Genomic DNA, 576,716 nt, shown 5'->3' with positions numbered 1-576,716 from the left:
TCCAGGCAAGTTTGCAGATCCCAATACATAATTTCCTCTGGGGTCAGTTGTTCAAATCTATACTACTTTCATAGACTATGTTTTACAGTATGTATAGAACATGTACTGTATATATGGAATGTTTTACAGTATATACAGAATATATAGTATATCTTCTGAAGAAGTTATACAGACATATCCTCAATTAAGTGGATGATTTCATATTTTTAAGACTGTCACCCAGTTACAATGGAGAAATTTTACAAAATCTAATCATAATACTCAGAAAATGCAGAATCGAACCAGCTTCATGCAGAATCTACATTTTCTTTTTCCATTTCCACCAGTTCCTCCTAACTCTCCTTCCTTTTATCCATGTGAATTTGGTGATGCTGTACACACATGATGAGAGAAGAAAGACTATTGTGATGTGGGTGTGAACTCTTACCTTAGGCAGGCAGGATACCTGCGGCTCTCATCCAGGGCTGTGATGTAGCTGGGGTTTAGACAATAGGGACTGAGTTTTAAAGGAGGAACTAGGCTAATCAAATATTTGGTGGTGGAAGGTAAAAGAAGAATCTAAAATTAGAGAGTCAAATCCAAAGAGAGAAAATCAGGCAACGTCTGGCCACAAAATAGAGCGGCTATCACAGAAGCTAGGCAAGATGGAGCAGTTTGTTTTAGAAAAGTGAATAAATGGCAGATTCTGGAGAAATTACCTAAGCCTTTTAACACAGAGAAGATAACAGGACATTTGTACTTGCATTTGGTAGAGGGAGGGTGCTGCTTAGAAAGAAAAGGCAATGCAGACATTGTGGGTATGAATTTGTACACATTCCAATTAAAACTGAACACTTCCAAGACGTATAAGTACTCGTATGAATGAGTAGCTAGCTTGTTGAATGAACACGTGGTGGGGAGGGGCAGTGGGAGGGTGGTGATAAGTGCAAAGTCTCAAAATGTATACAAAAGAAAGAAGAAAGGTAGGCAAGAAGGAAGGAAGAGAAGGAAGAAGGGAGGAAGAATCACGCATGTTCAAAAGGAAAATTAGGGGAAATAGCAGGAATACTGAGGGATTTGAATAATAAATAAGTTAAATTGTGAGATCGGGAAGTAAAGAAGATAAACTAAGTGGAAAATAATTTTAAGGCAGAGTAAGCTAGCAGAAAAGAGAGAAGAAGGTTAGTGTAGTCAAAGAAATCACTCACCTACACGTCACCCAAGGCAGAGAGTAGATAAGACCCAAGGAAAAGACACAGAAAAGGACATGGGATGAAGACTAGTTAGATGAGTCAAAATGCTCTAGACATACGGAAATCCAAATACTATTCCTACAACAGATTACAGTGAAATCTAGTTGAAGAGCAAAATTCAGTCACCTAGTCACTATTTATGGTGTGCTTCCTGTGCTTGGTGCCACCGATGCAGGGCTGAACAAAACAAACAGGAGCCCTGACCTCGTGACATTTACTGTCCATGGGAGCAACAGATGTGGAAATAAATTTCCACAGATTCATGAGTTAATACAGATTGAGATGCTGAATTGCCAAATATAAGCTGCCAGGTAATAAAGAAATATTTCAACATGTAAAGGTTTATGGAAGTCATCTCTAGAAATTAATGTTAATGTATTATCTGAACCTGAAGGGGGAATTAGCCAAGCAATGAGAGCTACTGGAGCAGGGTCAGTGGAGGGAAGAAACATGTAAAAGCCTTGAGATGAAGAGGGGCTTGATTTGCCTGGGGCGCTGAGGGGGGTCTGTTTAGGGAACGCCTTGTAAGCTAAGTGGACAGTGGTGTGAGAGGGCATTGTAGAGCTGGGTAAAGTCTACTGATTTACATTAAAAATTTGGGTTTTTCTTCTAAGGAATATTCATTTTCAATACCAAGTGAGACCATATCTATTTTTGTAGTACATGATAAGCCAGAGGGAGAAATCAAGAAGGAAATCAAGATGGGTTGGCATTAAAAAGGAGGGGGAGGGGGGAATGTGTTGAATTAAGTGATTTAGAGAAACGCACAGAGGTGATAAGACCCCAAGATATTCCTTCATCTGGAAGGAACATGAATCTTAAGGACACTGGGCTAGAAACAACAGAGGATATTAATAAGTAAGGAACATATGTACAACATTTAAACTCGAGCTATTCCATATTCATAATGAAGATAATGAACGATGGATCAACATGAGCCCTTACAGAAATGATTGTATTTTGCTTAAGGGGAGTACTAAAGAACGTAACAGACACAGGATCCCCACCCTATCTCCATCCCCATCTCTTTGGTCCCTGCTAGGAGTGGTAGCAACTTTGCTGCTGCTAGTTCAGCTTCCTGCCCTATTGTGGCTCTCTAATACCTGCCAACACCTCTCTCATGAGATCTACGATAAATAGCCTTCCTTGAATGACACCAATTACGTCTTTTACTGGTTGTACTTTAATGTAGGGGCCTTCAGGTTTACTCTTTAAGATCTTTCATTGCAGGCCCTATATAAATGATGACATCATACAAGCCAAGCATTCCTATTGTGACACAACTTTCAAAGACTCAGTGCCGGAGGTGTGAGGTGCTTGACCGTCCATTTCACAGGGCAGTGCTCCCCAGCAATCCTGAGTAGAACCTGCAAACACTTCTGAGCACAACACTATGTTCAGTTAGCTTGTAGCCCAGACAATTCTTGCGATTCTAGAAGGGGAGGGGGAGAAAAGTGAAGGTATCACTCTGCAAACATTTTTATCCAATAATTGATTCTACTGGGACCATTTTCTAACTTGATTTTTCTAAGTGCTTTTATTTATGATCTTTATTAATGATATTGTATTTTAACATCAATAATCATTGTGTTAGGAAAATGTGGATGTTTATGCAAAATGATTTTCAAAAAGTTTCAAATGTTTTGCCATTAAGGTCTAAGTCTTTGAATACTTAACACTGAATTATTTTAGGCTATACTGAGGAAAAGACTTCTAGGATATAAAAAAATTGCAAGAGAGACATAAATGGAAGCAATAAGCCTCATAAAAGGATTAACAAGAAATAGACTTACATTTATGAACAACAATAGTTGTGTTCTAATAAAATGATTCTGTAGTCCCAGGTCTAAAAAGACAAAACTCCCATTCAACAAATCATTACTTTGCAAGATGTTTAAAGCAAGGATATTACTATGGTCCACTATGAATAATAAGCTATAAAGTCAGGAATTAGTGTGTGGGTGTATTTTTGTCTGTTTTGTGTTATATTTTAGATAACAAAACAGAACTTTTAATAAATGAACTGTCAGCTCAGAACTCCTTACAGTTATTTGTTCTACAAGGTTTATTCTGCGATTGCCTTCTTGTAGGGACTGTTAGGTCAAGTGCCATTTAAAAAACACCTAGTTAAGACTGTGTGTCCTTCTAAACTGTTATTTCCATGCCAGTGCACTTGGTATTTTAAGGCTACTTTGAATTCTTTTACATTATAATTGTGTAATTTGCTAGGTCCTACTTTTATTTATTATTTTTAATTAAAATTACTGGGGTGACACTGGTTAATAAGACTACATGCTATACCACCTGCACGTTGCACTGGGAGCCCACCGCCCAAAGGTGAATAATCTTCCATCACCATGCATTTGACCCCCATTACCCTTTGCTACCTCCCTGCCCCTTGATGCGGACACCAGCCCGCAGTGCCTGAGGCGTTGTGGATGAGGCGAGACAAATTCACACGGACTACAGAGTCCTGTGGAGGAAAAGGGACGGCAAGAGAGGAGAGCACCCCAACCCTTGCCTTGACAGGCTTTTACTGGCTTTCAAATAGCATACATCAAAGAAGGTTTTCATTCATTATACTTAGGTTTGTTTTAGGTAATTACTTTTTACAGGTAGCAATGGAAAGGATGTTACTGATTACTACTTATAGATTAACAAGGCAAAAATGTTGAAAATCAAGGGAACAATAAGAGTAATTGGTCTGGTTACACCTCAATCCTTGGGAGAATTAGCATAGACTTCAGGAGATTACTTTAAAGATGCAGTAAGCATTTGCTGCCTTAACTCAGGATGAGGGGCTTTTAGCAAGAGCAAGTCACAAATCAGCCGAGGTATAATGCAGGCCTGGTTTCCCACGGGAGAACTGAGCTGTGGGTTTGGCATCCTGCATGCCACCACGCGCTTGTGGGCTTTCCCATAGGGCTGAGCTACAATTGCCATTGCCAGGCAGATCGGCTCCCTATACCCCTCCTCTTCCTGGTAACCACCACACTGTTGACTGGGGCTGTTAGTTTTTGTTTGTTTGCTTTTTGTTTGTTCTTTTGTTGCTTTCAGTTTTATATCCTACACATGAGTAAAATCAGGTGGTTCTTGATTTTTTTCTGACTTCGCTTAGTGCGATACTGTCTAGATCCATCCAGGTTGTCATAAATGGCAGTATTTCATCTTTTCCTGTGGCTGAGGAGTATTCCTTTGGGTGTATGTACCACATCTCCTTTGTCCAATCATCTACTGAAGGACATTCTGGTTCCTTCCATGTCTTGGCCACCACGAGCAAGGTTATACTTTCATAACGTGGGGCATATGCATTGGGACGCCTCAGGACGTTATGATGCTACCTAACGAGAGCTGAACACTTCTTTCTTTCTTCATTAAATCCCAAGAAAGTCCCATTTCATATGAACACTTTTAAATAGTAAACATTGCTCTAACGAGGTTTCTGTGCATTAAAGAGTTGATTTCAGTTCCACAAGTACTTTACTCACACTCAGGGGAGGTAGTGGTGCAAGAGTCTCTGACTCCCTCTTCATGGCGACACGACACCTCTTACAATGCTCAGAAACCTCCATTCCATGCCGTTTAATGATCTCTCTCTAGTATTCATTAGGGATCTTTCTGGAGTGCTCTCCCTTTACCTTCTGCCTTTGCATAATCCATTAATTTTTCTACTTTTGTTTTTGTATTCCTATTAGTTTTGAGATGTTTGCACTTTATTAGCTGCATTATATTCAACCCTTCATTGTTTATGGGACTCAATGTTAAATTATACTTTATTGGATGTTTATAACTGTTCAGTCGGGGGTCACTTTTATTTATGTATTTCAAACAATTCTCTACATTTGATGAATTGATTTTGTAGTAAGAGAAAATTTATTGCAAAGTACTGTATGAATATCCCATCCTGAAATCCCCGTTCCTAATGCATAAAGTGCACAGCTTGACATGACTTCTCTTAACAAATTTGAAAAATGAATCATGAACAATATTTCAGAAATAACATTGCCTGCAACTTCCAAATCTAAAGGCAAGAAACAAAGAATTCAAGAACAGCTGAAAACACAGAGGGCAAACAAACGCTGCACGTTCAAGGAGGTGTTGTGTTTGCCAGAGTGAGAAAACAACAGGCGAGAACAAAATTCTTGTTTTCTTATACCTGCTGGAAAAAAATGCACGAGCTGTTGACATTTGCAGTGGTGGGTAATTCCACATGCCATGAAGTCAAGGAAGTAAGCAATACAGAGCAACAATACAAAGCAGTGGTTAGAAAGCACACCTGGCCCAGTTCTCTGCCTTGGAAAGAACGAGAAAGATAATACAAGCAAAGGTTGCCCTTGTCCCTTTCCAGGAGTACTGTCGCTTTCCCATAGGGCGGAGTTTTGCAGGCACTAGGGACTACTAGGTTTTGTGCCTGGCATTGTCTGAGCAGGGTACTTACTCCAAAACCAGAGACCGTCCTGAGAGGTACAGACGGCTGAGTGAGGCTGCAGAGGAGACGGCCGCACTGAGCAGGAGAGAAATGCAGCACAGTTCCATCCGATGTGGACTCCCTGGGGACTATGCTAACGAGAAGATTGGTGTCAGAAAGCATTTATTCTCATAAAAGCTATTGTCAGGACAGCTGTTAGCAATGCTGATAAAATTAAGAGCTCTCCTCCCTATGTGTAAAAGCTGAAAAATCTGACTACCTGAGTTGGGCTCATAACTACAAAATAAATGCACTAAGCTACTCTTGTGCAATAAGCAAAAATGATACAATACAAATCATTTTCAGAGGCTTTACTGCTAAATACCTATTACAGCTAGACAGAGAGTATTAGGAAGCAATGGACTGTGTGGTACTGGCCCATTTATACTGTATACACACTGTAGAACCGTTTTGGTATCAGAGGTGATCCACCAGAAGGCACTAGCTACAATCGTGACTAAAGAAATGGGCTGTTCGAAGGGGTTACGGAACGTGAACGGAGCTAATCATGAGGGTCATAAATGCAGGCTTGAGACCAGAAATCAAAGTAAAACAAAATATTCTTCCCATCCTCCCCAAAAACCACCTCATGGGAGGCTTTTCCCAAAGCACGTTAATAGCTTCTCTAACTCTCAGGGAAACTGCTTTAGCAGACTCTGCCAGAGGCGGCCAGGAGCCAGGGAAGCCTGCATCATTCTGGCCAGTGCTTTCAGTGTTCTTTGCTACATGTTAATTTTCTTTACAGATTCACTGAGGTATAATCGATACACAATAAACTGTGCATATTCAGAGTGTACAGTGTTAAGAATTTGACATGCACATGTATGTGATGACAAATATACAATCACTCCAGTTTCTTGGGTGCACGTGTGATCCTTCCCTACACCCTCCCATCCCCCAGTCCCCACTGTCACCAGGCAAAGAGTGATTTGCTTTCTGTCACTATGGATTAATTTACCTTTTCTTAAACTGTGTGTAAATTTAATTTATATTAATTAAATCATGCAGTATCTTCACTTTGACTAGCTTTTTGTACTTGTCCCCATTATTTTGCATGTATCAATGGTTGTATGTGTATCAACAGTGTACTCAACATAATTTTTGCTACACATAATTATTTTGAGTATATCCAGAGTTTATCCCCATTTATTGCTAAATTGGAGCCTCAAAGCCTAAACAAGGCTGGTGTTCAATCAGAGGCTTTGACTTCAATTAAAGATGATTGGTGTAACAGTGTTTGCTGCTTCTTTACTTCCCTCATACGATGAGAGGAATTATCAATAAAATCATTCTTCTTGCTCCCTGCTAGATGTGGCATTCATTGCTGGCTTGGCTGCAGGTGTATGCTTCCCTGTTCTGAGAATGAACATCTCACAGCTGAGAACAATGATTACAAGACAGCGGTCTAGTCAATAGACTAAATGCAAAGGGAACTTACCCCGAGACAGTGTAACATATTGCTAAGCACACAGATCCTCCTTGTGCACTGCCCGTGTCCAAAACCCTCCTCTACCACTTCCTAGTTGTGCAAACACAGAAATACTCCCCATACTGTACCTCTGCTTCCTCTTCTTTAAAATAGGGCTGTGTCTAATTAACAAATTTGGGGAAGAATGAGTCAATATATGTAAAGGTAAATATATGCAATATATGTAAAGTTAAAACAGGGTCTGAGACAGTCAACACTATGCAAGTGTTAGCTACTGTCTGGGTTGTAATTATTCTGTCGATGGCATTTGTTACAGGTGACACTCACTCCTGATGCACAGAATATTGGTAAAGCAGACATGCTTTTTTCAGCTTTATTTGTGGTTGTGTGTTCCTATTTCAAGTAAGACCGAAGGTAATGAGATCACGGAAACGTACAACAGATGCCCCTTAGACAATGTATCAGTTCCCCTCCTCTGCTTCTCTATTTGAGAGCTGAATAGTGGCACCCAATGCGCCAGAGCATATCCTACGGTTGACCCACCTTCCCATCACAGTCTAGGATCAGGAATTCTAGTGTGGCCTCAAGGCACTCCCTTGCCCTTTGAAGGAGATGGCACCTGAGAAAGCCAGAAGGAGTCTTTTCTATGAGGTGTTTTGTGCTTCCAATTTCACATCATAGAGCTAAAACAAAAGGCCAAAATAAAAATCCATGTTATTAGCCACGTTCAGAAAGCCCTACCTTCACTTAGAATATAGCAGTGAAAATCTGTAAACCATCGTGGTGCTTAAAACATTATCAGGAAAGTGAGTTGCTAGATACCTGTGCAATTTACCAAGTTTGAAATGTCTGTGATGGGGTCAGCACGGGCATGCTGTGGGAACTGGAAGGAGCAAGATGAAGACAATCATCAAGGGCTCAGCCAAGTAGCAGCCAGTTCCATGGGACTAGAAACCCCCGAGAAACCATGCTGTAGTTCCTAACTGGGCAGCACTGGCGAGCACTTGGTCAAAACCAGAGAACACAGAGGGGCCCAGAGATTCGTGAATCACGTGTTCCTGCGGAAGCAAGGTTCATTTTCGGTCCACTGATCATGTGAGTGGGCACCTAAGCTTCTACTGGCAGGTCTGTTTCAGGCCAGCTCAGAAGCTCTTCCTCTATGAGGAAGGTTTATACCACCTGCTGTTGGGCGGGGCTGGGACAGGCAGGGAATGACAACACATGTCTTTAAATGAAATGACCACAATAACTGTAATAATGCAGCATTATTACCTAGTTTGGAGAGTTGAAAAAAAAAGTTGCCTTTAGGAATTTAGGAACAAATTCTTATTTCAATGAAAAATAAGAACTATTCTTCCAACTGTACCATGGTAAATACATTTTTATTCTTTGTCAAAAATATTTCTTTATATAAATGGACCTTTCTAAATGTGACCTAACTTCTCTTTATTGTGAAACATTCTTATAAGCAAAATCTCTCTCAATTCTTCTTGAAAGAAATGCTGTTTCTTCCTTTTGTAGTCATTTGAGCCCCAATTCACTTAAATGATGTATTATCTTAAATCTTAGACTCTTAGAGACGAAATAATTGTATTTATTTATTTATTTATTGTCATTTACTGTTGATGCTATTACAGATATCCCCCATCCTCCCCCTTGTCCCGAGGAGAAATCATGTTGAAGTCAAAGTACCAGCAAATTAAATCAAAGAGAATAAAAGAAAGGAAACAAAAAACAAACCCACATGGATTTTCAAACAAAAACAGGCATATTTTGTCCTGAAAATAATTCAAGAGTGGATATTCATTTTAATTTTTGTGTCCAAAGTCATAGAAGTATAAATGTATGACTCCTGCCAGAAATCCTTCTTAAGGAGCAGCAATACGAAAACACATAAATAGCTGTGTTTCTAAGGCGAACTCATACCTGCCCCTCAGCGCACACCGATCCAGCGCACGGATCAGATCGGCGCTGGCTTCCACCAGACTGTCTCCTCAATGAGCCCAAACGCAAAAGTGCAGGTCTGAGCTGCATCTGCATCAGAAACTTTCTAAAAGTTGTTGCCCTTAAAAGAGCCTTTCTGTTAATCTGCATATAAACTTAATAGATTTTAAATGTCTCATTAAAATAAAGGAATGTTTTATGAAAAGAAGCAATTCTATTTGTTTCACAGCAGTGATTTCATTTAAAAATATTTCAAGATAATTAGCAACATTGGCACTTATTTTGAAGTCAGTCAACTTCTGGTGTATTTAATTGGGGTGAAAGTTCCTTTATTAAGAAAATTTAATTCAAAAATAAATAAGGAGAGCTAACAAAATCTCTTTGGTTTAGTATAGAATGAAACTATTTTCTCAGCCACCTGGCCTTCTTTAAAGTTCATTACCATGCAATAGCTTAGTGTGGCTATATAAAAAATGTTTTTTAAAAAAGTACCTCCCTAAGATTCTATTTGTAACCCTTACAAATGGTTCAGGTATTGTCTCAGGCAGAACTTGTTTGTACCGCTTGAACGGTCATGTCACAGGCTGAAGACCAGTGTAGTCCAATGAGTAAAATTAAAAAGAAAATATGTTCAATGTAGCCAGTCTCCTAGAGCTAGCAATTGACAGTCAGATTATGTAAAGATACTTTGTCTATGCATCTTAAAGCCTTATACAATTCATGAGTATACTACTAAAAAGAATAGCACATTTCAGGAGATGGCACTTAATCATTTTCTTAGCCCGAAAAGCTTTAAGTACTCATTTGCACTCTGGGGTTGTTTCTGAATAATAAATATGTCAGCGTACATTTGTCAGATACATCCTATTGTAGATAGTAAAACATTTTGAAATGCAAGATAGTAAGTTTAAGAGTGGGGTGGGCCTCACTGAGACAAAATATAATGTAACACAGCACATTATATTTTTGATAAAGCTCTTTAAGAGTCTAGAATATGTTCTTAGTTCTTCATAGAATTAAAAATATAGCTTTACTCAGTAGGAAAAAACACTTAAAGTGCTACTTACGGAAATTTCACAGTGTGCTGTGCATTTATCTAGAATCAGTATGATTTTTCTTTCGTGCCTGCAACATTGGTCATTAATCTTTGCAGTTGGCCAAGTGGAAATGTAAGATGTCACCCATGCGTAGCACTATTTCATTGACAACTAGAAACACATTTTAAAGTTCAGCTTACTGAATCATTGAGCAACTTACTTTCTCTTTGATCCAAACCTGTCAAACTGGCAATGATCAGAGATCTTTACTGCATTCCTTATAGCTGCATCATCATTTTTCAAAGCAAGAAGGCATAAAACATATTTTGATAGCAGTTAAAAATAACTTTGAAGGTTATTAAATGTGCACAGTAATGCCATCCTAAGTGTAATCAGAATTTTAGTAAATTAAGATGAACCCTTTTCTTGTGTATCAATCACACTCCTTAATTTAGGTGTTCAGCTGGCACTTTCCAGTCACCAATATGAAGGGCCCCCAAATTACATCCATTTAATGATAACTGAAAAATGTCAGGCACATCCCACTTTGTTAAAGGCAAAGGTGATTGCAGAAGCATTATCTCAGGAACACATAGTTTATACATGTCTGAATTATTATGAAAAACAAAGCTGAAGATATTCAGAAGATCTAGGCATGAACCCAATTCTACCACTTCCTAATGGTGTGACCTTGGACTAGGAACATGCCTCACCCAACATAATGTTATTCATCTAGAAAATATAATAATAGTATGGCTGGCTCTACCTAACACACCAAATTCCTATGAAGTTTAAATGAAATTATGCATATGAATGTGACATTCCAATTTTAAATGCTATGCAAGAGAAAACTTGATTATCTACCGCTACAGCTTTGCCTCTTCACCTTTCCAGTGTCACCTTCCTTGAGCATTTCAGGATAAAGTAGTCCAATTTCACACTCATTTCTAAACTCCTAACTCACCAACTCCCAATCCTTAGTGTGGCTCTCTGTCCTCGGCTCCACTTGAAGCCTGGTCCTGCCCTGGAATTCTATAAGGTGATGCTCCCACCAAAGTGGGTCCAGTGGAGGAGGCAGCACATCTCTCCACTTCCCTGCCCTTAGTTCTTCATGTGAGTATCGCCAGGCTGTTGTGTCTGCAGATCAAGAGAAGTTAGGCATCGTGGAGCAGAGCACATACACCACGATGGAGGGGAATGAGAGGAATTTTACAACGGTACTAGGTATCTCTGCACTTAACAAGTTTATCACACAAACTCTGACTCAGAACTTGTCTTCAGGCTAGAAATTGACAGATTTGTTAGATAATGAACCTCTCTCCCTCTGTCTTGCCTTCCTCTCACCTACAGTCTTCAAATTCCTTGCCACCAAAGTAAGCTGTGAGCCTCTCTTTGCATAACCTATTCTGTGCCCTTACCAATAAATCAATGTTTTGAATTATTTTATAAAAAAGGCATGGGTGTCAATGTGTGTTTAGTTGTTGTAGAATTATTAAAGTTTGATGTTGCATTCTCACACACACACAAAATGACAAGCTAGTCAGTCATACTTACAAATATTTATGCAAAAACATTAAATAAAATCTTATAGAAAAATAATTTGCATGTTAAAAAAAATCATGAATATTCAGTACTTAATCCCAGATTGCAAGGATGAGTCAATATTAAGAAAGGTAAAGGTATTATTTTCTTTATTAATTAGATCTAACACAAAAATTGTATGATTATCCTCATACATGTTTAAAAGAAAATTGACAAAATTAAAAACCCATTCTACACAGAAATCATTCCATGATATAGGAAAAGCTGAGAACTTAAAAATTATTTTTATATTTACATGTAATTATATTCTTTTCAGATTTTTCATTTTTATTTTATTTATATCTTACAGATTTTCATTTCTAATAAGGTACATATCAATCTTTATATACCCACATTTAAAACAAGCTTTTGGGGAATCCTTTTACCATGTTTTTTCCACAGTAAAACTGTCATGAAACCAAAAAGTGAGGAAACCACTGTAGTTTACCACCAGTTGCGATATCATAAAGCACCACAGTGATGCAGCACAAGCCAAGCCTATATAAATAAGCTCCTGGCTGGGCTAAGGCTTTAGTCCGTTCTGTTCGGGAAGCCGAATTTGTGGTAACCCATTGGATCAGGACTATTTGTTTTGTCTCAAAATTTTGAGTTTAGTTTTTCATTAAAGCCACCATGTCTGAGGACTTTACATCCACCTCTGACAAGCAGTGCCATATCGGGGGCTATGTGCTACTCAGCACAATAGGCAAAGGGTCCTTTGCAAAAGTCATGCTGGCCCGGCATGTCGTAACAGGCACGGAGGTGGCCGTGAAAATCGTCAACAGGAGAGGCTCCTCCCTAGGGTTTCGAGAATTTCATTGCCTGAAAAGTTTACACCATCCAAACATTACCAAACTGTTTGAAGTCATTGCCACGGAAGATCATTACTTTTTGTTCATGGAACATATGAGCGGTGGCCAATTATTTGATTATCTCGAGAATGCTGGCGCCCGGACGGAAGAGGAGGCCCGGACCCTGTTCAGACAACTCCTGTCTGCATTACACTATTGTCATCAGAAAGGCTTTGTACACAGAGACCTTAAGCCGGAGAACATCCTCCTAGACGGTGACCAGAACATCAAATTAGCCGATTTCGGCTTTAGCAAAGAGTATTCTGACAAACTCAGTACGTTCTGCGGTACTGTAACGTACATGGCCCCGGAGATTCTGAGGAGCCAACCATATGATGGCCAGAAAGTCGACATCTGGAGCCTCGGTGTCATCCTTTACAAGATGGTGACGGGGACGCTCCCATTTGTGGGTCATAACTTTGGGGAAGTGAAGAGACAGGTACTGAGAGGGCACTTCCTCATACCATACTTTCTCTCTGAAGAATGCCAACATCTTCTAAAAAAAATGATCACCCTCGACCCCGCCCAGAGGCCAACTCTGGACGCCATAATAAAGGACCCCTGGGTCAACAGAGACGAAAAGGAGGAAGTTAAGCTGTACCGTGAGCCACCGTGGGGTGATATAGACCCTCAGGTCACCGAAAAAATGAAACATCTTGGATTCAAGCAGGAGGAAATCAGGGAATCAGTAGCCCAAAAAAAATACAATAACATCATGGGCACATACCTAATCCTTCACAGCAATACAATGAAGGTGAAAGGCCATACCGTCCGGGTGAGGCCATATTCCTTCCCCGACCATAGAAGACGCTTCTCCCCAACCCCAGAGCCATGGGCAGCTGGGGAGAAAACGAATAAGTCTACCAGTCCACCCACCAATGTGGCCGCCAGGGTGGCCGTCCACACCACCCCTGTGGACGTGAAGTTGACTGTACCATCTGTCAGCCCAGATGCAGAGGTGGACATGCCAAACAAAAATGCGACAATGAACTTGGCTATACGATCTGCCAGCCCAGAAGTGCAGTTGGCCGTCCCCGCCAACCCTGTGGAAGTGAAGTTGGCTGTACCATCTGCCAGCCCAGAAGTGGAGGTGGGAATCCCAAACAAAAACATGACAATGAACTTGGCTATACGATCTGCCAGCCCAGAAGTGCAGTTGGCCGTCCCCGCCACCCCTGTGGAAGTGAAGTTGGCTGTACTATCTGCCAGCCCAGAAGCAGAGGTGGCCATCTCAACCACCACCATGGCAATGTACTTGGCTGTACCATCTGCCAGCCCAGAAGCACAGTTAGCCGTCCCCGCCACCCCTATGGAAGTGAAGTTGGCTCTACCATCTGCCAGCCCAGAAGCAGAGGTGGCCATCCCAACCACCACCGTGGCAATGAACTTGGCTGTACCATCTGCCAGCCCAGAAGTGGAGGTGGCCATCCCAACCACCACTGTGGAAATGAACTTGGCTGTACCATCTGCCAGCCAAGAAGTAGAGGGGGCCATCACAACCACCACTGTGGAATCGAGGGTGCATGTCTCCACCACCAGTGGAGAATCAAAGGTTGGGATCCAACAGACTATCAAATCTGGACCACCTCTTCCCAGGACCACCTGTCCCCTGCCCTGCCCTGAGTCCAGGGCTGCCACCCCCAGCCCTGCACTCCAGCATGGTTCTTGGGGCTCTTTCACCACCCCAGGCAGCAGAAAGAACAGCACCAGGAGGACCGGAAGCACCAGGAGCACCAGCAGCAGCACACAAAGCTCTGCCTCCCACCACAGCAAGGGCCAGCAGCAGGGAACTGGAAGGGTACTGCAATTCTTCCTGAAAGTTTTCTGCTGTTGGCCATCCCCCTCTATTCATGAAGAACGTCACAAAAGGGCAAAAGTCCACCCAAGATTTTGCCTTCAATTCTGCCGGGTAAAGATAGGGCCACATTAAAAAACAAAAAAACAAACAAAATAAAACAGGGGGGATCATGCCAACTGCACTGGGCTGTCCAAATTGTCCAGAATGGATATTCAGGCTCCACCACCACCCACAGCTCCTGATGCCAGAATGGCTCTTCCGGTTCCCGCAGCAACACCAGCTAAGCCCTCCAGAATGGCTCCTCAGGCTTCTCCACCACCCACAGGGCCAGTACTCCAGAATGGCTCCAGAGGCTCCCTCACCAGCAGCAGCTCAGCCCTCCACAGTGGCTCTTCCAGCAACCCCAACACCACCAGCTCAGCACTAGAGAAGGGCTCTTCAGGCTCCTTCACCACCCCCAGGTAAGCACTCCAGAATGGCTCTTCAGGCTCCCCCACCACCCACAAATTAGGACACAAAAATGCCTCTTTGGGCTCCCCACCAGGCCCAGCTCAGCACTCCAGAATGACTATTCTAGCTCCCTCACCAACACCAGCTCAACCCTCCAAAATGGCTCTTTAGACCCCTCACAAACACCAGCTCCACCCTCCAGAATGGCTCTTTGGGCTCCTCCACAACACTGAGCACCTCACTGAAGAATGGCTCTTTGGATTCCCTCCCCAACACCAGGTCAGCCCTCCAGAATGGCTCCTCGGGCTCCCTCAACACCCGCAGCTCAGCACTCCAGAATAGCTCTTCCAGGATGGCCCCAGAGATTCTGAAGAGCCAACCATATGATGGCCAGAAGGTCGACATCTGGAGTCTCAGTGCCATCCTTTACAAGATGGTGATGGGGAGGCTCCCATTCTTGGGTCATAACTTGGGGGAAGTGAAGAGACGGTTACTGAGAGGGCACTTCCTCATACCATACTTTCTCTCTGAAGAATGCCAACATCTTCTAAAAAAAAAAAGATCACACTCGACCCCGCCCAGAGGCCAACTCTGGACGCCATAATAAAGGACTCCTGGGTCAACAGAGACCAAAAGGAGGAAGTGAAGTTGTACCATGAGTGCCCGTGGGGTGATACTGACTCCCAGGTCACTGAAAAAATAAAACATCTTGGATTCAAACAGGAGGAAATCAGGGAATTGGCAGCCCCCCAAAATACAATAACATCATGGGCACATACCTAATCCTCCACAGCACTACAATGAAGGTCAAAGGCCATACCGTACAGCACTACAATGAAGGTCAAAGGCCATACCGTACGGGTGAGGCCATATTCCTTCCCCGACCATAGAAGACGCCTCTCTCCAACCCCAGAGATGCCAGCAGCCAGGGAGAAAACGACTAAGTCTACCAGTCCACACACCAATGTGGCCACGAGGGTGGCTGTCCACAACACCCCTGTGGAACTGAAATTGGCTGTACCATCTGCCAGCCCAGAAGTGGAGGTGGCCATCCCAACCACCACTGTGGAAATGAACTTGGCTGTACCATCTGCCAGCCCAGAAGTGGAGGTGGCCATCACAACCACCACTGTGGAACTGAGGGTGGAACCGAGGGTGCATGTCTCCACCACCAGTGGAGAATCAAAGGTTGGGATCCAACAGACTATCAAATCTGGACCACCTCTTCCCAGGACCACCTGTCCCCTGCCCTGCCCTGAGTCCAGGGCTGCCACCCCCAGCCCTGCACTCCAGCATGGTTCTTGGGGCTCTTTCACCACCCCAGGCAGCAGAAAGAACAGCACCAGGAGGACCAGAAGCACCAGGAGCACCAGCAGCAGCACACAAAGCTCTGCCTCCCACCACAGCAAGGGCCAGCAGCAGGGAACTGGAAGGGTACTGCAATTCTTCCTGAAAGTTTTCTGCTGCTGGCCATCCCCCTCTATTCATGAAGAACGTCACAAAAGGGCAAAAGTCCACCCAAGATTTTGCCTTCAATTCTGCCGGGTAAAGATAGGGCCACATTTAAAAAAAAAAAAAAAAGGGGAGATCAAGCCAACTGCACTGGGCTGTCCAACCCGTCCAGAACGGATACTAAGGCTCCTCCACCACCCACAGTTCCTGACTCCAGAATGGTTCTTCAGGCACGCTCACGTGCACATGCTCAGCTCTCCAGAATGGCTCTTCAGGCTACCCCACCACCCCCACCTCCTAACTCCAAAACGGCTCTTTGGAATCCCCCACCAACACCACCTCAGCCCTCAGGCTGTTCAGGGTCCCTCTCCACCCACAGGACAGCCATCCACAATGACTCTTCAGGTTCCTCAGGAACACCAGCTCAGCACTCCAGAATGGCTCTGCCAGCATGGCCCCAGAGATTCTGAGGAGCCAACTATATGATGGCCAGAAGGTCAACATCTAGAGCCTCGGTGCCATCCTTTACAAGATGGTGATGGGGAGGCTCGCATTCTTGGGGGAAGTGAAGAGACGGGTACTGAGAGGGCACTTCCTCATACCATACTTTCTCTCTGAAGAATGCCAAAGTCTTCTAAAAAAAATGATCATCCTTGACCATTCCCAGAGGCCAACTCTGGACGCCATAATAAAGGACCCCTCAGTCAACAGAGACCAAAAGGAAGAAGTGAAGTTGTACCGTCAGCCACGGTGGGGTGATATCAACCCCCAAGTCACCGAAAAAATGAAATGTCTTGGATTCAACCAGGAGGAAATCAGGAAATCCGTAGCACCCCCAAAATACAATAACATCATGGGCACATACCTAATCCTCCACAGCACTACAATGAAGGTCAATGGTCATAAGGTACGGTTGAGGCCCTATTCCTTCCCCCACCACAGAAGACGCTCTCCCCAACCCCAGAGCTGCCAGGAGCCAGGGAGAAAACGAGAAGGTCTACCAGTCCACACACCAATGTGGCCGCGAGGGTGGCTGTCCACAACACCCCTGTGGAAGTGAACTTGGCTGTACCATCTGCCAGCCCAGAAGTGGAGGTGGCCATCCCAAACACCACTGTGGAAATGAACTTGGCTGTACCATCTGCCAGCCCAGAAGTGGAGGTGGCCATCACAACCACCACTGTGGAACTGAGGGTGGAACCGAGGGTGCATGTCTCCACCACCAGTGGAGAATCAAAGGTTGGGATCCAACAAGAGACTATCAAATCTGGACCACCTCTTCCCAGGACCACCTGTCCCCTGCCCTGCCCTGAGTCCAGGGCTGCCACCCCCAGCCCTGCACTCCAGCATGGTTCTTGGGGCTCTTTCACCACCCCAGGCAGCAGAAAGAACAGCACCAGTAGGACCAGAAGCACCAGGAGCACCAGCAGCAGCACACAAAGCTCTGCCTCCCACCACAGCAAGGGCCAGCAGCAGGGAACTGGAAGGGTACTGCCATCCCCCTCTATTCATGAAGAACGTCACAAAAGGGCAAAAGTCCACCCAAGATTTTGCCTTCAATTCTGCCAGGCAAAGATACGGCCACACTAAAAAGTAAATAAATAAAACAAAACTGGGGACATCAAGCCAAACTGCATTGGGCCGTCCAACCTGTCCAGAATGGCTATCCAGGCTCCACCACCACCCAGAGCACAGACCTCCAGAATGGACCTTCAGGCTCCTCCACCACCCACAGCTCCTGACTCCATAATGGCTCTTCAGGTTCCCTAACAAATACCAACTCAGCTCTCCAGAATGGCTCTTCAGGCTCCCCCACCATCCCCTGCTCTTAACTCCAAAATGGCTCTTCGGAATCCCTCAGCCATAACACATCAACTCTCAGGCTGTTCAGCCTCCCTCACCACCCACAGGGCAGCAATCCACAATGACTCTTCAGGTTCCTCACCAACACCGCTCAGAACTCCAGAATGGCTCCTCAGGCTCCCTCACCAGCACCAGCTCAGTCCTCCACCATGGCTCTTCCAGCAATCCCAACACCACCAGATTAGCACTCCAGAAGGGCTCTTCAGGCTCCTGCACCACCCCCAGGTAACCACTCCAGGATGGCTCTTTGGGTTCCCCTACCACCCCCACCTCTGCACTCCAGAATGGCTCTTCAGGCTCCCCCACCACCCACACATTAGGACACAAAAATGGCTCTTTGGGCTCTCCTACCAGGCCCAGCTCAGCACTCCAGAATGGCTGTTCAGGGTCCCCAACAACTCTCAGGTCAGTGCTCTGCCATGGCTTTTTAGACCCCTCATCAACACCAGCTCAACCCTCCAGTACAGCTCCTTGGGCTCCTTCACTACCAGCAGCTCAACCCTCCAGAATGGCTCTTCAGGCTCCCCCACCACCCCCAGGTCAGCACTCCAAAATGGCTCTTTGGTCTCCCCACTACCACTAGCTGACCACTCCACAATGGCTCTTCAGGCTCTCTCACCAACACCAGCTCAACAATCCAGAACGACTAGTCTAGCTCCCTCACCAACACCAGGTCAGCCCTCCGGAATTGCTCTGCAGACCCCTCACAAACACCAGCTCAACCCTCCAGAATGGCTCTTTGGGCTCCCTGCCATGGGGAGCTCAGCACTCCAGAATGGCTCTTTGGGCTCCCCCAATACCCCCAGCTCAACACTCCAGAATGACTCTTCAGGCTACTCCACCAGCCCTAGCACAGACTACAGAATGGCTCTACAGGCTCCCCCACCACCCACAGTTCCTGACTCCAGAATGGCTCTTCACGCTCTCTCCCCAGCACCAGCCCAGCCCTCACAAAAGGCTCTTCAGGTTCCCTCACCACACCAGCTCAGCACTCCAGAATGGCTCTTAGCAATCCCAGGTCCACCAGCTCGGCACTCCAGAAGGGCTCTTCAGGCTCCCGCACCTCCCCCAGGTCAGCACTCCAGAATGGGTCTTGGGGTTCCTCCAATACCACCAGCTCAGCACTCCACAATGCCTCTTATGGCTCCCCCACAAATCCCAGGTCAGCACTCCAGAATGGCTCTTTGGGATCCTCCACTAGCTCAGCACGCAGGAATGACACTTCAGGCTCCCCAATCACCCCCAGCTCAGGACACCAGAAGGCTCTGCAGGCTCCCCCACCAACCCCAGCTCAGCACTAGAAAATGGATCTTTGGGCTCCCCCACAACTCCCAGCACAGCGCTCCAGAATGGCTCTTTGGGCTCTCCCCACAACTCCACTAGCTTAGTACACCAGAATGGCTCTTTGGGCTCCTCCACCAACCCCAGCTCAACACTCCAGGATGGCTCTTTGGGCTCCCCCCACAACTCCCACCTCAGGCCTCCAAATGGCACTTGGGACACCCTCACCAACACCAGCTCAGGACTCCAGAAGGGCTCCTCAGGCTCTCCTACCACCCGCAGGTCAGCATTCCAAAGTCTCTTTCAGCTCCCACACCATCCCCAGCTAAGCACTCCGGAATAGCTCTTCAGGCCCCCTCACCAACACCACCTCAGCACTCTAGAATGACTCTTCCAGCATGGCCCAGGAGATTCTGAGGAGCCAACCATATGATGGCCAGAAGGTCGACATCTGGAGCCTCGGTGCCATCCTTTACAAGATGGTGATGGGGAGGCTCCCATTCTTGGGTCATAACTTGGGGGAAGTGAAGAGACAGGTACTGAGAGGGCACTTCCTCATACCATACTTTCTCTCTGAAGAATGCCAACATCTTCTAAAAAAAAATGATCACCCTCAACCCCGCCCAGAGGCCAACTCTGGACGCCATAATAAAGGACTCCTCGGTCAACAGAGACCGAAAGGAAGAAGTGAAGTTCTACTGTGAGCCACCGTGGGGTGATATAGACCCCCAGGTCACTGAAAAAATGAAATATCTCGGATTCAAACAGGAGGAAATCAGGGAATCGGTAGCCCCCAAAAATACAACATCATGGGCACATACCTAATCCTCCACAGCACTACAATGAAGGTCAAAGGCCATACCGTATGGGTGAGGCCATATTCCTTCCCCGACCATAGAAGATGCCTCTCCCCAACCCCAGAGATGCCAGCAGCCAGGGAGAAAACGAGAAGGTCTACCAGTCCACCCACCAATGTGGCCTCGAGGGTGGCTGTCCACACCACCCCTGTGGAACTGAACTTGGCTGTACCATCTGCAAGCCCAGAAGTGGAGGTGGCCATCCCAAACACCACTGTGGAAATGAACTTGGCTGTACCATCTGCCAGCCCAGAAGTGGAGGTGGCCATCACAACCACCACTGTGGAACTGAGGGTGGAACCGAGGGTGCATGTCTCCACCACCAGTGGAGAATCAAAGGTTGGGATCCAACAAGAGACTATCAAATCTGGACCACCTCTTCCCAGGACCACCTGTCCCCTGCCCTGCCCTGAGTCCAGGGCTGCCACCCCCAGCCCTGCACTCCAGCATGGTTCTTGGGGCTCTTCACCACCCCAGGCAGCAGAAAGAACAGCACCAGGAGGACCGGAAGCACCAGGAGCACCAGCAGCAGCACACAAAGCTCTGCCTCCCACCACAGCAAGGGCCAGCAGCAGGGAACTGGAAGGGTACTGCAATTCTTCCTGAAAGTTTTCTGCTGCTGGCCATCCCCCTCTATTCATGAAGAACATCACAAAAGGGCAAAAGTCCACCCAGATTTTGCCTTCAATTCTGCCGGGTAAAGATAGGGCCACATTAAAAAGTAAATAAATAAAACTCGGGACATCAAGCCAAACTGCATTGGGCTGTCCAACCCATCCAGAATGGCTATTCAGGCTCCACCACCACCCAGAGCACAGACCTCCAGAATGGATCTTCAGGCTCCTCCACCACCCACAGCTCCTGACTCCATAATGGCTCTTCAGGTTCCCTAACAAACACCAGCTCAGCCCTCCAGAATGGCTCTTCAGGCTCACCCACTATCCCCTGCTCCTAACTCCAAAATGGCTCTTCAGAATCCCTCAGCCACAACACCTCAGCCCTCAGGCTGTTGAGGCTCCCTCACCACCCACAGTGCCAGCACTCCAGAATGGCTCTTCAGGCTCCCCCACCACCACAGCTCCTGACTCCAGAGTAGCTCCACAGGCTCCATCACCAGGACCAGCTAAGCCCTCCACAATGGCTCTTCTGGCAACCCCAACACTACTGGCTCAGCACTACAGAAGGGCTCTTCAGGCTCCAGCACCACCCCCCAGGTAACCACTCCAGAATGGCTCTTTGGGCTCCCCCACCAACCACACATTAGGACACGAAAATTCCTCTTTGGGATCTCCCACCAGGCCCAGCTCAGCACTCCAGAATGGCTCTTCGGGCTCCCCACAACTCCCAGGTCAGTACTCCAGAATGGCTCTTCGGGCTCCCCACAACTCCCAGGTCAGCACTCCAGAATGGCTATTCGGGCTCCCCCACAACCACCAGGTCAGTGCTCCACAATGGCTCTTTAGACCCCTCATCAACACCAGCTCAGCGCTCCATAATAGCTCTGGGCTCCCTCACCACCAGCAGCTCAACCCTCCAGAACAGCTGTTCGGGTAACCACACCACCACCAGCTCACCACTCCAGAACACCTCTTCAGGCTTCCCCATCACCCTCAGGTCAGCACTCCAGAATGGCTCTTTGGGCTCCCCCACTACCACTAGCTCAGCACTCCACAATGGCTCTTCAGTCTCCCTCACCAATACCAGGTCAGCCCTCCAGAATGGCTCTTTAGACCCCTCACAAACACCTGCTCAACCCTCTAGTACAGCTCCTTGGGCTCCCTCCCTACCAGCAGCTCAACCCTCCAGAATGGTTCTTTGGGCTCCCCCACCATGTCCAGCTCAGCACTCCATAATGGCTCCTCAGGTTCCCCCAATACCCCCATCTCAGCACTCCATAATGGCTCTTTGGGCTCCCCCACTACCACTAGCTCAACACATCACAATAGCTCTTCTGGCTACCCCACCAACCCCAGGTCAGCACTCCAGAATGGCTCTTTGGGCTCACCCACTAGTTCAGGACTCCAGAATGACACTTCAGGTTCCCCAATCACCCCCAGCTCAGGACACCAGAATGGCTGTGCGGACTCCCCCACCACTCACAGATTAGCACACCCCAGTGGCTCTTTGGTCTCCCCCACCACCCCCAGCTCAGCACTCCAAAATGGCTCTTTGGGCTCCCCCACCACACCAAGCACCTCACTGCAGAATGGCTCTTTGGATTCCCTCACTACCCACAGCTCAGCACTCCAGAATGTCTCTTTGGACACACTCATCACCACCAGCTCAGCACTTCAAAATGGCTTTCTGGGTTCCCCCACCACCAGTCTCCCTCACCAACACCAGCTCAGCCCTCCAGAATGGCTCTTCAGGCTCCCTCACCAACACCAGCTCAGCACTCCAGAAGGGCTCTTCAGGCTCCCGCACCACCCCCAGGTCAGCACACCAGAATGGCTCTTTGGGCTCCTCCACCAACCCCACTACCCCCAGCTCAGCCCTCCAGAATGGCACTTTGGACACCCTCACCAACACCAGCTCAGCACTCCAGAAGGGTGGCTCAGGCTCCCCTACCATCCGCAGGTCAGCATTCCAGAGCCTCTTTCAGCTCCCACACCACGCCCAGCTAAGCACTCCAGAATGGCTCTTTGGGCACTCCCACCACCACCAGCTCAGCATTTCAAGATGTCTCTGGGTTCCCCCACCACCCCCAGCTCAGCACTCCAGAATAGCTCTTCGAGCTCCAACCAACACCAGCTCAGCCCTCCAGAATGTCTCTTGGCAATCCCAACTCCATCAGCTCAGCACTCCAGAAGGGCTCTTCAGGCTCCCACACCGTTCCCAGGTCAGCACTCCAGAAGGGCTCCTCAGGCTCCCCTATGACCCCCAGGTCAGCATTCCAGAATGCCTCTTTCGGCTCCCCCACCACCCCAAGCTAAGCACTCCAGAATGGCTCTTTGGGCACTCCCACCACCACCAGCTCAGCATTTCAAAATGTCTCTGGGTTCCCCCACCACTCCCATCTCAGCACTCCACAATGGCTCTTCCAGCTCCCTCACCAACACCAGGTCAGCCCTCCACAATGACTCTTAGGACTCCCCCACCACCCCCAGCTGAGCACTCCAGAATGGCTCTTTGTGCTCCCCCATCACCCCCAACTCAGCCCTCCAGAATGGCTGTTCAGGCTCCCTCATTAATACCACCTCAGCCCTCCACAACGCCTCTTAAGACTCCCTCACCAACACCAGCTCAGCCCTGCAGAATGGCTCTTTGGGCTCCCTCACCAACAGCATCCTAGACCTCCAGATTGGATCTTTGATTCCCCCACCATCCCAAGCTCAGAACTCCAGAATGGCTCTTTGGGCCCCCCACCATCCCCCTCAGTACTCCAGAATGGCTCCTTGGCCTCCCCAACCATCCCTAGCTCAGCCCTCCAGAATGGCTCTTCGGGCTCCTCACCAACACCAGCTCAGCCCTCCAGAATGTCTCTTGGCAGTCCCAACACCACCAGCTCAGCACTCCAGAAGGGCTCTTGGCAGTCCCAACACCACCAGCTCAGCACTCCAGAAGGGCTCTTCAGGCTCCTGCACCAACCCCAGGTCAGCATTCCAGATTGGCTCTTTGGGCTCCACCACCACCCCCAGCTAAGTACTCCAGAAAGGCTCTTTGGGCATTCCCACCACCACCAGTTCAGCACTTCAAAATCACTCTTTGGGTTCTCCCACCACCCCCAGCTCAGCAATCCAGAATGGCTCCTTGGGCTCCCACATCACCCCCAGCTCAGCCCTCCAGAATGGCTCTTCAGGCTCCCTCACCAACACCAGCTCAGCACTCCAGAATGGCTCTTTGGGCTCCCCCCACAACTCCCAGCTCCTCAGTCCAGAATGGCTCTTTGGATTACCTCACCAATACCAGGACAGCCCTCCAGAATGGCTCTTAGGGCTCCCTCACCACCCACAGCTCAGCTCTCCAGAATGGCTCTTTGGACTCCCTCACCAACACCAGCTCAGCACTCCAAAAGGGCTCCTTGGGCTCCCCCACCACCCGCAGGTCAGCACTCCAGAATGTCTCTTCTGGTTCCCTCACCAACACCAGCTCAGCACTCCAGAATGGCTCTTCAGGCTCCCTCACCAACATCAGCTTAGCACTACAGAATGGCTCTTCGGGCTCTCCCACCACCCCTAACTCAGGACTTGAGAACAGATCTTTGGGCTCTCCCATCACCCCCATGTCAGCACTCCTGAACATCCCTTTGGGCTCCCCCACCATCCCCAGCTCAGCCCTCCAGAATGGCTCTTCAATCTCCCTCACCAAGAGCAGCTCAGTCCTCTAGAATGGCTCTTTGGGCTCCCCCACCACCCCTAGCTCAGCACTCCTTATTGGCTCTTTGGACTCCCCACTACCTCCAGCTCAGCTCTCCAGAATGGCTCTTTGGGCTCCCTCACCAACACCAGCTCAGCACTCCAGAATGGCTCTTCAGGCTCCCTCACCAACATCAGCTCAGCACTACAGAATGGCTCTTCGGGCTCTCCCACCACCCCTAACTCAGGACTTGAGAACAGATCTTCGGGCTCTCCCACCACCCCCATGTCAGCACTCCAGAACATCCCTTCGGGCTCCCCTCCACCCCCAGCACAGCCCTCCAGAATGGCTCTTCAGGTTCCCTCAACACCCCCAGCTCAGCACTCAGAATGGCTCTCCAGGCTCTCTCACCACCCCCAGCTCAGCCCTCCAGAATGGCTCTTTGGGCTCCCCTGCCACCCCCAGCTCAGCACTCCAGGATGGCTCTTCAGGCTCCCTCACCACCCCCCATTCAGCACTCCAGAATGGCTCTTCGGGTTCCCTCACCACCCAGCAGCACCAGCAGCAGAGGCAGCAGCAGTAGCAGCAGCACCAGGAGCACCAGGAGCACCAGGAGCAGCAGCACCAGTAGCATCAGCAGCACCAAGAGGAGCAGCAGCAGCAGAACTAGCAGCACTATTTTGGAGTCCCATGAAACTTTTAGACGTCCCTGTCCCCTGAAGCTGAACCTGTGACAGGGATTCTCATTTCAGTGATTTACTCCATTTAATACCTTCAGGAGTAAAGTAGTAAAGTGGCAGGATAAGGTAGGGGAGGACATCCAGGACGAACGTTTTAATAATTCTGGGGTCTAGTCTGCTCCACCACAAAGCTCTGGATCATGTATTGCACCCACAAGGCTGGTCCTGCCTTGAGTCGAGGCAGTCCATATTTTTGTACCTCTGTGTCAATGCGTGGCCAGAGTCTGATGTGGAAGGGGCAGTCATACTCTACAAGAGGGTGCTCCTGGTCTTAGCAGCTAAGAGGCACAGAAGTCAGGGCTGGGTACAATACCACCAGTAAAGGGGATAGACACGGGGCACCATGAGAACATCCAATTTAACTTTTCTTATACAAGTGTTTATTCTTCATACTAAATTTTTTAAGTTTTCCCCACCCACTCTAGTGTCTAGATAGAAAACTTGATGTCAATTTCTCCCAACACCTCACTTTGTAACTCCACTGTCTGTACCTTCTCCAAAAGTTCTCAATGTATTTATTATTTATGTTTTCCACTTCCTATACCCATATAGAAAAACTTTCTAAAGATTTTTTTAACTTCTGCTTTCCATTTCATCACTTTCTCATCTTCAATCTCATCATTTCTCTTCACTTTTCTTTTAAATAGACTATTCCTAGAAACTGTGTGATCTTTGGCCCACCACTTTTTACTAACAATTTTTTTTGCTGTTATTTTATTTTTTATTTTTTTATTGTTGTTCAATTACAGTTGTCTGCAATTTCTCCCCACCCCTCTACCCCACCCCAACCAAACCCAACTCCCTCCCCCACCTCCACCCTCCACCTTAGTTTTGTCCATGTGTCCTTTATAGTAGTTCCTGAAAACCCCTCTCCCCACTATCCCCTCCCCACTCCCCTCTGGCTATTGTTAGATTGTTCTTAACTTCAATGTCTCTGGTTGTATTTTGTTTGTTTTCTTTTGTTGATTAGGTTCCAGTTCAAGGTGAGATCATATGGTATTTGTCCCTAACCGCCTGGCTTATTTCACTTAGCATAATGCTCTCCAGTTCCATCCTTGCTGTTGCAAAGAGTATAAGTTCCTTCTTTCTCTCTGCTGCGTAGAATTCCATTGTGTAAATGTACCATAGTTTTTTGATCCACTCACTTGCTGATGGGTACTTAGGTTGCTTCCAGTACTTGGCTATTGTAAATTGTGCTGCTATGAACATTGGGGTGCACAGGTTCTTTTGGGTGGGTGTTTTAGGGTTCTTAGGGTATAATCCCAGTAGTAGAATTTCTGGGTCAAAAGGCAGTTCCATTTTTAGTTTTCTGAGGAAATTCCATACTGTTTTCCACAGTGGCTTCACCAGTCTGCATTCCCACCAACAGTGTACTAGGGTTCCCTTTTCTCTGCATCCTCTCCAACATTTGTTTGTGGATTTGTTTATGTTGGGCACTCTGACCGGTTTGAGATGGTACCTCGCTGTGGTTTTAATTTGCATCTCTCTGATGGCTAGTGATGCTGAGCATCTTTTCATATGTCTCTGGGCCCTCTGTATGTCTTCCTTGGAGAAGTGTCTGTTCAAGTCCTTTGCCCATTTTTTAATTGGGTTGTCTTCCTGGAGTGGAGTCGTGTGAGTTCTTTATATATTTTGGAGATCAGACCCTTGTTTGAGGTATCATTGGCAAATATGTTTTCCCATATAGTTGGTCCTCTTTTCATTTTAATGCTGTTTTTTTTAGCCATGCAGAAGCTTTTTATTTTGATGAGGTCCCATTTGTTTATTCTTTCCTTTATGTCCCTTGCTTTAGGGGACATGTCTGTGAGGATGTTGCTGAGTGGAATGTCTGAGATTTTCCTGCCAATGTTTTGCTCTAGGACTTTTATGGTGTTACAACTTATATTTAAGTCTTTTATCCACCTTGAATTTATTTTTGTGTATGGTGTAAGTTGGTGATCGAGTTTCATTTTTTTGCACGTAGCTGTCCAGATCTCCCAACACCATTTGTTAAAGAGGCTATTTTTGCTCTATTTTATGCTCCTGCTTCCTTTGTCAAATATTAATTGACCGTAAAGACTTGGGTTTATTTCTGGGCTCTCTGTTCTGTTCCACTGGTCTATGTGCCTGTTTTTATACCAATACCAGGCCATTTTGATTACAGTGGCCTTGTAATACAGTTTGATATCAGGTATTGTGATCCCTCCTGCTTTCTTCTCAAAATTGCTGCAGCTATTCAGGGTCATTTATGGTTCCATATAAATTTCTGAAATGTTTGTTCTATATCTGTGAAGTATGTCATGGGTACTTTAATAGGGATTGCATTGAATCTATAAATCGCTTTGGGTAGTATGGCCATTTTGATGATGTTAATTCTCCCAATCCATGAGCATGGTACATGCTTCCATTTGTTTGTGTCTTCCTTAATTTCTTTCTTCAGTGTTGTGTAGTTTTCTGAGTACAGGTCTTTTACCTCCTTGGTTAGCTTTATTCCTAGGTACTTTATTTTTCTTGTTGCTATATCAAATGGGATTTTTTTCCTGATTTCTGTTTCTGCTGTTTCATTGTTGGTGTACAAGAATGCCTTTGATTTCTGAGTATTGACTTTGTATCCAGCTGTTTTGCTAAATTCATTGATTAGGTCGAGTAGTTTTTTGGTGCAGTCTACAGGATATTCCATGTACACTATCATGTCATCTGCAAACAATGACAGTTTTGTTTCCGTCTTTCCAATTTGGATGCCTTTTATTTCTTTTTCTTGTCTGATTGCTGTGGCTAGGACTTCCAATACTATGTTGAATAGGAGTGGTGAGAGAGGGCATCCTTATCTTGTTCCTGGACTTAGTGGGAAATGTCTAAGTTTTTGTCCATTGAGTATAATGTTGGCTGTAGGTGTCTCATATATGGCCTTTATATGTTGAGGAATGCTCCCTCTATTTCCACTTTTCTGAGTGTTTTGATCATAAATGGGTGCTGTACCTTATCAAACGCTTTTTCTGCATCTATTGATATGATCATGTGGTTTTTGTCTTTGCTTTTGTTTATGTCATGTATTATGTTTATTGATTTGCAAATATTATACCATCTTTGCATCCTTGGGATGAATCCCACTTGATCATGGTGTATGATCTTTTTAATGTATTGCTAGATGTGGTTTACCAATATTTTGTTGAGGATCTTAGCAACAATGTTCATCAATGATACTGGCCTGAAGTTTTCTTTCTCTGTTATGTCTTTATCTGCTTTGGGGATTAGGATGATGTTGGCTTCATAAAATGAGTTTAGCAGTCTTCCATCTTCTTGAATTTTTTCAAATAATCTGTGGAGGATGGGGGTTAGCTCTCCCTTAAATGCTCTGTAGAATTCTCCTGTGAAACCGTCTGATTCAGGGCTTTTGTGTGTCGGAAGCTTTTTTTAAAAAAAATATATTTATTGATTATGCTATTACAGTTGTCCCTTTTCTCCCCCTTCACTCCACTCTATCCTGCCCACCCCCTCCCTCCCACATTCCCCCCCTATAGTTCATGTCCATGGGTCATACTTATAAGTTCTTTGACTTCTACATTTCTTACACTATTCTTACTCTCCCCCTATTTTCTTACCTACTATTTCTACTTATTCTCTGTACCTTTCCCCCCTCTCTCCCCTTCCCACTCCCCTGTTGATAACCCTCCATGTGATCTTCATTTCTGTGGTTCTGTTCCTATTCTAGTTGTTTGCTTAGTTTGCTTTTGTTTTTGTTTTAGGCGTGGTTGTTAATAACTGTGAGTTTGTTGTCATTTCTACTGTTCATATTTTTTATCTTCTTTTTCTTAGATAAATCCCTTCAACATCTCATATAATAATGGCTTGGTGATGATGAACTTCTTTAACTTGACCTTATCTGAGAAGCACTTTATCTGCCCTTCCATTCTAAATGACAGCTTTGCTGGATAGAGTCATCTTGAATGTAGGTCCTTGCCTTTCATGACTTGGAATACTTCTTTTCAGCTCCTTCTTGCCTGCAAGGTTTCTTTTGAGAAATCAACTGATAGTCTTTTGGGAACTCCTTTGTAGGTAACTGTCTCCTTTTCTCTTGCTGTTTCTAAGATTCTGTCCTTCTGTTTAATCTTGGGTAATATAATTATGATGTGCCTTGGTGTGTTCCTCCTTGGGTCCAGCTTCTTTGGGACTCTCTGAGCTTCCTGGACTTCCTGGAAGTCTATTTCATTGCCAGATGAGGGAAGTTCTCCTTCATTATTTGTTCAAATAAGTTTTCAACTTTTTGTTCTTCCTCTTCTCCTTCTGGCACCTCTATAATTCGGATGTTGGAATGTTTAAAGATGTCCTGGAGGTTCCTAAGCCTCTTCTCATTTTTCCGAATTCTTGTTTCTTCATTCTTTTCTGGTTGGATGTTTCTTCCTTCTGGTCCACACCGTTGATTTGAATCCCAGTTTCCTTCACATCACTATTGGTTCCCTGTACATTTTCCTTTGTTCCTCTTAGAATAGCCTTCATTTTTTCATCTAATTTGTGACCAAATTCAACCAATTCTGTGAGTATCCTGATTTACCAGTGTTTTGAACTGTGCATCTGATAGATTGGCTATCTCTTCGTTGCTTAGTTGTATTTTTTCTGGTGCTTTGATCTATTCTTTCATTTGGGCTTTTTTTTGGTCTTGGCACACCTGTTATGTAAAGGGGCAGAGCCTTAGGTGTTCATGGGGTGGGGTAACGCTGGTCACTAAGCTGTGATGCTGTATGTGGGGGAGGGGCCAAGAGGGAGCAATGGTGCTTGCTCCACTCTCTGCCAGACTTCAGTCACTCCCTCCAATACCCACAATCAAACTGGACCCCTCTGGTGCTGATTCCTGAGTGGGTGGGCTTGTGCACACTCTAGGCTCCTGTGGGTCTCTCCAACGAACTCTCCTGTGAGGCTGGGAGTTTCTCCTGCTGCCACCTCAACCCCCACGGGTGTTTTCAATCAGAGGTTTGAGGCATTATTTCCCTGAGCTGGACCCCTGGGTTGTGCAGTCTGTGTCGGTCCCCCACCGTTCCTCCCGGTTTATCTATGTGTGAATGTGGGGCCGCAGGGCTGCTAGCTGCAGCCTGGCCTGCCCCATTGCACAATCCGGCACCTCGCTGGGTCCACCAGCCACTGCCTTGCTGTGAGTTCTCTCTACCCCAGCTGCCCGTCTCCGCCCCTCCTACCAGTCTGGATGAATATTTCTTCTGTATCTCCTTGGTTGTCAGACTTCCATACAGTTTGATTTTCTGTCAGTTCTGATTGTTTTTTAAGTTTGTTGTTATCCTTGTTTTAGTTGTATGAGGCGGCACAGGGTGTCTATCTATGCCTCCATCTTGGCCAGAAGTCTGTCAGAAGCTTTTTGATTACTGTTTCAATTTCATCAGGTGTTATTGGTCTGTTCAGGTTTTCTCCTTCTTCTTCTTCATTGAGTTTTGGAAGGTTATATTTTTCTAGAAATTTGTCCATTTTATCTAGGTTTTCACATTTCTTGGTATATAGTTCTTTAATTTTTTACAATCCTTTGTATTTTGGTGGTATCAGTTGTAGTCTCTCCTCTTTCATTTCTAATTGTGTTTATTTGGCTCCTCTTTTTTTCTTGATGAGCCTGCTTAAGGGCTTGTCAATTTTATCTTTTCAAAGAACCAGCTCTTGGATTCATTGATCCTTAAAATTGTGCTTTTAGTCTCTATGTCTCTTAATTCTCCTCTGATCTTGTTTATTTCCTTCCTTGTACTTGCTCTGGGTTGTCTTTGTTGTTGTTCCTTGAGTTCTTGTAGGTGTAGGGTTAGGTTGTTTATTTGAAATGTTTCCATTCTTTTTAGGTAGGCCTGTATCGCTATATGAACTTCCCTCTCAGGACTGCCTTTGCTGTGTCCCATAAGTTTTGGATTCTTGTGAGTTCATTTTCGTTTGTTTCCAGAAACTTTTTGATTTCTTCCCTAATCTCATTCTTCATGCATTCATTGTTTAATAGCCTGTTATTCAATCTCCGTGTTTTTGAGTGTTTTGGGATTTTTCCTTGAGATTTGTTTCTAGTTTCAGTCCCTTGTGGTCAGAGAAAACGCTTGATATGATTTCAATGTTCTTGAATTTGTTGAGGCCTGTTTTGTGTCCTATCATGTGGTCTATCTTTGAAAATGTTCCATGTGCATTTGAAACGAATGTGTATTTTGCTTCTTTGGGATGAAAGGCTCTATATATATCAGTTAAGTCCATTTCATCTACTGAATTGTTCAATGCCACAATATCTTTGTTGACATTTTGTTTGGAAGATCTGTCCATCTTTGACAGTGGGGTGTTAAAATCCCCTACTATAATTGTGTTGCTGTCAATATCTTTCTTGAAGTCCTCCAAGGTTTTCTTTATACTATTTGGGTGCTCCTATGTTGGGTGCATATATATTTACAGTGTTTATGACTTCTTGGTGGATTCTTCCTTTGAGTATTATGAAGTGATCTTCTGGGTCTCTCTTTATGGCCCTTTTTTTGAAGTCTGTTTTGTCTGACATGCGTATTGCTACCCCTGCTTTTTTTTTTTTCCTGTCCATTTGCTTGGAAAATTTATTTCCAGCCCTTCACTTTCCTTCTGTGTAGGTCTTCTGTCCTGAGGTGGGTCTCTTGTAGGCAGCGTATGTGTGGGTCATGTTTTCTTATCCATTCAGCTATTCTATGTCTTTTGATTGGAGTACTTAATCCATTTACATTTAAGGTTATTATTGATAGGTACTTATTCATTGCTGATTTTTTGTACCTGTGTTCCTTTCTCCCTCTCTCTCTCTCTCTCTCTCTCTCTCTCTCTCTCTTTCTTTTCCTTCCTTTCCTTAAAGTAGTCCCTTTTACATCTCTTGCAGAGCTGGTTTGGTGGAGGTATATTCTTTTAGACTTCTTTTGTCTGGGAAGGTCCTTATTTGGCCTTCTATCTTGATTTAGAGCCTTGCTGGGTGAAGTAGTCTTGGTTGCAGTCCTCTGGTTCTCATTACTTGGAATATTTTTTTGCCATTCTCTTTTGGCTTGGGGCATTTCCACTGAGAAGTCAGCTGCTAACCTTAACAGGACTCCCTTGTATGTTAATTCCTGTTTCTCCCTTGCTGCCTTTAAGATTTTTTCTTTGTCTTGGAATTTTGCCATTTTAATTATGATGTGTCTTGCAGTGGGCCTCTTTGGGTTCCTCTTGATTGGGGCTCTCTGTGATTCCTGGATTTGTGTCTTTTTCTGTCACCAAATTAGGAAAAATTTCTATGATTACTTTTTCAAACAGGTTTTCTATCCCTTGCTCTTCCTCTTCTCCTTCTGGTATCCCTATTATATGGATATTATTACATTTCATATTGTCCTACATTTCCCTTAACCCCTCTTCATTCTTTCTGACCATTTTTTCCTTTTCTTGCTCATTCTGGGTGTTCTATTCCCTACCTTGTCCTCCAGTTCGCTGATCCAATCCTCTGCTTCATCGAGCCTGCTTTTGATTCCTTCTGTTGTGTTCTTCAGTTCAGAAATTGTATTTTTCATTTCCTCTTGGCCCTTGTTGATAGTTTCTATTTCCTTTTTCATGTTGATATAGTTTGCAGTGAGTTCATTGTAGTTTCCTTGTAGTTTTTGGTAATTCTGTGTGAGCTCATTAAGCTTCCTTATAATTTTTTGAACTCAATATCTGATCATTGACTTGCCTCTTTTTCATTTAGCATTGTTTCTGAGACTTCCTCCTTTTCTTTCATTTGGGGATTCTTTGTCTTCCCATTGTTTGTGAGACTCTTTCCATTAGCCTCTGCCTCTTAAGTTGCTTTGTTCTGACCCCCTGGGTTTATGGTGTGAAGTTCTGTGGTGAAATACCTGTGAGATTCAGTGGTACAGTCTCCTTGATCTCCCGATCTTACTGATCATGGGCTGTGGTTTATGTTGTCTTTGTGTATGTGTTTGGTTTTTGGTTCTTGTTGGGTCTTTCTTTGGTGGGTCTTTCCCACCAGCTGGTTATCTGAGGGTCAGTCTGTCCCCCACCTCTTGTTTTCTGTTGTGCAGGTGTAGGCAGGTTGTGTTGGAGCTGGTTCTTCTGTGTGTACAAGGTTTTGAGGCTTTTCTCTTGTTCTTGTTCAGTTGTTTGTTCTTAGTAATTTCTTCACTATTTAGTTGTATTTCCAAATAGGTCCTGGGTTGAGTTAGTGTGACTTCCACTCCCTCCTTCACCTTCTTCTGTTCTTCTTCCTGGTGTTCACAGCTTCTACCTATTCTTTTTTTATGGTAGATTTTAAGGGGAAGGCGAAATGGTTTGAGAGAGCAGGACTGTATTATATGATATTTAAAGTACCAGACCTTAGAGAAGAAATAGGAGATCCTTTGGATATACATAGTGTTAACTATGATAATTCACCCACCTAGCCACTTTTCAGAAAGGGTAGAAAGAAGATAAGACTCTTGTTGTGGGGAGGAAGGATTGTGAGTTGGAGCTAGAAAGCTGTGAGCTTGTGGGAGGTCAGACTATGAGGTAAAGTGAGAGTAAAGGGAAGAAAATAGGTGTAGTGTGTGAGAGAATAGAGTTAACCCCACCAGTAATAAAGTTCAGGAAACAGTGAAGTGAGCTGAGATCTGGGAGGGGTTCTGTGTAGTATTTACAGATGTATGGTACAGCTATTATTTACAATAGTAGTGGAGCAACAATCATATGACAGAATCTATGTGATCTGGATAACTAGAATAGGGAGTATAGGTCCTAGAATAGTGCTAATGGAACACAAGTGAAGTGAAAGACAGATAATTAACAATACACTGAAAGAGAGAACAAGGGGAAACCAAACAATGCAAATTAACCAGTCAAGCGAAGAAGACTAAACAGAAAGAAGAGAGATACAAAAATACTAATAAAATGAATGATGTAAGGATAATGAAAAAAATACTAATACAAATATACTATATCTTGCAAGTTCTCTGGAGTAGCAAAGTGAAATTTGTTTCACTATCTCAGCTGTTGGGATGCCCCTTTTTGGGTCCAACTATGGCCTTTTCACAGTTCCAGGTTTTATTGTCTCGCTTGTGGGGATTAAAAAAAAAAAAAAGACTGAAGGAAGAAGAGATATAGAGAGAAAGAAGGAGTAGAACAAGAAAGAAGGAAAGAGAGGAAGAAGGTGTTAAAAGAAAAAAAATTTAAAAAATAATAATAAAGAATTACTTTAAAATAAAAAACAAAAAAACAAGTCTGCTGGCTTCAAACTGGCCAAGCCAGTTTTTTGTTTGTTTGTTTGTTTAGAAGAATGGTTATTTTATTTTTTTTATTTTTATTCAGTTACAATTGTCTGCATTTTCTTCCATCCCTCCACCCCACCCCAGCCAGTCCTACCTCCCTCCCCCATCTCTACCCTCCCCCTTGATTTTGTCCTTGTGTCCTTTATAGTAGCTCCTATAGACCCCTCTCTCCACTATCCCACCCCCTCCCCTCTGGCTATTGTTACATTGTTCTTAATTCCCGGGGTGTGCTCAGCTAGGGGGTCCCTCGCCAAGCCTGTTTTGCTGCTCTTTTTGTCTGCAGCCAACTCAGGCAGCCTAGCCCAGCTCTTCTCCGTCCTGACCAATACTCGGGCAGCCTCAGCCCAGCTCTCCAGTGGCCCAGGGACCCACAGGTTCAGGCACTCACCCTCCTCCAGGCTATGGGTGTGTGCAGGGCCTTACTTGATTCACATTCTCCCTCATGCCTGTGGTCTCAGGTCCCTCCGAGTTGCACTCTCCCCGGTGCTTAGGATTTGGGCTCAATACTCCCCACAGCCCCTCTGGAGCTATTGCTGCAGGGGAATTCCCCAAAGAGCCCGCGAGGGTCTTTTTCTTTTTGATAAAATCCTCTTGCTCAATCCTGCTGCTCCATAGAAGGAAGGGCCTGTCCTCTCACACAGCCCACCTCTCCAGCTAGCCCAGGAATATCCGAGTCAGGGCCCCACACAGACCAGCTCTCAACTCTCCCAGCTGGCACCCACAGTCTCCGTGAGTTTACCACTTCATCCTTATTCCCCTCCCTGCGACTTCAAGCAACCAGGTATCTCTCAGTGCTGCTCAAGCCTTGTTTTGGTAACAAATTTTTGAAAGGATACTTTTAGCTGCTGTCTCCATTGAATTATCATCTGTTCATTCCTTACCCATTTTCCTTTTTTGTCTCTAAAATTGCAATGTAATCACACAGATTTGGAAGCAATAAAGACATTTTTTATGATGATGTTTCAGCCTGATGAAGTTTTCCTGTTTGGTAAACTGATATAAAGACAATTGTATATTCTCTTGACTTAGAAATTATTATGGAGAAAATATTATCATATTTTTCAGACCATAAGATGCACCTAGGTTGTAGAGGAGGAAAATAGGAAAAAAAAATTTTGAAGCAAAAAATGTGGTAAAATATTTAACAACATAAGTAACCCCCTGCCCCACCCCAGCGAGCCAGGTAAGCTACATTCGGACTATAAGGTGCACCCCCATTTTCCTCCCATGGGGGAAATGTGTGTCTGATAGCCCGAAAAATATAGTATTTCCATTTGGATGTAATACTTTGATAAACCGCAATCAACAGCAATAAAACTTCCTTCTAAGATGAGGACTTTCTACTGATAGAAAAATTGCTTGTTAGGCAGAACATTTAAATGGCTGTGATATTCAAGTCTAGGTCCAGAGCAAGACTGTTATGCATAGGAATGGAGGGGGGAGGAAGGAAGGAAGGAAAGAAGAAAGGGAGAGAGGGAGGGAAAATTATGTCACAATTTAAAAATGTTTAGCTGATATGTGCACTTGCATATTGAAGTCCCAAATGAAGCAAAGGGAAAAGCTTTTTAAAATTTCCTTTTCAGGAGTTAAATGCTGCATATAGATGGTTTGCTATAGTTAAAATTCTTATCAAAAGTTATTTTTCTTATAAAGAGAACTCCATATCACCCACATCTTAGGATTTGGTGTGTGGATAAGGTTGTCCGCACTTTGGCTAAAAATGGTAAAATATGTTTGATCCCTAAAAATGATGCCTTAGGATCCAGGCTTAGAAAAATCAGCTTTGTTTTCTTCTAACATCCTCACATGTGCCTAATTATTTACTAATTTCATGTATCTGGTGGTGATTTTTAAGACAGACTTTAGCTTGCTAATACCAGTATACCTTTTGCCAACTCCTTGATAAGAAAACCACATGCTCTTGAGGCTTGAAAACTTCACAAATCCCCGACAGAAGTCCCTGTGAGGGTTAAGCGGACTCCCATATTACCATCCTTACCCGGTCACTTTTACAGGTATAACTGCATTTAACAGTCAACGTGGCACTGTCACAGATCCATCTTGGCATTCAGACTGACCCTCCATAGAGTCAATCTTGCTACTTTAAACCATCAGTATTTGTAGTGTTTGCGCATCAAGTGGCAGAAGGAGGGAGTTCAGTATTTCATTGGTTGTCTAGATCAATCATTTTTGAGCATGAATAAGTCGTGCTTACATGGATGTCTTTGGCCTACATTAGGAAACACTTGTGTAAGTAGAAAGTTGAAAAATAGTATAAATTCAGGTTTGGGGATGGCACATTACACTCTCCTTTAACAAGTCTCTCTTTTCCTTCTAACAAAGTGATACATATATAATCGTTTTAATACAAATGCAGCTTAAGTGTCCTGAAACTGATTTACTGGAATGACTCGTGATATTCTAGCAGAGACCTCATTAAAGAAATTCAAGATTCTGCAATCGGAGTAGCACCACTACGTCCCAGGACATAGGATGATCCATGGGGATGGCTTGCTGTGCGTGTTCTCTGGCCATTTCATTCCCTTGATCCCTTAAACAATAGTTGAAGGATTTTTTCAACATTAACTTCTCTCTTTTCAATTTCATCATCAATCTGTAATTCATTTCAGGAAGTGTTGTGCTGGGCATCTGTCTTGGTATGTCACTGGTTTCTTTTGAAGGTCATGCTATTATTTTTTTCTATGCCAGAGGTGAGATGTTTCCAAGAGCAACGTGTTGAGAGATCAACCTTTATTTCTTCAGTGCCACATTTGCTGAATCCTGTCACATTAGGCTGCAGATAAATGCAAGTAAATTTCATTTCCCCCACAGAGAATTTAGTAATCAGGGATGTAGATAGGCCATGGAAATGAAAAGAAATGCAGGACCTCTGTGCTGTAATACACATCCTCAACTAACACATGGAACGTTTAGGGAAAGTTCCAAACTTTTCATTCAATATTCTCCTACTTGTACTTTACACCTAAGGTTGACAAGCCTACCACATGATTTTCAAATGAGGGAATTGGTGAAAATTATTCCAGCATTAGTTCCCCCAACTGTATCTTAAATTCTATTATTGGGCAATAGATCAGTAAGCAGCTACTAATAAAGATAATACATGGGGAAGAAATTCTTTCTTCTGAACACACAATTTTAAGGATTGTTTCCTAAAGGCATAAAATATCTTTCCAGTCACTCAGAATAACAAACCTACAGAGGTTATATCCTTATAGGAAAATCATAAACCATTATTCATGTAAGAATATAATAACTATAGCCTTCAACATACAGACACTGTTTCAGTTCCTGAAAAGGCAATTGTGAATGCAGTCTGCTCTGTCAGCTGAGAGCACCTAGAAGCCACTACACCTTGGTAGCAGTGAGCACACCCAGCACTTAAATCTTCATTTCCAATACCATTTTGCGATAAAAGGAACCAAGATTCCACTTCTTAGAAAAATGTCTGATTCTAGAAAATATACAAGATGCTCCTGTAGCACCTTGTAGTGGCAGAAAAGAAATGCCCAAGGACATACACACACACACACACACACACACACACACACACAAGAAGTATCTCAAAGGGACATATAACCAGCTAAAAGAACTCCCAATGGCCAACACATTTTATATTTTGGATCATAACCAAAATATAAATATCAGGAGTCTGTACTGATATAAAAATAACTGAATAAATAAATGGGAAAGAAATGACAAATTTCTCATTCAGAAGAATTCCAAATAAATCATGTAGATACTTTACTGTGTCTCCCCACTCCTTCATTCTGTGCTACTCATAGTAACTTCCTTTGAAAAATAGCAGCATGAAGAAAGTGGGAAATAGAAACTTTACTCTGGAGAAAACTGTCACACACTCAGGTGATCAAGATTAAAAGCAGCAGTAATAAGTTGTTAGTCATATGTACCCTTGAAATGATGTGGTTAGAATGGCACTTCATTTCTGTGCTATTTCAATAACATAGGATCCCAATATAATCATGACAAAAATATTAGACAAATCTAAACTGAGTGACATTGTACAAAACACCTGACCATAACTCCTCAAAACAGTGAAGATCATCAAAAACACGGGAAATCCACCCTGGCCTGTGTGGCTCAGTGGATTGAGCACCGGCCTTCAAACCAAAGAGTCTCCAGTTCGATTCCCAGTCAGGGCATGTGCCTGGGTTGTGGGCCAGGTCCCTAGTAGGGGGTGCATGAGAGGCAACCACACACTGATGTTTCTCTCCCTCTCTTCCTCCCTCCCTTTCTCCTCTGTCTAAAAATAAATAAATAAAATCTTAAAAAAAAAAAAAACAAACATGGAAAACCCATGCTTGTTTAAGTGGCACATGTTCTGAAACTGGAATGACACCATGTAGATTAGCATGGCCCCTGTGCAAGGATGACACACAAGAAGTTTTTTTTAAACATGCAAATCTGAGAAACTGTCAGAGCAAAGAGAATCATAAGCAGACATGAACACTAAATGTAAAATGATATCTAGGATGAAATTCTAGAACAAATAAAGGACAAGAGGTGAAAACTAAGGAAGACTGAATAAAGTAAGGGCTTAGTCATTTATAAGCGATGGTTCCTTAACTGTCACACAAGTACCACACTATTGTAAGATGTTAACATAGGCAAAACTGCGTGGGGGATGTGTGGGAGCTCTGTGCTACCTGGACAATTTTTTCTGTAAATCTAAAACTATACTAAAGAAAAAAGTTCATTTTATTAAAAAGGCAATTGTGAAAACTGTATTTCCTTTGTTATTTAAATAGGATATATTTATTGGCTAAACATAATTTAATTGTGTTGAAGGAAATCTCCCTACTCCTCTTAAACTTCTATAGCATTTACCACAATCTGACATCACGTATGTTTATAACTTGAAAATGATTACCATGAAGGCATGCTCTATCACCACGATAAGTTACCGTGTTTTTCGGACCATAAGACTCACCTAGGTTTTAGAGGAGGAAAACAGGAAAAAAATCCCACTCCACCACCACCCCCCTCCCCCACTGAGCCAGGTAGGCTATATTCGGAGTATAAGACACACCTCTGTTTTCCTCCCAAATTAGGGGGGTATGTCTTATAGTCCCAAAAATATGGTAGTTATTGTTGGTTAACAAGTCACCCTAAAATTTAGTAGATTTAAACATGTTGCATATTACTTCGCACCTGTCTGTTGGTCTATGGGTTTGGCTGATCTATGCCAGGTGTCCTTGTGTCTTTGGCCAGCTGGCTGCTGGCACGAGGGCCGTCTGGGATGGCCTGAGCTGGAATGACCTGGCTTCCCTCTCCATGTCTGTCAAACCCCTACAGCAGGTTAGTGTGTGTGTGTTCTCATGGTAGTGACAGAGTGATGTAAAAAGGTCCTGAAATTTGCAAGCATTTTGGAAAGCCTCTGCTAACATTAACTTTGCAGGAGTTTGATTAGCCCAACCATTGACCCAGCTTAGACTCAGTGTGCCAGGGGACTGTCGAAGGCCATGGGTACAGAAGGTGTACACAAGAGAGGCTGCTGATCACATCAAGCTGTCACCATCAACCACAACAGTAACAACACTTGATAAGTATTTGTTGTATAATACAATGGAACAACTCTCTGTAACATAACATAAAATTTTTATTCATTATATACTATGTGTGTAACACATCAGTGTCAGGAGGTAGAGAAATTTTCTTTATAAATGTAGTCCTATAATACATAGGCAACTAGTATAAATCTAAACAAACACAGAAGCAACATGTCAAATCTAGCAAAAGCTGTCATTAGCGTGTGTGTAGTTTATGTTCTGACTTTCTATTTCATTCTACTGGTTAGTTTCATGTCAATACCCACACTATTTTCATTATGCTGTAGGTCTCTCTTGTTTCTTCTGGCTCCCTGCTTTTCCAGATGGCTTATCAAATCCCAGGCAGTGATTGTGATTGAGACTGTGTTAAGTCTAATATTTATTTTGGAGAGAATTGACCTTTTTACAATATAACAATCTACGACAGTAAAATATTACTTCATTTATTTAATTCTACTTTAGTAAGGTTTTGCAGCTTTCTGCGTCTAAATTTTGCACAGCTTTAATTCAACTTTCCCTAGGTGTTTGATGTTTATAGATGCTGTTGTTAATCTAATCTGTTTTCAATTTTAGTTTCTATTGCTGCTTGCTAGAATATATTTTTAAATATGTATTGGCTTCACCTCTAGTACACTTACTAAATTCACTCTTTAATTCTAGTTATGCATTTATAGATTTTAGATGTTTACGTACACACTGTATCATCTGTGAATAATGACACTCTTTTTTCAAAGCATGTGCATGCGTGTATGTGTGTTTTGACCCCTATTCAGTTTTGTCTCTTTTTTTCCAATGGCAACAATAGCTTCCAGTAATGTTTCACTCATTCTAGTCTTTATTCAATTCACAGCCAATCAATCCTTCTGTTACCCCTTGAAATGCTGTCTGCACACATTCCTCCCTTTCCCTTTCCATGGTCGCTGCCACTGTGTTTCTCATCCACTCCTGCATGGACAGTATAATAATGTCCTAGTCATTCCTCCTATATCATTTATTCCTTTCTCACTCATAACTGACCCCCTTCTTTAAATTATACTTTCTAAATATCATATCAACTGCTGCTTTTTTGCCCCAATATATCACTGATTCTTAGCTCACTTCATTAAAACTCCGAATTTCTCAACTTAGTATTTAAAGCTCTACAAAATACAACCTAATTTAACTTTGCTGCCCTTTCATCTCGAAATTATGCATCAGGACAAAGTGTTTACTAAATTCCTATTTTTATACCTTTACCTTTCCTTCCTATAAAACTTGGCTTTATTTCCCTCTGTATAATACCTATATTTATATTCCTCTTACAAATATTTTCTACCTCTTTTAATGTTTACAGAGCTTCTTACTATTTATCACGACGTTGGGAACCGCCCTGCCTGGTTTCGGGAGCTATAACTCCCCATGGCTAAGGCTGAGTAAAAGACCTTGGGACCATAAGCCACTAAGGAGACAAAGCCTATCTTCCCAGCTGGGGCGGCACCTCTTCCCCCTTTACTTTACCCTGCTTGGCCCTGGGCAGATGACTGGTTAGCCAATGATGGGAAAGATTCCTCAAGGGAGGGATGACCTAAGACAGGCATGGTCATGAAGAGGCCATCAGGGAAGGACTTGGGGGGGCTATAGAAAAAGGAGGTGATGGATCCTCAACCCTTGGCTTTGACATTACCTGAGTCCTCATTCTGTCTGTGAGAAGTCTCCTCTCCTAATCTCTTGGCTGCCCGCATCCTCCACCTGACTTAAGCCTGAAACAATGCCAGAGGTGGGTGCAGCCCTGTGCTGGAAAGGGTGGTTCCCCCGGGTGATTAGACCTAAGAAGGCCCTCAGTTTTCTGATAAGGGTCCAAGCATGAAATGAGTTTGTTTCCCAAAGTTTTATGGCCCTTTAGCTAACTGATGCAGACTCAGAATAAGCCCTCATAGTTTTTTGAATGTTATCTATTGTTTGATCATTACTGCCTGACAATGATTGATGAGCTTTATCTGTATTACTGTGCAAATTGAACCCAATAAAAGCCCATTAAGGAACAGGCTCAAGGCCCTTCTCCCTTTGAAAGATTGGCCACCTCTCCTCCCCAAGCAGATCATGTCTTGGTAGACTTATTATCATCTGCGGTGGACATCACATACAGAATTTAATTAGGTACTGCTTTGTTATATTACTCGATGTTTCTCTTGAGCTAACACTGCAGTTTTCATGTGTCTTGATTTCTGAAAATCAACTGTAAGTTCCTATGATTCCAGATTTAGCAAGTACTTAACTAAGGCCTAATATGCTTCAGGTATTATGGAGAAAAAGTATTTGCCTGCTTTGATGACAAATACTAACAGCAAGACAAACAATAATCAAATAAACATATATCTAAATAACACATTTTCAAATATGGATCAGGGCTGTAAGGAAATAAGATGTGGTAGAGTGTGGTGGGAGAGGCCAACTCTGTGTTCTTCCACAAAGGAACCTCTCAGGAGACATTCTTTGTGCCAAGAACAACATGATGAGCAAGAGTCAACCATGACCTTCAGTAAGAGAAGAGTACTCCACACAGAAGGGAAGCAAGTGCCAGGTCTCTGCGGAATGAAAGGGCTTTGTGTGCTGAAGGGTCAGAAAGGCTAACAGTGTCTAGAGATGGTTAGATAGTGATCTGAGATGAAACTGGAAAAGCATGAAGTCCATTTAAGTACTTAAAAGACATTAAAATTATTTAGATTCTTCCTGAGAGAAATGGAAAGCCACTGAACAGATATCCTGTGTAAAGAATGATTTGGAAAGAAGAAGAGAAGCAGGAAGACAAAATTTGAGGCTAATTTCAGTTTCTCAGTTGAGAGATGATGCTAGCTGAAATTAAGTGGAGGTAATTAACATGGAAACACGTAGATGGATTCAAGAATATTTTATAGGTATAAGGACTTGGACTTGCTGATGAGTTTCGTCTGGTATAGAAACAATCAATTTTTACTGAGATTACATGTGACTTACTTGGAAAGAGATAAGTTTGTGATGGGGGTGGTTCCATTTATTACAATTTAAGCCCAGAGGATCTATTAAAGCTGCATATTGGCAGATAAATATAAATGGGGAATGAATATATTTGAATTAGCAGCAATAGAAGGTATTTAAGACCCTGAGACAAGATATCAACTAATAGGCCAAGTAGTTAAAGAAGAAAAAGGGGACTAGAGGTAGCATCTGAAGAATCCCAAATTTAAAGTTCTGATAGAAGAGTCCTGAAGAAAAAAAAGACCAAGAAGGAACAGCCAATAAGGCACTAGGAACCAGAGTGTGGTATCACAAAAGCCAATGAGACTGCTTCAAGATAAAGGAAGGGTTGACTGGATTGAATATGACTGAGAAGTCAGATAAGAAGAAAACTTCCCATAGACTTAGGCAACATGAGAAATATGATGACACTTTTCAACAGAATTTGATTTCAGTAGTTAGGATGGAAGTCAAATTGGAATAGACTAAAGAGGAAAAGAGATGGAAGGAGTTGAAGGCAAGTAAGGATAGGTCACTTTAAGAGTTTTTTTTGCTATAAAAGAGGGAAGAAATATATGGTGTTAGCTGGAGGATGGTATGGAGTTGAAGGACACCTGAGGTCTAGTTTTGGTTTGGTTTATTTTATTCACTTCCAGAACACATGTGTACGCTAACGGAGATGAAATAATCGAGTGAGAAGGACGCATGATGTATGGGAGAGAATCCGTAAGTTGAAAAGTAATGTTTTAAAGAACTGATCTCACCCCAGCACTCTGGGCTCAGATGTAGAGAACCCTCCTTATTGTTTCTGTTAGAGGAGAGCTGGGTCAGCACAGGCAGGCAAAGCCTGACATAGACCCCATCACCATGCTGACCATGAATCTCAATCTCCACTCTTTTCCATCATCTATGAACTTCTTTTATATCCATAGTGGTTAACAAGTCATGAAATATATGTAATGTCATCCTTTCTACAGTTCCTTTACAAAATGAAACTCCTGTCTTGAAAAAGAAAATGCTCAATAAGCCTTCCCAGCACTGTGGGACCACATTATCCAACCAAAAGGTTGGTTATCAATGAATCCTTCCAAATTGATTTATGACCAAAAGGGGGATGTGTGTACAACAGAAGGGCCACATACTAAACCTGACAAGTTCAGGTGAGGCCTGTATGGTGGGCCCCACAAACTCAGAGACAGAAATTCACCACTTAGGATGGTCCAAAGTTAAAACCCTCTAACTAAGAGTGGTTCCTGGCAGGTAGTCATATCCTAGGGCAGTATTTTTTTCCTAGAAAAGGTCAGTCTTTACCTTACCTGATCCTGTCTGTAGTCTTTTTGCATCTAGGGTATTGCATTCAATACCTGATAACATGCCTCTGGAATAACAAAGTAATTTCCTTTTTCTTGGACCTCTCACTGGGGCAAAAGACCATAATCTCCTTATTGTTATTGTTATCCTGTTCATTGTTTTTTTTTTTTTTAATATTTTATTTATTTATTTTCAGTGAAAGGGGAAGTGAGGAAGAAAGAGAGGAAGAGAAACATCGATGTGTGGTTGCCTCTCATGTGCTCCCAAGTGGGGACCCAGCCTGCAACCGAGGCACATGCCCTGACTGGGAATCAAACCAGTGACCCTTTGGTTCCCAGGCCAGCACTGAATCCACTGAGCCACACCAGCCAGGGCGTTATCCTGTTCATTGTTGACTGTTAACTATCCTGTTACCCAACTGTGTAAAAGAAGTATGTGTCTATTTATTTTACTTTTCCTACAATCCCAGAGGTTTCCCCACTTTGTTTCCTCATGCTCCCTAACCTATCACCAATGAATTTCATGTAGTTCCTTTCACATCTTCCCCTCTGATTCTGTTGTATAAAATAAGTGGTAAAACTGCCATTTTCTAGAGCATTTTCTCAATCCATTGAGATTTTGCTTCCTGTAAATTGTCATCAGTTGGGCTCAAATAAACTCATAAAATACTTTTAAAAATTATGTAATGAAAAGAATGAAGAAACAGTAAATGTTGTCAATCCACAAATTTACAAGCCATTTAAAATTTTTTTTTCAAAAGTAGTAAGCCAGCCAACCTTACAACAGGTGATATACTAAGAGATTGGGGGAAGGAGGAAGCCCCAGCTAGAAAGGTAGGATCAAGCCAGCTGAAAAGGCAGCAAGAGAAACAATGGATAGAATGGAAGGGAGAGAACAGTGGTATAAAAAGAAAGTCCGCTGAATGTATCTGACTTAGTCTTGTCTCACTCATTGTGCATTCACACAGACACAGACATATTAATAAACTTGTATCAGTTTCCTGCCCACAGTCTTGTTGTACAGTTTGCAGAGAAGGGCTGGGCCAGCTGAGATTAAATGGCCGGAGAGAAGAGGAACAGCCTCCTCCTAAACAAGGTCAGCTGCTGCCTGGAAGCAGAAACCAAGTGCTTTCAGAAGATGAAGACCAGGCTGAAGTCCATGAGTCCACTTAGCTTCCCCAGAGGTGGCCGAGTTGAACCTGAGAGGCTGCGGAGTCTATCAAAATTGCATGCTGGCCTTGGCTGCGACACACAGCTCCTGGAGCCTGAGCATTGGCACATCACCTCTCTGGGACTCAGTAACGTAGTCTGAGTGAGGGTACAGACCTGTAAGGTTGTGAGTGCAGTGCCTGGCTCAAAAAAAAGTGATGTAACACTGGTTGTAAATCCTCTCCATTCATTCAGTCTTCCAATCAACAAATGTAATTATTTGAGTTACCTAGTTACTAACTTATCAAAACAATATCCTAAACAAACATTATGAACTGATGCTCATAAAACTAGGAGTTATTGAATAACCACATGTGCTGCAAAACAGATCCAGAATAGCCTTTCAGATGGCTTCTTCAAATAAAAGTTTGTTGCATAAAAACCATGTACATCAGTAGGACTGATTAAGAATTAAGTTTTGGTATTGGAGAAATGGGTAAATATCTTTTATTTGTTTCTATTACATAGATTTGCCAGTTAATACTAACAATTTAAAAATAGCCATGCATAATTAACTTTAAACCCCATTTTCATCTCAAATGAAGTGACAATGTACTGTATAGTTATTAGTGGTTAACAAAGCCTATTTTTCTGCAGTGTTTTTATTGAAGAATTAATTTGCAGCTCAGAAATTAATTACACGCATTATTGCTCTGTTTTACTTATTTTTAAAATTTTTGTAAGCCAATAGTATTCTTTGGTCATACACATATAACATGTCTGGTTATACATGTATTTTTATGCTTACCTTATATATATGTTCCAAGTAAACAGCTTTTATTCATGGAAACATAAACCCGATAATTAAACTAAACTGAAAAATAAAATTTTGAAAATAGTAATCATAGGATGAGTGTATGGCAAATATTGTCTCGGTATTAATTTAAAAATACCTGCCCTGGCTGGTGTGGCTCAGTGGATTGAGCGCCTGCCTGTGAACCAAAGGGTCACTGGTTCGATTCCCAATCAGGGCACATGCCTGGGTTGTGGGCTAGGTTCCCATGGTGGGTGTATGAGAGGCAACCACACATTGATGTTGCTCTCCCTTTCTTTCTCTCTCCCTCTCTCCCTCTCTAAAAATAATAAAATATTTAAAAAATAAAAATACTTAAGTTTGAGTAATGCTGCCTTAAATTAAAAACAAATTAAGCTGACCATCCTTTATCAATGACAGCGGTAATTAAAGGGAATCATTTTTATTGTCAAGAACATTCTATAGTTAGAGCCATCTTCTTAAACTTATACTACATTTCTTCAAATAGCATGAAAAACTATAAAAATACTTTAAGATACTGGCCTTTAATTATGATTCCCAGTGTATCAGGGTGAGTCAAAAAAATTATGTCGCCATTAACATTTGAGTAGGTATGTCTATACCTACATTAACAAACAATGATTTTAAAAACTGTATCATTGCTACTCAAATACTAAGATTTGGACAAAAATGCTCATAAAATCCTCCCCCAGAGAGACCGGCCACCCTATGGTCCTGGGCTGCAGGAACAGGCGTTGCAGCGCCAAGGGTGACTGCGCCCCTGGTTAGCCGGAAACACAGTGAAGACCAGGGAGCACTATTTGAAAACTTGCCTGTACTGTCTCAGAAAGGGAACTACTGCCTTTTCGCTAAAACTGGCTTATTTTACTCAGAAGCCTGAGGGCTTAAAGACTTGAAGTCTAAAAGTTAAAAACTCTCTGAATTGCTTTTACTCTTGACTCAGGTGACAAGGTCAAGGAAAGATGACTTTAACATCTACCTGAGAAAACAGTGTCAATAGTCTGGCCAAAATTATTTGTCTTCCTGTATCTACTCACTGTTCAACACAGGAGAAGCTAAGAGAAGAAGAAAGGGACCTGATACATATGATTTAGAATGTTCGAAATTCCAGGGCTGAAGGGGACCCACCTGAAAGGTTACCTAACAGAAAAACATTGTTTGTGAGCAGGAAGAAACTAAAGCACCAGGTCTAAGCAGCTTCCCCATTCCCATATATGCATGTGCACACACACACACACACACACACAAACTAATGATACAGAAAATTCTGCCTGTTCTTTGCGAGTAAAATCTTTTCCAAATGATGTGAGGGAGGATTTTCCACATCTATATGCATGTCGTTACTTTCAAACAAAAGCATCACAGTGCCATATGTTTTAGCTTATGATTCATCTGCATTTTCTGACCTAAAATGTATCTAAGAAATGCACTTTTCCTGAGAACTGCTTTGTGAGAGCAGCAGGAGAAACGCTGACTCCTCAGAACAGGTACTGGAGACCCTGAGACCCTCAGCTCAGTCCAGCGGCCCTCTGCTGGGTGCCATTGAGGGCGGCTGTTGTGGTCTCTATCACAGCTAAGAGAATAATTCTCCCCTTCCTGCAGAGGCGCTCCTCGCCAGTTCACGAGCAGGAGGACTTATTTCATTTCTTAAAAGCACTACGGACCCACAGAATTCTTTTTATAATCATAAAAGTAATAATTCATGGTTATTATAGAAAATCTGGTAACCTGGAAAAGAACAGGAAAGATAATAAAAATCAATCACCATCCCACTGTGGTGGGAAATTGATTTCTTTCTCAGAATTCATTCCTACTTCCTAAAGTCCTCTGGCTTTATTTTTGAATCCATGTACTTTTGGGAAAGCAGGTGACCCTTCCAGCCCCAAAGGGGTGCCCAACCAGTGGACAGGCCCGGTCCACAGCCACAGTGACACTTTCAGGAGTAAAACTGCATCTCCTAAGTCAAATGTACAAATGCTTTTTATTTTAAAGATACTATCTCATTATCATATGTATTGCTAATTTTCCCAATCTGTTTCTGTTTTCCTTAATTTGTTTAACATCTTTTAACATAAATAATTTTCAAAATTTTTCAGACACGCAAGTCTACTTTTTAGAGTTTTGTCATTGTTTTACTATTTACAAGTTCATTCCTGCTATAATCTGAAAGTCCCCCCCAAATTCACATGATGAAATACTAATCCCCAAAGATGATGGGCTTAGAGGTGGGGCCTCTGAGAAGTGATTATCTCCTGAGGGTGGAGCCCACATGAATGGTATCAGGGCCCTAAAAAGGATACCTCGCCATGCTCCCCAGCTCTCTCCGCCCAGTGGGGACACGCAAGAAGGAGGCACAGGCAACGAAATCGGAAGAAGGCCCTCCCCAGAATGCAGCCAGGCTGGCACCTCGATCTCAGGCTTTCAGCCCCTAAAACTGTGAAAAATCCATCTCCATTGTTCATACGCAGCCCAGCCCGTGGTACTTTGTTGTAACAGTCTGAACAGACTCCGCAACGGCCCTCCTCCACTCGTGTAGGTTGTACGGCGTCATGGTTTGCCTTGAGGAGGAATTTTAGTGCTAGTTTGAAAAGCAACAGAGAAACTGTAAGAGGTACTTTCTGCCTGTGTTAGTTTTGAGGTTATTCTTTTTTTCTGTATTATTCTGATGACCAATTTCTTAACATTCACTCAAAATAGATTCATTGAGTTCATGTTCTGTGTTACACAGGGCGGTAGACAGAAACACAGTTTCTGTTAGAAAGACATCAGGACGACCTTGTCACAGACACGTGCCTCAGAGAGCTATGGGAGATTCTGGGCCCCCCACCCCGTGCCTCCCACTGGAAAGTAGTAGACTGGACTCTGGGAAGGAGTTTGAGAAGAAGGGGAGACAGGAGTTTAAAGAAGGGTTCAAGCAGAAGCATAATGAGGGACAAGAGCAGGGCAATGATTCACCTCTGCTAGACCTTGGAACATGGCAGAACATAGTGAAAATAAGACTGGACTGACGGAAATAACAGAGCACAGAAGCCTTGAAAGTCAGATGCAAATGCACAGTATTTGTGGCAGAATGAGTTCCTTCAAAGGGTTTTTGCAGGAAATTTTAAAGGAGATATGTTTTAGGAACTATACTCTCAAATTATATTAGTTTTAAGAAAAGACTGAATGATTACATATTCCCAAACCTTAGAATAAAATAAAAAGGACATCTGGCAAGGTTTTGATATTGTCAAAGGAACTTCCCATGATGACATAAACTGAGCCACACCTACAGTTTCTTACCTCAACAATCACACATCTCCATCATCACTTCAGAAGAAAATGACTTCATTACCCATCCTTCCTAACCATGTATTAGGGTATAAAACAGCCAGAAATGCTATCCCGTAGGTCCCTCCCACCTACTATTAGGTCTCCAAGGCAGGAAAAAAGTCCAGTGAGAAATTTGTTAGATACAAGCAAGAAACCTGGATGTGAGAAGGTTTATTCCTCTATCTTGGTAAAGATTTCCAAAAATTATATTCAAATTTGGGAGTAAATACCATTCTTCTTTTACATTGTTTATTTCTTCTTGGATTGACAGTTGTCTCTGGGGAGACTGTTTTCAGTCATCATGGGTATTCAGTTTCCACTCATGCACTGTACTCTTTGCTACAGTGAAGCTAAATTTGCGCTTGAAGTAAAATTTCTTTTCTTGCTGTACGAATTCTACCACACACAGCATAGTTCAAATCATGTTGCTCTTTGTGGTTTCTCCTGGGGGCAGAGTAAACTTTATAGGTCCCAGTTACAGCCCCCTATAGCAATTTTATGAGCCTGAAAGTATAGAGACATCCCTATGTGATTTTCATGTACCTTGGAGAATCAGAGTCAGATGTAATAGAATTAATCTGTGTATAATACTCCATGAAATGCTGATATTTCTGCTGCCATGCTAGTGCAGGATGCTCTGAAAATAATTTACCTTAAAATATTAAGTATTGCAAATAAAACAGGTTTATATTAATGATGGTGGGTTTGAGGAGGATGCCTGGACAGAACCAGGACCTTTAGTTGAAATAAATCCTGGTCTAGAGTCCCATTGTGAATGTGACCCCTAGATTTTTATGGCCAGGCTATAGTTTGAGTGAAAAATTAGCTCATTTAAACAGTTTCAGGTAATGTTTTTCTTGACTTTTATGCAATGAAATGCTTTACTTGCAGATGCTGGTGGATAAGGTACAAATTTTCAAATCAATGGGCTCAGCACTTTTCAAGAAACTAGTTCACTTTTTTCATAGAACTAAAAATCATGTAAATTTATTCTTGAACATTAAATTCCTAAAAATTGTCTTTTCCATGGTACTTACCTAACAGCATCACATTGGTATTTTAGTTCTAATTCAATCATTTTAACATTCTGGTTATGCTCTTATAACAAAAACAAAGCTGTTCAAAGTGGTAACTTAATAGCAATAGGTCAAACTGAGTGTACCGAGAGATTAGAAAAAGTTTGTAGACAGTGTTTGATTAGGCCTTAGTTCATAATTAAACTTATGCAAAATGTGATAAAATTAGTCATATTATAAAGTTATAAGTTTAACCATGTAAAATTAACCATATTATAACTAAGAAAACATTTATGAAATATCTTATCAAAAAAGCAATTCTCGGGTAACCACCAAAGGAACGAAGTGCATAACTGAAACAAATACTTATGTAGCGAATACTCAAGAGGATGATGTAATTATCAGAGTGATGACTTAACATCAAAAAAATTGGATTAGAAACTAAAGATAAATTGGACAAAATTCAACAAGCATGACGATGAACTCCCAGCAAGCAAGGAACAGAAAGAACTTTCTCAAATTGAAAAAAGTGTCTACGGAAAGCCTACAGCCAACACCATGTGCCATAGGGAGAGACTGAATGCTTTCTGCACAGAAACGGGAGCAAAACAAGAGTGCCTATTCTCACCATTTCTATTCACCATGGGCCTGGTGCTACTAGTTACAGAGATGCGTAAAGACATGAACTGCGCAATATAAGTCTATGTATAAGTCCACCTGTGGAGCCTGATATCATTACATTGTATTGGGAGAATGGGAGGAACAGCCAAAATACTTACCTGACCCGTCTCCAGCCTGAATCTGACTAAAGCCCCTATGGTTTTTGTTTTCACTAACTTGTTTTGTTCATGGTACTGATCAATCGTGACTTCTGGTCAAAGCATAAGAAAGGCACTGTAATTGGAACATACCAATAGTAGCTGGACAGACAATACTAATCGAGCAATCAATCAACGACTATTCTGACTACGCTAATCAACTAATCAATCGACTAACGATGTGTAGTGAAGTTTCTCAATAATTTCTGGCTGTCCCTATCATAACCCTCTTAATTTGTCAAACTGTATTTTAATTTGATAAATAAAGACTAAAACTATTGTGGTAATCATTTCACAATATACATAAATCAAACCATCATGCTATATACCTTAAATGTATATAGTGATGTATGTCAATTTCTCAATTAAACTGTTACAATAACAGAAATACATTTAAAAATAAATTAAAAAAAGAAAGAGACCTATTAATCCTAAAGAGATCTTAAAAGAGGAAGATCTTCAGATAAAGGGGGCCGGTCACACCCCAGTGTCCCTGTCCACCCTGCCCTGACCCACATAACCCTGTGCACCTGCCATGTAGCAGAGGATATCCATGTAATGTTGCTGCTGCCCAAGACATGTCCCATGTGTAAGTTCTCTTAGTAAACTCTTGATGTAATACTAAAAAAACCCCAAAAACAAAAGATTTGCACTAATCTGGCAGATAGATTGGCTCTTGTGAACTGGTTCAAGTTTCTACTGAAGTGCATTTTAAATGCTTTTCTAAAAATAGATCTCTCCTATATGTTAAACCAGCGCACAAAAGTATATTGAATAACTACATACATCATAAAGCTACTCACCTCAACGAGCTGTAATATTGAATTTTCCATCCCGTTAATTTTTCACCTCTGGAGTAGGTCCTGCCTTGCTCTTCAGAAACCGAGTGTGGATGTATTCATCACGTGCCCTCTCGATGATGCACTCAGACATAACACCGAGAAGTTCCAACTTGGAAAACAACTCTGTAAACGTATGGAAGGGAAAGATAAGGGGGTATTCATTACATAAGCAAGTTCCCTCCCAATGCACACAAATATATGAACACGTATGCACATAAACATGCTATTTTGCTGAAAACCGCTCATTTTGCCAACTGGAAATACGTCATCCACTTCTATATTTCTAAAACTCTAGTTATTAAAGGTACATATTCTTATGTGATGACCTTCCACTTGGCTAGAAACCTCACTCCCACTATTTCTAAAATTATAGGTAGGAAGTACATTTCTGTCTTCATTATGCCCTTGTTTTGTTACTAGCATATATACACAGTGATGAATACCTGGAATGTGGGAATCAAAAATTTAACGAATACTCCAAGATTACCCAGAAATTGCTGCAGTCAGTACTGATGTGCCTTAATTTGTAGGCAGCATTAATTTTTGCTTCTCTGAGACAATAGTTTCATAAATGCTGAAATGATATATAAGCATGTTTGGACACCCTGATGATCTTTTAAAGGTAAGAGTATTGCTACTCACCATTTATCATTCTTAATAAAAGAAAGGAACCCTTAAAATTTAGAAATAAGGAAGGTGAATTAGTCCCAGCACCTGATTAGGGGATTGAGAAGGAGAAGTTTGGGGAAAGAGAGAGGAGATCACAACGGCTGCCTCCATTCCCAGACCTAGCTGAGGTGCCTGCACATCAGAGCTTCAGACTTTGGGTGGAAGAAGAGAGCCCAGGCAGAGGGGCTTTGGGAGCAGCTGGATGTGGCTGAGAGGACGGGGAGCAGGAGTGAAGCACAGCAAAGCACCTGGCGCGGGCCTCCCACCCTCCACTCCTTCCTGCGCTGCTGGCGCACGGATCTGACCTGTGTTCATTGCCGCCTTGTCTCTGAAGACCCCTCTCCTCATGGCAATGAAGAATTAAGCAGGATGTTAGGAGTGACTTTGCATGAATTGTCATGGAAGAACATAAAAGGGAAGAGAATTAGCTTAGCTAATAGATAGGGAAGTGTTTTGTTCTGCAGAGTGATGAGTGTAATTAACAGTAATGAAAAGAGGAAAACCAAATCAATGAGAGAACAGAGGATATGCCTGGGAGAGATGCATGTTTACACCTCTCCCAGGTCATTCTTCATGAATAGACACTAGAGCATTGTTCTTTGAAATCTTTGTTAGTATAAGAAACTATACTTATGTAAAATACACACAAATACATACATATACAAGGTCTGTCTGGAAAAAGCCCAGCCTCTGTTAATATAACAACAGTAGTTTGCGTGACATTGGTGCAACCTGGCAGCCCAGGAGGGTGGACTGGAATGTACACGTGTGAACAATGACAACTTCACTGTACTAGTCAGTGGGGGCGGTAGATGCCATTGACTGAGCATGGGTACTGCGTGGCCATCTCATTCAAATTGACAGGATGAGTAGAGCAACGAATCTGCATTGATTTTGCGTTAAGCTTGAACATTCCTCTGCAGAAACTATTCGGATGATTCAGAAGGCCACAGCTATGGTCAGCTGGTGATTGGCAGCTTTATCAGGACAATGTGCCCACTTGTGCATCACGTCTTGTGCAGAATTTTTTGGAGAAATATCAAATCACCCATGTGACTCAACCCCCTTGCAGCACAGATTTGGTGCCCTGCAACATCTGGCTTTTCCAAAAACTAAAATCACCTTTGAAAGGGAAGAGATTTCAGACCATCAGTGCAATTCAGGAAAATATGACGGGGCAGCTGACGGCTATTGGGAGAACTGTGTGAGGTCCCACAGTGCCTACTTTGAAGGGGACTGTGAGGCATCATTGTCCTAGTATAATGTTTCTTGTATGTTGTATCTTCTCAATAAATGTCTCTATTTTTCATATTACATGGCTGGGTACCTTCTGGACAGACCATACACACACACACACACACACACTATATATATATACACACACACACACACACTAATATCCATGAGCACTTAAAACATTTTTAATGTACTCATAAATATCAAGCACCACATAAAAGCAGTGAAGTGACATCTAAAAGACATTTCTAATTACATTTCTAAGGGATATAAATTATCAGAATGATATAAATAAAAAAACAAGAAAGGAACCATGTGAGTCTGAACGTTTCCATTCTCTGGCATTTATCTAGCATACACACCCAGGACTCTCACCGGGCGAGCTCCAGAAATCAATACTGCGAACGAAACAGCACTGGCGGCCTCTTCTCATTTCAGCGGTGGCGTGAGTGAGTGACAATGTCTCCATAAATAATGTTTAGCTTCAGTCTCTCTTACTCTCGTTCCAAACAGATGAGCAATTTCTGAACAGCAACGGCAGAAGATGCACTTTTACCTCTTCATCAAAAACATATAAAATTGAAATATATTGTGATATTTATTACCGTTCGGATTACAAACTACCATGGCAATCCAGTACAAATGGATTTTTTCCCTCTGTGGCGCCGACCTTCAAAAGTGATGATGCGACAAGCCCTCGACTTTATGACAGCTTAACTGGAAATACATTACAGCTGCTGTATTAATATGGAGTTGTGGCTTTGCTATAAAGTTTGAATTTGAAAAGAAACTCTAAACCCTGTGCTCTGCTCTACACATTAAATATGCAGAAAAATGTGTTCACGGAAGTAGCAGGAAGGGGCTGAGACAATGTTTATATGAAATGATGCTGCTGCTTCTTAGCCTCAGAACTTCACGGCAGTGTTTGCATTATATAAATTCGAGATTAGCAGTTGAATGACTGGCATCATCTCCAGCACAGCTACTCAGAAAAGCTTTCCGGAAGTGTGCACGTGTTCACAGTTACACCCTTAGGTCCCTGTGCATGGTGACAGGTGAATGTATAGGTATAAATAGATGTAAGCTCCATATTAAATCAGTGATTATATTTCAGTGATCAAATGCTGAGTAAAGAAAAACTGATGGGCATTGAAAAATCACTTTGAAAGTATCAAGTATATTTCCCCTCTGTACATTCAAAATATTTCATATGCATAAAGACTGTGATGCTACATTTTCAGTAGCTTACTTAACACCTATAATCAGTTTGGTTGATATTTTGCTTGTACGTGGACAAAATTTTCCTGACATACTAATGATGCCATGGTGCAAATCAAGATAATTTGTATAGGATTTTATGTTAATTTGCAAGCATCCTCAAACAGCAACATAAATTTATTTTTTCTGATGACAGTACAGGTGGCCATGTGATATGGCCCAATGCACACACTTCTGAACAGAGCCCAACAGTTGAGGACCTGTCTTAGCTGGGGTGACCCTGACAAATACCATAGGCTGGGTGGCTTAAACAACAGACATTTCTTTCTTAGTACTCTGGAGGCTGGGAAGTCCCAAATCAAGGTGGCAGCTGATTCTGTTCCTGGTGAAGGCCCTCCTTCTGGCTTGCCAATGGCTACATTCTCACTATGGACTCACACGGCAGAAAGATCTCCCTCTCCATGCCTTCCTCTTCTTATAAGGTCACTATTTCACTGTGGGGCCCCACCCCCATGACCTCATCTAAACCTAATTACCTTCCAATGGCCCCACCTCCAACTGCCATCACACTGGGGATTGTAACTTCAACATAGAATGAATTTGGGGGGGACAAAATTCATTCCAAAGTAGGACCTAATGTCTTTATCCATTTTAGAGTTGTCAAAAAAATTTTTTTCTATAAATCATTTAAACAACAGGAGGGAGAAATAAACCAGTTGATTTTTGTATTACTGCCCTAAATAAGGTTTTGTACATAGTATTTGGTGCAATGGAGTATCACAAATTAAAGGAAACAAGATAAATGTCAGTAACTTATCCATGAAAGAGGTATGGGCAACTGATAGGGTAAGTGGGATTCAGTGTGTGGATTTGGTCAGGCCAATCATTTACAATGGTATGAAACCAAACTGACATTTTAGGATGAATGAGGATGAAGCAAAAGTGCAAATGAACTAATACTTTCAAGTCACCTACCATGTACCAAATCCAAGTGTAGGATACCACTCTGCACATATTAGAATGGTTTAATACCTAAAACACTGACAACTCCAAACGCTGATGAAGACATGGAGCAAGTGTAAACATAAACATAAACAGTCTCAACAGTGAACCTTGTCATAAAATCAGTTTATAAAAATAATTACATGACTTGGTGCTTTTTATAAAGTCAACCTCTTTAAACAAACTCTCACATAGTGACTAGTAAGGTCAAACAACACACATTTTTCTAACAATAGATATTAGCTGTAAAATACATCTCTTCCTACTTTGTGAAGAAGCTTACAACTCATTATATGCAAATATCAACTCCAAAAACATTGGTCTTTAAACAAAAATCAAACAATGTGTTACGATTTTAGGACAAGGACCTAATGAAAGAACAGAAAGCTGTGGCTTCCACTTTGGAATACTGTGATAGAAAAGGCAGATATGAAGAAATGAAGCAGTCAGTTTATAATGCATTTCTGTGCAATTTAAATCAAGACCTAAAACTTACTCAAAAAATTATTTGGAGGATAATTTGCAGGAAGAATTTCGATGGAACTGTATAATAACTTTGACCTTTGAGTAACTTTATATCATTAACAACATCCTGGTAACAAACATAAATGAGACACCTATCATGTGCAAGCATTATGCTACACACAAGGATAAAAGGAGTTGTAAGAAACGTACCCTGTCCTTACTGAGCAATCAGGGTTAGGAGACCGGCTTTACCATGCGAACCACAATTAATTTATAGTGGCTTCCTAGAGTGCCATATAGTAAAGGGATCTGATATAATGTCGAAGCTTTACAAGGAAGAAAACCCTTTTCAGTTATTGAAGCTTACCACTGGCACAACAGAGAGTAGTGACATCATGTGAAGAAGCAGTGTGCATAATTAAGAAAAAAGTAAGTACTCTCCATAACACTATGGAATCTAATGAACAAAATGAACTAACAAGCAAAAACAGAGACAGACTCATAGATAGACAGCAGGCTGACAGCTGTTGGGGGCATTAGGGTGATGGGTGGGGGGTGGGTTGAAGGGATTGAGCCAAAAAGAAAAAAAAGAGAAAAATACTCATGGACATGAACAACAGTGTGGTGATTGCTAGGGGGCGGGGGTCGGGGGAGGTAGAGGAGGGTATAGGGGGATAAATGTGATGGATGGAGACTTGACTTGGGGTGATGTACAGACAAGAATATATTGCGGAATTGTGCATCCGAAACTTGTATAATTTTGTTAACTAGTGTCACCCCAATAAATTCAATAAAAAGGAAAAGACAAAATTAAGTACTAGTACATTCTAATAATCAGACATATTCACATTAATACACAGATCTATCTATCTATGTATCCATCCATCCATCCGTCCACCCAGAGAGGGAGAGTTAAAGAGAAACCTACAAAGGGGGCACTCGAAAAAAACAAAACAAAACTGGAATTACCTTCTGGAGGGCGGGCCCCTTGTAGCACAGGCTTCCCCTGCTAGGCGAGTGTTCTAGGAACCCATCTGTATCAGTGCACCAGCTGGCGTTCAGAGGCACATGCGGCTTCAGTGAATTTTGTTTGAAGATTCAATGTGTTTGCCCATCCCGCGATGGGTGACTTACAAGCACACCTGCCTACACCACAGTGAGTGTTCAGCAGTTTTTGACCAAAAACAGCTTGATCCCGATTCACAGGATCTCGCCCCGAGCGACTTTTTTTTGTTTCTCTGGTTGAAAAAAGTCCTCAAAAGGAGACATTTTGCCAATGTGCAAGAGGTGAAACAACAGCAGAAGCACTAAAAGGCATCAAAATGGACGAGTTGAAAAACTGTTTTGAGCAGTGGAAAAAAAGTCTTGATAGGTGTGTTGCATCAAATGGAGAGGACTTTGAAGACGACTGAAATTTAAACATGTAAGAATAAATACACAATTTGTTATAAATAAAGTCCTGTTTCGGGGGGTATCCTCTTATATTGTATTATGTGAGTATATAAATGGATGATATATAGATCACACAAATAAGTTAGGCTATTCTGTGCCAGATACTAAGGGGAAATTTTATAGAAAAAGTGGAAACAAAACTGGTCTGTAAGGAAAGGCTAGTAGTAACTAAATATGTAAAGTGGAACTTCACCACAAGACAGGCTATGTCACCAGGCTGTTCCAGAACAAAGCTGAAATATCCTTTTTTTCTGGTGGACCTCTTCAGATGAAGTAAAAGTTTCTCTAAAAAGCCACGGAGAACACGCTATGCCAAGACAATGACTATGCACGTCGTTTTATGCTTAGGGAATAACTGCCATTTTTTAAACAAGGAAGTGCTGTATTTTAAAGGTAGTAACCCTTAAAAGTAGGCATGAGAACTTCTAAAGCTCAAGGGAAATTGCAGCCACGAAACTCAGAATTCTGCACAAATCCTCCAAAAATCTAGAGAAATTAACAAGACAGTATGTTCTGACAATGTAGAAAGACTGTGTGTTAAAATGGCAGCAGGAAAGAGAGGAGCGGCCTGGACCTGGCAGCCCAGAGCTTTCGATTTCACCATACCTCGTTTGAAAACTGGGGACTTCGTCAGCCAGCACTGGTAAGTGGGTCACCACAGGACACCCGACAGTGGGGCACGCTGCCTCCATGAGGGGTCACTAACTGCTGGCTCTGAGCTGACACCTATCTCCAGGATCTCAAAATGCCTACATTGGTTCATCAGTCAGCGTAGGGAAGTGTGGAAATCGGAGCTATTTGGAGGCTTGTCAGCTGTCCATCTTACAATGAGTCCATTGCACCTGAGAGACCATCATGAGTTTGTTCCATTGGAAAGAGCATACTTTGTAGCTGTCAAAATCTCCAGAGTTGTGTGTGTGTGTGTAGGGGGCTATTATAGCAGAAAAGAGCAAGGACAACTGCTTCTCTCTGAAGAAATACAAGTAGTATGCATTTCTGGAGGAATACCCAAGGATTTATGCTGCAAGTAAAGACAGACTCGAACATGCAGGGGTGTGAGTTCTGTTGTGTCTCTGAAGAACTCAACTCAAATACAGGGGCTTAGTCGATCTTGGATGGTGGCAGTAGATTACCATAAAACTAATCAGAGTGATAACAATCACAGCTATCACTGCAAATACGGTATTTTTCTGGTGCAAATCACCGGGGCCACTTGCACCAGGTGTGCATGTAGGCACCTGTTGAGTGAGTCAGTATTTTTTCCTCAGCCTGAATTAATGAAGACAATGAGAGGGAGGTGGCTTGTTTCTGGCAGGTGCAGCAGAACACCCTCCCTGTCTTCCCTCAGGCTTGTTTATATTCTCCACCTCTGTGTCATCATCTACTCTACACAGACCTCTTTGTATCCCAGAGAACACCACGCTAGTACTTAACGTGATTGCATTATGCTAATTAGACCTGGTAAAGTTGTATTCCATCAGTAAAACTTAGAAAGACACATGCATGTTGGCAGGTGATGGACAACCCCATGAACAGTCAGGGCCTGGCTATTTCAATCAAATTGCCAGGGTTCTCAACCACATCAAAATACCCCCTATAAAGTGAGAGAAAAGTAGAGATAGCTTTTTTAGTGTGGCTAAGCAAGCTGCACATGAAAGATTCACTTCAAGTTTCCCATCCCACTAACCTTTTGAGTATCTTTCTTTACAGCAGAGGTCAGAAACTTTTTCTCCCAAAGTCCAGGTAGTAAATATTTTATATTTGTGCACCATATTCTCTCTTTTGCAACTATGGTACTCAGCTCTGCCATTGTAGCATAAAGCAGCCATAGGCAAGCAGCGAACAGGCATGGCTGTGTCCCGATAAAACTTTATTGATAGGTAGCATGCCTTATTTGGCTGGGGGGTGGGACATATTTTGGTGATCTCTGTTTTATGATATGCCAGGAAGTTCTGGCATGCCAAGCTTATTGACTGTAGAATTATAGTTTAAATTAGCCAGCCCCTCCCATCAGAAGACACTGAAGCCAGCTGAACAACAGGCTAGGTAATGTAGTTCTCAGACCTGCCTCCCTGGTATAAGCTAAATGTTTTACAAATGGGGCACACTATCAAACAATTTAGAGACCACGTTTTCGTAGTTGATATTCTATGAGTACGGAGTATTAAGCCTTACGATTTTCCACATACAATGTTCCTGTAGTGGGATAGCGTGTGTATGCACACATACTATTAAGCACTGGGGAATACCCACTTTTCAAGACATCTCAAAATTTCAATGCTTCCTGCTTTATGGCTAGGTGAAATATTTTAATGAACTGTGCTTTTGGGGGTGACATTGAAATTTGTTGGAAAAACAGTAATGATTCCCCTTCAGTTTCACATATCTCACCATGAAATTTCTATGATCCTTCTTGCACTGTTCTCCAAATCAAAGTTTCCTTCACTTGTAATGTTAATGATTAAATCATCACAGTTCAGTGTGTATTTAGCTGACTCTTTTCGTCATTATCGTGCATATCAGTATTGCACATCTCGAATTATCAGTGTATCACACCTGAAGCTCACATCTGTTTGTCTTGCACTGAATACAACCGATGCTTAGGATAATGCTCAGCAAGATTATCAGCACAGGTCTAGATGATTGTGATTTTCTGTGACAGGGACCTTTCAAAATGACAAAAGGGGAATACAAGGTCATCATTTTACCTCTAGACAGACCTTACAATACTACAATCACTCCCAGGCAGGTAACCAATTCCTTTCCCCATTTCTGCTGGGATGTCGTAAGTCTTATTACTTCTCTTTTATAGGCCATTGATTTTTCTTACGCATTCCATGTCATCATTACTGTCTGAGGAATGTGAATGTACCCTTGTTATCATAAACTATTTTATTTTTGCTTTAATGATTTTTCCCCAACAAATATTAAGAATCAGGAATCCTTAAACTTTTGGCCTGCTCTTCTATGTTCTGTTTATATGACTTTAGGCAAATCACTTCCCTTTCTGGGCATTAGCTTTTCACCTATAAAAGGAATACATTGTTATAAACATTCCATGACAACACTCTCTAAATTCATAAAACCCCTTCAGTGGTATCAAACCACTTGCTCCTTCCTGTAAAGTTTAGCATGTCCATCTAGAAAATGAGAAGTGTTTCAAGTTGTGATTAACTTGAAGTTAATCATTATCATATTTTTCTTACAATACTTGAAGACATTTCATGTAGACCTTGCATTGCATTCAGTGTTTTAAATAATACCAGGGTGTATGCGATAGCGTTGCCTGCTTCGTCCTTTTGCACGCCTTGGATTTCCACAATCATGCTACCTGTCTAACCACTCCTTTTTAGGCCTCTTTTTCTAGCTCCTCAACTAGCCTTCCCCTAAATTCCACAGGGCTCTGCCCTAGAACTTATTACTCTATATGATCCTCCAGGGCAGGCTTATCCACACACGTGGCTTCAGGTGCCAGCTATATGTTGATGACTGCTAGCCAACATGTCCAGCTCATATACCTCCCGATCTGTACCCTTCTGTGCAGCTGCCTATGTGATATCTCCAATCAGGTATAGGACAGGCACCTCAGAGGCTGCACATCTCATGCCAAACTCATTAAATCTCCCCAAGATTCTGCTTCTTCTCTTTGTTTCCCGTTCTCATTGAATGTTTCTGTCATTAACCCAATTGCTCAAGCTTCACACCTGGAAGTCATCTTTAAATCTCATTATCATGTCCTACATTCAATTGAAGTCTATAAAGAGTGTGACTGCAAGAAGTTAAAAGTTAAATAGCTTTGCTTTACATCACCCCAAATAAAACAGTAAGTTTGGTTCACGGGGAACACAAGCTTGTGAATTCCTCTTGTAAAGGAAGAGTTAACATTTAAACAGTACGTTCCTCTCCAAATTTGAAATCTACTTCCAGCCTACAATTAGTGAGATGACTTAAGTGAATTCTCCACCTTCTTGACTGCATTTTAAAAAATGTGGACACACTCCAATTCAACTAGAAATACTCTTTCACTTTTATTCAGGTTAAAACAATAAGCAGTATGTATTTTGATCTAATTCTAGTAGTTTGAAAGAAACAATCTAGAAAGAGGTCCTCTGAGATTTACCTTTCTGTCAAGAGGATTATGAAGCAATTCTACTGTGTTAGTTTATAATACTCAATTTCCTTCGTACATATAAGGTCAATGATTTGTTACCTATGTTGATCTATTTTATGCCAAATGACTGCAAAAATTCAAAAACACAAAAACAGCCTCCCTTTCCCTTGCATGAAGTTTTGATTTTCTTTTACTGTAAGTAAAGGCACCCCATCAAAAAAATATTTACATAGGAATATACATAAAAATCCTACAAATTCCAGCCACAATGAACAGAATTGTAAACTTTTCTTTAAATTGTTACATAGTGTTTACTACATGCTAGGCACTCTTCTAAGTATTTAATAAATATTAATGTATTTAATTCTCAAAATCAGCCTATAAATTGGATGTCTGTAAAAATCTATAAAATGGGACAGTGCCCATTTTAAGAGATTAAAAAACCTGATGCGCGGGGAGGTACATTGCCTGAGATCATGAAACCAACAAGTAGTCCATGTGGGATTCGAACCCAGGCTCTCTGGCTGTAGAGTGCGCGCGCTTAGTTACAATGCCACAGTCACATCTCTTAACCTGACTTTGATCAAACTTAAATACTCAAATGGCACATGCGGTACTTGTTCCGAATTTTTCAGGATAGTCGATTTATTTTATATGAATTTTCAGATGTATAGAGAATCACTACAAATATCTTCACAGCCCCTATGCAAATTCCTCCTGCATAGTCTCCTTTCTTCTATTAGGCAAAGGAGAAATGGTTTCCCTGCTATCCAACTATCTGTCAGAAATTAGTTCCTGCAAGATACACTTCTGTCTTAAATTTACCTCACACAAGATCAAGGTGATATTCAAAATGAGATTATTTAGAACTGGCTCAGGACAAAGCACTGGAAATGAAATGTAAGGTTCTGGAAAGACTCACAAAGAACAGAAATTTTGTCCTAAGAAAAGAAATGCTGGGAAATGCAGAACACAGGCATTAACAACTTCCAAAGAAATCTGCGGCACTACATAAAACGTTTGGAGCCAGAATCTGACCCTGTGGCTTTAAATGCGTTTGCAGTGTATTTTTATAAACATTAGGTGTGCTTGGTCTGTGAAAGGCAGCCGCCCAAGAGCATTTTATTTACACGAAGGCAATTATTCTAACATATGTTCTAAATGGTGACATACACACAAAACCAAATCAATCTTTGGGGACAATGTTTCAATTTTGGACCTTATTTCTGATTCTTAAACAATTATTTTTTATCTCCCTAGGCCACACTGTACAGGAGCTCATGCCATTTTGCAAAATTTAAGCGAGGCCATTTACATAATTTAATTCATAATAAGCAGGGGAAAGCAAATTGGTAGAATGTAACTTGACATATATATTTAAAACAGATAAAACAAATCCTAATATATTACCTTAAAACACTGTGATGTCACTACAATTTAGCCTATCAGGTTTACACAAACTAAAAAGGGAAAATAATGTGACTTTTATTTATATTCCTTGTAGCCAGCGTTTTGGCTAAACACTTTATATGTATCTCTTCTCTAGCAAACAGATTTTAAAGAGTCAAATTGAGCTCCTTCAGTTTCTTACCGAGTATGTCTTGCAAAGTGGCCTTGTGACGGAAGCATAGGCTGAACCTTCCTGCTATGCCTGCTGCCTGCCCAGAGAGGCCCATTAGCACCTCTTAAATGTCACTCCTGTAATTCCTGTAATTGCCAACACACGCTCGGTGGCTTCTTGGGTTACACCAAAAAGACTAGAGAATTTTTTTTCCTATGTATAAGGGCTTCAGAATAGTGAAACAAGCCCCCAATTGAGTCAGCGTTGTCTACTTTATAAAATATTACAATACAAAGTTAATAAATTCCATATGATCCAACGATACTCAGAACTGAATTTAACTCAAACACCTCTGTAGAGACCATTTTAGAGTAAATATTTAATTTTAATGCACTATTCTTGACCATCAAGAACTATTTAGATCATCATTAAACAAGCCTGCACTCGGTAACCTTGCTGGTTATTTATCCAAACTTTTACAGCTCCCGTCACTGAAAGCAAACTCGTCTATTCTCTAAACCACAATTCTCTTCCCGTCCCTGCCAGGCATGAAGGAGACGCCTAAAACAGATGTGCTTGGTCAACCCAGCGCTTGTTAATTGTGTGCTCCACACCTGACCTACTTTTACAACTAATGTTAAGACCACAAAATCGGCCCTGTCTTCAAAAAGCTTACAAGCAAACACTTTACAGCTTGTCTCCTGCATACGCGAGTGGTCAGCATCCCTGCCGTTGCACTCCGGGGCCACACGCACGGCGACGCCCAGACAGAGCGTCCGGCAACGGCCAGGGCCGAGCGACTAACGGCCGACAAACGGCCGGCACGGACCGGGGTTCCGGGGTGGGGCGGCAGCACTAGCGTGGAGGCGCAGCGTCGCGAGAGCGTGGAGGGGAGACGCAGCAGTCCTCGCGAGATTTCATCGGGACGCCGAGCCGCACGCCTTTTAAGGCCATCTCCAGGTGTTTCGGGGCTTTTTCCATTCAATTTTTGCAGACCACGCTGACCGAGGGTGGTTGAATTTGTGGTAAGTGGAATCAGAGATAAGGTGGGGGGTGGCGAGGGTTACTGTTCTAGATTTTTCTGCCGAGTCTGTGCAAAATCCTGGGAGGGCACAGACGAGGCACATCTACAGCAGGTGGAAAAAAAGGAGGCGCCTGAAAGTGCTTACACCCGACAGGCAGTGGGGTGAGGAAGCGAGTAGCAGGGACAAAATTACCAAGGCATGCAGGAGAAGGTTCAGGGTTTCAAGAAATTTTGTTTTGTTTTGGATTTTTTTAATAGTTCATTTATGTTGTATTTTTTTCATTACCATTTATCCCCCTATTCCACCTCCACCCCCCCCCTCTATGCAATCACCACGCTGTTGTTGGTTTCCTTGTGTTCTTTTCCTTTTTTTTTTGCTCAAGTAATTTAACAAGAGAGGATAGAGGGGCAGGGGTGGTAGGATAAGAGGAATGGGTAAAGGGCTGGAGTGGAGACCCAGGGAAATTTTGAGCAAAGTTGAAGTGTTTGGATTTTATCAGGAACGCTGTGAGAAGGGGCTGAAAGTTATTAAGGAGTGAAGGCCTCTTTGGGGCTTCAGGGATAACAAGAACATATAGATTGAAGGGAATTGAAAACTGCCACAGTGACTCAGGGCAGCAAAAAAGCAACAATGGCCTAGCGGTGGCGGTGAGAAGGGGGAAATAAATCATTGTGAGAGGGATTATGAAGATGGAATAAATCAGACATGAAACGGGTTGATCACTAAAGAATGAAGAGTCAGTTGTGTCGCCCAGGATTCTGATCCGCGCCACTGTGTGGACCCCGATGCCCTGCACCAGGAAGAAGGGTAGAAGGAGAGGGGGACATTTAATGGGTTATGAAAGAGGAAAAAGATTGGTGATATCTGAATGTGCTGTGTTTGGTTACGTATTTGGAAAGGAGGGACAGGACGGAGCAATGAAGAGTGCACGCTTTTCATCAAAGGGGGTGGTTATGAGTGTGTTTGTCCCATCGCATTATGCGAGTGGTAAATGAGTTAATACATGAATGTCCCTAAGATAAGGCCTGATAGGCAAATGCTGTTTAATAATATTATTTGTTGTTACCATTTTTATCCAACTGGAGGCACCCAAGTGGTTTGAAATGGGTGTCAAAGCACACTGGACAATGTTTCTCAACACTGGTTGTGATCAAAATCATCCAGGAGCCTGGATGTCCTTGCCAAGTCCTACCACTGGTGGTCCCCATGCACAGCTAACAGTGAGAGCACGGTAGGTAGAGGTAGTAGACGGATGTGCTGGATGAGGTCCCCCCGAACAACTGGACAGAATGGGAAGCGTTCTTAACACTCAAGGTCCCTGGACCAGATTCATCATCATTCTAACATGACCAGCTCTTTCTTCAGATTCTGTCATTTTACTTCTCATAATGGGACCATGGACAAATGTGAACCATGGTATCATGGAAAAATGTAAAGTTGCTGGAGTGTGTTGTTTTATATTATTTGTTATGTGTGAGTCATGGGAAATGTAGGCAGGCAGTAACTATCAATCATGCTGAGGCAGAATTCAAGCAAGCTTTGAGAATCCTGGAAACTGGAGAAGATTCAGGCTGTGATCCTTCTGTTGAGGGTGAGCCACCCCAGGACATGTGGCAGAGAGCTGAAAATTCTAGAAGCACCATCAAGTTTGTAACTGCAGTGGTGATAGAGCCTTCAGCCTCAAAATAGTGCATTTAATTCCTGGGCTCAGTGGCAAAAGGTAGAAGAAGGATGACTAGCTCTTCGGATGTGAGAATAACTAAGCATCCTCCTTACATTTGAAAAGTTTTTGGCTCCGAGTGAATGAGACAGCTATCCTTACAGTATTTTTTTTTTTGACCTGGCCCTTTAGATGGCCCACAGGGTATGACAGACCTGTTTTTCTTGAAGAACATTGCCATGAAGACCTACTATGAGAGGGACTCACCTGAGCTGAGAATAATAGCAGCAAAAGGGGACTTCCTTTTTATTTTTAACCTTCTTATATATGTACATGAGATTATAGGTTATGTGTGGGTGGCAGTACCTATTTTGGAGATCAGAGAGATCCCTATTAATGTCATAGGAAGTGCACCATACTCAGGCCCACATATTGTCAACTTAATGGAAAATCATTAACAAAGAACACTGTTCCTTAGGCAGCTCTATGTAACTATGCCTTGTTCTGTTATTAGGGAAAAAACACGGCTCAACTAGATAGAACTAGGTTAGAAATTCATCTAAATCTAAAACCAGTACTTTCCCCACTATGTTATAGTATACATTTGAAAACCACAATTACAGTAGTCCAGTTTGGCTAGTTATAGAGTAAATACAGGAAATAAACTAGAAAGAATGCTAGGGAAATGGTTTGGAAGACTACTCTTTATACCATGAGTCTCAAGGAAAAGAGTTAAAACTAAATTCAGTAAAGAGTAGAGAGATTGGTATTGCCCAGCATCAGTGATTTTTGGACACCTCATCTACTCCCTTCCACTAATATTTCATAAGCCATTACGATGTACCACACCCTGCTGTGGGCTCGAAGTATGTAAGAGTCAAGAAAAGTGATGAAGTACTTGACATGATGGAACTTAAACTCTGAAAGTAAACCACGTTAAATTCATGCATTCAGTGGTAGTAATTGCTATAAAGTAAGATAAAGAGGGAAGAAGATACGGTGAAGGAGGAGGTGTCCTGTTGAGTATGGTACTATTTTATATAGATGGCTTGTCTGGTAAGGGGACGTTGGAACCTGATGCCAAGTAAGGGAGTGAGCTATGGGGACTTGTCAGGAGAGAGCAGGAAGAGTGACAAGTGCAAAGTTCCCTGGAAGAGAAAGAAGGCATCCACTTATTTCCCTAATTTTGTGTTTCTGGCTGCCTACATAAGTATCTACATTATTGATACAGGATTGTGGGTGCATATGTGTGTTTTGTTTTGGATAGATACGATTTTTCACAACACAGATTCTTTTGCAAGAAGAAGGGAAAAATATAAAATACTCTCTACCCTCTTTGTCCTCTAGAAAGATTAGAGTCAAAATAACTGTTTAACAAATCTACTGCTACCATCGCTGTCTCCTAAGCCCTACTATTATTTTTCTGGTAGACCAATTTTCTCTTTTATTGTCTATTGACTGAAGATCTATGGGAGCAGCCCTTTATTGTTATAAGAAACAGTTGCTGCAATTTGGGAAGGCTGAGTTTTCTTTCTGCACACCTAATTATGAAATGGACCCTGGACGCAGAATGATCAAGGATACCAAACTGCTGTGACGAACACTTCTCTGATACGTTCAATTCATTAAAAAGCATAACTCACTCCTTTCTGAATAATAGCTCCTTAGAGTCTTTGTAAGACAATTATATTCTGCCAAGGTTGATAGTTTCATATGTGCACAACTTTATTTTTTCAGCATTGTGAATAAAAGCACAGAGTTACATGACTTTCTGGACATTTTAAAGGACACAAAATACCTCAAAGGAAATTGTATCTTGGTTATAACTTCTCTGAAGCTAGCAAGAGTTTCAGGTTTATTAGTGTCTCTTCAAATTTGGGATATTGTGAATTTGATTTTTTTTATTGTCATGTCATTGTAGGTCTTACTCTCTTTACTCTCTTGATACTTTCTCTATTGAATCTAAGTTCAGTCCAACAGCAACACTTCATAATTTACAACTCTCCTGGAAACAAAGGGCAAGGGAAATCTAGCAGCAAGTACCGAGGCACAGCATTCTTTCTTGCCTCTGATAAAGTAACTTTCTGAAGGATATAAAAATGAATCAAAGAGGCGAAATGTCTTAAATTCAACCTTGACCCAACTGTTGAACTTGAAACAGGGCCAGTTTTAAAACACGATAATGTGGGTAGGATAAGACAGTATTATATAACATTATCCACAAGGCATAGGGAACTTCCCTGCTTAAAATACTAACCTTTTCACAGATGCTTCATTAGTAACCCATGCCATTGGATTACTAAATGTCTTTTTATCCTTACAGTTTTCTTAAAGCACCATTATGGAAGGGTTCACATGTGAAACATGGGTTCCTTTGACTGAAGTTTATGTGGCACTTCTCTCTTGGGTGCTAGGGTTATGAGGACATGGGAATAGAAAGGAAATAGTAAGACGGGATAGTTAAAGGGCAGAAAATGATGACTAAACCACAGTGAATCCATTTCTATAAAGTTTGTCCTAGAGGCAGCCCTACATTTGACAGCAAATGGTTAAAATTCTTGCCATTCCACAATACAACCACCAAGGACAGGAGAAGGCAATCAGACATCCAGCAAACAGGCTCCTCCCCTTTAGAAATACTAACAGAACACCACCATTCCAGCCACTTTCATCAAATTAAATCTGAATGGAACAGACTGGATGGTTTCAGTCTGTAGTAATTTTAAGTGCATGTTTTACGTCTTCTCTGAGAGCACTGTAATAACAAGGTGACAATATGAATGCAAGTGAAAAGTAGAAAATTAGTCCAACCCAGAAGAATAGGTTTTTTGGAAAGAATGTTAGGATAGCTGCCTCAAAGGAGGCAACAATTTGAGGGTCTAAGTCCCAAAGAGTAAAAGATAGGCTATATAATGGAAAGGTGGTAAAATAATTGCACATTACCCCATAAGTCTCCATAGCATACAAAATTTGTTCTTTCACTTTCTCCCTTGCTCACACCATGTTTCAGTGAAAGATTATTGTCATTATTTCTGTAGCCTTGTTCATTATCCAAATGCTTTATAACATTGATTAGTTAACTGCATGATCCCTGCCAGAGAGGTCAGTATAATTAACCTCAAGGCAGAGCCAGAGTGCCCAAGGTTAAGTGATTTATCCTTTGCTCCAAGGAGATCAGTGGAGGACAAGATCTCAACTCTGGACTTCTTCTGTCTACAGCTGTTCCTCTTCTGGCTGACATATGTAACAATGAAAATGGTTTTTCTTCCCTAATATGAGGGATGTAAGAAAAAGCTGGAAATTATACATACTTATTGGTAAAAAATGAAATGTTTCCTTGGTGAGAGTCTCTTTTCATTTAGAATGAGTACACTTGGATAAACTTCCTAAACTGTGGCTAGTGGAGGAATTTCAGGTTAGAGTTCATATATCTTTCTACAACATTTTGTTCCTTCTCTCAGCATTTATTGAGATCCCATTCTGCCCCCAAAGGAATGTGCTAGGCTGCAGGGAGACTGACGTGAATTTGAGAGCCAAGGTCTGGTACTCATGAAGCTTCCTTTTTAGTTGGGTGACACTAGCAATAAAAGCATTAGAGAAACAAGAATAATGACAAATAGTGGTAAGAACCAGGAGAGAATTAACACACTTGTAACTGTGCCTGAGTGATTGTTAGATGGATCATTAGGGAAGGTGTTTCTGGGAAGGTGACATTGAGAATGAATGACAAGAAGGAGCTAGCTAGCCATGGGAAGAGAAAACCACAGGACATTCCAGAAAGAAAGAAAAGCTAAAGGAAAAGCCTCACAGTAGAAATGCACTAAGCATGACCAGGGACCTGAAGGTAATTCAGTGTGTCTGGAGTTTATTCTGGGTGCCTTGCACAACCACTGAAGAGTCTAAAGAGGTGATGTGACAAAATCCTGTTCCTATTTGCAAAACATTACTTTGGCTGTTGTTACTGGGGAAAGAGCAGAAGAAGGGAAGTCAGTTAGCAGGCTATTGCACTGGTTCAGATGCAAGTGACAGATGACAATGACCTGAACTAGGATGGTGGTAGTAGAGATGAAGATTTAATTGGATGGATTTATTTAGGTTTTCATGGTAATATTGACAAGATTTGCTAATAGATATGGAAAATATGGACAGTGTAGAATTAAAGACAACTGCTATATCTCAGTTTGAAAAATGGAAGGGAATTATTAGTAAGTTTAAAATCTAAGGCTTGTCACAATGCATTTTAACTTGGGAAATGTGTAGCACCAGAAAAATAAAATATTAGGAGCATCTAACATAGTTCAGGATGTAAGCAAAGGCTTCTTTAGGGAGGGACATGTAAACTAAGATATGAAGGGATTAGCTGGAAAGATGCTGTGTCCGTCACCAGGATATAAACCCATAGTTCATATAATCATTGCACCACAATTTACTGACTACAGCCATTATGTCTCCTTCTTCAGATTCTGGAAGGGAGCATCTTGATCAATTGATTGTCCTTTGGGCAGGTGTCCAGCTCTCATCCATTCACTTGTGGGCGGGGGAATGAGAGTGTCACGGAGCCTGTAGTTCCCTGGACTGAGAGATAGACTGTTATGCTAGAAGAGAAGTTGAGTATGACAGCAAATTGACTTATGTGTCTAATATAATCCTCCATTCACCTTTGCATTCCTAGATCTTAACAGACTACCAGGCATACAGGAAACTTTCAATGTCAAGTGATTAAATGAATAGAGGCAATTAAAGAGACTGGAGGCAATCTGGGGCTTCTTGTAAGTAGTAAGGAAATGTTTCCCAAAGCAATTACAACCATCTTCCAAATATTCTACTCCCCCTAACTCCATAATCTTTGGAACTGTGTCTCACTACCAGACAGGAACAATATTAGCTTTTAAATAATTTGGTTATTGTTGACACCAGAAATTGTTCACGTATGAACGAACCCAATGCTTCTGAAACTTTACAGAATCTAAGAATCACTTGGGCTGTATACAAGTATGTTAAGATATAGATTCCTAGATCTCACCCATGTCAATACAGCAAAGTAGAATCTAACAATATAAAATTTAATGTAATCCAGCAATTCCACTTTGGAGTATATATCCAAAATGGAAAGTGGAATCTTGAAAACTTATTTGTACATCTCTGTTCATAGCAGCATTGTTCACAAAAACCAAAAGGTGGAAGAAACACAAATGTCCATTAACAGATAAATGGATAAAACTAAATGTGATACATACTTACAACAGGATATTATTCAGCCTTAGGAAGGAAGAAAAATCTGACATAAATCACAACATGGATAAAGACCTTGAGGACATTATACTAATCAGCCAGTCACAAAATGACAAATAGTGTATGACTCAATGAACACTTATTTGAGGACTCTAGAGTAGTCAAATTCATAGACATGGAAAGTAGAGGTATTTCCAGACTTCTGGCCAAGATGGAGGCGTAGGTAGACACACTGTGCCTCCTTGCACAACTAAAACAAGGACAACAGCAAATTTAAAAGCAAAAAACAACCAGAACTGACAGGAAATCAAACTGTATGGAAGTTCGACAACCAAGGAGTTAAAGAAGAAACATTCATCCAGACCGGTAGGAGAGGCCGAGATGGGCAGCCATCAGACCCAGTGGTCCCACATTTGCCTGCAGATAAACCAGGAGGAACAACTGGGAACAGTTGTTCCCCAGACAGACCGTGCAACCCAGGGTTCCAACATGGGGAAATAAAGCTTCAAAGCCTCTGACTAAAAACACCAGTGGGGGTTGAGGTGGTGGCAGGAGAAACTCCCAGCCTCACAGGTGAGTTCGTTGGAGAGACCCACAGGGTCCTAGAACATACACAAACCTACCCACCTGGGAATCGGTACCAGAAGAGCCCAATTTGCTTGTGGAAAGCGGAGGAAGTGACTGAAAACCAGCAGAGAGCAGAGCAAGTGCCATTGTTACCTCTCGGACCCCTCCCCTACATACAATGTCACAACGCAATCACTCGGGTTGCCCCGCCCTAGTGAACACCTAAGGCTCCTCCCCTTACTATGTAACAGGTGCACTGAGACAAAAAAAATGGCCCAAATGAAAGAATAGTTCAAAGCTCCAGAAAAAAATACAACTAAGCAACAAAGAGATAGCCAACCTATCAGATGCACAGTTCAAAACACTGGTTATCAGGATGCTCCAGGAACTCACTGGGTACATCAACAGCATAAAAAAGACCCAGACAGCAATGAAGGTTGCATTATGTGAAATAAAGAAAAATCTACAGGGAACCAACAGTGACAGGAAGGAAACCGGGACTCAAATCAATGGTTTGGAGCAGAAGGAAGAAAGAAACATTCAACCAAAACAGAATGAAGAAACAAGAATTCAAAAAAGTGAGAGGCTTAGGAACCTCCAGGACATCTTTAAACGTTCCAACATCCGAATTATAGGGGTGCCAGAAGGAGAAGAGGAAGAACAAGAAATTGAAAATTTATTTGAACAAATAATGAAGGAGAACTTCCCCAATCTGGCAAAGAAAATAGACTTTCAGGAAGTCCAGGAAGCTCAGAGAGTCCCATAGAAGTTGGACTCGAGGAACACACCAAGGCACATCATAATTACATAACCCAAGATTAAAGACAGAGAGTCTGAAAAACAGGAAGAAGAAAGGAGATGGATACCTACAAAGGAGTTCCCATAAGACTGTCAGCTGATTTCTCAAAAGTAACCTTGCAGGCAAGAAGGGACTGGAAAGAAGTATTCAAAGTCATGAAAGGCAAGGACCTACATCCAACTACATCCAAGATTACTCTATCTTGCAAAGCTCTCATTTAGAATGGAAGGGCAGATAAAGTGCTTCCCAGATAAGGTCAAGTTAAAGGAGTTCATCATCTCCCAGCCCTTATTATATGAAATGTTAAAGGGACTTATCCAAGAAAAAGAAGATAAAAAATATGAACACTAAAATGACAACAAACTCACAGCTATTAACAACCCAACGTAAAAAAAAAAGACTAAGCAAACAAGTAGAACAGGAACAGAATCACAGAAATGGAGATCACGTGGATGGTTATCAGTGGGGGAGTGGGAGGGAGAGAGAGGGGGAAAAAGTACAGAGAATAAGTAGCATAAATGGTAGGTAGAATATAGACAGGGGAAGGTTAAGAATAGTATAGGAAATGCAGAAGCCAAAGAACTTACATGTATGACCCATGGACATGAACTAAATGGGGGAATGTGGGTGGGAGGGGGTGTACAGGGCAGAGGGGCATAAAGGGGGGAAAATGGGACAACTGTAATAGCATAATCAATAAAATACTTAAAAAAAATTTTTTTAAAGTAGAATGGTGATAGCCAGAAATGAGTGTTAGCAAGAAATTGAAAGTTGCTGTTCCTGGATATAGAGATTCAGTTTTAAAAATTGAAAAAGTTATGTACATTTGTTACACAACACAATATTTAACAGTACTGAACTGTACACTTAAAATGGTAACTATGGTAAATTTTATGTTATGTGTATTTTACCACAATTAAAAATAAAACAATATCCCAAGTGATTAAGACGCAAATGAGAGAATTTACTTTGAGAAACACCACGCTGTGGCCAGTCTCTTCCCCAGTCCAGTCTGCTGCATATCTAAACAGTCTCATGGACCATCATCACTAACTTCATTTGGACTTCGTCACCTATCTGTTGGATTCCAACAGCCACATACCTGGTTTTTGGCTCCAGTCCCATTCTTATCCTAATCTATAACTTTAAAATTATATTCCTAAAACAGTGATTTCTGTTTAATACAGATGGATTATTATTCTGATAGAAGAGCAGAATAGAATGAGTAAACAAAAAACAGTGCGGAAAATGATCAAATAACTACAAAAAGTAGCAGAATTTAGTATGCTTACAATGGAATAATAGATTTGAATTTTATCTTTTCTATATTTTAACCTCCTCAGACTTGAAGTCTGTTATTTAACATGACCTACAAAGTAATTCTATTTGTCTGCTTCACCTTCTCTACTGAAATGCAAACACTGCCACCCTCACAAACATGCTTCATGTCTTCCACTCCCCTAACTCACATTTTCCAGCACCTGTTTCATGTGACATGATATCCCCCCAAAGGAAATCAAGTATGGGAAGACTCTGAAGCCTGGTTTCAGTCCAGTCTTTCCCACAAACTAGCTATGTGAATATAAGCAATTTTCTTAATTTTTCTGGGATCCATGTTTTCCTTCTGTAAAGAAAGGGAACTGACTTACCCCAGTGGCTTTCAAACATGACTAGCACAATCAAAAAGATTTTGCAAGTTTCATAAAACTTCCATAAAACACCCTTACTGCATGCGATGGACTCTGATACTTTAATTTCCAATTTGTTCTATCCTATATTGTTTCTTAAAAAAAAAATCATCGGGGCCCTTGCTGGGTAGTTCAGTTGGTTAGTTTCATCCCAATACACCAAGACTATGGGTTCAGTCCCTGGTCAGGGCACATACCAGAATCAGCCGACGAACTGAATGCATAAGTAAGTAGAACAGCAAATCGACCTTTCTCTCTCTCTCCTCCCCTCTCCGTCTCCCCCTTTCCTCTCTTTCTAAAATCAATGAATAAAGTTTTTCTAAAATGCTGGTCACAACTTCCTAAGTTGATTTCACAATGCTCTACTAAGTTATAGCTGAATTTGGAAAACACTGACATAGGTGACCTTTCTGGTCTGCTCCAGCCCTAATGCTCTCTGGTAATGAATAAATATGGGATTTGTTTTGCATATTTGTGTTATCACTTTTACAGATAAATGCTTGGGGAGGAGATAGGTTTCCTAAAGTGCTCTAACAATTCTGATAAAGTAGCATAGATTCATATTAAAAATGAATATTAAAAATTCATTCATATTAAATAGGAATATTAAAAATTTATAAATTAATAATTCATACATTAAGAAGTGTATTTAATGACAATACAAGCCAATAGAAAAGAAATTGTATTCCTTTTCTCATTTTCCCACTGAGCTGAGAATGCACTACGTCTCAAATATTTTTCCCATGAAGAAGAAGAGAACCACGATGGAAGCAATGTCCCTTCCTATCTTGGTTAAATCACTGGTTCCCAAACCTGACTTGCCTTCAATATCACCTGAAGAAGTAAAACATGCCCCCATGCTAGAAGTAGTAATTCAGCATATGAAAGGGAAGAACTGAGTCATCGATAGTTTTAATCTCTCCAGCAGAGGACTGAGAACAAGTAGACTAGTTGCTGCAACATGAAAGTCACTGTCCTGTGAGTATCTGGTTTAATCAGTGACAGAAAATAACTAGGCCAGTGACAACCACTGTTGATTGGGCATTCTGCTTTAATTCCCTTGCCCCTGCCTTCTTTCCTGTTCTGGACTGAATGTTTGTATCTCCTCCAAAATTCATATGCCGATTCCCTAACCTCCAATGCGATAGTATATGGAGGTGGGGGCCTTTGGCCGGCACGTAGGCTTAGATAAGATTCTTGTGGTGGAGGCCCCATGATCAGGTCAGTGCCTTTTTAAGAAGAGCAAGAGACTGAAGCTTGAGTAGGTAAGTGGCCATCTGCAAGAAGAGACCTCTCCCCAGACCCCATTCTGTGGGCAGCCTGCTATCACACTTTCAGCCTCCAGAACCACGAGGATTGAATTTTGGTGGTTGAAGCCGTCGGTCTATGGGATTTTGTGATGGCAGACCAGGCTCAATAAGACTCCCCTGTGCGTCATGCTACTTAACCTTCTCCCTTATCACCTTCATTATCCATAGCTGAGAACTGTTATCCGATGAAGTTTCTGAGTACAAAGGCATATGAGCACGGTAACTCTCTATAAAGAGTTGATCCAGTTATGTCAACTCATTCAGTGGGGTAGAGTTGTGAATAGCTTGTAGGAGTGTCACTTTGAAGAACTGATAGCAGGAAGTGGGGGAGGAGGAGTAATAGTCATGTCTCATCACACAGGTAAGTGGTGTGCAAGGTAAACTAAAACTGGAGGGGCGTTGGCCTACAAACAAGCAGACAAAAATAGTGACAGGCTCAGAAACTAAAGGGGGTTAGAAGTTACGATTTGCCTTTAACATTAAAAAAGCCTAACTCTGGGGTGAATTAGACATTTAAAAAAAATCATTGGAGGGAGGCTATGGAGATGAGGGGAAAATATACCCAAAAATCTTTAACAAATGTTTTGAAGGGTTATGTTGTTGCTTTTTCCCCTTAGACTTGATTTTATTATGGTGCTTAATTTTTCTTAATAATCACATTAATTAAATTTTGAGATACAGGAGTGGTTTTTTTAATTCATGAATTCTCATTTCAGATGAAAGCTACTAGCTTTTATATGCTTCCTTACTGCCACCTGGTGCCTGTTAATATATTGTAAGTGGAAGGCAACAGGGTACAACTCACCAATGTAAGATCAAAGCTGGCAGCTAGCGAATCAGTTTATTAACAAATAACTTTGATGTAGCTCAGTGAGTTGCAAATAAAGTTGGGAGCATCTTCATCCACTAACATGGCTTTCTCTGGTTTTCAAAGACTGGTAAAAGGGTTTCCTTTTGTTTTAAGATTAATATTTTTATTATAATATTAAAACATGGTTATATTTCATTATATTTTAATTACCTTACTTGGCAAAAAGGAAGAATATGGGGTAAGTGATCAGCCTTTCTGGAGAAGGTGAAGTGAGCTGTTCAGAGACCCCCAGACACTCTCTTCCGTTCTTCCCTCCCCATCAACAGGAGGGGAGTGGGCTCATGCTGCCTTGGTTCAAGTCGTGGACAATCAGTACATTGGAAGTAAACACTCTTTAATGACAGTACTAGATAATTACAGTAGCTGCTCCTTGAGTAGTGGTGAAAATGCCATGAAAGGCTTATGGTAAAGCAAGAATTGGGCCTCACTCTCAATTGTGGCAGGTTCTGACCAGCCAGAAAGCCCATGCAGCAGTCCGTGTCCAGAGAGAGAGAGACAGATGCTTCCTGAGAACGAAGGGGCAGGGAAATGCCACCCTGAAACGTGCTGCGCCTGTTCCTGCCCCATGTAGTAGGTGCCTCATACCCATTAACTTGTGTACCACTGGACAAATGTATTGGGTTCTGTAGCATGTGTGTGTGTGTGCGTGTTAGCATGTGTGTCCTCATAGTCTCTTCCCATTCGTCCCAAAACGCCAGACTGATGGTTCTGTTTTACTACCCACACACATGCCCGTCTTTGTTGTTGCTGTTGAAATTTTACTGGACTATAAAGTCCACATGTCTGGGAACCACTGATAAAATGATGAAAATAGCAGGATATAAAAAGAATGAGCTGTGTTGGAGTCTTACTCCCCTTGGTCTCTTACCAATATGAGTGCAATCTGTTAATTATGAAATGCAGATGATAGGCCAGCAGATCCTGGTGAAAAGCCAGTTTGGGGCACAGCGTGGCTTGGTTCATGTGAAGACCGGGGAGGGAGCATTACTTGAATTTGGAAAGAGAGGCTGAAATGGGAAACCAAGGCAGAACCTGATTCACAGTTTTGCTTAGAAACAGGTCTGTACCTTGCCTTTTATTGTGCAATGATCTGTGAGAATGGGTCTGTGGACACACTTCTTCAGCAAGAGACAAATGCTGGAAAGGTAAACCTTAGCAGAGGCATACGTCACTGATGTGCCTCCCACTTTCCTTACCTCTTAGGTTTTATATAATTGTGGCATCAGTTGCTAGGTGTTTTTTCTTTTCTTCACACCTTTTTTTCCTTTATTTTTCTCTCCCCCCCACATGTTGAAGATTGATTGATTATAATGTTTTTTCATAATTGTTTTTTATATTTTTAAAATTGCAGTTGGCATACAATATTATATTAGTTTCAGGTGTTCACCCTAGTGATAAACATTCTATAATTAAGTTACCAACCCAATAAGTCTAGTACCCATCTGACACCACACATAGTTATTACAATATTATTGACTGTATTCCCTATGCTGTACTATATATCCCGTGACTATATTTTTTCAGTTACAGTTGACATTCAATATTATTTTGTCTTAGTTTCAGGTGTACAGCACAGTGGTTAGACAATCATATACTTACAAAGCTCACATCTCTTTTTAATCAAAATGATGATAAAGCCTTCAGAGAAAAAATAAGAAAAGCATTTTATCAAACTTTAAAAATTTGCCAAGCCATTAAAATAAATATGTATTGAAGTTCTTAGACGCTGAATAATTCTTAAAGCAGAACCTGATTATTCAAGAGATGCTTACTCTTCCCTCTTCAAATACTTCAATATCTATTGTTGGCAGAATTCTGACGGCCTCCAAAGCTTTAGCAAAGCTCACTAAATTGCTGTAATTGAGGAGAAGCCTCATTAACTTAACTAGATCAGAGAGAGTTTCTCTGCCAAAAAATTAACCTATGTAGCATGGAAATAGGTCCTCTACCTGTAGCTGTCATTTCTCCCGGATCACTGCGGTCAGAATGTCGCTTGCTTTTTTCTCCACCCACGAAGACTGAGACTCCTGAAGCTTATAGAATGATCTCGCATTTACAATATTTGGATAATTTTAATGCCCATGTACATATTTCCTCAATTATAATCTATGCTGTCCCAAATAGAGCTTTCGAGTGGTGGATTTTATAGAAGTTATCTGTCGTTAAAAATCTGACTTTTACCACTAATGCTAAAGTGAAATCAGTAATGTTTATTTTAGGTCTTTCCTTCAAAATGAGTAGTTATTGCTATTTGAATAAAACAGAGACAAGTTGCTAACTTACTCTTTCAAAGGGGACTTATTTTTTGTTCTACTGATTCATACAATGCTTGGAAAGAGAAATGTAGCATGCATGAAAAGCTGTAATTGTACTTTCTTATTCAGGAATCTTTGGAGAGTGGGGAATTGTACAATATTTGATTCTTTATTAATACTTATAAAGGCAATATGTCAAATTTGAATACTTTTATTCACTTTCATCAAATTGGGTTCTCATTGCTTTTTTTATTTTTTATTTTTTTACCAGCACTGGCTTTGAAAGTGTACATTATATTTATAAAATGAGCAGTTTAGTGTTTTACTGATGAGAAAATTTTAAGTTGAAATGAAGATATATTACTAGTAATTATAGAATGATTGCACTGGAAGGCAGTTTAGAGAAAATATAATCAAATGCTCATTCTGACTCCTCATTTTATTGTTTCACAGATGAGGAAACTGAGTCCCAATGAATTGTTTAATTCCACAGACCTGACCAGTAGGCACAAGAATTGACTTCTTTTTTAAAGAAGCCAGCAATGCACATTGCCTTAGATTGCTCGTATATGTTTTAGTGCTACAAAAGCATAATTTATTTTTAGCCTATCAAAAACGGAAATACTCAGCATATGTCTGGGGTTTAATAAATACTGTTTGCTAAGGTCTTATGATTATAACATTCATCATAGATAAAATGGATAATAAATGAAGTTATTTACAGTATTGAGTTCCTCATAGATACTAATAATAGAAATGAAACCAATATTTTAAAATTATTATTGTATTGATTTGATGTTGCTGAGTAGCTTTTTAATAAGTAATTGACACGAGATGGAATTATATTTTTATATAAACACGAATTATTGCAGAAATACACAGGAGCCTTTACAACCAAAGAGAAGAGCCGTCAGCCTTGAATCCCAGAGGCAAATCAAAGGCAGACCAAAGCACTTATGGTGACCTACCTCTTTTTGAGAAGAGAAATACCCTAACTCCTAGCTCACTCCTTGCAAGAGAAATATTGTATCTGTGTCATTCTTGAATGAACTGCTTCTTTCTGTAACTTCAGGATTTATTACCTCGGGAATGGCCCTTGAGAACTATCACAGCATTTATTATTTGGCCTTATTCCTAAAAGTTTCAGATCCCCTACATTTCATCACGTAGCATGATTTGGTGTGTGTTTTCCTATAGATAAAATAGACTTTACTAGCTTGTATTAATATAACAGGGTTGAGATGAATTCTGGCCTTTTGTTTTAGAAGTAAAATTTCCTTTTAGAGGACAGAGAAATAAATTCCAAGAAAAGTCATAGTACTGTTCAAAAGCACAATGTATAAACTGTAGAAATCTGTAGAACATGGTACTTACAGTTGACAGTAATATGCTGTACACTTAAATATTTCTTGAGAGTTGATCTCATGTTACATGTTCCTCCCACCATAAAATAAAATTCAAATAAAGGAAAAAGAAACATTCTTTAAAATTGCTCCAACAAGTTAACAGCATACACCAAATGAAAACCCCGTAGTATTTTCCCTTTCCTTCCTCTCTTCCTGGAGCTGTCTCTGGTGTATTGCAAATCGAGTTGCTTCCAAACATTCCCTCCAGCTTCTATGCTTAGAAAAATCTTTGTCTCAAGAGCAGGAAGAAGGTCCATGATGCCTTCCTACAAGCAACTGAGACTTTTTTTTTTCTCATGGAGTACTCATTAACACCTTGCTGTATTTAGATCTGCCAAGTCCAATTTCATCAAGTAAGGCCACAGACTCACCATTACCAACAGTGTTCCTTAAGAAAAAGTAGAGTGTACCCTTTTTCTAAAGATAGACACTTGCTGAAGTAATTGAACCCAAACCAGATAAGATGCATTTGGTTCACCTGGAATGAACTGAGTTTCCTCACCTGACATGGAACAACCAGGAGACTGAGTCACAGCCATTTGGTTGGTCAGTATCAGTCTGTATCTGAAGTTACGGTCACTTTCACTGAAAGATAAATCCCCAGGAAAATTCTTACATAAGAGGTTTTTTTTAATTTGTAAAATGTTTAATAGTATTGAGGATACCTTTGGGAGAGTATATTGCATAGGAATGACCGCAATGACTTCTTTTTTTCTAAAAAGCCTACTTTTCCTAAAAATTAGGTTAAAATTAATAAGATGTTAACATTTACTTTCATGGGTTTTGTGTTTTCAAGTCCTTGAGTTCTCCTGTCTGCCATTAAACTTTAGCTCACCATTGTATAGTGTTAAATACCAGTTCTAACGATTGGGTAAAAAAAGTGTACGAAAACGTAAATGCTGTATGATGAAACATTTTAGTTTAGCTTTTCTTAAAAACTCTCATATGTATTTGTGTGATTGATCAATTCAGGCTGTTCAGGTTCTACAAATGTTGTCTGAACGCTCATGCCTGGCGGTGCTCTAGGCTCTGGGACTGCAGCAGGGATCAAAGTGTACGGTGCTCTCTCCTTCATGCACTGCGCGCACCCTGGAACGGGAGTGCGCGTGTCAAGTTAATAGTAATCAGACAGCTAGGTGGTTAATGCTGTATAATTCAAAATACAGTTCTGACCGAGAGGCCCCTGGGCGGAAACAGGTATATTCAGAAACTGAAAGCACAGGTTTAACAGAATGGTGAAATTGAGGGAGAAAGATATAAAATGAAGTATAAAAGGCTTCCATTGCATGGAGGGATTTTGGTTTTTATCCTGAATGCAACAAGAAGTCATAAAAGAGATTTTACAGAGCAGAGAAACTCAGTGCTGTCTGTGTGTTTTAGAAAGTATGTTGGTTTATCCAGGTCCACGTCGCCTTCCAGGGGCTCTAGGCACCCATTTCCTTGTGGATCCCTTGCTCCATGTTACAGATATACTTTATTTCTTATAAATAAAATACATATATATTTACGTATTTATAGGCTTTATGTTGTCGCTGTTGGCATAAATATGAATATAATTTAGGATGGACTATATTTGTTTTTTCATTTTTTTGTAAAACACAGGATAGACTATATTTGTTTATTCATATTATAAATAAAATATCCCTGTGTTGGCATAGAGATGAATACAATCTCAGCTGCACTGTATTTGTTTTTTTCTCTCTGATATTAAAACATTTTCATGAGCCCCTAAAATTATCATGTCTTCTGGGCCCTGTGTCTGCCATACCCAATGCACAAGGCAGCCCTGGTCTTATCAGGAGAGAACAGAGTTTAGTCTCGGTGAAGTAGAAAGCTATCACATGATGAGTGGCAAGAGAAGGTGGTGGACACAGGCAAGAAAAATCAATAATACATTATTAATTTAGTGTTTAAGTAAAAAAAATATAACAACTCAAACACTTTAAAAATATATATCAAGAAACCTAAGCCAATATTTGCTTAAAAAGCAATAAAACAAAAAATCTCACTGTTGCATGTTTAAAAAGTAGCAGGAGGGAAAAGAAAGAGATGAGGTGCCTGGGGTGAAAAAAATGACAAGCTTATTCTTCAAAAAAAAGAGGTTCTCCAGCCACACCCTGCGCAGTTGGGAATTCACTTGCTCAGGGTATTGCCCAGAGGAGGGTAGAAGGCAGGACAGTGGAAGGAGAGGAGGGAGAAGCACACAGGGAAGCAACGGAACAGGATAGGATGAAGGATATTGAGTGGGAATGGGTGTGCAAGTCCTTTGAAAGGTAAGTGTGCTGGGCAAACCTAGGAAGTATAATAGGAACCCAGGAAAAAATTTCCTCAGGAGCCTGGAGCCAATGCATTAAAAATCTTCAAATGATCACCCATAGTCCTTCAGAAGAAACCAGCAGAATGTGGGCCATCATCGAGCTAGTTGTGTTAGTGTGGAGCTTTAAAAAGCAGCATGTGTAGGGTGGTAGACCCCAACTTTCTGCGGAAGGGTGGGTTAGCAGGAAGCTGGAAGGAGTTTTTAGCTGGAATCACATGTGTACTTACTGGAGAAACTACTCATGGTGGGGAGGGGTTTTTTTTCCTGTTTTTTCTATAACTCCTCTGCAATGTTATGTGAAAAACATTCCAAAGAATGCTTTATAACAAAAAAGTCAAAGTATTCTCACAGCCACTCTCTTCTTCCCTCTCAAGAGAGTTCGGTAACTGTCTTGCCTAAGACTTTCCAACCTGTTGGCCTGCCCCGCGATGTTCAAACTTGCCATTCCCTACAATTCTGCAAGCCAGTTCCTTGAAATAAATCTCTTCACATACATGTCCTACTGATTCTATTTTTCTGGAGAATCCTAGCTGATACAGATCTTGGTACTGGGAATGGTTTTAAAGGGACAGAATCTTAAGGATGGGTTTTCTGAGTTGGTTTTGGAGATTTTGGAATTCGTTCCCCAAGCTAGTTAGATTGAAAGGCACTAGAGTTAAGGAGGGTCTGCTAGCCCATGGAATGATATGTGCGTAATGGTGACACAAAACACCGCCACTGCATACCACTAATCAGGTACCTATAAAAGGTGAGGTTCTGGGGAACCATGTATTTGATACCTTAGCACATTTTTGTTAAACTAATTAATATGGTAATGAAAGTGACTCATTGCTCCCAACTGTAGTGGAGGAAGTGGAAAAGGAGAGGGATAAGTTCAGTGCTTCAAATTCCCAGCTCATTTGCAGCATAAATGACCTGAAAGGTTCAGTGTATGACCTGAAATGTTCAATGTGTGCCCTGAAAGGAATTCTTACCTCCTGTAGCTAAGCGGCTGAGATTTCTGAAAACCAAACCCAAAGACTCATCCTACAAGTGGCTAAATTACAACACAAATTGAACTCCCAATCTCACAGGGTGTAGCTGGAGAATCTTTTTTTTGGAAAGAATAAGCTTGTTATCAGTGAATTAAATTGATCATCTCAAAAAAAGCCAAGAATAAAAACAGGCTTATCTAGGAATGATTTATGGAAGGCTCTCATCTGATGGCTTCCACCCCATTCACTGCATAAAAAATGAACAAGGTTTTTGAGAATTTTATAGCAGAAAGGTCACTGCCAGCCTGGACTGAAAGGTACCCACACGCAGAAGGCACACAGGGAAGAGGGACATATGACAAGAGTCAGAGATCAGAGTGACGTGGTGACGAGCCAAGGAACACCAGGGATTGCTGATAGCCACCAGGGGCCAGGAAAAGGCAAGGAGAGATTCTTCCCTAGAGCCTTCAGAGGGAGCATGGCCCTGCAGACACCTAAATTTCAGACTTTCAGCCTCCAGAACTGTGATGGAATACATTTTTGTTGTTTTAATACAGTCTATGGTCTTTTGTTTGAGCCACCCAAGGAAACCGACTTAGCAACCATGGCTATCCAGTAACATGTTTGTATTCTTATGCCCGTTGTGGGGGAAAGTCAGAAACACATAGAACTTATTCCTTTTGGAGTGTTTTGAAATTCAGAGGGGATGTGGTTCAAAAAAAAAGGTTTAAACTTTACTCACATTTTGTCAAATTTGCCAAGACTCATAATGAAGGCTGGTATATCAAAAGATTCCTTTATGTAAAAATGGCTTAAAAAGAAAGATATCAGCTTTTCTTCTCTTCACCACAGTAATATTACTATTATTAATTATTGCCAAGAGAATAGAACACATAGAGAAAAGGTTTAGGAGGGGTTAGAAGGAAGGTGAGGAAGGAAGTTTTTTATAAATGACCTTGAAGTGGCCTTTAAGGTCCAGGAGCAGTCCCAAAGATCTAATGCAAGCTTCGAGTCTCTGACTCTGTAACACGAACTGAGTTGAAAGAGATCTGAGATATCATGCAGTCTAGAGACAGTATTTATCCAGATACACAATGTACAACACCATTTCATCATGCCCAGCATGTGAGCAAATGTAGATCAGTCCTCTGGAGAATAGAAACCACTGGGACAGCTGTGGAGCCCTGATGTCCACCCCCACCAAGCCTGAGGACAGCCTGGTGGAAGCAGCGGGGTTCTCAGTCAGTGGTGTGGCTCTCTTCAGCTTAGGCCACCACAGTTTTTGTCTTACTGGGTTGTGATCACACTGTTTCAGAGACATCTTTCGTATGGAAAGCTGAGCTGAGCGAGCCCTGTACCGCGAATTAGAGCTATCTAAAGCTACATGTTTCAAAGGCAGGGCTTGTTTTTACCATAATGTGATCAAGTATGAGTGAGCTTGGTAAAGGAAATGGACAGTTCCAAAGAAAACAGTACAGTGATGCTGTGTGTAAATGGGTCCAAGATAACAGAGAGATAATTGTTGGCATTTTGTAAGATGTCATAATGAATGAAGTACTATTTGTGTTGTAATTAAACCTAATCTTTCAAACTGTTTTGGGAGACTACTGATAAGTTAGCATATGCTGCTGAAAATTGTAAGATTTCAAAATTGTTGAGAACTACTTCAATAAGATCTTTGAACATACTTTTAGACTTCTGGTGTGAAGTACCACCAACCTGGGTTAGCTGTGCTGTCAAACTGTAGTTGATTGAGAACATGCAATTAGAGGGGGGAGGACTAAAAGGCACAGCCACACTTACCGTGACAGCCTGGCGATAGGGAAGTAGGCACCTAAACCACTATTTAGCTACCCAGTAAAGCTAATCCGTTGTAATAATAGCAACTCTGGTGTGTTTCTCTATCTAGTGCCTTGAGCCTAAATGGTGTTCCCACTGAGATTCAGCCACATGTGGGCATATCAGAGGGGCTAGGGAAGCACACATAGATGATCTATTTGAAAGAACAACCTTAAAACACCCTCGAGAAAAGATAATTTGGGGCACTCCATAGTGTCTGTTACTTGTATTATCCTTTAGCCAAGTCACCACTCGTCTGTTCCTAAGGAACAATAAGGCTGTACGTAAAAAGTGAGAGACCTGTTTCTGCATAAAATCTCCAAGTTCTTACAGTAAAATAACTCAAAAGTGTGGGCAATTATCTTCCTCACATCTAAAATGCAGCTTTGAAGATATGACCCTGCCCCAGAAGGGGCTTGCAGATACCACAGAGAGTGGTCCTAGAGTTAGGGTATCACCCAGAGGAACGGTGTGCTGGCCTTCACTTCTTCATTGGTGGCAGAAGCAGTGGCCAGTTATGAAGTATCAGTGGACACTGGTCATTTCAGTGACATGTTACCTCACTGCAACAGGACAGTATGAAAGTACAGCTGGCAATGCCCGGGGACAGACGGCAGGGCCAGCAGCAGCGGCTGAGTTGAGCAGCCTTCGAGTGTCCACATCACCTACAAGATCAGAAGCAGAAAAAGACACCACAGAGTATTTGAAAAGGATTATCCCTTCACTCTTAGAACATGGGTCATACCCTTGAGGTACTTTCAGAAATCATTGAGGAAGAAAAATCCTTCAATAACAAATGGGGATTGAAGGCAAAGTACAAGTATTTATTGCTGTTACTGTAACTGTTTTTCGTCCCTGTGCCAGTCCTGGTCCCATCTGGTAGTTCCAGGGAAATATTGACTGCATTAAGAAAAAGTGTTAATTATTTGACATATGCTATTTAAGACACCAGGTGTTACAGAATACATTTTACAAGTGTTTTAATCAAAATTGTTCAATACTATGCAGCCATAAAAAATAAGGAAATTTTATCTTTTGCAACAGCATGGGTGGGCTTGGAGATGATTATGCTAAGTGAAATAAGCCAGTCAGGGAAAGACAAAATATCATATGATCTCATTTATATGTAGAATCTAATGAACAAAATAAACTAACAAAATAGAAACGGAGGCGTGGATGCATGGAACAGACTGACAGCTGTCAGAGGGGAGGGGAGTGGGCGGACTAGAAGTTGAAGGGATCCGCCAAGGAACATGTATGTACAACCCATAGACAGACAAGAGTTTGGTGACGGCCAGAGGGAAGAGGGGGTAGCGGTCTGGTGGAGGTCGACAAAGAAGGGGATAATTGGGGACATCGGTAATAGTGTCAACAATAAAACTAAGCTTTTGCACTTGAGGTTGTAAGCTTGTTATTGTATACTTGATATAGGGGAATAAATGAATTTCCCTAACAGAGTCAGATAAATAAGGTATTGCATAATAATAGAACAAATTCAATTCAAGATGAATTTAAAAAAACTTGTACTAAGAAAGACTCTTGGTTTAATTAAGAGCAAAGGGACTTCTGTTGTCAATAATTATTTGTTAAGGTTGGACCAGATTTAATGAATGATACATTTTATTGCTCAGTGCCTTTTCAAAAGTATTCTTCTTTTCATCCCTGCTATAGACTAGATATTAAAAATGTATATTTCTGTACCTCAACATAAGAACGGCCATGTATGACAAACCAACAGCCAACATCATACTCAGTGAGCAAAAAGTGGAAGTTTCCCTTAAGATCAGGAACAAGACAGGGATGTCTGCTTTCACTACTCTTATTTAACACAGTACTGGCCACAGCAGTCAGACAAAAGAAGAAATAAAAGGCATGCGAATTGGAAAGGAAAAAGTAAAACTGCCATTATTTGCAGATGACATGATACTATATAGAGAGAACCGTAAAGATTCTACCAAAAAACTACGAAAACTGATAAATGAAATCAGGAAAGTAGCAGGATACAAAATAAATATCCAGAAATCAGTTGCATTTTATACATCAATAATGAACTATCAGAAAGGAAAACTAAAAAAAAAAAAATCCCATTTACAATTACATCAAAATAAATAAAATACCTAGGAATAAATTTAACCAAGGATGTAAAAGACTTGTACTTGGAAAATTACAAGACATTGAAGAGAGAAATTGAAGAAGATATGAATAAGTGGAAGCATATACCGTGTTCTTGTATAAAAAGCATCAACATCATTAAAATGTCCATACTACACAAAGCAATCTATAAATTCAATATGATTCCTACCAAGGAAGTATTTAACAAAACTAGAGTAAATATCCCCAAAATGTATATGGAACCACAAAAAAACCCCACAAAACACCACTAACAGTGACAGCATTCTTGAGAAAGAAGAACAAAATTGGAAAAATCACTATACCTGATATCAAACTATACTACAAGGCCATAGTAATCAAAGCACCTTGGTACTGGTATATAAAAAAAAACATAATAGAACAGAATAGAGAGCACAGAAATAAATGACACCTTTATGGTCAATTAATATCTGACAAAGGCAAAAACACAATGGAGTAAAGACAGTCTATTCAATAAATGGTGTGGAGAAAATAGGACAGATACATGCAAAAAAAAATGAAGCTAGACCACCTTTTTACACCACACACAGTAATACACTCAAAATGGACTAAAATATTAGACTCAAAACCATAAAAATCTTAGAAGAAAACATAGGGAAAATACTGGACATTTCTCTTAGCAATATTTTTTTTCTGATGTATCTCCTTGGGTAAGAGAAACAAAAGAAAAAAACAAATGGGACTACATCAAACTTAAAACCTTTTGCATAGCAAAGAAAACCATCAACAAAATAAAAAGACAACCCACTGAATGAGAGAACATATTTGCCAATGAAACATCTGATAAGGGGTTAACTTCCAACATGTATAAAAGACTTACACAACTAAACTCCATGAAGACAGACAATCCAATTAAAAAATGGATTAAGGGTCTGAATAGACACTTCTTTACAGAGGACATAGAGATCGCCAACAGACATATGAAAAGATGCTCAATATCACTAATCATCAGAGGAATGCAAATTAAAATCACAATGAGATATCACCTCACCCCTGTCAGAATCGCCATCATCTATAAATGAACAGTTAAGTGCTGGTGAGGGTGTGGAGGAGGAGCCCTAGAGGACTATTGGAGGGAATGCAGCTTGGTGCAGCCACTGTGGAAAGCCGTATGGAGATACCTCAAAAAATTAAAAGTGGACCTGCCTTATGACCCAGCAATACCACTCCTGGGAATATATCCTAAGAAACCCGTAACACTAATTTGAAAGAATATATGCACCTCTATGTTCATTGCAGCAATATTTGCAATAGCCAAGATTTGGAAGTACCCAAGTGCCCATCAGTAGATGAGTGGATAAAAAAGCTGTGGTACATTTACACAATGGAACACTACTCGGCTGTTAAAAAGAAAAAAAGGAAATCTTACCTTTTGCAACAACATGGAGCAAGCCAATCAGAGAAAGTCAAAACATGCTGTCACTCATATGTGGAATCTAATGAACAAAATAAACTAACAAAACAGAAACAGATTCATCAGATACAGAGAACAGACTGAGAGCTGTCAGAGGGGTGGGGGTTTGAGGAAGTAGGTGGAAAAAGTGAAGGGATTAAGCAAAAAAACAAAACAAAGCAAAACTCACAGATATCAGTATGGTGATTACCAGAGGAAAAAGGGGGTGGGGGAGGTGGAGGAGGGTGAAAGGGGGATAAATGGTGATGGACAGAAACTTGACTTGGGGTGGTGAACACACAACACAATATACAGATGATGTATTATAGAATTGTACCCTGAAACCTATGTAATTTATTAACCTATATCACCCCAATGAATTCAATATTCAATAAAAATTTTTTAAGAGAAAAAAAAAGTAACCTTATGGCTGATGGCCCCTATGACATAAATTTTCAAGTTCTGAAGTCGGTGTGGTTGCCTCAGAACGACTTCTGTTTCCTTTCACAGGGGAAGACAAACATTTAACGGCCTCACAGCTGGCGGTCGTCTGCCGTGGGCTGCCTTGCCAGACGTCGGTGCTACAGCGGATGGTAAAATTGACAACGGAGGGTTAGGGTACTCTGCAGAGCAGCATGCGTCTGGCCCGAGGAAGCATGTTGGAGAGCAGTGACATGGGTGAGTAACTACAGATCGTGATCGGATTCCCAGATTAGATTGACTTTGGTTTTTTTGCAACTGCAGCTCCCCTATCCAATTTGCATACTGTACATTATCGACCTAACTGCTAATAAAATGTGCCCTGAGCAAATGATTGCTTTGAATAGTCAAATGATGTCTGTGAAAAAAAAACAGAGAAAGTAGTAGTGGGGAGAGCTTATATGTACACTTATTGTGGAATAAATATGTTTGCATGTCTTCCCATGAAAATACTGGGTTTTCCTTGCTCAAGATTTTTTTTAATGACAAAGGGCTGTTTATATTTAGACTTCAGACTGGCTGTTTCTGAGGCCACAGCAGAAGGTAGAAGACATGCTGACCGTGAATCCCCCCACAGGGCTCAGCCTTGGGTAGGATCACTGATTAGTCTCTCCTGAAAAACTGCTTCATAAAGAAATACATCGTCCTAAATTAGACAGGCAGTGTATCACTTCCCAAAAATGACGTGGACACCTCAAGCCATGCCTGAGGAGAAAACTGCATGTAAACACACACACACACGTATTAGATACAAGTGCTTAGTACGGTACAGGCTCAGGGTGCGTATTTTGTTTGTTTTACAAGGAACAAAAATCAGCAGTAAATAGAAGTCCTGGTAAGTTTCCCTGTCTCAGGCAAGAGAGAGCAGGGTTCAAACACCATTTCTGTTCTCTGTTGGTCCATAAGAGGTGGACCAACCTCTGGCATCATCTACTTTCCCCTACAAAATAGATTGTAATCTTAATCCAAAAAGTATCTTAAAGTGAGTTAAAAATTCTGCATTTTTGCCTCAAGTCCAGATGTTTTGTGAAAAAATAGAGCTTAAGCAAAAATAATGTGTTTTTTAAATAGTTCTCCCTTCTGATGGCTAGAATTAACAAATGGGCCATGCTTTGTGAAGGAAAATTAGAAGTTCCAGAACATCCTCATTCCCCCTTTCACCTTCATCAGTGACTACGACGGTGCCCAAACATGCATCGCCTGTTTTTCTGGGACCCTTCGATAAGCAGAGGGGTCTTAGGAGTCCACAGAAGGGCTGATCATATTTCTCTGAGGCTTCTCCAGAGATCAAAAGAGTAGAGAAAATAAAGACAAGAAAATAATGAAAAGAAATACCAAGCTCCCTTCTGTCTGGTGGGGCGAGACCAACTTCTCCAAGCGATGGGTCATAATTTCAAAGTTACGAATGCCACTATATGCTCTATCAAACTGTAATTTTAATAATTTAAAAATATAACTATCTTTCAAATAAAGAATAAAAACATGTCAAGGATATATTTAACTCATCAATGAGAAAACCAGCAAGATGGTAAAGGTGGTTCAAAACAGAATTTAAAAGATTATGTGTATACAGGCTCCCCCAAAAAGTTGAAATAAATTTTCTAGGTTACATGAAAAATGATGTCATGTCCTGCCGGCCAACAAAGCTGTAAGTTCAGAGTCATCTTTCTATGGAATAGAAATCTTGTGCATCTTTACAGGATAAAATCTGAATGTTAACCACATGTAATTTCACACAGGCTTGTCCCTAATTTATAGTAAATCAAAACAAAAGTACATCTGCAAAAGAATTAGAGAAGAATTCAGACAATGTCCTGGTACAACACCGAGAATACAACCTGTTATTTTTTTGCCTATTTTCGGGATAATTTTAATAGCATCTAAGTTCTCTAGATGACTTGGATTTCCTCTCAAGAAATGTTCTTTTGCTCTCTTCAAAGATGATTTAAGAAAGAAGTAGTGATTTAAATCTCTTTCATATTCTGAGATTTGCCTTCCATCTTTGAAAACCCAGTTCAAGAATCGCAGGAACTCCTCACATTACAGTGAATTGCTACCCACGTTGTGCTCCCTGCACTTTTTGATTATAACAGCAGTGATCGTAACTCATTTCTGTGTCTGCTCCCTGCAAGATCTTGAGTTCTCTGATACAGAAATTACATCTTGACAATTTCAGCATCCCCAAAGCTCCTCTTATACACTATACTGAAGAATAAACTTCCTAAAATCATCAACATTGGTTGTAAACAAAGACCAGATTCCAATGATTTTATATGATAATTCTTTATTGTAGGCTACACTAACCTGCCCAAAAGATGATTAGTTAGTAGTAGATTATCCAGTGGACTGCAATAATTAGCAAAGAATTACCAAGAATTAACGCCACATAGTTCCTTCTAATACATATTAAAATGCACAGTCCATAGTCACCTCATTTCATTTACAATATTCATAATTACACATACATAATTGGTTTAGATTTATTATTCATTTTGCACAAAGGACTGTTGTCAGCCACGACTGGATGTGGCAAATAGGCACTCATCTAGGATTTACAAGGCACTCATGCCTTAATTAACAGGCCTTCTATCCAATGAGTAGTAAACTCATTTAAATTTCAATAAAATTAAATGTCCATGTTTATGCAGTCCTTTTTCTAAATGCTGCCATTTGAATAGCAACATCTATTTCATTTTTCCCTTGGTTTCCCTTGATTAATCTTGTAGTAGATTGCATTGAGGCTGAATTATCCAAAAAAGAGTTCTAATGTCAAGTTCTTGCATTTATTCAGTGTAGCAGTACGGAAATACTAAAGTTTTAGTGGTAATGACATCTTAGCTTCTGCAAGGCTGCAGATTTCCCCAGAAGATGGAAAACAGGATCAGTTAGACTGAGCTCTCCTTTACAAGCTCGCATCCAACCAAAACTGTATGTGATGTGTTCATCAAATTGCATGAACTTTTTAGGTTGTAGACACTGAATTTAAGCTATGCCCAGTCAGTCGAAGACTGGCTTTTAAGTGGAGCATTTAATCCATGTACATGGTTAATATGGATCATTGTAAACTAGAGGTCTAGTGGTCCAATATTTTTAGAAGAAACAAAGAAGAAAAAAGTGTTGAGGCTTTGTTGTTGAAAAATATCATGGTAGGTTTTTTGCATATGTGTGCTTAGAAAATTATTTAGCATCCAAATGTGAATATTAGTATGTAAGAAAGGGAAACCACTACACCATCAAGTCAAGGAAACGGAATGAGAAAAGCAGACGACTCTGACCTGAGTCCGAGTTCTGTCACTGACTCAGCGTTGGCAGTGGAGAGGGACAACACACTGTACTGCCCCGGGCTGTGTCAGCTTCGCTGTAACTACGGAGAAATTTGCACCAGTATTTCCTGATGTCTTTTTCAGGGTTAGTAATCAATCTCCATACAGGTAGGGCCACTTAAGTATAATTTGGGGGTATTCTTTTAAAAAAAAATGCTCTCTGACCCCCATCAAAGCACTAAACCCTGAGGATTTTTCTTTCTAGATATTTATCTCAAATCCTTCCACTTCTCTCCAACCTTTTGCCTCCTTATTGGTTGAGGGCATGATGGATTGCTGCCTTAATTTGAGAAATGACCCCTGCTCTGACTCATAAATCCGCTGTTTGCCTAGCTCCTACACGCACGCACATGCACACACAACTCTTTGCCCTGCCATAGCCAAATTATAATTTTAGTAAACAATAATTCTTTCTAATGTAAATTCTTTCAAATGTAGAAGGGCCCTCCTTTCCATTTCTCCTTGGATATGGCCCAAAACCCGCAACATGGCTTTCCAGCTGTGACGCACTGTCTCTCTCTTCCTACTCCAGAAACCTGTGACTTTTCTGAGACCCTCAGGATTGTCCGTAGTGTTCCCTATCTTCACCACACTGATTCCATAACCTCCCTTCCTCAGGAAAACTTCCCCTGATCTGCACACACTGCGTTAGATACACGGCAACCCGTACTCTTCTCCCTTACAATTTAGTACCATTACTATAATTAAATTCTGTAATATAACATCTCATATGTTTGTTCACTAGTGGATAATATGAGAGAATGAAAACAGGTCTCCAGTCAGTTCCCCTCCCCTGAACATTTGTTTGCTGGGAGGCATGAAGACTTGCTCACGGCCGTGCCTGTGAGTGAAGTCCCACTCACCACACCTGGACACTCGCACACGCATGGTGCTGGGCAGCTTCCCTCTGCTCACATAAAATACTTTCTCTGCATGCTCAGCCAGGCTTCTGGTCAGATCTGCTGGCCGCCTTTTGTTAACTGGCGCGAGCAGAACCAGAGTCTGAAGGCCTATGTGCTATACTGCCAAGCTGGCTGATATCATTATTCCTCATCTTTCCCAAGGTTACAGTACTTTCATTTAAATCCACCTCCTTTCCAAAGCCCTCCCTCCAGCCAGGAGGATGGTTGGAGGGGCTTCCGGCCCTCACGACAGGTGTTTCGATGATAGTGGCAAGACACCAGTGCAGAAGAGGCTCAGCTCTCAGAATGCGCCTTGGGCCCAGTCTTCTATTCATCAGTGGGAAATGCAGGGAGTGTCAGAAAAGGAAGACTGGAGGGCTCAATTCTCTTCCTTTTAAGCACAAATTGGCTTACTTCGTTTCAAAGGGGGAACTTTAAATACAATCATACGTCACTGGCAGGGATACATTCTGAGAAATGCATCCTTAAGCAATTTCCTTGTTGTGTGAACATCATAATATACACTTACACACACCTGATGGTCTCGCCCACTCCACACCTAGACTGTGTGGTCAGCCTGTTGCTCCTAGGCTATAAGCCTGTACAGCAGGTTACTGTACGGAGCGCTGCAGGCAGGTGAAACACACTCGGAAACATTCGTGCAGATAAACATAGCAAAGGTGCATTAAAATACAGTATAAAGTATGTGTGTGTGCACATCAGTCCATCACAGGGGCAGGGAGAAGGCGGGGGAGGGAGAGTGGTGGTCTGGAGGAGGGAGAGAGAAAGGGCGAGAGGAAAGGAAGGGAAGGGGAAAGCAAGGAAGAGCTGAGTTCAAAAGAGACCCAGAGAGATAATAAGTGGGGGAGAGAGGAAGGGGAGGAGAGAGAGAGAGAATGAGAACACAGGAATGAACTGGGAGGAAAGGAAGATAAGAGAAATTAAAGGAATGAGAAGTGTTTTGTGCACATGAGTGTGCATGTGTGCATGCAGGCCCGGGCCAGGTGGCAGGAGGCTCCCAGGCTGCCCTCCTCCCCAGCTCACTCCTCATGCCACCTGCCAACTCTGGGCCCAGCCTCCAGTGGGAGCCCTTGGCGAGCAGCATGCTGAGCCTCACAATCTATTTAAATCACCCTGAGCTGGCAGTAAATTAAACATCATCTTAGTCAGGTCCAGCCCTTTCTTTCAACATCACAAACAAACTTTTTGTTTATAATCCATTGCAATCTTATGGGACCGCCATCATATATGTGCTCTGTCGTTGACTGAGAAGTCTTTAATTTACTGTAGGTAAGGCTACTGGGAAGAGCAGTAAGTGTGTGAGTCGAGACAAAGAAGTAATACCACATCATTCATTTAAAGTGACCAGTGGTTCTTTCCTGACACCTGCATAACTACAATGAGCCATTCAAGGGACTCTGCCCAGAACAGAGGAATCGTGCTCCAAAATGACTTCTTCCTTCTAATAAAGAAACAACAGCAATAGTGATAGCAATGATGATAGTAGAAATGAATTTAAGATCTGTCCAACCCATGATGCAAGCCCAAATCCTTCCTAATAGTTTGTCTAGGGGTCACTGGTATTAAAGATAAGAGAGACGTCCTATGTATAAACAAGTAAATGGATACTTGTATAGGGGGAGCAGGGGGAGAAAGTACATGCATTATGTTAAGAACAAAAATGCCAAGAATGGTTCCAGATGATAAAATAGAAGATCCAGTGGAAGAGTTGCCCCTTTCCTCCCTTATAATTTATGTTTGAAGTTTATCTTTCAAAGCCTCTTATTTATTCATTTCTTCAACAAACAGTATTAAGTGCTTACTGTGTTGCAAGAACTGGACTAGATCCTGGTTCAAGGATGAAAAGTCATAGCACATGTGAAAGTGTTTTGTAAAGTATTATACAAACATAATATATTAGTTATTGGCACTCTGGTTAAAGAACAAGATTCAGTGGAGTAAATTTTAAAGATCACCTTGGTTTCATTCAGTGACTCATGAGTCAGGCAGCAGCCAACCTGGCAGATAGAAATGAGCTCCAAGAGCTATAGAAGTTGAGACTTTCACAGCCCAGAGTGAGCAGAAACAAGGAGGCCATACTGGGCATTTGCTGATTGGCTAGGTCAGGGTTATTTCCCCTATACGGACCAAAGGGAAGACTTGGAGCAGGTCAGGTAACTTGTGCCAAGCGGGCAAGCACGGACTGGTTGACAAACGCCTTCCTTTCCTGGGAGACTTACTTAAGTGTGGCCTTGCTGATGTGGGGCTTCGCGTGAATGACTCCAACTTGGGGCCTGATCTGGTGACATTAACACTCCAGCGATAACCATGAGTGTATGTTCTGTTGTTGTAACGGCTTTACGGCTAGGGAGAAAGAAGGGGAGGGACCATTTGTCCTATAATGGCACCACACAGACCTCAGTCTTTAGAGTGGAAAAGTTCACTGGAGCCTACCCTCTGTACCAGTCCCAGACTCAGGTCAGCTCCCCAGCACCGAAGGCTGACAGGTGCCCTGTGTGGAAGGGGCAGCTGTGTCTCAGCCGGAAGCAAAGCTGCTGCAGCGGGCCATGCCCCTCGCAGGGGGGGGGTGGCCAGCCTGCTTACAATGACTGCAGGCCGAGCCTCCCAATAAAGCCCTGTGCTGCCGTTTTGATGGAATTTCATACGTACTGTTTGAATTTCACCTACGTGTATAACACTGCAAGTGGGGGCTGGGGGTTGCTGCCAGAGATCATGTAATTTGGAGAATGAAATTTTCTTTGATGCTTACCTGTGGTTAGTGCACAAACGCAAGTTCCGTGGCCCATTATACACCATTCTGTCTATACCTTGATGACAGATTTTTTTTTTTATTTTTTGAAAGGAAGAGATGAAGAAAGCCAAAATTACCTGTGAATTCCCTCATCCCCCATGTTCATTGCAAATATTCTAATCACCTCCAAAAGACTCCACTTAATCAAATAACTACATGAAGTGAAACTACATGAGCAAGGAGGGAAAAAAGATACTTAGAGCTTGTTCAGAGCATGGATGAAAAATGCAAAACTCACATTTTTCTAGCTCATCCATTCATTCTACAAATACATACTGAGTGTCTGCTACTTGTGAGGCCTGGATCTGGCTGGCCCTCAGAATAAATCAGTGAATGAAAAATACACTCATACAAAAGGTACTTACGTACCAGCTGAGAAGGAAAGACAATAAAAAATAAACAATAAATATGTTACAGAATTGTATTAATAGGTATAATTAATACTAGCAGTTTCAAAATAAATACCTCACTATGTCAGTGGCTGAACCAGAAAAATTTTACTTTCCCGCTTGTCACAGTCTACTAGGTACTGGGTGGCCACCCAACTGGAACAGTGACATCTAAAGTCACTTGTGCCAAGACACCAAAGAAGAGAAAAAGAAAGGAGGTAAAGACTATGTTGACTAAGAAATGGCACCTGCTATTCTACTGATGTTTGGCCAAATTGGTGCTATGTCCTTACACTAACTAATTGCTTTGGAAGCTGAGAAATGTAGGTAGTACGGACCTATTTGATGAGCACTACAAGTATGTCTCTGCCAGAATATGGTAGAAGGTTAAAAAAATTCAATGGAAGAAAGAAGGAACAGTGAAAGGGGGCATTAGGGGTGTGAGAGCACTGAGTGGGGAGTGGGTTGCAATTTTAGGTGGGATGGTTGGGAAAGACTTCAGTCAGCAGGTGACTTAGGAAAAAAGATTTGTTAAGTTGGGGAATTATCCATGTAGCTTTTTGAGAGAAGAGATGTTTAGGCGGAGAAATAGCCAAAGCAACAGTCACAGAAAGAGTGAATTTGCTTGTTGAAGGAGCATCCAAGAGGTTACTGTGCTCAGAACAGACTGAGTGAGGGGATGGGAGGGGCAGGGGACCAGGTTCTAGAAGGGCTTGTAGTCCACTCTAGGAAATTTAGACTTTACTCCAAAATGGGGAGCTTTTGCAGGACACTAAACAAATGAGTAACATGATTTATATTTTAAATAATTGCCCTGGTGTGTTGAGAATAGGCTGTATTGTGTAAGCAGGGTTGGGAGTAGGGAGAGCACTGGGGAAATCGAAGATAAGATAATGATGTCTCCAACCAGGGTGGTAGCAATGAGAATTCTGCGTATATGTTGGAGATAAAGCAACAGGATTTCCTGGCAAATAGGATGCTGTGTGTAAGAGAGAGAGAAGAGTCATGGGCTGATGCCAAGATTTTCACTTGAGCAACTGGCAGGACAGAGTTGCTACGAAACAAGATAATGAACGGCAGTCTGGATTTCACCTAATGAAAACATGAAGCTCATATATTCAAGTTTGGATATATAAGGACGGAGTTAATTACAGAGATCTAGGTTTAAAATATAGCTTGGAGAATTAATGTCATACAGGTGGCATTTAAGCAATGAGATTGGATGACATTACCAGAGAGGTGAGCATAAAGATGAGAGATTGAGCCTGAGGCATTTCAGTATTAAGAGGTAAGGCAGAAATGAAAAGAAAAAAAAAAAAAAACAGAGAAGGGTCAATCAGTGATGTGGAAAAGAAACCAAGAGATTATGGTATTCTGGCATTCCAGAAAGCCAGTGAACAAAAAAATAAAACAAGCAGGAGGAGTAATTAACTGTGTCAAACGCTGTTGATATGTCAAATAAGGCAAGAACTAATTAGTGGCAATTGAATTTATCAATAAGGAAACAATCAGAGACCCTGGAAAGAGAATTTTCAGTGAAAAGAAAGAGAACTTTTCGTGAAGATGTGGGGCCAAGGGCTACTTGGAGTTAAGAGAGAACAGAGGAGGGAGGGAGGAATTGGGCAGAGACAGAATAAGAACTCTAAGGAGAATTTTTGTTGATGATAGCTGCACACAGAGGAATGGGGCATTTGCAAAGGGAAAAATGGGGCAAAGGGAAGGACTTTAAAGATAGGAAATCAGCCTCATCTTTATATGTTGAATTGAATGTTCCAATAAACAGAAAAATAATGTGAGAAAGACAGGTGAAAATAGAAAGTGTCCATGAGCAAGAAGAATTGGGTCCAGGGTAGAAGTTGAGAGACTGGCCTTAGAAAGGAACCCAGATTGGAGAAAGAAAATGTCTAAATGGCTCCGTAAGGCAGAATACTGAGAGAGGTTAAATTAGTTGTCTAGCGATGGACCCAGCCCCCTCCCATCGCGCATCTGGCAGCGTCCTAGTTACTCCTTCTCCCAAAGTTCTGGAAGATCTCAGAATGGACAACGCCACCGCCTCCCTTCAACTCTCCTTCCTGAGACCTTCACAGCTCCTACACTGTGCCGTTGGACGCTGCTCCACAGGCCCTGCTTCACACCACCACCCAGGCAGCATGGAAGCAGAAAGCTAAAGAACAACAACAACAAGAAAGCAAGCCACCTTGCGAAGATCGGGGCGGAGTGTCCTTGGTTCAGAAGACACCTGCAAAAGCTCAGAAGCCAAGGAGTATCTGACACCTTAGGAGACTGAATCACGCTGTGCTAAACCACAGCACGCATCTGAGGGTCACTGCCTTTCTTCATTGCCCATAAATCACTCTTTAGTAACTATTCCCTAAAGTTACTCAGAATCTATAATCTTACTCTTTTAGATTCCAGAATTCACCATCTAATGTTCTCCTCTTGGAAAATGTGGACATTTGCAGTATTGTGAGTTCCTAAGATAACCTCCACAGGACACAATTTTACTTACAAAATACTTATGATTTCTACAACACCATTGCTTCAGGTCCTGAATTCATTTAAAATGTTAAGAATCCTGTTAATATATATTTTTAATTATTAATAAACTTGTAACTCACAAAAATAAAGATGGACCCAATATTTAACCCAAGTCTATTCAATTTCAAAGTTTATGTTTTTCCCCACTAAAAAAACCATAGGTTCTCATTGAGCAATAGAAATGATTTAATTTTACCCAGACTTTGATACAATTCTCCCTGACACTGAATTCTTTAGTTCCCAAAACTTCATAAAAACTGCCAAACTATTCAGCCTCATCTACTGAAATACAGAGTGAATTTTTCCCTAAAATTATTCCCTAGAAAAGCAGTCACCTTATATTTGAGTTTAAACACAATCTATTAAATTGCAGAGTACACTGTCATTTACATTATTTCGAATAGTAAAAGTACTGCTTGGGGAAAGGACATCAGCCTGAAACAAGCTTTTAGTTTTGAGTGCTTATGGCCATCTGGTAGAGTCTGTGGTTTAAAAGGGGGGGGAGGGAAGCTAGCAAAGAAATATACTGCTCATTTAGAAATCATTTCTGTGTGGAGATCTCCATATCCTATTCTGGATTTTGCATTATTTAGGGCAATGCTAGATTCTGTATACTTCCCCAAACTCTCATTGTTTAACACAATGGAAGTTTAGTGTTAGATTAATAACAAACTGGAGTCTTTCTCAGATGACCAGAGACCTTCCCCCAGCAGTCATGCCGGTACCCATATTCCCCCTGTTTGATGCCTCCAGCAACCTCTGGGGCCGGGGCAACAGAGCCCAGCCCGTAGAACATGCCCATTGTGGGTGTGTTGTCTGTCTGCTTTCCTAACAACAGCAGCAGGATCGAGCACTTGCAACAGAGACCACAGAGCCAAAAACGCCCCAAATATTACCATCTGCCCTTTACACCAACAAGTCCACGCCCAGGGAGAGTGTGGTCCAGGCACTTCCCTTCCTGAGTCCCACCCAGGTGCGGGTGGCCCCTGCTGGCATTTGGCTGCCAACACCTAGTCGCAGGGCACTGACTGCCTCATTAGGAGGGGCTTGGGAAACGTGATTTTGGCTAGAAAGCTACTTTCTAGTGATCATTGTAAACAGTGCAAAGTAAAGCACAAATTTTGGGTGGCTACCTAGCTGTTTTTGCTGCAGTTGTCACCTTAAACAAGCCTTTTAAAGCTCTATTGAAAAAGCAATAGAAATCACATACATGCACCCTCAGGATGAATAAAAAACCAAATGTCCTAAAGCTGGGACTTGAGATAAAATTTCCAGTGACAGTACCATACCCAGATATAAAAATTGCAATATCACACTCCGGACAGCAAGATGAAGTGGTATGAAAAAAAATGGATTAGATGGTTCAGAATGGTCTAGGGCCAGTAAAGGCACTGACATAAAAGCACATGTGCAGAGTTTGATTAAAAATATTTTAGAGCTCTGGCTGGGAGGTTCAGTTGGTTGGAGTGTCGTTCCACACACCAAAAGTTTGAGGGTTTGATTCCCAGGCAGGGCGCGCACCCGGGTTGCGGGTTCAATCCCCGGTTGAGGCACTTACAGAGGCAACCGACAGATGTTTCGCTTTCACATCAGTGTATCTCTCTGTCTGTCTTTCTTCCCCTCTCTCTAAAAATATATCCCTGGGTGAGGATTGAAATAATATTTTATACACATAAGTATAAGAGTACACTTTCCTACCTCATGTACCTTAAATGTTCAATTAAATTTTAAAAAATGAAATACATATAGACATTTGACTATGCCATCCACACACCTAAAACGTCACAAACTATTTGTCATGCACGGTACATATTGACTGGCAGTACTAATGCCACGTGGTGCAGCAGCGAGATCCACTGATGGAACATGCAGGTGAAGGAACAGGAGGGAGGACAGGACCCCTAAACTCCCATTGTCGTGGGATTCTCCTGAACTCCCCATGCAGGATACATGCCTCCGTGCACAGAGCTGAGGGTCCATGAAAAGCTCTTCAAATACTGATTCCACAGAGCTTCAAATATTGCAGACCAACCAGAGAAGGGGACTACTGAGTCTTCTTTGAAACAACATAGTGAGGGGTCTCCAGGCCAGGAAATAGCCTCGGGTTGCCTCCTGAAAGCACCTAAAGAACAGGCGTGTAATTGGTGAAATAGCAGCTCTCGGCTTTGATGTCAGATTACAAAGGTGGTGACTGGGGAAACATCCCAGGGCCATATCTCAGAACCCAAAGTGGTGCCTCTCCTCAGTGTTCGCATTAACCAAAAGCTTTTGCTGGGTGATAATGTCATTGAGAAGATAGGAGGCTTACCGTATACTTGAGTTTGTATGGTCCGTATACAATGGAGGTTTTCTTACCAATGCAGGAATTCGAAAATTAAAAACTTTCTTATGAAAGTTGAGGTCAGAATTTTGGTGGAAAGGATTACAGTGCCTTATTATTCTAAAAGTTCTGACTGCTGTCTTTAATTTACGCTAACTTGCTTTCCCGTCATTTCAAGTGCAAGTTAGAATGGCAGCTAGTTTTTTCTTTTTTACCTTCTCTTTTAATACTTTTGCTCTAGTTCTGTGCCCACGTGACTTCTTTTCTTAGGTGATGGTGGTTCCACTTTGAGGAATTATGAGGAAAAGAAGCCAGAGCAGAGAGTTTATTAACGCAGGCATATGTTCTCCGGCCCGAAAATCTAGGGCATCATGCTCTGATTTTTATGTTCCAGTGAAATAAATTAAAGAAATGGTTGTTTCCCACCGGCTTCTAAGACTGATACAAAGGACTCCCTAGACCTCACTTGACCCCCTGGGTTCTCATGCCATCGCAAAGCACTTCACAAACAGAGGCCATAACATTTTCATCTTCCAGAGTGATGCTTTCTCCCTGCTGAGTCCCCTCTTCAGCTGCAAAACAAAGTTGGTGCAGCTGCTAAAACTCTTTGCAGTATCTTACTTTTTTTTTATCATACGAAAAGATTCTTGTTGGCTTTGTCTCTCATCACGATCTCAAATTCCAGAATGATTTCAGAAACTTCTGGAATTGCTGTTCTTATAATAAGAATGTAGAGTGAAAGAAAGCCAACTCTCACTGAGCACCTACCACTGTCATTTCTTCAGCTGAGCATTTGTATAGATTGGTGTTCCTTTCCTTATGACTCAATTATAAGGCTTATATTGTTATCGTCATTTACAAATAGGAAAGGTCAGACTCATACTGGTAACGTATATACCAGAGTTGGTATTTGAACCTAGGACAAGAGTACTTTTCAAAACATAGCCACAGTGTGAGTGATTTCCATCCTCATGCCACTCGGGTCCTACCTCAGACTCCCAGGAATGAAAATCTGGTTGACCTGCACAGTGAGCTGTGGTCAAGGGGACTAGTCGCATAGGACAGCCACAGATGCTGGGGCTGCCTCCTGGCTATCCGCAGCAGTCCAGAAGGATTGAGGGGCATGGCCCTCCAGGAAGTCGCCAGGAAGAGCCTGCTACACAGGCTTCAATGTGATCCCTTGGGCCTGATAAGAATAACCCGCAGTACTAATCAGCCTGGTCCAAATCTTCTCTCTTTTCTCTAGTGCTCAGTACATCACCTTTCACTTTCCAACTCCAACTGCTTCCCAACACAGATCGAGTCCTTTCTTCGCTCCTCTGTCCTTCCTGGATCCCACTGCTAAACTCAGTTACTGTCCTGGGACTAGCCAAGGGCATTTCCCCTAGCCTTGGCTATTAATGAATCTTTTAAAGGGCTCTACTCTTCCTTAACCTGGGGGCAGCCTTTTCATCAAGCCAAGTAGCATTTTCACCAGTGACCTCCTAAAACAAAAAGAAATTAGGCTCTTTATAAGAAGTCAGCAAGTTATACTTAGTTTACCCATTAAAAATTGCCTCTCCAGCGTGATTTATTGAGCAGTCGTGAAGGACCCATCCGCAGGAGTTCACGACACAAGCTTGCCACACAGGAGTCACAACTAGGAGCCTGCTCACCATGTATTTCCCAAATAGGAAGACCTCTCGCTCAGTGCCGACGGCCCCCGTTATTTCTCATTATATAAGGTGGTGTAAAGTGATCCAGCGCACAACACATAAAGCACTGACGAAATATTTGTAGATTTGATTTGAGCTCCTCTGGAGGAGATAATGTATTATTGAAAATAACAGCATAAAAATAACATTGCTTAAAAATTATATCACTTCTTTACAAAGTGTTTTTTATTTATGTATGTGTGTATACATATGCATATATACATATACAAAGCACATTCATATATATATGATGCTCCTCTGTGTTTACATATTTCATTTATATATACACACAAACATACACACCATTCCTTCTCTAGCCTTATATAAAACTAACCTCCATAATTTACCTTTAACAAATTTATTTTGTATTCATATCCATGTTATTTATTTTAATGCCTTGGAAGTCTTCTGAGATTTCAAGTAGTAATTCTGAAACAACCTTTACTTCAAAATAAAAAGCATATCTTTGGAGCTCAAATATCAAGAATACATTCATATGCAAATTTCAAGTTAGGAACAAGTTTAAATAAATCTTCCACCACATTTAGCCAGTTTATAGAATGATAAAAGCACTACCAGGGTGGGGGAAGGCCGGCATACAGGTAGAAGTCGCTCACAATCTTTGAAACACAGCTGCCTAAACAGGTTGCTCATTCACAGCCCCGGACGGACAGAAGGCTTGCACCTGTGGAAAGGAAATCCTTTGGATGGCACGAGGGAGACTAAGCCCACGCCACAGACCAAGTATTCTCCTATTCAAGGCTGTCTACCCCATCGAAGGCCCCAAACATACTGTAGCCTGAGTTAGGCCTTTGGGGAGAGTTTGACGTGCTTGTTAACAAATTAGGTAGCACAACTGAGCGGTGACTAATTATTTTCCCTTAATGATGAAGCATTTTCTCTTTGTACATTCATGCCCCTGGACCAAAAGGGTTTACAATAGCATTTATTGCCAACCCTTTTGAATTTGAATCCTCTTCAAGTTTGCTTTCTGGAACTTTTAGCTTTGTCTTGAAGGCCAGATAACACAAGGAACTGAGGAAAGCTGGCACAAGGCGAGGCAGTAGATTGCTTGGACACAGTGTGATGTGACACCAAAGTTCCGTCCAACATTTCTGGCTTTAATCACCCTCACAGCCTCCCCTCTGCACCCCCACACACGCCTCCTGTGTACTCAGTAGTCTGCAATTAAAGGGACCCAACTAATTTAAAAAATAACGTTAGAATTTGGAAGGTAATAAAAGCAAACCTAAACCTGTCCATTCCCTTTCAACGATGTTTCCTATGTTCTCCAGCCCCATTGCTAGAGAGCATCTTAGCTTGGCCTTTACCAATCCTATTCAGATTTATTGTAGCCGATTGCCAACTCTTCTCTCTTCTTCAAGTTTCTTTTGTCAGGATCTGTCATACTTCCAGCTGTTAGCTTCCCCAAGTCACTATGATTAGCCCATCACTGCCAGGACATGAACCAATTACTTAATACATAAACTCAAATTCCTTTTTTCCCGTGCAGTCTCTATTTTCATGAGCTTATGACATTTCTTTTCCACAGCAGAAATTCTCTTATCTAGTCCAGCAGGTCCTACTGTGTGTCACAATCAGTTTGCTCAGGTGTTTATGTTGTCACCTCTGCCCAGAACGTTCTTTTTCTCTTTACTTTTCCCATCTAAATCCTATATATTCTCCAAGGCTGGGTTCAGTTTTCATCCTCTCTATAATGTTCAATCCAAATTTAATTGGTAATTCAAGTTCCTAAATTGCTAACCTACCTAAGACACAGGGAAGAAGGTTTCCTGCCTAGGCCTTAAGCTCTAGATGCTCTGTGTATCACACACATGTTCACACATACATCAACACATACACAGACACACACTCCACCACTCAAGAACACATGAATACCTCTGTTCTCAGCATCCAGGCATCAGCACCAGCACACGCCAACCCATAACCTAAACATCTGCTTGCATAACTAACACTGTTCAGGCCCCAGAGACATTCTCCACCACTTTTTCTTTATAGTGCCCTTGACTTTTGATGAATATTTTAAATGATTCAAGTTTTGCTGCAGCCAATGTGTGATATGAACACTGCTGTAGCGCACAGGAGCAGGGTGTGCTCTGATAAAAGACAGGAGAAATGAACTTGTCAAACTCTTACTCTTGATTGCATGCTGTCAGTGAAGTCTCGCCTATCGAAAATCATTGCCCCGACTACCACGTGTCTGTTTTCTTGCTTTGGGTCTGAGCCAATGTGTAGCTGTGGAAGTATTTGTGATTTAGAGTGGCACTTGCTACAATCACCGAGAGTGACTAGAAACATTGTGCAATGTTAAAAGTTTATATTATTCTTAAATGTGTTTATTTTTGAAAATTATATTTTTAGAGAATGTATGAAATAAGAGACAAATTCTTTCCATGGACAACTAGGTGAACACTGTATACTATAATTAAAAGTATTCAATATATTTTTTAATTTTAATTTTTTATTGTTATTCAATTACAGTTGTGTGCCTTTTCTCCCCATCCCTCCACCCCACCCCAGCTGAATCCCCCTCCCTCCCCCACCTCCACCCTCCCCCTTGATTTTGTCCATGTGTCCTTTATAGTAGTTCCTGTAATCCCCTCTCCTCACTGTCCCCTCCCCACTCCCCCCTGACCATTGTTAGATTGTTCTTAACTTCAATGTCTCTGGTTATATTTTATTTCCTTTTTTCTTCTGTTGATTATGTTCCAGTTAAAGGTGAGATCATATGGTATTTGTCCCTCACTGTCTGTCTTATTTCACTTAACATAATACTCTCCAGTTCCATCCATGCTGTAGTCAGAGTGGCCAACATAAACAAATCAACAAGTAATTTGGCTAAAGAAAACAGTGCCAAATTACAAAGAGAACCAACAGTATGGGAAAACATATTTGCTAATGATACCTCAGATAAGGGCCTGATCTCCAAAATATATAAAGAACTCACATGACTCCACTCCAGGAAGACAAACAACCCAATTAAAAACTGGGCAAAGGACTTGAACAGACACTTCTCCAAGGAAGACATACAGAGGGCCCAGAGACATATGAAAAGATGCTCAGCATCACTAGCCATCAAAGACATGCAAATTAAAACCACAATGGGTTACCATCTCACACGGGTCAGAGTGGCCAACATAAACAAATCCACAAACAAATGTTGGCAAGGATGCGGAGAAAAGGGAACCCTAGTGCACTGTTGGTGGGAATGCAGACTGGTGAGGCCACTGTGGAAAACAGTATGGAATTTCCTCAGAAAACTAAAAATGGAACTGCCCTTTGACCCAGCAATTCCGCTGCTGGGATTATACCCTAAGAACCCTGAAACACCAATCCAAAAGAACCTGTGCACCCCAATGTTCATAGCAGCACAATTTACAATAGCCAAGTACTGGAAGCAACCTAAGTGCCCATCAGCAAATGAGTGGATCCAAGAACTATGGTATATTTACACAATGGAATTCTACGCAGCAGAGAGAAAGAAGGAGCTTATAGCCTTTGCAAAAGTATTCAATAAAATTTAATGTCTAAAATATATATTAAAATTTTAGCTTTACTTAAATGCTGATATTTTTGTATTTATTAATGATAATTTGTAAAATTTGTGTTATCCATCATTAAAATAGATAATTTTGAATGTGTTAGGATAAAATATCTCATTGAAAAAATTGACATATACCCTAATAAAAATACTTTCTAATTCATTACACTAATACAATTATATTTATTTGTTTTAAGTAATTATTTTAGAAAGAAAAAAATTATGTGAAAATATTAACTGTGAATTTTAGTAGTTTTTATTCATTTAGCTGAAATGAAGGAAATAAAGATAAATCTTATAAAATGAGTATATGATGGATTATAAATTATAGGTATATTTTTTACTACCCTGTAAATATTAACCAGACTATCCAAAGAACACTTAGCGACACTCAATAATAACTTAAATCAGTCATCATTGGTGTTTTGTCAACTTTCAATCATGTGAAAACCAAAAGCTTTACACAAATGCTCTTATTCCATCACTATAAAAAAACATTCTGCCAATGAAGGAGGAAAAATATATCCTATTAAATTGTTTGTTTGCTTTTTCTGTTACTTTAAAAAATTTAACCTATAAGTAGAACTTCATTCGTAATTCCTGCCTCAGAACTTAAAATTATTGATCTGGCCATAAAACCATGAACCTAAACTGAAATCTCATACTGTACTTTCTTCTTATCACTCCCCCTTGAGGCGTGTGTGCTGCTTTCTTTCCCACTGGATGGTCAGTTATAGGGAAGAGTCCATGCCTCTTTCCCTTCTCTGTCTCTCCTGGTACCCATCAGTATGGAGAGCAATAGGCTGACCCTTAAGTAGCTGCCAGTTGAGTAGAAAAAAAATGAGAGAAAAGAATTGCGAAATGACAAATAACCAGTGTTTCCAAGTTGAGTCGTGGGTGAAGTTTGGAGGAGATGCAAGGGAGGTTGTGTCCACCCAAGAAGACGACAGCATCCCATGGGGGCATAAAAACATCATGAGGAGCAACAGGAGGCTGCGTTAGTGAGGTTTTCTGTAGTTCCTGCCTGGCAGAAAGCTGCTGAGCGAGAGTCTTCCTGATGGACAAGCAGAGGTCTCCCAGCAACTCTCAGTGATGTTTAATTTGGAAATGAGGGGAATACAAAGTGAATTCTTAGGAAGCAAATTTGCAGTCTTTTTTGTTGCCTGACTTTGCAGCCATGTCAAAACCTTTCATTTCTAGACCTTCAGTGAGTTTGCTCAGAATCAATTTTTGTGAAAGCAAAATTAAAAAACTGCCCCCACCTACTTTCCCTGAAGAGAAAGGACATGATATTTAAAAGTAAACTGACATTTAATGAAAGCCAGTTTACTATTAACTAATAGCTTTATTTTTTTTTTAACATTAAGCAAATATGGAAATCATTATTTTACAAAGACATTTTGGTTTCGCTAGTTTGAAAATTATCATTGAACAGCTGCAAAATAGTTCAGCTAATGAGATTCCGTGTGTGTGGAGAGCCAACCACTGCAAAGTATGTATTGCAAAATTTGTGAATGAAAACTGGCTTATTGGTCTAGTTGGGCATTTTATTTTATTTATCCTCACCCAAGGACGTGCTTACTGACTTTTTAATAGTTCATTTTTATTGTATTTTTCCATTACCATTTATCCCCCTTATACTCTCTTCAACCATGCTTATTGATTTTAGAGAGAGGGGGAGAGAGGGGGAGAGAAACATCCATGTGAGAAGAAAACATTGATTGGTTGTGTCTCACTTGTGCCCTGACTAGGGGCCAAAACTACAACCTGGCCATGTGCCCTGACTGGGAATTGAACCCACAACCTTTCAGTTTATGGAATCATGCTCCAACCAACTGAGCCACACCAGTCAGGGCATCTCCTTGTGGTTTTGATTTGCATTTTCCTGTTGACTAATGATGTTGAGCATCTTTTCATGAGTCTATTGGCCATTTTGATGTCCTCTTTGGAGAAGTGTCTATTTAGTTCCCCTCTCTATTTTTAATCAATTTTTTTCTTTTCTGTTATTCAGTTGTTTGAGCTTTTTATATACTTTAGATAATTTTTGCAAACTAATACATAGTTTGCAAAAATCTTATCCCATTCTATAGGCCATCTTTTATTTGTTTCTTTGGCTGTGCAGAAGCTTTTGAGTTTGATGCAGCCCAATCTGTTGATATTTTCTTTTGTTGTTTGCTTTTAGCATCACACCCAAAAAGTTATTTCTAAAAGCATTTCAATGAGCTGCTTCGCTGTGTTTCTTCCTAAGAATTTTTTGATATCAAGTCTTATTTTTAAGTCTCTGATCCATTTCAAGTTAGTTTTTGTGAGTGGTGTGAGTTGGAGGCACAATTTCATTGTTCTGCAGGTATTTCTCCAGTCTTCTCCGCTGGTGGAAGCGACCGGCCCTTCCTCATTGGGTATTCTCAGCTCCCTTGTCAAATATTAGTTGACCATACGCTGGGGGTTACTCCTGACCTCTCTCTTCCCTTCCATTGGTCAGTGGTCTGTTACTGTGCCAGCACTATACTGTCCACATCACCATGACTGCAGTATAGTTTGCTCAAGATTGCTTTGACCATTTGAGGTCTTTCGTGGTTCTATACACATTTTAGGGTTATTTCTTCTATTTTTGTGGAGAATGCTTTTGGTATTCTGGTAGGGATTGTGTTGAATTTGTAGATGGCATTGGATAGTGTGGTCATTTTTACAGATTAGTTCTTATAATTCATTACTGTGGACTGTCTTTCCATTTCTTTGTGTCTTCTTCGATATTTTTACGGCAAAGTTTTGTGTTTTTTATTGTACAGATCTTTTGCTGCCTTGATTAAATTGATTTCTAAGGATTTTATTGTTTTTGATGCTATTATGAATAAAATAGTTTTCTTTATTTCTTTTTCAGATGTTTCGTTATTGGTGTAAAGGAATGTGGTAGATTTCTGTATGTTGGCTCTGTACCCTGCCACTTTACTGAAATCTTTGATTAATTCCAAAAGCAAGCTTTGGGGATTTTCCTTTAGGATCAAATCATCAACAAATAAAGACAATTTTATGTCTTCCTTTTCAGTTTAGATGCCTTGTATTTTTCTTTGTCTTGCCTAATTGCTTTAGCTAGGACTTTAGCACTAGTGCATGGAATAGTAGCGGTAGGAGGGTGCATCTTTGCCTTGTTCCCAATCCTGAGAAAACACGGTTGATTTGTTTTTTTATTGAGTAGAATGTTGTCATATAGACCCTTTGTTATGTTGTGGCATGTTCCTTCTATCCGCAATCTGTTAAGTGTTTTTATCATGAGAGGATGTATTTTGTCAAATGCTTTCTCTGTAACTACTGAGATGACGTTATTTTTATATTTCATTTTATTGGTGTGGTGTGGTACATTTATTGATATGTGTATATTGAACCATCTCTGCCTCCCAGGAATAAATCCCACTTGGTCATGGTATATAATCCTTTTAATGTGTTTTTATATTCAGATTGCTAATATTATGTTGAGAATTTTTGCATCTATATTCATTAGGGATCTTGGTCTGTAACTTTTATAGTTTCTGTAGTTTTCTTGTGGTATACTTATCTGACTTTAGTATCAAAATAATGCTGATCTCATAGAATAAGTTTGAAAGTGTTCCCTCCTCCTCAGTATTTTGTAAGAGTTTGAAGAGAGTTGCAACTAACTCTTTTTTAAATGTTTGGTAGAATTCCTCTGTGAAGCAGTCTGGTCCTGGAGTTTTCTGTGTTGGAAGTTTTTGATTACTGCTTCAATCTCTTTCCTCATTATTGATCTCTTCAAATTTTCTGTTTTTTTCCTGGCTCTGTCTTGGTGGGCTATATGTTTCTAAAAATGTATGTAATTCTTCTAGGTAATATTATCTGTTGTTATATAATTATTCATAGCAGTCTTATGATTCTTCATATTTCTGTAGTATCAACTATAATGTCTCCTCTCTCCTTTCTAATTTTATTTGAGTCTTTTCTCTTTTTATTAATTAATCTAGCTTAACTTTTTGTCAATTTTATTTATATTTCCGAAGAACCATCTCTAAATTTTGTTGATCCTTTTGTTTTCCTGGTCTGTATTACATATATTTCTGAGCTGATCCTTATTATTTTGTTCTGTTTGTTAACCTTGAGCATAATTTATTCTTTTTGTAGCTCCTTGAGGTATAAAGTTAAATTGTTTATTTGAGATCTAATTCCTTAATATATGTGTTCATCGTTATAGACTTTCCTCTCAGGAGAGCTTTTGCTGCATCCCATACTATTTTATATGATGTGTTTCCATGTTCATTTGAGATAATTTCTTATTATTTTTGTTTGATCCAATGATTGCTTAGAAATGTGTTGTTTTAGTTTCCAGATATTTGTAGAGCCTCTCACTTTCCTCTTGTTGTTGATTTGTAATTTCATAGCATTATGATCAGAGGATAGAGTTGATATGACTTCCGTCTTCCTAAATTTGCTACATTTTTTTATGGCCTAACATGTAATCTATCCTAGAAAAATTTCTCTGTGCACTTGAGAATAATGTACATTCTGCTGCTGATGGATGGGATGTTCTATTAAAAGCTTATTTAGATTTTAACATATGTATGATGCGTTCAAGTTAAATTACAGTGAGATTAAATTTATAAAAAATTAAGCTTAAGGCTTCAGATTGAATACCAATTACCAGAAACTGTATATTGCCGTAAAACAAGATTAAACATTGAGCTACTCCTATTCTTCCTCATTCTCTTTCCTTTCCTTCCTTTTTTTCCCCGATACAAAAGCTATTTGATGAGGCCAAATAGAGAGAGGGAATGGACAGGGAGTCGCCACAACGATAGGAGGGAATGTCAGAGGCCCACAGGGCTGAGGAGGGGCATTCTGGAGAGGTGTGTTCATGCTCAGTTAGGGTCAGAGAGGTCTACGCACAAAGACACACCAAGGCACATCGTAATTACATTACCCAAGATTAAACGCAAGGACCTACATCCAAGATTACTGTATCCAGCAAAGCTATCATTTAGAATGGAAGGGAAGATAAAGTGCTTCTCAGATAAGGTCAAGTTAAAGAAGTTCATCATCACCAAGCCCTTATTATATGAAATGTTAAATGGAGTTACCTAAGAAAAAGAAGATCAAAAATAGGAACAGTAAAAATGATAGCAAACTCACAGTGATTAACGACCACACCTAAAACAAAAACAAGAGCAAACTTGGCAAACAACTAGAATAGGAACAGAACCATAGAGATGGAGATCACATGGAGGGTTGTCAATAGGGGAGTGGGGGGCGGGGGAAGGTACAGAGAATAAGTAGCATAGATGATAGGTGGAAAATAGACAGGGGGAGGGTAAAAATAGTGTAGGAAATGTAGAAGCCAAAGAACTTATAAGTATGACCCATGGACATGAACTATAGGGGGGGATGTGGGAGGGAGGGGGGTGGGCAGGATGGAGTGGAGTGGGGGGGGAAATGGGACAACTGTAATAGCATAATCAATAAATATATTTTTTTTTAAAAAAAAGACAGGCCCGTGCAGGAAGTGAGAGCCCAAGCCAGAGAAAAGAGGTTCCCATAGTTGTGGGGTGACCTGAGTAAGGTGACAAGGCATGCGTGTAGGGTGAGTTCTGGTGCAGCAGTGGGTGTCTGAGCAGGGGCGGGTAGGGAGTGTGCTCGCCAGAGGGAACAGCAGGGAAAGCCTCGCCCAGGGTGTTAGAGTCCGAGTAAAGTGGTGAGGGCAATCACACCGGGGAGGAGGCAGCAGCAACGACAGAAGACTGGTTATGGGCAGGGGGGAGCAGTTCTGACCAAAAAAGGAAACATATTAAGTATAATGAGAGACAGTTTCTCACCATCAGAGTGGAATAAACATATGGCAAAAGGGAAAAAAGTCAAATAAACTCTGTGGCATTGGGTTAAAATTGAAGATATTTCTGTGAGTACATACTTTTCAATCTATAGGTGGAAACATACAGAAATGGACATAGATATAAATGTATCTGGGCGTGCATGCATGCATATTCATGAGCACATCCCTTAGCTCTGTCCAGCAACCTCCCAATTGCAGTGAGCATGCCCAGTGCCCAGATCTCAGTCTCGGAGTACCATTCTCCCACCGTCCACCAAGGCAACCATCTCTCTGTGCAGAAATGGGCAACTCCAGAGCTTGTGCAGGGAAAACGTAAGATCAGCCTTAAAATTCTTGCTGTGCAGGAGGTAAGGAACTGCTCAGAGAGAGATGGATACATATAAAAGGACACAGAAGGCTGCTTGAGGAGGCTATTAACAGACAATTCTGGGAATTTGAACATGAAAATAAATGATGATATTGAATTATAACCCATTTCCAAAATTGGAAACTATGAATTTATACTGATAGATATAAATAATGGAAAGTTTGGCAGGGCACAGGATATTTTTGGTTTCAAAGTAACTTCCCACAAAATACTTATTCATTACAAATGAAGGAGAGTATTTTTACAGAGAAGCTTGGCAGACACCACCTTAATCAAGTGATCCCATTTATGACTAGTAAAAAGACAAATGAGAATTGTGTGCTGTTTAATAGGAGAAGAACACAGTATCACCTCTGTGATTCATTGTCAAAGATACATAAACTAACCATAATCGTGCGAACCATCAGGTGAACCCAAATTAAAATAATTCTCCTGTAATATCCAAAGTGTCAGAATACAATATTGAGGAAAACTTTCAGCTTTAAGGAGAGTGAGGAAACGTAAAGCAGATCCTGGGATGCTGTTATGGAGGACACGGTTGGGACAGTTGGCAAAGGTTCCTGTGGTCCAGGAGGAGGTGGTCCTAGTGCATTCTTTGTAACTTCCCCCCAGAGGTGTTTATATTGCGCTTATGCGGGAGGATTTCCTGCTCTGTAGGAAAAATACTCTAAAATTTTTAGAAGTGATGGATCATCAATCCAATTTACTCTCAAATGATTTAAGAATTAAAATAAGCTTTCTTTGTAGTATCCCTGCCTCTTTTTCCTTAGCCTGGGGTTGTCCAAAAAATAAAATCTGAACCTGAGCATATAAAGTTCTCCTTAAGAGATAATACAAAATAATCTGAGAGAAGCCCTAGACTAATTTATCAGAATTTTATTCCCTCACCTGGTTTTTATTCCCATTTTTCATTTAGATAATGTGATCAGAGTCCACCATGTAAATTTATATAGTAAGTTATTACTAATACAATGTGGAAAAGTCAGGCAGACTCAGTGACAGCAACCTTCTGTAGTGTCTAAATTCCTCTAAGTGGAAAGTCTTTCCCACAGGCTAAGACAAGCTTTTAACAGGGCTGTTACAGAATATAATTTCCTGGATGCCACATGAAGAGTTACTGAGAGGAAAGCATACATAAAAGGCATATGGGCAAGATGGACTCATCTAATCTTTTTCTTTTTCCAAACTTATTTTGAGGATAGGAGGGACTGAAAGGAAATGTCACATCCCAGGAGACAAACTGAGCCATGGTGTGGCTCAGCCAACGTCTGGACAGAACAGAGCCATCAACACAGCCAGAAACCCACTAAATCAGCTTGGCCAGGAAGGTAGTTGGTCCAGGTGAATAACTGTTCTGGGACCAGGTGGGTCAGAATCAACCATGGCCCTCAATTGATTTTTGCCTAAGAAATAAAATAAACCATAAAATAGGTGATAAGCGTGAAGATCAGTTAGCCAAATGCACTTTGCAAGCCAGAGAACCAAAAGTAGAAAAATGGATTTCAAAAGCAAGTATACATAGATAAAGCCACTATGAAAAAATTTAAAATAGAACTATCATATGAGTCAGTAATTCCACTTCTGGTATTTATCCAAAAGAAATTAAGTCAGTACTGTATTTTTCAGACTGTAAGACACACTTTCCCCCCCCCCAAATTTGGGAGGAAAATGGGGGTGCATCTTATAGTCTGAATGTAGCTTACCTGGCTCACTGCAGCGGGGAGGAGGGCAGCAGTGGATCGGGGTTTTTTTTTCCTATTTTCCTCTTATAAAACCCAGGTACATCTTATGGTCTGGTGCATCTTATAGTGGGAAAAATACAGTGTATCAAAGAGAGATCTGCACTCCCATGTTCACTGCAACATTGTTCACAGTAGCCAGACACCAAAACACCCTAAATGCCTGTGGGTGAATGACTAGATACAGGGAATGTGTGCGCACACACACACAATGGAATATTATCGAGCCTTAAAAATGAAGTGAGTTCTGCCGATTGTAATAACATGGATAAACCTGGAGGACATTATGCTAAGTGAAATGAGCCAAACATAAACAAATATGGCATGATCTCACTTACATGTTTAATCAAAAATAATCAGTCTCGTAGAAGCAGAGAGCAGAATAGTGGTCATCAGGAGCTGGGGAGAGGAGGAAATGAGGAGATGTTGGTTAAAGTGTACAAAGTTTCAGTTATTAAATGAATATGTTTTGGAGATCTAATGTGCAACAATATGATTGCAGTTAACAATATGTTATAGCATACTTGAAATTTTCTAAGAGTGTAGATCTTTGTTGTCACTGGAAAGAAAGGAGGGAGGTAGGAAGGAAGGAGGGAAGGAAGAAAAGTAAGGGAGGAGGGGAAGGAAGGAAATGAAGGAAGGAAGGAAGGAAATATCAAGTTCTTAAATAAGTCTTTGGAGAAAACGATACAACTGAGTGAATCAAATATCATTCCGCATGAACCACACGCGAGTGTTCTTTGCATGGGTAACTGAGTGATGGGTGTACGCGGAAGTGAGTTCAGCTTTAAATTCATGACAGCATCTCTGTAGGGCAGGTCACCCTCTGATAATCACATGTAATTAGAGTTAGATTTTTCGACTGTTCTAAAGCAGCCTCTTCTGTTCCAAGTTACGTTTTTCTTTTACTAGTTCAGCCCTGGTTTGCTCCATCTGTCGGGTCACTCTCCCATGATATAAAGTATCTAAACTCCCAGATCCCTTCCAGACTTACCTTGAGTCTTGTTATAAACATCCACATTTTACCTACTCTAAACCCCAAAAGATTGGTGCTCATATTTCTCTTAATTATTTTCCCCTTTGAGCTGTGTATCTTTTCTCTTTGCATCAATGTCAAAATTCTTCTGTACGACACAGAGGAGGAGAATATTTCTTCTCTCTGAAGATGGGAAATGTCATGTATTTTGCGATTGTGGAAGTTGCAGTATCCCAATTTATCTTCCAGAAAACCCATACACACTTACCATGTATCTGAATAAAAGAAAACGGAGAATAACATTTGGTAAATGTGTTTCATATTATGATAAAGTCTGTTGGTTGAATTGCCTTTCTAATGCATTCCCTGAAGAAACTCAAATAGATCATATGAGGACATACTGACGGAATGATTTCATTGTCCTTTTCCAAACTTGCAACTGGAGACGAATGTACGGAGAAAGACACCAATGCTAACATGCACCACTCTGACGCGGTCATTACACCTGCAAAACAATTTTTCCTGGAAATGCCTGGGTGGGACTGAGTCACGTCGTCAGAATGGGCTTCACTGATGTGCTAGCAATAGATCTCTGACAGGATTTTTAAGCTCCACAAGCTGTCAGAGGAAAATCTTTTGGGTTATTAGCTGTTCATATTCTGACAGTAAAAAAATGTCCTCGTGAGACAGAGGCTACTCCCTTGTGAGCCTGACATCACAGTACTGGCTTTATCCCTTAACGGATGCTTTCTGTCCTCTGTGCGATGTCATTCTTAAGGTTCAGGAGGGGAGCGTGAAGAATTGTGATTCTATGTGCTCCTGTATTTTTCCCTGCAACAAGAGAACTCATTCTCCTCTTTTATTTTTATTGAATTTATTGGGATGACTGGTTAATAAAATGATACAGGTTTCCGGGGTACAGTTCCATAATCCATCATCTGTGCCCTGTATTATGTATTCACCACCCCAAGTCATGTCTCCTTCCTTCACCATTCATCCCTCATTTACCCTCTTCTCCCTCCCCCCACTCCCTTTCCCTCTGGTAATCACCACAGTTGTCTGTGTCTGTGAGGGTTTTTTGATTGTTCCTTTTGTTTGTTTGTTTGTTTTGCTTAGTCTCTTTCTTTGTAAAATTTATTTTTGGCACTTTTAGAATTTTATAAATGGTCAATCATGTAATTAATTGTAGCTCTATGATACTGATTTAGAAGAGTGCTGTGATTTATAATTTATCCCTTATACAAAGACGTTGTTTTAATGTTTTTCCTTAATTATAAAAATTTGGAATGCCATTTGAGTTTAAAACTAGGAGAAAAAGCCACCAATTAATTTTAGCTGATTCACAGCAGTATTACAAAAATAAATATTCTGTATGGCTTACTTTAGCTCCTCACCACCAACAACATTCAATGAAATATGGTCAATTTGCACATCTGTAAAGAAAATTTGTGTTGTGACAAAGCTCAGTCAGAAGGGACAGCTTGCCTCAGCATTGCATGGTGAGGTGACAGCTCTTAGAGAGGGAGGAGTCAGTGCCAGGGAGCCCAAGCCCGTAGGGTCCAGCCGCATGTAGAGGGAAAAAGAAGTAGGAATTCCAGGAATTCTAGGTTCCTAGGAAGGCAAAATTGACTCACTGAGTGGGGGAGGAGGAGTCAGCACCCTAAGGACCAATCTGCTTTCTAAGAATATCAGGATGCATGACCTGGGCAGCTGCACATGATGGTACCTGCAGGAAAGCTCCCTCCCAGCTGAAGGGGCAGGTGTGTATGTGTGTGTATGTGTATGTGTGTGCGTGCACAGGCAGTGTGGGCAAGTCTAGTCCAAGTTCCTCTCATGCGGCTGTGTGCCCAGCAATCTCTCCATCTGAAGGAGAGAATGGCTTCAAATGCAGGCGGAGCCACCCCAGGGAATCACAGAGGCCTGCCCTCTCCTCTCGTTATGCTCTGATCTCTTTCTCACCCTCCCTGCCCTTCCCCCACAACCCTTCCCTTTCTCAACCTCCTTACCTTCCCTATCCTCCCTCTGAATGCTGAAGTGACCATTAGTGTGGATGTGCCAACAAGATGCATTGACTTCATTAATGAATCAAAGAAAAGGAATCATGAGAAGAGGCCTGTGAGGAAGGGAGTGTGGAGAGTGGGACTGATAGAATGTGTTGAAATCCAGATCTGGAGATTATGGAGTTTCCCATAAATAAGTGAATTATAAGAAAATATTTGTGAGGGAGGGAAGAACAATTGGACTATCCTAGACCAAGTAGAAGCACCCAAGACTATATGCAGGAAAGTTAAGTGAGGGCCAAGGGGCATGCTTACAGCAACAAACAACCTAATAAGCGGAATTCCAGTAATAGAGCATGTTTTGTCAGGCCCTGTTATTGGAACTTAGTTATCTTAAAACAACTCGTCAAATGAGCAAGTTAAATAGGTATGAAACAATCAAAAAATGAAGAGCAGAATATTGCAGAATCCTGGATATATGCACTTCCGATGTGTGAGGATAGGAAACTCGTTATGTTTGTGTGGTCTGGAAGGAGTATTCATTCCTTCCTAACTGCAAACACTGCGAGCAAGTTTGACGGGTTAGTGAGGTAAAGTCGGTACCTCGACAGAGACAGCCCTCAATGTCTGATTTCTTCCTACTGAAATTCAAATTGTAAAAGCGAAGCAGAAATTTTAGGTCTTGTAAGTAGAGATCTAGCTTCATATAATTTAAAAATTACAATAAAATTCCAAGGCTCAATCTTAGCAACCTATTTCCAGCATTTTGTACATGTTCTTTAATTTTATTCCTTTCCCTCATAATTGAGCACACTGCTGAGTACTCAGCTGGAGCTAAAAATTCCCCATTTTTTACACAGCCAGTTATTTCACTCTTTGTCTTAGTTTTATGAAGTTCATGAGACCTAAGCTTATCATTTTTTTTCTATTTATCACTTCACTTTTTGGTAAATGAGTAATGTCAAATGCAATAAAATATTCAAATAATGGAGAAACACTACTGTGGAAACTGCCATCACTGACAAAATAGAATTGTTGGCTGTCAGGCGGTGCCAGTGTAGCTTAAAATTCTTGAGTTTCAGATAATGCGTAAATCTAAGTTCAGAGGTCTCCTGGAGGTGATTTATGGATATCAGTCCACAATGATGTAGAATAAGATAACTTTCACGAAAGATGGACATGTAAAACTCAAAATCCACCCGTAGTTTTAAACCCCCCCCTCCAAAGAAACACATATACTCACTCCACAAAAGGTGATGAAGTCAGTTTATAAGAACCTAGAATAGTAAAAAATTGGAAATATATTCTAAACATAGAAACTGGTTATTTTGACTTTCAGATGCTAAAAAAAAGCCCCAAAAAAACAAAAACAAAAACCTGCCAGGAGTAACAGCAGTAGTAGGGAAGATGCTCATCTGGAAGGAAGATGCCCAGTCTTGACCGTAAGCAAGATTGGCTCATGCTGTACGAGGATAGGACTGATGTGACATAATCACATTTATGTTTTTAAACAACTAATATGATGCAGTGGGCTGAAGGTGAGCACTACCGGAGCCTGGGAGACCAGCTGAGTTATGTTTGGGCTCACCCCCACAGGTTGCCCTTCACTGATAGATGAGGTGACAGTTTGGTTCGCAGGGATGAGTGGTAAAGGGGAAAGGTCAGCAGGTCCACCATCTGTTGAGTTCAGCAGAGTTGGTCCAGGGGATTACATTTCACCAGCCATTTTGTATGGCGTAGCTGCATGAATTAACTTCCCGTCCTGTTTTGCTGAACTGTCTTACTAATCACTGGTAAAACCAAGTTCTGAGTCTATGGCAGGTAAATCATGCAGGTATATGAATGCTATAGCAAAATGCCTGGCTCTCTTCCCTTAACATTTTCCTGGTTCCCCTAAACTGTGGAAGACCATTAAATTGCTTGAAACATTATGAAAGCAACTTCAGGGAAACTAGCTTAATTTTCTTAGATTCCCACTATACCCCTTTAACATAACGAGTTTCCTTTCCAATTTAACGCAAAGTCTGCAATAGTAATCCAAGAAGCTAGAGGCAAAGTGGGTAGAGAGAACTAGTGATAAAGTATTATCTAGAACAGGTAAAACAATTAGGTAATACATTGGATGATGGGACAAGGGTAAGTAGAGAGAACAGAATATAACCTAAAGGAATTGTTTAGGGGCTTAACAAATACTATTTGCTCATCTACAGTAGGTCATATGGAATCAGATGCCCTAGCACCCCTTTCATAGTCATTGCATGAGTTAGGGATTTCTCTTCCAGTCGTTGGTTCACACCTTCCCTCTCTTAAATAACCCACTTCTGTTCTGTCCGTGCTTCTTAAGAATCAAACAGTTCAGTGACGAGGCCCTCTCTGACCCTTATGTCTCCTTTTTTCTGTATGTTCATTTGTTCCCCAGCTCATTAACTCATACTTAGATAAATAGTACAGTTTTACATTTGGTCTTCCTGTTCCAGCTAAGCTGGAAAAATTACCTAAAAAATGATCCAATAAACACACTCCTACCTACTTTCATGTAGACCTCAGAGTTGATTCTGTTGAAGCCCAGAAAAGTTAAGTGAACTACCTAACATCACATAACTGTTAAGTTCTAAAATGAAGTTTATAGCCAAGGAAATCTCTCTGACAATACAATAACTTTCTGTCACTCCCGACCTACGTATTATCCTGCTTTCGGTTTTATCTCCTTCAAACACTAATTTCAACTTCTCAAAAACTGCATTGGCTCTCTTTTGTCTGCGAATACAGTTCAAATTCTCTCCCATTTGAGGCTGTCCATTACCTGGCCTCACCTTGCGTACTGTTATTCCTCGCCACATCTCAGCACAGGTCTCCACACCTCTTGCTCTGTCGTTGTCTGCACACACCAGCTCCTTCGGGGCTGTGAACAGTGGCTTACGGTGCTCTCCACCTTAAATTGCCATTTGTTATCCTTAGTCTCTTTCCATCCATTTTTTTCAAGTCAATTTAAGATCATTTTGCCCAAAACAACATTCTTTTCCTTTCCAAGCAATAATTAGTCTCTAATTGAATTCTTACTTATACCATACATTTGGACAAAGCAGTAGTGTACCTTGCCAAATAATTATTTGGAGTAAATAAGTTGTCTTCCAAGTTATTTTTAAAATGCTTGAGAAGGGTAGTTAACCACCCCTGGTGTTTCTTTAGTGTTTCCTTTAGGAAAAAAAACAGTACTATTCATATACTAATCATTCAGTGAATGCTTGTTAAATGAATAAAATCAATTTTCAATGATATTATTTGAGAAAAATGTATTTTCATAGCAATCTCAATGTCTTGGCTTTTCCTTGGGACATCAGCTCCCCTCTCCCACCACCTACAGGCAGTAAATTTGCATTGCAGGAGAGGGATTTTTTTTTTTTAAATCCCTGTGTCAACTAATATTCAGTACCATGGTGTTTACCATTCTGGAGCAAACTAGCCTCTCAAACAGTCTTGCCTACCCAGGAATCTTTGGCCCATCAAGAAGTTGTTTTCCAACATAGAGAAACATTTACAGAAAGCATTTACATATTTTAGATTAAATTTGAAGATTAATTATTACCTTTCCTTGTTTAACTGAATTTTAGAATTTATAATTATACATATTATATTATGTAATATGTAACATAAAATGTTCTGTGTATTTTATAAACAATAATTTTATAATTCATAAATTTATTTTATGAGTTATAAAATATAGGAATTATTTCGTATAATTTACATATAATTATATATATAATTAAATATACAATTATAAGTTATAATATACAAGTTTATAATTTGAGGTTTAACTAAATAAAATACTTGTAGTTATTTTTATTCAAGAATGAGTATCACGAGCTAATTTAACAATGCACCAAACTGTATTTTAATTTTGTAATTTAGTTTTTTAATTTTATTTAATTTACTTATTTTTAAAGAGAGGGAAAGAAACATTGATCAGTTTCCTCTAGTATGTGACCCGACCAGGGACTGAACCCACAACCCAGGCACGTGCCCTGACCGGAATGGAATTGAACTGGCAACCTTTCACTTTGTGAAATGATGCCCAGCTACCTGAGCCGCACTGATCAGGGACAACCTGTATTTCAATTTTTTTAATAATTTGAATATAAGTTTCACCTTGCTTGCCTTTTCTGCAAACATAATCCACCACAATTCTGAGAACAATGTTAGAGATTATCGTAGACCATCAGGTTTAGAAGGAATTATAAGTGATAGTATAACCCCAAATATGATTTTTCAGATGAAGTAATTCAATGTGAAACAATCCCCCAAATAACTTCACAGTTAGAGATGCAGGACACAGGGGAACATAACTCAAACACATAATCGTTACACATTTTCTCATTACTTTCTGATTGGCTAAATGAAGCTAAAGGTCTTACCTTGCTTGCGAGATACCTGTTACCTTTCTTACCACCTCCGGATCCTACCGCAGGCTGATAGTGCCACCTGAAATCTTGCAGTTCGTTTGAGATATAAGATCACACATGTCCACAGCAAGTACCTAAAAGAACACAGCTCAGAGGCATCAAAAAATCAATGAGCAGAAATTCCCTAGAAATTTGGATACCCCCACCCATATACCGAAAAAACTTACATGAAACATTCCTTTCTTTCATAATTTTTAATTTTTTTCCTTACACTTCTTATATCCTCGCCTTATCAAGTAGACATATTTACTATCAGCTGCGTTTTCACCTATCTCTGTTCCATTTTACTATAATTTTCAACATTTTAAATTTATCTAATAAAAACCCTAGTAATTGTCCAGCATAGCCTGTGGGTTGTTGTAGAATTTAAATGTGCTAACAATTAATAGATACAAGTGTTAGGAAAAGCTAAAAGCTCACTAGAGCTGTAAGATAATCATTATTATTACTCTTCCCTTAAATAGTAGTCACCTTGTAACCTAGAAAAAAATGCCATTGTATGAAACGAGATTATGGGAATGTAGACAATTATGGAAGAAGGCGGGCCAGATCTGCCTCAACTGAAGCGAATACGGCAGAAAGAGGAATTGAGGAGATACAGGTGAGAAAAATGTTAGTATTCACATCAGCAAGTTGCAGTGGCCCAGGTGGGTGTCTGGCTCGACAGCTGCCCTCAAAGGGCCAGCCTTGTTCTTGGTTTTTGTTTTGGGGTTTTGATTTTGTTTTTTGGTGTGTGGTTTTTTTGTTTTTTTTTTCATTCCCATCTGGACTGACGTACCTACCACCCCTGATTATCTCAGAAGCTTCCTCTTTTGGTCTGGAGTTTTTCAGAACCGAACACTTCTCTTCTAAAGGTGACCATCCTCCAACCTCCATTTCTGGGTTTCCCTTGGATGAATAGGGGGTGTGGTGGGGGGATTACATTTTTATTTCAGAAGCTTGGATAGCTTCAATATCCAGGTTGTGGCAAAATCAGGACACGTAAAATACCTTACACAACTTTTTAATTAAATTTTTGAGGTGACATTGGTTAATAAAATTACATAGATGTCAAATGTACAAGTCTATAATATGTCATCTGTATATTGCATTGTGCGTTTACCACCCAAAGTCAAATCTTCTTCTGTCACCATATACATGTATTAGACCCCCTTTACTTTTCACTATTCCCATCCCCCTTCCCTCCTGTAACCGCCACAATGTTGTCTGTGTCTGTGAGTTTCAGTTTTATATCCCACAGATGAGTGAAATCATACGGGTCTTCACTTTTTTGTCTTATTTCCCTTCGCATGATATTCTCAAGATGCATCTGTGTTGTCGCAAATGGCAGTATTTCATCTTTTCTTATGGCCGAGTGGTATTTGTAAACAACATTTCCCCCAGAATATCTCTGTGTTCACTAGATCCAGAAGGCGGGACACTTGAGAGTTACTGACTCTCTGTGATGGAGGAGGGACTGGTGTGAGGGGGGCTGTCCGGGAGAAACTCTGGGGCTTTTAGGACGTTGAATTCTCACAGAGAAGATGCAGTTTAAGGAAGCAGAAGATGAATGAATATAAAGCTTGCAAACTAAATCGCTGAAATAAAATTGTGTACTTAATTGATGCACTTTAGGTGTGAGGGAGGGACGGGAGAGGGCATTAGGAAATTTGCATCTGAGAAGATACTGTGTTCTAAGAATAGTTTGAAGATTTCTGTGGCTGACATCTTGAATGGTAAATGAGGAATCGCCACCACTTTGTCTTCAAGAATTTCGGCAACAGCATAGGCAGATCCCCTTGACATGGGCTGAGTCAGTCCACCTCCCACTGAACTCAGCCCGAGGTTATTAGCTAAATACCTTCAAGATCTGGTGTTTATGTCCTTTGAGAGGGAGGTAGACTGTCTCGTGTGAGAGGGAACTGCATGCCAGCTACGTATCTGAGATCAATCTTCTGTGCCTCTATGTCGCAAACCCCTAACAGTCTCCACTCCGCTGACTGTGTACGCTTTTAACCAGAATTACATTTGCACGTTAGTGCTGCAAGACAGTGCTGCGAGATGGTTGAAGTCCAGGCTTTGAAATCAGATACGCTGGCCCCAGCACTTAGGAGCCCCGGGACTCTGGATAAATTATGTAACCTCTCAGAGGGTGTGTCCCCACATTTGTAAAGCAGGCATTTGGTAATTAAATACTAATTGAGTACATTCTTTCTCAGACCATGGAGAAGGGACAGGCAACAACAGCAACAAAAATAAGCCTCCTACCCTTAGGACTGTATAATTTGGCCAATGATACCATCAGATTACATTTCTTCAAAAAGTGTTTATAACTCTTGAATGACACCACAGGCAGAAAACCCTTAGCAGAGTGCCTGCTACATAATAATTGCCAAAAAGCATGGTGTTTTCATGTTGTGTTTTGATGTGAGCATTCCTTCACACCACTATAAATCAGCTACTTGCGTAACGTGATTTGCAAAGTGCCAGGGAGGCCGGTGTGCAAGTGAAACACTCCCTCTTACCCACCTGATGGTTTCAGACTATAACAAAGTAATCAAATCCGAGGTTACATGTGGGTTGTGGGCAATAGCGTGTTCTGGGGGATAAGTGAGCAACATACATGAGGGAAGACGCGGCTAGCTTAGCTTTTGGAGGAAACCGAAATGTATACATTCTTACAAGGTGAAATACTATGGGAAGTTGGGGGTCTGTGTTAAAGTATGAATAAATTTGTATGTTATGATTTGCATTTGGAAGTGACAGAAGTATGTTAAGCTTATTTTAAACAGCTGCAGACAAGAGACAGGAAATCAGGCTGCTTCCAAACACTGGAAATGCTCCTAAGGTTTTCCTATGTATTCAAAATGGAGGACTTAGTTTTGAAGTGGAGTGATAATGGACAAAACACAATAACTTTATTTAAGTTGATTCTGCCTGCATTTTTAATCACGAAAAGTGTAAATTGTAAACTACCACAACTTCCTCCACTGTCACGTCCTAACACTTTCCTCAGTTAGCTGAAATGTTGTTCACAGACTTGCAACACAAACACCAAGGTCGACATTTAACATGTTGCATTCCGCTGAGGAAAGTATCCGCGGGTTTGTCCTTCCCTCTTCATGCTGCCTGGCAGGTAAACACAGGGCACGCCCTGCCATCCCAAAGGCCAAGCACAGTCGAGTTTATGTTTGTTTAAGGAACTCACTTGGAATGTGTTTATCCACCCCATGCTTTCTGGTCTGGGTTAGTAGGGAGAGATTGCAGTTTCCTGTAAGCGCCCAGAAGGGATGTGTAAGACGGAAACTGAATACACCAGAAGTTTCCCCAGGATAGTGCCTAGCTTCCTTTTAATTAAAGCTGATTCTTTTTTAAAGGAAGAATCATATTTCTGATTTTCTGTCTTTCTGTATCAAACAAGGGACTTACAATGCCTGGCTTCCACAGGGAGAGCTTTAGCAGAGAGGCAAAGCCAAGGAAGGTTATCCAGCCCAGCCCCGGGAGGACCTGAGCAGCAGCTGCGAATGAGGTGGCCAGTGGTTCAAAGGCTGAAGCTGTCTGGGAATTGCATACGTTACACGTAAGCAAGCTATCTGGCTATTGTTTGAGGAGGGGGGTGTGCCATTAGCTACAGATAGAGCTTCGGAATGCACCTGCATTAAGAATTTTTGTCCAGTATTCAAACATTTCCAGGTGAGACAAGTGGTTTTAACAGTTTTGTTCATTCAGCTCTAATATCCTGAGGGATGCACACATGAGGACCACTCCCCCCACCCCCCGACTTACAGGGTGAATTGCATCAGAAATTTAGCAGAGAGAAGATGCAGATAGAACTTTGAAAAGCACACAAAACCTTAAAAGCAGTGAAGTAGGGGTAGTAGGCCCCCCTTTGCCCATATTGCCATGGCATTTGCTCAGACACTTCCAGCAGATGTGAAGATGCTGGCCAAGGTGAGAGGTGCGGTGTCTCTGTCTTTCACACTGAGATAATCATTTACTCACAGCAGACTATGTTAGGGAGACAAGGAAAAGCCCTGAGGATGTAGATCCCCAGGAGTAGCAGGATGGGGAGGCTGTGCCTGCTTCCCACAGGGACTCGTCTGGACAGGTGGATCCAGAGAGAAATTGTGAAAGCCTTGTGGTTGAAGGCATGGGCTGTGGGGTCACACCTGCCACACCCTGTACTAACTCCATTGGTGACTTTTGGTAAATTGCCTAATTCCTGTGAACTGCATTTTCCTCATCTGTACCAGATGGACATTAAACCTACTTCACATAGGTGATGGAAGTGGTGCTTGTAAAGCAGTAAGTACAGAGATTGGTCCATAATTCCCCATTAGTTAATGTTAATGACCTTCATTGTTGGCAGGTACTGTGGTTCGGGGGAAAGGGAAGCACTCACTAGAGATTCAGGGTCCAACTCCAGCAAAAGGGAGCCTCCTTCCTCCTCTACATCCCTGAGGTCTCCCAGGGTCCCCTCCAGGGATGTCCCAGGACACCCAGCTTAAGCACGAAGTGCCTGTACAGTAGCTCTGAGCAAGAGGGGGGACCCTTCAATGCTCTGGTCCTCTTGTGTCCAGGTGAAAAACATGGCAGGATTTATCACCCAGAAAAAAAAGTCTTCTGGCTGTCATCCAGGCATACCAAGTTTCGAACTCTTTTTCAATTCATCAAATGTGTTTGATGCTTATTTAATGGTATAGCTGAAAGACACTTCAGATTGGCCCAGAAAATGAGAACGAGGAATGCAGCATGTAATTTTCTTACAGATGTAAATCTTTCTTTTATTTTCTCTTACTTGAAAAGAAAATGAATGCAAAAAAAAGAAAGAAAAAATTACTGAAATGAGCAAAACTTAAGCATCCAACGTTCAAAAACTTACAGTAATGGCGCAGTAATCTTACAATATATTATTGTCTAGTCATACTCGATGTGATTTCTAAAATGAAACTGATTTTGTATCAGTCTACAAGTGGAAATTTTGAATTTTTTGAGTGTCGTGTACTAAAAATGTTAGCTTTTAAGTTACATCTAAAACTATAGATTTACATGGTGTTTGACCTCATGCATCCAGAATGGAAGAGTCAAAGCAATTAATTAGAAGCAGTCGTTTGTTCTAACATTCTATTTTTTTTTCACAATTTCCACATCTACACGTTCAACATTATTTTTCCTCTTAGCCAATACAATTAACCTACAGAAACCATACTGAAAATGTATCAGAGAATTTCTCCAAAATACTATGTCATAAGGATCTCAGTTACTTTCAAACTCACAAGTCTATAGAGAAGTAAGAAATTAATTGTATGTGGAAAGGAAATCAAAAGAGACCAGAACAAAAATTAAAATCGTGGGAGAATGTCAGTTTATTCATGTATAAAGCCAACTAAGTCTGTGTATATTAAAACGCCAAAAATAAATAGGCTTTTCTCTCTGCAATTTCAAAGTTATCAATTGCCATCTGTTAAAATCAAAATTTAATATAGTACAAATAATGGAACTAATATTGAGTGTGCAGTGCTATGCTATGAATAGCAAATCATGATCAAGTTTCTAAGTGATTGACTTTTTCATAAAGTAAAAGGGAAATATTTCTTTAATTAAAATGGAGATCTGGCAAACACTTATGAGAATAAAATATCAAGCACCTTGAGTGGTGAGAAAATTGATACAATGAAATATTAAATAAAGAGGGTAGTTTCTTAATTACCCCGATGCAATGAAAATTCCAATGCAATTAGAAGATCACAATGAAAATTCCGCTCAGCTAGAGAAGTTCAATACACGATTTAGGGAATCTCTGCTCAGGGAGGAAAAGAGGTGGGGCTATAGGCAGCTCGACGATGAAGCCCTTGCGTCTGGTCTTCCTGTCGCCAGCACGTGGCTCGCTGGCACCGCAGTGGAGCTGCCTTAAGGATTTGTTGCAGCGAACCGAGTGTGCGATGACAGAAAGCAACAGCCGAGGTATCTGGGAGTTTCTTCAGGCCCGTTTCTGAGCCGTGGGGCAAATTCCATGTTGCAGGAGAAGGGAGGCAATTATACAGATAACCACAGGGATGTTATTCATTTAGCTATTCAGCCATTCGGAAAAGGGTATTTTCCAAGCTCATCCAGTGTTCCCAGAAAATATCCCCAGTTCCAGATATTTAACAGTGTTTCCCAGATTAGTCCTTGACCTCAAGGATTCCATGAAGTCAAAGCTTCACTTAAGCTCTGACCTAAACTGAGGGTTATCCTGAGAGAGCAGTAGAGTTGAAGTTTCTAACCCTAAATCTAATGCCACTCATTCACTTAAAATCCTTCAAGGTTCCCCCGCCCCCCTTTCTTTAGGATAAAGTTCAAACTTCTTGGCATTGCTCACAAAGCCCCCTTGACTCACCCTCTGCACACCCCTGGTCTCAGGTGCACCTCTGTCTTTCTGCACTCCGAGGGAGCTGCGCGACATGCTTAGCTGAGGAGCAGCTTTTGCCCAAGCAAACCGCTTTGCCCGGAATGCCTTTCCCTCTCCTACCCACCAGACCAAACTGAGTACGCCCAGCCAATATTGCAGTTCTTGGTCTCAGTGTCTCCTTGCTGTGAAGAGTGCACACGTGCGTGCACACACATGCACGGGCACGCACAGGCACACACCGTGCCCAGGCCTGAATCAGTTGCCTCCTTTTTAGTGCTTTTCCTCTGTGCGCTTATAATCCTTGAACTGTCTTCATAGTGCTTATCCCTTAGGTTTTTAGTCATTGACTGGTTTGCCTCAACCAAATTTCAAGAAGAAATCTATTTTATTGAATCTCCTACCAAGAGCACTTACTAGTTCATCTGGCCATTAATGGGTTCTCAGTAAAAGTCCTTACATTATAACAGATGCCAGAGTTCAAAGCAATCACTGGGAAAATGACATTTCAGAGCTTCACATAAGACCTTTATATTTTGGACCCTAAATATTCCAATTAGACCTTTCTCTATTTTCGTGCATTTTACACCTATCAGTTAAATATTTCCATAAACCATATTTTTTAAAGTAGCAACATAATTTCACTCAAATTCAGGAAGAGGTCAGATATTTGCACAAAAGTCAGAGAGTAATAAGTGGAGAGTTGAGGCTCAATTAATCTTAAATGAAATTCTCTTCTTTTTTCAGTGCTCAGGTTTTCTAAGTGAGGGTTCTGAGTAATCTGTCCAGTCTGTTGTTCACTCTGAAAAGCAAAGCACAAACATTTCCCACTAAGGTGATTAAATTCCCCCCTTGCGTAGGCCTGCATGAAAAATAATAAGTTCAAAAGCCTAGAGACATTGTGTGGGGAAAGAAAGGAGTCGTTAAACCATAGAGATTGATTTCCTTAAAGTGAACTATTCTTAATATTTTCTTTTTGTTGAATAAATTCACAAGAATGTTATTAATTGAACAGAGTTGATAGTTTCTGTAATTTTTTCCCGACAGTAATAAATGTGGCCCAGAGCTAAATTAAGACATCCTCTCACTACTTTGGGCATAGCATTTTTCCCCAAACAGCTGGTTTCTGTTAATAGGCACATCCTTCCTGCCAGAGCAAGCAAATTTGTAATCCCCAGCATGCTCGCTCTGCTACTGCCCCAGAGCACAGAATCGCACGGTCAAGGGTCTTTTTTCCTGTCGAAGTTGTGCTTTACGGAGACACACCGTTCATTTTGGCACTCCTACTTTAATTATAGTGTGGGCGGGAGAACCAGTAAAGCGGAAGGTGTGCAGTTGCCTACTTCAAATATTTAAGCTCGCAAATCCTCAACGTATGAAAAGTTCTCCAAATGCTATAAAAATACATTGCAAATTACAGAAGCATCTCCTATACATAATTAGAAAATATTTTTAAAAATAGACTATGGCTATAATGTACTCAGGATCTGGTTAGCTCTGGAATGCCTCGTTCCGGGTGAAATGACAGTCACGTTGTACTTTCACAGTTTCATGTTTGCCAGGAGTACTTGGTAATTTTATAGGGTTTGGGGTTATTTAGTTTTATTTGTAATTCAGTTGTGTGAAAGTAATAATTGGGCTTAATCCGTAACTCCCCAAGTAAACATGCTTTGTTGCAGCTTCAGATTGTGGGCTGGCCCATAGTTTCAGTTGCAGTTAATTCCTCTGGGAAAGCATATGCTTATTTGAAATACTGTCATTCAAAGCGTATGCTTATTTGGAAACAGAATAGGTAGAAGATTGCATTTTCCACTTGTAAAAAGTCATTTAAATATGATTCAAAGGAGAATGATCTATGAAGGGGCAAGTAAAAATGGTTTTGATCACAAAACAAAACAAAATACATAATGTGATTTTTGATGTAGGAAAGGGTCCTTTCAAAATAACTTCAGAAGCCAGAAAGAGAACTGAGAACAGTCTGAAAGCAGCAAGTGTAGGTAGGAATAAATGGGGGTCACATGCTCAGCAGTGAGACTGAGTCAGATGGGCGGACCTTGGGTTCCCTTGCGGCCCACTTTGGAGGAGCAGTCCCACAGGGAGGTTCTTCTGGAGGAGACGCAGAAGGCTTTCCTGGAGATAAAGTGGACGCATCCTAAAGGTAATGGTTTTCATGAACAGGAAGAGGAAATAGTCCCAAATTTGCATTACCTAGTAAGATTTGGACCATATAAGCAAAAAATTGACAGAAGTAAGAGGAAAATGATTAAACCAATAGTCATATTGGAAGACTTTTCAAAGAAACAAAATTTCAGTAAGGATATCAAAGATTTGAATGGCATGATTAACAAAATTCAAGGAAATTATATATAGCAATCTGTTTATAAGTTGCCAAAAACACATTCTTTTCAAATCATATGGAACATTAATCACAACACATTCTCGGATGTTAAACAAAGAATTTAAATTGCACAGTATTCTCTGATCGCAGAGAAATAGGTTAGAAATCAATAATACATAACTGCAGAATGTCGGGTATTTAGAAATTAACAAGCACATTTCTAAATAACTCATGAGTTATACCAGAAACCACAATGGAAATTAGAAAGTATTTTTAACTCATTGATTATGCAAGTGTATCAAACTCGAAGAATGCGGAAAAAGCTGTGCTCGTAAGAGAGCAAGTGGAAGCTGTAAGACTTCCCGTGACCCGAGCCCAGAATTCTGCAAATTCACTTCTTCAGCATTCCTCTCTTGAAACACTTGCAAAAGGGCCAGTCTAAATGGAAAGGAGGATCACACAGTTAAAATAAGCACTGTTTCTCCACACAGAAACCAAACTGGACCCATCCACCACAAAGCCTTCCAAAGGCAGCCTTCCTTGGTTCTGTGTTCTTGAAACTCTCACTGAGAGGGGGCAGGGAAAGGGTGACGTGGACCATGCCCTTTAGCCACCCCTGTGGCCTCCACGGAACCAAGACATGGAACATTCTAGCGATGTGTGCTGACCCTTTCAGTCAGAGGGGAATCAGACTGTCTCTGGCCCACTTGAATAAAGTTGTGTAATAAATAGTCTTTAAGTAAGGAGTGTGTGTTTAGGAATCACCTGTCAGAGTTTTCCAATTCTGATTTCATCAGGAGTCCATTCTTCTCTGCAGTAGGGCCTACCTTCTCTTCAAAGTAATGGATAGAAAACAAGGAATTCTCTTCTGGGTGGACTTTCCCCCCAAAGCCTGCTGTTTCTCAGGACATTGGAGGCATCCTAGTCTTTGCCGATGACTAACCACTGCCCCAAGTGGGCTTTTCATAGGCTCTCCCAGCAGGCCTTAGCTGGTCCAGGACTGCACCATTTCTGGAGCACCCGTCCAAGGCCTCGGGCACGGCACCTGTGGGCTGGGAGGGGGGGAGGTTGGCCCCCTGCTACACAGAGTCGCAGTAGGTGGTGGTAGGTCCTTTTCTTCAAAACCCAGTTCTCTGTACTGCTGACCATATTGTAGCCTTCCATAGTTTCTCCAGGGTTGACCTTCTCTTCTTTTGAAGTATCATAGGATTTCTTCAGCAATTTCTCTCACAATAGTTGGACCTCTTCCTGAATGTAATTATGGTTACAGCATAGTGTAACGTTGAAGGCAGAATGGGTGTACTTGTTATTTCCCCAACCTAGCACCATGTTCTCATGCAGTATGCCTTCAATATGTATTACACAAATTTATGGGTCAATGCTAATTTACCAATCTATTAGAAATTGTATCATTAAAAAGATAAGTATATGAGCTTGACATTATGTGTTCATTTTTTTAAATTTATACTCAAAGATATGTGTATTGCTTTTAGAGAGAGGAAGGGAGAGAGAGAGACATCAATTGTTTGCCTCCTGTACACATCCCAACCAGGGATCAGACCTGCAAAGTTTTGGTGCGTGGGACGACGTTCCAAACATCCAAGCCACCCAGCCAAGGCAACATGAACTTGTTAACACGTACTTGGTGGTTCCCGATCTTCACTCAGTTTCCCACCTGCTTTCACAGTATTTATGGAATAATCTGTCTGCAATTTTGGTGGATATTGATCATAAGGTTCCCTAATTTGCATTTTCCAAGTTGAGTCTCATGATTTTGATAGCATTTCCAATTTGAGTTGTTAATTTTACAAATTAGTGCATTTAATTATTTCTAGTATTAAAATAGTATTTCCATTTACTATACTCTCTCAGATTTCAAGAGTTTTTGAGAAAACATGATTAAAATCTTGGACTGCTCCTATATATATATATAATGAACCTAGGCTTAGAAAAAGAAATAATTAAAAGTAATTAAATATACTCAATATATTTTGTGTGGCCTTACTATTTGATTACTTTTCATTGATGTAGGATTTAAACTTTTCTGAAAATCACTCTCTTTGATGAAGAAAAGGGAAACAAGACCAGAATCAATTACTTTTCTATTCTCTTTGTCAATAGCTCTGAGCTTTTGTTAAGCACTATGTATACACTTGTGTTAAGTAAAATATATCTGTAAATGCAATGCTATCTACCCTTTCTTCTTCTTAATGCATTAATCACTAATGTGAAATTGCTTGACAGTGTCAAATAATTTGCTTTTTTAAAACTTTAGACACTATTTGTAGATATTTTTAATGCTTTCTATTCATTTTTGTTATGTACATAGCCTTGCATCCTGCACTTTAATTTTTTTTTACACCCAAGTTTGTCAAGAAATTCCCTGTGTAGCTCACCTCTCCACTTTTCATCTTCCTTGAACAGCACTTTTGGAGGAAAACCAGAACACTCCAATCCTAACCCATGAATAATTCACATTGTACAACTTCAACCCGACCTTCACTGGCTCTCAGTGATTCCTCTTCAACTTCTATTGATTCTGTGGAGAAAACTAAGGCCATATACACTCTCTTCATCTCCAAGAATCAATGCCCCTACATTTATACAACTTCCAGACTCAGAGAAGAAGAGAACCGTTATTATAATCACAGACTTATAGAAATAAAGGGAAGTTAGGAGGTCATTTAGTCTAAGTCTTTTCATTTTGCAGTTGACGTACCTGAAGCCAAGAAAGGTAAAGCCGAGAACCCCAAAGAGCCAAAGATGTCTATTTCATTATCCTTTTAATTCCTTCTTTTCTTAGAAATATTCCGTAGTTCTTTCCTGTCTTTACAAGATGATGCTTAATTTAAAAAAACCCTTCCCTTGTTAATATATTTTCAGTGTATTCCATTGAACTGGCAACTTGCGTTCATTCCACACGTCACTGTAGCAATCAGAAATGCAAACTTCACTCGGACATCTGCCACGTGTGTGTCCGTGGACAGAACTGTACCATATGGTGCTTCTGAATACAAGAAACCCTGCTGGAAACTGCAGAGGGTTTTGCTTTTTTCGAGGGTGGAGAGGGAGGCATTACACAATCTATGTGTTTTCACTTTTACATACTCATCACTGATGAAAACAAGTATTTTCTTATAAGAATATTTCTCATTCAACATTACAGTGAACATTATGTGTCGGGATGGCAAAAGAAATGCAGTTTTTCATCCCTTGGATCACTGCCAACATTGTCAGTGACAACGTGAACTGTCAATAAATGAAGAACAATGGTTTTATAGAATCAGGACTTTTAAAGTTATTCACATTCTTGGTCACAGAAAGTTTTGCTTGTGGGAGTTTGCTCTCTGCCATAGATGTGACCTTTTAGGAGATGTGCTAGTAGTGATAGAGAAAGTCTGTCCAATAGACAGTTTCAGAATGAGGAACTCAGGCAGACATGTCTCCACAAATCTTTTCCCTGTTTAAAAAAAAAAAAAGTTAGGGAGAAGAGGAAGTGGCTGTAATGGCCAGAAATAGCATGCCAACTCCAAAGAAACATTTACAATCTGCAGAAAATTATGATGATCATCAATTCTAAAATTTTTATCACTTATACTGAATTTTAAGTGGAAGTTAGATTCATTTTCTCTAGCACAAATGTATGAATGATAAGGTACTGCTCTTTGGGATAAAATATGTTTTATTCCTGAAAACATCTTCACATCTTTCACTCAGCTTAGAGATGGATGCGTACATCTGGGCCACTTCTCTTGTCATCAAGAGGAAGACAGAAAAAGCTGCATTTCTTCTGTCTTACCTTCCAAATATATGTAGATACTGATGTAGATATATAGACACAGGTATAATATGCATTTGTATATTTCAGTGAGTCCTCGTAGTTTTACTCTATACTTATTGTTTAATTCTGTGGGTACCGTAAATTTCCCTCCTCTAGGTCTCATGTATTTAATAAGTAACTCACTATGCCAACTGTGCATATGTTCGATGAGAGTCCCGGGTGCCAAGGCTAACCAGTTCGTCTAAGTCGGGCTGATGCTGGCGGGAGCCCAGGTGACTGAGGCTCAGCAGCTACATGAAGCAGATGAGGCTCTTCCCAGGGTACTATTGAGGATACTATTTCAAGCAGCTGGTAGAGAGTTTAGAAATTCTCTCCTCCCGGACATTTGGTGTTGCCTTGCTCTTGGAACAAAAGTTAAGCAGAGAAGTAGTGTCAAAGTAACATTTACTCTCTTCTAAATTCTGCCCCTCCACGGGTAGTTGAGGCTTCGTTGTGGTCTGCGGTATTCAGAACATCCCTCAGTATGAATAAGAAGGGCGTATTTTTCTCCATTACGCATTTTTTAGTAAAAATTGTCAAGGTGTACAACACGATGTTCTGATAGACACATACACAGTGAAGTGATTGCTGAGGTCGAGCTAGTTAACATGCTCCTGTCCTCATGTGGCTGTGTGAGTGTGGTGAGAGCACCTCAGCTCTGCTCTCTCAGCTACTTCCCATGCACAGCGCAGCCCCAGTTGTCCGCCCCCCCCCACCTCCTCACTGCGCTGGGCATTGACCCCCTGCAGCTCATTCATTCCCTGCGCATGCAGGTTTGTGCCCTGCCGTGAACTTTCCCTGCTTCCCCACCTCTCCGCCTGATAACTGTCTTTCTCCTCTCTGCTTCTATGAATCCAACTCTTGGAGACCCCACACATCAGTAAGCTCGTGCAGTAGTTTTCATTCTGTCATTTCCTTACCACAAAATGAGGGAGAAGAGGGAACACAAGGAAACTCCGGGAGACGCTGGATACGACTGTTACTTTGATTGTGGTGATAGTAACATCACAGGCATTTGCATTTGCCCAGACATACCAAATTGTACATATTAAATACTTTCAAGTCTCTGTCTGTCAATTATATCTCAATAAAACTTTACACAGAGAAATTTTGCTTTATATTTTTACATAAGCGTGGCTTAAAATTAATGAAACTCTCATTTTTTTTTAATTTGGGAAAAAAACAAAAAAATGGATAAAGGAAAATAATAAATATAAGGTCAGAAATTACAGAAATAGAAAACAAAGATTTAATTGAGAAATAAAGTAAACTTAGCTTTTTAAAACAATTGCTAAAATAGAACATACTTACAAGTTTAATTAAGAAAAAAGCATAACTATGTAAGAGCTCTAGTTAAAAGGGAGACAAAGCTACAGATACATCAGAGGTCAAGGAGGTAAGACATCGGAGTTCGTTTTTGCCCTATTGGTATAAACCTCCTATGGTCCGTTCCTCCTCGTGGTTTCACCTGTACATTCTGACAAAATTCCATATAAACTGCCTGAAGGCTCTGAAAAGAAGAGTAATAAGGTTGTTCCAAGGAGTCAAAAATTGGAGAAGCAGCTTGCATGGGGGTGAACTTTACATGACTTTTTCCCAAGGGCAGGTCACAGTTATGGAGAATGAAGCCCAGTTGGCTGACAGTCACCGTCATTGTTAGTGAAATCAGGGAAACCCTTGAGAGCAGGAGAGAGAGAAGGAAACATCCAAGACGATGGGCCAGAGGAAAACATCCCCCAATTTTATATGTAACTTGTACAAGTATTTGTCTAACTCTTGGCTGCAAATGCACGAGCCAGACACAAATCAGAAAAAAGCCTAACTGAGGTCTGAACACCACACGCAGAGTGAGAGAGATAACTCCCTCCACAAACCTGCCTGTGCTTGATTACCTGCCAAAACAAATATTTCAATAGTACCCAGAGGATTATAACTCAATCCAGAGTGTGTACAACAAAACATGAAAAATGTCCAGTATAGACTTCCAAATTACTCAACATGGAAATAACCAGGAAAATGTAGCCCATTCTCAACAAAAAAGACCATCTACAGATGTCAGTCTGTAGATTATTAAAGTATTAGAATTATGAAGAAAAATCTTTAAGCAGCTACCATAAATATGCACCATGAGTAAGTACATGGAAAAAAGTTGAAGTTAGAAGATAGAAAATACTGGTCAGAAGAATAGAAACTACCAAAAAGAACCAAATGGAAATTTTAGAGCATTAAAATAAAATCTGAAATTAAAAACTTGAAGGATGAATATGTCGGGAAAGAGAAGCAGTAAACTTGAAGATAAAACAAAACCAAAGTATTCCATGGGAAAGGGACAGAAAACATAATGAAATAAATTAAGTCTGAGGGACCTGTGGGACAGTGTTGATGATCTCACATACATGTAATTAAAGTCCCGGAGAAAGTGACTGGTACCCCACACGCTGAAAATGTGAAGAAATAATAGGTGGAGACTATACCATGCAAACTACGAGCATAACAAGACTAGAGCAGCCGTGTTGATATTGAATGAAATAGACTCTAGTACACAGGGTCATGCCAAATACAAAGAGCAGCATTTAATAATCGTAAAAGGGAAATTTATGAGGAAATCATAGAAATTATAAGTGTGTATATCTAATAAAAGAACCCCACATTAAAAAGGATAAAAATAAAACTCTAAAGAGAGAAATTGAAAATTCCATGACAATAACAAAAGGATATAACACCACTCTCTCAGCAAGTGAGAGAAATGCAGAATGTGCATTTATTTCAAACACATTAAACATTTGCTAAGGAAGACAAAAAGAGCCTTCCCAAAATTAGACTTCAGACCCAGATGAGTTTAGTGGCTAATTAGATCAATTATTTGAGGAAACATTTTACACAAACTTCTGCAGAAAATTTTTTAAAGAAAGAACATAAAATCAATACCAAAACCTGTCAGCAATAATGAAAATATTAAAATTTCCAAATATTATGTATGAGGCACATGGTGTAACATTCATTACATTGTATACTATATAAAACATGACTCATAATATATCTGAAAAACAGGCTAAAAGAGGGGAATATAGAATTCAAATTGTAGAAAATCAGAAAAGAGACTCCTGTATGAGACTGTTCCCAACATAAAAAGGGAGTTGAAAAAAAAGGATGGCAAAAAGCATGACAAATGTCCATTAAAATCATAAAGGTATTAGGTTTTTTCAGTCACTTGTAGTTCTATAAAATTTATTTCATATTTATGGTCATATTACTGCTAATGTGTAGCTTGGAATTAGTCTATCATTGAATATTATTTCAGTAAATATATGACTGTAAATATACATGTTTTCTTTATCTATGTCATTGATTCAGGCAGTCACAAGTATTTATTGAACACTTACTGCGTGCCAGGCGCTGTCTGAGGCATTGAGACACACAGGGAATAAGGTGACCCGGAGTCTCTGCCCTCCTGGAGCTTACGGTCCAATGAGAAGCCTGGCCTTTGGAATACAGTCTGTTACCCAGAAATCACTCTGAGTGTGAATAACAGTGCCAAACAGGGAATAAAAGTCAATGATAATCAAATTAAAACAGATGACATGTCAGGAATTGTCAACAGGGTGTTGAAAGAAACGTGGGCAACTATTAGAGTCCATCACCAAAGCATTTGGGCGGGCAGCATTCTGCTGGCAACATGTCCCTCGTTAAGAAAAAAACTAACCTCCCCAAGTCAGAATAGAGCCGTTAGATTTACCGAACTGCATCCTGAGTATGACACAGTTGCTTTAGGACAACGTCGCAGTGTGGGATTTGAAAGCAGTCCCTGAAGACGTCAGGTGGCAAAGTAAAATGGGTTTATTGCACCCCGGAAAATGCTTCATAATAAAAGCCGCCATTCAAATATAAGTCCTCTGCTGGGCTGGTAATTTATATTCATGAGGCGATGCATCCAGCAGTGATCATTTAATTAACAAATATAGGGTGTTCTAAAGAGAAATGGTCCTTCCCTTCTGCCAAATGTGTCACCCAACATCAGCATCACTGCTGAGGTGTCAGGAGTGTCAGATGAATCTTCAGACGCCTCATACGCTGTGCAGTGGAAGTAACTCCACGTGGAGATAAACTTGCACTTGGCTCAATTACCTTCATACACTCTAATTCTAGAAGGCAGGCGGGTTTCTTTCTGAACACTCTTCTAAGCTTCAAAGGGTTTCATCGCCAGAATGATTTCCCTAGACGTGGAATCTGTTTTACTTCAGCATTAAATACAGTTTAAAACCAAACAATCTTTGGGAAAGATCTTAGCAGGCAGTTTAGATGTCCCAGCCAGTGGGTTTTTGAAGCACGCATAGCAATGAGGAAATGGAGTCATAGCCCTCCCTGAATTACCGCGCAGGATTGAAACACAACCTGCAGAGCAGGACTAGTGTCTTATCCAAGGGAGATTTCTGCAAGGTCGACAAGGATTTATAGTGAGCAGAAGACAGATATTCAAAACCCTGCGGTGCTTTGGTGCTTACTGTTCATTCTCCATGGATTGTGGGTGCTCCTCGTAACTTTTACACATTAAGTTGCATTTATAATTTATAGAAAGCACATTGTAAGAAGAGGAATGTTTCTACGACACATTGCGGGGCAAAAGTAGGTTTATAGTTGTGAGTACATGAAATAGAGTTTCTTCTTGTATTTTTTATTATATTATTTTCCATATGGACAACTGTAAACCTACCTTTGCCCTACCCTGTATATGCACAAAACAGTGTAAATCCCACTTTTAAAGAATATTAAGTAATATTTTGGACAAAATAACATTTCTGTTTTTTTTTAAACAAGGCATTATTTACCTGTGAGCTGAAAAACCAAACTTGAATGTGAACTTAACTGTCCCTCTTATTACAAGGTGCTTTCTATCAATGCCACAAAATTGACGTTTTTAGAGGACAGTTCTTCAGTGTGAGTTTGCCTAGTGTTTCCTCGTGGTTAGGGTCAGGTCGTGCATTTGGCGCTAGAGTCCTGGACAACTGACATTGTCACCTAATCACATCACATCAAGATGTACATCACTAGGCTGAAGAAGAACCCAAGAGGTTTCTCTACCACGCTATTACCATCTCTCTTCTGTGTAAAGCAACATCTTGATTTTATGCAAAGATTCTGCTCCTCATCAAAATTCCACACACTGGTTTTAGCACGTGTTAAAAATTCTTGCCTGAATTATAACGGTGGTGATTACGAACCTGAAATTTTCCAACTTCTTCATTCAATATGTATTTGTTATTTGGCATTCGGCTAAAAAAAGGAGCTGTTCTTTTCCTTTATTTAGTTTCTTAGCTATATTTAGTTATAGTGAAAATCAAGAGATGCTTGTTTAAGCCTACTTAATTCTGTTCAGAGTATTGCTTTGCTGTTTCCTTCTGCTTTGTGGTTGGGTTCGGTGGGGGACGTTTTCTACAGCTGTAGCACTTTGGTTTTCATTTTCTTTTCTTCTTCCGGTAACTTCATGGATGTGATCTGCTTTTCCCTGCACCAGTTCATTTTCTGGACTTTCTTCCGAAGTGCCCTTTTCTGTTAGAGTGAACTGCAGTGTCTTCTTGGATGATCTGGTGTTGTGGTGGCAATAGACAAATACACACGGACTACCGAGTCCTGTGGAGGAAAAGGGACAGTGTGGCCACTCTCTCAAGGGGAGAGAGCCCCGATCCTTGCCTTGACAGGCTTTTATTGCTTTTCTGGGCACATTACATTGAGGATGATCCTCATTTACTATGCACAGGTTCCAGGCGGTTACAGAAAACAAAGGAGAGGGTGTTGCTAATGACATAAAAGAGGAAGGATATTTGCAAATGTAAAGGGGAAAGTAGTTAAGCTGGTTACACTGGTCCTTGGAAGGTTCAGCATAGATTTTAGGAAGTTACTTTAAAGATATGCAGTAAATGTTTGCTGCCTCAATTCAGGGTGAGGGAGTTTTAGCAAGAAGCAAGTCTTAAAGCTGCCTAGGTACAATGAGGGCCTGATTCTGCACGGAGAACCTATCCGTGGACATGGGTCCTGCCCACCAACCTCGCTCCCCACTGGCTTTTCCGAGTGGAGGCTGGGCCACATTTCCCACGCTTGGAACAGTTTCCCATACTTGGAAACACGGTTAGTGTGGGGACGAGTTCCTTCTCTATGGTTTCTGCAATAGCCTTCGTTTCCCCTTGAATTTCTCTTTTTCCTTCCACTACACACTTACAAAAGACACCAGCCCCTTTCTGTTCACCTTCTTCTACTACAGCTGTTCTTCTGAAGCAGCCGCTCAGGTCCTCACCCGATTTAAGACCCTTCTCCATAGCCGAGCTGTGCCTCATGTTTTAACACTGAGCGTTGGGCTTTTCCCGCAGGTGCTGTTGACTGTGCTCCTCTGTGTCCTCAGCCCCCCAGTCTTCTATTTGCATCATGATTCTGGCCCCCACCAGCCTGTTCCGATAGTCCTCTCGTTATTTACAGTGGCTTTTTGTGTGTGCTCCTTGTAAACTTGAAAAGATTTTAGGAACATTTACAAAGATATTTGGATATAGCCCTGGCCAGGTGCCTCAGTTGGTTGGAATATTGTCCTCTGCACCAAAAAGCGTGCAGGTTCAATGCATAGTCGGGGTGTGTACACGAGGCAACCAATCAATGTGTGTGTGTCTCTCTCTCCCTCTCCCCCCCCCCCTCCGCTCTCCCTGCCCATCTCTCCCTCCCCCCCAGTCCCTGACTTTCTCTCTAAAATCAATAAACATATCCTCTGGTGAGGATTGAAAAGAAAGAAAAGAAATTTGGATAGAGATGGCCATTTAACCTAGGAACAACCAGAAATTCACTTAAGGACTTGAAGCAGAGACTTGACATGACTTAATTTGCGTTTTGCGAAGATCTTACTTCTCTGAAGGGAATAGATTAAAAAGAGTCAAGAACGGAATCGGGAGATGATTTCAGAGTCTGGAGGCTACATACAAGACTGCTGTGTTCTCATCAAAGGTTTGGGCAGTGAGGATGGAGAGAAATATACATCATCAAGAAGTGTTCAGAAGTTTTAACTGAAAAGACTCAGCGACTGATAGAAGTTACCCCGGTTCCTAGTGTGAGCCCCAGCATGCTGTTACCCCAAAGCTTTGACGTGCATTCTCCCACTCCTTGGAGTGCCTATTACTGTGTGCAATAGACAAAATAGTCACCACCCCCCAAAAAGACATCCACATCCTAATCCCCCAAACCTGCGAGTACCTAACATGGCAAAGGGCATTTTGCAGATGTGATTAAGGTCAGGATCTTGAGATAAGAAGATTGGTGTGGATTATTTAAGTGGACCCAATAAAATAGCAAGAGTCCTCGTAAGAGAGAGGCAGGAATGTGATGCTGGAGGAAGGGAGGGAGAAGAACAAACAAGCCACAGAATGTGGCCTGTGTCTAAAAGGGAAAAGGCAAGGAACGGATTCTCCCTCAGCCACCAGAGGGAATACAGCTCTGTTTGCGCCTTGATGTCGGCCTGTAAGAGCCGTTTTGGACTTCGGACCTCCAGAACTGGGCGATAGCACGTTTCTGTTGTTCTAAGCCACGGAAGTTGTGGTAATATTTCCCAGGTGTCCCATAAGCCAACCCCTCCACTTTCTCGAGCTCCACTCAAATCTGACTTTATCAGAGACACCTTTCCTGACCATTTTGACTAAAATAATCCTCTAACTCTCTATCCCTCTCAGTTTGCTTTATTTTTCTTAACTGTTACTCTCATTTCTGAACCTATTATTCATTCGTTTTCTTGCTTTCTTTCTCTCTCTCTCTTTCTTTCTTTCTTTTTTTTTTTTTTTTTTTTTTTGCAAATGAGAGCCTGGCATAAGGTAGTAATATTTCTTGAATAAATTTATAAAATGAATGAAGTATTGAATGGTAGTGCTGTTTTCTAAGTAATTAACATTGGATGAGAAGATTCAGGGGAAAATAAGTTTGGCTTTGGATATGATGAGTCAGACACTTATGAGACACTGTTTTGAATGCAGTAGGGCAGTGTGTCCTAGCTATACAAATATGGCGGTCTTAATCATATAGTCAGTAACTGAATTCATGGAAGGAAATGAGCACTTCTAGAAAGAGACTACAGTCCCTTTTGGGGATCATCACAGAGGTTTGCCAAATGTTCTTTGACATTTCTCAAAACGACTCTTTTTTTTTTCTTCACCTTCAAATATAGATTAACCCTTCACTTGTTTGTCTTAGTTTATGGTACTACCTACCATTCATCAAAACAGAAACTTTGACTCTTCCTTAAATATCAAATTATTGAGATAGGTGCAAGATAAGGACATCCAGGAGAGTCAGAGTCAGTTAATTAAATCCTGTTGATTCTATTTCATGTGAACCTCAGAAACCCATCCATTATTCTCTGTCCCTGCTGCCCCTGCCACAGTTCATAGATCTTCTCTAACTTGACTTATTATGATCGCCTTCTAACCAATCTCCTAGCTCCAACCCTCTTTTCCAATTTATCTTGCTCTCTATCACAAAGCTAAAATTTAAATCTGTCATTTCCTGGCACCAAAAGGTCCCCTTGATATACTGTCTAAGATCTGTCACAATCAATTTGTAACCTGCCTTGCCATAGATATTTTCAGTCTCTTGTTCTACCCTCACCAGACACCACCCCTAAAATGCTGCTTCAGTCCCCCTTGATGAACATGGTACAGTGTTTTATGCTTCTCTGCTTTTGCAAATATCATCATCGCTTCTTCATGTACCTCATCCTTCAAAATCCACCTCAGAGTTTAACTCTGTCATACACCTTCCTTCTCTGCAAACATATCGGTGTCTCCTTCTTCTCAAATCCCACAGCTCTGTGCATTTTGTGTGACAGCTTCTCCAACTGTTCTGAAATAGTGTGTGTGCATGTTTGCATACTTTACTATTTTGTCAGCATTGAAAAAAATTTTTAATATTTTTCTTCATGCTTTCATGCGCCCGGCATAGTGCCTGGCTGACATTAGGTTCACAGTAAAAATGTGGTGAATGGATAAAGTCAAGCTCACTAAATTATAGCTTTGGAAATAATAGCATGAGGGAGCTCTAAAATATGATTCCAAAAAAGCTTCTAATGCCAGCTTGTATATGTCAATTTTTTATTACCTCTCATTTTATTATCAAGAGGCATTACACTCGGTGCAATATTGGCTAAAAATACTATGCAATAATCAGAGGGTAGGAAATGAAAGATAAATATTTCAGAGAATGGCAGTTACAGACGAAGGCAATGCCCAGTTTGTGGCCCCAGCTGCGGGAGATGGAAGTGGAGGAAACTAAAGACCAGGCAGGTCGCATTCATGCACGGACACTCGTTGGGCATCTGCTTATAGCCTCCCATCCCACTGTGTGCTCCAGCCAATAAGACCAGCACCGTTCTTGGGGTACGTGACTGGACAGCACCTTGGCTGAACTGCACTGCTCTCCCACTCTGTCCCAGAACTGGGACCCTGCAGCTTGGGGAGCCCGTGTGAATAGCACCAGGAGCTGGGCAAGTCCACATCGGTGGGACATGGCTTTGGATAACCGATCCTGGGTGCCGTTCCTAAAGGGAAAGTTCTCAAGACTCATTGTACACAGCTCCTTAGAAGATGCTGGGATGGTCCCAGCTCAGTTTACCCCAGAGGAAACACAGGCAAGCTATACCCTATAATGACTTTCCCTACTTCTCTATCTTATTCCTCCCAGTCTCCCACAGAAACCCCAACTGAGACAAATGGTATCTGAGTCAGTCCTAGGTAGCAGGCCCTCGAGAGGGCATTGTGGAGCTGGTCAGATGGTAGTAAGCTGTGTGGTGAGAGCCCCTGGCATGGAACAGCCAGTATTATGTACTGAGACTGTCACAGGTGGGAGCTAGGGGGAGGGAGATGTGGAAGGTGAATGCAGTAGCTGCATGGTGATGAATGGTATGGGGCAAAAGTAATTTTAAGCATTGTGGAGTTGGCTGCTTTTTGAACTACTTTAGAAGGCTTGAAAAAGGAGTTGATAAAGTCAAAGTTAGCCTAGTTACAACTCAAGGCATAACGTGAAAGTCAGAAAACTCCCATGGCAGTATGAAAGGAGACTTTTATCTGGTGAAGTCCTGAGTCAGACTGTGCCGAAAGTCATGCCTGGCACAGAATCATAAGGGTAGAGAACTACAAAGGAAGCTGCATTCATAAGCTCAACAGCGGATAGGAAAGGAGTTGGTCCCTCAGGTGAGTCTGAGATGTTGGAACAACTTGAGAATCTTGAACCCCTAAAATCCCCTGAACCCTTGAAGTCAGCAGAATCAACTCCCTCCCCATTGCTAGAAGAAGTGTCACCTTCTCTGGACACCCTAAAAATGCCTTCCCTGAGGAAGGTGTCTTGTCCTCTAGAGCTACCCATGTGGGACTCCATTGCCCCCAGACCAGTAATTGGGTGGGTCATAGCCCAGCCTACACAGGAAAATACAGTGCTTTCTCCACAAGGAAACAGCAGAGCTCCACCAAAATTAGAAGACGTGGCTGAATATGTGCTGACAGCAAATACAGGAACACAGGGTAGCTGTGTCTCTTGAGGGCATCAGACCAGGACGGAGTGAAATCTAGACAGGCAATATGTATTGACATGCAAATACTCCCCCATGATTCAGAGGTAGCCCCCTGAAGTTAGGACATAATAAGCCTGGCCGGCAGCAAATGCTGTAGAAGTGCTGGCACTGCTTCAGCAGTGTGCCTAGGAACACTCAGTGGTGAGAGAATGGATTGATGATAAAAGACTGGGAAAGCTGCCTTCTGAGCACCCCCAGGAGGGCCCAGAGAGTGAGCCTTCCACTAACACAGTGAAAAACGCACAGGTGCGAGTGGCTGGTTCACTCTAATGGTTTGCGGATGGCTGTCCTAGAACTAAGGGCTCTGGTGTCAGTGGGAGTTACAGGATTCTGGATGGCAGAGACTAGGTGGACCCTTTAACCCACTAAGGTAAGATGCATGTCCACACAGTAATGGGCAGCAAGGCTTACACGGCAGCTGGACTACCTTGACCCACCAAGGTCCATGACCAAGGATAAGAGACCATGGTTTTCCTGGGTATTAAAAAGTTGTGAAACCAATTATTTGTCTAATTTAAGAAAAAATTTCAAACTGTTTAACAGAATGTTAGTGTCCTCTACCACACTGGAAGCTTGTGATCTCTCATTCAGTTTCCAAATTCTAAGTAAGCTCACAGGCCCAGAGCCCATTCACTGATAAAGAGACAATGTTCCTTTAAGGAAAGAGCCTGTAACGTTACGACAAGTGTGTAAAGGGTGTAACATTGATGTTGCTCTAGTCCTTCCCCCAAGGGGGCCTGTAGCCATCTCCCAGAGTGACTGTAAACCTGGACAACGCGCGTGCCCAACCATACGGGTCATTGGGTACTAGGCCCAGTCTGACGGTAATACCTGGGAACCTCAAAGGCCAGCATGTTGACCGTTAGAATCATTTGTTATAGAGGCCAGAGGATAAGTGAAATCCTGGCTCAAGAAGGCCACACGGAGGGTCAGTGGGTCTGCAGACTTGTTCTGTGGTCTTTCCCCCAGCCCCACCCCGCAGGACTGGAATGGGTACGCATAGGGTCTGACCAAAGCCAGACCTGTACAGCGAGAGCCATAAGGGAGAAAGGACCACCTGGAAGTCCCTGACGCGTGCCGTATCTTCCTCTGTAGTAAATGGGTTGCAATGTGGTATTTCCGTTGAAGTGGAAAGAAAATCCTGCTTCACACGGATGTGTAATTTAAGAAGGCAGGAGGATTCTGTATACAGATGCGCAGATAATTGTGGTGGCTGTTCTTTGATACTGTACCACAACTCAAGAGCAGTGTAAATGTTGGGTACACTGTGGAACCTGCAACCATATCAGTGAACTTTTCCTACGTGCTTGCTTAAACATTTATCTGTCTGTCTGGCCCTGTGGATGTTTTTACTCACTCTGGATTTTATAACATCTTCCAAATGCTGTCACATTTCATTATACAGTATTAAAAAATTAGGCTCATTACTATCGCCGCCAACATCCTCAGAAATGTCCCTAGGTATTGAGGAGCCATCAAGGTCACAGTGCAGTTAAATGTGTCCCAGAATTCTAATTGCTGCCTAAAAGCCTGGATTTTGTCATTGACAACAAGTTCTGTCAGTTGCTTTCCTTAAAGTGACAAGGTCACTTCATTCATTTTCAAGAAAATATGTCTGCCAGGTACCCGGGTCCGAATTACCACAGCTCACCTATCAGTTGATCTGTCCAGGCGAAATGATATCCTTTGAAAAAGTGAGGGGGTAGCTCAGTCTCACAAGTACTTCCCCTGGGGAAGCTTCGCACTCCGGTGTGCAGAAGGAGTCCTTCCAGTGTGCTTCCATGGTCACACGGAATGTTGAAAATGTTCATTACACATGAAGGTAAATCACATCTTATGTAAAATAAATATATTTTCAAAAAACGTGCAAAGAGCGATACCACCCTACAGGATCAGAAGTGAGTTCTTTGGCCGTTTCGTCAGGCTGTCCTCAAGTCTCTAAGCTGTTGCATGAAGACCCTGCTAACTGATGTACTGCGTGTGCGTGGTGGGGAAGAACAGGAGGACGGCAAGTGCAGGCTGCTGCTGGGGCTTCGACTTGTGCTGAGGCACCAGCAGCACAGCCACCCACTGACTTTGCATCGCCGGCGCAACATCAATGGAGTGAAAAGGCAAATAACACCTCCCATTACTGTAAAGCTAGTTTGAAGATGGGGACCACCTGAAAGGGCCCCAGAGACTCCCAGGAATCCACCAACCATATGTTAGGAACTGCTGTCTTGCATAGGGAATAGAGTCAATAATAGTGTAATAACTGCGTATACCAGGGGGAACACTTTGCAAGGTATATAAATGTCTAACCACTATGCTGTGCACCCGAAACTAATACAAAGTAATATGGGATGTAAACTATAATTTAAAAATTAAATTTAGAAAAGAACTGCTGTCTTAAAACCAGTAAAGGCTGAGATACCAGAGAGAAATAGCCAAGATGTGGTCCTTTGAAGGCATCTCACAGAATAACGATCAGAAATCGCAGCACTTTTCAAGAATCCCAAGTGTGCAAGCAAAGGAGACTCAGTCCGCAGCCTTTCTTTTCACCTGATAGAAACCGCCCTGGGTCTCAGCAGCAAAGAAGGAAACGGTACCTTTGAGAGGAAGCTGCTCCCAGCTCTCCCTCCAGGTGACCATGAACTCCAGTAACAGAGGCCCTGGCAAATTCACAAATCCCTTCCCCAAACCTCGCCACCTGCCCTGGGCATGGAACGTTGTGTATATAGAGCAGTGGAAACGTCGCAAAGTTTCCGAAGGTGGATATGCAGAATAAGATCCAACCTGAGTGGGGTAGTGGCTCTTTCTCCCCCAGCAGACATTCGATTTCCTTGGAAATGCATCATTTGACTTTCTAAAATGTCCCCACAGTCTCGAGCACAGCCCTGGCCCTGGAATAAGCCTTAGAGAAATACCCGACTCACTGATTTACTGATATAATAAGGAACTGAGTTAATAATGCGTGCATGGGGTGATGGAGGAGAGCATAATTGAGCAAATATGCCCCAGGCAGAGATATTTCCCATGAAATCCCAGGTAACAAAGATATGTATTTATGATCTGTTTCCACAGTTTTTTTTTATTTGCAGTTGAATATTATTCTTTTTTGTACGTATCGTCACAATCATACTCCACACAATTTGCCCTGTTCTGTGAGCAGCGTGCTGGCTTCTCTTCTGTGCTCAGCCTGGAGGGCTCCGGTGACAAAACCGTCAAGAGGGTCTAGTGCTTTGCTGTCACAGAGCAAGGGCTTGAATCCTGTTTCCGAAGGTCAAGTGCTTCAGGAGTGTCTCCCTCAAAGTACCATTTGCTACTGTGACATTTAAGACACGTTTCAAACTTGAGAATCCATCTAGCAGTTCAGTTTAGAGGAGTATACACTGGCATTGAACGTACCAATCCAAATCTGGTGCCAAGTGAAAGTCAGACAGTTTTTCATCAAAGTCTCTTGCCTCCCCGCCACGATAGTTTCCTGTGACCCAAAGAACTAAAGAATTTACTAAATGGAAGTCTCTGTGCAAACCATCTGGAAGATCCACTGTTCAATGTATGTGTGGATGTATGTGCATGAGTGTATTGTATATCGTCTGATATTTTCTAGTTTTGTTTCTCGGAGAATAAACATCCCATTGCCAGCCTTCTTCATGAAAAACAAGCTCTCTTTGAAGTCTAGTTCTAGGTGCATGCAGGAGCCCTTCGTCTTGTCTTCTGAATTCCCTCTGCTCAACTCAGCTGCTCACTGGCGAGTGAAAGCTCTTTAACAGAAACACGTATTTTATTTACAAAAATAGATGTCATAAAATAGAGTTGAGGCAATGATTTTTAACTCCTTTATACAAAAGCGTAAAAGACTGCATACACGAATTCCCCATTTGGAGGGAGGGCAGAAGGGCAAAGGACTGAGGCCAGAGGGCACTAAGTGCCACACACCCGCGGTGTGGGGGGAGATGGACTGTCCCCAGGGGACAAAGGGACTTTGAAGAATAAAAGGCCAGAGCTGCTGAACACCCGCAGTGCGGATGCTCAGTCTGGGTCGGGCCAGTTCAGGAAGGGCGTGTTCTCTGAAACAGACAGTGCTGTGCGATACAGCCTTCTTTAAATGATGTCCTGCAGTGGCTGTGGCTTCCGCCAATTGTTTCTTACACAGAACTATCCTGATGCCATAGTTTTGTCATTTTTTCTGCCATCCACTGTTTTCAGGAAAAAAAAAACCCTCAGTTGTTGACACTTTTTATTTCCATAGATACGGTAAATAATTTGATTTTGGTTAGTTCTCTGCAACAAGCTCTGTAAATGAACTGAAGAATCCGCATTTCCTAGTAGTGCCACCAGGAAACCCAACCTTGTGTGTGTTTGTTTGCATTGAGAAGCCAGGTCTAACCTCCCTCCACAGGAAAACTCCGAGATTGCATCCGAGTGACTCGCTCTTCCTACAGGACACTAGGAATTCTATTCTGCGGAGGACAGGATTGCTGAAAGACAAGTTGAGAGTCAAATTATGTCTGATTTTCCTTGCTTTCTATCGTTCCTGTTGTGCCCTAGCATGGAGTTAGTGACCGGGCAGTTGATCTGAGTTTCCGCACCGACCACGGCGTTCGACATCTGATGTGCTTCGTAGCCACTTGTGGGTCCTCTTTGGTGGAGCATCTGTTCAAATGTTTTGCATGTTTTAAATTGTTTTTCTTCTGTCATCTTATTGAGTTACAAGAGTTTCAAATATATTCTTAACACAAATAATTTGTTAAGTGTATTTTTGAAAATACATTTTTCTATCTGTGACTTTTAACTTTCTTAAAAACCTAGCGAGGCGATACGTTGTGTCCAGAATCGCACAGCAAGCCGGATAGATTGATTGCAGTTTCACCATTTCCTCCAGTGTGCAGTACTCAGGGCAGGTCTCCTCCGCAGAAATTTCACCGAGTATTTAGGAAACGCCGTGGAGGCAGGGCAGGAACCTATACCCTCTGTGTCGCCTCCGAAGAAGAAAGCCTTGGCAATTCTCCACACAGAAAGACGGCCCAGGCTTTGCTTTATAAATATAATGTAATGCATAGATCTTACTTTCTCTTTTTTTTAAAAACGCCTCAATATGCTAAAATATTGACTCTATGTAAACAAATTTAAGCTTAATAGAATGCAAAAAGAAATAGCTTTGCAAAAATTTCAGTGGGCCGGTTCCTACAAAATGTAATTTATACAGAAGCCCAGAATTTTGCTGAATTGACAGAACCAGTCACTCAAGGTAGTAACAACGACCTCAGAGAGTTACTCTCATTTGCATAGGAACACACTTTCTAACAGAATACCCCAGATCCATAAAGAATATTGATATATTTGTGCTGATCCATTTATATTCTTCCACTTTTCCCCCCTGAAGTAACTGGCCGAGTGTGACATAGATGAAAAGTGACCTATCCATGGATTTGGTCACACCCTTTGCCTAATGCTTCCGACCAAGATACTGAATTTTCTCCCTTAAAAACAAAACTTACTAAATTGTTTCCTAATGATCTGAAAGAACTTCTACTTACATTCACAGCAGCTAATTCACAGTCACTAAAACTAAAGTTATTTATTTGAGATAATACCAAAATCACTGAGAAGATTCATAGTTACTAAATAATTAACCTTAAAGGATGTTGCAACTTATTAGTTACCAAGACTCTGTCACCTCACAAAGAGAGAAGATTTTATGAGGCATGCGTAGTTTCTCCTCGACAGACACAAATGCATATTCTTTCAATTTTATAGATGCAAGTTGCTTTCTGAGATTCTGCAGTGCGCTCTATTTTAGAAAATTTTATTTGAAATACTAAAATAAAAACCAACCAAACAAAAAACAACGCACTTGAAGAAGAGTCCCTTGACCAAGACCTGATCAGAGAGCTGTCTGAACTGCAGGCTTTGGTTACTGGTGGCTCATGTCCTTTCATCCGCACTGTTGGTATAGTTCCAGCTACCTAGATGCAAAGGGTAGTCCAGCCCAAGTTTTAAAAGGGCAGCTCATTACTTCCTTCCACCAGAACTGTGGACTCATTAATTTATTTCACATCTGTCTGAAATCCATGCCACTGTTCCCCTTGACAAATGGCACACGGGGCCTTTCCAGGCCTGCGGATCATTAGAACTACGCGCAGAGCTTGCACGTGGTCAGTCCTCAGATGACCCCCGTTCTCGTTTTTTTGTCTCAGTGTAAATTTTTATTTTTACCCAAATTATATATGCCTGTTTTTTTAAAGGTAATAAGCACTTCCATAATGTTGATATGCAAAATAGATATTTCCCTGACCAATTTCCCTTGGCCTTATTTTCTTCTCTCGATAGGCAACCAGATTCAATCCTTTCAAAGGTGACATTTAAAAAAATGCTTTGATATTATTTATAATATGGTTATGAATCTAGGTTATTAGTTTTAATTTTTTCAAAAGAATACCCATCATAGAAGATGGAGATAAAGCTTCATTTCCTTGTCTACCTCTCTATACTTGCCTCTTCCTCATCTCTCTCTGTAATAGTTACCATGTAAAATAGATCAATATTCAACATGTGCATTTATAGGACTATGTAAACACTGTTCTCAGCTGAGCTATGCAGTAAGCTATGACTACCTGAGTTCACTATACAACTCTTTGTATTTCCTGGACTTAATAATTGTACAGTTGTTTAATTTTATAGGTAATAACTACTAATCCACCCCTAAATTTTCTGCCAATCCTGTAACTCTCCTCAGCAAATAACAAATGAATAAGAATATTCTTAGAGAATATCTCCTAGGGTCATTTAAGGTGTTTCCTTATGGAATGGTTGCTTGCCAAGTCTTTGCCCCTCCTACAAATTCCCTTTTTCTCTCCTCTGTATTGTCTTTCCTAATTTTTTTCAATTCTATACCTTCCTTATTCTTAGATTACTTCCTTATTTTGATAGAAAATATTTTCTAGTATTTTCCAAGAGAGGATGCATTGGAATGAAATTTTGGAGAACTTACATATCTAAGAATATCTTTTCAAACTCAATTAATAATTTGCCTGAGTATAGAATTATAGGTTGGTTTTCCAATTATGGATTGGAAACCATTTCCCTTCACAATTTTGGTTTTTAGCTTCCTGTGTCATGGAGAACCCATCTGCTTCCTGATCCTTTGTTTGTGATTTTTATTTCTAATTTCTCCAGGACAGCACTTTCCAATAATAATTTAAAGTGACCCACAAATGGTAGCCACATACATAATTTTAAAATTTTTAGTAGCACTATTTAAAACATTAAAACAGGGGAAATTAATTTTAATATTTTATTTAATCTAATGCATCCAGAATATTACCACTTAACACGTAATCATATAAAACCTTTTAGTAATATATTTTGAAATCCTTTTTTTTTTTTCATCTACAACAAGGCTTCTAAATCTGTAAAATCCGCACTGACGGAATGTCTCGGTTTGGACTGGCTCCGAGTCAAGCCCTCAACTGCTGCAGGTGGGTGATGGCTACTTATTGGACAGTGAGATGCCAGCAGGATTTAGGAGCTTTCCTTTTTTTTGCTTCTGCTGTTCTGATACATCTTAATAATTTAACTTGTGAGAGTCAGATTCTTTCCATTTTTCAAGCACTCATTGGGCCTGACTCATTGGGCCTGACTCACTGGGCTTCATAACTCATGTGTATCAGTTCTAAGAAAATTCTCTCAATTACTGCCTTGATAATCCTTCTTTCTCTTCATTTGCTGGGTTGTCTATTTCTGAAACTTCTGTTACGCAGATAATGTGCCTGCTTGTTCTCTTAGGTATTTACGTATTTCTCCTGTTTTTCATTTATTTTTTTTAATTCTGCTTTCTGGGAAATTCAATTGAATTTTTCAGCACTTTCTATTGAGTTATTTTGTGATCTCATGTTTTTTAATTTTGAGAAGCTCTTTGTTTCCTGCATGACCATTTTCAACTGCGATTGTTCTTGCTCCATGGCTACCATGCCTTCTTTAGCTCTGTAAGGATACTCATGATGGCGTTTTTTCAAATCATCTTCCCTGTGTATAGTCTCTGTTCCCTCAGTTTTCTTTTTCCTCTTCTTAATTTGTTTCATCTATTTTTAATTTATTTTAAAAGCTTTATTCATTTATTTTATGGCGAGGGGAATGGAGGAGGAAAGAAGAGAAAAACATTGATGTGAGAGAGAAACACTGATCGGTTGCTTTCTGCACGACCCCAACCAGGGTCCTGGCTCCCAACCCAGGCATGTGCCCTGACCGAGAATCCACCCAGAGACTTTTTGGTTTGCAGGACAATGCCCAAGTCACTGAGCCACACTAGTCAGGGCAATTTTTTTTTTTTAAATGAAAGCTGCTGTCCTCAGTTATCTGCCAACTCTCTGAGTTGTCCGTTTAAGAATGAGAAATTGAGAGCTGACCCATTGAGTGTGTGGGTTAAGCCTGTCAAACACTAACTTCACTGATTGGCCAGTGTGTCCGGCAAGAACCCCCAGTCCTTGTGTTCTGAGGATAAAAGACTGGCTTTTGCATTCTAGGAGCAGAGTGAGAGAAGAGGACCGGGATTATCGTACACGCCTCTGTTCACATGATCAAACCGTCTCCAGTATAGCATCTCCACTTTCAGTTGTACCTGGTGTCCCCCATTTCAGAAACCCACCACTTTACCCACTGAAGAAAACCAATCTTTGATATTTTGCTGGGGTAGAAGAGTCTGTATTATTTTTGCACTCTTTAGAAGTTCCTTTACGGTGTTACATTTTGACATGGTGTCATAACTATGTGTTAAGAAATGCTATATAAAAAGAGCAGTGTTAGTTTTACTTTAACTAATTATCCCACTGTGTAAAAATTTGTAATTTGGAAAAACAATTATGGACCAGAACAGTTTTCAAAATTTTTTTCTTCCTGAAAGTACACTATGTCTCCAACACCTTTTGTCCAATCACAGATAGAAACAACCTGGCCAGCCACCACTGGCTAGTGTGGAGTCTGAACCTTCTCCAGACGTAAAGTGTAGCAGGTTTAGCTCTCACAGTGCCACCACTCTCAACACCCACCCACTGGAGTATGCAGTTAGGGTCTACTGCCCCCACGTGGTAGCTCTTGGTATCACTTCTGATGTCTCAACTATAAATTGGGTGTTTTGCAAGAGATTCAAGATTTATCCAATTATGTTTATATTCATATTACTTATGAATAGAAATACTTTATTAAAGAATATAAATATGAAGTCTGTCTAGAGAAAGTCCAGCCATTGTTAATATAACAAGAACAGTTTGTGCAACATCTGTGTAACCTGGCAGCCAAGGAGCATGGACTGGCACACACATGCATGAACAATGACAACTTCACTGTACTGGTCAGTGGGGGCGGTAGACGCTGTTGAGTGAGCATGTGTACTGTGTGGCCATTGCATTCAAAATGACTGAGCAACGAATCTGCATCAGATTTTGCATTAAGCTTGAACATTCCTCCCAGGAAACTATTCAGGTCATTCAGAAGGCTGCAGCTATGGGCAACTGGTGATTGGCGGCTTCATCACAACGTACCCGCTCATGCATCACGTCTCATGAAGAGTTTTTTGGTGAAATGTTAAAACACCCAGGTGACTCAGCCCCCCAAAAGCCCAGATTTGGTGCCCTGTGACTTCTGCTTTTTCGCAAAACTAAAATCGCCTTTGAAAGGAAACAGATTCCCAACCATCGATGAGATTCAGAAAAATATGACAGGACAGCTGATGGAGATCCCAATATACCTACTTTGAAGGGAACTGAGGCATTGTTGTCCTATGTACAATGTTTCTTGTATCTTGTATCTTCTTCAGTAAATGCTTCTATTTTTCATATTATATGATTACATGGCTGAGTACCTTCTGGACAGACCTCGTATTTACATGTCATAGCAAAGAACATGATTAACATTACTTGAGCATTTTTCTTTGAAAAGTAATTTCTAAAGGAAACATGACATCGTACTTACTAATCTTTGGTTGTTATTATTGTAAAAACAGCTTAATCTAATCCTGTTCTTGTACTTACATTATATAGAATAATTCTTCTAACACTTTCTGAATTCTAAGTATCAAGGCCTGATTTGTTTTAAATATTTACATGTGACTTTTTACCCTCCAAGTTCTTTGGCCTCACGAGCCTGAAAGATTTTGAAGCATGTCTCTACTTCCCCTAGTAGGTCAGTTCTGCTGGCTACTGTACTTCTCTGGGGAATTAGGGATCTCTAGAAAAATTTCCTTACACCTCATTAGGGCAAGGGATACCATGCCAGGAACCAAATTCTAGATTGGTCCAAAGCCAATGTGAGAAAAAAGTAAATCTCTACTCAGCAATAAAAATGAGGAAACCATTGAGCCACACAACTGATATGGATCTCAAAGGCATCATGCTCAACAAGAAAAGCCATTCCCAAAAGGTCATAGACTATATGATTCCATCTCTATAACATTCCCAAAATGACAGAATTATAGAGATGAAAAAAAATTTGTAACTGTCAGGGGTTAGGGAGGGTGGGCTGGGGGAGGTGGGGTGACTATAAAGATAGAGATCTTTGTGGTGATGAAATAGTTTCACATCTCGAGTGCAGCTGTGTTGTGCACATCTACACATGTGATGGAAATATATAAAACTGTACACTCAGTACACCAGTTTCAATTTCCTGTTTTGGTGTCGTATTGTAATTGTGTAAGATGGCATCATCGGGGGAAAGAGTGAAGGGTGCCCAGAACCACTCTGCAATATCCTTGTAACTTCCTGTGAATGTATAATAATTTCAAAATAAAGAATATTTTGAAAGAATAAAGAAATCAATTTTTTTGAGTAATCAAAACTTACATACCTGAAATTTAGACATTACAAATTTATTTGAAATATACCATTACTTGTGAGCAAATTGTGTTCTATTGTGTCTAGAAATGGAGAGAGGTAATAAAATTCCCAAGATTCCAGGTAGAAGCAAATAATTTTTACCTCACTACCTCATGTTCCTTGTTACCGTGGTAAAGTTCACTTACACAATTCGAAAATCTATGTACCCTAATCTTTATATTGAATTTGGAATTTACTTTGATGAGTCCTAGTTTCTAAATTTGTGCCTCTTTTTAGTTTCTTTACTTCCTCCTGGATGGTGGGTTCTTCTTTTTTAGAGAATGCTTTAAAGTTGAGTATCTGTACTCAATAATATGGCATCTTAGAATTTTGCGGTTTTTTCTTTATTACTTGTCATATAGTTTCATTACCTTATGGAAGATTGTTTTCTTCCTCTTACTGTTTTGAGCTAGAGACTGTTAAAATGGTGGCAGTAGCCATCAGAACAATACCAACACTTTATGGAGAAGTGCGAGACCTTTACCGCCTGAAGAAAAGTCATTCTGAAGTTTCAATGGTGCCCTGGTCAGTCGTCATAATTATGTTACTTTTTGAACCTGCACCTTTGGGAAACAATGCCTTATATTCCCTCAAATCAACTCTCAATAAATAACAACTTGATATTTGTTCCATTGTTATTATAACCTGGTAGTTTTGATTTAAACTTGAACTGTATCAACTGTATGTTTAATTGATAACTGAGGGTATCCTCTTGCCTAAAAACTGACTGTTCTGTTTATAAGTAGATGATTTTTAAGCATAAAACTTATTTTCTCATAGTAACACTGTTACTTATCGTTGAGTCACAGATTAATTCACAAAGTTGGATTTAAGCCTAGAGGTAGATGTATAACCACCAAGGCTATCATGGGCCCATCTGCTAGCATTAAGGCCTTTCTTCATTGATGCTCTTTCAAAAACAAAGGAATGCATGGATTTTCACCATGATGTATTCAAATAGCAAAATAAAGCGCCTCTTAGATTTTCTCCAAATATGTTCTCTGTCACATTTTTTCCATCTCGCTTGCCTGTGTCCAATACCAGCCTGGCCAGGCTCTCCTAACTACCGTGGGAGGCAAGGCTCCCAGCAGAAAGCCCCAGCTCTGTGCCAGGTCGCCCTACACAGGCAGAAGGGCCCTTGAATGTGCTCATGTCCCATCTTCCTCGCCAGTTATCATGTCATTGGCTCAGCTCCAGATGCACCCCTCCATATCTACCCTGTGACAGGTGATGGAGTACCTTCCCCATTTCTCCTTCAGGGTAACGCAAGCACAGTGTCCCAAGGTCACTGCAGGAGGGATTTTCCTGCTTTCTCCAGCCACAGCCTGGGGTCTATGATGCCACTGTGTGGAGCTGGGACAGAGACCCTGATCCAGAGCCCTGACTCCACCACCTTGCAGCCTGTGCCTGGCATGACCTTTATATGGAAACCTCACCCTTCAAAGGCACCAGTGCTGCAGAAGCCTCACACCTCAATTGCCTCTGCAGCCCCTAAACCCACTATGCCCCTCTTGTACCCAGAGGACTCCCACAGACTGTCTGGAAGCCCGCCTCTTGGCAGCCCGTGCCAATGCATACCGATCACCTGCTCCCTGCTTGCACTTCCTAGGTTGTCACCTGCCCGCCCAGCTCTTGTAGACCAGCTCCCGTGGGACCAAAGCTGTGAACTTCTCTGTTACCCCAGGAAGGACAAGGGGACTGTAAACCGGAAGAGGAGGATAATCCTAAAAGTATGATAAAGCTCAGGGTGTGTGAACATCCAGTATTCCATTTTTTCTGCTGAAGAAAGAAATTGTTCCACCTCAGACAAGAAAGACTGAAATTGGGAGATGGCGTGGGCTGAGACAGGAGAGCTCCACCGGGCTGCCTGGTGGACCTGCAAAGAGCTTGTCCAGCCCCTGGTGAGGAGGCAGGAAACGTGCTGTGTTTACAAGGAGAGAAAAAAAGATGTCCAGGAAACGTCAGCAGTGGCTCCCTGGTCATTTCCGGGCGCCCTTGAGTTGACTGGGACAGACATTCTTCTGTAAATTGGGTTCTACTTGTGTGTTGCATTTGGGGGGAAGGAAGCTGTGTTTGGGCTGACCCGTTAGCCTCACTTAGCAGTATTCCTACTGTATGATGTCCACTCTGCATCCCATCCTCAGGGACCGCCAAGATTTTCCCTTTGTTGTACCTCATTTCAGCCCCAGAGAAGACAGAGGACTCTGATGTGCCTCAGAGATTAAACAAAACCCCAGTGAGACAGCAGATTGGGCAATGATTTTTTTAAAAGATAAAAGCAGAAATTTCTAAAATGCAAATTGTCTGAAGAAGAAGAGCCTGCGTAAGGAATCCTTTGTTCCCCATCACGAAAGGTGTTCGAGCAGAAACTGGACAACTAACACCGAAAATCACGGACAGGATGCAAACCACAGAATTCTTGTCAGCCCATGTGTTCTATGCTTCTCCAAGTTGGGGGAATTTTCGCATTAACATAGTTAAAATAAACTTTGTCGAGCCCTGTTTTGGTCTATATTTCCAATTTACTGTTTGTGTAGCACATAACACTGGTTCATCCTTTTTCTAATAAGAGTCTGCCTGAGTCCTTCAAAGTATAATTCTTGTACACTGGAAAGACGGTCTGAAAATATTAGGTGATTTGAGATGGCAATGCAGCAAAACCTTTAAGCCATAAAGAAATAACTACTTCTAAACTTTGACATTGACCTCTGAGTATTACTCTCTTTCCTACCTAATGCAGTGAAAGTTGAGCATTGGATATGGAAGCATGAATAGAGTTCTTGCAAAAATACTACTGTTGTTTATAACCATACAAAGAATAAAAGGCAAGGTGGTTTTTTAGAGTTTTAAAATAACAGTCCATGTACAGAATAGACCGCAAAGGAAAATCAAACATTTCTAAGTTTAATACTTTTTTTAATAAAAATAATTGAAACATGCCCTTTTGAGATAAACTGAAAGGAGTTAAACCTTTTTTATACTAATTCAGAGAATTAGTCAGGGACTCGTCATAAATCATTTACATTTTGAATTTGTTGTGTATTTCGTCAACAGATTTTTCAGAGTTCACCGGTGACCCACCCTAGTGTTTACAAAGTCTGGCACCAACGTGTGTTTAGAACCTCAGGTTTGCTGTAAGAGAAGATGTGGTCACAGCTTCAGAAGTGAGTTTCTAATTTGCTTGCTTTTGTAACGCTTTCCCCTATATTGTTATGGGCCTCAAGCTTGCTGGTCTCTCAAATTCTTAGCCTGACGTTTTATCTCCTCACCTGTTCAAGTGTGGCAAGCTTGTGTCCAATTCTACACGAAATTTAAATGTGTCCCTTCCCGCCTACAGACGTCTTCCCTTGCTTGTATAGAGGGGTCCATCTTCTGCCATGAACGGGCAAGCACTAGTTCATCCCTGAGTAGATGGTATTGATTCAGTAAGCCCTAAAGACTTTTGACCTTTTTAAAAAGTGATTCCCAGTGCACAAGGTGTTTCACAAAGTGACAAGGGCTTCTGTTCATCCAGATGAAATCAGCACCGTTTAAATTGAGCATATTTCCTAGGGAGATTGTTGGCTACGTGGCATTCAAAAACTGTATTATGTTAAATAAGAGACACTTTGAGTAATTTCAATTGAGCTTTTTCTGAAAAGGGGAAGAGTGTAAAAAAGAAGACTCCATGTCATAAATTGAATCTAAAATCAGCAAAGGGATTAATAACTTAAGGTGATATTAATATGAAGTAGCTATGAAGCTGAATAATGATTTTGAGTTTGAAGGAAAGATTAAGCCAGACAGTAATTAGGCAATAAATGATCTAAATTGCTATATAGAATTAAGACTTAAAAGTACATGTGATTTAAAGTCAAAAGACCTGAGTTCCATGCTCACATCTGCCACTCGGTGACATTTACTTCCCCTACCGGGGGCAGTTTCTTCACAAATAAGAGGAGTGTGTTGAATTAGATGATCGCTAAGCTCTTCGCTAGATTTGACAATCTGTGATTAACCTGGGCCACATGGCGTTAAATAAAAACCTGTGGTACAGGCAGATTAATTTCAATAAGAGTTCTACATTCATTCATTTAAAAATATTTATTAAGCAAGTATTGTGTAAAAGAGTATTAAAATAGACATTTGAAATGCAACGTTTGTGGAAGGAAATGCGAGTTTGGCATACCTGTGCATCATCATCCCAGTAGAGGTACCCTGAAGACCCAGTGAAATGCAGGTACAGGGTTTAGGAGAAAGGTTGCAGCTGGAGCTGTGGGTGTGTGCTGCAAAAGGTGTGACTAACTAGCGTTGCGTACAGGCAAGTACCCAGGGTCACGTTTAGAGAACGCAGAGACCCCCAGGCTGCCGTTAGAGCTACCGAATCTGTTGGCATGCACTATTGCAATAGGTTCTTCGTTCTCATGTACAAATGGCCTTCCTTCTCTTTCCTGTATTGTCCGTAGCTATCATCCTTATGTCTCATTTAAAATGTCCTGCAGTTATTGAAATGATTTCTCAAGAGTAGATGCATTTTTAAAAAGAAACAATCATTTTAGAAACCTAAAGGGGTGAGCTGACAACAGGGATGACAGGTATCAGTGACAGGCTCCTGGAGGGATAGTTCTGTGAGGGAGGGATTAACGCAGCCTTAAAATTACATCACCCCGGAGAATGGCCAGAGCAGCCCTGAGAAAGAAGGAAACCAGGGCTTCACATTTCGTTTATTTAGTCAAATAAACCTCATGTCTCTCACATTTTGGGGTTTGAGGATTCTTCAAGCTACGTACATCAGGAATGTGGGCTTGCAGTTTTCGTGTAGTTTCCTTGTCTGGTTTTGGTACAAGGGCAACGTGGCTTCATAAAGTCAGTTTGGAAGTTTTCCTTCCCCTTCTATTTTTTGGAAGAGTTTGAAAAGGATTTGCTCTTTTGCTTGAACAGTTAGCCTTCACCGTCGAGATTTTTAAATGTTTTTGTATGTTCTCTTCCATACTTTCTTCACTGTGTTTAAGTTATTGCTATTCTACATTTCATTTTCTCCACAAGTGAAGTCGAAATCTATGCTTGTCTTCTTCCAAATGAATAGCCACTTCTGCCTACACCACTTATTAAATAAGTCACGCTCTTCAATAACGGAATTAAAATACCACGTTTGTCACATACTACATTTTTTATATGCTAGATACATTTCTGGGTAATGTTCTTTTCTGCTGATCTTTTTATTCCTTTGCTATTATACTGCTTCTTTATTATAGTGACTCTGAAGTCAGCCTTAATATCTGTTAGGCCAAAACTCTTTCACTATTTGATTGTTTCTTAATTTGAGGAGCTATTATCCAGTATTTATTAGTCCATTTACATTTTAGATTTAGTATCCTAGTTCCAAGAAAAACATGGGAAGTGGCACTTTGTTACATATACACATCTATTTAGAGATAGAAAATTAACTTTTCCTGCCCTGGAACAGGGCGTGGCTTGAACTGCATTCAGAGCTCTTCATAGCCCTTGGTACAATGCCCAGATTTCCGTGTGGAGATACCGAACAGTCTTTTTAAGTTTATTCCAGAGAATTTTATAGTTTTGTCACTGTTCCATTTTTTTTTTTTAATTTTCAATATACACTTGTGTAGATAAAACCTAATGAATTTTGTAAGGTTATTTGTTCCTCTGCTGGCTTACTAACTTCTCATATTAATCTTGGTAAATTTATACCAGAGCATATATCCATAAAAATCAAAAGAGTAAACAACCTAGGAGGAAAAATATGTGTAACAAAAATTATAGATAAAAACACATTTCTTAACAGATAAAAAACTCATACAAACCAATAAAGATTGCAATGGGAAGCCTTTTAAAGACTATGAAAAGGTAACTAAAAAGGACGAACACAGTGACAACCAGAAATGGCCTATAAACATGGAAAGATGTTAAAACTGTGACATTAAAGAACTGCAAGTTAAAATGAATTACTATCAGATTGGTAAACTATTTATAGTTTGCAGTTGCATACCTTTAAAATGGCAGTAAAACCAAGATACTCTTCGTGGGCGACTCTTAATGGTAAATTCGATTTAAATTAAACTTAACACCCATTGGAACTACCTACTGGTCGCCAGTCAGCTCGATCAGAGCGTGAACATCCCCGGCAGGCGGGGCTGAAACATGAGACTAGAGACATACCCAGGAATGAGTTTGTGTAACGGAGGAAGAGAGGTCTGTTCCCTTCTCAGACCCAAGTTTGTGCAAGGACCCTCCGAGAGTACGAGGTGGGAAGGACAAACACCTGGCTGTTTGGTCATGGAAACACGGAGAGGACTGGCAGTGCTCAGCTGTCTCCTGCAGTCCCTGCAAATGCACCTCTGACGCCTGAGTGGTAGCTGCTTCACTCCAGCCATTCTCCGTCTTCTCTGCCTCCTTCATGTTCCTTGAGTCTTTTTTACTGCACGCCCTTGACTGTAGAACTCCAGGTTCTATCTTGAAGGGGCTCTGCTGTTGGGTCCATTCAATAAATCACTGGATAGAATGAGTTATTCAGATGCTTAAGAGTAGAGCATCTGCATGACATAAAACCTTTACTGACTGCCTTTCAAACTATAGACTATGTTATCCTGCTGAAACACTGTGCCTATCTATTCCAAAGGTGTTCCTCACTTCAGGAATGAATATGAGGCAGGAAAGAAATGAAGTAAACCTTGTCTTGCCTCAGCATACTCTGAAATACAGTAAAATATGTTAGAGACCAAAATCTTACTGTCCTCCATAGTTCAGCTCTTGCTCTTTAAAAAAAAAAAATCACATTGACCCTTAAAAGCTCAGTCATATTTTTCCATTTAGTACCGAAGCCAGGCGTTGACCAAGGAAAACCTGGGACTGCGGGTGGTCCTGGAATGCCGTTGCCATCACCGGAAGGGCACTGGCTTGGGTGTTCTAGCAACCAGATCACTGCAGACTGTTGCAGTGTTACCAGAATTCCTCCTCATCTGGAGAAAAAACGGCTCAGCAGATACGAGACGGAAAGTTAGGCAGAGAGACAGCCGGGAACCCACTTTGCAAAGCCATAGTGCTTACTCTGTGAGGCAAATGCCCTGCACAGAGGAACCTCAGGCTCCAACAGCTGGGACAATAATGGGGCAAATTGAAAAGTTATTTCACTGTAAAGTGCTGTCTCGAATCTTGAGCCTTAGATCAGCAGAGGACATGAATGCAGCATGCCTCTGTGGGGTTATTTTCCCCACTCATGGAGATGTAAAACCCACTCAACTTGCCAGGTATTATGGTCATTTGATCTGTTTCCTGGATTTCGTGCCTCACATGAACCCATCGTTTTCGTTCAGGCCAGGACTTTCATGTAATGAATGACTGGACCTTTTTTTTTTTCTTTTAAACTATTTTTTCAGTGTCCTGTCTGCACACCCAGGAACATAATAATTCAGGTTAAGGGTATTAAGGATTTGCGGATAGAAGAATGCAGACTCACTAAATCACTACATGAAGCTCTGAGTCATTGTTTTTCCATCCAACTCTCTTTCAAATTCTCTTCCCAACTTCCCAGTCTGTCCAACTGATAAACACTACTCATCCTTCGAATCTCAGCTAAGGTGGATGAAGTCTTGCTTATCGCTCAGGCCTCACTCATGTGAAATCAATAAGAGTAGCCCTTTTGCTGTTTTCTGTGCCCAGGACAGGCCCTTCATCCTAGTTTCTATTATTTCAGACTTTTTGACTGTAGTGTGAGAAAACAGCTCCAGCAAATTTTAAAGGACAATGATAAAAGTAGAAAAAGCAGAAATGTAGCTCTCCTCAGGAATAGGACTTGAACTTGAAAAAAAATACTAAAGTATCTTTCTTATCTTGGCTTCTTTTTCATTCATTTAATTATTTTCCATCTCTTCAGGCCACTTGTACCTTTTCCTCTGTCCACACACTGGAGTGTGACTGCCACACAGTCCTAGTGGTAATTCTTACAGTCCCGTCGCAGGCAGAGATTCACATGCAGAGCGGTACTGAAGAATGATGGAACCAGCTACAATCAGGTGGACGCCAGGACCAACCAATATTAGCTAAAGTCACAGCCTCAGTGCCAGGGTTCAAACCCTGCAAATAAAGAAAATTTTTCAGAAAAAGTAGATAACATGTTAAGCAGGAAAGACACCCCCAATTTTTTTTCTATAATCTCTAATATCTTCTTGAACTCATTTACCTAACATAAATAGAATAGAAATTCTTTGAGGGCTGGTACCATATCTTATCACTCATTTTTCACAACATAAGGCCCAGTTTGAGCCACATAATAAGTGCATAGTGTTGTTTATCGAACAATTCCCTTTCTCCTGCACTGAATTCACTCTGCACTCTCGTTCAGTCATCCCTTCCCATGGTCACATGGGTGACCTTGCTGTCACTCAAAACTGCTCCGAAAGCTCTAGCCCTGTCCCCAGCCCCATGCTCACAGCTTCCAGTCCCTTACCGCCCCTTCCCCTGTTCTCAGGGAGACCAACGTCTCCAGGTCATTAATTCCTTCCCTTCCTTCCCCAGCTGCATCTTCCCAGTGTTTTCCATTCTTTCTCTTTTAGCCTGGTTTCCATAAAGCTCCATGGAATAATTATTTACTCATTATCTCAAACCTCTAAGTTCAAGTCCTCCCAAATACTATTATAAAAACCACAAACAACAAAAATAGTCAAAGAATCAACTCAGTAATAGTTCTTCTCTGCCCCTACTATGTGACTGCTGAACTTTGTTGGATAAAAATTCAAAACACTGGGCAAGTTAGTTCTGCTTTAAATGTATGGATTATAGCCTCAGTCAGCCTGTCCGAGTTTTTTTCACAATTATTTTAACTCTACTTTTTGCCTCCTCAGAGAAGCACCAAGCTCCCCTACCACAGAGAAACAGACCCCATCAGGCACAATCGCTTTAATTCCTACCCTTGTGTTTTCCTCCCACCCACTGCTCCTCCTCTCCCTCCCACAGGATGAGGTATTTCCCATCCATTTTTCCAGTTCCCCCAGCTGTGCTGTGTATCACGTCCTCCCGACTCGGAGAACCTCCGACCATCACTGTCCCTTCAACTCCAAGGAGAAATACAGGGTATAAGGACAGAGTCAACATTGCTCATCTTGGACCTGGGATTATAGCTCTTAAATCTTCCCTATCATACCTTGTTAATGTCATGTAATGACCTCTTCTTCAACCATAAGGGGAATGAGGTACTTATACATGCTACCACATGGATGAACCTTGAAAACATTCTGCTAAGTGCAAGCAACCAGACACAAAAGGCCACATAGTATATGATTCCATTTATGTGAAATTTCAAGAATAGGCAGATCCATAGAAGCAGAAGGTGGTTTCCAGAGAACAAAAGGAGGGACAAATGGGAAATGATCGCTAATAGCTGTGGGTTTTCTTTTGGGGGTGATAACCGTTTTCTAGAATTCACAATTTTGTGACTATACTAAAAACCACTTTAGAAGGATGATATTTATAGTATGTGAGTTATGTTTTCATAAAGCTGTTATTTAAAAAAAAGAATCAATGGAACTTCTAATACCAGTATCTTCAGGCCCGCTAGGTAAATGGAATGTCATTGTTTGCATCTGTAAGGGATAGAGCCTTGACCGATTACAGCTAACCTCCAGGGTCCACTCATTATGGTGACCTTTCCTAGGAAGCATCACTAGTACAGTGAGTCATTCACTAACTGCCTAATGAAAACTGAACCCAAGTCATAATAAATATTCAACAAACTAAATAAAAGCATTTCCTTTTACATATCAACATTAGTAGAAATTTATTTTACATATCAAAATTAAAATAGATACACCATATGCTAATTGAGACTTGGAGGAAAGATGATCATCTGTCATCTGCATGATTTTTCCTGGAAAATATTAAAACAGTTATTTTAAATGCAATATAACTTTAAATGATAGGATCTAAATAAGGGGAAATGCCTAATAAAGTCCCCAGGATATTACATTGGGCTTCATGTATTCCAACAATTTTTTTTATGAATCTAAATAAAAAGATAAAAGTTTCTGGATGATGAAAATGGTAATCAACTCAAAGAAATAAACGTGTGCTTTATTAGCATGCATTTGCATATTTATTCATTTGAGAAACCTTTGAATGTCACTATATACCAAGCACCATGCTGGATTATGTTAATTACTAATGATACCTCTGCAGTGAGTGCATCATTGCTTCCAGAAGAAAAAATAATGGGGAATTCAGTGGTGCCTCTTCCACAATGTAGAACCTCCTGACTAAAGGAGACAGATTGCTATCTGATCTTTTTAGCCTGGAAGCTGAGGACCACTTGCCTGGTAAAATGGGCATTAAAACTTTACAGAATAAGAGGCTGTGTTCAGGTGAATCGATCTGCCTACCTAACAGAGAACTGTGATAGGAGAACTCTTACATTTTCCTGAAGCCCAGATATCTTTAAATAAGATTTTTTTTCTGAATTGCAGTATTCTCAGTCCTACCAGTAGGTTGAAGTGAAGAGTTGCCTTTTTGATCAGTAAAACTTATAAAGTATTCATTCCCATAGCCTCCCCGTTCAGTACTCCTGCCTTTTCTACATCTGTTTCACTGTTCAGCATGGGATTTAAAATAGAATTATTTTTAGTTTACAAAATTTTTCCCTCCCTTAAGACTTTTTTCAACCTGTAACTCTCAGTTCTCTTTCTTGGCAAAAGGCTACGTCTTCTTTTTGTCTCGGTTATTGATGGAATGGCAGAGTCCTTTACCAAGCTGATCGAGTGTGCTGTTGTTCTGTGCCGCAGGCACGCTTTCCTTGGGGATTTCTGGAATCCTGCTAGAGTCTACAAAGGAAGTAATGAATATTCGGAAGTAGGAAAGAAACTTGTTTGGCCATCAAATGTTCAATCTGTACCCAAAATTCCACCTATAGTTTTGCCCATGTGGAAACTATATATTTTTTTCCTATCTAATTATTCTGTGTGAGTTTACCTTTTTTTTAATTTTAGAAAGCATTTTTTTTTATTTTCAATACGGACAATTAAAAAAAACAGTTAAGTTATATTGGCTTTTTCTAATTGTAAAAGAAACATTCTGAATAAAATATAGAATATATATGAGAAGTATACTACAAAATGGGAAAACACAGAAATACAAATATTTCTGTGGAAACTATATTTTAACCCACACACAAAAAAGTTGGACTTCATGGACTCATCGACTCAACAACAAAACCAAAAAACAAGTTATCTGTAAATTAGAATGTGAACACATTTATCTGTGATGAGAAAAGTTTCAGCCCCTCAATCTCTGCTCAGTCATCTACATTCAGTCCCATATCTCTGCGCAGAAGAGAAAGAAAATATGAAAAAAAAAAAAAAAGCTAGCGGGTAAATAAAACACAAGGAAAATAAAGGACGATTATTTTAATTCTGATCATAAAAGTGACCCTTGGCTTCTGGGGAAGATGGAGTATCAGGGATCAGATTTACCCTTTCTTTCTGCATAATTACTGCATATTCTTCAAAGCCTCATTGCATCCTTAGTCCATAGTCTTCTACCCATCCTCAAGTGTTTATTTTTATTTTTATCACATTGTAATTCTCCACTCACTTGCCTTTTCCTAAGGAGGATACCAGGTCTCTGAAGGTGAATACTCTATCATTTATGAACCTTCAAATACTGGCATGTAGTTGGCTCTCAATAAATATTAAATAAAGGAGGAGTAGAGAAAGAAAAAAAGAAGGAAGTGAAAGAAGGAAAGGAGGGAGGAAGGGAAAGAGGGAAGAAAGGAAGGAAGGAAACTATATACTGTACATTTGATAATGCTATAAAAAATTATGGTACTTTTTCTAGATTCAATCATAATTTTTTCTTTCTTCTTACCCTCATGTAGCTCTAAAAATTATTAACTTTTCTAACCATGACTTTAATTTGTGCTGACTAGGTCTTGCTGACACTTCAGGAAGCACATTAAATAAGCACATTAAATATGTCTTGTAATTTTAGAGTAGAATGAGTTGCTTCTAGAACAGTTCCCTGAGAACTGCCGGTATGAGTTTTACACATTGAATTTTTATAATCTGACTGCAAACAAAAATTTACCTTGGATTTTTTTGTTTTCACTCACCTCCTATTAATTAAATCTGCCAACATATACAGTAAATTGCCATTTCCAAATTACTGTTGCTCATTCAAATCGTACCTCCTAATGTCGAATAAACCTCTTCTTACTTTCAAAGTATTATTTTTCTAAACTCTACAGAAATATTTTTGAATTTTAAAAGTAGCATAAAGATAGTTTATAGTAAAATAAGTTTAAAAAATGAATGGTTAAAAATGAAAATTAAAATCCTAAATTTCTAGAAGATAAATTTAATATTTATCTAATATTTAAAAAATATGAAAGACAAATACCGTGTGATCTCATCTATATGTGGAATGTAATCAACAAAACAAACAAGCGAGGAAAACAGAACCAGAGACGTGGAAATAAAGAACAAACCGACAGTGACCAGAGGGGAGGGAGGAGCAGGATAACAGGGAAAGAAGGGAAGGGTCAAGTCAAGTAACGTGAATAAAGGACCCATTGACAAAGACAGCGGGGGAAGGGGGAGGATTGGATGTGGGAGGTGGGGGGTGGGTAGGGCAGGGGAGAATAATGGGGGAAAAATGGGGATAATTGTAATTGAACAATAAAAAATAATCAATGTATAGATAAAAATATTCTTAGCTTTGTATATTATATATTGTATATTTATTAGCTTTGAATATAAATTGTTGAGAAAACTAATATAAAATGTTTCACATTTAGAGAAAAAATGAAAATAAACTTATTGAGAAAATTTCTTTGTAATACATCCAACAGATATTTAATACATACTTAACATGTAAATAAAAGTATTAAAATCTAAAAGTTGATTTGATAAAAATGTTGAAACAAGAATTACCAAAAATACATAACATCAGTGAGTCTACACATAAACATATTATGAACCAATATGTATATGAACCAGAACTCATCTAATACAGGTAGAAGTGAAAATTAGTGTAACACTTTAGGAAGTAAAATAGAAAGACTTACTAAAATGGTTATAGCCCTCGGTCAAATAGTTACATTTCTTTATGTTTTAAATACATGTTCCTTCTTTCTCTCTGCTGCGTAGAATTCCATTGTGTAAATGTACCATATTGGAGGCAGGTGGGGTTGGCTGGGGTGGGGTGGAGGGATGGGGAGAAAATGCAGACAACTGTAATTGAATAACAATAAAAATTTTAAAAATAAATAAATAAAAAGAAAAAAGAAATAAATACATTTTCCAAAAGTAAGAAACAAATCACAAGAATAGAACAGGTAATAATAGTACAACAGTATGAAATATTATTATAAACTATTATTTGCAATAGTATATAATATAAATAGCCAGAATATGTAACAATAAACTTTCACTAATAATATGAATCATAAAACATAAATAGAGCTATTAAAGTTAAAAATATAAAAACTCTTTAATAAAGCAGAAAATGTTTATAATACAATGTTAATTGAGAAAGCAGGACATGACAAGTTTCTCAGTGTGATTATGTCTACATTAAAATTGTGTGTGACCGTGAATAATTCTAGAAGGGAATCTGAGGAATCTAAACATTTAATTTATTAGAATAGAATAATACTAAATTAATTTTATAAACTGACCCAGTCATTTATCTTGGCTCTACAATTTAACTTATGCAATAATTTTCAAGTAAAATAACAGAAAGCTAAATTTAAGGGATTCTTGCTTGGTAAGTTTTTCGAAGCCAAGGTAGACAGTATGTGTGATTGGAGTTGCCAAATTTCGTAAATAAAAATACAGGACCGTCAGTTAAAGTTGAGTTTCAGGCAAACAAGGAATGGGTTTTGTTTGTTTGTGGAAAATTTTTTGTTTCAGTTGATTTTTATAACTGTTCAGGAACATATTTCACCCCAAAGAAGATTACATTCTTCCTGTGCATTTTTACTGCAGGTATTTCCCTTTATGTATTTGAGACACGATCTTACTACAGAAGTATTTGTTCTGTGTCTGCGATTCATACTGAATGGACTGTTTGGAGTTCATCTGGCAGCCCAGCTTCGGCCACTTGGGGCCCCATATACCCACTCGTTCATAGTAGACAGTTATGCTCCAGTATGAGAATTGGGATGAGGGAGGGGGTGGATGAAACAATCATTGCAACCGTGGCTTTTAACAAACATGTTTAAACATGTTTAAACATTTTTTTAAAAAATGTTTAATTTTAGTGCCATTATACATCCTCTAGGAAATCCCAATTTTATCCATAAAGATCAGGAATAAGGAAAGATCCTGAAACAAAATAGAAATAAGAAAGGTGAATGAGATCAAAGTAGACAACAGGAACTATCATTTTTCCAATTTTTCAAGCCCAGATCAGCTGCCTGACACTAGTCTACAGAATACATTCTGATCAAACCCCAGTAATAGTCCCTCATCTTGTACACCTCATAATCTCAAAAAAAACAGCCAAATAAAGCAGTTGGAGAAGATCCTGAATGGTCCAGGAAGCTCTGGCTGAATCGCATCAATTCTTGCCAGATCGTTTACTTTCATTAAGAAAGGTTCATGGTCTCCTTGGTGTAGCCCAGTGGTTGGGCACTGTCCTGCAAAGCAAAAGGTCACCAGTTCAATTCCCGGTCAGGGCACATGCCTTTGTTGCCGGCTGGTCCCCAGTGGAGGTGTGTGCGAGAGGCAACTGATCTGTGCTTCTCTCACACGTGGGTGTTTCCCTCCCTCTTTCTCCCTTCCCTCCCCTCTCTCTGAAAAATAAATAAATAAAATCTTAAAACAAAAACGAGTATGTTCATGGTCATCCATGGCTGAGTAGGCAGTGTTGTATTGCCTAACGGGCATTGCTTAACTCCTTCCAATATGTATAGCTTTATTAGCCAATCAGAGATTTCACTGAAATGCTAAATCCATTTTCTTCCCAATAGACTATAAATCTCAGCATTATTAGTGAGACGTCTACATAGCCTGGGGACAAGGACGGGCTGCAACAATGACTCCAGAGCGGTGATCCGCTTGTGGTGCTGAAAGCCTGGAAAGAACGCTTGTGACTGGAGCTTCATGAGCAGGAGGAAGTGGCAGAAAACTAATGCAGAGACGAGACAGGGGCTGAGTCCTGGGCACAGAGGAGGGATGGATATAATCCCATTGGGGAGGGGACATGGCTTGATTTTCAGTCATTAGGAATGATATTATCAGACTCTTGTAATTATTGTTGTGGGTAAAGGCTACAGCTCAACTATTCTAAAAGTGGACTCATGGTGTTTTGGCCGACATCCCGCAACATTCAGCCGGCTTGTAGTTGGTAGTCCCGAGCAGTATTTCAACTCAATTTGATAAATAGGCGAACATTTTGCAAACAATATGTTGCTGGGCCCAAATGATGATCATTTGTCACCTTAACTACTGGAATAGTCTCTTCAATTAATTGGTGTTTCTATTTCCACTTTTGCCCTGCTCCAATCAATACAGGAGACAGTATAATGTTTGAAATATCAATCAATCAAATCACATAGTTTTCCTGCTTAAAACTTCCCCATATGAGGATTTCTGGGTTTCCTCTCCAGACATGACCTGGAAAAAAGCATCACTCTCATCCATATTTCACCCCAAAAAAGTAATCGAAAGTCATGTGCAGGGCTTTGCACACACCAGGTGTCCAAGAAAAGACACACTTATTACTAGGCATACAGCCCATTTGTCTCAATCTCTACTGTCCTACAAAAATATCCAGCTTTCAGTAAAGATTATGAGGCATATAAAATGGCAGCAAGGAACAGCATATTGCTAAAAATGAAAGTAATCAATACAGCCATACCCAGATCTGACACTGATGATGGAACGACCTAAAAGGGAATTTAAAATAACTATGATGGATACATTAATGGCTCCAAAACATACTTAATTAAATATCAGTAGGGAAATGTCACTAGAGAGTGGAAGGAGGAAAGAAAGGAAGGAAGGGAGGGAGGGAAGGGGGGAGGGAAGGAGGAAGGGTGGGTGGGCAGGCAAGCTCCATTTTACGGCATTCTGTAAAGAGGCAAAACTTTAGGGAGGGAAACAGATCCCTAGGTGGTGGTCAGAGGTTGAAATGGACAGCGTGAGGGACTTGGGAAATAAAGACGTGGGCTCTGTTTCGTGACTGTGGCGGCCAGTACACAACTTCGCATTTGCCCAAGTCCGTAGGACTGTGCAGCACAACCGTATATTTTACTGTATCTAATTTTTAAAAAACTTTCCAACAGCCACTACGACATTAAAATAAAATTCAAGTTCATTTCCATGTCCTATAAGACTTTGAATAATATTTTTCCTGCATCTGTCTCCAACTTCATCTCATTGCTCACTAAGCTAGACCCGCACAGTTCCTAGTAACTGATGTCCTAGCCCACCTCAGGCTATTGCGCTTTCCTTCACGTTCCTGGGACATCGTTTTCCGGGCTCTTTTGGTTGATTCCTTCTTCTCCTTCACTTCTGAACTTGATCCATTCTTAATATCCAATATAAGGCCAATTTCTCACTGATTTTTCCTTCTCTTGCCCGTGTTACCTTGTTTGGTTACTTCACTTAATTATCAGAATCTGAAATCATCTTGTGTGTTTACTAATTTATTTTTTCCTTGTTTGTGAACTACCCCTATCTCTAGAATACAAGCTCCATGGAGGCAGGGGTTACTTGTCTTCTTCACAAACAGAAAACCCCGTGGAATATAATAGGCATTTGGTAATTAGTTGTTAGAAGAATGACTGAACTCAAAAACCATTATATTAAACCTTCTGAGCCAGTCCCTCCACGTGTCTCCCAGGCAGCACTAGACTTTTACAAAAATGAAGAAAGAAAGTGGTTTGTATGTAACTACAGTATTTTTGAAATAAGATAAATTACTAACTAATTGGCCAAATAATTTTTAAAAGAGGCTATTGAGGGAGCTCAGAAAGCCCTGCAGTAGCTTCAAGGCACAGGGTTCTGTTATAATTTTGTTGGAACGTGGATTCGTTCATTGTTGGACTCTAGGTGTGATTGCTACAGAACAAATAAACTCAGAGACAGATTACTTTTTATCTGAAAGAAATGATACTATTAATCACATTGTGAAAAATGAGACAAAATCTGTTTTATTTTCCCCATTGTGGTATTTCAGATATTTAGCATGGAGTCATATGCATTGTGGTACCACAGTAACTTCGCTGTGTGCATTAACTAATTAGTTAACACAGTTCCTCTATAGACAGACCCGATGTACAAGTGCACAGCATTATATAAGGAAAGCGTGTTAGGAGAGATGGGTTCCACTGCCCGCTCTGCCGTTAATTAGTGAGATGACCTTAACCTTTCCGATCCTCAACCCCTGGAAAATGGAGGAGCTGCGCTAGATGTTTCCTCGTGCCCTTTCCTAACCTCTCAGACTTTGTTCCCTAGGTTGTGTTCAGAAATTCATTATAAGAGAGTTTTTAGAATTAGAAAAGTTCTCCTCAGCAGAATCATTGTTTTCAAATGAAGCAAAATCTCTCCACGAAAGTAAAAAGTATGAACCAAGAAAACCTGGTTTATCCTGAATTTAATGTATATAAACAAACCAAAATGTGTGTGTGTGTGTGAGAGGGAGAAATCAAACAATACAGTTCTGGAATTGAATAAAACTGGAAAATAATAGAACTGAACATAGCCTAAGCAACTGCACGTAGTTTATCGTCAAAGCAGCTCCATGACGCCAGGAATCTGTAACTAGCGGAGAATGAGCAGGTAGGTGGAAACTATCTCAGGAGTTCTGAAAATGTCCTGTGCGTTTTCAAGGCCTCTTATGGCCTGACAACACTCTTTTCCTTATTATTATTACTACATCTAATTTCAAAATGTGTGACTTCTCCTTTTCTTGTTATAACACACCTTTCTGTTGTAACTTCTAGGTTTAGCAACCGTGTTAAGCTGTTCTTTGGCATTCTCAACGGCAGAACAATGGAGGTGGTCTTAGACTATTCCCTGGGGTCGAGGGGTGAGGCTGGAGTGGGACGGAGCAAGGAAGAAGGGGTTATATTGCGACTAGATAACCTTAACAAAGGATATGGTGGTATGAGAAAGTAACTATTACACAAGGAATTAACTACGTTTTGACTGTAAAAGGAAAAGCAAAGGAACCGTGGGATTACTGAGGACCAGGAAAAGAGAAGGTGGGAAGGAGACCCTAAGTCAGGTCACTTGCCACCCCAGTCAGCATTAGCTCAGGGTGCAATGGGTGGTGTCTCGGAGAAGCAGAGGGAGAGGCTGAGTGGCTTCAGCACAGGTGATTGGCAGCAATTTTCCCTTGCTCAGTCTTTAAGCATTTCTGCTGCCTCCTTGCAGAACTGGGCTTCCTGTCTTCTGGTGCTGTTATTTTGGTCTGTGTATCACCTCACAGAATCATCATAGTGCTATCTACTATTTACTCTGATACTGTATATAGTCCAGTTCCAAAGTCATATAGCAAAAATTTTAAATTTTATTTATTTATTTATTTATTTTGAGAGAGGGGAGGGAGGGAGGAAGAGAGGGAGAGAAATATAGGTGTGTGGTTGCCTCTTGCATGCCCCCTACTGGGGACCTGGTCCATAACCAAGCATGTGCCCTGACTGGAATTGAACTTGCAACCTTTTGGTTCTCAGGCCAGCTTTCAATCCACTGAGCCACACCAGCCAGGGCTCTTACAGTATTTTTAACATATGAAAGCATTTAGTCTTGAGTTATCTGCCTGCACTGCATTATATATTATATACATTACATAGTTTTGAGTACACAGCTACAAGGCAACTGTAAATTCCAAAGGGGGATGTTTTTTTCCCCCTTTGTTCTGGTAAAAGCCACAAGAAATCTAACTTTTGCCAGCTTAACCCTTCATATTGAATGGGTCTAATGTGATATTCCTCAAAGTGTGGTCCACAGATCACCTGCCTGGGGGGTCACCTAGGCCCTCAGTCAGAATCTCCAGAGATGAGCCTGTTATTCTGAATGTCAGCAAGCTTTCGGTGTTACATTTATGTTCACTGAAATCACACCCTCCCTAGTTTAGTGCAGGATCCTGTTGTGTAGAGCAGGCACCATGCCAGCGCTTGGCAGGAAGGAGTTTACCAACCACAAAGCAAACTGCCCTTCCTCTCTCCCTTCAACCCTCTGCAGGGCTTCCAGGCCTTTCTTGCTGATGACATAGATTAGATGCTCCTAGGTACTCGAAAGCCCAAAGGTTAATGAGGCATCTCATTCATATTTCATGATTGCTGTTTGCCCTTCTCTGCCTTTGGGACACACAATGGAAAAGGTGAATCAATAGAAAAATACCAGAAGCACCAGACAATTAGAAGATACCAGAAATAATCCATAGACTCCTACTGTATTTAAAACGAATGGGCTGATTAATAAATTATCAACAGAGATCATTAATGCACCAGAATTTGTCAATGTGTAGGGGGGAAAAACACAAATATATCAAAACCTAGGAATAAATAGCACCTACCAATTTCTTTTTTCTGGATCTCATTCTAAACATGCATGTTCTCATAATGTCTGCCCTGTTCCTCGTCACTGAGGCCCTAGTGCTAAAATTTATCCTTTGTGCATAGCAGACCACTCAGAGCTCCTTAGTCTAAGGCTTATATGCTCTCCCTTGGGCCATGATGGAAAAGACAGGAGGAATTCAGTATGTCTGGGTGAAAACTAATACCTCTGACTTTCACTCTCTAAACTCTCTAAATCTTAGCTACATTTTAAAGTGCACTTATTGGGTTAGCTTCCTTCTGAAACCTTCTGGGAGGGGGTTCTTTATTAATTATTATTCTTTGCATCCCCTCTCCCCTGATGCACTTCAGGTCTTCTATATGGCCCTTTGTCTTATATATCTTAAATGTTGATTTTTAATACTAAGAAAAAGTTTTGTTTCATTTCCTGTTTTACATGCAAGTCTTTTAAAAAAAGATTTGGTGACTCATACTCTTAAATCTCTGTCTCCTCTGCCACGTTTACTTATCCCTACCTGGTAATATCTTTAAATATTTCAGATTAATAAATAAAGTAGAATTATGCAAACTTGAGAGCTGGAAAATATCTTAGAATTTACCTAGTCCAATTTCCAGCTTTATTATTAAGAGAAAAATTGCTTGTCATGTTAATGAGTTCGTTAAATTTATCAAATTCATAGGATGTATCCCAAGGTATTCTGCCTCACACACAGAGTACACAATTCTTTTGCATTGCTAATTGACATCTGTCCTCTTGGAAAATCTTCCCACTAAACTCAGGCCCTTGAGCCTCATTTCCCAGTCGGGATGAATATTTTAGAACCTGGAATATTGAAAGTGTACAAGTCTGAGCCCTCTCAGTACTTAAACTTTGAAAAGGCAGAGCTTGATAGAAGTGGAGGGGGAGAAAATAAGAATATTTGTTAACAGGAGAAACCTGGTTCTTCTTGCCAACACAGTAAAGAATTATAGATCAGCAACCTATTAGTGTGCAAGCAGGGTTTACTAGTGATACGGTCTCATGGAAAAGAACAGGCCTTGTCAAGGTGGGGTGAAAGGCAAGAGCCTGGGTGATAAAAGCAAGGGTGGCCCAGACGCCCCTGGTCCTTTGTCCTGAGGACCATATAGTTGGCGAGATGGGGGTGAAGAAGGTACATGTTGATTGACGGGTAAGATGGTGCCAGCTTTCCCAGTGCAATGTGACTACCCAAACTTTGGTATGTCGGGGGGAGGTCTGAGAGCCCAAATCCTTATCTTACTCCAGACCACATTTGTTCATCTTCTGATGGAAGGCAGTTAATTAAAGCTGGGGCAGTTACCCAAAGTTGTTTATGGGCTCTTTCCATAAGCATTAGGGACTTCCTCATAAAACAGATAGTGACCAGCAGTAGGCAATTAATTAACCAAAGTTGTTTTATGGGCTTCTTTTTGTTTTATGCACTGTGACCCCCTCTTCTCTTCCCCCTTCCAAGCCTTGGGGTGAATACACAGTTTCAAAGACTTTCTTTCCCAGATGGTGGAAATGATACACAGAATTTCAAGGGCTGCCCTCCTCCTGCGTTAGCATGGCGTCTCTTGTGATGTTGAAAACACCTGGCAATATTATCGAACCAGGCTCAGGACTGCTGAGTTAGTGGGTGAGACTTGCCTCCCTCCTGCTCCCTGCCTTGGTTTACTATCCATCCTACCTAAGTGCTAAAAGGCGTTCCCTGGCAACCCAGATGCTAGACGCTGGCCAGCAACAGCAGCGCAGTCCCAGAGTTCTTCCTGTGCTGTCTTCCTGCCTCATATTGACACAGAGACAAACTTCACTTATTTGGCTCTTCTCTAAATTCACTTGCATTGTCTCACTTAAAAATAATATATTGTGGCTGCTTTGGTACATATGTATATTAGACTCCTCTGCATCCCAAGCAATAAAAGTAGGGATTGGTAAAGTGATGAAAAGACCCTCTTTGCATTCCTAGGACCCAAATTGATGGAGGACCGTTGGGATACTATAAAATACTTTTCAGTAGTGGTATTTCAGAGTTACATTAGTATGTGTTTAAGTTTTGTGTATTTCACTGCAAATAAAAATGACAACTGAGATAAATATCCTAACAAAGTAGGTTTCTCATATTTAAGGGCTAGAGGATTAACTTCCTATGAAGCAAATAGTTTTGCTTTGAGTAACAAGTCCTATAGAAATAATAGCCTAAAATGTTTTTTTTTCAATTATAGAATATTTTCAGTTACACAAAATATGTAAAAAGAAGCATAATTTAAACTAGGTGTGCCCCAAAAATCAACAAGCAAAATATTACAGTATAAATGTTGCCCCTCTCTCCTTGCCAATTGTAATCTTTACCCTGAACTTGACATTATTCATCAATTTTGTGTTTTTATACTTTGACTCTAAAGTGTGTATCCTAAACTATAAAGTATCATTTGTAAGGATCCAAACTACATAGAAATTGTGTCACTCTTCATATAGCTTTATACAACTTGCTTTATTTGCTTAATTGTTACGATACACATAAGTGTTGGTGTATTCATTCTAATTGCCATTGCTATCATTCACTTATAAGGACCTATGACAATTTATCCAATCTCCTACTGATATGCATTTATGTTGTTTTCAGTTTAATTGCAAGTAACATAGTAATGAATATTCTTGTGTGTTTATATATCTCTTCGTGCCCATGGCCATGAATTATGTAACTGCCAGTCATTTGCAGTCTTGCTATTGATATAGATATCGACAAATTGTTTTCAAACTTTTTTTACCAATTCATGCTCCATAAGTGATTTCCTGATGTTCTGATATCCTCATCACGTTGTGGTAGGGTTCAACTTTATAATTCTGAAAAATCTGGTTTCCTCTTCTTTACGTATGTATTAAACTAATGAAACTTAGTTTATTTCTGGAAGTATATTTTGCAGGTAACACCAGGTAAAAAGTTATGGAAAAGGAAGTTGGACATAATTGGGATAGACTAAAAAATTATAATGACAAACCTTTGAAAGCCATCTAACTAAAAATATGAGGAAATAGTAAGCATCCAAATACGGACTTTGACATCAGTAGAATTGTAAGTTCCCTTTGCAAATCGAACACCTAAGTGACTCTCCAAGACAAAGTCCCTTAATGTGTGTGTGGGCTTTATGCATTGTGCACACTTCCATGACGATTACAAGCCTCTTTTAAGACATTATATGGTATGAACTGACCGGACGTGGTAACAGTAATTTATTCTTGTGCTTACTCTTTAGACAATATGTACTTGAAATTAGTATTTTGATATGTTTGGAGTTTTATTCTGAACATTTTTTTTGTCCACTACCTTTCAGTACCTTTCTAGGCAGTCCTTAAAGTTGTCACTTTGATCCTTCCTTTCTCGTTCACAGTTACAAACCCCTCTGCAGGCCTGTGATCTCGAGAAGGTCGGGAGTCAGGATGGCCGTTCGCTGGACAAGTAGAAGTCCGTAACTGTGAACTTTCTCCTGAACGCCAGACTTCATGCAAGATGGTTTCACTTGGGGTTTTCACAGACTCGTATTGATTTTATTCTCCAATGCTATCTTTTTTATGTATTAATGCCTTAGGCAGAGCAGAGATTCAGGAAGATTTTGCATTTTTATCTGTTGAATACTTATTTTCAAAACGTTTACAACATTATCCCTTCCCTTCATCAATTGAGCAGAGCTAAATCATTTTCCCTTGGAATTATATTTCATATTGTAGGTTTAGAATTTCAAGCAGGTAAGGACTGTGTCAACCATCACAATGAATTAGAAGGAGCAGAGTTGAATAAGCTAAGGAAAGCCCCTTTCCAGCTCCCAAGCTGTTGTACAAGGTGGCAAACCTTTACCAAGTTTCCCTAGTCCAAGGCCAGGCAGGTTGATGGTGTTAGGTTGTGAGCACAAAGATGGGGGCAGTCACATCAGCCAAACTCACAAAACCAACACATAAAACAAGAGTAGGAACTCATTGATGCAGAGAGAGAAGAATGGCTATGGTTGGGACAGATGACCCAAACCCTTCGGTCCCTGTGCTGTCGGGGCTGCTGGAGAGAGACTCACAGGTGCACCAGTGGACACGTACTGCAAGGACTTTCACAGAGCGTTGTCCCTGATTTCTTTAAATTGTAAAAACAAAACAATGCCCATCAACAGAGGGCTGGATAAACAACTTATGATACATTCATAAGCTAGAATCCTACCCAACAGTGAGAATTATTGGACTATAGTTCCACGCGTCAATATGAACGAATCTTTAAAATGTTGAGTGAAAGGGGCAAATTTTAAGTCACATATAATATGAAATGATTTCTAAAAGTTCAGGAACTGCAAAGCCAAATCATGCATTGCTTAGGGACACCTTGATATGAGGTAAAATTAGAAGGAGAAACAAGGAGAACAGTGATCACTACATTCAGTTCCGTTGTCTGGGACAGAGGACGATGAGACGTTTTGGTGGGGAGAAATAGTTGGAGTTTCAATGGCATTGGTAAAAGCCTTTTGCTGAGATTGAGTGGTGGTTTCAGATTTGTTTGTTATGTTATGATGTTTCACAATTGTTTTTTGTGTATTTTGAATAGACCGCCTGCCTGTCGAAGCTTTATCTGATTTCCCCTTCTGTTACATAGCTCCCAACGCTTTTCCGTATCACAGCTCTCTTGTTCCCATTGTCAGGAAGACCTCCACTGGCACAAGTGAAGTTAGAACTTTCTGGCTCTCGTAGGTTTTCCTACTTGTTTCCTGACCCTGGAAATGGTTTCTGTGCTTCCACATTTGCATTACCACATTTAGTCTGGATTGTAGCCCAATCGAGTACTCAGAACGCACAATGAATATCAGTTCAGGGGGTATTATCTTGTAGGTCAGGGAACATGGACAATCTAGACAGTCTATTGTTTAATCTGGTGTCGTTCAGATACTGACTGTCTTAATGGAGCATCATCTCCTAGAAGATCTAACAGGACTGACCATCCACAGGATGTCCCAGAGCTTACCTGGTAGACTGTACTAATATTATTCTACAAACGACTCCTGATGCTCTTCATTTACATTTCAAACTCATCTACTTGGTTTACTTAAATAAATCTCTAACCACTCTTTGCAATCATTTATTAAATACCAATTTCCTTTTATATCTAGCTAGGTTTTCAAAAATAGTAGTCAGGTGGGAAAGCCTATTAAGAATTATGTTTTCTGTTATTTCCCATGCTGGTTTTATGAATTACTGTATTTTCATATTCATATTTTCAAACAAATTGTGTATTTAACCACAACAGATGGATATTCTGGTTATTTTTAATAATACATAGATTTTTGAATTATTTACCCTATTTTACTTTTAATTATAATTTTTAAGTACTCTACTATTCAGAAATTAAATATAAAGAACACCAAATCAAGTTAATAGAAAAATAACCAGTCTTTCCTAGTTAGCTAAGCACTTCTCACAGATGTGATTAAAGGGACAACAAACTCCACAGTCCAAAGGTGTAACCAAAGCTTTCCACTGGGCTCATTGCTCCATTGTCATCTAATGTGTACACGGAGCATGTGCTGACTCTTTAGTAAAAATAGGAAATATCTATTTTTTTATCCTCACCCGAGGACATGCTTGTTGATTTTAAAGGGATTGGAAGGGAGGGGGAAAGGGAAGGAGAGAAACATGGAGGTGAGCGGGAAGCATCGAATGATCGCCTCTCCCATGCCCCGACTGGGACTGAACCCACAACCCAGGAATGTGCCCTCACCAGGAATCGAACCTGCAACCTTTCAATTTACAGGACAATGCTCCGACCAAGTGAACTATACCAGCCGGGGCAGTAAATATCTATTTTAAAATAAAATGTTTGGCCAATAAATTATAGTAATTGATATCCACTTTTAAATGGCTTACTGTTGGAGACCCCAACACCAGCCTCACTTCCAGTTTCACACTATTAAGAAAATAAAAAGGTGAAAACTCACAACATTGTACACGAGGAGTCAAACGAAGTTAACTAAACCTGTAATAAATCTCCATCCATCACAAGGCCAATAAAACTGGACAGAAGACGTGTGAGCCGCCTGAGCTGTGGTACCCGCGAGGAAATAAGTGTAAACGGTCTTCCTGTCATCCCCTTTGTCTATGCCTTGAAGCAAGCCCCAAATCACTCCGTGCCCTACAAAGACCAAAGGTAGATTAAGATACGCTTTTACCCAATAGCCCATTCCTTAAGCCAGTTAAAATCTCAAATTCCAATCAAAAGCTAAGCCAAAAGTGAGGCAACTATAAATAGTAGGATGAAAATTGAAAGCCATCATTGCTACAAGGTGGGGTTGAGGAGTGGGCAATGAGAAACAGCAAGAGCCTTACCAGCAGTGTTTGCTGGGGATGGAGGCTTCTATTTCCCGATTTGCTTCTATTTTGAGAGAGCCGGGTATTAAGGGTAGAAGCATCCATACTACGTGAAAGCGAACAGACATTCGATAGACAGACTGCCTACCCATCCATCTCCTCCCTCCCCCTCCCCCCTACACCACACAGCACACACTTCGCTGAGAGCCATTTTCCTCCCCTTGGGACATGGTAATAATGGCTTGGACACTATGTGACTCCAGTTCATGGGCCACATGGGTGAAAAATAGCTGGGACAATAAACCTCTTCCCAATGTAATTTAGACTATTACCTTACCACTTTTTTTCCACATTGATTGATCCAAACCATTTTCTGTCTTTCACTCTTTTTTTCTTCATATTTGGCCTTTCCCTGGTGAATTTCTTTTCATGTATCTTGATGAAGCCTCACTGTCAATTTCTGTCCTTTCTTTAACATCTTAGAAACCTGCTGTATATTAATTCTATTTCTATGGTATTAGCTATCCCTCCTGGCACTAGGTAACATTTAGGGAAGTTTTAAAATCCAACAACATTAAATAACCTCCCTTTAAACTTTGGATGCTATATTTAATTCTATTAGGATAAGAAAATATGGGCATGCATTTTTTCCTTACCTGAGGACACATTTACTGATGAGAAGGAGAGAGGGGGGGAGGGGGAGAGAGAAAGACAGAGAGAGAGAGACATCGATGTGAGAGAGAAACCTCAATTGATTGGTCACCTCCCATACCTGCCCCAACCCAGGACCGAACCTGCAACCTAGGCATGTGCCCTGAACCTGGAATCGAACCTGCAAACTTTTGGTGTATGGGATAGTGCTCTAACTAATTGAGCCACCCAGCCAGGGCAGGGCATGCATATTTTAACTTACGTGGAAAATTCTGTGTCCCAATAATTTACTCTTGCCTCACTGGAGAAAATTATAACATTTAGAAGTCATCTGCTAAAAAGCCAAATTTAATATATGACCTCCTTTGCAATGGGACAAAATGAAAAGTTTATATCCTAAAATCAAGGTATACTTACAATTTGAGAGTCATGATAATAAATAAGAGTAATATATAATTAGTTTTGATTTTTTCTCTGTATCAAATAATTATTCATTCATTCATTCATTCATTCATTCAATCTTATGAGTCCTAAGAATTAACACTTAAATATTTTTTTCAATGTAATACAGGGAATTAGGCTTTGAACCCAGGTATTCCTGATTCTTTCCCTACTGTTACAATATGTTCCGCTTTTAATTCATTCATTTCATTCAATAACTACTTTTTGAGAGTCTTCTATTTTCCAACCACACTGCTGGATGCTGGCGATCTAGTGATGATGTAGACTATTAGGCCCACCCTAAATATGCACTAACTTACATTTTGGGCTTCATCTCCCGACATTCTTTCCACGGTCCAGCCACATTGAATTAATTACACTTTCCCTAAACACCACCCTTGACTTTCAGAACGCTTGTGTTTGCACACAGTGCCTCTTCTTCATGGGGTGCCCTTCCCTCTTGCTATCCCTCCCATCCTCAGAAACTCTTATTTATCCTTTAAGACCCCATTCAGATGCATTGTCTCTAAAAAACATTCCTTAGTTTTCCCAACATGGCTATATGTCTTATGTGGCAATGTAAAATTCTGTTCAGATTTTTTTTTTATTGTATTTTTCCCATGACTATTTAGTCCCCTTATACTCCCTCCCTGCTCACCACAATCACCACACTGTTGTCCATGTCCATGAGTCCTTTGTCCTTCTTGCTTAATCCCTCCACCCTTTACCGCCCTTAGCTGTCAGCCTGCTCTCTATCTATGAGTCTGTCTCAATTTTCCTTGTTAGTTCAGTTTGTTCATTAGATTCCATATGTGAGTGAAATCATATGGTATTTGTCTTTCTCTGACTGGCTTATTTCACTCAGCATTATATTCTCCAGGTCCATTCATATTGTCGCAAAGGGTAAAATTTTCTTCTTTTTTATGGCCGAGTGGAATTCCATTGTGTAAATGTCCCACATTTGTTTTATCCACTCATCTACTGATGGACACTTGGGCTGCTTCCATATCTTGCTGGAGGACTTCCACTCTCTAAGGCTAACAGAAAGCTTGAAGCACAGGCAGATCTCTGGGAGCCCTGAGACGTTAGCTGACCTTCCCCCAGGCCCAGTGCTGGTGAAGGCTGCCTTGGTGGGCAGCCTGGTTCCTTCTGCACACAAACAGGCCCAGCAGAGGGGGCCAAAGCTGTGGATCACTGATAGTTCCAAACATGTCGCCCACGGCCAGTCACAGTGTCCTCTGTCCATGGTGTCCGACATAGGACTGCACCAGAGTCTTTGCAGAACTACCTAACACATAAAAATGAACACAAGAAGGCAGCCAAAATGGGGAGACAAAGAAGCAGACCCCAAATGAAAGAATAAGAGAACTCTCTGTTCAGATCTTTAGCTTATGTTTTTACTTATGTTTTACTGAAATTTGTGTTTATGTATCTGTCTCCTTCACTAGCCTGTGAGTTTTCCCAAGCCCATAGCTGACTGATCTTTTGGTTTGTAAATACTAGCAATTAGTATTTGGATAAGTGAATTAATGATTGGAATTACAATTCACTGACATAAAGGGAAGAAACAAGGTAATTCTAGGCTTTTACTATCTTTATCCCCTTTCCTCCATCCTCCTCCTCCTCCCCCTCCTCCACCACCGCATAAAAAGTAAAACTCCTGACATAGATTTCATCTGAAAGCCAGTCTCAGGTACAGTCTGATTTTTGAAGCAAGAAGGCTGCTCCAGCCCTAAGCATGTGCCTCAGACTGCCTTTCCTCTCCAGCTTGTGGTGGCCTTGTACTAGACCCAGACTTCTCACTTTAATGTTAGAGTTTAAACGTGCTAAAGTTCAAGTGACTTGGAAATTAGCCCATGTACGTGAGTTACTTTAATTACTAAAGTCAGTTGTGTCAAATTTCGATGTGAGGAGAGGATTAAAAATCAAGAAGACAATGTGTCCCAAAAGAAATGGGGTTTCTGGTCCCCTGATTCCATTACTTAGTACTGAGACAAATGAAATTTTGTACAAAAGAATTTTTATGTTATTTATTTCATGCATGTTCTACTAAGTTTCAAATTCCCACTTTTTCTCCTATGGAAATGTGTCTATTAATGTCTCATTCCCTGAGGACACTGCTTGGATAAACCTGAGTAATCAGGTCAGCTAAACCAGTAGACCTCAAACTTGTCCAGTCATCTGAGAAGTATGCTTTTCAACATTTCTCAATCCCTCCTCAAGCCTATTCAATTTAATGCTCCAGGTACGAGGTCTGGAAATCTGAATTTTTAAGAAGTTTCCCATGTGATTTTGATGCTCATTCAGGTTTGGAAATCTCTGGTAAATATATAGCATCTTTTATAGTATTTCATTTAAATAAATATTTGCTGAGTGTTGAACATATGCTTGGCATAGAGGGGTAGTATCTCTAACATCTCACAGTGTATAAAATACCCACCCCCACCAGAGTTTCCACAACCCTAACTGGGCACTCACTGCCTCTAGGGACAAAGGGGTCTCCACATAATATGAAAATTAATTGGAAAAAAATGTGTTAGTGAATAGCGATAATATTTTCCTTCCTTTTACCTTCACCCACCCTCCTTCCTCAGACTTTACAGTTTCCGTACTGAGGATGAGGAGGGAAAAGGAACAGGACACCCAGACCAAGTCTAAATATGCAAGAGAGGAGGGCTCAAAAAAGAGCGAGGTCTCCAGTCACTCCCCTGTTCTCAGAACCCCCATTCTGACAAATACATGCTCCCCTGAAGTGTTACATTGTTAGAGAAAAATGCCTCCAGCTTTCCCTTGCCCTAATATACAGAAAAGCAAGAGAGGATCAAGAAATTGTAGACATCGAGTCCCACCCAAGGATGTCCTGAGCCCTGGATGTCATAGCTACCCCCGATGCGGGGCCATGAGAGCAGACCAAAGCCAGCCAATCAGGTACGCCCCCGTCATCACACTCATCAACCTCCCAAGACGTACAGACTTCGTGAAGTAACTGACTGAGGTCAGATTTCTACCAACAGAAGAATGAGGGCAGAAATAGAACAACAGATTCACAAGACATGAATCGAAACTCAATGTGTGACCTAGTGTTTATGTCAGTGCCTAGCGATTAGCTACAGTTGCAGGTGACCTTCCAAACAGAGCAAGCGGCATGACCCTTGCTTTAAAGGGACTGTGGAAGGATGCAATAGAAGAAAGTTGGAGTTGAGAGTCAAACACACCCAAGGCGATCCCACGTGTCCCCGCAAGAGCTAGGTGTTTATACTCCCCAAGGGTCACGTTAGCCATCTATGAAGTGGAAATAGGGTTTTAGAATTAACAAAGGGTAGGAGTTAAATCCTTGATATATTTTCACTAATTCACTACATGTAAGTTACTTCTTTTATACAAAGAGTTTTATCTTAATTTGAAGGTGCTGTGTTTACACAATTGAAAGAATCATTGTGTCATGGCAAACGACTCAATCCTGTCTTGTATGTCATGACCTGACGGATTTCAGTCTCGATTTGAATCTGTGTGGAGATGACAACTCCTCCCCTCCCACCGAATATTCCAGTGAAGCAGCTGCTGATTTCCCTTGTCCCTCAATTGTTTAGAGGTTCGAAACAGAGTTTAACTTGAATCACTCTGGTTACAGTGGTTCCCTAGCGCTAATCTGTCAACAAAGCCTATTGTTCTGTTTGTAACAGCAAAGGAGACTTTTTATCTTTGCTTGGAGAGGTAAGATGTGGTGCAACTGAATCTGAATTGTGAAATCCATCCCAGGCACACCCTCTTCACACGTTGGTCTCTGCAGACAGAGGGAGCGAAGTGAGGTTTCTGATTTACAGTCAGTGTTACGATGATGCACCGGAGCCTCGCTCTTGGGCAGGGGAAGTGGGGACTTGGCCCAGCAATTCAGAGTGTTTATAGTTGCCATCATTTTCTCGTTAATGGGTCCATTGACAGTCATAACGGTGGGCTGTAAAAGTCGGTGTTAACTTTACTTTGCCATTCCTAAATTTTCGCCTGAATTTTTTTCTTATTCAAACAATTGTTAACAGTTATGGCTGCAGAGGGTTACAGAGATTGCGAAACCCAGAGTTCCGGGTGGCGGTCCCCAGGCAGAAGTCTGTGCACAGATGGCTTATTTTCTCCCAACAGCATTTTTCTCTCTCTTTTCTTTCTTTTCCTTTTAAAAGATTATTGCTCATTTCTACTCTTCTCTTACTTTAAAATCCAGCTATGACTGAAGATAAAGCGCCCCCATCCTAAGTGAATTTTGTATGTGATTATGCCTGTGTTCCAGTCGACTTACTGAGCATTTCCAGAGTTTTCTCCTAGCCCTCGTAAATAGCCCAAACAACCCCAAATAACCAGTATTTTCATATATGACCCCACAGATCAGTTCCACTTGCTTTTACCATATTTTTCAGACTATAAGATGCACCCCCCCAGTTTGGGAGGAAAGTGGGGGTGCATCTTATAGTCCAAATGTAACTTACCTCACTTGCTGTGGGGGGTGGCTGGTGGCAGTGGAGGGGGGGTCACAGGAGGCAGGAGCAGGACCACATTTTTTGCTTCAAAATTTTTTTTTCCTATTTTCCTCTTCTAAAAGCTAGGTGCGTCTTATGGTCCGGTGAGTCATATAGTCCGAAAAATACGGTAACTCTTGCATCAGTGGAAGCACTCAGTGTACTGTCCTTTCTGTGCGCGAGCACGGCTGCTGTTGGTAGTCTGTATGTGTCTTCGGATGGACATGCTCATTTCTCGGTGTGTTGACCAGGAATTAAGTTGCTAGGTCACAACTTACAAAGAGTTTGTAAATGTGCTTGCAGCTATAACTAGTGGCAAACCTAGAATTAGCTCTCAGGCTGGACTTCTAGGCAGGTGCCTTTCTACTACATAGCTCTACCCGCTGAACTCAGCCCTCATCTTAACTCATCTCCACGTGCTAAATCCCTCGTCAGGTAACTTCTTGAAAAGGCATGCGCCCTTCAGTGATGTGGGTGCCATATCGTCAGCCTATACGTCACAACACTTTCTGTTGCTTTTCTTGAACAATTAGTGGAACGGGTGAATTCAAATATGTGTCGCAAAGGAGATAACATGCAGTAATAAAAAAGAAAGACTGGAGTGGGAGTCAGCTGACCACCTGCTCGTTTTGATGATCTTATTCAAGGAGAGAGGACTCTAGTAATGGCGGGGTAGGTCGTTCTCATCCTGCCTCGAGGGCTGGATCACCAGGCTCACAAAATCTTCACGGGAAAAGAGTAGCGGTTTACTGGCAGCTGTTTTTTCCCTGGTCTCCCTCTTACTCACACAGGGAAAAGCATTCACAAATGCTGTCCTATAGCATTCGTATCATTTGAACTAGGCAAGAACTACTAACGAAGGTGACAGAGTAACAGAGGACACTAAGATGATGTCTGTTGTTTTCTTCAGTTTCCTCACTTATAAAATGAGAATTTAGCTGAATTATTTTTAAGATTGCCTCCAGCTTGGTAGTTCTATGAAAGATCAAGTATAAATATAATTAGAAGGAAAACAGAAAACAAATCCGGAGTTTGTTTATGAAAGTCTGGTTTGAGAAACAGACTTAGTTTTATAAAGTGGAAAGACCTGTCATCTGGTAAATGGCATTTCCATTCGTTGGTCATCGACATGAACTTGGTCTTATTATTAGTATTCCATAATCATCCTCCTTCCTCTCCTTCCAACTGAATTTGAATAAACAAATTTTCCTTTAGTATTTGACAAACAAATAGTTCCTTTTCCTGTAGAATTACACTGTATCAAAGTGATTTATTTTTTACTGGTTTATCTGAGAAATATGAAATCAATTATAATGGTATACAAGAGGAAAAAACTGAAGATAATAAATCTATCTCAAATGAATAATATAAAGTTGTATTTATAGAGTCTGAAATGAAATTAACATTAGTTATCTTTTCACCAAACGATCTGAAGCATATTTCTTTTCCCAAAATGAGCTGAAGCAACAGAATATAAACTCAGGAAGAACGTTCAGGATTTCTCATACCCAAAACAGAGTAATCCTGCAAAACAAATTGAGATTAAAATTGCCAGTGAGTGTTTTGATCTGCTTTGATGAATTGGGAACTCCAGAGATCAGACGTTCAGTACCCCACTTAGAAATCACCTTCTTCCCTTGTCATATGAGAATTCATGTGTTCTTTAATTAGAAATTGATCAGAAGCCTAATAAAGCTTGATGAGTGATAGCACTAAAAATCTCTGACTCGAAAGGCTCAGCTTGCCTTGAACGCACTCTGTGCCCCCAATCCATGTCTGAAGAGAGGATGGGGGAAAATTCAATTTATTTTTCTTTGAGCGGTTTTGCAATAAATTTTTAATTACTAGGAGCAGTTCTTATGAGTAGGTTAGACTTACTGAAAAACAGTAAATTATCTTTTATTTGTAGAGAGTGCGATGAATAAATATAAAGATTTACTTGAGGAAGTTTTTAGAAATTCATGGGGGAGACCTAGGCTTAGTGAAGAGAAATAATTTAGTTTTATGCCAGCAGGACTTGTGGTTTGTGATCCACTCGGACCGAGATCGTCAGCTTCCCCCTGCGCTACGTCACATCGTCTTTGTCGTCCAGCCCTGGACTTCAGTTATCACTTCTGTTCTGTAGTGATTATTAGTGTGAAGAAAGATTCTTTATGAATCAAATACAAGATTGACATTTAATACTTGACACAAAGACCAAAGAGAATTAGTAGGTCAACACTGTAGACATGAGGCACTGTGGGGACTAAATTTCGGAGTCAAAATGTTCTGCTGTGCATAAGACCTGACACGGTGAAACCACTAAAAGAGAACATGAGGGGGTAACGCCCTGACAGTGATCTTAGCAATGATTTTTTTTTTATTGATGTATACAAGTATGTCTGACCTGGAAGGAAAGTGGGCAGAGCACAGTTAAAGCATGAACGAGATAGAGAGAGATGCCCTGGCTAGAAGGTTCTGCTTGGGTTCAGAAGGTGGTAAGCTCAGCATCAGAGTCACTACCAGCTTTAGGACAGAGCTGTTACATGAGCAAGAGCAGGACAAAGAACAGACAGGGGCCAGTGGGGTCCCGACTAGATGTCAATCAAGTGAGAAGAGGCAACAGACTAGAGTGTGGTCGCAAATAGGTGTTGAGAACCTCAGAGGGCTGGATGTGCCCAGCTGGGATCAGTGAAATCACAGTCAAAGAAGCAAGAAAAGAAAAGAAAAATCTGAGACGACATCAGAATTCTGGCTTTCTAAGGATTCTTATTTTCCTGTAGTTCAGTGTGGTAGCTTTTCTGGGGCAATAACAATCATTCCCTTGGCAACTCTGCCTCAGGTCATTCTTTACTGAAAGGACCTCAGGCCCAGAGAAGTGACTTTATTCTCTTGGTTATAACCAACCAAACTTTCTATGCTGTTTACTAGTCATTGTTGCCAGCCCAGATCCATGTCCAAGAAGCCAGTGGAGGCAAAATCCTCTGAGTCTCCTAAAGCTTTCATTGTTAGCTTCTTCCCCAAGATAAGCGTCCCAATCCAACAGCTGAAGTTCACCTGAGGTTCTGACATGAACCAGAAAACCATTTCAAGAGTCGTGGAAGCTAGATGCAGCGAAACTTGTGGCTACAGAGCAAACAAAATAACCTGCTTCCTTAAGGGCCCAGTGGGGAAACTGGACCTGGACCCAGGGCTGACTCTCAGTGAAACTGCAAAGAACGAGAGGTTTCTTAGATGCCCGAGGAGAGAAAGTGCAGGCCATGAGGCCGGGCACAAGGAGACAGATCAGAGAAGCTGGCTATAAATTTTAGCGATTGCTCACCTAAAAGAGTGGATACTTTTAAAAATCCTCATGCTTATAGTGCTGCAGTTTTTGTTTCAAAATCCCCTTTCCAGGGTTACATGTGAGCAAATGAAAGCACAGACAGATTAGATGACTTGTCCAAGACCAAATAACTAATAAGCGATCAAGAAAATATTTAGAGGCCACCTACCTCTAAAAATCATATCCTTAACCCATAACATGGTATTGATATTCTCTGTCAATGAAAAACAGGAAGCAAATTTCAGCCAAATGCCTGATTGTCATTTAAAAGCACATACAACCCCAAATTAGAGTATGAGTGTTACAAAGATGCATGCATTTCCAAGAACATGTAACTTTTAAAAAACAGAATGAATATGCCTATTTGGGATAGAAAACTAGAGGGTGAGAGAGAAGAATAGGGTTGAAAGAGAAAACTAAGTGAAATAAAGTAAACAATATATAAGGAGCATTAGAACTGACAAGATAGGCAACAAAGTTTGAAGGAAAAACAAGGTGACCAAAGCTGGTGGTGTGGGCTCAGCAGGGGCCAGGCTGAGAAACAGGGAGAGCCTGAGACTAATGGTCTGCACCGGAACTCAATGCATCCCGTAACTGCAGGAAGCACTACTCCAGGACAGAGCATCTTTTCATTGGTTGGTAATTACTATACGATATTCATCTAATTACTTACTCATTTATTCACCAAACAGATTTTTTTTTTAAATTGAGACATAATTGACACCTGGCATTTAATTAGTTTTAGATATACAACATAATGATTTAAATTATGTATATATTAAGGAGTGATCACCACAATAAATTTAGTTAATACCCACCACCACACACACTTACAAATTTTTCTTCTTGTGATGAAAACTTTTACTGTCTATTCTCTTAGCAACTTGCAAATACATAACACTGTACTGTTAACTGCAGTCACCACGTTGTACATTATATCCCCAGGGTTTATTTCGCTTACAGCAGAAAGCCGGACCTTCCGCCCACCTTCCCCCATCTCCACACCCTCTCCCCATCTCTGGAAACAAGCAATCTGTTCTCTGTATCTGTGAGTCCATGGGGTTGTTTGGGGTTTATTTTTTGGATTTCACATTAGACTAAATCACACAGTATTTGTCTTCCTCTGTCCAATTTATTTCACTTAGTGAATTAATGCCCCCAAGGTCCCTCATGCTTTTGAAAATGACAGGGTTTCCTTTTTTTTCGTGTCTGGGTAATATGCCACTACGTAAGCATTTTCTTTTTTCATTCATCCGTTAATGGACATTCAGGTTGTTTTCATGGTTTTGCTTTTGTAAATAACACTGCAGTAAATATGGAGGTGCCCCTATCTTTTCAATTAGTGATATTGTTCCCTTCAGATAAATACCCAGAAGTGGAATTGCTGGATCATATGGTAGTTCTGTTTTTAACTTTCTGAAGGACATTTATACTATTTCCTCAGCGGCCGCCCCAGTTTACATGCACACCAACAGGGCACAAGGGCTCTTTTTCCTCCACATCCTCACCAGCACTTGTTGTCTCTCGTCTCTTTGATAATGATCATTCTAGCATGTGTGAGGCTGTGGCTCTGGTTCGCATCCCCTGATGGGTAGTGATGTTGAGCACCTTTTCAGGTACCTGTTGGCCCTTATGTGTGCTTGGGAAAATGTCTACTTATATACTCTGCATTTTTTACAATCAGATTGTTGGGGTTTTTTTTGAAGGGGTGGTATTATTGTTTGCTGTTGAGTTGTAAGAGCTTTTCAATGTATTTTGGAAATTACCTCCTTATCAGATACATGATTTGCAAGGATTTTCTCTCATTCTCTCATTGCCTTTTCATTTTGTTGATGGTTTCCCTTTGCTATACAAAAGCTTCTCAGTTTGATGTAGTCCCGCTGAAACTGGAAATGTTGGCATTCGTGCTGCCTGTCCCTACCAGAACCCACGAGCAGTGACAAGGATTGAATCTTCATGGTCACTTTATTCAGATGGCTGGTGATCTGAGAAGATGGCAGGTTGTTACCCTAAAGGACCATCTTGCATCTCATCTCACACCAACTCTTTTTATAAGGAGAAGAAACGTGTAGGTAAGGGACTTGGAATTCAGGGAAAAAGTAATCAGATAAAAGCTGCAGTCCAGCCATTTTCCTAGCATCCTTTCACCTGCTGATCAGTGATTCTTTATCTACATCCTGACAAGTGGCCGTCTCTCCCTGGAGCACAGCGGCCCAGGTACCATCTGAATCCCATGGGTCTCCTGAAGGCAGGGTGGGCCTGGTCATCCCAGCTAGAACAACAGCTTTCTGCATGCATTAATTTCTAAGCTTATTAACTATAACTTAAAACTAAAAATTTTCCAACTGTTGAGTTCCCCCATCACCACCTGTTTATTTTTACTTTTGTTGCATTTGCTTTTGGTGTCAAGTCCCCTAAAAAATTCTTTCTAAGATTAATGTCAGGGAGCTAACTCCTTATATTTTTCCCTAGGGGTTTTGCTGTTTCAGGTCTCATGCAAAGCAGAATAGTTTGACTCAGGAATTTAGTCCTCATAGTGCCTCATGTTCTATAACTTTGACCTACTAATTCTCTTTGTTCTTTGTATCAATCATTATATATGATCTTGTATCCAATTCCTAATGAATTGTTGCGCTAATAATCACTAAAAAAGCAATAAACTAAAGTTATGGATTTATTATTTACTAGTGACAACAAAATCTTGAAGTATCAAAAATTTGTTAAAACAATAGTTCTGCAAAGTTTGGCTCAAGAAAAGTGAATAGTTTTGGCACATGGGAAATAACAGACACAAAAGAAAACTAATAGAAGTGGCAATTTTAATCTCTACTGTTGGACTAATGGATGAATTTAATCTTTGTTGTAAAATTTATGCATAAAATTGTATTTAATTTAAATAGTTTCATTAAAATAAAAATAGAATAGGAATTTTTTTGAAATGGCTCACCCCTGCTATATGGAAAAGTGATTAAGTTATTTAATTATATTTAACTCCAGGAAAATCTTTCTCAAAGAAAATTCATCCACAATGGTGAAATACTGATTTAGCATATCTATAGTAACAGGAAATCACCATTCTTGGGACACAACCCGGAAGGACATCAGGTTCTCACGTGCTCTTTGCAAACATCAAGCCAACACCAGACAACAGCCATTTAGAGATACCCAGGGCAGGTAAGCCCATCCAAATATATGCAGAGGCCCTGGGATTTTCAATGAGAAGTTTGGATTTCACAGCAATCATTGCTGGCTAGGGAGAGTAGGGACTGGCATCTGGGTCTTAAAGGATAAATACAGTTTTAATGGATAGAGGCCATGGGTCTAGGGAGTGGGCATTTTAGCTACTGAGAACAGTCTGAGAAATTAATGGAATAGGGAAAATGTAGGGCACCAAAAAAATTGAAAGGTGACCTTGTTGGCTTAATGATAGGTTTTAGGTAGGAGGTACAGCTGGAAAGGCAGGCCTGAGCCAGACTTTGGGGGAACCTTAAAAGCCAGGCTGAAGGTTGTTAAGATGTAGTTAAGATGTTGTTAGAAAAATCACTGAGCTACCTGAGGTTTTTGTTTGCTCATTTGTTTAATCAAAAAATTGATAAAAAAAACAAAAGAAACCTTCAAACTCTAGAATATTTTAGAGAAAAGTATTCGAAATTTTTCATTAAAAGATGTAATTTTGCACTATTTTAAGTCCTTATAAAATAGTGCACTAGAAAGAAGACAGTCCTGGAAAGGCACTTGTTCAGAGAACTGTTATCTCTTCGAACAAGTAGAATGAGTTTATTTCAAATCCATCTGACATACTGACTGAGATCCAGCCCAGCAGCTCCTCTGCCTTCAGTGCACTTGTACGAGAACTTGGGACTTATGCTCCTGGCTGTCACATCAGGCTCAGGGTCCTTTCTCACTTGTGCTCAACCAAGACAGCTGCAGTCGTTGTGGAAAGAAGCCTGGACAGAGCTCGCCAGCTGGGCCACTTCAGACCTTTGTGACCTGGGCAACTGCCTTAACCTCACTGAGCTTCATTATCTTTCCCTGCCAGGTGAAGAATTGACCTGAGATGACCTCTAAGTTTCCTTCAAACTTGGACTTGTTATGTCTCTAAGACAGTAAGAAGCTACTCCAGCATTTTCGGAACTGTTTTCTACTGTGCAACACAGAAAGGGCTTGACGACAGATGATAAGGGGCCAGCGTACAGAACGAAAGTCATCAGTACACAAAGCAAAAGTAGCTCTCTCTATGGTCAGCTGAAAATGCAGACCTTACTAATTTGCCTTGTTTCCGTGTGCCTGCATGTATGTGCAGCTGAGCTACCCGAGCATAGCCTATGTTTGGTCCCACGTCACTCGGCCCCCTGTAGAGAGCCCTGTGTGAATTAGATTGGCATCACTCAGTACATGGCTAGCAATCAGCAGAAATCCTGATGCCGTGTCTTGGCAAATTTTTCTATAATAACTTGAAGGATAAAGCTGTTTGCATCATAAATAAATCTTTCACTCGAGTCATAGCAAATTTAACATCCTATAATTATTACAGTAGAAATTAATATGAAATACTGTCTTTAAAAATATGGAGTAGGAAAAAATAATGTAAGTTAAAATAATAAAAACAAAAACACAGGTAGGGAGTAGAAACGCCGTCCTCAGCGCTGGCCTCAGATCTTTGCCCAGTATCGTGACTCTGCAGAGGTTGCTCAAATTATCTGGGCCTCTACTTCCTCCCTGCATTTCTAAGATCTCAAGGTTCAATATATTTTCATTCTTTAATTCTGTGTGTTCTTACGTTTACAATCAAGAGAACGAAAAGCTCATTTCCATGATGTAAAAAGTGAGTTTCCCTTTGGTTGTATGGTGATATTTAACAAGAGAATTTTGGTCTGCTTGGCACTTCTGTTTCTCCATTGCCATGAATAAGCCTCCTTCTTGGCCTAAGTTTCTGGTCCGGGATTTGAGACAGCTGTGTTACTTAAGGAATGTTAAGTTCCTAATAAAAGGCCTCCCCATGCAGTGCCTAAGTACGATAGAAGTTTATTTCTCTCCATGCATCATTCCAGCAGCCTGGGCCGGGGCAGAGGTCAGCTCTTTCCATGAAGTCTTTCTGGCATCCAGTCTCTTTCCCTCTTATTGCTCCTCCATCCCTCTGAGTATTGTTCTGATCATAATTTGGGCGCTGAAAATTGCCTTAATAGAAACAGTCCTCGTTTCAAAACCTCAGTGCTTAGACAAAGGGAAAGTCACAGAGGGTAAGCGATTTGTCTGGTACAACACAAGCATTTACAGTTAGCGTTGACCCGGTGCTCTGTCTGCCTCAGCGTGAGTCTCGGAGAACTCGCTCCCTTATGACCTCTCCCTGCCACTTCTTCTTTCCAACGTCAGAGCAGAAAATAAGAAAGGATCGTGAGTTTATCCTTCTTCTCTGGACAGGGCCCGATGACACTCTCCTCCTAATCATCTAAAAATGTCTTGGTAGATAAATATGGAAAACATGTGAACACGCTTTGTACATACACACATGCAGTGTCTGCAGACGGTCTGGAAGGGTGTGTGCCGAACTCCTGACAGCCACAAACCGCGGGGAAAAGGATCAACGCCACTTATTTTGACTGTATTTTATTTATAACAAAACCCCCAAATCCTCGGAAACCAAGTTCTTGGTGTTGTGGTTGTCACCCATCTGCTTTATGAATGAATATTCTACCTCCACCAAAAAGATGTTTCTTCAGAGGAGCTCTACCTGTATGTTCAGCTTCTGTCAATGTGATTTTAATGAAATTGATTTGTTAAAGAATTCTTATCCGCTGTACCTTGGAAATTTAAAACCACAATTTAAATGGAACACATCAAACTTAATTATGCCATAAACTCATCACATTAATTTCTTCTCCCTGGAAATAACATGCAAAGCACTAAGGATGATTCCATGACATTTAGACAAACTAATAATATGACGTGCTGAAGTGCCACTGCTATAGGAATCTATGAATTACACCGAAATACTGGACGGCAGTTGGACTTATTGGTGGTAAAGAGATGTCATAATAAACCCAATGATGGAATGATGTTCTGTATGGGGTTATTAAAGAAGCAATCTCTAAAAGCCTATAAATAGAAAACTAAAAGTACAATTAGTTGCTGAAAAATAGTGAGTGCACCCAGTAGTTTTATAAACAAATGAGAAAATAAAAATACATCATTCTGTGATTAGCTATGAAAATATAATATAGGCAGATTTTTATGCTGACCTGACTTCATTCCTAAGAGAAGGTCAGCGATGGAAAGAATGTGTGCCTCATCACAACCTATCAATGGCACCAGACACTTCCAACCATGCAGCTGCTTCCCTGGGAAGAAAGAAAGACCCTCAATTTGTTAATTGTTTTTTAAATAAGAAGAAATACTCATGGAAAGTAATATACAAAAAGTTGGTCAACCTCAACAACAGTCAAGGAGCTGCTGACTGAAAACACGAGGTACCATGTTTCCTCCACCAGGTCAAACAGAAGTAAGTCGGACAGTGTACAACGCTGGAGAAGCTGCGGGAAGAGGACTTGCTGGGTGGGCAGGAAGGAGTGAGAGCAGAACAGCTGCTGCCAGGGTGGTCAGGGGGAGCCCAGTGACGTAGAAAATACTAGTTACCTGCAACGCCCGCTGTTCAATTCTGGATGCATAACTTCTCCCTCCAACTCCCCCTCCCCCCAAAAGCTTATATATGTGCTCAAGGGAACATTTGTCCTTGAACATATTCAAGGACATTTGTTGCAGCATATTTTTAGTCAAAAAAAAAAGAGGAAACTAATCTAATTGTACATAAACACAAGAATAAACCAAATGTAGTACTTTTATGATGAAATACATTGTAGCAATTCTTAAGAATGAACTAGATCTATATATATAAACGTGGTTTGGGCCTGAGATAGTGACAGATTATAAAATGCTGTGATATACATTATGTATAACACACACATATCATACAGACATATTCACAAATACAGAAAATGAAACATACAGTATTATCTGTGTGTGTGTTGTTTCTTTGTTTTTAAGGAATGGAATCATAGCATTCACTCCAAGGTCAAAATTGTGGGTGATTTTGCTAAATATATAATGTTTAAGAGGAAAAAAGTACTGAAAAAGATTGGTAATAAAATACTGACATCTGTCAACTCTAGATGGGAAAAGTAAATAATTGTACATTATTTTTATACTCTATGTCCTTTTAAAAGTCTTAAAACTTTAAAAACATCAGTGTTTGTGTAAGAGGTAACAAGTAACTGAGGAAACCTTGGGTCATTGCCAATACTATCAAAAGTCACAAGTCACTTGGGGGAACCTGGCTTTGCTTGTCACATCCAGCTTTGAGATACCTAAGTTTCCCTGTTTTATAGAAGAGGTAAGTTCAGATGGCTCGAGAGACTTTTTGTTGGTTTACCTGAAGTTACTCCCACCTGAAATATGTGTTGGTAACACATAAACTTGAAGGAATTCTTTTGTTCCCTATTATCAGGCAGTGAAGTTTTCCCCAAGAACATTTTGAAGCCAAAGCCACATACAAGGCCACGCTCTAACGGCCCCATTAAATTGTTCAGGGCCTGGGCCGGTACTCACAGTAATGCGCAAAGCCTTCCCCTAGGACCCATCAAAACAGAGCTCAGATATTATGTTCATTCAAACAAACGTCTTGCAATTTACACCTAATGAAATTTTCTCGAACATGTTTCCTTCTCTCCTCCCTCGTTAATCAATGAAGAGGGAGTAGCATTAAGACACCAAGAGTAGCATAATGTGAGAACATTTCCCAGCATTCCATAGCTGGGGAGTAAGCAAATAACACATGGCTTTTTAAAGCTGTGCAATATATCAGAACTGGAGAGAGGAAATTAATGTGAACTTGGGGAAAATAATATAGCTAATATTGTTCAGTAGCAGACCTTGGATATGTTTTTCTCTTTGATTTTGAAATTATTGGATATTTTTATGGACTTTGCCAGTAAAATAATTCCAGTTTTATTACTATCCATATCCTGTGGTTTTATTTCCTAATAAAAAGATGTATAGTGTTAGTGTTGTCCTGAAATGTAATTGATTTCTGAGAGGTATAATTTGCTACCTGGTAGATGGTCTTTTGAATTTCTGTAAAATAATTCATGGATGAATAAGATGCTGAGAAAGACTACAGTGTCAAAAATTAATAATGGAGATCATGATTTTTCATCATTTTAGTTTTCGGATAGTTTTGAATTTAATTTACTGAGCTTTTAAAAGTTTATCGAAATTGCATATTTCAATAGAAACCTTCAAAAATAGATTAAAAAATGGTTTTAACATGAGAAATATTTTCATCCCTCAAATCATTATGTTTTCAGTAATTTTAAATCAAACCCCCTCCCCCCACATCCACCCCCCCCCCACTAGAAATGCAGACAGATACACTTGGGATAAAATCAGAGATCACAGGAAATTTAAATGGGTGGTCCTTAAACATGAGAATTCCTGATCTGTTTAGGGGCTAGCCCCAGGAACCTGTGGGAACATCATAAAGAACGTAAAACCGGTACCCTGTACCGGGGACAAACGTGAAGGACACATCCTAAGCATTATGGGAAGCACTTGGAGTAACGAGCTCACTAGGGAGAAAAGATGTGATCAGCTCGAACTGCAGTCCTTCCCTCAGGCAGGTAGCGCCAGATGCTCCCAAGTACCACCCCTGTGCCTGCCCACAAACCCCAGCCCCAGCCGTCAGTCCTCATGTCACCCCCGCCAGGCCTCGGCTGTCTGGGCTCTGCTTCTCCTCGTAGCAGCTGGGAAAGTAGCCCCAGGAGGAAGCTCACTTTGTGTGCTCCCTTCCTCTCAAGCACCACACCCTGCACACCTGTGGTCAAATTCTTGAAAGCAGTCGCTTTGCATATGCTGTGCCAAGTTACAGTTGTTTACAGCAGTAGGGTAAATCTGATATTCATTACTACTTCAGGTCAGAACTGCAAGTCTGTTCTCTCTTAATATTCACTTGCCTCTCATTTCCCTTTCTTCACCTCCTCTCCTCCCACACCATGGCCCGAGTCACCTGGGGGCTGCAATCATATGCACATTTGCTTATGATATACTGAATGACGCTAAAGGGACCAAAAATTTGAATATAATTGACAACCAAAGGGTTTTCCCTATGTTTTCATTATTTCTTCTGGCAAGGATGGCTCAGTGGGTCACTTTTCAGAATAAGAATAAAAGTATCACTCTCCACCTACAGATACACCATCCCTTATCCACAATTCTGAAAACCACTAAAATCCAAAATGTTTTATAGATTTTATGCTAAAGCGCATTTGGCAGCAAACCAGACCCTGAGCTGGCATGAGTGGTCAGTTGGGTCTCAAGGCTTCTCCCAGCCACTTGCACCAGTACTGTTATTAGAAGATTTTTTTTTAGTCTACGAGCAACTCCCTCCCGCTTTCCTAGCCTTCTTATTGGGTCAGCCAACTTTGCAGTTGCCACAACTAGGGAAGCATGGCAGAGAGAAAAGAGAAAGGGAAGAGCTATAACTTCTGTGCTAATTAGTCCGTGATACTATGAGGCTAATTTGTAATGCTGTCATAACATTGTGGCTAATTTCTTTGAGAAAGAATGTAGAGAAGAATTGCAGAGTTTTTATTTATTCGCCCCCATGAAATTCGATTTCTTTCATTCCCTACCTTTGTATTTATACCATTAAGCATGTCTAATGTTATTGGAGGGAAATCACAGCAAGTAGAGCATTCTAGAACATTTTATTCGCTACATTACATTTTAAGAAAGATATCTTATTTTCACTTATTTTGGTATAATTTTGTTTGTATAGATGCAGCTGCAAAATGGATTTTTTTTTTTGCTTTCTTGAATGAAAAACCAATGTAATAAACCCTGTCTCAATCCAAATTGCCATTTGAAAACCTAGAAACTATTGATTTGTTTTTTTATTTCCATAGTACAAATACAACTGTGAAAAATGTGCCTACTTTCATGGATTATTTTTAAGTATATGAAATCTTTCCTGTTATACTTTATGATTTAATGAAAAATATATAAATCAATTTCCTCTTTCTCTAATGACTGTTAAAGAAGACATAAAAAGTATGTACTCAGACAAGATTTCTGTCAGTCATTTAGATACAATTACAAATGATAAAAAAAAAAAAACTTGAATGTCTTCTCTATTCACTGAAAAAGTATAGATTATAAAAACTTTAAAAATGAAATTATCACATCCTAAATAATAATAAGATATGCAGATCTCAGTAGCCTTGAGATACCACTTTATCTTGTTAAATTAGCAAAATAAATTCTAATTTTCTATTCCCCATCCCCAAGAAAATCTAATTTTAACTTTAACTTTGTTTAGGTGTGTAAAACAAATACATTTCTGTACTATTACAGATTTTCTTAGAAAGCAGCAGAACACCAGATCGCAACTTCTAGTAAAAGGACAAAACCTTGCTTTCACACATAAATTTGAGGGGGCAGAGCCTTGCCTATAGAGAACAATCAAAAGATTATGGTACCTGTGAATTTTCTCTGTACTTAAATATGTTTTTAAATTGCCAAAAGGACATTTATGCTCAGGGTTACAATATCCTGCACAGTAGCCACTAGCCACAGATAGCTCGTGAGCACGGGAGAAGTGGCCAGTTGTACATGAGATACATTGTAAATATAAAATATGCTCTGGATTTCAAAGACTTGGTATAAAAAAAAAAGAATGTAAAATATATCAGGAATAATGTTTATACTGATTACACAGTCAAATTATATTTGGCTACATTGGGTCAAATAAACTATATTATTCATTTAATTTTGCCTGCTTCTATTGTGCATTTTAAAATATGACTACCAGGTCACTGAGTCTGATCATGCAACCAAACAAAGTCCTTCTGTTCCCAAACAGCTCGGGGGTCCTGCTGCGTGCCGCCACCCTCTAGGCAAAGTTCCAGAGGCAAAAGGCTGGTGATAAAGGAAAGAGGTCTTTTTTCAAAAGTTACATGATTTTGGAGTAACAGCTTCCCACAGGGGTTACTCACTGAAGCCTGTCTTTGAAGGCTAACTCTTCAACTCTTCAGTTACAGTTTTAATCACTTAAACTTCTCAACTGAGGCTGAACTTTTTGACATCCGAGTTCTCCTATCATTCCCCCTGTTAGATTTTAATTATCTTATTTCTATAGGGTTAGTTTACAAACTAAAACAACAGAAGGTACAAAAGCTACACCATTTTGGAAGAATAGTGGGCTTCTGCCTCCCAGCTCCTGTCCTCTAGAACACTCAAAGAATAACCCTGCCACCCTCTGCCAGGCCAGCCCGATTCTGGGCTGTGCCCGGAGTTCCTGCCCATCCCAAATACCATCTGTTGGTAAATGTAGACAACTGCAAGATGATCATCTAGGCATCCCTGAGGAAGAGAGCCAGAGAGCCAGAGAGCCCTTCTTTTATTACAGATCTCCTTGCCCATATTTCCATGTGGTCTGGAGGCATTCAGCATCTCAGTCAGTCTGGTCCTAGGCTGTTCACCATTGCCTCCGGCAGCCTCCTCCCATGACCTCTTCCCAGTGACCTGATCAAGTCTCTCTGTATCACTTAGACATAGAATTGCAGATTCTTAAGACAAGAATCCACCAAAGCTGCTGGGGACCTACCAGGGAACCAAGAAGATATGGGCAGGGCACTGACACCTTCTACCGGGAGAATGTTCAATTGAATCCCCAATATTAGTCAGACTTTTTTCGATTGCAAGCAGCATGAAATTCAAGTCCAGGTATATTAAATAATAAACAATGTATTGATTTATGGCGCCAGAAAGTGCACAGATAGTTCAGGCACTCCTTGATACTGCGGATTAATGAAGCCACAAACACCCAGCTTCCTTCTGTGTACACTGCTGGCTTCCTCCTAACAAGAGACCCTTTGTGCTTCTCCCAATGGCAGCCTTCCAATGAGAGCTTTACGCTTTCTACTGTAAGACTAGCTGATGAAAGAGTAGTGTCTTTTTTTTTTTTTTTGGCTGCTTTTATGGAATGAAAAGGAAGTTTCTATGTCCAAAATATGTTAACAAATGCCTCATTGTATCTCATTAGCCTTAATTGTGTCCCAGTCCCACCTCCAAACTGATCACTGTTGCCAAACATTAAGATGAACTGATTGACTTAAGGCAGTCAGTGTTCACCATCTGTGTTTGGGAGCTTGAAGCTATGGGTCAGTGCTCCCACACTGCACAGCTGGGGAATTCAGGGTCATTAAGGGGGGGGGGGAAGAAAAATGTAGGCTAGGGAGGTACCCAACAAATATCCGCTCTACAACCTCAGGCATCGACACAGAGGCAAGAATTCTAATGGGGATTTTAATTAACATCTTAGCATGAGAAAAAAAAATACCCACAAGGGAAAATGAATATATAAACTCTGTGTGATATTTTTGAAACTTTGTACTATCCTAAAGTTCTCTTCTTACCATCTCTGTTTTATTTTTTTTTCCCCTCCTAGTCTTCACGGTATAACTTAAACTCAAGGGGCATTGGTATTTCTCTCAGTATCAAGGAACTAGGAAGGGGACATTGAGTTGAAGAACTGAGAGGGCACTGACAGAAACTAGCAAAGGTGAAGGGTTCGGCAGGACAAACGTCAATTCCTCTCTCCAGGCTTCTGCCAATCTGTCTCGTCTTAACTAGTCCTCTCCCAGGGAGGACGGATCAAAATTCCAACTTGTCAATGGCTGTAATATTGTCAGCACCACTGTTAACTGGTACATGTGATTCCTGTATATTAAATGCTGGCACTCCCTGAGAAGAGCTGCCAACATTCTTCCTTTATTCATATTAACGAGTAAGTTGGTAGGGTATTTCTATCCATAACTGTGCCTGTTGTTTACCTTATGAGCCATCAATGGGGTCAGCAATTGGAAGGCTGCCCCGCAGCTCCCGTTGTCTTAGACGGAGGTGGGCATGGAAAGCCTCGGTTACACTGTAGGCCTGTCGAGCTGTTCAACCCAACTGGTGCCATGACCGCAACATGAAGAGGCAGTGAACGTTTGTTCAGAAATTTGTAAAGGTATTTTTTTGTCTACTCCTCTGTAATTCTTTTTGGTCTATTCTGCTATAAGGTATTCTGGTCTTAAATCTGCTCACTTAAGAAATCCAAAAGGATTAAGAATGAATGGAAGAATTTCAATAACAATCCCCAAACAAAACAGAGGAGAAATAACTTGAATCTCAGAAAAAGGTGGGCAGAGAGAAATAGCCTGAATTGACTGGAATGGGCAGTGACAGATAAAGAAGAAAGCAAATGGATATAGAACCTTAGAAATGAAAGGGTTCAAGGATATTGGCAGAGACCGGAGGTGGTTTCTGGAAGGTCAACAGTAGAAAAGCACACAGAAAGAGAAGAAAATATGAGAAGGACTTTTATGTTAGCTTGGTAGTTTTCCTATGGTTGTATTAAACCCACTCATTGCTCATAAGCAACATAAAAAAGGACCTGACTTAGCTGAAGCCAAGTTTAAAAGGGGCAGCAGTCGAGTCCCACTCTAGGCTCTGGCAAACTAGCTCATTCCAGACCAGCCACCCCACTGAGAACAACCAAGTAACCTCTAAAGGATATTTAAAAAATCTGTTTGATTGCTTCAGAGAAGTAAACCTGTATTTGCCTTAACTTTCTCCCATGAGGGACTCGGTGTAAATCAGCAGTTGAGAGATTCAAAATAAAATTAAAGTAGAGGCTGAGAAACTCAAAGGCTGAGCAGAGCTTTCGGCAATAGTGTAACAGAGCCTGGGGCAGGGGGAGCCTTTACTTCAGGGCAGAGGACAGAGGACCTAGTAGGTACCCCCTGCTTTCGTTGGTCAGCACAGAGAATGACCAACGAAGTGACCCCTTAGGAATAGAGGTGGACTGGAAATAGTCCATCTTCGAGGACTGAAGGTCCACTTTGACTCAGGTCACTTTCTGATTAATGTGACCTGCCCTTGGCCCAACTGCATGCCACAAACCAAAGGAAGTCTTTAGTAAGGGAACATAAGGCCAACAGCCATAAATTATTCCCACAATTTTTAAAAGAAAGAGCACACTAAAAAAAAAAAGACATTTAAAAAAATTAAAACTATAATTAAGAAAACCAAGACAAAAATATATGAGGTATAGATATTGTCATTACCAGATAGAGATTTTTAAATGCTTATGATATGTGCAATATATTTAATAAGATACAAAACAACAATAAGGTATAGAAAAGTATAAAATAAAAATCACACTGAAATTCTAGAACTGAAAGAATCAATAAATGCTAATGGAAGTCAGTGGATGAATGATGTCACAAACGGAGTAGCAATAGCTGGAGATGTAGCAAACTAGACGATATGTAGGGAGAAAACACTCAGTGAAGTATAAAGAGGCAAAAAAAATTTTAATGCAGAAAATGGACATAAGATGCATAAAAGACATGCTGAAAAGTATAATAGGAGTTCCAGAAGTAGAGGAAAGGGAGAGAATAGAACAGAACAGTATTTGGGATATGAGTCTAGAAGTTTTTTTAAAATTTCCAAATGCAAAAATCAATCCACAGATTCAAAATGTATGATGTACCCCAAACAGAAATAACAACAGCAGCAAAAAGTAAATACAAATCAACTTAAGAGATAAGTTTTTTTATCCTTTTGCACAAGAGTAATTAATGCCTTTGTTAGAGAAACAACGGGCTACAAATCTAATCTTGACAGTATGTGAGTATGTTTCCAAGAGAAATGAAAGCAAACATCTCTAAATGAATAGCATAATTGTTTCCATGGCTTGGACTTTGTACATGACAATCCAGGAATGTTTCATTTCCCCACAATGACATGGCGAACAGAAATGTGTGCCTGATTCCAAAGACGTGTTCAACCATGTTCGTGGCAGCCTTATTCTTCCGAGCCACAAGCTGGAAAACACTGGAAAGTCTGTCGACAGTAGAAAAGATATCTGTTATATTCTGTTGATACACTAGAACTCAACGTGGCAATAAAACTGAGTGACCCCTCCCTACATGCAAAAACACAGAGCTTTAAGCAAAAGAAGCAAGGCATAAAAGAGTACATACTCTATGATTCCATGGAATTAAAACCACAAAATCGGCAAAACTAATCTACGATGTTACAAGTTGGCACATAGCCTTGGCAAGGGAAATGGGGACCAGGACTGGGAGGGAGCAAAAGAGGCTTTGTGTTGGTCTTTGTGTTGATATGGGTGATGGCTACATGGGTGTGTTTATTTTGTAAAAATCGATGAGCTGTTTGATTATGATTTCCTCACTTTTTTGTGTAATTTTAATTTTATTTTTAAAATTTACTTTTCAATTATAGTTGACCTACTTTCCTTATATATTTTATAGTCAAAAGATTTATTTTTTAAAAAAGGGGGAAATTTCCCACAAGGGCTCTGCCGTTCTTACAGAATTCAAGGGCAGGGACCATTCTGGCCTCCAGGAACATGAAAACAGAGACGAGACAGCAGCAGAACCTGCGTTCATCCATGTCTCTCCTCTGCGCTGCTCTCTCCTCTCAGCTCCTTCTTTCCCTCCTTCCAACTCTGCTTAGTGGAGTAACAGGTGCAGGAATGAAAGCATTTAGTACTGTGGCTGACATCATTTACTCCTGAAAGATTTTATTGATGGAAAATATATAGGATTTGAGGCTCTCTGTGTTACTCCCAACAGGAATTAGGAGCGAGCTGATATTTTTACTCTCTATGTGAAGGCAGGGTAGTCACTTTTTCTGATGGATGTGGCCCTTTCCACACCTCTTAATAAACAGTTTGAATTTCACAAATAAATAAAGGGAAAAACCTTTTATTTCCAAGCAAATAGACACTAATTATAAATTAAACGTTAAATTCCCTGTAATGAAAAAACAGTGACTACTGAAAGAATAAAATAAAGCAATCTGACAGTTTTTATGCCGAAGGGACTACAGATGAGAGCTGATAAATTGAGAGATATCGCCACTGTTCCAAAGCAATTTCCTAAAGCCAGAATTATTCCTTCACACACCTGCAAAAAATTCAGAAGCCTGTGGGAAAGTCAACATTTATTTCAAAAATAAACTTTCAAGTTTGGCACTGAAACAGACAGGCTGTTTTCATGTAGTATAAGAAAACCTGCTCTGCGGTACCCCAGGTCCTGTCGTTGGAATTTCAAAGGGCAGAGCTCACGTGCTAACTTATTCTGAGACTCTCGGACCAGGTGAACTGCTGAACAAGAGCCATTTACATCCATTGAACAGCAGAGAAGTAGAGAGGACTGGAGATGAATAGACAGGAATACGCACTCTTTTTTGCCGCTGACTGTAGGAATTTTCATCTCTGTAAAGTGGGAACACACACTCAGACTCTATCACGAGAAACAAAGGATCAAGGTGTTGATTCTTCCACACTTACAACTAATATTTATAATGATTATTAAAATCTTCTGAGGCCTCTTACCTTTTTTGTCTGTTTCTTCTTTCCCATATGTCTCCTCTTTGTCTCTCCCTTTACATTTTTCCTCCCTCCTTTTTTTCTCCTTATCTTTACCTTTGTTCTTTACTTTCTACCATATCGGTCATGTCTTTAACTGTCCAGAGATGACATTTTTAACTGACCGTATAGTATGTGTATGTGTGTGTATTTGTATTTCCCTCTTAAAAATCAATTACATTTACTTTTACTTGTTTGCAACCCCAAATTAATTTAGTTTCAGTGAGCCACTGGTTTAAAAGAGAAAAATCAAAAAGTTTCTTGGTCTAAAAGAGTCATCCTTGCATTTATGAAATAAAAAAAATTAGTCTGTCAGTGAACAATATTTCAGGGTCACAGGGAACCAGCCTACTAGTGATTTTCCTTTCAGGGACATTGAACCAAATGTTCCCTCATTTCTGTTGGCCGCCCTGTATCCTACCCTTGGGTGAGTATGTGTCTAGCCCGCCTCCCTGCTCTGCCCACTTTCTGCATGTTAAATGAGATCCTAGGGTCACTGGTCAATTTTCATCAATCAATGAGCACTTCCTTAGCATTCGTAGCATGCTTCACTTGAATTAGATTTTTTCAAAACTGGAGTTAAGAGAGATGAGAGTTTTGACTTCAGATATCTCGCTTTCCACATGTATACTAGGAAAGAGTGTGAATACAGTCTTATAAATAAGAATAGATGCATTTGGTTTTATTCGCTTGTTCCATAATCATGGAGAATGCTTTGGCGAGTAGTACTAGACTGGCGAGGATATCAAGAAAGGAGAGGATCGATCGTTATTTTTAAGGAATGTATCATCTAGAAGGGAAGACAACCAGGTCAACAAACGATTCTATTATAATGCAATGTAGTAAGTATCATAAAGGCAGATGAGGGGCAAACAGGACAAGGAAGAATTCACTCTTCCTGTGGGAGAGGAGGAAGTTCCCGCTGAGGCCAAGGAGGCTCACCAGGTGAAGGAAAGAGAAAACTGACAAATAAACAGCATAGTTTGGTCATTTGTTGGCTTTTCTTCCTCTGCCTACTTTTCAAATGCTGGCATTCTCCAGAATTCTCTGAGAGATCCTCTTCACTTCCTGTCATGCTCTTAGAGAGATTTCATCCACCTCCTGATTTCCACGGGAGGACGCTCAAACCTGTCATCAGCCTCAAAACTATAAATTCAACTACCTGGCGGTGCCCTACACCAAAGGGTCCAAAACCACTTTGTGCTCTTCCGGTCCAAGAGGAACGAACTGAACCTTTCTTGCTGTTTCTCACCTGTAGTGAGGGACATCTCCTTCGCTGGTCCACCCTGACCTACTTCCAGTACATAGGGCTGAGTTATATTTCTAAAATACACAATTAGCCTTGAACGTTTCCTACTTAAACTTTTCAGTTTTTCTGTTATTCTTAGGAAAAGTTCAACCTTTTTTTTTTTTACAAGATATGAGATTATCGGGTCATTGTTTAGCCCCCAGCCATTTTTCTTGCTCTCCTTTCCTCTCATTTTACATGCCAGCAAGACCGAGTTTCCTCAGATTTCTCAAATTTGCTACTCATGTGTTGTTTTGTCCTGAGCACACTCTCCTGCACTTTCTCCAGATCTCAGATAAAGGTTTCCGCCCCTGAAATGCCACTCCTGACTCCCCCACCCCCACCCCGATGCAGGCTAGATTCCCATCCTCAACAAGCACAAGAACTGATGTTGCCCGTTTACCCATTCGGTTAACACCTCTGGAACACAACGTCGGTGAGAGAGTGAATAGGCCTGTCTTGAATACCATTTTGTCCCTTGGAACAAAGGTTCTCAACATGTGAGAGAAAGGTAGATCAGAACTGATTAAATAATTAAAAATAAGAGACAGGAAAAAGAGTTTAGGTGCATGTCAATTAAGCTGGAGGAAAGCTCCCCTAGAGGAGGATGTGCAGCTAGGATTCCAAACAGACAAAAAGTCACGGTGTAGAAACTGGCCAGCTGACTTAGATGTAATGTTGAAAAGCTTCTGTCTAAGTTAGGGATGGACTTAAGGACCGCCACCTTCACCTTGAAATCTGATTCTCCCTTTTCATTCAGATACTTTCTTAAAGAGTAGGACTTCAGCCACTTAAGACACCACCTACCAGTTCTTGACTGTTTGCCTGCCTTGAGAACTGGATTCAATTCCTCCGCTTACACTTCAATCTTGGAGGGCTTGAACTACTGCCTGGTAGAAAACTGAAAGTAACACTATATTGAGATATCACACGCACACCCACACATACATACCCCATAATATATTATTATGGAATCTTAATACGTAACCAGTGAAGTGGTACGATAGTACAGGCTGGCACTGTATGCTTTCCAGCTTAGTTAAGACATTTGTTCAAATAAGTTAATTTTCTCATCTTGACAGATTAAAACAAATTTATCTACCACTGCAAGTGGAGTATAACAAAAGTAGGAGAATAAAAAGAACTTCATTATTTATTAAGGTATCGAGTAATTAGTTAAATAAGCACTTGATGTATCCTCATTGGATTTGTTCCTGTAACTCTTAGAAGTGATTTAATCTTTTATTGAGTGATGTCTTAAATTCCTTAAATTGTAGGTTACCATCAGCAAGAGGATATGCCTAATTCTACCTCATGCAGCGTGATATTGGGGTAGATGTACTGAATAAGTGCTTTTTTTATGAGAAATATATGTAAAATCATATCACAGACATTTCTTTGTGATGTCTTTTGGGGAGTTCTGCTCTTCACCTTCCTTTATAATTAAGCTGTTAAAATCTCTCTAAATAGCATCCTCAGTACAGAGGACTAGAAGCAACAGTCCTTAAAAACTGACAAAAAGAACAGGCAGGGTCCCCTCATCTCAGCGTGCGGCCCTGTCACAGAACTCTGGGTTTGTGTCCTCAGTGTGCAACGAACACGACGTTGTCTTTCCAGGACTCATGTTTCCTCTGAGATTAAAGATGGCAGCTTCTACTCAAGCCACTGACTTCCACCTTCCTGCATGTCAAAAACGCTTCTCTCTCTCTCTTTTTAATCTCTTCTTTTACAAACGAGGGAATTGAGATCCTTCGAGGGGAAATGGCTTGCTCATGGGGACACAGCTAATTAGCAGCCTTGCAGACATCATCCCTCAGCCTTAAAAATGTCCATTCAGTGTGTTGTCCAGTATAAACTATTACCCTTAAGGAAGCTCCCTCCCTAAGAGCTAGGAGTTTCGTCAATACTGTCCGACTAGCTTCCTTTATAATTAACTTTTGTTTTATCTATCTTAATAGAGTCCATAAAATAGGAGACAAACAGCAGTGGGTATTTTTAACCTATTCCAGTTTCTGTGTGCTATTAAACCAGCTGAAAACAATGTAAAATGTTTAAAATAAGAAGCAGCCATCTTCTCACCAACAGAATAAAACCACAACTATTTGATGTTATATTCCTCCCTGGACTTCTTTTTTAAAATCTATCATACACTTTTTAGAAGGCTGTAGTATAGTATTTGTTATGTGTATTTATATTTATTATTCTATTTTTCTCTTAAAAATCTCGCTCCCTTTTCTATCTTTCTACGAAATTCTACAGAAAGTTCTACAAAAGGAATGTGTAATCATGATTCAAGAGAATAATTAACTTAGCCTTTCCCCCACTTGGGGCGCTGAGGATATTTCCAATTTTTCACTACTATGAGCAATGCAGAAGAGAACGCCTTTGTGTGAATAGAAACAGCAGTCTTCACACAGGCAGCCACGCCTGTGGCAGGCGTCCTCACGCCCAGTGGCAGGTCTGGCCTGACTCGCATTCTGTGAAACAGACATGCAAACGTTGAGCATCATTTTGACGCAGCGTCCACTTGCTCTGCCGTGACAGGCCGATGATAGAATGAACTTCTCTGCGTATTTAAATGTGTTTCTTGCATAGGAGACATTTTTGTTGAACTGTAAACTCTGTATGGGCAAGTATTTCCTTTTCTTCAATTTAGAATGAGGTAGGCGGTTGTACGTGATACTATTGTACGCCTACTGTTGACCAAGTACTTAACATACATTATCCAGAACTTTCCCAGAAACTCTATGAGGGAGTTGCTATTACTCTATTTTATCATTTAGAAATGGAGTCAGACTCCAATTGATTCCAGTTGACTCCAGTTGGAGTCCACTTGGCTCCAGAGCCAATTGCCAGTTAATTGACCTCAAGCCCACGTTCTTGACATTGGACCATCTTACTGTATGTCACATCAAAACTGAGCGCCAGGGAGAGGACGCAAAACCCAGCTGTCTCATTTGAACAGATTTATTGACATATAATGCATATACTGTATAATTTCCTCATTTAAACTGTGCAATTCGGTGGTTTTTAGCATATTTATGGGTATGTGCAATCCTCATACAGTTTAACCACCTCAAAAAAACCCCATACGCTTTAGCTGTCACCCCTTCCAAGCCCCAAACCCTGAGCATTAATTAATCTGCTCTCCGTGTCTATCGATTTCCCGGTCTGGACTTTCAAATGAATGGGATCAGGGGACATGTGGACTTTTCTGTCTGCCTTCTTGCACTTACCATCATTTCTTTACAGTTCATCCAAATTATAGCAGGTGTCAGCACTTCCTTCTCTCCTCGTGGCTGAGTAGCATTTCATTGCATGCATATGCCACATTTTACTTACGCATTAATCCATTTGTGGACACTGGGGTTGTGCCAACCTTTTGGCTATTACGATAAAGCTGTGATTAACATTTATATACAGGTTTTGTGTGGATATATGCTGTTATTTCTCTTGGCTATATACCTAGGAGTGTTGCTGAGTCATATGATACATCTCTTTGATTGTATGAAGAACTTCCAGACTTTCCAAAGTGACTTTTCCATTCACATTTCTACCAGCAGAGTCTGAGGGTTTCAGTTTCTCCGCATCCCCATCAACACTGGTTATTATTGGATTTTTTTTGTTCTGACCATTGTAACGGCTGCTTGTAACTAGATCAGAAACCTGGTTTTTAACTTCATGTTCTACTTACTCAAAGTGCCAGGACTGTGGAAGGCGCAGGAACTCCAGTTGGGAACAAAACCAAGTAGAATCTTTGCCACTTTGGGACTTACCATATAGTGAGGAAGAAGTTATCAGTTAAACAGTTACACAAGTAAACATGAATCTACACCTGTGTTAAGTGCCACAAGGGGCAAGGGCTTAATTCAGTGACTTACAGAATCACCGGTGCAGAGGGAGTCAGGAAGGGGACTGGCAGAGACATCAAACTCTATTTCAGGAAAATTTGTGATGCTGCGGTGTTGAATGTATGGCAGTGTCTTAACAGTTCTTTCTTTTTCTTCTTTTAAATCCCCACCTGAGGGTATTTTTTCATTTCTTTTTGAGAGCAAGGAAGGCAGAGAGGGAGAGAGAAACATCGATTTGAGAGAAGAACACCTATTGGTTGTCTGTCGTAAGTGGCCAGACTGGGACTGAACCAGAATTCTAGGTATGTGCCCTGACTGGGAATTGAACCGCCACCTTTTGGGTTATGAGATGGTGCTCCAACCAACTGAGCCACCCTGGCCAGGGCAACTGTTTCATTCTACGACGATTTTTTGTCAGGTCACCCTAATAAATAGCTTCCAGGAAAAGCGTCTAGGTGCCTACCCCCCAAAAACCCAGAATGTCTTTTTTCCTTATGGGAAATAAAAGTAATTTTACTACAATTAAAGCTCATAGTTTGATTTTTTCATATATATATATTTATATATATATTAGACTCTCTACTAAGATATCTCAAACATTCAATTTTCATAGACCTGATTACATGAAATCTGTTTTCTTCATATTTTCCCCTTATTATTTTGCCTGTTTATTTCAAATTCTACTTATTTTTCTCAGGCACTTGTTATTGCACTATATATATTTTTTATTATTTGAGATGTTTATTTCACATAACCCATGACCCTTTTTTGAACATTTGGGTTTTTATCTGTTATTTTATCTTCAAATAGATTAAAGTTCATTTTTAAAACAGAACAGTTTCTAAAAGATGTATAAGAAGAAATGGCTTCGATGTTTCATAAGTTTCTAAGTTTATCTAGACCTCTAACTTACATGCCTGTGATTCCCGATTGTTTTAACGTTGTTCTTTAAAACACTAGGCTTGCAGATGCATGGAGTTTGCCTGGATTTCACCTGCCTAAGTACATCCTGGTGGGTGCTGTTGTACAGTCTGTAGTCTCTGAGGGCCGATCAGAGATGGAATCCAGACACTGTGATTTACTCTTGGTGTGATCAAGCTATTCAGCCTCTCTGACCTCAGTCTTTCACCAAGTAAATCAAATAAATAAATAAATGGAATACCATTGCAGGATTTTTAGCATTAAATAATAGAGCTTATATAAAATATTTTTTTCATTTAGCAAAAAAATATAGAAGGATACCCTATTAAATCATTATTTTGCTTTGTAATTAATTCCTCTGCTTTAGATTCACCTGGAGTAAGGAAAAGTTTGCTTCCTTACTCGGGAAGTTACGGAGTATTTCGTTCCTAAACATTAATCCCTCTTGACCAATGAGAAAAAGGGAAGGAGGCTCTCTTGTGTTTGCTAGGGTCTGAAACTCGGCTTCTTAAGAAATCAAGCACTCGCTGATTAGCCATTAAGTTCTATTGAGGGAGAAATGTCTACGAGGAAATGCTGGGTTTGGTTTTGTTTTACTGGAGGAAGGAAAAGTGAAAAGATAGAGGCAGTGGCCCTGGGGTGGGTCCTGTGGTGGGTCCCTGCAGTCTGAAGGAGGGTCACAGGAATTGAGGCTGAGCAACACTTCGGAGCTGGGAGGGGCTCCCAGCGGCAGTGAGGGCGCCAAATTCACTGCTACCCAAAGGTACATCAGCAAATGAATAGATAAACAAGATGTGACAGATACAGGTGACCCCTGAACCACACTGACTCCTGTGCATTCAGAAATGTACACATAAATTTTGACTCCCCCAGCCCTGGCTGGTGCTGGGAGCTACTCAGGGAGCCTTTGCAGGGCCATGGCCTGTGCTTAGTGAAGGAACCTGCGGGCTTGCTGGCGACAGAGCGGCAGTGGCCCCCAGCGGCAGTGACAGAGTGGTGGTCGGTGTCCCTCTCACGCTCACGTCCAGGTCACGGTGGGACTGAAAGCAATCTCAGCAGTGGTGACAGCCACCGAGCGCCTCCCGACTAGGGTGTTTGCAAAATGACCGCTTGTCAGTTACAGATCTGGGACTTCTTGAAAAATTCTAAGGATGAGAATAGATCACCGTAAAACAACTGATGTTGGACTTCTTGACAGTTTTTCTTCCCCCGCCCCCTGCCCTGTGGAAGACAGGAAGGGAGAGCTTTAAGCTTTTGTAATTAAAGTACAAAAGAAACGAAAATGCGACATTATTCAGGTTCTCAGTGATGGGAGGCAATTTGTAGCTGTGGCACAGATCAAAAACAAGGAGCGAGGGTTAACCCTTTGATGATGGGAAAAGCCTATAAATTATTTCAGCAGCAACACTGAAAGATTAAATGCCTGTGTGATATTGTTATCATTTCACCTTGGGATTCCTTTTTTCAAATAAACCCTGAGCTTTAGAAAACAGGACTAAATCGCAGGAAGCCCGACTCTACAGCACTTCCCCTCCCTTTTCCTTTATTTTTCTCCCCTCTGGTCTCTCCTTTGCCCTTTCCTTTCTCTTCCCTTCTCTTTTTCTCCACATTCTAGCTGTTTGTCAGTCTCTCCTTTCCCTTTGGTTTCTCGCTTTACCTTCTACAACTTCCCACCTCCCTTCCCCCTCTCCCCACGATTCTCCTTCTACTCACAGTGCTCCCTCCCTGCCTTCTCCTCGCCTGCTCCTGCTGCCCACCCCTCTGCTTCCCCACCTAGAACTGACTCTTTCAAAACAGAACTTTCTTCCCCTGGCGGGGTATCTCAATAGGTTGGAGTGTTGTCCTGTGCACCAAAAGTTTACTGGTTCGATGCCTAGTCCTGGCATGTGTGCAGGAGGCTTCTGATCTCTCTCTCTCTCTCTCTCTCTCTCTCCCCCTCTCTCCCCCCCTCTCAATAAATGTATCCTCAGGTGAGGATTTAAAAAAAAAAACACAACAGAATTTTCTGAAAATGGAATGGATAACCTAGATCTCTACCCCTCTGTTCGTCCACGAGGGCAACCCCAGCGCTCAGACCATGGTAAGTAGGAAATTGCAAATGTGAACACTTGAATGTCTTGCATGCTGGGCAACGATGCTGGAATCTGCATATGTCTGTGAAGAAAAGTTTGTATTTAAATGAAAAATGGCTAAAATATCTGTGAAACCTTTCTATCATAACTTATTTTTCAGGTAAAAACAAACAAACAAAAAAAACCAGACATGGTCACTGGTAACAGAAAGGGTTCTTTGGGTCCGAACTTAAGTAGCTGGAAAGATGAACATATTCAGATAAAGTGTCTGGTGAGGGGAAAACATAACACGTCGGAGCAATACGGTTCTGTACTGAAATAGCTGAAACAGAAAAAAGTATGTGACATGCTCTGTCTCCCTAAGTAATTATGCCTTATAATTTCTTTCACTGCTGTAGCTTCAGAGCCTGACCTTGTTTACCCTTGAAATCTGTTCTAGAGGCAGGAAGAGTGCCCTGTGGGCTGGGGAGAGACAGCGGGCTCCACGACTCTTACAACGGTGCGGATATGAATACGCAAAGTGCTTCCTTTTGCTCTTTTAAGGACCAGTATTATTTTTCTGAGAGGCCAATCAACCAAAACAGTAGAGGCAGCTAGTGGACATGCAGCATACTTTTTACCTTGAGACCTTGTAATCAAATCCCTAATAGGACCATAAGAAACATTTTCTAATAAAGAAAGTGAGCCCTGTGAACAGAAAGTTCCCATCAAAGAGGGAGAATGCAAGTAGAAGAGAGAAATAGGAGAGGGAGCAGTTCATGCATTTCTATTAATTACTGTTCATTTTTCACTTGAGGAATATTATCGTATGGCACCTGCATGACAAGGTAAGGGGATATAATCTCCTATAGTGTAAAACCTGGAGGGGGCTTTCTGACTTTCAGAATGTTGCCCACTCTTGCCTTGCCTGCTGCTTCCCAATCGGCGAGTAAATCCTTTGGGTGAGCCTCCTTGTCTCTTGTAAGCTGAAGGTGATACATTAGAATAGGTAAGTCAGTAAGGAACACCTGAGGACAGCTTTCCTAAGAACTGACTCCGTAGCAGTGCCGCCCAATAAAAACATGTGAGTCCTGCCTGTCTTTTTAACTTTTCTAGGAGCCACATTAAAAAAGCAGAAGGAAACAGAAACAGGTAGAATTAATTTCAATACATGTTATGTAACCCAACATAGCCAAAATATTATCATTTCAACATGCAATAAAATTACTAGTGAGCTAGCTTACATTCTTTTTATTCATACCCCGTCTTTGAAATCTGGTATGTGTTTTACCTTTACATCTCATTTCATTCCAGGTTAGCTGCATTTCAAGTGCCGAGTAGCCGTATGGGGCTGCTATACTGAGCAGTACAGCTAAACATTATGATTCATCCTTAATCCTTTACTTTTTTCTTCCCAAGCACAATATTTTCATGTATCGTTCCCATCCTCTCACAAAGAGTCATTCATGTAATTGGTGAAATGGTTCAAAATTCACTGCTACCCAAAGGTACATCAGCAAATGAATAGATAAACAAGATGTGACAGATACAGGTGACCCCTGAACCACACTGACTCCTGTGCATTCAGAAATGTACACATAAATTTTGATTCCCCCAGCCCTGGCTGGTGTGGCTCAGTGGATTGAGCAGTGGCCTGCAAACCAAACGGTCACGGGTTCGATTCCCGGTCAGGGCACATGTACGGGTTACAGGCCAGGCCCCCAGTAGGGGAGTGCTTGAGAGGCAACCACACATGGATGTTTCTCTCCTTGTCTTTCTCCCACCTTCCCCTATGTCTAAAAATAAATTAAAAATCTTTAACAAATATTTTGACTCCCCCAAAATTTAACTACTAATAATCTACCATTGACCAGAAGACTTCCCTATAACATAAACAGTTGATTAACACATTTTGTAAGGTATGTTTATTATATCTAATAACTGTATTCTTACAATAAAATGAGCTAGAGAAAATACAATTTATCAAGAAAAATTATAAGGAACAGAAAATACATTTACAGCATTTATTGAAAATTATCCACATATAAGTGGAGCCAAGCAGTTCAAACCAGTGTTCTTCAAGGGTCAGGGGAATACTGCTCAGCTTTATAAAGGAATTAAGTTCTGACATCTGCTACCACATGGGCAAGCCTCGAAGATGTTATGCTAAGTGAAATAAAGACGCAGGACAAATTTTGTGTGGCTCTATGTACATGAGGTGCCTACAGCACTGAAATTCAGGGACAGAAAATAGGACGGTGATCACCAGGGGCTTGTTTAGTAGAAGGGAACTGGAAGTTTTTGGATTTTTGAATAGCTACCGTTTCAGTTTGAGGTTATGAAAAAGTTACAGAAATGGATGGTGGTGGTGGCGATTGCGTAAGATTGTGAATTTCTTAGTGTCACTGACTATATATGCAAAGATGATTAAAATAGTAAATTTTACCTTATGCATATTTTCCCATAGTGAAAAAGGAAAGACAACTCACTGCTATAAACTCTGCGTCAATATGCAGACTGTTAGCTTTGAATTAATATCCTGCGCTTTGGAGAGAATAGCTCCTCCACGTTGCCTCACGATCGTGGTTTAGGAACTGCTATGACGTTATTAATCATAAGACACGCCTTATTCTGTATGTGATTGAGTACTAAGGCGTTTACGCCCCAACTGGAGGCTTTAACTTTTACTTGCAGTTAGAAATGCTGGGACCAACTGAGACTCGTGCAAAAGCAAAGGCTAGAAACCGGATTCCTGTCAGGGAGGTGGGTGGGCTCGAAAGGAGGAAAACAATGCAGTTCAGGGCAAGAACTGTTATTTTTAAAACATAATACATAAAGTTGTGGCTCTTAATGGGACATAAAAAATGCTTTCTTATTAGGAAATGAACTAAAGGAATTGTCTGTTGTCTTCCCAGTGACTCCCACAGAATTGTACTCAGCCTATCAAACTGTGTGGGCTTTAGAAGCGGAAAAAAGGGAGCATTTTTCTAACTTAAAAGTCAGTTAATTAACACCTATGTCTTGAGCTTTAGAATAACTTAATCTTGAAATTCAAAGCTAAAAGAAACCTTCTACTGAAGAGTGAGCGTTTCAGTTTTCCTATCCTTGCATGGGCCCTGCCCACAGAAGCAGGGTCGTCCTGGAAAGACCCACGTGCAGCTTTCAGAAGGACCTGTGTTCAAGTCCCAGCACTGGCATTAACAAGTTAGTTAGGCACTTTGAGCCTCTGCTTACTCACCTATGAGATGAGATATTTACTTTGCCCAAGCTGTGAGGATTCAAACTAATTTACATGAACGTCTGAACACTATCATTCCTCTCTTTTTGTTAGAGAGTTGGCTTTGGACTCACTCAACTTCCAGAACTAGTGTCACTTTGAGGACAGTAAAAGCTTGTTTCACCCTGAACCTACTAGAATATTTGCAGCAGTAATTAAATAATGGTTTATTTAATGACTTGTTCCCCTGCAACACTTCGTATAACTTCTTCCCTGCAGTCAGGGAGTTTATGTTTTCTTCCCCAATGTGTTCCCAGACCCCCGGCAAGTCGTGCAAATAGCTGAAGAGCCGTGGGGACCAGAGAGCCCTACGACAAGGATGGTAACCACAGTTTTAAGAGCGGGAGTTTCAGGCGTTACCAGAGTGAGCCAGGGAAGGTGCTGTGTATGGTCCGTCCAGCTCCGTGGTGGGGATGCATGATTAAACACAGGAATGGGCTCCGGTTCCACCTGAGACGCTACCTTGACCAGCCACCTCGTCACATGGTTCATACTCTATGAACATGACTTACCAAGGTGCCTGTGCACGCAGCCTATCACAGTACCCAGCATACAGTGGGTGTTCAACCGATATTTTGAACAAATCAATTAGAAATCCACCTCATCCATGTACCAGTGTGAATGGTGCCCCTGACCTTGTAAGATATAATGGTACTGCTCAGATAGTCTGTTACCTTTTTACCTGAGCAATCATAGACATAACCATAGGTTGCAACTATAGAAACAACACTGGATCTAGTTTTGGGAAATGCAACTTTTAAAGCACTTTGACTTAGGTTTCTCCATCTCTAAAATAAGGGAGTTCGAATGACTGGACTCTAGTCTCCTTCCAGATACGCGATTATTTGAGTTTTAGGTGCATACATCTGGACAAGGAGAAAATGGTAAAAGATGTAACTAAAACAGTGAGTCATTCTTCATGATTCAAAGCAATGCGGCAGCATCGGGTCAGGGCGGCCTATTTATATTCACCAAGTCTTCATTAACATACTGGTCCCAGTCGCTCTCTAATCAAGTGAGAATCCTGGGACAACTTCGTCATAATACTTCCCGTGGATGGAGGCTCCCGGGACCCGTGCAAGTATTCCCAGCTCCCCCTTATGTTGAGAATTTGGACACTGGAAATAAACCCTTGGGAAAGCGGAGCCATCATGCATTCACCTCACCGTTGAACTCATTGTTAACTCGTACGAGCAAACGCTGCGCACAGGACTTCTGTGTGTGTGTGTAAATATCTAGCCAGCATTACTTCATATAACCCAGGAGTTTACTTCTCTCCCCCCCGCCCCCATCTAAGGGGTAAGTGGAAAGGTATCTTTCTTGCATCTGTTCACTCTGGAGTGTTGTTTAGCTTCATAGGTCTTTCTTTCAGCACCTGCTTAAATAATAGAAATGACTGACCATCTGAAGTCCACGTAGCCATGACCTAACAGTAGCAGCCTGTTTGATAAGGTTGTCACCAGAAAGCTTTGAAAAGAGATGAGGGTAAAATGAGCTGTCTTTCCTTCTTGCCTTTTTGTTCCTTCACAATCCCCAAGATTAGTACTCTGGTGTGTGCAGACTCAAGACAGACTGATATTCAGAACATACGAGCACAGCAAAGGGCCCTGCGGGAACGTGTCCTGTAAGAGGGTAAAGGCCTTTACTGCTGAGTAGGGTCCTGGAGCTTCCTGATGTGGCAGCAGTCAGCCTTTCCTTGTTGGGGGGCCTGGGGGGCCGGCGATCCTAGGGAGAGGCTAGCATGACTGGGGTGGTAGGCAAAGGAACATTTAGGGAATCTCGGAGCAGCATAAGAAGGAAGAATTTAAATATTCTAACAATAAGTATGACCGTAATAACATTGTGTCCTGTTGGAATATCAGCCTCAAGATTATGTGAATTGTTCTACTAAAAACTAAACACAATTTTGAAAGATAATTACAATAGGAGGGAAAAGGTTAAAGTTCTAGCTAAATTGGACCTCCCCTTGCAGTTAACTCTAAGGTAAAGGAAGGTAAATGTAAATTCTTTTTTTTTTATTGTTTTATTACAGTTGTCCCATTTTTCCCCCATTGCTCTCCCCTGCCCTGCCCATCCCACTTCCCACAGTCAGTCCCCACCCTGTTGTCCTTGTCAGTGGGTCCTGTATACGTGTTCCTTGACTAGACCCTTCCCCTCTTATCCTCCCTTATATCCCTCCCCCCACCCCTCTCGTTACAGTTAATCTGTTCCTTGTTTCCACGCCTCTGGTTCTATTGTGCTCATTAGTTTGTTTTGTTCATTAGGTTCCTCTTATAGATGAGATCATATGGTATTTGTCTTTCGCTGCCTGGTTTATTTCACTTAGCATAATCCTCTCCAGTTCCATCCATGCCGTCATGAAAAGTAGGAGTTCCTTCTTTCTTTCTGCTCTATAGTGTTCCATTGTGTAAATGTACCACAGTTTTTTGATCCGCTCATTTACTGATGGGCACTTAGGCTGTTTCCAGCACTTGGCTAGTAAATAATCCTGCTATGAACATTGGGGGGCATAGATTCTTTTGAATTGGTGAGTCAGGATTCTTAGAGTATAATCCAAGCAATGGGATCACTTGATCAAAAGGCAGTTCCATTTTTAGTTTTCGGAGGAAACTCCATACTGCTCTCCACAGTGGCTGCACCAGTCTGCATTCCCACAGTGCACTAGGGTTCCCCTTTCTCCGCATCCTCGCCAGCAGTGTTGTTTGTTGATTTGTTAATCATGGCCATTCTGACCAAGGTAGATGTAAATTCTCATCCTCCATTCCAGGGTCTACTCCCTCCATCCTCAGGGTTGTATCGTATTTCCTAAGTAGCTCCTTAAATCTTTCTGTTTCAGTGCCCAGCCCTTTTCCCTTGGGAAAGACACTGCCTCTTCCTATGGAAAGAAATCTCTTCTTATGGATCGTTCTTCCCTTCGCCCAATACCACATCCAAGGGTGAATCAAGCAGGTCTGAGGGCTCCTGAGACGGCTGTCGCCTGATGGACAATGACATGCATTATATTTAAAGGCAGCTGGAGGGAGAGGAGCTCCGGTGCTATTGGAGAGCTGGATCGGGATCCTCCAGTCTGAGCTTCTTTTCAGTATTCACGCTGGTGTGACCTACACAACTCTCAGTTTTTAAACTTTTATCAAGTAGACCTTAAATAAGTACATCTACTTAAAACTCTCATTGACCATTTCCAGACTACCTAGTTGCTGTGGACTGAATCACGTCCTCCTGAAATTGATATTGAAGCTTAACTCCCAATGTGACTATATTCGGAATAAGGACATTATTAAGATTACACGAAGTCACAAAAGTGGCCCTGTACTCCGATAGGATTAGGAGCTCTTTCATTCTCTCTGCCATGTGAGAACACAGCCAGAAGGTGGCCTCCTGCAAGCCAGGAAGAGAGCTCTCATCAGAAACCAAATGAGCCTGCACCTTGATCTTGGCCTTCACAGTGTCCAGACCATGAGAAATTAAACTTCTCTTATTTAAGTCCCCTGGGCTATGGCATTTTGTGTGGCAGCTGAAGCAGACAAAGACTAATCCCACATTGAGAAATAAAATATTTTCTGAATTAGCCTGAGGCTTCCTTAAACTTAGAGTCAAAGTTTATTCCAGAAAAGCACTGTTTAGTTTTTTGTATGAGATTTGTTTTTAACTTCTCTGACTTAATAGCCTACTTGAATTATTAAAAAAGAACACAAACACTAGTTTTAATGGTGGTTTTCTAAGCTTTTGGAAGAGCTCTAAAAAGGAATCTTTTGATGAGAGGGATAAGTTGCTGCCCATTCCAAAAGCCACACTATCAGGAACTCTTACACGTCCGTATAGCCATTTCCTGCTCGCAAAGAGCTGCCCCTTAACTTTTCACAAACCCTGAGACAGACCTTTTTTTTCATTTCAAAAATGATAAAACTGAGGCTCAGAACAATTAAGAAATTTGCCAATGAACAACCAAATACAAACTTTGTGACACAAATACCAAACCAAATCCTCTATCCATGGGTCTAACACTTTTCCACTATTCTATTTTTTATCTCAACTTTATTCCCTTTTTGTATTAATCCTGTCCATTTGGAGGAAGAAGTTCAGAGTTCAGAATTGCACCTGTCTAATCACTTCACACGGAATCTTATGTGGATGGTGTTTCAATCGACTTAGGTCGAGATACTTACTGAGTGTCTGCTATGTACAAAGGACTGCATCAGCTAGTCTTTCCAGGCTTTCGGGAACTAAGTCACCATTTGACGACAGCCTTTAATAATGTTACATTGTTTTAAAAATATGTTTTTACAGACATGTCTTAATTGATTCTGAAATGAATAAGGTTCAGAGATCATAGTGCACCTCTAAGATACCGTCTTTCTGGCACACTACTCTGGTATCTGGTCTAGTCTGTTCGTTAACCCCACCCAACTATCTTGATAACAGAGAAACTGGCTTGTTCTTATCTTCTATGAAGTTGAGTCCTTCGGTTTTCTGATCCCTCTGTCAAATTCCTTCCTCACTTTGGTCTCCTTCCCATATTTTATCTGGCTAACTCTTCTTCATTTTTCGAGTCTTACATGAAAAACTCATTCCTTTAAAGAAGCCTATTCCAGAGCCCCAGAGTAGGTTTATGAGTTCCTGTAATAAACTTTCACTGCACTTCGAATTTCCACTTTTGTGGCATTACGATACTACTCATTACTTGTCAACATTTGCATTTCCTTTATGGTCCTTAAGGGACCACGTCTGTTTTCTGGTGTGTTTGTGATATTGACCAGTCCTTGGCACATAGAAAACATGTGATAAACATTGTATTTATTGACTGAATACATTGCCATAGAAACAAAAAAAAAGGAAAACATTTCAGAAAACAGGAAGTTCATTCATTAATATGTTTATTCACTATTTAGCCATACCCAGTCTTGTTCATAGCCTGTCTGTTATATCCCTGACACCAGGCTACCTGCAAATGGAAGAATAAAGCTACTGCCCCGGGGAATGACGCTTCTCTAGTGGGGGGAGAATCACGTCCACACATTCTTCTGAGCGAATGTGATCGTTTCCAGATAAACAGATACTCTGTGAAATAAGTAGTCAGTGTTACCAGGTGTTATGAAGAAATCAAACAGAATCGGGCATATGAGACAGAGTACAAATATGAACAGCATTGAATTTGTAAATTAAAGATTTATAATACCTTTTTATTCATTTGATATATTTAAGACTTGTCTTCTTTAGTAAAGTCTAAATTTAATTCTAGTGCTGTGATAGGTCATAGCCCCACGGATTTGTAAGTTTTGTAAACCAAAATACCATGTGTTATAGCCCAACATACCAAAATATATATTTTATTTAATTTATCCATTAATCCATTCAAAATATTTTCATTTTAATCCATCAACAAAACTCAGGATATCCTGTTTACTCAAGAATGTACTAAAATACTGAAAACAACTCTACTTTGGAGCTTAAAAAAACTAACTGTGCAAAAATATTCTACCACACAGAAGATAATAAATATTGTATTACTCTCTACTATTTATATGTGTATTCCACCCACTCTGGTGAATAATGAAGCGGCTGTTAGAAGTTCAGTAAAAGATAAAATACTAGTGATCCTGAATCCCAATTTAATTAGGCCTGGCCAGGATTTATTACGAGTGTAAGTTGAGAAGCTTAAAGAAGTGAAGCTCAGTAGAGATTATCTATGCAGTGTGCATATATATTTATAACTCCACCGGGCTCTTTTAACTCAACAAATAACCTTATTTTTCTGTTGCCCAAATAACTTTCTCTTTTTTAAAAAAATAAGTTTTCTTGAACAATAGGAACACATTTTGCTAAGGGTAGGAACTGGCTTTATTGTTGGTCAAGAAGAGGCTATGTATAAATCAGGTAGCTCTTACTGTATACGTGAAATCTCCGACTAGCAGTCTGGTGGATCGCCTGCCGAGAGGGTCGTGCTGCGGCTGCGCTTAGTCCCTGAAGGTGCATGTTCTGGGCTGTTGCGGCTCCTCTAACTTGTGCACTTGTGGTTATTCCTCTCAGGGACGATGCTGGTGCACCTTCTCTCATGGTAAAATAAAGGGATGGGATTATATTCTGAAAGTAGTGTCACTCACTCAGTGCCTGGGTGTGCACAGTCAGGTCCCTGATAGAGAAGCGTCACCTCTCGGTGGGATAACCTTTCCTACACTTTCAAACGGCCTCGCAAACAACAGAATGGTTTCCTAACGTTATGATATCGCTCATGCCACTGAGTGAGATTGTTGGACTTCAAATGCCATCTGTTTTGTTGGTACATATTCTACGCCCTTTCTCTGGAGAAAATGAATGTGATTCAATGTGCTATGTGAGTTTCCTATGAGCATGAGTGTTCCAGGAAGTTTAGACACAACTAATTAATTAAATAGGTACTCAGAGCTTTAAACTTGTAATAGAACCCATTGTCGTGTCAAAGGCGTCTTTCAGTATCACGTTGACAACTTGGAACATGACATCCTTGAGTGTTCCTTACCGTCACTAAGAAGAGCTAAGGGAATTCCTTTCCATTTTGTTTTTTCACTCTATGTTTGAACTTTTAACTAACCTCTTCTTTGCCACCTTACATTCTTGCCATCGCCAGGGTAGTGACTATTTATACAGCTCTTCTCACCCCTGAGCTGCTGAATAAGGGCCTGATGATTTCAAACAACTTTTGTAATTAGCTTTCAAGAAGCAAATTGCTATGTTAGGTACAGTATCTGTGATTACGATAAACTGTTCTTTTTTATAACATTTCAATGTGGGCTTTAATTGGCAAACCCCAGCAGCCTGGTGAGCATTCTGTGAACTCTTACAATATGTTGAAAAAGCAGAAGAATGTTTAACAATCAACAGAACAAGCATAGTACTTGTAGCTCAGTTTGGTTTTAAAAGGCTCTATTAAATCAAAACCCCCTAAAATGATGTGTCACAGTCCTCCATGGGAGTAGTTCGGCGGCTCAGAGGTGGTAGTGATAATTTAGCAAGCTTAGTAATTCAGCAGATAATTATCACAGGTCCTGCCACGCTTCGTTATTTGTTTTTAATTTAGGCACTCATTCAACAAATATTTACTCAGACACTAAGGATCCCTTAAAAATATTAGGTCCCCACAGGGAAACAGTCCCCACAGAAGACGATGCCATAATGGGGACAGTGACCGTGTATGTTGTTTTCCCTTATTTCCAAAAGGGAAATATTTTCCGCAGTCTGTTGGCCTTTATTGATTCTGCCCTCTTTTCTGGGTGTGTGAGGTTGCCCAAGTGTGTAATGTAGGCATAACTGGCTACATGATTAGGAAATATACCTGCACATAACCAGGAAGAATGTATCACCCAGAAATTCAGGTCCTGAATGGATGAGACTTTGGTGTTTGTCCCTCTTTGGAGACGGTAAGTGCATTTCTGAGTGTACGTGGGACAGTCCTTTATACTAATGGGACATGTTTGAAATTGTGAATGTAAGTGTATGCATTATGTATGTTGGGAATTAACGGGTTCTGCCCCCAGTTCTAGTCGTGGGGGAGGCAAGGGTTCCCACGCCACCAAGCAATTCTTGGACACCAGCTAAGTTTCCTACAGTTCCTCTCAGTTCTTACCCCATCTCCCCAGAGACAGCATCAGATTCCACAGGTTCAGGCACCAGTTCCACAAGACTGTCTCCTGCGCCCAAGTGCAGGCGCAGTCCCAAGTCCAGGTTATTACCTACGCTGCTGACTGCGTGGCTCCCATGGTCCCATTCTTGGGTTGGATTAGCTTCTTGGAGTGGCTCCCAGAACTCACAAAAACATTTTACTTACTCAATCACCGATTTATTCTAAGAGGATATAATTCAAGATCAGCCACACCGAAGAGATGCCTAGGGCAAGATACGGAGAAGGGGTGTGGAGCTTCCACCTCCTCCTGTGCTCGCCACTCTCCCTAAATCTCTGTGTGTTCACCAGCCTAGGAGCTGCCCGAACCTCCTCCTTTTTTAGGTCTTTATGGAGGCTGCATTGCAGAGGCCCAGTGGATTCAGTCATTGGCCATCGGTGCTTGATTCGACCTTCGGCCTCCACTCATCCTAGAGATTTTTATGACTCAGTATCTGGAGGTAGGAAACAATTCTGGGCTTTTTTTTTTTTAAAGGGTTATCAAATTCTGTTTTAAGAATAAACATTTTGAATAATTCTTAGATCAAATTATTCTCATGCATATGCATAATTTTAATTAAAAATCAGCATTAAAGCCTCTACTTGAAAACTACTCTGTTAGCAGTTAGTTGCCAGTGTACTGGAAACCATGTATTTGTTTAAAGGAATTTTCTCTAATGCAGCTTTTCCCTAATGCAACCTGGCTCTCTCACACTGCCCCTCCTACCCCTGTAATGTTCACTTAAGTAGGTCATATTTTACTGTTGTGGCATTCTCCACTTCCAATTAAGAATGATAGGAGGCAAATCAAATTAAAAATAAAGCAGAGGCTGCAAAACTAAGTTGAGATTATACAGGTTGCTGATAAGGTGCGAACACAAATAGATTGCCATGTGCTGATGTTTTTTGAAAGAACTCTCTTTAAATGATAGATCACTCATATTATGAGTATTTCAAAAGTAGACCGAAATCCACTAAAAGTCATTTTTATTTTTTAAAGTCGAAATATATTTAAGCTACTAACACAGAATGTAAAATAAATTAGAGCTAGACACTTTCAAATGAGGAACACAGAGATAAGGTATTACTAAATTATCAGTTCTGTCTACGTTATTTATGTTTATCTTGTTGCTTTTAAATTAATTATACTGAGCTAATGAAAATATGAAATTAGCATTATAAAAAGAACTTGGGATCTAGAGTGAGTAAGTATTTATTGAGTGCCTATCATTTAATAATACAGGACAAGGTACTGCAGAGGGGATTATCTTTCTAAGTGCATTCAAAATAATAATTTCAGATATTTCTTAAAAAGAAGCATTCTAGTTTATTCCATTGGAGGGCTAAATATCCCATCTCCTTCTAAGGGTTTAAAGTTACCAGTGTCTGAGGGTACTTTAAGGCATGTATGAAAATAACATAAATCAGCATATATCATATAAACATAAGCTTGCCACAAACAAAAACACTATTGGAGTCTGAAGGGAGCAGACTCTTTCTGTCTTTGGTGATCAGAGAAGTCTTTAAGGATTCAGTGCTATTTGAAACTAGCTTCAAAGGATAAATGGAATTTCAATAAAGGGAGTTGCAGGGACAGCATATTTCAGATTCCAGAAGCAGCTTACGTCAAGGAAACAAGGCAGCAATCGAAGATGAATGTAGACCGTGAAGGCACCTGCCTCTTGTTAATAATGCTTGATTAGTATGTTTGTTGGTTAAGACCGGGAGAAGAGATGCCCCATTCGTTCATTGTTTTTTTTCAAGCACTGTGTCCATTTAAGGGAAACGATGAGATTAGAAGGAGTAATATAGAGACGGTGAGCTTAAAAACCAGAGACCAAGAGTACAAAACAAGTCACATAACCTTTCAGAACCTCCATTTTTTCCTTACGAAAACGTGATTAACAATTGGTTACTACAAAACTTCAATAAGCCTGTATATGTAGGACATGTAGTCCTTAATTCTGTAATTTTTCCTACTGGAAAGAAACAGGGTAATGAAAGGCTTTGAATGTTAATAACAATAATACTTTCTAGAGTGCTTCTCATGGGTCAAGCTCTGTTTTAAGCATTTGACAAGTATTCATTTACCAGATATTGCAGGAGCAAATGTCCCCAGGTCCCAGAGCTGGAGCCAGGATTTGGACCCCGAAGCCAGCACAGCTGTGAATGCAAAGGCTCTGGGGTCAGGATGCCAGCGTTCAGTCCTCCTGCACTCACCACTCTCTGGCCATGGGGCATTGCCTAGTAATAGCCATTAATTTGCCTCAGTTTCTCCTTCCTGTGTGAAACAGAGTTAACCCCTCATAGGGGTGAGTCTACGTTACAGTAAGACTTTATTTATAAAGACAATCAGTGGACTGGAATCGCCTTTCTGGCCCCAGCCTCATGTCATCGTTTGCCAACTCCTGCTCCAGCCACCTGCCAGCTCAGTGACATTTAGAAAATCGAGTAACTAACTTTTCTAACCTCTCTTTCCCCTTCTGTCACATCAACACCAAAGCATTGTTGTGAGGGTAATATTAAGTGACTTGTGTAGAAATGCTTCATACAGTAAATTCATACTACTGAAGATTTTAGATTTTGCTGTATGAATCCTATAAGATACAAATTGCTCTAAAGGAAGATAACGTCCACTTCTAGGGAAGAGGCCAGTGTCCCAAAGTCTCAGCATCTCAGAATTCAGTGATGTTTGAAATGTTTTCTTTGTAAAATTTACAGCACTCATTGACTAGTCTCAAAAGCTTCCAATAGTTTCTGTTTATTTTTTTAATTTCTCATATTCACCCTGTTCTTTTTGCTTTGGTTCTTATGGGCATTATATTCTGGAACCAACAAGGTAAAGACAGTCCATTGACATGGAGTTAGTGATACGTGCCGAAGAGAAATCAATTACAGAAAGCATTTGCCCATTATTTTTATCCATATACTGATTTGGTTTATTCTTCCAACAAGTATTGATTGTGACTCCATTATAAGCCAAGCATTTTCATGTCCTCAAGATACGAAATGAATGAGATGCAGAATTTGGTCTGTGTAAGTGGACCGGTTACAATGAACTAACTGCACAGTTTCGGAAGATGAAACTCGTCTACTGTGAATGGGTTCGGTAGGCAAGCAGCCTCTGAACTGGACACACGGAGATTTTGCTGAGGGGCAGGAATGCGTGTGCCTAGACAGTAGGAAGCGCGAGTCACGGAGGGTCCTGTTTCACCAAAGGCACTCATTTGCACTCCATCTTCCTCACTTTTTATCAGATCCACACACTATGTGCCATTACACATTTCAGAGTTTTCTTTAATCAACCCATAATTGTAAGTTCAAGTAAATTTACTTACAGAGAAATACTCAGTTTTACTGTACTAGTTACAATTTTCTCTGATAGTAAATTAAAATAAATTCATAATTATGTGAACAAAAATAGTGGTAAATAAAAATGTTAATTCTTATAAAATTAAAAATCACTTCCTTGACCCCAGTGATACACATTTCATACTTTGGGTAACTCTATTTTCTATGGCCTTAAGTAAGGATTGAAAATTACCTAGTAGAATCACAGAATGTTTTGTCTGGAGGGAATCTTAGAAGTCATGCAATTTTGTTCCCAACATTTACTGAGGCCGAGGGAAAACGTATTTTGCCCAAGATGGCAAAGATATATCTCTAACTGAGAACTCACAACTTCTGATCTAATGTTCTTTCCAGGGCTACCTGACATTGGATTTAGCTTTCAATACTTAACGACTCTGATAAATAAATTTATAGATCTCCAATTTTAGCCTGAGCCATCTAGAAACTTGCTTGGATTCACTATACCCTGTTCTTTGATAATGGCATTAATAGCTTTAAAAATACTAATGAAATTTTGAATTTCACTTGATGTCACCATTACCCTATTGCCCAAAGATAAAAGAGTGAATAATGGCACTTCTAAATAAACAAGTCAGATATGAGATGTGTTTATCCCTTTCATGTCATAAAAACTCCACCAAAATAACAGCGCTACATTATCTTGTAAAATTAAAATGTATAACCCTCCCCTTCCCCCAAAAATAGTGAAAGGAGACAACAGTAGGTGGAAGGCAGCAATGAAATTTGGGGAAAGAGAAAATATGGAGATAAGCAGGTGCTGAACTCACAGAGTGCAGATAACTGACAAAATAGGGCCAACAAAGGACGTGGGGGAACCGAAAGCAAAGATAGAGGATCCCAACACAACAGAACTGAGGGGCAGGATTGGAAGTGGGGTGAACACAGGGCAGAGCCTGCATTAGAAGCAGATACGCCACCCCACCATCCGCTCCTCAGACTATGTAGCCAGTCAACTGGCCCCATGTGAATGGCTCAGTCAGCAAGTCCTGGGATTCAGGGTCCCAGGCAGAGATAAGAGCTGTGCTCATAATGTTCCCCATAAAATAAAATGGAACATTATGAGTGGGGCCCCCTCCCAATCCCACTCTACATCCAGGACCCCCCTACACGGGCAATAAGGGGATGTTTTTCTGATGAAAGTAACTGGGTCAAAAGAAAGGACCTACAAATGCTGCCACTTTGATGTCCCTTAACCAGTGAACAGTCTCTCCAATCAGGTGTCCTAGAGTGAAGCTGGCCAACCCTCGGGCCAAGTGTGCCCCTTGCCCCGGACTGGCTTTTTAATAACTACTTTAAATATGCATGGAAAACGGATCACTGGACATTTTAAGGACAGCTTTGGCATAAAGGACAGTGACAAAAATGGAAAAAAAATAATTGAAGTGTAGAGGAAAGGACACTAGAAAAACTTAAGTATAATTGTATTTAATATTTCTGAGAGAAGATAATTGCATTCATTAAAGAAGAACAAATTATTAGAAAAAATAAAGAATATTTAAAAATCAAGAAAAAGTTATTGGGAATTATAAATAAAATAGGGAAAACATTTTTTAAAGATCAGTGAAAAGTTAGGTGTTTCAAAGAAGACATAACCCCCCCACCAAAAAAAAAGTTGAGCAAAAGACAGATTAATAGGCAATGGGAATAGGAGAGAAAAGATTTAATTGAGAAGTAGATTTCCCTAGTGAGACTTGCGTAAAATTGATCTATTTTAATTATAACAGAAAAAGTTTCCCAAGTAGCTTCTTAGGTATTTTTACACTATATATATTTGCATTAGACTTGCTCCAAAATGGTTATCAAATAGTTTTATTGACAATACTTGAAATATTTAAAATCAGTAAAGTGGTAACTATTAAGAACATGATCATATTCCTATTTTATAAACTTCTGCCAATGTAGCTTTCATCACTTTAAAAAGCCTGCTACGCTTCCAATTTGGAATTCTCATTTCCAGATACCTGCCTCAGTGAGCTGGGGAGACGGGGGGGGGGGGGGGGGGGGGGGCGGTGGAGGGGAGGGGCAGAATGGGGTGGAGGACGGAGGGCTGTGGAAGGGGAGCCGGTGGGTAAGAGCTGTCTGATCAAAATGAGCAAAGCCCTCTGAAGTGATACCATGTGGTAGTTCAGCAACAATCTCCTAATAACATGGCCATCCACAGATGCCAAGGGATTGATCACTGTCAGAGAAAACCACAGCTGGCCAGTAGTTACGGCAGTAAAAATAGATTTCATTCAGAAACTATTGCAATGGGGGAAAAGAGACCTCAGTATGGTACCGGGCTTGATTCCAAATACAGCACGGACAGGTGAGGATTTATAGCCGAGAAGCAGATTGGGGATAGGGCTGTCAGTCAATGGAAAATTACTAAGGGGAAACACAGCAGAAGCTAAACCCACTCCACAGGTTCTTGCTGAAAGCAGCCCAGAATGATCACGCATTAACTGGAGGATTGTGGGAAATGAGGAAGCTTGGTCAGATATCCAGGGTGATCAGAAATTTGGGCGGGGGGGGTGGCAAGGATTCTGACAAAATAAACTTAGCAGGACTCTTGATAAAACTGGATTCTACAAGGACGTAGATGGAGGGAGCCCACGGTCAGGACTAGGCCAGCACAGGGGTCAGAGGAGCCGGACTGCAGTTAAGTCAAGGAGAGAATCTTTGTCATCGCTGTAGAACAAAATTAGTGTTCACACTTACTGAGGTTTTCCCTGATCTTTCCCCATATCCATTTGAACCCAGAAACTAGATGCATGAATGTCCTCAGAAGGTCTACACATCTAAGAGCTCAGACTGCAGGGGCCGGAGGCTGTGGCTTCAGATTTTGACTCTGTCACTTGCTAGCCATGTAATCTTGAAAAAACTGACTTCATGACCCTCTCAGTTTTGCCGCTTTTTAAATGGAGACAATTATTGTGCCTAATCTCATAGAGTTGTGGGGATTAAACTACTCTTTATATAAGAGCTTGGAACACTGCCTGGCACCTAGTAAAGGCTACATAATTATTAACCATTACTACTGCATTTCCTTCATGTTAATTACTCTTCCAGGGTTCATAGGGTTTGTCGATCCCCCTTCTCTCCTCCTGAGGTTTCCCACCCATCTCCTTTGGACCCGCACTATATGCCACTTACTCTTTCGCAACAATACAACTCTCTTCTATCCCTCTAGACTGCAGCAAGTCAGTGTGCTCAGTTACAAGTGAATATAATCGTAAAAAGAGGGGAAACACAACTGGCTCTTCCTGTCAGTTTGGAAGCAAGCCAGTTGGTATGGATCCTGCAAAAACCAGAAACTCTTATTTTTAATGGGTGTCGTATTTTAATTATTACTTTAAGAAAAGGGAGATTTAGAAAGCACACTACTCAGAAGTTTTTAATGAGAAGCAAATCCTCTCACTTCTTTCTTAAGAGGCAACCATTTTTAACCCTTTAATTTCTACCTTTCTGTAGTTATCTCCCTACTCTACATAATATGCTTATATAACCCTTATTTTTCCATTTTGTGCATTATCTATTGATTTTCTGCTATAATAGATGAGCATGGAATTCACGCACACTATTTCCATATCCGTCCTCCAATCCACCTAATATAGCAACATCACTCTTTAGGTTAAATCAATAAGCCATGGTTGCATTACTGTAAATGTGTGCTATTGTTTACCACAGAGCAAAGTAGTATATTGTGATTATTGTTTCCCTTTGTTGTATTATGATTTGTTTCCCTGGAATTTCAAATTGATTATTTTTTTCTTCCACTATTTGTCTTTCCTATACTTGAAAATTGTTTCAAGTTCTTGGTCACGGCATATGTTCTACCAAGAACCAGTTACTGTCTCGGTAGTTTCTATTTTAGTTCCAACATTCTCTCATGTTTTCCTCTCCTTCACCGTCTGCACGGCTCTGGACAGCAGAGGGAATTGCACTTATTTTTGTGATCCATCTTTTCACTTCTATCCAAGTGCTAACTTGTCTTCTGGGCACTCAGACCACCATGCCTTAACCCCCCAACTTGCGATCATTTATTTCCTGTGGTCAACGTTTGCTACTGAGCAGCAGAAAGATCTCAGGCTTAAAGTCAGTCCAACTCAGATTTAAAACCTAAAGCTGCCGCTTACCAAATATGCGATCTTCTGCCATGTAATCCATTCTGGTCCTTGAATTTTCCACTGTACGTTAAGGAACGTGTTAGAGAATTCTTCAAGAAACACGCATATCACACTGAGCCCATGACATGTCCCTGGGCGCTATCCTAAGCTCTTTCCCTCTTGACATGCATTTTCTCATTAGTATTACGACCCCCATTTTACATACGAGCAATCTGAGGCATGTGGAGGTTAAGGAGTGGGCCCAAGGTCACGCAGCAGCAAGCAGCGGAGCGAGGAATTACAAGCCTGACATCTAGCCCGGAGTCTCAGCTATGACAACATGCTCCCCCTGACTGTGGAAATGCATCTTGACAAACTGTTCGCCGTGATAATAAACCATGCGGCTTCTCATATGCACTCTCTGTCACAGGGTTTATCTGTGAAGCGTGATCAGTCTAATGGAACATTCTGTTTTTAAAAAGCTGATCAACTGAAACTGTTCTCAAGGCAGATCTTGAAGCCAGAGTCTCGAATAGAGTGACTGAGTGTGTCCGGCACGGCAGATGTGGCCCCCCAGGCTGAGCCCCAGCGAGCCTGCTTCTCTCTGTTATCTCATCCACCACCAGACCCGGTAAGCAGAAAGTTCTCTGTATGCCTCTGACCCCTGCCTTCTTACCCAAGCCCCTAGTTCATCATTGGGAGGAAGCCCGTCCTCCTCAACCTACCTCATTGGTTCATTGAGAAGACTGTATGAGAATTTGAGTCCCCAAATTACTGGTCATCTGAGTCACTTGAAAAGCATCTCACGTGATCAAGATGACAAACGATTTTATATACGCACACATACTTATTCCTGGGCCTCGCATCTAGAGATGCAGATTGAGTAAGTCCTTATCCAGTGAAGGGCCACATTCCCTATGTTCCTTAAATGCCTCAGAAGAGTCTGATGATCGGCAGGTTCAGGAATCACTGCTCGAAAAGCCTGGTCAGTTATGACCTGGGAAAACGGTCGCTCTGCTCTTCCTCTTCCCTCGCAGAACATGCAGTCGGCGCTGTGCTGCGACTTGTCTCTGCATCTTAAGGAGGTCCATCCAAATGCTAGCCTATATATTCTCCACTGAGGCTGTCACTGAAATAAAAGCAAATGTTTATTTCTTGGACTGTATTTCATTAACCTATCCATATAATACTATTTGCCTTTTCAGTTGATTTCTCAGTAGGTCTTTTTCCTTCTACTCATTTTTGGTACTAATGCCCATGGACAAATCCTGAATTCTCACTCCCCACTGCTGACTTCACCCAGACCATTGCCTGCCCACTCGGCTCCCCCCGCTTCCTCACTTGTCAACTTGCTCAAGCTGCCTTGCTCCGTGGCCCCTTGCACAGGGAGCTGGCCACAGACACGGGTTTATTTGGGAGATGGAGAGAGTGCAAGAAAAAGAGTTAAAAACTCGCCTCGTTGTGGAATTCTCTGTTGCATTCTTCCCTGCACCAGCTGTAGCTGCTTTGTTCGCAGGAAGCAGGCAAATGGAAGCTAATGATGGGAAGATTTTATGAGAACAGAAGTGGGGAACGGATGGGGCACAGGTAGGAAAGGAATCATTATCAAAAGATTGATGGTTTGTATTTCAAGACCAGAGGAAAGACTGAGGAAAACAGATGGAGGGAAAGACCTAGTAACCTGGGTTAAGAGTGGCCAAGGGGCACCATGGCCAGATGGCTCAGTTGGTTGTAGCGTTAGCCCGCATACCAAAGTGTTGCCAGTTCCATCCTCAGTTGGGAAGCATACGGCAGGCAATGGACCAATGTCTCTCTCTCACATCAATGTTTCTTTCTCCTTCTCTCTCTCTCTAAAATCAATAAACATGTCCTTGGGTGAGGATTTAAAAAATGAAAAGCAAAAAGAAGTGGCCGAGGGGCTTGTGCCAGACTGTCAGAAAGTATGAAATCTGTGGCCTACAAAATAGGATTCTTTGCTGCTAGAAGTGATGCAGGTATAGGTATTTGAAACAAACACCTTCCTTGTAAACTAAGCGGGGTGGTAATAAACCTCAAACTGATGGGATGGAAGTTTGAGAGGAGAAGAGTGAGTGAGTAAGAGAATAAACCAGAGAGGCCCCTCATGCTGGGTGGGGGAACATTTTATTCCCCCTCCAGAAGTGGCCACAGCAGGACACATTCTGATCTGACCTCCAATCACACTGTTGATTCAATGATACAATCACATGATATTTTATTGTCAGTTCATATAGTATATTTCAAGTAAAGTGAAAGTACCAGGTGGGTTGTTATCACTGTGCATCCAATTCCTATAATCCCAAGTTGGCCAGACTGTTTGCCTGTCCAGTTCCCGGTGCCTCTTGTCGCCCGGAGGACATACCCGCAGGACAGGGAGCATTGGTACTGGCCGGGGAGTGAGCAGGTGCAGGGATGGGGCCAAGGTACCTCATTTCTTTTTCTAAAGGTTACAGAACAAACCCACAGCTTAACACAAACGCCATGACACGAAACATGCCGTGCCGTGCCTGGCAAACCTCTATTTACCTTTCCTTCCTGCCGCAGAGCTGCTCCGCAGTAACCATTTCATGCGCCCTTCCGGGCATTTCTGTCTGGTTTTTCTATGTTACCACAACAGTTCGAACTGACGGTATGAAGTACCCTGTTCATCATGATGTATTGTATTTTTAAATATTTTTTTATTTTTCAATTACACTTATAACAATTTTATATTAGTTTCAGGTGTATAACCCAGTGATTGGATGTTATATAACTTAATCAGCAATCACCCCAGATAAAATTTAGTACCCACATAGTGATGGATTTTAAATGATTGGATGTATCTATCACCCAATTACATTTTTAGTTCCTCCCAGGAACAGTATTTTATTCATCTTCCTAGTTCTTCCAGGGCCATGCGGTGACAGGTAGGGAGGGAAAGCTTACGAGTAAGCAGTGTAAACATAATGGAAATAAGCAGCCTCCAATATTTTAATGATGTGTAGACAGGAGACCCTACCCAGTGCTCCGCCCACTCAGGGATAGACTGAAAATTACCTGGAAGATTGAAGAGGCTGCAAATCCGGTTGCGAGATAAAGATAGAGGGATTTGTCAGGGCTCTCAGAGGCTGTCACTGTGTTCAATTTCCACAGAGGTTAAGCACTCTGGCTTGGAGTCAGACAGCCCGGAATTTACTAGCTCTGAGGCCTCGGGCAAGTCACCACCTCTCAAAGCTTATCTCATCTGTAAGATGGGGAGGTTTAGAAAGCGAGGTAAGCACAGTCCTTGGTACTCAATAACTATTATTATTATTACTACTATCATCTAACTAGATTTGTACAATGAGGAAGAACATCGTCCTAAAAAAATAAATGATCAGTCACTAGCCATGCATTGTGAATGGCAGAAAACCTTGCATAAAATTCAGAAGTTAGAGACAAAGGAACAACGATGCCAAGGCTCTCTGCGTGCCTGTGAGTTGTGCAGAGGTGTCTGCGTGTCTGTGGTGTGTGTGGTGTGTGTGCCCGTGTGGTGGAGGCAGTGAGAGTGACCCTGGTGGGGAAAGGCTACAGATAAAGGTAGTTGCCAGGTTTCAGCTCATCGTGTATGTTACAGAATAGAATAGATGGCTTTCTTGCATTTTATAGAACTGAGCTGTGTCCCCATAAAATCCATATGTAGGAGCCCTAACACGCAAGGTGACGTATTTGGAGGTGGCATCTTTAAGGAGATAATTAAGGTTAAATGAGGTCATCAGGGGGAGGCTCTAATCCAATCAGACTGGTGTCGCTTCAAGAAGACAAAAAGACACCCACACACCCTGAAGAAAAGGCCGTGGGAGGTCACAGCCAGGAGACCCCGGTCTGCAAGCCAGGGAGAGAGGCTTCGCCCAGACACTGACCTGCTGGCACCAAGATCGTGGACGGCCAGCCCCCAGAACTGGGACAAAAAGAGCTCCTGCCATTTAAACTGCCCAATCTGTGGTATTTTCAGGGCAGACTTCATTAACAGATACCCTGAATAATAGCAGTCTCGTTTCTCGCAGGAGTCTGTCTCTGGAGTCAGGGATTTGGAGACCATATATATAGTCTGATCCTTCCTTCGCCACGGACTCCCCCACTTCCTGTGCACGTACCAGCTGTCCTCCTCCTCGCGCCAGGAGTAAGCCCTCAAGAAGGTTTTTCTCAGTGTTGTCTGGGGAGCAACTATTTATGGCAAAACTTCTCTCTAAGGACACAGGACAGTAATGGGAAGCCACGATTCCAGCCCAAAGGTGCTCAGCTCTGATGTGCTGCCTGCAGCTTTTCCATTAGCACAGCATCCTCCCAGCCGTTCCCCAGCCTGGCCCACAGCAGACGATCAGAAAGCTTGGCTGAATGCTTGACGTAAAATCGAACAATATGTCAATTTGTGCTATTCACGCTGGTTGATTTTATACATGGGTATCGATATAGATATACAGATATAGATGTATAATTAATATGTGTTCACTTCAGTTTAAGGTATTTGACTTTGGACAGGAGGAAAGATAAAGCCAAGAAGCAAGTAGAGCATACACTTGCGTAAAATAGCTGGAAAAAAAAATGATCAGGAGCCCGCACAGAAGTGTTTAAATTTGCTAATGAACACGTTGGCGTAACCTTTCTAATGCTGGGTCTAAATACACAGATGCAGTTTTCATGTTCATCTCTTTTTCAGCAAGATCAGTCTTTCCTTTCTCCCTTATCTTTAGAAAAAGCATCTGTTTGGGATTTCTCACATTCCCCTAGCTAGAGCATGGAATTAGCTGATGCCTGGAAGGGTTACCACATGCTTGCGCCTCCTGCCCCTACCCCCACGCTATTCAGGCTGCTGCAGACTGCGCTGACGATGCAGCCGGCGCAGCTGGGGAGGGCCACCCGGCTCTGATTCTGCTTCAGTTGAAGAACGGGGGAAAAAGAAAGAAAGAAAGGAATAGGATCTGACCCACCTGCCTATTTTCTCCGCTTAAAAACAAAGAAAACTCACTGTTTTCCAAAGCTCTGACCTGGAATACTGGGGGAATACAACTCACTAATGTCTTTATATTTTTATGACATGTTATGTTTCTAGAGTATCACATTGGTCAAAGAGTTGTTTTCCTTATCTGTTTACGTGCAACTAATTAAACATGAATAACATTTCACTCATTGCGTCGTCATAGGTCAGGTAGAACTTGAGATAGGCTTTTCTTTCATTTCCCAAAGTAGCCACCAGTGAAACAAACATCTCTATTGCAGGTGGAGTTCTATGAACACAACTAAATGATTAAAACCATTGAAACAAAAGGGCGTAAAGTGCAAAGTGTAAGTCTCCCTACTTCAGATTCCTTGTCTCCCTCCCTGGAGGCAGCCAGCTGCCAGCTTCTTGTGCGTCGTCCCAGAGATGTATGACGGCTGGCCCACGCCCAGCCTGTCCTGATCTCCCTGTGTCCTGTCCACAGCCCAGCACCTGCAATGGACTGCCTGTAAGGCTAATTATCAGTCCGTGTGCATAAAAATGATGTCTCCCACTGGAAGTACAACTGCACGCTGTACTATTTTTTAAATTTCACCTACAGCACAGAAACTCAGGACCTTTCCCATTGTAGATAGCCCAGGAAATATGTGTTGATTGACAAGTCGGCCAAAACTGCACAGAAAAGTCTCGGCTCTCTGCTGACAATAGAGAATAGTACTTTAAGAAGGAAAAAGAAGCAGACAGGAATAGGAGTATATGAAGGGAACATTTTCTTACATGTTTTCACAAATGCATGGGGGTAAATAAACACAGTATGTTAACTTCCATGGAGAATAGCCATACTTGCAATTGTTCTTCTGATAATTTTATGTATTGGCTGAGAGTAAACCATACTGCCCACCAGGAAATTCACAGCCAATTATGCTCATGAAATGTTACAATTATACTCCCTAAATCAATACTTTTTTGTCTTGAGGTCAATGGGATATTCCACTGGAATACAAATTCACTTCTGGCAACATAAAACACTAAAGGTCACAATGAAACAATTGCTCTCTCTGTATCTCTATAAGTATTTGATTCTTGGTATTAAGAAAATATTTCTCTTCCACTAATTTTTGTACCAGTTTCTCTCCTTTCACACATTTCCTAGATACATTCTTTCCTGAACCAGTCACCATTACCTTTGCTTCCTTTCTTCTTTCCACATTTCACAATATTGCATAACAATATTAGCTTTGTGTACTCTGTCTTTCCACTTTGTTTCACTAATAAGGAGCTGAGCAAGTACTCCCCTGAAGGACACAGATACAAAAGTGTGATGGATTCCCCTTGCATTATTAAGTGATATGTTTTGTGATTGAATCTCATTCTCCAAGATCCTCTAGCTCTCATTTTTCCAGAGAACTATAAATGACAGCATCATGCTATCTTGCCCGGACAAAGTGCTTGGAATGAAATAAATAACCCTCACTAATTAGTGAGCTGGGTGAGTGAACAGTCTGAATATATTATCATTTGAATTTTAAGATGCTAAAAACAAACAACCAGCCATTTTATAATAGAGAGAGTAACAATCAAAATACCCAAGTGAATTATTTAACTGTTTGCAATTGCAGAACTTGAACTTGGTCATGGACATGTTCATTTGTTCAGCTGTGCTGAAAAATATTAATATGATTAAATATTTTATTTCTTCTGTATGGCAGAGATTAATTCTATATTTCATTGCATTTCAAACGATTTATTTTTATCCATGGGCCTTGACTTGATTCAAACTGTTATTATGGCTAGTAGTCCAAATTAAAACTCGCAGGTCTATTTGTATTTCAAATGAAAGTAAACACCCCAAATTAATTCAAACATTGGGTATCCTTTTTAGACAAGCTCGGTGATCGACATCCGGGCTGATGTACAACTACAACAACCTCTTGCATTTATGTAGTATGTTTGATAAAACACACCTGGTGGTATGTTCACTGAAGAAGCCCTCAAAATGCTCACTAACAAACGACAGAGTGTATATTACATCTGAGTGCCTAGACATTTTCAAATCACGCTCGTTACTGACAGTGGAATAATCCATTGGTTTGGCTTCCACCACAGACCTTCAGATGACAAACTATTTGCTGAGTATCTCATTACCTTTTCTCCAGCCACAGACGTTGCAAGTTCATCCTATTAAATTTAATAAGGTTGCTTTGAAGCTCTTTACTTTCTAAGATTTAAATGGGGACTGTCATGTGTCAGCCTACAACTGAACCTATATAACCAGACCTATAAAGCAGGTGTAATGTGCTGAAGACCTCATTTGCTAAATATGAGTTAGGATGCTGTCTTTCTCTTACGTGAAGCTATTTATAGCCCACCGGAAAATGACAACTTAAGCAAAGATTATGTTTCTATATGCTATGAGCACTGATGAGATTCATCCTATTAGGTTGTGAAGCACATCTCTCTCTCTAAGGCTGACCTGTAGGATCCTCAGCCCAGGAAGTTCTGAACTGAATAATTTAAAAATCCATGACGTGTATACATTAAAATTTAAGTTACAGACAACTCTCGTGTTTCTAACTGAGCTGAGACAGTAGCAGATGAAACGTTTTATATAATCAACCCAATCAAAGATTCGGTCCTTTATACAGATGGAAAAATCTCGTTTTAAGTGCATTTTACTACTGAATGAAATGAAAGTGTTCAGATTTGTCATTTTCTGGTTTGTTTTATAAAATAATGGGGAAATATTGGAGTCTTAGATGGTAAACCGTTTTAGCATCTAACCCTTCTTTCCCACCTCTGACAACTAGCTGCTTGGGCTTGGCTGGAAAATGCTGAGCTACAGAAAACAGAACTCTGCATTTCTGGAGAGCCCAGATTTCTCATTTTTTCCCCTTATGTTTAATCAAAAACAGCTTTCTGTAACTTCTACTCATGCTACCTCAGGGAGAAACATAAATCAGTCTAAGTTCAAGGGATAAATAAAATTGTAGATGACAAAGAGTGCATCTCAAACTTAGTTTACTTGAATTCTTTAGTAAATAGCCCAATTTATATACAAGAACCTCCCCAGGCATATTTACTAGAATCTCGTTGAGCAAGGGAAGTGCTAATATCAAGAAAAAGATATTGTTGACATCTGAGAGGTGAAAACTATATTTGTGAACACTTTACTTTTCTCCCACTTTTATGGCTTTTCATCTTGTTTCTTCATTCTTCCCTTTAAACTAAAACTCCTTCCCACCGGGAATGATTCAGTCAAGTTCCTCTCTGGTTAAAGCAAATGACGTTGTTATTCCAAAGAGAGGTTCGAGAGGTTCGTTAGGCTGAGAGAATATCTAATTGGTGAAATGTAAACCAGGAATAGTTTGGTGTTGGGGTTTTTTGTTTGTTTATTTTTGTTTGTTTTTACAACTCCCAGAAACCAATCCTCTTTCCATTTATTTCAAGTAAGCCACCGGGGGTAATGCAGAGAGCTAGTCGCATTGCTTAGTAACACGTTATTTGCAAATAGTTCTGCACCTTGCAGGAAATAACGTCTGAACACCAGCACCAGACGTGAGGTAGGCTCTGCCTCTCTGACAGGAAATCACCCTCAAGGTCACACAGTAATACACCTTTCTCTTTCAAATGCCAGTACTGTATTCAAATGGAATTTCGTCTCTGTTTGCTCCGTGCAGAGTCAAACAAAACCCTCAGCTTACATGAGGGTGCAGGCCCTTAGCCCCTGAAAACTCCTCCTTCGTGGAGGGTGTGGTCAATGAGGTCCGCATGGGGAACTTGGTTGCCAAAGGTCAAGGCTAAATGTGAACTTGAACCAAATCCAAAGCCAGGTGCTTATTTGGACATTAAAACTGTCGGGTGATTTTATAAAACACACCTGGTACTTGTTTCACGGGCCAGTTGGCCATCTACGTATCTGCGTGTGTTGACTTGCCCGTTTCACCCCACACTTTGGGCTCACTTGGAGATCCCAGAGATAAGAAATTGTTGACACAAGAGGATGTGATGTTTGCAATAAAATATTCCATTTGTTTTTTATATCTAAGTATCTTTTTAAATTATAGGCACTTAAGGATGTTGTTCAGGCAGTCAAGTTTTGGACAGGCTTAACATTTAAATTTTGTATGGGTTTTAAGCAACTTCACTGTAGATTTATTTTAAATGTGTGCCCATTTAATGATTAAGTTAAACTTTTAGGTCATAGTTATTTTTAGAATTCATTTTCTGTGACATAACAATACCATAGTACCAACTGCTGCTTTTATTTTAAATAGGGGTTGTGGGCTTTTTAAAAATGTGTTTAGGAAGACGTAACTTTCTTTTTACACTAATAGGTGTAACCATGTAAACAGTCGTTACTGAAGTTTTCTTTGAGGAAGAAGGTAAGAATGAAGGAGTGAAGTAGTCATTTCAGTCTTTCTATTTCAGTATGTGGCAACTTGCGGTAGATGGGGAACTGTATTCTACTGTTTCCTTGGAAAGAAATTTTAGCCTTTCTTGCCCTGAGATTTCTCACTCATAAAATGGATATAAAAATACCATGTTTTATCAAATCTAAGACACCACTGAGTGTAACACACACCATTATTTCTATGTACCATTAAGGAAAACAAAATCCTGCTTAAACTAGGACATAATGCTTTATTATCCTAAGGATTGTTATGGTTGTAAAAGGTCTTTTTCGGCCTTTTTTTAGACATAGGTAATCATATGCCACACATTTGTTTCCATGATTGTCCGTGTGCACAGTAATTCTCAGTATAAAATAATTCCACAGTTAAAAACACAACCTACAACCAAGCAGTGAATTCATAAGCAATGAAACTGTGTCCTTCTGGCTGGCAGTGACTGTAACCTGCCATTAATTATAGCCCCTCCCATGCTCGGAGGTATCAATACATAAAGAAAAAAGCCTCTTGGACTCTATGAAGTATGGATTATACTATTATCAATACAGATAATTGGTGTTGTGATTGTTATTATGGTTGTTACTATTGTCAACATCACTTATACACCACAGATGAATGTGTTTTGAAGTTAACATCCCAAGAGGATCTGCTTCCGTACTACAGGACCTATTGTGTTAAAGTTCATTTGTGAGCATCATAGAGAAAATAGAGTCTCCTTTCTTCAGTATAAATTTTTGCAGAGGCTCCTCAGACGAAATATCATCAATAATTGGATATCCAATTATTCCATTGTTTGCCTTTGTAGCCAGAGCTACCAAAGACTTCAGGATGCTACGGGCAGCAGTACTCTTGAATAAAGTCGTTTCTTCTAATTAAGGAGGATGAGAAACTTTGAACGGTCACTCTCTGTGACCCTGACCCATGAGGACATCCAAGTGTAGAAGCCAGGCCATCCTACTTCCTTTCTTTGAACTTCAACCCCCTCCAGGGACAAGGAACCCTAAAAAAAAAAAAATGATAGCTCCATTCTGTCAAGCTCTACTGACCTTAGGGTTTTATATGCCTTTCACTGAACCTACATATTCTAGCTCGCTGGCCCTGTCCTAGCTGAACGCTGACTTGTTCTCCAGTCAGAAGTGTCTTCGAATCTTTTTGCATGCGCTTTCCCTCTGTGATGCTCTTTCCGTGGCTCACAATGCCAGGCACGCAGTACTGCGGAATTTACTTCTCTCAGTGCAGAAACCTTCCTAGTTCGCTCACCAGATAAGAAAAACATTACACTACATAATGTAAAATCAAATTCCCAGGCGTGATTTTGCAAGGATCGAAAATGTCTATCAGTCATACTTAAACTCCCTCTGTCTACATAACGCGCCAAGACCAATCTGTTAAAATTCCCCACTTTTGTGTTTTAATGAAAGTAAGGGTTAATCATTTTAAAAAAAAATAAAAAAGTCAGGGTCTGCTATTGTCAATAAAAAGAAGTGTGTTCGTATTCATGAGAATAAGATAAAAAAATTATCCTTTCAAAATCAACACGTTTAAAATTCTGTGGATCTTCTAAGGTTTGAGACATTTTCCGACTTTATAGTCACTGTATCTTCACAACTTATATCTTCTCGAATTGCTTAAATATTCCTTTAAATGACCTAGGCACACCTCATTCCAAGGGGAGTCCTGTCCAAGGAAGGGGCTTTGGCTGGGTCCAGTATGTTCACCCTGTGATGTGCTCCTCTACTGCCCTCTACTGTAAGAATCAGTAATTTCTACAATGCTGCCGGAAGGTACATCATGTTTTTCATTGAACAGCAGAATACCAAGTAAAAGTTTCCTTGTGTAAAGAAAAAAGGCACACAGGTAACCTAAAACCAGAGGCAGTAAATTTTCACTGTTGTAAATTAACCCCAAAAGATGCTACTTTCAGTCACCATTTTTCAAACAATGTTCCAAGAACGTGATAAATGCTGCTAAGCAGAGTAGGCTGTATTCGGAGTGGCAAAAGGAAATTTTCTTGGGATCTCGAGTTGGAACTTTTTGTGTTCATTTCATGATAAGCAAATGAGATAAAATAAGACGTTTGGTAAAGTCCCAACCGTTGGTGTCTGCTCCAGCTCCCCTTTCTAAATGTCTCCCTTCTACACTGAGAAAAAAGGTTAATTATTTCCCTCTTACCACAACTGGAATGGAACTGAGGGTCAGTTATTCGCCCTTGTTTATATTTGGGTCAATTTTGCTTTAACAAAAGGTCATTACAATTAAGGCTGTTAATATTTCATTTTCTTCTTTCTGTTCTTTTTCTCCTTTCTCCCTTCAATAAATACTTGTTGAGCCTGTCCTGTGTCCTGTGTACCTTGCTAAGAGCTAGAACGAAAGTGGAGCCTGTCCTCGTGGAACTTACAGTCTATGAGGAAGTACTGACATTTGACCAAAACATTCCCGGAATAAGTATTAATTAGAACTTTCCAGAACAACATGACAAGCAGAGCAAGTAGTATGTGTAGAGGACCCTCGTTGGAAGGAAACTGAGGCCCTCGAGGCACTGAAAGGCCAGTGTCCTGCAGAAATGATGCTGGAGAATGAAGCCAGAGCAGAACACTCCGGATCTTTCAGGACATGTTAAGTATTTTGGCCTTGATCCCAAGACTGTTTGGAAATCATTCAGTTACTGTAGACAGAGGAATGGCATGATCTGGCCTGGTTAGCAGAGATCACTGTGCCATCTGGGTAGGGCAGGTGGGGATAAGATGGAGTGCCCATTTTTTCAGGGGCGATTGCCTAAGTCCAGTGAAGTCGTGTGGAAGCCTGAAGTGAAGTGGAGGCGACGGACAACTCGGAGAATGTTGCAGAAGGTACGATGGAAAGACTTGGTGTGTAGTTGGCTGAGTTGGGGGCGGGTTGCAGGGGGGCGCTCTAAGGGAAGAGTAATGCTGAAGCAGAGGAGGCGTGCGAATTCATTATGAGGTGTGCTGTTTTCTCTGTAATTTAAAACAAAACTGCCCCTTCTTTGTTTCTCTCCCTGCTCACATGCACATATGTCCATGTAGAGACCCCAACATTCCCAAAGGCTTTTAGGGGTGTTCCAGCTGCATGCCACCTTAACTGATGCAGAGGACAAATCTTCCTCATGTAAATATATTGAAATGCTAACTATATTTAAGCACATAAGTGTGTGAAAATATGTCTTTATATGTGTGTATACATATATGTATTTGCTTTGTGCATGTATGTTTATATGTATATCGCAGGTTTGTGTGTCAATGTGTAGATATGTGTATGCAGATACACACACATGTGCATACTGATTCAGCTGTTTCTAATAGGGATTCGGAAAATATAAATAAAAGATCAGACAGATTTGAAAATGAGTGAAAAATACTAATTCTGAAAATATTTTTTAAATATCCTCAGAATATGATTAAATAGCAGAAAATAAAACTAAAGAGAGAATTGCTGAGTTTTCCTATGAGAAAATGAAAGGTTTATCTTCTGGAAACATTTAACCAAAAAGATTTGAACGCAGGAATGCCTGAATTTCAGAGTGAGATGCCCAAAAGAATGGTTCTATAGATAATGGCTTTTATGGAGGACGGTAATGAAATTAATCATCCGTTCTAGTACACGGTCCAACAGTCAAAAATCCTCATGAGTGCAGGACTTCCAAAGAACTTTTGGAGATTTAAGTTCTGATCTTAAACTTAATGAAAAGCCCTTTTCCATAAAGAGGATCTGGTACAGGATCTTCCTTTCTGCATAAACAACCAGAAACTACAGAAACTATACGAAATGGAGCAGAAGTGTGATGCCTTGAGGGCAGAGAAATAAACAAGATCAGCCTTACGATTGTCCCTGTTTTCTATTTGGAAGCAACTTCAAGAATATAGCATAGGTAAGGAAAAATCAAGTAAAGCCAACTATCTTACTCAAACAAAATGACAGGGATAAAAATTGGGGGAAGCCAAATTACCTGGAATTCGTAGGACAGATACATGGAGAGCTCCAGAAATCTGCATAGAGATCCCTTGAAGCCTGAATTCAATTCTGGTCCTGTGCTAAATAGAACTCCGCAAGACTAGCCAAATACGGTATCCAGAAAACTCTAAGCTGAACAATTCCCAGAGCCTACACAGGGCTGGGAGGTAGTGGAATTCCTATCGGCAAGAGAGGAGAGAACTTTTTAAATCCTCAGCAGATTCACTTGAGACCTCAGAAGAGTCCTGCGTTAGTACCAGTACTAAAGCCGTGTTAGAGTGGAAGCCACTGTAGATCCATCCTGACAAAGCCTGAAGACAAACCTCAGAACGACAAAGCAGATCCTCAAGTAACTTAACTGTCTACCAAGACAAACTTCAGGATCTTTAGAGGAAGAAAACAAAATGAAGATGCTCAACCACATAAAAATCATAATGTCCAGTATCCAACCAAAAATTGCTAGACATACAAACAGGCAGAAATTTCTTGACTCATAACAGAAAAAAAAAGGCAATAAATAAATTCTAAGATGATCAGGATGATGGAATTAGCAGATAGAGATCATAAATAGAATATAGACTATAGATTATAAGGACTATTAGAATTATACTCAAGTATTTAAGGAAACTGGAAAATATTTTAAAAATAATAAAATGGAACTTTTCGCATTGACAAATATAATACCTGAAGTGAAAAACTCATGGTGTTGTCAGCATCACAGTGGCATAAGATCTTCCTCATCTTTGTCTCCCTTCCCCAACAACAAAACTTTGGCATCTATCCACAGACAAAATTGCATTTGAGGGAGCGGTGGGATCCAGCACCATACACAAAAGGACCCAGGAGGAGTCTCACCCACCTGTGCACTGGGTAGTGGGCAGAGAGACCTCAGCCCCGCCTGCGGATCTGCGTGGCTCGTGAACCAGCTGCAGTCCCTCTTGGCTGTGAGCTGGGACTCCTGGAAAACTGTCTTAGACAATCACCCACAGATGAGAGAGCAGGAAATATAGGTTTCTGGAAAGAAGTTCCAGCACACCAAAAAAGAAAAAAAAAGTTTGGACACACTGGAGTGGATAATAGGAACAGCTTGACTTCACCCCCACCCCCAAAGCAGAACAGTGGAGGGCCCCCCTCAAAACCAAGGACATGCAAGAAAGGAACACCTTTAACTGGCACTGCTTTATGAACATGGATGCAAAATCTTTAACAAAGTATCAGCAGATCAAACTTAGTAATATATAAAAAAGATACGACATCATGACCTGATGATGTCTTATCCCAGGAGTTAAGATCATTTTAACATTTGAAAATCAATCAATGTGAGTATCGTATTAACAGATTTAAGTAGGAAAATTATATAATCTTAATAGGTAAAAAAAGACATTTCACAAAATTAGCAGCCATTTACAAAGAAAATTTCAGCAAACCAAAAAACAGGGGACTTTCATCAACCTGCTAACACATAAAACACCCACACCTAACCTCAAAATTAACGGTAAAATTAATAAACGCTCTATACCTACGATTTGGGACTAGGCCAGGATGTCTTTTCTCAGCGTTTTCTTTTAAAATTACACTGAAGGTCCTATCCTGTGCAAAAAATAAAAAATAAAAATAAAGAAATAAATGGCATTCGGGTTGGAAAGGAAGAAATAAAACTATTGCCAATGATATGATGAGTAGATTTGCAGAAATGTGATCTGTAGATTCTAATAAATCTACCAAAAATAGTTAAATGACCAATAAGTGAATTTAACAAAGTCACAGGATACAAACCCAATGTAAAACAATGTATCCTGTATACTAACAGGAAACAGCTGTGTAAATGATGTATAGATTAGATATCCGTTTGGTGGGATAGCCCTGAAGTGCGTGCCCCAGCCCTTCCCATGGGATTTAGCTGCAGTCTCTGATAGGCCAGGGGGACCTGGCCTCTGCACCCTTCCTTAGCTGCCTTCTCTGATCACTCCGCTCCCTACATGTGGGTCTGTACCTCCTAGTCAACCACTAACAATCCAATCCCTGTTGTAGGTTCTGTTTCTGAGGAACCCAAGCGAACAGAAACAGGTGGCGCTATGGCGTGACCTAGAGTTCAGGAGGTAATGATGAAATCGGGCTGCGGGCTCGCCCTGCAGTGAACGTGTGGTACCCAGCTATGCCTGTAGGAGTTATTTTGAATTGATCCCTTTATCGATGCATGATGCATTGTGACTGCTTCATCCGTGCAGTGTGATGATGTCACTTTTCAGTTCACACTGATGTCTGGGAGCATTGAAAAGGTTCACGACAACCAACCGAGAAGGGTGGGCAGTGTCATCTTGGCACCTGGTCCACCCTCTCCCTCGTCACACTCCAAAGCTGAGCACTAGTCCCGAGACTGGATCAAGGAGTGGGAAAGGGAAAACTCAGAATTGCTGGCCCGCAAGTCGAGTCTTGGGAGGTGAGAGAGGAGCAAAGTTTTGAATCAAATATGGGATCCAAGTTTTACAATGAATAGCCCTGAATATTAATGCCTGAGCCTATTTGAAATACTTGGTTTTTAACATAATATTGAATTTTGATATTAAAGTAAACATATTTTAATACTGAAAGTGACCAAAAAACGATGCATGAGAGTGATATCCAAAACGAGTCTGGTGTTCAGGGAGAGATGGATGGGGGAGAGGGAGGGCGGGTCAAGTGGTTTTAAATAGCGGGTCGGGTAGTAGTTACTGGACAATACAGTCGAGTACATAAAGTACATAACATGTATATAAATATGTACACATAAATACTGTTTAAGTGAGCTGTCTCCACTTCCTGGAGCATGCATGTATATTTAACTAGTGAAAAAAAAGGCGTTAATTTGGGGTGGTGTTTCTGAAGGATGGTTATACATACATTGACTAACCTGATTGCTCATTAAAATGCAGGCTACCAAGTCAAATCCCAGACCTAGTCAGTTGGGATTGCTGGGAGTGTGGCCTCAAAGCCTACATTTTAAAACAAGTTCCTCAGGTGAATCTTTTGGGTTTTTTAAAAAGTGTTATTCTTCAATGAGAGTTTACATTCCATATTACTTTTAATGAGTTTCAGGCGTGCCTCCTGGTGCTTGGACAGTCACACACACACTTCATGAGGGGCTCTGCCTATGTGCCCAGTCCCCACCTGGCCCGGTGCACAGTCGTTACAATGTTACCGGCTCTGTTCCCTGTGCTGCGCTGTGTATACCGTGACTATTTGCTAACTGCGGCAGGTGGCTCCTTTGAACGTTAGAGTTTACACTTATTTTTATATGTATTATCCTGCATGCTGCCTTTTTGGGAGATAGTTTCGTATAAGTATATAGAGATCTGTTTTATTCTATGTAGTACATCAGATCGTGTGGGGTTAATTTATTTAGTCATTCCTCTGTTTTGGACAATTTAAATTACTTACTATTGTATAGCAAGCAACAAGAATATCGGCATGCGTGCATTGAGAAGAAGTGTGCAGGTACTATTCCGAGAGAGATTCTTAGAAGTAGAGGAGGTGGATCACAGGGCGTGCGCCTTTTAAAAAATATAAATATTATCAAATTCGCCTGCCAGTAAAGAAAAAGGTTTGACTTTTATATTTAGCTTTTTAATGTATTAGAAATTTATCTTAAATGATGTGAAGTAGAAAGTGACTTTTATTTATTCCATATATTGATAATTGCATCAGAAATATTTATTAAATATACCAATATATTTTCCCTTTAATTAGTTACCTTTATCATGAACTAAACTCTTACATGTGAGTTTGTTTCTGAACTCTATATTTTTCTATGAAATTATCTGTTTCTATGTTAATGTTATTGTTTAAAAATTACTATGGTAATATTTATTTTTCTATACCTAGCAGGAAAAGTCTCTTACCTTCTTTTTTTTTAAGTTATTATTCTGATATACTTACATATGAGTTGGTAAAATTCCAATAAAAGAACCCTTGCTGGGATTTTGAAAAGCATTGCATCAAATCTATTAGATTTATTTGGGGAATTTTTTTTAGTGATAATGAGTCTTCTCGATTAAAAACATGTGTGTCTTTAATATTTATAAAAGTCTTATTTTTTAAAAAAGAACCAACTTTTAACATATTTTTGTAAGTCCCCAAACTTCTGTCAGCTATTTATAAAAAACACCCAATCATCAAGGCTACTGTATAAGGTCAGGCTTTTAACTACTGCAGAGAGGCAGAACATACCGCCCGAAATGGGCCACTTTGGCATAAAGAGTCTATGCATAATAGATATTTTTTAGTGATACATAGGTCTTTTGTGGTTATTAAATTCTTCACAGATACTTACATGTTATCTAATATACAAATTGTACATGTATAAATTACGTAAATTCTGTGCATTTCTGCTTGCTCTGTGCTGTGCACACCGTGTACTTTGTTTAGCACTGAGAGTATAGCAGTGAGCAGATCAGGCCACGCCCTTCGCCTCATCGTGGAAAATAAGGTCCGTAAGTAAATTAACAAGATATGTGTTCTAGAGAAGACAAATAGTGTGCTAAGATAGAGAATAATTAGGGGAAGCAATTGTACATAGGAAAACCAAGGAAGGCTTCCTTGAAGAAGTGACATTTGAACTTAGCATGGATTATACAAAGAACTTGGCTGGGATGGGGCACATTCTAGGAGAGGGAAAAAAGGGTAGAAAGGACTTGTTCTGTTTTGTTTTGTTTTTTAATGACAAAAGTAAGTTTGGCTGAAACTTCCCATGTATGAACAGTAATATAAAATGAAATTAGAGCTAGGCAAAGGCCAGATTCTTCAGGGCCTTTGCGTGTTTGATTTTATTCTGAAATCAGCTGATGGGTTTTAAGGGAGCAGGGACATAATCTGTTTTACAAGCTGTGGTGCCCTGGCCAGGTGGCACCGTTGGTTGGAGCGTCGTCCTATGCACTAAAAGATTGCGGGTTCAATTCTCAGTCAATTCCCTAGGTTGTGGGTTCTATCCCTGGTCGGGGTATGTACAGGAGGCAACTGACCGATGTTTCTCACATCGATGTTTCTCTCTCTCTTCCTTTCTTTCTAAAATCAATGGAAATATCCTCGGGTGAAAATTTTTAAAAAAAGAAAGAACGAAAGAAAGAAAAGAGCCCTGGATACTATGTGAGGACCAGATCAGAGAGGTAGAAGGGAGGACAAGGGCAAGAGTCAGCAGGCATTTCAAGTCTGGCCTGTTGGCTAGTTCCTGCTCAGCTGCCCATCTCCCTTTCCTATTTAGTAATAACACCCATTTTCCTGGTACTTTTATTTTATTTATTTTTAAAATCAAATTTATTGGGGTGACGTTAGTTAATAAGATGACATAGGTTTCAAGTGTACAGTTCTGTGACCCACTACCGGTATGTTGTGATGTGTGCCCACCACCCACTAACACCCATTTTTAGGTGGCCCTGTTGCATCTCATCTAAAAGTCTACATTCTCCAGCTTCATTAAACTAGACTGAGCTGTGTGGTCAAGTGCTGGACAGCTAGGTTTCAGCAAAAGTACTGTGTGAAACTTTCAGGAAACTTCTAATAACGCTGAACTGCCCCTGAGCCTGTGCTCCAGGAAGACAGTGATGGGTAAGAAATCCCCCCACCGTCCTGCTTTCTGAACCCCCCTCCCCTCTTTTTGTGTTCCAGGAGGAAGGTTGCTTCAAGGAACTGAACTTGGCCATCTGTCTTAGATAAGACTCTGTCCCTCCGTGTGTTCTCATGACCCCCCTAAGACTCAGGTGCCCCTTGTTTGTCCTTGAGCCTCTGAGGAGGTCAGACAGTCCCTCTCACGCCCCATTCTTTACTGAGACGTGACTGACATACAACATTACATAGTTTCATTTGCAGCCCACTCCCCATTCTTTGTCTCATGAATGACTGGCTGATATCAGAAATGTTCGTTTGCCTCCCCCAATAGTTAAACACAGAGATAAGCATTTCCTGCCCAGCTAAGCTGTTCCCTGATCATAGCTAGAAATCACCCACCTGGGACTCTTGCACGACTCCCTACCACCATGCAAAACCACACTGTGGGGGGCGTCAGATCTTAGGGTCTAGGATGTGCTCCGGGTTCTACAGCCTGAATAAAATGTCTCCTAGTGTTCAGGTCCTCAACCACACAACTTTTATTGCAGTGTGTGGTTATAACTGCTCTATTTTATTATTGGTTGTTGTTCATCTTGTACTGTACCTAATTTATAAATGAAACGTCATCACAGGCATGTATGTGTGTATACACGTATGTGTGTGGTGTGTATGTGTAGGGGTTGGTACTATTCTCGGTCTCTGGAGGCCTTGGAACATGTTCCGGCAGGAGAAGGGAGGACTTCTGTATGTCAGACTGTGGAAAGGGCTATTAAAGAATACGATGCGATCACAGAGCAAAAGGACATTAATTGTGAGGGGCTTCAGTGCATCTGAGGGAAGACTTTCCAGAGAAGATGGTACTTTAGAGAGGCTTTCAAATCAGGAGCGTTTTGATGGATGGATGAGAGGAAATGACAGGGTTGATAAAATCTTGATCCAGATTGACCTCAACAAGCTGGAGTAAGTGATCAATAGAATAAAAGCTGACAACTTGTTGAGTTTACAGAGTGAAAGAAAAAGCAAATTGAAGTTATTTATCAAGGAATGCAGAAGAGCGATGCCAAGGAGAGACATGGAGACTCTTGAGAAATAAATTAGCGATTTCAGTTTTAGCCACTTGAATCAGAGGGAGTGGTGAAACATTTAAGTGGAGAGATTCTAAAAGTGGCTAGAATTACTGCTTCCGCTGTTAAAGTGCGATCAGAGCCGATGCGCACTCGGAGGTGAGAGAAGGACGTGATCTTCTGGAAACAGTGCGCAGGGAGATGGGCTGAGGGCGGAGACTGCAGACCCCGGGAGGGCTTGGGGGCAGCGGTAGGGAGAACAGCTGTTGCGGCAAAAGGGGGTTGGCACCGGGGCTCGGAGTGTCCGAGCTTTTCCCCGACAGTTGTTTGGAGCAAGACTGTTGTGCAAAATTTTAAAAGATGTGTAATAGTGATTGAAAAATATAATATACTAATCGAGTAGTAATTATAGAATTGGTTGTACTCACAGGCTCAGAAAAACCATGTATTAAAATTACTTATGAGTAATTTGTAGACATCAGCATGTGTAGTTCCCGCTGGACCGAGGGACAACCCGGACCCCAAGACCTGGACAAGCATCAGCAACTCACGTCGGAACCAGCGGACTCTCTACCTGCACGTTCCGCTCCTGGCTCCTGAATGTGAGCAGTGAAGCTGGAGATGGAGCAATGGAACTACACGATGAGCCAGCCAGAGATAACAGTGAGACCGCCCGGGAGCAGATCTGAGAAACCATGTCGCCAGAAGTCCCTTAGCCCCCGTCTTGCCGCGGCTCCCCTGTATAACCTAGCCGGGACGCCTGAGATGCTGGGGTGGCTTTGGAGCTAGGAGCCTGCCATCTGCTCAGGCTGTCCACTCCTGAGTAAACCCCTTTCCTTTTCTTTTTTTAATATATATATATATATAAATTTTTATTGTTATTCAATTACAGTTGTATGCCTTTTCTCCCCATCCTTCCACCCCACCCCAGCCGAACCCTTCTCCCTCCTCCACCTCCTCCCTCCCCCTTGATTTTGTCCATGTGTCCTTTATAGTAGTTCCTGTAATCCCCTCTCCTCAGAGGGACAAATACCATATGATCTCACCTTTAACTGGAACATAATCAACCCCTTTCCTTTTCAACCAGAACCTGCCTCACGAGTTTGGCTTTCGTGGCAGCAGGCAGGTGGACTTGCAGGTCAGTTTCTCTGTTTCAGATGTGCCCCTCCCCCCAAAAAACAACCCAACACCACCGACAAAAAAATCCCCAGTGTTCCATGCTCCCGTGTCTTTGAGAAGTTCTGGGTTTGGAGAGACAGCTTCCTTTCTTCTGATCTTCAGGAGATGTTTAAAGACAGATAATGTGTTATAAATCTATAAGGGGGTAGATGACAGAGTGCAGAGTTTTGAAACTTATTTCACTGCAGAAAAACTTTACTATAGAATCTTTTGCAACAGTACGCCCTATATTTTGATCTCCACCAGTTCAAGGAAATGGGGCAGATGGAGGATAATTGGTGAAGGAGACGGGATAGCCACGTTTGTTTCCTGGAGGAAACCATGTCATCTACTAGCAGGGGTTCCTTCCTACCCTGTGGAGATTTGGGGGGTCACGACAGATTTGGTGGAAGCTGTGGACTCTCTCTTCCGGAAATCATACCACGTCTGTATGTGCATTGCCTTCTCCAGAAGCCCCCCACCCCACCCCAAATATGCCAAGGATTAACACTAAAGATTCGTGATGCTTGAACTTGCTTTTAATAGACATTTTTACAAGCAAATTTCTTTAATATGCTTATTGCAAAAATATTAAGGTAACAAATTACAAACACGTGTGCAATAAAAAGTAGTATTTCCCTTAGCCCACTGCCTCCTACATACTCCATCTCTTTTTCTTAGAGGTCAGTTTTAACAGTTCCCTTTAGAGATAACTAAACCTATTAAAATATATACAAGCAGAGTATTCTACCACTTGCATTTGTGAAGTTTACTACATCCTGGACATTTTTCTCACGAGTAGCTTAATCTTTTAAATACTTCCCGATGTGATCTGTAAATTGCCATTTTCCCCACCATTTATTAATCCACTTAAATATTTATTGAACCCCAGCCATGAGTGAGGTATCCTGTTTGGCCGGAGAAATGGCAATGAACAAAACAGGTGTGTTCCTGCCCTTCGGGAGCTCGGACTCCAGTATCGGATACAACTCAGAAAGAAGTAAACAACTAAGTTAATACTACAGCTTGGGAGCATTTCCATGCAGGAAAACAAACAATCCTAGGTGAGAAAGAGTAACCATAGGAGGGAAGTCAGTTTGTGCTGAGGTCTGTCAGAGGAGCCAGCTGTGAGAACTGGAGAAGTTAGCATTCCAGGCTCTTGCAATCAGTTTCATCATTAATGGTCAATAAGTACTCATCGGTCGCTTGCTCTTTGCCAGCACCTGTGCTAAAGAGTGAGGATCCAAAGGTAAACAATTAAAATTTGGTCTTTGTTCTCTTGGAACCTACATTTTAGGGTAATTAAACAAAACGTAAAAGACCTTAACACAGTGCCTGAAACATAATTATTGCTTAATACATTTAAGTTTGTATTATTCCTTAAAAATTGTTTGCAAGCTGGCAAGTAAATTGATCTCGTCATTCAAACCTGCTTCTCTGTGTGCTAGTGATGGTGTGTTTCTCACCTGTTTATTTGCCATTTGAGTTTGTGCTGTAATTTGATTTGCTTGTGTATATCACAGTCATCATTTTACTAGTTAGTTTGCCTTTTCGTGATGGGTGTGCGGTTCTTCACATGACATAAAGCTACAAACACTTGTCTGGTACATGTGCAAATATTCTCCCTCCATCTCCAGTTGGCTGCCTGTTAGTTTCACTAATAGCATTTTCAAACATGTGGACTCTTCTGAAATTTGTTGTAGGTAAAAATTTCAGTTTTCTTAGTGACTTTGGGAGAAACTTGATCTATGTACACATAAAGCACTCTGCAACAATGTGCGCTGCAGGTATAAATGGTAACGTCAGCAGGGGTTATCTGGGGTACCATAGCGATGGACAGGGGCATTTGTTGCACACCTGTATGTGGCAGGCTCCTGGCCAGGTTGATCCTAGCAGAGCCCTTCCAAAGCTGGCAACAGTATTCCCATTTTTTACCTGTGGATACTGAAGTCGCGTTCCAATGTCCCGCAAGTGGTCAGTGACACGGTTGAAATGGCCTGCTGTCCCTGTGAGTACAAACTCATACTATTTCACTTAGCAAATATAAATTTATAGTCCCCAGGATTTGGGTCTCAAGTTGAGTCTGAGATATGTACATACTTGACTTAGTGAAAAATGCTTGGAAGTTCTGTTTGATCTAACCACTAAAAAAGGTAATGAGCACTGGCGACGGTGTACTCTTTACGGTTGGGTCCCTCCCTGGATATTGTCACCAGTGGCAAAGCTAAACGCAGCCGGCTATTACAGCAGAGAAAAACAGTTTATTTAGTAACTGCTGACAGTAGAGGAAAGAGCTGAGCTCCATTTCCATTTGTGCAGATGTGATTTGGACATTTTAAAGGGAGAACAAGAGAGGGGTTAGATGGGCAGGATCCTAGTCAAGAGAAGTTAAAATTACAGTTGGTCAGTGCAAATGTGATGAGGCCAGCTCTTTGCCAGCTGGCACCTATGAAAGTAAGGATTCTATTCTCCCACATAGACTAGCAGACAGAAGCCCTATCCTTCCGCTTGGTCGTATTTCAAAGGAATGCACTCTGGTCCTTGAGACTTGTTCGAGATACATATTCACAATCTTGAACCATTTGGGAGGTCAGGGGCCTCCCAACAGGTGTTGACTAAAGAGTAATTTCTCCTGGCAGCCGGAAGTTTCTCAGCCAGGCATTTTAAGGGGCGTGCGCGTGTGTGTGGGAGGGGGGAGTCATTCTGGGGACACTTAATGCTCCTGGAAGCCACGCTCATCAGGTCCCTTAGTGTGGGGATTTGCGTGCGTCGTTAGGCGCTGAGAGCTGTGCAGGTCTGACCAGTTCTAGGGAAAAGGATTTGTAAGCAACATTACATGCTGAGGATGGGAATCACAGTACTAGAATCTGAACACTCTATCATATAAGAACCTTGTGTAAATAGTGTTGTGCCGAGAAGTTGAAGCCTAGGAGCATAATTGTGTTCAAATACATTTCAGATGATTCTGAGGACCAGGGAATTCCTCCAACAGGTGGGGGTCGCGTGGGTGGTGGTAGGGCGACAGCAAGTACAAGGAAGGGATTTTTGCTAATAGAGAACTTCCGTAAAGATTAGGATTGCTCAATTTGTTTTTTTTAAAAAGGTTGCCTGGCAACAGTATACTACACCTGGGCGGTGTTGGAGCGAGTGCAACTGCCAGTAGGCAGCTTGAAGTTTCTTCCAAATTAAAAAAAAAAAACACAACAAAACAAAAACTATGACGGACAGAGAGAGAGAGAGGAGCGCGCTAGAGAAAGTAGGCGACGGGCCTTGGGGGCGCTGACAGCGCCGGGCACGCGCGGGCCGCACCGGGGGCGCGCCCCCCTTCGCCACAGCTTCCGGGAAGGGCGGGGCCTCCTCGCTCTCCCCTACTTAAGCCCGCGAGCTCCGGCCGCGCGCCGCCCCAGGCGCCTCAGCCGATTGCCGAGCGGTCGTTGTCCTCGCTCCCGCTGCTCGCGCTCCGCCGCTGGCGGCTCCACCCGCCATTGTGTAAGTGCGCCGGCAGCTCTGCGCATCTCGCGTTCCCGACGCGCGGGCCCCGCCGTGGGGAGGGGGCGGGCGCCCCTCGCTCGTCTGGTTCCCGGATGGTGACGGAGGCGCTGGGAGGGGCTGGACGGGGCGACCGCGTGGAGGCGCCCGCCGCGCCCGCGAATTGTGCCCCAACCGCCCCGGAGCCCCGCGCGCAGCCGGCTGCCCCCGTCCCCGCGCGTCGTTCTCGCCGGTCCGCTCGCCACCTGGGGCGCGGGATTAAAGCGGCCAAACATTCTGACGATTTCGCTTACTGCTTAGCTAGGAATTCTAACGTGGCATTTCTATTTTTTTAATGCAGAGGCCAATAATCTCGATATGGAGCATGCCTTTACCCCGTTGGAACCCCTGCTTCCCACTGGTACTGTATGTTTTTCCACGTTTCCCAGTGTCATTGATGGGCTCTTGTCCAGAGTCCAGACGGGGTTAAAAAAAAAAACCGGACCCTAGCTAGACCCGGCACAGTTTCCAGTCTGCCTCTGATTTATCTCTGCACCCTTAGGCTTAATGTTTAACCTGTCGCGCCTCAGTTTCCTGGACTGGTCCTGCAGAGTCCTAGTGAGGGCTAAACGACTTGATACACGGTATGCATTCCACCTGGAGAAGAGTTAAGAGCTACTTGTAATGTTCGCTGTGAGGCCTCTTAACAACTGTGAACTAATCTCTAACACAGCAGAACTTTAGGCATCAAAGGTGTAAAGATCAGTCAATTACTGCCTGTCCATTCTGCGAAGTGCCTGAGATTGTCCAATAAAAGATTGCTAAGTGGCTATATAAAATGTCTAAAGATATAACGAGCACTTAAGGATTTTTGTTACTTTAAAATTTCAAATGATCGTAATTCACGTGGAAATAGGTGGAAGGAATGCGTTATGAGGCTAATTATCAGTAGCGTTTATTCTCAGTGTAGTAACTGACTTGTGTCATAATTTTGCAATATGAAATATATTTTTACCTACCAGTTACTTCTCTGTGTTGTACAGAACTTCTCTAATTTATCAGTTTCATAATTCAAATGGAGTGCATCATTTTGTAATATTTTAATTTGTTTCCTGTAACTTACATGGTCATGGTAACTTACATAACGCCCTTTTTTGTTACAAAATCATAAGCATGTAATTCTGTAACAACAATATCACACTCTAGCACGCCATATGACATTTCAGGTGAAATGTTCACATTAAAACTATAAGTTATTACACCCATATTATTACCCTACCAGCCGCACCCAAGCAGGTGTTACTTCTGCCGGATCCTGTACATAAATTCATGTTTGTTTCTTTTTTTAAGGCAGTGATTTTTAACCTTTTTCATCTCATGGTACACATAAACTAATTACTAAAATTCTGAGGCCCACCAGAAAATACGTTTTTTTGCTGATCTGACCAAAAAAAAAGGTATAATTGTGATTCATTCATGCCAGATGGCTATTGTTGTATTGGCTGTTGTCATTTTTTTATTTGACAGTCTGAGGGTAAAGAGGTCAGTGCCTGAGACTAGTCAGGTTTTGCAGGTTTTAAAAATTCTTGCAGCACACGGATTGAAAATCGCTGGTTTAAGGTATTGAAACTTGTCAGCTTTTCCACATCCTGGGAGAAGTGAGAGCAAAACACTCAAAGAATAAGGGAAACAACGGTAGGGGGACACCAACTCCTCACGCTCCAGGGACTCCCTGTGCTAAGTTGTCCACATATCCCTTCACATCTTATTTACAGGTGAGGGACACAGCAAACGAGAATCTGAACCTACACAGGTTTGATGTGGTGAAGAGGTTGAGTTTTTATACATTAAACCGCTTTTCAAAAGTTAAGCTTTGGCAAACATAACCATTTTGCAAATTAAATGTCTTAGTTCTCAGTTACCCGGCGTTGGCCTGGCCAACAGCATTTCCAAGAGTAAGCATTGGACCCAGGTGTGCTGGAGTCTCAGCTTTGTTACTCAAACCCAGGTGCTTTGCTGACCGAAGATTTCTGGTGTTTTCTAGGTCAAAAGAAGTGTACAGTAGAGACATGAGTGCTGCATAGTAAAGCTGGGATCTAGGAATGAGAACCTCTGGGTTTAAATCTTAGCTTTGCCACTTAATAGTTTTTGTACAGTTGTCCCTCCTATCCCAGAGAGATTGGCTCCAGAAACAGCCCTCCCCCACCCCGCCACCCCCAACCCTGTGGATACTAAAATCCAGTCCACCACATAAAATGGTGTAGTATTTGCATGTAACCTATGCACATCCTCCCCTGTACTTTAAATCAGCTCTAGATTACTTACACTACTTAATGCAGTATAAATAGTTATACTGTGTTTTCTAGGGAATAATGACAAGGAAAAAAAAGACTACACCGTCAATTCTGACACAACAATGTAACTTCCCCCCCCCCCCTAAATTCTGACCTGCAGTTGCTTGGACCCGTGGATATAGTTGATTCCTTTTTTACTGGCATCAACTATATTTCAGTTCCTCTCTCTGTAACACAGGAATGGTTGGCAGGGTTATTGTGAGTGCAGTATTGATGAGTTGTAATACAAGTAAATCAGCGCGGATAGTGATAAGCTGTGACGTTCAGTGGTGAGACTTCTGGGAAAACAGAAAGGCAGTTGGTCTGGGTCAGTGCTGAGGGTGGAGAAGGCTTGGAGCCGCAGCCTGCAGGGGAGACAGAGGCCGTTGTGCTCCTTCTGTTTTTCTCAAAGGCTTGCTGGAGGAAGCTCCTAACTGTGGTGGGGCCAGTAGGGACCTGTAGCAACAGTGTGTCCTGCAGGAAGCACAGATCCACCAGACACCAGCTCTCCCTGGGGGCAGGGGATGTCTTGTGTGACTTGGTGGTCGTCATCCTTCTTTTCTCTCCTTTCTGTGTGTGTGTGTGTGTGTATGTGTATATGTCTATATGTCTCATCTCAAGCCCTGGCCCTGAAGCAAGGGCCCCAGGAATTTTATGGTTGACTCCAGATACTGAAGAGAGAGTTAAAAACAGAGCAGTGTGTCATGAGGGGCCCGTGCAAGGGTTGGCCCTTTATATTGATAGTAATTCAGTAAATGTTTGAGGCTAACTTTACAGAGGAATTCCCTTCATTAAACAGACATTTAATACTTACCTAGCAGAGAAGGCGTTTTTCTGTTAATAACTCCCGTGAACTTCTTTTGTGGGTATGATTTACCTGTAATGTTCTCTCAGACTTAGTGTCCTGGGCAACCCAACAATTAAAATTAAGATTGTTCTCTTCAGATTAACAAATTGCTGGGGAGACCAAATGCTCTTTGGGATGATCAGTAGCTCAGAGAGAGAGATTAAAAAAAAATTAGTTTTGCTTTTATAAGTAAATGTTTATTTTTTTTAAAAAAACAACTAACCTAGAATGTAAAAGTTTCCTGTAATTCCTCTTGTAGAAATAACCATTATTAAAAATTGGCATATATTCCAAATATTTATTTTGATACATATACCCAGCATAGTATTACTCTTGTTTTAAACAAAATTGATTCATATTATGAACTGTTTTGTAAATGAACATTTTGGGGGGTGGTAAGTGAACATATATAAATATTTTTTCCTACCAACATTGTATGTGCTCTTTGTTAAATTTTTTTCTAACACAGTGGAAATGTCCCTGAACTGAAAAGTCTGTCCGAGTTACCAGAGATCATCACTCTAAACTCGGTGCTTGTCTGAGTTGTGTGTGTATATAAATAGGTCAGACAGGACCTGCTGTGCATCCTTTCCTGCAACTGCTTTCACTTCCTCCTTCGTCGTGGGCCGTGTGTGTAGTGTCCCCAGTTTTGTTTTGTTGTGTAGGCAGCATAGACCAGACCAACTAGTCTCTGTTAGCAGATAAGTAGGTTCTACTTAGTTGGAATTGTTATGATCAACAGTGCACACCTCTGATCATAATATTTCTGCATATTTCTGTGAGTGTATCAGGGTGGATGTCTAGAAAGGGAACTTGGACTAAAGGGTGTGTTTGCCTTTCTGTTATAGAGAGGAACTAACGACTAGTGTGGGCCCTTCAGTACCGGGGGCTGTGGGGTGTGCAAACGTGAAGGATGTGATCGCTTTTATCCATCTCATCCAGAACGTTCCAGTCTTGTCGGAGAGTCAAGAACAAAGAAAGCCAGATGGTTTGTAGTTAGATGTTGAGCTACGCATTATAGAACCCACACAGGAACCGCAGGGACGGGGGAGAGGAGCTGAGGACTGGCTGGAGTAGGCAAAGAAGTCATGGGACAGACAGACAGACCAGCTAGGCATCCAAAAAACCGCCCTGGATTTAATGGTGAGTGGCCTAGGGGAAGCGGAAGAGCATTGCAGGTAATGGGCTGTGCTTGAGTGGGAGCCCAGTGATGCATGTGACCTTGAAGGAGAACACCTGGTGGTGAGTGGAAGACTCACCTAACTAGGCTGGAAAGTGCAGCTGGAGATTTTGGAAGATGTGGTTGAGTGATGAAGGTAAAACAGATTGTGGAGAACACAAAGTTTTTGCGTTTCTTTGTTCAGTCCCCTTGGAACATTCACACAAAGCAGCCTTTGGTGTACCCTCAAACTCAATTAAATTGTGTGATCCATATTCTGGTTCTGCTTTGCTAGCCATACGTTATCGGTTAAAGTTCTTATTTTGGCCTGAAAAGTCCTCCAGATCTGACTCTAACTACTGTCCCAGAGTACTTTCATCACGCACCTCTCTGCCCAGCCAAACTGAGCTACCCACATTTGTTGGGGCTTCCACACTCTTGCCTCGGCTCATGCTAAGTTTATCACCTGGAACATTTTTTTTCCAGTCCTCAGAATTCTTACTCTTGAATTTCAGCCATTCTGGTGAGCGTATAGAGATACCTCTGTGATTTGGGCTTGCAGTTCCCTTAATGAGGGATGCTGATCTTGGCACATGTTTATTGGTGTTTCCAATATCTTTTGTGTATTGTCTATGCCTCCAGCCATTTTCCATTGGGTTGTTCCCCCCTCCTTTTTTAAAAAAAATCAATTTGTAGGAGTTTCTTTTTAAATTGAGATGTAATTGACATATATTGTATCAATTTGGGGTGTAGAACATTACAGTTTGATGTATATATATATATCTTAAAAGATGATTACCAAGTAAGAGTTTCTTTATTTCTTCTGGATATAGTTCTTCAAATCTTGATTTTTCTCATCAGTGAAATGGGGAGAACGACCTGTTCCTGGGAGATTGTTGTGAAGACTAACGACAGGGTAAAGCACTGAACACTGAAGCACAGTAAGATGCAGACGTTTTAGTTATTTTTTAGTCATTGCTTTTTTATTTATCTAAAGGCTTTTTTAATTAAGGAAGAAGAATATTTAACTGGTAAGAGAATGCTGTTGCTATTCTAAACTCTGTAAATATAGGTGCCTTTTCAAAATATTCTGATAAATCTGGGCTTTTTTTGCTTTGTTCTTCAGTGTATGATCATTTCAGTTTTTATCATAAAGCTTTATGTTCAGAGCTCCGTGGGTTCGAAAGTAAAGTTTATTTATTTTACACACTTTATGGCTAAAATAAAAGAGAAGAGGCATACCATCCTCAGAATTATTACTTCACAAACTTGAGACACAAAGCAAACAGTCATGAGGTTTTAATTTCTGGCTTAATAAAAATATGGATGTTAAATTTTTTTATAACATAGTACATGTGCAGGGTGAGGCAAAAGTAGGTTTCCAGTTGTTTGTATGGAAAATAATATATCTAATACCATCCATATTTAAACTTTTCCATTGCTTCAGAAGTAACTTTTGCAGTTGCTTGTTCCAAACCAGGACCGCCTCTGCAGTCCATTCACTCTTCTAAAATCTAGCACAGCTGCCCTCACATTTTAAATCCCCTTTATCACTGAATACTGACATTTTAAATAAAGGCTTTACATCACTCTTAAATGGATCTGATAGAATAAAAATACCGCAATTAGATACGAAGCATCATTCACTTTAAACATACATTAATATAAACTCTGAGTCAAAAGTTCCCTTTTCTTGTCCCCACATAACTTGGTCATTATAAATAAGTCTTATGCTAGAAGGCCTTTTATCTACCACTCTGTATTTCTTTGCAAAAAGATTATGTTTCAATTTTAAAAAGATTCCTGTGACCCTACTTCTCTTGGGAGTTATTTCTTCTGAACTGAATCACCATTGTTGAGGCTTACTGTAACTCTATTTGTTTTTTATTTTGTGTTTTAGATTTATTCTGAGTTATCATTTGAAGTATCACAGTTCAAGTCACAGTATCACAGATATTTATAGTGTCGGACTATTGCACGGCGCTGCGCTGGCCGCAGTTCCGGTGCTTGTCCGGGGTGACGCCCGTAGGAAAGCTTTGGAACTAGAGAACCCAGGTTTGCGTTTTAGCCTTTCTTTCATTAGTTACCGTGGCCTGGATATGTGCGTTTCTCAGTGCCTAAGTTTCTTTATGTAGAGTAATCCACCCAAACATGAAGTCCTTGGGCAAATATAAGACAGTGTAAAGAGCAAGTTTAAGTAGAGTCCCGTGCAAATGTATAATACTTTCCACTAGATGAACTTTATTATACTCAGTCTTAAGTTTTGAAATTCTTCCGTTCATTTTTCTGATTTGTAAGGTAGCTACTTACTTCAGTGAGTATGTTCAGTCCACTTAGGTGAAAGAGTGTTTAAACAAGTCTGGCAGAACTGTTCTCTTTATTTCCTGAATTCCATGTTTTTCTTCCATGCTTGTTGAACTTCTGATTTATAGATGCATGAAATTAGTAGTAGTGGACCCAGATTTTTGATGCCTCATGGTTGAATGGCCATGAATATGGGGAGTCCTGTTCAGTGGATATTCATGCCATCTCTCACACTTTGGGCATTTAATTTCCATTGAAAATGCCTGGTGACGTTCACCAAAGGCATGACAGAACCTGAACACAAGTGTTAGCGTCCCCAGTTTACCAGTGGGTGATCTGGGAATCCCTGGGTGATCTGTACCTAGAGTTCCGACTTCTCTTCCTGGTAATGTGTGCTGGCCACCTACGTAAGTACTCCTCTGTATTTTGCAGCCACAGACGGACCTCTCAAGAATCCTGGGTGATGTCATTCACATGTACCAAACTGAGCCCTAAACTATTAATTCCCTTCTTCAATCTTTACTCAGCAAATCATAGTAAGAATGACTTGGGGTAGATTTGAATCACTTGCATATTTTTTAAATTGAAGATTAAAACTGCTTCAATATATACCAGTAATTAGAGTGACATTTCTTGGTTATACATCCCCTGAACAAGTAAGTGTTTTTTGAAAGATCTTATTTAATTATCTTTAGAGAGTGGGAAGAGAGTGAGGAAGAGGGAGGGGGAGGTGAACACCAATTGGTTTCTTCTTGCAAGACCCCAACCAGGGACCTGGCCTGCAACCCAGGCAGTGCCCTGACCAGGAATCGAACTGGAGACCTTTCACTTTGTGGGATGACACCCAACCCACTGAGCCTTGCCTGTCGGGGCCAATTAGGCATTCTTATCAGAAACTTCTGGTTTGTTCTCTACTCTCGAGCTGCGCTGTCCAACACAGCAGCTACTAGCTACCTATGGCCATTGAGCACTTGAAATGTGGCTAGTGTGACCGAGGAAATGAATTTGTAATTTCAGTGTGAAAACCAACACTCCCCTCAGTTATGTGTTTGCAACAGTATATTAGTGTGCAAGGATTGCCATAACAAAGTACCTTAGATGGGGTGGTTTGAATCATAGACATTTATGTGCTCACAATTCTCAGGCCAGAAGTCCACGATCAAGGTGGTGGTGGGTTGGTTTCTGCTGAGGCCTCTCTGCTTGGCTTGCACATGGCTGCCTTCTTGTCAGGTCCATCTGTTGCCCCTTGGTCTGTGCGCCACCTGTCTTCTGACCTCCTGGTCTTACAAGGACACCAGTCATTGGATCAGGGCCATCCATGTGACTTCATGTCACCTAAATAACCCGTTAAAGGCTCTACCATTCACTACAGTCCACGGTCCGAGGTGAGGGTTAGGACTTCAACACAGGAGTTTGGGAGGACGTGCAGTTCAGCCCACAGCATATCCTGCATGTGCGTTTACATTTCAGCTGCACGTTCTTTACACTGACTTGATCCACGTTCTCGAATTCTCCTGATTACCAACCAAGGGAGATTTTAATGTCACTCCAATAGAGTAGAGCTGGTGTGTGAACCAAAAAGTCGATTTCAGTCCTACCTAGTTGCCGTTTTATACTTGCATACCAAATTCCCTCTGTTTATTTAACACTTCCTGAATATCCTCTGTTATGGACCCCACCCCAGGAGATGCTGTAGGAAAATAAAAAAGAATCAACAAATCTTACCACGGAAGAGGTCATTCTACAGCAGGCTACCCACTACCGTACAGTAGAAGGTGATTTCATAGTAATTTAAAGTTTTCCAGTAGCCTCATTAAAAAGGTCAAACAAGTGAACTTAATTTTAGTTATGTATTTTATTTAACATAATATCTAAAATAGTCTTTCAACGTGGAATCATAATAATTATTAATGCAATAGTTTACTTTTTTCTGGTATAAAATCTTCGAACACAAACATGTCGTTTACAACAGATTTCAGCGCATCTCAATTCAGATGCTAGATTTTCAGTAGAAATACTTGCTCTGTATTTAATGATAATTTGTGATGTATTTTGTGATAGTTTATTACAAATTTTGTTTTTAATCATGTCATCAGCTTTGGAGTGAAGTTCAGGCACAGGGCACGGCATGTTCCTTTTGTCAGGAGGAGCCTTGTGCCAGGCACTGGAGATGGACCCGGAGCTGAAACCTGGCTTTGCAGACCCTGGAGTTGTCCTAACATCAACGGGGCTTTCGGTGTTTGTTTTTTGTTACTTAAAGCACCGTGGCCACTTTGAGACGTGTACGACTAGCAATATTTTTAAGGAAACTTTCATCTCTGAATGGCAAAGAGGTTTGGGATATTTCTGTAACGTAGGGCCAGAAGAGACAAAATAGTGGATTTTTGAGTTTCAAGCTTTAATCCTCTGGCTTTACTCTCCTGCCATTTTCTGAATTAAGAAACCTACCCTACATGGTCCTCAAGGCTCTGGAGTGTTCATGCCGCCCTGGTGTACAGCTCCCAATTGTTGGAATCTTCCTTACCCCTTCCCATTGATTTCTCGCTCATTAAGACCTGCTGCCTTAACTGTGCTTTGTGCATTTGGTGTTGTTGAACTTCTCCGTGTATTTTACTTGATTTTCCTATTTGCCATAATTTTTGTTGCCCTTTTACTTAGTTTCCTCATATCTGGTGACAGAAATGTTTGCTTTATCCTCATTGTACATGGCCAAATGGTTTCTTTTGCCTTAGTAATTATCTCATTAACTTGGTCTCTGTAGTGTGCCCTGTCTTTCCATTTTACCATTTTCGTAGCTATGTGCTTGTAGAAACTAAACCTTCTAAATTTAGTTTAAAAATGATCTTAATTCCTTAAAAGAATTTTGTAAATTGATACTTTATAGTATTTTCAAAAATATTCCTTTAGATGAAAATATCAAGTGAAGCTATGGGGGCAGGTTTAATATTCACAGTGCTAAAATGTCACACTAAAAAAAATCTGTGGGTTTTCATACATTAATACCAGACAAAGGACACCAGTCATATTGGATCAGGGCCATCCATGTGACTTCATTTCACCTAAATAACCCGTTAAAGGCTTTTGAGGTTTTCCAAGAACATGAGGTGTGTTTGCATTAACTTCCCATCAGAGGAACTCCATTCTCTTTTTCTCGTGGTTAAGTGCATCAGAAAGAGTTATTCTTTGTAGGTGGCAAGCAGACGCTCAAACAAATGGATTTCATCCTCAGAGTAGTCCCGCATCTTTATCACACTGTTGTCTTTGAAGGTTTCCACATATCACAGTGGAACAGCTTCTTTTGTTTTTGTGACTTGCAGAGAATTTAAGCATCTGATTTACTCGTGGGTCATATGTAAGGTTGTGGCTTCTGGCCCGGTTGTTGCTGTTTATGTTGAGGCAGTTTTCTTTTTCTTTTTTATAGTGGGAAAACTGCTCTTGAACTGCTCTTGCAGCTCCTTCCTGTTCTGGGTAACATGGTGTCAGTCGTGCATCCTATGTGTGGGGAGGGGCCCTGAGACATCCCTCGAGTTCAGGGCAGGTATGTTTTTCAGTGACCCTCTGAGGTGGCTACTTGGCTTTTTTGCTTGAACATGTTCAGGTAGCTCTTCCCTTTTGAGGAAACATATACTGTTGTCGGACAACTGGTTGTTAGAAATGCGTATTTAAAATAAGCTGACATTGACCGTTAGTACCCTATTTTCCAACTGAAACAGTACAGGAGACTTTTACCTGCTTGCTACTGAATTGCCCTCACATATTGAAAAACCTAACCAGGTTTTTCTTTTCTTTTTTTTTTTTTTTTCAGGCTAACTATTGTAGTTACTTGTTCAGCAATTACTTGATTGCCTGCCGTGTATCAGGAACTGTTCTGGGCATCGCAAGACATACCATCAGTTTTCCTTACGTTTCCCACTTTGCAGATCCACCACCCCAGCACAGGCATCAGTAATTTACTTCTGAAAATCAGGTGTTCTCAAGAATGCTTAGTGGGAGCCTGTTTCCATTAAAAAAAAAACAACACAGCTGTTTATGTTAGAGCAGTTTTAGGTTTACAGAAAATTTAAGAGGAAGGTACATAGAATTCCTATAGTTCCCCAGCCCCACATTTGCTGGCCCCTCCCATTGTCAACATCCTGCTCCTTTGTTACAATCACTGACCCCACACTGACCCCCATCACCCCCCACAGCCCAGAGCTGACACTGGGGTTCACTCTTGGTGGTGCGCACTCTTTGGGTTTGGATACATGGGTACAGTAATGACTTGTCCATCACACAGTATCAGAGTGTTTGCGCTGCCCCAGACACCCTCTGTGCGCTGCCTCTTGGTCCACACGCCGCCCCCAATGACCGCTGCTGTTTTCATCTTCTCTGCGTAGTTTTGCCGTTTTCAGGTGTTGTGTAGTTGGAATCATACAGCATGTAGCTATTTAGAATGGCGTCTTTCACTTAGTAGTAGGCACTTAAGCTTTCTCTGTGTCTTCTCATAGCTTGATAGCTCATTTCTTTCTGGAGGTCCCACCGTTTATCCATTCACCCACAGGAGGACATTTCGGCTATTGCCAAAGTTTGACAATTCTGAACAAAGCTGCTGTAAAAAAATATCTCTGTGCAGGTTTTTGTGTGCTCATAAATTTTCAAATTTGGGTAAATACCAAGGAGCATGATTGCTGGATCTGCTAAGAATTTGTTTCGTTTTGTAAGACATCGCCACACTGTCTTACAGGGTGACTATACTGTTGCATTCTCACCGCCCATACGGAAGAGTTCCTGTTCTCCACGTCCTCACCAGCGTTAGATGGTGTCGGTGTTTCAGGTTTTGGGCATTCTAGGAGGCGTGCGGTAGTATCTGTGGTAGTGTTGCTTTAATTTGCATTTCCCTGGTGACGTATGATGTGGTAGAGCATCTTTTCACACACATGTGAGCTATCTGTCTGTCTTTGGTGAGGTGTTTGTTAAGGTCTTTGGCTCATTTTATAATTGGGTTGTTTATGTCTTGTTAAGTTTTGTTATTAGTATATTTGTAAACACAGTTCTTTATCAGACGTTTCTTTTGCAGATATTTACTCCTGGTCTGTATGGCTTGTCTTCTCAGTCTCTTGACATTGTCTTTTGCAGAGAAGTTTTAAATTTTAATGAAGACCAATTTATCAGTTATTTCCTAAATGGTTTGTGCCTTTGGTGTTGTATCTAACACCATACCAAGGTTATCTAGGTTCACCTATATGTTACCTTCTAGGAATTTTATAGTTTTCCACCTTACATTTGGGTCTGTGATTCATTTTGAGATCAGTTTTGTGAAAAGTGTAAGGTTTATATCTAAATTCACTTTTTGTGTGCATGAGGTCTGTCTGGAAGAAGTCCAGCCATTGTTAATATAATGAGAACAGTTTATGTGACATCTATGTAATCTGGCAGCCAAGGAGCACGGACTGGAATGCGCATGTGTGAACAATGATGACTTCACTGTACTAGTCAGTGGGGGTGGTAGATGCTGTTGAGTGAGCATGTGTACTGTGTGGCCATCGCATTGACTGAGCAAGTAGAGCAACAGATCTGCATCAAACTTTGCATTAAGCTTGAACTTTCCTGCACGGAAACGTTTTGGATGATTCAGAAGGCTGCAGCTGTGGGCAACTGGTGATTGGCGGCTTCATCACCACAACGTTCCCGCTCATACATCACGTCTTGTGCAGAGATTTTTGGCCAAACATCAAGTTACCCAGGTGCCTCAGCTCCCCTACAGTCCAGATTTGGTGCCCTGAGACTTACGGCTTTGCCGAAAACGTAAATCACCTTTGAAAGGGAAGAGATTTCAGACCATCGATGAGATTTAGGAAAATACAGTGGGGCAGCTGATGGCGATTGGAAGAATTGTGTGAGGTCCCAAGGTGTCTGTTTTGAAGGGGACTGAGGCATCATTGTCCTGTGTACAATGTTTCTTGTATCTTGTAGCTTCTTCAATAAATGCCTCTAATTGTCATAGTATGCGGCTGGATACTTTCTGGACAGACCCTCATACATGTCCGGTTGTCCCAGCATCATTTGTTGAAGAGATGATCTTCACCCCTTTGTGTTGCCTTTGCTCCTTGTCAAAGATATTTATGAAGGTCTATTTCTGGGCTCTCTTTTATTTTCCATTGGCATATTTGTCTAATATTTTGCCGATATCACACTGGGAAAGCTTTGAGTTTCTCACCATTAACTAAGATGTTTGTTGTAGCTATTTCATAGATAGTCTTCATGTAGTTGAGAAATTTCCCCCTGGATTCCTAGTTACTGAGACTTTTTATCATACATAGGTGTTGGATATTTTCCAAATGCTTTTCTGCATGTAGTCATATGTTACTTTTCTTTTTTAGTCTGTCGCTGTCATAGATTACATTAATTGACTTTTGATTGTTGGGTCAGCCTTGCTTGTATAACTAAACTAAATCTCACTCGATCATTGTTCATAATTTTTTATACTTCTTGAGATTTAGTTTGCTAATTTTTTTGAGGATTTTTACATCCGTGTTCATGAGACATACTGGCCTGCAGTTTTCTCGTAATGTCTGTGTTTGGTTTGGTTTTAGGGTAATGCCGGCCTCATCGAATGAATTGAAGGTATTCCCTCTGCTTCTCTCCTCTGAAAGAGACTGTGCAGAATTGGTGTCACTTCCTCCTTAGGTGTTTGGTGGAATTCACCAGTGAACCCAGCTGGGTCTCATGCTTTCTGTTTTGGAAGGTTATTAGTTACTGATTCAAATTCTTTAATAGATGCAGGTCTCTTTGGGTCATTTATTCTTGTGTGAGCTTTGGCAGCTTGTCTTTCTCTTTCAAGGGATTGGTCCATTTCACCTGGATTATTAAATTTGTGGTCGTAGAGTTGTTCATAGTATTCCTCTGACATCCTTTTAATTTCCACGGGGTCTGTACCGGTGACCTGTCTCCCATGTCTGTGTTTCCCATTACTTTAAATTGTAGCATCCGCAGCAGATTGAACGTCCGGATCAGGAGGGTGTGTGTACATCCTCAGAGGACCAGCAAGTGCTTCGAGATTCCTAAACAAATCAGGAAATGGAGCCTTCTGTACCCTCCTTTGCATTCATAGATTTCCCTGTATGATGCTTAAAGACCTTGCTCCTCAAACTGAAGTGCCCGGATCAGCAGCATTGGCATTACGGTAGGGGTGGGGTGCAGATTCTCAGGCCCCCACTTTAAACCGACTGACAGACGGAGAATCTGCATCTGAGTAAAACTTCCCTTCCGCTAGCCCCACAGGCGGTTTTCTCTTGAGCATTGTTGTCGTCTGTGGGAACACACAGTGTGGTGATGCAGTTAGGACACATGCCCAGTGAAGAACGGCTCACCTGAGCGTGGCGCGTTGGCACCTTCCCCTGCACCAGCAATTCCTCGCCGTGCACGTCCCCTCTGCTGTCAGTCTGCGTGCTTTTCAAAACCTCTGCGTGTGATTCTGATATTCTATCAGTATAGTTGGGAGGTGACGCGAGACTTCTCATACGTAATTTTGTTTTGATGTTGTTAATACTTGTAATTACTTTTTTATCTCTACAGAGGAAACAAACTCGTACATATTTTTTAGGCTGCATAATATTTTTATGCATTAAACCAGTATTTCAGTAATGCACGTGGCATGATGCTAAATCCGTGCAATTTAAGTACATGGTCCAAGCCCTCATGGAGGTCATAGACTAATAGGACGAATGGGTAAGTAAGTCAGAAATTAGAGTGCAGTGTGACAAGAGGTGACATAGAGTCCTGTGTTTAGTGGGTGACTTAGAAGGGCTTGGGGACTTAGTGAAGTCTCCTGGAAAGAATAGTTAAGCCAGGAAATCTACTGAAGTTGTTTCATAATTTTTTAATTTTGTAATTAACACTGAGATAGGTGTGTTTCTCAGTCCACATCTGATACTGTGTTGAGTGAAAATGCCTGGGAGCAGAATTACAGCAGCAGAGATCCAAGCCTCTATGACTTCTCGTACTTGCTCCTCCGTGGCTTTCCAGAAAGGTTGTGCGGAGTCACGCATCCCATTGCGGTGTTTCAGGTCCCTTGCGTTGTGCCCTTGCTGGCAAATCCTTTTTCTTTTTTTAAGATTTTGTTTAGTTTTTTAGAGGGGCAGGGAGGGAGAAAGAGGGAAAGAAACATCCACCTGCAAGAGAAACATCAATGTTTTCTCTCGCAGCCCAGGCATGTGCCCTGACCGGGAATGGACCCAGTGGCCTTTGGGTTTGCAGGCTGGTGCTCAACCCACTGAGCCACACCAGCCAGGGACACTCTGCAAATCTTTATAGAAATAGGTCTTTGGCAGCTCTGAGGGGTTTAGGGAGGGTTAGAAGTTGGCTGAGAGTCCTGAAAATGATTATTATCTATAATAACGCAAAAAATTTTGAGATACAATTGATTTCTACTCTGAAGAAGAGCTCTCCAGATATTTTATTGCCCTCTAGTGGAGATTTCTAAACTCTCCATTTATGGGACTCGGTGTTTCAGTGCTTTCCTCCTGGTGCCAGGAGGCCAAAAGAAATATCTCAAAGTTCCTTTTATTCCGTGGTCAGGCTCACACAACGTGGTGGTAGCCCCTAACTTACATCTATTAGCACATTCTTTTTAGTAACCCCGTTGGCCCAAATTCAGACTTGGGATGGTACCTCATTCACTGAGTTAAGTGCTGTCTTTGGCACTTTTTCATTTTATGTTTTCATGAAAGTCACGTTTTAACACTTTCTGAAAATTATGCTTTAGCGACAGTTTTATTCTTATTTTGTTGTTAATTTAAAAGGTAAGTAATTCTAGGTCTCTTTGAACTCAACTTCCTTATCTGGAAACCATCTGTCACAGGTTGTAAGAATTCAAAGTGAAAACACACCTGGAAAAACATAGCATAAAGCCTTACAGGAGGACACGCCAGGTGGGCAGGGACACACACGCAGCTCACACCACATGCTGCACGGTGCAGTTGTGAGATGGTGTTTGGTGGGGAGAAACGCAGGCAGAGAAGTAGCAGCGCCGTGTGGCGGCCCACCTGTCATCAGGCAGATGGTGTGTAGGCTGGCGCCGCGGACAGGGATGTGGTGGGCAACGGCTCCACCCCCTGGTGGTCCACACGTGTACTGGAACCTCTGGTGCCTCTGTCACACGGGGGTCTGGGCTGTTACAGGGGAGCCTCTGTTCCTGGGCAGCTCACTTCTGCCTGATGTTTCATTGTTGACTCCTGACCTACGGCGCCCCTTGGAAAGACCCAGAAATGGGGAAAAAGTGGGAAAGGATGAAACCTCCTCGGCCATCTGGATGTGTATGTCCTCACTCGTTTTCTAAAAAGGTGAACTGGACATGGTAGTCAGTAACTTTATGTGTAGGCGACAGTTATGTATTAGATGTACTTTAACTTCTATATGCTTGATCTCCATGTGCTAAGTATTACCTTTTAACTATAGGAATGACTTACCTTTTCCCCCTGAACCACAGTGTTACTGTCATTTCTGAAGATGTTTGCTCCCCCCAGTTGAAGAACGATAACTGAAAATGGGAAACAGGTTAGGAGGCATTGGGATTGACCCGATCTCACGATCGGGGAGCGCAAGCAGCTGACCGATCTGTGATGGAGCTGAAAGGCTGGGAGGACGCACGTAGAACACCCGGGCAGAGCCAGGCCTAGAAAGTGAGATGTAGTGGGCATTTACGGGGGCCTGGTGCCCGAGGCCCTTAAGTAATTTTCAAAACCAGGTTAGTTTGGGAGTAGAAGCCTGGTGGGGACTTTATACAGTTTTTGTTTAAAACTATAAAATAGCTTACCTCTTTGATTTCTGCTGCCTCTTTCTTGATCCAAATTACCATTATCACAGGAAAAATAATTGGTTTTGGAAAGTTCTCTATTGCCAGTGATCAATGCACCTGAATTACTGTTACCTGTTTCAGTGGGCGTGTTAGGATAGGGCTGCCACAGTTCCTGTTGGTCAAAAGGTCTCATGTGAAGGGAGCCACGTGCACGGCGCTCATACCATGCCATGCACAGAAACTGCTGGCTCCGCTGAGGTGCGCACTGGACTGTGGCGTTAACTAACTGAGAGGCGAACGCTGCTCTACTGCTGGTACTTGAAATTGATCGTAAACTCACCCTTTCTGTTACTGTTAGCAGATGAGTTACTGTTTCCACTTGCCAGGTAAGAACGATCCTTGAGATGAAATCTGACATTACACTTTTGTCCTTGAACTGTTTTTTGAAGTGTAAATGCTTATGTTTAGTCAGTTTTCTTGGCTTCGAAGAGCCAGAGCTGCTGATGCAGCTTTTAACGGACACGGAGGAAGTACTCAGTTGAGACAAGAACACTTTCAAGATGGTTGAACTCTATGAGGCATTTTCTGCTCACTTGTACTGCGCTATGAGCCATGAGTAAGCATAAACTATACTTACTCATTTTTATCTATTGTGTCTGCATAAGAGCTACTTGTGTTTGAATTTCAGCATAAATATGATGATTGTGGATGTTTGCAGGGAGCTTACTGTATGCAAGGAGCAATGTGCTCCTAGAGTTTTACATGTATTACCTCGTTTATCCTCATTAAGAGTAGTGTATTGTTACTCCCACTTTAGAGATGAGAATAATGAGGCACAGGGAGGTTGACCGCCTTGGCCAAGATCACATGTCTAGGCAATCTGGCTGCAGAGCCGGCACATAAGCACTATGCAGTTCTCATTTTATGTGCATCCTTGCTTTGCTGATGTAGCTTTATTCCTCCAGTGTGAAGGCCTTTCCAGCCTCTGAGTCTCTTCTCTTTGCAGCCACTTTAAACTTGGTCAGTGAGGGCACCGCTGTCCTTCATTGGGAAAGGGCATATCAGTTAGGAGTACATTCAGATAAAAGTGATTAAAAACTCATCTCACAGTAGGTCAAACAATCGGGAGTTTTTTCTTTTTTCCCCCCGTAAATGCTAAGAGTTCTGTAGGCAGGTAACTTCTGGTTGGTGCAGCTGCTGAATTCTGTTGACAGGGATGCAGGTCTGTTCTTTGCCCTCTTCCAGCCTTGCTGTGTTGGCCGCTGGCTGCTGCTTGTCTCACAGAAGCCAATGGTTATTGCAACTCTAGGCAGTGAAGTCAAGAATGCATTTCAAGATGAAAGAAGAGAAAAGGTTGCAGGCATTTTTTAAAAAGGCAGCTAGCCTGTTCATCTTTTATATCAGAAAAGCAAAAGCTTTCCACAAGATTCACATAATTGACTTTTTTAAATGCCATATTGGCCCAAACTAGGTCACACTAATGGCCGGCTGTTCTTAGAGTCCAAGCCCGTGGGATCCGGTTACCAGGACTGGTTTAGACCAGCCACAGGATGACTTCCAGGAACTCGGGACTTGGAGCTCAGGACTCAGAATCACTGTCATCTTGCTGTAGTCAGGTTCGGAGAGCTCTGTCCTGGTGAGAATTTGCAGGATACTTGTCATCTTCTATCTCAAACGAAGTGGCTCACTTCCTTGACAGCTCTTCCCTTAAAGGCCTTTGGACAACTCTCCAGGAGTCAAGTTTCTTTGGATCCAGGAATTTACCTTGCTCCTTGCTTTCTACCCATTCTAAAGCTGCTCAGACATGAGAGTCCTGAATTCCAGCCAAGTCATGAGGCCATGACTAGAGGCCAGGTTTCTCTGATGCTCCCTTTTGCCTCAAAGTATTGCCTACTTTAAGATTAAAAAAACCTCTCCTGCTCGAGCTGCCTGTCTCACCAGACTAACTTGGGTTAGTCTGTATGGAACCTTCCTAAAGCAATAGTTTCTTTCATTATGTCCCTAATCATTGGGATAATTAGGGGGTCTGACTATGTGCTAAAGCTTATAAAAATGACAGTAGCATGCCAACAGTGCTGTGCCGATCTCAGGGGCATAGATACTTGGTCAGCGAATACTCAAACCAAGAGCAACAGCACAGGGAAATCCTTGAGGTTCCCCTTCCCCACCCCAGGAATAGAGACCCTGTGTTATCAGTGATCACTCTTCCCAGATTTAGCAGCTATTTTATGGGACATAGTTTCACTCAAAATGATTTATTATCTGAAATGCCAATTTCCATTAAAAATTATTTGGCAACCCTATGTCGTGTTGACTCAACAAGTAAGTGATACATGACATTTAAATACCTAGAATGTTATTGTAGTGGGTTAGGACATAATTTTAGTTTTGATCTTTGCACTCAGTGTTTTTTAGTATTTCTGAGTTTGCTGTTTATGTCTAAGAGAAAGGATCATCTAGTTCCAAAGTTCCAGAGAGTTAAAGGGCGTCAAAGAAACAGGTCATGGGCCGCAAGGCAGTACCACTTCTTGATTGGTACTGTAAGTGCTCCGTGCGCTGGCCCGAGCTTGGGGGAGAGGCGATGACACGACTTCTTGTTCCTCGGGCATCTCCTGTGCTAAGCGCTCTGCTGCAAGTATTACACCTCCCCCATCTCTCCAGTCTTGGGTGGCGCGCGTGTCTGGAGAATGAATAGTGGGCAGCTGTTTCACAGAGTACGCCTCACTCGCGCTTGTCTGATGCTTTCCCCAGGGTGGGCTTGGGTGATGCATTTTCTGTCGGTTGTGCCCCAGGAGTGGTGTGCCCTTCTCGGTGCCTCGTCTCAGGCCCAGGAAGTCGGAAGTCGGGGTCCTGTTACTGGTGCTGGTAACCATCTTCCCGCCTGATCAAAGCAGGGAGCTCCTCGCAGGCTTCTCTGTTATAAAGTGAATATTTTTCCCTTTGCAGTTAATAAATATATTCAGGTAGTATTTTTAAATTATGCAGATACCCTGCTTCTCTTTAAACTTTGGCTGACTGTTTTTGTGTCCGCCAGTGAGTTTTGTTTGTCACAGTTACCACTCTGGTATTGCAACAGCGATCTTCTCTTTTCCTCGTCCCTTTGACATTTACTAAGTAGGATTCTTTTGTAAGGAAGAGCGGCCCCTTCTCCAGTTGTTTGTTTATCTCTATTAGCATGAACCCACAGATACTTCATTTTGCTGGGTTATAATTCAACACTATCATTTATTTTGTTGCCCAGATCGTTCTAGCTCTGACCATTGAGCGTTCAGATGGGTTCCCGGGCCCTTTTGCCATAGTTGCAGTTTCTGAGCATTCTCAACTTCTGGCTGAACTGCTCCAGGCTCACCTTGCATTTTCCTTGCCCCAGTCCTGGAGACACCACTGCGAGGAGCCTCGTCTCCTTTCACTGGAGAGTGGTGTCTAGAAGCCCAGGCCTCGGGGCTACCTGTGCGCCTTGCTGCTCTTCTGTGGGTCACTCTAAGGCCCCTCAGTGGACAGAGCTGGCGGGGTCTGTGTGCTGACTCCTGCAGACACTCCGAGCTGTCCTCTCATATTTCTGTACGTGAGGGTCATGTGTTTCTTCAAACGCCATGAGTTCATCCTGGCCTCCTCTCAGACTACAGCCCAGCATCACCGCACCCATGCTAGACTTCCTGCTTTCCGCATTTGTTCTCGGTGTCTGCGGATGTTTACTTACTGTTCAACACTAGTGTATGTGAAAGTGCTTTCAGAACGCCCTGTGAGAAGGCAATTGACCAACTAGACAATAGAATTTGTATGTGGTTTCTTTGTGTTGGGCTTACAGTATCCAGTCAAAATGCTGTTTTTTAAAGTTACTTTTAATGTGCTGTTATTTGACAAATCAAATAGCTGTTAGAATTGTGTCAAAAGGAGTAAATGAAAAAAATATAAGGAAAAGTATGTAGTAAATGAAGGAATTAGGGCTAATTTCTAGGAAGTTTTGTATGTGTTCAAGTGTATTTCTCTTAATTCCTAGACTTTCGGACTTTTGTGTTGGTTGCTCAGAGGTGTTTTAGGTAATTTTGACCCAATTATCAGTTTGCCAGAGGTGAATATATTAACACAGTCTTTAAACATTTTATTTGTATATTTAATTGATACATTATTAAAACTGTTAAATATGCAAGGCCAAGTTTTTTTCCTCTTGATATGCACGTAAAAAGTTAGGTAATAGTATATATGAGAATGGTGCATTATGCATTTTCAACCTCATCCTGTTTATCAATTATTTTTAAATAATTAGGTAGCATATTTCCTCTTACTTTAAAGATAGCTTTACTGATTTTGCTAGAATGTTCTAGTATTCTTGCAGGATATCAGTGCATAATGCATTAAATATCTCTTACAGTGGCCAAATTATTGTTCATGTTTCTAGAAGAGATTGGGTTGAGAAAGACTGGGGAAGGTTGTCTACTGTTGTATATGGATAGCCAAATTAAAAGAAGAAATGAAGGCTAGGAGAGAGAAAACAAAGTCCAAAAGATTTCTTATCTTTTGGATCATCTTATTTGAATAGTACATGGTAGTGGCTGAAATGCTTAATGAACTAAGGTTACAGTTGAATTAGGGGTAATTGGAAATGACTTAGGAAATATAAGACAGGGATAGGATTTTGGACTAAATGGAAATGTATTTGAACTGGAAAGCCATTGTAAGAAGAGAGAGATGGTGATTGCATATTTACAAGGGATTTTTCAAAGGGATTTTGAAACAATAGCAGTTGTGTTTGCTCTGACTGGCATGTTTCTCATGTGAGTCATCACTCATAGAAGAATGCCCGTATACACGGTATCAGTCTAGTCATCTAAAAAATAACGCCATTACATAGCATCCAGGTGAATGCCATATAAATAATGGCCAGCTCATTGAAAAAGTTAAGTGTATATTACAGTTTATAGTATGTTAAATAAATACCTTATTTCAGAAACTAATGCTGTCAAAGTATTATGAAAATGTGAATATATTCATCCCTAGTGTTAGTACAGTATCCACCAGAAATAGTCAGGCTTTAATGTCTGTCTTTGGAGGATTTGCCAGGAAACAAAATTCCCTAGGTCCTGTAAAGATTAATTGCTGGTTTACATTTATTAAAAGGCACATCATAATTACATACCCAAGATTAAAGATACGGAGAGAATCTTAAAAGCAGCAAGAGAAAAGGAGACCGTTACCTACAAAGATGCTCCCATAAGACTATCAGCTGATTTCTCAAAAGAATCCTTGCAGGCAAGAAGGGGCTAGAAAAAAGTATTCAAAATCATGAAAGGCAAGGATCTACATCTAAGATTACTCTAACCAGCAAAGCTATCATTTAGAATCGATGGGCAGATGAAGTGCTTCCCACATAAGGTCAAGTCAAAGGAGTTCATCATCACCAAGCCCTTATTATATGAAATGTTAAAGGAATTTCTCTAAGAAAAAGAAGATCAAAAAATATGAACAGTAAAATGACAACAAACTCACACCTATCAACAATTGTACCTAAAAGACACAAACTAAGCAAACAACTAGAATAGGAAGAGAAACACAGAAATGGAGATCACCAGGAGGGTTATCAGTGAGGAAGGGGCCAGGCAGTGGGGAGAAGGGGGGAAGAGGTACAGGGAATAAGAAGCATGATTGGTAGGCACAAAACAGGCAGGGGGAGGTTAAGAATAGTATAGGACATGGAGGAGCCGAAGAACTTACATGTACGACCCATGGACATGAAGTAAGGTGGGGGAATGCTGGAGTGCTGGGGGGTGCAGGGCAGAGGAGGGTAAAGGAGAGAAAAAATTGGGACAACTGTAATAGCATAATCAATAAAATATGGTAAATAGACATATATATAATTTGGACAATAAATTACATATCTCAAATATGCTGGTTTTGACGGAAATAAACAGTAGGACTTGGAAACATGGACTGCCCATGCAGAGAGTCACTGCGGCAGAGGACCAACCGCGTGGCGATGGCCTCCGTGCACTCCGAGGGCCAGGGCTGTGGGTCGTGAGCACTCCCCGAGCTATGCATCTCCTTACGGTGACTCTTAAGTCATTTTTAGCCTTTGTGCATACTGGAGGATAAGGTATTTGGTTTAGTTTAATTTAGGAAAAGTTAGTGGTTGATACTGGAGAGTATCATCCTTCCCTTAGTGAAAGAAATATAGTATTGTGCTGATCAGTTCTAATTAACAGTAACTTTAAATTTGTATGGGCAGCTGTACCCTACATGTATTTTTATTTTGTTAGTTTTAAACTCAATATATTTTCTCGTGGACATGAAGTTGTGATGTTGGTTACATCTCGGACTAGCCTGTAAAAGCCCGTTTAATGCACTGGGTGGCAGAATGCTGATACTTGCAGCCATCACGGGTTCCTCCTGGCTTCTGAGATTCTGGCAGGGACCCCAGCAGTGGCTGTGGGGGGAGCACCGCAGCTGCCATGTACCTGCAGCGCGGCTCTGATACACACGGGCCCCAAGTCCCAGGAGCAGACAGATACCACCTGTGCTGCCTATTCCAAGTCGCTTTTCTTCTGTGAGCTTCAGTTTTTGTATGAAAGCTGTACTTGCCCAATAGATCACATGCTGCATTATAATAACATTAAGATCCCCCTGCACATATTCATTGTGCGTGAGCAATTGTAACTTTCCACTGTGAAAGGTAATTATACCGTGAAACTGAAATCCGAGTGTTCCTGAAGAAGCTGGGAATATATTGACAGCTTTTCCTTTCAAAATTACTTTAATTTCTTTTATCTTTGTTCAGTATCTTAACTTAAGCTCTTAAAATAAGAACTCATTTTCAAAAGAGCTGTTCTTTTTCCCTACAATGTCAGAATCCCACCAAGTGAGAGTAGGCTGAATTCCCACCAAAGGTTGAAAAGTAATTCTTCTTTTTTAGTGGCATCACTGTCAAACCAGCGGGAGAACGATGCAAATAATTCTTGTGGGCTGTAACTGTTACTGTCTTACACATGTAGTTTCAGGCATCCTCAATCTTTATGCAAGCATGAAAGCCAGGCAGCTGATCTGAGAGTCTGCAGTGCCAAGGTTTAAAGTTTATTGTACTTTTATTGAAAGTTCCCATGTAAAGTTTCTAAGGGACGACAGAATAAGCTGAGTTACTCCAAAATTAAAGGTTTCATGGTTCTGCCTCTAGCAGCTTCCTGCTCTCCAAAAGGATGGTTGAGTAGACTTTCTTCCAAAGCTATAGTCTTCTAATTCCTTTTTCCTCCTTTCCCTAAACTTCTGTAGCTAAGGCTGTCTTGATAACACTGCAGTGGGCCCTGAGAGGACAAGGTCGCTGTGCTGCAGGGAAAAGTAACAGTGTTGGGGTGTGTGCTACAGAGGAAACCTGGGCTTCGTTTGACAGCGATCCGGCATCGGCAGTTCTGTTCTGGTGTGTTCTTTCTGTATTTCTTGGCGAGGCTGTGAATGTTATAACATTAGTTTAGATCGAAATAGTCATCTAAATTCAGATTTGGCATTTCTGTTCTCTAGATTTTTCTCTGCACATCTTTATCCTGGTAAGAGGGACACTTCCCTGTTCTTGTTCCCCCTTTCTTAGGATTCTCTTGACTGTTCTTGAGGTGTTCAAGCAGAGTCTCATGGCCTCTTCCTGGGAGAGCTGTGGGGCCCTATAGGATGGCCGGTGGGTTAGGGTGTGTTCACTTCTCCCCTGGAGTCTGTGGCCGTGGCCATGGCCTTGGCCTGCGCCTGCGCCTGCCCCTGCCTCTGTCCCTGCGGGGTGTGCTGCTCCATGAGGCACACAGCGTCTCCAGTCATGGGAAGCTCTCAGGGATGCTGGCGAGCTTGGCCGCAGTGATGGAGAAATCCAGACTGGTTCCTGTGAGAGAAGGGCTGGGAGGACAGGAGCGTATCAGGGAGAGGGTCTCTACCTTCTGAATCGCCCCCAGCTCACTCAAGGCGTCTGCTCTGACCAAATGGGAAGAAGTAGCTAACGCGCTGAAGAGAGTATTTTTAGTGGAAAAAGTGGTGGGTTTTTATTTAATATCATTACAGACATTGTAGATGATCCATCCTGGCCTTTATCCCCGAACTTTTGGATAAGCCTCCTGAAGAAGAGTAAGAGAATGTGCAAAGCGACGTCTTTTTGTAGTGCTGACACACGCTGCCCGTCTCCAAAACTGTCTGCAGAGAGGCACCATTGAAAGAAAAGACTTAACAGAAGTTGCACATGCGGCTGGAGTTTTCCAGTGACTTTAGGATTCAAAATAAAGGGTTTTTTTTTTTAATGATGTGAAACTTTATGATAATATGCAGACAAAAAAATTAAGTGTATTCTCATTGCCACTGCAGGGTGCATAGAGAAGAATGAGTGTAATCTGCTATGAAAATGTTTCTATTCGGACCTCCAGTGATGTTTATATACATTGTCAGGGTCCATATTACACGTAGTTACGCGCTTCGCTAAGGAACACAGAACTGAAACTTAGGTTGCGGCAGTGTAGATTGTTTCAATAGAGCATCACAACCGCAAGGGCGTAGGCGAGCTTACCATTTTTCTCTCATCGTCAGAATTTTCATTAAGATTTCACTTCAAAGAGAAATTTGCATACATTTAATTAGTTGTTTATTAACAAACTAATCCAGAAGCCGGAGCTTGCTCAACGTGTTAAGGGTATAGAATCTGTGTGGTTACCTTTTTCTTGAGTTTTATGATGTTAAATCGGGGTTACTGACATTTAGTGCATATGAACGTGTATGTTTTTGTAATTACTTTAGAAATATTTCCTTTATATTAAGTTAAAATTCTGCTTCTTGAAAATGAACGTTTGAAGATTTTTTCCTAAATTTTTATTAGAATTGAGGTTTCATGTTGTATTAAGTTATACTATAATTTGCATAATGCTGATTGGTAGAGATTGGAGGTATAAAATGTAAATAGGTTTTTGCAATCAGAAAGGCTGGTTACAACTAAGTGTCCCCCCCGCCTTTACTTAGAAACACATTATGACCTGAAAAATGTAAAAAATGAAGGTTAGATTAGTTTAAGAAAATTTGCAATGGAGGGAGACGAGCATTGTTCTAAAGCCCCACATTGTTTAGTAATTTTGTAATAAATGTTGTGAATTTAATACTCTAACCAGTAGTGTGTTGAAGAGGAAGGTATCTGTGGATATGTCCAAAGCTAACTAAACAAGTTAACTTTGACACCTTTTTCTGAAAGGTAAAAGAAAAGGTAATAGGATACAGATGTATAGTTCCAGGTAGTTTTACTGTTGGCAGCAGGAGATTAGCTGTTTGTGAAAACAGCTTGAGGTGTATTTCAGAGCAGCTGTCTAATTAATCAGCAAGAACAACCTGCTCATGTTTTAAGGTATATTTTTAACCAATATTCCCATTACTCACCTGCTCAACCTTCTCGTGTGCTCAGAACTAGAAGAAGTTTGCCAGTCCTTTAAAAATAAGTCGGTGGAGCCTGGCCGTCGGCGCGGGTAGCTGGAGCGTGATCTGGATGTGCCAGGGGTGCGGGTTTGGCCCCAGTCTGGGTGCCTGTGGGGGGCAGCCAGTGAGTGCAAGGGTGGGTGGAACAGCAAAGCCATGTTCCTCTCCTTTCTCTCCCTCTCTCTTCTCTCCGCTCCCCCTCCCTTTCTCTCTCTGTAAAGTCAATAAATAAAAAAAATACAGAAATAAGCCAACGAACCTCTTACAATTCATTTAAGTGTTCTTTAATTTTTAAATTTGTATTATCCACTCATTATTTTAAAAACACTCAAGGTCCAGCTGCGGCCGTGGCATCGCAGCTTTCCATGAAAAGTGGCTGCTGGCCCTCTGGGGAAAACTCTGTCCCCCACTCAGCAGAGCCACCCACTCACGCAGCTCTCGGCTAAGCCCAAACCTGAGGTCCACTGGGCGGCTGCAGCTGTTCCCTCTCCACGCCAACTATGCAGAAGTGAGCGCAGGCACGGTGTGCTCACTGACTCCTTTTAAACTACTTTTGCCAAAGTTTCACTGATGCATAATACCATAAATAGCCAGAAAAGTCTTTACCCTGATCAGTGCTCACATATATATTGATGCACCCATGAAGTCAGTCTCAAATCACCTTCCTGTTCAGCGAAGGTTAGATCCCTCAGTGACATTTTTTCCTAATCCTCATGCGAGAACATGTTTACTGATTTTAGAGAGAGAGAAAGGGACTGGGGCGGGGTGGGGAGCAAGAGAGAAGCACATCAACTTAAGAGGGAAACATCAGTTGCCTCCCGTACATGCCCCGACCAGGGACCGAACCTGAACCTAGGTATGTGCCCTGACCAGAACTGCATCCCCAATCTATTGGTGTACGGGGCGATGCTCTGACCAGCTGTGCCAGCTAGCCAGGGCCCCTCAGTCACTTGTTACTGTTTCTACCCTAGCTAATGCAGTTACCAAAATATTAAAAATTACTTAATTTTCCGAAACCCCTTGGTGAAAGTGTTCTCAGAGAATCTCAGGGTAGCCTTAAAATAAAACACTAATGACTTCTCTTCCAGTGATACTGCGGTGTTGATCCAGCTTCCCTGTGCTTGATTCTGCTTCTCCCTCATGCTCCACACACACAGGGTCCGGCAGAAGTAGGGCCTGCTTGAGTGTGGTTGGTAGGGTGATGACGTGGGTGTGATAATTTATAGTTTTAATTTGGACATTTCACCAAAAATGTCATGTGGTGTGCTTGAGTGTGACATTGTGATGTGACAGAATTACGTGCTTGTGATTTTGTGATAAAAGATTTTGTGATAAAAAGGGGCGTTATTTGTGCCAAACACTGTAGTATTCTGTTTGAGTAAGCACTTTTTTAAAACTCTTAATTTGTGCCAGGTACTGTGCTAATCTCAGGAGATGCAGTAATGAACATGCACTCGGCCTGTAACAGAGCCCTGAACTGGAGCATCTGGCGAAGGGCGGGAGGGAAGGGCCCTCCTCTGCCCCAAAGCAGATTTGGTGTCATGGGTAGATTTGAACTTCAGCAGCTGCTTTCGAACACAGACTATGGTCCAGGTACTGTGCCGTGTGCCGGGTGGTGTAGGTAAGACAGAGTCTGTGTCCTCTCAAGTGTGTGGTCAGATCGGGCAGCTGAAATAGAGTAATCACAGTGTGACCGTCACAGTGCGGTGCCCGTGCCCTAGTCCAGGTGTGTGTAGCAGAGGAATGAAAATGCATAAACTTTGATGCTCTTGTACAAGGCTCGGTCTTGGGCACAGTCACCATGAATACGCACTTGCATGTCGGGAGGACAGCTGCTGTATAACTTCACACCACAGCACAGCTGGGCTGAAGTAGCGGAGAGAGGGCGACTGAAGACGTCAGTAGGGTCAAGTTTACGTGAAAGGGAATGATCAGGTAGTTCCTGAGGAACTGGTGGTGGGAACGAGTCTGCCTATAATGAGAGTTTTCCTTTTTGGCCACAGTGGGTGTGTGTGTATGTGTTGCAGACTAATAAGCCACCCGTTTGTAAGCAGCGAGGCGCGGTTTGTTTGCTTGGCTTCAGTTTCAACAGATGCCTGAGCACAGCCGCTGCAGTTTCCTCAGCAGTTCGGTGCTGAGTGCCTGCTCCAGACCAGGCACGGGGTGTGTTGGCACTGGTGGGGAGTCTGTTCCGCTGGAGGGAAAGGAGCAATCACAAAGCATGTCATAGACACTGTGTTTCGAAGGTGGTGGATGTGGTGGGAAAAAGAGCTGGGTTAGAAGGACTGGAAGTGTGTGCAGCAGGAGGGTGTGAGTGGGGCGGGGTTAGGAGGGAGCCCCGCCCACAGACCGCCTTCAGTTCTTACAGTCCACGGGTCCACGAGACTGCCCATTGGTTCACTAATTTGCTAAAAGGGCAAATAGACCTCAAGAAAGCTACTATACTCACAGCTGTGGTTTATTACAGCTAAAGGTGCAGATTAAAAGCAGCCAAGGGAAGTAGCACATAATCGAGGGAAGCTCCAAAAGCAGTTTCCCATTGTCCTCTCCCTGTGAAGCTGTGGGTCGCATCCTTGGTGTGAGGTACAGTGTTCTTGGCATCAGGGCAGGACAGCAGGCACAGAGCGTTGCCATCCAGGGAAGCTCACCTCACCTGGGTGCCCAGAGATCTTACGGGGACTCCGTCACGTAGGCATGGTGATAGACCGTGTGGCTGATCACAGTCTCTCATTCCTTGAGAAATTGGGTGGGCCTTTCCCACCCTCAGGCACTGTGCTAGGCTATATTGCTTGACCCAAGGTCCCCAGGCACACGAAGACACTCTCACAGGCTTTACGAACCAAGGACTTTGAGATTACCTCCCAGAGGCTGAGCACAAAGGCCAGACCTCTCTTTGAGCAAGGTTCAGTTCCCTCCTCCACAGGTGGTATGGTTGGGGCTGGCCGCACCAGCCCCTGGAGCACGGTGAGGGAGTCAGCGGAGGAGAGGTGCTGGGAATATGACTGTGTGCAGAGAGCAGCCAGTGGGAATGCCTGTGGGGGGATGTGGGCCTGGGTGTGGAAGGCCAGCAGGGCAGGGGGCCTGGCGTGGCTGGAGCCGAGGGGAAGCCACTGGATGAGTGACGTGAGCGGGACCTGGGGCTAGGTTGTAGAAGGCCTTCCTGAATTTGGTGTTTCTCTGAGTGAAATGGGGGCATTGGAGGGATTTGAGCAGAGGATTGACATCTGATTTAATTGTGTACAAGGTGATAGCAAGGGAACAGGTACGGAGGAGGATTCTGCAGTTCTCCAGGTAAAGACTGTAGTGGCTTGATTGGGGTAGCAGCAGTGCGGGTGGGGAGAAGCGCTAAAATGCTGGGTGTTTAAAACAATTTTTTACTCATTGATTTTAGAGAGCAGGGGAGCAGAGAGAAAGAGAAACAGGTACTTGTTATTCTGCTTGTGTCCCCTGACAGGGCATCAGACTTGCGTCCTTGGTGCATCAGGACAACGCTGTAGTTTACTAGATGGCCAGTCTGTTGGCTGGGGATGGGGGAGAGAGCCGGGCTGAGCAGTTGGGAAGACAGAACCGCCAGGAACTGAGCTGGGAAGTACTGTAGGTGGAGGGGGCAGGTTTGGGGGGAAGTTCCGCACTGCCGTGTTGGACCTGTGGGATTGGAGACGCCTTTCATACACGAGTATCCATGTGGAGACATGTATGGTCGGATGGATGTACAGGGTGGGCAAAAATAGGCTTACATTTGTGAGTATGCAAAACACAGAGTTTATTCTTGAGTGGTTATTTATTAATCATTGCGTTATTTTCTGTATGAACAACTATGAGCCTACTTTTGCCCCACCCTGTCCAGTGCTGGGGTTCGGAAGAGCAGTTAGGGCTGCGGATAGATGCACAGCTGGGACCCAGCAGCACATGGATGGCAGATAAAGCGTGAGACTAGATGCCATCGCCAAAGGGGTGAAAGTCGAAGGGGTCGACCATGGTGAGCCAACACAGAGCCACCACCGACTGGGAGGGGGCGAATCATTGGGAGGGTTTCAAGAGAGTGGGATGTTAGGGGTGGAGGTAATCTTTAGAGTTCTCAAGATTTTTTTTTTTTTTGAGGCATTTTACTGTAATGTAGAGCAGAGAAATGGGGCAGTAGCTGGAGGGAGACGCGTGTGCACTAAAGCATGGAGAATCAACAGCGTTCTGTGGGCCTGGCCGCAGCCTGGCAGAAAGGGAAGGGGTGACTGAGGAGGAAAGAGGAAGGGACTACAGGCAGGAGGGGATCTGGTGATGAGACCCAGAGCGAGTGCGGGTGGGGTCCAGGGCGCAGAGGAGGGTGGGCCTCAGGTGTCCATCTAGGAAGGAGAGGCAGTGCATCTGCGTAGAGACAGTGTCAGGGGGTGGGTATGTTCATGTGAATCAGTGGAAGTTTTCCCACAGACTCTGTTTTATCCCTGAAGAAGGGTGTAGAGGTTAGAAGGTGAGAGACTGGGGGAGGAAGTGCGTGGGGAAAGCAGTGAAATTCGGGGTCTAGCAGAGAGTGGTACAGTGTAGACTTCGTGGGGCCCCGTGTCCCACTTAATTCAGATTTGCTATCTCTCTGTTCCCGAGAAGCATATCAGCTGCTTTTAATATTTTTTTATTTGGATTGAAGTTGCTTACTCGTATCAGTCTCCAAATAATTTAATCCCCATATATAATTCAAATGTGTTTAAAATACCCTTGAGCTCTGTAGCCTTGCTGTTGTAAAGATGGGAGAAAAAAAACTTTTATTCAGTATTCTTCCAAGGACGCAGTCCAAAAATGTACATAATTTAATGTAGTGTGGGGCTTACGAGTGGGAAATGTGGGCCAGACCCCTCACTGTTATGAAATTTTTTTTTTTTTGGCCAAATGAGCTCAGAGCAGTTACGCATGGCGTTGTCTTGTCGTCTGAGGATAAATTGAGAATAAGGTAAAACACTGAGAACAGTAGTGGTAGCCGTAAAGAGCTATCACACCCTTCTCCCTCCACCGTGAGCAGAGGGAGCTGGAGAAAACTTCCCAGAGGGAAGCAGGTAGCCTCTTTGATGTCCGATTTCTCCCTGTAGGTCCCTTCAGGTTATAGGCAAGGTATGAAAGTGCAGAACGCAGACACATGGAGAGTTTTAGCTCTCTTTCTGTTCAGTAAGGTAGGCCCAGAGCCCCCTGTGTGGCAGTCACTGGGACCTTTCTGTTGGGTTTGAGTCCACTGGTGGCCTTCAGCGAGGATGTCTTCCTTACCGGGCTAGCGGGAGCGGCTCCAGGAGCGCTGAGACCCTCGGAGGGCTCGTCACAGGCTTGCCGCCGTCAGAGGAGCCGAAGGCCAAGAACGGCCGAGCGCAGTGGACTGGAAGCGTGGATGTGGTTCTCTGTCATGATTAAAACGCCTCATTAAACATTTCTCCCTCTGAGATGCGGAAAAAAGATAATCTCTGTGTATTTACCTTAAACTAGAAACTTCTTCTAAGCAGGCGATTTTATTAGTTTTTTACAAACTCAACAAGTTTATACATACATTCTGAGGAAGCATGGCATTTTTGGGGGTGTTCATTTACTGGTATGCTAGCACCCTAAAAAAATTCAGAAGTGCCGGAGGAATAAAACTAGTATGTGCAGAGTGAATGCTCTGTTTTACTGAGAATAGGAGAGATCCACTTGTTAAAATGAGACATTTTTGTAAAACACTCCATTGTAATTGATTTTCAGTGAACCGTGGGCCCTGACTCGGGAGCTAATAGAATGAATCTTTTATGAAAGCAGAGGAGTCGTGGTTTATTGGGGCCAGTTCTTGGCTGTTTTAGTTAGAAAGCACTTATTGATCACGTCCTGAGTGCAGAGCCCTGTATAGGGTGCTATAGGGAAGGTAGAAAGGAAGTAAGAACCAGGTTTCTGCCCTTGAGGTGTGGGGTAGACGTGGTATAAAATTTTAGATTTACAAGAACCGCACTTAGTCTGTTCTCCCCGTTTTTTCATCCATGAAACCAGAGTAGTACAGTTCAGCTTCTTATCCAGCGGTGACCGTTCAGTGCTGCTACGACTTGTGGGTAGGCAGGTAGCACTGGGTGGCTGGGACAAAACACCACTGACCAGGTAGCTTAGAGAAACAGAAAGGTCTTTCTCACAGTTCTGCAAGCCCCCATCAGGGTGTCCTCATGGTCGCCCTCTGGTGAGGGGCCCCTCACTGTGGTCTCACCTGCTGGAAGGGCCGAGGGAGCTCCGTGGGATCTCCTAGTCTCATGCACCTTCGTGACCTAAGCGCCTCCCCAAGGCCCACCTGTTACCGCCATCACTTTCAGGAGAGGCCACCTAAAGGGAAGTGGCGCTGCTGGTGCTTTGCTAAGAACCCACCTGGGGCGGGGCGGGGTGGTGCTGGGGGAGGCGAGGTGCCCACTGCAGCCCTCATCTCTGAAGGAAATCAGAGGGCTGTGCCGATGGAAGCCGTCCTTGGGCAGGTCTTCTGGATGCTGGCCTTTCAGCAGGGCCCAAAGAACCTCATACGATTCCCTTCTTCAGTGTCTCTCCACGGACAAAGCCTCGAGTTTGGCCTGCCGGTGAGGGAGAAGTGAATAGCATGTTCAGCCCCACTGTTGCAGAGCAGGCGAGGGAGGGCAGATTCTGAGCCAGGAGGCAAAAATTGATAACTAACAGAAACAATCGGCTTACGTGAAATTTAGGAATATACCAAGTGATCGCATTAGATATAATCGGCAAAATTCACATTGTGGATAAACAACCTAATTCTTTCAACAAATAAATTGCAAGGAAAGCAATAAAAAGAAATGGAAGGGAAACCTGGATTATAAGAGACTTTTAACAGATGTGTGTGTGGACCTTGTTTGAATTCTCATGTAAATAAACCAAGTATAAAAAGGTTTTGACACACGAGAATATCTCATTGAATAATTGGGTTAAGCAATTGTTCATTTTTCCAGATGTGATGATATTGTGTCTTTTAAAAAAAGACACAGATGAGATGACATGTCTAGGGTTTTCTTTGGTAATGTTTTTGTTGCCTTCATATTGAGAAAACTCTCAAAGAATTTGAACATCGTTTTTCTGAGACTACAAAAATTATTGCAATGCAGTGGCCCCCTACCTCAGCTGTGTACCGAAGTTATCGTGAATGATCACCTGTCTTTAAAATAATCTAATTTTGAGTCCTGTTCCTGAGTTTTGTTTATAATGAGCTGTTAGAAATTTATGACGACAGTAACTGGCATTTACAGAGACATATTCCATGGCTCTCCTCATGGGCACGTACTTTGACGTGGTAGCTTATGATGTGAACCAAAGTGTCCTGTGCTTTATGGGACAGTTAATATTGTGTTATGGAAGAAAGAGAATCAGCTATCACTTTCAGCAGCCTTGTTGACACAGACATATGCCTGCTATCCGTAAGCCTGAATATGCGTTCTTCTGACATATTTACTGTTTCTATAAACCATGGCATTCTTGCCCACTTCAGAAATGTGACTTCTGTAATATTTATCCTCTGCTGATATATTATTTATAGCATGGAGCTGTAAATCCTGAGAAAAATTCATAACAAAACAACAATAACTTCCTAAGACCCAATATTTTAGATACCAATCAGTGTTTTTATTAATTCCTGGAAATTTTTGAGATAAAAGTCTTTTATAGTCAATTTTCTAGTGTGCTTCAGCCCTGTGACTTCAACTGTTATTAATTTCACAGCTGAAAGTATTGGGAATTTGTAAAGTTCAAATGGCATGATACAGGTAATCAAATTGAGCGCTCACAAATACGGATGACTCTTGTGGGTGGGGGAAGGCCGAGCAGAGGGTGATTTGGTGCATTTTCTGTTAAGTGTATTAACAGTTAAAAAAAACCTTTTTAGGGGTTTCATAACTGGTTGCAGGCAGCTCATTCTTGTCCTAAAACTGTGATGTGATGATTTGTTTTTGAGGCTATGAATGTCAAGAACTGCGAACTACCCCAGATTTTACCCCACTTGCGAGCGCATGAGCCCGCTGGCCACAGTGGCACAGAGACCGGGCAAGATGGGCAACTCCTAGGTCAGAGGTGAAGGGCGCTTCATTACTGGCAGGATAGCCAGAGGATTAGCATTTTTGTGCTCGTTTCCTGCACCTCGTTTCCCAAAGGATGGTGTGAGGAGGGGGTCAGATGGCACCTGCTTATGCCATGGGTGGCACTACAGAGAGAAACCCGGAGCTATGAATCGCCAATTTTTTGTTACATGCCCGGAAGTGAGTGCCCTGGTAGGAGATTAGATATTTCCCGTGGTGAAAAGGAAGCATGCCTGCACCTTCTCCAGAAGCAGCGCTGCCTTTGTCTTCCACACCGTCCCTGGAAGGCTAGTCTGGGAAACACAGCTGATACCGCACTTGCAGAAATATACCCCAGTGTTGCAGGCATTGCCCCGAGGGTCAGCAAAAAGGTAAGGCCCATCAAGGCCGTATTGGACAGAGCTACCGGAGTGGCCTTGTGTTTTCTCTGCTGAACAGTGACACCGTGCCTGAGCTCGCTTCTGCATAGTTGGCGTGGAGGGGGAACAGCTGCAGCCGCCCAGTGGACCTCAGGTTTGGGCTTAGCCAAGAGCTGCATCAGTGGGCGACTCTGCTGAGTGGGGGACAGAGTTTCCCCCAGAGGGCCAGCAGCCACTTTTCATGGAAAGCTGCGATGCCACGGCCGCCGCTGGGCCTTGAGTGTGTCATTCCTGTTTGTCAAGTGAGGCCTGTTGGGCCCTTCCCACCTGGATAGTCATTGGGTGGGACTTAAATCATCCCTCAGTGGGAATGTCAGGCCAGAGAGTCACCAGGTCTCCGGGGGGTCAGGCGGCCAGTTTCAACAAGAGCCCAGCAGCAAGCTCATAGTTGCTTTTTAAAGGGGAATACTCTGGTTTCTCTTCAGATTGTATACATCTTTCGCCTTTTACTAAAAGGGATGCCCCGCTAACCATGGCCCCGAGGCGGTGAGTCCAGAGCACCGGTGCAGAGCTCTGGTCGGAGGCGGCCCTCCTTTGCTCGAAGGAAAGCAGTGGGCGAAGTCCTCAGTCACAGAGGCCACTAGCTCAGAGGTCCCTGGGGCTGTGGAGCCCCCGAGGTGGAGAGCCTGCCGCCACTTGGTGGATGGTTGCCGACAGGGCTTCTTTGTTGGCCTGTGTCAGAGGATGCTGGTGTGTAGGTAGACTGGGCCAAAATAAAGTGCAAAGCAGGATGCTTGGGTGAGGGGCACACTGTTCCAGAACCCAGAGTCCAAGGACACGTGGCACCTCCTTGTGGTGGTGGCGGCTGATAAGACAGCAGCTTTCTTTGACTGCCAGGAGGGATCCAGCGTGGATCTGCCTACATTGTGCCAAGAAATTTAACTGGAGAAGGCTCTTGCACACGAAAGGTCTACCAGCCACCTTTGCTGGCAGAGGTGTGAGGTCAGGTATTCTCTAACTCCTTTGAATGTCTCTTATTGCAGGGTACTTATTCAGTAGAGGTTTATGTTGATATTTATTCATTTGTCAACCATGATCGAACACTTACCATATGACAGGCACCTTCTAGGGGCTGAGGCTTCAGCAATGAATGAACAGCGAAGACTTTCTTCCCCGCTGGATCTTCATGCTCATGCTCTGGACATGCGCTCAGCGTTGCGTATTCTTTACTGCTCACAGCAGCCTGCCGAGAGTGGCGTGGTCCCCCTCCTTCCCTGCGCTCTGGCCTCTCAGGGTGGGTCGCCCTGTTTGGCTCTGGCACGCATGTGCATAACTGCCTTACTTTGGCCCACCTGAATTGGAGAAAGGGGGCAATGAGTATGTATGTTTTAAAGAACAACTTACTTCACTTCCTAAATTTATAGGCATCTTTTATGTATATGAGCATCTTTTAAAGGGACATCATCCATAGTGTCTCTTAGAAGTCAGTGACTCAATGACCTTCTCTGGAAGACACAACCAAGTAGAAATTGTGAGAAGTTACAGCTAGGTAGTTTTTCTAGGTGCAGAAGATATTTCTTCCCCGCCACTAGTTAGAAAACTCACTCAGTCTTTATTCACATTTATTTAAGCCAAAGTGTGACCATCTTCTAGGAGTTGTACTGAAAGGAATTTTGCTCAGCGCTGGTGACCCTTGGCCACGCCAGAACTCTGGCCAGAGGTGGCAGACCCACTGGAACACAAAATACTGCCTGTGAACTGAGAGGCTGTACACACGTGCCCTGGACATAAAGGAGTATAAACCCATTTAAATGTTACTGGTGCATGGCGTCGTTTTGTTATATGCGTATTCTCAGTGATAGGATGCTGAAGATAAACATTTTTAATATTCAAAAAGGAGTTTGAAAAAATTAGTAAAATTGTGCGCCCCAGAGAAGGGAATTGGTGGTAGGGGGCCGGAAAGAAAGACGTATGTTTCACTCTATACACCATCATATCTTTTTACATTAACATTTACATGCCACGTGTATTACTTAATAAATAAAATTGGAAAATATCGGTATAATTTTGATCAACGGGAAACAATTCTAGGATAGTTCCAAGAGCCTTTGCACATCTGAAGATCTATTGTTGCTTACTCGTATCCAAAGGAAAGGAAAATACACTGTTATTATATGGAGTGAATCTGTCATAAAACTCAGTGTAAATGTGCTGAAAAATTGACTACATTCAAACCTTACATTGTTCATGGAAAATCTTCAGTATTCATATTTACAGAATGTGTTTAAATGTCATGCTTTTTAACATTTTTTCAGGTTTCTGCAAGTTTGGCCCCACAAAAAGCATAGCAAACAAAATATTTATTTAACAAACAAATGAAAATGATTTTTTTCACACCAGCCAGTGGAAGAAACTGACCCCAGTCCTTCTAGTTTACAGATATTTCATGGATGCACATTGTAAATCTGTCTTCAAAGAACAAAACTAAATCCTGTTGGGTTTAATATCTTTACCAGAAATATTATGAGCACTGTAGGTGTCCAATGTCAGTGCCAAGTGCTTAATGAATTTTGGATAAAGGGGCAAGTGGAGTATAAAAGCAAATCAAGAGTCTCACAGTTGGCTGACTTGAAACAAGTTCTGACATAATCACTTAGATAGAGTCCATGCTTGCTTTTAAAAAAGGAATTAAGTCCTAGTTGGTGTGGCTCAGTTGGTTGAACATTGATCTGCAAACCGAAAGGTAGTGGTTTCGACTCCTGGTCAGGGCACACGCCTGAGTTGAGGATTAGGTCTCTGGTTAGAGTGCATGCAGGAAGCAGCTGATCAGTGTTTTTCTCTCACATTAATATTTTTCTCCTTCTTTTTCTCTCTCTGGAATCAATAAAAGAAAAAAAAATTTAATATAAAAAGGTATTATAAACGTGTTACCAGGTTCTCAGAAACACAGCATCTTCATTTCTGCTTAAGGAGTTAAATTTTATTTTATTTTTTACAATATTTTCCCCAGGAGGAAAATACTTGAGTTGTATTTCCTCTTAATTTTACCTGTCCAGAAGTTATCCAGCTGTGTAATATAAAAAAATAGAGACATTCGTTGAAGAAGATACAAGATACAGGAAACATTGTACATAGGACAATGATGCCTCGGTCCCCTCAGTAGTAGGGACCTTGGGACCTCACACAGTTCTCCCAATCGCCATCAGCTGCCCCGTCGTGTTTCCCTGAATCACATGGATGGTCTGAAATCTCTTCCCTTTTCAAAGGTGATTTTTGTTTTGGGAAAAGCCAAAAGTCACAAGGCACTAAATCTGGGCTGTAGGGGGACTGAGTCATCTGAGTAACTTGCTGTTTTGCCAAAAAACTCCACATGAGATGTGATGTATGAGCGGGAATGTTGTGGTGATGAAGCTGCCAATCACCAGTTGCCCAGAGCTGTGGCCTTCTGTATCATCCGAGTAGTTTCTGCAGAAGAATGTTCAAGCTTAACGCAAAATTTGATGCAGGTTCATTGTTCTACTCACTCAGTCATTTTTAATGCATTGGCCACACAGTACACATGCTCACTCAACGTCATCTACCACCCCCCACTGACAAGTACAGTGAAGTTGTCATTGTTCACGCATGCACATTCCAGTCCACTCTCCTTGGCATCCAGGCTACATCAATGGCACACAACCATTCTCATTATATTAACAATGCTTGGACTTCTTCCAGACAGATCTCTGTATTTTCTTATATCTGTTCTCTCATACTTCTATTGTTATTTTGTGTTTTATTTTATGTCTATAATAAAGTTGTTTTCAGAAACTATTTTGTATATTGCTTGTATTGAATTAGTTTACTTTTAATTTGTCTCTCTATCCCTTCCTTTATTAATTTCCTTCCTTCCTTTGTTATTATAATATTCTCAAACCTCTGGATATTCATTAAAGAAAGTGTCCTTTCATCCTTATATATCATCTTGAGGTGGTTGTTCTATAATTCACTGTTCTTTTTCTTTAATGGTCCCACTTATCCTCAGGTGTCTTTGAACTCTGTTTTTTTTTAATATATTTAGCAGTGAAAAATGTCCTGGATTGGCTCACGCTGGTGTGGACTTCCTTTATGATTGTATGGGCTTATACGCATCCATACGGATTCTTCCCTGAAGGAAACCTTCTCTAAGCAGGCTTATGATTTGAAATTGGTACAGTTTTGGGGACCCATGAATTTCTGTTTTGCTACCAATGGAGTATCTGAGAAGGTCCCTATTCAATATGACCCGTGGATATGATTCAAGTACATGGAGTTTTCCGCTTTTCTCTAATCCTCTGAAATAACTTAGTTTTAAATTTGAATGAATCCATTTTATACTTGTTTTTATTCAAATGTAATTTTAAATTTATTACAAAACAATTGGTGGTAGTTATACTTTGAGAAATGGGTAGTGGTTATTAACTCTTTAGATTAATAATAATTTTGGCAAAAATTTTCAAGATACACTTAGCCCTGAGGCCACTCATTCCAATCATAGGTTTATTCTTATACTTTTATTTGATGTCTCTCATGCAACTTTATGTTAATCATCTGTCTCCTTCTTGACTTTGGGCTGTTTGAGGGCTGGTGTAATATTTCTGTCTCTGATGTCTTTCTGCCAAGATCATAAAAATGCTAAGCACAATAAAATGTGTTGAATAAACAGATGGATGAGAAAGTTGAGTCCCAGAAACTGACTTTTAAAGAGCTGCAAGTACATAGCGAGTGTATATTATTTGTTGGGTGATACAGATAGAGATGTCTTCCAGGCCTCTTGGAGCCTGGTTTCAGCTTATCGTGGCCCAGAGTCCCACTGTATGTCTGTGTCTGCTCTAGCTTGAGCTGCTGGGAATTAGTGAGGAAGCACAGGAGAGGTGCTGTAGGTGACTCCATTAGTTTGGACTCCGTTCATTGGTCCTTCTGAGAGTTTGCCATTTGGAAGTTAAGGCAAAGAATAGTTCTGTGATTTCTTTCATGTTGCTTCGTGGTTCCCAATGTGGATGCTTATCAGCTCCTGTTTCACCTTCTCTCCCTGATCTTCCCCACGGTACTAGAAAATAATATATTTCACCTGAGGATGAGCCCCCACACATAGTTCTTATTTCTGTTTCATAACTGATATGTTTGTTTGGACCAATCAAAACGGACATTTGCCAGTCAGCTCGTTACTGTGTGTCTTCACCCTCTCCCCCAGGTTTACTCAGCTCCTTTGAGCTCTGTTACATACAGTTTTATCAGACTCCTTTATAGGTGTTTCCCTCTTCTTCTTTTCTTTCTTTCTTTTTTTTTTTTTTTTTTTTGGTCCTAATGACCTTGCTGAAATGTGACCAAAAACTTTTGCCCACTACTTTTTGTTTCTTCCTTCAATAAAACTCTGTTCAGAAAAAGGAGGGCATCTGTGAATGAATAACCAGGCCACTATCTAGGATTTATTTCACTTTCTCTTAATAGGTGTTAAAGGAAAAGTACTCAAACTGTTAAAGAAAAAATTTTCACTGACACTTGTTAAAGGACAGGAAGGAAGACTTTATTTATTCTGGACGGGGCCTCAGCAGCAGGTGTAGGGACCCCTGCAGTGGGGTCCTGTATGGGGGGGGAGGGCTGGATTCCACTCGGAACACAGCACAGGCAGGTGGGAATTTATAGCCATGATTCAGGGCAGGGTCAGTGGGTGGACAATTACTATGGAAACATCTGTGGTAAGGGGGTCCTGGCAGATCCACGTAACAGGATTTTTACTGAAGGCAGGCCGGGGCCAGTGTTCTCAGACAGCTCCACCAGTGTGTGTGTGGGTGGGGGCGTTGCTGATGGAGGACGAGGAACCAGAGCACATACCGAGTGTGGCGGGGACCAGTGCAACTGACTGAGCAGGATTCACGTTAAAATTGGACAATGCAGAGATGATCGTGGAAGTCCAGAAGTCAGGCATAGTGGAAGAAGAAACTAGAATATGAAAATCCATAATAACCACAGTCATTACAGTTACCTAAAGTGGGTGCGTGATCAATTGCCTATACAAGAAAAATTATTTTTTTGTTTTCTTTGAAACCTTTCATCATTTGTAGGTGCCCCTTGTACTAAGTCATACATATGAGTGAGTAATCCTTATCTCCTATGCATTCTTTCCATTTTCTTTATTTTAAATTTATATATTCAGTCTCTCTTGAAATGTTAACATACCCAGGGGTTTTAAAATAATCCATTTTTCCAGTTGTCTTGCCCTTCATTTAAAAAAATAGATTTAATACACGTTTCTATTGAAAAACATACCTTATTATTTTAGATTACTTTTTTAAAAAAAGATATTCATTAACATGTACAGAATTCCAATGCAAATTGGTAATTGTTCTATGTCTTTTCAGTTGAACCTTAATTTTTTTTAATTATATTTATTGATTTTAGAGAGGGTGGGAGAGGGATGGAGGGAAGGAGAGAGACATGGGTTTGTTCTCCCACTTACGGATGCCTTCATTGGTTGCTCTTGTTTGTGCCCTGACCGGGGATCGAACCCACAATCTTGACATATAAGGACAACGCTCGAACCAGCTGTACTCCCCAGTTGTTACTTACTGAGCTGCTATTTGTGCTCCATGTAATGTGAGCCTCTTTGAAAAGAGCATCATATATGTCCATTCAGGAGGTTCTGGCTTTCTCCCTGCTTCCATGGATCCTTAGAGACATTTTTCTGTCACATTTTAACCTTCCTAAAATTGAGTCAGCCTCTTGCAGTCACTGCCAGTCAGGTGGCAGTGATGACCTAGTTGTATGAAAAACCATTCTTTGAACCTAAGGATTGGCTCAGATTTCATGAAACAAATACTACTTTAAAAGGTAAAATAATATATGTCCTTTGGGAAACAATTTTTAAAGGTTGAGAGAAGAAAAAATAATAGTACGAAAGGAAAACTTTATTTACATTAGTCATCAGGAAAATTGAAGACACTCAAACAGGACTTTTAAGTGCTGAAATCTCCACCAAACTTGCCTTTATCCTGAGGTTCCTTTAATCTTCCCATCTATTTGTTTCTTCCAAGGCTCATGGGCAGCCTGTTATTCTGCTGGAAACACAGTGGTCGTTGATGGATAAATGAGAATCTTTCAATTTGCTGAGTTTTTTCTAAAACTCAGGGCTCAGCCTGTGGGTTTGCATGAAGTGTGGTAATAAGTAGAAATCAACATTAGGTGTGGAGAGGGCCACCTAGAGGGGCCTTGGTATGGAAGTCTGGCTTTGTGCTGCCATTTGGTAAATTACTTTGCTTCTCAAGCTTTAATTTTTTCTTTGACGAAATGGAAAAAAGTAATAGGATCTTCCCATTATTTACAGGAATTACATGAAATAGTGCACATACAATACTTCAGTTTCTAACTGTACTTTTTTTTTATTCTTGTATTCAGTGCATACTCCCCGAGCGAGCCTCTCCTCTGTGCCAGGCACTGAGGATGCATCGGTGAACAAGAGGATGAAAATCCTGTCCTTTCTGAGCCCCTTTCCTAGAGGGGAAAATGTCAGTACTTGGTACATCGAGCATGCAGTAAACAGTACCTTGCTGTATAAGAAGTTATTGTATGACGCAGTTTCCGTAATGGTGTGGCTTGCTGTGTAATGAAATAATAGCATCTTACTATTCTTTTGGGGTTGACAGTGCCCAGGGAAATGAGAGCTCTAATGATCTCCTCAGGCATCCCTACCTTACAGCTCCTGCTTCCTCAGTGCTCAGAGGAGGGAACTGCTGAGAGTTTCAGATGACAGCTTGCTGGGTTGGCAGGCGCTTATTATTCAGCAGCTAATGGAATAAATTCTTTGACTTCTACATTCAGGTCCGAGTTAACCTGTTGTCTTTAGATTTCACTCATAGTCCTATTCAGAAGGTCTTTTTAGCTTGTTTGAGAAGTCTAATTTAGATGTCTTACCTGTTGAAGTCATCATGCTGAAGAGCATGAGTTAATTAACAAAAATAATGTTAAAAACGATTTCATTTTAATTTTAGTGTGTCAAGCCTAAAGAAGACATTCACAGCCTTACAGGCACCTGGAACACGTTGACATTGGTGTGAGCAGCAGGGCCAGTAATATCAGAATGGAGATTGAAAAATAAAATCAATTACTCAGTTCTTTAGAATCCCTGGCTGAAATTAGTGGGGGTTGGGATGGTAAGCTAGTGATTGCTACTTAAAATTGTCTAAACTATATTTACTGTCTGCCTCCTCTTTAGCGTTTTCTGCTACCATTACCTTTGTTAAAAAACAAACTGAGGCACATTAAAATTTTCAAGAGTTTATTTGAGCAAGCACCTATTTGAACCAGGCATTGCCACACTGACACTGGTTAGGGGTGTTCCTGGGGCCAGAGCTGGGGAGAGGCTCTTTAGGGCAGACTCAGAAGCCAAGTAAGGAAATTATTTGATTGGTTATGGCGTAAGTGGTTACCCTAGTTGGCCGGTTGTGATTGGTTCTTAAATTTCTTCTCAGAGGCCGGCATACCCTCAATTGCCTCTGGCTTAGGATTGGTTTGCTCACCTGGGTCACCCAGGTCACCAAGACATTACAGCTGTCACTGGTGGAAGTGGAGGAGAGGGCTCTTAGCAGGACAGAGAGGAAAGCATTTCACGACCCACGCATATGAGATTGTGGTGTGGCAAGATTTATTTGGGTGGAAGGCTGCCCCAGTGTTCCGTCTCTGTCCCGCCATGGAAGAAGTCCAAAACAAAGACCAGTGTCCAGAGTTTCTGTTTCGAATTAAAGCGGAGTCCCCTCCAGCCCTTCTCACCATCCGGCTAGCTTAGCTTGTGTTCTGGGCTGCATCCGTTGTGCCTCGGTACCCAGGCTGCTGCCTGCGCCCTGCGTTTGGAGTCCATGCAGCCGTGGCCCCGTGGCTGCTGAGGCCATGGTTATGGAGAGAGAACATGTAAGTGCACGGGGCAAGTGCAGGTCGGAGAGAGGGAGAGAGAACTTGCACGCGTGCAAGGCACGAGAGAGTTTCTTGTCCCCCTGGGATCATATCAGCTCAGGTTTGGGGCAGACCAGGAGTTTTTTCAAAATTACCAGTCAACTTCCCCAGCCTCCGTGGCCTTCTCATGGGTTCACTCCCTAGTTAGACTGACAGGCCCTCATGGCCAGGCACCTCCCTCTGCGCCATTTTGACTTCTATTGCTCACGTGCTTACCTCCCCCTGTGCCCCTCAACAATCCCCCTCAAAATTCTGGGGGAAGGAAGAGGTGTTAATCCTTGGCAGGGCAGTGTTGTGATCCCCTGGAGTGTACAAAGCTGTGGCTTCCTTGTTGATGATGCTCAACGATGTCTAATTTCCTTTGCTTCCTTCCATATTAATAATTACCTAAGTATCTGTAGTAACACAGTCACCCACATCTCATGGTCTCCTTGTTTAATTACTTTAACACCTCTTTTCCCCATTCACAATACTGGACACTCTTTTTAGTGTGTGTTTGACCCTTTTTTGCATTTTGGTGTTTTCTCTTGCTGGAATGCCCTACCTTTCCTACCTGGGGCACTCTTACTCACCCTTCACAGCTGCTAGAATGGGTCTTCTGTGGCATGTGCCACTGTTCACTTGGAATAATAACTTCTTTATTCTGTGAGCATTTTAAAGTTAAAATGATTATTAAGTTTTATTTATGTACAGTTAAGAACTCAAGAACTGTGTTTCCTCTTTTAAAGTTACCAGAAATATAGGGATCCAAAGCATTCTTATTCTTTTTCAAGAACAGTTGTTGCTAAAGAAATTCTCCAGCCAAATGCTAAATACTCAGGAAATTTGGGAGCCATTTGTTAGCTTGAAACTGGCCTTGGTGGGATATTGACAGCATGGAAATTGGCAAAGGCTAGAGATCAGGGCATCCCCCATACTTCAGCTCTTTGGGCCAGTGGTTCACAGTGCAAGGTTGCTAACATCACCTTATGATGTTATTGGTACTCCCTTGCTTTCTGATATGCTTCCTTTAAAGGTACAGAAAGAGGTAAAGTTATACTCAGATTCATGGACGTGTGCCCAGGATAGGAAAACCACTTGGTACACATTCTGATAGAGACAGGGGAGGAACCGAGCCACTGCGTTTGCTCCCTCCTTTCTGCCCGCATCATCTCCAGGTGCATAGTTCAGGTGGAAACCTTCCAGGCATTTGCAACACAATTATAAGCTTTATTGATTATCAACAGGCCTGAAGTCTTTGGAGAGTTTCTTTCCCTTCCCTGCCTTGATAATCAATGTCTGACTTTATAATGAAAGCCACAGAAATAGAATTCCATTTGTGGCTGATTTGGAAATGGGCCGTGTGCATTGAGTTAGGGGCAGTTCATTGAGCTTGTTGTGATGCAGGCTATCTGGGGGCCTGGGGACCCAAATGTCCGACCCACAGTGGGTTCTTGGCTTGCTCAGGAAAGAATTCAGATTCCAGCCAGCACAGTTTAATGTGGAAGGGAATGCATTAGTGAAGCACTGAGACAAAGAGGTGGGCTACTCTGCAGACAGAGCAGCCCTCCCTGGTGGGATTTACTCTTCTTATGGAGACTCATTTAATGGAGGGGTAGTCAGGACTTCCAGGGAAAAGGGTAAAGATGGGGAAAGGGGTGCAGATTTCTCCTAAGAGTTCTGTTGGCCATTCTGTGGGTTTTTTTTTTTTACTATCATTATTATTTTTTAAATTTTATTGTTGTTCAAGTACAGTTCTCTGCCCTTTCTCCTGACCCCAGCCCAACCCCCAACCCTCCCCACCTCCCTCTCATTTCCACCCCCACCCCATTATTGTCCATGTGTCCTTTATAATTGTTCCTACAAACCCTTCACCCTTTTCTCCTGAAATTCCTGTGTTCTTAATGGGCTTTCCATTTCCCTTTCCATCTGGAGTCACCGGTGGTGCGGCTTAGTACTCTAACGTATTACAATGAGCATCTAATGAGGCTAGGGGTCACCACAAGGTGAATGCCAGCTGGTCTTTTGCTGGTTCTAAGCCTTCAGTCCTTTGGGGGTCAGTCTTACTCTCTCCTTGACAGTCGCTGCAGCCCTTATCAGTGACAGCCCTTCCACCACACACCCTATCTCCGCTGTGGTTTGTTCTTTACAGAAAAAAGTGTTCAAAGGTTTTGTTTCTGTTCATACAAGGCATGATGACATTGGAAGCAACTCTGCAAGACACAGAACTTCTTGAAGGTTAATTGGGATGAAACTGAGCCATAATGATTTCGGGATGTTCTAAGTCGTTTCTGGGCCTGTGTGCATGTTTAGTTTTCTTTTTTTGGGTGGGGGGTGGTGGTGCTATAACTGGTTCAGTGAGGCAGGAACCACAGAGTGAATGTTTTCAAAGTTCAAGTTCAAGCTAGAAACAGTGATTTCACAATGCCCATGTGCCAGGGCCCAGACGAAATTTTGAAGATGAAAAGGATGAGCGACTTACTTTTTTCTACAGGTCTAAAATGCATAAACTGTTTTTAAATGAGAAGCATGTAACTATTATTAGCAGAAAGAGCTAAATACTGTGGCTTATAGGTAAAAATGATTAATGAGTTTCCTCACCAGTTCTAAGGGGGTAAGTGGTAATGGAAAACACACAATAATTTTTTTTTTTACAATTAAAATAAAAAAGCTTTTAAAAGTAGCATGATACAAAGGCAAATACAGAAAAAGTTAATGGTTTCCCTTTCTCATTCTCATTCTCTAAGGTAATTAGCTTTAATGTGTTCCATCTCTTTCTGTGTTCGTGTCTGGTAACTATTGATGAAGAGAAATGTTCCATGTGAGGAAAGTATGAAAATACTAATAGAATCAGGAATTGGGACATGGGTAAATCCTTGAGTGTAACACTGACTTGTACAAATATCACCCCATGCTTTGAAGAACAAATGTTTTCTGAGTTCTTTCCAATACATTTCAACAGAGGAAAAACCCTACATCTTGTTCCTTAAAGCAGAGTGAGTCGCAGCTCTCTTTGCTGCCCTGAGAATCCTGTTGTAAGTGCCTTTCCCTGGCTTCTTGAAAAAACAAAGCAAAGACAAACTTTGAAAAATCCACTCTAATTAGCATAGGCTGCTCAATGATTTTGGAAAGAATGCTAGATAGTGTTTCACAAATTATCTGCTTTTCATGTTTACTGTGAAACCGAAAGAACCTGTTAGCTGACTGAATCTTTGTTGTATTCCAGTGTGGTGTTTAAAGACGATTGGCCATCGTCGTCTTTGGTGCGGGACACATTACCCGGGAAGGTTATTTTCTTTTCATCAGTTAAGCTCTTTCATTTTACTTTCTTTTTTTTCTCTTTTGGATAACTACAGGGTACCACATTTATAAGATACAAAAGATTAACAGGTAAAAAGTAATGCTTCTTTATATTTTTGTGTTCCAGCAAAAAATTTTCCTCTTCGATAGATATTCTTGGTATTTGTAAAAATATATGTGTGTATTTTCTTTTTAAATTTGTATTCAGATGGCTTTGTGATATGTCTGCATTTGCGTTGTGATTTTTCCACTTATTTTTATCTTGAAGATGGGTCCATATTAGATCATATAGACCTGTTCTAATGTGTGGGACGTAGCATAATCCTATGCTATTGGGTTGGTTCCATTATTTTTCCCTTAAAAACAAAACCTGTGGATGTCTTTGCTTACAGAGTATTTTGCATACCTAATGATTCTGTGGAAAAGAACAGGAAGCAGTAGTTCTATTTACTTCACCTAGACGTGAGTCTCAGTAAGGGCCACTGAGGTGCTATGTGTCAGGGATGGTGAGCCTGGTGCCAGAGTTCTGCCTACGGGTGGCAGGAGTTCCCCTTGAATTCTCTAAAGCCCACAGTGTCCATAAGAAAAGAATGTTCACCTCCCCTGAGTTGAGTGAGATTTCCTAAAACTGACTCTTGATGTGATGGAATACGCAATTGTGTGTGCAATCAGAATTCACAGTACACAGTTATTTTGAATTTAAATCTATGTACTTTCTTCTTTTTAAAAAAAGTGAACAGAAAGACTTCGATTTTATTCAGAAGTCCTTGGATCGCATGGCAGGGCGCTACGTAATCAGTGTCATTTTAGGAAGGCTGTTGAACATGCTTAGTAAACTCTGAAAATCCAAGTAAATGCTACTTGTTGTCTTCTTACAAATTGTAGGTCTCAGAGAACATCAGTCTGTGCTTTGACTATGTCCCCGTTTAGCTCAATTTGGACATATTTTGATTATAAATACTGGTTTGACTCTTGAATCAAAATCCTGTTTAAGGAATATTAAAAAAGAAAAAAAGTTACCCATGTTGTCATTATTCAGTCACAGAGTAGTCATGTGTGAAGCCTCAAACCTTTGAAACCCACTCATCTCTAAAGCCTTTCTCCCGTACCCAGCCAAACCCCAGCAGGACGGCTACAGAAGGTATTAAAGAAGGGAGCCGGATGAACCGCTGGCCCTCCTTCTGTTCCTGGGCAGTGAAAGGGATGCTGTGCTTTTCCAGGAGGTCGGAAAGGAAGGCCTCTGGTTTGTTCTAGAAGCACTTGCCAAACCTTGATGCCTTCTGCCTTCGGAAAACATTTTCAACCCACTTTTCGAGTGTGAATATTATCATGGGCCTTAGCTGTCAACACGTCAAAACCGATGTGATGGACTATAATGTTTTAGTCCTTTATGATGAACCCTTAGGGTTGTGACATTACATCTGCAGTGTGCTAGGCAGGGATTGATTTTTCTTGACTGACAGGAAACACAGTTTATTGTGGCCCGGGTCACCCCTGACCGCAGACAGCCGCTTTGAACTCTGTCAGCAGCTTGCGCGGCGTCAGTGCGCCAAGATGAAGAGCTCGGCTTCCTTCATTTGGGTTTTAGTGAGAATGTGTTTATTGGGAGCAAGAATATGGCTAACCTTTGCGAGGGTAAAGAAAATATTTCTTGGTATAGTCTTCTCTTTTTATGTCAAGAAAGACTTGAAACTTTGTCAGACTTAACCTTCCCCCCATGCCCTTTGCTTCCTACACAATAGAAGCTTACTGGTTATAAAATACAAAATGTTCTCTTTTTTTGAACTAACATGCATTTCTAGCATATGTGGATGCCTGTGAGAATTTACTGGGGCATTTTGGTTTTAGAGACATAGTTTATATAATGTTAGAGCTACCAAACTTGGACAGACTCATTAACCATTGCATCATGGGAGGCAATGCTCGTAAATGGGAATTGACTTAACCTTTCAGAATCTCTTTACACTTTGCACCTGAACAGTTGAATGACCATAACTGGACCTGTTCCTGGGTTTCTGGGGCTCAATGTCATATTACTTGGATTTCTTTATTCTTAAATAGGTAGTTAGTGTAGACATCAATGTAGCTTGAAAAGGCTTAATCTTTTCTCAAGGAAAATATTTCTGAACTATTTATATAATTGGACTTCCGTGGACCATCTCCACTTTCTTTAGATTTTCCTTCAATAATAATGATCAAAACACCACTTACCTGTTTTAACACAAGATGGTTGATTTTTGTTGCTGTCTGTTCTAGCATCCTTCCTGGGACATTTTCTGTAATCTAGAAAAGGCCATTGTGTTTTCCTTCAGTGAGGAATTGCGTTGGGTATGGAACCATTTGTCCCCAGAAAAATTGGGGGAGTCACTTGATTACTAGAAGAGCTGGAATCAATTTATTGTGAAAGGACATAAAGTCAGACTTGGAAGAACTGCAAATACTATTGACTGCCTGCTGTGTATACGGCATTGCTGTAGGTACTTGACCCAGCAGCTTCTGTCTTCATGCAGAGAGACAGACGTTAGAAAAAAGGGTAAGTGACCAGACTGGTTATAAGGTCATTAGAAAAAGCAAATCAGGTTAAGAGTAAGCACTGGCATCGTGTGGAGGTGTTACTGTTCAAGGTCGCTTGGGCAAGGGAGCTCTGTGGGAACCACCATTTGAGCAGAGACGTGTGGGTTCAGACTGAGAGAGAAAGTGGGGCACTCACTGAGTACGTGGCTCTCTATAGTACAAACATGAATGGTGGAGTGGTTCTTGGTGTATTTGAACAATGAGGAAGCCAGTGTGCCTGTCACAGAGAGACGGTGGGGGGTGGGTACAATATACGGTGGTGGGGGAGAGGACAGTGGTATCACGTAGGACCTTGTAGGTGATTTGTTGGGAATTTTTGACTTTTACTGTGAAGGGAAGCCGGTGGGGGGTTTTGAACAGAGAAATACCTTGATCTGACTGTATTTTAACAAGATCCATTTGGCTTCTGAGTGGAGAGCAGAGTTTAGGGGAGGCAGATGTGGAAGCAAGGCCAATTAGAGGGCTGTATGGTAAAGTCTAGAGATGGAGAAGTTCACGTGGATAGGTTATCAGTGGTGGCATTGGCAGCAGATGGCCCTGGCTGGAAGGAGCAGGTTTGAATAGAGAAAGGATAGTCAGGTGTTTCGTTGTGGGCATGTTAAGTTTGAGATGCCTGTTCTGTATCCAAGTGGAGTTGTTGAATAAGCAATTAAACCTAGATAGTTCTGGAGTTTAGGACAAAAGCCTCAGGTTGGAGACATGAATATGGGTGTTATCATTATGGACGGCATTTGAGGCCATGAGTCTACAGAGCATTATTCGGAAGTCCATACAGGTCGATATAGAAAAGGCCCAAGAAAGGGACCTGGAGCACTCCTGGTATGGAGGCTGGGGATACTCAACCTTTATTCGACAACTGTGTATTGAGGGCTTTCTGCTCAGATGAGAGGAAAGTAGGAAAGGAGGCTGAGAAGGAGTGGCCAGTCAGATATGAGGAGCGGCAGCAGAGTGGGGTTTCCAAGAAGTCAAAGGAAGAACTGGATTCAAGAAGGAAGAGGTGACCTGCTCTGTTAGGCTACTGAGTTGTTTTGGTCAAGGTGTGAGCCGAGATAGAGCCATTGACTTCTAGAACAGAGGCTGTCAGTGACCTTGACCGTAGGTGTTTCCAGGAAGTGGGGGGTGGGGGGCTGAAAACTTCACTGAAGTGAGTTTTGCTGAGGGTTGAAACAGAGAAATGGGGTCTGAAAATGATGTAGGGCAGAGTGACCATCTAATTTGCCATCTAAACCCGGGGGTGTCACTGGGCTATTTCAAATCATGACTCTGGGTGCTGGGGATGAGGTGGGGGGCAAGAGAGATGTTGCAGAGAAATACCTGTCTGTGTCTGTGTTTACTTTCTCAGAAACAATTTCTTCTATGACTTACCAATTCTTAGTCTATTGGTGATTCGATTATTTTTAATAGACTTTGGTATGGGATATTTGTTCAGAGCTTTTTAATAGCTTTGCTTTGTCCATATGCAATTTATTTCATCAAAGGACAAATTGACTTGACAGTTTTGATTTCCCAGTGTACACTTAAAAAAATCCTCTTATATATAGAAGTTGTGCAATATGAAAATGAACCCCCATGCCCTGGAGTTTTCATTATTTAATTGAAATAGTTTCAGGGATGAGAGATTCATAATAATGGTTTTTGGTTCTCTAACAAAACAGGTATTTTATATATAATGACTGATATGTGTTTTGGCTAATATTGATTTTTTCTGAGTTCCACTATTTTTTTTAAACAGATCATAAACTCTTGATAACTTGCTAATGCCTTTCAGTAAATTTTTTTCTGTTTTAAATTGTGCTTCATTTAAATGTATTTTCACTTAGAGTACTGGTCTTTAATCCTTTTTTAAAAAAATTTATACCATATCAGTTAAAGAAGAAAGTAAACCATGTATGCTTATTTATAAAAAATTACAAATAATTTTTATGGTGTGCTACACATATTTTTTTCACAAAACAGTTATTTAAAAGGGCAAGATAAAGTTGAATAGTATTTTAAAATAATGCTATTTATGATAGCTTTGCACAATCATTAGTTAATCTTTTAAGGTACCCTACCATGTTCTCAACTTTGGTTCCCCATTAGTGCTCTTAGGATGCTTTTAAAAAATTATAATGCACAGGCTTAGTTCAGGAACATTGATCGGAGTCTCTAGGGAAGCAGATTTGTTTTGCGGTTGTCTTTTTTTTTTTTTTTTTTAAATCTGTGACTGATAGGCAGTGAGGTTGAGATCCACTACCCTGTATACTTAAGGGTAGATTTATCATTTGTGGTAATTGTTATAAATCCAAAGTTCACATCATTTTTATAACCAACCTACCATCCTTCTTTCCTTCATCTTTCCTTCCCCCCTTTCTTCCTCCCTCCCTCCCTCTCTCCCTCCACTAAATTCTTGTCAACACTGGCTGGATTGTATTTGAAGTTGTTAAGAGCCACCTAGAGGAGGTACAGATAATCAGTTCTGCCATTTTCTTGTATGATTATGCTTTGACAGAATTCGTAGTATCTTCAATATGTGTAGAAGAATATTTTAAAACCACCCAGCCATTTTGTGAAGATTTGTTTATGTAAAAATCTGCCATTTTACTTTTACTGGGCACCGTAAACGGCAAGAAACAAAACTTACCCAGTTGCTTTTATGATAAATTGTTTTTATAATAAAGTCCTTTTTTACAATAAACTTTCTAATAATAAATATAGTGATGTGATGGACATACTGACTAAAGTAGATACAGTTAATCTATGGTGTCTTTTAAAATTAAGTTATGAAGAAGAAAATAAGAGTGTGAGAGATGAACTGCGGTCGGAATTTAGCTCTGTGTAGATCGAAAATCTGGACGGATAGAGTACGATTCCAGACTCAAATGAGGGAAACCAAAACACTCAGCTTACTTTGTATTTTCCTTGCTTTTCTCCACAGGAAATTTGAAATTCTGCATTGTGATTCTGAATCAGCCTTTGGACAGAAGTTTTCGTCATCTTTGGAGCAAAGGTAATCTTCATTAGTGTGTATACTTCTTTCCTTTCTCATTCTACCTGGGATTGATTGACTCTTAAATATCCCGAAACCTAAATGTAATGGCAAACAGTGGATTTCATAATGAGGTAATTCAATTATTGAATTATCAGCAGAATTCATTATTGCTTCTCTGGTAACTTGTCTGTACATGTGGTTTCCTCAGCATGGGACCCTCAAGGGCAAAATCACAAAGCAGCATCACTAGGTGTATTTTAGAACTGCTGTGTGGCTGTTAATCCTGAGTTCTCAACAGCTGTTTGTTCAAGTGTAAATATTTTTGGCACAGTGACAGCAAAAAGCATCCGCAAATCTCACTGTTCTCAGCTTCCAGTACTAAGATACCTGCAGGGTGACCAGGTCTGCAAAATTAAAAAAGACATGTTACCAGTATATTAGAATCTCTAGGGATGCTGAAAAGTGTAGTTAAAAATGGAATAGTTTCAGATAGTAAGCAGTAAGGAGAAGAGAGGCCAGAAAAAAAAAATGGAATAGTTTCACAGAATTAATTCTTTTGTGAGGTTTGTGTAAGAAACTGGCTTTGTTAACTTTTTTTAATTCTTTGACTTTTATAGCATTAACTCCAGGCTTGAAAATAATAGTAAATATCATTTGTTGTTTTGAATCTCTGCTCTTGCACGAAATCTTGAGTACCACACCCCCCCTTCCTGCAAAAGGGATACTTCTGCTAAGTTATCAGTATGAGTTTTAGGCCAAATTATAGATAGGTAGAAGAACTTGATTCTCAATATATTGATGCATATTCTCGATCCTCTCTTATCATTGTGGACTTCTTAGTATTCTCAACATTAGGGTTACGTGTCCCGGAATGCAAACATACTGTTAATAAGCTTACTGTGGACACAAGGAATAGATCATTACAGATTTTTGTATAATGAATTTTTCACGTCCAATACAGTTGTGATGGAAACTCTTGGTATTCTAAATTTAGCCATCTTTAAGTTAGCCAACTTAAAATCTCACGTTGTATTTGTACTAGCATCGCCCTTGAAGTCGGAAATTTATTTAACCATTAACCTATCTGTCAGTGCACTTCCTGCTTGTTTACTTGTAACTAGGTGATTTGGGTGCTGTGAGGGTGTAAGGTCTTTTTTGTCGCATTATCTCTAGTGCCTAGTCTGTGACCAGTACATAATTGCTACTGATTACAATAAATGAAAGAGTGAATTTATTATGTTAATATTGCTAATAAATACCAAAGTACTATAGGTACATTCTTTTTATCTGAACTTATCATACTAGGTTTTATTAAATTTTTAGGAAAGTGTGTGAACAACTGTGTTTTATTTCAAACATTAGAAATAGACAAAATAATCATTGATAGGATCTGTTGGAAACCTTGGATAATAAAAAGTACATCTTAGGAGGTCTTGTATTTGGGGGAGGTGAGGGTTCCTATTTTGCACAAGGTGTGAAATGATGTACATTTTTGAGCTGATTGAAGTTCCTCATTTCCTAAGTTTTTCTGTAGAGAATTTGATTTGGAAAAGTCCCCATGCCTGACAGATACCACTAATCAATTACTTTGCATGCACACTGATCACGTGGTCAGTGTGTATACGTGGAGAGTAGGAAAGGTCTCTAAGGTGTCAAGTGTACCGAAATGGTTAGATAATTCTCATTTCCACAAGAACTTTTGTTTAGGTTATTGAAGTGTTCTTTCGTATACACCTCTAGGATAATTCTCGGCTTTTGGGATCTATGGATCATTATAAAAAGCAGATCTGTAAATAAATACTAAGGAAAGGGGGAATAGGATTTTTGCGATTCTCATAGCAGAAGCTGTGATTTTGTTTGTTTCTCTCTTCTTCCGAGAAAAGGCATTTAGACATTTTTCCATTTGTTCCAAGAGAGGCCTGGGAAAAAGTCCGGGGCAGCACTGTGGTTTGGGGTTTCAGCAGTGAGCAAAGGCTGCAGGCCACCAGGCCTGGGACTCATTAGCGCGTTTTTGTGACTTCTGTTCTGCGGGTGGTGACGACTGTGAAGAACAGAAATCAAAGGGTAAAAGCTGGCTGTTAAACCAAAACACAGAAAAATTTGAAGGCTTCTACATAGTGTAAGTCTCTCATATGACATTGACAATGTGACTTGGACCTATGCCAAGGACTTTGTTCAGTAGGTATTTCCTGGGATTTGTTTCAGGGAAAAGACTACTTGAAGATTTATTTTTTTGGTTTCTTCCTACGATGTTTAAATGACATGCCACAAAATTTGGTTCAAATGATGAAAAATAGGATTCAAGGGAGATTAAAAGTATAAAAGTTTTAAAATGTATTTTCTCCTTAAAAACCTCATGAAGTCTCAATGATATTCTTGGTCACAAGCCTTGGAATAGATCCCTACTAGTCCCAGAATTCTGTATACTTGACTTAATATGGACAAATAAAGTAAGTACTTGGTAGATAAAGACAGGCTGATAAAAAGACAGACAGGTAGAAAAGTAGTTAGTATGCAACTTTTCTATAACAGAGATCATTGGCATTTGTGAGTGGACATTGATTGCCCTTAGATTTCTTAACTTTTTTTTAACATCAGGCATTCCCTTCCAGTAAGTATATTTCTTACCCTGAAATGTGTGATGAGAAAAGAAATAGGGATGGTTATGTTTGAACAGTTCTGCTTATTTCTTGTGGTAGGTCAGGTGTTTTCAACTTGGGGTCCTCAGGCTTACCAGGGTCCTCAAAGATAGTAGGAGAGACCACCTAGCTACATAAAGTTGAAATACAAAAAAAAAATCATACTAATCCTAACAGTTATTCATTTCCCTGGGATAAGGTGACGTGGATTGACCATATACAGGTTTGGAGGAGCTGGACTTCTTAAAAGTGTATCCTCATTTTTAACTTGAATTCGCAGCCTTTCCATGTCTCCTCCATATGACCCACAGAATGTGGGGACCGTGTTCATTAGATTATGAATCTGTTGTCAGATTACGTTACTGTCACGTGTTTATCTTCAGTGTGATCCTTTTTTCCTCTGACAGAGAATTGCTTTTCCTTGCTTGATTTCTTTCTTTTTCAGTTCTCTGGTAACAAATCTTAAGATCACACCAGGGTATGGGCAACATATGTTTTTTTGGCGGGGGGGGGGGGGGAGGATGAGGCTCAAGTCAGAAAATATTTGACTGATCAGGCAGGTCTTATAAGTGAAAGGGAGACACATGTGGCAATTCAGGAATGGAAGTATTAGCAAGATCTCTGGTTTTATATCATTAGTCTTCCCTTCTGCTCTGTTCGTGATTGACCAATACCTGTCAATGCCCTTCTGTGGGAGGAGGCGGGCGACAAGCGGGGCAGGTACCTGTGGGCTCTCCGTTGTGGCCAGAATGGAGAGCAGGGTGTGCGGTGCCGCTGGTTTCCGATGAGTGCGCAAGAGGCTTTTCACACCCCAGGTCCCTGGAACCAACGTGCTCTATCCCTGCTTCCTAACAGCTAAATTTATCGTAATGTTTGATAAATTGAATTTACTTGGCTCATGTCTATATGTTTTTCTTTCTTTATTTTAAACAAAAACGCCTTACCCGAGTAAAGCACGTGTTAATAGAATTGGGACTGGCTCCGCTAATTACACTGACTCCTGCTACTGAGTAGTGTCGCCATCGGAGTTGAGGTCCACCACGCCTGCCGTGGGGCAGCTTCAGCGGTGGTTTGGCTGAACTGACCCTTTTCTTCGGCAATTAGACACGCAGGACCCTGTAAGCCTTTTCTTAAACTGACTTTTTGATGTTAAGCTCAATCAAAGTTAGCAACTTTATATTAAGGAAAGTTTTTTTTTTAATTTCCTTTTTTATTCCCATTTCTTAATTCCGTGGCCCTCTTTATCTCACTTTTGGCATCCAGGATGTTTCTTCACATTAAAATAAATCAGATACCTGTCATTTTTATGTGTGTGTGTACACATATATGTATCTATACATATTTATATATAATGTATATGTATAGCTATATACATATACATTACATATATTTATAATGTATAGGTATAGATACATCTATATCTATATACACATATGTATATATACACACAAACTTTAAACTGCTGGGTATCAATTGATATTTTAATCCTATTAAATCTATTTGTGTACATCATCCCCGTCAGAGGAATTCCAAGGGAAACATGTTTTGATAATACCTTATAATTTAGAAATCACCTCAGGGCTATTCCTAAAGCTGACTCTGGAAGGGCTGTGTGTGTGTGTATGTGTGTGTGTGTTTTAAGAGTGTGTTTCTAATGCAAAGGTTTCTTTGGCCTCATATCCCACTGCTGCCCCTTCCTATGTACTTAATGGCTGATACAGCACTGCCTTCTTATTTTTTTTTTTGCCAAAAAAAGATGTTTATTCATCTTGCAGACGTCCACTCCTCCTTTGACGTCCAGCTCAAATGCTGCCTCTTGTGAAGGCAGCTTCCTCGCCTTGCCCCGGTAGAGACAGTGTCTCCCTAGTGTTCCTGTTGCGCTCCTATTACCGATCCCGGTCACCCATGCCTCTTTGAGGATAAGCTTCCTGAGAATGGATACAAAAATGCTTAGGTGAAGGTGTTTTCCTTTTAGTTCCTAGGAGAATAGCCCGGGGGGTCGTTACTGTAGGTCATCTGGCAGTTGCTGAAGGTCAGTGTCTGTTGTTTGATGCTTTCTGGATCCTGGAAATCCTCTTGGCCTGATGTGAATCAGCAGGAAATTCTCATTAGTTCTCATTCTCTCTCTCTCTCTCTCTCATTCTTTCTCTCTCCCCTCTCACCTCTCCCCCTCTCTTCCTCCCCCCTCTCCCCCAGGTATGCCTCTGGTTCTCAGACCAGGTTGGGTTCCTTTCCCATTTCTGCTCACTTGAGCTCCATCATTCATTCTTTTCCCCTGCGCTCTATGACTCCCAGATGCTTATTTGGTATTTCCCGTTAGAGCCGATAAGAACAGATATTTTTATTAATGTAACCTTCTTTCCTCATAGCTCATGTGCAGGAATTTATTCTATTTTTGACTCTGTGGTTATGTGCCTTTGACAGTTGAAGTGCTAGCAGATGTGCCATTAAATATAACCCGTGTTTGTGAAGGTATCATGATAAGGTGCATCTTTTATTATATGAAGGATATAACATTATTCAGCTTAACCACATCCTTATCTTCTAACCCTAGTGTCTAAAGAGATTTATCACATTTTCATTGTAATCTTTGTAAAAACTCCTTTAAAATAATTCTTGTGAGAACTGGAGCTTAACCTTACTTTGGAGAATATAAAAATGCTTGGGGAATGCTTCAGTTTTTCCCTAGACTTCCATCTTTAATTACAGAAATGTGTGTGCATTGTAAACATTTAAAACATTACAGTTTACAATGAGAAAGTTTCAGTCCCCGTTAATGATATTCCCTTTATTGTTCACTTTATGCTGTATTTTTTCATTATTTCCCTTGAAATGACTTTGAACCATCAGTTATGGTAATGGAAGAAATGCTGCTACTAAATAGGAAGATGCCCTTAAAATGGTGATTGCTGGCCGCTGGGACCGCGCTTTATGGCACTCGGCACAGACATGCCAACTGACTGGCTTTATGCCATGGAGGTCTGTGTCCTAAGTGGTCTGTCCGCCTTTAATGTGACCAGAAGGGGCTTCCCAGCCAGTACGGCCTCATTCCCACACTGGCGTTCGCTCCGTGCTTAACTTACCCACACTTTTTGCCTAATGGTAAGCCTCAGTGAAGTGAGTCTGAGGGGTGGCTAAATAGCAGAGCAGGACTCACGTCACCAGCAGTCGACCTCGCTAAAGGGCTGGGCCTCGGTGGTGCGGTATCTGCAGGGGAAGAGCCTGAAGGTCCAGCGGCACAAAACAAAGGATGCCCTCTGTGCACTAACCAGCTGGCGACTACCACATAAACCTGGGACACAGAAGGAAAACATCACTGTCGGGTCAACCATGCTGAGGCAAAGTTAACACCCTGCATTTCTCTTCTTACGGCCGATGGCGTCTAGCTCTTGGAAGGAGCAGCATCATTGTCCGGGCAGAGTGCTTGGGGTGTGGATGGCCTTCCCTGAGACACGGGCCTAGTCGAGTGCAGCTGCTCTTCCCAGGTGCTCACCACGGAGAAGGAAAGTCCAACTGCTTTGTCTGCACTGCAGCACTCAGGTGCAGCTCACCCGTTGGTCTGGACTTCTGAAAGAGCAGGCTGTGGAGAGGCCGTCAGAGGGACGAGGCACCATTCCCCTTTGTTTTCCCCCACGGTGTGTAGTGAGTGTATCATTCTCTTAAGAGTCTGGAAACATGAGTTTTTACCTTGGTCCTGCTTTAAAGTTTCGGCTGCATATACTCTTAGGTGTTAGATAAGTATTTGTGTTCCTGTGTGTGTTAAATTTTTGTCCCACATTGCGTAGTGGCTTCTCCCTTGTAATACGTTGTTTCAAGGCTACGTCTGAATGTTTGCTTAGGAGGCTGTGCTAGCTGATGAATGCAGGTGAGTTAAAGATGATTCCCGCTGGTTACTGGTGGTGTACAGTAACAGATTTCATTTTCTGTGGTACTAGTCTTTGGAGGAGCTGAGCCTCTCTGAGCTTTTAGTTTTCTAGTTTGAGCTGAAAGATAGTGAGAGTGTGGACCGTCTGTACCACCTCACTGGGAGACAGACATTTGGCTGGGAGAAAATGTCTCCACATTCTTTCTATGTCTAGAGTTTCCTGGTGATGTTTGGAACAAACTGAATGGGGTAGTGTCGGGGAATCATAGGTAAAACAGTTGTTTAAGCTAGTAGGAGAGGAGCAGTAGGGGAAAGAAAGACCTATTTTTAAAGAACCATATTCAATAGGACACATTCAGTATGGTACCTCTAAGCGCAGCGTCTCCATGGAAGTGAAACAGTGAGACCTTCTAAAAAGGCCTCTGCCATCTAGGTACCATGAGTTTAGCTTTTAAAAATTTGCTGGTTATAATTACCTGGGTAGGTAGAATATCATGTACATTTTTGTCATTTAAATGCATCCCAGCAAAGACCCAACAGATACCTCCACTTGGAAAATTGTAGATTTTAGGGTATTAGTATTTTAGTTACGGTGATCTGGGACCTTGGAGGGATCTGTTCTAGTTGTGAGTAGCTTAGTCATTACACTTAAGAATCCTGTAATTGTTAGGCTTATCACAGTTTATTGAACTACGAAATCGATGCTACTCGGTCATTTCCTGTGCTTAGTGTTTCACAGAACTTACGCTGTGAGCAGATTTGAGTGAACATTGAGCCAAAGATCTGAGGAGCAATTTGCATGCTTGGTTCATGTCCATTAAGCAAAACCAGTTGCATAGAAGCCGTAGCCCCTGTAAATAAGGCTGGAAGATCTACTCCAGTCATACAGAAATATTTAGGGGCTATAAAAAGATTGTTTAAATAGTTAAGACATTTTAACATATTAGCAGCACAGAACAACATACATATTGTTTGATATGAGGCCAGAGACACTTGCTTCTCCCACCCCCAAGGTGTGGGTCCATTTCTGGTAAAGCGGACCTGGTGTCATTCTGGCCACTGCCATACAAATACTGCCCGAGAGCCTGGCCCTCTGTGTTACTCTTTCCCAGCATTCACTCCTCTGCTTTTGTGTTGTGTTGTGTTGTGTTTTAATAACCATGGGATCATAGAGCATTCGGGGACTTGCACCAACATTTCAAGTACTTTGGCTTTGGAGGGCTTTGTAAACCTTCCGCTGTGCTTCCTAACTCCGTGGCACTTTCTGCAAGCTGTTGCATGCTGTATTCTGTAAGAGAAAGGTCATTTTTCAGTACCGAGTTTCACAGCATTACCTGTCCTAGTGTGTTTACTGAGAGGCAAAAAAATGGCATTATTTTGTTGTTTGATCTACACTTTTTTAGCACTGCCTGTGTCAAGCAGCCATAAGGACTGGGATGCCCGTGAGAAAGACGCACGTCCTGGTTGGGAAGTGCCCGCGATCTGGTGTCCGATGCACACAGCCCCACGCACACATGCACCACGATCTTCCCTGCAGATGAAAGTCTGTCGTTACTGGGGACTGAATCGCTTTCACCCCAAATCACATGTTGAAGCCATAAGCCCCAAGTGACAGCATTGGGAGAGGGCACCTTTGGAGGGGTAATTTAGGTAAATGAGGTCATAGGGTGGGTCCCACCCTGTGATCCACTTACAAGAACAGACGCCAGGGCTGGCACTCCCTGAGGAAATGCCGCGCGAGGAAGCAGTGGGCAGGCAGCTGTCTGTAAGCCAACGGGAGAGGCCTTGGGAGAGACCAGCCCTGCTGACACCTTGATCTTCAACTTCTATGCTCTACAACTGTGAGAAAATGAAGTTCTGCTGTTTGTCACCCGGGTCCGTGGTATTTCGCGATGGACACCCTAGCAAACTAATACTGTTACAGATAAGCCTTCTTGGCAAGTTGAGAATTGTCCAGCTCTCTCTTCCCGGTAGAACAGCATTGCTCTCAAAGGCCCATTTGATTTGTGAGTGTGGTGCCAGGTATTATTATAGACGGTCCTGGTCTTCCCTTAATATGTTGTAGCTCCAATCAATTCCTGATACGCATTGAACTTCCCTTGGATTCAGTGCTGTAGCCTGAGACCGATATTGGTCCCCCTTTGCTTACAGAAGACATTTCACCAACTGCAGGAAATAATCCATATGTTAATATTTATTTGATGCATATAATCAGAGTTTGGGAAATCAATTTTGGGTACTTTAAACAGATACTGAAAAGAAGTATAGACCAACAGATTAAAGCCCAGATTTAGATAACTCAATTATCTGTGATTACTTTGGGCATTGATCTACTGCCCTTTATAAAGATGAGAAGAATTTGCTTTTCTCATGAAGCTCCAGTTAGGAAGATTCATCGAAGTGCTTTGTGACCGCTGTAAACTTCAGTCTGGGTCTTGTGTCGGTCGTTTGACATGAAGACCCCCCTTCGGTGGAATTCTTCCCTACTCCTGAGCAGGATGCGCCTGTTTGCAGTGCAGTGGCCGCGTGGGAGGACACAGCCCATGATTCTGGCCCCTCTCCTGGGCTGTCACTGGCAGTTCACCCTGATTCACAGCATCATGTGATCTTCGTGTTCACTAGCACATAGAACACGGCAGGTGCAACAAAGGGGCATCACCTTTGCACTGGCTGGTAGTGGGCGGGGCTTGTCATCTTGGAGGGAGGAAAAATGACAAATATAAACTGGCTTGTAGGAGAACGGGTATGAATGCACATAGAAAGCAAATTTAGGAAACTTGACAAATGTAAACATGCCAACTTAAACAACTGAGTATTTAACCCAGTAGATTGATTTAATTGCTCTCTCTTATCTGTATGGCTTATCCATGTCCGTATGCTTAAATTCACCAGATTCTCCTTTGCTTTAATTATGTAGACAGAACTATCAGTTTTATTTTCCTTGGTTTTAATTTCATGAATCTCAATTGTTTACTAAGCCAAAGATGTCCTTGAGAAAATGAGCTTGCAATCATAACATTCAGTGGGCCTCTGAGTACCATATTCCAAAATACCATCTCTTGTTGCTGGAAATGAGGGAGGAATAAAGGGCGGGCAAAAGTGGGTTTGCCGTTGTAGGTGGCCCCACCCAGCACAGTTATAATGTTTCCAATGGAACGCTGTTTGCAGTTTTTATGGGGCATTTTTAGCAGAGAACCCCAAAACAACTCTCACTCCATTTGTGCCTTTTTATATCTTGCCTTACATAACAACGCAAAACAAAAAACAAAAAACTAATGCTGTAAATTAGTCTAAAACTAGTATTTTTAGCATCTTTCCCCAACAATAACAGAATTGTGAGCATCCTTTAATAACTTCCTAATGTTTTCTTGGAGAGGTGACTTGTTTACCTTCTCAGAGTATAAAAACAAAAATCCTTCTGCTTTCTGGGCTTTGAAGAAGTAACACTTCTTTCCTCCAGAGGAGAAAAATAAATCAAAAGGAATTTGCAAGTTTTTGTTTTTTAAATAGTAATCTTTTCATACTTAACAGCATTAAAGGCTGTGTATGGATTCCTCTACACGTGTTGAGTTAAATATGGTGTAGAAATGACTGGGAGGGTCTACTTGTAGAAGAAGTTTTTATTTCATGTCTGCCTTGCAGGACACTGGGTCCACTGTCCATGGAGACACCTGGCCCACGCCAAAAAGGTCTTTGACATTTGGTCCTCGGTGTGTGCCATTATCGGCTAGGCTGCCGAGGGGAGCAGGGGTACGGTTGGCGATCACAGCCCTTACAGTGTTTGGGCCAGTAAAACATCGTAGTACTTTCGTGTACTAATCCCGTAAACCGAAAGTGTAGCTGAGAACGTTCAGCGATATAGGCTCAGTGAACCCAGGGATCTTTTCTAAGAGTGGACGTTTTCGAAAGGACCAATTGGTGTGGACCAAATACGCTCAGAGATGCTTTTGATTGGACCAGATTTTAAGGACCTTTCTGCATGGACCGAATGTGTCTGTGGACGTGTGGACAGGAGCAGTGTGTGCTGGTCCACATCTGGACACCTGTTACTGTTCTGTACTCATGCACCAGCGAACTCGCGTCGTTAACTGGAACCCTAAGGCCTCTCACAGTAACTGGAGGCTGTCTTTCTGTGTCGTTCATTCAGTTTTAAAAACTTTGAGGCTGTGGTGTGAATGTTTATATTTTTTCTTTATTAAGCAGAACTGGTACTTAAGTGTCTGGAAGGAAGATTGAGCTGTGGAATACCCGTATTCCTTACCAAAGAAATTTAGTCATTACGAGTTTTGATTACATGTATGTTTCGGCAAACTAGAATATTTCTCTGGTAACCTTACTTTAAAAGTTATAAATCATGATTTTCAAACTCTCAGTTAGTATGAAAATAACCTGGTGGCGATTTCATCCATTCTCTAGTATTTTGTTCCATCTCTGTACTAATGAAATGTCACATTTTGAGTAGTGACCTTAGTACTTGGAGACCTTTTGCCATTTAAGTGGGTTTCAGTTATGTATACCATATGATTCTTACTATGTCAGGAACGCTGACTAATTATTTTATATGAAGATTTTAATACTTGTTAAATATTGGTTGGGACGGACCGGAAACGCTCACCTGTTAATGAATAGTTCTACTTCAGTGTGGTATAGATAACAACTGTGTTAGCATTTCAGCTTCAGTATTAATGTAAAATTTACTTTTGTCTACTAATGAGTGTTTTGTTTTTCTTAGACAACTTCATATTATCATACCATTGTTGATGATATCTTTCTCTTCTATTTTTGAACGTTGACCTAATTTCACCTGCTTCATATTCAGTTTTGAATACAAATTAAAGGAAATTTATTCATGGTGTTACATGGATAGTATCACTTCAATAAATTTGAGTAGCGTTTCAAGTAAAAGTAAAAATTATTAATAGTTAATGGCAATCTGCTCTTCCAGTTTAATGAGCGCTACCAGCGCAGTTCTGGAACTCATTTTAAGAAAACCAGTAATAAATATGTCAGCAAAGTAAGTAAAGTTCCAAAGATAAACAGCAAGTCATTTCCAACTGTGGAATCAAAAATTGTAAAGTTGAATGAACTTACACGTGTGTAGGAGAACATTTATCGCTGACCTTTTCGGAATGGCAAGTACTCTGTTTCCCTCTCGAACATTTGCGACAGCCTTAGGGTGACATTGACTGATGTCTGGTTCATCAGTCCGGGAGACTGTTACCCTTGACTGACTAAGCGGATGCTCTCATTATCTTTATTTCACTTGACCTTGCCAGATAGCACATTTCCCACTTTGGTACCGTAAATAACAGTGAGAAGAAACATTCCTCCAAAGCAAGCTAATCCATGTTCACTACTTATTTTCATCTTCCTATAACGTTGGTAATCAGATGGACTTTTATTTTTTTATTAACTTATGAACTTTGTTTTTCTGATTAGTTTTATCAAATGTGCTTGATCCTTGCCCATTTTTATTTACTACCCTTGTTATTTGGCATGATTAAGATCCTGTTTTGGCATCTTAGATGATATAATAGATGAGAGGTACTTTTAATTTTTAAAGTAGCTATTGGAATTTTTTCTTAAATATACTAATAATTATGTTAATGCTACTTAAGGAAATAAAAGAATTGGAAAATGTATTTTTACGCATGAGTATCAGAAAATAAGCCTGTAGGTAACCAGCATTGTAAAGGGAAAATACAAATACAGTACTTTTCAACAAGCCGAAACAACAAAAACAAAATTTCCACATCTGGATGATTTAGAGAAGTTTTTCCAATTTCACAAATTATTTTATTTCTTACTTATTTTCTCAAGGAAATGGGATCTTTCCTGAATAGATTCGATAAGGATGAATGAACTAATTACTGTATTTTTTGGACTATAAGATGCACTGGACCATAAGACGCACCTAGGTTTTAGAGGAAAATAGGGAAAAAAAACCCCGTGAGCCAGGTAAGCTACATTCAGACTATAAGACGCACCCCTCTTTTCCTCCCAAATTTGGGGGGGTGTCTTATAGTCTAAAAATACAGTAATGTTCCTTTGAACTTTGCTGATAAGAATTATATGGTGTCAAATAAAGTGAGAGAACTTTTCATGAGAGTGATATTCATGAGCACTGGAAGGAGAAAAATCGCAAGAAAGAGTCAAGATTTTACATGGTCACGTTAATGTCAGAAATGGAGGCTGTACTTGGTACCATTCAGTTTTTATTCTGCTTTCAGCTTCTTTGCTACTATAGTCAATAAGTGTGTAAAGCAGTGCTTCTTAACTGGCTCTTTACCTCCCCTTCCACTTACTTCCCAGTTTTGTTTTACTGTGCTCAGAGAATGGCAACAGGTCATTTTAATGAAACAATGTGGAAGTTTTTCACAGAAGATTATATTTAATAGATCTTTGTTTTAGCTGTTAAGTTTCCCTGTTGGGTGGAGATTTGTTTCCAAATTGCTAAACTGATGCCAGCTCTATTATTCTTGGCCTGAAATATGTTCTCCCCTGGATTTTTCTATATATGTCTCCTACTCAGCAAATTTGAAACTAGCTCACCTTTCTCCTAAAAATAAAAATTTCTGTGGTCTTTATTGTTATTCACTGAGGCTTGTTCTTTGAAACCATCCTTAACCTGCCCCCACCCGTCCTCTTCTCCTTCTCCTCCTCCTTCTCCTCCTCCTTCTTCTCCTTCTCTTTCTCCTTCTCCTTCTCTTTCTCCTCCTCTCCCTCCCCCTCCCTGTTCTTCTTCTTCTTCTCAATCCTATAGATATTTGTCCCCTACTGTCAGTTTTTCTTTACTGATTCTCATCCATTCTTTTTTCCTACCCCAACTAATCTCTTCTGGGTACGATCCTGTCCTAGTCAGCTGTCGTTCCAAGGATAACCTGCCTACCTCTGGTGATTTTCTCTTTCTATCTCTCCTGTGTCCCACCTGTAGAGTCATCTATATAGTTCTTACTCCCCCTGTTCAGAAACCTGGAAGGTGTCACCGTCTCCTACAGGATCCAGTTCTGGTCCCTTAGGCTTTTAGATTCAGCATTTCTTTACCGTCCTTACTCTTAGGTGTATTGTCCTCACAAGGAGACTCTGATCTTATTGAGACCGAGGTCTTTGGCCTCTGTCTCTTCTGTCAGCATTTTGGATAGCGCCCTGCACCTGGTGGACCATGAGAGACTGTGTCGAAGAGAATCTGCTGCTTGTCCCTCTGTCTGTCTGCTTTTCTTCCTGACTGCCAGTGTACTTCTCCATCCATGCCAACTTGTTTACTGTCATTTCTTGTCCCACATTGCCCATTTGAGGAAAACTAGTCTAATGTCCGCTAGCTACTTCCCCTGACCCCCCCTTTTCTGTAGGCACATAAACCTACTAAGTTCCCACTCTTTTTCTAAACCTCTAAGACATTCAAAACCACTCCCTGCTCAAAACATCATTATGTTGCCTTTTTTGGTCCCTCATAACACGGGGCATCTGCCAAGAAAAATTACCCTTATAGAGTGTACACTATTTTAAAGAATTTAAAAGTAGAAGGCCATGACGTATGTATTCTGCATATGTCTGCGTTTGGATTACCTTTCATGCGGTGGAAGCGGTGAGTCAGCCTTCCGGGGGACAGCAGAGCTGCCACGTTGGACCCACTCGCTCCAAATGCCATTCCGACGGCTGAGACGTGTTGCTGGCAGGTGGCGGCAGTGTTGTGTGTCTACGGTTTGTGCCGTATCTTTCCTAACCTAGTAAAACTTCCACAGTGGAAGTCTTAAGTTTTTCATGTTAATGCCCAGTGTTTTCATTACACTTGGCATTGAACAGTGAATTCAGAGCTGATATTTTTTCAGGACATGTTTAACAAAAATCATCACCGTTTGCTTTAAAGAAGCCTACCAAGGAAGTGAAAAGACAACCCACAGGATGGGAGGAAATATTTGCCAATCGTATATCTGATAAGAGACTTGTGTATAGAGCTATAAAGAACTCTTAGAAATCAATAAGAAGATAAGTGACCCAATTAAAAGTGGTGCAAAGGATCTGAATAGACAATTTCCCGGGAAGATACACAAACAGCCCACATGCACACAAAAACACAGATGGCTCTGTATTAGTCACCAGGGAAGTTCAGATCAAAGCACAATGAGATTCCACTTCCATCCACCAAGGAGGCTGGTACACAGTCGGACCTGGTCGGTAAGGCCGTGGAGAGATCAGACCTCTCATACACTGCTGGTCGGAGTGTGAAATGGTGAAGTCACTTCAGAAGGGGCTCTGTCAGCTCATTAAATACCGAGTTGACACAACAGTTCTTCTCATAGGTGTATTCCCAAGAGAAAGAAAAACATGTCCACGCAAAACCTGTGAGCCTGTGTTCAGAGCACCATCATCTGGGGCAGCCCAAGGGTGGAAACAGCCCTAGTGGCCATAACAGTTGAGTGGATAAGCAAATGTGGTATGTCCACAAAAGGGAAAACCGCCTGGCCACAGCATACAGAAGGACCTGAACAACATCAAGCTACATGAAAGAACCCAGACGCAAAAACCCTGTATTATATGGTTTCATTCATACGCAAAGTCCATAACTGGTAGATGTCCGGAAACTGAAAAACGTATTCCTCGACGCTCAGGGCTGAGGAGTGGGTGGTTGTGGGAGAGCTGCAGAAAGGTATGGAGTTTCTTCTTCGAGCGATGAAAACGTTCTGAAGTTGACTGTGATGACGGCTGTACAACTCAGAAGTTTCTAAAACCATTGAGTTCTTTAAATGTGTTAGTTGTATGGTATGGGACTTACATCTCAGTAAGCTGTTAGAAAAAAATAATAGATGTTAGGGTATAATTTTGTATCTTCCAATCCTTATTATCCTAATAACTCTTCATATTTGCCTTGATTAGGACGTGCGCTCTTCTTAAGCTTTAATTTATACCAAGATTAGTCGGACACCTGGTCCTCGCTCCGGAGTGTACTCATGTTGTTTGGGCCCGTGGCTTTTCAACTTGAGCATCAACCAGAGCCGCGTGGAGGGCCCCACCCCAGCATTTTGGGTTCACTGGGTCTTCATTTTCGCCATACCGACTCCTCGCATGTATAGTGGGGTTTGTACCTCGGTATTTTGATTTCTTGGAGGTGATTGTAGTGACACTGTATTCTAAATTTTGGTTTTCACATGGTCATTGTCATTTTTCAGAAATATGATTGATTTTTGTGTGGGAAGAAGAGTTCCTAATTTGAAAAGTGACGCTGTTTGTTCCCATAGGAAATAATTCCCATAGGAAATAATAAATGAAAAGACTATTTTCTTATTTAGGCACAATCCTCCATTTTTTTCCCATAATTTTTGAGGTTTTGTATAATGTTCAGCCACATCATAAAATTCCTTTTAAATAGAACTCATTTTTGGGTAAAATGTTAGAAAGAAAATATTTGTTCAGAGAAAATGATTTTCTAAGGAAATGAGTGATCCATACGTGCTAGAAAATGATTTTGGAACATATTTATAGTATAACATATGCAGAAACAATCATTTAAGTTTAACTTTTCTGTGTGCTATTTTTTAGACTAAATTTGTTTTGATTTTGTGCTTAGTTTTAAAATCAGGGTGACCAGCCTTGCCTCTCTACTTACTGGTGTATGTTCTCCTAAATAGACAGTAACATTAAACACAGCGATTTGGACATCTGGTTAATGACACTTAAATGAATTTACACGTATTGACTCGCTCATTCAGTCATCTATTTAAAACTATACATTAGGTGTGTTCAGTAGTCAGCGCACACAGATTCATATCTGCAGCCTTGCGGTGGATTTATGTGTTATTTTCCCTGTAACCTAAGGCTTGCTGTGCTCCGATAAGACCTGCCTTTATTAGTTAAAGTTGACTTTGCTGCCTCTCCACAATATCACCACCACTCTTTATTGGTTGCAGAGTTACAACTCCCATAAATAAAGAAAACAAGGAGAGAAAGAAGAGGCAGAACAGACCATTTATTTTCATGGGTTTTAGTTGCCATTTAAATCACAATTGTCAGAGTAAAGTGGAGTTTAATGGTCATTCTTAACAAGTTCGGGGAAAAATGTGTGGTTCTCCCGTTTCCATGCTGCGTTTTACGGATATGGCACGTCTGGTTCAGAATAATGATGATTCAATAATGACGTTTTATTACTCAAGCTTGATGAATACAATGGGGAAGGGCTGTTTATTTTATCTTTCCATTTCCCTGTGACTAACAATTTGACAAGAGTTGAGAGACACTGACTGATGCTGCACACAGGCTGTGTTTAATGCTTTTTAATGAAGTGCTGGAGCCAAAGTAGAAATATCTCCAGTCTAATCCAGACCCTACTTTGTTTGTGGGTTGGAGCTCTGTCCAGCTTCTTTTCACCCATGTACTTTGCAGGTTAAAATGCAAATATATAGGATGATATTTGTGTGTACTCAATAACTTTTAACAGTGTTTTTCCTACAAAATCCTTTTACTGAAGTAAAATCATATATGAGAAATCTGGGGGTCCCCAGTACAGGAAGCAGATAGGGGTGGGCAGAGTTCCTTCGGTGGCACTTGTGTGGCTGCCGGGCCTCCCCGCTGCCACCTCCAGGCCCCTCCACGTGGTCACCATGGGTGTGATAGCGGGTTTGTGCTAATCCTTCCTTTGCTATTGCTGAGATCTGTTCCCTCTATTTACGGCAGGTGACTTGAGAACTCCCTTTTGATTGTAAAGGAATTTCAAAATGGTGGAATGATGTATTTTAACTAGTTTGAATGGAACAAATCCATAGTTGTTTCATTTTCTCTACTTCATGAACTAATACCACTGTAGGCAACGTGACTATTTAAGGAGGAGGGTCAGTTTTTAGAGAAGTGTGGAAGTTTTAATGTATATCCATGGGAAATGGAATTTGTCCAAAAGAATCCACAGAATTCCATTATGCTGACCATTTTCTATTTGTTAGCCATAACAAATGGAAAAGTTTCCTTATGTTGCCTGTGTGAGCAGATAGAATGAAAAGGAGAAAGGTAGATGCTCCAAATGACTTGTTCTGTAAACTTAATATAACTTATTTTGTATTTTCAATTATGTGAGGTTTGAACCAATATTTAGTCATCGTTGCCCTAATCAAAGTGGGATTTCTAGACACAATGTTGGTGGGTAGCTCGGTATAAATTTTTTTGTTTATGACTGCAAGAAATACAGACAGGCCCTATCTTAACAATGCTTACCACTTTGTGCCTTCAGAATGGTGCAGAAGTGATAGACATTTAGTATAAGCCGCACTTCAGATTTTGAAGTTTGATCTTTTCCTGGGCAGTGGCAGCGAGCCCAGCTCTGGGTCAGGCGCGACCTCGGGTGAACAACAGCTACCCTACGGTGCGCCGCGTTGCCGGATCTTTGGGGCATCGTGTGCTGAGCACGCTTAAGGTCGGCTAAGCCAACCTGTGATATTCAGTCGGTTAGGTATATTACATGCATTTTCGAGTTAGGATAGTTTAAATTTACAGTGGCTTTATCTAGATATAACTTCATCGTAAGGTGAGGAGCATCTTTATGTAATTATTTAAAAAGCCAACTGAAGTTCAAAAAGGAGTTAAGTGGCCATGAATTTTCATAACAAAACCTATCAGACCTTGAGGGAGCAGCATAACATCCCCACTGCAAATCTCAGGGGGTGAGGGTGTGCTTGTGTGCATGTGTGTGTGCATGTGTGCGTGCATGTGTGTGTACATGTGCGTGCAAGTGCATGCGTGTGCGAGTGCATGTGTGTGTGCCTCCCCATTGTCTGCGTGGGGAACCTGTGTTTTCTCATTGTATAAGTAGAGGCTGTACAAGCTACCTTGCTGGATTGTTGTGAAGATAAACTGAGATTATATCTAAACCTGAAAGGTTGTAACTACTTGATAAATGGCACTTATTAGAATTGTCGTTATTAAGAACAATGCATAGTTTCCACCTTTCCAGGGCCTTGGGAGTTCCATGCGTGCTCTGTATCTAGGCCCAGGAACCCCTTTTTCCCCGAGGCTTACCTCCTTGTTCTGTTTGAGGACTACAACTAGATTATTTCCTTAACTGCATTCAGTATTCCACTTGTTCTTTCTTAAGAATTAAAGCCAAAGAAAACCAATTAAAAACAAAAAGCGACACACCTTACCAAGTCCAATATTTTTTACCAAGATTGAAAATGCAATTTAAGTTTGTAGGCAAAGTAAAAAAAAAAGAAGAAGAAGAAAAGGAAGGACATCAGGCTTTTGTGTAATCGTTTTCCATTCTGAAACCGGACTGAATTTGTTATTGGTTGTAACAGTAGTGGACATCCTGGTCTTGTTGCTGATCTTAGAGGAAAAACTTTTTAGCTTTTTTATCATTGCTTATGATGTTGGCTCTGGGCTTGTCATATGTGGCCTTTATATTAAATTGAAGTATGTTCCAACTATACCCACTCTGTTGAGGGTTTTAAATATTGTCAAATGTTTCTCTGCATCTGTTGAGACGATCATCTGATTTTTATCCTTCGTTTTGTTAATGTGGTATAGCACATGTATCCCTGGAATAGCGTGACCCTTTTAATGTAGTGTTAAAATCAGTTTGCTGATATTCTGTTGAGGATTTTTGCATCTATGTTCATTTAGGGATATTGGCCTATACATTTCCTTTACTTCTAGTGTCTTCGTCTGGTTTTGGAATTAGGGTAATGCTGTCCTTATAAAAATAGCTTCAGTTTCTTTTGGGGATATGTGTGTGTGTGTGTGTGTGTGTGTGTGTGTGTAATGTTACTCAGCCATAAAAAAGAATGAAATCTTGCCATTTGTGACAGCATGGATGGACCTCAAGGGCATTTAGCTAAGTGAAGTAAGACAGGTAATGACAACTATGTATGATCTCACTCATATGTGGAATATATATATAAAAAAACTATAGATACAGAGAACAGATTGGGTGAGGGGTGGGCAAAATGAGTGAACTTTTTAAAAATTTTAATAAATTTTTAAAAAGAAAAAAGAAAAGAGCACTAAAGGAAAATGATAATATAGTGTCTGTAATGATACTGTCCCAAAATATCCCCCTTGAACACCCCAGAGTATTTTTTTCTAATTGTGTGTGTTATGCATGTGTGTGTGTGAGATTGTGTTTACTGAAATGGAACCTATTATTTGAGAATTAATTCTCTGCCTTATCGTAATCAGTTTGAGCCGTCTTCTGTAGTAGAGGAATGTGGGGAGTAGTATTTTGTGTGCGTGTCTAAAAGCACCCCTTCGGCAGAAGTGCTGCAGCTTGGTTTTTGTCTAGTACAAAACAGACAAACCTTAGGGAGTAGGTGCTCCTTCTTATTGTCCCCACTTAACAGCTGAGGGAATCGAGACAAAGAGATTCAGTGATTTGCTCGAGGTCACAGCAAATCACACTTGCTCAAGTTTACGTAACAAGCAGCCCAGCTGGGATTCAACTCTTAATTTTTATGTACCTATATATAATACAACAAAACTTTCTGTGATTTATTTCCTCTTACTATATGAAAAGTTCATGATTACAAGGTATAATAAAAACCTAGTGGTTTAAGTTTTTCTTTATAGAAAACATACTCCTTTAAACACTGTTGTGCATGTGTCACGAGCCGTTGAGTCGGCTCCGACTCCCGGAGACCCACGGATGGGCAACGTCCACAGTGTCCCGTCCTCCCCAGCCCCGCGCAGCCCTGCAGACTCTGACTGTGGCTTCTTTTCTGGAGTCAGTCCATCTCCTATCTGGTCTTCCCCTCTTCCTGCCGCCTTCTCTTCTTCCCAGCACCCTTGTCTTTTCCAAAGAACCTGCCTTCTCAAGGTGTGTCAGAAACAGGACAGCTTCAGCTTTGCCAGTTTGGCCTCCAGCGATGCTCTAGGATGCACTGGCCCGTCTCTGCGGGTGCAGGGGACCTGCAGAGCTCTCCTCCGACACCATGTTGTGAACAAATCAGTTTTTTTCTTATCATCCTTCTTCACTGTCCAACTCTTACCTCCGGCCCTCAAATGCTGTTAGCACATAAAGTCTGGTTTTGGCCCTGGCTGGTGTGGCTCAGTGGATTGAGCGTTGGCCTATGAACCAAAGGGTCGCCAGTTCTGTTCCCAATCAGGGCACATGCCTGGGTTGCAGGCCAGGTCCCCAGTAGGGGGTGTGGGAGAGGCAACCACACACTGATATTTTTCTCCCTCTCCATCTCCCTCCCTTTCTCTCTCTCTAAAAATAAATAAATAAAATCTTTTTTAAAAAAAAGGAATTTCTTACACGGTTTTTTAAAAATCTGGTTTTAGGTGTTTAACAAAGCTGACTAGAGAAAAAAGTGAGACTGTAAAGTATTTGTCTAGTTACATTGATCTTTTTTAAGGTGATACAACATTTTTCACGTTTAGCATCTTTGGATCCTGTCCTGTTTAAATTTTTTGATTTTTAGCAGGGGCTCACATTTGGGATCCCACGCATTCAGCATCACTGAGGGCTTAAATGTTCACGTCGTGCATCCTGAAGCCATTGGAAGGGAGCAGAAGCACGGGGAGCTGCTGCATTGTAGATGATCTCAGGGTCTTGGTTACCCTTACACTTGGTTAAGAACTCTTTGCTGAATCTTACAGCTTAAGATGAATAATTAATACTTGGTGTTCATGCCCTCCAGTTATGTCACACTGCTGTTAAGATGCAATGACAAAAGATAAAATATTCCTATCAGTTAAGATTTAGGCCCATAGTTACAGCTACCCGAGGTGTAAACTTTCCTAAATATGTTTGACCCAAAGTAACATATGATACATGTAGTGCTTGACTATATATATATATAAATATATATACACACACACACACCACCTGAGCTTGCTGTTCATGTCTTGTGATACTAAACCATAGGTGTTTTTTGAGGACCTAACATTTGAATAACCTTTTCTGTGTGCTCATTCATCTTGACCTCAGCTACAGCACAGAGGTATATGGAAGGGCAGTATAGGTAGGGTTTTTTAGATTTTTGTTTTAATCTTTTGCAGTTATGTTTAGTGATGGCTGCAATGTTAGACTTGTCTTTCAGTCACAGTTGTTTGCAAATGACATTCTCACATTTACAGTAATTTCCTTGAGAAGGGAGCTCTGCGTGGCTGCTTCCTGTGACGCGATAAACGCGGTGGGGAACCCTCTGTCCCTACGTACGTGGAGAGGACAGTTGCGCGTGCCCTGTGTACTCGTCACCATCCATGTGCAGCAGCTGCTGGCCAGTCCTGCCTCATGTATGCACTCCCCCACTGGACTATGGGACAGCAAATGCCAGGTATCATTCCGTTCCCGCCACAAATAAGGACGTTTTTAAAAGAGTTTGTTCTGGTCTTTGTCTTATGCAGTTTCACTTAATATTAGTGTAACATACTTAAGCTTCTCCTGCTGAAAAATGCCAGAGGGCCTCACTCGGCGTGCAGGAATTAACCAGATGCCCAGGGAAGATGCGAGACAGACGGAGTTTTTATGTCTCAGATGCTGTGGTCAAATGTGCTGCCAATCTTTCTTCTGCTTTCCTAGATAGAGAAACATCGCATCATCTTTGATGCTTCCCTTTTCTCCCTTCCCTACTTCCTGATACGTGCTCAATATCTGTTGATTCATTTTATGCTTTCAGTGGCTGTGTAACTGACTTTTAACTCTGTCCGCCCACTGCAGCCATCTCCCTCGACCGGGCCTTGCATGTCTCTCAAGCTGTTTTCTCGGATCCCATTTTCTCTTCTGCTGCCATTCCTCTCCTGGGCCGCCCCTCCTGCCTTTCACCCCATCTCTTTGCAGAAGCTGCAGGCTTTGCTCCACCCCATTCAGTTTCTCCCATAAGCTGAGCCTGTCCTCATCTCCTCTTGTTTCATTTACCAACATGAACCTTTGCAGCCGCTCCCAGAGCGCCCTTCCTGTGTGCTGGGCCAAGCTCGTTCTCGCCTCTCTGCTGGGATGTACGCCCTCTGCGCGGTCTGCAGATCTGCCCCCTCGCTCCTCTGACACCTGCTCCGCATTTCCGTCAGAGTCCAGCCCGTTTCCTTCTCTCCGGTCAAGGCCTGTACTGACGATTCTTTTCAGAATTTACGTAAGTGTAACTAGTTGATGGTAGGGAGTCTTTGGTTGTACTTTTTCTTGTATTTCAATTTTCCTAGGGATTTTTGTTTCTAAACTGGGAAGACTTTTTTTTTAAGTCAGGGGGTTTTCAGAGCTATTGGACACATAGTATGAATTTCACATATACCTGTTGATTAAAACTCTTAAATACCATGTATACACGGACTATTCTGGCTGACCATCTAGGGTTTTTGTTTTTTAATAATACACACTGCTTTGTCCTTTTTACAGACTGTTTCACTTACACTCACTCTGCGCCAAACCCCGTCTTGTTTGGATTTAATTGCTTTGATGAGCCCTGTGGGCTCATTATTCATCTTCCATGAGTTTGCCCTGTCTTTCGAGAGCCCTTGTATCCCTTTGGTGTTTTTCCTTTCTCATTAAGTTCTTTGGGTTGCAGTGGTATCTCTAGTCCTGGTTTTCATTTGCTTGATGGCAGCATTTTTCTGGTGACTTTTGTCATGTTTTTCTTTTTTCCTGTCGCTTTCTTCTTCCCTCCCTTGTCTGTCCTCCTTCTCTCTTTCCTTTAACTTCTTGGTTCATTCTAGAGCCTGTGCTCAATCCTTTTTATTGGCCTTTGAGTGACTAGAGTCCCCCTTGGACTCCTGAGTTGAAACTGGTGGGTGTGGGGCTGGGAGAGCAGAGGGAGCAGGGATTCTTCCCTGCCCACAGCCGCACTTTACAGCTCGGGGTTGTGTGTTGAGTGTGGAGCGCCTGCTCTCTGATGCCACCTCAGCAGGAGCCCGAGGCTGTCCACCGTTCAGTCCTGCCTACCTGGCCTCAGCTACAAGGGTTTTGTGTTTGAATCTTGAGCCAGAGGCCTCCTCTCAGCGTCTTCCTGGACCCCTGCTTGTGTTCCGCTGCCTGTGGCAGCTCTTTCACAGGTCATGTGATTGGGGGAGAGGTTTTGCCTAATTTTCCCTAAGATGGAATTCCCATTTCTGTTTCATTCTGTAGCTTTGGGAAGGAGAGAGGACAGAGCCTTCTCCACTCTGCTGTCTTTTTAAATTTTTTTTCTTTAAACTTTTCAGTAATTTATTCCAGCTAACAAAAGCCATTTGAAGAGTAATATTTAGAATTTGGCTTCTTGGCTCCTTCCATTGCTTGGTGACGTCCTCTGATGGTTAATTGCTGGACTCAAGGACTGAATTTCACGGTCTCTGGTTCCCAGTGGGTTGACTGGGGACAAGAGGGGGTGGGCAACAGCACACGGTGAGGATGTTTTGATTCAGGGCACACCATGGTAATGCACTTCTTAAAAACAGTGTAGAGATCAATAGTTCCAGCTCAGTTCATTCTCGGGGCTATCTTGTCCTTCTTTGTGCATTTATGAGGGTGCATATTTTATGAATTATTAAAACAAGCTTGAATACATCTTTTTAAAGAAAATAGAAGTATCTTTTATTTGCCTGCCTTTCTGTCCCGAGGCACTGGTTGCCTTTTATTATTGAATTCTACTTAGTATTGCTTTTTGAGTGCCAAGGATCAAAGCTGTAGGGAGAAAAAAGTTACGTACTTTGGTGGGAAAGGAGATGGTTATTTCAGTTTCTCTCATCAAATACCGAAAGTTACTTTCAAATGCACTGCAGCCAAAAAAGGGGGAAACAAAGCACAACACCCCACCACCTGCCAGTCACTGAAAGTGACTAACAGCATGTGTCTGCCATGCAGAGTTTTTCATTGTTTCAAATTTACATGCACAACAATGAAACACATTTTGCATAATGAAATATTTATTTTTAGCCATCATGCTTGCAAGCTGGGCTCCATTCATCATGTTTGCAAATAGCAGCGGCGGCCTCTCTGCAACCTGGGCCAAATGCAATTTCCAGCTGTTGGAATTAATTCTTTTTTAGGTCCTGTTAAAAAAAAAAACTATCATCTAACAACAAATATCACTATTTTTCTTTTTGCTCTTTTTACCTTCCATTGATTTTATTTTTCACCTGAATAAAAGTGTTTTTCAGGGATGCATGGCGTGTGAGAAAGGACCAGAACACATAAAAGGCATTCCTACTCTTATCTTTGTGCAACTTACTGTATCTCAGAGCTGGCTAACATTCTAATTTTGCATCAATTTTGTCTCAATTTTTTAAAAAGTTACCTATAGACTCTAGAGCAGAGATAAGCAAGCTATGATATTATGCATTTTTTAGAATTACTATAACATGAAAGTCCTAGTGTTCTCGTGTAGATTTGAGCCAAGACTTGTGCAAGAGCCCCGAGGTTATAAAATACTAGTGTCTTCTTCCTCTGGGACATAGCGGGTCCATATGCGTAATGGACCAGAGAGGCTTCGTTCTGGGCGCTGTGGTCCCTTACCATGGGTGTGACTGACGCGGCCCCCTGTTTTCAGATGTGGTGATGCCGAGAGTGTGGGAGTAGGCGGTAGGCACTATGAGGCAGACAGTGAGTCACATTTATTTTCTGTGTGCGCAGTGCTGTGTCTCAATTGTGTAAGGATGCACTCAAGAAAGAATAACATGAAAAGGTGATTACTGTCGTTACTCCAAATCAAAAGGCAGGTCGTGCCCAGGGTTGCCAGGGATAATGTGAGCGATCCAGCCCAGTCTCCGCGGACCAGCCCAGTCTCCTGGGTAGTTTGTGCTCTCGCCGCCTCTGGCCTTCTGTCCGGAATGATCCCATTCTCGGCCTCCCTTTCCACTCAGCAAGCTCATACTTTTAAAGTGATATGAAGACGTTATCTTTATTGTTCGTGGTCTCAGCTCCTGTGTTTTTCTGAGCTGACTCTGTCCTTTCTGCGTGCTCCCGTGAGCTTGCAATTAGCCCACTCGGGAATCATCTCACTGTGTTATTGTCCTGTCTCACACCTTCTTGACCAGCACTGGTTAAAGCAGATGCAATGTGAGCCACAGATACACGCTTAAATTTTCTTACAGCCACGTTAAAAGGTAAAGAGAGGAGAGAGTGAAATGCTGTCTTATTTAAGCTAGTATATTCAGAATATTATTGCTTTAACATATAACCAGTGTAAAAATTATTAATGATAAATTTTATATTCTTTTTGTACTAAGTCTAAAAACATGCAGTGTTTGTTTTATACTTACAGCACATCTCAGCTGCCCAGGGCCAGAGTGGCTAGAGGCTGCCACACTGCACGGTGTGCCCCACACTATATAGTGCCCCACACTGCACGGTGCCCCACACTATATAGTGCCCCCCACTGCATGGTGTGCCCCACACTATATAGTGCCCCCACTGCACAGTGTGCCCCACACTATATAGTGCCCCACACTGTATGGTGCCCCCCACTATATAGTGCCCCACACTGCACGGTGTGCCCCACACTATATAGTACCCCACACTGAACGGTGTGCCCCACACTATATAGTGTCCCCCACTACACAGTGCCCACACTATATAGTGCCCCCCACTACACAGTGCCCCACACTATATAGTGCCCCCCACTACACAGTGCCCCACACTATATAGTGCCCCACACTGCACGGTGTGCCCCACACTATATAGTGCCCCCCACTACACAGTGCCCCACACTATATAGTGCCCCACACTGCACGGTGTGCCCCACACTATATAGTGCCCCACACTGCACGGTGCCCCACACTATATAGTGCCCCCCACTGCATGGTGTGCCCCACACTATATAGTGCCCCCCACTGCACAGTGTGCCCCACACTATATAGTGCCCCACACTGTACGGTGCCCCCCACTATATAGTGCCCCACACTGCACGGTGTGCCCCACACTATATAGTGCCCCCCACTGCATGGTGTGCCCCACACTATATAGTACCCCACACTGAACGGTGTGCCCCACACTATATAGTGCCCCCCACTACACAATGCCCACACTATATAGTGCCCCCCACTACACAGTGCCCCACACTATATAGTGCCCCCCACTACACAGTGCCCCACACTATATAGTGCCCCCCACTGCACGGTGTGCCCCACACTATATAGTGCCCCACACTGAACGGTGTGCCCCACACTATATAGTACCCCACACTGAACGGTGTGCCCCACACTATATAGTGCCCCCCACTACACAATGCCCACACTATATAGTGCCCCCCACTGCACGGTGTGCCCCACACTATATAGTGCCCCCCACTGCACGGTGTGCCCCACACTATATAGTGCCCCCCACTGCACGGTGTGCCCCACACTATATAGTGCCCCCCACTGCACGGTGTGCCCCACACTATATAGTGCCCCCCACTGCACGGTGTGCCCCACACTATATAGTGCCCCCCACTACACAGTGCCCCACACTATATAGTGCCCCACACTGCACGGTGTGCGCCACACTATATAGTGCCCCCCACTACACAGTGCCCCACACTATATAGTGCCCCACACTGCACGGTGTGCCCCCCACTATATAGTGCCCCCCCACTACACAGCGCCCCACACTATATAGTGCCCCACACTGCACGGTGTGCCCCCCACTATATAGTGCCCCACACTGCACAGTGTGCCCCACACTATATAGTGCCCCACACTGGACGGTGTGCCCCACACTATATAGTGCCCTACACTGCACGACATCCCACACTGCACAGTGTGCCCCCCACTGCATGACACCCCACACTGCACAGTATGCTCCACACTGCACAACACCCCACACTGCACGGTGTGCCCCACACTGTGTAATACACCACACTGCTCGGCTCTAGACTGCAGCCCCCTTGAGAGCGGGAGCGTGCCTGGGTGTTGCTGTGTTTCTGGCTGCAGTTGGTGCCCCTTCAGTTGGGGCACTATACAAACGAGCAAATGAGTGGACAGAATCCAGTGGGGAGATTATACAGAGGTTGGTGCTGATCACTAATGACATCAGCGCCTCCTGTGAAAAGAACTAAGGCACACTGACTAATGTAGAGGGCAGTGGGGGCATGCTTGGAAGAGATAAGTTGCCAAGGGTTTATTGCAGAGGACAGAAAGCAGAAATAAAGAGGGCGGCCCGTCTCCATCCAGGGTGTACTTTCCAGCTGGTGTCCCTGATTCACAGCACTGGACAGTCAGCACCTTTCAACTTTTACTGAGAGACTAAGCTGCTGCCACCACAGTAGTTGTATTCAAATGTACAATCAAGTCCCATGGGCACCTCTGTAAGAGGTCAGTGTGTCTGCTTTAGTTTGCTGATGAACAAATAAAAAATCGATAAGTGTGAATTGTGTGAATCAATACAATCTGGATAGTGATTCGCTTTTATGTAGTAAAAATAATAGTGTGCATATTCCAAGATCCAGTGATTGTCCACTTAGGTAGATACCATTGAGATAAGGTTTTCTTTGTGCACAAGGAGGCATGTAAATGATAATCGCAGCATTTAAAAAAAATTGTATTGTTATTCAATTACAGTTGTGTGCCTTTTCTCCCCATCCCTCCACCCCACCCCAGCTGAACCCACCTCCCTCCCCCCTCCCCCTCCCCCTTGATTTTGTCCATGTGTCCTTTATAGTAGTTCCTGTGCAGCATTTTTTAAAATAGTAAAAATATACCAACCAACTAAATGTCTATTAATAGGAGAACAGATATTTTTGACACATTCATTAACTCTCTACAGGAGTTAAATGCATCTGGTGAATTAAATTAGTGTTTTCCCTCAAAAACATAATGTTGAGTCATAAAAGTGAACTTTGGAACACTTTTTAAGAAAATTAAAAGCACATCACACAGTAATACATAGTGTTCATTGATGCACATGCATACCATGTAAAAGTTGAAAAACTGTAAGAATCAAACCAACTGCAGTTTGGTCAGTCATGAGAGCAAGACCTAGGGGCTAGGGAACGCAATCTCACGTAATTTTTTCATAACACAGAGTGCTGGATGATACAGACTGGCAGTTCGCATTGGAGGTCACAGCAGTGTTATCTTACCCTTTGATGTATGGTTCTGAATTTAATGTTTTACACATCCAGAGGATCTCCTTCGGGTCTATATATTTTTTGAAAGGAAAAATTTAGGATTAAAAACATGAGATATTTTCCTTTATCGGTACACTTCACGTGAATTATTTCAGTCCTTCGCTGCAAAAGGCGCCCAGGTGGAGAAGTGCCCCGTGATGTACGCAAGTACAGAAGTACATTGTGTAACTGAATTTACTTCGTCCTGTGTATTTCAGGCTAGGCTTTTAGTCCCCTCTGGGAAAATACCTAATAAATTCAGTGTCCCATAGGACCTTGTGTACCCTCGTGAGTTAAGGTAAATCGTGACTTTTAAAATCTGGAGTAGCCTGCGTCTTTTAAAGATGGCTTGGCTGTGGTGCATCTCGGTTCAGGGCAACCAGCGCTTACGGAAGGCTGCTGTGCCAGGTGGCACTGGGCTTGAGGGCCCCCAGGAGACAGCGAGCCCTCGGAAGGGGAAGCAGGAAGGGACTCCTTTAGATTTCAGGGTATCGAAACAGTTGGGAAATGACCAACTGAATAAACATTCACTGTCAGAAAACTTTCACAAAGTTACCGATTTATTACCTGACAGTTCTGCCTCAGGCCTCCATGACCCAACCCGCTCTGTGGTCATGGACCAGCCCTTCAAGTGTTTCTCCCCTGCAGTGAGCAGGACACCCCGTGGTGTCAGCAGAGGGCAGGGGAAGGGCATTGCTGGACGGTGGGGCTTCTCTCCCAGTCCCCATGTCTTTCTCATGGCAGCCCCCAGTCTTTCTGCAGTGCCTGGGGTCAGTCGTACCTGTCACCTTCCCTTTTGGTCAGCTTCCCCCGGCACCCCTATCAGGTGGTGTCTCAACAGATTACTGCCAGGTGGGACACCCTCCTTGACTGGCTTTCTCCAGCACCTTTTCAGGGGGCTTCACAGTGAGTTCCACGGCCAGCACCTCCCTGTGAATGGAGTCCAGAGCTCATCGGGGGGAGACTTTCCAGCTCGTCCCACCGCCGAGCCCTTTCCGGCGTTGTCCGCTTCCAACACCTGCTCTCTGCTTTCACCCCTCCGTTACTCCCGTCGCTGTGAGCCATTTTCCCACACCCCAGCTGCTTTCCTGCATGGCTTCCTCTGTTTAAGCTTCTGCGTGGCATCCCCTGAGTGGACCCTGAGGGAGACTGAAGGCAGACTGTGTTTTCTCCGGGATGCTCAAGTCGATAAAAGTGACTGTAACATTTAGAGCAGTATCTCTTCAGCCCGTTCTCCGTCATCTTTTAGTAAGCCCTGAAGTCGGCCCTCTGCGTGGGCTCTCAGTCCGTAGAGGCGAGCATCTCCATGGCCCTTGCCACGTGTCCCGTTGCACTGCAGACACCATGTGCGCGATTGTGACCGGGGAAGTCGGTGTCTCAGAGTCCAGGCCTTTGTTGTCACACCCTCACACTTCAGTTTGCTTTACTGAGCATCTCAGATGCACGGTGAAAGCTTTCCATGTCACGAAAATGACATGGCCTTTATTCCCAGGTGGACCTCGGTTCTAATTCTGGCTGCACTGTTGCACGGAACAGTCGTAAACAGTACCAGTGTTTGCTTGTTGCTCCAGACAGGAACCCGAGGGTCATCTCTGATTGCCTTTCACCAGCCTCCCGCCCAGTGTCTTAGCCAACCCAGGTGTCTTCCTCCCAGATAGGTCTTGAAATACACCTGCATTTCCCTGCCTTACATGCTACAAACCACCGTCTTCCCTGGGCTCTGCGATAGCCTCCTGACTAAGCTCTTTACTTCTACTCTTGTCTCCCCCAACCTGCTCTCAGCAGAGAAGGGGAATGACCTTGAACACGGAAGCTAGGATTAGCCCACTCAGCCCTAACCCCCTCGATGCTGCCCTTCACTCGGGACTCTGCCCTGTCCCGTGCCCGGCTCCTTGGGGCCTCTGACTCCCCTGGGCTTATCTCTTACCGCCATTCCATCGTCTGACTCGACTCCAGAGCAGCTGGCCACCTTTTAATTATTTTTAAAAGTGAGCTTTTTTATGCCTTCCTAAATTATGTTTTAAAGGCTAACATTAATTTACTTCTACAAATGCCCGGTGACAGACATGTGGTAGTTAATAAGGTGTTTGTTCACCTCCTGAGGCATTCCGCTCTTTCACCTGCTTTGTCCCACACGTCGTAACTCTGGGCCTGAAGAAGGCCCGGCATGAATTTTTCAAGTCTTGCTCTTAACATAAACCCAGTGGTTCTTCTTCCATCTTTTTTCCTAGAAATATTATCCCTAATTTTTCTCCCCTTCTTTCTGCTCAAACCCTTTAGACAGCAACCCCCCTTTCTTCCCCAACCAGGAAGAAGAATTAGCTTATTATTGTTTGTGCTCAGTTGGCAAAAGAGCATAGTCAAGTTCTAAGATTATAAAGTGAAATTCTTACATTAGTTAGCAGTAAAAATTTGTGATTGTTTTTCAGTTTCTAGTTATTTCATAGTAAGACCGAATTGCTGAATTACTTAAGCTATTATTACTATTTGCATTTAGTGATCATTGTTTAGCTAAAAGAATAGATGTGTTACTAGAAACACTCACTTAGTAAATCGTGTTAAAATATTTCTATGAAGACTTCAAAGGTACTAGGAGTGGTAGAACTGTGATCAGATTAGGTATTTTTCTATCTCTACAAAATAAGAAATCTGTCACTTTTTTGTGTAACAAACAATCTGATTTGGGTACATTTGCATTTTTGATATATGCAGCAATAAATCCCTCATTTGAAATGTGCCTTGCGTATAAGTTCTGAGATCTGTTACCACGGATCCATAAAGTAAAAGGAGAGGGGAAGGGATACTTGTGCCAAAGGAACAGGAAAAGGAGGGAAATCTGTTCCACATCTCTACATTCTTTTGTTGTGTAATTTATTTGCATCAACAAAGTGATTTAAAAACAACAACAACAACAACAATAACGCTTTTGTTTTTGCCCAGTGGACCAGCCACCGTTGTTGCTCTTTACTTATGTTCCAGCTCTTGGCAGTTCTAGGCATTTCATTCTTTTTGCTTATTCGTAGAGATCTGCCACATCTCATTGTTCTGTCCCGGCCACTTCACCCGTGTTGTACACTGCGACGCAAACTGAGCCCAACAGAAGCTGTCACTTTTCAGGCTGATTGTCTAAAGTGATATCAGAGTGACGGAGGTTTCTCATCTGATGTGGGAGATGGTATGGACTGCCCAGCAGACCCCGGAAGACAGTCAGGAGGACCTGACTTTGGTTGTTGTGACTAGTGGCAGTAACTTGGTAACAGGGTCTCAGATGAGTAGGAGACACAAACAGAGAGGGTGTGGAGCTGTGCTAGAAGACCAACCAGAGTATTCCAGACGTCCAGCACACGTGCTCATTGTATGGGAGGCCATCCTGATGATTCAAAATCTGAAATCAAGGAGGACATGGTGGTTTTGTGTCTGGTCCGGGACAGACACGAAGGCAGTTATCTAGGACTAAGTTGATTTGTTAATTCACCTGCCTTGGTAGCTGGGTAGATGTAGTTTCTGGGTGATAGTCCTGCTTTGAAATGGGAAGTTTAGAGAATAGCCATGAGCAGGATGGCCTTGCAGCTGCATATTGTAACTCTGGGCAGACTGTTGAGGTGTAAGCGGTCCTCCAGTGAGGGCACTGGTTCTAAACTGGGAGTGATTTTGCCCAGGAGGGGACATGTGGCATTTTCTGTGGATACTTTAGATTATTGTAATACAGGGGTGCTCTGGGCATCTACTGGGGAAGGCCAAGGGTGCTGCCAAACATCCAGCAATGTGCTGGACAACCCCACACAACGAAGGCCCGAACTGTGACTAGGGCCAAGGTTCAGCCACCCTGTGTGATAGCAACACCTGCGCGGGTCTCTTGTATGTTTTCTTATTCCCCTAGACTGTGCATGTGCACATCTGCCACCTTGTCCCTAAAGCATGGCCAGTCTTGGGTAAAAATGTAATGGTTGAGAGTGCACTCAGCCTTAATTGTTGGACAACTCACATTCGGACAAGCGTGCATATGCTAGCTTCACATGCAAGACCGAGTTTTTGTGTGCAGCTCAGCTATTTGCAGTTTTTGCACACTGTGGGCTTTATCCATCTTTGAGAGATTTCCCGTGCCACGTTAGGATAAGCAGACAGCTTGATGTTCGGCTGTTTTGGGGATTTTTTAGTAATGAGGTATTTGAGGTCACTCGGTGTTAAAGAGGTACTGCTTGTAGACTTGATAAATAGCATCAAGAATGAGTAAACTTCATACTTTCTCTCTGTAGCGCCAAACTGGGGAGGAGGAGAAAGGAAAATAGAATTCACACAGCAGCATTCACCTAAAGGTCACACAAGTGTCCGTCGCGTATGGTCACTGGACGGGGACAGCTGTGTGCGTGCAGATGAGCAACATACACACCACTTACTTTTATTTGGAATGAGAATAATTCTGTACTCGGGCTACTCAGTGTGTGTGGGCATCACAAATAATGTGAGCTTTGTAATTGCACCGGAATAGAGCATAAATACACCCTTTCGTCTGAAACTGGCCGTTCTCCAGGCAGCAGTTCACCAGCGTGGCGGTACTCCCGGGAGCAAAGTAAGTTCTTGCTGTGTCTCTCAGAGAGCCTGCGAGGCTTTCCGCGAAAGTTTGTCCACGTGAAATGAAGCCTTGGTGGGGTCAGCCTGCTAGTCTGTCTGTTAACCACATCCATGAACTAACTGGTCTGGCTCATAATCAAGGCTTTCCTGATGATACTGTATAAAATAATAGGCCAACTATCTACAAAAACATCCAGCTCTTCTTAAGGGCTCGGTGCTGCCCAGGTTGGAGAAAGATGGTCTTCGGCGAAGACGTTCCTGAGGCTGGTGCCTGGCTGTTGTGTGGCTCTGGGGATCCAAGCAGAGCTCTGGTCTCCCGGCTCCGCCTTCCTGTGTGGCCTTCATCTCTGGGTCAGTGCGATAGGTCACAGACCCAAGCTTCCACTGTCAGGCTGCAGGGCAGAGGAAAAGGGACTCTGGAAAGTCTGTAGGTCTCATTATCTGAGGTTGGATCACATCTCTGTCTCTGAATCAGGCACTCTGGGCAGGGCATCGTCATGGCCTGGATTCAGCTATTTGGGTGTAGATTCAATGCCATTTGTAGGCTGGGATGCAAGAGTGGGGTTCCCTGAAAGGAAACTAGTTATGCAAAAAAATAGATCTTTGTTCCAACCGCATCCTCTTCTGCAGAAGTGCCACTGTAACCAATTTCTTCTGCTTAAATTTTATGAGTAAAAATACCACTATCATTTTATATACAGATGGTAGTATCTTATGTGGTTTTTGGGGGGCCGGGGGGTTTTCCATTGATCAATATATTTACTTGATAAACCTTGACAAAGTTACGTTGGCAAAGTTCCTCCTATCCATTTGAGTTGCTACTGCAAGGAAGATTTAACCAAGAGCTACTTAAAATTTTAAGTAACCATATATCTTATAAGAGATAAAATGAACGTAATATATGAGTTGCTCTTTTTTATGGTTCCATAATAGGGCTAGAGTACATTTTACCAATACTCAATTGGTGGCCATTTAAGTTTGCTGCTAGTTTGTCATAGAATTTCTGGGTCAAAGGGCATGCACATGTAAGTTTACATGTGTATATATATCTGCCAAACTGACCCCCCAAGTTGTAGCCTCATCAATAAGATGTTATAAAATTTGTTTCCACATGCTCTCCAGTCTCTGAAAAATTTTTTGAATTAGAATCGGCACTCTTGGAATTAGCTCAAAGTCATAGGACTTGATCTGGACTAGAATTGAAATCTTTTATACCTGGTGTTCTTTCAGTTAACTGAAACTGAAAAATATTTCTTTAATTTTACTTTTTTTCCTTCTACCTTAATGCTTGGAACTAATTTAATGGTCTACTCTGCAGAAAGTCTGATTATATCCAACTTTTTCAGTGAGAATTAATAAAGTAGCCAATTAATCTCAATTGTGATTGAAATTCTTCATTGTTTGTCAGTAACATTAACTTACGTTATGCTAGGCCAAGAAAAATTGTTAGCTTAGAGATTTTAACGCATTTTAGCGTTCAGCCGTTTATCGGCCTGATGCATGGTAAATAACCCCTCTACCATTGAAATTACAGTATGGGACAAATCTGCAAAGATGTTGCTGAATAAGCCAAGGAATTTTTACATTAAAAGGTAACACTTGCAGTAACTTCTATTCATTAAAGCGTGGAACAATTTAAATGATGATGGAGTAAACATATTTTTGAGGCTGATTCATTAAGATTTACCAAAAATATCTTATTAAATAATGTTGTCTACTTCTGGTTCTTTTAGTTGGGCATTTTCATTAACAGTGAGATTTTGTTCTTCATTTTTCAAAATGATATCAGTGAATTTATGCCAACATTATTTATGATATGCTTGAAGATTTTTATTTTTCAAATGCAGTTTTAGTTAAGTATGTATGTGGAAAATGTTTTGGACTAGTTAAAACACTTTTTTAATAAAATTTTAAATGTGTTAGAACATGTCACTTTTAATCAAGTTTTATTAAAAAATAGTTTTAGGGTCAGACCGGAACTTGTTCCTTTTAGACAGGTTGCAATCCAACATGTGGGTAGAGGAAGGATGGTCTATAGATTTCACAGTGGGTACTTTGGCTCCCTCTAGGTTTAAAACAGGAATGAATGTGGACAAAATGACTTTCTGTGATTTAGTTATCTCTCTTTTCCTAAACTATTCCAAACTATCAATTTAAATCTAGGAATGAGAAATAACAGGCACTGGAAAAAGGTTTTGGGTTGTAACAGTAACCCTGGTTTTAGCTGGACCAGATTTATTAATAAGCGGTTTCCCAGAGTCACCCACTGAAGTTCCTCTCTCCTTTCCTCCTCCTGCCACTGCGTTTGCTGCTTTCATTAGAATACTCGTTAGAGTCCACAGTACATTGAGCACAGATTTGCTCGTTGCTCTTTTTCCTACTATACTGTGAGCCTGGAGGGCTAGATCTGTTTGTTTTTCATCTTTCTGTTCGAGATAAGGCCTGGCACATAATTGGGATAAATGTTGAATTCAACTGATCTTGGCAAAATAATATACTGTGAAAAATTGACAAGTCACTCTATTTCATAATCTCAGCCACTAAAAGCTATTTCTTAGATTTTCACATTGCTTCAGTGAATCACTTTTTACATAAAAGGATTCCATGTACTTGTTAATGTTGGTTACACAGAATCATTTTGTACAGTCTGAGGGTAATTATTAATAGTTTACCATCTGTTTCTAAGCCATATTTTATACATGAGATGATCTTTCCATTTTAGATTTTGATGATTTTGAACTTTTAGGTTTTGATACTGTTTAAAATGTGCAGAATATTCTAATCTTCTGCAGTTGATTTTGTGGCTTAGTTTGAATTTGGGTGCCTTTCCTTATAAGGAACTGAGTATTATTGGTAACGGGCAAAATGAGATATCACGTTAGATATCAGGCTTTGCTTTTCCAGCAACACAAGGCTTTGTAGACTGTATTTTTGTTTTAATCCTCACCTGAGGATATGTTGATTGATTTCAGAGAGAGAGAAAGAGAGAGAAAAAGAGAATGAGAAACCTTAATTGGTTGCCTCCCACATGTGCCCCAACTGGGAATTGAACCCACAACCTGGGTATGTGCTCTTACAGGAATCTAACCCACAGCCTTTTGGTGTACGAGACAACCCTCCAACCAACTGAGCCACGCAGGCTGGGCTAGGCTGTATTTTAATTCTAACGAAAATGGAAGAGGAGGACTCGTATATATTTTTGTTTTCCTTTTTACCTCCCTTTATATCCTGTTACCCTCCCCTTTATATAACACGATCGTCAAAATTTCCCTTACGTGCATTTGGAACCACATCAAAGTGCTATAATTTTTTATTTGTTTTCAATTACAGTTGACATTCCATATCATTTTACATTAGTTTCAGGTACACAGTATAGTGGTTAGACGATCATATACTTTACATTACCTTAAAATTTCCAGTACCTGTCTGGCCCCACCCATAATTATTACAATATTACTGACTGTATTCCCTGTGCTGGATGTTACATCCGTGACTATTCTGTAACTGCCAGTCTACTTCTCGCCCCGTCACCTGTCACCCAGTCCTCCAGTGCCCTGCACCCCTCTGGTGACCACGTGTCAGGGCTCTTGTCTATTAAGTGCTTACTGTGTTCCAGTATTGTGAGGAGCACTGTGTATGTTTATTAAATCATTAATTGCTTGATACTCTATGTCAGAGTTGATGTAATCCTCACTTACAAATGAAAACGCTGAAGCACAAAAGGAGTATCTTTTTTGGCCACTTGACCTCTAGTTTGTTTCTGATACAGATCAAAGAAAAGAGTTCACACGTAGATTAGTGGAAAATACAGTGGGACTCTTATTTCTGCCAATGTGGTCAATTAGAATCCTTTACAATAGCCCACCTGTCATTCAATACCTGGAAATTTGGAGGTAGATGTTGTAAATGCTCTTTTAAATGTGTAGTGAAATTTGCAGAAAGGTAAGGGGATGTCCTCAGTGCCATAGAATGAAGAAGTAGTTCAGAAGAACAGTTTGTTTCCTCTGAAGGTGCTGGGGCCCAAGGTCTTCACTGAGCTGTGTGACTCGGTAACTCTTGTTTTGCCAGCTGTGTGGGAACAGCAGGCAAGGCTCTGGCCTGTCGGGGTGAGGACTTAGAACCTCAAACTCCTCTGCATGCTCTCTCATCGCCCAGAATAAAAGATAAGGTTTGCTCTTAAGCTGTTAGGTAAATAAGGGTGTTATAGAAAGGATGGGAGAGGGAAATGAGGCTAAAAAACAAACATTTCTAGGAAAATTAGAAATTAGAGAAGTAACAACAACAAATACAGCAGCCTGCAGATTAAGAAAATTTCAAGGAACATCAGCAGGAAATTTAGAGCAGTAACTAATACTGATACCAATATCAGTGTCTAATACCAGCTCAGCGACATCACACGCTAGGGTGGCGGCAGGGAGAAAGCTCTGGAAAGCCGCAGAGGGAAGCCCCAGCTGGAGGGGCAGCCGTCCTGCTTGAATATCTCAGTCCTTGGCAAGTTTCAGTCAGTCTTGTACCTCCTTCACAGTTTCTACAGTGTCCGCACATTGTAGGGATTATTAGTTACTTAATATTTTCAAATAAACTTATGATGTGCTTATGATTTATTTTTAAAAGAAACCTTGTATATCTCCATGAAATCTAGAAACCAGTAACACCTGCCCTAAATGGAACATACCTTAAACGTTAAAAAAGGGGGACAGAGTTATGACTGTTACCTGTTGCTGAGTATGAGGTCTGCCTTCTGTCCCAGAGAAGGAAAAACAGGCTCCCAGGGATGCTGAGGACAGCACATTCCTCCTAAGAGGAAAAGAAGAGGAGGCAGGAAGGAACGGCAGGGCGTGCGTGGCTCTGGCTCTGTCCGTGGTCTGTGCCACGTGCGAGCGCTTGGGCACCAGCAGCCTCACTAGCTGGGTGTGAAATGACGTGAGCAGGGAAGTGTGACTGTGTGCGTCCGAGTGCCTGTTTTTTAACGTTCGACTTTGCGCTCAGCTTCCTGTATTCACGTGCTCTTTGTTTCCTTTCCTCCCCCCCACCATGTGAAGCTCTTTTAAGAGCCTGTGCTGATGGAGGTGCCAACCGCTTATATGACGTCACGGACGGAGAGAGGGAAAGGTAGGTTGTCTCCCAGCCAGGTCCGCAACACCTCGACTGCTGCTCTGCGTGTGGTTCTGCGCTCTCCCCGTGAGTGGTGGCTGTTCATCTTCCTCCAGAATCCCAGAGAGGCGGTGAGAGGCGGGCGCTTCGCCGTGTTGTGCGATCGCCTTGGATGGTGTCAGTTAGCAAAATGAGGCCGATCATATTCTTATTTTTTAAAAAAACTATTCTGCTACTTCTAAATCCTCAGTAAGTGGCATTATCAAATATCGATATTTGTGAAGCTTTCAAACATTAGCTAAAGTAAAACTTCCTATGGCCATTGGGGTTGTTATGCACTTTAAATGAATGGAAACTGGTCTCCACACAAAATACATGTTCTGTTGTAGAAGACGTGAGATTTTTATATTTAATGTCGAGTAAAGCTCAGTATAGTTTACCCTTAGTTTCTTGTGAGTTGTACACACACATATGTATTTTAGGAGCTGAATTATTTATTTCTTAAGGGTTTGCTGTGTGTGCTGTCCGGCTTTCCTGATCTTTGCATGGTGAGCTGTTTCTAGAAGAAAAGGATACATTGATGAAAGCAAAATTTAAATCTAGCTCTTCGGCAACATGTTTACGGGTGAACCTCTTGGCAATCACAAGAATTTACAGTCTATGTAAGTCGACTATCTGTGAAATTTAGTTTCACTCCTATCATATGCTACTAAATGTGGTGAAATGTTTAAAGTTTGACAAGTTACCTCCATACTGCAAAAAATAAAATGAAAATATATGATGCAATATAGCATAAGTGCTAATTAAATATGTGTATTTTGAAATGATGTAAAATACATCTTGATGGCGTCAAACTTTTTAACGTTAGGTTTCTGAAGTTGGAGCTGCTTTTCAAAAGCAGCTGGTTGCTTAAAGGAGGAAGGCCTGTTTGCTTGAGACTGCGCATGCTGATGTCCAGGGACCGAGTGCTCCATCAAAGAATGTAGCCGTAGTAGCCGCCTAGGAAACAATCAAAATTTGTGATGTTTTGTGCTGCTTCAGTTTTTAACTGAGTGGATCCCTCTGACTGTATTCAGTAAGACCCGACAGGGACAGTGTGTGAGAAAATACTCAAGGACGTGTTGTAAATGTTGTAGAAACTGCCGAGGCCAGTTAATTCAGGGCCAAGTGTAATGCCTATGAGGAGGCGATGGATTGGGGGATGTCCATTCCAGGCTGAGGCTTGCTTGCTGGCAGGTGATCTAGGACTGAGTACTATTTCTCTAGTGGTAGGTGAAGCTTGCGAACGTAATTCTACAAACAAGGGCTGTGGAGGGATGTGACACAGTGCCTCCCAACTGCTCCTTGACTGTGAGGACATCTTGCATGCTTGTGGAAAAAAATATTTCTGTGCTGGTCACTTTTATTGGATTGGGCTGGACATGGGTGAGAGAGGGAACACACGGCACTAACTCACATGTAAAAGCAAAACAGAATACCTAATTGGGGAAGTGAGTACCGCTATTTTTGCCGAATTTCAAAATAATCATTTCTGATGTGTCTTAACACATTCATAAGTAATCTTATGGAAAACTTCCCAGAAGATTTATCTAATAACTGATTGTTCATATGTAAAGATGTTCAGTAAGAAAATACACTTCTAGTTGATTTTCTAGTTGTAATAATACAGTTGCCATGATTCCCTCTCTGGTACTTAGGGACGTGGCTGGCCTGAGTAAGAGCTGCGTTTCCGAGTCTCTAACAGGGGGTTGAGTGAAGCTAACCGCCCCATGTGGGAATTAAACCTTTGCAATAAATCTTATTAAACCCAGACCCTCACTTGAGAAACTAATTGGATACAGGTGACTGAACATGATTCCTATTAATTGTATTTTTTAACAGCAGGGCTTCACAATGAAAAAGGAAGATAATATTGATGAGTTTTAAGAAGCCAAGTATAATCTGTGGACCCCCGCTTTGTTGGCTCTTCCTGGCTTATTTACTGTGTCCGCACCCACAATGTAACACTTGTAGTTGTGCAGTAACACATGAATGGCTTGAAAATAAGCCCTGGCGGGAGACGAAGTGGATGCTCACACACGTAGAACGGAAGGCAGGCTGATGCAGGCCGTTCGTGACCCAGGGACGGAGATGAGGCGACGGTGCTGGCCTGGGGTCCCGTCCACTGCGGCCGCGGCCCTCCACACCACCTGTCGTGACATCTGTCTCTGTTTCAGCCCTGCCAGCGGCCTCTCTCTCTTTATCAGGCGGACCTTTTTGCATTAAGAGGTCCTAAATGTTGCTTTCTTATTGTGAAAACAATGCTGTGGTGATTTGAATATGTTATGAGTTGGGAGGAACGAGAAGAAAATAAAAATCACCTGTTACTTCTTACTAAGTAGCGAAGACTCGCACTGAGTGTCCCTGTTGGCTCTACCCTGAGGAAGAGCAGGAACATGAAGAGTTTTTCTTGTGAGAGTGACGGTAAGCTCCCTCAGGCCTGGAAAGTGCCTGGGGATATAGGACATTCCATAAGTATATGTTAACAAATGAATATTTGATGGCAATTGCTCCATTTTCTCTTCCCATAAGGTTTTGAGTGACTTTGATTAATAACCCTCACATTTGGATGAACAGATGGCCTCTGCTCCAAGAGCTGATGGTCCTGGTTTGGGTGTGTGTTCAGTCCGCACGTCAAACTGAGGCAGGGTGAGGACCAGTCAGGGAAACAGAACAGACATCACCAATGGCAAGTGGATCCTGGCGTCGGCTGTGGACGTGGCAATTAAAGAGGAAGAAATTTTAGGAAGATTCAGCCTTTTAGCGTGTTCTAGGATTCTTAATTGGCTGTTTCCCTAACCCCAGATGTCTGTGTGGGGCGGTGAGGTGGGATGTCAGATGAATTGGCCAGTACCCCCAGTTCCACCCCCAGTTCCACAGCTCCAACCTGCCACTGCCCGACGTCTCACGTTTAGGTTCTGGTGATTCAGAAGTCCTGTGCTGTCCTAACAGCTGCCTCCCGGTTCTCCCAGGTCGGGGAAACCCACTGCCGGCCAGAACCGGGATGGGGAGCGTGGCCTGGCCCCACTTGTCAGAACAATCACGAGCTGTGGAGATGGGGGAAAAATACGAGAAAATCAGGGTGAGATTTTCTAAGGAAATTTTGTGAAGCAGATTTTTTTTCTTGCTCATCACCAATAGGCATTGGCGATTCATTTTGTTTTTCTAGTGATTTTCTAGATGATTTTATTGATACTCATTTTAGTTCAGGGAAGTGAAAATTGCCCACATCAAAGAATAATGAAAGATTATTACTTGCATGCGCCTTGTGAAAAACAATGATTCTGGGAGGGTTAAGCCCCTCCCCCTGCAGCCTCCACTGCTCCCCACCCCTGCCCCTCTTCCTGTCTCTGCCCTGGGAACAGGGGCTCAAAGAGAAGAACCGCTTCTGCCCTGTGACTTGCCAACCAGGGCCTGAATGCAGTCTCCTGTGGCAGTGCCACCTGCCTTCCGCACCCTAGGGAAGGTTGAGAACACGCGAACGCACAGAGAAGTGTACCACATCTCTGATGTTGTACAGATCAGAGGACGGTCTCAAAGGGGAGCTCTCTAATGCCGCCGCCGGTCCTGAGATCAGCACACAGAATATTAGTGGCACAGGCCCCTCCTGCTCCTTGCCATCGGCCTCTCCCCTGACACCGCCAATGTTAGATTAATTTTGCCTGTTTGGGGGCTTTATAAGATAGAATCGTAGTATGTTGAATTTTGAGCATATGGGCCTTTTTGAGGGAGGAGGGTATAGAATTCGTAGTTCTCTGAACCTGAAGAAGGATCAAGAAAAACTGATATAGGTTCTCACAGGAGAATTGTGGCCACACTAGTGACGGTAAGGGCTAGAGGAAGTGATGGACTCGAGGATTAGAAAGTGAGTTGTTCAGAAGCAGAGCAGCCTCACCAAATCAAGGACACAGCCAAGTAGTTTGGCCACCTGGGAAAGTCGTTATATTGATCATTCTTTTTTGAAAATAATGCCTTTAAAGATAGGTAAACATTTATAAACCATAGTGTATTAGAACATTAAGGTAAACTGACCAAAATTTTTTAAAAAAATTAAAAAGAGAGTTGTGCTATGAGACAGGGTCTCTTTAGAATAATGCAGTAGAAGAAGTAAGAATGTAGCATTTAACTTGTCTTTCATTCATTCATTCACTGAATACTTACTGTAGCTAAACATTTTGATAGTTACTATGTAAAATATACAGTTCCTGCTCTCAAGAAACTTACAGTGTAACAGAAATAAAGAGGAAATTAGTCTTCAGTATGCTAGACTATAGAGCACACAAGGAGAAGATTCTAGTTCAGCGCGGCTGGCCCTACACCGCAGGGAGGCGTGGAGGGTGGGCAGTTAATCCAGAATGAGGGCAGCTTGTCCCTGGTGTCCTGGGTAAAATCTAAACTCATTACCGTGACAATCAGGACCAGCTCTCCTTCATTTTCTGCCATGCCCAGTTTCCCTCTGCCTTCTCCCAGAGCCCTTCCCCTCACTGCCTGGGCGTGGGCCCTTCAGAGGCCGACCTTCAGCTGCACGCATGGGCACTGCTGAGATCTGTTCCTGTTGGCTGCCACCACCTGATCGGTCGGTCAGTGCGTTCGGATCCCACTCTGCACTGGCCCTCCGATGGTTTACACAGCACGTGCTGGCCTTTCTCGTGCAGCCCTCCCCGTGAAGCTGCACCCGGCTAAAATGCTGCCTGCCCCCAGGACTCCCTCCCCTTCCAGCCTGATGGGACACAACATCGCTTACACTGCGATCATACCTGTAAATTACAGTGTCAGGCTCCTGTTACCTTGATTTAGAGCTGTGAGGACTTACATCCTTTACTGGGTTGTAAATTTCTAGTGATCTCTGGTCCCTTAACTTTGCATGATCCTTTATAATTATTTACTTTCTCATTTTGTCTTGTGATTTACCTGTGTGTAGATGTTTCTGATCTCTGCATGGTGGACCCTTCAAGGCAGGGATGGTAATTAACTTGCCTTACGTTCCATGTAATATCTAGAACACTAATGAGCATCTGCAGATTTATTGATTTAGTGATTTTTTTCATTGATACCTTAACAGTGATGTCACAAAGACTAAGCTTCTTTTTCAGCCAGGGGTTTTTAAGCTATAACATCAGCTGCTGGAAGTATCTTGATGCAGAGAAGGAAATTTGGATAATATTATATCTTATTAGTATGTATAAACCACAGCATCTTACATCTAAAAAGATTGCTCATGTTTTGTCTGAAATCAGGTATGGGATGAGTTCCAGTTTATTTGTAGAATGTCACTGCATTCTAATTTCTATCTGAATGAGTTTCTCACCAAGAACCTAAGATCCTTGTCTTTGAGTTCATTGGTATTTGGAGAACAACATGAATATCAGTGATGAATATGAAACTCTTTTTTAAAATTGTGGTTTTTGTGGGATGTAGAGGCTCTTAAACCCACCGGCATAACAGTCTAACATATTGCCGTGAATGTTGGTGTTATTAGAGGGTGCGAATTTGAATGGGGGTGAGTGTTGTTTTTAGGTCAGTTTTCTCCGTGTAATTGATGAATATAACCTCCAAAATGTGATGTCCTGCAGAAGATTATTTTTACATAAATGTTGTTCTAGGGTAGCTCAGAATTTCAGGAGTTGCTTTTCTGTTTAAAGTAAAAGCTGAGCCCCCAGCAGAACTTCCCCAGATTCACACAAATGAGCATTCAGTTCAACACGCAGTGATGGTGTTGGGGTGAGGAGAGGAGAGCCCGCGGTGCTCGAACAGCGAACAGCGAGTGAGGCTCGTTCCTGCTTTCTCTCCGTTCATTTTCTCCTAGTTACGATTGCACACTTTCTAGCTTTCTGTATTCGTCCAACTTCCTCATTAGTAAATCGATACCACTTTTCAGAGTAATCAAGTGGGAAGAGAGGATGCCTATTGTAACTCTAAAATTAACTGTGTCCCCCAAACCAATTTCAAAATATAATTTAAATAACTGAATAATGAGGGAGGCTGGCTGTTAAAAATTAGCTTCAAAAGACTTTGTCAATATAATTAAGGCAGGCGTCTGGCAGCAAGAATCTGATATACCCTTGAAGAAATCAATGGCTTGTCCCTCAGTCTACCTCTGAGTAACAGTTTTGCTCTCTGTCCATTTCACTGCAGGTGGCTGTAGCCCCCCAATTCCCCCCCCCCGCTGCCCCAGATTGGGAGGCGGGTGGTGAGAGGGCGTGCAGGGCTCATTAGTTAGGTCCAGGCTCAGAGTCTGACCCTGTGACGTGGTTGCCATCAGACGCCTGGCATGTAGTGTCACTTCCCAGGGCTGTAGTTTCTTCATCTCTGACATTTCAGGGGGAGGCCACTCCCTCCTGGGGTAGTCAGAGAAGTCTCCATGAGAAAACCCAATATTCGCGCTGGTTGTAAAAGATCTGGAGAAGCTGGGAGGACAGAGGGTGGCCTTTCAAAGCTGTAGTATGATGAATGATGAGGAGTTGAGTCTGCATGCGATGCAGTTTCAGGCAATAGCTGTTAAGTCTTCTTGTCACAGTTAGTACTCTGCTTGCGGCAGTTGTGCAACTTCTTAGGAAGGTTGTACGCACTTTGCGTGTTGTGGTTGGACCGAAGGAATGCACCGTTTGGCTTCTCTGGTTCTTTTTGGTTTTTAATCAGCTTGCTCAGGTATAAATTTCATATAATATAATGCACTCATTTTAATCCTGCAGTCCAACTAGTTCTGAAGTGCTATACCATTGCAGGCACCACCGCAGTCAAGCTTAAAACACATCCATCACCCAGAGGGTTCCTTCCTGCCCCTTGGTCGTCAGTCCCCAACTTCCACGCTCTGGCCCCTGCAGCCTTCTAGGATGTCGTGTCCATAGAGCCCTGCAGTTTGCTGTCTGCCGTGTCTGACTTTTCACTTACTGAGTGAATGCGGTTGAGATTCATCCATGTGATCGTATCGGTGTTTTGGTCCCTGCTCAGTGCAGCGGAACGGTCATTAATGGTACGCTGTAGTTCTGTCTGTTTGTTCAGCGCAGTTGGTGGATGATTCTTAAGAGTTGTCCTTTGAGTTGGAATCTTTGCAAGTGGGTAGTTGGTGGGGAATGTTAGTTCTTTTAGTTAGAACCAAAAAAAAATCAAAATTGTCAGTTGAGCCCTAGAGGTTGTATGAATAGTAGCAGTGGTTCATAGGTAAAGCCTGTACTTGCTGTATTTTAATGAAAACTCTGCCGAAGCTTGCTCGATGGTGTGAGGGTTTTATGGGATAAGATAATAAATATAAAACTCTCATGGAAGAAGTCGGTGTTAAGTATCCACACACACGTCGTGATCTTGACGAACTCCAATGTACGTGATGGCTGATTTCAGTCTGCCTGCGACTGTAGTTTTCTCAGTGACTTAGATTTGTTTTAACTAATGTTCAGGCATTAATGGCATAGTCGAAAACGTGCTCTCAGTATGCTTTGCCATATGCGGGGGCGGGCAAAAGTGGGCTCCCTGTCCCACCGTGACATTTCTTGGAGTTAATAAAACCATTGTAATCATCAAAACCTGCATGTCTTCCTCCACCCAAACAACCGTAAACCGCTTTTGCTCGCCTCATATAGAAAGGAAACAAGTATGCACTTTGCTCGAAGAAAACCAAAAGTCTTTGGTTTAGCTCGATTTTTTTAAGCCTAGCCTTAAGCAACATTTTCTCACTCACTTTGGCCAGTTTCTATTAGAAAGTATTTATGAAATCAAATTACTGAAGTCTGTAAGCAGGCCAACATTGTTGGATCTTTAAATCAAATTGATGAAAGGTAAAAATGATTAGCACATTTAAAAGAAAATTTATACTAGGGCCTTGGTATTAAAGAACCCTACAGGACAAACTCTGAGGACGTATTTATCTTGAATTATTGATTGAATTAGTTTAGTGATATATTTCAGTCTGTTGGTTATCAAGGACTGTAAATCAGAGACCTCACAGCTGTCCGCGCAGAGCTCTGAATCATTTCCGGCGTTGGGGGGTGCGTGTGCAGAGATGCCGTGCTGGTCAGATCACGCATGGGGTCAAAATGGATTTCCAGTGCGAGGTCGCTCTCAGCCTCTGCCGGAAGTCAGCGTACACCTAAAGTTAGCCAGCGGCATTGTTCCTTACGCCTAGCCTGCTGCAGACAGTTCGTTTGTGACAAAACCCTTTTCCCCTCCTGACTGTGGATGGGGTCTTCAGAATTAAATGACCTTCAGAAGATTTTTAAGAGAAGCCTGGGTCATCTGTCAAAAGTTTTGAGTAACACGTGGCTCCTTTAATTTTACTTATTTAAAAAAAATTGAATTGTTTTAGCACTTGTTAATACGCTTTAAAAGTCATGTTTTTCATCGCATTTTTGTCTTAAATATATTATTTGATTGCTGGGTTAAAAAGTAAATATCGAGCGCCATCACTCTATGCCATGTATGTGTATATGTATGAATATATATCTGTGTGTATATGCGTGTATATATATGCACACCCCCTATATATGTGTGTATACAATTACCTGATTCCCATGTGCATTTAAGTGAATGCATACACACGCATGCTTGCGCACACACCTACATACTCCTGCATGGTTTTCTCGTTATCACACTTGGACTTGTGTGATTGGACCAAGAGTAAGCAGAATAACTCCAGCAGCAAGATGGGAAAAGTGACCATTGGGTTTACTAATAAAATAACATGGGAAAATTGACCACTAGATTTAGCAATATGGCAATACGGAGTCTTTGGAGATGAAGAATGTAAAAGCCGTGTGTGTGTGTGTGTGTGTGTGTGCGCGTATAGAAATGATTATAGAAATATATTAAGACGTTTAAATTTCTTCTTTTTTGTGTGATATCTTTTGTCTATTTGTTCTTTTTTAATTTTACTTCTTTTTGAATAACATATTGATGTCAACTCTACTTGAAGATAGTCACCCTTTGTATTTCACTTAAATATTTTCTTTGTGCCCTTACTGGTGTAGCTCAGGGGATTGAGCACAGGCCTGTGAACCAAAGGGTCGTGGTTCAAATCCCAGTCAGGGCACGTGCCAGGGTTGCAGGCCAGGTCCCCAGCAGGGGGCATGCGAGAGGCAACCACGCATTGATGTTTCTCTCCCTCTCTCTCCTTCCCTTCCCCTCTCTCTAAACATAGATAAATAAACTCTAAAACATGTTTTCCCTGTTATGCCTTTTACCTTTAGTAATGGTGTTCATCATCTCATGATTCTGTGATTTCAAGGTGACATGTACCTAAGCCACTATCATCTGATTGAATGCTTTTCTGTGAGAGAGAAATTTTTAAGTTCTGTGGAGATCTTCGCAGGCTCCAGCCCCTGCCTTTTAAGATAATGGTTCACACATCCAAATATAGTGGATAAAAGCAGCAAGATAAAAACAGAAACTGGCAAGGATGGGAAATAAAGTATTTGCTTTAGCAGGGCAGCATATGCCTCAAGAAATTCTTCTATTGTCATTTTCTTAAGTAAGGTATGAGTTCCTGCCAGGGGGAGAAAAGAAGAAGGGTTAAAACCACTAGTAGCAGACTCGTTAGCTAGGCAGCTTATTATGCTTGAGGACAACTTGGGAGGAGCAACAGCCTATTAGTGGCCCTAATGGCATTTATCTGTCTTATTGAATTCCGTGTGTTTGTCTCTGCTGCATCACAGAGAGAAGCATAAAACAAAGAAATTACACAGAGTAAATCACTATCAGCGAGCTAGCCTTTTATATTGTTACAGTGAAGAATTGGCATCACCTGTATATATACTTTGGGTCTCTCTAGTGTTTGTAAATAAGAAAAGATGAAACCTTCCCCTCTGTACCGTTAGCATCATTCTCCTGAATACCCACAGCCTTGTCTAGCACAGCCCTGCACCATCCCTGCCTCCGGCTGGGGAAATAACCCCATAACTTACTCTCTAGTCAAACAGCCTGCAGCCTCTCTCATTCCTGCCCTCTCCCCCTCCAGTCTCCTTTGGAAAACAGTTATTTACAGCTGAGAGCAGCTGTGATCTCAGAAACGAGGAAGTGGCCTTTATGGTGTGCTGTGCTCTTCCGTCACTTCGGACCGTCTCTCTGCCTCTTACGTCTCCCTGCTTTTCTTCTTTCCATTGCCTGAGTGTGGACATGATTTGTATCTCTCTCCTCTTGGTATGTTCTCATTTATTTATAACTTTTCACACAGTATCCATTGTTATGAAGCCTTTCCGTCTCCTTCTCTTACTAATTCCCCCAAGCCTGGCTCTTTCTGGTTCTTTTCTTTTTTTCCTAAATCTTTAAAAATGTTACTGAGTTTATTCAGGTGACATTGGTTAATAAAATTATACAGGTTTCAGATGTGCAATTGTATAGTCCGTCATTTGTATATTGTGTTCTGTGTTCGCCACCCAAAGTCACCGTGGAGCCTCCCTTCACCCTCTTCCGCCTCCCCCACCCCGCTTTTGGGTTCTCCCATAGCATTCTGCACTTGACCTGTGGTGTCAGTGACTGTGTTCTCTCATGTCCACACTTGGACTTTAAACCTTTTGGGGCTGTGATGAGTTTGCCGTCTGCAGTGTGGCCCATACAGTATGTGTAATGAGTATTTGATGAATACTTGATAAGTTGAATTAAATATCCTATATGTGGAGAATTCATGAGGATATCGCTTTACCTCCCCCGACCTCTGTCTCTCTATTTACAGCTTTTAGCTGAACTTGGGCACCGAAACGTCAGCCCTTTCTGAACTCTTACTTTGTCCAGTGTGGGTGGCATGTACTGTCAGAGTCCAACCTAAGTATAAAGGCGCCTGCACCACTTAGGGAGAGTTCGGAACACCTTCCGTAGTGACAGGTCAGCGCCCACGGACTGGGGATGCCAGGAGGAGGCACACTGGACTGATCTGTGCCAACAGGGGCAGAAACTCGATCAGTGGCGACACAAGTCCATAGACCCTTAGTCATTGCTGCGTCCAGTCGTCCCAAAGAGTTCTGATAAATAATATTCCCCCATAAACTGCCTTTTCTATGCTCACATAGTGCTTCTATATCTGTGAAGTGTCAGCCCCAATAGGCACCTCTTCAGAACGCCCAGGTACTATGGCAACAGGTGCCTCAGGAAACGTGAGATGGGCTTTTAAGTGCGGTACCCAAAAGCACATTTCAAGAAGATTCAGAACTAGTGTATTATATGATGAAAAGTTGTTAATAACTTTAGTCTTGTATACCAGCTGTGTTTTTGGCATGAGTCTTCTTAGAAATCAGCATCCTGGTTTATTTTTAAAGCATCTGGAAAAACTCCAGCCATTGTTAATATGACAAGAATGGTTTGAGTGACATCGATGTAACCTGACAGCCAAGGAGGGTGGACTGGAATGAGCATGTGTGAACAATGACGACCTCACTGTACTAGTCAGTGGGGATGGCAGACGCATTGAGTGAGCATGTGTACTGTGTGGCTGTCACATTCAAAATCACTGAGAGAGCAGAGCAACAGATCTCATAAGATTTTGCATTAAGCTTGAACATTCCTCTGTGGAAACTATTCGGATGATTCAGAAGGCTGCAGCTATGGGCAACTGGTGATTGGCAGCTGCATCACAACAAGTGCCCGCTTATGCATCACGTCTCATACGGAGTTTTTTGGTGAAACATTAAATCACCCAGGTGGCTCAGTGCCCCCACAGACAAGATTTGGTGCCCTGTGACTTCTGGCTTTCCCCAAAGCTAAAATCACCTTTGAAAGGGAAGAGATTTCAGATCATTGATGAGATTCAGGAAAATATAGTAGGGCAGTTGATGGAGATTGGGAGAACTGTGTGAGGTCCCAATGTTCCTACTTTGAAGGGGACTAAGGCATCATTGTCCTACGTACAATGTTTCTTGTATCTTGTATCTTCAATGAATGTCTTTTTCTTATTATGTGTCTGGATGCCTTCTGTACAGAGCTCTTATTAGAGACAATCATATAAAAGTTAGCCAAAGTTAGTTATCTTTTAGTTATATAATCTCTATATATCTATATATAAGACCATAAGAAGCACTAATATCCTGTGACCCATATGTGTTTTAATCTGTTTGTTATTGAATGATGGCAGGTGGAGGCATTTTAGAGAAACTTTAAAATTGAGTGAATTTTTGCAACAGGAGAAGAAAAGGACTAATAGTCTATTTTTGGATCTAATAGGAGTAAGGTACCATATTTTTTGGACTATAAGACACACTTTTCCCCCCAAATTTGGGAGAAAAATGGGGGTGTGTCTTATAGTCCAAATGTAGCTTACCTGGCTCGTGGGGGTGGGGGGTTAGGCGGTGGAACAGGGTCACAGGAGGCAGGAGCAGGACCACATTTTTTGCTTCAAAATTTTTTTTCCTATTTTCCTCCTCTAAAACCTAGGTGTGTCTTCTGGTCTAGTGCATCTCATAGTCTGAAAAATACGGTATAAGGTTTTTACTTAAGTAGGCATAAAATGAAATTGAAAGTAAGAGAGAGTGGCAGGGACATGTTGAGGAGAAAAGTTTATGGGAAAATGTTGCAAAGTGATCTAAAAACCTAGGGACCGTATTCCCTGATTCTGCCTTATCCTAAAATAAGCTGTTGCCACTTGTACATGGTTGATGTTCAGTAAATGCTCTGGAATCAAGTAATATACATTTCTTGTTAATTACCAAAAATTGAAATAAATGATCATTATTGGTTAACAAAAAGAATACTAAACAACTTACACAGCAGAGATCTGCGTGGTAGAACCTTATGTGGTCATTTGGGCCTAGGTAGACACAACTCAAGAAAATGTTGGTCCAACACAGATTAGTTAGGTCAGGTTCGATATAACAAGTGACATTTCCAACTGAGTTAAGAACTTGGAAATATTATACAAAAGAACAACATTAGTATTGGGTTTTTCGTAATTCATCATCAGTAAAAATCTCTCTAGGAGCCAGACAGTCTCTGATGTCTTGGTTTTTATGGCCTAGAGGGGTCTCCAAGTTCTGGGGCTTTAACTGTTTTGACACTCAATATTCAGAAGATAAAGTGCTGGTCTCCCTTTAACTAGGGATCTAGCCCATTAGGCAACAAGCTGGCCCTCTTGAGAAGACGTACAGACATTTTAGTATTCTTTTGAATCAGAACAATTAATTATACGAACAGCTACAGATCTAATTCTCATGGTTGGTATAGACTGTTTCTGGAAGACAGGGAAGCAAACAATCGCTTCCTTGTGCCGCTATATGTTGTAGCGGCTCTGGAGGCCAGGGCTGTGTGCAGGAGCACCGAGGAGTCCAGGGAAGCTTCACTTCTCCACAGTCAGGGGTTTTAAGTGGGAAGAAATTCTACCAGGTCAGGAAGATGTGTTATGTGTAAAAGAAAAGAAATAAAGGGTGGCTTAGGAAGCTAGAGTAAGGTAAGCTCTCCAATATGAGTTTGGGGGAAAATAAAAAGGGCAGAGAAGAGAAATGAGATAATTGTGGTAGAATTAGAAACACCACTTTTGGGAATTCCCTCCCAAAAATTCCCTCCCTCTATTTAGTAACTGTGACCTTCATAGTATTTCGAACTATCTAGCAGATTCCTGTTTCTAGAAGTGTGTCAGTAGGATATTTGGAAAATGTCTTTGGACTGATGCCTGCTCTGCCAAGAACGCCGCCGCCTCCCCTCCTTTGTTCTGTTCCAGGCTGTTGCTCGTTCTGGATGCTGTGAGGGTCCAGTAGCATGAAGGTTTGACTATATGTAGAAGGTACTAGACAAAGTACCTTCTAGACAAAGACTGAGTCTTTGTTTTAGGGTTGTTGACCTGGGTTTTTTTTAAAAACAATGATCTTCTTCAATCTTCACCTGGTTTTCAAAGCATGCTAAATGCAGACTGATAGCTGATGAAGCTGGCGGATTAGCTGGTGGTGTGGAGTGCCCCCAGTCATACTCTGCTGTAACCGGGACTGTAACTTTCACGTCCTGCTCACTGCAGAAACAGGCTCCGTGTTTCTCTCCTGCTGAGTACACGAGTTCTCTCTCTGGTCCTTATCATCGTAGCTTTAAAGGTTGACAAGTCAGTGGTCTTAATTAGCTAACTTGGAACTCTTTCTTCCAGCTTTTTGCCTGAATTCATCAGTGGAGACTTTGATTCTATCAGACCGGAAGTTAGAGAATACTATGCTGTTAAGGTAAGCCATAAACACGTCTGTATTTAAAGTACTTCTCATATGATTGCTTCTCCTACATTCTTTCTGCTTTCCTTGGTGTATGTGTAGGGATTGAGAAACTCGTTGGTTATTTTATAAAAAATTTATAACAACTGTAATACACATTCAAATGGAATTTTTAAAAAACGGCTAGTAGAAATACGATTATACGAATTGTCACCATCAGACAAGAATCGATGCTGAGTACTTGAAGCACATGTATCTTACACAAGTTTAAAGTTTGTGGGCTCATTTAATACTGTACTCTTATTACCTACATCCTCACTAGTTGTTATATATGTTTCAGAAATCACTTTTAACTTTATTTAATGAGTGTACTATATTTTACTTAACCAATTCCCAATTGATTTACATTTATTTCTATTTTTCTGCATTGTAAACTAATAAAAACCTTTGTAAATGAATTTTTATAAAATTGCATAGTTAGAGAACCAAGCTTTTTCTTTAATATTTAGAGTTTTGAAACTATTGTCCTGCTCTGAGGAAAACTATTCATTACAGCTTGAAATTAACAATAATATACAGCCGATGGTGTTCGTTTTGTTCCTGCTGTTGTGAAGGTCTTCTGAGATCCCTGCCCCTGGGAAGAACGTACAAGGGCTGTGACTGAGAACGGTAGAAGACACATGGGAGCAGCACACTGATTCATTATTCAGGCCTTCGCTTGCTGTAGAGGACCATGCAGAGTTTTAAAAATAAGAAGTATAGGGTCAGCAATTGTGGCCACAATACCCTCATCTGTATTATTCTGAACTGGCATCAGCAAATTACACATTTTTAAAAGAAACAGCAGTTGTTGAAATATTAAAACTTGAAATTCATCTTAAGGCTTGGGGATGGATGAGATAAAATCGAAATGAGGAAAGAGGAAACCTTTTGAAGGTAGGAAGGAAAAGGACGAAAAGGGGACAGAGGGCAGTATAGCTCGGGGTGGGGAGCAAAGGTTCCAAGCTTGTAGGTGCAGGCTGCCGTGGTGGACGTTCCTGGGCGGCAGTGAGCACCACGCCACTCTGTGCGCGTCCCATCTGCCCACCCGCTGATGCGACTTCCCCTCAGCAGGTGCAGGCTGTTCCCCAGTCAGTGTTTGATACTCACGCCCACTTGCCCTAACATTGGCATGCTTCTACTCTTTCCCCGCAGTCTCACTTCTCATTGACTGCACGTCTCGTCCTCCCTGGGATGGAATGCCCCCGGCCTTGCTTACAAGGCAGGCTTTTACAGATTCATAGATATTTATCATTTTTTTCGGGAGGGGAAGAAACAGCGGGAGAGGCAGGGACAGGCAGACTCAGAAACAAGCTGAAGATCAGGCCAGATGTGACTTTTCTCCTCTGCCCTCAAATGCTGCTGGCTTGCCAGAACTGGACGTGTCAGTCCCAGATGAGGAACTAGCAGGAAAGGAGGGGACACCAGCTTCTTAATTTCTGAATGCAGTAAAATGGGGTCAGGGATGAAAGGACATTTTGAATTAATACCTTCTGATGAATTTCTCTTGTATTTTCTGCTTTATTTTTTTTAACCTCAAAGCTAACATGTATTTGTTAAGGTTTAGTTTTGAAAGGAAGGTTAGCCGCATCTTCTCATTCCTACATTGCATAGTTGTGAGTTGATACAGTACAATCCAGTTTCTCACATATGGGTGAGAACAAACTGCTTTTGCACTTTCTGGGTCTGGCCCTGCGGGGCCTTGATGGCGTCTTTGACGGAGCTAATGTGCCCCATATAGGTCGTGGTGAAAGTTCAGCTGCGATTTTAATAATGATGATGACGAGGACACGTTAATGCGGCATTACGCACAATCCCTGTAAGCCATTATCGCCATTTCAACAGTCTTTCAGCTGCTCCGCTACAAATTAAAGGAGGTTACATTCACTTTCAAATACACTTTTTCCCTCCCACCTGGTCTGGGGGTTTCAGTGAAGATGAAACTGGGGCTCTGATAAAGAAAGTTGAAAAAATAGGAAAAAGAAATTGAAAATGCCAAAGGTTTGTTAAAATCATAAAATTATAAAGTCGATGTTGTAGCCAACATTTATTCATGCAAGTTATTTTCTCCAATAGATATGTCTTTGACTTACAGAAAAAATCCAGGTTTATATGACTAATCAGAATTTTAAGTTGGTTTGCCTGCTTGATTTCTTAGAACACTAAAACATGAAGTGTTTTGTCAGCTTGATTCGTCAGCTTCTAAACCGAACGCGTCACGCTCCAGATCTTGCAGCCTGTGCTGCAGCCGGCCCTCGGACAGTGCAGAGGTCATGGGCACTGACGCTGGGCACCGTCAAAATTCACCCGTCTCTTTCGACTCCCCCAAATCTTAATTGCTAATAGCCTACTGTGGACCGGAAACCTCACCGATAACATAAGTAGTCAATTAAAACATACTTTGTATGCTCCATGGATTATATACTGTATCCTCACAATAAGGTAGGTAAGCTAGAGAAAAGAAATGCTATTAAGAAAATCATAAGGAAGAGAAAACATTTCTATTACTGTACTGTATTTATTGATTCTGTAAGTTTACATCTTCTGTTTATGAGATGAATCATCTGCCTGTCAGTGCCTACCTCAACACTGTCTTACGTGACACAAATCACTGTCGCTGTTCTAGGTGTTCCTGACACTAGACATCAGAAGTGGAAAGACAATGTGAAAAAAGTTCATATTTATTGACAGATATGACAATTCGTGCATCGGTAACAGAGCCGCAGCAGCACGATTGCTTTGTGGAGGCTGCGTGTAATGGGTAGAACAGTAGGTAGCTAGGAGGTTGCCGGAGCATCACGGTCTGTGCTGCCGTTCCTGGTATGGAGTTATGATTAGTACTGCGCCTTTGTTCACGCTTGCTCTCACGGCAGCTGGTGCCGCGTTCAGTAATGTGTCACAGTGTCGACTGACCTCGACTTTTCACGATAGGTTTGTGGATATTTTGTGGTAGATAAGATCAAGTAGACTGATATCTATGTGTATTTTATGCGTTCATGGCATACCTAACTTTTTCTTAATGTTTTCTACATTTCATGGCTACTTAATTGCTAGTTTTTTTTGAACTATTGCAAATCTCCAAAATATGGAGATTTTCTTTCAATAATATATTGGGGGGAAAAATCCACATGTAAGTGGACCCACTCAATTCAAATCCATCCATGTCGTTCAAGGGTCAACTGTGGTTACCTATTGTGGTGTAACAACTTACCCTAAAATGTATCAGCTTAAAACAGCAAACATACTTATCTCATACCCTCTCTCTGGGTGAGAATAGGAAAGGTGGAAGTCAATTAACTGGCTTCCTCACGAGATTACATGGTAGCTGATTTTCAGTCACCTCAAGGCTCCCTGGGGCGACAGACCTCTCTCCCAGGGTTAGTTAGCCACATGGCTGTCGGTGGGCGGCATCTGCCCCTGGCCACTGTGCTGCCCACGGCGTGGCAGCCTGCCTTCCAGGGACGGATCGAGTGAGAGGAGAGCTCGCCTGCAAGAGAGGCATCCGCACAGCAGGAGCTGTCTGTCCGGTGGCTGATTGCATTAGCAGTGCACCATCCCACCATCTCTGCCACGCTGTTGTCCACACAAGCCCACCCTGCCTGCCACCTGGTGGGCTCCGGCTCCACGCACAAGGCCGGAAGCCCCAGGAAGCAGGAGTCTGCGGCCGCCTCCTTGGAGGCCAGTACCCACCATCTGACACACTTCCTACTGACGAAGCCTGGGAGTTCGGCAGTGAGAGAGATGTGCTAATGATATCACAATGCGTCCTCAGTCTTGAGTATTTAATTAGTATTATGTAAGAAGAAAGAAGAAAGCCTAGCCATTAGCAGGTTCTTTTTGATTCGGTCTTTCTCTGATAGAACCTGCTTTAAGACAAGTTACATACCAACAACCCAATTGCTAGTCTTTATGTCCACATCCCTGATTAGTTTTTCCTTGGGTTTTGGTAAATGGGAAAGCTTTGGGCCACCACTTAATTCCATGTGGTGCGCAGGGTGAGAAATGAGATGTTCATTTACTCCCCTTGTTCATTAACATGCAGCAGTTTGAAAACTTCAGGTTTAGGGGTGCGGAGTTACGACCCCTGAGTCAGTACTAAAGTTGTAATTTGAACTCTTAAGTGAAGTATCACATAACTTGGAGCTATCGATGTATTTTTCTGTGCCAATAGCTGCATTTAGCTCATTTCCATGTTAAACGTATAGATATGATAAACATTGATTCTACATAATCATAGCTCAGCGACTTTTAACCCAGTTCCCTGCTGCATGCGGTGTGCCCGTCCTAATTTACTCCATAGAGCTGCCCTCCTCGGGTAGCTGTACTTCTGCTTTCACCCACTCCTCTTAGTTCCTCCCTGCTGTTCACTCAGAGTAACTCAGAATGAGGGATGTCTCCTAGAGATCTCCCCCTGGATGCATTTTTCTCACTTTCTGAGTCAGTCAGTGCTTCATTGATTCAAGGCTAAAATCACCTCTTTCAATCTTCTTAATTATTCCACGATCATGCCTGCATGTATTTCAGTTTCCTGAGAACTTTTGAAGAAACTATAATATCTTGTGTAACTCCTGATATTCTTTTATTGTTGCATGGTCTGTGGGATCTTCACTGGATGTAGAAAAGGGGGTGTGAAAGCATGCTTCCCTACCACCTAGGAGGTTAAGGAACTAGTTTGTAGTATGGAACTCATGTCTTACGTAGCCATAGGAAAACGAGGTTTCTTTTCCGTGAATGCAGGGATGTAGGGGAGAATATAAAACTACATTATAAATATAGTGATAAAAAGTGAAATAATTTAAAATTTTAAAATATTATTTAGCCCAATTCCCTGATGAGGAAACTGAGGCCTATAAAATTTAATGACTTGAAGAAAATAGTAGACCTAGTCGGAGATAGCTCTTGGGTCAATATTCATGTTTTCTATAAAAACAAAACAAAACTTTTTTTACACTGGTCTTCAGTTGCTGCTACTGCTTGTCAGTAGATAACGTCCGGCCTATCGGGCAGACTGTTGCTGGTGCCTTGCACAAGGTATCCAGCAGCCTGGGGATGAGTGTCGGTTTCACCGTCACTGTGATCGAGGTCAGTGTGGTCACCAAAGTCTTTACCTGCCCATGGTCATCATGTCACTCCCCTTTGCCCTGCCGGCGTGGGAAGAGTAGGAGTGCCATAGCTGGGCCAGACCAAGAATGACCGAACGAACTGGTAAATCACTGCGTATAGTTAAAGCTATTCACGGGACAGAGGACTGAGCCAGGACAGAACATTGAAGAACTAGGGTGACTAGGTGAGAGAAGATTAGCAAGGGCATAGGTAGCCTGTAAGCATAAGACCGTCCTCATTTGTGCTATGAGGGAGTATTTTGGCATTTGTTCCAGAAAGTGTGCCACCAGCACGAGGCCATGTTCTAGACGGTGGGCAGGAGTACCGGAACATGGCATGGGCCGGAGACCCCGATTCAATCACAGCTACGAGGGGGGACGAGGCGCCTGGTACTGAGGACCACCGAGGCTAGCAGAAAGGCTGAGCCACCAGCGACACAGCAAGGTGAGCCCACCCGCAGCCAGCTTCCGAAGTGGAGGCAGGGCCCCCGGCTGGTTGTCTTTCATTGCGTCTCTCTCAGAGTTGGAAAAGATAAGATTTTTTTTAAAGGTAAATACATGAATTATTGAAGAATATCTTACATTAAATCAGTGTTTCTTGGTGGTCTTTTCCCGTTGTCATCTAACAGTGGTGTGACCATATCCAAATTTTTGAAGGCCATTTTCGATAGGTAAGGGTGGCATGTCTTTGACCTGCGCTCCTTTGGGTGAGCATAAGGTGCCGTAAGTGTTACATGCAACAGGTGAAAATTGCCCATCTTTTCAATCCCATCATAATGGCTGTCACTTTTATAAAAGTCTTCATGTTTTAGGAGACTGAGGATTTGGATTTGAATATACCTTTTCCCAGTCAAGATAATGGGAAATTGACTTCTGGTTTGACATTTGAGTAGAATGTCTGATTTTGTATAAATGGACTACTGGGACTGCGTGTGTTTTAATTCCAGTTTCAGAACACTGACTCTGAAATCGTGGGCATGGGAGGTGTCGGTAAGTTTAGTACTCGGGCAGGGATGCCCGGTAACTGATGCTCGGCCTTGGCCATTGGTAACGTGGGCTGAGTTTTTAGGTTTATAAATAACAAAGTGGGTGTGGCTCATCAGTTCATAAGTGTACAATTTATGAACCTCGATTTAATTCATAATCAAACTCACTTAAAACATCCTTCTGAGTGTTTGATAATGCCTTGGGTTCAGTTCTGTTTAAATTCACAGAATCTCCACAGGTGGTTTAGTCTCCAGTTAAAAGCATGTGCACTGCTTTCTGCCTGATCTTCCTTTTAGCTGTGTCTGTTCCCCGGTTCTGCCCAGCCACGTGCCAACAACTTTCAGATAGGGCGAAGTTCATTAACTTAGAGCAAATGGAAAACTGGACTGTTGGGAGGTGTGAACGCGTTAGCAAGTCTGTTCTGCCAAACAGAGGCAGCTATACAGATATAGACTCACACCTCAGACTGCGTCAAACCCTGTACTCTGCATTTTGATGAGAAAAGAGTGTTTCGGCACTCGGTGCATACTGGCGACTCCTCGCACTTGCTAGAACTCAGGTGTGAGCCACGACACCGCCCCACAACAGAAGATGCTTCATCGCTCCGCACTCCTTGGTTTCGGCACTCGTCACGAGTTCTGGAATGAGTTAACAAGCACAAGGTACCACTGTATGTAAAGCTCAGCTTCATTTATGAAAATATCTCTTTAAATTTTTTTTAAAAAACTACCCTTGGGTATAGTAAATTTTAGGCTTAAGCATTAACATGAATCAGCATGTGCTGAGGTAGGAAGGCCTTGTTGAGGGAATTACAGACAGGCGTTTCCCTTGACACGGACTGACAGGTTCTTCACTTGTGTTCTTACACAGGTTGGCACACCCTCCCCGCTAGCACCTCGCCAAGGGTGATGAGACTGTCTCTTGAATATACCGCAGTTCTGATGCTTGCCTCTGTCGCAGTCCTTTCAGGCTGACTTCATTTCACATCGTCTGCATTTTCCAACGCCTGCTTGCTTTGAATTCGTTTAACGTAATTAAGGCATTTAAAAGGGAGAGCCTATGCCCTCACGTTTTACGAATTCCCAGGTGCCTCACACGTGACCTCCTTGGTACCTGCCTGTCACTCCTCAGTCACCTTACTGTCTGATCTCCAGAGCCTCTGTGGCTGTCCCTCTTCCTTCCTTCCTCTGGCTCAGGGGGCCCTACTTAAGTGATTCTCCCCCCTCACGTACCCACCTGTTGCAGCTGGGTGTAATCCTTCCTCTGTGCTTCTCTCGTAGAGCTTGGTAGAAACAATTTATCCTGATTTTCCTCCTCCTCCCTGTTAATACGTGATCTCCTACTGCCTGAGTCTGTAGCCATTCATCCCAGCGTCCCCGGTAGTGAGGTTCCGTTTTGCGTTTCCATGAAAGTGAGCATTGGATTCTCCTGTTGGAACCAGAGCAACACAGTGCAGGTGCCATGGGTACTTGGTGTAAAAAGATTTCTGTGATCAGATGGGTTTGTGAATTTGACCCCTGTCTGCCCCTTTTGGAAATTCACTGTGCACGATATCATTTTAAGTAAGTCTGCCAAAAACCGAATTTTGTTTCCCTGGGTATTTTTCAGGTGAATTTGTCCAAACAAAACTATTCTTTACCCACCAACACCTCATGTAGTTTGTTGGTTTCCAGCTAGGCTAAAGTGTATTTGGATGGTCAGAAGCATGTAGGATGTTTTACTCTTTCAAAAACTTTTCAGCAAGCCACATAGGTTTTCTCTTGTTTTAAAAGCCGGTAAGAGAAGATAATCCATACAACCTTGAAAATGACAATAGCCAACCATTTTTAAAAAGTGCTTACCGGATGCAGGACACTTTCATGTGTAAGCTCATTGAACCCTTGCAACAGACTTTATTAGGTTAGAACTCTAGCTACATGTGACAGAGAACTGGGAGTACGGAGAGGAGTCTGACCCAGGCTCGCACAGCAGGGAGAGGTCGACCTGGGAGCCGACGGGGCTGTTCTGACCACGGGGCTGCATCCTCTAGGTTAATGGAGGGAGTTCTGTCAAAGTACAGAGAGGATCCAGTTCACAAGCTGAGGAAATCCTGTGCCTGCTTTTCTCAGTGTCAGCATTTAACTTTTCCTTTCCTGTTTCTACTTAGTTCAGAGTAACAGAGCAGCAGTACCCACCCAGGCTTCCTTCAGTGCTCCCCTCCTACCCCCCTACACCCTTGCCTTTCTGGGGGGACTTGGTAGAGACCCCCCATGGAGGCTGGTTCTTCCCTTGGCATATTCTCACAGGTTGTAAAAGGACAGGGCCCAGACAAAGCAGATCTGAGGATTATTACCAAATAGCTTATTCAAGCATGTATTTGAGGAAGAACCTTGTTAGCTCTTTGTTTGGGGGTCCCCAAGACAACCCCCAAGATGGGTGATTCACTAGGAGGACTCACAGGACTCGGCCGTGAGCCCTGCTCCTGGCCCTGAGGTATTGTTGCAGCCGAAGGGTTCAAAGCAGAAGCAGCAGAAGGGGGAAGACACAGGGGGCAAGCGGAGTCTGGAGGGAACCTGTCACCAGTTCCAAGTGCCCTTTCCCGGGGCTGTCACACAGGTTGTGCTTCATCAAATTGTGACCACAAGAGTGAGCTGATGTCACCAAGGAGACTCGTTGGGGCCTCAGTGCCCAGAATTTTCCGGGGGCTCGCACACGTGCACACCCTCACCCTCTGCACAGTGGGCACCAGAATTCCGGACCACAAGCGGGGGCTCACCATGTTGTCCGTAGAAACAGTTTAGGCACAGCAAGCCACTGTGAGCACTTCGGGAAAGTCTCTTGTCGTTTTAACCAGCACAGGGAACCATTTACCATCCAGGTTCATGGATGTCAGCCAAGGGCCAGCCTTGCAAGCAGGCCTTTTTAAGGATAGCGGTCTCAAACCTGCTATGTATTAGCTCAGGGGCACCTTCTTCCACCCAGAACTCTGGCTCTGCTTTTCGTAAGAAAGCCATCATTTAAAAGCTTATGCTGTTTGAAAAAGACTTTTGACTTCCATTAATGAAGTGGTGTCTGTCTTGTTCGAAATGCTGTAGTTTTCCGTCAGTGCCACATGGAAAGGAAAGGCTATCTTGTAACACCCAGGGCAGTGAAGATTACACTAGATTAGAATGTCTCCTTATGTTTGGGACTGAATGGAGAATTGCCACAAGGGTAAATTGTGTTTATTCTTTCCTTTTATGTCCTATCTAGAAAATCCGAAAGAGGCAGCTTGTTACTTAGAGTTTAATCATGTGAAATTCTTGCTGAAGAAATTGTTATTTGTAGGCTGTCATTTGATGACTTAAAAACATCTTTTTAGTGTGAAAAGTAGAAATGGCTTTAGGAGGCTGGTAAATAACACTGAAGGGGCAATCTACCGCAGCGCGCCGTATGCAGTAAAGCGGGAGGGGTAGCTTCGTGATTCCGTCTCTGCGGGGGCAAGAGGGTTTCCGCACCTTTGTCAGGAACACAGATCATTTAGGTTCCAATTGGCTTTGTCTGTAAGTCTTCCTCCTAGCGAATTTGGGATGAGTTTGGGCTAATTTTAGATCTGTATCTTTGATTATCCGGAGTATGTGTCGTGTTGCTTTATGCCTGCTGCGCTTTTATCTGGCAGGTGGTTTCTTATGATGGGGTTTGGTCGGCTCAGTTTAATGAGTGATTGTGGGAACTCAGTAAAATTTTAATAAATTCACTTTTTAGAAGACTCTTGATTATGTCTCCCCAAACTATTTCAAAGTATATGTCATGCTTATATAAAAGAAGAAAGACAATTTCAGCAATGAATAGGGGATAATAAAGTGTGTGGGACTTACATTTTTAAGATTCAGTAAAACTCTTATCATTGCCTATTTACAAAAAAAATCCATATCAATATTCTCATGCCACAGGAGAGTAAGTTATGTTTCATGTTTCTCAGAGCCGCTTGAGAGACGGCCTTTGGTGGTTTCTTATCCCCTCTTCTTTGCCCTACTGATTGACACCTGTTCCCCTCCCAGGGTGTCCCTTTCTTTCATGCTGTCTTTCACTTGGAAGTCCTCAGTTGGATGACCCACTTCCGGTCCCTTCCCTGCTTCACACCATTCCAAAATCATCTTACCTTTCTCTCCCCTTCCTCTCCAATGGGAGACAACTTCCTACGGGCGAGACTGATCTCTGTTTGCTATTAAGAGGCAGTAACATCAATTCACAGTAAAAATTCAGGGTGAGTCATCTTTCCTACTATTCGTTGTATTTTAAAAGAAACGCTTCCCCCGTATTTATTACCAGTAGGAATATACATTTATGCAGCCTTCCTACGAAGCACTGTGGCAATATAGATCAAGGACTTTTTTTAAAAATGCTTATAATTTTCCCAGCAATTTTATTTCTGGATGTCAATTCTAAGGAGTCAACAGAAGGCAAGGAACATAGAGACATTGATCATACTGGTATGTGTAATAGCGAGGGAAAGTGACTCCTGCCGGGCACATAATGCTGAATGTAGTGCTAACACGGTGAGCTGGGAAAGCCGCAAAATCACCGTTTCCCGGGGCTGTGAGAGCCCTGCAGCTTCCTAAGCCCTCGGCTCCCAGGGAAGCAGTGCGGGGTCGGAGCCGGCAGGGCACACGTCTGCCTGAGCGCTGAAGGGTTTCCAGGTATTAAAGCTGGAGAAAACAAACTACATGAAAGTCCAGTAAAAATTACCAAGGCATTTTCCTGCCTCCACCTCCCAGAACACCCCAAGTGTAACCCCGCGGGCTGAGGGTGTGGGCTGCAGATCCCGTGCCTCGCCCTCACTGGCGGTGTTCCTTCGAGTAGGTTATCCGGTCTGCCTGTGGGAGATGTGGTGATTACGCTTCCCTGCACGGCTACTGTGGTAGCGTTCGCGAGATAACACAAGGGGTGCTCATCAGATACCAGTTTATTGATGTTATTAATTTAGTGAGGAAGTTAATTATCAAGAGATCATAATTTTAAGATTCTCATTTAAAATTAGATACTTCTAACATCTGATTTCAGAGAGTTAGATTATATTTTCTGGGAAAAAATCTGAGTTTATTGCAAAGCATCTGATTATGACTATACACACATTGATTTATGCTAGGTGAGAAGCTGTATGTACGTCACTCCAAATAAATTGTTAAAATTGGCATGTGTGGTACCTATGAGGAAACAATACTTCTGAATTTTTAACCTTATAAGGTCAGGCCCAGAAGTCACAGTAGCAGTCTCCGAGCCGCACACAAATACCGGCAGGGTCATTTCCACGAGTCCTGTCTTGTCCTGGGTGCATGGGTGGGATTGGGGGACTCAGCCTAGAATGAATGAACTGATAGCAAATCTGGGGGTGCTTTCGCCAGACGTAACTCCCTGCCTCTTGTTTCAACGAGGACAAGCCTCTCTCTGAATACAGTGCATGAGATAAAAATTGGTATGTTGTTATTTTTTAAAGGATCTGCTTTCTTTTTCATTAAAGAGTGTTAGAAGACACGGCATAGTATAAGCTGATAGGTTTTATGCATGCTAAATGTAAAAACTAATTAACCTACATTAGTTAAATTATTGACAACCAGTAAATTAAGTGATCGAGAATGAGAGTCTAATGGTTTTTGCATTGGTCTTTTGAAATTAGGTTGATTATTGACGCTCATTGCCTTGTGATAACTCCTTTCAGTTGTCAGCCGTCATCGCACGGACTCTCAACAGCACTTCCAGTTTGCACCACAGTTGCGTGGCAGATGAGGAGGCTGAGGTTCAGAGAGAAATGTTTACAGGTCCACACCCGTTCCCCCACACTAGACGGCTCGCACGCACGTGGGGGTTAGTTGTTACGATCACAGAAACCAACCGTGGACTGGGAACCGAGGCTGCTTGGTGAACCGCACGGCCTGCAGGCCGCATCTGGCCGCTGTCGGTTATGGAACGACTGGCAGCGAAGGGTGGCTTTACATTACTGAACGGTGGGGGGAGTCAGAAGAATGCTGTTCCCTAACACACGCACATTCTATGAAACTCAGATTGCAGTTTTATTGGAGCACAGCCATTCCCATTCATTTAGTGTTTTCATGATTCAAAGGCAGAGGTGAGTAGTGGGGAGAGAAGCCCTATGGCCTGCAAAGCCTAAGAGAATTACTGTTTGGCCCTTTACAAAGAGCCTGTGCCGACCCCTGGTCTGTTTCTCTGAGGACGTTCTAAGCACCTTTACTCATGATTGATGCTTGCTGCTCGCCACGCACTGTGTTGGCAGTGAGCAGAGGGTCGCACCTCCGTGGAACTCACAGCTTAAAACTAATGCTTCGATGGATATTTTAATAATCATTAGTATATTTAATTATACATTTACATAATACAATTATTTGATCATTCTAATACTTTTAATATTCATAAGACAGGCTATCAATAATTTATATAATTAACTTGTTTGGTTAATCTATCTGTAAAGTTATTTGGTTTATTGAAGCATTTATCATAACTCTTACTGCTTGAAATGCTTTCTTTCTATTTAAAATGTGTAAGTACAGCGCCCTGAACATAAACCCTCCCTTTCAGATGATTTGGGACTTCACTGTGATTAGGGTCGTGTACTAGGGCCATCTGTAGCTAGAGATGTCAGCAATATTGGAAACTGAACTGAACTATTAGCATCCGGAGCATGTTCTGGAAACTCTTTATTGATTCATTTTTACTAAGTTCCTGATAACAGTTTTTTTCCTCAGTTGTCCCTTTATTAAGAAATAAATTGCAACTTATTCAAGTGTTCTGAATTACTTGTGTGACCCCTTCCACTGCTTCACCTGCACGTTTGTGCCTCACTTTCCGTGGCTGGGTAGTAACTTTGCCAACAGGAACGGGTTGCTGTGTGTTAAATCACTGAACTGCATACGAACCCCTGGTATTTGTCGTCACTTTAAGAATCTGTACAGACGCTGCCCTAAAACACAAGTGTTACGCGCTTCACTTACCACAGCGGGAGCACGATACCTGAAACAGTACCAGCAGTGTTGCTTTTCTGTGTTAGACGCTCCGTCTGGTGCGTCCAGATTTCTGTTTGAGAGCAACATACTGTTCATCCCATGAGGAGAGAAATGCTTTTAATGCAGCCGTCACTTGTCTGTCCATCAGACTGCCACTGACTGCTGGATGTGCGCATGTGCTACATACAGTAGCACCTGCCTTCCAGACGTCAGCGCCCCTGTACACCCGGGGGCACTGCGTCTGCTCCGGACCGAAGTGCCTGTGTCCACAGAGGGGCAGGCGAGGGTTTGCCAGGCACGAATTTTGGCGCGCGCGTGTGTGTGTGTGTGTGTGTGTGTGTGAGAGGCTTGTTCTACTGCTTTGCTTTGTTTGCTCCCGGAGCGGCCTGTTTGCTTCTTTCCAGTTTTCAGTCTCTTCCAAGCTGATGAATTATCAAGTTGACAACGGATAATTTTCCTTACTTGTAATGTTTTATGCCTTTTAAATTTGTTTTCCTCGGTGTTAGGGCAGCTATCATCTTAATGAACTATGTTTCCTTGATCACTGCAAATTATTTCAATTTTTATGACATCATGATATGATCTCAACAGCGCAAGTTTTTGTCCTTCTGTTACACCTCAGTTGAGGGGAAGCTGAGGTAATCAATCAGTAATTTCCTTAATAGGCATCCCTCACTGCGGTGTATTGTGTTAGAGAATGTAGCTTAGCCCCATAGTCAAAATGGCATTTCAGGTGTGCCCACAATACCGATCAAATACAGACTGACTCTCAGGCACTTGCTGGGTAGTGCCAAGTAGGGCTAGGAGTTTCTCAGTATGGGGAAAAGAAGAAAAGAAACCTTCCCCTTATCTGTCTGTCTGTCTTTCTGTCCCAAACACACACACACATTTATATTTTACAATTCAGAGTTGTCCAACCTTTGGTGTCTCTGCACCACACTGGAAGAAGACGAGTTGTCTTGGGCCACAGATTAAATACATTGCAATATGTAATCACAGAAAGATCTCATAATGTTTTAAGTACATTTACGATTTTGTGTCGAGCCTCATTCACAGCCATCCTGGGCTGCATGCGGCCCACAGGCCACGGACTGGACACCCCTGTTTACTAATTATGACATTCGAGTTTTTGTTTACCACCGGGCTGTGTTGTTAGTATCTAGCAGATGCCTACTTCTTCTGTACACAGTATTATTTAATGAAGCTGTAGACACATAGTAAGTCTCTAAAAAGTAGTTGATTGGGCCTCGGGTAATTGATTTATAATGAAATTTCTCTGTGTCTCCTGGCTTTGATTTGTGATAAGGAAGCCTGTGTTCAGTTCAATACACTAGAACAGAATTTTTAAACTAGTTATTCAGACTTAATTCAGTTCTCCTTGCTTTTCCCTTTATGTGGGTTTAGTTAGGGGATGGAGTGGGCAATGTGGTTCCTCCCACTCAAAAGATTCTTTTCAGGTTTGAACAGAATCAGAAAAACTTTGATGTTGACATATACCAAAATTTGTGATATCAATCCAGGTCTTCCCTTTCAAATTCTAATATGAAGCAAAATAAAATGTGATGTTAAAAAGTAATAATCCAGCTTGAAAAGTGTGGTGTATTCATAAAGGGAACTTATTATTCGAATCAAGTTATTTAAAATTTGACTTTATAATGACAAAAACTATACATGAAAAATGCATAGTACAAGACTAGGATACAAAATAATAATTTGTACCCTAAATAATATATTTCAGGCAACTGAAAAAAGTCAAAGATGGTAGTAGTGAAAACAGAAGTTTCCACTCCCACATTGGTATCTTCAGACTGCTTTAAAGAGTTTTATAGTTAATGCTTTGGAAGGTTTCTGTATATTTTAAGGTAAAATATACATATATCTATTAGGAAACTAATATCAGAATTTTTTTTAAATGGAATACTTTCTTACTTGGCCCAAATCTCAGCTTTTATATCTTCAGGGTCCTTGGATTGTGAGTGTGAGGTGTTTTGTGGTTTTGTTTTTTTAGGAAAAACATCAAGTCCAGTGACATTTTTTACATTGCTCAGTGCTTCTGACTCCAGGAAGTTGAGCATTATTCTATAGCATAAATCGTGATAATCATATATTAATGTATAATAGGTGAGCATAGCTTGATACCTATTAGCGGGCGTTTCTACATGTTTCCTTGTCTGCAGGGTCTTGTGAGTTTATCAGTGTAGTTCTGTATCTCTTCCCTTTTAGCTCCTAGTCTGGCTTCATCAGACCCAGACCGCAGTGGGAACACCTTTTGTCTGTTTCCCGGGCCCTGCTGGGGCTCGGAAGCTCTCCTGCCATGGCTACTAGAGCTCCTTCTTCTTCTAGTGACTTCCTTCTCCGTCTCTGGTATTAGAGTCACTTAAACTGACGAGAATTCCAAGAAGCCATGGATAGCTGATAAACGCCCCAAGTAGACTTTCTAGAAGTTCTTGGTGCATAATCTAAATATTTCAGTGCCTTCAAGGCCTGGCTTAAGCTTTTCTGTGTGAATTACTGAGGTAATATAAGAAGTTATTGAAATCTTGCTCATGTGTTTCAAGTTATTTATAATATCATTCTTGTAGAACCAGCTCTTGAGATGTTACGTGACCTTTTGCTGTTGGGTATCTAGGAGTTCGTTCCCACTTCATAGGAGTAAAACAATAGGGTTTCTAGATGTGCTGTTAATGCTGCCTCCTACCTTGCTGTCCAGTGGTTCGCAAGTCAGTTTAAACCTCTTGCTTTTCTTTCCTTTATCTCCAGAGTGTTGTGGTGGGACCAGAGAGATGATTTCTTGGGTTCTCTTTAGCTATAATTTTTCCTGTGGATCGTACTGATTCTGTACAGATAACTTTAATGTAGTCAATGACCTGTTAATCATCTCTTGTTTTGCTATTTCTGTTGCCTTTTTATTTCTGCCCCCTTTTATTGGAGCGATGATTTCTATGGTCAGTCGCTAAAAGAAGGCATTTCCCGTTGTCATCTATGGTGTATTCGGCAATGAGATGCCACACTCCACTACCCCTTTGCTAGCACGTGTCTTTGTTCCTCAAGAATATTCTCTGAACACTTGTTGAACACTTGCTAAGCAGCAGACTGGTGTCAGGCAGTGGAAACAGTAATGACTGAAACGTAATTCCTGTCCTCAGGGCACTTTCACAAAGGTGAGTTTTGCTTTGGTGACAATCCAATGTCCTCAGCCCTGGCCCCACTCCTGTGTGCTCTGGCACGTGCTCCTGTCTTCTCTTCCAGGAGTGTCAGCCCGAGATGAGGCCGCTGCTTTACAACCTTGCTTGGTGATTGTAGTAAATTCCAATGTTCTTTTAGGGTAAGGAAAGGACACGTCGATGATCTTGTAAAGATGACATATACGTCTTTTAGGGCATAATATATTTCCGAATGATGAGAAATTAATTTTTTCATTGGTCTCTATGTTGTAGGGCAGTCATAAAGGAAAAATGCACAGGTTGAGCTTGATACATTTAAAGAGACCTTGAAGTTAAAGAAGAACCTTTAAATCTACTGAGAATGGTTCTTGGAATAATTTAAGAGGCAGTATGGGTGTTCTGTATCCTTGAAAACCCTCTGAATGGCAACTTCATGTAGTAGATTATATGTAACTTCGCCTCACTCGGCCGACTGTCAGGACCGCACGTTGTTTTATTCCTGAATTAAGAAGTCGGGATCCCCATTGCACTCTGGTTTTACATGCCGTTCCCTGCGTAAGACAATAGAAGAAAGCTTTCATTTAAAAAATATCATTTCTTTGGTCATCTAAGTTCACCGGTGCCAACAAGCTGGCACTTTTAGTGGCTTTGTGTCTGTAAACATATTTCAGTGTTTCTCACTAGGTAAGGCATCCGCTGTAGAAGAGGCAAAGAACTTACACATCCACTTCACTCTGTCCAAAACGAATCCAGGAGACGTGTGTACAGAGGCCAGACTCTTGCTGCTGCTGCTTACGTGGGGAAGGGCGTGTGCAGGAGGTTCGCAGGGCACCTCACTGCATTTTACCCAACGTGTAGTTTCATCATCAGTGCAGTGTCACTCCTGGCTTTCCCATTCGTGCGAGGAAGCTTGACAGGTCTACCTGCAGAAATTCAGTTTCTTAGAACTAGCTTTAACTCAAGGTGATTTCACTGTGATGTATTTTAGCATTCTTGTTCCAGAGTTCTTACACTGAGCTCCAATGTCGTTGTAGCAGTGAACTTTGAAGACGGTTCGTGTGGTCTAACCTGTACTCTTCTGGGGGGACGACGGCCACAATCAGACGTCACCGTGTTGTTCTGACACCGTTTCTGCGCTGTCCTGTCACGGGACACAACAGGATTATGGCAGTGGCCCTGATGATCGAGGATAATACAGACATAATAGGATGCCTCTACTGATGCCGTGTCTTTACTCTACAGCTTTCGAGCTGTTCGTAAGGTTGGCACCGTCACTGACTCTCCCCTTTTCTCGTCTGTAACACGCAGGGGTGTGAGCTCATTTCAACTCCTGACCAAGACCATACCGACTTCACCAAGTGCCTTGAGCTGCTCCAGAAGAAGATAGAGGAAAAAAACCTGCAGGTAGGTGCCCCTGTTTGCTGGTTAAAGTCCTACTGCCAAGTCTGTTAAAGACCCCGTTTAAAGTTTTTACTCCTCTAAAACTTTACTTACTTTTTAAAATAAGAGATCACTTACTTTTGTGCGGGTTTTTAGATTCCCTGTCAGGGTTTTTCAGTATATTGAGTAAATCTGCACTCAGCTGCCAAAACATGAGCATGTGCACGTCAACCAGAGGTCACAGCTGCAGGCGCCTCACAGTGCCGAGGTCACGGGACAGGTGAAGGGACCTTGTATAAAGCAGTCAAAGCTGGCAGCTCATTTTTGCTTTAAAGCGAGAAGCTGCTTTTCAAATCTGGTTGCTGGTCGCCCTACGGAGCTCTGTGTTTCTTTTTCTTCATGTGTGTTTGAACTTTGTGTGGGCAAAACAAACAAATACAGCCTAGGTTTGGCCCACGGGCCATCGTGGCAAACTCTTACATTAACAAATGAAAGAGTGACCTTTTGTAAATCAGTTATGAGTCTGCTGCTTTTCATTTGTGGACTCTCGAAGGTGTTCAACACTGATTTTCACCTAGTGTTCAATTCTAGTAGTTAGCTAATGCACAACTTTGTATTATATTTTAGGGTCTTCCTTGGTACTTGTTGGCAGGTAAAACTTTTGGCATGCAAATGACATGCAAAACTTTCAAAGTCTGTGTTTAGTGAGCATCAGCAGAATTAAGTGTGGGGCAGTGAATAATAATTGACGTGCTTTCCTGGCAGGGACCAGAAGGTAAGCAGAGACACATGATCAAATGTGTAATTTAAACTTAGAAAACCGGGAAAACACCCTGGGATGTCAGAACATTTCTAACAGGAGGAGGGACAGGAGATGCCTCTCAGCCCGGCCTCAGGAGTCAGAGACTGGGCCGTCTTCAGACACAGCCTGGCCCCACCTCACGTCTGCGTCCTTCATGGTGTTGGCGCTGCTGTGGGGGCCTGGTCTTTGGTCTGGTTTCCCTCATCGTCTCCGACAGCCGCCTGTAGCAACATTTTATTTACCCCTTCCCATCTCAGGGAGGAAGGGGCTGAGACATCCTTTAGGCCGCTCTTGGTTTTGGCAAAGGAGGATGAGATCTGAGTTGTCTCAGGCTGGAGTGGGGCGTGGGCTCCATTCACATGTACGTGCTCAGGCAACAGGGCTAACACGCCTTTGGCAGGGTGGGACAGGTGCTGGAGAGGCAGCCCCAGTGGACACCTACTCCCTTGCAAAGGTTCATTGGAGATGTGTCCTAGCAGGTAGTTACTAAGTGGATGTGGTGGATACTTTTCTCCCTTTGAAGAAAAGCCTTGATAACTGTCTTAAATGGCACGTAGCTCATTGGGCAAACTCAGCAAAAGCAATTGAGCGAACATTCTCATCTCTGTTGTAGCTCGGACTTTACCAAATGTATTGTGCTATTTCCAGCAATAAGTTGCTATAATTAAATATTTGTTTAAGGAAAACAGAACACAGCCCATTGAGAGTTATCTGCTTCATCCAGATATAGCTGATTTTCTTAGTTTCTTAGGAAAACAAAAATTGTAAATCTTCACAACAGTTTCAATTTCCCCAGAGCTACCGCTGATGTTGTTGAAAGCTGGGAATGCAATTATGTGAGTCTTATTTGTTGTGTTTAATTGATAGTATCCTGTGCTCAGTCACTGGATCTCAAACTGAAGAAGACCAAACTCCAGGGGGAGCCCCAGGCTGGGGAAGAGGGTAATCAGGTGTCTGTGATCTGCCAAACAAGTCCGACAAAGCCTTGGCCAGTCTGGTGGGGAGGGCTGGAGCAGGAGGACCTGTTAGAGGACGCCGGCATTGGGGAGAAAGGACCAGACTCCCACTGTGCTTAGCTGTGGGATGGAGGCAGCCCGGAGGCATGTGGCCTTGGTGGCATGCTTTGCTGCATCCTGAAGGGTCACAACGGCCAGCTGTCCTCACAGCCCAGCAGCGGGTTCTCTCCGGGGGACAGTGAGTGGTGCACCCCCGCGGCTGCCATAGACCTCTGCATGCTTCAGGCCCAGTGCATTCTCCAGCCTTGTCTCGTGCAGCTCTTTCTCTGTTTGCCTTGAATAGGCCGTATTCTCTCTTCTGTTGCCGCTGTTGGCCTCTGTTGCCCCGCTGCTGAGAATTTGTGAAATTTTTTTGTATTTTTCCTTGTCTTTGCCTAGACGGCGATGGCGGAGTTTCCCTGACATGCTTACAGCGGACATTCCTCCACCCCACCCCGGGTTAGGCCCTTCTGCGCTACATCTGTGCACCCCTTTTTTCCTGTGTGGCACTTTAGACACTTGCGGTGGTTTTGCTAGTTACTTCTCAGTTTGTCTTGTAGCCTTTCTTCCCAGTTGGAATGGACACCCCTGGATGCTGCGGTTGGCTTTGGCTGGTTCACAACTGAACAGCAGCACTTGGCGTGTAAGAGGTGTTCTGGGGATGTTGGGTCCGAGTCAGCACCATGGGAACGTGCGGGCCTGGAGGACGTAACACAGTCGTGGAAAGGCTGTTGAGAGACACTGAGATGTAACAGACAAACAGCGGTTGGATGGCGACTGGGAGCAGCATATTCAGGGAGGACCTCCGTGCACACAGGTCGGAGAGCGCTGCAGGGAGCCAGCTGTGGTGGGGGAAGGGCGTGAGATGGAGAACGAACAGCGCGATGCGTTCTGTGCTTTGGAAAGTGTAGTTAGATGAACTGAACAGCATGTTACTCGCAGGGAAAACCTTCCCAGGAAGCTCCTGTTCAGATTTACATTAACTCTGACCAAGCAGAGAGTCTTGAACTTCCATCTGGTTTAACATTTAACCTGGAAGTACAAGATTGCAACTTATTTCAGGTAATAGCAGAGAAAGGCATGATTAGAGTAGAAATGGGACTGAGACCAGATTTCTGTCCACACACTCTCCACCGTCAGATGAGAGCATCATGAGGACGTTCAAAAATGTCTTTCTGCTCACCACATCCAAATGCCCTTCACCCTCATCCAGGACTAAATCCGATCAAATCTCCATGCATTTCTGCTTTTCCACTTGCGTTATAAATAGGAATATGTAATCAGAGCATCTATATTTTACAGTAAAATCTGATCTTATGAGCATACTCTTTACAGTGTTAATTATAACAAATAAATTGAATTAAAGTAGCATTTAATATGTTAAGTAACTATACAGTGTAACATATTAGACATTTATACAATTTGGATTAGGACCTGTTCTCATCCTCGGGGAGCTTACTCTCCAGCCCACAACGTTATTTAAAAACAAATTTCCCCAACTTTTTGTGTATGTATGTATGTGTATGTATGTGTGTGTGTGTATGTGTGTGTGTATTTCAAGCCTGCTCACCCCCAATTCTGAGTCCCCTGCAAGAAGGCGCTCTGACTCACGCGGCTCTGAGATGCTCGTTTCCCCGCTGCCTCACTGTTTTCTGATGCTGTGATGCACACCTGAGAGCCAAGCCCTGGGGTCCAGTGAGGAAACTAGAAGCTGTTTCTCCAAGTCTTTAAAAATGTGAGGTGCACGGTGTTTAGGATGAAGCAGAGGTAAATCGAGATTATAAGACCCTAAAAATTGTCTGTTTTCATTGCCAAATTAGGGAAGTTTTCTTTCTTTTTTTTCAAATAAGTTTTCAGTTTCTTGCTCTTCTTCCTCTCCTTATGGCGCCCCTATGATTCGGATGTTGGTACGTTTGGAGATGTCCCAGAGGCACTTAATCCTATCCTCGTTTTTTTGAATTCTTCTTTCTTCTTGCCGTTCTGGTTGAACGCTTTTTCCTTCCTTATGTTCCAACTCGTTGATTTGAATCCCGGCTTCATCCCCTCCACTGTTGGTTCCCAGTAGATTTTTCTTTATTTCACTTAGTGTAACCCTCATTTCTTCCTGTGACTTTTTTATGTTGTTGCCGTACTCAGTGAGTTCTTTGAGCATCCTCATCACCAGTGTTTTGAACTCTGCCTCTGATAGGTTGGTTATCTCCATTTTGTTTAGTTCTTTTTCTGGGGTTTTGTTCTGTTCTTTCATTTGGGCCATGTTTCTTTGTCTCTACAATTTGGCAGCCTCCCTGTGTTTGTTTCTGTGTATTAGGTAGAGCTGCTTGGACTCCTTGTCTGTTGTAGAAAAAGCACCTGTAAATTATGTGGGGTGGAGCCTTAGGTAGTCGCCCACGCTGGGCAACCTGCCTTACAGCTTTGTGGCTTTGTCGTGGGGTCGGGGGCAGGGCTTGGAGAGGGGGCAGTGCTGCTGCCTGGCTTCTGGAGGTTTTCCCAGCACTCGCCTTGTGCAGCTGGTGCCCTCGTGCTGAATCCCAGAGCGGGTGGGTCTGCATAAGTTCTAAGTTCGTGTGGGCTCTTTAAGCAGAGTCTCCTGAAAATCCAGCAGTTTCTTTCGCTGACCCAAGCCCCACTGGTTTTTACAGCCAGAAGTTATGGGGGTTTATCTTCCTGGGGCTGGGATCCCTTGCTCCTGAGGTATCCCTCCTGATTTTTACCCACCACATGTGAATGTGGGACCGCCTATTCTGCCGCCTCTTCACGCCATAGCACATCTCCATCACTTCACCCTCCTACCCGTCTGGGTGAATGTGGCTTCTTTAAATCCTTGGTTGTCAGACTTCCATACAGCTTGATTTTCTGATGGTTCTGGGTGTTCTTTGTTGTGAGGTCTGGTTGTAATATTTTTTGTAGTTATCTGAAGAGGTGAAGCGTGTTTACCTACATCTGCACCTGGAACAGAAGTCTATTTCTTTTTCTTCTCTGATTGGTGGGGCCCCAATGTCAATCTTAGTTGTGACAAGTGTACCCTGGTTATTTACACTGTTGACATTGATGAAAACTGGGTAAAGTGTGTACTCAGTGTACTATCTTTGCAACTTTTTTGCTAAATCTATAATTATTCCAAAATAAAATGTACTTGAAAAATAGTGTTCACTGTTTCAAATGTTATAACTATAGAATGATGTAATCTTTTATGACATGACTGATAATACAGGACAAAAAGGCAAAGGTAAGGACTTCTTGGCACTTAGGCGAATAGAAATATCTTTTTGTGGATTCTCTCACTTTAAAGTGTGTTGTCAGAAAGTTCCAAATTGTGAGTGTCTTCTGCGTGTTTATGAATGCAGTTCAGACTTGACGGTGTTTGGACTATGGTAACGAGCCAGGTACTGTCAACCTTCTCAGTTTCCCGAGAGAGCAGAGAATGGTGGGCTGGACCAAAGACAGAACATAACTCTATGGGTATTGAGTTTAGAAGGAGTAACCCCGTTTACTCCTGCATTCCCGCCTTACCTCTCAGCCTCCTGGTGGCCTCCGTCACCACCTTTATTTTCTCCCCGGCTCCTGCCTTGATACTCTGTCACGCCTGCCTTTATCTTGGTACCCTGGGTTTCAGTCACACTCTTTGCCATTAGCGCCCTAATTCATACCCCTAACCTGAAACTGCAAAGCCATATTTCTGCCTCTCACTGAAAAGCCAGAGGAACTTCATTTCAGTGTCTGAAACAAAACTCACCGTCTCTCTCACAAAATCTCATTTCCTCGTTCTTTATTTTCTGTGTTGTTCTACGGCACTCGCATCCATCCACCTGGCAGAAACCCAGCCGTAACCTCGTATTTTACTCTGCCATCCCTTAGCAGCTGGTTGCAGTGGTTCCCTCAGCTCTCCGGGCTCTCTGTGCCTGCCTTGTTCTCCCTAGTCTCCCCGCTGCTCGTGTAGTTCAGACCTTCATCATTTTCACCTGGGCCGTTCGATTGCAGTCTGTTGGCCCCTTTATTCTCCAACTGAAATTCATGTCCTTCATCTTAGATGTGTATCGGCTTGAAATTTTTTATGGTCTCTGAGTTGTTTATTCAGTAAGTATTTGTTCAATGAATAAATGTATTTCCAGTAACGTCAGCGCACATTTTGAAGGACATCCTGGCAAACCTCAGCTGGCACGTAGACTCTTTGAAGGGGTCTTAGTAGCATTCTGGGTGTCACAGCAATTTTCCTGTGGCATGTGTCCAGGTGCTTTGGCATCTTTGTTGTCCGTGCCAATTGTAATAATGAGTGTTTATTATTAAAAGCTTCAGCCTCCAAAGCATTGTAATCAGAGGTAAGGTGTTCAGATGCTTGCGACAGGCCTGGCGCTCTTCCAGCTGCACGGCAGTAGAAAGCTACCTAAGTTCTCCGAGCTTCAGTTTTCTCAGGTGTGAGTCCGAGTAATGGTCTCTATGTAGCAGCAAGTTATTAGATAATGTACTCGCTTCAGCACTCCTGCCACATGCAAAGTCCTTAATGAAAATGTGGCATTTGTAGGAGTGGTTTTAATAATCACGTCTTTTTTCAGGGTGTCCAGCCTGTGGCCCAGGATGGCTGTGATCGTGGCCCAACACAAAATGGTGCATTTACTGAAACATTATGAGATTTTTTGTGATTACGTGTCACAGTGTATTTACTGTGTGGCCCAAGACAGCTCTTCTTCCAGTGTGGCCCAGAGATGCCCAAAGCTTAGACACCCCTGGTAGACCTTAGTTCTTGTGATGTGTAGCACATTTTCTATAGTATATTTATATAATGTATTCTATTTTTTTAAGTATAGGATAAGATAAAAATATATGAAATGTTGTGATCTTCTGATCTTGTAATAAATTTCATGGAATAAGTTGGTTTTAGAATCAGTGTTTTAGAATCAGAAATTTCTTATACTAGTTAGTTCTACTTTATAGCTCAAGTTCATGGATTCACCATAACATTTTTTTCTTTTGGACGTATTTTCATTCTAGAAGAACTCTCTCTATATTAGAAAGCTGGATTAAACAGAGTACTACTTGAGTGTTGAAGTGTTTGCTAGCAGAGGTTTCCCACTCTCCCTTGTCTTAGGGAGCCAGTGAGAATAGCATCGATATTTTTAGGAATAGGATCCAGTAGGGAGACGAGTTACACAACCTGGCCCGGCATTGTTTGCACTTTGCCTAGATGGAGAGAAAAGAGAAGCGTGCTCCACCTTCTGTACTCCTGGGACAGACGGCCTGCGCGTCATGCCCAGGGAGGGGTGCCTTTCTCCAAGGTAAGCCGGAAGGAAGTGCAGTGCAGAGTTCCAGAGGCAGACTTCCTTCCCTTAGATGCTCTATGTGAGCTTCCGGGGGGCTTTTTCCAGTCAGTGTGACACTTTCAGAGCGTCCCTCTTCTGCGATGTCATTAGGCTGTGATTAGGAGACTGAGTTCCCAGCCCCAGGTGGCCCCCAGTCTCCCAGCGGAGGCAAATGTGCAGGTAACCACAGCACCGTTTCCAACCACAGATGCTGTCGTGTGCCTCTTCCAAGCAGATGCAGCTTTTCCTCATAGGTTGTCTACTTGGAACCCTTCTCTGTATCACCCTTTAATTTCTCATTTTGGAAAAGAGAACAGTGTGATTTTATTTTTAGATAATGGCATTGCATCTTGTATCGATGAGGCCCTCTAGTACTTACACATTCACACTCTGGAGCAGGTGTTGGGCAAACCAAGTATCAGATGAGGAAGCAAGGAGTGGAAAACAATTCCCTGGGCCCGGCGTGAACTAGCAGGCTGTTTCCTAGATCATTTCGGAGATGCCTTCAAAAGAGGAATTCACGTCTCTGTTTTTCCTTCTCAGGAAATCTTTTTGAGAGGGCTGCCCAACACGAGAACATAGATAAGCCCAGCGCTTACAAGTGACTCCGGACACATTGCTACAAATACAAAGAGCTCCCTGCCTTGGAGGCTGTGGCAGCCCCTCCGTCCCTGTCCCTGCTCAGGCAGAGGCACGCTTCTGTGTGCTCTGGGACGGGCAGAGGTTATCTGCTCCCCAGAGATCTCAGTTGGATGACTCACTTGCCAGATAAAATTTATCAATGCAGAGAATTTCAGCTATGGCTGGGGTGGGTCCTCTTCAGGAAAGGGCTGACCTTAGTTGAAAAGGACTTTTCATTTTGAGTTCCTGCATCGTGAAGATACGGAAATTGCAGATGGAGGAGGAAAATGCATCTTGAGGCCTTTTGTAAGAATAATACACATATAATAGAACAAGCTGAAAATGCTTAGTAGATTATAACATTTCTTTTCATTTTGAGCATCCCTCAGTAAGACAAATTACTTAATGGTAGTGCCTACATCCATGATTATGGTTATCCGCAATGATAGCAGTATCTGTATTTTAAAGAAATGACTCGCTTGCAGTGTAAGCCATGACTGCAGAGCTGAGACGATGTCACTGTTTATCGTGAGGATGTGCATATCAGATCAGTGTATTTTCCGTGGTATTTAATTAAATATTCATGAGAAGAAAAATCTATACATAGAAGTCAGGAGAAAAATGTATACATAGAAATACATTTTTTGTGTTAGGTATCTCAGAAAGTTCAATTTAAATCAGAGAAGATAGAATCCTGTAGTATTCATTTTCCATCCTCTTCCTGAATTAATGGCCAGAGGTAGATGATGCCTTTCTGCTTCCATGACCCCCGTGTTCCTGGTGGAAGTTCAACTCAGCATTTCATGGTCAAAGTGCTGGTCCAGAACAGCAGGTGGCGCACTAAAATAAAGATGCAGAGAGTAAAAATCAGAGGGTGGCAGCTTCTCTCCTGGAGGTACTGTGTACCTTCCCCTCTCAATGTGAATGAATGTATGTAATTCCCAGTCTGGACAGCTAGATCAAGATATTTCAAAGCACATGAGAAATGAAACTATCTGAATTCAAAATAGATGGATTACATTTTAATTCTGTCTCCTCATCCATTTCTATTAGAGATTTTAGATGCCTATGAAATTGACCCTAAAGATTCTGATGTTTTTAAAGCATCCATATAAATAAAGGAAATTATTTCATAAAGAGGAAATTATTATTGAACAAGTATCTTACCCAGACTGCACTCAGTTTACTATGATGCTCATGAATATGGAATACATTTGCTTATAATTTTAAGGTGAACCTGAGGATAATGAGGTGATCAGCTATTTTATGCACATGTATTAGCTGAAGCAAACTTACTACATGGCAAAAAAAAAAAAAGCTTTAAGTAATTAATGTCACTGCAGTAACAGTTTTAACATTCTCATTTGGCATTATAAAATGGTCCAGTGCATATCTAGAAACCAGAATGTTAATGAATCACCAAGTGCAAAATTTGCAAGCAAAATGCTCTCTATTCTCCCAGAAGGTGGAAAGGGGGTAATTAACATACACTACTTATGTTGCTTCAGACTGCAAAACCTAAGGATTGCGACACAGCCAGTCTGCTGGCCACCTATTATAAACTGGTCCATAAAAAACGAAGAGTTTTATACCACTAAACCCTGGGAATATGAGGCCCTCACGCATTACAAGGGACTGAATCCATCCACACATGGAGACCAGGAGTTTCCTGATCACTCGGGACAGGAGTGCGCAGCAGGGGCTGGTTTTACGACTGCAGCAAAGCCGGAAGTACTGTTGGGTAAAGACCAGCCACGACGATGTGAGACAGGGTGATTGCTGGCAAGAAGTGGTTACACGCGCAGAAGCCCTGGTCTCCGGGAACAACGCGCCTCTTCCCAAAGTCGATCTGTTTGCAAAAAGATCTGGAAAATTGCATGTGTCTCTCCCACTCGGTCAGTGGTGGGAATAACTAAGAAAGAAGCTGCATCCGTGTTCTGATACCTCATCACGCAGCACCTCCAGAATGGAAAGACTAGTGTTCAGTGCTCCAAACATTCCGAACATGGCAATCATTCAGCTTTAGTAGGGCATCACGTATGTGAAGGAATTTGTAGCCAGACTTAAAAATATCTGGGTTTGTTTTTTTTAATAGGATGGTCGAGAAGTGCAGATTTGCATTTTCTCGTTTATCTACCAAGCAGTCATTTAGCTTCTGTGGGTAACATTTATATAAAACAAATTGTACTATTTTTTCAAACTCTACTTCCTAACATCTAATTGTTTCTGAATATGACATAAATCATACTTGGATTTTTCATCTCACAGTAAACACCAACTGTGTTGAAGATGGCGTGCTAGGTGTCTGCGGCGTTCCAAACCACAAGTAATCCATCCTTCCGTTTTTTGTGAGCCCTGTTGCTCAGAAGGAATACCTCCGAATTTCTTTTCCGTAGAAATATCTTTATATCCTGACAGCGTGAGAAGCCGGGGGACCGTTATCACCTGTAGGAGATTTATGACACTCCTGTGATTTATTTACACAGGCCGTGACTTTCTGTAATTTTACTTATAAATATATTTCTGATTTTTTTTCTCTTTAAATAATGTAATTTTCATTACAGATAGTAAAGTAAAATCTTGTACAGAAAAGAGGAGAAAAACCGTGCATGTGTCTTTTACGTATTCACTGCAGCTCTCCCTGGCGCTCACTTCCTGATGGAGAGAAACGTAAATACACACAACTATGCTCACTGTATTCACACGGAAAGGGAAAGTAGCACATTTCCACATTTTTATGTATATCACACTGTTGTGTTGCTCATGTGGGAAAAACGTCCCACTCCAGCGGTCTCATTGACGTGGCTCGAGAACCCATAGTCCAGTCAGTCACAGAAACAGGAGCAGTCAGGGCAGACCTGGGAGGAAAGGCAGTGCTGATGTTCCAACCAGGCTGGGAATGTTTAAGCAAAAATGCAAAGACTTGCCCAGGGTAACTGTTGCGAATCGCAGGAGCATTTCATTCTTCTGGGAATGGACTGGGTCATTGTCCACGAGCAGGGTACCGAGGCTGAACCTGAGGGTCAAAACAAAGAAAAACTCAAGCAGGGCGCGCCGAGGGTACTAAGGAGGAGCAGTCTCAGCCATCATCGGGTTAGGGGGCGGTTTGGGGCCGCACGTGGAGAGTTTTCGTCCTCCAGTTTTTTTGATCCACTCATTTGCTGACGGGCACTTAGGCTCTTTCCAGCGCTTGGCTATTGTAAATTGTGCTGCTATGAACATAAGGCCACCTAAGTTCCTTTGAATTGGTGACTCGGGATTCTTAGGGTGTATTCCCAACAGCAGAATCGCTGGGTCAAAAGGCAGCTCCACTTTTAGTTTTTTAATGAAATTCCATACTGTTCTCCACAGCGGCTGCACCAGTCTGCATTCCCACCAACAGTGCACTAGGGTTCCCTTTTCTGCGCATCCTCACTAGCATTTCTTAATAACATATATACAATTTGACAAACTTGGATGAAACGCTCTGCTCACACAAGGTCATCTTTCTTTCGGGAGTGGAGGTAGGCATCCTTTGAAAACTACTGTAGCAATTCCACTGTGACAAGGGAGCGGAGGGACGGAGATGGCCCAGGCACCGGGGGTTGACATCTTGTAGTGTGTTCTGAGGATTGGAGCCTGTCTGGAATGTAAAGGGTCAGTATTGGAGGACGCTGGACTTTGTCTTGTAGATTCTGGAAAGCCAGCACTGATTTCAAGCTGGACATGGGCATGACCCGATGTGAGATGCGGAAAGCCCGTTCTCACAATCCCGTGCACGGTTCCCTGGTTATACACGGCCAGGCAGGGGCCCGTGGGGTTGTCCTGGAGACAGAATCTTGCCTGAGTGACGGCTGAGCGGGTAAGGGGGAGGAAGCATCACCTGAGAAAAATCCTGGGTTTTCTTGGACGTCTCATCTGTGAACAGAAGCCTCATTATCTTGCCGGTGCAAGAGGCATTATTGAGGTCTCACCCAGCAGTCTGGCTTTAAAGGGCGACTCATCGGGCCTGGTGGAAGTTTAAGTGGGATCCCTGCGGGATGGTTTCCACAAGCCGAGGTTTTATTCCGTGTTTCTCGGTACACTGTGTTTCAATACCATAAAACCCAGGGTCTTTAATTTCTCCGGTGTCTCATTCCCATCCATCACAGGAATTATTTTATAGGCTTATTAAAGCCTTTTGGTATTGCTGATTTTTGTCAGTTTGTTTTTGCTCTATCTTGATTCAGCTCTCCCCTTTATCTCCTACATTGGGTCTTCCGTCTTCCAGTAGGAGCATCAAACAATTGGACCGAAGAATTTCATCATTCTCTTCATGCCTAACAGTAACAGTATAGAGCTTCTTAAGAATAACGTCTAAAGTTTTTGAGACTCCAGTGTTCGGTTTGGTTAGGTTGGCTATGTTAAGGTTGGTTGTCATCACCAAGCGGTAGGGTGAACAATGCGTCTCAGTTACCTGGGGCAGTCCCCGTTTGTGCCTGTTTTCCTCGGGTCATTATGTACAATGACCCCACTTACTTCCCGGAGTAACTCAGTTCGTGTGTTAAACGGTGTGGTCACACTCTCTTCCAGGGAGAGCCACGGAGAAACTGTCCATTTGTGTATCTCAGAATTCAACTTATGGGAAGTAAATGTGATTAAGATACGCAGACGGGCCCTGTCCCTGTTGCGGACCTCGTCCATGCTGTGTCCGTGTCTTTCTGAAGACACGTGGACAGAAACGTGTCGTTCGTTTGCTGAAATGTTTTTACTGCTGTAGTCGAAAAGTGCAGTGGCTTCTCCTTTTGGAGTTAGGTATCCCCCAACCCGTCTCGTCATTATTCTGTTGGGAGAAATAATACAAAGCCAAGCTGTCCCTTATTTTGTAAACAAATAGACACAATTGCTACGTAAGGTGTTAGGGTGGAAACCAGAGAACTTTACGTGGTCCATTAGAAATGAAAGAACCCTGGAAATATGGTGATGCATTTGGTTGATGCCCCACCTTTAGAGGTGGTCAGAGGCACAGGGAGGCCATGTAGCGTGCTCGTGGTCCCTGGCTGTCAGGGGTGTGCGTGCTGCTCCACAGTCAGGCCCCCACGGCATCAATCCTGCGTGTCGGTGTTCTTCTTGCTAGATGCCACGCGCGTGAAAGGCCCAGCACAACCCTCATTCCCACCCCTCCCTTTGCTAACAACAAAAAATCCACAGGAAATGCCATGACTGGACTGTAGAAAAGGTGTGGAAATCAGTATGAAATTCGTTCTTTAGATTTTATATATTGTAGTCTGGCATAATAGGAATGTACTGAGTATTTTGGGGGGCTGTGTGTACAAATTTACATTATTTATAATATTTTATTCATGGGGATACTAGGATTGTAACCACCCTTTTCTGAATTACAAACCTCAAATCCTTGATGCATCACAAGCCATAGAAACTATTATGTGGGCCTCTGAGACCGGCCTCTGTTCTTTAGAGAGTGGTAGGCACGCTCTGCAATAAACAGACTTGCCGTGGACTCTGGTTGCCCTACCTGTTAGTGCCCTCCGAAGTTCATGGCCCACCCTCACTGAAATCCCCTCCCTGCCTCTACCTCACCCAAATCCGAGATGCCTTTACCCCGACTCCCGCATAGCTGGGCTTTTCCCTGCGGACACAGTGGTGCTGCGTTCTGGTTGTTTCGCTTCTTCCTCCCACTGCTTTTTCTGGAATGGGTTCGGGGAGAACAGGTAGTGTCTTCACGGCCCTCTGCTGTCTCTAGATCCCCCCACTCCACCCCGGGTATTTTTTATTTTCGTTTCCTACTCTATTATTCTCAGTTCCCACTTACCACCTTTTCACATTCTAACTAATGTGGTGGTTTCTTGTTTTGTTCAGTTGTGTGTTTTTCTCCATTTGAATGTCAGCTCCAGGAAGGGTGGAGTTTTTGTCTTCTTTACTGATATATCCTGACTATGTAAAATAGAACGTAACACATGGTAAGTAAGTGATCAAAAAATGTTACCGGGGAAATAAAAAATGTGACATAAGTTCTTCTTTTGAAATGCCACTCACTGTGGGATTTGAAAAGAAGAAGAAGAAGAGTACTTGCCAAGCAGGCAAGTACTCTTTTGTTGGAATCAGATGATATTAACTCAGCCTGGTAATTAGCTTCCTGCTCGGTGGTTCTTTACTCAGCTTTGCCGAGTTTTTATGCTTAGGGGAAGCTGGGCACAGGCATGTTGTCTGGTGTGCCGCGAACACTGCAGCTGGCATCTGCGACCCACAGGCCAGATCTGGAAGGAGGCTACATGAATGTATCAATTGTTACAACAACGTGGGACTGCGGTGTGCCAGGAATAATTATGTTACTTAACTTGGGGGTTCTGGATGATGGGCGTGCTGTGGGCATACGCAGACATGGAGCAACACCACCGAGGCAGGAAATTAAAGGGTTTGTTACACGTACAGGTGCCAGAGAGGCAGACAGGTGGTGCCCTGCTGGGTCCGTGTGGGAGAAGCGCCCAGGGAGCAGGGGGAGAGAGCAAGGACCCGTGGTGGGGTACACAGCCAAAATTATGAAAGAATTTCATTGGTCTTTCCCTGGAGGGCAAGACCAGGGCGCCTGTGCTAGGCCGGTGTCTGGCAGCCCAGGAGACCAGGCACTGGGCGTGCCTGCAGCCTGTGTGTGGGAGGTGGAAGCATCGGGAAAACACTGAGCTGTGAACATCTGCAGGGCACTGGCTGATGTTAAAGGTAAGAGTACAGGTTTGGACCCACATGGGGAGGGCGTCTGGCCTTCTGACATCACTGTCCTAAAGACACAAATCTAGACTTGGAAAACCTATGCAGATTCACTGGGGAGGGGGGGTGGGGCGCGGCGGGTCGTGTCCTTCCTCTGTCTCTGTGATGATCTCAAGTCCTCCTTACAGCCAAAGCTGGAGGGCTGGGGGCAGGTCCCAGGCTGCCTGCTCCCCTGCCCACCCGCAGCTTGCATCCATGGGTCCCCTAATGTTTTTAATCAGTCTTGCTAAATACTTCCTGTAGGGAGAATGAATAGTGATGAGAAGCAATCTTGCTGCTTCTTTATTCTGAGAAATTCACCGACCGCTTTCCAGATCCTGCTTATTCATCATGATATCCCAGTGTAGAAGGCAGGGATTAAATTTCAGCCTTAAGGTTATGCGGTTGCTCACAGCTCAGAGTATAGTAATGAAAAATTGAGCACCCGAAACAGGGATTCCAGAATCTGCCTAGTGAATCAACTATTTTGGCACCAGGCCTTGCTTCCAATGTGATTTTAGGATTGTGTGCTTTTTACTGGAGCCTCGGAGCTTTCTCCACATCATCATAGTCCATGTGTAATTTCTTTCAATGTCTTTCTCTTCAGGTCAAAGCAAACTCTATTTCTGAGGTTCTGTATAACTTCTGGGCTTTCGCTACCCATTGGCAGTGGCTTTATTATTAATAAGGGCTCCTGGACACGGCTGCCTTCATTCCCTCAACAAAAGCTGTCTCTTTGGCAAGTCTGAGCCCGCTGCTCGCATGTCCCCCCTTTCCTCCGAAGATTATTAACAGATGCCCCGGTCTCCAGGGCAATGCATATTCAGAATAATTCATGTCTGCTAGGGTGCATGGCCTTCGCTGGCCCCAGAGCTAATTCTTAGAGTTCTGGAAAGATCTCCAAGGATAGCATTAAGTCAGAGATGTATGGGGTGCCTGTCTTAGAATACTGTAGCTTTGACATGAAGGATCTAACCAAAAAACAAAAAATCCCATTCTCCCTACTCTCTGAAAAGATCAGAAATAGGAAACTCATTAAAACTTTTCAATTCTTCTGTTTATTTTACTTTTTGTGATTTATGGAACCCCATTCTGATTTATATATTCCTATCAGATGGCAGTTAGTCTGTTCCTTTCTTAGTCTTTTCATACAGCGTTTTCACTTAGCCATTCATCAAACACAAGCACCGGCGTGTCTTGTGAGTGCGGTGCACTGTGCCCCGAGGACCAGGGTTATGACCGGAACCGATAGACACCGCCTTTGCCCTGGAGCGTCCACCACTCACTGTCCTCTCGGAGCTGGACAGGTTATATCGGGGTTTGGACAACGTGTTCTTCCAAAATCACACCATCTCTACATGTGATACATTAGCTAAGCATTTTTAATGTACTATTTTAAAACCTAAAAACTGAATACTTCTGTTTTTAAACAATTTCTCTTTTATTTTATATAGAGTGATTGTTACTTTTCATTTTGATCATACATAAGATTTCTTTACGATATTTCCACTAAGCTCCTCAGTACTTCCTCTTTGTCCTCCAATGAGACTGGCGAGATGAGGCGAGGCAGCTCAGCGGCCAAGAAGGCGGGGTCAGGCGAGGAGGCAGGGCCTGTCTGCATTATTCTCCAGGCTGTGGCACACACAGGACTGTGTGCAGGAGACTGTCACTCACCCCTTCAGCTTCCCCGAGACCCTCTGTACCCAGTAATTCTATATATGAATATCCTGGAAAGTATTTCCAGCAACAGGGACACAGTTAAATTAATATAAATGCAATAATACCCAAAACAATGAAGTTAATAAAGGTCAAGGCATCTGAAATTTCTGATAATGGGAGAGTAGCTAACTTTTAAAAACAATCACAATGTTATAAAACATGTTGTAAATGTTTTACACTTACTAACTCATGTTATAACCTCATTTAATCCCCTCGACAACCCTATTAATTGTCCATTGTTATCCAGTGTTTACCTGTGAACATCCAAATGAGGTAGAGAGAGTTCAGGCAACTTGCTAGGTTTAGCTGAGAGACAGCACAGGCCCTCAGGGTACTTGCACCCTAGTGGGACGACATTCCTGGGAACAGACTCAGTGTCCTCAGCTGGGTGTTATGAGAGCAGTGCCCCCAGGGGTGCTCTGGGCGTGCCCTGGAGACACGCCAGCTGCTAGACCCAGACGGTCCCAAGTGGGAAGAGCCCAAAACAGAGTGTTAAAGGGAGAGTCCTCAGTTTGCAGGGTAAACAGGCAGGTGGGAAAAATGTAAAATGTGTACTTTAAAGAGTTGGTCTTGAAACCTGACTCTGCCACTTACCGATTATGTGACCTTGAACAAGTACCGTAATTTGTTGTGTATAATGCGTACGTACACTTTTGTGCACATTGTACACAGGATTATTATACCCATGTGTAATGTGCATTCTTAACAATTTGGGCAAAAAAGTGCCCATTACACATGGCAAAATACAGTAACTTCATTCTTCCGAACAACAGAAATGATATCTACCATTTCTTCGGGGCTTATCCCATAAAACTGTAATGTGAAAAGCTCCGTGTAGGTGTTGGACGCAGTTCAGCTATTTCAGACCCGTGTGACGTGTGGCTCCCCTTTGTACCCTGCCTTGCCTAGGTAGACGTGATCGTGACTTTGGGAGGGCTTGCCGGACGCTTTGACCAGATCATGGCATCTGTGAGCACCTTGTTCCAAGCGACGCGCATCACCCCTGTGCCAATCATAATCATCCAAGAGGAGTCTCTCATCTACCTGCTCCAGCCGGTAAGTGAAGAATAAGTGTGACGAATACGTACCATACATTATAGAACGTGTAATGTATAGAGGGCAGTAGTTTGCGTCCTCTAAACTTCGAACCTTTGAGTAGATGAGGAGGAAACATCCGCCCCCTGTGTCTCTGAACCGCTGGTGGAGTGGACCGTGTCTGTGTGCTACTTTCGTCCTTCCTCCGGTCACTGAACGGGAACAGGCAGAGGAGAAGCCTCAAAGTTTTCATTTTATCGGACCTATGAAAAAACTCTGTAACTCTTAATTAAATTGACTAAGAATTAAATATAGCAGTGTTACTTTTTGAGCAGCTGAATATGAGAAAAAGCTCCATAGAGGAAGTACAAAGCTTGGCAAGTATTTTAAATGGAATTCTCATATATTTTCAGTGTTGTAATTATAATTGGAAACTGGGTTTGATTTTTTAAGCACTTAAAAGAAAATCTTTAACTTTCACTGTTCTTAGGTTGCCTGCTTATTAATTTCACTGCCTCTGAACAAATTTCTAATGACAATGTCATTCATTTCCAATGATAAACGTTGCAGAAATTTTCTGATAATGTGGTGCTTAAAACAGACTTCCTATTAAATAAAGTTTTATAAGGTTGATTGGTGCATTTCAGCTTGAAAAATAATAATTTGGTAACATCTTTTCAAGACAGTGGGCAGTTGTTTCCTTTTGCCTGTCATTGCGATGGACTGCCGGTGGTTTTGCTCCTACTCCGTCTGTAGTCATTACGTACGTTTGTTACTTGGTTAATCCAGTGCGTGTGATGTATGCCCACTGATGTTGAGCCACATTTGCATTTTCTCCTGGTTCTCTGCATTGTCTGGCGCTGCTGCCTTCTGGAACACTCCTCTGAGGTGTGGAAGGTGCTCTGTCGATTTATGGGGTCATCAAACAGTTACGGTGCGTCTGCCCCTACCCGCTGCACTGCTAGGCAGTTGAGGGTTTAGAAAACATGGTTACGTAGTATCTCTGCTCTCCTGTGCACATTCAGTGAAGCAGACATTTGGAAAACCCAAACATAAAGCAAGGTGCCCCCACTGTTCCAGAAAGATGATGAGAGACGATGTAATTTGGTCATGGGTGTGGAAAGGAAAGGCTTCGCAGAGGCACTCACCTTTTATTCACTCGATCTATTGAGCAAATGTTTATTGAGCACTTGCTGTATGCCAGGCACCTCTCCAGGAATACAGCAGCCAGCTGAACAGGTAGTACCACTTGACTTCGTGGAACATACATTCTCTTGAGCTTACACTGTAGCAGAATCTTCAGGGACGAGTAAATATGTGCTCTGGGAGATGATGGCAAAGGGATCCAAGCCAGAGGGGCCACCAGAGGGAGAGGGAGGTGCAGGACTCATGGTGGGACCTACAGCAGAATGGAGAAACGCGGGAAGATGAGGCTGGAGCACTGGGCTGCATGCCCGCTGTGGAGAGCCTTGAACTCTGCACAGTGAGGTGAGAACTGTTTGCCACAGGTATAGGAAGTCACTAAAAGATCTCATTTAGCAGCGTGGCTTGCTCAGACGTACTTCTCAGATTTCAAGTTTTTTGTTAAACACCTATAATTTCCCCACAGTTTCCGAGTTAGAACCCATTGTGATGTGTTGAGCCTTCTTTGCTGTATTACATTAACGGGCAGCATGATTGCTAACGGAGCCCACCGTGACTTGTCTCTGTGTAGGTCAGTGCATTGCCAGTGTTAGCCACGGATGCACCGCAGTAATTTTTAACCAGCAAAATAGGGAGATGGTGATAGAAAAACTGACATCTCAGAAATGGCCTCAGCTCTCAAGATCTTGTCATTGGTTTTGGTGCCCTGTACCTTCACTGTGATGTGAATGATTGTGCACTTCCTGCCACGTCCAGGTAGGAAGTCACCAGAGCCCCTCAGCCTACAGATTGCTGTCTGCCACCAGTATGGAAGACTCGGCCGTTACGTTTCCCAGTGTTGTCTGCGCCTTCTTATTTCTGCCTTCTCCTCCAGCTCCAGTTAAACAAACAGAAGAGCCTTTAATCATGTCATACATATCTCAGAACTTTGCCTTCGTGTTTTCTGTGTCTTAAGGTCCCTGGCTGCATCCTGAAATCCACCATCGCTGTCATTTTCCATTTCCGTGTTGTCTGTTTTGCTGCTAAACCCATCCATTCAGTTTTTAATTCCTTCTACGGCTCTTCTTTCTAACATGCTCACCCTTTACTCACATTTTCAAGGCTCTTTGTGAAAACATAATTGCCATACTTATTTTATCATTTACAGTAATTCCAACATCTGCAGTCATTATAAGTCAGCTTTTATGTTCACTTCTGCTGTTATATTTCATAATCTCGATTCCTTCTGTGTTTTGTGATTGTCGGCCATGACCTCATTTCTGGGAACTTCACCTGTAGGAATTATTCGGTTTTTTCCTTGTTTAAAGATTTTATTTATTTATTTTAGACAGAGGGGGAAGGAGAGAGAAAGAGAAGGAGAGAAACATCATTGTGTGGTTGCCTCCCGTATGCCTCCTACTGAGGACCTTGCCTGCAACCCAGGCTTGTGCCCTGACTGGGAATCGAATTGGTGACCCTTTGGTTCACTGGACTCCTAGCCCAGTTATGTGTAGGCATTAATAACTTAACACATCTTGTTTGAGCCTCTTTTGGACCATTTAGGCGGTGTGCTTTCTGAAGGTAATTCCACTGGGAGTCTGAGGTCTGGTTACAAAGGCTCAGGGGAGGCTCATTCCTGCTTCTCAGTGATGGGGTGCCAGGGTTCGGTGGGGCGCTTTTCCCCACGGTCCAGTGGGAGTGTTATTTATGTTTATCTGGACACCGAGAGACTTGATTCCCTTGGTGCAGTCTCCCTGTACACTACCCCCTCAGGCAGACCTGGGGCTTTGTCTACTGGTAACTTTTAATACTTGGAGGCCTTCAGAACTAAGTCAAGTTCATCTGATTTGGTGCACACCTAATGTATAAAACATGAAAGTTAAATTTGGTGTTCTTTTGCAATGAAAACTTAGTTTTTTGCTTGTGAGTATTCTTTTAAACAAAGTGGCTATTTGATGCATTTTAAAGGAATCCTTTTAATTTTTTTCTAGCATTTTTTAGTTGTTTTCAGTTGGCCAGGTTACTCACCTACCACCCTGCCTCTGTAAATTGGGTTCTGCCCTGTGTTGCAGTAATAATTAACCTGCAAAATAAATTAACCAAGATTAAGTTTTTCCTCATTCCTGGAAAATCTGGCGTGGTTTGGCAGCATCTCCACTTAAGTTAAGCCAACTGGAACACATCACAGCAACAGGGGAAAAGATTGCTAGACACAGCACCACCTGTATTTACAGGCCCCACCGGGCGTGACCTGTGTCACCTTCGGTGGGAACACAGCTACACCATCCCAGTGCAGCGGCAGGGCAGCTTAGGAGAGGAAGGTCGTGGGCCAGGGGAGGAAACACTGTGTGATCACAGGGCACTCTTTCTCCCAGACCGCCCGACACCGAAGTGTGGAAAGGAAGTCCGGGTCATAACCTACACAATTTCTAGGAATGTGATTTTTGCATTTATAAAACATGTTAAACTTTAGTTAGTTCTTACAGCAGAAACCCCAGTTCTCTGGTGATTTTGATTTTGTGTCATCCAAACAATTAGGAAGTTACCTTACCCTGAGAAAGTAACTATTACATAAGGTGGGCAGAAACGTCACGCAGGGCCACCCCCTGTCCCGTGGAGGAGTGGCAGTGTTTAGCCCAGACCGGCCGTAGGGCCCGCAGGGCCCGCTTTGCTCCTCCTTGTGCTCGATACCGGGGACATCTTCCACAGACTCGTCGCAGGTCCCTGCTTTTCTGTCACCTTTCCTGAAAGGACAGTAAGACAATTACTAATGCAAATGCAGGGGTCCAGTGAGTGTGTTTGAGGGTTTACGATAATGAGCCGGTCACAGGCCACCATATTTCAAGCAGCTCTAATCTCTACAATATTATTTTTATTTACTGGTTAGAGAGAGAGAGAAACATCTACTTGTCGTTCCACTCACGTACGCACTCACTGCTTTGTTCTTGCGCGCACCCTGGCCAGCAATCAAACCTGCAGCCCAGCTGTATTGGGATGATGCTCTAACCACCCGAGCTACCCAGCCAGGGCCTGGCATTACTATGTTCAAATAAGATAAATCTTGGGTACGCTTGAGGGTATATCCCAGCTTGTTGCCATCCATACCCCTAAATTAAGCCAAAGTGACTCTGAGTTTCCCTCAATTCTAACAAAATCTGCACACTACAAGCATCTTTGTTATTTAAGTTGATTAAATGAGAGTATCATTGAGTTTTGCTAAAATACTTCAAAAGTGGGAAAATTTCAAAAGAAATGTTAATTATTATGAGTATTATTTTTAAGAACAGCGACTTCTAGAGTTGGTTCTATAATTGTAGGTTGTCTGAAATTGAAGATAACAGCAGGAGGCAGAGACCTGGGCTGGGAACGAGCGTGGTGGTGCTGTCTGCTGCGGGGCCGCTCAGTGGCTAGGGTAGCCCTGGACCACGGGGCTAAAGCGTTCTTCTCTCTCTTTTTCTTCTCTGAAAAAGCCTCCCTTCCTGCAGATCGTCGTAGTGTCTACATGTGAGACTCTCGCAAGACGGGTGTCTGCAGGAGTCACCGGCCCTCACTCGCGAGAGGTGCTGTTGTGGCCGCCCGGGGTTGGCGTGCGTGTCTAGGAGCGGTTCTCTTAACACTGTTTAGGTTGTTCCTGCTCGAGGCCTTTCATCTCCATTCTCTTTTCAGTCCCCTTCCTGTGGCTTCCTTTTGCTAATTACAAATGGGATTTTAAAACAAGGAGACAATAATGTAGTTTGAGGTCCGTATAAATATGGCACAGCATTTAGAATTTTTTAGCTGATTGGCTTCTTGGAATGGAATGTCTTCGATATTGCGTTTTGGTACATTTCATCACCATGGATCAAATGTCATTATGAGTGAGAACCTCAGTAGGCAGCACTTACTTCGAAGGAAGGTTTAATCTGCCATTTTAAAATAGAAAATTAAAAATAGAAGGCATTATAGATCCTCCCTTGAAAGTAAGCATCCCCCTTTACTTCCAAAAATGTGTTCTTAAAAAGACATCGTGACCGAATTTCATGAGCAGGGGAGTTGAGAAGGTTGGGGAGTGACGTTGTGGACCTGAAGTGCCCCGACATGGGTTGCCAGTCAGGCCGGACTCCTCCTGAAGCCTGCCAGGCACTCACGGCCACGGTTGTCGTGCTTACCACGCCGATTGTGGATGGCTCCAGGTCTCATGTACATACTTCCTCATTTTCTGGCCTGGACTTCTACAGAAACATTAGCTTCTGTACACTGAGCATAAATTATCTTTTATCCGCAAGCTTTATGGCAGTTGGTAATACAAGTTAATAGGATTTATGACCAAGAAATGAGATGTCCGGGAGTTAATGAGGCGTGCCTTTCACATTACCCTAAACCTTGCTCGGTGATGGCTGCTGAGGATTCCAGCGTCTGGCGCGGGAGAGCTCCGCTACAGAGCAGACTTCCGTCGGCCTCTGTCTCACCCGAACCGACTTCTAAACATGTTGTAAATGTTCTTCTTCGTGATCTTGGTCGTGTATACTGCTGCTTGTTTGGTTTTTTTCTCTCATGAGATCAATTAATTACTCTATAGATTCCCACTATTTTATACATTGCACATTTATAACGCTGGTAGTGAACCTGATAGAAGTGTGTGACTAGTCTGATGGAAGAAGCTGGATACTTGTGATGCAAGCTTGACCCGGTGAGGTTTCTGCTCAGAGTGGAGGGGTGGGCCTGTCCACCTCATGTAGCCAAATCCGCGCAGTCTCGTCGGCCGTGAGCCCAGAGAGGCGGTTCCCAGAAGGAGTCGGAGGGAGGGGACAGCAAGTTCCCAGTTCTAAACAACATCAGTCATCTTCCTACCATTTATTATCCCGTTATAATTCCTTTCTTTGAGATAGCCATTATTCTTTTGTTCCCTCTGTATTTTTTGTTGTTGCCGTTGCTTGACCTTTGAGAATCTCTAGTATAAACTACACAGTAGCACATGGCCATTAAATAGTGGTACAAATAGTGTAAAGACTCGGGGATCGTTTTATAGACGAGCCATTGTAAGGACTTAAAGGTAAAGTGAGTTGCCCAAGTTTATACACAGTACGTCTCTGAAAGGAAAATCATGCTGGAGTTGAAGTAGGTCTCACACCATGAGGGTCTGCGACAAGGATCACTAGGCATTTTACATCTATAAACGGCCTGTCGCACTGAGCTCACAACCTCCCTTTCCCCAAATGAGTAAACTCAGAAATGGACGTGAAGAAGAGAGGGTGGAGTTTGTTAGCGTGCGTGCTGGCAAGTCTCCACCGGGGGCACTCGGAGGGGGAGGCAACGTTATGACCGGGATTCCGGATTGGGCACCTGGGTGCGTCCCCCTTTGAGACAGAGAGGATGAGAAGAAGAGGCCAGAATGGGGAGACGGGCAGCTGGCTGTGGGACGTAAGCATATTAATCCATCTTTGGAACTGAGCGAGACTGCCTAAAAGAAGACAAATATGTATAAAGAGATCCTGGCCTGCTGATATACCTTGAGAATCATTATTATAAACACAGTAAAATAGAAAATGTGGAAGTGGACTCTTACAGCCCTGGAAGAGGATATATGTAAGGGGGGCTGGTATGAATCATACCACTGTGCACTGGTCAAGTACGTTTTAACCTACTTTAAATCCACAGTATCTTCCCAGGCAAGCAGAGGGATCTCTTGCCCCCACCCGCAGCTCCACAGTGCCGACAGGCCCTCCTTCTCTTTTCCATGAGCACCCTTGTTCTGGGCAGAAGGCATGAGTGGACACTTGAGTCCGAACTTTCAATCTCCCGCTTCCTGCTGGTGGCTTCTCAGTGTCATGCGGGCTGGGGAACTGGTCCAATATTGTTTTCCAAGCTGATCACAGCTGCTCTTTTCTCTGCATATTTGATACCACTATTCTCTGCCAAAAATACTTTTTAAGTCGCTGTCTTCTTTGAAAGCCCTTCTCAAAAATGTCTGTCTTCTACACAGGATTTCCCAGTAAACCTCTCTAAACACCCCTCATTGGCATTATTTTCATCACTCTTTAAAATCTATGGGCCTCAATCTCTCTATAAAACAAAATTTATTGAGGCAACTTTTCTCCTTTTCTAGACCTTAAGAACGTATAATTGCATATTTTTGATAAAAGGTAAGATAACAGTTATTGTACTTAGTTCATCTGATGCTACCCAAACCATATAAGTAGGAAGTTTTAGATGCTCTAATATATTATTTCCATTTTCAAAAGTGTTCATTGTTGCCTCCTCTTGTAAAATAGGTGCCTGGGCATCCCAGGTTGGAAGCCAGAGCTGTGACTTCATCCCGTATTTCCCAGTTGGCAAGTGCTGTCTTCCTAGTTTGCTGGAAGCTCATTAGGGGGAGCCAGAGCTTCTCCGAGTGGCTGGTCCCGTGTCAGTGTCTTGAACAAATGAATGAGGACGGCGGTGCAGGTTTTCAAGCAGCCTGGCTATAATGAAGTCTCAAGGGGAAAGGAGTGAAATAACAACCCTGACACCTGCCCCTCACCCACACAACATACACATTTTTTGACCTTAAAGAAATCTTTCACTCAGAGAGGTTTATAGAAAGATGCCCATCAGCAAAAACTCGTGGCGATCGCTCACTGATTCCAAAGTAGCAAGGGAGGGAATGTCAAATTCAGTCCACATGGAAACTGTTTAAAAACTTACTTGAACATCAGCCTTTCATTTTCAACCATGAGTGACCGAGAATCGGTTTGGAGACTCCGTAAGCAGGCTGCGTGCAGGTCCAATGGTAGAAAAGATTGCATCAGCGTTTCTCTGTGCTCTGTCATGGCAATTCATCATAATCCAATTCTAGGCAAAGGCTTGGGATGTTGGATGCTGTGTGCCGTCTTTTCCTTCGCCCCCGCCCGGTCCCCTGTGCAAGGACACAAGCACACCGTTATGTGTACTCAGCTCAATTGGGCATCGCTTCAGCGTCTTTTTCTGATTGGAAACAGAGGTCGCCGAAGCTGTCCCAATGAACCGTGTGTGAGGTGACCGGATTGTTGGCAGCAGGGCGGTGAGGCTCTGGGAGGACGGTCCCCACAAGCGCAGGTTTCTGTACCAGGAGCGCCGTGCGGCTCCGCTGGGCTGCATTGAGTCTCATCCAGTGAGGACTCTTCTCCTGCAGCCGGGAGCCCTCTGCTCCTTTGTTCTGAAAGAGATCGAAACTGAACGGGAAGAAAAAGTGAGAAATTCACACACAGAAGCTAAGCTAGGAGCGCTGACACTTGAAGGCACTCACTCAAACTATACATCCACCCTGGGTAGTGTGAAGCTTTTCCAAGGGGTGGTGTAAGCTGCCTCACCCTCATACATACACACACATACATACAACATATGCAATACCCACGTGCGTACACACACCCCCCCCAAGAATCTCACCTCTTCTAAGCCAGTCTTACTGAGAGGAAGGAAAGTAAGTATTCTATCTCTCAGGCCTTTGGGGGAGGATATTTTTTTGTTTTTATTTTAAATTATATTTTATTGATTATGCTATTACAGTTGTCCCCCTTTATCCCTCCACCCAGCATCCCCCACTCCCTCAGGCCATCCCCCCACCTTCATTCACGTCCATGGGTGTAAGTTCTTTGGCTACTCCTTTCCTATCCTGCACTTTCCATCCCCGTGGCTATTCTGTAACTACCAATTTACTTCTTAGTCTCCTCACGTCTTATATAAGGAAAGGAAGATCAAAACTACAAACAATAAGATGGCAGTAAATACATATCCATCAACAGTTGAACCTAAAAAACAAACAAGAACAGAGACGGAGTCGAGGATATAGAGAGCGTTTTGACGGTGGCCCGATGGGAGGGGTGTGTGGGACGTGTTTCTGAAAACCGCTGTCCTGTACAGTTGTCTCTTAAAAGCTCCACTTAGTTCTTCATAACTTTCCCGTGATCAGAATTAGTATATTTGACTTAATGCATATGGAATAGTTTAACAATGAAATTTATAAAAATGTATCAGAGCCAGGAACAAAGTTAACAGAGTATAATCCAAGATGACCAGCACACAGAGAGAGAGACAGAGAGAGAGAGAGAGATGTTGGTGAAAGGTGTTGCCTGTGTTCCATTATCTTCTTAAGAAGACTGAGATAGTGCCGACACCATGCCAAGTAGACGGGACAACCCAGATGCAAACACACTGAATGTTAATATACAGCTGACATCTCTTGAGGGTCCAAATGAATTATAAAATAGCCTCTGTACCTGAAAGCCTGGAAAATTACCAAAAGAATCCCACAGGACTTTTAGTTTATGAAGTTCCTCAACACCTTCTCACTTACTTCCAGCAGCCCTGCTAAGCACGCGGTCAGGGCACTGTTCCTGTTTCTCAGATGAGGGAACTGTGCTCAGACCACCGGTGCGAGTGCGGCCAGATCCATGACAGCCAGAGTTCTCCCAGTCCTCGTCCTGGACCCTTGGCCTTATAGCCGTGGCTTAGAACCCACCCTTGCCCTCTACATGTCACTAGGTCTTCTGGGGGGGCTTGGAAAGCATGAGAGGTCAGTCATTGCAGGTGTCTTCTAAGCACAGAATGTGGTTCACTCAGGAGTATGCGTTGAAATCATCCGCGGAGCTGTTTTTTGCTTCCTAGCCAACTTTTTTATTATGAAAATTATATACAGAGAATTTAGAAGAATAGTATAATGAACAACATATTCCAACCATTTTTAATTTTTTAACATTTTATCATGTAGGTTCTATCAATCTAGACATACAAGGGACCTCCCCCCAAAAAAGTGGAATTATCTTCCGGAGGGTGGGCCCCTTGTCGCACAGGCTTCCCCTGCTAGGCGAGTGTTCTAGCAACCCATCTGTATCCGTGCACCAGCTGGCGTTGGAGTAAGAGGCTGAATTTGGCTTCAGTGAATTTTTTTTTAAGACTCTTTCAACACCTTTGCCCATTTCATGACGGGTGACTTACGAGCACACCTGCCCACACTGCAGAGTGTTCAGCAGTTTTTGACCAAAAACAGCACGACCCCTATGCCCCACCCTCCCTATTCACCTGATCTCACCCTGAGCGACTTTTTTCTGTTTCCCAGATGAAAAAAGTCCTCAAAGAGAAACATTATGTCAGTGTGGAAGAGGTGAACCAAAAAATGGTAGAAGTACTAAAAGGCATCAAAATTGACGTGTTCAAACTGTTTTGAAAAGTGGGGAGAAAAGTCTCAATAGGTGTATTGCATCAAATGGAGAGTACTTTGAAGGTGACTGGACTTTAAACATGTGAGAATAAATACACAATTTTTTTATAAATAAACTCCTGTTTTGTGGGGGGAGTTGGTAATCATTTAACATAAATTTCAGATATCACACCACATTACCCTAAATACTTCAACATGGGAAGTGTGTTTAGAGAGCAAGACCCAGGTAATAGGTGGGCTTTTTGCTCCTGTGGTGGCGTTGCTTCTAGACTTGTTCAGTGAACTCAGAAACAAAAGGTAAAGAAAGTGTTGGAATCTTCCAGATTCTTGTATAAATCATAAGTTCATACTGATAAAATCGAGTTCAGTTTTAATATAGTTTTAAAACTGTTTTTTTATATTTTTTATGTTTTACCCTCCCACCACAAACCCTGGTTTGAAATAACTTGCTTGTGCTATAATATATAGTAACTAGTTTCAAAGTTATAATACCCATAACACGACAAATAGAAAAACTACTGCATTAAATTTAAGAGCTTTTGCAAGTCACTGTCTTTAAAGTATATCCCCATCAGTGCTATATCCAAACCCTGTCGTTTGCAATATTAAATTTTGTTCTTTCTGTTGTTGTGCTACTAATTTAACAATTAGGTTCATTTTTGCAGTTCATTTAAAGTGAGACTTCATTTTTTAATTATCATTTTGAGCTATTTTAAAGTAATTTCACAGTTCAATAAGCAAAGCTTGATAAAAGAGATGAAAAAGACCTCTGGGGAGTCCGGCCTTCATGCCTGTTCCCCTCACCACCAGCCCTCTCAGAATCCTCCAGATTCTTGCAAAAAAATAAAAGGAAAACCAACAAAGATGTACGCAGTTTCTCATTTCCTTTTTTAAAAACATGAATTTAGTGTACTAGGTACAATACCTCTGTCTCTACTTTTCACTTCACAGTGTATTTTGGAGACTACTCTATTTTCGATCATGAGAGCATCCTCATTTCTAAATGGCTGCTTAGTACACTACCGCATGGAGTGCCCTGATGTGCCAGAATGTATCACGCGTAGCTGTTTTGAAAGAACACACTGCCGATTCAAACTAGGTGATTCTCCAAGTGGTGGCCACGCGTATTGTGACAATCTGCCTCAGGCGATTCTGTGCAAGTCCCCATCAGAGACATATTTTACTCTCAAAGCCCCTTAATGAGGTGGAGGCTCTATAACCCAATTTTGAAGATGAGTAAACTGGGTCTTAAAAAGATTAAGTGACTTGTCAAGGTTATTCCACCAGTTGACAGCCCAGCCACATTGCACACCCACACCCCTTTAGCTCTCCCCACTCCGTGATTCTCTGTCCAATTACATGACCCATGAGCTTGCTATGGTCCCTTTCTGTGTAGAGCAACAGTGTTAAATGGGAAACTCACGGAGGAAGCGTAGACTATAAAGATCACAGTTCTGCTGTAACAGAGAATTAGGCATCCCTGCCACCTTTTGTAGAGCGTAGATAAGTTTTTAAATAGAAACAAATGAAGGGACGTAGTCAGTTTCCTTATCAAGGAGGAATAATATTCTATTGTAGCTGAGATAGCAATGATAATGAACCACAGTCTGTCCTTTTTGGAAAAAGTCACGTTGATAGAGCAGCCTCAAAATTGATTAATTGTGTATACATTGGCCTTTCCAATTGTCTGTTAGTAGGAAGACAATTTCTCTCCTAACCAGAAGCGTTCAAGGTGAAAGACAGCATGGAACTTCGGACTTTTTCATCAGGCGGGTTTAATGTACAGGCTGCTCAAGGGATGGTGGAGGAGAATTTATTTTCTCCTGGGTGCAGCTGGCCTATTAAGAAGTGGACACCTTTTGAAATTTTGGTAATAGTAATTGAAAAGCTACGAATAGAGCTTAGTATTTTTTTCTGAGTATATTTCATACTATAAAGTATTTCCAGGACCAGAGCAAGCCTTACAAAAAATAAAAAGACTTGGACATTTTTTTATGTTCATATTCAACTGACGTGTTATTAAGTGCTTGTTTATATCAGAATATGCCGGAAGCCGAAAGTAGCCGCACATAGCATACGACAGACGGGTCCAGGAAGGGCTCCTGAAGGAGGTCGTGTCTGAGCTGGGTATCAAAGGCGTCAGCTGTGGAGTAGCGGGAATGAGACTGCAGGGGTCAGAAGACCCCTAGGGAGAAGGTGGGCAGAGGTGCACACTGAGAAACTGCCCAGTTTACTAGGGAGAATGGAGAAAGCCCAATGTTTCCTGGAGAGAAAAAGGATATGGTGGTACATGAGATGAAAGAAGGTAGGTGGAGAAGTTCAAGGTCACCTCCTGCACTGTGGGAAGGCGTTGGAGTTTTCATCCTTGAGTTAGAGAAATGATTTATAACTTTGTACGGTCATGAGCCTGTTGGAGAACCTGAATGAAATTATGACCCTTCTCCCAGAAAAATGTATATTTACATAGACACTAAATTTTAAAAATACAATGTAAGAGTGTCTAGAAGCCCTGAGCCTGCCCATGGAGAACACACAGTGTCTGCAACAGTCAGACACTGGGTGCCTCGTCATCTCGCCAGGGCGCGTGGGAAGGGATCAGTCATAGTCACAGGCAGGACCTGCACTTGGAGTCGCTAACAGGAAGGATGAGATGCAGGGCAGCCCGGCTCTTCGGTAACAACGAAGATGACTATAGCGGCTAGCACTCCGTCTTGCGGTGTTCACAGTCCTACTCCCAGTGATTGTTTCTGTTTATTTGTTGACTCACGTACCAGCCTCACAACAGCTCTGTGAAGAAGAATATTACTATTCTCCTTCTTTCTCAGCTGGGAAAACTGAAGCTCCGGGTCTTATTTACAGCTAGAAAGATGCAGGGACGGGACGTACCCAGGCCTTCTGCCCACACGTGTACACTCTGTACTTACTAATGACTGTATTATGCTCTCCCTGAGAAAAACAAAGTGAGGCTATTTTCAGCGATAAAATCTGAGACTGACTGGCCATAAAGACAACTCAGGATGCAGACTGTGCGTCCTGTTCATTGAACTGCCGTCTGAGATACGAAGATCTCTGCCCCCGTAGGCACCAATCGGTTGCAGCCGCATTCATAGCATGATTTTAAATAATGTTAAATATGGGCACAGGATTATTAGCAGCACTTAATACTGGGTGCCATCCAGCAGGCTGCCATGCAGAAATTCATTTCTAAGGCCAAATAGTGCATAATTGTTTAAAACTGCCTTGCCTTTAACACACACTTCATTTAAAACAATTTTATGAACCAAATTTTAACCTATTACTTTGCATAAAGATGTTGATGTGAAACATTAAAAAGTAAGTGAATGCTACAAATATTATCTTCTATTCTTTTTACCTACTATGCTTTTTACCTGAAAAACTAGATTTGTATTAAAGTAGAAGTTTATTCCACCAAGTTTCTTTAGGAGAGAAGTTACACTCCATGAAAGGAAAACATTCAGAACCGTTAGACGGAGCTAGAAGGAGCCCGTATATGGTAGTTAATTACAGAATAGCTTGCTAATGAGCGAGTGTATGAAGAAGCAACGTCGTGTGTATTCTACTCTGGTTTGTGAGGTCTGAAAACTGTGGGTTACCCCACCCAGATGTAGGTGGTGTGTAGGCGCTCCTGGCTGGGAGTGGCAGGGGGGCTGTGGCTCCTGCGGACTCGAAGGGATAATGCACACGATTTGCATGGAAATTAAACTATTTAAGGGCAGGTGTAGGAGATTAATTTTTGTTTTGTTTTTGTTTGGCTTCTCTCATTCGCGCTTCATGTGGGAAAGGTTGAGTGAATCATACTCCTTATTTCATGGCACATTATCCTCATTGGCCAGTCTGTTTCTTTATGGGATCTGGATTGGTTGGTTCAAATCTCATTGCCCTCTAGGATTCCCTTTTTGTCATATAAGAAATCATCCTAATATAGTATCATTTATTTTTTGTGTGTATATGCTTTGCAAAAACCTGTTTTCCTGACCATTAAAAGACATTTTTGTATGTATCTCTAAAAGAAAGGAGACTCCTGAAAACCATAATTACAATGCCATTATCACACCTTAATAGATTTAAAAATAATTACTTAATATGATAAAGTGTTTGCATTTTCTCTTTTTTTTTTTAAGTGGTGGTTTTACATCTTCAAATTGTGGTTATATGATTAGAGATCCAGACAAGGTCCATACATTGTACTTGGTTGATATTTCGTTGTTCTTTTAGTACGTAGGTCCTGTTGTCTGCCTGTCTCTGTCTCCACTTTTATTCTCCTTCCTCCTGTTCTTCCCTCACCCTGTCAACATTTTTGGTGAAGAAACTTTGTCATCTGTTCTGTGGAACTTTCACAGCCTGGGTTCATTGCATGGCATGGTATCATGAAATACTTTCTGTTTTCCTTTGTTTTTTGTAATTCTAGAGCTGTGATCAGAACACTTTAAAAGCATGGGGGGGGGCTCCTGAAATAGGTGACATTACCTCATAATGTTTGGTTGTCTCTTTAGTGATGTTACAGCCATTGGTGGTCATCTTTCCCCTCCATGAATTATTAGTAGTTAGTGCTCTTCTGCCATTAATACTTCATTTATTACCTGTATAACCTCCATAAAAAGAAGCTTCCTTCAATCACCTGCTAGGTTATTCTGCAGAACAGTATAAAGGAAGGAAGAAAGCTTGCTTAATTCTTGTATTTACTGTTTTTCAAAATAATGAATTGGTTCTCTAGCATTCTTCAACACTGACCAGTAAGTTTTCTTTAAGCTCAGGGTTATAAGCATATTTGATCTGTACAATCAAGTCATTCTGCTTGTCTTTGTTGCTAAAGTGTCCTATCTTTGGCCAATGGGAGCATCTTCTACTTGGCTTCTGATCCTTTTCACAGAAACCCAGTAGTCTGATAACTTGCCTGCTTTCTCTTTCTATAGCTCGTTCCCAGCTCATCTTGGACATTTCCAGGTTGAGTCTTGGAATTTTTCCAAAGGGGCTTGTTAGTAAGAAATGATATCTAGAAACCATACCTGTATATTAAAGGGGGTGCCCCTAGCTACTAAATTGATTCTCTAGACAAAGCTAGGATTTTCTTTTAAATGATAACATGAGTTTGTACTTAAATGTCTCATTCAAACTCAGTACTACTGAGAAACAATATCTTTTGAAGAGCAGAATTTTAAATGTTCGAAGTCCACCTCATCCATCGGTTCTATTGTAGATCTTGCTTTTAGTTCTAAGAAATCTTTAACCTAAGGTTACGAAGGTTTCTGTTTCTGTTTTCTCTTAGAAGTTTTATAGTTTCGGGCTTTGCATTTAGGTCTGTGTTCCGTTTTGGTTTAATTTTTGTATACCATGCGAGGTTTGAACTGATGTTCATTTCCTTGCATGTGGCTGTTTCTTTGTTCTGACACCTTTTGTTACAAACACTACTCTTTCCCCATTGTTCTACATTCACAGCTTTGTCAAAAGTCAGTTATTCGTGTACACAGGGATCTATTTCTAGCCTCTCTCACATACTCCACTTAGTTTGTCTTTAAGTCAGTAGTGCAGTGATGTGACATTTTCAGCAGCAACGGAAAGTCTCTGGCGTGTGTTTTTGCACGTTTGCCGGTGTTTCGTTTGGAAAGAGCCGTGGCGGTGTAGTGACTGGTCAGTTTCTCCCAAATGCTCCTCCACAGCGTTGCACAAAGCAAGGATAAGAATACCTGTTTCCCCCAGCCTTAGCAGTCTGACGGGTGAGGTTAATATCCCAGAATAATTTTAATTTGCATTTTCGTATACATGAGGTTGAACATATTTTTGTATCTATAACGACTATTCACATTCTTTTTCTCAGGACAGCCCATCCTTTCTATAAAGTTGTTGGTCTTTTTTTCCCCTATAGTTAGAAGCTCTTCATATATTAGTAATATAAGTTGCATATACTTCTCTGTTTTTCTTCTTTAGTTTTTATTTTATTATGGGAGTATGTTTATATGCACTTATACTTTGTGTAAATATTATTTGTTACCTTTTATGTAATTGTATATTTGTAATAGTAGTTTTAGATTTACAGGTCAGATTGAGGGGACACCACACACAGTTCTCCCTGCTGTTGTCAACCCGTTAGGATGGTACATTTCTTACAATTCATGAACCAGTATTGACGGATTCATTGTTGTTCGCTTAAGTCCAGAGGTTCTTTATACATCCTTAGTTTTTATCCTGATGTCCTTTTTCTGCTCCAGTGTCCCATTTAGGATCCCATGTTACATTTGGATATTATTTCAGCCTCGGCTTCTCTTAGTTGTGACATTTTTCCAGACTTTGCTTGTTTTTGTTAACCTTGACCGTTTGAGGACTATTAGTTAGGCATATGATAGGATGGCCCTCTACTGGAGTCGCTCTGATGTCTTTCTCGTGGTTAGAGAGGGAGATCATAAAGTGCCGTTTTTCACATTACATACAGCCAGTAGGGCTGGGACTGTTTCTGCAGACCCAGCTCGCCGGGCTAACAGTACTGGGTGCTAGTTGCTCCCCTCCCATCTGCACTGAGGAAGGCAGGCACGAGTGCAGCCCACATTTAAGGAGTAGTTGCGTAATTTATTTGGAATTCTTCTGCATGGGAGATTTGTCTCTTTTTCCCCATTTAAAATGTATTCGGTAATTTATTTTGATCACATTGGACTTATGGATATTTATCCTACACTTTAATTTGAAGTCCAATATTACTTTATTTATTGTGTTGTTCAAGTTGTTCCAAGTTAGGCCACTTGGCTCTTGTGCATCTTTGACACAGCCCCGTGAACCTGTGTGGGGTGTGTGCGTGTTGCTCCGTGTGCATGCTGGTGCGTGGAGGCTCCTTTATTTCTACTGTAAGGGGTTCCAGGATCATCTTGCCTATTTCCTGGTCGTAGAATCAGCCATTTCTCTAGCATCTGCTTCCTTTTGTTGGTGAATGGCATTGGAAACTGAAATCTGCATGCTAGGTGTGCTTACTTGACGCAGATCCCCGCCCACAGGATCCGGTGTTGTGGCAGCAATATACAAATACACACGGACTACAGAAGTCCTGTGGTGAAAAAGGGATGGCATGGCCACTCTCTAAGTGAGAGAGGGCAAGAGGGCTAGAGAGAGCCAACCCCTACCTTGACAGGCTTTTATTGCTTTTCTGGGCACATTACATGGAGGATGGTCCTCATTTACTATGCACAGGTTCACCACAGGTGATTACCTTTTAAGGACAACAAAGGACAGAATACTGCTAATTACTTCAAAGAGAAGGATGTTACAGCTCAAGGGGGAAGCTGCTCACACTCCATACTTGGGTGGTTTACACAGACTTTAGGAAGATGAAGATACTCAGTAAACATTTGCTGCCTCAATTCAGGGTGAGGGAGTTTTAGCAAGAGCAGGTCTCATAGCAGTCTGCGTACAATGCAGGCCTGATTTCCCACTGGAGAACCTGTCTGGGGACGTGGGTCCTGCCCGCCAACCTCACTCCCCACTGGCTTTTCCGAGTGGGGGCTGAGCCACATTTCCCACACTTGGAACGGTTCCCCACACTTACTGTTACTGGGGTGCCATTTTTAAGTCCTCTCAGGGACGAAATTAGGTGTGTAAACCAACCCGTGTATCTGCCCGCATGTATCCACCCGTGACCATGTGTATCTATATTAAGTTAATGGTGACTTCTGCTGTTTCCAGTTATAATCCATTACCACAGGGATTATTTTGGTTTACTCCCCTGGCTTGTCTATAATCTCTCACTCAACAGTGAGAGACCGGCCTGGATCCCGCCGTCTGCATCCACTTACTTAATTATTTAACTCCAGTAGACGCATGTGGCAGGGTCAGAGTTGTCAGGCTGTGCCCTTGGAGGAAACCACTCTGCCAGTTAGGGTGCAGTGCTCACACGCCGTCCTTTCTGCCTTTAATTTTGCGTGCTCTGTAGACTTCCACGTTTACACTTGGTTCAGCACCTTTACTCCTACTCCCTTCAGTGAGGTTGATCGTTAGGTTCGCAGTACAGGTAGGGTCTCTTGTCACAATCTGCGTTTTCCCCCAGAGCCCCCCAATTGGCTTTAATGTTTAAAATTTGCGTACAGTAAAGTTCTTTGTGTTGTCATGTTCAACAAGTTTTGACAAACCCATGCTGTCCTGTGGCCTCCATCACAATACACACAGTATAGCATCACCACCTGGCCACCCCTCACCTGTTCACCGCTTCCCACCGTTCCCCCTGGCCCTGGGAGCCACCTGTCTTCTTACTGTCCCTGTAGTTTTGCCCTTTCCCAACTGTCACGTAACTGGGATCACACAGTGTGTAGCATTTTCAGTCTGGCGTGTTTGCTTAGCGCTGTGCATGTAAGCCTCCTCCGTGCCTTTTCCGAATACCTTTTCCACTCGGCACTGTGTTTCAAAAATCTATCTGTGTTGCTGTATGTACATTGATTCTCTACCTTTTAACCTTTTAATAGCACCGTGCATTGTATATCTAGTATGTTTGCCCCTCCACTCCCTTTGTGGCGGACACCAGAATCCTTCCAAACCTTCAATCACCCCCAGTACACCCAGCTCCACAACCACCAATAATGTTGTACTGAAGCCCCTCACCTCTACGGACCCGTATGAGCTTTTCTTTGAGACACACATACCCTGCATGTGCGTGTGTAAAAGGACTTGACAGATCATAAGATCTGGGTTTGCTTTATTTAATTAATGCCAGATTGCTCTCCAGAATGGTTTTACCAGGCCAAGCCAAAAGTGTATGAGGGTTATTATTATTATCATCATCATCATCATCAATACTATGTTTTAAAAATTATCACCATATCCAAATTTCTGGCTACAAAGTATACAGGAATCAAGGGATAGCTCGTTTTCATTTGTACTTCTGTAACTGCAAATGAATCTGAACATCTCTTCATGTGTTTGTTACTCTCTCTACTCATTTTCTCTTTGGGGGATACTTTTTTTGTCGATTTTCGGGTTTTCCTTATATATTTTAAAGTTCACTCTGATTATCAGATTTTAACGTTACAAAATGTCTTTTCTCATCATATCATCTGTTTGTTAGCTCTACTCCTGATGCCCTTTGCGTGGGATAACCACTTTAGTCTTTGGCTCTGTGGACAGTGGCACCACTCAGTGACGTCATGAAAACTGGAAGAACAGGGTGGACTGGGGTAGGGCTGCACTCGACTGCGTTGAGTGAGAGATGCCCTTTGAACCTTCAAGTAGGCGTCTTGAGTAGGAAGTTGCATTTGTGAGTCTGGAATAAACAGGAGATTTTGCTAATGCTAATATTTTAAATTTTGTTTTTCCATAAGGATTTTCTATATTTATTTTTATATTTTAAATTTTGGGTCTTCTTCAGTTACTGAGGAAATTTTTATTTAAGAAATTATATTTGAGGGGACTTCGAATTTGTCGTTGTGGATTTTTTGCCATTTACCAAATTTCTATCATAATTTTATTTTTTTCAAATCCCAAATACTTAATCAGTATAGTTACCCAAGGAAGAGTGCACAGTTCTAACCTGTTCACCCTCTGCCTCTAGCTTTCCTGGCTTGTCAAAGGCTCTCCACGTCTATTTCGTAGAACTTCCACCGTTCACCGTGTAAATGCCAACATTCTTCATTTCATGGTTAGATGCTAGGAAATAACTCAAGGTGACTCTCATTAAATTTATTACGAAAATAGTCTTGATACAAATCTATAATATGTTCATGGGATTCACTTATCAAATACTGAATGTTATAGTTTTACCACCATATTTTTGAGAAGAAAAGGCCTACAGGTATCCAAATGTGCTTCTCTCATACATGGAAACAATTTTTACTTCAGGACTATTATTTTTAGAAGCAAAACCTTAATAGATGCCTTTTAAAAGTAAAAACAAGACACTTGTGTACAATTCATGTCAGGTTTGCGATGTCAGAAATTTATCTTGGGCTATCTCTGAGCTTGCAAATAACAGAAAAATATTTGAGTCAAACAATAATACTAACGTATTGGGTTGGCCAAAAAGGTCATTTAGGTTTTTTTCCATATGATGACTCCTAGTAGCGCTTAGTTGTCTTTAACTTCATTTGAAACAGTTTTGTTAGATTGTATTGTGAGAGCTGTCATATCAGCGTGCATTTTTTTAAAGTATCACAATTAGTGAATTTTTATGCATTTTATTATTGAAGATGGAAGAGGTTATGCAACATTTGACACACTATGCTTTATTATTTCAAGAAAGGTAAAAGTGCACCTGAAACACTAAAAGATTTGTGCAGTGAATGGAGAAGGTCTGTGACTGAATGTGTCAAAAGTGGTTTGCGACGTTTCCTGTACTGTTGACATTTTGCCAGATAATCCTTTGCTGTGGGGCTGTCTCATGCACTGGAAGATGTTTACCGGCACCTCCGGCCTCTCCCCACTAGAAGCCAATGCCAGGAGATAGCCGAGATCCTCAAAATACCCAAATCAATAAAGTTATCGATGAAAATGAAAAATGAGTTCTCCATTTTATACAAAAAACATAGTGGACTTTTTGGACAACCCAATACTTTTCTTTCTTTCTTGTGTTTTTTTTTTTTTTTTAAGCTCACAAAGGTCATTAATTCTAGATTCCTCCAAGACTGTGATTTTTACAAGATTTATTTATTCACTTTAATTAAATAAGAGTTATTTTTACTGTACACATTTGTATGTCCATCTGTCATTTTTCTGTTTATGAACCATCACAATTCATTATCACACATACATGTATTTTAAGTAAAACAAAGCCTTTTGGTTGTAAACAATACTAAAATTCTAATTAGGATATACAGTCATTAACACATAGGTTCATGGTATTATATCTTAAAATGCATTAATAGTTTGATTTTTATTGTTTAGGAAGAAAGTATATTATCTTAGCTATTTAAGTTTATAGAGGTGACATTTCTTCCAACAGGTGCTGTGACCGTCCTCCAGAAGCCAAAACAAAGAAAATCGTTTTTTAATGTGTGGGGGGCGGGGCAGAGTATTGTATTGCTGTGCTGAGCGCTCACAAAAATGGCTGGTGGTGATTGCAAACATCTCCATCAGCCTTCGGTGTTAGAGGGAAAAGTCTCATTATCCAGTCCATATTCATTTGAGTTTTAAGTGCATAGACTTGTCATAACCTAGGCTCAAGGTCCACGATGGTAGACCCTGAGCCGTCTTAACCTCCGCAGCCCCCCTGGCACAGCCCGACCTCTGAGCCCCCGACCACCTGCTGGCCGTGCTGGGGCCTTCGTCCTGTTCTGCCCTGATTCGTTCACACTCTCACCCTTCGCCCCCTGCTTTGCAGTGTTGTTAGCTTCTACACCTTCCCTTCCTTTGAAACCGGGTGAACCTAAAAGCCCCCATTGGGTACGAAGCACTGGAATGGCATGTCAGGCCTGCTGCTCCCGCACTAACGATCTAATTGCAGTGGTCAGGTGGGGAGCACTGTGCCATACTCTGGTCAGTCTAGCAAACCAGGTTTCCCCGAGGTCATCAGTCATTTCATTTGCCTTAATTCTGCATTCTTTCTCCACCGTCCTGTGCTGTCTCTCCACCGCACCACACCGCACTATAGCACATGTACTCTGATCTTTCAAATTTATTCTGTTTGAGTATATAAGTTTAGGTTAGGAGAGAAAGGACCGGGAATATTTTTTAATTTATTCATTGTATCTGAGAAGTGGCAGGTTAAAATGTACTACTTAAGTTTAAAAGCATACAGAGTATATATTATCGTTCTTTCACTTGCAAAAGTACATTATTTATGTTAACAATATTTAGATACCAATTTCCCTCATTTGAGGAAGTAGTATCTATCTTTCCTTTTAGAAGGCATTCTGTTTTGTAAGCTACTTAAAGAATTGAATGAGGTCATTTATTAATACTCAAAGCTAATAAGGCGTCATTCTTAAGCTCTCAGAAGAGGGACATAAATATAAACAATTTTAATGGGAAAAAAACTGCCTCATTTCAAAAGCTCTCCTTCTCTGCTTTCCAATGTCAAATTATCTCTTGAAAGAAAGGAAGGTGGATCAGACAGTTTCTTCAGAATGAATCCTAACTTATCTCTATTGGACACAATGGCAGCCTAGCTCCTGATACTCCAACGCCCACTGTTTCTAAACATTGAACAGTTAATTTTTAAGTAAGTAATATTAAAAAAAAAAACACTGAGAATTTAAATTTGCCACAAAGTTACCTTTTCCCAGGAACTTCTCGACCAGCTGTGGCATCCCGGCTCGCTGGGAAGGTTAGAGTTCGGATTTTAATGGCTGCGTGGAGAATACATCCAAAGGGCAACACTGTGCGTTGTGAAATTTCCGGAGGTTGCTAGAACGTAAAGCGAAGCAGTAAAATCATGTCATTTTTAAGACTAATCATGATTTGGTCATATTGGTTTTTCTTTCAAGTAGTAGGCTGTAGGCCCAGAACTTGGCCTGTGGGTGACTGGGGAAGTGACTTAGCAGCATGAAGACCCGTCATGGTCTGGACGCCGAGGCTGAGTGGGCTAGCGCGGGCAGAGGCGGAGTTCCACTCACACAGTTCACATAAAGGAGCCGCATGGAGAAGGGAGCCGTCTCCGGCCTCTTGTTTTCTCCGTGGGCTCATCCGACAAGGCTAGGGAATAATGAGAGATGAGCGACAGAGAGCCCGTCCCCCTGAAGTCCATCATTCATGCCTTAAACCCACCTCGGTCGTTTTTTTACTTGCCAGGACAAAATAACGATAACGAAATAGCTAAGATGTGTTTACTGAGGACTATGTGCCAAGCACTGTATGTGTATCATTAATTTAACCATTGACTCGGTGATGTGACGCACGTAGCTCCTCAGTTTTACAGATGAGGGAATTGAGATGCAAAGAGATTAATTGTCCAAAGCCACACAGCCAGTAAGTGGCAGAACAGCATTTGATCCCAGGTGGTCAGGACCTGGAGTTCACTGCAGTTTTGCCAACACAGTGATAAACACGAGCTCTAATGTAGCAACTGAGATGGAACACCAGTGTTTTCCTATAAAAGTTCTCTGAACGGCCCTTAATAGGATCCTATTAACTTTTATTAAGGTAAACAACTAAATGGAAAAGCAACATTTAATTATTTTCATAGATAAGTAAAGAGATAACTCACTGATTGACAACCATGCCTGCAGGTGAAAGAGCCTGAGTTTTCAGCTTTTTCACGTGGGATGGTTTTCAGACCTTCCCCAGGTGCATCCATCTCTCCCCCTCAGAGGAAATGCCCGACTACCACGGCTACTGAGCTGTTAAATGCCAGATGTGTAAGAAACAATGTTACCAATGATTAGAATAAAGATTTCTCGTGACCTACTTCTTAATGCCCCCTACAACAAAGAATTACTGACATCTTATTTTAAAAATTTAAAATATTTTGTCCTGCCTTTTATTTATTAAACACTTCTCTTTAATTTGGAGGGTTTTCCCCCTCTGAGTAGTTAGTTGTGTATACATGTATGTATCTGTTTCACTTGCCATTATGTCATTGGCTTGTGTTATATTGTGCCAAAATGCCACTTTGCACATTTGAACTTTGGAACCAAAAGAGCCTTGGTAGGATTAATTGTATACACAGATACTAAGTCTGTGATAGTATTTAATTTGGATTTGGAGAATGAAAGAAGAGAAGACACTAAAACACCAGTGACATTCAAGAACTATTTTTCAAGAACACAATCTCTATTTTTTAGAATCCCAAAGACTGCTTTCTTACAGATGACTTCCGAAATTAAACCCTCAAAGCATCCTTGGCGCACTGGCTTGTCCGAGTGCCAGCACTCCACAATGAGAATGTAGTGCCTTCCTTGTCCAGGTCCAGAGGGAAGAAGTGCCATCCGTTATTTAGAATCTGATTTATGCCTTTAGAGAGTGGCTGCTACTCTCTGTGATTTCGGGGAAGCTGGGTATCAAGGAGCAATTTTCAAAGGATTGAGAGCTGGTGCAGAGTTATGAATAAACTCGGAGAAGCTTCGACCTTCCCTGTCAAATGATAAGGCCATAAATACGCTGGCAATTCTGCTTTGTTGTGATTACCTGTTCTTTTCGGTCATTGTGGAGTTTCTAGGATACCATAAATTGGGACCAGCACAACTCAAACAAGACTTTTTAATTCTATAAAAGGACTTAGAAGAGTGGTAAATACAAGGTAGACAGCACAGGAAGCAGCCCCTATGTGCTCCTGAATTGTTCTGGAGTTGGAGGGTTCACTTTTGGAAACTTTTAACTATCCAAATCAAACTTAAAATAACTACTCAGTCACATTTTGTCATCTATTCAAATGATATAAAATAAATGACTTTGGGAGTAGGAAGCGAGGTATTTGAGTGCTTTCTCCCCACTGTGAGGAATTCTTCACGAAGCACGGCTCACTCTTGCTGTGAGGTCGCCTGTTTAAGTAATCACAGCGAGTTGATTGCATGTAGTGTCATGAAGTGCGAAGTGTTCTGTTTTGATGATTGTTATCTTAATTTTTTATTGTATTTTTCCCACTACTGTTTAGTCCCCTTACACCCCCTCTCCCTGCAGTCACCACACTGGGCCATGTCCAGGAGTCCTTTTTCCTCTTTGCTCAGTCCTCCCACTCCCTGACCCTCCGACCTTAGCTGGCAGCCTGCTCTCCATCTATGAGCCTGTCTCTGTTTTGCTTGTTAGTTCAGTTTGTTCATTAGATTCCATATGTGAGTGAGATCATATGGTATTTGTCTTATTAAGAAGAAACTTAGTGATTGTTGGGGAGCCTCTTCCCCCAACTCCATCCATACCTTTCCCAAGTTGAAAGCTACGGACAGAATAAACATGAGGGGAAATCAGTTCATATAACACAGGTAAGGGGGAGAATAAAAGGCTGGTAGTTTTTCTCTAGAAACGAAGAAAAAACGATTTATATTAATTCCACTTTTTAAAAGGGATCCATACACTTTCTTGAACAAATGTAAAGAAGTATATGTACCCCAATCTGTTTTATAGGCATTTAAAGAAGCAGAAGAACACAGGAAATGAGAAGGGAAACAACAGTGGGGAAAGGAAGATAAGGCAATGCAGGCAAAGGCATCTGGAAAGGGATGGCGGGAGGCCGAGGGGTGCTAGTTATCCTCTGCTGCGCCACAAATGCCCCAAACATGCTGGCTTAAAATGACAAGGAACAGCCCTGGCCGGCTGGCTCAGTTGGTTGGAGCGTTGTCCCGTACACTGAAACGTGGCGGGTCGGTTCCTGGTCCTGGCACATACCTAGGTTGCAGGTTCAATCCCTGGGCAGGTGCGTGCAGGAGGCAAGTAGTTGGTGTTTCTCCCTCTCATGTCAGTGTCTGTCTGTCTGTCTGTCTGTCTCTCTCTCTCTCCCTCTCCTCCTCCCTCTCCGCCCGACCCCCCTCCCTTTCTCTAGGATGAGTGAACATGTCCTCAGGTGAGGATTTTTTTCCTTAATGACGAGAAAGATTTACTGTCTCTCACAGTTTCTCTAGCATTTGGCTTTTTGGGTCGTTTCGAGCTCAGGGTCTCAGGAAGCTCAGTTGTTACAGGTATGGTGTGACACCAAGGCAGCAGGTGGGTGCCAGCTGGCTGGGGTGGGAGGAAGCTCCATTTCCTCCGTGTGGCCTCTGCAGGGCTTCTGGATGTCCTTGTGATAGGTGACGGGCTTCCCCCTGAGTGGGTGGTTGACAAGAGCAAACAAGGAAGGGCAGCAGCCACATTTTCCTGACGTGGCCTGGAAATCACGCCCCAGTGCCCCTGCTGACACACACGGGTCAGTGCTGGTGGGGGTCAGCATCAAGGACAGACCGCCCAGGGGCTGGCCCCTCTGGGAGGACGGTGGAAGAGTGGCAGGCGCGCTCAGCCATGCACTTGCCCCAGCAGGAGAGGGTGGGACTGGGTGGCTCAGCTGAGCTGGACGCGACCCTGCTCGGCCCACACTGCACTGGTTCGCACCAACACACCACTGCCGCGCAGCAGGTGTCCGCCCGACCTCACACGCCCCACCTGCCGTGCTTCCCCGTGTCCTCGCAGCGGCCGCCTCCTGCACGGCTCAGAACTGCAAGGCTGAGCGGCAGAAAGGTGTGGTTTCCCTCTCAGAAGTCTCCCCGTAGTTTTACCCCGACATCCAAGACTAGTGCCTGGCAGAAATCAGCACGCTGACCTCCCTGATGTTAAAGCCTCACGTGTAAGAAGTACCAAACTAGGACTATGGTAACGGTTAAGACTGATTGATGTGCCTTGAAAGGTGTATTTATTCCAGCATTTTGCCAATACTTCATGTGTAGAATATTGTAGGGTACCTTTCGAGTTGCCTGCAGAAGACATTATTCTAACATTCTTGACACAAAAAATAAGAGGCAGGTAAATCCACTGTCTAAAATTAAATGGAACGCGTTGTTTGCTTGCCCGTTTTATTTCTTTTCTGTATGATCAAAATAATAACAGTGTTTGTAGATCCCCTCGCTGTGTGGCAGCCCCGTTCTGAGTACCTCACGTGTCAGGCCGTTCCAGCCTCACAGCGCCCCTGTCACCCGCTGTGACAGGTGGGACAGCAAAACGCAGACATGGAGGGACGGAGAGTCAGACCCACGGAGCCTTCGCCAGCGCCCGTGCCTTCGCCACAGCGCCGTGCGTGGGGCAGCCTGGCCCAGCCTAGCGCAAAACCGGGCATCCTCGAAATGCCATGCTTCTCTGGGGCACGCGCCACGCTCAGAAGTGAAGCCGCCGAGCAGGGACGAGCGAGGGAGGTGGAGCGCTCTCCAAAAGCTGGGGTGGTTCCTCTTGAGGGGTGGGCTCAGTGTGGAGGTGGGCAGGCTGGTCTGACTTATTTTTTAAAAGGGTCACGGCTCCTGGCGGGTCCGGGGGAGGCCTCATTACGGTGACTTGGATAGGATGGTGGTGAAGGGAGCTGTGAGGCGTGATAGGAATCTGGGTGTATTTAGAATAGAGAGTGAATGGATTTCCTTATGGGTGTGGAAAAAGGACAGCTTCTCATGTAAGCCATGGGAAGGGGGAAGGAAGATACCGCCTCAGATCAAAAGCTGTGAACGGGTTGTGTCTGTGCGAAAACGTCAGGGTGTGTCCGACAGGCAGCTAGCTGGATGTTCGAGACCGGAGCTGCAGAGAGAAGGCGAGGCTGGAGATGTGAATCTCCAAGGTGCACACAGTTAAGATCACCGAGGGCACCGATGGAGGTAGAAGAGGGAGGAGGATCTAGTGTTTCTAAGCAACTGCACCCCGAGGCAGTCCAACATTAGGACTGGGGAGAGAACAGGAGCAGACAGCCAAAAAAATTCTGCGGGAAGGGGGAAACCAAGAGAGGGTGGTATGCTGGCAGCAAAGTAAGGATGGTAAGTACAGGAGGACAGTGATAGCCCGTGAAGAGTTCTGCTCGGAGGCCAGACCAGCCGAGGACTGAGAACTGACCCCAGGTTCTAGCAAGTTGGAGGTTATTGGTTATCTTCACGGAAGCAGGTTTGGGGGAAAGGTGGGGGCCATGGCTTAACTGGAACGAACATAGGGAGTTGGGGGCAGTGAATGTGGACACCCCTTTCCAGGGGCTTCAGTGTAAAGAGGGACAAAGGAAGGGGGTTCGGGTAGTGAGGTGGCAGCAGGCACAGGAGTTGGGAGTTGAGAGTAGTTACAGGAAAAACAGCTGAGCTTAGCGCTCCCTTTTGGATAAATACGTCCTGTATTCCTACTACGCGTCTAACGTTGTACAGAGTTCTAAAGATACGAAAATTAATGAGAGGTGTCTCCTCTGCTTGCGGTGTTTGGGAGTCAGACTTAAAGCAGTGTGCTGTGGTGCGCAGGTAGCGCGGCTGCAGGCTTCGGAGAAGGTTGGGGGAGCAGGTGCCATGTGAACGCCGTCTGGATGTTAACCCCACTGTTTCTAATTAATATTATCTAGGGTGTGGGGGGGAACAAAATTTCCCATGTGATCCAGACTAGAAGTAGTCAAGTCTTCTAAATAATACTTCTGTGTGTTCACTTTCTTAACCTTAGCCTGGTCGTCGGTGTTGCTTTAACCTGCTTTGTCAACTTCTGGAAAACCCAGTAAGTGTGTTCGGGAAACAGATGAGCGTCTCACATTCTAATCGGCACCCTCCCTGTGTTCAGTCCCTCGCCCAGAACGATCGAGTGGGTGGGGACATGCAAACAGGGTGTCTGAGAGTGTTGAAGGCAGGAGGGTGACGGCAAGCCAGACGGTTATTCCTTTATTCATTCGTTTACCGCTCAGGCATTTATTATGGAGGATAAATTCTCGACAGGTCATCTAAAAGCTTGACTTGGAGATTGAATCTAGGGAGCAGAAAGCAAGAACGGGAAGAACAGCCAAGGAATGACACCGTCTGGCTGGCTCTTGAAGTTAGAAGTCTGGAAAAACACGATGATGCAGTAACAGTAGGTGGACTTTTAAAGTCACGACGTACTTGGGCTTAAACCCCTCATCCACCAGTCACTAGCTGAGTCGTCTTGAGCAAATTCATGACTGTACTGAGTCTACAATCCCTGTCTTAGAAGTGACTCTAGCCCTGGCTGGTGTGGCTCAGTGGATTGAGTTCTGTCCTGTGAACCAAAGGGTCGCCAGTTTGATTCCCAGTCAGGGCACATGCCTGGGCTGTGGGCCAGGTCCCCAGCAGAGGGCATTCAAGAGGCAACCACACCTCGGTGTTTCTCTCCCTTGCTTTGTCCCTGACTCCCCATCCCTAAAAATAAATAAATAAAATCTTTAAAAAAAAAAAGTAACTCTACCACTCAAGGTTGTTAGAATTTTGGTGCTCAGAAGAATATTAGTAGAACATAGAAGACATTCAAAAATTGTTGCTGTGCTTCTCTCCCTTTTTCTTTAACCAGAACTTTCTCATTATTTCCTCCAGTTCATAAAGTTTGACAGTCATGCTGGGGGCTGAAATAAATAAAGAAGCGCGAAGTATTTTTTTCTGCCCCCTCTCCAGCAGCACTAACAATATCCCATGAGCATCGTGAACTTGAGTGGGAGAAACAAGACGAAGCTAGACGCCGACTCTGTAACCAGGCTGAACGCCAGCCATACTGCATCTCAGCAGCAGCAACGCTCCCTGGAGTCGATGCAGATAGGATGCGGACTGGGATAATGAGTAGGGTCTTCGCGGCAGCTCTCTCACTCTCAACCTGCCTCCTCCGCCCTCCTCTCCCCTGCCAGCCTTACTGACTTGCACCTTCTGGACTAGCAGACAGCGGACGTCCTGGGGGTTGTGGACGCTGACCAAAGGGAGGGGTTCACTAGAGGAGGACGTTCTGCTGGGGTCACTGCGCAAAACTGGTCACCGATAGCCTACTGCAGGGTACTCCCCACACAGCTCTTTTCTAGAAGGGAAGTCGGGGTAGTTAACGTCCAAGGAGGAAAGTTGAAACACATTGTTGGGCTGGTGTTCCCACCTACTCGTTACCAACACTGAGGAAAATCTGGGTAATAAGTCCAGTAGATTTGGAATCTGAATTGAATTTTATTCATTTGCTTGCATTGAAAAAAGAGAACCTTGTGTTATATTAGTACCAGGCTCAGGTTACATAGAGAATTACAGAAAAACAACTTTAAGAATTGCATTTTGGATATGATGACCAGATCTGAGGTATGAGACCTCAGAAGGAGTTCTTAGAACTTTACAAAAATCAATAACCAAAGTTGGGGAGGGGTGTTCCCATGAAGGACAATTTCAGAATTGGAAACCATTAAAAAAATAGTTTACTGAAAACTAGAGCTTCTACATAGAAATGGAGATGTCAGTCTTCTCTTTAAGATACTTTAATGTCTTTTGAAGTTTAAACATAAAAGTTTTTAAATTAAAAAATTTTCTCTTTCTCCATTCCTGCTAAATTTCGTATTAGTCTTATGAGGGATAATCATATTTATTCTCTTTTAAAAATTACTGAGACAAAGTGAGTAGGCTTTTATAAAACAAAAAAACTGAAAAGAGTGGAAAGAAAACTTGTGTTCAGATTAGACTCGGGACCTGGCAGAGGAAGAGGGATAAGTAAATCAGCACTTACAGTGTGGACGTTTAAGCCCTGTGCTTGACGCCTTCTGCGTTTCGGACGTGATGCATCTCATCATATCTCATTTTATCTCATTTCGCTCTTAGCCCAGAGATGCAGTATTGAAATGCCCATTTTACATACAAACATGAAGCGTACACTCAGTAGAAACCCCGAGGTGTATTTTGAATACTGTCGGTGGGGTATTCATAGTTCTGGTGGCGTGCGGTTTTGTCGTCGTGTTCAACTAAGCACACGTCATCTACACAGAGAATTCCGGGTGTCTGTAGCGAGTCCTTGCAGTTCTGCTGAGCCCTCCTCATCCACTCAGAAATTGATAAATATTTTCCAAGCATGTTGACGTATTTTTATCACTACTTTTTCCTTTTGCTCTAAGCCATTAATCGGTGGGATGTGTATTAGACACTTCGTATGTTCCTTCCACTGTACTATATAAATAGAACAGAAATAAAAGGTCTTTGTCTTCCTAGAAAATTTTATTCTTTGCAAGGGTACAACATGAACCCATTTGAGAGATGCATTAGAGTAAAAAAAAAAAAAAACCTACGTTTTGTAGTATGAATAAAGATTATAGACATTAGAAGCAAGTGGTCAGTGTTAACTGGAATATGTAGGGAGTTTTCATAAAACCCAGAGCTTGCCCTTTGCTTTGAGACTTCTGTAGGTTAAGGATGGAGACGTAGCAGAGGAATAGACAGGAGAGCACAGGCATCCTGTGATACTGCATGTTAAGTAGATTACATTTATCAGGAGGTATCTGAAAACTCTGTGGTCACTCTTTGACTCGAAACATGTCTTTCAGTGTAACTGGCCCTGGTTCCCCTGTTAGAAATTCTTGCTTCTGGGATGTGTATTGCCTTTCAAAGTCATCAAAGTGCCTGTATGTTTTGGAGGAGCCGAGGGAAGCACAAAGAAAGGATGGGATAAAAAAAAAAAAAGCAAGCATGCATACATGTACAGAAATGGTAGGAAATAAAGGATAAATGTCGATTTCATCAGTTTCATTTTAAAATAGTCTAGTGTTCAGGGCTTAATAAGAAAATCAGCTGATAATTATAGTCTTTTATTGTCTCTAAAAATAATAAGTATTTCATAAATATTGTTGACTTTTGAAAAATAGCATGCAGAGGTTTTCTTTTGGATAAGCATCCAGTATTGGCATTAACTGTCTAATTGGAGAGTACGCCTACCTCATGTCAAAACACATCTGGTTTCACCCTGAGGTTATTAAATAATTTTCAAAACATATCGTTGAAATGTTCTGGCTGTGGAAATATTAAAGCAAAACATCGTGGTTTTAGATGCTATGTGCAAAATTACTACTCCAAGGCAGCATTCTTCTAGATGGATCTCGGGAAATACAGAGCCCACAGGTTGTGGGAGGGGCAGGCAGGGCATCCCGGCAGACGGCCTCGTGCTGCAGTGCAGCCCCGAGCATCTCCCGCGCTGGCCTGTGCGCTGCGACTTGGAGAGCAGAGTCTAAGAAGTAGTCTCAGAAGGAGTGTTCTGTGGAGCGCACTTTGAAAAATGTGGTTCTGCCATGATTTGAAGCTCTAAAAGCGATCAATGGATGAATATTGCATTTTCAAAAGGAAATATTCTAAATTAAAGAAATAAATAGATAAGTGTATTTGCATGTAGCGTGGACTCAAGAAAGGGTCTTTTGAATAAAAGCAATACCCTTGTGCTTTGAATTCTACATTTATGGATCAGAATAAAGGAAAATGTACATGTCTTCTAGTTCTGAGATTTTTCAGCTCCAGCTTCCCTGGGGGAGAGCGTTTCTCTTGTGTCGACCTTCATCCACCTGAGTAGGCACGGGAGGAAAACATGCCAGCACGAACGTCCGCCTTTCTGTGGGACAGGTCACTTCCCCTGGGAAATGTGACGTAGATCCTTCCGGGCACTTCTTCACTGTTCTCTCCCGCAGGCTGTTGAACTTCCGGCGGTCTGTGGTGAGGAAATGTTAGGTACCTGGACAAACTCACAAACGATGAGCTGCCAGAGGTCAGCCTTGTGTTTGACCAGCGTGCAGCGGTATCCCCTCCTCATACCGGGGTGCCTGCGTGCCAGAAGTGTGAGCGGCAGTAGCCCCTGGGCGTCGGCTCAGCATTAACAGCGTGTGGTGAATGGTCATCCGCTTCATAAACTGGCATTGCCATCTGCTCCCAGAGCCTTTTACCCCAAGTACCAAGTACTCTCTTGCTCTTCCTGCCTGTGATCTTGTGAGCGATCTTGTTTAGTCCCTGTGCTGTTTTCTGACATCCACCCTAAGATAACTGTGTAAAATTTGGCATTGTTGTTGGATTTAAGGATTTAGAGATGTAAACAGGATTCAGATGCCTCAGGGTTTGGTATTTTTGCAAAAGCCAAATCTAGGCCGAGCTTTATCTTTTCTCTCAGTCACATGCTAGTCATTTGTAAAACAGGAGTGGCTAATGATACAAGGGAAGTGACAGGCTTTCTCAGGCCTTCAGTAGGGCACTCAGTGTATCTCCTGCTCTGCCCTGGTGTTACAGTCTGGGGAAAGTGACCGTCTGGAGACCGCCCATCCTTAACACGCACACAATGGGGTTTCCAGTGTAGGTGACGAGCAACATCCTTGCTCCCTTTCACCCAGCTTCAGTTTCATACATTTTTGAGGTGGTTAAGGTGTTAAAAATAGCCGTGATTGGAAGAGCTTACTGTCTGATTGATTCTTGTTCCCATCTTTGCTGTGCAGAGTGCCCTTGGCTGCCAAGGCTCGGGCAGGGGACAGAGCGGAGCCTGCACCGCGATTCAGGAGAACAGTGGAAGCGGGCAACTCACTCGGGGCCCTGGGCTCCAGTGGCAGCCCGAACCTTAGGAAGCTCTTTACCGTCGGGCTGCGTGCCCGCCTGCACCAAATCACACCCAGGCTAGTGTCTGCTGCAAACCAGAAATCTGAGGCATGAAGGGCAATTCCTTGTGTTGTTCCTTTTCGAAAGATGCCACACACACTTGAGGGTACGGGAGAAAAGCACTGTATTGCTCTCCTTTAACCGCACAGAGCTAAGTCTGCATGTTTGTAAACACAGAGGCCGTGCACATGTGGCTAAACATCTTTTTGGAACCAAAGAAAAAGTGCTAACTGATTGTAGGCTAAGACCTATCTGTAACTCCTTGAGCCCACAAACTAGTTTATTATCGATTAAAATTTTCCAAGTGTGTTGAATTTGAATGATGAAGAAGGCAGTGAGTATATAACAGGGCTGAGTGCCTCAGCAGTGGGCTTCGCAACAGCAGTCCTCTCCCGGGATGATAGGACTTAACGTGCCCCCGTGCTGCTTCCTTTGCACTGTCCGATAGACGCTGAAGAATCAAGAATCTTCTTTCAGGGACCTAAGATCCACAAGTTGAGAAATGACCCCTTATTTCCTTCAGCATTCCTCGCTGAGGTGAGCTGGGGCACCACACGCACGAACGTGTTCAGTGGGCCACTACGGAGCCATTAAGCACACCACAAGCAGAGGGAGGGAAGTCTTCAATTAAAGGACAGGAATTAACTGTAACAGCCCAAGGACACAGGAGCCCCTCTCTGATACGTAGGGAAGCCTCAGTCTCTAACAGTAGGTCACCAATACTTGAGACACAGGTAGAGCCACCCGGGCCAGGTGTGCATTCCGGCCCCCAGCGCCCAGGAGGCTGTGGGTGACCTGGCACTCCCAGTCGGTGTGCTCTCTGAGGGGGACCTGGGGGCACAGCCCCGCTCAGGCTGGGACCCGCCAGGCGAGAAGGCCCCGCGCGCCCTGCCCTCTGCGGCCTGCGCCGGGGCAGAGCTTGCGCCCCTCGAGGGCATCAGAGTTTCCACACCACCCCTCTGCGGCTCTCTTCGCTGAGCGAGAGGCCCCGTCACCACGTGCAGAACGCGTGAGGGCGTGTTCTAGCTGGCACGGGCCGACGATAGCCTACGTTACATTTAGCATCTACATCTTCAGAGACAGTTATTCCTGTAATGGCAGGCAGTAGGCAGAAACCAAACTCATTCACGTGACAAGCTCTTCCATGGAAGTCAGTCTAGGGACAAATTCTGAGCCAAGCAATTACTGCAGCTTAAACAAACAAACAAACAAAAGTCACCCTGTTTTTTTAAGAAAATTAAGGATTCTGTTAGGGCTCCTGAGAGGCCCCCGCGGTTGCCTTTCCTGTGGCCGGCACAGGTTTTAAACCTGCATGTCATCGCTGTCGGTCCCATTTTACGGGTGAGAAACAGAAAGGTCGCGTTGACAGGCTTTTTTTTAGTTCATAGACTTTATTTTTAGAGCCATTTCAGGTTTACAGGAGATTGAGCAGATTAGACAGAGAGCTCCCTGGAAGCCCGTCCCCTGCTCGCCGTTCCCGTTACCTGGCCGTTGGGGTGGGCCCCTGGTCACAACAGCGGCACACTGTTACTAACGGAAGTCCGTAATTACACCCGGGGTTTCTCTTCCTGGTGTGCCTTCTGCGGGTTCGACAAGCGCGCAGTGTCACGTGTTCCCCACTGCAGTGTCACACCCACAAGAGCTTCACTGCCCTGAAGTTTCCCGTGTGCCCCCTTCCCTCCCACCCCTCACCTCATCTGCGAGGGTCCCGTCTCCGCCCTGTGGCCTTTCCTCGGCCTGCCGACCTCCTCGTCCTCCCTCCAGTTCCCACACAGCGTCGCTGCTCTGGGGGGGCCCCCCCGCCAGCCCGCTGGCCCCGCTCCTCACACCTGATCCGATCCCGGATCTGTAATCTTTCTCTCCGTGCTTTGCCTTCCTCACATGCAGCACAGTTCTCCGTGCAAAGCTGTGTGGACAGCTCCTCTCTCACACTGGCCTGGGGGTCAGGGGTGAGAAGCACAGCCGGCCGAAGACACGGGCTGTTTCAAATCTCACCGCTAGTCCAGTGCTGCAGGTCAGGGGTGTTACCCATGTGCTGTCAGTGCTACCAGGTGCTCTGGCCAAGAACAATGTTCAAATCCCCCTTTTTAAAATCTGCGACTTTAGGTGTGATTCCTTGATTTCCATACACATAAAATGATGCCAAATCTAGGGCCAATATACTTTCCTCCACTCCTCCTCGCTAGGCCTATGGCGATCGCAGCATTGCTTTTACACTGTAGAATGTAGAAAGTCTATAGAACAGCAAAATGGTTGCTGTGCTTTCACTCAAAATTGGTACAAGGAGAAAATCATCAAAGGTTATTATTCAAGAAGGAGATTAGTTTTTCTTTCATCCCTGAGTTTTTCTGCGGCTGTAGTCCAGCTATTCCTCTCTCTCTTTAATTACTGTTCAGAATTTTTAGAGTATTTTATTTACTTTTTTCTCCAGAATAGTCTGAGAATTTCTAAGTCTTGTATGGCTTTGTATCTAGGGGACACATTTGTTATTTTATGTTTCTAAGGTCCCAGTGCTGACTCACTGGTGCTTATCTGCTCACGGCGCATGGTGTTCCCGGGGCCCGGGCAAGACTCCTGGTTGACTGGCCGATCTCTTCCCTCTCACCCCTGAACCACGTGCGTTCTCCTCGAGCTTCCCATAAACAGACACGTTCGTGTGCATACGTTAGAGAAAGAGTGTTGTCATGTTTGAACTCACTTTAATTTACGTAGACATGTTCTGTACTTCACCCTGATTCTGTTCCCTCCTGCACACTGTTCTCTAGTGCACCCGCGGGTCCCTGCGTATGTCTAATCCGTTCCTGGTTGTGCGTCGACGTGCGTTACCTATCTTTTTACATTCAAAACTTACGGGCTCCAGCACAAATAACGCCCTTTTTTTTAATCACAAAATCTTTTACTACAAAATCATAAGCATGTAGTTCTGTGACATGACGACATCACACTCAAGCACACCGTATGCCATTCTAGGTGAAATGTTCACATTAAAACTATAAATTATTACATCGATGTTCTTACCCTACCACACTCAAGCAGGCCTTCCTTCTGCCGGACTGTGTATGTTAAATTTCTTCTAAAATTTGTCCTTGCATTTGAATATCTCTAAGCCCTTTTCACCAGGTTTATGGCCTCTGAGCGTTTGGAGCGTGCCTGTGTGCACGAATTACGGAGGGTACTGAGATCCAAACAAACTCACAGTAGATTTCAAGGACTGAGAGGAAACCTAGAGAACTGCTTTCCTAATAACAGCAATCCTTTGACTAAGACAAAAAGAGTGTTCTCATATGTTGAGGGCTTAACTGAAGTTCTTAGAGTTTATAACAGAACAAAGGGCATCATTGGAATAAAAGTAAAATGACTATTAAAGGATACTTAGTCTTGTAATAAGTCATAATCACGTATACTTAAAACATTAGTTTCTTAAAGAATATCCTTTGGAACATGTTCCTTCTGGGATGTATGAATGATGAGAAATAATTTTTATTCCATTATTGAAAGTGTGCCTTGGCATTTCCCAACAGGACTTGAGGTATCTTCCTATAGAGACCACCTACCCTGAGGATAATGACTAGAACAAATACGGAAGATCATTATTTTGTAGAAGAAAAGGAGTTTCCAAGTATTCTTTTAAAAGCAAGCATTGTGGTTTTGAGCATTACATTTAACTTCTCATAAGAGGAAAAACTTGAGAGCATGGTAAATTATGTAAGTTTTTATGATCAAAGCGGGAGAAACAGGCTTGCTCCGTGGGCAGACCTTGCTTCCCAGTAGAAGCACGCCTCACCGAGCATCTCCATGCCATTCGTGATGTAGGAAGCAAGCTAACCACGAGCAGGGTTGACACTGAAGCTGAAATTTAGAATCTTGTTTCTCAGAAAAAACAGAGGTTTTACTTGGAAACCAGTGTTTGATTTACACTTGAGCAAGAGTTTGGTTAAATCCCTAGAACTCTGCATCACGTAGTGCCACCGTGCCTTTAGCGCGTCGACTCAGTTCAGTCTGGAATTGGCAGGTAGGGATAGGCAGGAATCTGTAGTCTGCCCCTTTTATGTATGCGATTTTAGACACACTTAATCGCTGCAACTTTAGTTTCCTCCTGCGTAAAAGTGGTCATTAACAATAAGCTACCTTGTAACATTGTGCTAGGGTTAAGTCAGGTGAAAGTTCCTCATGTTACTCAGCACATACATTTGTTGTCAGGTCTTCGCTGCCCATTAGCGTCCCTCCCCTTCTCGTCCCCGTCCTACTGAACATTCCTTCTCCACCTCAGGGCAAGCACAGGCTGCACGTGGACACTGGACTGGAAGGTGACTGGTGTGGCCTCATTCCTGTGGGACAGCCCTGCCATCAGGTCACGACCACGGGCCTGAAGTGGAACCTCAGTGAGTAAAGCCCTTGCGCAAGCGAGGTTTTCTCTCTTTCCTTCGGAAATTACCCTTGCTGTGCACCCAGGAGTGGGAACGCCGCTGCGTTGGGTAAGGGTCTGTTTGCCCTGTCGTGGAACCGCCGGGCTGTGTTCCAGAGTGGCTGCACCGTTTTACATTCCCGCCAGCGCTGTGCGAGGGTTCCAGCCTCTGCGCCCCCTCACCAACGCTTGTTATTACCTACTTTTCCGACGCACATCTTAGCGGGCATGGAGCCCTCTCTACTGTGGGTTTCGTTTGATTTTTCGCGGTAAGTAATGACATTGAACACCCTTTCGTGTGTATGGACTGTTGGTGTATTTTCTTCGGAGACACGTCTGTGCAGATCTTTCGCTCATAGTTTAGTTGTGTTATTTCTCTTTTTAGGTTGAGTTGTAAGATTCCTATGTATATATTCCAGATGCAAGTCCTTTATTGGATATATGACTGGCAAATATTTTCTCAGAATCTTTGGCTTATCTCTTGATTTTCTGAACTGTCATTGGCTAAATTCATTCATTGAATTCTGACACAGTCCACTTTTCCTTTTGTCGATTGCACTTTTGCGTCATACCAAGAACTCTTTGCCCAGCTGTCCTCAGTTCTGTGCACTTGGAACCTGCTTGATTTTCCCAGAGAGGTGGCTGCCCTTCCTCACGGAGCATGTTCTTCTCGTAGTCAGACCTCTGAGGTTTTATGGGACTAGCTGCTCTCCGTAAATTTTAAAGGTTTTCCTATGCTTATCAACTGTACCTGGTCCTAGTTGTACTAAAAGTGTCAGGTTTGGAAAGAACAAAAAAGGGTGTGGATCTGTTCATGCAGTAATGCTGATTCCAAAAGAACCATCAGGCCTTGTGAGTCAGCTGGAGTCTCTCAGAGTGACAGTAATTTAATGGAAGGGCTCTCATGGAATATCAGAGGGATTATCTCCTGGCTGACCAGTGCCTCTAAGCTTGTAAAAAGTCCACTACGGGACCACGTCACTCTTTTATAACACGCAAAGCTTTCAGGTTCCTGCAGGAAATAAACATTTCAAAAAATAAATAACTTGAAGATAAAAAGATACTTTAAAAGAACTCGGTATGAGCCACTGCTGGAGCAATCAGGAAGAAACTAGATGTTCTGAAGCAAGGGTCTGGAGAACCCATCAGAACACAAAGGGCATGAGAACTGGTCTCCGGTGCACAGACGCACAGGTCGGGCTCTGAAGTCGGTTAGCAGACCTGACGTGAGCTCCCAATAGAAGCTTTCAGGAAACGTTCCAGCCTGAAACAGTCGTACTTTAGAGCTCCCATTCTTTCCAGGGACCCCTCTGTGCAGTGGCAAATGGCGAACACTCTTCCGGGTCGGTGGTGACCTCACATTTCCTTGCTGACACCAAGGCGGGAGGAGCACCAGGTGCAGGGAAGCAAGGCTTGGCCCTGTGGCCAGTAGCCTCAGTCTCCTGTATTTTACCGTGAGAGGGAAGACTCAGGGGTCCGGGCTTGGTTCTGCGGGGCTCTGCAGGACGTCCTCTTAGCCACTGCACCCCGCAGTAAGCGCATCCCCCGATTCTGTATAATGGAGTTTATTCCGGGAACAGGCCGTGGGCAGGATGAGGGCAGGGCCTTTAACCCCCCCTCCTGGGTTACTGTTTGGTCCCCCCGAAGTGCCACACACTGTTACTGTTTCCGTGTTTACAGACTGCTTTGACTTTTCAAATAACTACTTTTTTCTCTACAACTTTATGAAAGTAAGTAAATAACAACTTCACGAAGTATTCAAAGGAATAGACTTGAGACACAGTGTTTCCTTAATTAGCTGTGACAAAAGTGATAATCAATGGGATCTTATGATAGATGATATGCCCTCAAAAAAAGGAATAAAAATAATTGTGAAATGACATCATGTTGACTTGAAGAGAACAAGTCCTTACCTGGAACAGCCCCTGGCACTCAGCGCCGTTGTCTCTGGCAGCAGAGGCCTGAGGTCAGTGTCATTGTGTCAGTCACACCTACCAAGTGACTGGCTGGCTGGGGCCCAGCCTGGAGCAGAAGGGAGATGCAGTGAGGTAGTCAGGGCTGACGCTGTTGGGGTCGAGGGGAATGTGCAGGGCCTCATAAGGACTCATCTGTCAGAGGCCCCAACCGGTGGTCTCCCAGCTCGGTCCCTCCCAGTCTACACCTACTCTAAAATAGGATGCCACGCATTCCGAAAGTGGCCTGGTTCACCTGGTTCAATTTGCTGTATCTCCCATCCCATCTTCATAAAAAAGTGCAACCGTGCCTGTGTATCCATCACCCAGAGTGAATCTTCACAGACTTTATTTCATAACAGGGTGCTGTGAGCTCTCTGCAACATGGGCCTGGTGCAGGAGTGTCTCCAGGCCCGATGCAGCCAGCAATAAAATAACTGCGTCCTCGCTAAGCACACCCCACCTTTAGGCGGTGTCCCTTCCTGCTTGGACACTGGTTATTCCAACGTGCGCCCATCCCAGGAGTATACAACAGTCCCCATGCCCCGTGTCCTTGCGCAGCTCTTGGTTCTGTCACGTTTGGTCGTCTTTGCTGACCTGGTCAGTGTCCATGACGTTTCGCGGTGGGCTCTGCTGGGTGGGGGTCGGGGGAAGCATCCTGCTGTAATTACTGGTCGTCATGTGGCCTCGTTGGTGGATTGCTGCTTCCTCGTGCCCGTTAGTCATGGGGCTAATTTGGTTTACTCCTTACTAATTGTTAGAAGTTCTCCAGGCCCTAACTGTCATCTTCCTGGCTGTAGTTTAACTTAATGTTTGGCATCTTCATATCACAAAGACTGTGGTAAGTTAAAGGTAGTTACATTTATGAATCTTTTTCTTTAAGATTTATAATTTTTGTGTCATAAGACCTTGTTCTATTCCCCATGGTCATAAAGATGTTCTGATACTTTAATTTTATGTTTTATTTTTAGGCCTTTTCTTTCACTTGAAATCGATCTGAGTGTATGTCATGATTAGAGATGCAGTTTTGTCTTCCTTTCTGATAACCAGCTGCCCCAGCATCATTTATCCTCCTTTCTCCAATGGCGTGCAGGGAACTGTTAAGGTCTCCTGTTCCTAGTATGTCTCTTGGATCTCCAGTCTCTTCTCTGGCCCACATCCCTCCTGTGCGGACACCGTGCCGCCTCAGTTTCCATGGCTTCATCATAAATGCTGAAATGTGCTCGGTTGAGTCTCCCTACCTTCAGAATTTTCTTTTTTTTTTTTTTTTTTTCAATGTGTGGTTGCCTCTCACGTGCCCCGTCTTGGGACCTGGCCCGCAACCCAGGCATGTGCCCCAAAAGGAATCAAACCCACGACCCTTTGGTTCGCAGGCCAGCACTCAATCCACTGAGCCACACCGGCCAGGGCCAGAATTTTCTTGGCTGTTTTTGGCTTTGTGCTCTTCTTCATAAATTTTAGCATTAGCTTAACAAATATCATATGCAAGTCCATTGTAATTTTTATTGGCATTATGTTTGATTTACAGAGTAATTTGGGGAGAATAGAATAATTGGGGAAGAAAATTTCTCTATGAAATTGCATATATTTCTATTTACACAGTTTATAGTTTATCTCTACTTACTTTGAACTTTTAATTGCTCAATAATTAAAAAAATTTTCTCTATAAATATGGCATCTCTCATATAAGATTAATTTTTAAAAAACCTTATATTTTGTGTTGCTATGAAAAGTTGTACCTTTTTAAAAATTAATTTTCTGAGTTCATTGGTGGCAAATAGGCATACAATTGATTTTAGTATGTTGTATTAATATATTGCTGTACAATTTTATTATTTCTAAAAATGTGACTATAGATTCACTTAGGTTTTCTACAGAAATATTTTTGTTAATCAAGTTTTCTGTCTTTTTCAGCCTGTAACAAATAGCACTGTGTTCAGTTATGACTCACTGAAACAATAGCTCTTAAGAAAGCCTATTTTTTTCCAAAGTACAGTGAAATAGTTTCTAATATATAAGAATAGAGTGCTGTGGTATGTACACATTTATAGTGTAAATAATGATTCATCATCCTTTCAGCAAAAACTTCTGTATTTAATTTCAGGATGAAATATATCCACTTCGTGGATGTAGAAATCACTCTTGAGTATAGTAGTTATGATTTAAATAAAACTGTTTTAAAATTCAGTTTTATGAAACCGGAATTAAGAAGACTCTGCAGTCTGCTGCCGTTGTCAGTGCTGAAGTGTTCACACACATTTCTGCTCTCCGTTCTAAGGGTTTCCAGAGCCTCCTGGCAGTTTGCTACTTTTCACATAAATATAGCCATTTCTCTTCAACTCAATTTGTGTTCTAAGTGGTTTTGTTCAAAGTGTATAGAATATACACTATCTCTGTTTAAATTCTGAATGTTCTTTTAATTGTGGATTCGAGATCAAAGTGAAGCATACTATGTACACACCAAAAAAAAAGCCCACTGTCTTTCCTCCCGTAACTGTGCAGAGGCGAGCACGGTTTGCAGGCAGGGTTTCCCCAGCTTGTCCCTGAGCCTCACGAGAGGTCTGGTGCGACCCAGCCGCTGTGCCCCACCCACCCCCGTTCAGCATCGGGAGGGAGGGCAGAGAAGAGAGGAGGATGGGGCAGGGCAGAGCACAAGGCCTCAGGGATTCCCAAAATTCCCAGGAATCCTTTCTGCATCTAGCCTTTTGCCTTAGTGGCTGGAATGTGTCAGAAAGCAACCCCAGCGGCAAAGGAGGCTGGGACATGCAGTTTTCTGTCTAAGGGATTGTCACCCTGTGTAAAACGAGAGTCTGGCAGTGAGGAATGAGAGAATGAGTAGGAGCCTGCTCTTCTGCCTCAGAAAATGTCTTAGCTTCGTCCTCCGTCTTGATGAAAATCTTAGCTACAAATACAATAAAAATACATTTCAGCTTTCTTTTAGCCATACATACCCTTACTGGTTTCTGTTGTTGCTGTTAAAGAATCCAGCCAGTCAAACTAATTCTTGTTTATAACCTGTCTTTAATGCTACCCATTCTTTCTTGTGTTTTTCTTTGATATTCTACAGTTTTACTACAATCTGTTTCAGGGTAACCTTTTTGTTGTTGTTGTTCTAGTTGGTTTTCCTTCACTAATTGGTATAACTCATTGATTCTGGAAATTTTTCAGATATCCTCATTGTTCAGGTAAAGACCTAGTTCAAAACTCCAGTTGGTCATTTACCCAAATTCATATTAGGGATTGATGAACTCAAGAGTTGAAGTCTTCAGTGCTCTTTTTCTCGGTTTCCAATCAATAAATAAAGAAAGGCTTTCCATGTGAAATACATTGGTGTGGAAAACGCCACTGAAATGAGTCCAGGATAAAGACAACCGGAGGAAGGTGACTGTGGATAGGGGCAGGAGATTACTGTGGGGTGAAGGAGAGAGGAAAACGAAAATAATGGGTGGCAATGGAAAGTCATCAGGCAGGAAAATAAAAGTTCTGAGGGACAGAACTTTTAACTTCTCTGCACTTGTTTCTAAGAAAAACATGAGATGGAGTTACCCTCCCTTTCCCCAGGCCTGCAATTTTCAATGCTCAGGGTGAGTTTGAAATTATGTGTCCATTGTTCCTTCTTCTGTGTTTTGTCAAAGAAGTACAGTAATAAATGACAGAATGAACTAATTTTATTGCATTGGCTGAAAGAATTTCAAATCTTCTAACCCCAGTGAGTTATGAAAGAAAAATATATGAACAAGGAGTTCGAAAAGATTTTTTCCATCTCAGTGGAAAATAATTTGCACTGAGTATGTACGGGCAGGAGTTCTCTATGAGGATTTTATGTGCCAGCCTAACAAGGGAACAGCTGTGCATCTGCACAGCTACACTCGCTAATGATGCGGTTTCCGGGAGAGACGCTGGGTTCTGCCTCCATTACGATGCAGAAAGGGATGTAGTCAGTTTCATGGTTCAACAGTAGCCGTATCCGCTTAGTTACAGTCCTCTGTCAGCCAGTGCCGCCAGTGTGTGAGGTCTTTCATATTTTTAGACGTCTTTGTTATTGTTTGCATTACTGCTTTTCTGGACCGGTGCTTAAAGCACTCTGACACTGTGGCATCAGTATTTCCCGTCTGGTTCAAGGGTAATGTATTTTGTATCTTAATTTGTTAAATGTCGGTGACCCACTTTGAATTGAATTAAAGATGTTAAAATTTTTACTTAAAACACAGGCTTCAGAGATTGAAGGTTGGCTTTTGGGCGGGGGGGAGGGTGGCTCAGTCTCCCCCGAAGAATGTGTAGCTAAAGTTTCCCATATGAAGTTGGTTAAATGACTGTATTTCACCCCATCTAAGAGGTCATCAATTCTAAGATGTATTATTATTTATGTAACTAAGAAAAAATGCTACTAATTAAAATTGCAGAGATGTGGGGTAAATGCACATGTTAACACTGATAAAACGTGGTTGATTAAATAGAAAACAAAATCATCAAAGTATATGCGTAGACATACCACTGAAACCTGTCATAAAAATTATAACGGACAAAAATTTGATTCCTGGCATCTTTCAAAGTCGTGCTGGTCCTGTCGGGGGGGCCCTTCAAGGGTTGGCTGCACCCCTGGACCCACGGTGTTTGCTCTGTGGAGTTAGAAGTTAACTGGTTGAGCCCTGACCGTAATGTGCTAAGTCAGTTGAACTTTTGTTCTGTAAAAACGCAGTGGATTGTCATCCTATGAAAACAGCCAATTTTCTGTCTGTTAGCAAATCCATTCCAGCATTCCCGGTCGTCGTCTCTACATATGTCTGCTGTTCGTGGTCGTCTTTGAAGCAGCTTTTTACATTACTTGTTTTCTTACTAATTAATGACAAAGTGAAATCTTCACATGTGCTCATTTTATATTTATATGACTCATTATTTTACTCTTTAGAAAATTATTTTTGAATAAACCAAATCATACTCATCTAAGATGTTTAAAGGAACACAAGCTATTGTGGTCTTTTAAAAAATGGGAAATGAGCTACCCCCAAATACCCTTTGACTCCAGCTGCATGAAGTGGGTAAGAGGAAGGCCTGGAGCAGAGGGCCGAGGAGGTCCCTGCTCTCTTTGCGTGGGGGACAGGCCTGGCTTGTGAACTAAAAAAAGCCCTGGCCGGACTGGGAGCCATTGAAGCAAAAGCAGCCAGACCGCTAGATTGTTGCAGGGGGCAAGAGTTCATTCTAGCAGTAGTAAACCAAACTAGAAGGAAATGGCATAGGTTTTTAGCAGTTTTATTGAGATGTAATTCACATGCTATAAAATCCATCCATTTAAAGTATATAATTAAATAGTATTTAGAATATTCAGTCAAATTCAGAACCCATTCATCACCTCAAAAAAACAACAACAAAAAAAACACAGACCCTGCAGCTATCACCCAAGTGTCCCTCCTTCCCGCCCCCACCATGGCCACTAAGCAACCACTAATCTACTTCCTTCTCTCTCTATGGATTTCCTTGTTCCAGGCTTTCACACAGATAGAGTCATGTAATATATGGACTTTTGTAAATGGCTTCTCTTACTTAACATACGTGTTAAAAATTCATCGATGTCATAGAATTTATCAGCACTTCATTCCTTCTTCTAGCCAGATAACATTCCACCATGCCATCACCCCACATTTTGTTTGTTTGCCCATTAAGGGACATCAGGGGTTTCCACCTTCTGTCTATTGAGAATGATGCTGCTGTAAACATTCATGCGCGATTTCTGGGTAGGCGTGTTTTCATTTCTCAGGGGCATCCGCCTAGAAGCAGAGTTGCCAGGTCAGACGGTAACTTTATGTTTAGTTGTTGAGGAACTGCTAGACCCTTTCTAAAGCGACTGTACCATTTTACATTCCCACGGGCGGTGTGTGAAAGTTCTTATTCCTCCACGTCCTTGCCAACACTTACTGTTATCTGAGTCTTTGATTTTTAGCCATCCTAGTGGCTAAAACATCTCATTTTGGTTTGGGTTTATATTTCCCTGATGGCCAATGATGTGGAGCATTTACTTTCAAGTACTTATTGGCCATTTGTATGCCTTCTGTGGAGATCCATTGACTCTTTTAGAATTAGGTTATTTGTCCTTTTGTTACCGAGTTGTTAGGGTTCTTTATATATTCTAGATACAAGTCTCTTATCTAAGATTTACATATATTTTCTTCCATTCTGTAGCCTCTCTCTTTACTTTCTGATATTCTTTGAGGCACAGTCATTTTTAATTTCGAGGAAGCCCAGCTTATTTTTTCTTTTGTTGTTCCCGCTTTTGGTGTCGTATCTAAGAAGTCAGCGTCTCAAGGATTTAGTCCTCTGTTTTCTTCTAAGAATTTATGGCTTTTTTCATTCATTAGGTCCTCAATCCATTCTGAATTAATTGTTTTGTATATTGTGCGGGTAAGGGCCCAGAATTAACTTGATTTCTACAAAGAGGTCAGTTAGGTTTCTGATATGATTTGTGTCAATTCTGTAAATCCGTTTGGGAAGTATAGCCATCTTAATGTTATCTCTTCTACTCTGTGAACTAGGGATGCTGTCAATGTATTTAAATTATTATTTCATTCAACAAAGCTTTTTTCTTCATAGTGTAAGTCTTTTATATATTTTGATAAATTTACTTCTAAGTATTATATTACTTTGATGCCATTGTAAATGGAATCATTTTCTTAATTTCATTGTTCCCTGTAGGTGTATAGAAACATTGATTTTTTTCAATCAACTTGTATTTTGCAACTTTGCTGAACTCATGTATTAGTACTAATGCTGTTTTAGTGGATTTCTTAGGATTTTCTATATGTGAGATCATGCCATCTGCAAGTTTCTAATCTGGATACCCTCCATTTATTTTTCTTACCAAATTGTCCTGGATCGAACCTCCGGTATAATAGTGAATAGTATTCAAATAGTACTGAAGCATTAATAGTATTTAAATAATATTGAAGTCTCAAAAGCAGACATCCTTGTCCTGTTCCGGATCTTGGGGGAAAGCGTCCGGTCTTTCAGCATTAAGTAAGACGTTGCCTGTTGGTTTTTCACAGACATCATTTATCAGGTTGAGAAAATTCCATTCTCTTCCTGGTCTGTTGAGTTTGGGGGTATTTTTTTTTAATCAGGAAAGGGTGTCGGATTTTGTGTTCTCATTTGTCTATTAAGATGTGAATTTTTAAAAACTCTATTGATATAATGTATTCCATTCATTGAATTTCAGGTGTTAAACCAAACTTACATCTCTGGAGTAAATTCCACTTGGTCATGATGTCCAAATCCTCTTTATGTTTCCCTGCATTCAGTTTCCTAGTATCTTACTGAGACTTTTCCGTCCATATTCCTAAGACGTATCATTTTCTAGGTTTCTTCTCTTCAACTGAGTTTAGTGTCGGGGTCTTCCTGACCTGGAGTTAAGCCAACCAAAGCTGCAAGAGCAGAACATGGGCAAAGCGGGTCTCGGCCGGCAGGACGCAGCGTTAGGGAGGACCCAGCACAGAGGGCGCTCACTCCGGGTGCAGCAGACACCTGAAGTCTGTTCTGATCCAGGGACAGGAGGTGCCTGCACCTTGTTCCTTCGGTTTGTACGCCTCCTGCCAGAGGGGGCGGGGAGCAGACAGTGAGACCCACAGGTCCAGCTGGTCTCTAATTAATACATGACAGGGACTGGCTGGCCCTTCTGAGGAAGAAGTACAGGCCACTGGATGTTTATTAATAAGCACGCCTGCTGGGAAAGAGGGTCCATTTGCAGGAAGAGTATAGCCAGCACTCTGTATGTGTGCTTTTACCAAGCAACTTATCTCCAAACATGGGTGGGGAGAAACCTCCTCCCCTCTGTGCTTAGTTAGCCGTCGGTGGCTTTCAATCGCCACGGCTTCCTGCAGTTAATTTAGAAGAGTCATGAGGGCTTCCGTGGGCCTTGTCTTGTGTGTTTTTAATTGTCGTTCATGTGCAGTTGTCTCCATTTGAAAAGTTTCCCCCACCCCACCCACACCTACCTCCTACCCTCAACCCTTCCCCACCTTGGTCTTTCTCTGTGTGTCCTTTATGTATGTTTTTATTTATAAATGGCAAGTGCTAGCTATAAGCACCAGTATGGATTTTCCTCCAATAATACCTGTCAACTAAGAGTCTTTCAAACCCCAAAAAGAAAAGTTCTTTCACAGATTTATGTAAATTTAAATGTGAGGTTTGGGTTGAAAAATTCATTTTTTATAATAGCTGTACCTACAATTTTATATTTGTTTATATAATTTATGTAATTTCGAATGATATTTTTACAGAGGTTTCTCAAGGAAGCCTTATGTTCCTACTTCTTGGGCACTGAATATTTTCAAGTATTTGGTGGAACTCTAAAGTATAACAGTACATCCTCAGTTCATGAGTTCATTACTCTAGGCTGCACTGAGTGATTTCTTATGCTTTAGACTACATTATGGAAATAAAATACTGCATTCTCTATTATGGGATATATTAAAAAACCTTGTTATACCATATCCTGATATTTTTATGGATTCTCTATAGTAAGTGCCATCAAATGACCATTTCTGTGATGTATAAGCCGGACAGAATGAATGCTATCTCCTTTACTTGGATTTTAGAAAAATTAGGGTACCATGATGTGGAAAGGTATACCAATGTTTGTCTAGACCTATGATTTTCAAATGAAATAACTAAGATCTAAAAATGGCCTCCACAGACCACACAGCTTCCTAGGCTCAGCGCCAGCCTGGCACGCAGGCATCTGGGTTCCCCGCTCAGGGCGTCCCCTCCTGGTCTCCTCCACTGCTAGCCGGGTAGAACATTGGGGTGTTTGATAATGGATTTGTTTAGATATAGAGATACAGATACATATAGACAGGAAAACTTAAAGTATGTGATATTTGGTAGTTAGACTAAAAACTATAACCGTATTTGTTAAAATTTCCATGATACAAATTTTCAGGTATATCAGTTTCAAATTGCTGCAGTAACAAATCACCACAGACTAGTGGCCTAAAATATCCGTCTGTCATCTTACAGTCTTGGAGGTCGAACTCCGAGACTGGTGCTGGGAAACCAAAGTCAAAGTGCTGAGGGAGCTGCACCCTCCTGCACACTGGTGGAGGACCCTTTTGTCACCATTTCCAGCCCCAGAGGCCGCCCACGGTTCCTGGCCCTCGGTTCCCGCTCCGCGGTCCAGGCCGGCAGCCTGGCGCGGTCAGAGCTGTCCTCTGACATCTGCAGCTGCCGTCTCTCCTTCTTCTCGGACTCTCTGTACCCTCCCCCTTTCGGGAATGTGTGACTCCCCTGGGACCCCCGGATAATCCAGGATAATCCCATCTGGAGGTTCTTACTTCACTCAGTCACACTGGCAGAACGCCTCCTGCCCTGAAAGCAGCCTGTCCCCAGGTTCCAGGGGCTGCGTGGGCTTCTGGGAGGGGGACAGTCACTCAACTTGTCGTATCAGGTCTGTGACCAGTGAAGGAAATGATTTCTGAAGTGATCCTTACCGGATGCAGTTTCACCGCCGAACCTGCACGGCTACGCTGAAAATGGATGCGGGAGACTGCTGTGTTGCCATCCGCGGGAGACACTGCATTCCGGCGCCTGCTTCATCCGGCCTCAGCCAACTGGGGATTAAAGACTCAAGGCAAAATAAACACAAAATTGAAAACAGATCGTGCAAGCACACCTGGTTTGGTGTCCACCAAAGACAAGGGCGCTAAACCTCCATTCAGTCCAGCTTCTGCTCTCCAGGGACTACAGTCGAGTTAACCAAGTGGCAGTCGGACCCCCTGAAGGAAGCCAGCGACGAAGCTCCATTCAGCTGCCTTGTAGCCAGTCTCTATTAGAGGCAGTCCCTTTTTCCTCTCCTGCCTGCATTTCTTCTCTGTTTTGGCCTTGGAGGCTGCGAGACACTGAGGGTTTCTATCAGTAACAGGCAACAATCGGATGTGAGATTTAAGATGGTGAAAAAGTAAAGGGTGGGAAATTTGACACATACTGCGTTTGGAGGCACATATTATTAGAATCTCAGGGTTCTGAAGGCAGTTAAAGTTCAGCCAAGTAGTTCTTAATTGATTCATGAGGACACATACACCATCGAAGTACTGGGCCGCCAGCACCTGTCCTTCTGTCCGTCCCGCACACCGAGACCTATGCCATGCGTGTGTTTGCACTAGCGTGTAGCACAGGTTTGGATTTTCTTACTGTGAGCGTAGATTCATTCTGGGGGTGTAAGCGGACACATTTGATCATGTCTGAATATGAGCACCGGGGGGTCACTGCACTAAATGACAAGCATGGGAACCTCTGGGACCCAGCCTTTACGAGGGAGGAGAAGCTGGGGACAGGGAGGCTGATAAGCAGTAGGTATTCTTTTTCTGGAGGAAAGGTACAAAGAGGAACAAGGTTATTTTTGGGATTATGCTCTTCTGAAGAATTTTCAAATATTCTACTTGTAAACAAATATTACATTTCAGACTAATGACGTATGGCCTGCTACAAAACGTGTATTAAATATATATTTCATTAACTCAGCTCCGATTCTGTTTGCTGTGCTATGGGTTTTGAGCCAGACGTGAATGATTTTCCTTCTCTTCAGTTCTCACCCCTTTGTGATTCTGCTGAGAGTTACCGGGAACCAACAATAATTTACCGTGTGCCATAACCGTCCTGTTTTGTTTTTAGAAAACTCCCAACAACCTGACAACACACATTTGTTATGGTTGATTCCAGGCATTTAAATATGAAAACAATTAACGCACGTTTGCCAGGCATATGATAAATGGGAGTTTGTGAGCAGACCGATATTTCATTGACCCGTGCTCACAATCGCTCTCATAACTCAGGTTTGCCTCCCAAGTTGCTTAAACGAGTTGATTTCCTAGTATTTATGTGGACAGGCTGACAGATGAGAATGACTTCAGTGGGAGCTCGAGAGTCCCTTCCTACTTCCCCTCCTCCGGGTTTCCCGTTTGTGCTGATTCAGATGAGAGCTCTGTGCATTCAGCCGTCCGGCTAATACACCGAGACAAGAAGGCAATAACTTTCGATCATCGTATGAGTTATAGAGAATGAATTGAAGGGTGCGGGTGAATAAACTTTTATGACGGGAACAGCTTAGTGGGTTTAATTTTCTACTGGGTCCAGATAATCGTATTTGTATTTCGAATGGAATTTTCATGGACTCCTCCCTATCTCTCCTCTCCGCTCACTCCCATTTAGGTGTAACATCAGCGCTTTATTAACGCAGGGGAAGTATTGTCATTTCCATTTTACAAGGGGGGACCCAAAAACACAGAATTTATTTATAAAAAATGGTTTATCCTTTCCTGTTTAAACTCAGTCACCTTCAAAGTACTCTCCGTTTGATGCAATACACCTGTCGAGATGTTTTTCAAAACAGTTTTTGATGCCTTGTAGTGCTTCTGCCACTTTTTGTTTCACTTATTCCACATCGGCAAACCAGTTTCCCTAAAAGACTTTTTTCATCCAGGGAGACAAACAAAAAAGTCACCAGAGATGAGATCGAGTGAATATGAGGGTGGGGCACAGCACCGTGTGGGCAGGTGCACTTGTAAATCACCCATGAAGAAATGGGCAAAGGTGTTGAAAGAGTCTTAAAAAAATTCACTGAAGCCAAATGCAGCCTCTCACAACAATGCCAGCTGGTACACTGATACATATCGGTTCCTAGAACACTCACCTAGCGGGGGACGCCTCACCTAACAAGGGGCCCACCCTCCAGAAGATAATTCTGGGGGGTTTTGGGGAGAGTGGGGGTTCCTCCCTCATATAGCTGAGGAAACCGAGATACAGGATGTTAAGTGAATTATCCAAGTTCATTTTCCTAATCTGTCCTCTGTGTACCACATGAAAGGCTCCATCACTGGTCATCAGGTGTGTATTTGTAAAAGTTTTGAAGATGATGAAATAGCCTGTCTCACAAGTCTTATCCTAAATGAAAGTAGAATTTTTCCTGAATTTGGGCAAGGTTAGAGAGTTAACACCTTAGCAGTGAATATCATGTTGTAAGCCCCACCCAAGATGTTCCTGTCCACTCTGCGAGCCACGGACCATGAGCTAGGTCTCACGCAGATCTGCAGAGTGTGCCACTTCGGTGTAACTTATGCCCCCTGTGATGTCGGATTGCTGGGCCGATCATAAACCGAACGCTGACATTCATCGTCATTCTCAAAGTACTCAAGGACTCAAGAAAAACTATTTATTTACCTTTCACCAAGGAGGAGAAATGGTTAAAATAGGATTTTGAGCTTAAAGATTCAAGGATGGAAAAGAAGGAATACGGCAGGACCGCTGGGTGGCGGGAGACTGAGATTGCACATAGGGTTCTCAGCGGGCCGGCTCCTTTGTCCAGTCGCTTCTGCAGAGACCAAACTGTGAAAAAGCCGAAAATAGTTCGAGAGCACGAGGCTTCAATTAAAAACAGGGAGATCAAAGTGGCCACATGCCCAGTTTGTGGACTGAAATAGAAGCAGCACATAACAGGGCTTCTAAATAGGTCTGTGCACCTCAAATCAAGTTGGTGGGAAAGACATTTGCTGCTTTTTTTTTTTTTTTTTTTTTTTTTTTTGCTACAGTTCAACGGAAATTAAAGGTACAGAGTACATAGAAATTAAGTTCTCCAGCTAACTGGGTGCATCATGGGACCATACAGGAGGACTGAACTAGCAAGAGAAGGGGAGAGATGATAAAACAGCCAAAAAAGGGAACAAATCAGTACTTTAAACCCCTTGAAAAAAGAAACACTCTGGAGATGAATGTATAGCATGTAACTTACCTTCTATGTAATTTATACTTTGAGTTGCCCTTGAAATGTTTCAGGAAAAAATATTTATGCAGCTGTTTACTTCAGTTAATAATGTGGAGGAACCACAACAATCAGGTTCAAGTTCTGACTCCGAAAGGTCTGAATTACATGGTTCTGGGATGTCGTGTGGACTCTTCATCGGTTCACAGAGGGTAGGTGATGTCACAGGGTTCCCCCAGTTTGAGAGCTGTGGCTGCTGAAGGCACAGAGAAGTGGATGCGTCCAGAGCATGAATGTCAGGAGCTTGTGTAATGCCTCTGCTCCTTAATCCCCCGAGTGGTGGCCAGGAAGAGTCCTGAGAGAAGCAGTAACTGGGCCAGAATCCAGGGGCTTGTGCTGGGAAGCCATGCCAGGCACGGACGGCGCGTTGCTGTACAGATTTCTCTCGCAGATTTCGTGTGCCGTGGTCCTGTGTGTAAGTGGCCTTCCGTGGGTGGTGTCCTGTGTCCTCACGACAGTGTGTAATCTCCTGCTTATGGTTCTCGCCCTTGAGAAGCTCCCAGTGAGGCCAGCAATGGGACATTACTGCTATTGCTCATTTCCACCAAGACAGAGAGGAGGAGTTGGTAAAATACTCTTTGACAACAGTTCTTTCCCAGGGTTGAGGGTCGCCTCGCAGCCCCAGGACCGACACCTCACTTTGGCTGATTTCTCAGCTTAAGTGCAAGGTTTCACTTCAGGGGAGTCACCCTGGCCTTTGTCGGGCACCTGTTTTCTGGGCCAGTTTTAATTGCAAATTAACGACTTCAACAACTCATCTTTCTCAACTGTCTATCCGTAAATCTGTTTTTTCTGCTGTGTGTGTGTATTTGTGTGTGTTTTTAAAAATGTGCCTAGAAAAAATTATCAGAACAAGAAGGCTTCCTGATGTTTTCTCACAGCTAGAAAAGATAACCAGTTTTTTAAATTTAAATTTACTTGCAGTGTATCAGTGGCTATTTAAATCTGATGTGTAGTTAAGAAAAATACAAATCGAAAGCTTGGTGTCTTTAATTCACCTGTCTCCTACCAAGGGCTCATGTTACCTTTTTCGCCTCTAGCACTGGCCTTTCTTCTTTGCTCTCAGTAGCAACCTTGGACTATTTTGTTCTGTGCCCCTGTGTGCCCGTGGAAAGCACTGGCCATCATCGCCCATGCTATTTCCCATCTGGTGCGACCCCGCGGCCCAGCTCCCTTCCTCCACTCCCTCCTCCCCCGCCCCCTCCCAGAGCTTTCAAAGCCCATCCTTCCTGGAGATGTCCTGACTGGCTGGGACTTCCCTTTCCTTTGGACCCCAATGTGGGTGCTGTGCGCTCTCCAGTGTCATTGCCTGTTTGTGCCGTCCTAGGAGCAGACTCCTCAGTCCTCGTACTAGAACGCGTTTGTCTCAGGGGTGTATTTGGTATTTGCTGCTCGCCATCCGTGTCCCCTCCTGATCGTCTAGAGTGGTGCCTTGCCTATTTTGGGTACTTGGCAACCCTTTTAAAACTAGCAAGTGCATTTTGCCACGTGAATTTTGTACTGGGACACAGACTTGATGACGCAGCAGATGTTGAAGTGACAGTTCTTTCTCATAAACCTGTGAAACAGGTAGAATAGTGAAGGATACGGTGAATTTCAGGGTGCCAGGAGTTCCTGTTGATGTAGTTTGCAGCGATGCCATCTAGCATAGGAAAGGGCTTTTGAGTGTGAGTGTGTATGAGTGTGTGTGTGTGTGTGAGTGTATGTGAGTGTGTGTGGAGAGAGGGTCTGTCCAGGGAGAGGGCAATTGGAGAACGGGTCTGTAGAACCTCCTATCTTGGGGATTCAGAGTTGAAATGAATTCACTCCCTCCCCCCGGCCCATTTTTTTGCTGCTCTGAGCACAAAGCAGTGCGCGGGGGTGTCCAGCCTTTTGGCGTCTCTGGGCCACACCAGAAGAAGAACAGTTGTCTTGGCCATATATTAAACACTAACAAAAACTGATGAGCGTAAAAAAGTTTTTAAGTAAATTTATGATTTTGGGTTGGGCTGCATTCACAGCCATCCTGGGCCGCTTGCAGCCCACGGGCCACTGGTTGGACACCCCTGAAGTATTTCATTGTTAGATTCCCCTTTTAGATATTGAAAATGGTCTAAAACTATAATTTGAGGGCAAGTATCATTATCAAAACAAAGGCAGATGAAATTGACTCTCTCATTTTTCTGTCTTTATTCATGAAATTTACAATGTTTGCTTTGCTAAAAACAGGAACACAGGGAAACCGGGGATCAGCTTACTGCGCTGTGGCCCCCACAGCAGCAGCCGAGTTGTGTGAATGGGGTAGGCTCACTCCAGTAACTTTGTATCTTTATTTTACCCACTTAATGAGATTGTCCACCTCCTTAGTTTAAGGTCTCTCCAGGTTTTGTTACCCATCCTATTTAGTGAAATTTTTAATATTAGGTATTTAGTTGACTTAGTTAATAATAGGATTCTTTATTCAAATTGCTACCTTTTTATATTCAGACCTTATATATTTCTGTATTATTAACCAGAAGTAACTAAGGAAGTGGTTCCGTAGCCTTGGGAAAGGACTACATTTACAGGTTGGTAAGAAATGGTGGGCCCTGAACAAAAGGCTGAGAAGGAACAGCGAGCAAGGCAGGAAGGGACAGGAAGGGACTGTGGCGGTGACTTACCTGAGAAGGAAGCTGCCCTTGAAAGAGGGGCCACTTGAGTAGGACTGTATGCAAGAGTTGAAAGTGTTGGGTTTCACTATTTTGCTCATTCTTAAAAATTCAGAAAGGTAGTAGCATAGTAGGGAAAGGAGTCAGATTTCTGTTTTCAAGGGGGTTAACAAGAGTCAAACGCATGTAGAGAGCACAGTAGCAGCAGATGTATTAGGTTTGTTCTAAAAAGTTTATGAGTGATACAAGAAACACTATGAGGGATGGAGGTTTCATGATCAAGGAGGCCTTTGTAAGTCCAAGGTAAAAGAAGTCTGTTTATGGTGACAGTGAGAAGGAGCCAGGGAACCCCAAGATCCGGGCGAGATGGGGAGAGGGGGAGTGTGCAGTGATGTCCCAGCAGAGACTGGGCCTGAGTGTTGTGTGCCTGACGGCAGGGCTTGAGAGAGAGGTGCGCTTAGCTCCACCTTGGGAACTAGAAACGGGACAACGGAGAGGTGTGAGTCAGGTGTCAAGGTGAAGAGGCTCCTGGGTACCGGCACTCATAGTAAGTAGCACGCACCTTGACGAGGAAGCAGGCCACAGCATCAGCAGACAGGGCTGGGTCACCCAGGGCGGGGCAAAGGCTGGTTAACGGTTGTGAGTCGAGAAACAGAGTTTATTCCTGTCTTATCATTTATTGATGATTGTATTATTTTCCTTACAAACAAATGTAAACTTCTTTTGCCCCGCCCTGTAGTTGTAACAGATGTAGAAGGTTTAAAATGCCTGTCAGGGAGAGTGTGCTAAAAACGCCAAATCCCTGTTGGACACACTTTGGACCACAGCAAGGGCTAATTTTGGAACCTGGAAGGCTCTGCAGTCCTGAGCTTCTCTCCTGCAGCACTCCTGTGGGGCGTGGCAGACGGTGCGTTGGGGCCACCTGCGGTGGCCAGGCAGGGCCGGGGGCAGCAGTTCTCAGGTGCCACAGTGGCCCCGTCAGTGGTGAGTTACGTCACGAGGGATCTGTAACTAAAGGTGACCACTAGTGCACCAGATTGATTTAATTCATTAGCACAGGTTAAAGGCCACCCTTGCCTGGCAGTCCACTGTGCTTCCTGGACCGCAGAGGAACCTGCAGCGTCAGAGTCGGGGTTGCAGGAATGGCAGGTGCTCCCCTCCCTGGGGGGCCTCACTCTGTGCACAGCACGGCCGCTCACTCACCACTACCTGCCACGACACACACAGATTCGTGAGAGCCTTGCGGCTGCGAGTCTATGGTTAGCTGTGTTTCCTGTCTAACTTCACCCACGAAAAAATTGTAACAGTGAAGGAATACGTACAAGAAGGAAATGAGAGGAGAACAACAGGAACTTTCTTGGACTTGCACCCACACCTTCAGGGGAGGGAGGGAGGAGGGGAGGTAGCCGTCAGGTCGGTCAACACAGTGAAACAAGTCCAAGGCGCGCTTGTTACCCAGAAGTCAACGGATTTATTTTGACCACTTCATGTCTCATTAAGAAAAGGTCCCTCCTTCCTCGGTCTGGTCCTGTGTCCCTAAATGGTCTCATCACAACCTGTAACTTCAAATACATCTAAACACCATGGCCTCTCGAATGTCTGTCTCCTCCCCGACCTCCGGGACTGGTCTGCACTTGCCCTGGGACCCCTGGAACGCAGGCCACGGTGCAGGGCAGAACCATGTGCTGTCTGTTCGAATGCGTCCCCGTGCCCATGGAGTTCCTGGCACCGTGTTCCCGCTGGGTGTCTCCTTATTGGATAGCCATCTGCGAGCCTGGCCTGCGCTAGTACCGGCCGTGACAGAGTCCTTGCTTTTCTCCCACCTGGCCTCTGTGCTTCCCCATGTAGGTAAGGAACACCTCGAAGCAGAGCCTCACAAGCCTCCCTCCTCTCTCCCCGCTCCTCTCCCGTGATCCTAGACTGGGCCCTCTTCTCACCTGTCCCGGGATCTGCAATGGCCCATCCCTCATTGCATTCAGTGGTGCTTCAGAAAGCACACAGCAACCCTTCCGCAGTCCGGATGCAGCGACACGCTACCCCGTTTGCAACCCTCTGGTGCCTTCACCTCGTGTTACCTCGAAAGCCACCCTCCCGTCTGTGTCCTGCTCCAGCCCTGGTGCCTCTGTCACTCCTTGTCACCGGTCACACTGACAAGGTCCTGCCCCAGGCTCTTTGTGCTGGCCCCTCCCTCTGCCTGGAACACTGTCCCTCACATCTTCCCGTGGGTGGGTGCCCCACATTGTATTGTTTAGGTCACAGCTTAGATGTTGCTTCCTCGCGGACCTTTTCCTAACAAGCAGGTCTGAGTTAGCACTCAGGCCCTCCCGTCCCAACAGGTCTCTCTCGGGCAGGTTGCCCAGTTTTGTGCTCTGCCTCGCAGTCACCCCTGTTTGGCATCGTCGCATGAGGCCACGCTGGCTGTCTTCCCCTCGTGAAGTTAAGGCCCAGGAGAGCGGGGACGCCGCCGTCCAGCTCTGTGCTGCAGCTCGGAAGTTCCGTGTGGTTCCCGCCACAGCTGGCACCAGCAGTGGTTTGCTGAGTGTCAGCCCTCTGTGGGGTTGGGTCAGAGGGCCAGTGCCAGCGTGAAGTCGGGAAAGGAGGCTCAGCCTCAGCCTGGGACCCGCCCTGGTGTTCTAACTGCGTCACTGGCAGAGAGAGACCTAGTAGGGATGCTTCTCCCAGGAAGGACTGGGACCGCAGGCGTGGAGCAGAGCAGGAGGGTGACATCGAGCAGGGCCAAGTGTGCAGAGGACAACCTCAGATGGAAGACCTGGGGTGGGGGAGCAGCGGCACCCTGGGTGGAACCAGAGACAGTACCTGCGAGGAATCTTAGATGTAGTTTTTGCCAAGGAAGAGCTTTCTCTTTAACCATTGTCGGACTAGCTAAGGTGGGCTTTGAAAAATCCCTTAAAGCAGAAGTCTTAAAGGAACTGTGTTCATCACTGTGATCCAGTTCCGCCTTGTCCCAAATCCAGGACTTCCCCACACCTGTGGAGTCTGCCACTGGAGGAGAGCCCCCCAGCTGTCAGAGTCACCCATAGGTCAAGGCCAGGGCCTGTACCAGCTGGTTGGCTGGTTGTGAGGCCCTGAAGCCCACAGCATCCCATTTCCTGAAGCCCACCTTGTTTTCCAGGCTTCTCCAAAGCAAGCACTCCCCTCTGCAGAGTTCTGCCCCGACCAGACCTGACCTTTCCTTTCTCTGAACCTTCAAAGCCTGCGTGAGCATCGCTCTCAGGCATCCTCCGCAGCCTGGACCGTAACAGCTGTGTAATCGTCTTAGGTCCCTCGCCCTACCTAGACTTTACCTCCCTCAGAGGCGGAATCTGGCCCTTGTCATTCCTGGACGTCTCCAGCGCAGTCACAATCACAGGTCTCAGGCATTAATGAGTCAGCGAAACGCTGCGGGGCGGCGAAGGCGGGCAGGGCATTTACACATGGGTCCTGCTGCTTCCTGGGTTGACCTCTCCAAGCCTGCATTTACTCATCCCTAAAATGTGCATAACGGTAGAGAGAACAGCCACCACGCCACAGGCCTGTTGAGAGGGTTAAATGAGATAGTCTCTACACTGTTCCTTGGCACAGAGTTTAACAGTAGCAGATATTGTTATGGGGAAGACTTTTACGGTTACCCTGAATGTCACTTTTAAGAGAATCCAAGAGCAGCCCGCGTCAAGTGACTTTATGTGATTCTAGTATTGATGACATCCAAGACGCTGGCTGTCACGGAGCCCATAATAAATATAGTGCCAAAAATTCAGCTGTGACTGCAGGCCTATCTCCTTAATTAAGAAAAAGTGAGCGGTGGAATATCACTCCTGAGTCTTATAAACAGGAAGCTGGGCTTCCTAACGGGTAATTTAAAATACTTTGGGAGCATAACTTCACCTGGAACACTGGCGCTGTAAGTTGGTGGCTCAGAACAAGGGCACAGAATCCTGAACTAAGCAACAGCAAATGGCCACTTAAGCTCTTAATGAGCAAATTGCAGAGAAGAAGTTAATTCATTTAAATATGCGGGAATCTCCTGAGGGGGGAATGTGCTGAGACAGAGCTGAAGGGCTTCCTTTGTTGTGCGCCTCCCTTTGTGCCTGCCGCCTTTGATGCGAGCAGGCCCGGGCGTCCTTTACATTTTTAAATTGTTTTTAAAGTAATTTAGATTATAAAACAGGAAATTTCAGTCCAAGTACAGATTGGTTTCATTGATTTGGAAACTTTATCAAAGGATAGAATGCATCCCTGAGGGAATGAAGAGTGATTCTGATTAAATTGCTCGCGAAGAGCTTTGGAGAGGCTGACATAATTTTGCAGAAACTTCTTAAAAGTTTGAAACTTGCCAACCTTTCCCCCGAAGTGCATGCGAAGACTTCATGAGCCTCTCTGGAGCTGTGTGGCCCCGCGGTCTAAGTTCTGAGAGTCAGCGTGCACCCAACCGCGGACTGTGGGGTGTATGAGATAACCCAACAGAACCACCGCTCAGCTACTCCCAGAGCCTCAGGTCGCTCCATCCTGGTAATGGGAGCCACAGATACGGAAATTCCGGGACTTTATGTCCTCGTACTCAAAGCCAAATGTTATGGTGACACAGTTGAATAAATAGAGGAAAAGCTCCCAGGAAGAGGAAGCCGAGGTAGCAAAAGCAGAAGCAAACTAGCAACTGAAGGACTGTCCTGTTGGAGGCCCTGAGGGGTCAGGAAATCACTGTTGCTGAGCTTGAGGGGTGCTTTCCTGGCCGCAGAGCAGAGGAGCGCTGGCTATGGAGCTGGAACTGGGACCGCGGAGACTCGCGCTGCGGGACAGTCACCCGGCCTGCGAACAAAAATAATCAAAGGAATTGCCCAGACCATAGAGCCGGGAGAGCAGGGTATGAGATGCATCAGCTCGACTTGATGAACATGGAAAAGCTACATCTTTCTGTTATGGGCGTCCACGTGTTTCTGTGAGTCTGTCATTACAGTAATTTCTGTTTCGCCTTCGGGCACGAATAGGGGTCACAGTAGGTAAGTTTTTTGTTTGTATTTTAACTTTGGAAAAACACATACTTTTTCACACAGGGTTTAAATAATTTGTAATGTATGTATAAAAGCATATATCATTATAGTTGAATATTTGATGCCAAAGACTCATTATCTCTATGCTAATTTGTTCTCTTGGGAAGCTCTGATATGTTACAATTACAAACAGCCTTTGAAGAGAAATCTTTCGGAGCAACTACAAGAAGACACGGTGGTACATTCCAGCAAGATGGCGCAGCATTCGCAAGAGTGTGTCACGGTAGGGTGGAGAGGTGTTTTTGTAGCTGGAGAATGTGGTGTAGGGGGTGGACAGATGAGAGATGCTGCTAGAAACTTAGGTGGGATCCAGTCACGAATGGGCGGCTTTGTGTACTGTACACACAAGTTTGGGTTTACTCTCTGGCAGTGGGAAAGATTTTAAACAGCAGACTGTTTCCCTTTCTAAAAATCAGACTGTACGTGAAACAAGAGCCTCACATCACTTATCCGAATGAACACCGCTCCTTTGCAGTGTTCACTCGTTCTAAAGGGGTAAGCTCTATTGAGTGACGTTTGGAAAAATATGTCTGCATTAAGTATACGACAGTCTTTTCAATGTGTACCATTGACCTTTAAAGTTCCAAATTCAACTTTTACGTCTGCTTGTGAAAAAGGAGTCTCCTCGTCAGACATACGACTTGTGGAATCACTTGGTTCTTTCCAGAAAAACACAAAATTACCAGTGTCTCTGCCCCCTGTGAAATGTGGCAAACCTCTGTTTCTGGCATTGTTCCGTCCTGTTGCTCTGACCCAACCGAACGACCTAAGAATCCTTTGTTGCAAACAGAGCGAAGCAGTTTAAATGACCAGATGCCCCACAAGCGAAGTTCTTCGGGCATCGGAAAGTCAGTTAGGACCCCAGGACTCACTACACACCCTCCTGTGTTCAGCCCCCGGCTGCTGTTGATGGAAGGATTATACTCACAGGGAGAATTCAAATGTTACCTCCAGGTAGTGAATATATTTTAATACGTACTTACGTAGGTGCTAACTTTCCTCCGTGCTCCTTTAAGGGCATATGTCTTGTAACAAATTGAAAAGCAGCAGAATCTTCAGGAACTTTCCGTCTGAAGCATTGTGCCTTTACTGCTATGTTTCCAATGATTAACTTGCTTTCTGAATAGCTCTGTGAGCCGTTTTTATAATCTGGTGCAAATAAGCCATACATAGTCAAAACGAGAATTCCGATTTCTGGGCTCAGATAGTTGGAGACCAACCAAAGCGGGACCTTCAATAAGGTTTATAAGGAAAAGCCCGTCAATCATTCATTCACCCCCTCTGCCTAGCTCCGCATACAGTATGGAAAAGTTTGATCAGAGTTTTTATACTAAAAAGCCTTTAGGAAATTTGAATGTCATACATATTGGCCTGTAGTATTATCTAATCAAAATTTGATTTGAGAGGGTGAGTCAGCTAATGTAGTCATAATTTTAATAATGTTAACACCTCCGAAATTGGCTGATAATTACTTCAGAATCAGAGCCTCTAATTTGTATCTTGGTGATGTGTTTCCAATCACCAGCCAATGTAATAACAATAATAAGTTATACCCCTGTCTTCACTGAGATCGTGATGGACGGCTGAAATAGGATATGTCCGCCAGAACTGAATGTCAGGCTTTTTTCCTGGACATTAAAATCTTGGGAAGTTTCTGAAGACTCACAGGGGACTGTCACGTTTGCAGTGGTTTTCATTCATTTAAACTCTGTGACCGAATCCTGTCACTATCATTATCCCTGTCAGCAAAGTTTCCCACAAACAGAACCAAGCCAGATGCTTGCAAATCACCTGAAAGCCAAGAACTTGGCCCTGTCGCCTTACCCACCTCTGTAGTACCCGTCCATCCAATGGGCACAATCAGAGGGGCCTCAGACACGGGCGTCTCATTGCCCCTGAGTATTTCTCCTGAGGGGTTTCAAATCTGTACAAAAAGGGTAAATTAGTGTCAACACCAAAATTTTAAACATTTTTCTTACATTGCAGAACTCTTTGCCCAACCAAAATTTTACCTAGAACCTTAAACCATGAAGGCAGATAAGGAATCCTTTTGTTTGAAGTAAGTGCAATAGAAACGCTATCACATACAGTGATTTATGGCGTAGTTTGTATTACAGTCACTGAAATCAGTTTTCAATTTTGTACATTTCTTTCTAACTTAGGGCCTTTGCTTTGTTTTTTCTGTAAGGAATAATCGTTACTAAATTCCAAGGGAACACTGAGTGTTTCCTTATGGGTCAGAAACTTTTTTGAGTGCTTTTTGTGAGTTGTCTCCTGTGGTCCAACAGTGTCGTGGGCCATTGTACGGGTGGGGAAACTGAGGTCTAGAGGTACTAACTTTATTGCCTAAGACCACCCAGCCTTTAAGCTGGGATAGTTCTCTGGCCATTTGATTCCCAAACCTATGGACTTACACACCCGTGTGCTACCTCCTACCAAAAGCAAAAATAAACCTCCACTAGGATCTCAGAATTCACAGGACTGCCATAGACAGACTTGAAGAGAATTTTGCACGAATTACTTGTCTTACAGCTTTCTGATAAATTAACCTACAAGCCAGGGTGGTGGTGGTTGTTGTTGTTGTTGTGTGTATGTATGTGTATGTGTGTGTGATTACCTTCTTTACTACCTCTGGAACTGTCTTTGAAACAAATGCAGGTGTAACCGTGGCTGGGCAGTGGGATCACCTGGTGGGGTGGGGGTGCCATAAAATGTGCTGATGCTTGTCCTTTTGTTCCACGCACCGAGGATCTGACTTAATTGGTCTCAGGTATGGCCTGACGCTGGTTTTGTGTGTTTTGAAGCTCTCCAGGTGTGTCCTGGGCAGTAAAATTTATGAAGAGCTACACTTAAAGCTAAGCTGCTCTTCTGCCGTGTTTAAGCCTTTGCTCAGTGGGGCCCCCATGTGATGGGCGTAACTGATGGAGTGGGATGGGCCACTATGACGAAACCCTTCTCAGCCAAGTTTTCCTGTAATAGGAGCACTTAGTAGTGCTGAGTCTTTCCCCCGCTGTTCTTCATCTCTGCCAGCCTCAAAAGTAAAATAGTTGTTTTACCAGCCAAGTGAGTTTATTCAAGAATAGCAGAGAATTGCGTTTTGGGACAAGCAGGCTCTGGCAAACCATGGTCAAGTCCGAAGTGACAAAGAGAAGGTCGGCTTTCATTAGGTTGGAAGAAGAAATTGGGGGGGTTGTTTTGATCAAAAGCTCCCTGGAGAGGGAGGGGAGCGGGAGGTGGTAGTGGCTTCTCCTTGGCTGCATGTGGTGGGTGGCACGTCAGGGAGCCGGCGCCCTTCTTTGGTTAAAAGCAGGGGCGAAGTTCCCACGTGAATAACGTGCTCTTGTAAAATTCATTCCTGTCTTCTCCTTGCTGTGGGTGATGTGGCTGCAGGGGCAAGCAGCATGCAGGCAGCCCCCTAACGGGCTTCACGACTGCCTTTTAAATGAGGTTTCCTTTACTCATTTGCGTGCCACGACCCAGTAGGTCCCTAAGGATGCTCAAATGGGCCCTCGAAAAATCAGTTCAAGTGGCCTTACTCATTGTACTTGGTCTACGACCCCTAGCTCCACACCTTGTTTGCATGTGAAAATCAGTAAAATGGCAAGTTTGGAAAAGCACTATTTTGAATAGAGAACATAGGACTGAAAATGGGATGGTTCCGTAGAAGGAAACATCTATTTATGTTAATTAGCAGCACTAATGGCTAAAAACCTTTTCCTCGTATGGAGCTCTTACTATTTCCGTAGTAGCCACACTGCTGCTTTTGTCAGAGGGCATGCCTCACAGAGCACCTTCCTGAGGGCTATGCCAGAGCAAACACTCAGTGTCCCGGGAGGCACGCACAGCCCTGGCATGCAGGTACCCGCTTACACATACATCAATACTTGAGGGGCGGGGGGAGGGAGAAAGAAGAAAAGAAGAGAGAAACAGGAGAACATAAGATTGATTTTCTTGCCTATCACTGGATTATTACTTAGGCCAGTAGATTGCTTCTTTCCTGTGATCGCGTGGAGAGGCGATTATGCTTTCATCTGGAGTAAACATATTGTCTCCCTGGAAACTAAAAGGAGATTATATGCCATCAAGTGATTTTCATTTCAGGAAACAAATGCTGGTCTGGCGGTGTAACACCACCTCCCCCAAAGACCCACACATTCCTCTCCCCGCCCACCCCCTGTGGAGAGTTGTGATGTGGTGATGTTTTAATCACTATGATTTCGTTCCAGTAAGTTCACTCTGCTGTCACATTAAGGTTGCTCCTTTTTAATTTACGAATTAGAATCTATACTATGATTTATTCCTTTTTTCCCTTTTACATTCAGACTATAATTTTATAATTTTCTGTGTAAGTTTAAATATCCTATAGATAAATTTTCTCTTTTCTGAGGATTTTGTTACAACATGGATTATAACAATCCTTGGAAGCATGAAGACAAATACTTACCTGGGAAGGACAGGCGTGGAGGGAAAAAATAACTTACATGCTTGAGTTTATTTGTATCAGTAGCCTACAGTGCCCCTTGTGGCTGGAGGGCAGAAGGGCATAATTCTCTCTTGTTTAGCTTTCCCGTTAGCAACTGCTGATTGTGACTGCCCTCAACAGTTGAATCACTAAAAAGTTATACTTTAAATGTTTTAATTAAAATATGTCACCTGCGATATTAGAGTAATTGAAATGATTGTCAAGTGATACACCGACCATATATCCTCACATCTGGGGATTCTTTAAAACTAGCCCCCTAGCTGTTCAGTGGAGCCTGCGATGCAGGGGAGGAGGGTGATGGCATTGCTCTGACCATTCATTTGTTGGTTTCCTCGTCCAACTGTTGCCCATCATGACGCCGAGATCCCCGGGGTCCTGGTGGGGCTCCTTTCAACACCTCTCCTCCGAGGTGACTGAAGAATGAAATCGCTATGCTCCACTGGAGGAACGGTGCGTCAGAATTGATAGAGCCTTTCTCGCTGTCTTTGTCCAGATTGCCACTCTGCGTTCTCATCATCCCAGCGCACTCGCTGCCTCTGGCTCTGAAACATCTGTCTCTGCGCCGTTCCTCGCTGTTGCCCTCACTAGGGCTCAGCTGGCCATACGGACAGGCAGGGTGAGGGAGACAGCCCCCAGGAAGGGACAGAGGACAGCTCCGTTCTCCCCCGTCAGCTCTGTCAGTCGCTGCCTCAGACAAAGGGCACGAGAGATTGCCCGACTCAGATGGCACAGGGACCATCAGCCAGGCGTCCATCGCCTTCAGTACCGAGCACAGGGAAGGAGCCCAGAGGGCAGGGCTGCCAGGGCTGTGTCTGCCCCGCAGTCTAACGGAAGGGAGAATTTCCTTGATTGAGAAACTTGATCTTGACCCTCGTGGCCGTGACGATTAATTGCCAGACTTGACCATCCTGCATAAATGTTTCAGAATTCACCTATAAGGAAATGGATGCATACCTCACAAAGAATGTCCGATCAACTGACTTGTTTTCTAGCCTGGCACTTGAGCCAGAAATAACCACGTGTAATCAAGTGTATGGGCACAGGGAGTAATCTGAGCCTGTTTGAGCTGTTGTGTCCTTTCTGCAGTTACGTTGGCCATTAGAGCCCCTGCCGAAGGTCAGTATGAAGTAAAATAAAAGTCTGGGTTTCAGGACCAGAAGCCTGCCCTCTCTCCTTAAATACTTGAGCAGGTTGAGGGCAGTTTCCAGCCCCCGTCGAAGTGACAGGCTCCCCTCCTGGCATCACGGTCTGACCGCTGCACCGAGCCCTGTTGCTGACCCTCTGTCCTTTACCTTCGCAGACGTCAAGTCCACGTCCCTGCACAAAGTTACTTAACTCCCTGGGTTAGGAAGTGAAATTCCAGCGCCATCAAAAGCACCCTTTTGGTTGAGTGAGACTCAGAGCCCACAGGAATGGTTTATTATGTATCTGTTTATCAATGAATCATTTGTCCACTTCAAGAACAGACTTTAGAGGATTCCCGGCAGCAAACCAAAATAGAAACAGCAGGATAAACAGAATTGTTTCAGCAGTTCAGCCTTTGTGGGATCTAATACTTTATAAGGAACGTTTTAATTAAATTATAAATTAGAACTGTGTCCTGCCATTGCAAAGTGATTTCTGCTTGTAGACTGATCGTGGTTTTCATAGCGTCCAACATGATACTTAGCTGTGTCCAGCAGTGACCACCAGCCTGAAGAGCAAAGGACCATTGCTGGACCTGCAGTGCCATCTACAGGAGAGGTGGAGTACTGAACACGCCACTTCCGATAACAGGGCCACTGGGGACTTAGATGCGGGTGTGTTTTAGAGTTAGCTGTGTACATACACTGAGACTTTGTTGCTACATTTTAAAGAATAGTTGAATGTTTGGAAAAGGCGGTTACCATGCTTAAAGTTTTTTTAGTCAGACTCCTAAGGGAATGGAGTGTCATGTTTTATTTTGATTTTTATTAAATTAACTGAAGAGCCCATTTTTTTCAAAAGTCCATTTGATCATTTTTGTAAGGTATGGTATTTAACTTCCCGGTTACTCTGAATAGATTGCATTGGACTGAATATTAGATTCGTGATTTATTTATTAGTTATGTCTACCAGTTATATCTAACTCTCCTTGCCAGACGTAACCACTATGAGGGAGAGATTTTAATTATTTGACTTACTAATTTTTCTCAAGAACCTAGAATAATGCCTGCACAAAAGCAGCTACTCACATGTTTGTGTGAATGAGTAGATATCACTACACTTTGCTCCCGGGAGGATTAAACATGGAAGGACCATCTTTACTGTCCTTGAATATTAGGGTCGGGCCTTAAGGGGGTTGCCAGTAGCTGTTCTTCCCTTCCTTCTGCTGTTATGAAAATTAAACAGGACAATGGATGGTAAGGCACTACAAACCATCAGCACTATGAAGTTAAAGCATTTTTTTCCAAGTGTAATTTTTTTATTTTTGGAAGAGCTCTAGAAATGTGGAAAATGTAACCCATCCCCATAATTTCCTGAAGTACTTACTTGGGTCCTAGCCCATATAAGGTAGGACCTGGCCGTGTTTATTTTAAGAAAAATACAGATGATCCTTAAGAACACTAAAATTTCAGAACTTGTAGCATGAAAAAAAGGTTGAAATTGAACCCAAATGAAAGTTACCCTTTTAATACTGTCCCTTCCTCAATTATTTCCTGATAGGAAGTTGCTTCTGAAAGGATGTATTTCTAGTTGTAAATAAAACGTAGAAAAATTTAATTGATTTATTATTTAGTTTATGGTGTAGAGCACTACCTAACTTTCATAAAAATTTTAGACTAGACTAAGAGGGAGATCTAGACATTGTAAACAAACGTTCTATTAATATATGCAAAATATTTAATTTTAGAGAAATTGACATATATTGCACCAAGTAGCAGATAAATGGTATAAAAAACAATTTTAAAAGGAATCAAAAGGAAACATATCTAAGCTTTTATAAGACTGATCTTTAGTTTCATTCAAGAAATGCCACTTGCACTCCCCCCACCCCCAAACCATGGGCTGTGGGGCTTTCTCCTACAGCCCCAGGTACCCCTCGCCCTGGACCCTGCCGCAGTGCCAGGAAGTTAATCTTCTAGGAAAACTTCTCTTTCCTCTAGCTTTCATCTGTTGTACCTGCACACAGATCACAACGAAATGAAGTAAAATGCACATCAGACAAACTCACAGAACAAAATAGAGTACGTGCGAGTTGTCTCAGACTCGGGTTCACCCAGATGTCCTCAGCGCTGTCTGAATTCCTCGATTGCCGTTAGGAGTCCCCACCACGCAGAGATCTCTAAGGCCGTCTGGCCGACCACCCTGTAACTGAGATCCGAGTATACTACCAATTCTAGCAGAACCCATCCTGTCAAGTTGTATTCGCGATGTACACCCTTCGGCGGTGTGTGCAGGTATCAGCTGTGATGACTGCCCTGGTTAAATTTATCACCCTTCCCTTGGTAATTCCTGTTCCCTCACCCTGACTTATTTTTCCCATGATACCTTTCCTTTACCATATAGTTTGCTTATATGGTACGTTTTTTTGTCTGTCTCCTTCAACTAAAAGATCCTAGAAGGCAAAAAAAGAAATAAAAAAGAAATGCCACTTGTTAATTTGATGCTAAAATGCTATATAGTGTATTGATATGCTTTAGAATATTATAAAAATAGTTAACTTTTTAGCTCCGAGGCTATTTATCTGCCATATTCTCTTCTAACGCATTTTTTGAAAAATAAATAGGAAAGACCATGTCTTTAAGATGACCGGATTTGCAGATGAACCATGTAAGAAGTGAAACATTTCTATGTGTGGTAGTAGGCAGGCAGGTAGGTAGGTACATAGATGCTTCCATAGCATGTGAGTGTCTCTAAGGCCAGTTAAACATATTTTCAGTCATTCTTATGTTTGGTTTTGCCTTGAGAGACTGCCTTTATTTGAGTTATCACCCATCCTGTAGTACTTCTGTTGCAGTGTGAATGAAGGAATTATATATTTACCCTAAAAGAAAGCTGGAGTTCTGTGGATAGTGGCTAAGAGTGGAATTTGGAATCAGTCTCAGGTACATAATTGCATATGTCTCTTCCTCTAACTCGCCTTCTAAGTATTGTATCCTTCATTTATACATATTGGGGCGGGGGAGGGGGGTGGGGGGCAGGAGGGTCTGGGCACCATGCACCCCTGTGCCAGTACGTACATTAACAATAAACAATTCACGGTGCCCACAGCACATTTGGGGAGAGTGGAGATGATAGAACAGGTAAAGTACAGTTATGATAAACAATGAAGATAATCAGATACTGTGATAAGTGGTATGGAGGGAATTAGCAAATTAAAAATACAGAGTAACCAAAGAAGGTCACGTTCAATAAGGTTCCCATGGACGGTCCCTTTGAGGAGGTGAGACTTAAAGAGTGAGAAGGAACTCACTGTGAAAAGAGCTGAGGGAAGAGAATTCTGGAAAGAGGGGAAAGAAATAGGAAGTGTGAGGGGAACAGCGCTTTTGAAGATGCCTGGGACTGGGACGGCAGTAGCACTGGGTGTGGGGATGACATAAAGGGGCCAGCAGGGGGAGCCCTGGAGCCCTGGGAGAGCAGCAGGGCACCATCTCTGGGGTTTAACCAGGGCGTGGTGTATGATTCACATTTGAAAAAGGTGACTCAGGCAGGGGTAATTATACCTCCAGAGGAGTTCTTGAATCTTCCCCCACTTCCAGTTCTAATACTCTTGCCCGAGATAAGTCTCTCATCTCTCATCCCACCTACTAATTCGTCTCCCTGCCTTCAGTTCTGGCCCCTCAAATACTTGCTTTCCAAAGCTGCCAGAGTAGACCATCCGAACCCTCCTGTCTCCCTCCTCAAATGTCTGATGGATGCCCACTGCGTGCCCGTCAGGTGAAGTCCATGCTCGGTAAGAAGCTTGCCAGGGCCACTCCTCGCCCGCGTGCGCCTTGCCCGACTTGTTTTAGAAACTGCCATCACAGCCCTGTGCCCCATCCTGAGCTCCCCCTGCCCTACCCCCATCTGGACTCCTCACTTCCCTCTGCCAGAACGTCTGCCCTCTCTTAGGCCAACGCCTCGTTTTTTTACTCAAGCCTTTGTCCCTGGACTGCTGCCCCTGCTGCTACAATCCAGGACCCACTGAGCCATATTTCTGCTTATCCTTGTCTGCTTACGAGTTTCCCTGAAGACATGCAGAGAGAGGGGGCCAGCAGCCAGAGGCTGGCAGTAAACACTGGACGGGGATTTGGGGGAAAGACAGCTGCCTGGACGTATGAGGATCCTGTTGACCGAGCGCCAAGCTAGCACCGGCTGCAGCCTTGAGCACAGCGAGCCAACCAGCCCATCATTCAGTCAGTCCCTCTTCTGCTCTCCCACTTTCCCCTTGTCTGCCTCACAGACCCTTCCTTAGGTGGGCCCATACCTCACACTGGGCGCTGCTGGTGGGCTTTGCGCACCTGTGTCCAGGGGACCTGGAGTCGAGGAGCGGAGCTCGAGCAGTTGCCCAGAAGAATCAGCAAGCCTGCACATGTGTGCGAAGAATGATTAATGAAATTATGGACAGGAAGAGCTGGAGTCTTGAGCTGAAAGAAAGCAAGTCTCACCTCATTTATTTCTTAGAAAAGAAGGCTGGGGGGACACTGCGCATTACTTAGCCTTCATTACTTCTCCAAAATACCCTGCAGCACGCTTACTAATATGTTACGAAATGCTCATGAATAACTCACTCTAATGTTACACCTTAAAATATGTGAACAAAGGTGTTTTTCCATTTTTCCTGCCTCCTTCATTTCGTGCATTAGCTCTAGGAAATGACGTGTCTGTGGTTAGATACACGTCCAACGTGCCATAAACCCCATTACTCTTTCTGAGAATCTTGTGTAACTGCTGATGAATGTATTAGCCTACTTTTTATTATTTAAGATACGTTTAAATAGAGTCTAGTATCATAATGTATCTACACTTATGGCAGTGTAAAGTTTGAAAACGTGATGAAATGTTAAATCCATCCAAGCTGTATCTTACACATAGGCGCTGCAGCTCTGTCCCCATTGGCCTTGACATTACCTGTTTCGATGGTTTCCCAGAAATCCAGAGGTATCCCATTTCTAAGCATTTAAGACATGAGAGATTGTCCTTCCCTCCCAAATAAGGAATTTAAAATCCAGGTTCTAAGAAACATCGATTTCAGTAGCTTCTTTTCTATAAGCCTGAGCAACACGGTGCTTCTGAACACCCAGTCTTGGGACCCTGCAGGCCGCGGGGGAGACACGACCTTGTGCACTCGGGAGGGACACAGTGTGTGGACAGAAAAGTTCTGTCACGTGGTCCAGAAACTATACAGGGGGAGTCAGGGTGGGAGAAATCGTGGTCAGGCTGTGGGAGGCCTCGCAATTCAGGTCTGAGCTGAGCTCGGCCTTCAATGTGGGGTCAGGTGAATAGGTGAAAAGGGAAAGAAAGGGAAGACGGGCGTTCCTGGCAGGAGGAAGCCTAGAAGTACACGTGGAAGCAGGACTGTGCGTACTGGGCACTGAGCCACCTCCCCTTCTCCTAAAGGAGCCTGCAGTTGAGTCACCACCCTGCGCAGGCTGAGGCCCGGCCCGCGGGGTCTCTGAGAGGCCCCACGGATTGCAGCGCTGACCAGTACAGAGGCGCAGCCTCCTCTGCAGGTGGGCACAGGTCGGAGTGTGGGACAGGGAGAGCGGAGAGGACGTTGACCTGAGAAGGGCACCTTTTGGTCTTGACCAAGTGTCCGTCCTTTGAGGGTGCTTCCAACCAGGATGCAGACAGCAACCAGCCTTTCAGCTGGAGAACAAGAGAAGTCCCGTGAGCTCCATGTGGGACAGCTTGACAGTTAATACATGTGTGTCGCCCCCCCCCACACACACACCACTCCCCACACGCCTCATCCCTCGGTTACTGGGTTCACTTAAAAGTGTGAAACCGCAAGGGCTCGCTACAATGGGACTCCCTACAAAGGGCTTATGGCTACCCTAACATGACCAGTAGCAAGGCCAGAGGTAGGAGAGGGAGGCGTCCTGTGCCTGCGGGGACTCCGCCCACCACCCCAGGGCTGTGTACCTGGTGAATGGAGGTGAGCCTAGGGAATTTTATTCCTCACGACAAAACCGTGTTGCCATCACCTGGGTGTTAGATTATGTACATCGCTCCTTTGACCTAAAGTGAATCGTGCAGTTGGAACGTGTAAGGACCTTCAATGACGGTACGTGCAGTAGAAAGTATACAAGCACATTAACGACATGGATGTGAACAGCATGCAGGTCAGTATCGGCCTGACCAGGGACGTGTGCCTCTGAGTCAAAATGTGCTCGCATGCACGGATTGGAGAGGCCTGAGAGCTTTCCCAGCAGAGGGGAAGGAAAAGGAAGGTCATTCGTTTCCATCAGGGGTCATCTTCAGAGCTTTTAGTGTCATTTATAATGGTCCCCTACAAGAAATCATGGATGGACAACATGAATACATAGAAACCTGAAGGCTAATTGTAATATTAAATAAAAACCACTGGGATAAAGCCTGGTAGGGGGAAAAGCAAAAAACGGGAATACAGGCAGGTGATGTGCAAAGCAGCTTTGCAGAAGGATGCACTTTATGCGGGAATCTGCTGAAAACCACAGTCCCAGGAATTCCCTCCGAAGGACGTGTTTGTTCCCTTGCCGCTCTGAGGACATGTGGGTGCGGTTACCCCTGTATTCTCACTAGTCCCATGTTCGGCCCTCGCCCCCGACGTCAGCATGTGACATGAGGGCAAGGAGCAGATACTGCTCTTTTCGGTGAAACACGAATAGACGTGTCTGATGGGGTGAGAGCATCCGTGGGTGGCTGCGTTTTCATCACCCTCGGTGTTAAACTGATTTTGAACTGTTCACGGGTGGTAGTCGCTGCAGGCTGTGATTAGATAAATGGATGCAAATGGTAATTATAGCTGATGAATGATTGATGATGGAGTGTGTGTGTGTCTTTCTGCACCCTGGGAAACAGCCGCCGGCCTCCCAGAAACGTAGCCGATAAAGGATGCTCAGTCTAACGTGGAGGCTCCAGTTTGTTCCCTGGGGGTGTCGGGGTGGGGGCGGGGATGTGGCAAGTCACGGGAGGACTGGGGCAGTTTCCCTGTCTTTCCCCCTTTCATTGCTCCGTGTGTCCATCCGATTGTGGCTTCTTAGAGTAGGAGGGCTGGAGAAGGAGTCTAGGGTCCCGCGTGGGGGCATAAAAATCCAGCAAGTGCCGCATTGCCGATCTGTCGATGAAGAGTGCCCAGCACTGAAAGCTGGGCTGCCTGCGCCTCTGGGTTTAAGGATCACTTGGCCCACAGTTTGAAAAAAAATACATTTTGGTGGTACTGCATTTCCTAAAGCCTGAAACCGATTAAGTAGATTATCTAGTGCTGTTCAGATTCGGAGACAAAAACTTGGACATCTATAGACTCCTAATTTTTATAAGGTTTTGTCTTTTTGTTGTTTTTAACATTGACCGATTTCTCCTTATTAAAATAGAGTTTCTATATGAGTTAAAGTCCAAACACTGACCAGTAGATACGTAGGTAAAGGAGCTTCAATAAGTCCTCTCTGGCCATCGGTAGGTTCTGTGACTTAAAGGGGAATGATGTCCCACGAAACCAGTGTTAATAGCTCAGGCTACTTGAGGCAAACGGGAGTGCGGTTCCCGGGGCGTGGGGTCGACATTGAAGTGCAGAGGGTACTTGAGAACCTGCTGTACCCAATGTCAAACAAGGGGTCGTGAAAGAGGACAGTGACAATGAGACTGTCGGTAATGAAAGCACGATTGTCTGACCTCCTAAACCTTTACTCCGTAAGTTTTCCTGAGCCTGGGCGTTGGTCTTTTCAGTGAGCAGAGTTTGGAAGGAACCCTAAGGAAATGTGTGATGCTGCGTCTGTCTAGAGGTGGGAGGGTTCTTACCTACGCACCTGGTCCCTAGTGGACTCCAGGGGGTTCTGGAGACCTGGGCTTTTGTTCCGGGCAAGATGGGAATTTCAAAGTTTTCCCTCTGGCTTCTCTCAGGATTCTCTCTATCTTTTTATTTTCTGTAATTTGAAAATATGTCTACATGTAGCTTGTTGGGGTTTTTTAGAGTATTCTTCCATTCCTTTCTCTCTCTCTTCTCCTGGTATTCCCATTGTACATTTGTTACACCTTGTCTAGTTGTCCCTTGGTCTTGGCTGTTCTGTTCCTGTTGTTCGTATTTTTAGTCTTTTTTCCACTTTGGTTTTCAGTGTGGAGGAGGCTTCTGCTGCGATGTCCTCAAGCTGGGAGAGTGTCTCCCAGCCGTGCGGAGTCCACCAGCCAGCCTGTCGCAGGCATTCCTAAGTCTGCCGCAGCGTTGTTTATTGCCAGCATTTCTTCTTGGTTCTTTCTCAGAATGTTTATCTCTCTGCGTTTCCCAGCTGTTCTTGCATGCTGTGTGTTTTACCCATTAGAATTATTAGCATATTAATCATGGTTGTTTTAAAACTCCTGCATCCCTACTATGTCTGAGTCTAGTTCTGGTGCTTGCTCTGTCCCTTCAGTTTGTGGGGTTTGTATTTTAATATACCTTATACTTTTTCTCCTGAGAGCTGGATACGATATACTAGTCAAAGGAACTGCTGTAGCTAGGCCTTTAGTAATGTGAGGGTGAGGTGGGAGGGGGCTCCATATCCTGTGATTAGGTCTCGGTCTTGTCGTGAGCCTGAGCCTCTGGGCTGTGCGCCTCCCCCCTCCCCCCAGCAGGTTAGGCTCTGGTTAAATAGTCTGTCCTGCAGGCACCAGATGAAGCAGGGGGTGGGGGGAGGTGTGCCGGGAAGGGGCATGATCTTTCTCTAAACCCCACAAAAACAGACGGGGGCGGGCATCACTGGGCGCCCCCTGGAGTTTTTCTCTCTCACACTTGTCCACACTAAGCCACCAGCAGTTCATCAATTACAGGTCAGGTTTCCTGATGGCACTGGTTCCATGCAGGTTTCAGCTCCAGTAAGGTTGGGTCTCTCCCTTCACCTGGTGGTCTCTCCAGTGTTAGGGGCAGCAGTTTGACCTGTGAGCTCAGCTCTCGTATGGATCACAGAAGAGTTGTCACATTTTCAGTTCAGTTTTCTACTTGTTGCTGGGATGGAGTTGAAGTGGAAGGTTTTAAGCAAAGGATAGCATATCTGACTTACATTTTACAAAAAACACCCCATCTGCCATATGGTAAAAGTCACCCCGCACCAATGCGTCAGCTGTCTGCTGCGTCCAAACTTGCCGGATTGCTGAAAATCATTGTATTTTTACAAACTCCAGCTTACTCCTCTGAGGTGGGAGGGGTCAGTGGCCACCACTGGCAGGGGGTAGCTGTGGGGCCAGTCAGGACACCTCACACTGGGTCCCAGGCACGCGAGAAAGAGTCTAACAGACCGGGAACACAGGTATCCCAGGTGGAGGTGGAGGGTCTGGGAAGACCATGATAAGATTCAGACAAACACTAGTTTCATTCTAAATCTCACCCTTGTGTAAGATGAAAATCATTCAACAGTTGAAGAGCTGGGAGCAAACTTACCTTATTTTTAAATATCATTGAAAAGGGAGTCTTAGGTCGATTTGGGGTATGAATCCAGGTCCTCACGCTCACCCAGTACAGGATCTGGTGGCTCCACCTCGCACAGTCGTTGTGGCACTGGCACCGTTCACCTTGCCCCTGCCCCGGTCCTGGTTGGCCTTTCATCCTCTGGTGGCAGCTGGAACTGTGCCCTGCGTGCTCCAGGTAGCAGCGCAGAAGTAAAGGGGCACAAGCATCAGCTGTCTCTTGAAGGAAAACTCCCCTAAGTTCCTATAAACCCTCTGCATATATCTTTTTAGCCAGCACTTTATCTCACGGACATTCCTCGGAGAAGCGGAGACTGAGAAATATTCTGTTCGCAGGAGCCGTGTGCCCAGCTAAACATCAGTGGTTCTGGTATTCTGGATGAAGGAAAATATGAATATTGGGACTAGAAGCAGTTTCTGCCCAGACTATTAATGCCATAGGAAATGGATAGTTTTGTTGTGTTTTGTTTTCCTCAAAACGCCCAAAACCTATGGACCTGGATTAAAAAAAAAAAAAAAGTGAGAGCTTGTTGAGTTTTTGTTGAATTAGAGTTAGAAACTGTTCTGCGTGTTTCTTACTGGGCACAACTTGCCTAGTGCCACCTGAGCCGTCCACTCCCCTGTCCGTCCCCTCACAAGTCTGGCGGGCTCTACACAGATTGTATACACTCATAAGTCACCTTCAGAAAGGTGTTTGAGGTCACATTTGTGGCAACCCAGCTCTGTACACTTTGGGGTTTACATTCTGTTCCGTGTGAGATCTGCCGCCTTAGCACGAGAGGTTTGTTTAGACGGCATTATGAACGATGAAGAGAAAAAGAAGCCGTGCAGAGACGCTGTGTGGGGGACAAGGTGGGAGAGCGGAAGTCCTCCAGCCCACAGAGGAGAAAAGTGAGCCTTTTGACAAAAAGAGCCTAATCATCTGAGTGGATATTTTAAGTCACCCATTTTTATTCAAAGATATGAATTTTTGTCAGATGTCTATCACACTCAGTCCATTTGCTTTTTTTCCCTTTTAATTTAAATATGAAGAAAAGACTGGGGCCAGGTGTCGTCTCTTGAATGAAAATGTCAGTTCCGCCAGAACGTGGGAACGTTGGCCAATGAGACCCTCCCTTGATGGGCAGTTCCGGCAGGCGCCCGGGGGCTCTCGGGTAGCCAGGCTCTCCCCGGCCGTGCTGCCCGCGCCAGTGAAGGGCCTGACAGGTAGTCTGCAGAGTCTGGAGGCTCAGCTTGGGAAGAGTGATCAAGAACACAGAAACCCAGAGTCTGTAAATGAATTGGACACCAAACGCTATTTTCTTTTGACAATTACTAAGAAAAAAATGCTCATTTACCTGGATTTGAATTTGTTTAGTTTCTATCAAATATATATGCATATCATGTTAGCACTCCATATTGCTCAATTTCTTTCCAATCTTTGTTTCAGGCTATTAGAGTGAAATGTACAGCTTTACGAGGTTCTAGAAATAAAGGGCATTCTCCATCTTCTCTCCTTGTTGCTAGTAAAACTACTTAAAGCATGGAATGAAGAATGCATCTGTGTATCTTTTCTTTTCAGCTACCTGCTACATTTTTCTTTATTTCCCTCACTACTACCCTTTCCAGTTCTTTAACTTTTGTTCTAGCTTTAGCTTATTATCATAATCACTTCATACAAGAGAATGCAAAGCTTAATTGATTTGACCTCTATTTCAGAAGACAATGTCCTTTGATCTGCTGAGAATCGGTTACCCCAGAGTCTTGAAAACTACTTAAGGCGGTGGCCTGTGGTCATAGAGGCCGTATTTCATGACTTTCAAAGTTGGTTCTCCTTAGTTCTAAAAGGAGGGGGGCAGGGTGGAACAGATACTCCTTTCCCTAGGCCACTGGCTCTCTCCCTGAGATTAAAAAAAAAAAAAAAAAGGAACATGCGTTTTTTGTGCATTTCCATTCTGGTAACCATTCAGCATCCACTCAGCACAGGTTTCCCTGGTCTAGCATTTGGACATGTATCCAGCTGTAATTGTGTTTTTGGCTTGTATCTAGAAGCATAATTTATCACTTAACAAAATAGCCCCTAAGCATTCATGACTGTTTTTAAAAATGTAATCATTTTTCCTACAAAGGAAGCCCAGCAGCATCCCTCACCCCCATGTCCCCACCCCTGTCTGGATTCTGAAGGCGATGCTCCTACTGCGGCCAGGCAGGTGAGCCAGGAGTCACTTTGAGTTCCTTTAAAACTTTCTGATTGAGCCTGGTCTAGGAATACAATCCAGTGACTACAATCTCATTCTTTCAAAGATTGCTTTGAAGAACTCAGAAATATGTCCATCAAAGGATATTTAGGAAGACTAGCTTACGATGTAAAGCCAATGAAGAATGGCTTAGGCAGGCAGGCTGCAGAGATAGCAGGAGGCTTAGTGACAAGGACAGGAAGGACTGGAGTGACTTTGGACCCAGTTCTTTTTCAGGCTTATGCCTCCCCGGTGTTCTAGCAAATTTTGAACTCGCTTGAATTTTTCTTTTATTGCTGTTTCAGCTATCACATTGATCTAGGAGAAGCAAGTGGGGCAGTTAAAATCTCATTCCAAATTGGAACTGCCTCTAGATTGACTGGTAGCAACAGCTAGGTGACTGAAGAGGAGGGAACGGTGCTTTATTTCTTATTAACCGAAAGTGCGCCTGTCCGATTAGCCTGTGCCGAGTGCAGGCACAGCAGGTGTACACGGGGAACGGGTGTGGTGACTGAGGGTTGTGCCGCTAGGCCAGCCAGGACGACGCCTGCCCCAGCCTTTCTGCCTCTGGACTCCTGACTACCTCCCGAGCTCCACCACTGGGGGGTTCACTTGTCCTGACATCTCAGCACATCTCAGTGACCGAGTGTGTGTTGAGTCCAATCCTTATGCACAGCTCAGAGAATTGTAAAGGATTCAGAAGTTAATAAACATGAACCTCTCCAGAAACTGTCTGTCTACAAGGTAGAGAGACACGTCTGAGTGTAAAAATGTGTGTTGTGCGGTTTCTGACTTCAGACCGAAAAACAAAACCGTACATAAAAGTAAACAAAACTCGTTTTAAAAGTTTTTTTTAGAGACTGGGTAAAAAAGAAAATCTATATGCTGACTGTAAGAGGTCCATTTAAAGCAAAGTAACCCAAAAAGGTGAAATATAAACCAAGTCGGAAGCACTAACAACAATAAAACTGTTGCTGAGGTTTTTATTAGACAAGGCTGGAGTCAAGATAAACTAAGACAACAGAGAGATGAGAGAGGAATTTGTAATATTAAAGGGCATAATGAGGGTATAAGTGTATACTCTGATACTATTGGACCATAATCCACAAAACATAAATTACAGGAAAGCAAGAGAGTAAACTGACAGAAACACAGTAATAGTTACAGGCTGTAATTAACCTCTGTCAGCCCATGGCAGAGCAAGCAAGCAAACAACAGAAAGGGGTGAAAGATCTGAATAATAATTAACAAGGTTCACATAATAGAGAAACATGACGTACAAACCCCGCCCGTGAGTTTAGGGAGAAGTGGAAAACTGTATGCGGATTTTCGACTCTGCCGGAGGTGGGGACGTTAGCGCCCCTAACCTCCTTGTCATTCAAGGGCCGATTGTGTATGACCATCACTAAAATTTTATGAAAACAGATACATTTTTAAAATTACCTTGGAAATTTATAAAATTGAACATTAAGTCATGAAAAAAATCAGTTTCTTCCCTAAAATAAAAATACTACATTCCACATTCTGACCCAGTGCCATAAAATTAAAAATTATAATACATAAATTTATAATAACACATTCTAGAAAGTAAAAACTTACTCTTCAGCACTTACTCTTGAATCAAAGGAAATATTTATGATTTGTAATAATTGCTTTAAAAAAACTTGCATGTCATAGAATATAGTAAAGTTTGCTCAGGAAAATATATAGCTTTTAATACTTGCATTTTAAATGGAAGAAATCAGTTTTAACTCAAGAAGCTATAAATGGAATAATACAGTATCTAAGGAAGTCAAATGAAGGAAATAAAACTGATCAAAGGAGAAATGAAAATTACAACACTGTTAAGCAATCAAAAAACTGGTTCTTAAAATTAAAGAGAGAGCAAGAAGCCACGAGGCCGCAGACCATCAAAAATAAAAAAGAGAAAGCTCAACAAAGTATATGAGGAGTGAAAAATGTCAAATGGCCACAGTTACAGTGGAGATTAAGTGGATGATAAAAGTACCAAGCACGTAGCTACCAAAGACCTTCCGAGCCCTGCGCATCCCAGCAGGAGCACGGCAGGAGAGGCAGGCCTCTGCTCCTGCTGAGGCCCCGCGACATCTCCGAAAGAAGAGAAGACCACAAACACGCCTGATCAGAATAAGTGGTTCCCTTCCCGTCCCTCTTGCGACGGCTGCGGTCTCGTGGTGAAGAAATTCGCTCAGGGAGAAACAATTCATTAGGAAAATACATTTAAAAACCTGATATAAAATTGCATATGCTATGATTGAAGTATGAGAAACAAAAAAATATATATCACATATGTGCATGTAGACTGAAAGTGGGAGATGTATTCAATTAGAGTAATAAGATTATAGATGATCTTTCTTATTTTCCAGACCTTCCAAAATCCTGTTTGCATAATAGAAATTCACAACAAATAAGGTGTCACCCGGATATGAGCCCAAATATGTAACGGTGCTACTGACCTGCTCCTCGTAAAGAGACAAATGACACTCTCTCCATCATTACCAAGTTGTAGGTGGGTCCAACCGTTCCTTCACAGGCCACGACAATGAACCAGTTCCTTAGCTGGATACTACCCCTTAAATACCAACCGTGACACCAGCGTGGGGCCTCACAGGAAGGCAGTCACACAACAGGTCAGGTACCCGTTCAGTTCGTGCATTCAGTGGGAGGGAGAGCACGTTTGTTAGCAAGTGAGCAGGCCCTCCGAGTGGAGCCATCCCAGCGTCCTTCATTGCATTCACTGGAAGTAGAATGGACCGGAGAACTCTGGGTGCTCCGCTGGAGGTGACGGTCGCTGGGAATGGTTCTGGTCTTGCACTTCCAGGGGATGAGTTGGGATGACTGTCAGATTCTTGAGTCGCTTGGCATGGAGGGAAAGGAGGCAAACTGTCCACCCTGTTTCTGAGACTGTCTCAGCCTTTGCACAGGTGACATGATTTGCTTTGGAACTGGCCTCCAGGGGGCTCGCTTTAAAATGCCGTGGGCATGTGTCAAGGTTTGAGGCATGGTATTACTAGAGGTAGTGTATCAAATTAGAATGCAGTAAGACAGCCAGGTGGATGAAATTCTGTTCTTTTGCCCAGCTCAGTTACAGTAGCGTTTGCAGCAGAGGGGCTCAGCCTTGCCGTTGGCATTCCCATCAGACTACGTCCAAGCTGATAAAATCTCATCTCCGCAGCTCGGTGTCTGCAAGTCAGGGGAGAGAAAAGACGTGTGTGCAAAAGGATGTGAAAGTATAAACAACACGAAGCAGCATATATGAAATACTTTAAGAAGATCAGTGCTTCCACATCTGCTCCGTGCGTGTCGCAGCCCGTTGGGGCTGCTGTGACGAATACCCTCGACTGAGTGGCTCGCGAACAGCCAGCCTTCATTTCTCCCAGTTCTGAGGCTGGTCCAGCCAGCTCAGCTGCTGGCAGATTCTGTGTCTGCTCAGGACCTGCTTCTGGTGTCATAGACCGCAGGCTTCCAGCTGTGGCCTCATGTGGTGGGAGGGGCGAGGGAGCTCCCCTGGGCCTTTCTTACAGGGGCCTTGGCCCCATTCCCGAGGGCTCCACCCTCCTGACCTTACCACCTGCCAAACCTCCTAATGCCATCACCATGGGGTGAGGATCTCAATGTGTGAAATCTGAATATCTGGTCACAGATATTCAGCCCACACCACTTAGTGTCATTCAAATGACCGCGTGGCCCTGCCAGCAGGGATCTGGTTTTCCCCACCCTGCAAAAGTGGAACCAAGGAAAATAGACAAAAAGGTGAAATAAGACACAGTTCTCCCATAATCCTCTAACTCAGACAACCACTGCCAGCAAGTTGGGGTTTGTTCTGGTCTTTCCTCTGTTAGAAGTCTCTTTTCTCAGTAAGAACCCTATTTTTAAGTTCTTGTTGCTTAAGGTTGTGTTAGGCTGCCAGCTTTCCTCGTGTTTGGTCGGGTAGTTTTTAAGCAGCCTATGCAGGTACCGAGTGCTATTATGCATGTACCCTGTGTGGGTGTTGAGCTGGGTGCCTGGGATGCAGAGGGAGCCTGGTCCTCAGGGAGCTGAGGCTCCAGGGGCAGCTGTGTGCTGATGGGGAGCCCGCGGCACTCAAACCCCAGTTCTGTTGCCAGTTAAGCTTCTCCTAGCAGGTTTGTTTGTTTTTTAACTCAAGTATGAGGCTTATCACTTTGCGGTTAAACGTCTTCCCATATAGGCTTTTGTTTTTTGTGTAACAGCTTTAGTGAGATCTAATTCATACCCCATAAACTTCACCCTTTTCAAGTTTGTGATCCTCCCATTCCTTTGGGCAAAACCAACTTCTCAGGATCGTTGTGAATACTGTTTCTTCCTCTCTCCCAGTAGTTTGTTGTCTACAGATCGGATTAGCTTTACTGGTTTCATTCCACGACATTGATACAAAGTTGAAGGGACAGACCAAGGGACAGAATCTTTCCCCTTTCAGAGCCTTTCCAAAGAGCCGTGCACCGGAACCCTTTGGGAAGGGTACTCAGCATCTCTAAATCCACGTGTCTGTATAAGCCTGTAGCCCACCCGCCCCACGTGATTCTCAACCAGGTACAGTAACAAAACCATCACTCAGGTGTGAGGGTTGGACATTCTTTTCAGTGCTCTGAGTCCAGCGAACTGAACTCCACCATCTCCCCAGTCTGGAGCTCGTCCCTCGTGCCGCACGCAGGACCGTTTCCTGATGGAAAATCCAGAGGCCAAGTAAGGGCTCAGGAGCCGATGCTCAATTTCTTCTCCAGGAGGCTCCATTTTTCCTTTGCCCCAAACAGTGTTAAAGCCCATTTTCGCTGCTGAATGCAGGTTTTATGATCTTCAAATCTCTAGCTATTCTGTTTTTCCATCTTTCAAGTATTCACTCAAATAAAGGAAGCCCTTCCATTTATATTTCCCAGTGGCGAGGCCATCCTCAGAGTTATGACTACAAAACAGGAGTGTTTGTTCTGTTAGGATCAATGTAGAACACCGCCATTAGAGAGGTTTTTACGTGCCGTCTACTCTCGTGGCTCCAGCTAGCTTTCCGGAGAATCTGAGGATACCCTCGTGGCCTTGGTGCGGCGCCCAGAAAGATGGCAACCGTTTATCTGGGTGATTTTCTCCTTCCCCTCCGCATTTGAGCCTGAGCTCCTTTTATCTAACTTACAGGTTTCTTGCCAAAGTTTTGTCTGTAGTGCATTTGGAGCCAGAAACCCATCCTTTGTGCAACGTCGGCACCTGGCGAACTGTTAACTTCCCATCGTCTCCCATTTGTTTTCTTGGCATAATTTCCTTTCTTTAAGGGCAGCATCATCAGTGTAACACCCTGTCTGTAGTAGCGTGAGCCCTGTCCCAGCTCCTTGCTCAGAGGACAAATATCTGAAATTTGTATCAGTTCCCAGTTCTTCATAGGACTTCTCTGCAAACCAGCAACTGTCTTCCAGGGGCTCTTCCTCAGCATTTAAGGATAGTTAGGCCGAATGACTCAGAGAGGCTAACGCTTAATGGGATTTCCGTGGTGCTCAGACAAGGCAGGGGCTCCGCAGGCGGCAGTGTGAATACACGCCCGGCTCCTTCCCCCCTTGCTCATTTCCCCAAATGTGAAGGAAGTTCCTGTGGCTGCCTTATCCTCTCCATCCCCGCAGAACTGATTCCCATGGAGGGAGGACAGGACAGTCGATCAGTTCATCCAAGCTCTTATTTCCCCCTTTTGTTTTTTCAACGCTGTAATTACACTTGATTTTCCTGGACTAGCAGAGTTTCAAAGTGAAGTCTCATGCATTTCAATACTTAACACACACACAGAAGAGGAAACAAGACATCGCTGTTCCCCCCCTGAAATCACACCTGCAAAATAATATTTGCCAAAATGAGATAAACGTAAATCCTTCTCTCAAAAAAAATGGCTGTGATTACCAAATAACACCAGCCAAAATTTTGCCTTTTTAGAAATGAGTGTGTATTGTGAAGAAAAGAAAAACAGAAAGGTTTTTCTTACTCCTTTCTAAAATCAGTGTGTCCAGGTGGCGGCCTCTGGAGGCCCCCAGGCCCAGAAGGAACATCCCCAGTTGCCTTCCAAGCCGCAGCGCCCCCACCCCACCCCGGCAGTGATTGGTTGTGCAGCAGTTTTGACCTCGCTGCACGCTCTAATTAGCAGAACTCACTGAGTACATTCCGTGTGCAAGGTGCGGTTTTAAGAGGCAGAGAAGTAATAACACTCAACATGTCCTGAGCTGGCGTTCCCGTGCCAGGAAGTCCGCCCAGGTTTTCCAGGGCATTCTCCTACCCCCTGCGGTGACTGTTTCAGACAGAGGAGGCGGGCGAGTCTTGAGGAGGAAGGACAGGTGGAACAGGAATGGGTTTTGCACGGGGAGATGTAACTTCTGTGAGCTCGAATTTCCAAAACAGGAGTCATAGCAATAAAACTGCTTCATCCTGTAGTTGTGAGGGGTGTAAGGGCTTGTTCAGGTGAAGCTGTGGCCCGTGCATAGCTGAACAATGCAGAGCTATCAAAGAGAGGAGTTTCTACCACGTGCCAGTCACAACAGGAGGCACTAAGAGTACACGTCACATTGGGGAAAACGAAGCCGTTGGTGGCTGGAGGACAGTACCAGGCGGGACGTGCGTGGCAGCTGGCTGTGGAACGAGCGGGAATGGAAGTGCAGATAAGTAATTCCAACGTTTGGGCTCTCGGGTGGGAGAAGAGAGACGGAGTGACAGCTGCAGGGAGTGGGGCCGGGAGTGGAGGAGTTTAAGCCGGCAGAGCCTGGGCAGACGGAAGGGCTCACGAGAGAAGACACGGGAAGAAACCGGAGAGTGTGGTGACTAATTGGTAGACGGAGCTTGCCAGAAGGTCAGGGACAACAGGCTCCAGAGTGTCAGACAGAAGAGACGCTTGCTTCTGCATCGTGACCCGAGCAAGAGAGGTGGCGTGTGGACGGAGTCACGGGTGTCTGAGTGAATGCAGGTGAGACGTGAGGCAGCTGGCTCTCCTTGGGCGTCCGTTTTCCCCGAGAAGCCAGCGTGGAGCCACACGCAGGCGCTCAGAGAACTCAGGCATCAGGTGTGCAGAAGGATGCAGAAGGAGGGTGTGGTGTGTGGGAGTTTCTAAATAGTAGCTGTTGAGAACTTAGAAATAATTGACCGAGGAAACAGAAAAATTGCTTCAACTGAGGATCTAGTTGAAGTCCAGTGCTTTCCCGCTGCCCCTCTGGCTTCCTGTGTGGAAACAAACAAATACCACCCGAAGAACGCAGCACAGCCTGTTCCTGCAGAGCCACTTGTGGGGCGGCTCACGTCAGCAGGGACTCGCAGGGACTCCAGGCAGGCAGAGGGCAAGGGAGCTCCGCCGCAGAGACGGGGGAGAGGCTGCTGCGCCCTTCCCGCATGGGCGGCATGGGGCGGGGTGGGGCAGCGGGCCTCCCTGTGACGGTGAGGGGAGCGCTGCCCGCTGTCTCCGGTGGCCCTTAGAGCTGGAGACAGAGACTCGGTCACTAATCAAGTCCCTGACACTTGGAGTGGCGTTTGCTTTCCTGCACTGTCAATAGAACCGGCGGTCTGACTTCCTCTGGGGCCTGGCAGAAATAGCGCCCCCTTCTCATTACAGAATCTTTTATTACAAAATCACAAGCATGTAATTCTGTAACGTAACAATATCACACTCAAGTATATACATGACATTTTAGATGAAATGTTCAGATTAAAACTATAGATTATCACACCCGTATCATTGCCCTACCAACCACACTCACGTAGGCGCTACGTCTGCCGGACCTGTGTGAGTCCGCCCTGTGGCAGGCCGGCCACCTGGGCTGGGTGTTGCGGGGAAGGGGTTGGTCTTCTGAGCAGGTTTCTGCGGGTTGTGGGTCAGAGTTCTGTTTTCTCCAGTGCTCTGGCCACTGTCCATTTCTATGTTCAGTCTTTCTATTTCGACCCTTTATTGTTATAAAACTTAAAATGTCCTTCTATGTAGAATATACTATTCCTTTAGTTAAAAGAATTTAGAACCCGAGGGAGAGGAGTCTCAGGAAATAGTCAATAACGGAATGGCGGAAAGGAAATTGGTAGGCATACATGTCAAGAATTAAAATGGAGGTCTCATCTGTACCAGACAGAGACAATATTGGTTTTAACTGCTCCACATTTCTTTGCCCCTTGGGTAACGTAAACCCAAGCTGTGGAAGGGGAGGGCCGGGCCAGAGACCTCGGACCAGTGGACTAGAGGACAGAGACTTAGCAGATCACCGAGCACAAATTTACACCTTTCATCCCAAGGGCCAGCCCCAACAAGGGACTTGCCTCAGTCTCTCCCGACTCCTGAGATGGGACTTCCAACCAGTGTGCTTTCCAGCCATCACGTCAGGCACGTCGCGAATGTCCTTTCAAACCTAGAATCATGGCGTTCGAGTAATGCAGGACATTGACCCGAACTTCCCGTTAAGTACTCCACAGAGCTGTTATGAATTCCTGTTATTCCTACTGGCCGTTTAGGCTTAAGCAAGTTTAAGGAGAATTTAAAGTTAGGAAAGTGTATAACCCTAAGGCTTGATAAATGTTATGATTAATGGTCTACTGGAGTAGGCAAACGTTTGGGATTATTGGTGCTCTCCAGTAACTCCCCTGTTCCTGTAAGGTATTTGAGGGGCAGCTTCCCTGATAAGAAACACAAGGGTGTATTACCATTGATTGATCATATAGTAAACCTTTACCTTGTCTTCTCCACATAATCAGTCTCTCTGCTCCCTGCTGCCTGGCGGGGAAGTTTAATGGGATGTTTCCTCCAGTAGTAAAACCACTAAGCCACAGAGAAAGTGCTTTCTACTGCTAGTCAGAGAAACTCCTTGATACCGCTGGGAAGGGTCATGAATTCTCCCCTGATGCCCTGCCGAAATGAAAAGCTTAACCGAACACCTAGTTTATCAGAAACACAACACCTTTCTCGCAGTTGCATCCATGGCTGTGTGTCCCTTCACCGATCAGAGGAAGGCCGTGCTCTCAAGGGTAACTAAACATATGAGAGGGATCGATGGGAAGCATGGGTCCAGCCATTGAGGAAGGTGTTCCCCCCAACTCCCAGCCCCACCCCCGGTGCTTCTGAACACACCTGTGTTGGCCAGGTGGCCTAGAAGCAATGTTCAGTCCGTTCTGGAGAACCTGGGGTTGGTGTGATCCAATCAGCAATAACCCCATAAAGAAATGCTGAGTTCTAGGAAAGGGGTCTCCTGTGAAGTCAGTAAGAGACCCTGCTTTGAGGGCTCAGGGACACTCGGTACAAAGGAGCGGTGTGGGCTTGGCTGTGTCTGGACTCCCTGGAGGACTCGCCCGATGCGAGGTGCAGCCTGGGTGGGTGTGTGTGGAGCAGACACCACCTTCAGGTCTTGCATTGTTTTTTTTGTTTGTTTGTTTGTTTCCCACGAATACCAAAGTCATTCTTAGTCTTTATGCTGCTTGCTTTATGCAGATACTCATTTATTCATTCAATAAATATTTATAGTAAGTCCACTGTGTCCTCGGCACTATGCTAAGTAGGCAGGTGTAACAGAAAGCAAAACAAACCTGGTCTCTTGTGGGCTTACATGATGCAGGGTAGGGAGCAAACCATAGAAATAATACTTGTAATATTAATACTTTTGTATAATGTAAACAATTAGGGAGGTGCCTTTGGGGATTTCTTGTTTCTGTTGGAGTTTCTTGAATTGGAAGACTCTCTCCTACTAACTGAGAATAGCCCTAAACATAATCATAAAGCAGCCTTCCTCACTTCCTTTTCACGAAGTTCTTCTTTGTAACATCAGGGCTGGAAATGTGCACGCACGCCGAGCCCTTCATCCCCGCCACCAGCCCTGCCGGCCTGCGCTGTGACGTCAGCCTCCTGGCCTGTGGGGTGCCCGAGTCTAGGAGAAGGGCGTGGGGTGGTCCCTCCCAGCAGGCGTACTGAACGCCTGCTGTGCCAGGGCTTCTTGAAACACGTAATTTTTAAATAAATGTAAAAACATCACCCTTAATGTGGGAACTCTCACAGTAAATTTTGCACTGAAAAAGAGATTAACGTAATTGTAATTTTAAGAATTTTTTTCAAACTACACATACAACTTCCCACTCTACCCCTAAGAATCACTCTTGTACAAAATAAAGCACATCAATGTCTATGTAGGTTGCAATAATTTGGCATTTTTAACTATATTTAACTTTTTTAAAGATTTTATTTATTTTTTAGAGAGAGGGGAAGAGAGGGAGAGAAGCATCAATTGGTTGCCATATCATGCGCCCCCTACTGGGGACCTGGCCCACAACCCCGGCATGTGCCCTGACTAGGAACCAAACTGGCGACACTTTGGTTCATAAGCCAGCACTCAATCCACTGAGCCACACCAGCCAGGGCAGTAATTTGGCATTTTTCAAAATCTTTACAAAATGTTAAAAATTCAAGGATACACAAAGGGACAGAGATTTCAAGCATCCTAAAGTGGCCAGTAAATGGACCCAACAGAAATGTACTGTTGTCTTTAAAAAAGAGACAGGTCTTCCGGGTGTATTTCCTTCCTTCCCCACTGTAATTACGTTACCTCTTCAGCGCCACACGTCACAGTCAGCTGTATGGGAGGGATGCAGACTAGAAGACAGTCTGCTATTTCTGCAGTTCCCACAAGGGTCTTTACTGTTTGGAGGCTGTGTAAGTTCCCTCGTACGCGGGGTCCGGGCTAAATCAAAACAGAAAGTGGACCCTTTTATCCTAGCATGTAAGAAACCGGTAACATGTATCACATACCAGAGCACATCTTTTGCCGTTGTTCGCAAGCATGGTGTCTGAAGGTTGAGCGACATGCAGTCAGCCGCACTGTCAAAAGTGTAACGTTTGCCTGCAGAGGACACCAGTGTATTAATTCAGAGGAGCATTAAATCTCTGCTCTGAGGGCCACGCGCCTACCTCACTGGGACTGGAGCTAATAATGTTCAACGTGATTAGTATATGGACCTTTTTCACCCAAGAAAGTAAAGAGAGCTTTCCACCTCGGCGTCCCAGGCGTTCTTCACGACGTGTGAAATCGCGTCCATAAGCTACCACACTAATCCTAACACATTCTCGCCTGGCACGTGATGAGAACTATATAGGACTCACGACCCTTTTTAAAAACTAGTTTGCATTTTTAAATCTGTTCCTTTCATCTTTTTTTAATCTCAAACAATTTGACTGAAGTATAGTCGGCATACAATCTGACACCAGTTTCGGGTGTACAGTGATGCAGCATGTATGTGCTCACGATAAGGGGCCGGTATCCAGAACTGACAAGGAACTCATACTGCTCCATAACAAAATGTAACCTAATCAGAGAATGGGCAGAAGACATGGAGATACACTCCTTTTTGATTTAAAAACTTAGAATGTTAAGGCAACACGGGGAGAAAAAGGCCTGGTGAAATGGCCAAGTTAGTAAACAGTAACGTTTATTACAAATGTTGACGCAACTTAAATCCTGAATTAAGAAGAGGTCAAACCCCCTGTCGGGCGAAATGCCTCGGAGCGGGCCAGGCAGCAGGTGTCCAGGGCGCAGGGCAGGCAGGTGTGTGACCGGGCCCAAGACCAGGCCCGGGTCTGCGGGAGGCGCGGACCCACCCTCCCCAGGTGAAGCCTGCACCCACACCTCCCTGAAACCAGAAGGAAGGGCAGTCTGCCGACGCAGCTGCTGCACCCCTCGGAGGAGGCGAGACCTGGAACAGGGTGTTTCTATCTCTGGATCTGTCTGAGAGGAGAAGGCTTCTGTGGAGTGAGGGCCAGAACAGAGAGATGTTGTCGGTCACGTGAATGCCTACAGCAGCCCCCGGCCCTGCGCTGTGTCCTGTAGGAGCTGGCCCTCTGATTCTGAGGAGAGAGGACAGGCTTCACTGCCGTGTCCGTCAGGTGTGCAGAACAGGACCCTCGGGCACTAACAGAACAACACCCAGGCGGCTTCCTGGCCACTGCTCATCAGTGCAGCTGGCCCAGGCCCAGATCAGAGACAGAAGTCACTCACTCCAGGCCACGTCAGATGGCCTCACGTGCCCAGGCAGAAGCCAGGCTGTAGCCACCCTTGGCAGAGCTCCACTGTGGCGTGTGGGAGAGACACCACTGCTGCGTCCGTCACCTCTGCAGCCAGGGATCTGCCAGCACTCGGGACAGCGGAGGCGTCCCGGTGCCTCTTCATCAGTGAGGCCAGAGGAGCCCAGGTCCGATACTTGCGTCGTTCCAAAGGAGAGAGAGGTTTTAGGAAGAATGAGCAGGGAGAGGTTTGCTGCTCCCAGACTGCTTCCAGAAAAAATGTCCTTAAGAGCAGAAAAGAAAGAAGTCTCGGCTGTAACCATCAGGAGGGTGGGTCCCGATGCTCCATCCGCTACTGACTGGGCAGCAGTGAGGAGCTTAGACCCTGCTGGTCAGCCAGGCGCCCTGAGGGCCCGATCAGAGTTGCCTCCCGCCCAGCCCCCCACCAGCTGGGCACCCCGTGCTCCAGAGGGGCAGGGAGGCTCCGACCTGTCACTCGGCCAGCCTGGGTAGCAGCAGGAACTATTCGGGATTGTGTATTTCTTAGTGACAAATGTAGAGAACATACTCACGAGCTATTTCTACATGAACATACTTGGGATTTAGATTTTTAAGACTAGTTTAATTTTAATAATGACAGTTTTTACCAAACAGATTAGAGTCGTAAATTCGTCTGTATCCTGCCAGGCACATATGGCTGGCACCCTGCAGCTCTGATGTGACGTTACCCTGTACCAGCCGTGTAACTCAGATTTGAAGGAGTGATTATTCTTCACATTCTCCATCCCTCCCTGCAAAGTAAATATTTTTTCTACATAAAAATTTTGTAATTATCTGATCTCTGAGTATAATTGCTGTAGGTATTTTAAAAACACTAATTTTCACTCTGATAGTTACAAATACAGTCATTTATTACAAATGAATTTATCTTCTGTAAAAATATAGGTCAGTTTCCATAAAATTACAAATAAATGCTCTGTAATTTAAATCTTTCTTCTATACCATGAAATTATCTTCCCCTATTCAAAGTGAACACAGATTAGCTAAATATCGCCTTAATTTTTGTCTGCATTTTCTACAGATATAGCAAAATGTTGTTACTAAAAGCCAAGTATCGAACCATGTCTTGCTGCTAATCCTGCTGAATGGTGTTCTCTTGCCCCCTGTCTAGACTGTTAATACGACTTAACTGAACAGTGGCCAGTGCTGACAACTAGTCTCCTACAGATGGTGTTTTATTCACGGAATTACGTCGTGCATTTTCTAAGTGAGAATGCAGAGCCGAGTGCTGGGGTTAGCGCCCCTCGGTGGGCCGGGCGCTGCGGCTTCTGCAAGCAGAGGAGGAGGGGTGACACCCTCTGCATCAGGCGCCTGCTGGGCCGCGGACCACAGTGTTGGCTGGACTGCAGGAATCGCTTCACTCTGTTTTGTGACTAAGCTTTAGAAAGACTTAGGTAACATAGCCACATTTCAAGCAATCTAAATATTCGGCATGTAGCTCAAATCACTGAACTTTGATCCAATCTGAAAGTGCATCTTTGAGGAAAGCAGCATATGTGACTCCATGGTAGCAGAAGGCACACTCGCTGGAGGCCAGAGGGCTGGTGCTGTGTGTTCTGAGGCCAATAAGGTGTCTTGAGTTGTTTTCCCAGACCAGAAGGAAAGGGTTGGATGTGAGACCAGGGGCTCTCGGACTCCATTTTCCCAAGCCGTGAAGACCTAGTGAGCTCCCTGAGGCCGCCCTAGTGTGGGAGTGGGGAAGTGCCAAGTGGGGAGAGCCTGAGCCCGGCACCCTAGTTGGGTCAGGCAGGAGCAGTGCGCTTTATCTGTCAGAGCCCCCAGCTGGACAGTGATGTCCCTTTCAGGTTACAGCTTCTACGCTCAAGTCAGTTAGACCAGGCCGTATGCCTGCTTGGGAGAAAAAGACATCCGAGCAGTGAACACACGGACAGACTGTGTGGAGCGCACCAGCACCCCACAGCAGTTATAGAAGATGCTGAGTAGAAGGTTATGAACCGAGGCCGGGACAGTCTAACATCGACTGGCGTGCACATAGTAAACACAAAGGACGTTCACCAAGAGGAGAGGAGTGGAGGCTTCGTCAGGAAAGGAGCCACGCGGGGATGTTGGAAATGGACAATGGCCCCTACAGCAGGGGTACGGTGATGTGAGTCCCAGTGACCTGCTTTTAGGAACGGACAATGCTTTCAGACTCGTTAGAATATTCGTGTAGTGTGATGCCGCTATTTCTCACATGAAATACTGTCGTTGTGGATCAGCAGGGGAAAATGAACCGTGAAAGCAGGCCATGATGAAGCACGCTTGCGGCAGGCACAAAGACGTATGTGGTAGGTCTGTGGATGAAGTCTAAGGTACTGCTTCGTTGCCTTCGGTGTGACACATCCTATCTGTTCCTCCTAAAACACCCGGCCTAAGTGTGTTCTCCCTGAAAGACAGCGGTCAGACCCTCATGGTTGACATTCTGCTCTAAAAACAGCTGCGTACTCAGTGAACTCTCCTTAATGGTCAGCGTCCACCTGCCACTTCTGCCCTGCAAATGTGTTCAACTCGGGCCTCGCAGAGTTCCCGGCTGAGAGGGACCAGGAGGACCGTCCCTGTGAAAGGAGCTGAGGGCAAGTCGCATGGATCGATGTCCCTGGTAGGGTGAGGCAGGGGAGCGGCAGCCAGAGCTGGGAAAAACTGGAGGTGACAGGGACCCTGCAGGGACACGGGGACACAGGGAAGGTGTTTTCAGGAGAGGAGTGGGCATTCCATCACAAGGGGCCACGTCTGTGGAGCAGCGGGTCTGGCTGAATTTCCCACAATTGAGCCAGAATCCCAGAGGGATGGGCGTGGCAAACAGGCAGAACTTCCAGAGCCTTCGCACAGCCAGACAGACCCTCTGATTCATCCGGCTAGTCACCCCAGGCTCAGCTAGGAGAACCCGCCCTGATGGGACCCAACCATCACTCCTGAGGTTGACCCGGAGGTGCCATGGTTCTCCGACTCTTCCTGGGTGGTAGAAATGGGAAGACTGTGGGGATGTGCGTGAATATGTAAGATAACGTAGGTATTTTTGAAAACACCCTCACTGTAAACATGGTGTGAGTACCTCGCGTGCAGAATTTGGGTCCTGCTCTTTCACTGTGGCCCGCCCCCTGAGAATGCAGGGCCCTGCATTTCTGCTCTTCATTTCCTGCTTCCGTGCACTGTGCGAAAAGTTACACCTGCGTGCACAAGCAGGCTTTCCGGTTATGGTCAGTGTGCACAGGCCAGAGTGTGGCTTTTTCTCTTACACGTCTGAGTCGGGCAGTTCGTCTGCATGCTGCACAGTTACCTCTGATGACCGTCTGTCCTTCTTCTGCCTTAGGCAGCGTGTATTAATGCCAGATACTAGCCTGGCATTGAAAGACTGTAAGAAATTTGTTTTTAACTAAGTCCAAACGCATTTTTGTCTGCGGATTGTAAAGTGGAGTCCCCAGGCCTTCATCCCCTCTCATAGCCACCTGGCTTTAGTTCCACGGCTACCCCTGGGCTTGTGCTCTCTGATGTCACCAAGTGTGTGTCATTGCCACCGCTGCCACTTCCATCAGACTGAGGTGACAGCTATAATCCAGGTCCTACCCATCACACGCCACAGACGCTGAACCCTGTATGGTCAGAGAGAAGGTTGCCGGCTGCCTTGATGGGGCGTAAGTCCTTGTTAGATGACAAGTCAGCTTACACGGGAGGCGTAGATATGCTGGTTCAGTCAGATCTTCCTCAGATCTGTAATGCCATTCAGAGCGGTTTTTCTGGGGGTGCTACCAACTTACCCCCCCCACATTCCATTCTTCTAATCTCCTCGCTCTTCCTCCCAGGGTGCGGGAGTGCGGCCCCTTCGACCACCTGCATCGCATTTCCCACCCAGTGTGTCTACGCCTGTTCTCCCACATCGCACTCTGTGGTTTTTATCTGGCTGTCGCTTGGGCTTCATCACTTGGGCACGTCCTAAAGAAGCGTGGACTGTGCTGCCTCACGTGTTCTTCCCGTCTGCACTTTCCTAGGCCGCTTCCACTGCTTGATGTACTCAGAATAACCTCTTGACGTTTGCAGGACACAAGCCAATGCCACTGTAACGCTCCTCGGTGCAGATGAAAATACAACAGATTGTCGGTCCTTTTGGGGAGAAGTCAGAGCCCTTCACAGACATTAGCTCATTCACATTCACCACAGCTGCATTAGAGACAACAGGACAGGTGTTATTGCTGTTTTGCAAATGGATGCTGAGGTCACCTGAGGAGCTTTAGGTGAAAGCTGAAAGGACATTGCAGGGGAAAGTTGGCAGAGGCCAGCCGCACTCGGGGTCCCAGGATCCCATCGTCTCTGCCACGTGCGGTCATACCTGTCATGCCCGTGGCAGTGTTTGGGGGCCTGCCGGTGCCCGCAGGAGGCAGGGCCCTGGGAGACAGGGAAGTAACTAGAGCAAAGAAAATCAGTTCCGCGCAGCCTCTGGGCCGACGAGCATTCCCCTCTGCACACACACTTAAGTCTGATGACTTTTCACACTGGAAATTCCCGGCCAGTTCTACACACATCATTGCTTTTACCACTCATGATTACCATAAGCAGACCTCATTCTGTGGACCTGAACTCTCCTTTCCATTCCGTAGCCCAGGAAGCTCTCTCCCCCTAAAGCAGCTCCATTGGCTCCTTAACGGCAGCCTGGGTCCTGCAAGTAGAACAGGCTAATGATATAACACATTAGGGAATTCTTTTCAGCAGAGAAAACAATACCATCTTTTGGCTTATTTGAAGATGTTAATCTCAGGAGCCATTTTCTAACTGGCACAGTCAGCCTTGATACCTTCAGGCAGCAGCATGTTCTCTGTCTAATTGTGTTTTGGACAGCGGGCTGAGTCATACCACAGGGAGTGGAGAGAAGGAAGAATAATTGGGCATCAGAAGCCTTCTAATGATTTCCAACCCCGATCCAAGGGCAAAGGAAAAGTGTGACTTCTGAGACAGATGAAGATAAATGCAACCACTTTCAATAGAATTACAACAGCCCTTCCAGGGACCCTGGAGTTCAAGAAAGGGTTAATTGGCAGGACAGAGAGGTGGCCAGTGCTCGCCCTGGAGGGGGTCCTCAGCAAGTCAAGGTTTTGAGCGACAATGTCCACAAAGAAAGCCCGGCTGAGGGCTCGTTATCTGGGTGTGCATAGCCACGAGTGAGCCTGCTCTTACGAAGGCCCGCACTAGGGAGGTACGGCTCTTGATTCAGGGTAATTTCAGGCCCTCCTGCAGCAGTGCGCGGAAGTCAGGGCTGTCCTCGGTGAGCCCCAGGAAGCTGACAAAGGAAGGGCTCCCGCTTGTTCCAGGCTGTGCGCGCAGCGTGTCCTCTCTTAGGGGGCTCTTCCAGGAAGCTGTAGCGCAGAAATGAGAGCCAGATGACCGCCTCCGAAATTTGGCTCCCATTCTCCCGAATTTGCATTTATTTTAATGCACTTCGAATCAATGGGCATCTCCTGATCTGATTCTTATAATGGTATTGCTTCAGCTTTTAGGGAAATAAAGAGAACAAGGGGGGAAGTACTTCCCTTCATAAGTTCTTGGTCTTTTCCCCAAACTTTGCCCTAAATTTTAATGTTAACATTGAAAAAGGTCAAACCAACAGCAAAATCTGTATACATTTTACCCAAATTTACCAATTGTTAACATCTTTCTACTTACACAGTTTTTCCTTTGTGTGTGTATTTTGCTTTCTGAACCACTTGAAAACACTGATGTTACTCATCTGGTGATGGTGTTATGTCCCGATAAACCATCGTAAGTTGAAAATCTCAAAAGTCAAAGGCGCATTTCACACACCTAACCCACTGAAGTCCAGCCCCGCCTACCTCACCAGGCTCAGCGCACTTCCGGGAGCCGGCAGTCGGGCAGTCTCCTCCCTGATGCTGCGGTGTCGCACCCACGGCACTCGCCCAGGGAGGGTCAGCATTCGGAGCACAGTCTGTACCGGATACAGTCACACCATTGTGACAGTTTGACCTACCAGGCTTTGACTGTACGTGTTGGGGCTGTCTGTATGTCGCAGGCATGCTGACACGTAACCCCCCAAGTTCTTTAGGTTGTGTCTCTTAAGAACGAGAATATTCTCCTTCATAACCACAGTGCCATTACCTACTCCCCAAAATGCAACATTGCTCCAATAGTCTTACGCAGCTCATGTTCATGCCCCTTAATCTTCCCAGTAATGCTGTCTATACCATCCACTGAAAAATCTGAAAAATGCATGCGTTGTATTTAGTTGACATGTCTGCTTAGTATCCTTTAATCCAGGGAGGCCACACACACACACACACACACACACACACACACCCAGCTCTCCTTAACACCGACGGCTTTGAACAGCCCAGGCCAGCTGGCCTGTCCAGGGTCCAAAAGTCTGCATTGGCCTGACAGTTTCCCCCCAGGTTAGATTCAGCCTGAGCATTTTTGGCAAGAATTATTACATCAGTGATGTTGGATTGCATCCATCCCAGCATCACATCAGGGAGCCCACAGTGTCAGTTTGTCCTTTTATTGGTGATGCTACGTTTGACCATTTGGTTAAGATGACATTCCTGACATCTGTCTGCTACCTTTGTTTTAAATTAAAAGTAATACATAGAGTGGCTCTTTGAAACTATAAGTATCACGCTCCCGGACAACATTTCACCCAGTGGTTCTAGCGTCCATGAACAGATGACTCCTGCCTGAACCGGTTATTACAGTGGCAGCGGCAAATGATGCCTCTCAGATTCTCTAATTCCGCTGCCCGTTCCTATTGCAGTCAGCATTCTTCTGAGAAAAGAGCTTTTCCTCTCGTTGCCTGTGGGGATTCTTTCTATTATTTGACATTATTTTGCAGCATTCCTAGTGTTTTTCTCTATCTCAGAGGGCCCTAATTCTTTAAAGTGGTCTGCTGAATTTTGGAACGAGATGTTTGAGACTCAGCCTGTACTTTGCCAGCCCTGGGCCAGGAGTCTAAATAGCCAACTTTCAATACAAAGAACGTTCTAGGGAAGCAATGAAGCCATTTGTAAATAGAAAAGAGGGAATCATTATCCACCAGTAGGGGGAGAGCCAGAGTGAGCTGTACAGGCTAGACGGTGGCATATGTCTTTAGCCTTGAAGGACACAGCAAGCATGGAAAAGACTGGAGATGTGCCAGAAGAGAGGGCACCTCAGAGCTTTCCAGGGGAGCAGGAAGTTCCCGATCCACTAAAGAAAAGGCCCTTGGCCGATATGGGAGGAAGCAGCCAGATGATGAAGGGCCTCACATGGCCGGGCAAGAGGTTTGGGGTGTGGGACGGGAAGGTGACAGGCAAGGGGGCCTATCAGTTATTCCTCCACGTGGGGATGACATGATCGCTAGGGAGGAGGGGGGGAGCTGGTGGTCTGGGGTGAGTGTGGTGCACGTTGCTGGTGTGTGCCAGGCAGGGCCCACTCCTCCCGTCCCTCCAGGAGTGCAGCGTGCATTCCGTCAGCGGTTTCAGGTTAGCTTGGTTGAGACTTGGCATTTCGGTGCTCTTTGCTAAAGTTCCGCTACGTATTCCTCAGCCTTCAGCTTTGAAGGGCCGAGGACTGGCTTTCTCCCTGCTGAGTGGGTATGTTAAGTACCTGTAAATGATTTAATATTCTCGCGTTGAAGTCAGTAGTCCCTATGTAACCCGAGACTGCATCCCTGCGTGTGTGCAGGTGAAAGGAAAATCAGTGCCTGTAATAAGCAGCCCAGAAACAATGCTGCCCTGGAAGACAGATACTGGAGTCCTGAGTGTGGGCCCCGCGTCAGTGACCTCAGTCAGCACGTCCAGCCCATACAGCAGCCACTACTGCCCGTGTAAATACGCATCGGGTCCCAAAGACTTAGTATGAAGAAGGAACGTAGGACACCTCAAGAGTTGTTATGTTGTCGACATGTCAAAATCACATTTTAGACATACGGGATTAAATGAATAGAAGTGGCCCATCCCTGACATGTTATTCAACTTAGGATTGGAAGTCCCAGCCAGAACAGTTAGGCAAAATGAAAAAAAAAAATCAGGAAGGAAGAAGTAAAATTGTCACTACTTTCAGATAGGTGATGTAATATTATACAGGGGGGCAAAAGTAGGCTTACAGTTGTAAATAATACAATAATAAATAATAATATAAGACCAAACTATGTTTTGTGTACTCATAGCTATAAACCTATTTTTGCCCAGCCTGTATATAAAAAAAAAAACTCTAAAGACTCCATAAAAAAACTGTTAGAAAGTAATAAATGAATTCAGTGAACATGCAGGATACACAAATGAATACACAAAAATCTATTGTATTTCTATATATTAATAACAAACTATCAGAAAGAATTTACAGTTGCATAAAATAAAATATCTAGGAAAAAATTTAACCAAGGAGGTGAAAGAGCTCTACACTGAAAACTATTAGACACTGATGAAATAAATTGAAAAAGACACAAATAAACGGGAAGATATTTCAAGCTTATGGACTGGAAGAATTAATCCTGATAAAATGTCCATCCTCCACAAAGCGATCTACAGATTCATTGCCATGTCCACCAGAACTGTGGTGGCATTTTTTACAGGAATGGATAGAACCACAGAAGACCCAGCAATCTTGAGGAAGAACAGAGCTGGAGGCGTCACCCTTCCTGATTTCAAACTATATCACAAAGCTATTGTCATCAAACAGTGTGGTACTGGCCTTTTAAAAAGACACAGATCAATGGAACAAATAGCCCAGAAATAAACCCATGCTCATATAGTCAGTTTCTAACAAGGGAGCCAAGGTATACAGTGGAGAAAGGACAATCTCTACAATAAATCGTGTTGGGAAAGCTGGGCCTCAATTGAACACCATACAACAATCAACGAAAAATGGGTTAAAGATCTGAACATAAGACCTGAAGTTGTAAAACCCCTACAAGAAAACACAGGGAGAAGTCTCCTTTTCATCAGCCTTGACAGTGATTCTTCTGACTTGACAACAAAAGCAAAGGCCATAAAAACAAAAATAAATAAGTGGGACTATGTCAATTAAAATCCCCTTCAGAGTAAAGGAAACCATCAGCAAGATGCACAGGCAGCCTACTGAAGGGAAGGAAATGCTTGCAAATGATCAGATAACAAGTCAATATCCAAAACATACAAAGAGCTCCTACAACTCAGTAGCAGAAAAGAAAAAAAAAAAAAAAAACCAGTCTGGTTAAAAAGTGGACAGAGGATCTGAACGGACATTTTTCCAAAGAAGACACACAGACAGCCAACAGGTATGTGAAACATCACTAATCAGGGAAATGCAAATCAAAACAAGAATGTGACGTCACGCCTGTTAGAATGGCTGTCATCAAAAAGACCAGAAATTGCAAGTGTTGGCTTGAGTGGGGAGAAAAAAGGCTGTGCACCGTTGGTAGGAGTCAATCAGCGCAGCCAACATGGAAAACAGTGTGGAGGGTCCTCAAAGATTAAAAATAGATCCACCATTCAGTCCAGCAGCCCCACTTCTGGGTATTTATCTGAAGGAAAAAAACCCAGTAACTTGAAAAGGTATCAGTATCCCCATGTTCGCTTCAGCATTATTCATAATAACCAAGACATGGAAACTAAGTGTTCAGTGATGAATATCACTCAGCCGTGAAATAGAAGGAAATCTTGCCATTTGCAACAATATGGATGGTCCTTGAGCGCATTATGCAAAGTGAAATAAGTCAGACAGAAAAAGACAAATCCCTTATGGTCGCACTTCTATGTGGAATGTTAAAAACAAACAACCCGAACAGAGAACAGATTGGTGGAGGACACAGTTATGAAACAAGTGCTATGGACGTGCTGGCCTGGCCGTAGTCACAGTACCGCGTTGTATTTCCGGGAGCGGCCGAGAGGGGTCTTAGAAGTTCTCATCCCGTCACAGTATGCATGTGTCGAATTGTTATATTGTACACTTGAAAATAATATGTCAATTATATCTCAACGACAGCAAATGTACATGCTAACATTTTACTTATATTTACTTTTTTAATGTGGCTACTGGAAAATTAAAACGTAGATGTGTGGGTCACATATTTCTATTGGATAGTGCCAATATACAGATAACTGTATTTCTATGATATATGGTCTTAGACTTCTTTTCTTGCTAAGACTCTAATCAACGTGAATACACAAAAGGCGTGTGCTCTATGCCTATAAATTAGGGTTACTTTGAGTTTCTGCCTTCAAGACCATGAGAAGGTGATATATCACTTTAACTTTTGAAAATATTCAAGAAAACTACAAGTGTAAGTGCTTTCTTATAGGAAACAACTTTAATAACAGTGTTCCCAAGTGTTTCTATTTTTTTAAAGATTTTATTTATTTTTAGAGAGAAGAGAAAGGAGGGAGAAAGAGGGAGAGAAACATCGATCGGTTGCCTCTCACACGCCCCCAACCCAGGCTTGTGCCCTGACTGGGAGTCAAACCTGCCACCTTTCAGTTTACAGGACGATGCCCAACCCACTGAGCCACCCAGCCAGAGCAAGGGGTCCTATTTTAAAAGTGTAAATTAACCATTTTTAAATAGAAAGTTTGCCTCCCACATTCACATAGAAAGCTCCTTTTTAAGTCTAGAGTTCAAAAAATTATAAAGACCAACTGTAGTGAGCTGATTGTAGAGGCAGCATGCTTGCTTTCCTGCTCCTGCAGTGTCCTGTTCTGCCCTGTGTGGCCCTTTCTCCAAACAGGCTGGGGTCTTTGAGAGGGGGGATGGCGTGGGGCATGCGGTGCTTCCGCTGCGCCAGCCTTGGAGCTGGTTAGCTGCTGATTCGTAGCCCCACCTACACGCAGTGTAGGTCCCAGCCCAGCCGCCCGCCCTCTGCAGAGCCAGCACGGGGCTCTGTAGCCAGGGAGCTCGGTGGAGTGTTCTGCTTGCTGTGGTCCCCAAGCAAAAGCCTTGTCAGCCCGGGGGCCTGTTCTTGGCCCCCGCCAGGTAGGGAAGATCATTTGTAGTCCCGCCCACTGTTGAATACAACCTCCAACCCCACCTGACCAGGAAACCTAGCCAGACCTAGGAATCGACAAAGCCCATCCTGTACCCCAATTGCAGTGGCCCTGGAGAGCAGGGCCAATATAGTAACCATGTGGCCGGGGAGCTTGGTGCACAATTCTACTCAATTTGTCCCCAGACAAGAGCCTTGCTGGACTTGGAGTCTGTAGAGCTGCCGCACTTGGGCGGGGGAAAACGAATGTATAGCTCTGTCCACTATTGAATGCAGCCTCAGCAGGCCCAGCCAGGGACGCTAACCAGAGCACCTGGGAAGCCACACAGCCTGTCCTACAGCCCTGCTTATAGAGGCACGTGACTTTCCCCATCTGCAGCACAAAGCTGGCGGCTTCATGTGGCCAGGGAGTTCGGTGTGCAGTCCTGCCTGATGCAGTCGCCCAGCAAGAGCCCAGCTGGCCCCTGAGCTGGCTGGCTGCACCGCAGGGAAGCTGCTTGGTGGCCCTGCATCCTGCTGTGGCTGTAGGACCCGTACTGTCTGTCTAGGAAGCCTGGCCAGGGAGCCCAGGCAGCTGTGCAGCTCAGCCTACAGTTTGGCAGGCGACCGAGACAACACGTGAAACGTTTTCTAGGATAGATCGTAAGTTAGGCCACAAAACGGGTCTTAGCAAATCCAAGAAAAGTGAACCGTACCAACCGTCTTCTCTGACCACAGTGGTATGAAACTAGAAATCAGCAACAGAAGAAAACTGGAAAATGCATGAATCCATGAAATTGAACAACACTCTCCTGAGCAACCAGGGATCAAAGAAGAAACTGAAAGGGAAATAAAAAGTGCCCGAGACCAGTGAGGCTGGAAATACAGCAAAGCTGAAAGGACGCGGCAAGGCAGCTCTAAGAGGAGGCTCGCAGCTCTGAACGCCCACACCGAGATCAGGACTGAGCAGCCTAACTTTCCCCTACGGAACTCGAAAAAAGAGGAGCTAACCAAGCCCACAGTTAGCTGAAGAAAAGAAAATTATAAAGGTTACCACAGAAAGAAGCAGAGAACAAGAAAACAATAGAAAAGATCAACAAACTAAGAGCTGGTTCTTTGCAAAGATACACAGAATTAACAAACCTTTAACTAGAGTAACCATGGAAAAAAGACAGCACTCAAATCAGCACTCCTGTGAGCCCAGGTGAAAACCAGGATTTTGATCTAACCTGTCTCCAGAATCCTAAAATGCACGGTCGAACTCAGGTGGACAGCGCAGGCCCGGTCCTGGACTAGGAGTTTCCACTTTGAAGCCAGCAGGACCCCGGTGCGCCCTGTGCGAATAACACACGCCTTTGTGAATGAGTGGCCCCAGCCCGCCCCCTGTGGGCTCTTGGGAAACCCCAGGCCTGGGGGGGGGGGGGGGGGGGGCGGGGCGGGAGAATCAGCCTTCTTCCTCTAGCAGATTCCAAGTTGACTTCACAGCGAAGCTCTCTCCAGTCATCCCCGTAACCCACTAGCCACGTAAGCTTGTCTGGCTTTGCACATGTAACGTACATGCATCTTAAAGTCATTTAGAAACTTCAGGCTACTGAAGAGATGAGAGCTGCTTGCACTAAATTACAGGTTAGCGTGCCAGCCACCTGGGGGCTCTCCTCCTGTGTCGGTTCACTTCATCCCTTCGTGTTTACGTTACTACAGGTGTTGGCAAATAATTGGCGTTTTAATGAGTAAGCTCTGTGAACTGGTAGTCCTGATGTTACATTATCCTGTAATACTATTTCTGCACTTTAAAATGGCCTTTTCAAGGATTTCCTCGGAAAGAGAACAGGCTCCCTCTGGTGGGGAGTGAGCGGTAAGGTCGGATTCCTGCCCGGACACCACCGACCCTCAGTTAACACCGGGTGGGAGGGGCCTCTTCCGACTCTGACGGGTGGGCTCCACAGCGTTCGTGTGTTTTTCTCTTTGAATTTTAGCTAAATAAATAAATAAGACCGTGACGTTGGTGAAGTGAACCGCCCTTCCATAAGCCACGCCGGGTGAGGGTGCGCATCTGCACCTGGGCGCTCACTGCAGTCATCCAGTCAGAGACGTAAATAGATCTCACATCGTAATTAAGAATATGTACGTTCTCATCACGTGACTTAACTCGTCAGCCTTCGCTGGGAGAACTAAGTGGTGTGTGCGATTATCTCATCTCTTACCCTCCTTGTGCAGCTGAGCTCAATGTTACACACGCACATTTGGAAGTCTGCTTTGACCTTTGAGTTCCTATTAACTTTACAGAAAATAAGTCTTGTCCATTTTGGCTTAAGTTATGAGAAAAAAAATCAAAACCCTGTGCTGTCTTGAAGCAATTAGTTTTCTGCCCGATATCATTTATATTTGAAGCTAAAACAATGTCGCTGCAGAGTTTAGTAACTGATGTAAAATGTTCTGAATCATCAAGAAAAAATTAAAATCGCACCAGGCAAGGAATTAAGTAGCACGTTACAGAAATGGGTCTTGGTTTTACACTCGGTAAAGAAAAGAAAGGAAAGAAAAAATTTGAATGAAATTTTGTATGAGAAAGGCATACATCTGAATGGTCCACAACCAGCTCCGGGAAAGGTGGTCACCGCTCCCAGCCCCATGTCGTCTATTCCGCCTGCCCCATGTTATATAATCTTCTACCAAAGCACGTGCTTATTTGCTCTTTGGTAACTGTTGACAAAGTCATGCCACATAGAGAAAGGTTGGCTTTCACCAAACGTTTTTTCTCTCATTTTCTTACAGCAAATCACGTGCTCAGTTTCGGAACACTGGTGAGCACGTCCAACACCTACGACGGATCAGGGGTGGTGACCGTGGACACGGACCACCCGCTCCTCTGGACCATGGCCATCAAAAACTGACCTCTGGCTGACCTCATCCGCCCACCGCTCCCTGCTCAGCAGCGGTCTCGTCCTCAGTGGCAGGGTTCCCAGCCTCTCCCCGGGAAGCCGCTAGTTTTAGAGATGTCAGTGTTCAGGTAGTTCAGGTAAAGTAAACGACAGGCCTTAGTTTTATAGTGAGGGGGAAATCATTTCTAAGACAATAAATAAACTCTATCACATTCCGTCGAAAGCTGATGTGGACCATTTCACTGCACAGTTCAGTACTGATTACCCTTGTGCTATTCATCGTCCCGCTCACCCCGGAAAATGGCTTTCACTGGAAGCCGAGAAGGCTCCCCGGTACCCAGCACACACGCCGCCTCCTGCACACCCTTCGGCACTCAGCACCCCGGCTGCTCCCAGCACCCGTTAGTACCGGGCTCCTCCGTGTAACACAGGTTCAGAGGTTAGCACTGCACCCTTTTACTTTGGCCTTATTGCCATCTTTTCAGTGTCTCTTAAAAATGAGACCTAATTGTTAAATTTGAAAACAGGCCGTTCTGGAAACTCTAGCTGAAAAGAGAAATGGCATGAGAGACAAATGACAAGTCCTAGAGCCCCATGACATGCCCCAGCGCCACACTCTGGTGGAGTGACCGGCCAGCCTGCACTCCTCACAGTCACGGCCTCGACTGAAACCCCTGTGTGCAGGAGACGAGCCTGAATGTGGGGCCATTCCTGACATACCTCTCCCCGAAAATCTCCTGGTCCGTAGATGGCACGTTTATTCAGATGGCCCGAAAATGAGCTTGGTAGCCGGGGCGAGGGTGTGGGTGAGTGAGCACCGGGTGCAGAGGGGCCTGGGCCTGAAGGCCGGCATTCTCGTCCCAGTCCGGCCACGACCACCCTGAGGCCCTGTCCTCAGCTGCACACCGGAGGGGCCCGAGCCCCTGCCCACACCCAGACCGGCCACTGCCGGTTGTTGGGCGGGTAGTGCACAAGGTGACGGCGTCAAACCGCCCGGGGCCCTGAGCTGTGTTCGAGTCGCCTTCATGCTGAGACCCTCTTCTACCTCTTACCCTCTCCTGTCCCGTTTCCCAAACCGGACGTTGCCATAGCACCCTGAGGTGAGGAGGACCAGCCCTGCAGGTTCCCACACGCAACCCGAGTGCTGTGGGGAGGGGCCGCAGTCTGTCCCTCCCGGTGCTGCCAGGCAGTGGAGCGGGGAAGGCCTCTGCCGACCCGGCCTGTGAGTGATCAGTCACTAGACATGGCTGTAATTGTGTGTGCAGGTATACCTGAGGTTGAAGTCCAGGTGTCAAATAAACTGTGAGTGACCAGTCACTAGACATCGCTGTAATTGTGTGTGCAGGTATACCTGAGGTTGAAGTCCAGGTGTCAAATAAAAACTTTCAGTTAATGTGCACGCCTGCAGTCAGTTTCTAAGAAAACAGTCTCTTCTCAACTGTGTTTCATTATCACCAATCTCTCATATCAATGTTTCTATATTTTAAGATGCTCAGGGATGATGGGTAACACCAGTACTTCTGATTTCGGGAACAACCCAGGATTATCGTTAACACGTCCTCTACTCTCTCTCCACGGGAGCTACTGTCTAGATCCCCCGTGACCCCATCTGCACACCAGGGAATATGTGCAGACCTGTTCCCCTTGTGGGGTGTGGGAAGGACAGGGGGGGCTTTACGAGCAGGAGAAAAGTGAACAGAGAGGGGGACCTGCCTGAGCAGAGGAAGCAAAGGAAACCCGGGAAGCAAGGCCTCAGAGCGCAGGCCAAGTACCCAGTGCTGGGGCGGGGGGGGGGGGGGGGGGGGGGGCGAGTCAGGGCCACACTCTGCCCGCCTCCCCACTCCCAGCCCAAACACATGCAGAGCAGCCCGGGAAAGGGCCGCCAGGCACTGTCTCCTTCTTGGGCTCATTTAAGACGGAACCTCCAGCAGGAAAACTGACATGAGACAACCCTTGTCCCCAACCAGACCTGCCCCGAACGAGACTAGAGAGAAGCAGAGCGGCGGGTCAGGGGCGGGTACCCTCCGCACCCAATGTTACAGCACTGTCTACCTCTCCCAAGTCGAGGCTCAGCTGCTCGGTGTTCGTTACTAGAAACATATTCACAACATACCATTGTTTTAACAGATTCCACTACAAAAGAATGCGTGTGCTCTTTACTCTGAAAACAAGTGGACTGTTAGCAAAAAGAATGCTCTTTGCTGACGCTTAGTCCTCACTGATGGGGGCGGGGAGCACGGAGACTCTCCACATCCCCACCCACATTTCATGCCGCCACACAGGCGCCCACGGGGGGCTTTCTCCTACCGCAGAGGTCACCCCCAATTCCTGCCAGACTGCTCCAGAACGAGGTGTGTGACCCCTTTCCATTCCTCAGAACTACTTAAGTGCAATTTTCCACTGCCCAAACACGTCATTTAAAGAAGTATCTATCAATGATCACTTTTATACGAACACAGGGAGTCTGCAGATGACGAGGTCTCAGGTGCACCCCGGGAGCTTGCCAGGCCTCCCTCCCCACGCTGCCCCATCCTGTCCAGGGCCCATCCTGACCTCCAGGGTGCTGGGCCTTGCTGGGAAAGCCACCTGGCCTCCCAGGCCCCTGTGACTTCAGTCTTTCTTCCTCGCATGGGTCAGATTTATAGCTCTTACAATCTGGCGATGGGCAGCCCAAAATGGCACCGGGCTACCTGGTCTTTGATCAGTGAAAACACACTCTGACCACTCTGCTCTTCAGGCAGCTGGGGAAATCCACCAATGGCCCCAGCTCTGGGGGGACTGCGTGGGCCCAGGAACTGGGGGTGGACCACAGTCCCAGCTGTGGGTCAGGCAGTGGAGTCTAGGGGTGGGCAAAAGTGGGTTTATGGTTATGAGTTTGCAAAACAATTTATTCTCATCTGATTATCAATGATTGTATTAGTTTCCATATGAACAACTGTACACCTACGTTTGCCCACCCCTGTATATCTTCCTCCCTTAATTTGTGCTATGCAGACAGAGCACTTTCCTTTTGGGAAGGGAACTAGGGCCACTTCAGGAGACACAGAAGCATCACTGGCCAGGAGGAGGCGCCAGGACAGCCGGGCGTTCGTGGGGCTGACCAACCGCCCCAGCATTCCTGCGGCGCTCCTAACGCACGCCGTGCATCAGCAACAGGCCTGGCTTACGGCTCCCGCTCAAGTTCATGTTTTCCAAAGATTACCTGAACGATCAGAATAAAGCAGCATGTGGATCTGGTGTAATTGTGATGGATGACCTGTGCCACGTCAGTGAGCAGGACAAAATTGTCCTTCTTTCCCTGACTCTGTGATAATAAAGGGGCAAATGGTGATTTTCAAACTATTCACTGTGACCCACCAGAAGTATGCTGTGACCCCGTCCAAACACACCCCCACACCCCCCCCCACAATACTCTAACCATTTTATTCCAAACTGAGAAACACCAAGAAGTCTATTCTAGATTGAAAACCACACCGAGGGGTAGGGTAAGATGCATGAAAGGACCTTTAAAATGTGTGTGCGTTTGCAAGACCTCTGCCTCCGGCATATACTTCATTCCTAAATCGAGGACCATATGAGTATAATTTGCCACTTTACCTTCAGCACTTACTAACAACAACAGCTTGTATTCTCTGTGCTAGAGGACTAGCCTTCCCATGGCAGTGGGCTGCGTGCGATCCCGTTTGGGACTGATGAAGTCAATTCGACTTGATCGGGAATGGGGACACCGGATTATTAAGTTGCTTGTATGGCATCCTATTCAGAGTAAAATAAATGATCCTTAGACCTGAGGGAGATCAAAACTGAAGCCACAAGGCTGAGCCATTGCCAGGGAGTCACTACTTATGAAACGAAAAATTCCTTGGACAAACCAAGTAGCCCTTCCTTGCCTGCCACAGATGTCACTTATTAAGCATAGTTGTCTGATGAGCCCCATCTCAAAACAGTTCCCCCAGGCAGGCGGGACCCATGGCTCACCATTGGCCGGGCAGCCCTGCAGGCTCGGCTCTGCGAGATCTCACCACCACGTGTACAACAGCCCCCACCTGGGGAGGGCCACCCACTGGGGAGGGCCTCGGCGGCAGCCTTCTTTTTCGCAGGGGACGGAGAGGCAAACAGACCCAAGCACTTGTCCCCATGGACATACTCCCACCTTTCTAGACAGCAAACTAAAGACTTCTGCCCTCCCTGCGAGTGACTTGAAAAATATAAACCAGGCCCTGAGATCATCCATTAAGAAACAGGAAATTTCTGATAACAGACTTCCGGCTATCCCTGGGAACCAAGAAACCAAAGACATTTAATACTGTGTTAGCCAAAATGTTGCAAAGCGTTCCTAACCAACAGTAAAAGGAATTGGCAAAAGATTTAAAACCACGCCTTAAATATTTCTTTTAAAGACTAGTGAATATTTAATAGCTAGTTGCATGTTTGCACAATAAGCATGGGAAACCAGGCGTATAAAATTCTGCAGGACCTGGGCCGAGTCCCCTCTGGACACCGTAATTTTGTGATTAGCAGCTCAACATCATCGCGTCTCTCCTGGAATACAAACCCTGTGGGAGCAGGGACGCTGTGTTTCTCGGTGTCTGCTGCATCCTCTCTGCGCGGCAGGTGTGCAGAGACTGTGGGGGGGGGGTACCGTGGCTGCAGTGACTAGCCGCCCCCGTCCCCACGCCCCAGGAATGGTGTGCACAGCGTCCCTAGCGGCCTGAACACTAGACTTTTCCTTCCTGGATTTGCACCCACGCATGATTGAAGAAGATGCGCTCAAGTTTCCCTGGAATCGTTCCCTCAGTCTAGAGACAAGGACTCTTAACTGTAGACGGGCTCATCTGGTCACATAAGTGGCTCACCCACATAGCTGAGGACTCGAGTGACAAGCACAGTCCCAAGGCCAGGCTCACACACACCACCCACGGCGGCCCACCGCTAGTAACAAACTCAGGAGAAGCAAAAGGCCAAAGAGTTTTGAGTTGCTTGGAGTGGAAAGATGAGCAAAAGGGACAGCCGCGAGGCCAGTAAGGGCGGAGGTTGGGGAGGTCACTGTGGACTGCAAGAATCAAGGTCAAAATAAATGCCAAGAGCATGTTCGACCGGCCTGACTTGCAGGGGAGGAAATAGAAAATAGGAGGCTAACCAAGAAATTTGTCAGAGTTGGAAAGCTTGTAGCCGGAGCTGCTCCCAGCGCTGGTGGTCCAGGCACAGACCTCGGCTGTCAGAACTGAAGTGGATGACAGACAAGGGTCCAGGCTATGTTTAAACGCCTTTGAAACCACGGCATCCGATGCTGACATTTTGCTTTGTGTTTACATCTACTTGTTCCACAAATTAAAACCTTAAGAAGCACATGAAATTAGCCCGAGGACTCTAAAACCATAAAAAATAATGTCACCCACTGAATTACCCACAGTGAACCTCATTATCTGTTGTTTTGATTTCATATTCTCTATAATAAATAGCACCACCACCAAACTTTAACAATACACAATAATGCCACAAAAGAATTAGTTTTTTACTGGAAAAGCAGACCTCTCTTCTCCAAGAAATGTATCTTCATGTTACTTTTATTAACACAAATACTCGGCAAATATTTCTAGAATGCAGAAGGCAGCTTTCTGTGTAAAATTAAGATATTCTACTCACCTGTCCCCTCCAGAAATTCCCTACACTTAAGTTCCACCGCACACTTGCTGGATAACCCCAATAATTTAAGTATTATCAGGTATAAAATTTGAAAACTAATCTCAAAAATAGGCTTTCAACACAATAGCTGTGGGACCCAATATGGGAAGGACAGAGTAAGGGCTTGCTTAGAGTAACACAGAGTTTCACCTTTTTGTGCTACAGAAAATAGTAAGTGCCCATCAATTCTCTCTCTGCCGTGTCAACTTCATTAGTTTAAGCAATACTTTTTACTTGGCCTTTCGTTACCTATTCATGCAAAAAGTTTCCTAGGCCCCAATGGTTTACACATTCTGCCCGCTTATTGGCCCTGCTTCAAATTCAGGGGCACCTGCGTGAATAATGAGATCAGGAGAAACGGTGCAGAATGTTTGGGGGGTGGCTTTTGGTCTGTGAATTTTTTGCGCGTATCTTAAAGTTGACCTTCTAATCCACATTTTTATTCAACACCACGGCAAGGAATGGAGCGGTGAGGTTAGTTCGAACATTTGTATGCCCAGGTCACCGAACGATGACTTTCACGGGGGGAAAACGTCAGATTAAATCATGACAAAGCCAACGTATTCTTTTTTCGAAGGCTAAATGGAGGTAGGTAGGAGAAAGATTTTTCTTGTTTTTTTTTTTAGGAATAAAGTAAGTTGTCCACAAAAGAAAAATTTGCCCTAAAGTTTAAGAAGTGGATATCCGTATCATTTTCCTAATTTCTAGATAAGATGTTGCTCGTGACTGCGGATCCGTAGAAATACATACTATGTTAATCACATAGACACTATTGCTCTTCATTCCTTTTTTCTGGAAGGAATCACTTCCCACACATTGTCTTAGACGTGACCTTTCTCTCGATAGATGTGTAATTTGTAAGAGCCGAACCTCCAAAGCACAGAAATCAAGTAAATAATATTAGGCCAAAGGGGACAGGGTGAATGGATTGACTACAAACAGTTAGGGGTTACAGAAGCCCCGAGTTATGGAATCTTCCAAGTATTCACATTCTAGCCTCCTCAAGACAATCCAAATACCAGTTCCTTTGTAGACTCTAGGGGAGGCACATTTCAGCTGCATGCAAAACAAACAAACAAACAAAAAGAATCGCCTAACACATTTGCCATCTGCAGAAAGGACTCCCTCCCTCTCAACATGGCGAGCTCCCTGGGGGTCCATCCGAGGCTGGACAGACACCCATAGATCTGGCCTCTGAATGAACCCCCAGGATGCTGTGTTAACTCCCCAGGAGAACCGAGGCTGTGTACCAATAGGAAGTTTGATGGGGACGGTATACGCTGCTTTTGAGATTTGTGCGTCTCAACTAAAATCATCAGAAGCCATCTTAACTTTGTATTTTTTTTTTTTTTGCAAATGTATTCCTATGGCCCCACTGAAAATTTACTACTATGGCATCTGCCAGCCAGGTTTGTAGGTTGAAGACATAGCTAGTGAAGAATGCAACCTATGAAAGGGTGCAGAGAGAAGAACGAAGATGAACAGAGCTGCTCGGGTTGGAGGGAAGTGCCAAGCCCCAGGCAGAAGGCTCACTGGGCTGTGCCATCCTAACACTGGCTGGACTTCGCCCCGTTCCCTGTGGTATTAGTTACAATGGCCAGAAAATGGATACAGCCTAAGTGTCCACTGATTATCGATGAATGAATAGATGGAGATATGTGTGGGCATATGCATGTACAGTCTGACTCACTATTTCTTCAGGCATTAAGAGGTAGCATTTGTTTTATTATTCTAAAACACATTTTTTTTAATTTTCCATAAACAAAATTTCAGCATATCATTCAATCACGTGTTCATTTAACAAACATGATTGACACATCCATCCTGGCTGTGGACTTCTGGTCAAGACGACAGAGGGCATAATGCTGTGCCCACCTCCTCCCACAACCACGTCAAAATTACAGCCGAACTATGGAACAACCAGCATAGACATGCCGCCTGGAGACTAGCTAAACGGAAGTCCTGTAACTAAGGATATAAAGAAGAAGCTGCGTGAACACAGGTAGGAGGGGTGGACATGTGGAGCGGGCATGTCCCACACCCACAGTATGAGGGTTAAGAAACAGGAGGGATATTTTGGCTTGAGAAGTCCCCATGAGGAGCAACAGGTCCCAGCCCCACACCCAGCTCCCCGCCCAGGGCACCGGAGCCAGAAAGAGCATCCCCATTGCACCTGGCTGTAAAAACCAGCTGGGACTGTGGCTAATCGAGAGGGAGGGCTTCTGGAGACCTAGGGGCCGCAACTCTTAAGGAGCCCGCACACAGCCTCACCGGCCCACAGGCTCCGGGCTCTGAGCGCCAGTGAGCTGCAGCAGTTTGACAGCACCAGGGACTTACAGGGAGGAACTAAACTGACTCCACCACTGAAATGTTGGAGAATTCTCTCCAGCAGGTGGCAGCCAAGACTGACTAAAACACAGAGTCTCACCCTCGCTGCCCCAACCACAAACTGTGAAGAGCTCTAGGATCCAGTTGCAGCTGTGATCTTTTCAGGGCAGAGACTGCTTATTCCTCTCTCGTTTCCCTTTCTCCTCAGTGGTTGGTCCCCACGTGCTTCTTCAGTGTCTTCTCTCACTATTTACTCCTATGACTCATTTATCTGGCCAACTCCCTGTGGTTCCTTTTTCGTCTCCCAGTCTCTCTCTCTCTCTCTCTCTCTCTCTCTTTATCTCTCTCAATCTCTCTCCCTTTTTCCCTGATGCCCCCAAGCCATCTTTGCTTAAATTGCAAGAATCAGTTTTTTTGTGGAATGCAACCTAGAACCCTGCCTGATATTGACAGGAACTAAAATATGCCTTCAATGTTTAACACGGCATCTGGGATGTAGTCAGCACCAATTCATAAGGAGTGACTATTAAATTTTAGACGTAGAAACCAAACAAATGCCCCAGCGGTAGGATTTGAGACTCCTGGTATTGGACTTCCCTATTTTTTCTAAGCTACTCAAGGATGGGATGCAAACACCCCTCCCCCACCCCACAGTGACTTTCTGAGCCTTGGCCTCTCTATTCACAGGGAAAGGTAGACTAAAATTTTGGTTGCCAATAATTCAGACTAAGAACAAGGTTTAAGCAGTAAAGCAGAGTGGATCAAAGAGGCAGACAACAGGAAGGAGCTTCATCTGAGCAGAGAAAGCTGTCCCCAGGCTGTGGGGGTGGACTGTGTGAATGAGGGGGTCAGAGAGGACAGTGGGCTCCTTCTCCAGAGAGAGGATGCTGATCCAGCCACCAAAGATTCCTCTCTCCAGTGTGGAGAGCTCCCAGGCTTCAGGGAGAGGTGTAGATAGGGCCAACAGTCACCGTGGTGACCTGCAGACAGGGACAGAAAGCCAGGGGGTCTCCACTCTATAAGGCCCAGAGCCTTGGAGAACCCTTAGAAGGGCACATTGAATTTGCTGGCAGCCTAGAGAAATCAATGTTTAGCATCAAAATTAGAACAACTTCTAATGTTGACATTTCTCACATATCTGAGTGAATGAACCTAGATTCACATGGGCCACAATTATTAGAAAAATTGAAAGCACTCAGGGGAGGTTTCTGAATTTATTCCACTTCTGACTGAGCTGCAGGTCGGACGGCTGAAGCAGGGTGCAGCCAAGAGGAGGGCCCCAAGAAGGGATTTGTAATGGGGTCTAGAACTCAAGGTGTCCAGGAAATATTAGAAAATATATATAGGATGTCCTCACCCCCACAAGCCTGAGCCGGGGGGATGGGACACATGGAACGAGCCATTCAGAGCTGTTTTGTATAGCAACAACTTTGCAGCTAACCCCTGGCATGGTCATTTAACGCATCTATAACCTTTAACTGGTTTCATGGATGTGTTAAATAGCTGTGCCCATGCTTTGAGCCAGGGGGATGGGAGCGAATTCCACCCAAGATGGGACTGGGAAGCAACTCCCCCTGGTTACAGGGCCTGCGTGAGAGCTTGGAGATGATTGGCTCCATGCCATGGGGCCACACCTGCCCAGACTTACTATGGCAGCCCAGTAAAGCTGGAAGAATACAGGGATGCTGGCAGGTGTAACTGACTGTAGGAGGAGTTGGAAATGGGGCTGCAAAGGAAGATGGGCTCTGGGATTTAAACCTAGGCGCCGCAGCCATAGAAAGAGAGGACCATGAGGTTCTGAGGGGAAAAAGGAGGACCACGTGGTTCTGAAGGAGAGTAGAGAGGACCACGAGGTTTTGGAGTGCTTCTTTTTGCCGCATGGCTTAGGCAGCAGGAGAGACTTTGCCGGGAAGAAAAGGGGAGAAAGGACTCTTGCTGGTGGGCCATGAGAAGGTGCCACATGGCTTTGGATTAACTGGAGATTGCAGCGGCCACACAGCTGATGGTGCTGGGAGTCCGAATCACGGACCTCTACTTCTTTTCCTGAGATACGGTACCCTGGACTGGGCGCAGGGAGAGGGAAGGACTGTGCATCTGTGGGTATTCTAGAGGACTTTAGTATCTTATTGAAGACATTAAGTCATTACTCTAAGTCTGTGTAACATTTAAATAAATAATTCCTTTCCTTTTCACCAGTCTCTGGCATTGAGAGACATCTTTCCTTTGGCAGCGGGCATTTTGAACCTAGCAGGTGTATGTGTGGGGGGGAACCTCCAGAGACAGAAAGGGGGAGATCCTTTCTGTAATAATTTATCGTGAACCACCCCCCCCGCCTGCTCTGTAACACGGCTAGTCTCTGGGTTTGATCAGGAAGCAGAGGGCTTCGTGTGCAGAAGCCAGGAGCGGTGATGCTGTGCTCGGCCTGCAGAGGACGACGCCTCTCCTGGCTCAAGGTCAGGAGCAGAGCTCAGGCACACTTCTCCTGCGGTGCTCAGCATTCTCTTCACGATGCAGGATGCTCCCAGAACAAAAGGCGCTTTCTCCTCTCTTTGCCTCTAATGATTTACTACCCCAGAGGTCAAAGAATCAAAGAAATTGAGACCTCCTTTTTCAACTTTTAAATTAAAACCTACAAAAACAGGACATGGAATTGTATCAATATAGTATAAGACAAAGGGAAATTGTATAATTCCTCTTAATATATTAAAAGAAACTGTCAGCATGGAAGAAGGCAGCCTCCTTAATCCAACCCTTTGCTTGCTGGAGAGAGGAAGTAAAGAGTATGCCTGCCAGGAAGTGAACAATGAAAGTATCCTCCGGATAATTTTCTGTGGATAGCCCCATGTACAGAACGGACCTCTGAACACACCCTTAAGTGTGAGAAGGAAGATGTCTAAAGGGAATGACAAGGGCATGACCAGACTGTACCCAAAGGAGGGGACAGGTGTACCCCCAAGCCCTGCTCAGCATGCCGTGGCAGAACGTCCCTGGAGCTGGGCCTGGAGGTCCCCTGACCACCCGTCTGGCTTGTGGCGTGGCCATGGAGGTGCCTTGGTGAAGGCCGGCTGGGAGCCCTGGGATGGGAGCCTGAGGAGCTGCTGCTGGCGACACCCAGGACTCGGGCCAGGTTTGCAGCCAGCACCCATTCCAACTGGCCGGTGGCCTCACCCTTCCCAGGCCCTAACACTGCATCCCCCAGGGGAGTCACACAGAACCCAGTTTCCGGAGACACAGCCAAGTCTCCCGGGAGGCAGAGAGCAGAGGGCAAGTGCCCTCTGGCTGCCTGATGGCACCCCCTGCAGAGGTGCTGTCAGCAATGGCGAGGCAAAAAGATAATAGAGCCGGTAACGGAGAAAGATGGCGAGTCGCCTTTGCAAAAGTGAAGGCGCAGTGTTTCAGGGAAAAGAGAAGGAAAGACCCAAGAGGCTGCAGAGAAAGAGTTGGCCAGGGTGCGTGACAGGGAGAACCCTGTTTCTCAAAGACGACAGCCATTACTAGAGTCACAATCACCCAGGGCCACCTGCTAAAAACAGAAGATTTCTGGACCCTACCCCAGAAACACAAGTCCAGAATGTGGGGCGGGGGGGGGGGCTGTGGATCCAGGGGACTCTGCGTTTGTAACTAGACTCCCAGGCCATTCTTGGGAAAGAAAGAGTAGATGAGGAGGAAGGTGGTGGGACCAGTTTTCATCCTCTGCTGAGCTGGGAGCACCGTGGCGCATGGGAGGAAGGCTCGGCGCACCTGGAAAGACACGGTCTGAAGGAGGGAGGGGACGGTCAGAATGAGAGAGGGAGACGGAGGATGAACCTGAGTTTCCAGATAAAATACAGGCCGGTAGTGACACCGGGCGGGGCATGTTGGTTGGCACGTGCGACCTCAGAATACATTCTTATTTTGGAAGAGATCAGTGGAGAGGGACAGACAGACAGACACAGGGGTTAACAACACAAATAGGTGGGTAGAAGTTCCTAGAGAAACTGGAAGAATCGGATTTAGTGCGCAGTGGGAGAGATTCTAGTGAGAAACGTGAAACCCTTCTCCGACAGCAGGGGAAAGCCAGAGGGTGGAGGGAGAGCGCCCCCGTCTGGTGAGCAGAGACCACAGAGAATGAATGTTTATTGCAGTGACCCTAGTCTTGTTCCTCCACTGGGCGCTGGCTGCCTGGGCAGCGGATGGCTGGCCCATTTCTCAGACCCAGAACAGCCAGGCTGTAACCTGATACCCTGCCTCCTTACAGTGCTCAGGGGTCGGGCCATCGGTGCTGGACACGCTGACCAAGCAGAACTTGCACACTGTCTCTAGCAGTCGGGAAGAAGGAAGCAGACAGGTATTGGGTGACCAGGAGAGAAGGCTGAGGCAGACAACCGTGCTGCCCGGCTGGTCCGCTTCCTCACACGCTTACTTCCCAGGGCCCTGGCAGTTCACTGTGGTTACATCACATCTAGCTCACCGGGTGTGAGCAGAAGGGATGGGGTCAATGCCAAGCCCAGGCCGTGGACAGGCCCTCACTTCTGCTGCTGGGAGGTCTGAGGAACAGGGTGTGTGGGGGGAATCATTCCAAGTGTGGGAAATGTGGCTCAGCCCCCACTCGGAAAAGCCAGTGGGGAGCGAGGTTTGTGGGCAGGACCCACGTCCATGGATAGGTTCTCCAGTGGGAAATCAGGCCTGCATTGTACCTAGATTACTATGAGACTTGCTCTTGCTAGAACTCCCTCACCCTGAGGCAGCAAATGTTTACTAAGTATCTTCATCTTCCTAAAATCTGTGCTAAACCACCCAAGTATGGAGGGTTGAGCTGTAACATCCTTCTCTTTGAAGTAATTAGCAGTATTCTGTCCTTTGTTGTCCTTAAGAGGTAATCACCTGTGGTGAACCTGTGCATGGTAAATGAGGATCGCCCTCTGTGTAATGTGCCCAGAAAAACAATAAAAGCCTATCCAGGTGGGAGTTGGCTCTCTCTAGCCCTCTCACGCTCTCTCACTTAGAGAGTGGCCATGCCATCCCTTTTTCTCCACAGGATTTCTGTAGTCCGTGTGTATTTGTATATTACGGCCACAACAGCAGATCCTGCGGGCCGGGATCCGAGTCAGGTGTGTTTTACAGATAATGGGTCCCTGAGCACATGGGCAGAATGCCCTGCGGGCCGGCACTGGACATACGGTGTGAGTGACCAGTCAGCCTGCGGTTTCACATCTCTGAGGCCTGAGGAGTTTTTCCAGCACCACTGACCCTATCTCAGCCTGTCCCACCCCCTCTGCAGTCTTCCTTTTCCCCTTGACTAGGGTCCCACTGCACCCCTCTTTCACAGATGGCCCTTTACGTACAAACACGCCAACATTTAGGACCCAAAGAAGTTGCAGAACAATACTGCACTCATTGTAAGTCACTACCCACCACGTGATAGACAAATTCCCCCAATCGCATTACGATAGCTTCAGCTCAGAGTGGTGAGAAAACGTCCAGTGGGGAGAGTCGGTGGCTCCTCTCGGGCTTCAGGGCCAGTCATCCGGGAACCTCACGCATGCTCCACGCACGTCATTTCTTTTGATGTAGCAGGGGGCCCACACTCTCCCCTGTCCCACAGGAACTCGGGCATCCGTTAGTGTGTGATGCCACTGAGTTCTCTGTGTCCCCGAATGCTCACACCCCTTGACTGCCCCCTCCTGTGACGAGAATGACAGGCCACCCAGCCCTGTTCGATGGGCTCCAAACATCCGGAGGTAGGCTGAGCTGTGTCAGAGGTCTTTTTCTGCGTGGGCAACGTTAGGGTGGACAATGTTATAGGACGTGCATGACCCTATGTTTGGGGTGGGGGACGAAAGGAGGCCCGCGCTGGCGCTGGGCATGTAAGATACCGGTTCTCTGATGTCCCAAATCTCAGACTGCTTTGCGATTCATTTGACTATTTGCCTTCACCAGAGACGGCCCGGTCTCCGACACTAATTAGAACCTTACAGTAAAAAGGAACACTGTGCTGGCGCTAGAGTGCGATCTAGCTTATTAATGAAGAATAGGAGTAAAGGTCAGTTTTGAAGCTGCAAATAGGATTTTAATTACTATTCCATTAGTATTTTAATTAGGACCTGCAAATTAGTATTGAGCGGAAGAGGAAGAAGTGAAAGTAAATACATATGAAAAGGGGTGAGCGTGGGAGGGGCATGCCAGGAGCGAGGAGGGTACGGGGGAGCAGCAGCGGCATCACGCCTGTGGGGGTGCACGTGGTGGGAGTCGGCAGGGAGGAGAGCTCTCAGCTAGCTACTCACCCGTCACTGTGTGAGGAGCAGGCAGCCCCCGCGGGAATTATTTCTGTACAGCATCTCACTCAGTCTCCCCATTAACTGATACGGGGGTGATGCGGCCTGTCCGCTTTTCACACACCCACGCACAACACTGACACTTAGATGGATTTATGGAGCTAAGAGGTGGCTAAATTGGAAAAAGTCAAGACTTCCCTACTTCAAACCTCAAGTTCTTTTCTTCAGCACCTGACAAATCTCACCTGCTGCGAGTCCGGGATTTGAACCGGCATTCGTTTTCCCCTGTGACACAGAGCCCACACTGCGCTCTCCTCCCGGCCAAGAGCCTGCATCTCCCCGATTCTCTGGGGGAGGAATTACACGATCGCACCGTGAAAAGGGAAATACCCCCCACTTCCAGCTACACACGCCTGGGTGTTGAGTTTCACCAAAATTGTGTCCTACCAGGTGAAGCTGCTGAACCGCCACAAAATTTCAGCAAACCCTCATCCAAACCACTTGGATAAAGGGCTTAGAGTTTTGAGTAATCTGCTACGTCAGACCCTGAGGGGACAAACTCCTGACTCTTTTCTGACCACACAGACTCGCAGACTCAGCCTGTCCCATTCAGAGGGGATGTGTCTGTCATTACTCAGCATAACTACCTTGGAGCCCCCATTCTAGCAGATACGGCCCCTGCATCCCCACTGGCCACCCTCCACCCCCACCCCTCAGTTAACTAGTCAGCGAATTTCTCTTGCCTGGAAAGCAAGTAAATAAACTTGGGCGTGGTTTGGTTTATCTTTAAAGCTCCACTGGATTTTGCTTTTCTTCTGTGACTACCCTTCCCCACCTGGATAGGGAGACAGGCTTCCAGAATGTTCGCTGGCCCCTGAACCGGCAGCTGTCTGCAGCGGTCAGGAGTCCTGGATCTCGCTGTCTTCTTTTCGTTTCTTTGCCGGGGTTCTCCGTCAGGAGGGTATTACCCTTCTGGCTGTTGTATGTGAACATTTTCTATTTGTCATTTTGTTTTGGAGTATGTTTCCGATGTTTGTTATTCATATAACAAATTTAAATTTTTTGATATATAAAAAAAATCCTGCATCTCCAATGTACATTGTATGCTGATGGCACATGTCCCAGGCAATTCAGGAGACATGAAGCACAAGACTCTACGATGCTGGCCTTCCATCAACCAGAAGAAACTGAACTCCAACTAACTCCCAGGGTGGAAGCTGATGCTTTGACTAGGATTATATTAACACTAGTGGACTCCTTAGGAATAACTTTTTCTGTACTATTGGGTTAGCCAGAAAGTCTGTTTAGTTTTTTTCTGTAAAATAAAAGACACATTTTTTTTTATTTTCACCAACAACTTTATTGATTTGGACATTTTGAGTATGTCAGCTATCTCCTGCTATTGGCTGCTAGTGGGTGGAGGCCAGGGGTGCTGCTAAACATCTCCCAATGCAGAAGACAGCCCCACAGCAAAGAATTATTTGGCCAAAATGTCAATAGGACCAAGAAACTTGGCAAACGACTTATGACACATTTCATCAGTCATAGCACCTTCTCCATACACTGAGAAAATCTTTTTGGCATTTCATTTGCCTTTTTACCTTTCTTGAAATAATAAAGCATAGTATGTCAAATATGTTGTGTGTTTTCTTCCATCTTGAGTATTAAAATGGCTACACAAAAATTTACCAACTTTGATAAGTTTTTTTAAATGCATGCTGATATGGCAGCTGTCACAATACAATCTAACAAAACTGTTTCAAATGAAGTTAAAGACAGCTAAACACTACTAAGTAGAGCCATCATATGAAAAATCTAAACACTTTGGCCAAACAATACTACTCTCAGTCATCAGTCACAGAACTCCACCACCTGTGAGACAAAGAGAGAAACTGCTGGCTATGACCTGTTTTAAGGCTGAGATAAGATCCTGGGAGGGGGCAAACCTGCTCAGCATCCTCACGGGTGAACGTAAGGTAGAACAGTAGCAGCCATTCCCGTCCAAGTTTTATTTAGTTTCTTTTGTTCATCATTCTCAAGCTCCTCAAATAGGCAGTTCAGTGCTGCCTTCAGAAAGCAAGATCACACTCTGAGGCAGGACGTTCATGCATTCAGCACCCACTTCAGGGCTCCTCATAGGTTTGAGACTGTAAAATCACAGACCAGATCAATCTCCAAAGGCAAAAGATTTTAAAAAGTCTGTGAGGGGGGACTTCCAGTCAAGATGGCGGCATAGATAGACATGGCTCGCCTCTTCTCACAAATACGTCAAAATTACAACTAAAATATAGAACAACCATCACTCAGAACCATCATAAACTGAGTTGAATGGAAATCTGACAACTGCTGAATTAAAGAAACCACCTCCATCCAGACTGGTAGGAGGGGCATGGATTTGGAACAGACTGCTCCAACACCCATGTGTGGTGGATAAAAATTCGAGAGGGATTATCTCAGAAGCAAGGAGTCCCAGCCTCACACCAGGTCCCCCACCCAGAGTTCCAGGGCCAGGAAGATAAGTCCCCACAACTTCAGGCTGCAAAAACCAATGGGATTGAGTCAGTGGGGAAAAAACTGCTGGAGCACCAAGCAGTTCCTCTTGAAGAACCCACACATGGACTCACTTATTCAGACTCAGTCCCTTTGAGCTCCAGCACTGGGGTAGCACCTTGAAAGGCACCAGCATACTGAGAGAAACTGAAGTGTCTGGCATCAACATGAACAGAGGCCATTGTCCCTTTTCTCAACCCTCCCCACTCAGAGCCACCAAGCTGCAGAACTGGTAAGCTGGTGCCATATTTGAGACTCCACCAACCTGGCTAACATTGTTTGACCTTCCTTGGAGATCCCCAGAGACTCTGTCTAACCCAACTTACAGGCCCACCCAAGCTGCTTTTCTATATGAATGGCTGGGCTTGGCTCATGCCACACAACTTTCTAAATCCTCTCAAATAAGCAACAGCTGGCCTCATTGAGCCCCAGGCTTAGAGTCACAGCTTGGCTTCACCTGGGAATCTCCAAGCCCAGCACAACTAGCAACTATCTCAGATTGCTTTACAGCTCAGGCAGGGTGCCCCAGGCAAAACACCAGTGGGGGCTGACCTTGGCCTGCACCACCCAGGAAACCCAGTGCACCCAGTGCACCCAGAGCAGAGCTACAGACCATGTGGGAGCACCACCACCCTCCCCCTGCACAGCTGATCCTCCACGGAGGGCGGACACTGGTGGTCAGTGGTCACAGCCAGTCCTTGCAGCTGAATGGCCTGGGTAAATCCCTCCCATTGACTTGCCAACAGCAACCAAGGCTCAATCACAGGAGGAGGGTGTAGTCAGCCCATACAAAGGGCGCACCTTGGGTACCCAGCTTGGGTGATAGGGGAGGAAGTGCCACTGATCCCTACAGGACACCTACTACATTAGGCCACACTCCCAAGACACAGAGTCAAAGCAGCTCCACCTAATACATAGAAACAAACACAGGGATGCTGACAAAATGAGCAAAGAAACATGGCCCAAATGAAAGAACAGATCAAAACTCCAGAGAAAGAGCTAAATGAAATGGAGATAAGCAATCTATCAGATGCTGAGTTCAAAACACTGGTTATAAGATGCTCAAGGAACTTAGTGAGGACCTCAGCAGCATAAAAAAGACCCAGTCAGAAACAAAGGATACTCTAATCGAAATAAACAATTTATAGGGAAACAACAGTAGAGTGGATGAGGCCGAGAATCAAATCAATGATTTGGAACATAAGGAAGCAAAAACCAACCAATGAGAACAAGAAGAAGAAAAAAAGAATCCAAAAAAATGAGGAGCATATAAGCAGCCTTCAGGATTCTTCAAGAGGTCCAACATTTGCATCATAGGAGTGCCAGAAGGAAAAGAGAAAGAGCAAGAAATTGGAAATCTATCTGAAAAAAATAATGAAAGAAAACTTCCCTAATTTCATGAAGGAAATAGAGGAATATTGGGTCCCAATTACGATGGATGCAAAGAGGCCCACTCCAAAACATATTATAATTAAAAGACAAAGATCAAAGATAAAGAGGATTTTTTTTAATTTTTATTGTTATTCAATTACAGTTGTATGCCTTAAGAGAGGATCTTAAAAGCAGCAAGAGAAAATAAGTTAGTTACCTACAGGGGAGTTCCCATAAGACTGTCAGCTGATTTCTCAAAAAAAAAAACTTTGCATGCAAGAAGGGATTGGCAAGAAATACTGAAAGTCAGGAAAAGCAGGGACCTACAGACAAGATTGCTCTACGCAGCAAAGCTATCATTTAGAATCAAAGGGCAGATAAAGAGCTTCCCAGACAAGAAAAAACTAAAGGAGTTCATCATCACTAAACCATTATTATATGAAATGTTAAAGGGACTTATTTAAGAAAAAGATGATCAAAATTACGAACAGTAAAATGGCAAAAATACATATCAGCAATTGAATCTAAAAAATAAACTAAGCAAACAAGAACAGAGACAGACTTATGGACACAGCGAGGGTTTTGAGGGTTGCCAGATGGGAGGGGGACAGAGGGGGAGTGGGTAAAGAGGTGAGGGGATTAAGAAATACAAATTGGTAGTTACAAAATAGCCAAAGTACAGTACAGAAAATGGAGTAGCCAAAGAACTTATAGGCATGGCCCATGGACACGAACAATGGTGGGGGGATTGCCTGAGGGAGTGGTGAGAGCTGGGTAGAGGGGGGCAAAGGGGGAAAAATAAGGACAACTATAACAGCATGACCAATGCCATATAATTTTTTAAAAATTGAAAGTAAATAAAAAGAGTCTGTGAAAGGAAAAAAGAGAGTAGTTCTATTTCAAATTTGATTTTTAATTTTGAAAACGTAGAGCTTAAATTTTTTTTTTCCAACAGTGGGTAATAAATGACGGCACTGCAACTCAATAAATTCTGAAGACTGAGCTAACCTAGAACTGCGCTTTCCACAGCGTGTTTGAGGGGAGAAGCACTCCCAGTTACACATGAGCACAGATACGATCGGGTAGAACCCACAAAGAACACAGATCACTGGGAGGAAACGCACCAGTCGGCGAATAACTCATATTGTCATTTGATGGGAAATTGTACTTTTTTCCATTTCTAATCATTCTGTGTTTACCAATAATTTCCTAATAAATTTGCATTTTTATCATAACAGAGATAGAGCTGCTGTTGTACTTTGAAAAAAATTCGCTATAAGTTTCTCTGCTTGCCTGTCTGCAGCCCCGTGAAAGTAGATATAATTTAAATCTAAATGTTTTAAAGTTACCATAACAAAAGGTTAGCAATGCTACTATACAAAAAATATCATTTCTGGGAATTATATCAGGCCAAGTCCAGGAGAAGTGAACTTGGCAGAACACTGGGATCAGTGTTTATTCTCAAATTTTTTATCTGGAGATAATAGGAGAGTCAGATGCGGTTGAATCTTCTCTCGCATTGAGTGCACAGGCTCACGTTTAGCCCTGCGCAACTTCACCCCACGTGCCACAGCACCCACCCCTCCCTGCCCTGCTCCCCAGCTCCTGGCAACGACCAACTTTTGGCCAGTGAACAGTTATTGATGCCCCCTGTGCAACTCACGATGCCAAGAGCTGGAGGATTGTGACACAAATTGGTAGTATCCTCAATGCTTAGGAGTAAGGGTGGGAGCCGCACTAGCTGGGTTCAGGTCCTGCATGTGCCACTTGACCAGGTGGGTGACCTCTGTGAGGCTACTGAAGCTCTCTATGCCGGTTTCTTCCACAAAGCGGGGCTAGTAGACCCTCCTAGGGTTGCTACGAGGCTGTGCTGAGCTGGTGTATGTAAGGCAAGGAGAAAGTGCCTGGTCTGAATACATGGGTGTGAATCCCAGAGGGGGGGCGTCCCACCGGCAGTGCAGGACAAGGAACTCTGGTCAGGTCGTCCTGTGTTCTGTGCGGGAGTGTCAACACTGCATGGTGGGAGGACACGGGAGGGAGCCACTCCTTCCAGCCACAGCGAAGGCTGAGATAGGCTTCCCTGGAAAGGGAATAAATGTTCAGGTTGGGCTTTGAAGCATGAGTGAGACTTTAAAAGGGGAGGATGTTTCATGCAGATCAAACAGGGAGCTCCATGGCCCTGGGGCCTGGGGCTGCAAGGTCATCCTGGGAACCTGAGATCTGACCGAAAGGTGAAAACGAGGGGTTGTGAGGAGACTGAGAGGTGGCAGAGGGGACACAGCCACAGGAGCAGTCCCAGGGAAGGTTGGGGCCAGGTTTGGAGGGGTCCCGAGGGCCACACTGTAATTAGCACTCCAGTTTTCGATGCTGGAGGAGACCAGATTAGAGCAGAAAGAAGAAAGACTGCCTCCCAAACCCAAGCGCATCAGCACAGGGTGGGGTGGGTGGGAAAGAACTTTCTACACCAGAAAACACAAGCAAAGGTGATCGGTTATTATCACGGTGTGATGAAAACCAATAGCAGCAGCAACCATGTCTTAAGCGTGGTCACTGTTCTTGTAAGAAGCAGAAAGCCATCAATTTGGGAGGGGGCACAGGGGTTAGAAGTCGTTAGACTAATTCGTGCCACCACTGGTGCCCTCCCTGCCAGGCCAGTGTCATCCCCGGGCAAGGGCTCCCAATGCCCATCACCGGCAACCTCAAACCACCCTCTTCCAGGATTTCTAAAGGAGGCCGGGGCGGAAACATGGGCGGTTCCCGATGCCTCTCCTGGTGGCTGGCACCATCAGCTTCGTCTCCACGAGAGCCCTCGGTGTTTTTATCTGATCGCCTGGTCATCTGCTTCTTCAGGTTCAGGATGTCCTGGTCCCCGAACATGTGACTTCCCATGCCTCTGCCCTCCCCTGCCTTCCAGGTATCCTCCCTCTTGGTGGTGCCCCGGGGCTGCGACCGCCCCTGTTCGCTGCGATAGTCACTTCCCTACCCAGGGCCTGTTCAGATTTCTGCCCGCCTTTCACAACCAGATTCTTGCCTCTCCAGTCTCAGGGACAACCGTGCCAAGGACCTGTCACCACCTACACCTGGGCGTGGCATTTAGGACAAGAACAAATTACTTTGTGTTTCTGCTTTGAAACTTTTGTCAGTCAGCCACCTTCCTCTGGTTATGTTTCTCGTCAGTGGAAAGAGAGGAAGGACAAAGGATGCTGATGTCACTTTCTTAACCTAATTATGCGGTCGAGTCCACACAGACTGCAAACAATGATTGATTTTATTCTGTAGGAATAAATTCTGTAGGAAATATTCTGTAGGAATGATAGGAATATCATTCAAACACAATATTGGAATAAATGGCTCTTGCTAAGAGGTGTGTAGTGTGGTATCCAGCGAGGTATCCCAAAGGGGTAAACATAAAGAAACCCTCCCCTCTAAACAAGGTTGAGCACATGAACTTGTCTGAAGATCATGAGGATGAAATGTAACCAAACAAGACAGAAATAAATATTCCCAAGTACCCCGAAAATAACACCTCCTTGCCCTCCCGCAAACAGCGGTCTCCCTTCTCGGCTTTTCTCTTGAAGGTGACCTGTCAAAAAGGATTCTTAACAGCAAATATCATAAAATCCCTTCCCAATAAAACACATCGAGACATTTTCCCAAGCCTTCTTAGGCCAAATTCACTTGTCACCATGAAATCAAATTTTTATGGAAACAAACAATAGCATTCATTTACTTTTTTTGAAGTCACACAACAGACAGCCAAGAATAGCAAGAGAAAGACAACTTGAATTTTTTTAATGTCATAGCCCAAGCCCACCAAATTTGATTATTTGTGTTTAAAAACGCCAGCATCTTCAATTCCCTAAGCCCAAGTGGAGCCTCTTCTACGACTAGCCTCTTTGTCGTCCAACGTTCGGTGTGAGGATGCATCCGGTCCACGGGTGACTCGAGTCTGCTTTTCTGACTTCCCCCGGCGGAGGGCAGTCTGACGCCGAGAGCAAATACAAAATGAACGATGGCAGAAAATAACAATTTGGCCTTAATCGAATGCCGTAGGGTAGTCTAAGAAGTGGATTGTGCCCGGCTCCCAGCAGCAGACGCCTCAGTGAAGGGCAAAAGGTCATTTCCTTCCCCACACATCCCCCGCCAGCCACTCCCCACTCTCTTGTCCCCAGGATGGTTTTCATCGACTTGGTTTTTGAAAGTCCATGGCTGTCTCAAAACCTAAGGTCGACAAACATCACCTGAAGGCCTTGTTACAATGGACTCTCGTGAGTCTCTCTCTGGTCCTACCAATGAAAACTTCTGGGACTGGAGCCTGGGAGCCAAGTTTTTAACACATTTCCTAAGAAACAAGAAATGCTATTCATTGGGGGTGGGGGGTGCGGTTAGGAACACTAGGTCAAAAGAGACACTGACACTTGGGCATGGAAAGGTGAGCCCAGGCTTCAGAGGAAAGGGCCCGACATTGGCAGGCCCCTGCCCCAGGCAGGGGGTGCGGCCTGGTCTCACTGCGGGCGGACACCAGCGCAGGGCTGGAGGCAGAGCCACGATGCGGCGGCGCAGTAAGCTGGGCTTTACACCTGGCCGCCTTCCAACAGCCTTCACCTCAAACTCATGGTTCATCCTCTCCGAGAAGGACTCTCCTGTTCCCCCGGCCCCCAGTCCTTGTCCACCAAAGGGTCCTGGCGTTCCCTGCACCAGAGGGTCCTGGCCCTCCCTGCTCCTTACAACCTGTGTACGCAGACTTCTCACTCGGCACCGAGTTGCACAGACGTGGTCCACGGACTCGTGTTACTTTTCTGACCTCCGCTCCACCAGTAAGGGAGTGACTTATGCAGGGTGCCGGCCTGCAGCAGGTGTCCCGTAAATGTTTAGCAACCAGACCACTGTGTTCCATTTGAGACCATGCCGCCGCCCCACGGTCCTGGTTTTTCACACAGAAAGTTCTGGGCCTCTCCTTGCTCACCTGGCCCAGCGCGCTTCACTTCTAGCTGAGAAACTGGCACCCGCTTCTGAACCTCTCGTTTCCCTCTGGGCGTTTATAAGGGTCACTGAAACTTCGATGCCTGAGTGTTTGATTATCTTGTCACAAAGTTAAGCCGTTTACACTTTTTGCTTCAGAAAGAACTAAAGCTCTCACAACTCTTGCAGCTGGAGCCTGTCAAAGGAATTTAAGGCACAAGAAAATGTACCAACAGGTGATTATAACATCAAAACCCGTGGTGTCCAGAGCCTTTGAAATGCTAAAAGCAAAACACCTGACTTCCCTGCTAGACAGCCCCACTCCCCCAGCATCACGCACCTGTTTCAGTCCGGCCAGCACCGCCCACTCAAGGGCAGATGGAAGGAGAGGCAACCTGAAATTATCTTAAAAAGAAGGCAAGAAACATTCCATGAAGGAGCAATCAAAAAATCACCCCGTGAGGTCTCCCTCATGAGACGCCCTTCATTCTTGAAGAATTACACTGTGATGTCAGCTGGGTGGACACATGAGGACGAAACCTGGCCACCTATGCCGCCTTCCGGTTTACTTGTGCCCACGGGCACGTGCACCACCGCGGTAGACTGGCGGGCGCGCGCTTCCTTGCAGCATGGGTGCTCTCAGCTTGTTCTTCATCACGCGAGGTCAGCTACCTGCGCCAAGGGTCTTGCAGGCTCATTGATGTTGACTCTTGGGAAAACTGGAGACAGACCACCCAACATTTGGGGCTCCCCTGCTGAGTGGCTCCAAAAGTCACCTTCCACAGTTCACAGGGAAGGATTCTCTGTGTCCAAGCATCCAGCTACAACCAAGTCCATTACCAAGTCCCTCCCAGGGTGTTGGTGGTTCCGGTCCAGGCCGGTCCCTTGCCGTCAGAGGGCGAGCCTCGCAGACCCCGACAGACAGCTCCAGTCGGCCCGCGTCCCCGCGTGGAGCTCTAAATCCACGAGGGGAGGGAGACGGGAGGGACAGCCCACAGGAGCCTGGCACCTGGGCTCCCGGCTGCGCAGCGGGGGCGGGCCCTGCCCGGGACTGCACCACCCCCTTCTCCCCACCGGGGCCCTCCCAGCCTGCAGCTGCCCCACGAGCCACGATCCCAGGTCGGCCTCTCCAGGCAGCAGGCTGAGGGGCGCAGGCTCGGGCTCCCCCCTCGCCCGTGCGGGCTCCGCACACCTGTCTGCCCTGGGAGGCTTCATTAGGCCGCGCCTGTGCAGCCCGCTGATCTCGCCATAGAGTCCAGGCCATGGAGCCCACCCAGAAGCCCTGTCAGAAACCGCTGGGTGAGCTCGGGGTGCGGGGCCGGGCTGGGGGCACTGGCCACACCGCCTTCCCTGGGAGGCGCTAGGGCTTTGGTAGTCCCAGGGATTCGGCTGGGGTGCGGGGGAGGCCTCCATCGGGTCCCCATTTGGGCTGGAGTCCCAGGGCTCTTCTAGTCTAGGTTCTGTGATAACGTCCATTTACTGAGCACCTACTGTGTACCAGGTTTGCTAGGCTACCAGCTCTCCTAAAGCTCTGTAAAACCAGTCTGCTCTGCCCTGCCCCCTCCCTCTGGAGAGGCCTGTTCCCCCTCCATCGGCCTCAGGTCCCCTGTGTCCCTCAATGGGCCATCTTACTACACCCGCTGGGAGGAAGTCATTCCTGTTACATCTCCTGCGATTTCATTAAAATAACAATTGTACTATTTATTTGGAAATGATGAAGCAGCCCCTTGAGCTGAGGATTTGGGGGTTCTGAGTAAGGGGGGAGGTGGCTGGAACCTGGTAAGCACCTGATGAACCAGGCCTAGCTCAAAGACAGATAAGCTGGGAGGGAGACAGGGGCTTCTGGTGTCAGCTGGCTCACCTTCCCTTCCTTGTGTGAGGGATGGTCTGGGCTGGAGGCCCCTGCACGAGGAGTTTCTGCTTCCCAGGGAAGCGTCAGGCACTGCATGTGTCTGTGAGGGGGGGGCTGGCCGGGGCAGAGTGAGTTCCGTGGGAGGAGCTGGGAGGGGGTTGCTCCTATGAAGTCCTGGGCCTCCCTTGCCTGGGCTTCCAGAGGCCATCCAACCATGCCTCATCCCTACTCTAGGCCTTAAGGTCTGTATCTGGGGCAGGAACAAAATCCCGTCTTAGAAGCAGAATCTCAACCTCTCCCTCTTCCCAGCCTACCCCACCCCCAACATGTGTCACTTAGAGACGCCTGAACGGATGCCTGTCCAAACTCACAGTGCAGGGGTCTGGGCAAATAGCAGGGAACTCACAGGAAGTACCCCCCCATTAGGATCGCCCTTCTACCATTCATATACATGAGGCGAAGCCCTGGAGAGCTGCACAGATTTGCTAGCATTTTCCAAAGCAGTGGGGTTAGCTAAGATGATCCTCACAATGCCAGGCGAGGAGGGTTGTACCCATTCTGTATGCGGGCAACTCAGAGCTTACATGGGAAGCAGCAAACCCCCTTTGTCCAGACTCTTCTGTCCCCCCAGTGCTAAGGTCAGTGGGTGCTGGCTCCCCACAGGCCCGGAAGGTGGAGGCAAGCCCCAGGCTGCTGGGTCAGAGAAGGAAGGCCCACTGCCGTTGCTGAGCTCAGCGCCCCACACTCAGGGTGTCCCGAGTGGGGAGCTGCCCTCCTCCTGCGCTGTCTCCGGGGAGAAGCCGCTGTCATCGGAGGCCCCTGGAGTGCTACGCGGGGCCGATGCTGCTGGGGGTTCCAAGGCTGTCCACAGAGAGAGGGCCCAGCCTCAGGGAGAAGGGGGCCCTCTCCCTAGGAGAGAGGCCAAGGCCGGGAAGAGGCCCCTCTCTCCAGGCCCCGGGAACCAGAAGTCGTCTACTGCCAGCAGTCCAGCCTCACCGTCACCTCCCTCGACCCAGACCCCACACAACCCAGTGCCTTGTGGGTCAGGCCGGGGGTCCTGCCACCTGGCCAACCTCCTCAGCACATTGGCCCAGAACAGCCAGAACACAGATCCGAAGAGGCCCCCAGAAGTGACCTGCCAAGCTCGGAAAAAGACTCGAACCCTCTACCGCTCAGGTGAGTCCCAGAAGGTGAGTGGAAGGCTGAGGTCTGGTGCCTTCTCTGGGAAAGGTGCGCTCAACAGAGAACATGGTCCCCAGAGACTGCGCACCACCTAGTCCTGGTCCTACCTCCACCTGGGCAGGGCCATGGTCTCCCCCAGGGGAAGGCTGGGCTGTCTCACCACAAAGTGCAATTGGAAACAGGTTAGAATGGTCGGGAAACACCAGCCAGTTCCCACCCACAAAGCCCAAGAGAGAGAAGGCCCTCGCCTGGTGGGAAACTTAGTTCCAAGGCTCTGGGTACGGCCCCTGGGCTGGGGACTGTGGTCTCATCTGGAAGGCATCTGTCTTTCTCCTTTCCTGCCACCTCCCTGGTGTCTGTCTCCATGTGAGTTCCTCCTTCTTCCAGACCAGCTGGAGGAGCTGGAAAGGCTATTCCAAGCAGACCACTACCCCGACAGTGACAAGCGCCGGGAGATTGCCCAGACAGTGGGGGTCACCCCCCAGCGCATCATGGTAAAAGGGGCCGGCCAGTGGTGGAGGGGAGGCCTGGTGAAGGGGACTCTGCCACCTGGGCCTTGGAAGAGCAGGGCACATGCTCAGCACCTCCTGACTTGGGGTGAAGTTAGATCTCATTAGGGCTGTGTTCTTGCCAGTTTCCACATGGCTACAGCCTCAGATCACTAGGAGAGGACAGTGCGTCCGAGGCTACCTCCAGGAACCTTTTTTAAAACCAGCCCGTGAGAGGAAGGCATATACCTGCAGTAAAGTGGTGGTGTAGCTCGTCAGGGGACTGGCAGGACCTGCCTCAGCCTCTTCCCCCTTTCCCAAGCCCTTCAGGTGTCTCTCCCTACAGGTGTGGTTCCAGAATCGCAGGGCCAAGTGGCGGAAAGTGGAGAAACTGAATGGGAAGGAGAACAAGAACTGCCCTACAGTCCCCGCCCCCGCCCTGGCCCCCGCCCCAGCCAGCAGTCAGTGCAGGTGAGAGCTGCTGCTCTTCCCGGGTCACCCTGATGTAGGAAGAGGAGTCCAAGTGGGGGTCCCGGGGTCTGGAGGCCAGGCGTGAGGCTGGGGCTGCTGGTTAATATTTAGAGGGTAGGGTGGGCTGCATGGGCTGGGGACCATGCCAGTGCCTCAGAGGGAGGCAGAGCTTGGGGCGCTGGTGCCCCTTCCCGGCCCCGAGGTCGCGTCTGCACCAGAGACCACTCACACTACAACCTTCCTCCTGTCCGCCCCCAGCGCCGGCACTGAGCTGCCACCTGCTGCGCCCATGGACACGCAGCTGGGCACCTTCCCTCAGGAGCCCCCTCTGGACACTCTCCCAGGTAAGCAAGCCACCTTCCGAGGGTCGTCAGGGGGCAAGTGCCCGTTAGGAAGACAGTGAAGACAGAGGGCCCGTCTTGACATACCGGGAGTGGGCCACAGGTCTCCGCTGTTGTGGGCCAGCAGGCCTGTGCAGGGGGCTTGGGAGTTGTCCACACCCGCTGCCCGGCAGCCCCACACCTGCCCCCCCCCATTTCCTCACCGACACAGCCCCTCTGCCCTCTGTTCCTAGAGCCCCCCATGCTGCTGACATCTGACCAGACTCTGGCCCCAGCCCCCCAGACTGAGGGTACTCAGAGGGTGGCAGCCACCCCTCCCCTCTTCAGCCCCCCACCTGTGCGGAGAGCCAGCCTTCCCTTCCCCTTCGGCCCCGTCCACACCCCCCAACTGCCGCCCCTGCTGATGGATGCTCTTGGCAGTGACACCAGCCACAAGGATGGCTTCTGTGGGTCCTGGGGGACAAGGTATGGAACCTAATGGGAGCATCTCTTGATCAATCTTGGGGAGGGGCTTAGGAGCAAAGATGGGAGCTTGGGAAGGGCCAAGGGTTCGCTGAGGGGATCGAGGAGGAGGATGCCTGGAGAGGGTTAAGAGAAGCTGGGAGCAGGAAGGAGGGGAGAAGAAGTGGCAACTTTGGGGTCATGGAAGTGGGGGGAAGGCACTCGCCCACTGGGTGATAGGAATGAGTCCCCCACCCTCACAGAATGCTCCCCTGTCCCCGCAGTGTCACACCACCCCCTGCCTGCTCATACCTGGAAGAGCTGGAGCCCCAGGACTACCAGCAGGGGCTGTTCCAGGTCTCTCAGGCTCCGCAACCCCAGTTTCCGTACCTGCACCCCCTCACCTTCCCCTCGCCCAGCTCGCTCACACCGCCACTACCGGAAGACCCTTTCTTCCCACTGCCTTATGGGCCCAGCGGGGGTGCCTCGCAGAGCTACTTCCCAGCGCCCCCAGCCGGGCAGGTCCTGCTGCAGTCACCTGCCGGGAACCTAGGTGAGTTGGGGCTGGAAGAGATGGTGCCCTTGGTGACTGAGGAAGGTGAGAAGGGACAGAGAGCCTCATTACAGGAGGGCCAGCCAGGGCCCTCTGGAGCAGAACAAGAGTCAGCAAGAGAGCTGTGGAGGCGGGAAAACTCAAGTTTGCAGGCCAGTTCAGCAGTTTCCGGGACTCTGAAATGGGACCGCTGTCCCCTCACCACAGAGGCACTCAGGGAAGATTAGAAACAGCAGGAGTGGCCGGGCTGGCAGAGTCGATGGTGGCTGATGGGAGGGTTCCCAGGCGCCACATCTTATGACGGCTAACTTCCAGTAGAAGGGGCGGGAAGGCACGTCCAGTTGGTTCCCCGTCTTCTTGCTGCTTGCGTGGGAGGGTCTCAAACCTGAGCCATGGTCTGCTTTGTGTCACTGTTACCAGACCCCAGGACCTCAAGTGAGGGGCACGCCTGGTCCTGCGGGCAGTTCTGGTACCAGCATGTCACCCAGACTGGCCCGGGTCCTGCCCTGTGTTTCTGGGAGGCAGACTCTGTCACAGAGTGTACTGAACTGTGGCTGGTGCCCTAAGTCCGCTCTGATCTTTCCTGTGTCCTCTGACCCCACAGGTACAGTCCCCTGGAGCGACCCTTGCTTGCCAGAACTGCCCTTCCCCAGTCCCTTCTGGCCACAAGCTCTAGGGCAGCCCCCAGGAGGGGACAGCTACTTTCCCGATCTGTTCCTGGCCCCCTGTGCTCAGGCCACCACCCGGCAGCCCTCCCCAGGGCCCAGCCAGCTGCCTGCAGGGGCCAGACCTGGAGTGGGGCCCTCCCTCAGCAGGGCCCCAGAGGACCCTCCCCCACCGCCCTCTGCAGTGGAGCAGCACCTGGCCCTGGAGGAGGGGCGAGAGGAGGACAAGGACAGTCAGGTCCCCTAGTCCTGGGGCCCTGCCAGAGGGAGGCTGCTCTGAGGGAGAGGGCTGGGGCACCCCCAGGGAGACAGCGGGTGACACCTTAGGAAAGACTGGACTGTGTCTGTGGCCGCACCCCCTCTGTGGGCTAAGTGCAGGGCTGGCCCTCCCTTTTCTCCACGCCTCTGGGTGGTGGGTGGTCCTGAAGGAAGTGGGGGGCCTGTATCAGTTCTGAAGGCTGTGCCATTTATGTTGTTTGTTTTCTGTGCTAGACAAATGAGCCGGAGTGTTCATTGCGAGCAATAAACTGGTCTGCTGTTGGGCTTCTCTCTGTAATTACGTGTCTGCCCACTCACACTAAGGGAGAGCCCCACTTCCCTCACCATCTTCCACGCAGCCCACCAGGTGTCGGCTGTGGTCCAGGCATCCCAGGTGGGGTCGCCACTGGGCACGGCCCGGCAGAGCCTGGCATCCTCCCTGGCCCGTCTCCCCCAATGGAGGACTCGCTGGGCATTCCGGGCCTTGTCTCCAGTCCCGCCATCAAACTATGTTCCACGCCCCAACCCGAACGCAACCTGGGTGAGGCTGGGCCAGGCCTCTCTCTGCTCTCTCTGGAATTTGGGCCCTATCAGTACAGGATTACAAGAGAAGCCCAAGGATATTTTAGGGTAAGTCTCTAGTGTCGTGAACCACGAGTTATATTTCCGAAGCTTTATTTTGGGGAGTGACGTAGGAAGGAAGGGTAGTAGGTGCACCCAGAGGAGGATGCTCTCATATACACTTAGTACCGCACATCGAGGAGTCCCACAGTGCCCCAGTGCACTGACGGGGTGCTGCCCTGGACCCCTGACGGTTATGCTTATGTGGGAAAATGCACAAGGTCTTGATGGCGCCGCCTTCTCACCGGTGCAAACTTAGGGCTTTACAGTGGACCAGAGCCGAATCCTTCCTCGCTGACTCCAGAAAAAATGTCTCCCCTCTAGTTTAAGCTTTCACTATCACAATGTTTCCACTAGATGGCGATCTACCGCCAGTTTCACCGCGGCCTTGAACTATTCCGTTGGTTGACAGCAGTGATTTTCAACCTTTTTCATCTCCGGGCGCAGCGCACAGAAACAAATTACTAAAATTCTGCAGCACACCAAACAATACGTTCTTTTCCTACTTGACAAAAATAGGTATAATTGTGATTCATTCACATCTGACAGCTAGCGTGTTGGTGGTTCTCATTATTTATTCGACAATCTAAGGGCAAAAAGGTCAGCGCCCCTGACGAACTAGTCAGGTACTATACTGCATGTTTTAAAGAGTCTTCTGGCACACCGGTGGAAAACCTCTGGTTTACAGTAACAAAGCCCATGCTAATTCTTCCAAAATCCCTGGGGCCACTAACATCAGATTCAAAGGCACTGAAGTGATTCGGAGGGCATTTTTTGAGTCTACGGATGCTCTGGCACGACCTGCGTGTCCTGTATTTTTGCGCATGCTCACTCCAGCAACCCTGGTTGTAGCGCTTTGCTGAGGACGCTACATCCTGGCAGTTTCTCCATTCAGCCAGAGGCGGTCCTGAGCCGGAGGCCTCTGTATCTCGGCTCAGCTTCCTGCAGGGAGGCTCCTGAGTAGCCCTGGGATCCCGGTGTGAACCTGGTTCACAGAGAACCCCGCTCCCTCCTGCCATTGGGACCTGCCGTTTGGGCCCCACAGTTGTCTTGGCGCATTACAAAATGCTCTAAAACCTGTTGGATTCCTATTACATTTTCTGTTCCTGTGAGCTACAGTTATTATTTTAATTACTTAAATGTTTCTGCGGGAGCCCATTAGAATTTTGAAATGTCTATTTTAACATCATTTGCATAAACAGAGCACAGGAAAACAGGCTGCAAAGGAAAATTTGGCTTTTGTTGATTCCACTCCAAGTCTTGATTGGTCTTTGTGAATGGAGAGTAAGTCTGATCTTTTGGAAGTAAAACATCTTCATTCACCGAGACGTAGAGTTAATTTAATCCAGAGAGATGGTCTGGGAGATTTATGGTTCTTCCATTTGTGGTCTAGTTTACACTGTTCTTTCAAAAATAGCCTCTCATTTGAGCTGCATTATGAAGTTCTCAGAAAAATGGCAGACATTCATTTGGGCGTTCAGTGGGGATCAGCAGGCACCTACAGTACTGGGTGAACACAGGTAAATAAAATTCCCTCCAGCTCTCAGGAGCCACACAAACCACGAGCTACCCTGCCTGCCCAGGGTCAGCCAGAGAACCAAGGGTGGTGAAGTCCCCCAGGTGGGGCAGCCGGGTCTGCCAGGGCTGAGAAGGCATCGGAGTCCAAGGCAGTGCTCCTCCAGAGAGGGAGGCAAGGGTGTTTCAGCACGAGGTTCAGGGAGAGCAAGGCCAAGGAGACTGGAGAGGTGACTGAGGAGTGAGGAGTGGCTGGATCTGTAGAAAGGAGACCAATGCGGGGCAGGAGGCTGTGGGAAAAGATGAGAGACGTGCTGGCAGGTTTAACAAATGGGTGTGACTTGCTCAAATTTGTGTTTCAGAAAGACTAATGGAAAATAAGGTTGGAGGCTTAGCACGGGAAGCTGGGAAACCAGGCTACTGATAAATGTAAGTGAGGTGATGGAGAGATAAGAGGGCAGATGGGGGGGAATCCTTAAGAGTCAGAATCAGTCAATAGGACAGAAAACCAGTTGAAAGGAATTGAAGGGAAAGGGAAGAGAACAAACACTTCAGTAACTAAGAAACTGTGTTACTTGAGAAAGGAAATATGAGGGTGGAGCAAATTTGGGGGAGAGCACTTTGTGTATGTTGAGGCTGAGGTTCTTGGGGTTATTATCTCTGTGGACATGTCTAGTGAGAAAAATAGGGTCTCTTCAGCATAGACAATGATAGTTGAGGTCAAGAGACGGTCCCAAATTGCTCAGGCGGAGCATGTGACATGAAGAAGGGACTCATGGAAACACCAACTAAAGGAAGGAGAACAGGGTGGAGGAAAGGGGGCCCTGAGCCTGAGGAGGGAGGACCCGAGTGCAGGTGGAAAGAGCTGGAAGGGCTGTTGGCTGGGAAAGGAAGCCCAATTGGGTCAGTAGGGCTGGAGAGGAGGGTGGACAAATAATTGTGCAAATTAAATATAATTATCCCAATTTACAGAGGAGGACACGGAACTTTAAATGAATTTCTAAGAACAGCTTAATCAAATCAAGACAAAAGTCTTGAGTTTATTTTCCATGTCACCGAATGCCGATAAAGGACTCTTGCTTCCTGATTTCCAATATATTATTTAAGAAACTGGAAGAGCTTTCATAGGTGAATGGCTACTTATGACAGTCAGTTTTGTGTATCTGAAATAGTTTACCCAGAAATTGGTCCTTGGATAAAATATTAATGATGATGATAGTCACTTATTTAGCATTTACTGTGTATGTAGCTCTCGAATAGGTCATTTCATTTCACAACAGCCCTGTAAGGTATTACTCACGTGACTCAGAGAGGTGTAAGTATTCACCCAATGTTGCAAAAGGAACGGATATTGGTCAGAGGGTGCCAACTTCAAGAAGCAGTGTATTTGGCTAGTTTCAGAGGGAGATGGTAACGAAGGTCAGAGGTGGGCATGAGTGCAGAAAAACAACAGGTGTAATCTAGATCAGATTTAGAACCCTCCAGAGACCCTAGGTCTGTGTTTAAATAACAAACAGTACTGTTTTGTTTGACTGAAAAGAAATCGGGGCATTGTTGTGAGACCAGAGAGGCAGAAGTCAACAGCACGAAGGGAGCTGAGTGTTCCGAACTGGAAAGGGAATTGGAGTGTCTGCAAAGAACAGGCCCAGAGGGAAGTGAGAGGGGCAGGATAATGGGGGAAATGAGGCAGGTGAGGGGCTGGATGGCCAGATGAGGTCCAGCTGTGACCAGTCCTATTCAGGGGTGTCAAACTCATTTTCACCGAGGGCCACATCAGCCTTAAGGTTGCCTTCAAAGGGCAGAACGTAATTTTAGGACTGTGTAAATGTAACTGCTCCTTAACCAGGGGCAAGGAGCTCGGCACTGCCGCCAGGTAGAAACACGGTACCCGGCTGGATAAAATAAGGTGGAGGGCCAGATTCAGCCCTCGAGCCTTGTGTTTGCCACCTGTGGGCTACCTGGTAGCTGAGAGGGGTGGAGACATTCAAATTTGAGATCCTTAGAGTGCCCTCCTCCAGAAAGACAGGTGAAAAGAGTGGAATAGGGAGGCCCTGGGGCGGTCTCCAGTGCCCAGGAGTGAGGTGCTGGGGCCAAAATAGTGTAAAGGGAACAGAGGGAAGCCATCTCAGGAGCAATGAAGAAATCAGCAGAACTCGAGGGTGAGGGTGGAGGGGAGAGAATGCCCAGCTGCGTCCCAGCTCCAGAGCCCAGGCATCTAGGAGTGCGAGTTACGAAATGGGAGCCGGCAGTGTTGGCTTGGGCTGCGGTGCCTCAGCTTCTGCACCTGTATTTGCAGCTTGCTTAGCCTCACTGCTCTGCTCTAGTTGCCTCAGGTATAACCTCCTGCCACGATTTTATTATCTGGGGGTAGAATTTCCACCCACGGAGGAGATTCCTCGATCCTTTCTGGTGCACTTTCACCCTGCTGCTGCCCCTGCCATCCCCTCCGCCAGGTCCTGGGCCCCGTGTCCTCCACAGCCCGTTTGTCCCTGCGGCCTGCCAGGCACAGGAGGCGCCTTCTGAACTCACAACGGCAATATGCCTTTACTGACTCTAAGCACTCCTGTTTGCCCACTTCTTTGTTGGTTCGGCTTTTCTGTTACTTCCTATAACAAGTACTCATTTGAATTGGTGAAATCGAGCACATTTTCATACCCAGGGCGCTCAAAATTGTCCCCAGAACCAGTTAAAAGGACTACTGTCAAAGTGTTTAAAAAACATTTAAACCTCCATTTTCCCTTGGTTTTCATCTGGAAAATTCCTCCGTCCTCTTTTCCCCCTTTTGCTTGCGACTGCCTGGATTGCCCTAGTTCAAGGAGGAAGCCCAGTCTCTGCAGCGTTCCATCTTCTTAGTACAGACCCTCTACTCCTCTCCGTCCTGAAAGCTGAACAGCCACCTCTTCACGCACACGCAGAATCTCGAGACTTCCCAGTTCTTTGAGGCCACACCACACCTTATCTTTGTTTCCAGCTGGTTGCCTGGAGAAGCTCAATTCTATCACCAAAACCTGTTTACTAACAATTCCACGAGCCTCACCACCTGCTCCTCCTGCTCTCTCAAAAACAATCTGCCTGTCCACGCCGTGTTGACTCGGTCTTCACCATTGACGGGCAGTCACCTTCCACCTTCTGTGATGAGCACAAACTCAGCAGACCACCCACCTAAGTCCTAGTGGTGAACGCCAGGCTGTTCCGGCCTGTAGCTTATAACAAACTGGCTGTTTGACATCAGGCAAACCATCTCCCCCCTCCAGGCTCCACTGTGACAAGTGACGGTGTTTAGACACAAACATCTTTAGGGTTCTGTCAGCTCCAATAGGGGGTCAATTCCTCATCTCCACTGCAAGCCGATCTCAACAAGAAAACCCTCTAGAACTGGCTGGATGGGTCCCATCCAAGGGGCTAGCCTGCCTTCGCCTCCTGCATTTCCCTTTGCTCCGAGGCTGCCTGCTTCCGTGTTGGCAAACATCTCTCTTGCTGGACTTGGGGACTCTCCCACCATATCCCAGGGTCCTTCTCCCTCAGCCACCTTTTCTAGAAGTGTCTGAACTTTCTCCCTGGGGTTTGGGAACCCCTTGGTCTGTGGTCCATCTCAGCACAAAAAACTGATCTGACTCCCACCCTACTGGATTTCCATCCGCATTGTTCAGAGGTAATTGCTTCTCTGAAACACTCAGATAACTGCCAGGAAAATATTTATCTGCTCAGTGGTGCTCCTGGAGGACTGTGGGCCAGACCGGGCCCCTCCCAGGAGCAGGCTCTGCCCGCGGGCCCATGACTCACTCACCAAGCAGCAGGGCTCAGTAGCCCCTCCCTGCGAGCTCCCTCACACACCACCCCAGCTCCTTCCCACCCATGGGCCCCATTCACCAGCCACCCGGAAAGAACAAACACCGCGTTAACTCACCCTGCGTCTTCCTGGTGATGGGCGCCTCTGTCTTGCTGACCCTGGGGCCTCTGCAAACTGAGTGGATGCTCTGCCTGCATCTCTTCCCGGGACTGTGCTTTAAAACAGGCGGGCGGGAAGCAGTGGGTCGGAGGCTCACAGAGGAATGTTCTCAGTACGTCTGAATCACTGGCATCAGTTTCTCTTTAGCTCATTTACCTATAACCTTTGGCCCTGCTGCACACCTGATTTCAGAGTCAGAAGATTGAACAACAGGCAGCTCTTGAGTCATGTTTACAGCAACTGTGGCTCCAGAGTCACTGAACTGTGGTGGTGGGAGTCGCACCACCACCGCCAAGGTATTTACGCTCGGGACGGAAGGCCAAGTACAAACACGCAGGAGGCTGCGCAATGCTCTTCGGGCGGGTAGGGGAGGAATCGTGTCCGTAAAGGGCCACTCAACCAAACGGCTGGATTGCTAATTTGGTCTCATTAACAAGAAGAGGTTATGATAAGGGCAGTGTCACAGGACACGTAAAAGCACACCAATGGTTATGTGTGCAACACGGGATCGAGAAGGAAACCGGGTTTGTGCTGGGGGTTACAAGAGTGCGTGAAAGAACGGGCCAGGGAAGGGCACATTTCCAGACCTTTAAACAACTTCTATCCCAAAGGCCAATTAAAAAAAAAATCAGTCATCATAGAACCAAAATCCATTTTATTTGTATCATGGATCTAGAAGTTGTTTAAGAGACAGAAAAGGCAGTCAAGGGAGATAAACACATCTTAACCTGCGAGCCTGCCTGATCGTTACACGTAAGCTGATCTTATTTAAAGGGTTGTAAGTGACCACAACAGAGCCAGTCAGTCGTGCCCAATAAAAACCCTAAGATCCTGGTTAACTGTAAGTGAAAAGCTGATGCTGGAAATAAACGGTAAGGAGCAGCTTTCTGGGCGGAGGGAGGAGACAAAAGTGGTGGGCATTCAGTGTGGTGTCGGCCGAAGGAAAGAGCGCGGCAGGCAGAGAGGTCTTTGTGTCTTCACACTCCCAGCACGTCACAACTCAGCGAGGTGCCTACCAGCAGGCCTGCTGTCGGACCCCTGGAGACACTACCCCTGTGCCTGGTTTTGTTTAAAAACCCAACCACACCCTGCATGTTTGTATTCGCCTCCGATGCAGCTCTGTCCAAAAAGTGCTGGTCAATGGTGGTCTCACGGTCTCTCATCAGAAACTGCTGTGTTTCTAAGAACAATGGGGCCAATCAGAATTCAAGGGTACATTGAGTCAAATTCTGGACATCTGCAGAAGACAAGGAACATGAGTGGACCTGGCCCCAATTTTGTGAGACCCAAATATGGAAAATTTAGTAATTCAACTGAGGAGAGATTGCTCATATGTAAGTTTTGTTAGTTTTTGTTTTGTTTTTTGTCTTTAAAACCAAGGACCTAACGACAGGTGGAAACAGCCCATTGTCTGTTAACTGAGATTTGCCTGGAAAATATAACGTTGGACATGGCCCAGTTTGAGTCACATGGCCAGTATTCAAATACCGGTTTGAACAAGTAACTTGGATTATAATTACTGTTTTTGCTGTTAAGAAAAAACAGTTGTTAGTTTACATATAATATATACATATTAATATAGCATGCATTAATAAGAAGCCGGCTCTATGAAAATAGTGAAAAACTCCATTAGAACCTTCCTAAACCATCCCATTTTAGACTGTTCAGTAGTGTCCACCTGTTTAGGATAAATTAATATTAGTCCCACCTTAATTATGATAGTGATAACTTTTCTAAAAGCTGAGCAAGCAAACTTACATGTGGGGATGGACCGAAAACGACATGGGTCATCACACGTGAGACCACCACGTCATATCACCGCTAACTGGGGATAGGACCAAGTCGGCAGTATTCTTCTCACCTGGGTACGAAGCTGCAATGCAATTTTACTTCTGAGCCCCCCTAAAGGTAATGCAAAGGGAAAGGTCCAGGCAAGGACTCGACTGACCCGGCCGAAGCGACAGCTACACCACTGCTGTGTGAGGGCCCTTGTGGAGGGTGATGCTCTCCCACGGAGGAAGGTGATCTGACTGGACAGAGATAATCACACACGGTGCGGTTGGACAGGACTTGAGCGGTCCCTTGGTCCAGTCTCACATTACACATTTAAGGAAAGTGAGAGATGGACAGGCTGAGTCACAGTAGTGTGGTAACTGGACTATGGGTCTCTTGCCTACAGGATCCTAGGACTCTTTCCAGTACAGCATACTGCTTTTCACAGACAGGATCAAATGGCCAGAAAGATACCGTCATAATAATTCAAGTCAAAATATAAAATCGGCCCTGGCTGGTGTGGTTCAGTGGATTGAGCGCTGGCCTGCAAACTAAAAGGTCGCTGGTTCGATTCCCAGTCTGGGCACATGCCTGGGTTGTGGGCCAGGTCCCCAGTAGGGGGTGTGCGAGAGGCAACCACACATTCATGTTTCTCTCCCTCCCTTTCTCTAAAAATAAATAAATAAAATCTTTAAAAAAATACATAAAATCATGAATGGTCTTGAGTAGGATTTGCAAATCCACCTATACTAGCCTGTACCTTAAAGTTCAGTAAAAAAGAAAGTTTGGATAGGGTTTGCATTACTCATCAATTCCTCCTAATTTCTTATACAACCTCTCAGGTCATACCAAGCAGAGAAACTGCCTAAATTCTCAGGAGAAGTGAAGCAGGAGGTGACAGACACCACAACCTATGACAGTCACCATGACCTAGGCACCACCTTGGTCTTTCATGCCTGAATCAAACGGCTGGGAAGCCTCATGGGACTCCACGTTCTGAACCTGGTTCAGTGCTCGAGAGTCTGAGGAGCACACACTCGGGGCAGCGCCAAGTTTATTAGAGTGAGGGAGTACCGCCCTCACATCGCACCAGCAGAGCCCAGGGAGGCACGCGCTGACCTCATAGCGATGATTACGGAAAATCATGAGGGCTGGAAGGTACCTTAGGGGCCACCAGGTGGGCCCTCCCACCTGACGTGTTAACCCCCCTTAAACATCTCCCTCCGGTGGGCCGAGGTCAGATCCTGTTGAACTCTGAAGAACACTGGCCAGCTCTGAATCTGCTGTCTGGAAGCAGAGAGTAGCAGGTGCTGTATGGTACAAGAAGTCAAGTTCCTTGGCGTAGGCCCCATTGGTCCCTTTTCCTACGAGAGAAGGTTCCCAGGGTCCAGTGCAAAGCCCCTCAAAATCCCCAGCCAAGCACAAAGCACAAGCAAGGAGGTCCGGGCGTGGTGACCAGCAGCTGGATTTCGTGCCGGGGCTCTCGGAAGGTCTAGTTCCTGGCCCACGGAAGGCCTCTGCTGCGGGGCTGTGGGGCCAGCCTGCTCAGAGCACAGCTTGTCCCGAGGCTCGGAGGAGTCCTTCCCGAGAAGAGCTAGGGCTGCTGTTCCACCAGCTGTAGTTTGGCCGTCTTGACTCGGTGGGCTTCCTTCAGGTTCCGCGCACGGACCTCTGGGTTGGAAATGAACTCCACCTGCTGCACCGGAAACCAGCCTCGCTCCCCATCGGAGAGTCTCATGCCCTCCAGCCAGCCTGTGGGCACAGGGTGGTGGGAAGAAGAATTGTCTGGAAAATACTCACCATCATTTCCCCTGAACCCCCTTTCCGGAAGCGTTTCTGAACCGTCAGGCATAGGGGACTGCAGAGCCCCAGAGCATGGGACGCTCAGCCTCCCAGTTCACCGCCCGCCCCCCCCCCCCACCCCCCCGGCTGCCCTAGGTCTGGCAAGTCTGCAGCTGCCGGCTCCTTCATGTCCTTTCCCCACTCTCATGGGCTGAATTGAGTCCCGCCACAAATATATATTGAAGTCCTAACCCCAAGCACCCCAGAGAGAGCCCTTATCTGGGAATGGGGCTGAGGCAGATGTCAACTGTAAAGCTAAGATGAGGTCATACTGAGGTCACAGAGCAAAGTGGGCCATTAGTCCGATATACCTGGTACCCTTCCTTGTAAAACGAGGGGAATTTGGGCACAAACACCCACAGAAGGAAGACAGAGGTAGAGCCTGGAGCGAGGTTGCCACAAGCCGACTAACACCCAGAGCTACAGCAGCTGGGAGCGGCAAGGAAGGACCCTTCCTAGAGGCTTTAGAGTGCAGGTGGCAACACAAGGCCCGTGGGCCGCCTGGCACCTTGTTTCTACCTGGTGGCAGCACCGAGCTCTCGCTAACTGTTCAGCAGTACTTGCATTAGACAGTCCTAAAGTTACATTCTGCCCTTGGAAGGCAACCTCGAGGCTGATGTGGCCCCTGGTGACAATGAGTTTGACACCCTTGATTTAGAGGGAGCACGGCCCTGCCAACACTTTGATTTTGGACGTCCAGCCTCCTAAACCTCGAGACAATAAAATACATGTCTATTGTTTTATGCCACCCAGTGCGTGGCACTTTGTCCCAGCAGCCGCAGGAAAAGAACACGCCAGCCTGGGCCCCGTGGGCTCTCCCTCTCACCGTCGTTGCTCTGCTGGGTCACCATAACCACGTCCGCCTTCTCCAGAGCCAGCTCGTCGTTCTCCCGGGGCTTGTAGGCTCGGAGGCACTGCACTTGCGGGGAGTCTTGGAGGAGAATAGCGGGAGGACAGGTTAGGAAAGGCATGGAGGAGGAATTAGAAGCGGGGTGAGGCGGGGAGGCTGGGAGGATTTGGGATCGAGCAAGGCTGAGCTTTTGAAAGTTACAGACCAAAGAGACCACTGGAAAAGTCTTCATTTTCTACCAGGGAACGAAACGGTTGACCAGGAAATAGAAACACCAAAATTGAAATGAATCAAAACTTCCATTTCTCCGGGAACGATGAATTGAGAAATAGGCCATGAACACCTTTAGTGACTCATCATTACAAGGACTCTCAACCCACTTCCCTCTGAAACCTCCCCGACTCCTTTAGGCCTCTGTGGGTTCTGAACCCCTTCAAAACGGGTCTTCTAGGCCACGCCATGCACCCCAGATCTAACTGCTTCATGTAGGTGTTCTGGGTCTGCGATAGGACTGTCAAATCTGAGTCTGTGACTCAGTCTTCACTCCCTTCCAGGGCCTCAATGCGGGCCTAGAAGACACTTAACCAGAGGGGTTCCACTCTGACCCCAGGTGGCAGCCAGTCCCCTTCAGCTTCGGTGTCCTCGTCTGTACAGGACTAGGTTGATCAAAGACTTCTAAAATTTCTGGATTTCCTACAGTTCTTTATTTTTGTGAATCGGGGGAAATTCCTATAGTTTTGAAGCTCAAGGAGAACAAGTCTCAGCATACTCCTGGCCCATGAGAATTCCGTCTTCCAGGGCTTTCCATTCTCCTTTCCCACATTGCACTAGCTCCCTCAGAAAGCAAACAGAGCACCACAGGGCTGCCTGCCACCCACAGGCCCGCAGTGAAGGAGGATGGGCTAACTACCTTGCCTCCCTCCCCAGCCCTGCGCAGCTGAAGCCCAGCAGATGGCTCTCACAGTGAACAAGCTGACAGAACTCAGCTCCGTTTACAGCCTGCTTCTCCCACTTCCTTTCCCAGACTTCCTTGTATTTGTTTGTTCTTTTGAGTCACCAAAGGTCCAGCCTTCCTGTGAGTTCAGTTCCTTTTGGATACGGAGCAGGAAATCCTTGCTGGAGGACAACTGTGGGGCTCACAGGAGACCCATAAACCCAGTCTTAGCAGGCACGCAGACACATTCCTAATGCGTGCGAGTCTGCGAGTCTGCAGCTGCCTGTGAGTAACCTGGACGCCTGGGGCAGGGGCACAGCCTCAGGCCCTCCTCACAGGAGGAGGGTGTGCTCAGAACAGAGGTACTGTCTGCCTGTCACAGCCCTACTTTCTCCCCCTACTTCCCTCCGGCCTTCAAGCTGGTAACATCCAGGCAAAAAAAAACAGCAGGATAGACTTAAGGGGCCAAATATTTAAAAAGAGTAAACCACTGCCCCAGGCAGGGATTGTATTGGGGGGGTGGGGGGACCAGGCACTGGTATGGTGACGGGCAGTTTTAAGTAGCTGCATCCCAGGTGTTCAACCCCCTGTGGCCTGTCTTCTGCCCTGAAATTCTGGACAAAAGCAATTCACGGAAGCCTCCCAGGGTTGCCACCCAGCCCTAAACTCCTGCCTGTCAATGGAGACTTCAGACCCTGCCATTTTCTCCTCCTCTTTGACCTCCACTCACCACAGCACTCCAGAAGGTCCAGCTCCTCTCCAGGCATGGCCAAGGCCGAGATCCATCGAAGCTTTTCACTTCTGCGGAGACAAAGCAGGGGCCCTGCTTCAGTGGCAGCTCGGGGGGTGTAGGACAAGGGAGATGATGGAGAATGAACATGACTGTGGGAAAGACTTGTGTAGCTCACAAAGTTGTCTAGTTCAATGGTATCTAGGACAAAAGTCAATGACAGGACAGGATCTTGAACTTGAACTCTGAGTTAATGTCTTGTCACCCTATATTTCGCCCCTTCTCTTTCCAAGTTTATCCTATTAGTTGCATCTCATATTTTTCAAGTGGGCGCTTGAAGTCAATTGTCAGTTGTAAGCAGGTCAATTTTCCATGTGGGGAACTGTACCGAGCCAAATGTCCATCTCAGCTTAGATTCCTTCTGCCTCCACCAAATTCCTGACACACCTCTGCCCACCTCCCTTCCATGAACGCCTCGAAGATAAAAATCAGTCTGCAACCCTAATTGACCAGGGAGATCCACCTTCTCACTTTTCCTGTCGTGGGAGATGATAGAAGCCTAACTTTGTAATTTTCTAAAGGTCTTTGCATGACCTTGGCCTCGGCCTCCAAACACGCCAGAGTCCTTGAGAGCTGACCCTGTTGCCATTCCAGGGACGCTGCCCGAAGTGCCAACCAAAGCGCACGGGCCGATCTGATCACGTGGCGGACGGGCCCTCAGCGCACGGGCTCTCACACTGGCCGGTCAGTGAAGACCAGCGTCACTGACCCCGGCCTGAAATGTCTTCCAAGGGGCAACTGAAAGTGTCTGAAACACGAGGAGCCTCAGGCTATTAGGTGACACGTCAAACTTTTTAAAGAAAAGATTCCATATATCTTTTATAACAATAGGTACGGCCCTGGTCAGTGTGGCCCAGCTGGTTGGAGCGACGTATACCAAGCACCATACACCAAAGGTTGCAGGTTCGACTCCTGGTCACAGCACATGCCTAGGTTGCAGGCTTGATCCCTGGTGAGGGTGCTTATAGGAGGCAACTTATCAGTTTTTCTCTCTCACATCAATGTTTCTCTCTCTCTCTCTCAAATCAATAAAAAAACATATCCTCAGGTAAGGATTTACAAATAACAGGTACAGTCTTGTAGCTGTTCACTGACACTGTGTACAATATTTTATAGGTATTATCTTTTAATATTCTCCAAAATGCACATATGTGTAAGTGCATTTTTGATTGTTATTGAAAAGATGGGCAAATCGAAGTTGTCAACACTATGGATTTCTGCTCAGCACAGGACTGGGCTGGAAGGTGGGAGTGAGGAAGCACACGGCACCCAGTGCTTGTCTTAGTCACACACGTGCCCCTGGCCCTTGGCACTGAGGAATTTCTGGCTTTCACACGCGCGCATTCACCCGCGGGTGTCAGTCATCCCGCTCTTTAGTGACTCCACACCGGCCCATCTGCTTTCTGGTGCCTCCCAGACTCTGTCCTTCCAGACTAAAGGGAGCACAATGGATACCAAGCCTTGGCGGCAAGTGTATACCCTCGCCCACCGCAGTCTCCTGGGGCTGCCCATTAGCTCTAGGAATCTGGGTGTCTCTGCAGATGCTCCCAGTCCTGAGTGGACTAAACAGTGCTATGGCTGTTTCCTGGTGCCACTTCCCTGCCAGGCTGCCGTGCTCCCCACCCCCAACCCCCTCATGCCAGCTCCTCTGCCCAGCCCCATCTCACTGAGTCTCGGTGCTGAAGAGGAACTCCGACAGGGTGCCCTGGGTGTTGTGCAGCAGGAAGAGTCGGAAGAGGTTCTTGTGAGGCCCGTGCAGCTTCATTTCACACTTCTCCCCCCGGATGGCGGAGAAGGGAGCGTGGTCAAACACCAGGAACCGGCTGCCCCTGTGGAACATGAGGCTTTTCAGTCGGATGCTGGAGTTGTCATACTTCGCCCTCCCTCGTAGCTGTGGATCCCAAGGCCCTGATCTTAGCACGGGCAGCCTGCAAATTCTCCCAGAAGCCCATACGGTGGTGCTAGCGTGCTCTGCAGATGGTAGCTCCAGAGCCCCCAGGGATCCATCACTAGCTTGGCAAACCATGCATCTAGTCTCACGGACACTTCAGCACTTTAAAGAGTTGCAGACACAGAACCAATACAAACTCCCCAAGGCCCTGAGGACCATAGAGTTAGGCTCTGGAACTGGCTAAGCCTCCTTGGGCTGGCAGGCTGAGCTGAGCTAACTAAACCTCAGAATGACCGATGGAGAATGGGACAGCTGACTTGCTGCGCTTGGCTCTGTGTCTGTAAGACGGTACAGATCTTGCTGTGTGACCTTGTGACATCACTTGGTGGGATCCCCTTTTTTGCTCTGGATCGTTCTTCCTCTCCGTGCTGTGACCTGGACTCCATGGGCCGGGCCATTGAGGGTTTCCTCTGGCAACACGACTCCTCTCGGTCCCTTTTTGTCCTCCCGCCTTGCCTTTCCCATTCCCCACCCCCTCCCCAGCCCCGTGCTCCAGCCTCCCATTCCCGTCACTGACTCTCGGGGCCGAGACAGCAGCAGACAGTCATTGAAGAGATGCAGGTGGACTGGCCGCGTGTTCAGTTTCCTTCGCAGCCCTGGGGAGATGCTGAACTCCAGCGCTGTCAGCTCGCCGCTCTTCACCAGCCAGCGAGACTGCGAAATGAGCGGGAATATCTGCAGGGCAGGGGAGGATGGAGAAGGCAGTGTCACAGGCTCGACAAGCCCGGGGTTCCCTCTCCACCCTGACCTCCCCACCCCACCCCTTCCTCATGAGCTCCACTGACCAGCATCTCTCCCACACCTTCCCTCTTGCTCATAACCCATCCCCTTAGACTCTTGTTTCTCTGTGAACTCTCCAACTAAGGCCACCTACTCTAGTGCAGCTCCCCAGCTCCCTAGTCCATAGCTCAGATAATGGAAGGCACCGATGGCCCAACCCAGAGTAGTGACCACGTGAGAAAGCTTAGCCCCAGAAGCCTGAACTGAAGGAGACAGGAGAAGCCGGGTTAGGGCACATGATGAAAGGCAGCAGGGAACAGTATGTGTGTGTCTCAGAAGTTAAAAGATTTGGGCAGTTCTGACTTCTGTTCTTTCTTTGACTATAAACAGACAGAGAGGAGCCCTGGAATCAGATGTGGGAATGAGATTAAGGAGAACAAGGTAGAATCTGCTTGGAGCTAGGATTTGGGTAAAGATAAGGGTAGAAACTATGATCCATATGTAGACAAGGGATGTTCCCTCTGGCAAGGAGATAAGAATGACATCTGTTCTGAGTTGGAATTTAAATGTGACTTGTCCACGGTAGCTTTGCATTTGCATGGGAGGCTTTGGCCCTGGATTTGGATCCAATTTTACGTCATTTTTGTTACACTAGATGGAGACAATAAAATATTCACTGGTGGAAGCACCAAAACTACTTCTTTATGAAGGCTTTCATCGATAAGTTCTCTCTCATCTACCCAGCTCCCAAATGCACACTCAGTCCCTCAGGTAGCCTCTGCCCCTCATTTCTTATGCATCCTCCCGTGTTCCTTCACGTACACAACAGCAAGAGCAGGTACAGACTTGCACCCTCCTGCTTTTCCACCGAAGCTAGGACACACAGTTCTGTATCACCCCTTTCTCACTTAACAAGGTATCACGAAGAATGAGTAAAATAGAACAGAGGCATGAAGAGGTGAGGTTAAAGATGGGAGGGAACAGCGAGAACAAGAGGGCTCCGTGTTAGCAGGTGACCTGCAATACGCCAAAGACCCACGCACCTTGCACTCGAACTCAATCTTCTGGCTCAGGTAGATGAGCTCCTCCGTGTGGCGCATCCTCTGGACGTTGCTATTGCAGTCTCGGATCAGCTGAGCACAGAGCAGGGTGAGGAAAAAGGGGGTGAGCTGTGTTAGAGGCTCTGACCTTTGAGCAGCCTGCAAGACATCTGGAAATTGGTAGTCGTGACAACCGCAGTCTTTTCTCCCAGGCTTGAACTGCGTGAAGGTGGTCTGAAGTTAAAGTTCAAGGACTCAGTATACTTGGTATGATGTGATCAGCACGCCTGGGCTGAGTGAAAGGAAGATGGAATCTGGAGCCTGCGGCAGTGAGAGCGGTGTGCTCCCAGAGGGAGAAGAGGCTGTGAGGATGGAGGGAGGTATGGGGTGCAGCCAGGGGCCTGGGCAGGGGGAGCCTTCTCTGTGAAGGGTGGTCAGGGGGCTGCCTACCTCCTCCAGGGCGTGGTGCGCCTTCGTGGCCTCTGCTTCCTCTGAGGAGCCGGGCTGTGTCCTCTTCAGAATGTTCTATAGATAGGACAAACAGTAGACAACAGCCCAATGGGAGAAGGGTGGCAAAGAGGAAGAGGTGGTAGAGGTGGGCTAATGGAAAAGTCCAGGAACCACATTTTAGTAGTAAATTCACCCTGAGGAAGAAGGTGTGGGTGGTGGGGAGACTGCTCACACTGTCCATGGGGTGTGGGACAGCGGCCGAAGAGAGGCCTGACATCACCCCTCAGAGTTGAGGGCAGAGGTCCCAGGCGGGGTCTGTACCTGGAGCAGCAGTTTGAGGCGGGTGATGCGCTGGAAAGGCAGAATCAGAAAGGACTTGAGGGACAGGCGCTGGCAGATGGGGTCACCCTCCAGCTTCTCCAGGACCTCGCGGAAACTGCTGTTAGTGTTCCTGTGCAGACAGTGAGCCTCAGGTAAGGAGACGGTGGGGACCATGGGGGGACACTGTGAAGGCACCCCACTAAATGTCTGTGGGGCAGGAAAGAATGGCGGGACCCCGTGTGCATGAGACCCAGTTGGAACGGCCGAGGGTCTCTGGTCTGGAAGGCGGGTTGGGGCTTGAGACCACAGGGCGGGCCCGAGAACATGTGCTCCAGCGACAGCACTCCAGGTCAGGGGTTGGAGGTTTGGGTGCAAGGTCACCGCCAGGCCCAAATGTGGGTTGAACGGGGTTCAGGTCTCACAGCAGATTTTGGAAGGTGCGTTCCTGGTAGGTCTGGTTGGTGACATAAGGCAGGTAGACCCGGCGGAAGTGGGAGGCATGGTTCAGGACCACATCACACACGTGGAAGGTGAAGATGTTGTTCTCGAAGTTCTCCTCCAGGTCTGAAAGGAACCTGCGCAGTGTTCAAACAAGTCCCCTGAGACCCGCCGGCCCCAGGTGAGCAGCTGGCTGGCCCCTGCTCTACCTTGAGCTTATGACATCTCTGTGTTAGCAGACAGCTTCATCAACTGCCCTTGGCTCTGTGCCCCGTGCTGTGCATAACTCTCTAGTCCCAATATTCCATTATTCCATTTCTTGTTGGTTTTTTTTTTTTTTTAAATATATTCTGGTTTTCTAATCTTTAGATGCTTCCTGAATCTCATCTCCAATGCACTGCATGCCCACAGTACATCCAAAACTTCATCCCAGGAGGCATTTCTCATTCATTTGTCCATCTACCAATGGATCTGTCCACCCGTCACCCCCTCCTCTTCAGGGTACAGGCTAAAGACAGGGAGGCTGCGTGAGTGCTATGCGGGAGAGGAGGGATCTTACGTGGAGCTGACGTCACGCACGTCCTGTAATCGAGAGAAGAGCCACTGGTGTTCCTGGTTGGTGAGGGTGGCCCGGAGCTGCGCTGAGAGCTGGAAATGGTCCACAGCTATGTTCAGGCTGCGCAGGTACGAGGCCTCTGACACGATCAGCTCAAATTTGGCCTGGGAGGTTGGAGAGGAGGAAGCTTAATTAGAAACAGTGCTGAGTCCCTGGTGTGTGTTTTCGGGGTACAGTGGCAAGCAAGACAGATCCTTCTGTCACTCACCGTCACACCAGAACCCAACCTGATAGTGAGGGAGAGGGAAAGAGCGTGGAGCCAAGGTGGGCACGTGTGCAAGCCCCCAGAGGTGTGAGAGAGCAGGATGCTTTCAAGAAACTTAAGCTGCGTGTTGCTGGAAGCGTGCACTTAAGTAGTGGCAGGAGATGGTGCTGGAGAGGCAAATAGAGTGGAGGGCTGGAGGTATGGAAACAAGTTTGGACACAAGACCACGGGAAAACGAAAGGAGGCTTTATGTAGAGGAATAACTTGGTTGTAAACATATTCCTAAGCACAGTGTGGAGAAAAGATTAGAAGGGACAGGGGAGCCATGGTAGGAAATTGATCACATGAGAGGTGAAGGCCTGAACAGCCCTGGGGATGGGGGGAGGTGGCCAGTTTTGTGATTATTCGGGGGGGACACAAGGGAGGACTTGGTTATCTGTTAGAAAAGGGGTCGAAAAGAGCAGGAAGAGTCGCCGCTAATGCCCCAGCTTTTGAGTTCGGTAACTGGGTGAATGATGGAGTCACTTCCTGAGCCGAAGAACTCTGAAAGAGGACCAAATTTAGGGGATGAAGGCGATTTGGGGTTGGAGGAGAAGTGGAAGGAAGCGGGACTTTTGAGAACGAGACAGTGCTGCTGTGGTTTAATGGAAATTGTCCAGCACTTGAGGTTCCAGCAGGGGGTGCAATGACCCATGACCCTGCCCCCCCAACCCTGCCCCCAGCTGGGCTGGTCATGCCCTTCATCCAAGCATTCAGCTTCAAGACAGATGAATGGATAGAACAGAGAAAGAAGGCAGGTGCATGTGGGGGATGACCTGGAGAACCAAAGACACGGCCAGATGACCCTCCCGTATGACCACACCGAACCTGGACAGGGAAGGCTCACTTGCATCCCGGCCCCAGCATTCCCACTTATGGCTCTGAGTGGCTCACTGAACCTCCCCAAACCTGTTTCCTTGTTTCGTGCAGGGAACGTGACCCCACCTCCCAGAGATGTAGTGTCAGCCCAAAGAAACGGAGCCGGGAAAGCATGCTGGAGACCCCAGCAACGTTCTTTGATGAGAGACACACGTGCTCCTAGGTGCAGGCGCTTGATTTCTCTGGATGTGAGACTGGGCTGCTCGAAGCCCCGGAGGACTTGCAAGTGAGCTGGAGATGCTGAAGGAGAGAGGGGTTCATACCATCTCCCCACTGCACAGATCTGCGGCAGAACAGGGATTTTCTAAATATGCCCCATGTGCTTTAAAAGCTGAGGTCAGAACAGGGTCCCCAGGTCTGAGCTTCAAAAATCCTAAAACTTATATCTGTCTCTATTTGACTTGGTAAAAGCATTGTTAATGCATAAATCCCTCAGGCCAAATTTTTCTCCTTCCTAGCTCTGAAAGGGGACAGTAGGGAGCTAATACCTGTTAAACTAAGTTCCACACGCTAAGTTAACAGCTAGATATGTGTTACCTCATTTAAGCCGCATGGCGACCCTGAAAGGTAGTTATTCATTATCCTCAATTTTTAGATGAGAAAACTGAGACTGAGCAAAGTTTAATGTGACTTGCGTAAGTTCATACAGCTAGTAAACGGAGAAGCCAGGCTTCAAACCCAGGTTGGCCAGGCTGGAAATTAAAGTGGTAAACATTCTTCGAATGCTTACTGTGTATGAGCAACTTATCTTTTCGTTGTTGTTGTTAATTCTCCCAGTACCTCTTTGCAACGCAGTTTTACAAATGAGGAAACAGAAGCTCAGAAAGAACACATAACGTGGCCAGAGGTAAAGAGCTGGCAGATGTAAAACGGGGCTTCCCAGTCATTCCGTCTAGAGCCTAAACACTTCCACATTATTCCAGGACACCTTTCCATCCTGCCGCATTGTCCTCCTGGGAAGACGGGTTTATCCCATATCTCAGACTCATCGTCAGAGAAGCTGTCCTTGTAGAACCTATTAATGGCAATGACTTAACCTCCGACACGCAGCCTTTACCACAGTCTTGCTTTTGGGAGTAAAGACCAAGCAGAGGCTGATGGGCATTCAAAAGCCTCTCCGGGTCCAATGGACCACAGGACAGGAGCAAGGGGCACTCAGTCTTCAAGGGGCCTGACAAACAGCCGCTGGACGTGCCTTGGTAAAAAGAGGAACACTTTAGTGGGGGCTGAAGCCCTGGTGGAAGAGGGAAATTTTAGTCTCACCTGAAACAGTAGTGGTGGGATTAATTCCACACTGCCCCCCCTACCAAATTCAGAGGCCTGGCCCCCTGGTGCGAGTCGGCACCAGTAACAGGTAGTAGCCGACGGCCTGTGGCACCAGGAAGTGGAGAGGCAGGACAGTGGTGACCTTCAGGGAGCAGTCCAAGTCCCTCTGAGATGGGACGCACGGGTGTGTGCTGGTGGTGGTGCTGCTCAGCAGGGGATGTGGATGTGACAAATGAGATGCTTTCCCTCCCTCACCCCTCCCCGCTGCTCCCTGCCCCTTCACCACGGCCTTGCCAGGTACCTCTTGCAGCTTTTGGTCCTCGTGGGTCATGGAGAGCAGCACGGTGCTGTTGCGCACCACAGGGATCTCCTGCCAGAGGGAGCTCCTGGAGGCCATGGACAGGCGCTGCAGGTAAGACTCTGAGGACACCAGGGCCTTCCGGGGCTGCCGGGGGGAGGCGAGCCCAGAGGCCTCCGCCAGGCTGTCCAGCCGCTGCTGGCTCTGAATCTCCTTGTTCAGAACCACATCGCTGTACTCCTGGTACAACAGCTGGGCTGGGGGGTGAAGAAGTGTGGGAGAGGGAAAGGATTAGGGAGTGGGGCATTCAGGCACAGAGACAGACGGAAGCCACCAGACTGCTTCCAGCTGTCCTGGCACCTTCCTCTTCCCCACTGTGACAGCCGCCAGCCCCTTCCAGTCCCAGGCAGGAACCTATAGCATCTACAGATCTGTTTCAAGGTACTCACAGGAGTTGATGAGCTTCGAGCACCGTCTCGAAAAGCCTCCCATCACCTCCTTTGGCTTCTTCTCCCTGTGGAGCAAGGAAGGGCTCTAGGGTGCTTGCTGGCCATTAGACACAGAGAGGCCTCGGCCACTGTGGATGAGGTCGTCTGCGACCTCTGGGACATGCGCTGGGATGTCAGGGCCGAGGCCCCTGGGGAGGCGAGTTGCAGCCTGACCCACTTTGGGGTAGTCTGCAGCTGTTTTGGACGTCATGTCCATCTTTTACAAGGGGGCTACTTCATGGCCGAAGAGCTTAGGAGGATGGAAAATTAGGACTCAGGTAACAAAACCAGATAGATCAAGGGTACCCCTACCCTGGAATCCTGGGGTCTTTCTCTTCCCCCTAGAAGAGATAGGGTCTCAGAACCCTTGTCAACTAATAGAAGTTGCAGAACCCCAAGAAAAGACAGAACAAGTATGCCTCTGGGAGAGGGGGTGACTCACCGAAAAACGATGGTGTCTGAAGAGCCAAAGGCCCTTTCCATGGCTGGACCTCTTGTATCTGAAAATGAGAATGGGTGGAGTGACTGAGGTCTCAGAGGAACATTCAGAGAAAGCTGAAGAAGGTGAGACCTGGTGTGGGAGATTGAGGAGGCATGGGGGGATGGGGACAAAAGGGCTCCAGTGGAACCTGGGATGGAGGGGAAGTGCCAAAGCAGAAAGCGTTTGAGGACACCACAGCCAGGCACAGACACACCATAAGCTGGACAACTAGAGGGAGAGTGTTCTCTCTATGGTGAGCAGGACACCAAGCAGGTGTTGGGAGCTGGGAAGTGGGGAGTGCTGGGGGAGGACGCCGGTGTCCAGATAACCTTGGGGAACAGATACACAATTCAGGAACACCGTGGGTGCGTGGCAGATGGAGATGGAAGGGAAGGAGCAGCAAGGGCTTTCAAAGGCTTCCCTGGGTTGGGGCTGGACACACAGGTGAGTGAGGCCAGCGGGGGACACAGGAGGAGCCCTGGGCACAGAAGCTGGACATGGTATGAGCTGCGGAAAGCTTGGCCCAATGAGAGCACCCTACTCACCTGGAGTGCCCTCGGGTAAGATGGATGGCCTGCGCAGGCCCTGCCGATGCCAGCCCTTGGGCTTATTTGAGGCCTCAACAGAGGCCGCAGTCTGTCCACTGCTTCCCTGTGGCAGTCTCCCTGGGTCCCCCCTGTGGGGCCAGCTGGATGCCTTCTCCAGGTGGGGATGGCTGGGTTTTTCAGGCTGCCTCACTTGACCTCGATCCGACCTCTTTAGGCCGTTGGCTCCTTCCCGAGGGGCTATTCTTCTCAAAGAGCCTCTGGTGGGAGCCTCTGCCTCTCCTGAGAGCCCTGGTTCGGAGGTGTGTCCCTGGAGCCCCAGGGTCCAGGGGGTGGTTGGGGAAGAGGGACTCAGAAGGCCGGTCACATTGCTGAAAGCCATGCCAGGGGACACTTCCCTCTTACTCCTGCTGGTGGGAGCCAACGAGTCTGTCGATCGGCCCATGGCTGGCGGCCAGGAGGTCCGTCCGGCAGAGTGGGGGCTGGAGACTGTCCACTCTTGACCAACAGGCCTCGGCTTGGCTTGTCCCCCTGAATTCATGAGTGCCTCCTGCACACTCTTGGTCCTCCCCCGGGACTTCGGGGGCAGCGGAGGTGGTTCAGTGAGAGGCTCGGCGACAGGGTCAGGGCGGGGGGGCCGGTAGACCCTTGGGCTGTTATCCGAAGGGAGAGAATGGCGGGGCTGGAACAAGTCAGGGGTTGGGGGTAGCGGCTTGTTGTATCTTGGCCTTGTGGAGAAAGAGGGCTGAGTGTGGGGGGGCTGGTCTGGGGTAGAGGGCAGTGGCCGGTACTGCCTTGCCACAAGGGGGTCAGGAACTTCAGGAAGTGGGCCTTTGCGGGGGGCACGCGGCCCCGGACTTGGGGCCAATGGAGGAGGACAGCTGCACTGCCTCAGTGTGGGGACAACCCCGCTGTGGTGGCCATCTGTCTCCACCATGGAGGAGCGGACATGCCGCTTCTCTGGGAGAGCGGGGGGTGGAGGCTCGTGGAGCCTCATATCTACAAAGACAAGGGGGGGCGAAGAGCCATAGGCAGGGGACCCTGGGGCAAAAGCTGCAGTACGGGGGGAGCCCCATGGCTGGTGGCTGTGGGGACTGCCGGGACTATCAGGACTGGAGGTGAATTCTCGAGAGTCCTGCCCCAGAGCAGACAAGGAACTGGGGGATTCTGGAATACTGCCGCAGTGCCAACTGCTTTTCCTGTCCCTTCTGGAGATCGCAGAGCCATAGACGGCAGGCTTGGGGGGCCTCTGGGGCAGCTCTGAAGGCGAGAAGGAAAGGGATATTCCTGCCAGGTCCGGAGTCAGCTGTGTCCTCTGAGAGCCTGGGAAGGAGTTGCTCCTCAGGTGGGGGATGGCCCCTGGGAAGCTGGCCAGGGGGCTCTGGGGACCAGCGCAGTTGGAGCTGTCACATGGGTCCACAGCGGCCTCTGCGGAGGGGGAGCCGGGGAGGGCAGCTGGGAGAGTCTCAGAAGCACCACTGGGAGATGGGCTGCTGATTGAGAAGGAGGCTCTGGAGGTTTCTGGAGAACATGAAGTATGAGAGGTCTTTTTTCTGGGGATGGCAATTGGGGGGCTGGCAGATGAGGAGGCGGTGGAACTGGGGGAGACTGCCGCAGGAGTGACAGGCGCTGAGTCTGGTGTCCTAAGAGGAGTCTCAGATGTGCTGGCAGAGGCCTCCTCAGCCCCCCTGCTGGATGCTGCCCACATGCCCAGCTCGGCTCCCTCTAGCTGGCTGTCCTGAGCTGTTTCTTGGTCAGGTGACCCCGCAGTGGAAAAGGAGCTAGGTGAAGAAACGGGCTGGCAGGGACATCCCATTGGCTCCAGTGTAGGAGTCAGAGCTGTGGGAGGCAGTTGCTCAGCGGGAAGCTCTGTCTGAGTCCCAGGAACCCCGGGTGTGGCATGGCGGGCGTCTGGAAACAAGTTACCACGGGGAGAAGAGAGCTTGAGGGCTGCCACAGCCAGGGTTGGGGGGCCGTCAGGCTCTTCTCCCTCTTCCGTGCTCCTCTCTGCCTCCTCTCCCCACAGCGCAGCGCCATCCCAATCTTCCGCCTCCTCGTCCTCCACCACTTCCTCCTCCTCCTTTTCCTCCAGCATCAGTTCCCCTGGCAAACTCTGATGCTCTTGCCTTCCAGGTACATTCACTGATCTCCCCACTAAGCTTTGATTCTCCTGGTCCTGAGCATCTACCCTACCCTCTTCTGGGCCCCTGAACTCCCTCTTCCTCTGAGCGCCCACCTCTAGATCTTCATGGCCTTGAGTCCCCCCATACCACTCATCACAATTCAGACCCCCTAATTCCACATTAAGCCCCTCCCTTTCTCCTTGTTTCAAAGGCATCACATCACCTTGCATCTGCTCCTGGTTTTGCCTCTGTCCTTCCTCCATACCATTCACCTGCTCTCCCACCTGTTCCTGCTCCCCAGGAAGCCCAACAGCTTCCCGCAGAGGTTCCCCCTCCTGACACCCCACTTGCTCTTGTCCCTGCTCCTCTGTCCCCTCAGCCCCCTGCAGCTCTTCCCCCTGCCTGACGGTCCCACCCTCAGAGCCACGCAGTGGGCCAGTCTCTGCAGGGAGCTCTTCACGGGAAAGCGGATGCGCGGCCTGAGCTGGGGCACGTGGGGAAGTCTCATCCGCCTCTGCGTGTCCAGTCCCCAGCAACAAAGCAGAGAGCTCCGGTCTCGACTCCTCCTCCAATGTGCTGCTCAGTTCGCTGGGTACCGGGACCATGGGCAGATGCTCCCCCTGGCCAGGGCAGGCCCAGCACTCCAGGGGAGCTGGAGTCCTTGGCTGTCTGTCTGCCGGACTCTGGGGCACGGCCCCCTGGCATTCTGGAGTGGCCCAGACCTCAGCCGCAAGGTGTTCCTGACTGGTCCCCACATCCGCAGAGCCATCCTTGGGAGAGGAGATCACACTCTGCGTTCCACAGTCAATCACATCTCTTACATCTCCCTGCTGGGTCTCCACAAGCGGGTGCCCCTCTGCCCACTTACAGGATGGCTCCTGGTCTTCCTGAGCTTCGGGCCCCATGGCGGGGGTCTGGCTGCTTCTCATGAGAGCTTCAGGGGTAATGGTGAATTCCACTGTGGCTGGGATGGGAGCTGATGCTCCGTGTTGGGGCTCCTCAGCCTCCATCGGGGCTGAACCCTAAAAAGGAACAACAGACAAGGTTTCATCACCTTTGCTGCCTTCACCAGACAAAGGGGCAGACCATGGGGAACAAGAGTGGGACTCCACAGAGAGTCATTCTGGGAGGCAAAAGCTACTCAACAGAGTAAGCAAAAACTAGTCATTTAGCCCTAGCCGGCATGGCTCAGTGGGCTGAGCATCGGCCGGCAGAGCGAAAGGTCTCTGGTTGATTCCCCGTCGGGGCACATGCCTGAGTTGTGGACCAGGCCCTGGTTGGGGCGCATGCAACTGATCAATGTTTTTCTCACACAATGATGCGCCTTTCCTTCTCTTTCTCTCTCCCTGCCCCTCTCTCTAAAAATAAATGAAATCCTAAAAAAAACCACAAATTTGTCTTGTGTTTGGCCATTTCATAAATATTTAGCAAGTGACCCTTTCAAGTGAAGGGCATTCGGTAGTAAACACGGCAATGTCCCAGGGCCTGCAGTCTGGGGTGGGGGTGGGGGACGCAGAGGTGATGGGTGATCACATGAGGGATGTAAGAGTCCCGCTGACAGGGTCCCAAGCACTCCAGTGGTCATTACTGTGTAGATGGAATTATGCCTCTTTGGGTCTCCCTGTCTACTCTCTGCACACCACGAGCGACTCAGTCCTACTCAACTCCCAGACACCGTGAGCGGCACACCCCAGGTCTAACAGCCCAAGAAGCCGTGTTGGAGGGGGATCTTCCCCCTTATCCCCCGACAGGGGATCGAAACAGGTCCGGTAGGCAGAGCCCACGTCGGAAGCAGAGTGCCTCGTACCCGCCCTCGCCCAGGGTCAGGATTGCGCCCAGCCTGTCTCCCACAGCGTCTGGCACAGTCTGATGAACAATTTCGTTTTCAGTTGCAGAGGCAGCTGTTGTGACGCAGAATGGCTGACTAGATGAGACCCTCGGTGGACACAGAGGCTGCCTGTTTCAAGTAGGTCAATAAAACTGTCACCTGCATTATCTCACCCTCCCCTTCTCTCCGACAACCTGGTGAACCTTTCTCCTTGCTTCCCAAAGTTTGACCTTCCTGCCCTGGTTCTCACCTCCAGCAATTACTTCGCAAGGTATTGAGACACCACCGAAGGAGAGGAGTTGCTTCAGTTTCCGGGGCCTGTGGGACCCACTGCTGCACCTGGCCCTGCACCTTCCCACCAGCTCTAGGCGTGACGTGGAGGCCCGCCCCCCAAAACGCGTGCTGTCCCGCTGAGGTGCTACACGTGCGCACAGGCTTGCACAAGCACACATCCACACATATGTGCGTGTGCACGCGCATGTGTGCACATGATGAGCCAACCTTGCAGTTTCTACACAATAGAGACTGACATAACCAAACAAGCAGGTCCCCAGACACCCTGCAGATGTGACAAGTTCCTGGCCACCCTATAGACACAGATACCATCTATCTGGGGCAAAAAGCCACCGTGTCTAACTAAGCATACTGATGTAGAAGGGCTCTTAGCCCTGCCTGGTGTGGATCGAGTGCCAGCCCGTGAACAAAGGGTCACTGGATTGATTCCCAGTCAGGGCACACGCCCGGGTTGCAGGCCAGGTTCCCAGTAGGGGGCGTGTGAGAGGTAACCACACTTTGATGTTTTTTCTCCCTCTCTTTCTCCCTTCCCCTCTCTCTAAAAATAAATGAATAAAATCTTTAGAAAAAAGAGGGGGACTTTTATACCCTTTTCCAGTGAATCGACACAGTGCAAGATTCACTTCCTATATCTAGCCTGAAGGACAAAATACTATGATCACTACAGAGGACCCTGTGACGTGACCCTATTTTCTCAACCGCTCGTTAAATAACATGCTTGCTCAACGTGAACGCTTGGTGATTCTTGGTTTGTACCTGCCTAAGGAGACAGTGTAACTAAAGCTGAAGCCCCCCCACCCATTGTCCTGGCCCTACACCCATATACTCGGCCACGTCCTCAAAACAAGCGATCTCTGAAAATCTGAGCGTGCTTCTGCTACATGTGCATGCACCAGGTGCTGACGGACGTCTCCAGTTCCATTCCAGTGACACAGCGCACGCCTGCCTCCCGCAACCCCACTGACGCTATTTCTGACACTGTCCTTATCCATTTGGAAGAACTGGTCACCAGCTCAGCCACCATTCCCTATACTTACAACTCCCTGCCCTGTTGCAATCCTATTGCGCTCAGGCACTGCAAACCCAGAACATGACAAAGCTGAAGGAAATCCGTAAAGCTTGGCTGACTCACACAAAATCATCAGGAGAGAGTTCTTGCACTGCCCATTGCATTAGAGTGGCCTCTCACCCCCTTCTCCCCTGGGCGGTCAGTACCACTAACTGTCACTCGCTGAGCACAGGCAAAGACCCAGCGTGGCAGCTGCTGACCCCGTCCACGTGCGACTTCTTTCAAGACAAAGCTGCAAGTCACCCCATTAACACAGTGTATGACTCAGCTCAGTATCTCCCTGGGGGACCCTAACACCTCGGCTTTTGTCCATTTCTAGCCCGCAGACATAACACTGCATTTCAAAGACAGCCCGCTGCCCCCAACCTGCACCACACTGCTGCTTCTCCTTCTCCTTCTAGCAGTGGCCGTTTCAAATATTCTGAGCTCCACCACAGGTCACTGAAATACTCGAGATCACAACACTTCTGCGTTCACACTCTATCGTCTAGACTGCTGCCGACCTTAGGAGAGTAATCCCAAATCAGAAGATACGTGCTCATTCTGATATAGAAAATGAGACTCCACACAGATGGACGTCTTTATCCAGTGCTGACATTACTGCCCCCAATGCTACAGAGAGGTTGAAATAAGAGCTAGCTATACAAATGCTACAAAGATATAAAGAGTAACCGCAAAGCCCCGAGTCCCAGTCCACTTTAGGGAAGCCCCAGGTGGCAGTGAAACCATCATAACCCTCGCTCATCTAGTTCCCAGTGTCTGAAAATGCCGCGGCCCCCACTGCCCCGTAGGCGATGGGCGCCCACGGAACGGCACGCATGGCATGCGGACACGTGCCCCACAAGCCCACTGTGGCCCCACTGCCATCGCACAGATAACATGAGTGACCTCTCCGTGTCCTCAGCACAGCCCCTGAGGGTGACCTTGCTCTGGCCCACCTGCAGACACTAGACGTGACCAGCTCCTGCCCACTCCACAGATGTGGGGAGTGACCAAGCCCCGACCACACCTGTTTGGTCCACACCACTGACACTGGAGTAACACAGCTCTCACTCGACCCATGACCCTGTGAGTGGCCCATTCTTGTCCACGCCGCAGTGACTAACCACTCCAGACACCACAAATGACACCTTCTCATCTAGTCCACAGACACTGTGTTGATGTGGCCACAGACACCCTCAGACAGACCGCGCTGTGGGCAGCCATCCACCCCAGGGACCCCTAGTGCCTGAAGACTCTGGACCAAGTTTAGACGCGCTGCAGTCTCCCCACGGGAGGGATTCCTTTGCACACCTCCTGACCTCTCTCCCTCCCCTGCCAGGATAATGACATACAATCCTCCTGCCAGACAGCCTCGCTCAGAATTGACACCCACATCCTTCCTCTTCCCAGCCCCACCCTCCCAAGAGCCCCCTCAGCAGACATGGCTTCAGTTCCAGGCCCACAGACTAGTTATGAAACGGCCCTCATTTTGCTAGGAACTACCTGGGCCTGGAGCTTCTTCACACGCCAGGTGAAGAGAAAATAGGAAGTCTGGGAAAGAGGCCACATCCTGAGCCTTTTAGCAAGGAGCCAGGGCTGCTGGAGTAGGCCCAGGACACAGGGCCTTGGAAGGCCGCAGAGGGAGCAAAAGAGGAAAGAAGCTAGAAAAGAAAGCCTCTCTCTCTCCTGTTCTGTCTGACACACCCCTCTCCTTCAATCTGACTGAGTCCTGGCCAGAGTTCACTTCTGGTAGACAGGAGGGCCAATCAGTCCAGGGGATCCAAGATCCAGGAAGGGGAGAGGGACCCAGATCTGAAAGCCCAGGCCCAGGGGCCTCAGGACTGGCTCTCTGAGGGCCGTCTTGCTGGGAGGCAATTTTAAATGATGCTCAGAACTGGAGGCCCCCTCGCCCCTGACTCTAAACAGCTCCCTTCCCGCTTCCCAAAGTTCCCTGTGCAATAATGTGATGGATGCGGAGCTTTGGAATTACTCCCCAGATGTGGAGAACAGGGGAGGACACAGGACTCATTTCACAGGTGAAAGCCCGGGCCAGCAGGGCAGAGGTAAGGCCGGGGACAGACGCAGTGTGCCAAGCCGTAGGAAGGTAAGTGAAGGAAGGCCCAGGCCTAGTGGGGAAAAAGCAGACAATGAAACATCTACAGGTGGGGAATGCTCCACAGAGGGAGCCTCAGTTATTCCTCATTATAGGGGTTAGCTTTCCGGGGACCCAGACTTTGAAGAGCCCTATTATTGGCCTGGAGAACATCTGGGGGCAGGGTGCCCATTTCCAAGGCGGGACTAGGCCGGAAGCGAGTATTTCAGGCAAGAGCATTTCCTCCAGCTCCCCTCCTCTTCCTGACCGGGATACTCAGCCCCACGCCCCACACTCGGCCCATCTGCCCAGCCCCCCCATTTCCGGAGCCTGCGCCCGGGGACCCGGTGGGGGCTGGCCCCAGGGTGAAGGCCTAGCTTCCCCGTCCTTGGCGTCCTTCCCTCACCTCCGCCGGGGCGCTACAGCCGCCCGCCCGGGGCCAGGAGCTGCGCGGGAGGGGGGCACCCACCTGGGCAATGTCACATGCTGTCCCGCACAAGGGTCCCTCCAAGTCCCAGGCGCCGGCCGGCCGTCCCTAGCACAGGCCCCGGCTGCCTCGGCCGCCCCACCCGCGCCCGCGCCCGCCCCTCCCCGCCCGGCCGCGAGGGAGGGACCTGGTTCTCCTACAAGTTTCAGGTGAGGAAACCAGGGACACACCTTCCAGGGGGAGGGGCAGGGCCCGTCGGCGCCGCGGCCCCATTGGTGTGGAAGGAGCGCCCGCGTCACAGCTGGGAAGTGGCGGCCGAGGGCCGCCCGGGCGGGCGCGCGGTGCGGGCGGCTGGGGCAGGGCACAGCGGCCGGCAGGAGTGACCAGAGCAGGCTGGACAAAGAAGGGAGCGGGGCTGGGGGGCGCTCCTGCGCCCCTCAACGTCTCTGAACCCTGCCGGGGTGTCTTCCCCCTTGTGTTTCTCCAGGGCTTCATCGGAGCCTGACTCTGGGACGTGGTCGTCTGCCTCCCGCTGGCTTTTCTGGGTCTCTGGCCGTGTGAGCTTCTGAGCTTCTGCGCGTTCGTGCGTCTTCAGGCCTCGGTGTAAACTCCTCTTCCTTAGTCTCCCTGCGACTCCCTGTATGGGGAAGGCTCCATCCTGAGTTCTCGCTCTCCCCCTCCCTCCCTCCGCGGCCATCTCTTAGGCCCCAGGAGTGAGCATCTCTAAGCCAGCATGCCCACGTCTCTCCTCTTTGTGTTATCTGAGTTCACCATAGGATGATTACACACCTCAGGGTGTGTCTTCGTTCCGCCTTCTGCCCAGGACCTCTGAGAGTGTGTGTGTGTCTGTGCTGAAGTGTGTAAGCCTAGGTCTCAGGCCCGTGTGCCTCCCGTGGCCATATTTTCCCCCAATTCTTTCAGGGAAAGCTTGTATTCTGTTGGTCTGAGCCCAAGCCTGGGTGGGACTATCTACATTTCTGCCGCTCCATGGACTTCGAAAATGCCAGAATGTTCTGTGGTGCAGCCACACACACACAGTGAGAACTTCTCACCGAGGGGACTGAGATTTTGGTATTTTAGTCAGACCCCCAGCCCCCTTACTCCAGAGGTTCCATGCTGATGTACACCAGGAGGAATCTTTGTGGGCTCTCGGCTGTTTTGTTCTTGGGAATGCCACGCTCTCTAAGCCCAAAGAGCTAGGGGGTCAGAACATTTCCACATCACTGTGCCCATTGGCTGCTGCACTGAAGCCAGCTGGCCATGCCTACTAGGTTTTTGAAGGGGGCTTTAGGATAGATTGTAACTAAGGCAGAAAGGTGTCTTCTCCCATCCAAGTACTAACCAGGCCCGACCCTGCTTAGATTTCTCCGAGATCAGATGAGATCGGGCGTGTTCAGGTGTCTTCTCTAATGAAGCCCCGAAGCAGCTCTATGTTCAAAGAATGTGTTACTTCGGTCACACTACTCTGAGGGATTAAGCCCTAAATTCAGCAGCCTTCAGCCTACCCTACGCTGCCATGTAGGTGTGGGAAGCAATGCAGAAAACCAGGACTGGGAGTTCAGGTACATAGGGCCAGGCCTAGCACGCGCCAAGCTCAGCAAGGGGGTAAAAGTGGCGAGTGCAGTGAGTCAAAAAGATCATTGCAGCATTACCGACAGTAGCCAAGATATGGAAGCAACTTAGGGTCTGCTGATAGATGACTGGATGAAGGTCTCTCTCTCTCTCTCACACACACACACACACACTCACACACACAGGAATATCACACAGCCATAAAAAGAGTGAAATCTTTGCGATGTGAGATAACGTGGATGGACCTAGAGGCCACTATGCTAAGTGAGATAAGGAAGACAGAGAAAGATAAATACTGTGTGATCTCACTTATATGTGGAATCTAAAAAAGAAAGCAAATGGACAAATCAAACAAAACAAAAAATTAAACCCCAGACTCATACAAACGGAGTCCAAAGCAAGGGCTGTCAGAGACGAGGGACCTGAGGAGACGAGTGGAAAAGGTGAAGGGGAATATAGGCAATGACATTGTGATGTGCGCACAGTGACAGGTGACTATTAGAGTTAGTGGGATGATCGTACTGCAAGGTTGGTGAACTCCCGACCCTTGGGCAGGGGTTGCAGACCTCTGCTGTTCCGTGCTGCTCCCCGGGAGGCCCTGTCCTCAGAGGTGCTGGGCTGCCTCCCACAGCGGCCTGGCTGTTCTTCAGCCTCCGCCCTGTCTCCACTCAGTCCTCCAGGATTGCAGCTGTCTGTCCTCAGAGTTGAGGTTTCCACCTCTCTCGGGTCTCGTAGACTTGACCTCCTCTGACCTATCAGTGTGTTTGTTTTTGTTTTTAGTCACCACCCTTGATTCAGTGATCTCTGGGCTCTTATCCAGAGTGGAGCATGCAAGGCTTGACCTGGCTTCTCAAGCAGGAGTGAGATGTAGGAGTCAAAAATCTCTTAGGGAGTTACCCCTGCACTGAGCGTCCCTGTCTGCAGGGCGTGTGCCTACAGGGGACCCACGGAGCTCTCCAGGCTCCCCTTCCCTTCACTTTGCAAGCTATGATTTTACTTTCTTCCCTATTTCTTGACACTTTCTCTTCTTGCCTGGCCTTCTTAGTCAGGCCTGTCACCCTGTCCTAATACTTTGGTAAAGAAATACAGTGGCCTTCTCTCCAGCAGGAACTCATCAGAGCTATCCCCGGGGCTGTCACTGCCCTGACCAGGTACCCCCCCCCCCCAGTGACACCATCCCGTTATCGGCGGCGGGTCTCCCACTTGGTTAACGCCGACTCTCAGCGGATCCAGTGTTGGCTCTTTGAAAGCTGCCCTGGCCATTCTCACTCTCCTTTTTGCCTGATCCCATGACCTACCTTTGAGCCGATTCTGAATTCAGTTCTTCACTTGGCTGACCATGGTCTCTCCATCTTCCTCCTTTAAGTCCACCTGACTTGGCTGCTATGGTTCTTAGCTATCCAGTGCCATTCCGATGGACATATTTTTTCTTTTCTCATCCTTTGCACATTGTGAACAGCCTAAATTTAGTGCTAGTCAAGGTATAAGTACTAAGTGCCTCATTCATTTCCTCGATACGCATGTTAGGAAACCAGATATACAAAGACCAAGCCTCTGCCCCCCCCCGCCCCCCGAGGAACAGAGGAGAGACACAAGAAGCAAATAATGACAGCTGAGTGTGGTAAGTGTCACGGTGAGACCCACAGAAAGTGCAGTGGTGGCGTCAAGCAGAGAGCGCTGCTTGGGGACTAGGAGAGGCTTAAAGGACATGATGAAGTCTAAGCAGACTTCTCGGAAGCAAGCACTCTGTCACTTGGTGGAGAGGAGGACAGGGGAAAGGCACACCACCAGCAGGAATGGATGTACAGAAATAGAGGCCTGGACATGTTCTGTTCAGGGAAAAGCAAAGGGTGTGGGCTTAACATGAGGTGGGCGAAGACATGGCAGAGAAGACAAAGAAAAAATAGCGGCTGTGCACGGCGACGGCCGTGTTCGATTAGTTCCTTTGGGATCACTACACAACATACAAGTACATCAAAATGTCAGCTGTACACCGTAAATATATACAATATTTGTCAATTATGCCCTGATAAAATGGAAAAAATTCCTTTGGAGGAGCCACATCTCTGGAAGTAGGAAGTCCAAACTCAGGAGCACACACGGCCTGCGAGCCGCTCGTGACCAGCTGGCTGACTGCACGCTCCCCACGTCTGACCATTGAGAATGAAGAAAGGATCTCAGTTCCTCCCTAGTTGGCCCAGTGCTGTCTTTCCCTGCACTACCAAGTTACCTGTTTCGTCCCTAATTGCAAGTCCTTGATGCCTATTTCTGGAAGCGTCCTGCTCCAGCTCTCCAAGTCCTCCGCGGCTGTCCCAGTGGCTGTACAAACACCCCTCTCTCACTTGCATCCGTGTTGTGATCCATTCTTCCAGTCCCAGTCACGGCCCCTACACCTGTCCTACTCCTCAGAGGGGCTCAGAGGATCCCGTTGTCACTGTGCCCCTGGGCTTCCCCTGCGAGGAGAGAGGTCCTGGTGACAAAAGAGAAGAGGGATGACCAGTTTCGAGTGCTGTGTCAGTTTTCATTGCCAAAGCATGAAAGACACCGTAATGGAGACAAGAACAAAGATGAATAGCGGGAGACACCATTCACATCAGGAGGAACATCCTTGCGTTTCCCTTACAGCGCAAATGTTCTGGCCTCTGCGGCTCCAAGACAGGGCCACTGAAGGCACTGAAGTCACAGCAGCAAACATTAAAAAGAAAAGCAGAGTTAGGAGGACAGTTCAGTCCTGTCCTTTTCGGAGATGACCAAGCAGCCAGAGAGGATGTGACTTAACAGATCATACTCCTAGCTGCCCAGCAGTGGCCAACCAGGGTTAGCATCCTCCCAGTCACTCGGGCTACCAACTAAGGTTACTGAGAACTCACTGTAGATCACCTGTATCCATGACATCATTAATATGCAGAAATTCAAGGTAGGGTATGCTCTTGTTGTGGCATATAACAGGCAACTATGACACAGGCCTTGTCCCTAAAGAACTTGGAAAATTTAGATGGAAATGGTCAAATACTATTCCAAAGCAATTTCTAATAAGCAGAGAGAGAGCTGAAAATAATAATGCCAGAGAAATTCAAAGGGCAGTGTAGTTAATGCGGGCCAGAGTGGTAGAAAAGGCTTAACTGAAGAGTTGACTCTTGAGCTGCCCCCAGGTAGGAAGTGTGAGTGGGGTGGGTGTGGGAGATACATTTCCATGACAGTTGGTGCCCTACACCACTCCCTAGTATCCAGGCTCCATTCCCGGCACACAGACGTCCAACAGTGGAAAGAGCAGCATTTTGCAAAAGCTGTGAGTGGGCTGAAAGCTGAGCATGAAGCCTTGAGACACCAACTCGGGTATGTGCAGAGGTGGTGGAAGGCATTATTACCTGGAACAACCTTCTCCTCTTTCGCCCGAATCAACCTCCACCAGGACATTTTTGCCCAATGTGCTTCTTTGATGGATGCACCAAAGCACACTCAGATTTAGTCTCCCATCAAAAGTATACCTCGGATTTCTGGCTCCTGAAGGAAAGGTGAGTTCCCTGCTTGGCAGAAGTTATAGCGCCATCTTGTGGGAAAAAATGGTTTTGCTCACGGCCTTTTTCTGAAAAGAATGGTTGTCTTCTATAAAAATCAATTTTGAAACACGTTCTCGGCTCTAAATAATTCTTGAAACACACAGTTTGTGAGTAATAAAAGATTTCTCACATCTTCTACACCTCGGGTGGCTGAATCCACAGCTCCCCATCAGCGAGTGCTCTCTTGTTGTCAGAACAATCACACATAGTAGGACCTAATATTCTCCCCGTCTCAGACTGGTTTATTTCGGCTGTGTGCTTTCAGGTTTGGCTTTTAACCATGATGAGGGGGATCGGTATTCTTTGAGTTGAGCTAAGTAACTCTAAGTTGCCAATGAAAATAAGGATAATAAAGGGAGAAATACTAGGTGCCCTGGTTTTTATCTGTCTCCTGCAGAAGAGTCAGGCAAAGGAGGTCCTTTAATTTTTAGGAGCTGAAGCACTGGAACGGGTACATTACAGAGAAGAATGCACAGCTGCCAGAAAGTTACAGAACCATTTCCTAGAAATGTCGGCGGGGGAGGGAGGTGCACTAATAAAAATTCCTGGGAAAATGTTTAGTTTAGAATCACAAATTCATTGAATCATTGAACAACTAATGAGACTTTTAAACGCTCTGCCCTCCAGTGGAGGGGAAATATGCCCAGTTTTCCATGAAACGTGGGATTGCGTTCCTTGTGAAGCTTTGGGGCTGAACGGTCTCAGCCTTCCTTAGAATTTAAGGTTACTGTAAATTTTGCAGAATTTAAAAACAATCTGTTTTAACTTTTTTAAAAATCCTGTTTAGAAAGAATTATATGTGAAAAGTACAAAAGTGTGCGTTTTCCCTTTCACACATGTCCCTCAGCTATCCAGCTCTCTTTCCTGCCCACTCCGATATTACATGAAATGTTGTAATGTTGTTTGTGAAATGCTTCCAAAAATATTCTGTGCTTTTAGGAAACACATCACATCGACGATAGCCCACAATATATTTTTTCACTTAAAATATGGATGGAAGATTGTTCCCTACTCTCAGTACATAGAAGCTTGCTCGCTCGCTTTTCCATCGTACAGTATTCCGCTGAATGGACCTACCATATGCTGAGGTTTCCAGTGGTTTGGCAGTACAAACAATGCTGCAATGAGAACCTTTACCTCTGTTGCTTGGCACACGTGCCAGCCGACCTGCAGGATGTATTTCTGGAGGTGGAATGGCTGGGTCAAGTGGTATGTGCATTTGAAACTGTGGGAGATGTTGGCAAATTGTTCTCCATGGAAGTCATTTATACAAAATCACAGCAATGTATTACACCGCATGCTCTCGCTAACTGTGTCTTTAAAATGTTTAATCCCCCAGTCTGATAGGTGAAACATAGTACATCAGTGTAGTTACTGTTGTGGTCTTCACAGCTTCTTGTTATAAATTTGATTATATGGACTGAAATTTTCACGGGGCTTGGTCACTTAGTCAGATCCCTTTCTCCAAAACTACCTTGGCAAACATATTGATTTTTTTTTTCAATTCAGCTTTCGAATAGGTACAATGGCTTAAATCTCTAGTAGCTTTCAAAAGTATTCCTTGACGTTCTGCCTCCCCCGCACGTCCCCAGAGGGATTCAGTAGGATGCTAGCCAGCCCTGAGTTTCAAAGCTCTGGCCAAGGGCCCCTTGCAAGACCCTGAACTAACTTTGTAGTCATAAATTCACTTTTTTTTTCTTAAAGAAACTGCCCCCATATTGTTCAAGCTTCAGGCCTGGTTATTCTCTTGCTTGTCTCCATCACCTCAGTTTCCAGCCCCTCTCTTCGGAGTGGTGTGTATCCCCCAGAATTCTTTCATGCACATGGAAGCCCATACACACATAGATTATCCACCAGCACTCCCCGCCCATTGCACTCGCTTTCCTCCATGTATCATGAAGACGTCTACACAAGGTATGGAGAACGACCACATTGGATTGGTTGGGTGGGTGGCAATTGCGCGGCACACCACTGCACAGGTAAGGAGATGCTGCTCGTTACTTAGTCAGCCTCCCTTGGGTGAACTTAGTGTGTATTTGGTTTGTTTCTGCCATTTTCTTAAGTCTCCTACCAGGTTTCAGAGACTTAAATGGAAACAAACTATGGGGTGGCCACAGGTTTCAGAAGAGGTAAGGATTAAAACAGGTGAAGTTGGCGGGGGGTGTCTCAGCCTCCTTTACTCCCCGCCCTCTTTAGGAATCTAGGACTCTAACACGACAGGTCCCCTAGAGCCTGCTATTTACAGCCTAGCATAAACACGTCATCTGCACGCTAGGTTTATCCCTGGTTGCGACACCAACCATAGTCTTGCTAAAGAAATTCTGAGTATCCAAAGGCAGGAGGGGGAGATCATGGCAAGCCTAGGGGGCCGCCCAAATCACACTGAGTAGGCACTGCCTTTACAAAAGGTCCTATGACCCTGCCAGTAGCATCGCTACAGCCCACAGACAGACGCCCACTGCACGCACACTAACGATAGCGTGCCACGGTATCTGGTAAAGATCGAACGACCCAGGCCCCGAGTGCTGCCTGTCTCCTGCACCCCAGAAAGTCAGCCACTTCGTGTTCTGACTCTACCAACCCCAGGCATTACTTCTGCTCTTCCAGTCCAATGCAAACACCGTGGGGATATCACTTGGGGTAGCTGGAAATGCAGCCTTTCCATTCTCCCCACCTCCTTAAAGTTTCAGCTGTCCAACCTCCATCACGACGTACTTTTGGGGAGGAAAGGATCACAGACCTGTCTGATTTGGTTATCCCAAAAGAAACCCCTTTGCCCAGTTTTATCTTTTGCTCACACACTCTCCTTAGGCTCTCCCCTGATTCCTTGCTAGAACTGAACCGTAGTGGGTTTTAGTTCAAGAGAGCACACGTCAAAGACCCCTACCTTTTTAATGTGGCGTCAGGTAAATAATACATGGAGAAGGCGGGGGAGGAGAAAAGATGAAGGTGAGGGAGGAGAACTGAGGAATCTGTGATGTAGGACTAAGACTCACACTCAGTACAACAGTTCTACTGAAAAAGTGTTGACACGTATATTACCTTTCTTCGAAGCTCACAGCTTCCCTTTAGAACAGACGGGGTGGGCGGTACCTTACCAACGTTTTATACGTGAGGAAGCAAAGCAAGGATAGGACTGACCACAGCGGACCTGCACCCAGGCCTGCGGTGCTTCCCGCTATTGGCGATGTGACGGCGAACGGTGGACACTGGCTGGGTCCCTCATGAAGGGACCAAAGGGGCAGCAGCCATTCAAAATGTCTCTACTGTACTGCAGCCCAGAGGATCTGTCTTGAAACTCTACTTGGATTGTATTTCACATAAAATTGAATGAATGATGATCAGCGAAGCTTTCTTTGAAAGATCTGGATGGAAAAAGAAATAAGAGTTCAGGATCAGATGGCGGTATAGGCAGACATGGCTTATCTCTTCACACAACCACATCAACATTACAACTAAAATATAGATCGACCATCACTCAGGAATGTCGGAAATCGAGCGGACTGGATCTGACAACTATGGAATTAAAGGAGCCACATCCATCCAGACTGGTAGGAGGGGTGCAGATGTGGAATGCGCTGGCCCCACACCCACATGGATGAAAATTCAGAGGGATATCTTGGGAATGAGGAGTCCCAGACCCACACCAGGTCCCCCAGCCCAGGTTACCAGTGCCAGGAAGATAAGTCCCCACACCTTTGGGCTACAAAAACCAGCAGGGATTGAGTCAGTGGAAGAAACTTCTGGAGCCCCAAGCAGTCCCTCTTAAAGAACCCACACATGGACTTACTCAGACTCACTCCCTCTGAGCTCCAACACCAGAGTAACAAACAGCTTGAAAGACACCAGTGATATACAGGGAGAAACTGAAGTGTCTGGCAACAAGGTGAGCAGAGGCCATTGTCCCTTTCTAAACCCTCTCCACACAGAACCGGTAAGCTGGTGCCATATCTGAGACTCCTTCAACCTGGCTAACACTGTTTGACCTGCCTTGGACACCCAGAGAGTCTCTGCCCCACCCAATTTATGGGCCCACCCAACTTATGGGCCCACCCAAGCTGCTTTTCCAAGAGAATGGCTGGCCTTGGCTCCTAAATCCCATCAAACAAGCAATAGCTGGCTTCAATGAGCCCTAGCAGCAGCCAGATTAGATTCACAGCTTGGCTTTGCCTGGGAATCTCCAAGCCCAGCACAAGTAGCAGCCATCTCAGATTGCTTACAGTTCAGGCAGGGTGTCCTGGGCGATACACAGGTGGGGGCTGACCTTGACCTGTACCATCCAGGAAACCCCGGGGCCAGCACACCCAGTGGACAGCTACAGACAACATCGAAGCACCACCACCCCGTCCCTGTACAGCTGATCCCCTATGAAGGGTGGACATTGGTGGTCAGTGGTCAAAGCCAGTCCTTGCAGGTGACTGGCCTGGGTAAATCTTTCCCATTGATCTGCCAATGGCGACCAAGGCTCAACCACAAGAGGAGGGTGTATTCGGCCCACAGGAAGGGCACACCTTGAGTACCCACCTTGAATGGGTAGTCATTTATAGGGGAGGCTGTGCCACTGGACCCTACAGGACACCTACTACATTAGGCCACACTCCCAAGACACAGAGTCAAAGCAGCTCCACCTAATACATAGAAACAAACACAGGGATGCTGCCAAAATGAGGAGACAAAGAAACATGGCCCAAATGAAAGAACAGATCAAAACTCCAGAGAAAGAGCTAAATGAAATGGAGATAAGCAATCTCTCAGATGCTGAGTTCAAAACACTGGTTATAAGATGCTCAAGGAACTTAGTGAGGACCTCAGCAGCATAAAAAAGACCCAGTCAGAAACAAAGGATTCACTGATTGAAAACATAGAATAATTTACAGAAAAACAACAGTAGAATGGACAAAGCCAAGAATCAAATCAATGATCTGGAACATAAGGAAGCAAAACACAACCAATGAGAACAACAAGAAGAAAAAAGAATCCATAAAAATTCTGGATATAGGCAGACATGGCTTATATTCTGAGGATAGTATAAGCAGCCTCTGGGACAACTTCAAGAGGTCCAACATTCACATCATAAAAGTACCAGAAGGAGAAGAGAAAGAGCAAGAAATTGGAAATCTATCTGAAAAAATAGTGAAAGAAAATTTCCCTAATTTGGTGAAGGAAATAGACATGCAAGTCCAGGAAGCACAGACTCCCAATTATTATGGATGGAAAGAGGCCCACTCCAAGATACATCATAATTGAAAGGCCAAAGGTTAAAGATAAAGAGAGACTTAAAAGCAGCAAGAGAAAAGCAGTTACTTACGGGAAGGTTGCCAGATGGGAGCGGGGAGGCGGGGGGCTGGGTGAAGAGGTGAGGAGATTAAGAAGTACAAATAGGTAGTTACAGAACAGCCATGGGGATGTAAAGCACAGTACAGGAAATGGAGCAGCCAAAGAACCTATACACATGACCCATGGACATGAATAATGGTGAAGGGATTGCCTGAGGGATTGAGGGGTGCTGGGTGGAGGGGGGCAAAGGGGGAAAATTCAGGACAACTGTAATAGCATAATCAATAAAATATAATTTTAAAAAAGAAATAACAAGGAAAATCTTGAATAAATGATAAAGTACTGTATCAATATGACTGCTTTTTCTCACTTATTTTATAAGAATCTTCTCTGTACATTACAGAAATAAAACTTGATTATATTAATAGTTGCATAATATTCCATATTAGAGATTTAAAAATGTTTTATTTAACAATCTGACTATTGAAGGATATTAGGTAATTTATGACATTGCTTTTACAAGTAGTGCTCAATTTAAAATATCTTTGCGTATTTATTTTGCCCATATATACGTGAATATGTCTGTAGGCTATGTTCCTAGAATTAGAATTGCTGCATCAGGAGAACCAAGATGGCGGCGTAGGTAGACACACTGCGCCTCCTCGCACAACCAGAACTGACATAGAATCGAACAGCAAGGGGGACTGACACCAAGGAAACAGAAAATAATCATTCATCCAGACTGGTAGGAGGGGCAGAGACGGGCACCGGGGTGGAGAGGACTCGCGTGGCTGTGGCGGGACTGAGACTGGCGGAGTGTGGGACAAATGGCGCAGGCAGTCCGAGCACTAGCAGACCCTGTGGTCCCACATTTGCACAGATAAACCCAGAGGGCCGGACTCAGAGTGGCGGAGAGTGGGGCAGGCAGAGTGGCGGGTAGCACCTTGCGGCACCACATTCGCCCACAGATAAACCGGACGAACGGCGGGCAGCGAAGCAGACCGCTGCGCAACCCAGGGCTCCAGCTCGGGGAAATAAAGCCTCAAACCTCTGATTGAAAACGCCCCTGGGGGTTGGGGAGGCAGCAGGAGAGATTCCCAGCCTCACAGGAGAGGTCGTTGGAGAGACCCACAGGGGCCTAGAGCGTGCACAGGCCCACTTACTCGGGAACCAGCACCAGAGTGGCCCAGTTTGATTGTGGGTATCGGAGTGGAAGATTGAAATCCGGAGGACAGTGAGGCGGGCGCCATTGCTCCCACTCGGCCCCTCCCCCACGTACAGCGTCACAGCGCAGCCACCAGCATTACTCCGCCCCGGTGAACACCTAAGGCTCCGCCCCTTAAAGTAACAGACGTGCCAAGACAAACAAACAAAAAAAATGGCCCAAATGACAGAACACTTCAAAGCTCCAGAAAAAATACAACTAAGCGACGAAGAGATAGCCAACCTATCGGATGCACAGTTCAAAGCACTGGTTATCAATATGCTCACAGACTTGGTTGAATCTGTTCGAAAAACAGATGAAAAAATGAAGCCTATGCTAAGAGAAACAAAGGAAAATGTACAGGGAACCAATAGTGATGAGAAGGAAACTGGGACTCAAATCAATGGTATGGACCAGAAGGAAGAAATAAACATCCAACCAGAAAAGAATGAAGAAACAAGAACTTGGAAAAATGAGGAGAGGCTTAGGAACCTCCAGGACACCTTGAAACATTCCAACATCCAAATTATACGGGTGCCAGAAGGAGAAGAGAAAGAACAAAAAATTGAAAACTTATTTGAACAAATAATGGAGAACTTCCCCGATCTGGCAAAGGAAATAGACTTCCAGGAAGTCCAGGAAGCTCAGAGAGTCCCAAAGAAGCTGGACCCAAGCAGGAACACACCAAGGCACATCATAATTACATTACCCAAGATTAAACGCAAGGACCTACATCCAAGATTACTGTATCCAGCAAAGCTATCATTTAGAATGGAAGGGAAGATAAAGTGCTTCTCAGATAAGGTCAAGTTAAAGAAGCTCATCATCACCAAGCCCTTATTATATGAAATGTTAAAGGGAGTTACCTAAGAAAAAGAAGATCAAAAATAGGAACAGTAAAAATGACAGCAAACTCACAGTTATTAATGACCACACCTAAAACAAAAACGAGAGCAAACTAGGCAAACAACTAGAACATGAGGGTGGTCAATAAGGGAGTGGGAGGGGGAGAGGGGGGTAAAGGTACAGAGAATAAGTAGCATAGATGATAGGTGGAAAATAGACAGGGGGAGGGTAAAAATAGTGTAGGAAATGTAGAAGCCAAAGAACTTATAAGTATGACCCATGGACATGAACTATGGGGGGGGGGGGGAATGTGGGAGGGAGGGGGGTGGGCAGGATGGAGTGGAGTGGGGGGGGAAATGGGACAACTGTAATAGCATAATCAATAAATATATTTAAAAAAAAATAAAAAAAAATAAAAAAAAATAAAAAAAAAAAGAATTGCTGCATCAAAGGGTACGCATATTTTAATTTTTAAAGAAATATTCTCAAATAACCACCAAGACTATGGAGAAATATCCATTTGCCCACATACCAAGCAACACTAGAAAGTAACCACCCACGTTTTTATTTTTGTCCATCTGGGAAAAAAATAGTATTTTATGCTTTAAAATTCAATTCTCTAATTATTAGAGGGCTGTATATCTCTCGCAGTCTTTAGTGCTTTTCACTTGTTTTACTGTACCTGGCTCATTTGTCTCTGGTTATATCCAGGTTGCTTTTGCACAATAAAAAACTGTTAATATATCACTATTTTATACACACACACAGGGGCAGGCAAAAGTAGGGCAGTGGGGCTAACCCCAGCAGGTCCCTGAAACTCAGGTTTGTTGACTGATTTTCGGAGAGTCCGAGAATGTGTACATAACAAAAGCCGGCGACCTGAGCACTTAGGAGATTGTGCCTGAGTGCGCGGTGCGCTGTGACAGCCTTCACAGCCACTAACACAGCCACTGTGCAGATGGGCGCCCGCACGTCCTTTCCCACCCGAACTGCGGCCAACCTGCTTCACCCACCCCTGTGCACTGAAGACTCTGTCGGCTGCACTTCTTATCTTTCCCTTGAAATGCGTTCTCAGAGTATTCCCCTTGGACTTCCCGCGCCTCACTTAACTGCACACAGGGAAGACGGCCGCCCTCTTCCTGCCCTGGGTGCGGCCTGTGCAGTCCTGGGCGGACCTGGACCCGAGCCCACGCTGAGTCACGCCCCTGCCTGTCAGCAGAGGAAAGCTTGCCGTCTCTGTGCCTCTGTTTCCTTCTCGTTCTTCAAATGAGTATAATAAAAGTGCCAAAGTCATGGAATTGTTAAGAAACTTAGACAAGATAATAACGCAGGTGTCTCGGCACAACGCCTGACACTTAATAAGCGTCCAATAACGAGCAGGTATTAACGTTATTGTTTACAATGCGGACAATAGAGGCACGGAATTAGACATTTAAGTTTTATTCCATGTGCTAGAACCTTTGTCTCCCAGTGAAAGCTACTCTTAGGATTCAAGGGTCCAATAAAACTCCCTTTGCTTAGGTGGGCATTTCATCTTCTGTTTCCGCCACGTTTCTGTAACCCTCATTTCTCGAAGCACTAAAATAGTCAAGTCACTTATGAACTCAGCAGTTGCTCTTGAGTTCCCACTACCTTTAAGGCCTAAGATATTCTATGATCTTTAAGAGTCTATTTCATTTTCTCTGTAGGAAACTTACTTTATATTCCTTAAAAAAACCTGAAAATCCAAATTGCAATAACAAGTCAGATAACCAACAGAGAGAGAGAGAAAATTAGAAAAAAAGAAATAAAATTACAGGCTGTCTAGTTCCACTTTTGATCTTATAGATGAGGAAATTGAAAGCCAGAGGAGTTAAGCAACTTATTTAAGGTCACACAGCGCATGAGTGGGGGAACTGGGATGCGAACCCACACACCCTGGCCTCTGAGCTAGCAGAAAGCTAGCCTGTTGACTACATCATACTGTGCTCAAGGACCCAGCTCTTCTTTTTGCCCAACATGATTTCAAAAATTAAAAGTAAGCAGAGAGACACAGATTTTAAAAAGACAGATCAAAAGGAAACAGTGCTATTCAACGCCGGCCCAGAAAGCAAGGAGCACAAGCCACTTCCCTGCTGGTTGGGAAACATGTTTCCACTCAGAGGGACGGCCCGCCTCTCCTTTTGTGTCTGTCTCAACAGCCCGTATTTAACAACGATATTCTATACTCACAGCAAGCAGTAAATACCAATCTCACAGGTTGGCGGCTGGCAATCCCTGGTCCACATGCCAGAGATGCTTCAGGTGCCAATTTCAGGTGGCAGGTGAACCAGCCACTACGTACACATTCCCCTCCCTATCATTTCCAGTAGTCTTTGTCCATACTTGTCTCCACCCTCTTGCCAGAGTTTTCAAGGGAGACACCCTCACATGGCTCCCTGCCAGACACCAGCCCATCCTGGCCTTCCCGAGTCACAGGCTTAGCAACTTGGCACAGTCCTTTGAGGAGCCAACGACCATGGCTGTCTATGATAGAAATGCATAGACCTCCCCAGCCTGTTTTTAAAATAGTAAGTGCTGTATTTCCTCTCTGTGACCACAGAGCAGTAACAGATTCCAGTAACTTAATTATTAATATCCATCACATAGTAATATACTAAAAGTGTCCCTGGCTGGGTAGCTCAGTGGGTTAGAACGCCATCCCAATATGTCAAGGTTGCAGGTTTGATTCCTGGTCAGGGCACATGCAAGAATAAACCATGAATGCATAAATAACCAGAACAACAAATCAATGTTTCTCTCTCTCTCTCTCTCTCTCTCTCTCTCTGCCCCTCTTCCCCTCCCTCTCCAAAATCAAGAAAAAATATATACTAAAAGCAAAAATTGGATAAATCTGATGGATGATAAGATATCTAACTTAAAAGACTGAAGGTGAACACATGCCCAGGCCCATGAATTATGGGCAGGAATTTGGACAGGATGACTATGCACGTGTACAGCCACCCGAAGTTTACTGGGTGTATGTTATGAAGTCCTGGTGCCAGCCATTCGGGTTATGAAGATCTGTGTGTCTTCTATAGCAGAGTGGCTCAGAGCTAATGGAAAGTCAGACCGCCTGGCCCTGAATTATGTTTCTATCAGTGAGTAACTCTGGGACCCTGGGTAAATTAACTAACTTCTCTAAGCTTCATTTTCCTTATCCTTCAGTGAGGATAGTAATTGTACCCGTCTGCAGATTTGATGTGAAGGTTATATTAAGCACATAAGTTGGGTCTACCACACAGAAAGTGTTATCAATAATTATCAGCTATAATCATAGTTCTAGTATAACCCACCACGAGGGAGATTTAAAGAAGGTTAAAAATCAGAAGATAGCTCAACATTGCAAATTTGGAGAGGAAGCTAATAACTAAAGGGTCCTTTACTTACCAAGTGTTTGGTGAGTGCTCACTGTGTGCCAGGGATGCTAAGGTGTCGGGGGTGGAGAGATAAGC

At 43.7% G+C, this 576,716-nt stretch overlaps 3 protein-coding genes, 1 long non-coding RNA gene and 1 pseudogene across 7 annotated transcripts; 4 read left to right on the top strand and 1 right to left on the bottom strand.

The window, feature by feature from the left end:
- Nucleotides 1-38,833: 38,833 nt before the first annotated feature.
- Nucleotides 38,834-38,928, top strand: LOC112308392 (U6 spliceosomal RNA; annotated as a pseudogene).
- An 87,365-nt stretch (nucleotides 38,929-126,293) lies between these two features.
- LOC123480204 (uncharacterized) lies at nucleotides 126,294-181,066 on the top strand. Its single transcript, XR_006656113.2, has 4 exons — nucleotides 126,294-126,495; nucleotides 153,431-153,509; nucleotides 159,951-160,060; nucleotides 179,800-181,066. It is a non-coding gene; the product is annotated as an uncharacterized lncRNA (long non-coding RNA).
- A 78,052-nt stretch (nucleotides 181,067-259,118) lies between these two features.
- On the top strand, nucleotides 259,119-502,956 carry TPK1 (thiamin pyrophosphokinase 1). Of its 4 annotated transcripts, none has more exons than XM_071221711.1 (9): nucleotides 259,119-259,270; nucleotides 259,611-259,670; nucleotides 311,229-311,300; nucleotides 349,372-349,441; nucleotides 363,507-363,579; nucleotides 381,142-381,237; nucleotides 398,277-398,423; nucleotides 435,853-435,964; nucleotides 501,451-502,956. In XM_071221711.1, exons 2-9 carry the CDS (start codon nucleotides 259,628-259,630, stop codon nucleotides 501,567-501,569), a joined length of 732 nt encoding a protein of 243 aa, XP_071077812.1. In that variant the 5' UTR covers nucleotides 259,119-259,270; nucleotides 259,611-259,627; the 3' UTR covers nucleotides 501,570-502,956. The 4 variants fall into 4 exon arrangements, with proteins under 4 accessions (XP_071077812.1, XP_053782526.1, XP_053782527.1 ...); XM_053926551.1 differs by having other exon boundaries at nucleotides 381,142-381,241; nucleotides 398,281-398,423; XM_053926552.1 differs by lacking the exons at nucleotides 259,119-259,270; nucleotides 259,611-259,670; nucleotides 349,372-349,441 and adding an exon at nucleotides 259,759-259,893 and having other exon boundaries at nucleotides 381,142-381,241; nucleotides 398,281-398,423.
- Nucleotides 502,957-525,336: 22,380 nt separating this feature from the next.
- NOBOX (NOBOX oogenesis homeobox) lies at nucleotides 525,337-530,947 on the top strand. Its single transcript, XM_053927397.1, has 8 exons — nucleotides 525,337-525,370; nucleotides 527,223-527,735; nucleotides 528,129-528,271; nucleotides 528,552-528,700; nucleotides 528,959-529,044; nucleotides 529,275-529,506; nucleotides 529,767-530,035; nucleotides 530,640-530,947. The coding sequence occupies exons 1-8, from the start codon at nucleotides 525,337-525,339 to the stop codon at nucleotides 530,945-530,947; spliced, it is 1,734 nt and encodes a 577-aa protein (XP_053783372.1).
- A 6,734-nt stretch (nucleotides 530,948-537,681) lies between these two features.
- Nucleotides 537,682-560,958, bottom strand: ARHGEF5 (Rho guanine nucleotide exchange factor 5). The gene is made up of 15 exons (XM_024564582.3): nucleotides 560,827-560,958; nucleotides 552,970-556,114; nucleotides 552,386-552,443; nucleotides 551,905-551,969; nucleotides 551,459-551,712; nucleotides 548,712-548,872; nucleotides 548,137-548,289; nucleotides 547,715-547,844; nucleotides 547,394-547,468; nucleotides 546,947-547,036; nucleotides 545,701-545,858; nucleotides 544,900-545,061; nucleotides 543,173-543,243; nucleotides 541,485-541,589; nucleotides 537,682-540,568 (listed from the first exon to the last, which is right to left on the bottom strand). The coding sequence occupies exons 2-15, from the start codon at nucleotides 556,100-556,102 to the stop codon at nucleotides 540,411-540,413; spliced, it is 4,773 nt and encodes a 1,590-aa protein (XP_024420350.2). The 5' UTR covers nucleotides 556,103-556,114; nucleotides 560,827-560,958; the 3' UTR covers nucleotides 537,682-540,410.
- Between the last annotated feature and the right edge of the window lie 15,758 nt (nucleotides 560,959-576,716).

Source organism: Desmodus rotundus, chromosome 6 (assembly GCF_022682495.2).
Source record: "Desmodus rotundus isolate HL8 chromosome 6, HLdesRot8A.1, whole genome shotgun sequence".
In the NCBI taxonomy this organism is placed as follows: domain Eukaryota; kingdom Metazoa; phylum Chordata; class Mammalia; order Chiroptera; family Phyllostomidae; genus Desmodus; species Desmodus rotundus.
Note: the sequence above shows the minus strand (reverse complement) of the source record. Positions and strands in the feature narration are given on the sequence as shown.

Excerpts from the sequence above, each read along its gene's own strand:
- TPK1 (XM_071221711.1), top strand. The coding sequence starts at position 259,628 with ATGGAGCATGCCTTTACCCCGTTGGAACCCCTGCTTCCCACTG. Across the intron at positions 349,442-363,506 it reads ACGGACGGAGAGAGGGAAAG|CTTTTTGCCTGAATTCATCA; the intron begins GTAGGTTGTCTC and ends TCTTTCTTCCAG. Across the intron at positions 363,580-381,141 it reads GAGAATACTATGCTGTTAAG|GGGTGTGAGCTCATTTCAAC; the intron begins GTAAGCCATAAA and ends TGTAACACGCAG.
- ARHGEF5 (XM_024564582.3), bottom strand. The coding sequence starts at position 556,102 with ATGGAGGCTGAGGAGCCCCAACACGGAGCATCAGCTCCCATCCCAGCC. Across the intron at positions 552,444-552,969 it reads CTTACCCGAGGGCACTCCAG|ATACAAGAGGTCCAGCCATG; the intron begins GTGAGTAGGGTG and ends TCTCATTTTCAG. Across the intron at positions 541,590-543,172 it reads GGACCTTCTGGAGTGCTGTG|ACTCCCCGCAAGTGCAGTGC; the intron begins GTGAGTGGAGGT and ends TTCTCCTCCAAG.
- NOBOX (XM_053927397.1), top strand. The coding sequence starts at position 525,337 with ATGGGTGCTCTCAGCTTGTTCTTCATCACGCGAG. Across the intron at positions 529,045-529,274 it reads CCCTCTGGACACTCTCCCAG|AGCCCCCCATGCTGCTGACA; the intron begins GTAAGCAAGCCA and ends CTCTGTTCCTAG. Across the intron at positions 529,507-529,766 it reads TGTGGGTCCTGGGGGACAAG|TGTCACACCACCCCCTGCCT; the intron begins GTATGGAACCTA and ends CTGTCCCCGCAG.